At 49.9% G+C, this 555,958-nt stretch overlaps 25 protein-coding genes and 3 long non-coding RNA genes across 58 annotated transcripts in view; 12 read left to right on the top strand and 16 right to left on the bottom strand.

The window, feature by feature from the left end:
* Nucleotides 1-44,481: 44,481 nt before the first annotated feature.
* LOC148182803 (uncharacterized) lies at nt 44,482-46,737 on the bottom strand. The gene is made up of 3 exons (XR_015774176.1): nt 46,450-46,737; nt 45,887-46,083; nt 44,482-44,752 (listed from the first exon to the last, which is right to left on the bottom strand). It is a non-coding gene; the product is annotated as an uncharacterized LOC148182803 (long non-coding RNA).
* Nucleotides 46,738-47,000: 263 nt separating this feature from the next.
* On the top strand, nt 47,001-66,253 carry RPN2 (ribophorin II). 2 transcript variants are annotated; one of them, XM_005524655.3, is made up of 18 exons: nt 47,022-47,095; nt 47,181-47,383; nt 49,700-49,795; nt 50,461-50,636; nt 51,474-51,549; nt 51,931-52,065; nt 54,146-54,322; nt 54,677-54,795; nt 55,130-55,235; nt 57,623-57,714; nt 57,838-57,952; nt 58,285-58,479; nt 58,961-59,047; nt 59,540-59,635; nt 60,773-60,848; nt 61,743-61,872; nt 63,511-63,595; nt 65,890-66,253. In XM_005524655.3, exons 1-17 carry the CDS (start codon nt 47,083-47,085, stop codon nt 63,560-63,562), a joined length of 1,944 nt encoding a protein of 647 aa, XP_005524712.1. In that variant the 5' UTR covers nt 47,022-47,082; the 3' UTR covers nt 63,563-63,595; nt 65,890-66,253. The 2 variants fall into 2 exon arrangements, with proteins under 2 accessions (XP_005524713.1, XP_005524712.1); XM_005524656.3 differs by lacking the exon at nt 63,511-63,595 and having other exon boundaries at nt 47,001-47,095.
* Nucleotides 66,254-68,236: 1,983 nt separating this feature from the next.
* On the bottom strand, nt 68,237-77,193 carry GHRH (growth hormone releasing hormone). 3 transcript variants are annotated; one of them, XM_088064596.1, is made up of 11 exons: nt 77,137-77,172; nt 76,924-77,000; nt 76,236-76,464; nt 74,611-74,757; nt 73,095-73,194; nt 72,135-72,266; nt 71,883-71,987; nt 71,411-71,515; nt 70,670-70,807; nt 70,277-70,373; nt 68,237-69,429 (listed from the first exon to the last, which is right to left on the bottom strand). In XM_088064596.1, the coding sequence occupies exons 4-10, from the start codon at nt 74,666-74,668 to the stop codon at nt 70,310-70,312; spliced, it is 702 nt and encodes a 233-aa protein (XP_087920722.1). In that variant the 5' UTR covers nt 74,669-74,757; nt 76,236-76,464; nt 76,924-77,000; nt 77,137-77,172; the 3' UTR covers nt 68,237-69,429; nt 70,277-70,309. The 3 variants fall into 3 exon arrangements, with proteins under 3 accessions (XP_087920722.1, XP_087920723.1, XP_087920724.1); XM_088064597.1 differs by lacking the exon at nt 74,611-74,757 and having other exon boundaries at nt 76,236-77,000; nt 77,137-77,193; XM_088064598.1 differs by lacking the exon at nt 71,883-71,987 and having other exon boundaries at nt 76,236-77,000; nt 77,137-77,193.
* Nucleotides 77,194-82,903: 5,710 nt separating this feature from the next.
* On the top strand, nt 82,904-89,427 carry MANBAL (mannosidase beta like). Of its 2 annotated transcripts, none has more exons than XM_005524660.3 (4): nt 82,904-82,970; nt 84,387-84,435; nt 86,129-86,320; nt 88,827-89,427. In XM_005524660.3, exons 3-4 carry the CDS (start codon nt 86,171-86,173, stop codon nt 88,932-88,934), a joined length of 258 nt encoding a protein of 85 aa, XP_005524717.1. In that variant the 5' UTR covers nt 82,904-82,970; nt 84,387-84,435; nt 86,129-86,170; the 3' UTR covers nt 88,935-89,427. The 2 variants fall into 2 exon arrangements, with proteins under 2 accessions (XP_005524717.1, XP_087920655.1); XM_088064529.1 differs by lacking the exon at nt 82,904-82,970 and adding an exon at nt 84,222-84,272.
* A 9,907-nt stretch (nt 89,428-99,334) lies between these two features.
* On the top strand, nt 99,335-127,695 carry SRC (SRC proto-oncogene, non-receptor tyrosine kinase). 4 transcript variants are annotated; one of them, XM_088064443.1, is made up of 13 exons: nt 99,335-99,413; nt 115,694-115,943; nt 116,168-116,267; nt 116,728-116,745; nt 120,032-120,130; nt 120,886-120,989; nt 122,143-122,292; nt 122,559-122,714; nt 122,877-123,056; nt 123,137-123,213; nt 123,593-123,746; nt 123,879-124,010; nt 124,362-127,695. In XM_088064443.1, the coding sequence occupies exons 2-13, from the start codon at nt 115,703-115,705 to the stop codon at nt 124,568-124,570; spliced, it is 1,620 nt and encodes a 539-aa protein (XP_087920569.1). In that variant the 5' UTR covers nt 99,335-99,413; nt 115,694-115,702; the 3' UTR covers nt 124,571-127,695. The 4 variants fall into 4 exon arrangements, with proteins under 4 accessions (XP_087920569.1, XP_087920568.1, XP_005524719.1 ...); XM_088064442.1 differs by lacking the exon at nt 99,335-99,413 and adding an exon at nt 112,338-112,373; XM_088064444.1 differs by lacking the exon at nt 99,335-99,413 and adding an exon at nt 114,970-115,017.
* A 4,260-nt stretch (nt 127,696-131,955) lies between these two features.
* On the bottom strand, nt 131,956-139,645 carry BLCAP (BLCAP apoptosis inducing factor). Its single transcript, XM_014254259.2, has 2 exons — nt 139,449-139,645; nt 131,956-133,572 (listed from the first exon to the last, which is right to left on the bottom strand). The coding sequence occupies exon 2, from the start codon at nt 133,484-133,486 to the stop codon at nt 133,223-133,225; it is 264 nt and encodes an 87-aa protein (XP_014109734.1). The 5' UTR covers nt 133,487-133,572; nt 139,449-139,645; the 3' UTR covers nt 131,956-133,222.
* Nucleotides 139,646-142,361: 2,716 nt separating this feature from the next.
* PIGT (phosphatidylinositol glycan anchor biosynthesis class T) lies at nt 142,362-148,086 on the bottom strand. Its single transcript, XM_088064485.1, has 12 exons — nt 147,875-148,086; nt 147,292-147,469; nt 146,390-146,517; nt 145,825-145,925; nt 145,582-145,668; nt 145,242-145,329; nt 145,070-145,167; nt 144,229-144,394; nt 143,943-144,143; nt 143,240-143,405; nt 143,042-143,125; nt 142,362-142,909 (listed from the first exon to the last, which is right to left on the bottom strand). Exons 1-12 carry the CDS (start codon nt 148,065-148,067, stop codon nt 142,657-142,659), a joined length of 1,743 nt encoding a protein of 580 aa, XP_087920611.1. The 5' UTR covers nt 148,068-148,086; the 3' UTR covers nt 142,362-142,656.
* A 1,878-nt stretch (nt 148,087-149,964) lies between these two features.
* Nucleotides 149,965-157,230, bottom strand: DBNDD2 (dysbindin domain containing 2). Of its 2 annotated transcripts, none has more exons than XM_014254248.2 (4): nt 157,122-157,230; nt 151,903-152,058; nt 151,332-151,475; nt 149,965-150,561 (listed from the first exon to the last, which is right to left on the bottom strand). In XM_014254248.2, the coding sequence occupies exons 2-4, from the start codon at nt 152,051-152,053 to the stop codon at nt 150,353-150,355; spliced, it is 504 nt and encodes a 167-aa protein (XP_014109723.2). In that variant the 5' UTR covers nt 152,054-152,058; nt 157,122-157,230; the 3' UTR covers nt 149,965-150,352. The 2 variants fall into 2 exon arrangements, with proteins under 2 accessions (XP_014109723.2, XP_005524722.2); XM_005524665.2 differs by lacking the exon at nt 157,122-157,230 and adding an exon at nt 156,589-156,723.
* On the top strand, nt 153,334-159,913 carry LOC148182804 (uncharacterized). 3 transcript variants are annotated; one of them, XR_015774147.1, is made up of 3 exons: nt 153,334-156,390; nt 158,490-158,880; nt 159,855-159,913. It is a non-coding gene; the product is annotated as an uncharacterized LOC148182804 (long non-coding RNA). The 3 variants fall into 3 exon arrangements; XR_015774148.1 differs by having other exon boundaries at nt 158,490-158,851; XR_015774146.1 differs by having other exon boundaries at nt 158,490-159,913.
* An 8,330-nt stretch (nt 159,914-168,243) lies between these two features.
* SYS1 (SYS1 golgi trafficking protein) lies at nt 168,244-170,600 on the bottom strand. The gene is made up of 3 exons (XM_005524667.3): nt 170,426-170,600; nt 169,721-169,788; nt 168,244-169,131 (listed from the first exon to the last, which is right to left on the bottom strand). The coding sequence occupies exons 1-3, from the start codon at nt 170,585-170,587 to the stop codon at nt 168,891-168,893; spliced, it is 471 nt and encodes a 156-aa protein (XP_005524724.1). The 5' UTR covers nt 170,588-170,600; the 3' UTR covers nt 168,244-168,890.
* A 6,525-nt stretch (nt 170,601-177,125) lies between these two features.
* SDC4 (syndecan 4) lies at nt 177,126-195,825 on the top strand. Of its 2 annotated transcripts, XM_005524668.3 has the most exons (5): nt 177,126-177,280; nt 190,611-190,752; nt 191,630-191,682; nt 191,926-192,109; nt 193,345-195,825. In XM_005524668.3, exons 1-5 carry the CDS (start codon nt 177,206-177,208, stop codon nt 193,494-193,496), a joined length of 606 nt encoding a protein of 201 aa, XP_005524725.3. In that variant the 5' UTR covers nt 177,126-177,205; the 3' UTR covers nt 193,497-195,825. The 2 variants fall into 2 exon arrangements, with proteins under 2 accessions (XP_005524725.3, XP_014109628.1); XM_014254153.2 differs by lacking the exon at nt 177,126-177,280 and having other exon boundaries at nt 190,515-190,752.
* Nucleotides 195,826-205,849: 10,024 nt separating this feature from the next.
* On the bottom strand, nt 205,850-224,349 carry RBPJL (recombination signal binding protein for immunoglobulin kappa J region like). Its single transcript, XM_088064492.1, is given in 13 exon segments — nt 205,850-206,123; nt 206,531-206,634; nt 206,823-206,996; nt 207,283-207,423; nt 207,512-207,621; nt 208,090-208,229; nt 208,231-208,273; nt 208,580-208,754; nt 209,591-209,706; nt 209,957-210,027; nt 211,598-211,723; nt 217,645-217,708; nt 224,240-224,349. Coding segments are annotated over 13 exon segments (1,566 nt in total). The 5' UTR covers nt 224,268-224,349.
* Nucleotides 217,621-233,017, top strand: MATN4 (matrilin 4). The gene is made up of 11 exons (XM_005524669.3): nt 217,621-217,745; nt 226,815-226,931; nt 227,866-228,435; nt 228,768-228,890; nt 229,353-229,475; nt 229,576-229,698; nt 229,834-229,956; nt 230,392-230,805; nt 231,136-231,288; nt 232,039-232,143; nt 232,330-233,017. Exons 2-11 carry the CDS (start codon nt 226,856-226,858, stop codon nt 232,386-232,388), a joined length of 1,869 nt encoding a protein of 622 aa, XP_005524726.2. The 5' UTR covers nt 217,621-217,745; nt 226,815-226,855; the 3' UTR covers nt 232,389-233,017.
* A 4,725-nt stretch (nt 233,018-237,742) lies between these two features.
* Nucleotides 237,743-240,325, bottom strand: LOC148182805 (uncharacterized). The gene is made up of 3 exons (XR_015774154.1): nt 239,841-240,325; nt 238,147-238,302; nt 237,743-238,037 (listed from the first exon to the last, which is right to left on the bottom strand). It is a non-coding gene; the product is annotated as an uncharacterized LOC148182805 (long non-coding RNA).
* On the top strand, nt 238,105-238,888 carry LOC106628272 (waprin-Enh1-like). Its single transcript, XM_014254119.2, has 3 exons — nt 238,105-238,238; nt 238,403-238,558; nt 238,720-238,888. Exons 1-3 carry the CDS (start codon nt 238,130-238,132, stop codon nt 238,722-238,724), a joined length of 270 nt encoding a protein of 89 aa, XP_014109594.2. The 5' UTR covers nt 238,105-238,129; the 3' UTR covers nt 238,725-238,888.
* An 8,978-nt stretch (nt 240,326-249,303) lies between the features above and the next one.
* On the top strand, nt 249,304-262,853 carry KCNS1 (potassium voltage-gated channel modifier subfamily S member 1). 2 transcript variants are annotated; one of them, XM_014254107.2, is made up of 3 exons: nt 249,304-249,988; nt 254,804-255,796; nt 260,589-262,853. In XM_014254107.2, exons 2-3 carry the CDS (start codon nt 254,831-254,833, stop codon nt 261,042-261,044), a joined length of 1,422 nt encoding a protein of 473 aa, XP_014109582.1. In that variant the 5' UTR covers nt 249,304-249,988; nt 254,804-254,830; the 3' UTR covers nt 261,045-262,853. The 2 variants fall into 2 exon arrangements, with proteins under 2 accessions (XP_014109582.1, XP_087920623.1); XM_088064497.1 differs by lacking the exon at nt 249,304-249,988 and adding an exon at nt 250,596-251,662.
* A 3,471-nt stretch (nt 262,854-266,324) lies between these two features.
* STK4 (serine/threonine kinase 4) lies at nt 266,325-311,945 on the bottom strand. Its single transcript, XM_005524671.3, has 11 exons — nt 311,838-311,945; nt 309,110-309,190; nt 308,172-308,300; nt 306,220-306,334; nt 305,527-305,691; nt 304,967-305,134; nt 304,264-304,401; nt 303,474-303,602; nt 300,986-301,172; nt 288,771-288,928; nt 266,325-269,412 (listed from the first exon to the last, which is right to left on the bottom strand). Exons 1-11 carry the CDS (start codon nt 311,867-311,869, stop codon nt 269,254-269,256), a joined length of 1,461 nt encoding a protein of 486 aa, XP_005524728.1. The 5' UTR covers nt 311,870-311,945; the 3' UTR covers nt 266,325-269,253.
* Nucleotides 311,946-311,981: 36 nt separating this feature from the next.
* TOMM34 (translocase of outer mitochondrial membrane 34) lies at nt 311,982-316,363 on the top strand. Of its 2 annotated transcripts, XM_088064472.1 has the most exons (8): nt 311,991-312,133; nt 312,210-312,309; nt 312,446-312,598; nt 313,223-313,383; nt 313,643-313,787; nt 314,420-314,546; nt 315,314-315,413; nt 316,127-316,363. In XM_088064472.1, exons 1-7 carry the CDS (start codon nt 312,019-312,021, stop codon nt 315,410-315,412), a joined length of 900 nt encoding a protein of 299 aa, XP_087920598.1. In that variant the 5' UTR covers nt 311,991-312,018; the 3' UTR covers nt 315,413; nt 316,127-316,363. The 2 variants fall into 2 exon arrangements, with proteins under 2 accessions (XP_005524959.2, XP_087920598.1); XM_005524902.3 differs by having other exon boundaries at nt 311,982-312,133; nt 315,314-316,363.
* A 2,756-nt stretch (nt 316,364-319,119) lies between these two features.
* PABPC1L (poly(A) binding protein cytoplasmic 1 like) lies at nt 319,120-330,892 on the bottom strand. Of its 5 annotated transcripts, none has more exons than XM_005524903.2 (17): nt 330,866-330,892; nt 330,401-330,438; nt 329,473-329,684; nt 328,553-328,746; nt 327,974-328,089; nt 327,099-327,238; nt 326,254-326,348; nt 325,865-326,002; nt 325,295-325,390; nt 324,191-324,457; nt 323,600-323,690; nt 323,186-323,311; nt 322,075-322,214; nt 321,654-321,747; nt 320,787-320,917; nt 319,906-319,995; nt 319,120-319,330 (listed from the first exon to the last, which is right to left on the bottom strand). In XM_005524903.2, exons 3-16 carry the CDS (start codon nt 329,663-329,665, stop codon nt 319,912-319,914), a joined length of 1,905 nt encoding a protein of 634 aa, XP_005524960.1. In that variant the 5' UTR covers nt 329,666-329,684; nt 330,401-330,438; nt 330,866-330,892; the 3' UTR covers nt 319,120-319,330; nt 319,906-319,911. The 5 variants fall into 5 exon arrangements, with proteins under 5 accessions (XP_005524960.1, XP_087920616.1, XP_087920617.1 ...); XM_088064490.1 differs by having other exon boundaries at nt 323,129-323,311; XM_088064491.1 differs by having other exon boundaries at nt 323,186-323,314.
* Nucleotides 330,893-332,703: 1,811 nt separating this feature from the next.
* Nucleotides 332,704-346,818, bottom strand: YWHAB (tyrosine 3-monooxygenase/tryptophan 5-monooxygenase activation protein beta). The gene is made up of 6 exons (XM_005524672.2): nt 346,693-346,818; nt 338,794-339,094; nt 337,669-337,792; nt 336,531-336,694; nt 335,066-335,161; nt 332,704-334,603 (listed from the first exon to the last, which is right to left on the bottom strand). The coding sequence occupies exons 2-6, from the start codon at nt 339,085-339,087 to the stop codon at nt 334,547-334,549; spliced, it is 735 nt and encodes a 244-aa protein (XP_005524729.1). The 5' UTR covers nt 339,088-339,094; nt 346,693-346,818; the 3' UTR covers nt 332,704-334,546.
* A 33,784-nt stretch (nt 346,819-380,602) lies between these two features.
* Nucleotides 380,603-435,625, top strand: RIMS4 (regulating synaptic membrane exocytosis 4). The gene is made up of 6 exons (XM_005524673.3): nt 380,603-380,845; nt 411,469-411,610; nt 424,726-424,838; nt 425,483-425,584; nt 425,830-425,969; nt 427,877-435,625. Exons 1-6 carry the CDS (start codon nt 380,749-380,751, stop codon nt 428,093-428,095), a joined length of 813 nt encoding a protein of 270 aa, XP_005524730.1. The 5' UTR covers nt 380,603-380,748; the 3' UTR covers nt 428,096-435,625.
* A 1,920-nt stretch (nt 435,626-437,545) lies between these two features.
* KCNK15 (potassium two pore domain channel subfamily K member 15) lies at nt 437,546-443,343 on the bottom strand. Its single transcript, XM_005524674.2, has 2 exons — nt 443,052-443,343; nt 437,546-439,696 (listed from the first exon to the last, which is right to left on the bottom strand). The coding sequence occupies exons 1-2, from the start codon at nt 443,332-443,334 to the stop codon at nt 438,783-438,785; spliced, it is 1,197 nt and encodes a 398-aa protein (XP_005524731.1). The 5' UTR covers nt 443,335-443,343; the 3' UTR covers nt 437,546-438,782.
* Nucleotides 443,344-454,427: 11,084 nt separating this feature from the next.
* LOC102100005 (P2Y purinoceptor 1-like) lies at nt 454,428-456,767 on the bottom strand. Its single transcript, XM_005524904.3, has one exon. It carries the CDS (start codon nt 456,585-456,587, stop codon nt 455,535-455,537), a length of 1,053 nt encoding a protein of 350 aa, XP_005524961.1. The 5' UTR covers nt 456,588-456,767; the 3' UTR covers nt 454,428-455,534.
* Nucleotides 456,768-460,552: 3,785 nt separating this feature from the next.
* On the bottom strand, nt 460,553-466,101 carry CCN5 (cellular communication network factor 5). 5 transcript variants are annotated; one of them, XR_015774181.1, is made up of 5 exons: nt 465,968-466,057; nt 463,446-463,662; nt 462,579-462,830; nt 461,968-462,416; nt 460,553-461,692 (listed from the first exon to the last, which is right to left on the bottom strand). XR_015774181.1 is itself a non-coding variant. In XM_014254110.2 (5 exons), the coding sequence occupies exons 1-5, from the start codon at nt 466,025-466,027 to the stop codon at nt 461,669-461,671; spliced, it is 741 nt and encodes a 246-aa protein (XP_014109585.1). In that variant the 5' UTR covers nt 466,028-466,057; the 3' UTR covers nt 460,553-461,668. The 5 variants fall into 5 exon arrangements, 3 of the variants coding, with proteins under 3 accessions (XP_014109585.1, XP_087920834.1, XP_087920833.1); XM_014254110.2 differs by having other exon boundaries at nt 462,229-462,416; XR_015774180.1 differs by having other exon boundaries at nt 461,968-462,830; nt 465,968-466,101.
* Nucleotides 466,102-485,705: 19,604 nt separating this feature from the next.
* Nucleotides 485,706-505,150, top strand: ADA (adenosine deaminase). Its single transcript, XM_005524675.3, has 11 exons — nt 485,706-485,802; nt 492,780-492,841; nt 495,998-496,120; nt 496,236-496,379; nt 497,188-497,303; nt 499,491-499,615; nt 501,214-501,285; nt 501,550-501,651; nt 502,379-502,446; nt 502,860-502,989; nt 503,391-505,150. The coding sequence occupies exons 1-11, from the start codon at nt 485,767-485,769 to the stop codon at nt 503,490-503,492; spliced, it is 1,080 nt and encodes a 359-aa protein (XP_005524732.1). The 5' UTR covers nt 485,706-485,766; the 3' UTR covers nt 503,493-505,150.
* Nucleotides 505,151-506,733: 1,583 nt separating this feature from the next.
* On the bottom strand, nt 506,734-523,878 carry PKIG (cAMP-dependent protein kinase inhibitor gamma). Of its 3 annotated transcripts, none has more exons than XM_088064714.1 (4): nt 523,745-523,878; nt 517,837-517,904; nt 508,900-509,075; nt 506,734-507,663 (listed from the first exon to the last, which is right to left on the bottom strand). In XM_088064714.1, exons 3-4 carry the CDS (start codon nt 509,048-509,050, stop codon nt 507,584-507,586), a joined length of 231 nt encoding a protein of 76 aa, XP_087920840.1. In that variant the 5' UTR covers nt 509,051-509,075; nt 517,837-517,904; nt 523,745-523,878; the 3' UTR covers nt 506,734-507,583. The 3 variants fall into 3 exon arrangements, with proteins under 3 accessions (XP_087920840.1, XP_087920841.1, XP_005524733.1); XM_088064715.1 differs by having other exon boundaries at nt 517,837-517,901; nt 523,745-523,765; XM_005524676.3 differs by lacking the exon at nt 523,745-523,878 and adding an exon at nt 523,459-523,668.
* A 15,216-nt stretch (nt 523,879-539,094) lies between these two features.
* SERINC3 (serine incorporator 3) lies at nt 539,095-547,231 on the top strand. Its single transcript, XM_005524677.3, has 10 exons — nt 539,095-539,204; nt 539,703-539,864; nt 540,323-540,516; nt 541,230-541,309; nt 541,956-542,093; nt 542,902-543,071; nt 543,794-543,884; nt 544,287-544,464; nt 545,266-545,493; nt 546,305-547,231. The coding sequence occupies exons 1-10, from the start codon at nt 539,166-539,168 to the stop codon at nt 546,441-546,443; spliced, it is 1,419 nt and encodes a 472-aa protein (XP_005524734.2). The 5' UTR covers nt 539,095-539,165; the 3' UTR covers nt 546,444-547,231.
* Nucleotides 547,232-547,356: 125 nt separating this feature from the next.
* Nucleotides 547,357-555,958, bottom strand: part of TTPAL (alpha tocopherol transfer protein like) — a 10,545-nt gene continuing 1,943 nt past the window's right edge. For 4 of the 8 annotated variants that reach the window (XM_088064405.1, XM_088064403.1, XM_005524678.3 and 1 more), the window contains exons 2-5: nt 554,967-555,419; nt 554,058-554,251; nt 552,153-552,263; nt 547,357-551,446 (exon numbers count right to left, since the gene is read on the bottom strand). In XM_088064405.1, the coding sequence (XP_087920531.1) occupies nt 551,171-551,446; nt 552,153-552,263; nt 554,058-554,251; nt 554,967-555,405 (1,020 nt within the window). In that variant the 5' untranslated portion in view covers nt 555,406-555,419 and the 3' untranslated portion in view covers nt 547,357-551,170. Of the gene's footprint in view, nt 551,447-552,152; nt 552,264-554,057; nt 554,252-554,966; nt 555,420-555,890 lie in introns of all 8 variants that reach the window. The other 4 variants (XM_088064408.1, XM_088064406.1, XM_088064407.1 and 1 more) reach the window with 4 other exon arrangements.

The raw sequence follows: 555,958 nt of genomic DNA on the forward strand, positions 1-555,958 counted from the left end.
ACCCATTGGAGAACCTTGACAGGAGTTTCCTGGATGCCCTGTTGGGAACAAGCAGGGGGATAAGCTGTGTGTCACTGGGCAGACAGTAACCACAGCTGGGACTTGAGTATTTTCAGCCACGGTGCCCCTGCACCTTGTGACAGTCCCTGGGATCCCAGGAGAGGCAAACCCAGGGCTCCATACAGGAGTTGGGAGTGTGCCACTCTTGCTGTTTCTTGGAGGAGTTTGTGCATCACCATCCCAGAGAGGTTCCTGTGCAGCTGGAGGCCTCCTGTGGAAGCGGAAGGGCTGATGTGGCATTTCTGGCATTTGCTGTCTCAGTGTTGCCCTGACCTGCACCCTTCAGTGCCCCACTTCCCTGATCATGAGTGATGATATTGCCATGAGGATGGCAATAAAGAAGCTCCAAAAGTTTTCTCAGGTGGCAGAGAGGTGTGCACAAGAGGTAGGAGTGGAGGCCAGCCCTTTTCCATGTATTCTTCCCAGCAGATCCCACTCTTGCACCCACAAATGGAGGAGCTGCTGCCCAGGCATGCTCAGCTGGGTGGGGAACAGGGGCAGTGTCCCCAGATGGGATGTCCAGGACAAACCTCAGAGCAGCCAGTCCTGCCCCCCCCATCCCAGAACACCTGAGGCCATTCCGAGGCCAGCAGGCAGGAGCAGACACCCGTCAGGCTCCTCCAGCCCTATTGAAAGTGAAGCCAACTCCCTCATGTTATTTTTTCCTATTTGACCAGTGGGGCCAGTCATAGACTGCTCCAGTAATTCAACCTGAAACGCCAAGAATCCTATTTCTGCTTCTCTGCTCTCTCTCCAAGCTCTGCCCATGGCCTCAGAGCGAGATAAACCATCTGTGGGTGAGTCTGGGCTCAGGGCTGGTTGCAGAGAGAAGGGCTCTGCAGGCACCAAGCTGAAGGCATTTTGATTGCTTCCAGGATTACTACCCAGCATGTTTACTCCTCCAGTGAGGAGGATTTCATAACTCAGGGACTCCTGACAATGTATATGTATTGAAATCTTATAAGAGTAATGACCATATCCAATGATATTTTGTTCTCATCTTGCCAATATAAACAACTCGCTGGACTTACCGAATTGCATTGGGTCATCCTGAATAATTAGGCTCACATGTTCCATTTATTACCTTGAAAATCCTTTCTCATTGTATTATACATATATAGATCTATCTGAATGTAATATGGTCAAATGAAAACCAGACACAGCTGCGAAGGAATTTGAAATATGAGGCTGAGAGTACAAGAAGCGGCAAAAAGGTCCTGTGCTAATAGGAAACGCCAAATCATCCGGGGCTGTGGAAATCGGGGAAGGTCAGGTGTGAGCTGTGCAGGGGGCTGGGCTCTGCCTGCATCTCTGCAGACAGTCTCATGTTAAAGAATTCCAGCTGGTGAGGCTGCTCATACTGGCAGGGTGTGGGGAGGAGTGGGGAGGGATCCTGGAGTCTGGATCTGCTTTGATGTCACCGTCAGTGCCAAAGTCTCTTTGCATGGCTGCAGAGCGTTGGTGGGGTCAGACACAGTGACTCCAGAGAGCATCTCCAGACCTTCTCAAAAACCTTTGTTCGGGATCCAGAAAAGTCTCCCACAGCATCAGCAGGCAAGAAACTGTCAGCACCTTGAAAAAATGAGTCCACAGCAGGGTGAGGCAGGAGTCCTGGCTGCCCCTGGTATGGGGATGAGGGGTGAGGCTGGAATGAGCCCAGACAGCCTTGCCAGCAGAAAATACAAAAACCTTCCTTGGAGCCATGATGGATCCATGGTGGGGTTTTGGAGAAAAACAGTGGCCCCTGTATTTCACTGATAATGCCCCTGTACAGCATGAACAAGGCAGAGAATTAACCCTCAGGATCTGTAGCTGTACACAGCCTTTGCCAAAACTCTCTCTGACCCTCTATGACATGTGGCAGGGAGGTGAGGATCTCCTCAGTGATCCCCAAACCCAGCCTGCTGGGATGCAGTTCATCACTGCTTGTCTGCTCAGGAGAGGCAAAATGATATGGTCCTGCAGTGCAAAACACACCTTTCACAGCTTTGCTTTCGCTATTCTTCCATTTTAAAGAACATTCCTTGGCAAAATTAAGAGGAAATGGATCTCACAGATGCAAGTAACTTTCATGGCTGGGGTGGTGCATAGCAAGACAAACTTGGGGCTGGAAAACCCTCTCTGGACACTCCACACCTTGCCTTGGCTTGCTGATGCCTGCAGGGCTGGTGGCTGCTGGCCTACAATGGCAGATTCATGGCTGGTTTGGTTCGTTTACTCATCAGGGACAAGGAGGAGAAATCTGAGGGTGGGGCAGACAAACACCATCCCTGGAAGTGTTCAAGTTCAGGTCCAATGGGGTTTGAGCAACTTGTTCTAGTGGAAGGTGTCCCCACCCACGGCAGGAGGGTTGGAATGGATGGTCTTTAAGGCCTCTCCCAACCCAAACCCCTCTGTGGTGCTGTGATTCTGTGAAACACAACTTGTGTCAGCCCTTGTGCCTTTGCCATCTTCCTCTGTGAATATTGCCATAGAAATCCCCAAAATGGGGGCGAGGCAGGAAAATCTGACCCATGTTCTGCTTGATTAAAACTCTGCTTCCAGATCAAGAGCAAGGTGAGAGCCCCAGTTCCTGTGCCATGGGAGAGGTGTCCTGCAGCCAGATGTCACCCAAGCCAGGGAGAGCCAGCACTCAGCCACAACAAAGGTCCTGGTGGGACAGAGCTGGCAGCAGGACAGCAGGAGCACCCAGCAAGGATATTTCAGGTCAGCAGGGAGGTGCAGGAGGATCAGTGTGTGGGAAGCTGGAGCAGCCCTGCCGGCTCTCCCCATGGTTCTGGCCAGCGCTGCCAAGTGCTTCACTTGCATGAGCACCGAGAGTAAAAACAAAATGACATTCATTAGATGTTTTAAGGAGTGTTCAGGCATGTAATCCTCCTGGAATGAGGCAGCCATAACAAGTTACTGTAGTTATTGATGGTCATGTCAGTTAGCCTTTTCCAAGGATTAATCACCATCCTGCTCCTGCCCTACAGGATGTTTTTATCTCCGTTTTCTCCCAGTGTTGCAGCATGCAAAGCTGACTGGGCTGACCGGTGTGGCTTCCAAATCTGGGGGTGGGAGGTAAACTCACAATTAGATCCTAAATATTTCACAGTTTGGAGGAGCACAGCATTTAGAGGCATTGCTGGGGCAGAGCTGCAGCATGTCCAGATTTCACCATGGAGAGTCTGAATTTAAAAGTCCTCATCAGTGGAGTCTGGTGTAGAAAATTATAACCCCAGGGCAATTTGCAGCCTTCAGAAAGGACACTGCCCCAAGAGGGGTCTTGTTTTGACTACCACTGCTGCTAGAGGTTCATGTAAGGCATCATCCAGAGACGATGGTGCACAGCCCAGGCAGATTTCCTCATATCCAAGAGGACTGCAAACAAGGTTGTACCATTAACAAGAACACCTGAAAATAATTATTTGTTTGCTTTGCTCTGAATAAAAGGGGGATCTGCCTGTGTGAGTGGACCGTTGCTGATCTCAGCATGGGAAGAGCACAGCATGAGAGTGATCCAAGCAGCAGGAATTTTCCCAAAATTGAGGCTGCCTTGAAGAGTCACTGAGCTTGGGCAGTCTCAGAGGCTGAGGCACAGATGTACAGGGAGTAATATCCCAGCCACGAGTCCAGCAGTGGCATTCAACAGCTGAGGACTCAAGGACAGACAGTGCCATCCCAAAATCCACCCAGGCCAGAGAATGGAAGAAGAGCAGAGGGAAATGTTGATCTGCTCACATGCAAGAGGAAGATCCTGGCGTGCTTGGCTTGAAGGGTGCAAACAAGTCCAGGATCTTCAGCTGCTCTCTGGAGCACCCCTGGGGAGCTTGGTCCTGGCTCAGAAAGAGCTCTGTGGCTGTGGCCAGAGTCAGGGTCCCATGGTGGAGGTGTACAGTGCTCACAGAGCCGGCCTGTGTCTATCCCTGGATGCTTTCTTGCAAAACCTGGCAGGTCTTGGTGTGCAGCTGACTTGTTAATTGGGAACGAGTGACTCCAGGAGGTCCTGACCTCCAGCATTTGGTCAGACCCCATTGCCTGCGAATGCTGTGGAGCGGTGACTGCTCAGGGAGGAGGGGCTGCCTCTAATCTACCCACTGGCCAGCGCATCCAGGGCCAGGATTTGTGTTCCTTGGCAGTGCCAGCATAGCCAAACCTTCAGCTGGAGCTGGATTTGGCCCCTTGCCCATGTACAGTGGCACTCCTTAGCTCACCCTTCCAACATGGGTTGGTCCTAGAGCTCATTTTCACTGTAACCCCAGCGCTGGCAGTCTGCAGTCTGGAAAAGGCTTTCAGGAGAGCCAAAATGTCCCAGATATCTCAACTGCCCAGCTGTCCTTCTGTTGGGAGCAGAGCTTTGCCCTTGACCTCTTTTGCATCTATGCACATCACTTTCCTGGTGCTTGCAGGGACCCAGAGGTTTCTTGCCCTCCTGATGCTCAGTCCCTGCCCCTGCTTGGAGCAGAAGCAGATGGATACAGGGTCTCACCGTCCCTCTCTGGTGCCTGCTTACGTCCCATCAGCTGCCCTGTGACTTTGAGAGCCAAGTATTCCCTGAAATAACAGTCCCAACAGCAAGGAACGGTGGGAGACAATCATCAGCTCCACCAGGAAAACTGCCCACTCATTACAGCGGCTCCCACGGCATGTGTCAGAACCAAGAACGCCGGCAAGGCTGGAAAAATGCGGCGGAGCAGAGGAATTAGCATTAATCAAGCCTAATCCCCCAAGGGAATCGGCCCTATGTGTGGCACAGGGCGTGCTGCATCCCAGACAGGCTGGCGGGTCCCGGGCAGCCCCTGGCCGAGGGGACCCTGGTGACTCCCCGGAGCAGTGACCTCTGACGAGCGCTCTTCTTCCTCCCTCCTCCTCGGCGCCTTTGACAGACCTGCCCCCTGCCTGCTTTCCAGAGCTTTCCCAGGAGCTGATTAACCTCCCTGCCGAACGCCAGGGCGAGCCAAACCGGGTTTGATTGGGCGTGTGTGGGGCTGCTTGGTTAGGCAGCCCACCGAGGAGCCCCTGCTCCGGGGGTCCGGCACGGACAGCCCCCCACAGGCGCATCCCGGGAACAGAAACCTTTTCTCTTCTCTCCACCATTTGGACAGAGGTGGCCGGGACCCGTGGGAGGTGCTGAGCTGTGCTCAGCTCATTCGTGCCCAGCTCGGCCGGGAGGTTCTGCTCTGTGCCTGGAGGCACCGGGTGTCTCCCAGCGCCCCGGGCCGTGGCAGCTGCCAGAAGCAGAAAAGCTGCGGGCACGGTTTTGCTCTGGTCCCCCTGGACCTTCCAGCTGTGCCTTGCGTGCTGCTCAGGAAGCAGTGGGAGAGCCAAGCCCCTCTTCTTCCAAGCCAAGGTCCACCTCATCCAGTCCAGCTTTTCTGTCCATCTCCAAAAAACTGGTTCTTGTTACTGCTGCAATGGGGTAAATTAAACTTTTTGTCAGCATCATTTCTTCTGGTTCAGCTAGGTGGGAAACTCTACATTTTACAGCCCCTTGGCTTCCCATTCAAATGTGGGGGAGAAGAGATAGAAAGGAAAAATATCCTTTAAATAGAACTTTCCAAGCTGGAAGTACCTCTGGAAACACAGTGGAGGGGGAGCACCAGCACGAATGATGGGTGCAGGCACGGCAGGGTGCAAGGGATGGGGAACAGCACACAGCTTGTGGATTCATGTGTCATCCTCCATTTTCCTTGTGGCATGACCACGATCTCCTTCTCCACCTCTCGGCTCGAGCCTCCCTGCCATGTTCTGCCCTTGACTGGCAATACTGAATCCAGAGCTCTTGCCCAGGATTCAGGAGCCTGGGAGCCCTGCTCAGCTGGTTCCTTGCCACATCGAGGGCATTTGCCACCCCAGTGCCCTCTGGACACAAGTTGCTCCTTTATCACCACTAAAGCAATGGAACACACTTGCCGTGCCCCAGCAGAGCTCCTTTTCCCAGGAAGCTCCAAATGCCCCCTCCCCTGCTTCTAACTCTGCCCAGCTTCTGGCTGCCCCCCAGACCAGGTTAACCTCTCCATCTACTTCACTCTTTCCCCAGGTTTATTCAACAGGAGAACTCCCAGGATTATTTTAGTGGCTGGAGCAGCTGGTGGGGATGCAGACTGCTTACAGCAGAAAAAGAGAAACAGGATGGTTGGCTCCTTTTTCCAGCTCCCTGGCCCCTGATAAAAGCTATGATCACCAGAGGAGACCACCAACCTGGCGTTTAAAGTCCAGGCACAACTGGGAATCCACATTTGGCTGACAATGCTGTGGAGTGCCCTTCACCTGCTCGAGCTGGGAGCTGTGCAGAGCAGGAAGAGCCACATGTGCTTGGCACACCCTGGCAAAAGCCAGACCTCGTCACCAGTGTCCCAGCAGCTGGACAGCTGTGCTCCAGGGAGTCCTGATCAGCAGCTTTTGGCTATGTGGAAGAAAATCCTGGTTAACCATGGTGGGAGATTGGTTTTTAGGGCTTTTTTACAGTGCCAAGCTGCAGGTGTGGGCATGTCCTCAACCAAATTTCATTTGGGAGAAAGATATCTGGTGACCCATCAGGGACAGGAATGGGGAAGGATCTCTCTGGGACACGGAGGAGAACATGGATGTTTGGGCACTGCAAAGCTCAGACCTGGGCAGGCTTTGCCTTGCTCCAAACAGCAGTACAAGCCAAGTAGCAGCAAATACAGCTCCACTGACCTTGCTGCTGCATTGTCAAGCAATTTGATACTTTTTTCACATTTTTACCCCTTCTGTCTTTTAAGGAAACTTTCCTGCAGCTTGCACACGAGGCTACCTGCACTCAATGTATTCCTCAACATGTTATCCACAGGGATCATTATTTTATATTCTAAAGATTTATCTGTCTTGCTTAGCTGTGCCTTGTGAAATGCCATGGGCGCTGTTTCTCTGGGATGGGATGAGTGTGACCCAGGCAGGAAGGAAGACTGGCACAAGCCACTGGGATATCCCAGTGCCTTGGGAAGTGGGAGAAGACCTGAGGGGCTGAGGACCTAGAGAAAAAGTTACACCATTTGCCCTGATTTATTCCTAAAAGATCTAAATGTTCTTGAGACCTGCTGGCTGCAGCCCTCCTGCTGGCCTTGTCCCTGTGCAGACTGAGACATTAAATGTGTTGCCAGGTGCAAAGGTGGACACCAGTCTGGACAAAGGTGGACAGCCTAGTCTGTGCCAGAGGGTTTGGTGACTCCCTGCTCTCCTAGAGCCCCTTGGCCAAGCCTGAACATTTGTTTTCCATCGTGCTCTGCACAGGTGAGGGTCAAAGGCTCAGACACCGGTGGAGGATGAGGGCAGCAGTGGTTGGAGCTCAGCTGCACGGAGCTCAAGGCCTCGGTCTGAGCTCATCTCCACAGAAAACATTTGGGGAGGACATGTCCAGTTCAGATTTGTCATGTGGAGCAGCTTGGCAGGTCCAACCCCCCCTGGGGCCCTTTGCAAGCATTAACCAGTGGATTAATCCAGCCCAGCCACCGCTCTCGCTGTCAGGATGTGGATTTCTCAGCCGAACACCACCAAGATGAGCAGAAAAAGTGCGGCCTGTCCCTTTAAGTCCAAAATGACGAGCGTATTTCTGGAGGCTCTGGAAAAGAAGTCAAGACTATTGGCTTCTGCGTCACCAGCACTGGCCATTGATTCCCTGGAAATGTTTCATTTTTGGCCAAACTGGCTGTTGACGGAATAGTTTCTGATTTAACACTCTCGGCTGCAGTTGGGAGCCAGCTGGGTCTTGTTAGCTCCGGAGAGACCGTCCTTCCCCTCGCCTGCTGCAGAAATACTTCCAGCATAGCCCCCTCCTCCTTATTCCCAAATTGACACTTAAGCCACTCTTAATGAGATCTGCACTGGAATCCTGATTATTTCAGCCTTCAGACAACTTCTATCATTATTATTATTTTGCCTTTTGCTTTAATGCAGAAAAACACGTGTGATGAGCAGCCCCAAGCTGGTCTCTCTCGCACCTCCAGCCTAGCTCTCTGTGTGGAGCAGATGTGGGTGAGCTTGGGAGCTCCCAGCCTTGCACCAATACCTTCCCTGCCTACTCCTGTCAGACCCCATGGTGTGCAGGGGCTCCTCCTCACTTCTCCTGCCTGCTCATCCTCCCACCTTGTCTCTCCCAGCTCCTCTCTGCTCTCCTCACTCCCTCTCTATTTAGTCTGTGTGTTCAAAACAGCACAAAAGCTCTTACAGCTCCCCGGGCTGTGACCCAAACAGTAAAGAATGTTTATGTGCTGGTTGTCTTCCATTTCTGTGTATTAATATTGCACACACAGGCTCACGCACTCACACACGGTGTTCCTGGTGCCTCTGCGGGCTGCTGGCCAAGGGAGCCCAGCCAAAGTAAAGGCATCTGGGCCCTTCTGGAGAAAGCAGGAAAAGAAGAAAGAAAAATACAAAAGCAAAAAGAGGATTTGGAGACAAGCAGCTCCTCCAGCCTGTGTGCCTGCACCCGCTGTGGATAGGCCGGGGAGTCCTGCATGGATGGGGGTTTGCCAGGCTGTGCCTGTCCCAGCAATCCTGCCATGGTCCTTGTCACCACCCAGCGTTCCCTATGGGCCTGGGACAGGTGATGGAAGCTTGGTGTGAGCCACAGGCTCATACAGAGAGGGGGTGGGTATGCAAAAACTGGGGGTCTGGCTTTGGACAGAACTGCTTGCCAGCAAGCTGCTGGAGCCCCCCTCCCCACAAAACACCCCACCACGAGGACAGCAGTCAGTCACCACTGAGATGCTGAATCCCCAAAACAATGCTGGGATGTCAGGCTTGGAAGCCCATTTAAAAGCTCTGAAGTTGGGTCTGGGGAATGGATGAGGTTCTGTCCCTCCAATGACTGAGACAGGAGCCTGAACACCACTGGGCTCTCCCACAGGGCTGAGGGAAGAGCAGCTGTGAGGGGCTGTGAATCCTGGATGGTCTGTGCATGCAGAGATGGCTGCATGTGGTCAGACACAGGGTGGCCCTTACTGCCTCGAAATCACCCAGGGATGTTGTTAAGAAAGGGGGAAATGAGGCATAGTGGGTGGGCCAAGAGGGCCAGGAGTTTCTGCTGGCTCTTGCAGAAGTCCCCTGGGTGCTGCTTGGACAAGTCTACAGAGCCAGTGGCCAACTGAACAGGTCTGGCTGAGCTCATCCTGCTCCTCTCCAGGGTCCTAAAAGCAAGGAGACACTCACATGGCATCACCAGCACCTGCAGGCTGTGATTTAGGGGCAAGAGAAGCCTTGCTCATCCACATGGTGAAGATGCTGCCTTGTCCAAGACACACTGCCCAGGCTGATCTCTGCAGTGCTGCTCTGGGCCCAAAGGCAGCTGGGCTTTCCTGGGCTGGTCCTTTGCATCTCTGCGGGACACAGAGCCTGTCCATGACCACTGTGAAGGGCAAATGTGCCAGTGAAGCCACTGAGGCTGCTCCAGATGCTGTGAAAGCTTCATGCATTGCACAGTGTTTAACCCCAGCAATCTGATGGGCACTGAATTTCCTTCTCATCTTCCAGAGAAATGACCTCCCAGAGGTCTCGGCAGGGGTTAACTCTGCACAAAGTAGTCACGCAATGGGGAGGGCTTGTTCCAAGCACCAAATAACTTGCAGAAGTAATGCATTTGTTCCTCATTAGAATAATTGCCCCATCACTTTTCTCTGTGGCATTGGCCAACCTAACTCACAAGCGTCTGAAAACACCAGCTGAAGTATGACCAAATTTAGGAGCTGAGTCAAGTAATATATCGCCTTGATTTGCCCTAAAACATGAATTGGCTGGGAGTCCTCCCACATATTGCATTTCCAGGGAACATAAGGAACCCATTGTGTAATTAGTGGTCGTATTTTCAACACGCTGCCTTGGCCATGCTCTGCCCTCCTCTCCTGAGCTACTGCACCTCTTGGGACCCCCAGGTCGTGGTGTGAGTGGGTAGCTGGGGGGATAGGATGTGGCTGCCACAGAAGTGTTGAGGATGGTTATGGCAAAGCAGGAGATAAGGGCTTGCCTTCTCCTTCATCCCTCTAACACCCAGTTTGGAGCTGGCTAGAGGGGGGGGGTGTGGCCATAGCCTGTCTGATGTCCAGGAGAAGACCTGGGGATAGGGTGAGGTTCTGAGCTGGAGGATCCAGCTCAGAACCATTGGTGCCTGTCTGCAGTTGTCAGCCATCATCAGGATCTCCCCAGCCATGGGACAGCCTTGCTGGGAGCTCAGCAAAGCAGCAGAAATCCTGCCCCAAGGCTGCAGGGACCGAGTGAAGCTGAGCAAGAGCTGGGCTGCAAGTCCTACCCTGTGTCCTCCTGCCTGCCAGCCCTAATCAAAGCTGGCTGGAAGGGCTCCCCACAGTCCCTCATGGGAGATCTGATAGATCCATTTACAGCTGAATGGGTCTGGCTGTCCCACCCTCCCCATTTCACCTGCAAGATATGATGCTGAGCCTCGCCTGCCTCAGCAGGGCACTGAGTGCCCCTTGCTTTGTCTCTCCACTCTCCCATCATGTGGATGTTTCCTTCTCCCTTCTCAAGTTGTTCTGAGCAATCCAGGCCCTCAGTAATGGTGACCCCAGAGGAGTTGGCACTTGCATGAGCTGGGTGCTTGGTGTGACTAAGAAGAACATCCTCCAGGATATCAGCTTTCCCCTTCTTGGTTTAAGCCCATGTCTGACAACCCTTCCTTCTCTTTTCCTTGTGAATCACCTCTTTACCACGCAAGGGACCACGTGTGAAGGCCACACCTTGGAGGGCACTACCCTCTTCCTGCCTTGCACCAGTGTGCCCAGCACAGCTGGCTTGCAGATGTGATCTCCCAATGGCAAAGTGCCCAGATACCTCTTCCTCATTTACTCACCAGCTCTGAATGCCATATGAGGCTTCATTCCCACCAGGGTGTTGATATTTGAAGGTATTGCAGAAATCCTTTTGCACTGTAAAAATAACGAATGGTTAAACCTGGAAGTTAATTCAGTCTCCTCTGTATCCCATCCCTGCCAGTCCAGGAGCTGGCCAGAAAACAAGCAAGAATGCTTCCCTCCTTCCTTGGCTGTTTGTTGTCAGACCTGTGTGTTCACCTCTCACGCCTCATCTCGAAATGTTTTCCCCCCTTGTGACTTTTGGAAGCTCTTGGAGGGGTCAGGTGTTGCAGTTCCCTCTTTCCCACCCACTGTCCTCCCATGGAAGAAGGGTTAACAGACAAAAGACTGGTCAAAGCAGGAAAACAAACTAAGAGAAGACTGTCTGTGAGCCAGGACATCCATTCAGAACAATTAGCCGGCCTGTGGGGAGCCCTGCTCTGCTAAAGGCATACATTTCCCTTCTGTATGGATTTTCCACCTAATCTCCACATTTTACATGGACGTGCTGGGGGGAAGGGCCCGGGATGAAGTGTTCATTCATTTCCCCTGCTCAGCTTTGTTTCCACACCTTCCATAGGCTGTCTCCTGGGCTGGGGATGCCTTTGTATCCACTCTCCCCTCCCCTCTCACCCCTCCATCAGGCTATGGGGGGAATACACCTCTGATAAACACATTTCTGGCAAGGCTTTCTGTACACTTGTATAGCTTCCTCATAGGAAGAAAAGAAAAAGGAAAAAGAGAGAAGAAGAGTCCCTTTCTCTCATAAAACCATGGAAACATCCTCATTCTTGGGAGCAGATGGCTTTCCAATTGACTCTGTGGCCGAGGCCTCCGCAGCAGCAGCAGCACAGTGCTGTTCACTTCACAGCAGAGCCCCAGAGCCTGCCCTGTGCTGCCTTGAAAAGAGGAGAGAGAAAACCAAATTGCTGAGACAAACACGTGACTGCAATGCAAAGCAAAACCAGCTCTGAAAAAACCCCGCTGCAGATAAAATCAAGCACAAGAGTTGGATGTGAACTCGAGAACCCAGACCAGATCTTTTCCCCCTTGGACTTCCCAGTCTCCAGCTGAGCGCTGATTTTGTCCCACTGGTCTTTGTTTATTTTTTTGGCACTAGGGAGGTTCAAATTGAGACATGGCAAACCCAAAGGAAGCTTCTCTCACCACACTTCTTCCTGAGCTGCCCCAGAGGTCCCAGCCTGGCTGGGCCAGTGCCCCTCCACAGGTGCAGATCTGTCACTGTCCCCTGACCCGCCCTTCTCCTTGGAGCTGTGGCTCACTCATGTCCCATGGGGTGTTACAGGGCTGGTATTTACTCTCCAGCTCTTTTCTTCTGTCATCAGGTGGCAGAATGAAGTTCCATTTTCTCCTCAGGGCATTCCCCTCTCTGTGCTCTCCAGGGAGCACCCAAGCCTCTTGCTTTCAGTCCAAGTACATCCCTTTAAACCTCCCTCCCAGATCTGGACACTTAATAAGTCTTAGCATTTCATTAGCAGATGTTAATAGCAATGGCACAGAGCCACATACTTTGAATTCAAATCCTCCTTGGCTTATGCAGCACTCAGGCCCCTGTCCACCTAGCAGTAGGATCCAGACGTCTGCTGCATCCCTCCTTGGAGCTCTTCCTATCAAATGTTTCCAGCTATTTGCAGTGCTGGAGAAGGGGGATGCTGATCCTGTGGCACCAAGACCTGCACTGAGGGAAGGTGAAACCACCAGGACTCGAAATGCCTTCAAAAACCTTCCCTTCAGCTTCCAGCAGGGAAGTGAACATCACCAAGCAAGAGGAACCAAGGCAAGAGCTCAGCTGGAAAACATCAATGACAGCATAGAAACTGGTCCAGAAGGATGTGTGGGCTGGTCCCATTGGTGTTTACTGAGCTGTTCCCACAGGCTCAATGGGAAGGTGACAGTCTCTTTCCTCTGGTGCTTTTCCTCTTCACTTCCAAGTCCAAAATGTTTCTGCCTGAGGAAACTCCTGTCTGGTTCATTCCTCCTAGCTGTTATCCTGCCCAAGTTTTTCTCACAGCATGGAAAGCACAAAATGGTCCTTGAGAAATCAAGACATGGTCAGTCCCTTAATTCCCTTGAGCTTCCAATCCTCAGTCACTGCTTAATCAGAATGCCCAAACAATACTTCTCATGTATGTGACAGTGATACCTACAGATAGTCCCAATGCATCCCATGGGAGGACCACAGTGCTGCCAGTGACTGCTCCTCATCCCAGCCTTGCCAGTGAGTTCCTTCCTTTCCCATGCAGAGCTGAGTAAACCAGTACTCAGCCACCTTTCTTGCTTTTATCCCAAAATGAGATGTGGAACCTGAGGCGAGCGCCCAGGATGACTAAAGCTGTACCAGAAGGCACAAGGAAGAGCAGTGCTGATGAACCAGGAGCAATCCCACCTGCCATGGAGGCAGCTGCCCCCTCTGGCACAGCAGGGAGAGCTGGCTGCTCCCCCTGGTCCACAGAGGACCAAGCAGACGCCCTGAGCCCACACTGCACATCTGGAAGTCAGATCCATTAAAACAAACCCTATTACATAACAACAGACATCTGGAGACTGTTACCACTACAATTTTAGTAAAAATAGTTTTTTTGATATGATCTCTCCTAAGAATGTGGCAGAGGGGCTTGGAGCCAAAGTTTTCCAAGAATGGCTGTAACTGCTTTTCATAAAGCATCCCCCACCTCCTGCTTGGGGCAGGGTTGTTCCCTCTCCATGCACACACCGTGACTCCACACTGAGGCTTGGAGGTGCAGAGGAAGGTTTGAGGGTGAAGGCAGGTGCAGTGCTAGAGCTTTCTGGATGAATCTATAGAAAATAAACACAACTTCCTTTGGAGGTGGTTAGATACTCCAGTGATGGGTGAGAGGGGAAGGAGGGAAGGAGGGAAGGAGGGAAGGAGGGAAGGAGGGAAGGAGGCAAGGAGGGAAGGAGGCAAGGAGGGAAGGAGGCAAGGAGGGAAGGAGGGAAGGAAGGCCATGGTTTGCAGACAGCAGTGTCAGACCTGCTTTTAATAACAACCAGAATAAACAGCCACTTACTGAAGTGAGAAGTGCTGAGCTCCTGCAACCTCCATGTCTCTGTTTTGCTGACTTTCTTTATAGTCTCTGCCCTTGCAAGCACACACACTGCCCATTATCCTGGCTGCACAGCCTCCAGGCCATGTCTTTGTCTCCCTCATTATCTCCTTACTGCCAGTCAGACTCACTGCCCTCCTCTGTCCATGGACTGCCCCCAGACCCCCTCTCTGCTTCTGCTGCCCATCAGCTCAGTTAGTCAGGTTGTGACCATCTCCCCTGTCCTTCCCTAAAGTCAGGACAATGATGGGATCAGGGCTTTCCTGCCAGCTGTATTTTCCACCTCTTTGTAGATTGCATCTCCAGGCACATCTCCTTCATCTCATGGCTACAACAGGATCATCTCTATCCATGGACCCTCTGGACACTGGTTTCCTTTAACTCCCCTGGTCAGACATTGTTTCTCCTGAAGGCTCCACCCGGCCCATGAGCTCACCAGTGCTGAGCACCAGATCATGGCAAACCCAGTGAGGGCTCATTGGGGAGAAGCAGAGGAAATCTTGAGCTGGCGGTGGCTCAGTTGGCAGCTGCTGTTCTCCTGGAGCCAGCTCAGCAGCAGCACTATGGAAAGGACCTGGAAGGTCATTTGGGCACATATATTTGGTGTTAAATATTGAAGTGTTGTTGCTAAGGAGACCTCAGAGCTACCAGCCAGGGCGAGGGGCTCATTCAGGTGCCACGGCCAAGATCCGGTCGGAGCGCTCACCAGTTGTTCCTTCCGTCAGTTTTTATTGGTGCAATTCCTGGCTCCCCCAAAGCTCCTCAGCTGGTCCAGGCCATAACAACTGCCCAGAGCTGGCCCTGCAGCCAGGAAGGTTTTTCCTGGTGCTGTCAGATCCCAGGCAGAAGCAAGGAGGGTTTTGGCTGCCCAGTCAGCATCAGGCTGCTTCGCAGTGCCGAGTTGGACCAGCACACAAGGGATGGAAACTCTGTTCCTTGCTGTTGATCTATCTGCAAGGAAGTATTGGAGAAATCCTTTCTCCAGTTTTTTCAGGGAGAGGTGGAGCTGGCTCGAGATGGATCCTGGTTGCTGGAGTCAGGACACAAGACAGGGTATTTTGTTCCTGTATTTATATGCCAGCCCTGAGGACCCCCAGTGAACATAGAGGGTGTTGTGTGCTCCTCTCTCCAGAGCATGGCTGGAAAAGTTACGGGACAGTGAGAAATGAGACATCTGACCCACCACCCGAATGCTCCCCACCCTCCTGAATTCCTCCCTGGGTCCTTTCCCAAGGCAGGAGGGCAAAGAGAAAGAAAGTGGATCTCCACTTTGGACTGGAAGGGTAAATTTCAGTCTGGATTTTAGGAACTGTGTTGGCACAGTGCAGTGGAAGCTCTGCTTTCTGTACAGGGCTGGAGCTCAACATTACACCATTCATGCCTCAGAGAAAGGCTGCCCCATTTCCTTCCACATCAGCCTATAAAAGACACAATTTCAAACTCAAATTCTCAGTTTTTTTGCCCTTTGTAACAGGCAGACCTCAGTTTTCCAGAGGTCATTAGCTCCAGCTAATGCACCCTTAGGTGAGGTGCACCTCCTTGCCAGAGCAGAGGGTTGCTGGCACCCTCTTGTAAAAAATGCTTTTGTTTTGCCTGAACCCTGTCCTTGCAAATGGAGGTGCTATTTTGGTTGATGTGCAGCCAGCCTGGAGAAGTTCAGGCCAAGTGTTTTGAGTCTGACAAAGTTAAAGGCAAATGAAATCAGAGCCTTGTAGCTAGAAGTGTCAGGCTACATCCATTACCAGTTCCACCTACAATAAAAACCGCTGGAAATTTGTAAGAATGCTTTTTTTTTTTTTTGTTTAGGGTTTTTTTCCTTTTTCTTTTGGAGACTCTCACCTACTCTGCAGTCTCTGGCTAAAATCAAAGCAATCCTACTTTCAAAATAATTTCCTGCATGTACCTTGTAAGCATCCCAAATGGGCAGTGCACAGCCAGCTTCTGACAAACTGAGGGCAGGAGGAAGCAGAAAGAGTGGGAGACAAGGCAAGGACAAGGTTCCAGAGCACTGCTCCAGACTGATGTGGAACTGGTGCCTGATTTTGGTTTCATCTTTGCATCTTTTCATCATCTTGAGAGATGCTGTGCAGCTGCTTCAAGCCTGGAAAACAAAAGTTCTTTTCTTTCATTATTATTATTACTATGATTATTATTATTATTCCTAAATTTGCAGACTCACACACTGTCTATTAATGGGACATTCCTGCATGGAAGCAGCAGCAAATGAAGGCTGCTGAAGGACTGAGTGGAGTTACTCTGTTTGTGCCTCCCAGATGGCCCCTCTGCATCTCTCTGTGCTGGAGCTGCCTTCTCTTCCTGGCTCTTTTTCCATCCCTCCCTTTATATTTGGAAGGCAGTGTATGTTGCCTCTGATTTTCTACAATTTTATCAAAGAAAGATTGTGAATAAACAGAGCAATGTGGAGAAAAAACAGACTCAGATTAACTTCAGTTTGCTTTTGCCTGGTGTTTCCCACTGGTGCTCTCCTCACCCACAGCCTGTGGATGTCGTTTCTCCCACTGGAGAAGCAGAAAGGTTCCTGGTCTGCTGCCTGTCTGTGCTTTTGGCAGATGGTTCACTCGTGTCTCTGGCAGCAGCCCCTGGGACAGGGTGAGAGAAAAAGGGAGATTTCTGCAAGTGCCAAGCTTGAGGTCATGAGCAGAGGCTGATCCCAGATGTTCTCCAAGGGCGATCAGGGTTCATTAATTGCTCATCCCACCCAGGTGAGTCTCCAGCTTCCCCAGGTACCTTCACCCTCCCGTCTTGGTCCATCCCCCAAGAGGCACCAAAGGATGGGAAGGGCAGGAGGAGCCCCCCAAACCCCCAGCCCCAGGGACAGCACTGTGTTCTCAAAGGTGCAACTGCCACATTTCCCCTGCTCTGCTTGGCACCCCCTCAGGGAAACAGCCCTGCAGTGGGAGCCTCTCACACCCAGCTCCCTCTGGGATGCTCCCACATCCTTTGCTGCAGATCAGGTTGGGCTCTCCATTTGGGACTGCTGCAGGAGGTGCCATGGACAGAGGTCCCTGATCCATGGTGCATGGCCAGGCTCCCCAGGAGGTCACATACCCCACATTTCTCCCAAAACAGCTCTGCCATGTCATGGGACACAGCACTTGGCCCCAGTGCTGGCAGGCTGCCACAGCCCTGTCCAAAAACACAGACGTTTGGCCTCAGAGTGCTGGAGTGTGAGCAATCTCCCAAGAAGAGCAAAAAGTCACGACACTGATTTGCAGATACTGTTATGAACCGAAGCCCAGAGCTCTGCTCATTGTAATAACTGACATAATCGAGGTCATTATTTATACAGTATCTGCATGAACATTTGACACTGGGAAAATACTTGCAGTTCCTGAAAGACTGGCAATTCTAGTATGAGTGCTTATTCATGCCAGTCTAATCCAGAGAGTCACTTTTCTTTCTCAGAGGATGTTTTATCTGATGAGAGCCCGGGCAGTGATGGGCAGGCAGAGATCAGCCTTCACCCAGCTGAGCCATGCTGGGAGTACCTGCCCATGGAGACACCTGCATGGATGGTGGGGAAGAAAGAGGATGCCCCTCAATTATCCCAATTGTTTCAAAGCTCCCTGATCCAGGGAAATAGCCTCTAGAAAGCCCCGTTATTTTCCCTGTTTGTAGGATGAATCCATCCCCTGTAAGGAGAAGGAGAGGTGCTCCTGCATGTCACAGCCAAAATGCCAGTGGGCAGCTGAATCCCATCACACCCACAGCGATGTTGCCAGCAGTGATTTACTGCAGGGAAGATCTGCAAGGAAATAAATAAAAAGAAGGAGATGGCCCAAAGGTGAGGAAGGATGAGCTGCAGAGCCCAGTGCAGGGGGACCCGACGTCCCTGCCAGAGCCCTGCACTTTGGATAAATATTTGAAGTCCCTGTAAACAAAGATCTCACTGGGGAATGAGGAGAAGCACTTTCACTTCTCCCCCAGCGGTCTGGGAAAGGCGAGCACGCTGGCCAGCAGCCAGGCAGGGGAGTGCCCATGGGACATGCACAGGCAGGGAGGGAGCTGACAGCGGGCAGGGCTCACCAGCAAACCCAGCTCTGACCCTCCTGTGGGTAATCCTTGCGGCCTGGGGTGGCCTTGGAGTGATGGGACCCTTCTGGGTCCCCTCTTCCAGCGTGGGGACACAGCCCAGCTCCACATTCATCATCACCTTCAGCCTCAGACAGGAGGCACCGAATGAAAAACGTGCCCAGTGTGGAGCAGAGCTCAGGGTTTTAGCTCTGTGCCCCTGTGAGCCTTCACACCCCGGTGAGAACAGCCCCGTTTTCCTTCCCCTCCTGCACCCCCTGCGCCTTTGGCCCCTTCCCACCGCAGGGAGTTTCCATTGCTCCTCTCAAACCGCAGCCCATGCTGGGGAACCTGAAACCTGTATTTGCTGGAAAGGAGAAAATCAGATTGTAGGAAATGCAGCGCATGAAAAGGGACAGGGGGAGAAGAGGGGGGAAAAAGCAAAGCCATTTTTTATTGCTCGCAGAATCTGTCCATTTTCCATGGCTGTCACATCCCCCTTCCACAGCCAAGACACAACGGAAAATATGTTTGATTTTTTTTTCCTGGCAGGTACCTGATTTCTGTTGTTTCTTGGTTTTTTGGTGTTTTTTTTAAGGCACCATCCCTTCTCCCCAGCATCACATGACTTCTCCAAGAGCCCAAGGCTGGGTGAGAGCTGAGCTCTCTAGACAGGAAGGGGAGCTGCTTGTTTCTTGAGGGAGATGGCAGGACCTGGTGGGTAGAGAAGGGGCTCCCAGCCCAAATCACTGCTTCTGCCTTGTTTTCCTCTACTTTTCCCTCTTTAAAGAGATCATGACATTTATAATTAATAATTATTATTGAATAAGCTATATTGCTTAATTAATTTTCTACATAAATACATTAATAATAAATTTTATCTCATTCTGCCTATCCAATGGGAGCAGCTGAGGTGTCAGCATTATGACACCCAGTCCCAGCACGGCTCAGGAGTGGGGCAGAGCTCCCAGAAGGATAAAACTCCTGCATACCTTCAGCCACATAAAAAAAAAAAAGAGAGCAAAAGGCGTGCTTTCCACAGGGTTTGATGCTCTCCCTGGCAAGGACCAAGAGCATCCCCAGCCAGGGCCAGGCTGCCTGTCCACAAGCCATGGCCACGAGCACAGACTGGACCTGCACCCAGAGAGGAGAGAGACTTGTCCTGCCAAAGACCCGAATTAGAACAGACAAGCATCGGAAAATGGCCTTTGAGGAGCCAGAGCAGAGACAGCAGTGCTGGATGTCAGCCAAGCAGGAGGGGCCAGGAAGGGGGAGGCAGCAGAACCCCAAGTTCAAGGCTGGACCAGCCCCACCAGCATCTGCCTGTGGTGAGGAGCCTGATAAAAGCACAGAGGATGTGGGTGCATCCTGCAATGGGCAGGATCAACACCCAGGAAAGAATAACCTGGAAAAGGGTGAAACATGGGAATTGTTGAGACATAAAACATAAGGTTAGAGAAGGCTGAAGGTGGGAGCCATGTCCTGGGCAGAACAGTAAAGGTGAGGAACCCTGTCACTGTCCCTGTGCACAGAGTACCTGCAGGGTCACAGCCTCGATGACCCCAACAAGGCCACTTCTCCAGGGTCCCCCTTTCCAAGTGAGCCAGGAAGAGGTGGAAGAGCAGAACCCATCCCATGAGACCTCACTGGGAAGAAAGAGGTGGGGGTACCCTGGCCTGCAGAGCCACCAGAATAGATTTGTGAATTGTTCCAAACTCAAAAGCTTCAGCTGCTATTTTTTAAGAAAAACTTAATATTCTTCATTGAAAGCAGCTGGATTTCTATTGATTTAAACCAAACCTCACATGTGGGATAGCTGGAACAACCAGTCTCAATACCGATGCTCAGAAACAAGCATAAAGAGGAAGAACAAGGTGAAAGCAAAATAACAGATTTTAAGTGTGGGGTCACCTTGTTTTACTCTATTCCCTTTGCTTTCCATTTCACAATCTTCTGGGAGCTGGCAAAGCTGGGACCTGCCCCTGTCCTGATACAAGCATGGAGGTGATGATGTTTCAACCTCCAGAAGGGAAGGGAAGGGAAGGTGCGGGAAGGGAAGGTGCGGGAAGGGAAGGTGCGGGAAGGGAAGGGAAGGTGCGGGAAGGTGCGGGAAGGGAAGGTGCGGGAAGGGAAGGTGCGGGAAGGGAAGGTGCGGGAAGGTGCGGGAAGGTGCGGGAAGGTGCGGGAAGGGAAGGTGCGGGAAGGTGCGGGAAGGTGCGGGAAGGGAAGGTGCGGGAAGGGAAGGTGCGGGAAGGGAAGGTGCGGGAAGGTGCGGGAAGGTGCGGGAAGGTGCGGGAAGGTGCGGGAAGGTGCGGGAAGGGAAGGGAAGGGAAGGGAAGGGAAGGGAAGGGAAGGGAAGGGAAGGGAAGGGAAGGGAAGGGAAGGGAAGGGAAGGGAAGGGAAGGGAAGGGAAGGGAAGGGAAGGGAAGGGAAGGGAAGAAGGGTGTTTCAGCTGCCGAGTTGCGCTGGGGAAGAGCACGTGTAAGGGGGTAGAGTGCGCAGCCAGAGCCGCTCATCTGCCGTGCAGCTGTGTCCGCACACCGAATGCTCGGAAACTCCGGCCAGGAAAGCTGGGGGAGGGGCTGGGGCAGTTTGCACCCTGCTCGTGTCCTACAGCCAGAACACAGGCACAAGGATGGTGCTGGTGCTCGGGCTCCACGCCCGCAGTGCCCGCATGTGCAGAGCTCCCCGCTCCCGGGATGAGCACCACTGGCCGTGCCAGCCCCTCTCCATCCTGCCCCCGCCTTGAACACCCTGCCCATCCTCTCTGGGAATGACAGCGGGATTTATGCAAACGAGGGAGCGAAAGCTTCCCTTTTCGGTCCTGCTCGGGCCGGAGCTGTGCGCAGCGAGGCGAGGAGGGTGCCAAGATGCAGCTCCGAGCGCTCCGGACGGCCAGATGAGCCGGTTTCGAGTTTCAACCGCAAGCCACGCGAAGGAAGGAAGGGAAAAACCAATGGCCAGTGAGACCATGACCTGAGTTCAACTTTGAGGGCTGGTGTGTCTCCAGCCATTCATCCCCCTTTCGACCCTCCCCATCCCCCGGAGGACCCAGGAGGGTGTGTGGGGCTCCGTGGTGCTGGTGCCGGTGCAAAACCCTCCCCATCCCTCTCCCACCGGCGTGCTGGGCTGATGGCCCGGGAAATGCTTTCGTTTTAAACAGAGCAAGGCCCTCTCTGAGGCAGTTCCTCCCCAGCTCCCACATTGCAGAAAGGCGTCGATCGATTTAATCTTCCAATAAAACCTCCCGCAATTATTTTCGGGTTTTTCTCTGTTTCCGTTTCCGTTTGAAAAAAGAGAATCGCCAGCAAGACACGGTCTCCCTTCCACCCCCATAGCTTTGACTATGATGTGGAGGTTACCAGCAGCAAAGGGATGCAGGGAAGCAGCACCGGTCCCTTCCTTTGCCCTTGTCAATTACCTGGGGCTGCTGTAGCGCTGGGGAGCAGGAGGAAATACCTGACATTCCTTCTCCATGCTCTCATTTCTCAGGCAGACCCCGCACAGGCCAGCTCGCTGTGCTCCCGTTAGATTCTGCAGGGAGATTTTCTCTTCCCAGACACGCCACGAACTCTGCCCGTTCCGCCCGCCCGGGCTCTGCCCGAGGCCACCTCGCAGGCACGGCCCGGCTCTGGGAGCTGGCAGGATGGAGCCGGGGGATGCAGGGGACACGGGGGGACACGGGATTGTCCTACTGCTCTGCTGGGGTCAGCAGCAGCACTGCTGGAGGGAGAGCTGGAACACGGGGAGGGAAGGGGAGGGGAGGGGAGGGGAGGGGAGGGGAGGGGAGGGGAGGGGAGGGGAGGGGAGGGGAGGGGAGGGGAGGGGAGGGGAGGGGAGGGGGGGGGGGAGGGGGGGGGGGGAGGGGGGGGGGGGGGGAGGGGAGGGGAGGGGAGAGGAGGTGAGGGGAGGGGAGGGGAGGGGAGGGGAGGGGAGGGGAGGGAGGGAGGAGGGGAGGGGAGGGAGAGGGAGAGGAGAGGAGGGGAGGGAGAGGAGGGAGAGGAGAGGGGAGGGAGAGGAGAGGAGAGGAGAGGAGAGGAGAGGAGAGGAGAGGAGAGGAGAGGAGAGGAGAGGAGAGGAGAGGAGAGGAGAGGAGAGGAGAGGAGAGGAGAGGAGAGGAGAGGAGAGGAGAGGAGAGGAGAGGAGAGGAGAGGAGAGGAGAGGAGAGGAGAGGAGAGGAGAGGAGAGGAGAGGAGAGGAGAGGAGAGGAGAGGAGAGGAGAGGAGAGGAGAGGAGAGGAGAGGAGAGGAGAGGAGAGGAGAGGAGAGGAGAGGAGAGGAGAGGAGAGGAGAGGAGAGGATTTCAAGCCTTTATTTATATTTTCCCCTCTGCTGCTGCTGGCCAGCAGCTGTGCACAGCTCCTCCAGCATCTGGAGTCTCTTGGCCACCGGCTGGGGCTCTTGGAGGACGTGTGTGCTCGTGCACACGCTGAACTGCGGCACGCCGGGTGAAGGGAGGAATGTGGCCCTGGCCAGAGCCGAGCGGAGGCTGTGCCGGCTCAGCAGCAGCTCCAGCTCCATCTCTCCTTCTCCTGCCCGGCAGATGCTGCCCGGAGCTGCCTTCGACAAGGGGAAGGGTGCCAAGGTCTGCTGGGGGTTTGGTACAGTCCCCGGGCCGGGTGCAGGGCTGGGGCAGGTGAGCCAATGGGGCCAAGCCCAAATTTCCATCTCCGGCCCCGTTGCTCCACTCATGGTTCCCAGATGTGGAAAGCAGTGGCCAGCGTGAGGAGCGTTCCTGCAGCAAGGTTTGGGAAAAGCCCAAATCCCAGGGAAAAGCACAGTGGGGAGAGTGGCTGCTGCTGGCAGGGTGTTCGGAGGTGGAAAATTTCTGATTGCATGTACCAAGCACCTGGGAAAATGAGGAAAATCCTTTAGGCTTGTGTAACAGCCATCATGAGAGCTGGAAGGCAGCTGGGTGCTGAAGTTTGGGACCCTTCAACCCTTCCAGCCACAGCACCAGCCATGCCCACCTTCTGTGCATGCATAGGGGGGTGGTGTTTTGTGGCCCATGGGTTGCTCAGCTGTACACAGCAAAATAAATTGTTAACTCAGGTTTCAGAGGGATTTCACACCACCTGAGCCACGCTGCCCTTCCCTGCCCCACAGGGCCCTTGGCTACTCTGTCTCTGCCAGGGGGATGTGCTGCAGCTGCCCACGGGCACTGGAGCAGGGCAGGAGTGACGGAAACCGCAGCTCCCTCCCAGTGCTGGCGCTGACCGAGCAAACCCTGGCTGTGCTCGCCTTGGCTGGGACCGCAGCCTATTTTTGGAAGCTCTTGAGACTTCCAGGGATGGAACCGCCTTTTTTTCCCTTCATTCACAGACAGGGTCATTTTGATTTGTTATGTGTTTGTGCATGGGGTTTTTATTGTTGTTATTGTTTATTATGTCCTGCCTTTTATTCATGGCATCAAAGAAGCAGAACTGAAAGCAGAGGAAGCGGAGGGGAAGCTTTGGATTCGCCTGTTTGGGGAGCAAAAGCAGCCAGGCTGCAAACACGGTGGGGACATGAAATGTCTGTTCTTTGTATCCTGCCTGTGGCACTTGCCAGATCCAGGGATGCAGAGGGAAGGACAGGAGCCAGCAGGTTTCCACCTGGGCCATAGCCTGGTTCCAGGCTGCCTGCTGGGGATGCTGTGGAAACTGCAGCTTTCCAAGAAACCAGGCTCAAGGCTGAGCGCTCATCAAAGGAGCAGTCTGCCTCTGACTGGGGACATTAGACTACTGATTCCCTTGGCCACCAGCTCTAAAGTTTCCCAGCCCTGAATATTTCTTGCTGGGGTGCTGCCTTCTCCCTGTTCCAGATGCCACCCAGGTCCCATTTCTTGGGAGCTCCTGATTCTGCAGCAATCTCTCCAAAACACAAGTGCAGCTAGTTTTCCCAGGATGCAGCAAAGGACCCAGAAAGAGCCAGGCCACTAGAGACCAAACTTTGAGTAGAATTTGACCCTTTCTGTATGGTGTGGATCAGACCTGGACCTCCCTGGTGACAGAAATGGAGGGCAGAGAGGGCCACCTGCTTTGTGACCTACTTCAGATGGTGACTCTAATTTGGATGTCCCAGGAGAGCCTTAGGCTGCCTCAGAAGATAGCTAATTCCACTAGGGATCCATGGAATGCTCCTGTGGATGGGATTCCTCATGCAGCCTTGGTCACAGCTTCTTCATCCCTGCTGGGCTCTGCAGCCTTCCCCAGGAGCTCCCACCTCCCTCAGGCACACGTGGGGAAGGCAGGAGGGCCAGAACCTCTCCCATGGGATCAGAGCTGGCTGCCCTCCTCCTGAGCTCTCCCCATGGAAGAGGTTAATGCAGGACATGGCATCACCCTGGCTGGTGCACGTCCTGACCCAAGCCAGGAGAGGGGACACCAGGAGACTACATCAGCTTTTCCTCTTCCTGGGGCTGGCTTTCTTTGCACTTTACCCTTTCTTTGCACTCCCTGCATCCAGAGGTGCTCAGAGGAGCTTGCAGGTCTCCAGGGATCAGATCCCCCATCTCAGCCAGCTCAGCAGGGTCATGGCCAGCGCAGTGCCTCAGTGCTGGGCTGTTCTGGGCTGCCTGGGAGCCGAGGCAGGAAACATAAAAACAGGCTGGGCTGTGCTTGCCAGGGCTGGAGCTGCAGGGGCCGGGGACTGCCACGTCTGTGAGCAGAAACAACAGGGCCTAAATATGCTCCCTCCCCCTTGCCCCCCCTCATTCTTCCTTGTACGGCCCCTGGGCTCACAGGAAAGGAAGGAGGGGGTCTTGGGGAATGTTCTGGATGAATCTCAGGGGCACAGAGGCTCAAGCTCAGCCAAGGAGCCCGTGATGGACAGTTGGGATTCCACAGCGAGAGGAATGGGGGGTTTTGGGGGTGTCTCTGCACATATGCTCCCCTCCTGTTGCTCTCTGTCTCCTTGTCCCTGACCAACACTCCAGCCGGGCATCCAGCTCATCTCATGGTGGGGACAGTCCTGCACCATGTCCCAAAACCACCAGGTTTTGTACCTCCACACAAATCCTGTCCTTGGGGTCCCTGGGAGGGGAGCACTGAGGTTCCTCTCAGCTAAGGGGATTGGAAATGGCAAGGGAGCAAGTTGGGCTGGCGGGGGGACCAGTGGGGGCAGGCGCTCCACAGGGGAAAGCAAAACTCCCAAGCTGTATCTGCGGGGCTTCACGACATGTGCAAGTGTTTATTTCATTGGATGGGGATGGAAAAACAGAGCCCCAGCAGAGGCAGGGGAACAAAATCTCCTGCAACAACCCCTGGGCAGGAGCTGCCAGCTCCCATTCCTGCAGCACACTTCTGCTCGGGACCCGGCGCCGGAGGTCCGTGGCTCCCAGCCCCTCCAGGGAAAAACAAATACTGGGAAGGGACAATAATGAGTCTGCCAACAATTAACACGCTTGGGGCCAGGCTCTGCTCAGTTCACCCAGCATAAAGCTGTGACTGGCAGTGTGTTTCTCCAGGGAGGCTTTGGTCTGGAGAAGAAAATGCAATAAAATTGTTGGAATCTCTCCAAAATAGTGGGTTGGAATGGACACAGGGCAGAGGGGAGCAGCAGGTAAATCCCACAGGATGGCATTACATAAAAGTGCCTGTTGATGACTTTACAGCTGATGGAAGACCACATGGAGCATCTCTGCACCTTCCACTTCTCCAGATGGGCTGGCAGAGAAACACTGGCACAGGACACCTGTATTCCCATTATGGGACATCAGACCATGGGGCATTTGCAAGGCTCTTTCCACCAGAAGAGCTCAAGGTGCTTGGCCTGCACTTGGAGGTGAAGCCTTGGAGAGGAGGAGCCAGCTGGGGCCCACTGGGCTGGGTCTTGCACCTCCCCAGCAGCCACAGCAAGGAAGAGTTACGTGACTTTCCCAAGCTCCCCAAGTGACTCATAGGCAAGGCCAAGCCAGATGTCAGAATCCTGACTCTGGGACTGAGTGGTCTTGGGACCTCCCAACTCTTTGAAAGAGCAGATGTGCTGAGAAGCAGACTTGGCGTTAGTGTCCAGGCTCAGGAGGAAAGAGAGGAAGGAGGTAAAAGAGAGATAATGCAACAGCTTTGAGGTGGTGAAAGGGCCCATCCAGAGTTCAGAGGTCGGCTGTGTTTCTGTTTTGCCTTTTGCACATGAAAGCAGTCAGACAGAGAGGCTCCAGGGGAGATTTGCAGCCATGCTCCTTTCAGCCTTCCTCACACAATCCTAACACTCCAACCCAGCAACAAACTCTTAGAGAGGAGAAGCAGTTTGAGAAGACATCAGGCACCTTCATTGCCTGATAAATTCCCGGCTTCTCCTCTGGGGAAAGACTGGGTCCAGTGGATGTCAGCAAGGGGGAGTGTGGGTAATGTGCAGAAAGGGAACAAGGCTGAGAACAGCCTTCATTTCCCACCGGCTGTAGAACAGCAGCTACAGATAAATATGTGTGTGCATACATCTCTAATGTGTCTGGAAACTCACAGGGAGATCTGGCCAGCATGGCTCCACATCACTCCACCAGACACTTTACAGAGAGAGCTGCACTGTAAAACTCTGTGGGATGGGATGGGATCGGGGCTCCCAGGCTGAAAAACACTTTTTGGCCCTCACCAGGTTCTCAGTCCCTCCCTTCGAGGGCCACACATGCCTAAGCAAGCAGATGATCTTCCATTCCCAGCTCCTGCACAGGCGGGTGAAACTCAGACCTGCCTTCCCTGCCTCCTGCTCTCCTCATTTAGATGGGCAGAAAAGGGAAACCAGGGCAGAAGGTGAGGACAGAACAGGGGATGATTTTTAAGAAAGAAAGTTTTTTCCAGTGAGGGTGGTGAGACATTGGTATAGGTTTTCCAGATAGGTGGTGGATGCCTAATCCCTGGGAACATTTAAGATCAGGTTGGATGGGGTTCTAAGCAACCTGATTTGGTTGAAGATGTCCCTGCCCATGACAGGGAGGTTGGACTAGATTATCTTTAAATATGTCTTCCAACCCAAGCCATTCCATTACTCCAATGGAGCTGAGAAGACAAACATACAGAACTGGGCTTACTTTCTGATATTTGTTTGGAGCAAATCCCTCAAGACCACCAGACCTATTGGGCTGCAGACCTTGAGACCTGGCACTGGCAATGAAAGAAGTTTGTCCCTCTCTGGCACTGCACTCACAGAGCAGAACACATTCTTTATTTCATGGGTTAGCACAGCCTGCTCCCATCCCTGGAGCACGTGCTTTGCTCAGCCTGAGAACTTCCAGTGGATGGGAGAGGCTGCTAGCTCAGTTTCCCTCCTGATGCTTGGGCCATGAATCTTCTCGGTTCCCTTGTAGCCACAGGGTTGGGAAGGGAAAGGTGGAGTCCTGGAAACATCCTGGGGATGGACAGAAGGCCAAGAAAGTTTCCAAGATGGAAGCCATCCAGCATAAATATAAACATTGGGCTTGTGTGTGGTCTCTGTACATTAATGCTACTAATTGGCTTTAAGGGGACATTACAAAGACCATAATCAGGCCCCACAACCAAAGGGAGCCCACATAATCTGGGTCCAAGGGAGGCTGGTTCCTCACTGCCCATCACTCACTGCAGGGTGAGCAAGCCGAGAAAAATCCTTCCTGACACCTTCTCCAGAGATTTCCCTCCTGCTCCCTCCTCAACACCCTCCAGTGATATCTGCCCCTGTCAACACACACACACACTCGTTCGAAAGCTTGCTTGCAAAGGAGAAAAATCTCCGAAAGTAGCAGGTGTCCTTAAGTCCTGTCAAAATACATCAGGGCTGTCTCTGGAGCACGGCTGGCCCTGGGAGCCCGGCCTGACCCCGGGATCCAGCCGTGTAATTAGGGCTTGGAGAACCAGCGGCACCAGCAGAGAGGAATTTGCAGCACCTCTCGGTCCTGTTGCCTGCCCCATCCCGGTGCAGGCAGGGGAGTGTGGCAGCAGGGCACCCAGCACCCACAGCAGCATCCCAGGGATGCTGGGCTGCCAGCACAGCCCATGGGGAGCAGCAGGTACCTGAGCACCGGCTGCTGGCAGATGGGCACCCCCAGAGCCACCCCGAGGTGTCGGTGGGGCAGAGGTGGTGGGGAATGACAGCGAGGAAGGGGCTGAGTGTCCCCCGGGGAGGGGAACGGGACGGTCAGACGGGTGTCTGCAGGGCAGCTGCTTGTTTTCTCACTCAGAATTAAAGGAGCACTATGTGTCAGGGAAGATCCCTCATTCAAACAAAGTCCACTGTAAATCTTCAAGGGCTGGACTGCCAAAGAGATTGAAAAGGGGTTAAGCATTCATTTCTCTGAGGCTGACAGAGTTCAGTGCATGTAGCCTGGAGGTTCTCCAAGTAGCCTGATGTTTTATGTCTTTGGGATGTTTTTGTCTTCCTTCAGTTGTATTCAGTGCTGGTATTGTGTTTATATCAGCAAAATTCTGGATTATTGCCTCTTTTTTTTACTTTTTTTTTTTTTTTAGCAAACATCTGCTACTTCTGCTTGTAGCTCATCGTACCACTGCATCCTGCCAGCGGGGAGAAGCTCCAAGTAGGATGTGGGTGGCAAACGTGATGCTCCATGGCAGGCAGAGGAGTTCAGCAGAGCTCAGCCCGCCACTGTTCTGGGTGACACAAAACAAACCCACTCCATCTCAGCTGCTCCTTAAGAAAAGGTACTGCTGGATTCAAACACAGAATGAGGTGAAGTTTCCTGCTCTGATGGATCTCAAAGCCACAGGATGGAGAGCTTGAGGAGAAATAGCTCTTGAAGAAGTGTGTTTTGGCAGGGTTCCAGAGTACCCCACGGCTGGGAACTCGGTGGAATCACAGCCCAGAGGAGAGGGGCTGGGCTGGCAGGTGGTTGTGTGGCATCCTTCTGCATGCTGATCTGCTCGGAACCAGGCATGCAAGGGGTGGAGGCACTGCTGCATTATTTTACCCGCAGGATTTCAACAAGGGCTCCCCAGGGACCTGGTGCCTTGCTGGGAGATGGCACAGCCTCATCTGCTGGGGCTCCCATCCCCATCCAGCTCCCAGTGCCAGCCCCACGCCCCCGGCTCTCCTGCCTGATCCTCTGCACTACAGTCCCCTGTGGCCTCCCTCTCCCAGAGCAGACACTGGGGCAGGAAACCACCAGAAGCCCATCACCCCTTCTGGCCACACACACCACCCTGCTGCCATCCCGTTTTGCATCCCGAAACCTGCATATGAAGAGGAATGTGAGTAAACACGGACCCCCCCCCAGCCCCCTCCCATCCCAAATTCCAATGAGTGCCAAAGAGAGGCCGCTGCTGAGCAGGAGCAGTTTCAGTCAGCTCCGTATTTACTCATGAATTCCAGCCAAAGGGGTGACAAAGTTGCTGGAGACCTCCCACCAACCAGGCTTTTCACCCCTCACATCCCAGCATCTCCTCCCTCTGCCCAAAGGAGCAGCTCCCTGTGTCCCTGGTACAGTTTCCCGCTGCTCAGTCATTTTCCCTTTGCTCCTGTCTGCCAGTGCCTCTCCTTGCCTGCCTGAATATCTTTCTCTATCCCTTTCTTTCTGCATTTGCTGGAAAAAGGGTTTCTACACAAGAAAATGTGATCAAAAGAGAAATGGAAAGAAGCGCCTTAAAACTTGCTAGACAGACGTTTTTTGCTCAAGATCAAGGGCCAAATTCTGCTTTCATCACACTGGACAAAAATCTGGACAATCTCCCCTTGAATTAATGGCATTCCTTTGTAAGTGGAACAGAATTTCATTCATTTGCACCTCATACAGCAGCAGAGGGGCCATTAATCCTTACAGCTTCCAGTCACGTCTGCCCCAGTTCAGAGCTCCAGCCAGTCCTGCATGGGAAGTCCCAGATCATTTTCTTGCATCCTTCCTTGTCTTGTCAGCTCATGATAAACAGCATCTCATCCAGATTCCAAATGTACAAGCACACTGAGTGATTACATCACCCCAAACCCACTCCAATAAGATAAAATGTAGCTTGCATCCAATTTGGATAACTCCACATTCCCCAGTGGTCTCCCTCCTCTCCTGCGTAGCACTCAGGAGCCAAAACCTGGTGTCTGCTGCAAGGCGTTCAACCCACCACCATCCCTCCCTGGAGTCTGGGGATTACTGGTCCAGGTTCCTGCCAGAATCACTGCTGGGGGAGCCCCATTGAAGCAGATGCTCAGAGTTGCTTCTGACCTCACTCCCTGCCAACAGCAGAGCCCCAAAACCACCTTCCCAACACCAGGTCACAGCCCTGAGAAGAAGGTGGATGAGTACTGGGAACTCTAATTTTCATCTGTGCTATCTACAGGGAGAGGGACCAAGCTCCTTTGAAGCTGAAGCTGGCATCTAAGGCTTGGAATGTGATCTGTTAAAGCAGTATATTTTCTGCTGCTTTCCAAGGGGAAGCTCCAAAACAGGTACCGTGCTGGCTGGGGATGTGTGTTGGAGTGATACCACTGACATGAGGGAGCTTTGCCCACGTGTTAAGGCATGTGCTGGACTTGCTGGGCAGGTGCTGCAAGGCCACAGAAGACTGAGCCTTGTGCTCTGGGGAGGTGTCTGACGCCCTGAGTGGTGCCTTCAGCACACAGCTACTGTGGATGGCAGCACCAGACCTTTGGCAATGTTGTCTCCCTCACCCCAGGAACATAAAGGTTACATAAATTAGGAAAAATGGCCATGGGACACGGTGTATGTGAGAAGGAGCCCCACACCCAGCACAGTAGGTCACTGTGGGGACCTCCTCCAAAACCTTGCTCCAAGCCTGCCCTGGGCATATGGAAGGAGCCAGGCTGGCACAACTGGCCCCAAAGTTCCACTGATCACACCTGAAACCCTTCTGAGGTGGCTGCACTTATTTATTCAGATCAGGGGGCAGCAAAGCAATGATGATGTTATAACGTGGGCAAACACTTAAATCCCAGTGTGCCTGCACTGAAAGGTCAGCAAGATGCTGCCAGGGAGTGAGGAGCTCCCTCTTAACACCTCTGAAGAGCCTAGCAGGGAATGCAGCAGCCCAAGCTAGCATCTCAGCAGTACAGCTGCCTTCCAGGACTTCCCAAGGCACTGGGGTACCTCAGACCTCAGGAGTGGGTGTGGGATTAAAACAAGGGCAGGGGGATCTGGCAATATCTGTGAATAATGGCTTTCTGGGCACTAAAATGAGCTGTGAAAGGGGAGCCTGCCAGTCTTTGAAGGGGGCTGGGGTGCAGATGAGGAGCAGGCAAGAGCACTTCCTTGCTTTACATCTCTGGGGCTGCTGAGAGCCCCTGGGTGAATAAAGCTCCAGCTTCCTGCCAGGTCTTAAACCTTTGCAGTAAGAAAGTTTTTTAAAATAAGCAAATAGAGGGAAATCCTGCTGTTTGCTGTCTTACTGCAGGAAGTGCTTGGCACAGGAAGGAGCAGGAGCTGGTGGCAGGCCAAGCTCTGCTGCAGCACGGACCAGAGGAGCAGCTCTGCAGAGGGTGAACATTGCTGCAGGGCAGTGGAGCTCAGTGCCTGGTTGCCATGCTCTGCTCTGCTTCTGCAGCCAGGATTTCTCTGTCCTGCAAGCAGGAGGCAAGCAGGAGCAGAGGGGCATAAGTCCCTTACCCCAGCAGCCATCCAGGTGAACCTGTGGAGATGGGTTCCTGTGCTGGGATGGAAGGAGCTAAATGGGCTTTGGCACAGCACCTGACATCAGTTCCCCCATTTGGAGCAGTTTGGTGTTGACACAGCACTGCAGATATGCTATAAAATTAGAGAGAGGGTGGAGGACAGTATCCCCCGAGCCCCACAGCATTTTCCTTCCAGAGCACAAATTTGCTTTGCCTTATTAGAGTTGGGGATCTGTGAAAAATGAGTGGGAATAGGCCTGACTGACCCTCTGGAAGCCAGAACTGTGCTGGGGGAGCAGGAGCCAGCCCTTTTAGGGCTGCAGAAATCTCTGTCCCGAGTTCAGTCTGATGTGGCACAGTGATTTTTCTGCCCTACAGAAACAGTCACCTCAGACAACATCCCACAAAATATCTCTTCTCACAGAAACCCCTCAGGGTATTAGCAGATTTGGATGGGGAAGGGGGTCCTGGAGTTCCTGTTGGGTTTTCATTGCCCTCACAGCTGGAATGACCATGTCAATTTACACAAACTTCTCCAGACACATGCTGGGGTTTATGCTCTACTGGCATTTGCATTTCTACAGTCTGGACTCAGGCTGGGAACTTTTATTGGGTGGATTCTAGCAAAACAGAAGGCAAGGAATAAAAATAACTTTTTCTGGGCTGTGTTGATTGTTCTTACACCGGCAGAAATCCAGGTCAGCTCTATTGATTCTTAAGGAGTGACTGGGTTTATGCTGGTGTAACTTTGTCCCCAGAGCTGCATGAAATGTTCACAGCAAAACCTGAAATTGCATGGAATTAGCAGAGCTGCACTACTGGGGTTTCATTACAAATTTGAATCTCAGACCGAGCTTGTCAAAAAATTCCTTAAGGTTCGTGAACCTTTCAGTCAAGCTTTGGCCCAGAGTCAAACCGAGCCCAAGCTGATTTATAGCTTTGCATGGAAATAATGTGAAATCAGTGGGTTTTGTTTGGTCTCTAAGCTGAAGCTCGATGCTTGCAGCTGAGCTTGGCTTTTGAGAGGTCAATTCTCTTTGAAAGATGAACTCAAACCTGAATCTGCAGTGGGAGCTGTAGGAGATGCTGTCGGGATTAAAAGCACAGGCTGGATTTGCAAGGATAATGAGAGGGGTGATCCCTACACAGCCCTTCGAGTATGAAAGAGCTGTGCTGCTGCTCCATGCTCAGAGCTGGGCAAGGAATCAAATCCAATTCATTAGGACATAAGGGCATGTAAGGATCATTTGATTCAGCTGGCTGCTGAAGTGAGCTAAGTACTATTAGTCCTAATCTCTGACAGTCCCTGCGACAGCCTCTTGGAGAGGCAGGACATAGCAGTGCTCCTCTGATACTCCACACTTGAGGGATGGTGCAGCTCCCGCTGGTTATATATTGCCTGCGGGATTAGGATCTGCAGGCAGCAGGGAAGCAGTTGACAGTGTGGTTTGGCAGCACAGGCCTCCTCCCCAGCCAGAGCCAAAAGCACAGCGCTCACGGCAGCCCCGGAGGAGAGGGATAGAAACCTCCCTGAGCTGTGTGGGGCCACGCTCAGAGCCCAGTCAGCTCAGCTTGCTTCTCTCCATGGCCATTTTGGGGTGAAGGAGGCCAGGAATGGACCTTGTTCCTAGAGCTAATGTGGACATGGCCATGGCTTGGTGGTACCAGGGTCCAAGAAGGGCAGTGTGACCCACAGCATGGGCCAAATCCTGCTGTGGCACAGCTGGGCTTGTGTTTGACCACCTGCTTGAGAAGACCTTTTGGCAGCGAGTGAAGGAGCCTGGTGTGGGCTAGAGGAAGGAAGCATTTCCTCCACACAAGGAGGACAACAGCAGCCCTGGACTCAGGGCACCATGTGGCCTCTCCTTGAAGGCTGGTGGGATGAGGAACACAGCGTCTCCTCTGAGATGTGCCAGTTGGGTGCCTGGGATTTTCAGGGGGGTGATGGTATTGTTTTAATGCTCTGGTGATGCCTGGGGCACCCAGATGTGATGAGAGCCCTGCATGTCCCAGCCCTTGCTAGGAAATGCTGTCTTGGCTGTGTCACTGGGCTTGCTACCACAGAAGCAATTTGCAAATTGCCTGGATATTAGGAAGAAAATTCTTCATTGAAAGGCTGGTCAGCAATTCAAAATGGTGAAATCCATGTCCCTGGAAGTGCTTGAAAAATATCTGGATGTGGACTTGGGGATGTGGTTTAGTGGTGAGCACGGCAGTGCTGGGTTGAGAGTTGGAACTGATGATCTTAGAGGTGTTTTCCAAACTAAACAATTCTATGATAAATCAGGAGCTGAGGTCTGCTGGGAGGTCCTGCAGAAGGCACTGAGATACCCCAGGCAGGGTCTAAGGAGCTCCAGACAAGGGGTTGTAGTTGAAGAGCTGGGCCATCCTCACCTGCTCAGAGAGCTATGGCCTCAGGGATGGAAAAGATCCCCAGAAAAGGGACCCAGCCCTAGGGCACTAAACCCAAACCCTTCAATTCCCCAGTTGGTGCTTGAACAGCACCACGAGCCTTCTTCCTGCAGGACTATTTAGTTGCAGCTCTTGGATGGCTGGATAAGTTCTCACTTACATTTGTTGTGTGTTTTTCCTTTAAATATATGTGACTCCTGTGTCCGGGTGGCTCAAGAGCAGTCCTGTTGGAGCATTTTAGGGATTGAGATTCCCTGGCAAAACTGTGCTTACCTAATCTGAGAATAGAGAGCAACATGTAATCTTCCTGGGCAATCACAGCTAATGAGTGCAGTTCACATGTTAACTTTTGGCCAGCCATGCACAGAGTAAACAAGCCAAAACAAGATTAATTGAAAATCGGTTGAAGGGACTTGACATGTGCTCACAGAGATGGCCCAAGCAAAACTAGAGGCGAAATTCAATGGATAAATAACTCATTGTGAGTTATTTGCTCGGCTCTACTTAAGTGGTTGATTATGTGGGTCTTTGGTTAATTGACTTATTGAGTGGCTGGCGTGGGTTTTTGGCTGCTCGCTCACTCCCTGCACGTTTTTGCTATTAACTCAGCTGTTTGATGGAACAAGTAGTCTATTGTCTGTTTTTTGCTGGCTAGGTTGGTGTTTGGTTGGATGTTGGCTCTTGGGCTAATTGAACACATCTGCTGCTGGCTGTACGGTGGCTTGCTGGGTTCATCACTGGCTCTTTGTTTTGTTGCCTGTCTGATGTGCTGGTGGCCCAGTTTGTCACGGATCGGATGCATGCCCACCTAATTGCCCTCCTAATTTCCTGCTCCTTTGAACTTACAAACCAGGTTCTTGCTTTTCCTCGTTGCCATTTGGGGTTTCCATTGCCCCTTCCATCATCCTTGGGCTCCCAAGAGAGGACTCCTCCTCCCTGACCAGCTGCACTCAGTGTATCATCTCTAGGACATCTGAGGATTGTCGCTGGGAAGGATGGACATTTTCTGGAAGTCCATTCCCAGTTGTAGCTGTGTTCTGCAGCCCTGGCACAGCTCCAACCTGACCTTTTACCTTTTCCATTGAATTCCTCATCGTGTCTGCTGGGAAATGTGGCACAGGAGTGTTTGAGTTAGAAACAGGTGGGATGTTGGCTTGCAGGGAGGCTTCAGCTAGAGCAGAGAAAGGGGAGGGAAAGAAGGGAGTAGAGAAGAGATGGGACCTGGACAGGAAATTATCTCTGGAAATCTATTAAAAAGCTCACTTGATTTTGACAAGCACTCTTCATGCTCTTCTGTTTGTGTTTGGCCCTGACCTAACTTTAATTTTAGAGTGAAAGAACATTTTTCCACTGTGGTGAGAACCATTCCTCAGAGTTTCATGCTGGGTAGGGTAGAAACTGGCATCACACAGTGAAATGCATTTCTGAGAGCCAGGAGCCAGCTGAGGGGACGTCATGACGGACAAGGATGGGAAGGAGGGGGAACACTCCCTGTGCTCTTCCTCCATGCCTTGCATGGAGCACCTGAAATCCATTAGCAGCCAGGTCCCTGCGGGCAGCCTGCCTGGGCTGGGCTCTGGCTGATGTGGGAGGTGTCGACCTGAGCTAAAGCTGACTTGACAAGGCCCCAGGGAGACACTCAAATGAGCTTCTTTACAGTTCTCTTGCTCTTTTATTTCATCTGCCATGCTTGTAAAACACTCCTGTGGAGGAGATGGCAGTGTGTGTGTCCTGCTGGGCTTCCTGCTGCTCTGGGGAGCCTGGCAGGATGCTTGGCAGTGTTGAGCAGCTGTGACACGTGAGGTACTGCAGGTGTCCCCTACAACTCCCAGAATGGCCCTTTAGCATGTACCCTGTCCCTCAGGCACAGGGAATGAATTGGCTCTCCAGGTCAAGGTTAAAGTCATGGCCAGGGTAGGAATGCAATGAAATATGCTCTGGAAGAATTCATGCCTCAGGTGAATTCATCCCTGGGCCTTGCAGCCTTCTCAGGCCTCATCCCCAGCCATGGCTCAGTGGACCATGCTTGGAGGGATTATTGCTCCTCTTGGACACTTGATGAAACCCCTGCAGAACAAGCTCCTTCCCTGGCTAGGGACACAGGGGAAGAACATCCTGTGTGTCTGGGCAGTCTCTGTTGCCCCAGTCTCCCTCTGCAATGCCACACACAAGATATCCTTTGACCTTTTTTATCCTCTGCTCCAAGTCTGGGATTTTCCCTGTGAGCTGCAGCACTGGGTTTGTCCATCAGCCCTGGTGCTGCAGAAGGAGCAGTCTCTCTGCAGCACTGATCTCCAGCTCAGGGACAGGAGACAAGTTATTTTTGTCCTGTGATATCCAGGCCTGGCTCCCGGAAGGGGAGAAGGAAGTCCGTGCCCTTGGGTAATTCCTTGGAGGAAAGGAGTGGGATAAAGAAGTACCACTGAGGTCAAGATTTCTGTTTCAGACCTTATCTTGGATTTCTCCAGCTGTACAGTGGCCAAAACCATCTAGGAGAATGTGATGAATGCAAATCTAAAACTCAGGAGTCCCCCTGAGCAGCCAGACTCACCCAGTGGGAATAAGGAGCACATCTGGTATTGAAAGATCTTCCTCCAGCCATTTGGTTGCACAAGGAATGTGCATGGAAATAATTCCTACATTAGCAATCAAGTCATCTTCTCCCCACCTGTCTCATTCCTTTTTTCCATTTCTGTGGCTCGTTCCCCAGCAGGCAGCCTGGGCTGGGCTGGCAGGAGCTGTCCTGGGGCATGACAGGGAGCAAGGAAGATGCTGCCTAAAGCTCCCTGAAGGTCACCAAAAGGTAAGGGAAGAGAAATAGGCCAAATTCTACACATTTTTGTTGCTGTCTGAAGTTTCTCCTGTCTTGGAAAATGCCTGCAGGGCTGTCTTGCTGGAAGCCCTCAGAAAAACAGAGGGCTTTGGGAGGGCAGATGAAATGAAGGTGATACAGGGGGGTAGATTTGTTTGTTTAGCTTCTTGGAGAGGCATTGAGGAAGAAAAAGGTAAGTGATGGGCTGATTTCCACTTAATGTCAGTTGAAACAAGGGAGAGAAAGACAGGAGAAGAGAAAATGGGAAGAGGCTAGACCAGCAACGGATTATGTGTCTGTAGTCTTTGAACTTGAGAGGGTCAGACGCGTGTCCTGCAGAACTGATCCTTGGCTCTCACTTGGAACCATCAGAGGCACCAGTACAGTGTTCTCATAGGATGTGACAGGAGTCATTCCTGTGAGTGATGCCCTTAGAAAGGAGCCCTGCCTGTATCCCAAGGGATAATCAGTTTACTGGGGAGTTCGTGGCTAACATGGAGCCCTCCAAAACTCTGCTGCAAGGACTGGACAAGCTGCTGCTCCTGGGTGGGTTTACTGTGACAGTTTGTGCAGACCAAAATGAGGCACGAGCTGCCCAAAGCCAGCACCCCAGGCACTGGAACAGCCAGGATGCAACATGTAGATCAGCTCCACAATGTTCCTGCAAGCTGGTGGTTCCTGATGCTGGTACCTCTGTCCTTCCTGGCTTCCACTAGTCCCTGCCAGGATGTTTCCTGAGCTGCTTCCCCAGCACATGCAGCATGTGGCTGCTCCACTGCAGCCCAGCTGGGCTGTCTGAATTAAGCAACAAAGCTAAGAGCCATCCAGAAAGTACTATAAGGATGGGGATGCAGGAAGAGACCAAATGAGAGCTCTGAGGTGTCCTGGAGCCAGCAGGGTTTGTAAGTGCTCAGCCCAGCACAAATTTAATTTATCCTAGGCTTCCAAACTCAGTTTTTTAGTCCCAGTGAAGTGAGGACAAGTATTAATATGTGGATTTTTGTTCTATAGTAAGGAAGAATTTTCTGGATGAAAGATTTAATTAGATTTGTTTGGACCATGTTCACATGCCTCCTGGGTTCACTTTCTCTGAATACTTTAAATAACAGTTTTATTGGCAGGAACATTTGTGCAAACTGCAAATTTGGGGTCAGCATCTCAGCTGATATCAATCAGCATGGGCCTCTCTGAGGTGGTGGAGGTACACAGATTTACACCCACAGAAAGGCAGACTCCCTAAACGAATATTGAGAAATTAGTCTTGGAACATAAACTTGGAGAGAAAATCTCTGAGTGTTTGTACTGGAAACCCTATTCTGAGGCTGCAGCAGCTTTTGAATTGCAGCAGGGAGCATCAACCACCAGTCAGGGGGGGATCCTGGCATTCTCCTGCACCTCCTCACCTCCTCAGTCTCCCCACACTGCAATGCTCTGCTCCCAGCCAGCCCTTCCACTCTGCTCACCCTCTTGTTGCCACCACCCAGGCCGAGTTCCACAGTCTGGACTGATTGCCCCAGCTGCATGGAGAGCCCTCACCCTTCTGGGACATGATCCAGCCCAGCTCCTCGTTGGGGGCTTTGTGGGTGTTGAGTTTGGAGCTTGGAGGGATGGAAAATTAGGGGGCTGGGACTGAGCCTGGGGATGGCAGGAGAAAAAGGAGGTGAGGGGCCCTCTTATTGCTGCCTCCTGGAGGAACTGGAGCATGCCCAGAAACAATAAATGTCCAGTGATGATTTGATGTGAGTGAGGATGGAAAAGCATCACAGAGGGTGCGTCTGAGACAAACTCACTTTAAACTTCGGTGAACTCTTGAACAAATTCTTGTGCCTTTGCAAAGCTGTGTTCCATATGGGCCAGGAATCCTTGGAAAGGGGGCTGTTCCCTCCCTGGGATGCAGAACCTGCCCAGGACACCTTTGGCTAGTGCTGCAGATGGGGAAAGGAGAGGTCAGGGATGGCTGGGCTGGTGCAGGAGCACAGCAGGGAGCAGAGGTGCTGGACATTGTGCAGAGAGGACATGCTGCCTCAGATCCCTGTTAGTCCAGGGGGCATTCAGGACCAGACCCAGCAGGGATCAAGTCCAGGCATGGCATTGCTGGCAGGATACTTCAAGGGGTGCAACAGTCTTTGCACCCAAAATGTTCTCCAACACATCTTGCATGATGCAGGCTGCAATATATTGTAAGAATGAGCTGCAAACCTAGAAGAGGCAAAAGCTACTCCCAGGTTACTGCAGGTAAAACTGGAGACAACAACCATCACAGAATCATGGAATATCCTGAGCTGGAACAGAGCCACAAGGATCATAGAGCCCAGCTCCTGGCCCTGCACAGGACAACCCCAAAAATCACAGCACATGCCTCAGAGCATTGTCCAAGCGCTCCTTGAACCACGGTCAAGGTCTCTGTGGATTTGCCATAACCACCTCTCTGGTCCCACACAGTGATGGGGACAGAACCCCAGTCCCAGCTGGTACTGGCAGGACTGGAAAAGGACCCAGGTGAGATTCAGACACCTTCTGGGAGCAGCCTTTCAAAGCCCCCATTTCATTTCAGCACCCTTGGCTCAGCCATGGGGCTGAGCTCTCTTGGGAAGCCCTGCTCCCTCATGGCAGCAGGGCAACTTTCCCTGTGTGGAAACAGCTGCAAGTGGAGCCCCTCAGCACCAGTCTTGCAGGGGTATCACAGCTTGCTGGCTCTCACAGCCCTTTTCAGGCAAATTCTGCACATCTGGCTGGAGCTAGCAGCTCCAAAGCTCCCTGTGTAGGACTGCAGGTGGACAGGTTTTCATCCTTCACTGACCTAGCAGATTATTCTTGCTTCCCAGGCCAAACCTCTCAGAAAGGAAGGATGACATCAGGTGTGCAAAGCAGCCATAAATGCCACCCAAACCAATTAATTACCTTGCTGATGACCCCTGCTCTGCTTGCCAAGAGGAGCTGCTCCCTGCGTCCCCAGGCACCCAGAGTCACAGTGACTTATTCACAGAAAGGAAACCCTGTTTTGATGAGGGGGCCTGAGAGGGGCATGGGGAATCCAGGCCAGGACTTGTCCATCACTATGCATCCCCAGAGCACTGAGGTCAGGCAGGTAAGGGGCTCTGGGGGTCTGTGCAGTCACCTGGAATAAGAGGGGAAGGAATGTGCAGAGACTCTGGCCTCGCTGAGGGGCTTTGGGGTGATGGGGGTTAAAAGAGGAGGGAACAAGTATCTCCTGGGGCTTTGCAGGGAGCACTGCTCTTCTGGGAATTGGCTGTCAGTCCTCAAAATAATAATGCAGCAGAGGGAAGATGCTGCATCCCACACTTCCAAGGTCTGGCCCCAGGGCTCAGCAGGCAGCACCTGAGCAGCCCCAAAGCCACCTCATGGAGCAGTTTGGCTCTTTCTCCCATGGCTTCCATGCAGGGCTTCCACAGCACAAGGGAGTCCTGCACACGAGCACATCTGTGCAGAAGGACCCAGCACGCACAGCAAAAAGTATCCCAGACAAACCGTGTGAGTCCTCCAACTGCACTCCAGCATGGTTTTGGGGAGGGAGTGGAGGAAGGCCGGATGTGGGCAGCCCTGCCCTCACACCCAATAAAGTGAGGCAGTGTCTGGTTTGTATCGAAGGCAAACTGAGAGAGAAGAAGCCTCTCCAAAATGAGATTCCTTGCATGACAGCACACTGACATGCTCCGGAGTGATTTTGGCAATAAAGGGGAATACTAAGCAGGAGCTGGGGTTTGTAGGATTGCCCAGGCACTGGGGGAGCTTGGGGAGGCTGCTGTGCTCCCCTCCCAGCCCTGCACCCTCCTGACACCTCTTGCTCTGAAGCTGCCACCCAACCTCGGTGCTGGTGTCACCAGGGCACTGCTCAACAGGGAACTCTTTGTAATGCAGGGGGTTGGGATTTTATTTTTTTCCCATTTTCCTCTCCCTGTGGTCCCTTCTACTCTGGCTAAGCCACCAGTGAGGGTGCCCAGCACCCCTGAGCTTTGCAGATTTGGTACTGGTGGTGCTGGCGTGTCCCCAGCTAGTGACAAGTTGAGTGGGTACATGAGGTGGGTAATGCTGCCCCTATCCATGGGGGAAAGAGAGCAGGAAAACACCAGTCTCCCCTGCAAAATGTCTCCAAAATCACCCCCTGGATCTGAGGAACCCTTTGGATTTCACTCTTGGACAGCAGACTGAGAGGGAGCAGGCAGTGCGCTGGGAGAAGCAAGTACCCACAAAACCTGGATTCCCAGGGAGCAGCTGCATCCCCACTGCTCTCTGGGAATGTCCCTCCAGAGCCATCCCTGCGCTTTAGGGCATCAAGTTCCCAGCCTGCGCCCCCGAAGGTGTTTCACACCCGGCGCCGGGTACCCGCAGGCTGGGGGAGCGCGTTTCGGCACCGCGCTTGTTTACGAGCTGTCGGCTTTGGCCCCGGCCCTGTCCTGTGCCCGCTCCACGGGGATGGATCTGGGCAGGATCCGGCCGGGGACCGCGGGCTCCGCTCCCATCCGACGCGCGGGGGAATTCGCAGGCGCTTTTTCAAGCATCTGGCGGTTGAATATTTATGAAGTAGGAGAGCAAACCAAACACGGGGAATCAAAGGAAAAGGAACCTAATACTTGCAGTTGCTAAAACAGCCAGGAACCAGTTTCTTCCTGCCGGCTGCAGGGCAGGAGCAGCGTGTCCCCCGGGACAGTGGGACGGGAGGGAGTAGGAGAACCCATCAGCCAGCTCCATTCCAGCGGGGCCAAGTCGGGCTGCTGAAACCGGGTGCAGCTGCATGATAGCCGCTCTGACTTACAGCCCTGCTGCTGCTCCAGCCCCAAATCATCCATCTCCTTCAGCAGCATCCCAATCCTAAGGTCTTTTTGAGAAATTCGATGCTGTCCCCGCATGGGTCTGGTGCAAAGAAATGCCTGTTGCTCCCCTGCCTGCAGACAGCTGCTCATCCAGCCAGAAGAGGAAGAAACCTCTGGGTGACTGTTCCTACGTGGGCTCAGGAATTCTGGGATCTCTGTCACAGCCTTGGCTGCCATGCCAGCAGCACCAGCACAGGCAGCACCAGTGCAGGCAGGATGTATTTCTTCAATCTCTCTGCATTTATCTGGTTTGATTTATTTTAAGTTATTTTTAACAGTTTTTCTGAGCGCTCTCTGGGGCCTTTTTTCTTAGTTAGGGACTTGAGCAAAGCTGGAGCAGAAGGGAAATATTACCAGCCAAGCTGAGATTTCTACCATGTGCAGGGGTTTTGTGGCAGCCCCATGCCCACCAGGGCACCCACCCACACTCACACACTGACAAAGCCAAGGAATGGTTCTTCTCCAATCACTCAGCCCTGAGAGCACAGCTCCCCATCCTTTCCCTAGCTGGCTGCTACCTTTGTGTCACCACCAAAGCTTTGCTGGTGACTTGCCTGTGTCCCTGCCCTAAGGCCAGCAGGAGGACATTGGGAAGAACCTGCCCACTGTTGGAGGAGGCAGTGCAAGGGGTAGTGATAACTTTATTCTCCTCCAAAACAGAGAGAGGACCTCAAGCTTAAATATCCCACATTTCCAGGCTTCTCCATGCTGATGGTTCCAGCCCGTTCTGGTGATGCCCTGCTATTCCCAAGGCTGATGAGCCTCACCCCCAGTGATACAGCAGCACCTTGCACACAGAGCCCATGCTGACCATTGCTGTTCACCTTCCTTGCTTGCCAAGGAGAGCTTTCTAAAAGGCTTTTGAAGACAGATGTGCCAGAGTGTCTTACCCTTGAAGATTTCATTACTTAGAAGTGCTCTAGGAGCAGGGAATATCTCTTACCCCTCCTAGTCTCTAGCAGTGTGGAGGATGGAGGCAATCCTGGAGCTGCTCAGCAGTGGTACCCATGGTCCTGGCAGGAACTCAGTGTTGTGCTGTATTTTGGCAGCTGCTGCTCCCAGAGTTTCAGTGGATAAGACTGGGAGAGCTCTGCAGGAGCCAGTGCTCCCAGGGGATGGGGTGGGATTGGGTCCAGGCAACCTGACAGGGGATCTTGGTGGGGCATAGAGTGGGATGAGAAGGGGAGGACAAATGGCTCAGCAGAGAAATCCAAATCAACAATTTAATAAAACCTAGGGGGGGAAAAAAAAGTCTCCCAGCTGGGATTCATCAGGAAGAGCTTTCCAGGAGTAATAAGGAAAGCAGACTCGGCCCAGCACAATACCTTGGTGCTGGCTGGGTGAGGTGTGGTCCTGGGAAGGCAGAGAACCAGGGGTGCCTCTGCACTGGGGCAGGAGCTGCCAGGCACAGAGAGTTTTGAAGAAACTGTCTTGGAAAGCCCTTTGCAGGCATTTAGAGCAGGGGCTGTTTCCCTGCAGACAGCCCCTCCACCCAAAGCTGGGCTGGGGAACAGGCTCCTGTTCCTTCCCAGGACTGGTGGTATTAAGCCTAAAAAGGGAATTGTTGGAGTCTTTACCAAAGAAGGAAGACCGGCTGCGCTGCTGGCAGGCAGAGCTGGGGAGAGGGATGCCACAGCCCAGCCCACAGGTCTGGGGGCTCACTCCCCTGCTTGTCCTGGGTTCTCCTTGAATGCACAGGGGCCAGATCCAGCCCAGAGGTGCTACAGAAGCTGTACAAGGGCTGCTGCAGGGAAGGCACTGCCTGGATCCCGTGCATCATGTGCAGCAGGTGTGGGGAGGCAGTGGGGGATGTGACCTGCACTTCCCTCCATAGATTCACCCCATTCCTTCCCTGCCTGCACAAGTTGAAACAAGGTTCCCAAAGGGGGAGAAGGAGTCATACCCCAGCCTCTTCCCAGTCCTCCTCTGTGCTCCACCTTCCACCTACTCTGCACCCTCCAGCCTCAAGTTTCCATCCTGCACCCTCCATCCTTCATCTTCCACCTTCCATCCTCCATCTTCTACCCCCCACATTCCACCCACCATTTTCCACTCTCCATCCTTCACTCTCACTGCTCCCTCCTCCAAGCCCACTAGCACGAGGTGGAACAGCAGAGGAGAGCTCTGTCCTGAGTGTGCAGAGACTTTGCACTGCTCTGCACCCCATGGAGGGGCCCTGGCCCTCCTGCCCAAGCTGGCAGATGTATCCCACACCTCCTCATCCCTCTGTCCTTGTCACTATCACCAACCAACTGAAGCTCAAGCAGAGACAGGCAAGACACCCTGTGGCTGCTGGGCTGTGCCACAAGGGCAAATCCTGCCCTGATCAGTGGGTGCTGCTGTGTCCAAAGTCCCAGCAAGGACCAGCCAGAGGATCTGGGGGTGACACTCCCAAGCTATTTTATAATGAGGGAGTGCAGCTCTTGATGGGCTGCAGGTCAAATTCACAGTTATTAGAACTTAGTAAATGTGGTTTTAACAACCATCTGGTTCTCCTTTTATATGCAATAACCATCCCATTACATCAAAATAAAATCCACATTTAAGGCTTTTAATTGCACAAATGGCCTTTAGCTTTTTTCCCTCTCATCTCCAAAGGAAAAAGGAAATGTCCCATTTCCATCTGTCATAGCAGAAGAATTTGGCTGAGAGTGTCCAGCCTCCTCTTGAGGCTGGGCTGGTGCACGTGGAGTGTTTCAGCCCTGGGAGAAGGCACTGGAGCCAGCCAGGCTCCCCATGGCCCCTGAGGACCCTTCCCCCAGGGCAGTGGTGGGGTCAGCCACCCTGCAGCCTCCCAGAGGGGTCCCAGCATCCCTGGGGACTGTGTGGCCATTTCCTGATACAGACTAGAATAGGGTGAGGCCAAAGACTCACCCGACAGCTTGAAGAGAAATACCACATCAAAAAGGGTTTTGAGTTCATTTCAGTTTGCCTTTGCTCCAGTTGTGGGCAAATCATCTTCCCCTCAGCCCGGTTTCTCACCAGGAAGGGCAATGGAATGGGAAATGCTATCCCAGATGGCCAAAATGTATCATTTGGTTACTGCAAAATGTGAGGTGACACAAACACAACCTGGCAAAGCAGGTGTTTTCTCAGACAGAGCAGGAATATCAGGCACACTTACGCAGGACATTTTCTTCCTTCCCCCAGGAAAGCTGCAGCTGCAGGATTTCACACTTCAGAGGAGCTACTCCTGCCAAAGGAGAACAGGACAAGAGTAACCCAGGGCAAGGGAGCATTCTCCTTTGAGCACAGCAGACATTCAAAGCTGTGAGCATCTCCTGTTGTCCCAAACATGTTCAGGCTCAGTAATCGGGGGATTTAGGTGAGATTTGTGGTTCAGCACCGTGGAAGCCAACCTGTGGGCAGCACATCGTGGCAGGGAGCCCTTCCAGAGCTGACATCTCACCATCACTCTGGCACAGAGGGAGAAGCAGGGGCAAAGCAGGGCAGGCTGTTTTCTCAGCAGTGGCTTTTCCATATTCAGCAGCTCCACAGTTCCTTGCTTTCCCCCAGTGAGGCCAAGAGCCCTGCCCATGTCCCACTCAGTGTCCCCAGCGCCCCAAAGGCAGCAGGAGGGGTGTGCAATTGGGAGCTGCACGGGCTCCAGGGGATCTTTCCCGGAAAGTGAAAAGCACAAGTTCCCAGTGCCCTCTGCAGGAGGAAGCACAGCCCTTATCCCCAAAATGTGGGGCCTTCCAGGAGGACAGTGAACAGAGGGATGGGTGTCTGTCACCATGGCTTGCTGTGTCCCTGTGGGGACAGGGACATGGAGCCCCATCTGCCCATCCCCAGGGGCTCACAGGGAAAAGCCATTTTGCACCTTGACTTGTACATTGCTTTGCTGAGGAACTCCGGGACCCTGACAGCATGGCCAGCCCAGGAGTCACCTGAAATAATCACTGCTATTTATTCCCACAGGAAATCCAGCTTGGTTAAACAAGAGGCTTAGGTTTTGCCCAGCAGAGCTGGGGCTTAACATTATGCTTGTTTTTTTGTCTCTTTTTATTTGGTACTTAAGGGAAAACAAGGGGGAAGAAATGAACAAACTGAAAACAAGACTCAGCACTACATGGCTCTGGCACTGGATTGTTGTCCTAAGCATGGGCTTCTTCCCCGGTGTGCAGCACCAATTCACACACCAAGGGGAGGTATTTTTGGGTGTTTTTTTCTAATTTGCACAAAGTAGGGAGCTAGGTGATAACCCACAAAAGGCTGGTTCCTCACACATTGAGACTTTACATTATTTATACATTTTAACAAAGCTATTAGCATTCATTGATTGCAAATTACAGAACTTTTTGTTATTCATTACTCAATCCCTTACTTGCTAGTTATGTTTCTTGTGTTTCATGCTAGTTAGTCCACAGGCAGAGTTCTTCCCCTCATTTGAATTTGGGGTAGGCGGTCAATGAGTCAGTGGTGGTGATCTCCCACTTCCAAAATCACCTTTTCCTCAGTCACTGGTCCATTCCCTGACTTCACTCCCGTTGGCTCTGGGACAGGCAGCCCATTCCTCTTTTCCTTGAGACAAAAGATTGGAATCACAGAATTAGAATAGAACATAGATTAGAATATTGTGAGCTGGAAGTGATCCATCAGCACCACGGAGTCCTGGCTCTGCACCCCAGCAATGCCACCCTGTGCCTGGCAGCGCTGTCCAAGCGTTTCCCGGAGCTCTGTCAGCCTGGGGCTGTGACCATTCCCTGCCGGGCCTGCCCGGTGCTGGGCACCCTTTGCGTGAGGAGCCTTCTCCCGGTACCGCACCCCAACCCACCGAACCGAGCTGCAATCGCTCCACAATAGCCCGTGCACAATCGCACTGCATCACCTCAGCCACTGCCCCACAGCTGGGAAACCTGCAAGCTTAACCCAAACCCCCGTTCGCACCTCGAGGGGCTCGCTGTCAGTGAGCCAGGGCAGGCAGGGCATGGCATGGTACAGCGCCAGACAGCGTGGTACGGTGTGACACAGCACGGCACGGCGTGGCACGGTGTGACACAGCACGGCACGGTGTGACACAGCACGGCACGGTGTGGCACGGTGTGACACGGCACGGCACGACGTGGCACGGTGTGACACAGCACGGCACGGCGTGGCACGGTGTGACACAGCCGCACACGTCGTGGGAATACAATCGCGACACGACGCGACACTGCCACAGGCCCCGGGCACTTTCCCGCCACGGCCCCTTTAAGGCGCGCTGGCCAATCAGCGCAGCCCACATCCCCGCCAGGGGCCGCCCTCGAGGCCCGCCGGGAGGCCCGTACCACTCCCTCCATCCGGGGGAGTCACTCCTTCCCGTGGCCTAGCGGCCCCGTCGCCGCCCGTCCCCCGCCCTCTGTCCCGGCCGTCCAGCTCGCTTTACTGTCGTTCACAGTTTCTCGGTTGTCGTAGCGGGCAGCAGTGGAGCTAAGGAAGCCTTGCGAAATACGCCGTGCTTCTCACCTCCCCCCGTGGCATGATGGCGCAGGGCGGGGCGTGGGGCGGAAGCGGCGCCGTGGCGCGGGAGGGGGCGGCATCATGGCGGCGCCGGGTAAGGCGATGGGCGGCGGGGCTGGGGCCGGTATCGGTACCGCGGAAATGGAGGGACCCGGATTAACGCGTTTATCTCTCCGCAGGCCCGAGGCTGCGTCTGGAGGCGGCGCTCAGCTTCCTACTTCTCCTCGCCGGTGCCCAGGCCCTTGTCCCCAGCCATCGTCTCACTGCCCGCGACCTGGCGCGGCTGCGGGCCGTGCTGGAGCGGCCCTTCACCGACGTGCGGGCCGCCTACTACTCCATCGTGGGGCTCAGCAGCCTCGGGGTGCGAGTGGCGGACGAAAAGGTGAGCGGGAGATGGCCCGGCTGTCTCTGCCGGGGGCGCTTTGCTGCCTGAGGGTCTGCTTCATAGCAGTGAAAGACAAATTATTAATATAATATGAGTTTATAGAGAGAGCTGCTTGGACAGGGCCGTGTGGGAAATGTAAAACGTACGCGCGTTATATCCTTAGTAAGTACCGGAGTATCGCTGGTAATTGGTGACTCTCGTGTGTTATTTGGATAAATTGCATCTTTGTCCGGGCAGTTACGTGGCCCTGGCTTGCTTACACTCGGTGCCTGTAAATGGTGGCTTCAGGGCTCGCTTCTCCACGGCCCGTTGTGATGTTATTGTAGACACCAATTTGTTTAACTGCCTTGTGAATAAGTTCCCTTTCTGTGGCACATTTGGTGCAGTGTACTGTTAAATAGAGTTCCCATTAGTTTGTTTCAGTTCAAGTACTGAATTCAGGCAGTGCTATTTTTATATGTAATTAATTATATAATTTTAAGGCTGGTGGTATCAACATAATTCTTACTGTGCTGTGTCTCTAAGCATTTCTAGTTTAAATGTTGCAGGTTGTGCTTGTAACAGCTTCCTCACATAGGCACACCTGCTTACCTGCATGTGGATGTTTACCTGTGCTTGTGAACTGTAAATAGAAATTTGTTCTTTCCTCATGCATTCATCCAACACAGGGGTTCTAAACCCTTTGGTCTTGGTTTCTCTTCGAGTGCTGCACATAAGCTGTTAACTGTGGGGGTCCTGAAGATGGGGTTCATCTCGGTGCACCCCTTGCTGCGGCCAGTTACTGGTCACCTGTGGGCTACACTGGGAATTGGGTCACTGTGGCTGGATTTTTTATTAGTTCCTAGTTTATTAGTTCCTAATTCTGGCAGTGATAGCACAGCCTTTGCTTCTGTAGGGAAACAGTATTTATTGATTTATTGATTTCTCAAGGTTTGTGCTAAGACTTTTTTCTGCACAGTGCACCTCTTCTCAGGGTGGGGTTATTTGAAAGGTAGAGGTAGTAAAAATAATAGCTAGATATAATACTTGAACATCTGTCATGGAATGATGTTTGTGTGCACTGATAAGCTCTCCTTGAGGCTGAACAGTCCCAGCTCCCTCAGCCTTCCCTCCTCAGAGATGCCCAAGTCCCTCATCATCTTCACAGCCCTCCAGTATATCCTTGTCTGTCTTGAGCTGGAGAGCCCAGCACTGAACACGGCACTCCAGATGTGCCTCAGCAGGGCTGAGTAGAGGGGCAGGATCACACCCCTGACCTGCTGGCAGTGCTCTTCCCAGTGCACCTCAGGATACCACTGGCCTACTTGGCACCCAGGACACTCTGCTGGCTCATGGACAGCTTGTTGTTCACCAGGACCCTCAGGCTCATCCCCTGGAAGGCTATCCCATTGGTTAAGCATTATTTCCCTTTGGTGAATCCATGTTGGCTACTCCTCATCACCTGATTTTCCTCCATGTGTTTAGAGATGAGCTGTTCCAACACCTTTCTGCGGCTGGAGGTGAGGCTGACTGGCGTGTGGTTACCAGCATTCTCTTCCTTTTCCTTTGTGAAGACTGAAGTGACATTGGCTTTCCTCCAGTCCTCAGGCACCTCCTATTTTCCATGAGCTTCCAAAGATGATGGAGAATGGCTTAGAAATAACATTTGCCAGCTCCCAGAGCACTTGTGGCTGCATCCCGTTGGGGCCCATGGATTTGAGAGTGTCAGGTTTTATTAAGTGACCTCTAACCTGATCCTCCTCAGCCAAGAGAAAGTCTAGGAATATTCCTAGATTATGCAGTCCTGTCCTGCTTGTAAAGGCCTGTGCTCCACATACTCAAAGTCCTGTGATTTTTGTATGAACAGTTAAATTCTTGGTTATTTTCTGTTTAAAATGCATCCCAGTGATCCATCTGTCCAGCTGTCAGTTAATACAAATTAACAAGCAGTCCCATTGCTTGCCTTTATCCTGTACCTGCTTGCCCCACTTTTCTCTCTGCACTGAAATTCTGCGTTTGGATCCATTAATAATGGTGTGATAAACAGCTGGAAAGGAAGCTCACCTAGAGAATTTCTGTTCATCTCTTCGCTGTCCTGGAAGATTTGCCCTACTGAATACACCTGTTAAACTTTAATTTTAATAGGCTTTATAATTATATTCAATTTAGGTTTGAATTATGATTGCAGTGGAGCTTATGTGAAAATTCCTTATCTTTTAGGAGGAATCACCCTTGTTTCTTTGGGGGTACAAAAATGCACAGTGTTCATGGAATTGACTTAAGAGTATCATATAAATCTCTCAGTGGTTTAAATTAACTTCTGTTTCTCCACAGGCTGCATGCAAGTTCATCAAATCTCATGTGGACTCCAGCAGTGTTGAATCTCTCTTTTATGCTGCCCAGTCCATGAAGGTCCTGTCAGGCTGTGAGGTGAGTGTGGAACCCTGAGTTCTGCAGACAGATATTATCAAGGAAATACTTGCCTTGAGATTTTTCTTGGGTTTGTTTTACACATAACTTTTAGTTTGTTTTCTGTTGTGCCTTAGGTAAATAAATGTTTGGGTGTGCTCTACACAAGGCGAAGTATAAATATCTAACACACAGATTTGGTCCAGGGTAATTCCGAGGGGATGTTTTTTAATTAAACACTGATGGCTAAGAAAAAATGCAGCACATTTGTTAGAATTGTCAGGACTGTGTAAATTAGAAGCTCTTTGTGTGGCTGACAGACGGTTTGGGTGTTGGGACACTGCTGGACACAGTTGCAGACCACCCTTCCTGAATCAGGTGGGTTGTCCGAGCCCTCTTTGTCATCAGTACCCCTGGCTACTACACAATGAGGTGATGACACATGAAAAGCAGTAGCAGGTTACCAGGATACATCTGAATCATGGATTATCCTGACTAATTGATGGTTAACAGCAAAACTTAAGGAGTTAATTAATTAAATTAAAAGGTAATGAATGATACATGGATTTTTCCCAAAAGCTTATATAGTTCACCAGTCTAGTGTTGCTCCAGGAAGGAATCAGTGGTGATTTGAAGGCCATGTTTTTTCAAGTGTGAATCACTGTGTTCCCTGTGCTCTTTCTCAGGTCACCATTTCAAATGAGACCAGGGAGCTGCTGCTGGCAGCTGTCAGTGAGGATTCCTCAGTCACCCAGATCTTCCACGCTGTTGGTGCCCTGAGTGGCTTTGGCCTTCCTTTGGCATCCCAGGAAGCCCTGAGTGCTCTCACTGCTCGTCTCAGCAAGGAGGAGAGCGTGCTGGCGTAAGTCTCACACAGGAGGGATTCAAGTGTTTGTCCTCCAGGCAGCTGGGTTTTGAATTAAAGACTCTTTTAATGCTTCATATTTGTAATATAGATGTAGTAGAGTAGGTGCTGTGTTTTCATTTGGTGTATTTGCCCCAGTTCATTATTGTTCCTCGGGGGGAAGGAAATATATGTTTTGGGGCTATTTTTGTAGGATTTTATAAATGAACTTACATATTCAGTTAAATTCAAGGATAATGGTCAGTAAAGGATGGTATCCCAAAAGGATTGACAACACAATTTTTGCTTAATACCCTACCATGATTCTGTGTCATTTATGGTTGCAGCAGACTTAATGTTCTTTCTCAGCCCTGTTTGTAGTTTGGGGTGCCTGCACTGTGAACAGTAAAATATGTGCCAGTAAGGTGAAGGAATTTTGGCATTTATCACCACAAAAAATTGTTTCTCTGTGAAACAAGAGAACAAAATGTCCCTTAAAGGCTAGGGAAGAAAGGGAAACTTTAAAACTTGCTTCGTTGACTGAAAAAGTGGATTCCTGGAAGCCTCAGTAGCAAGTCTGGATCTGTGCTCTGCAGGGATCAGTTTGTTCTCTTCTCTGCCTTTGTATCTATGAGTTCCTTGCAGCGCTGAAGCAGCTAAAGTGACATTTTGTAATGAATGCTAAGTTCACACTAAATCACTTCAGATTCATTCTCTTGGGTGAACTGAAGGCAGGAACAGCTGTTTAACACTTCATTCAGAATAGAAAATGCACTTGCTTTGATTTAAATGACGTTTGGCTTTTAAGGAAGGAATAATCATACACTTGTTTGGTTTTGTTTGTTCTTGTTTAAGAACCATCCAGGCTTTGGAGACGGCATCTTACCTGTCCCAGCAGGCAGATCTAACTAGCATTGTTGAGGAGATTGAGGTAGGAACACACTGTGCTCTCTAATTATTCAGAAATTTGCTAGATTGCTTTAGAACTGAAAGATGTATTAATGTGTAAAATGAAATGAAAAACAGGCCTGGCTAATTGTCTGCCTGTGTGATGTGGCTTGGCTTTTAAGCAGATAATTCTTTGGACTTTTATCTGTTTCACAGTGGACTGAAACATAGATAATCCTGACATTTACATATCATTAAATCCACTAAAGGCTGGAGGATTTTCTTTCTTCCTGTTTCTAAATAACTATTACAAAGTATGTCGTTGATCCCATATAGATAGTTCTTGATTACAGGCTTAACAGCAGAGTTAACTTCTGTGGATCCACTAGAATGCAATTTAAATTTTATTAACTCTTTCTGTCAGGATCTTGTCGCTCGCTTGGATGACCTGGGTGGAGTTTACCTGCAGTTTGAAGAAGGAATTGAGACTACTGCCCTGTTTGTTGCTGCTGCCTATAAGCTGTCAGACCATGTGGGTACAGAGCCAGCAATAAAGGAGGTCTGTACCTTCCCTTTCCTTCCTTGCACACTTCAGCTCCCAAAAAGGATCTGCTCAGTCCCTGTGGTGCAGTGCCAGAGCCCAGTGTAACTGGGTAGAGTTTTTACTGGAGAAAGTATTGAGCACACTCAGTGAAAAGTGACATTGTGGAGGGAATGCTAGGAAACAGAATCTAAGAGTAAATTCCAAGTTTAAGATCACAGGCTGGATTTGTTGGGTTTTTTCCTTTTTCAAGTGTACAAAAGGAAATTGCAAGTGAAGCTTGGTTTTTCTTTGTTTATTGAGACAATGTATTGAAAAAAAACCTTGTTTCAGAGTTTGTTCTGGTATTTGGCACTTGTAGCACTTTCCAGCATTTCAAGGTGTTTTGCAAATGTTACTTATCTGTAAGGAAATGCAGGCATCCCAGTTTGGGGTGCCCAAAAGAGAGACAACATTACCATGTGCCTGCAGGAATCCAGATGAAAAAACGTGTTGTCTAAGATGAAAGACTGCTGGAAATTTCTTTTGATCTTGGTTAAGCTAGAAATCATTACTGCAAACGATCCACTTGAATTTTTTTCCCACAAGTTAATGGAGTTAGATGTACTTTGGAGTGAGAATGGCAGCTGCCTGAAGCACAAGCCAAAGTGGCAGGGTTAAGACTGAAGCCAATGTAAGACATCTGAGTTCAGTCCTGGCTCTTTTCCATGCTGCTGCCAAACAGACTAATGCAAAGTAATTTTGATGTCATTTTTGAGGTGGTGACTGCCATGGACAATTCAAACTGTCGGTGTCCAAATGATGCTTTAAAAAAAGACCAATTAAGGGAAATTGTTCGGGTTTTTTTCAGAACTGTGCTGTCAGAAGTGCTGCTGTTGAGGCTTAAGGCTTTATCTCTGGTCAGTGGTGAGAGTGCCTTTGGAATGCCACAAAACTGTCTTTAAAAAATAACATGCAGTATTTGAAAAAATATCTCCCTGATTTTTTCCCCCCACAGCTTCAGTGGGAGTGTCAGTTGCTGATTAGAGTTTGGAGCAGTGCCATGCCCTCCATAGACATGAAAAACACTGCAGGATTTGCACTGTGCAGGAGCTTTGTAGCATTTGTCTGGATGCTTTCTCTAGTTGTGATGTTATTTGGTGTTCACTGGTACAAGCAGGAGAGTGAAAATTTGAGATGCAGTGGATTTCATTTAGAAGTATTTGTTCTTTGCAGGTCACTAAGTTGTGTCTCTATTACTTTATTTAGGGTTGTCTTTGATTGTTCTCATTCTCATTAGATTTTAGCCCAAAATCCTTTGTTTGGATCAAAGTACAGGTAGCCAGTCCCTCTTGTTTTCCAGACTAGCAGGGAGTGATGGATGAAGCTGAATAATGATGGGTAACGAATATTCTGCAGAGAGTGGTGCAGATGCCCTAACCCTACTGAGTCAGCCTGAAAAACAAGCTGGGGGGATGCTGTCCCACTCCTGCCCTGGGGAGAACAAATTAGCTTTGGCACATCCCAAAGCCAGAGCTGGCTCTGTGCTCCTGGTGGTACTGCTTCAAAGCTAATCCTCTTAGCTTGGGGACACTGCTGAGCCGAAGGGGATAAGCCTGCATGGGCCTAGGCTGGCTCCTTTCAGAGCCTTTGGGATGCTTTGCTCCATGGCCTTCCCAGCCTGACTGGTAGCCAGGACATCAAGCCTGGTCCTGCTCCACTGTGAAGATGGAGGTTTCTTCACATGAAGAAATGGTGCAGCTCTTGCAGCCAAATTGTCTTTTTGCAGCCACATGCAATCTGGGTAGTTGAGCTGATGACATCTTTTTACTCTGAAACACATCATTTGCAGAGGTGGATCCATATTCTGCTTTTCCAAGTTCTTGGGACAATTCCAGCCATTGTGGTTGGAGCCTCCCAGCCAAGAATAAGAATGCACATGAAATTCCAGAGGTAGATAATTTTGGCTTGTCTCATAATTTGAACTGTTTTTAAAGCAAATGGAAAATTAAAGAGTCTTTCATGAATGATGTTTTCATTAATAACATAATACTGAGCCAGTTTGCAATGTTGTGGTAAGCTGCTGGTGCTTACATGTGATTGGCTTTTCCTCTTTCAGGATCAAGTTATCCAGCTGATGAATGCGATTTTTAGCAAGAAAAACTTTGAGACTCTCTCCGAGGCCTTCAGCGTTGCTCGTGCTGCCGGTTCCTTGTCCCAGAACCGCTTCCACTTGCCCGTCATCATTGTCCCTGACGGGCCTGCGGCTGTCTCTCATCATCAGCCCGTACTCAGGGTAAGGCCTTAGCCCCAAATCTTGGCTCAGTCTGTGGTACTGGAGCTCTGGGCTGAAAGTGTAAGCTGAAGTCTTTCACTGTTAGCTCTGTGACTCAGGCTCCAGCAGATCTGGGTTTTTAGTGCTTTTGTGAAGTGATCCTTGGGAACCTCAGCTTACCAGACACTGCCTCAAGAAGGCATGGTGTGGAAGTCAGCCTTTCACCTTCCCTGCTGTGGCAGAAAGAAAAAGGGGATGTGGGATGCTGAGCAGGGGAGAGCTCTGGGTGTGTAACACAGAGGAGTACTGAGTTGTCTGTGTTCCTGCATTCCTTCTGGGATGAGACTCACAGAAATGCTGATTTTTCTCTCATAGCTGCAAGTGACCAATGTTATGTCCCAGCTACTGACTCAAGTTTCTGTAAAGCTTGACCAAGCCAAGTCTGTGTCTAGCAAAGTCACTGTCCTTCAACAGCTACCATTTACTCTGTCTGGGTAAGAAAATAAGATTATTTTTAGAGTAAGCAAATAGATGTTATTTAAGCAGTGTTGGACTTACTTTTCCTTGTTTTTCCACCAAGGAAATGTTTCTGTGATAGAAAACTCAAAATGCTTTGGTTGTGTTTTGTTAGTGTAGAGTAACTGATCACATTTGGTGATTTCTTTTGACTGGGAGTGGGAAATTGCAATTTTCTTTTTTGACTTTGGTTAACTTTCAAAAATTATTTTCCTGCTGCACTTAGCAATGTTAGTTTGTGCTGTGTTTGTCTACCTGTTTAATGTAGCATATTTGGAGATTTCTTAATATCTTGGGGGTTTTTTGTTACAGAGATTTCTTTGAGCTGAACTTCATGAATGTGAAACCTGCAAGTGGATATTATGATTTCTCTATCAGTGTAGATGGAGATAAGCGATTTATTGCTAACAAAGTGGAGGTGGGTGTGCTCTTTGATGTATTTTCATTCTGTGCCTATTCACTGGAACAGATTTTATTTATGCTTGTGAAGGATGTTGCCAGTTGTATGGAATTTTTATCACATGCTTTTCTGTAATGCATTGGATTTTGACTCAGTATTATGGCCAATAACCAGATTAAATACATGATCAAAAGGGATTTGTGTACATTTCAAACCTGTCTTATCACTTACATGCTGATCTGACAGCATGTGAACAAAGGGTAACAGTGGAGGTGTTTCTATGGCAGCCTTAAGTCGATATGCAGAAATGATTACCAAGTGTTAGTTCTTCAGAGCATTCCAGAGTTGAGCCCATAAATCTCAAGGCTTGGCTATCAGTTGTCTGGGGATTGCCTGATGTGTGGAAGCTTAGCATTTGTTGTTGTCTGTTTGTATAAGCTCTAGAGCACTAGAAGAAGGTCTCTTGGCATTTCCAAACTGTGTATATGGTGAGGATTTCGTAGTGGAGAAGCCATGACCAAAGCAGATTAAGGCTTCTTTTCATGCATACACAGCCCTTTTTTGGTGGCAAAAGCTGTTAGATGACACCTTTCTGAAGAGCAGTTTTATATAAAGATTTGGAGTTTTCCTTTCCTCAAGTTTGTTACAGTGAGAGGAATGTGACTTCTCTCTCTGGCTGTTCGTGTAGTCACCCCAGTGTCAACAGCTGAGAATGCTCTTCTCCAAAGAGGTCGGTTCCCAGGCTTAATTGTTGCCCTCAGTCACCTATTTGAGGAAACAATTAGCATTTCAAGTCTTCCAACATATTTATCTTGGAGTGGAGGAAGACACAACTGCTGACCTTTACTCTGAGTATCAAATGGACTCTGTCAGTGGAGCAGTAATGGCACTCAGGGATGTCAGAAGGGGCTGGATTGTCCTGCTTAAGCCGGGGCTGGCACAGGGAGGCACCGGCAGGAATGTATTAGCACCAGCAGCTTTGTGGGAACCGCTGCTAATAAGACACATTGTTACGGGGGAGGACTGCTGGGGAGCTGCTTTTTTCCTTACTGTTATTAGCATTAATTGTCCTTAATGCACCATCCTTTTGACAGTAATGAGCTAAACCAGTGGGTTATTACTCAGGCAGAGACTACATTTCCTGACATTAAAATATTTGAGAGATGTTTGTGTACTGTGCAGTTGGAGGGGGCTATGTGCAGCAGCTCTGAGTTGCCTCCACACAACTTTTTTTAAATTATTTCATTAGTCCATCTTTCTTTGCCCCTGTCTTGGAACAAATTAAGGCTTTGCTAAAGTTACCTTGAATCATCTGCATGTTAATGGATCCATTTTTGGGGGTAGCCTCTCTCTGAAATTATGCTTTTTGTTGTAAAGGAACTGCCAAGATGATTGTGTTTGAAGTCTGACCTGAATAGTTTAGTTAATGCTTTTACATATTTTTCCTACAGGTTCTCTGTGAATTATTTTTTGGGCTGAGGGTGTGGGGCTGGTTCACATGAACAAACCTGTAATAACAAATTGTAGTATAAGATGAAAAATGTCTTGGCAATGAAACTTCAGTTCTCTAGGGGAGCATTTGTAAGCTGTGAGAACAAATGTGCTAATTAAAAACTACAGACTGCAGTAACTGCTTATGTTTGAGAGAAGAATTGAAATCAGTCAAACCCACTCGGCTCAGTGCCTGAATGAGCTGTGGTTTGGGGCTGGGGAAAGGGCAGGAAATCATTTCTCTGCTTGGGGTTTATAGTGCACTTAGCACAGAGGAGTGTGATAAATGGCAGGGCCTTATTGGCTGCCCTGCACTAAGGGATAAATGCTGTGACTCTGAAGGAAGGTTTGCTGGACAAAGTGCAGCTCTGCAGGAATGCTTTGGTATGTGCCTGCTGGTAATAAAATCAACAGAAACCTGTTGGGCTTTAGGAGCCAGCAGAGGCAGAACTGTTGCTGTCTGGAGACCCCTTGTCTCAAATTGCTGTCCAGAAAGTAGAAGGACATATGCACAGGCAGTGTGAAATTGTGTCATATGTGATGCAATCTTTAATAGCTAGTTTCTGCTAGTTCAAAAGGAAAACTAGTGGGATCTGGGTAGTTGGACTGTTTCATTAAAAACAGCTCTCTCAAGGACAGCTAATTCCAGCATGCCTGGGAAGCTGGTGTCTGCAGAGCTGGCTGCTTGTGCAGGGAGGAAAGGGGATGGCTCAGGGTCAGTGACTGGTGCAGGAGCTTTGCCAGAAGGTAAATTGCTGTAGATCCTTCTGTGCAGGTTAGGCTCTGACTTGGGCTTAGTCATAAGACCTTCTTTGGGGAAGGGGGACAGAAGAGCTAAAGCATCTGCAGCGAAGTTGACCATAATTGGTGTATGTTGAGTGCTCTGAAGAGTTTTCTGTTGTGTTTTGTTGCAGCTGAAAGTAAAAGTTTCCACAGAAGTGGGGATTACTAATGTAGATCTTTCTACCGTGGATAAAGATCAGAGCATTGCACCAAAAACAACCAGGTAAAATGTCATGGGGTGTGTGATCCTGGAAAGGATCCTGACTCTAGACTGGAGCCTTGGTTTCTCTGAGCACCAGGCCTTCTCCTGGAAGATCTCAGTTCTGTGTCGTTTTTTTCCTCCTAGGGTAGCTTACCCAGCCAAAGCCAAGGGCTCATTCACTGCTGACAGCCATCAGAACTTTGCTTTATCCTTCCAGCTGATAGATGTGAACAGTGGAGCTGAACTCATCCCTCACCAGGTTAGGACAATTTTTGTCACTGCTGTGTTACCAAGATGTTCCATCATAAAGCATCTGAGGTGACAGTTGCTCTTGAAAAGATTTGATAGGTTTTGAGAAGCCTTATGTTTCTGACATGTACTGTGAAGATCACTGACCTCACTAGATGGAAGATTCACTTCATTTGTTTTGTCTGTCTGTTAAATGAAATCTCTCCTGGCTCTAGTATTGTGTTGTATTTAACTCCACAGACCGAGTGCACGTAGCCTGCCTTGTAAAAACACACTTCTGATTGTTTTTTTAATGTAGATTGCTGGCTGAAAAGTCCTTGAATGTTGCAATCTTCCTTGCAGACTTTTGTTCGACTTCACAACCAAAAGACTGGCCAGGAGGTGGTGTTTGTTGCAGAACCAGACAGCAAGAATGTGTACAAATTTGAACTGGATACCTCTGAAAGAAAGACTGAATTTGACTCTGCCTCTGGGACCTACACTCTTTACCTGATCATTGGAGATGCCACTCTGGAAAATCCAATCCTTTGGAATGTGGTATGTAGCTGGAAGTGGGGTGATGTGGTTTTGTTATTACTGACAGTCTAACAGGAGGGCATGGTACAGGTTTGGAAGCAAAAAAATCGAATGTTTGGTTCTTTTTAGTGAACCAGAATCCTTTTGGCCATTTATGGGCTCTGAGGTTTGCTATTCATTGCAAGTTTTAAGTAAACAGCAAAGCAAGACAGAAATTAACATTAATTTCATCATGTGGTGGTGCAGAAGGTCTATCTGTTTGATTGCAATTTCACAGCAGGCTCTCAAGGTTTAACCTCTCTGTTCTTTCTTCTTTCTTTTCTTCTGCTGGAAGTAAGTCAAATTTGTAAAATGATGGGTGAATGAAATTACTGCCCCTTTTTAGGAGAGGTTGCTTCTTTAAAAATCTGGTGTCTTTTTCTCAATTTCCTTTACAAATTATGTAAATTGTAGATTGCCACATTTAGATCTAAATGCATGAAGCTGCACAATTTCATTTCAGGCTGATGTTGTGATCACATTCCCAGAAGAGGATGCACCATCCACAGTCCAGTCCAAGAACCTCTTTGTTCCCAAACCTGAAATTCAGGTACAGTCAAGATTATGTGTGGAGATAAGGGCTGAGTGTTGTGTTCTCATCATTATTTATTTTTAAGTAATGTAATTAAAGAAAGACCAGAGTTACTGCTTAATGGAAAGAAATTTGTTGGAGTTCTCTGGTGTATTGATAAAAAAGCTGTGTGTTCTACCTATGAGAGAGCAACTGGTGTTGGTGAAAAGACTCAAAAATGAAAGTTTGGCCAGGTAAGCACCACAGAAAGGTCTGTTTCATTCCAGCCATCTGGGCTGATGTCAAGCTAACAAGTGCTTCTGTGAGTGCAAGGAAAGTTAACTGTGCAAGAAATCAACTGTGCAGAGACTGGAACAGCACTGCTTCAAAGAGTCAGTCTTTGCCTTAAGAAGAATGGCTCTCATCCAGAAGAGCCTCTGAGAACAGCACCAGGGCTGCAGTAGATCTGGGGAGCAGAGGAGCTGCTCTGTTGGAACGCTCCTACTCATGAGTTGGTTTTGTTGTTTGCAGCACCTCTTCAGGGAGCCTGAGAAGAGGCCTCCCACAGTGGTCTCCAACACTTTCACTGCGCTGGTTCTCTCCCCGCTGCTTTTGCTGCTCATCTTGGTGAGTGAACTGGGTCACAGAAGAACAACACTTTTTCTCATCCAGTCCAGAGTCAGGTTGGACAGCTCAAGTTCTTGCTAAAACTCTTGGTTAATTGTGACTGGCACAGCAGTGCTGTAGTCACAGCTAGCAGATGTCAGGGCAGAGCATTGGTCTGGTTTGGTTTTTTGAGGTTATAGTCAAAGCAGAATAACACTGCTGCCAAGTTGAAGTAGGTGGATGAGTTTCTTCAGTGTGCTTCAGCTGGGGATTCTGAATAACAGTGGGCAGATTAAGTTATAATAGCATGAGGCTTCCACAGGAAAAAGGCAGTTCTGCTGCCTCACATGTAATAAATCCATCACAAAATCTGTGTTACTTAATCCTATCAGATTGAATTCCCGTTTATGGATATTTGAGTGCCTGTAGTTGAAAAATCCACTGCTACTCACTATATCATCAGGTCAGTGCTTTGAACTTAATGCAATAAAAAATCTCACTGAGACAAGTTAAATTATTCCTTATTTGGAAGTTGAAACTGATTCCAACAGTAATTTCCCATTAGCCAGTCTCAGTGAAAGCTGGTATTCAGGCAGTTCTGTCCTCTGAGTTCACAATATACAAGTTGATGACACTTTAATGAAAAAAACTCATTGTTGCTGCTCCTCTGTTCCACTCTTCATGCCTTTATCTTTTATAGTCAAAAACTAAGAAGTGTTACTAGGAGCAAACATCATGTATCTATAGCTGTTCTTTGTATGAATCCAAAATGAGAGCATTACTTCTTTGGATTTTTTTTTATTTTTGTATTTTTAATGGAAATTAATTCAACTGGGTAGAAATAGCAATGTCTACTTGTCTATTTCTTTTTCACTGTTTAAATTTGGAGCAGTCATCTCTCATCACTTTAAGACGTTTGAGGAACTGCATTAGGGCAGTCAGAAGTAGCAGGAGAAATTTCCACTGAAGGAGCTCCAACAATGCTGCCCTTAGCAGAATTGCTGCTGTCTCCTCTTGCAGTAGTAAACAAGTGCTTCTGTAGAGAATACATTGGATTCACTGAAGATCTTAAAAAGGCTTGAAAGATGTTGAAGCCTGAAATAAAAGCTTCTGTTTACAAGGCTGTTTAACTCCAAGTTTGTTTATTTTCCTTTTCAGTGGATCAAGATAGGTGCCAACATCTCCAACTTCAGCTTTGCTCCCAGCACCATTGTTTTTCACTTGGGACATGCTGGTAAGTGTCAGAGGCTTTCTGCTGTGTTTGACCTCCTCACCTGGGAGTTACAGATGAGAGCCTGTGGTTAATGGGCTCGTGGTCTATTAACTCTAATGACATAACAGCATAACATTTGTTCTCTTGTTTCCATCTGCCTTCCTGCTTTTCGTGATTGTTAATATGGTGATAAACCTGTTTTGGCCATTGGCTTATAACAGCTGTCATTATGCAGGCCCCTCTCCCGCTCCATTTATCTGTACTTAGTAGAACTTCTTATTTCGAGGTCACACTTTCTTTATTGCATGTTTATCCTCTGAGAGTGGGGAGGTTCTGTGGGGATTGAGACCTGCAGGACTCTCAACAGTGAAAGGCTACGGCTTTTCTTTAGAGCTCTTCCCATAAAAGCACTTCTGGATCTTTGGCTGAATCAGTTTTTTTCATCAATTTTATTGTGTCCTTGGTTGCACAGTTATTTACTGTCTTGGTATAATTTCAAAAACATAGCAGGTTGGGAGAATATTTAATCTATTGATTTGCAAATGTCACTGCTTCTCAGTCCAAGTCAGTTTCCTTGGAAGCTTTATAAAGCTGTAAGCCGTTACAGATGTGTGAGGTTAATATCCCCTATTGAAATCCAGAGTATCCTCCTCTTTTTAATAGCCCTTAATGTCTATAATATGTCCATAATTCTGCCACAGGAGGATTGGTTGCAAGCTGTCAGTGTCACATTTTCTTTCCAAAATGGGCACCCAGATGTCTTCATTCCCTGGCAATGTGTGGTCTTTAGAGCTGCCATTCAGAGCTTCAGAGATGAGATAGGAACTAGCAGTACAGTTGTTCTGAGGGTGACAAATGGTTGGTGTCTTTGAAATGCAGTTTCAGCCCTGGACTCTGTCTTTGTTTTTTTTCCAGCAATGTTGGGACTCATGTATGTCTACTGGACTCAGCTCAACATGTTCCAGACTCTGAAGTACTTGGCCATTTTGGGTGGCATCACATTCCTGGCAGGCAACAGGATGCTGGCTCAGAAAGCTGTGAAGAGGTAAGGGGGGCACAGAGCTTTACCATCAGTGGGGAGGAGGTCACAGGGTGCTGCTGTGTGTCAGTGACCACTGCTTTGGGATCTTGGACCTTCTGTGTGGGGCTGGGCTGCTCAGCCCCCCTTCCCTGCCTCTTGAACTGAGCAGGGCAGTGGGGGGCTGTCCCCAGCGTGCAGCCCCTGCAGAGAGCATTGGCGTGTGCTAAAGGAAGCTCTTAGAATATGTTATGTTATGTCATGAAAGCCACTGTAAACACAGGAGAGGCCCAACTGTTTGGGAGCTCTGCTTGTGATAAAGGTTTTAAGAGAAGGAAGGTAAGGTGGGAGTGAATTACTGCTGTGTTCCTCTAGCTAAGGAGAGATTGTAGAGAAAAGGGAAGTGGCTGCTTATCAGCTGTGCAGCAACAGACAAGAGGCAACAAACACTAGCAAACCCAGGGAAAATTCTGCTGGGTATTAGGGATATAGCATTCCTTTCTGTACTGGCATTGGATTCATTCTGCACACTTGTGTCTCCTGCCCCACAGTGTCTCATGACTGCCTTGGCATGGGCAGCCAGCAGTTTGCTGACCCAGACTGCCAGTGCAGTGCCTTGGTTAGAGGTCACACCGTTCCCTCTCCTTCACTGCTGCCACACACAGTTTCCATGTGAGACAAGCATTTCTACTAATGCAGTGTTTGACTTTGAAGATGATTTTACTGACCTGCTTTGCCATCACACCTGTGCTTTCCTTACTTTCCCCTTTTTGAGCCACTGGCTACCTACCTGCATAGATAACCCTGGGCTCTCACCTTTTTGATGACACTATTCAAACCAGGACAAGAGCTGTCAAAAAAACGTAAGAATATAAGGAGGGTTGCATTGATTTGTTTTCTTTAAAACATCTCTACATTTATGGCTGTGTCGAGGAGGATGATGAATGTAATTAACAATTTTCATACTGTCCTCCCAGCTTTCTCAGCCTTGCTCCCTCCGATGTCCAGCCCTCTCCACTGTGGTATTTTATTGTGTTAGCATAACTTCCCATGGGAATATTCTTGCCCCTGGGGCTGTTGTCATTTAATAATGTTTCCTTTTTCATTGAAAAAGTTATGAGACATTGTTATTAAGTGCAGTTTGCCTAGGATATAGATTTGGGGAAAAATAATACAATGAAACAAAATTCTGCGTGTCTTGGCTCAACCAGGGCTTCTGTTAGCACATAAATGCAGGTGGTTGGTTCCTGCTTCAAACCACTGCAGGGGGTGTCCGTGTGCTTTTTCACTGTAAATGACACGAAGCTGCAACTACAATGGCAAATTTGAAAGTAAAGCTTCTCTCTGAGGCTAAAGTTAAACCCTTTGTACATGACTTTAAAGTTCAAAAAGACATCTTCTTGTGAAGGCACTGCCTGCCTGTCTCAGATGCTGAAGTGCAGTGACAATTAACCAGATTGCACTTTGAGGCGAAGCTGTAGAGGCCAACAGCAGGCATGGGAAGGAGAGGGAAGGGGGCTGTCTGTATAAACCATCTTGTTACAGAAGTTACCAGAAGGCCTGGTTTTGCTTTTTACATTTCTGTCACTGGGTCTGTTCCTGGAACAGGGCTGCTTTCTTCTTTTCTGTCTTCTCTGAACCTTTCTCCCTCTCTCCTTTTGGCAGGATCGCTGCAGAGCAGAGCAGTAGGTTGGCAAAGTATAGAACGCTGCGGTAAAAGGGGGTTTGCTAGTGACCAGCTCTTCAGGAAGTAAGGGCCTTTTTGGATTTTGCCTTTCCCTGGGCATGCTGCCTGTTTCATTTCACCTCATCACTCACTCCTGTGACCAAAAATATGTGAGCTGAAGCTGCTTCCCCCAACGTTGCTTATTGGGCTTTAAATCAGTCCTTGGGTGCCCTGGCTGCAGCTGGGTTGGCACATTAGCAGTACATGTTCTCTGAGACTAAATTGCATGTTTTGATTTCCTTAATTGTCTAAAGTATGTATGGTGATATGTGCACATGCAAATATGCTGTTGTGGGCATCAAGCAGCTCTCGGGTGATGAAATAAAACAATAGCATTGCTCCTATAAATAAATTATCATTAATGTTGGCTGAAGGAGACCATGATGAAAGTGGCTGATACTGGGGTGTTCCCATCCTGCTGCTGGTGCTCCCTAGCCCCACCTGCAGTGTTCTGGCTCTTCAGCTGCCAGGCACTCTGCCTGCTGAATTACATCCTCATCTGGGGTGCTGAGAGCTCCGTGCAGCAGAGCCAGGTCAGCACCACCTCTCTCAGCTGAGAACACGACCCAGTCCTGGGTTATCCTGCCATTAGACTGAACTGGTCATGATGGCTCAGGCAGCAGCTCCCAGCCCCCTCCATTCCATACAGGCATGTGCTGGGTTTCCATTGCCATTTGCCAGGAGAAAGCTCTTGGTTTCCTTTCATTCCAAGAGGTAAGGTCTCAGTTTGCTCTGTGCACGCTGGTGTAGGAGGCAGGACTGCCCAGTTCTGAGTGTGTGTGCATGGGGGCTTCATCCCTCATTCAGTGCACTGGTTTGTTTCTGAGATGGCTCCTGTGATGACACAAATCTCTGTACAATGTGCTGCACAGGGACATCTGAGCATCTGCTTCCTCTCACATCCGTAGTCAGTGCTCCAGGGACATGGGGAGTTGAATGGAGCCCAGTTTTTGTGGTGCAAATCAAAACCAGCGCTGGGAGGTTGTGCCACACAAATGGTGTGCACTGTGCTGAGAGCTCCTGTCTGCAGGTCAGGGAGTGTGCAGGATGGTTGCATGGAAATTACCTGTGGAACATTAGGCATTGTGTCCCTCAGAAAAACACCTTTTTGCTGTCTTTTCTTTCCCTGGAGTGTTTTGAGGTACTGGAGCACAGAACAAGCTACAGCAAGTTACTGGAGAGGAACTGGAGGTGGCTGTCACTTGTCCTTTTAGATGATTGCTGTGCTTGCTGTTCAGGCTCCTGGATGCTTTTCTTTAACATGACTGTGGGCCAGTGGTTTGCAGCTTTTTAGTGGCCTGGTACCAAGAGCCTCATGAGTGTGTTCTCCACAGCCTGCATCTTTCCTGTTTCCCAGCCTGGTATTTTAACTCCTTTATTCCTTATGGGCTGTAAGTAATCCTAGAGGATCATGGAATCACAGACTGGTTTGGGTTAGAGGGGATCTTAAGGTACTCTAGTTCAAATCCCCCCTGCCACAGGCTTAGGGCCACATCCACCCTGGCCTTTCACAAATTCCAGAGATGGGGCATCAACAGCTTCTCTGGGAAATCTGTACCAGTGCCTCACCACATTCTGAGTTAAAAAGTTCTTCCCAACATCTAATCTAAACCTGCCCTCATTCAGTTTGAAACCACTGCCCCATCTGCCTGTATAAAACATCCCTCTCTCTCCTTTTCATAAACTCCCTTCAAGTCCTGCATGTGGCCACAGTGAGACCTCCCTGGGGCCTTCTCCAGGCTGAGCATCCCCTATTCCCTCAGCCTTGTCTCAGAGCAGAGGGGCTCTAGCTCTCAGAGCGTGTCTGTGGCCCTGAGATCTTGCAAATGTTTCATTGTTATTAAAGAGTGTCATGCCATGTGTGCCTGTGTCTGGCATGATGGAAAGCAAAAGGACCCCAAAAAGTTGGGTTTGCTGTGCTAACCCTGCTTGATCTTCTTGGGGAGATGAAGATCTTTGTGTTAACATGGACCAACAATTCCCAGCAGATGGATCAGCCCTGTTAAAAGGAGAAGTTAAGGTACTTGCAGGCTTTGCCTTCAGCCTGGGTTTTTTTTGTTCAGTTCTGTAATTTAATAGGCACATTCATCCCTTTTCCACCAGAAACTAATCTTCATTTTCTCTGACCATTTCCATGCTCCTTGAATTCCATCCCCCATTCCAGAGCAGTTCTGATTTTATCACTCAAATTAGCTGCTTTGGGGATGTTTGTCCGAGCTTCTTTTGAGAGAGAATGAAGAGTCTGGGGACACTCGTTCTGTACAAGCAAGTGCTTTGTTGCCTGGAAGAGTTAATTTTTTTTTCATTTTACTTTCCAGGACACATTAGTACCAGAAGAATGGAACAAAAGTGGAAAAACAAAGCAAATGCCTTCAGAACAGAAGCGAATAAATAACTGAAAGGCCAGAAGAAGGAAGGCAGAAGATAATTCTTTTTTATATATTAAGTCAAAAGGGTGCCAGTTAAACTTTTTTTAAAATCTTTATTTTCATCATTGTGTTCATGCTACTGGAGTGCTTTTCATATGAATCTGGAAAATCTTTTCTTCCCTGGATTCTCCCTCCTTCTCCCAGGACATTTGAATTTCCTTTCGAGAAAAAGGAAGAAGAAAATATAAATCTGCTTTTCCCCAGGTGCCCTTTCCTCATCATAAAGATTTGTGAATAAAGAGGAAAGAATGGTCCTGAGTGTTGTGTTTTGGCTGTCTCAGAGGTGGTGATTGGAAGCTGGGCTTACATGAGAATGAAAAGAGCTTTTTCTGGTGGGTAATTTTGTGTGTGAGTCATTGCTGAGTGTGAAACTTCCTGTTCTTTCATGTCCTTTCCCTGGGGGCTGTGTTTATTGGGGGGCACTTCCCTCCTGCCTGTCCCTTGGGTGAGGCTGTGGCTGCCTTTCTCCACTGCTCTGGGCCCTTGGGGTCAGACCCAGCTGTGGTGCTGGTGACCTGGCAGCTCTGGGGGTCCTGTGGGGGCTTCACTTTAATTCCAGCCTCTGGCAGGAACCTTCTCACTCCAAACACGAGTTTAATGGAGGTTGTTGCCTCTGGTCTTCTGTGAAACCAAAGCCAGGTGTCTGCTGCTTGCCACGTGGCCATGTTTGAGTTACTCAAACTCTAATTTCCTACCTAATTACTCCCTTCAGGACTACCAAGCAGTGCTGAGGCTGCAGACTTGGGTGTTACTGAAGGACTCAGTAATAGCCAAAGGCCTAAATCTCCTCCTGATGAGCAATTTCCACATGGAAAACTTAACGGTTGCTCCCTCCCCTGCTCCTGTTCACCCTCTGTTAAGGGGTGTTGCTTTAAAGGCCTTTTGGCAAAGGATCCATATCAAATGTCTTCTGGAAATCCAGGAAAATTACATCAGCAAGCATGCATGTAGATAAAGGGTGTGGAGCTGAATCCTCCAAAGCATTTCACGTGTGTGAGACATGACCCCACTTTATTAAATCCACCTTGTCTCTTCCCCATGCTGTTGCTCAAACTGAGCTCACTGTTTCTGCTCTTTGTAGCAGTTCCTACCTGCTTGCTCAGTGTAACCCTTAGGATGGACCTACAGAGGTTTAATGAACTTCTTTGACCTCATCTGCACTCCTTCAAACACCAGATCTCAGGCTGCATTCAAATCCTCTGGGACTAAAGGAGTTTTAGACAAGAAATAACTAAGCTACTATTCATAGTAATTTACCCTGGAATATTTTTTTAGCCTTGTATTTTGTTACTGCTCACTTAGCAGCTTTGTTTTGTAACTAATTCTTTCTGCTGATGCTTTGTGCTAGGACAGAACTTTCCCTATGCCTGTAGAGCTGCAGCATGTTATCCGAGGAGAGCATGGATACAAAAGGAAAATCATGGAATGCCCCTGTGATGTATCTTCTCTAAGCTGTGTGTGTTGCTACTGATTTTTCTACTTATGCATTAGGAAAGATTGTTTATATTATTTTGGTCTTTTATTCCTCAGATATTTTTTATTTGCTTTATTTGTTTTTATATTTAATCTTGTAGAGTTTGAGCATTTGTTTCCTCATTTTGAAGCAAACTGAACCTCCAGAGGAGTCTCTTTTATTCCAAATAGCTACACTCACCCGTCCATTTAACCACACAAACGTCATCACCCAAACACTTTCTGAAATGTTTTTCATAGACCTTTGATTTTATTGGCAGTATCCAATCCAGTGTTTGCATATGCCTTTTATGCCACTTACCAGAGTTTAAATTCTACTTAAATAACTACTAAGTTTAAATAACTACTTACTACTTTAGGAATCTTCTTCATTTTTTGTAATTCCTTTCTTTGGAGTGAGTAAGTCCTAAAGGCTTTGAGTGTGTTCTTACAGAACAGGATTAAAAAGCCATTTTGAACCAGGCTGCTCAGGTGATTCTTCTTTTGTGTATTTCTGCACTGTGAAGCAGAAGGACGTCTCTGACAGCTGCCTGCCCACTGAAGGGTTGCACTTATCCATTACTGCTTCTGCTGCTGTCACAGCTCCACTGATCTCCCCCAGCATCCCCTCGATGTTTCCCATCCTGCTGGGTGGTTTATAATACTTCCCTACTGGAACTGTAAAACCTGAACAGGGAGGCTGTAACAGGGATTTGGTGCAAGGATGAGATGATTTCCATGCACACTGGAGCCTCCTATCCTAAAACATGTCACCTGAGGAAAAATGAAGTGATAACTACTGCAGACTAACAAGGAATTGTTGGAGTGCAAGGAGGAAAGACTTCAGAGGCCTTAACACACATTTATGTGTAATTTTGTTTCCACCCTGGTGGTGTTACTGGTACTGGAGCTGCTGCCTTTGTTAGCCCAGTTTTGAGTCATCCTTGATGCACCTGACAACTGTCTTTGAGGAGCATCTTCCATTCTGGGTCCAGAATCAAGAAACAAAGGTTTCAACAAAAGAGCCATCTTGACCTGCTGTTGGACAGGTTTATTTAGAACAACTCTTATTTCCTGCTGCTGCTGGGAAAGCAGACCCCATCCTGGTGTTATTTACATTGCTGAAGACATAATTATTACACAAACAACAGGGGGATTGGGGTGAGAGGGAGGAAGTAGCTGTATGAGATCAGTGGGCTAATAACTTACTCCTTTTAAAACATTTACAGTTGTAACTGTAGCCGCGGTGGAGTTCAGAGCCAGGGGATGGCACTCAACAAGACCTTGAGTTGAAACAGTGACAGCCCAAGCTGATGCACAGGGATCTCCTTCAGCTCTGGCAGAGCTGTAACTTCAGCTTGAGCTCCTCAAGGCTCAGCAGGAGCTGTAGCTGAGCATTTCAGAGTTCACTCTGCTGCTGGGGCTCTGTGTCAGGGATCCAGGCAGCAGCAGCCCAGAGCAGTTTCCAATGAATGGGAGATGTGTGGGCTAACGTCTCACCTCACCCTGATCCTTGCTGTGTGTGGCTGTGCTATCAGCACCCATTTTGAGGATGCTGTAATCAATTTACTAAGTTGCCTAAAGGTGCCTTTTGGTGGCCTCATATTTATTAATCAGGCCCTCAAACAAAAAGATGACTTGGCAGAAATTTTGCTACACTCTGTGATTTGAAACCTTAATTAGTAGCCAGAATGTCCCCATGATTACAAGTATATCATTTGTTTTTAGTCCCTGTGTAAAGCAGCCTGAGGTTAAACCACAGAGGTGTTGTGTTTTTTTCTGCTTTAGTACAGAGCAGTATTTCAAGAGGGGAGTTAAATTGTAAAGACTGGAGTAAATTAAGTAGTGCTTCAGCACTGCATTCCTTTGATCACATCTGAGGAGTGTATGCATCAGTTTCCAGCTGCTCACATCTGGCGTGTCTTCTCTGCCGTGAGGGGCTCACTGTACAGTTTGGTCCATGAGCTCTGAATTATTCTAGACAGAGAAAGGAGGAAAAGAGAATTACCAGAAAACTTCATAAGCGCACATAGAAATTCTTTCATCCTTTGGAGGCTTTTCCTGACTGACCTTATGTGTGGAAAGGTAACCAAGCCAAGCATGGCAAGAGAGATGTTGGAATATTATGCTCTCCTAGCTGAATCCATAGGTGTGATTTATGTAGAGTTTTGATCTTCCCTCTCTTCCCCAGCCCCTCTTCTGTTCAGTGTGCACATTGATCTCTCCACACCCCTTTATATTGTGCTGGCAGGTTTGGACAAGCTGAATTTCTGTGGGACAGGGTAGTAAGATGAGGTTGCTTCACAAAGGAAAATTGATCAAGTGAAAGTATTGCCAAGAATGGACAGTTTGCTGGCTCTCATTCCCCCAGGGCTGGCAAGATTTAGGGCATAATACAAGCTCCAGTTTTCAGGAATGAGGGATAGAGAAAACAGTAACCTGTGCTGTGCTGTCCAGTACCTGGAAAACCTGACATGTCCCAGGGACCTAGAGACAGGTTCTGCTGCTGGAGGAAGTCTTGTCTGCCCTTAGCCTGACCCACACACTCAGGCACTATCAGGTAGCTTTGAAAGGCTGCTTTGGGTTGCTGCAAGCTTGTTCCCAGACATCCCCATGCACCTTCACAGCACTTGTGCTCCTGTTCAAACTAGCAGGGTTTTAGGTACTTGCCAATATTGATTGGGAATTTTCTTCCCCCCTAAATTACAAGCACCTTTTTCATGGGTAGCAGTGGGAGCTGACATCACTGAAGGAGAACCTCCAAACCTTGAGCAGTGCAGCAGCAATGATTTATGCAGAGGATTGAGCAGGGCATGGTACTCACCAGAGCATGGGGAGATGGAAAAGGGAGAAGTATTTACATGAGCTTAGCCAGGGTGCTGGGAAAGCCTTCCAGCTGACTGCTGTCGATGTCCTGAGGCCTATCAAGGAAGAGGACAGGGATGGCATAACTGGGATCAAGAGAGAAATTCTCTTTTCTGCTACTATTTTACTGGATTACAAGGTTGAGAAGGCAGCAGAGTGATGTGCTGCTGTGTGTGGTGCAGGCTGGCTCAGGCCAGGCTGTTCTTATCTGCACCCTGCTTGGGGTCAGCCTTATTCTTTCCCTGACAGTTCCTGAAATGACACTTAATCCAGGAGCTTCACACCTGGAAGCCAGCCAGCAATAAGGACCTGGGTGTGTTCCTGCAGTGAGAATGAGCCGATTCCCACCCACCTTTGGTTCTGCAGGATGGCTCCCAGGAAGTCCCTCAGTACCATCTGCTGGTGGTATTGGCTGTCCATCAGGATGCTGTCGGACTGGCGCCTGCTCAGGAATTCCTGCACCCCTTCCCCTGGGCTGCTCTCGCTGCTTCTGTTAGGTGGAGATGAGAAACCTCTTTGTTTCTGAGATGCTTTTTTGCCCCTCACTCAAAGTTTGGCTCAGGCTGAGCAGCACAGAAAGGGAGCCTGCTGGGACTGAGCCTGGGGCCATTCTGCTTAATTTCAGCAAGGAATTGGTTTGCTGTATTTGCTCCTCTGCTAGAAGATGGATTGGGCTGGCTTGCATCTGACCAGTTGGTTTTATTTAGTGGCAGTCAGTGATCTGACTAGCCAAGGGTAATGGAGAAGCTGCTTTCTGTGTTCAAACCAGGCCAGGGATAACTCTTCCCTACCACTGAAGGATCATTGCAAATATTATCTGCAAATATTATTGCTTGTTGATATTGCAGCAGAACTCTCAGCTGATCTGATGCTCCCACCCTTGGAGGAAAGGATTAATTAAGCTTCTTAATGATAACTGTGATTAGGTGTATCCAAGACTGCTGGGATACAGGATGTCCTTCGGGGTGTGGAACAGCAGGAGGGATTGCTTCTGTTGCAGTGAAAGGCAGCTGCTTCTGCCAGGTGTATGGAAGGCACTGCCTGAGGTGATAAGCAAAGCCCAGCCCCAGGACAGCAGGGTGCTGGGGCTTACCCGAGCCTCTTGCCAATGATGGTCTGTAGGAATTTTCGGGCAGAAATCTGCCCCAGGAATTTCCGGTAGTTGTCAGTGAATATGGCATCAGCATGGCGCTGCATCCTGGGGGAAAAGGAAGCACAATGTGCTCTCTGAGCTGTCAGTGAACCCTCCAGGTGAGAAATACAAACCCCCCAGGTGTCACAGTGCTGAAATCGGGGCAGGTAACCACAGCAAACACCTTGTAGTGTTGGACTGCAGGAATATTGGAGGGTAAAGGACTTGAGGGAGCTCAGTCCTGACATGGAGGCAGCAGGTAAAATAAAATATCTAGGGCAGAGCTGGGCGGGGATATTCCTGTGCTCTGCAGAAGCACCATCACCTCCTGGGAGGGCTGTGTCTGGGACAGGGTGACAGGAGCCTCCAGCAGACCTTTAGCCTGTGGTTAGTCCCAAGCTCCAGAAAATCCACAGGTAAGGGAAGCACAAACCACTCATCTGGTCCCACTGTTGTAAGAATAGGTCCTCTGTGCTTCAGACAGAAATAATCATCCTCTATCTCCAGGCAGAGGTGGAAAGGAGAGGCTCTAGCATCCCTGCAGATAGATTCCCAGAGCTCAGTGGAAAATTATGTTCACGTGGGTGATGGTCTGGGACTAACTGAGCTGCTGGTCTGCTCCTGGGCTGGGGGGAGACTGTAACCAGCACACTGCAGCAGCAGGGCTGACAAGTGAGGCACAAACCTTTTCTCAGTGGGGTCTGTTAACAAACCCTCCTCCTCCTGCTCCTCTGCCAAGGGGTTATGGCTCTGCAGTGAGCTGCTGTGCTGCAGCTGGAAGCTCATGGCCTTGCCAGCAGCCAGCCCTGGACTGTACCTGCAAGAGAAACCCCAGGCACACTGTGAGATGTGCTCAGATGCCAGCTGAGGCTCAGTCTTCTTAACCATTATCCCCTACTCTCCTGCTTTTTCTTTCTCCATTTGTCATCCCATCTCAGCAGTAACACAAGTACTGTCTGTCACTCTCCCCAGCTAGAAACTGCCCTGAAGCTCTTCCAGCAGTGGAAGGATGGTTTGTAGAGTTGTCTCAAACACACATCCCCCTCACTGAGCTCCCAGCATCCTTGAGCAAAGTCCCAGTGTTTCTGGTATTGTTGTCCCATGGCTTTGGCACAAGCCTAAAGCATTTTCTATAGGACATTGCAAATCCACATTAGAGAAGCCAATGCTCAGTTTTGGGCTTCTGTTGATTTGTAGAGGTACAAAGCAGTACTGCAACTTCTAAGACCCTGCAAGGAAACACTTGAAATATTAATAGGTATCTGTAGATTTCATGTACTAGAATACTTGCACTTCTGACTTCACTGCAGGTGCCCTGCAACCACAGATTTTTATCAGTGTTTGAGCTGGAGGTGCTGCCTGGTCTGGAGATTGCCAGATTTCCTTTCATAGATCCCAGCATTCAATTCCAAACCAAACTATTTGGGCTGAAATATTCCATCAGGTGCCTGTCTTCTTTGGAAATCACCCCTAGGCCAGCAGTGTACCCAAATATTAAGACAGGGCAAATAAATAGTCCTAGAAACACATTTAGAGTTCATCTGGCTTTCAGAAGTGCTGGCAACTTTAGTTTGGTACCTGCTTATTTTGCACAAGGTCAGAGATGAGGCAGAATGAGTGTCAGCATAAAGCACTCAGCACTTACCTGAGAGCTGGGTAGAGAGGAGAGGAGATGGAGCATGTGACTAAATGCAGGAACAGGAGCAGAGTGGCCTTATCCAGCATCTTCCACCCCTTGGAGTCACCTAAAATGCAGGGCAGCCTGAATCAGGGCAGTGAGGTGCTCTGGGCCAGGAGAGGAGGCCAAGTGCCACCTCCATGTTTCTCAGTCTCTCTGCTCATTTCTCAGCAAAGGGACTGAAAATGTGCCTCTGTGGTTGTGGTGTTGGCCAAGGCAGAGAGGTCGTGGTGTGGCACAGTCTCCCCAGGGAGGGCAGCTCCTGGGGGCAGAGGCTGAGTGTGATCCCTTGGGTGGGGAGGCAGAGCCCATCATGATGCTGGGGGACCCCCTCAGTGAGCTGTCCCGCGGCTGTGGCTGCAGGAGAACTCTCTCTGGGGCTGGTGTGAGCCCCAGGAACACCTGCACAGGCTGGAAAAGCTGCTGGATGGGGGCAGCAGTTGGCAGGGATGTGAAAGGAGCCTCGCTGCCTGCACAGGACCATCTGCAAGCAGCCCTGGGACCTCTCCTGTCCCGCTCTGCTCACAGGCTGGACCTGCAGGGCACGGTCTGTGCCCGAGAGCTGACTGGGCAGAAACGGGGAAATCCAAATAAAATCCCTGGGCAGAGGGGTAATACAGGCACACAGGCAACCTTGGCAAAGCCATTTATCAACAGCAAGTGCTGAGCTTGGTTTGCCAAACAAAACAAAGACTGCTCCTTCAGTGGCGAGGGGATGGAGACTGAAATGCGTCCCTTTGGAAGGGCTGAATTGCTGCTGTGCAGAGAGCAGCCCCCAGCTGTCCTGAGCACGGGGAGCTGGGCTGAGCCATGTGCACTGCCCAGCTTTGTGTGCTGGGCTCGGCTCAAGAGCTGAGAATGACTCAGGCCAGAGCTGCCCGAGGTCACCCACCCTCGGGAGATGAGCGCTGCGCTTTTGTCCTCGGCAACAGGAGCAAGGTATTTCAGTGAATGCTGCTCTTCCCGAGCTTCCATTGAAAGAGACTGATCTTTTGCTCAAAGATTCTTTAAGAATGTGGATAGGAATCTTTAAAATAACAACTTTCGCCGTTCCCTGTCTTATTTTACAGAAGAAAAGAGCAGAAAGGTGTTTGATCTCCCTAAGAAGGGGGGGGGAAAATGCCCTCTTCCAAATGTATAACAGTACTTCCTTGTAAAAGGAGCAGCTTCCAGATGGAAAGGGTTTGCTTGGACTTCTGATTGCTCAAGTGAAGTTTCAAGTGATGGGTTTTACTGATGGGGGGAGGCAGGGAGGCTCTCTGATGGAAAATATCATCAGTGAGCGCTCTTTTCTGCTCAGACAGGACAGATCAACACAGAGAGGGGGAGCCTGATTAAGGACCTGTGGTCTTGCAAGTGGGTCTGATGTTGACACCAGGGGAGTTAATGACAGAATTAGTGGCAGGGTCAGAAGTGAATGGACAGACATGAGAAAAGGCGTTGCTCTAAGAAAAGGGGCTTCTTATCACAAAGTCATTCTCACCCAGTCTCTGTTTCCATTTACATGTGCTCCCAGGTGGGACCAGCAGCTTCCCCAGCATTTCCTGCAAAGCTTCTTGCACTCATGGGTGGCATCTCCTACCTCCTGCTCTATTACAGAATCACTTTGGCCCCTCAGAGCCAAGGAATGCTTAAAGGAAGGAAAAAAGGGATTTTGAGAGACGTACAGGACTTCTGCTTTTAGAACAAATCCCCTGCTTCCCTTTCTTTTTTTACTGCTCCATTTGAACTTGGAAAAACATGCTTCTTCTGTGCCTCTTCCCTGAACATCTTCAAGAAAATACCCAGTCAGAACTTCTTAGATAGAGGAAATTATCTAATGCATCTATCAGTGGGTACCAGCAGACTGTGGTACGAGCATCTATAGAAAGTATCAATCAGGAGATTTAATCAGTATTAGAGAAGCTCCTATGTGATCTGAGAAGTGCCAATGTAAATGAAAACCCAGCCCAATGCTGTCTGCTTCCCCTTCCTCTTCTTAGCATATAGCCCTGATTACCACTTTCTTTCTGTCACTGACTTCTCTACTTTAAATGTTGGGGTTTTATCTAGAATTGCTTTTTGAACTTTTTTTTTTTTATTTCTCTACTATTAATTTCTTTGTAATTGTTTTCTTGTTTGTTTCTGGCTTTGTCTTCTCCCACTTAGCTACAGCCTGCTTCCAGATTTTTGGCTATGTCTGTCTCCCTTTTTCCCTTGAGAATAAATCAGAAATTAAAGTCCTACAATCCTTCCCAGATGTGTCTGCTATTTCAGAGGAGAAGCTGGGAATTGAAGTGTCACCCTGTGTGCAGGCAGCTTGACAGCTTTGCAAAACATTGTCACCTTCGAAATTCTCCTGAGGTGAGGGACACCTTCACTTTCCATTCTGGCAGCATGTGAAAAAATGATTAATAAATAAATCCCCCTTAAGATGAAGAGCTTTTAGCACCATTCCAGCAGATGAAGCATAATAGCTTTGTTCCATCCTGTGCAGTGGGAACAGCAGCATTGTGACAGTGATGCTGGAGAGCTGGTAACTACCTCTTGCCATTTCTGAAACCTCAACCTGAGCAGTCTTCAAAACACCTCTGTGTAGATGAAATGAAGCTTTTGGCATGCCTGCTGTTTAATAAAGCCCAAACTTTTATACCCTGAAATGCTGCACTAAAAAAGCAGAAATCCTTTTAAGTGCCTCCCTGTGCCTTGTTGTGGCTGGCTTTGCATTACCTGTAACGCACTGTTGTGTTTCTCCTCACACTTTGGCTTGGCTCAAACACAGTTTCATTTCTGGGTGAGTAAAACACCGTTCATTTGCCAGGGTAAAATAAACTCACATCCACATAGCAAACGAGAAAAACAGTGCTACAGCTAGTAGGCATCTAACGTGTTTTATAGAGCTCATATAGTATAATTCCATTGGTTTGCATTTATGATGTAGTTCAATCGTTGTTTCATTCTATAACGTGGTACAAAAACAAATTGGTACAAATCTTGATATGGTACAAAGGTGCCTGGTGAAGCTCATTCCTGACGCCAGCATTGATCGCATTTCAGTGGAATTTAATTGTCTCCAACTTCTAAATAGACATTATCCTGTTAAATGCACAGAGAGGGGCTCCCACTTACCGTTCCTGGAGAAAACGAGCGCTTCCTAGATCAGCTCCTGCCCAGATGCTCCTTCCCCTGTTGCAAATCCAACTTCTCCAGTCCTGGAGCTGCCTCTGGGAGCCCGCGGGGTCCGGGCAGGACCGGTGCTGGTGCAGAGCAGGGAGGACAGCCCCAGCCCTCCTCCAGTGTCCTCTGGCTGCCAGGGAGGTGCATCTCTGCCTTTTATACCTGAGCTCCCTCAGGAGTCCTGTGGGCTTCCACGCGTCAGAGAATCAATTATCCTCCTGAATTTCAAAGGCTGTGTTTGCATCCTCTTTTTGTGCGTGTGTGTGCGTGGGGAGGGGGCCATGCCCGCAGCCCAGGGTCATCTGTACGCTTTCTCTTTATCCCTCAAAGAGCCAAGAGCAAATAACAGCAATAATCTGGCAGAGTGAATGACAAATTCCCTTTGCTAGGGAAACTTCGCTTTTCCTCTGCAACTGCATTTTTTCCTTCTACTCCACAGTGAGAGTGAGTTAACCATTAGTACTTTCTCACACTGCCTGAACAGGAGGGTTGATCTTTTCGCTATTTTATTTTTCTTTGATTATCAGCCTTTTCCTCCTCCTCCTTTGTTACTCACACCTGCATTAGAGGGGCAGTTCATGCTTCAGACCCTCACAAATATCCCAGCTTCACACCAAGCCCACAAAGCAGCTGGAGAGACCTGTTCCATCCATGTGCTCTGGAAAAAGGCAGAGGAGCTCCCTGGGGTGCTGCGTGCACTGCCAGCTTTCTTCATTCCTGGAACAAGGTTTATGAGAGCCCCATTAAAACAAACACAGAGCCTTCATGCCAAGAAGACCAGGACAGTTCAGAGCAGTTCAAAATGAGGTGTCAGCATGAGCTCCACCTGCCAGATTTCTCATATTGACTTTACCATGTCCAGAACTGATGGGATGCAGACTGTCCTGTCTGAGGGCTTGCATGACTCGATGATGGGAAGGTTTCAGCAGGTGAGATGACTCATGTCTGCCTGCTGCCAAATACCTTCACCTGGCACCACAGTGGCATCACAGCTGCTGCTGGCAGAGAGGGATTGTAGGGAGGATGGTGCAGCTGGAGGACATGGGGGTGCCTGTGTGTGCAGGGGGTCAGAAGCATCCCAGTGATGGTCTGTTATTGCCTCTCATTGCTCCTTGCAAATCAGGCAGGTATATCATCTGTGTTATCCACTGGAGACACTGCAGATGGGGATTTCTGGGTAGCACAGAGCAGGTTTTCCAAAATCCTTGTCCTGGTGCGCACAGCTGCGTGTGGTCCCTGCCAACTGGAAAGGGATTTTTGGTTAGCTTTTCTGAATCTGTTTGTGTTCTCTCATGTGTGAGGCCGGTTGCACTAATCTTTCAGCATGACTTATTTTTCTTTCATTGTCTTGGTGCTGCACTGGCTGAGCAGATGAATCAGATCATGCTGTTAAACCAGCTGAGAGCCAGTGCTATTTCAAGGTATCACCTTGTAGCCTGGTCCTGAGCTCATTCTCCATCCAGCTGGCCCCTTGCCTTACACAGAGCTGCATATGATACCAGGCAATATTTATCTGATCAAGGAGAATCAGTCTATGATTGACTTATTTATAGCTCCCTGATGCCCAGCTTGGGTTAGGAGGGCTGTGATCTGTGTTCATATCTCAAGTGAGCTGCTTTCACAGAGGGCTCTATAAAGTTCCATCATGACAGGGTTTTCCTTGTGCTGTCTAGATTGGTTTCCTGCCATGCACAGCTGGACCCAGCAAGATCCACAACAATGGCTTTGGGTTAATTGCAAGAGGCAGCAGAAATTTCTAAAAACCCTCAGGGCTCTGTTGAGTGCACCCAGCTTAGGAGTTCTGCAATCGCATAAATAGAGCAGCGTTTCTGTCCCTGGGATTTCCTGTCCCAGCTTCAGTCAAAACCTTCCTGTCTTCCCAGGACCCAGAAAGGTCATTTTTGGAGCTTCTCCACGAGGCTCCACAGGTTCTCCCTCTGGTTCATGCAGCTGCTTCTGCAGCAGAAATGTCTGTGATCCTCACTGCTGCCTCGATGAAGATGCTACGGACTGTGACAGGACCCAGAGTTGTTTGGAGCCAGTTTTGCATCCATCCCTGTTGGTGTTGCAGTGTGTGTTTGAGCTGGCAGTGATAGGCTCTGTTCTCATGGTCATTTTTTCAGTAGGGCTGTCACACATGTAGAGCTCTGCACGTGCCAGGGGGCTCTGGCTGCAGGTCTGTGCTCCCCACAGCCCCAGAGCTGTCCCCAGGGTATCAGTGGCATTCAAAGTCTAAACATACTGCCTGTGTGACAACATTCCTCAGAGGAATTTCACTTTACAGTTAGTATCAATAACAATTTGGCACAACAGATGACAAATTTGATTTGCAAAATGAACAGATTTTTTTTTTAGAGTATCTCTTAGTTTGTCCCTAGAACCTTCCCAGTTTCTCCCCATCTCTCCTCCCTACCACAGCAAGTGCTGTGTCAGCATCCACTGGCTCCCAAACCAGAGGTCTGCAACACTCAGTACCTCCCACAGATCTCCACATTAGCAATGAGCAGTGGGTAACTCTCAGTTTGTCCTCTAAAGCCAAGCCCACACCAGTGCAAGCCTGATGGAATCTACAGCCAGCTACGAGCTGCCACAGGCGCCCTCAGCATCTGGAGCTGCCAGATTTTGGAATCACATCCAAGCAGATCCACCCTCCCCACTGCCTCTGGGTGAAGAATCTCACTCCAGCTACTCTTATTACAGTGCCAATCCTTCAGTGACAAAGGACACAGAGTTAGGATCCTGAAGCAATTTCCCAGGTATTGATTTCCTCTGAGCTTTACCTCCCTTGGTCTCCGTGCCAGGCTTTAAAAAATCACCCCAGTCTGTTCCAGGTGCACGACATAACAGCTTCAGATGAGCTGAGCAGTGTGGGAAATGGGGCTCAGCCTCGTGGGGTTGAACCTAGTGACAGTCAGAAGTAACGCATCAAATGGCAAAAAACCATCCTGTGTTCTCAGCTGTCAAGAGCTTTTCTGCACTTCTCCAAAATGTCACACAGGGTGGCTTCTCCACCCTCTACCACTTCCAGGAGAGCTCTGGGGACAGAGCTGCTCCCTCTGGTTTGTTTTCACTTGAGTGAGAGCTGGGGTGGCGACTAACTTGTGGCAAATGCCCTAATGGTGAATCAAACAGAACTACCTAAGACTAAAAGTTATGGGGTTTTACCTGGGTTTGCCACCATAGAGGTAGGATGGAGCCCATTTTGGTTTAAGTATCTTATCCCAGGTGGCAGAATCTGGACACATTATAATAAATTCATAATCATTTAATTGAAGCATTCATTACTGCTGTGTTCACAATAATTTTCATTTCTAAGTTCCTTGTAAAAATCCAGTAATTTCTGTGGAAGGCAAGCAAACTAAACTGAGATGAGAAAGACATGATTTAGCCTGTGCTACCAGTTCCTTCTAAGGAAGAAGCAAAAAAATACCAAAACTCCAACCCAGTGGGTGTGGTGAGACTTGCCACTAGAAAATCATACAAGACTTGGTTTCTTCTTCTTGGAAGGATAAAGTGTTGAGACTTGGATCTTCAGATCCTCCAGACTCAACCCTTTGAACATCAATAGATTTCCTGAGGAGAATTTTCCCTGGAGGAATTCAAATTGGTAGGAATCTGAGTACAAACATTTATCAAAATAATCTCAAGGAAGGAGACATTCTGCATGAGAGCACTGTTTGCACTCTGAGAATGAGTCTGAAGCAGAAGATCAGATTAAAAACAGACAAAATAAATCAGAAATTCAAAATGTGCAAGAAGTGCTGTCAGGAAGGACTGTGTCATGGTGTTAAAAGCCTGCCTGAAAAGCCTACTTAATCTTCAAACATTAACTATCCCTGGGGCTGTAGAATAGAGCAAATGGCAGCAGCCTGTGGGATGTGCGTCTGTCAGGAGGCCCGATGGGCTCTGCAGGTGGGATCCATTTATAGAGCCTGTACCTGTCTGCCTCCGTTTATTTCCTAGCAGAGCTCTGGAGCATTTCAGCATCACCCAAGTGAACTGCCAAGAGTTTCAGCCAGGCATCAGCACGTTACACTCATCTGTAGGCTTGAGAGTTACTGATTCCTGAATTTCTGGCTCTCTAAATACCATCTTCATCCTCCTCCAACCCTGGCAGACAGAGCTGAGATGCCAGCAGTGAATGTCAGTAATTAAGGAGCTCATCTTTGGTCTTATCACTCTCATTTCAGTTTGGAAAGGAGCCTTGGCTAGAAGGTTACACAGCAGGTTTCAGCCAGAATCAGCGAACAGGGAGAGGCAGCTTCAATCCTTTGAAAAGCCTCTGATAAAAACCAGAATAAGAGTGAGATGTTACTGGCATCGAGAAGGCAAAATGTGGTTATGGAGAGGGAATGAGGAAGGCTGTGTTTCCAGAAAGGGATGAGAGATTAGAACAGTTGTAATTTTTTGCCTGGCTGAATATGAATGTGCAGCCTAAGGATGACAAGACCTTGGAGCACAAGGATCACATGTACAGTGAGTGGTAATAAAGAGCTGTCACTGCAAAGACGAGCGGGAAATAACACAAAGAAGAAATGTAGAAAGGACTGAGAAAAGCCAAGGATTGTTTGGATTTGGAGAAAGACTTCTTGCCTGAGCATTGTCCCTACTTAGAACAGAGTGCTGATAAAATTGCCATGTCCACTTGTTGAATCCATTTTAGCTTTGAAACCTGTTTGCATCTGGTAGGCTTTGGGAAAACCTTCCCTTTTTTTTTTAATAAATAGCTTCCTTTTTTTTTGGTCATTTCCTAGTCAGCTGCAAGGAGTGGGTCAGGGTGATGCTGCTGGAAGGTGGGGAGCCACAGTGGGCTGATGGCACCACCTGCTTGTGGCTCCCAGGCTGGGGCACTCCTGACCTGGCCTGGAGGGTTTGGTGGCCTTGGGGTGAAATAGAGGGGGAGAGAAGGGGCAGGAGCTGCCTGAAAACTGCACATTTCCCCTGCCTAATTCTGCTTGGAGTGAGAATTGCTGTTTCTGTTGGGGAGAGAAGAAAAAGAATAAAATAGACAATAAGGAGTGTCTTTTCCCCTTTGCCTGCAAACTCCATCTCTGAGGACCAGAGCCTGTGAGGTGTGTGGACAGCAGCACCAGCACATTCAGTGTACTGGTAATACTTGGAAGAATTTAATCTGTCTGTTAATCCATCCTGATAAGATCCTTCCTGACATTTTCAATAATTATTTCTTCCTCTTCAGTGAGGTTTTTTTTCATCCTAATCATTCAGAGTTTGGGAGGTAATAAGGTGAAGGGGCAGAATTTACTGCTTTCCTGAACTCTGGAATTATTCCTTAGTCGCTCACCAGGGGCAGGGGAAACTCCATTTAAGAGTAATTTTCTCTTAGGATTATAATGCCAGAAGAATTTCTGTGTATAAGTGTCTCTGGCTTCTGCCACTCATCCAGCAGTGTTCTCCAGTTGTCTGTAATATCTTCTGCACTAAAAAACATTAAAGATTTCTAATCCAATTGCTAAAAATCTTTGACATTGTTATCATTAATATCCACTTAATTCAAATGCTCAGTAACAGCCTAGAAAATCCTTTTATTACAAATGCCATACCCTACTTCCTCAGTAGATAAGTAATGTATTAGGTTTTCTCCAAAATATTTAAGCTCTCTGGTAATAAAGCTCTGCAGAAAAACCAGCCTGGCACTTCTGATAGTTTAGGGTTAGGAAAAGGGCAAAACAAATCAGATTCTTTAAATGCCACAAATGAGCAAATGAGAGCCCAAGCCATTTCCCCCTTTTTAGGCCATCTTATCTCCAGTTCAGAGCTGGAAACTGGACAGAACATTAAAAATAAAGACCCTGTAAAGAGCAAAGCCAGAAGCATATCTTAATAGTTGCTGCCAGAGTATGTCAAGGGAGCAGAGGAAAACCCACCAGGTCTGAAAGGCCACATAATTGATGGTGGGGTTAAAACACAGGGATTTAGGGGGTGAGTACATTAAGCCTGAGGTGTAAAGGCCTGGGGTGCTTCTGCACCCAGCCAGGATGAGAGGACATAGCCTTAACCTGCACCAGGGGAGGTTTAGGTTGGACATTAGAAGGAATTTCTTCACAGAAACGGTAATTAGACATTGGAATGGGCTGCCCTGGGATGTGGTGGAGACACCATCCCTGGAGGTGTTTCAGCAAAGATTGGACACGGCACTTAGGGCTCTGGTTTTGTTGACAAACTGGTGTTGGGTCACAGGTTGAACTTGGTGGCCTCAGGGATCTTTTCCAAGCTTATTGATTCAGGGATTCTGTGACCCACCAGGGGGTTGGCACCCACAGGGATGGTTTCCAGGGAGCAGGTGGTTGCTGGGATGGTTGCCAGGGGCGGTTGCTGGGGCAGTTGCTAGGGATGGTTTCCAGGGATGGTTGCTGGAATGGTTGCTGGGGCGGTTGTTAGGGACAGTTGCCAGGCGTGGTTGCTGGGATGGTTGCTGGGGTGGTTGCTAAGGACAGTTTCCAGGGGTGGTTTCTGGGCCGGTTTCCAAGGCTGGTTTCCAAGGCTGGTTTCCAAGGCCGGTTGCCAAGGCCGGTTGCCAAGGCCGGTTGCTAAGGCCGGTTACCAAGGCCGGTTGCCAAGGCCGGTTGCTAAGGCCGGTTGCTAAGGCCGGTGGCCCGGCTGCCACCGGAAGTGGTTCCACGGGCGGGAAGCACTTCCGGGCGGCGCGGCCGGGGAGCGGAGCGGGCGGTGAGCGGGGCCGTGCAGGGTTCTGCGGGCAAGGGGCGCTGGCCAGGGGCAGCGGTGGCTTCAGCACCGCCCCGGGAGGCGAGTGCAGAGCCAGGGGGGCCTCGCTGGTCCTGCCGAGGCCGGGCGGCACCGCGAGGGCGGGCCCGGGATGGACGGAGGCCCGGGAGGGATGGAGGGAGGAGGACGCCGGTGTCCCCGCCCTGGGGCTGCACAGCTGCTTCTCCCACAGCCCGGGCGCGGCTGGCCGGCCCCCGGGCCCTTGGCCCACAGCCGGGCTCCTCGGCCACGCTGATGGTTCAGCCCTGCCGATAGGAACAGCCAGCAGAAACTGCCCAGGCTCCATCCCGACACCTGCTAAAACACTGAAAAATTCCAACTTAAGCTTTTTTTGCCTCGTCCTTTGACGGAATCTTTCATTGTGCTTTATTTCCAACCCCCCCCAAAAATAGTATATATTATTTGAGCTGTTCCCATGGATTTGTCCTCCCAATTATTTACGTAGTGCCGGGTGTTGAGGATGTCAGCTGGGAAACAGTGCAGCAGGAAGAGAGGTTTGAGTCTCTCCTGGCTGGTGCATGGCCCTGAGCCTGGAAATATGTTGATTATTTATCCCAGGGCCTGGTCCTGAGGCACGGGGAATAGACACATCCTCTTTGGTGCTGTCACTGAGCAAAGCAGGAGCTGCAGTCCCGAGGAGCCCCTGGCTGGTTCTGTGGGGAGGGGAGGGAGCTTCCCACTCCTCCACCTTATTCGTTGGGTATCAGACCTCATGAACAAGCTGGAGGGGTCAAGGGCAGCTTTCTCTCAGGGTCTGACATAGGAGTATTGATCTTCAAATGCAATTTAAGAAGTACTTTAGGTGTGGGCATGGTGAGGTGGTCTGAGGAGAAAAGCAGTTGACAACCTGTGGAGAAGAAGACATGTTATCCAAGGAATAAGTGGTGAAACTGAGCTTCTTGGGAACAGGGAGGAAGGCTCCATCACCCAGGGACCTGTTGGCTTTGGTGCGAGGCAGAGGCTTTGGGCATTGTGTGAACCACTGGAGTTCTTTAAAACTGAGGAATTTTGCTCAGAGCTTGGCTCCACTGAGGGCAGGAAAACCAATGGCCCGGGTGTGGGTTGCCTGAGGAAGCAAGGATGATGCTGTAATTAGTTGGAGCACAATGCCAGGTCTTCTCTGAACATATTTCATGGGATATTCCTTCAAATGGTGGTGGCAGCTGCTGCCAGCCTGCAAGAGAGCTCTTGGTGCTGGCCACATCACCTGGATTTGTTAGAGAAGTACTAAGGCCCTCAGGGGAGGTGAGCTAGAAAAGGGCAAAGGAGGGGAGATCTGTAGAAGATGGGGACAGAGATTTTTTTGTTTTCATTATATCTGTTTCCTTTTCTTGTTGATCTCTCTGTGTTGTGTTTCAGGTGTGTGAATTGAGATTATCAATAGGAGTTTGTCCCAAGAAAACTTCAGGTGAGGAACGAAGGAATATCTCTCCCTACTGTGTTTGAGGACAGGGGCAGGCAACAATAATGTTTTCAAAAGATATCCAGATGAGATAAATGCAACTCAAAGGTGATTCTGTTTCTTGCTTAGGAGCTGCTGCCTTAGTGGATTGGGAGAGGGGGTGATTTAAAAGGCAAAAGCAATTGGGATGAGCCACATGCATGCAGGCTTTGTTCACAGCACTGAGCAGCCTTTGGGACTGGCTGAGCCTGGGTGGATCAGTGTGTGTCCTGACTTCAGGTAGAGGTCCCACACAGCCCTTGCTGACTGAGTTTGAATCAGAATTTGAAACATTTTCTTTCACTGAAGTACAGACCTGGAGAGGACCTGGAGAGGTCACCTGTTCTCATCTCCTGGTTCAAAGGCAGAATTATATATGCCCACACCCCACCCCAGGTCAGTGCTTATCTGATCTGCTCTTCTGAATCACCAGTAGCAGGGATTCCAGAGTCTCTCTATTTCAGTGGCTGGCAGTCTGTGCAGTTGGAAATGTTTTCCTGTCTTAAAATTCAAAATAACATTCTGTACTTCAGCTGAATGAAAACTAAATAATTAATTTTTGTAATATAAATCCCTCTTCTTTTAGTATGTCACTAAGTGATAGTTGCCTCTGGTGCAATGGCATTGAGTTGATTCTCAAATTTATCAGCTATAACTTTGCTGGAATTACACACCACATTTACCACCCTTCTGGACTTGGTCACATCTGGAGATTGTAACAATCTCCTCCCAGCCTGGGAAATGCAGAGCCTGTTTTGGAGATCATTTCTAGGAGGCAAACTCAGTGTACAAACTCAGTCACACCCAAGCTTTAGTGGTACAGAGCTGTAGCTATCAGTGAGCAGTGCTGATCCAGGGAATGCACACTGGGATCATCCAGGTCAGGAAAACCGAGTGGGGCAGTAATCACAGCTGAATGTGATGGCATCTCAGACTAATTGGATTTCCCTTTGGGGACTTCCTGAGGCATACTCTAGCAATCCTGGCAGGAGAATTCTCCCTTGTTGTAAAAAGCCATTACTCATTCATAGAATAAATTGACAACTCCATTAGCAAAAGATAAAGGGAAGAAGGAAGGACGGTCTCATGGCTCAGAAGCTTGGGACCCAGGAGATCAATATTTGACTCTGCCACAAACTACCTGTGTGACTGTTTTAAGTTATATGGGGCTTAGTGTAACCAGCCACTAAAGCCACACTTAAATTTATACACATAACTCATTCCTCTGCCTTCAACAGCTCTGCTTCTGTGCGGTTTAATAGTTGGGTTTGTACAGCATCTAAAACAAGAACGCTGTGACCACATAGACAATATAAGTAAAAATAAATAGTAATCACATTGCATGTGTGATCAACTTCAGGAAGAAATGTATTTTTGCTTATTAAGCTTTTCTGTTATTGTTTCATGAACATGTTCCATATTTTGTCTGTCTGCTTCTCGCCCACAAATGGCCTAATACCAAGAGTTGAGGGCTATTTTTATAGGCAAAAAAAGACAAACACCCAAATTAAACACAACATTCATTTTCCTTTTTGTTATTGCTCCTGTAGATCAAGAGTATCTTCAAAACTCCCTGAGGGAGTGTGTCATTTTTGGATAACAGAAAGGAAATACCAGAAAGGATGATGCAAAAAATTGCTCTGTATTTTCCCCCTTGCAGTAACCAGTCTTGAGAGCAGCAGAAGAGAAGAGTACACTGACAATGGCTGCAGAGTTGGATTTCTCCCCACCTGAAATCCCTGAGCCCACATTCATGGAGAATGTGCTACGCTATGGACTTTTCTTTGGAGCCATCTTCCAGCTGATCTGTGTGCTTGCCATAATCCTGCCTGTGTCCAAGTCCCACAGGACAGTGAGTAGTGCTCTTTAACTTCGATGTAAATGGGCAGAGTCAGAGAAAACAGGATGGGAGGGAATGCTGAGTAGCTAAGGGAGACACAGCTGCCCCTGGGATTGATGACAGTTTCCTTGCTCATTCTCCTTCCTTCCCTCTGGCTTTCCCACCTTCAACTTCTGTCTTGCGATTTACCACCAGATAGGAAAGTAAGGAACAAATACCTGAGCCAGGATCCATCATAATATCAGTGAAAAAAGCAACCTGAAGCACTGACAAGGTGCAAAATGCATGTGCAGTTCCTGGCTGCAAGTGAAGGCTTTGTCCCAACCCCTATTGTGATCCTGCTGCTGATTTGCTTCATTAATTGCCAGGCAGGGCATCCCCTTTGCAGGACCTTTCAGGAAATGACTCTGGGCTCAAGTTTGTGAGTGACTTTTGGAAGCAAGATGTAGGGGAAATTTCTCGTATATCCTAAAGGTGAGGAAAGCAGTTTTCAGGACTGACATCCCATCCAACACCCAAGGGTCCTTTGATGCAGTTGGCATAGGAGAATGTGAAAAGGAAAGGTTGAGGTGAGCTGTTCCTCTAGATTGAGGGATGTCCTGCATCTGCCTGGCTTTTTTCATTAAAGAGAAAAATGTCTTTGGTGCTGGGGACAGTGCTGCAAGGTGATCAGGCTGCAAGTTTGGTGCTTTGATACAGATGTTGTCTGAAGGCATATAGTATATTTTCAGTAACAACTCAGCATGGGGAGTTTTGTTTTCAGACTCTTTATTTCCATGTTTTCTCCCTCCTGTGCGGAGGAAGCATGGAAATTTTCAACCTGTTGGGGGAAGGGAGTGCCTCAGGATGAGGTACAGAGTGAAGGATAAAGTTCATGACCCAATTTTTCCACCTTTAACTGCTGGTGTGATGTGGTGCTGTCCTGCCATGGGTCATGCTCCCTCCTGCTTGTCCTGCCACAGGAGCTGCAGCTCCCAGCAGGGAGATGAACAAGCAGTTGCTGGATACCATGCAGTGGCATTGCAAGTCTTAGACTCTTATAATCGTCAGGTTGGAAAAGACCTCCAAGATCATCGAGTCCAACCTTTGCACTGTTATTCTGCAGCCACCAGCACCTGTCTGTCAGAGTTCATCATTTCCCCAGTACATTTTTGAGAAATATCAAGTAACCCCATTTTTGAAAGTTGAAAAGAGTGAGAGCTTTTGTCTGGAGTGAGAGACTGGAGACCAGCCCCCAGTTAAAATTATAAGGCTCAAGGACCTTTTACTGATTACATTTGTAGTATGCCTTGTTATTTGCATACTCTAGTTTTTATTTTCTCCATATATGAACTATCCTCTTGATGTGCTGTCCATATATAACTTGTTTACAAGACCATAAATACCACAGGCTAACCCCTTCAGATCTTGAGAATGATGCTTGAGTCTGGGTAGGATGTTGGGGAACTTTGCTGTCTAGGAGCCTCAAACTTTGAAGTCTACCTTGGTTTGGACATTAGAAGGCAGCAGTGTTCACTTTATGGCAGCAGCATTCTGCATCCCTGAGTAATAACCAGCTCCCTGTGCACTGCTCACAGCCTTTGCAAAGCCAGCCAAGTCTCCTTCCTTGGAAAGCCACACAGATGTGAGATTTAATAGCCCAGTAACTTGAGAGACGTTTGAACCAAGCTCTTTGATTAAAAGGACACTGTCAGATGCTGCCTCCCCCTCCATTATCTGGAGTTCTGGCTTGGAAGCCTGGAAATCACACGTCTTGCTCAGCCATTTTTTGTGTGTCCTTTTCCAGTTGGCACACTCAGGCTGAGAGAACCCAAGATGCTAAAGCAATATTTATACTCAAATGCATTTAATGAAAGGAGGCAATCTGCATGTGTGTTCTTTCTCAGAGGAGACTGGCGCAGTTCCCTTGTGTTTTCACAGGATAACTAGATTTTATTTCCCATGTCTGCAATATTATCTCTCATCCCCTCTGAAGGAAACAAGCATCGTATCTCAGTATTTTGTTAGTCCAGGTTGAGAAAGCTTTGCCTGCAATTCCCTCCTTGGATTTTGGGCTTGGTTTAGAGGCTCTGATCTTTATATTCTTACTGCTCCTTTGGGGAATATTTTTTTGTCTTGCACATGATAGTGATTAATGTTCGGCAGAAATGCCTGCTGACTGTTTCCATGCACCCTGGTGATTATATGTTATCTCTTCCTAATTCAAATAGTTTTCATTTACTGTTGATTTTCTTCTTGCCTTCAAAGTTTTTCTTCTCCAAAGCCTGTTTTAGATACTTAAGCTTTTAATGGCAACAAGCTGTTTCTGTGCAGAAACTCACACTCATCAAAAAGCACATGCAGAAGTAGAGATGATGCTGCTTGAGTCTCATTAAATGTGGCCTCAGTTTGACATCAGTGTGTTCCAACAGAGATACTCAGCACTTGTTTCCTCTGACTTATACTTGAGTCCCCAAAGCAACCTGTTAGCAAATGGTAAAAAAATAGTTACTGACTGTTTCTTAATTGATTCTTGTAGGACTCGGACAGTTTTGAGCCTAAGAATTCAGACATGGTGAAGAAGCCAAAGGCAACTGCTCCACAGATAAGCAAGAAACCTAAGAAGGAAACCAAAAAGAAACGATAGAGGTGTGACTGATGAGCCTCCAAAGACCAAATAACCACTTATGATCATGATTCCTCAGAGACAACATCAAAGGCAACTAACTCTGTTAATGGTTTTCTGGCATTGCCATCTTTTACTTTTCAGGGGCAAGGGAGAAGAAACTTAGAAGAATGGAAGGGTTGGGGTTCTACCATAGATTTCTTACAAGCAAAGAGAACTTCACATGTTCAAGACTTCATTTGACTTGATTAATGTGTCAGTCACTATTAAAGTGACTTACTCCAGTTCTGGTGGGTAGAGAGGGCTGTTGGCCTGTCTCCTCCATGCTAGCTGGGGTTTGTAGTAAAGTCCCTGTGGAAAATGGAGCGTGGGTTTGCCACTTTGGATACTGCTTTGTGTTGTGTTTTTTGAAGGAAGAAGGATCAAATGGATCAAGAATACCAACACTACACAGCTTTGTATTCATCTCTGTTGTCATCTAGTCTGAAATACATAGCTATATTTTATGGCTTAATCATAATGCCTTTGTCATATTCTTTAATTCTTTAGGTAATAACTCACCAGATTCCAGACTGCTGCAGATGAAAGCTTTCATTTCCCCAGCGTCGCTGTCTCTTGTTCCCCACCCATGCACTCTTGCTTTCTCTTCCCACCTTTGAAAGCACGTACATTTCAGGGAACTGAGGCTGTGGTGGGGATTGTAATGCCTACAAGAATCAGGAAACAATTTTACTCTGGAAGGTGCAGAATTTAATGTCTGTGCTAGTGGAGTTGTTCTTGGAAGCTTGGGAAGACCAGGCACTGTGTGCTGGAGAAGAGCTGCTGAGGTGGGAGTCTGGGGATGGTGCAGTGGTGGCATATCAGCACTGCCTCACTGTGCTATGGATAAACCCTCCTGCCAGCTGGCTGATCTCTGACCATGGGCCCTCTTTCAACACAGCTGGGGATCATTGCACTTGCAAATTCCCTCCCAGCCTTCCCTGCCACAGTCTGCTCCATCTCCTCTGGCTGAATTCCTCCTGAGGATGAATACGTTCTCAGCCTGAGGAGATGTGGTATTTTAAGACCCAAGGGGTGGCAGGCCAGCTGTGTACCATGGCTGCATGGCAGGAGACAGACACTGTTCCTTCAGGCTCTGGCTCTCCAGGCCCAGGGACAATCCAGGACTGGATTTAAATATGGCTAGACAGGACTGGAAGGAGATAGGTGGTGACGTAGCCACAGAGTCTCTAGAGCAGCTCGAGCTTCCAGATGCCAGCTCACATCTTGGTTTGTTTGATCAGGAGTGAGTCAATGGGAGGAGAACCTGCTCTCTGAGGCGCACCCAGGGTTCAGAGCAGCTTTGAAGGAAGGGTTCTCCCTGGCAGGGCTGCAAGTCTATGATCCTCTTTGCATACACAGACTCCCATCCTCGACTCACAAGTGCCTGGTGAGCCCAGGTGTGTGTTCTGTAACAGCAGGTGAACAACACGTTTACAGAAACCATCAGTGCTGAGAACAGCCACGTCCTCTGCTCACTCCTGTGTTTGGTGGGGGTGACAGATGGATCCCAGTACCAGTGTGACTCTGACTTCCCTGCTCCAGGCTCTCTGATGCTCTTAGCCAGAATGCTGGCACCAAGCTCTACTTCTTAAAATCCATCTTGGAGCTCTGCTTTAAATTCTGCCTTTTAATATTTTATTTTTTTTGGAGCTACATGAAGGCAGTACCAGGAGGACAGAACAAAGCATAGGAGACATAAGCACTCTAAAGTTGCTTTAAGTTCTTAGTACAAAGAAATATTACAAAAAATTCCCACACAAATAACAAAGAACAGTGTTGTGCCGTGAGTTTCCATGATGGACCTGTGCTCTGTCTCTAATCTGCAGGGCAAAGAAAAGCCCTGAGTAGGTACTGCAGATCACTCTTTCCATTTGAATACATGAGAATGGTTTTATGTAAATTCCAGTTTTCTGCAGGTTACCTAAAGTGGGGGGTTAATGCTTTAATGGAATCACACATTATCCAAAATACAGAGTCACTTCTGCAGCTCAGAACCAGTTAGCAGTGGGCACTGTGTAGCTGTTAGCTGAAATAGCAGCTACTCCATCAATGTCCACATCCAGCTCGCTCACTCATTGCTCAGTAGAAATCATGGATGTTGAGGTTTGGTTTTGTTGGGGGAAGAAGGATGAATTCCCCAGTCTGCTCCTGACAGCTTTATACCTATTTGAATGCTCTTGTTTGCTGAACTTAGAGTATGTAGAGATTACCAATAACCCATGTATTTTACTTTATCTTGAAATGTGTAATAAATACCGTCTGTTTTTTTTTTTAAAAGGAAATCTGTGTTTAAAGTTTTGCTGCCTGTTCCCTCACATTAACTGTGAAAGCTGCCAGAACTCCCAGACTATAGGAACACAGGGACATAAATAACCTATTCATGAAAATGATCCATTAAGGGAAATCCTTTCAGATCCTTTAATCTGTGAGAAATTGGTTAGTTAATACTGTCAGGCATGTGTGCATCTGTATCTGTGTTTGACTTGGAAGTAGCAAACTGTCTCTGAACACCATTTCACCTTCCTGGAAGGAAGGAGAAAACCATGCAGTGACTAAATCAATTTGCCCCCCCATGAGAGGTTTTTGGCTCTGAGAGCCCCCATGAAGGTAGCCCTAGTAAAGGCATCATTTGTTAATAACACAAGCAGGGGATTAGATGGGGATTCAGTAGGCTGGTAAAAGGGATTTTCAGGAGCCCAGGTTTGCATGGCTGGAGCATGGGGCTGTCTGGTGGCTCTTGTTGGCTGCAGTAAGAGCAATATGGTAGCCAAGCTCTGGCAAGTGTTTGTTGGTTCTTGGTAGCCAAGCTCTGGCAAATGTCTGCTGGTTCTCTCACCAGAAAACCAAAACAGAAAGTACTAGTGTGGCAACTCCTTTAATTCCCAAGCACTTCTCCAGGCTGTTTTGTAATTAACATCCCACAGGGAGCTGAGGACCTCATTAAATCAATTTTATTGAAGGGGAAGTTTTCAAAGGTCTGTCTCCAGGTACCTGCCAGTAGGCAGCACCTCTGCAGCCACACCTTGCTCTGCCACCCAAAGCCAGGAGCTGGCTGAGGACTGGATTTCCTCTGCTAGTGTGTGTCACAGAGTTCCTGTCCCTCAGCAGGACATGCCTCAGCTCTGGAGAAACATGGCTGGGAGTTGGGAGTTCTTTCCCCTGTTGCTGATCATGTTCAAGCAACTCTACCTCTCTGGCCACGCTCATCTCGAGGGCTGTGGCCATGGCTGTCCCCTGGAGCTGTCCCCTGGAGCTGTCCCACGCTCACAATGCATCCTTGTGCTCCCCCAGCACAATCCCTTGAGACAGGCTAATAAGTAGCTCGTGACTGGAGTTCCAGTTCACATAGTTCAATTAAATCCCTGTTAATCTTGTTCAGACCTAATTTACTTTCATTCTCACACACATGCCTCTCTCTGCTTCAGAGAGATTCTGCTGAGCTTCCCTGCTGACAGGACTGGAGAGCCCGAGGCCCGAGGCCCCACCAGGCACTGATGTTTGCAGAGCAACCCCCTTGTCGAGTCAATAAACTCAGATTATTTCTCAGCTTGTCATGGAGAATGAAAATACTCCTTCAGTGCCTGGGTTTAGGGAGGGTCAGGCTGGCTGGCAGTGCTTGAGGAGACTATAAGGAAGCTGTAGGAAGGAAGGACCTGCTCAGTATCTGTTTGCCAGGGCACTGCTCAACCATCCCCCTGTGTGTGTGTGTTAATTTTTGGACAGCTGGAGCTGGGGTGCTGGACTTCTCTCCTGGGAGCATCTCTTCCGCACTGACACTTCTTTCAGGCAGGAGTTGTGTTGTTCACAGCCTGTGGCCTGCAGGGACTGAGATGACTGTATTGATTTAGTTGTTTGTTTATTAATCTCATGAGGCATCAGAGACTGACTGCAGTAAGAAAATGGGATGATGAATGGAGAGTGCTGGAGTACAGAGCATTGCTGTGTGTTTGATGATTAGCTTGATTGCTGGCCTTGGCACTGGGAAGAGATCTGACCCTCCTCTTCCTCATGCAACCATGAGGGATGATTTGTTTGGGAAGCATTCCCTTTCTCCCTGCCACAGATGTGTGCTGTAATCAGTGTTTCCATTCCTCTTCCAGCTGACAGTCACTGCAGGTCCAAGGTCCAGCTCTTCTCTGGCAGTTTGTGGCTTTAGAGCAGTGGTTTGTGGGGGTGTTTTCTGGCTCTTGGTACCCAGGCCACTATGCAGTAGCTGCTCCAAGTGTCTCTTGCTTGGGGCTGACAATTGCAGGGCAATGAAATCGCCTTCCTGCCTCTCCCTTGAAATTCAGCTGATTTTCCCATTTCATGATGCTTCTTCCCAATTTGTGGCTTTTCTGTCACTACAAATCACTCCCATGACCCCTTGTGTTGCTTCCAGCCTGTGGACTCATGTCCACTGCAATTGTTCTGTCCTTGAGACACATTTTACCTGCCAGTGACAGTGTACATTACCCACTGTTATCAAGGACTGACACAGAGCAGGAACAGGTGCAGGACCATCCAGGATGGAGAAAAGTGTCCCTTTGTAATTTTTGGTGATGATTTTTTCAGCCAGCTGATGTAACAGCCAGGGAAGGAATTTTCCCTGCCTTGGGAGCCCTGGGTACACACAGAGAACTGTGCCAAGCACATCATCCCTTGAAGCCATGAGGATCCAAACCCATCACACCACACTTCCGAGCTCGTGATGCGTGAGTGCTGTGGTGCTGCATGTGCTCCACACCACCCGCTCAGATCTGCTCCTCACCAGCACACACAAGATTTGTCTTGTGCAATCCCAAACCTCTTGCAGTGCCCACTTCCCTCCTCGCAGCTTCCCTGGTTTCATTTACTGCCTGGAGGCCTCGGTGTGACTTTGATGCCCCTTGCACTCTGCTTGCCAGTCCAGGTGAGGACTCAGTGATACAGAGCAGGGGGTTGGAGCCTCAGAGAGGCTGATGGGCTCTTCCATGGTTTCAGTCCAGCCTTTCTGGCTGGTGGGTACAAGGTAAACCTGCTTTGGGTCACATCTGCTCTGCTTTTTAAAAACACCTGTTGTCTGGTTAATGTCTCTCGTTGTATGAGAGGAGCTCAGCTGTGGGTAGAGGGGTTGAAGGGCTCTCACTTCCCTCAATCTGCAGCTCCAGGCAAGGAGCTGTGTCTTTAGCACCATGCTCTACTGGAAGTCCTGTTTGCACAGGATTCCTTTTGTGTGAAACCTGCACTCAGGACATCTCCCTATTTCTTGCCAGAGGCTGTCCCAGGCTCTGAGCTGCCACCCCTGTCAAGTTCAGCCAGTCCCAGTGCATGGACTGGGGCTGTGGAAGGCATCAGCAATGGCCTGAGACATCTCATATCTCGCCCAAGCTATGACCCAGGTGTCCCTGACTCCAAGGCTTGTTCCTGCTGCCTTCCCTTTGGCTGCTGCTTCTGCAAAAGCCATCCCAAGCTTGTAAATTCACCTTGCCATCAGCCAAAGTCCAGAGTACGACAGACAGTGTCGAGCTCTCGAAGGCAAAGCTGCTCCCACGGCTCCAGGAATCGGCTCCAGACGTTTCCTGCTGTTATTTGTGCCTCAACTCTGGCTGCACAGGCAGGATCCATGCTGGACCTGTGCTGCTGGTGTGGAGCTTGTGGGATCACATCCCTGGGGCTCCCTGAGGGCAGCTCTTGCCCGTGGCTGGGAGAGCCCCTGCTGTAGCCGAAGGGCCGGTCTGCAGCTGCTGGGGTGTGTGCAGGAGAGCGTCCTCATGGCTGTGGTTCCCACAGAGCAGCTGCTTGTGATGCTGTGGTGGCTCCTCTGGCGAAGCAGATACCCCCCAGTGCCAGGCCTGGGCAGGAGGAGCAGAACTTGAGAAAAGCTGCAAGCAGATCTCATCCCTACCTCCCCCCTCACTTGACTTGTTTTAAACTGAGCTCAGATCCAAATGTCATATGGTTTAAGTTTCTCAGATTCAGACTTTGGCCTCCTTTGCCCATCCCTCACTCAAAGGACCAAGACTGGATGATTAAGGGAAAACACCCTCGTGTCTGCTCTGGCTCTGCCTGCTCAGGCTGCAGGCAGGCCAGCAAGCAGCTGGCTGCTGGCAGGGAGGGAACGTCCCAGCCCTGGGGCAGGGTCCCCTGGATGTGGCTACCAGAGCTCTGCACCAGGCAGCCATCCTCTACTGCTCTGCTACCAAATCAAGCCACGAGCAGGGCTATAAATCTCATCTGGATGAGCTTCCCTGAATTTTTCTGAATTACTCTTTTCTATGGATACTAAGACTGGCCAAAAAGCTGAATTTCCATGCTGGGACATGCCAACATCTTGTGTGTGGCTTTCATGCTGAGCTGAGGCAAGAAATAAAACGTGTCGGATTTTTGCCCAAATGAGCTATTCCAAGATACTTAATTCAGATTGTATCAAAGTATATTTTATCAGTCAGAGACCTGACAGGAAATGTTGTGCCTTTATTGACCATGCTGATAATTTCAGCCCACAGCTGTTGAACTCAGTGCCTCCTTATTAAATATTTGCATGTCACCGAGTCAGTGGTTTCCCCCCCCCCACAGCCCTTTCCCCCAGGGAATTTTGCAATGACACTTCCTGGCCAGGGCTAAAAGCCCCTTTTGCACAGCAGATTGTCACCACACTGAGGGACACAACAGGTCCTGAGCCCTCCTGGTAATTTGTTCTCAGCTGCCCCTTTTTATCCTATAACCTGCAGGATGCTGGTGATTGCTGTTCAGCTCCTGCAGCCCTGATGCTCAGTGTGGGAGAGAATGGCCAGAATGAGCATTTCTAGCATGAAATATTGCCAAATGGCTCGTGCTGCAGGGTTATTCTGGTCAATCCCCCTTAGTAAATCAGCTCCTGAACTTGAAACTGCAGCTTCCCTTACAGGGCTGATGGTGCTGATCATTTCCCATCTCACACTCACTATTTGCAGGGCTGTAAAGCCCAATGATCGTAAAATCTCAGGGCAAGAGCCGTGGCTGCCTCTCTCTCTGTCCAGCATCTCAAACACAACCATTACATTATTAACAGTAATAATTCCTGCAACTGTATTTGAAACTTGCAGTGAACAAAGTGCAGCCTCAGGAACAGAATCCAATAGACAAAACTTATTCACGCGTGCCAAGGGGACTCTTAAAAATAAAGCTGGCAGGAGATTAATAGATGTTTTGTTGTAAATCCACAGTTACTTTGGGGAGGTCAGGGCTCAGATCAAACACTGGACCCAACTTACCTTGCAGGAGGATTTCAGGAGCCCTGTGGAGCAGTTTGATCTGCACACCTGGAGGGGAAGAAGCCATGTACTTATTTACTTACTCGTGAGCATGACAGCATCTGCCCACAGTAACTCTCATTCTTCTTGTTCCTGATGAAACTCACGTAAAGGTCAGCAAGAAAACACAGAAATACCTGAGCATGTCTTCATTTCTTTTTAAAGCATCATTTCAAGATGTCCTAACCGAGCCACTGGAAATACTCAGTGCTACTTTTGTTCAAATTGAAAGTACCTGGTTTTCAGTTTCTGTGAGCTTCTTCCTCTCTTTGGGGTGGGTTTTATCAGCGCTATTTAAAAGTGAAGAATCATATCAAGAAAATAAGTTTCAGACCAGAGACTGAAATCCCTGGTTGGGTGAAAAAAAGTAGCAATTTGCATCAGACTGCTTAAAGATAAATAGTTGGAGTGAGGCAGGAGGCAAAGGGAAGTGGGTGGTCAGGAGCTGTCAGGCTCTGGACCTCATGTCTGACCCAGGAGTGTCCTGAGGTGTTCTGGGTTGCTTAAATGGTCTTAATCACAGCATCCCCAGCATTGCATGTTTAATGTCAGCCCTGTGAGGGCACATTCCAGCATCTGAGGCCAAAAGATAAGAGTCTGGGTTTAGAGAGTGTCTGTTTGTAATTTTAGATTTGCACATTGGCATCATCTTAGAAGAAGAGGTTGTGTCGTGGACTTGGTCTGGCGTGTTGAAAGGCACAGTGCTGTCGGTGTTTGCCTTCCAGCCATGGGCTGGCACCGCCAGAGATGGGAACTCCGATTGGGAGGACAGCCTGGAGAAAAGAAGTTGATTGCAAAAGAGAAAAACAAAATACAAATATTTATAAGTCATAATTGCATCTTAGATTTTAGTCTGGATCCAGTAGGGGCTGAGTCATCCTCGCCAGCTCACCCGGGGCTGGAGCCAGCTCCCCACTCCCCCGGGGTGCTCTCCCCTCCGGCAACGCCCCAGGCCTGCAGAGTGGGTGATCCTGGGGTAGGGAGGGACAGGGGAGTGTCCCTGTGTCCCTGTGTCCCTGTGCAGCACAGCAGGAAGAAGGTGTGGGGCTCCCCAGGCATTGGTGAGACCCCACTTTTCCCTATGTTACATCCACACGGGTGAGCAGAGCAGTACCCGGGACTGCCCCGCACCACCGGGTTAATTCCTTCATCCCACATCGCGTGAAGAATCCTTCCCTGCACAGCCCCACGCCAGCTGAACGGCAGAGGGGGTGGGCTAAGAATGAACCCCCTCGAGGCTCGGAACGAACCGGGCTGCGCCTGGATTGTCCGGCACGGAGCCCCCTAGACCACACACGAGTGTCCGGGGAGCCCGGCCGGCCTCGCCCAGCCCTGGGAGGGAACCGAGAGGGAAAGCGTCTCCTGCCCGGCTGGAGGGACCTTATCAGCCTCAGCTCCTCCCAGGGAAGGGCCCCTCACATTGTGCTGGCCACGGGTGATGGATCGGCGCGTGCATGACTCCTTGTTCCTGGTGACTCATGGATTCGCTGGCCTTCTCCAGTGTCATGGGAAATATTTTTTTAATAACTCAAAAGGCGGGGGGGGAGTGGGAAACAGAAATAAAAACTCCACCACATAGTTCTTTAAAATTTGTTAACTTCCCAAATCGTTTCTGAAGTGTCAGATCTTGCTCAGAGCGAGGAGGGATTTTGGAAAACCCCCGCGGAGTGGCTGCAGGGTTGGTCAGAGGGGTGGGCAAGGATGGCAGAGGTGGCGCTGGCTGTGGAAATGCAAGGGTCACTGGAGCTGGCCAGCAGCCCAGCGTGCCGGATAAAAGACCTAAATGGAGGTTTAAGGAGTGGACTGCTTCATCCCCTCTCTTCCTGGAGGATAATGTGACAGGGAACACTTCAATGGATCGCCGGTGGGGGAGGTGGGAGGGCTGCCAGCGCCGCCGAGCTGGTCGGGCAGCCCCGACGGGCTGGGTGCAGGCATCGGGGCACCCGGCTGAGCCCTGAGCCCGTGTGTGCACCCCGGCACTGCTCGGTGCCAGGGCAAAGCTGGGCATTTCCCACCTCTCGCTGCTGCTGGAAGGGGAGGGTGCCGAGGAGCAAGGCGAAGGATGGGTGGAATTGTTGCCGTGTGCCCACCTGCCCGAGTGGAACTCAGGGACACACACACACCTGGTGGGGTGATGCTGCCAGCCGGGGATTGGGCCCCCAGGAACACCCGCAGCTCCGCTTTGCCTTGTTTTGGAGGCCGGCACAGGCTTCAGGGGCCACCGGGGCTGGGGGATGCTAACCCAAAAACGGGATAGATGCCCCAGCGGAGCACGGACACCACTGCGTGCCTGTGCTGCCTCCAAAGGGCCCCACAAAGCTCCCCGGCTTCCGAGGGAGGCCCAGGACATGGTTTATCTTTGCCTGCTTTTCCATCTGAAGTTTTGCCTCCTTCTGACTTCAGAGAAGACGGAATGTGGTTTGCAGCCCTCTGGGAAGGCGAGGTGTCCCTCCTGGGGATGGGCAGGAACAGAACCTGACAAAACAGCATTTCCCCTGCAATTCGCCGTGTGTTAGGGCTGTTGAATAAAGCAACCCAGCCGGGTTTCAGCCTCCTGAAAATCACTTTTGTGTTACCAGCTCCGGCTTCCAGGTAACACAGCCAGCCAGCCCGGAGGGGCGGGCAGCGCTGGGCTCGGGTGGGAGCACCCCCAGCCCCTCACCCGCGGGGTGACGCGCCCCGAGGAGCACGGCCGCCGCTCCCACGCGTGTCCCCGGCTCAAGCAGGCGCTTCCCCCGCCGCGGGCCGGGACGCGCCGGCAGCGCCGGCGGCGGGGGCGGCCCCTGGTCCGTGCGCGCCCCGCGGAGCCCGGCTGCCCGGAGCCTTCTCCCTGGAAAAAAAAAAAAGCCACGGAGGGAGGGGAGGGGCTGCTGCTGCCTTTTCCCCCATCCTCCGTTTCCGGTTTGCTGCCATATTACTCTCTTTTTTTTTTTTAATTTTTTTTTTTTATTTTCCCCTCCCCGCGGTGCCCCCCCCGCCCCGCAGAAGGGGTGAGCGGGGGCGGGCGAGGCACCAGCGCGCCGGGGCCGCGGCGCTGCGCGATGCTGCTGCCGGCGGGGCAGCGCTGGGCCCGGCCCGGGGCGGGCACCGAGGGCCGAGGAGGCGGCGGGGGGCGGGGGGCCGCGCCCCGGGCGCGGAGACAAAGCCGGGACCGAGCGCTGGAGGCGAGCGGCGGGGGCGGCCCCGCTGCGCGGACCGGCGGGAGGTGAGTGGCGGCGGCGGCGGGGCTGCCCCGCTGTGGGGCAGCCGGGGGGTCCCGCGGTCCGGCGGGGGTGCCCGGGGTCCGGCAGTGGGGTCCGGCGGGGGATGTCCGCAGTGGGGACCGGCGGGGGGATGCCCGCAGTGGGATGCCGGCAGAGAAGTCCGGAGGGTCGGCGGGGAAATGCCCGCGGTGGCGCCAGCCGGTTGTGGGTCCGATCGGGGATGCTGGCAGCTCGGCAAGGAGGCGGTGGGTCCGGCCGAGGATGCCCAGGCTACCGTGGGGTAGCTGTGGCTCCAGAAGCGTGGGATACCCGCAGCCTGCAGAGCTCGCTGCGGGTCCCCACAAGGATGCTGGCGGTCTGGTGCCGAGTGTCGGTGGGGCGGCTGTGGGTCCAGCGGGATGCACATGGTCTGGTGGGTCAGCCGTGGGTCCGGCCGGGGGTGTCACTGCCTGGCGGGGCAGAGCGGGGGACGCGGGGGGTCCGGCGGGGCGGCCCCGCCTGCCTGACTCCCCTTTGTTGTGCTCAGGGGCTGTGGGGGACCCCCGGGAGCGCAGGGCGGGGACAGCCGGGCTGTATGTAGGCCAGGACATGAAATATTCATCGCCCCCCTGCTTTGATGTCTCGTGATCTGCTTCCCTTGTCGTGTTTGTTCACCGGTGATTCTGGGGCCAGTGTCCAGCCCTGGTGGACCCGGCAAGTCGTGCCCCTGGCGGTGTCCCTCGCTTGCCCCTTGCCGTGCCCGGCTGGCTCAGCTGCTGGGGGGCTGCAGAGCCCCGGCTTCTCCGATTTAAGACTTCATCCAGTCAGGAAGTTCCCCATTAGCAGCCTGGGCGATCCAACCCGCATGTGTGGCTGCAAGTGGTGGCAGTGGTGTGTCCCCACTGTCACAACCCCCAGTGCCCTGCAAGAGCATCATGGTTTTTGCCCGGAGCCACACGGGGGTCAGGATGAGGTTTTATCCTGCTCACTGCCGAGACAGGCTGTGCTGCATCCTGGGGGCGCTTGGGATGGGCACAGGAGGCAGCCTGCAGGGATGGGGACACTGCACAGGGCTGTGTGCCTGGGGGAAGGTGTGGTGGGGGGCTGGCATCTTGTGGCACCGATCCTGGCATGGTCCTCTCTGGTGCTGGGCATCACATCAGGGAGCTGTGCAGCCTCGTGTGAGACCTGCTGGACTGAGTGGGGATCTGCTCCATGTCCCTGTGTGTCGCTGGCCCTGCACAGGGCACTCTTCCCTGACCCTTTCTCACCCCGGTGGCTGCTGTGCTGTGCCAGGGCTCAGCCCTGGCCATGGTGCCAGGAAGTGACTGTGGTCCTGGTCCTGGTCCCAGAGATGCTGAGCAGCAGTGAGAGCTGGCAGGGAGCAGGTTGTGCTGCCCTGTGAGTGCCGTGGCCCATCCTCCTGGCTCCCCAGAAGTGATGCAATGGGAGGGACGTGATGTGACGTGCAGCCAGGGGGTCCCTCAAGACAGGTTCCACCGCACTGTGGCATTAGGAGCTGGGGACAGTGGAGGGCACAGAGTGCAGGGTTTCCTGAGGTGAGCTCCTGCCTGTGCAGCAGTGACAGGGACAGGACAGCACATATCCAGCAGCTCTCTATGAAACTGCATGAAGGTAGCAACAAAAGACTTGATTTTCTCTGGGAGCTGGTGCCCACAGAGGAGGGGTGCTGGGGGTCTTTGTTGCTTTCCTCTCAGCTGAGGAGATCCCCACTGCCAGCATGAGCGGTGCAAGGAGGGAGTCATGACAAACCTTCCCGAGACCCAGCCATTAGTGATGGAAGCCCTTTTGTCCCTGCCAGCTTGGACACCCCCACTCAGAGCACAGTGGCTCAACATGTGCCCAGGCCCCCCAAGCAGCAGGTGTTGGTCAGACAGTCACAGGGCTGCCCAGGAAGGCATGAGGAAGGGGATGTGCAGCAATCTTCCACTTTAAAACAATATCCTTTCTGTTATTTTTACTGTTGGACCACTCCTGACACCTTTGCTGTAGAGTTTGATCCTGGCTTACCTGTGCTAAGCCATCAGCTTCGGCTGGCTCCGGATCCAGCCAGAGCAAAACCGTGGCACTTGGTGTCTGAGCCGAGGCTCGTGTGCCGGCTCCCCGGGGGGAGCTGTGTCTCTGTAATCATTAGCCAGTTAATGCTTATATATCAGGAAGGAACACCTTTGCTTAGGAGATCGAGGGTCAATTCTCACTTCCAAGCTTTGACCTGGGAGCAGCAGGGCAGGAGCTCCTCTAAACACCTCCTGGCTTTGCCAAAACAGCCCAAGACAGGGTTATTTATGGGCTGTGCAGCAGCAGGGAAGTCCAATGTTCCCTGTCTCAATCGTTAGTGGCCTTGCAGTGCTCCCTGTGTGATGGAGATGCCCTAATGATAGCTCTGCCCTTTAATGACTTTGTGCCAGTGATGGAAAATCATGGAGGTTCCGCGGGGAGGCAGAAAGGGCCATCCCAGCCCCTGCTGGGGAGCTGGGGGATGAGACACAGAGAGCACTGCAGTGACCAACCCATCTGAAGGCTCTGCTGCAGAGACAAGAGGGTCTTTCTCTGCCTTGGTGGCATGGAGGGGACATCAGCCATCCTGAGGCAGGGATGGCCTTTAGCAGCATGGGCAGCTCCTGCGAAGCAGCATCATTTCACTGAACACACTGAAGCAAGCAGAGGATGGGGCTGCCGCGCCTCCAAAATCCCATCTGCCTCTCCCTGTCGCTGGTGCGGGATCATGCCTGGTCTTTGAAGTCATCACAGAGCTAAACTCCTATCTAATGGGACCTGAAGGACTTGGTCCCCAACCTCTCATTTAAACAACCAGCAAATGCCTGTAAGATCTTGAAAGAGATGAGGTAGGAGGGAGCAAGCAGCCTGCACCTCCTCCCAGCATGTCTAAGCAGGGGGAACCCGCAAGCATCCCTGAGACAAAGCACTGGACTGCTGGCATGGCTGTGGGAAATTGGAAAGCTTATCTGAAGTGCTATTGTTTCCTGTGCTGTCTATTTTGCAGCTCGGTTTCCAACTTGTTTCTTTATCTCTTGGAACAATTTCCCATCTGAGCTCACTTCCGCAGTGCTCCGCATCACGCTCCGAAGCCTGCCTGGAGATGTGTCCAGGGTGCATTCCATCAGAAACAGCCTTGTCAGACAGCAGCACACCCCTGTACCTCCCTGCAGAAGGGAGCCCTTCAGTCCCATGCCTGGAGAGCAGCTCGGACCTCTGGATGGAAATAACCATCCGTGCATAGCTGTTCCTGGGACAGGAGCACGGGCTGTCACTGTTTCCAGTCCAGGCTCCTCTTCCTGACCGCCTGTAGCTGTGGGTGGTGCAGTCCAGCTCCCCAGGGCTTGTGTCTTGCTGAAGTTTCCACCCATCAGCAAAAAACATGCCGTGTGTCACGGGGCTGTTCTAAAGCCTTTGGTTCCTCATCGCTTAAATGGGCAGCAAACTGGGAGATAGTCCAGCATATCACAGAATCGTGGGATGGTTTGGGTTGTAAGGGACCATAAAGCTCATCTAGTTCCAGTTCCCTGATCATCTAGTTCCAGACTTGCCCAGAGTGTGCTTAGGAGGGGCAGCCAGGCCCCAGCTCGGTCCCAGGTTGGCAGAGTGACCTTGGCATGGTCCGTGTTGGGAAGCGGTGCCGCCGTGCACATGGCTCTGCACACACGTGCTCTGCAAAGAAAACCCTGAAACAGATTTCAGGAACAAATGCGGTTTGAACCTGGGCCAGGAACCAGGACCTGCAAATCTGCGTGTTGCACTGACTTCCCTTCAGGCTATGGATCTGCTGGCTGCTCTCACTGGGAAGCTGGGAGGGGTTTTTGAGGGCTGGGGGCTGGCTGGGCTGCCGAGGGCATCGGCTGCTGGGGAAGGTGGGACTGGTCATTGATTTCAACTCAGCCCTTAAAAAAATCTGCCCGAGCCTCTTGACTCCACGTAGTCTCAGTGGAGAAGCAGTGTTTGAAATATCCATGGGCTGGCATGTGGGATTGGTGGGCTTGTCTGGAGAAATGTGGAGAACTGAACTGCCTGGGAGTTTAAGGCAAAAAAATAAGAAATGGGGGCCGTGTGTAGCGAGCCTGCCCTCACCTCACAGCTGTGGGCCCCATGCCAGGAGAGCAGTGGGATGGCTTTGGGGGACATGTGATGCAGGGACATGTGTGACTTGGGCTGTGCTGTGGTTCTCTCCCTGTGCTGCAAGACTCAGAGGCTGGCCCTGAGTTTCCCAGCCCATGCTTGACCTGTTGTGGTCTCTCTCCTGTGACCCTGAGGTTTCAGCTGGCCCTGAGCCCCCTGTGCTGAGGATGGATGGATGGATGGATGGATGATGGATGGATGGATGGATGGATGGATGGATGGATGGATGATGGATGGATGGATGGATGGATGGATGATGGATGGATGATGGATGGATGATGGATGGATGATGGATGGATGGATGGATGGATGGATGGATGGATGGATGGATGGATGATGGATGGATGATGGATGGATGGATGATGGATGGATGATGGATGGGTGGATGATGGATGGATGGATGGATGGATGGATGGATGGATGATGGATGGATGGATGGATGGATGGATGATGGATGGATGGATGGATGATGGATGGATGGAGATGGATGGATGGATGGATGGATGGATGGATGGATGATGGATGGAAGGAAGGATGGATGATGGATAGATAGATAGATGGATGATGGATGGATGATGGATGGATGGATGGATGGATGGATGATGAATAGATAGATAGATAGATGGATGATGGATAGATGATGGATGGATGATGAATGGATGGATGGATGATGGATGGATGGATGGATGGATGGATGGATGGATGGATGGATGGATGGAAACCTGACTGTGTACTGTGAAAATAGTTTCCACCCAGTACAGCTGCTCCCATCCTTCCTGACTGTGCTTGGCAACCTTGGCCACCAAAAGCCTGGGCAACGAGGGTAAAAGCCCATTGCTGCATTGCCCGTCCACCATGGGAGAGGTTAACAAGTCCAGCCTGTCCTGAGCAATGTGTCCCCCTCCCATGCCACACACCAGTTTGGGGGCATCATGAGAGGGTCAGGTCACTGCTAAATTGGTCCTAAAAATATCTCACTTTGGGGCACCCTTTTGCGGTAATCTGGGGTTGGAGGTGTAGCACTGTGTCTGGGTTTCACTTCTCCACATTGCTTTCCCACTGCATTCCTCGGTTTCCTCCAGGAGCACCCGAGAGGCTGTCACTGGAGCTGGGTGAGGTTTTACACAGAGTGTGTGCCTCAGTTTCCCCCTCTCCCAGCCCCAGCTGCACTGTCCTACCCCACGCACACCCCACGGGTAAAGCCTCCCCTTAGGCAGGGCAAATAGAAATGTGATCTCCATGAAGCACAAGCACCTTCCTCATCCTCATCCTCAGCTGCAGCCAGTGCCAGCAGCAGTGGGGTCGGGCAGTGCTCTCCCTGGGCTTTTGATGTTCCTGGGTGGAAGCATGTGCTTGCTGACTTATGCAAAATAACTTCACAAAAAGGCTGTTGGAGTCACTCCCTGCTCAGACGGGCCCTTTCCTTCCCCTGCCCATCAAGCAAGTGCTGGTGGGGCCCTGCTGTGCTGGGAAAGGGATTGGGAATCCTTGGAACAGTGCTGGGGGAGCTTCCAGTGAGCACCCTGCTGCAGCAGGCAGGGAGGGTGACATGGGATCAGGAATGGTGCAGATGGAGCTGCAGAAGTCACTGTGACCAGGATGAGTTCCATACTCCAGTGCCATGAACAGCTGAGGACAGAAGTGTGTGTGGTGGGAAGGCTCAGGCTGCTGGGACTGCTGTGTGTGGCTGGTGCTGGGCAAGGAGGGCAGCTGCCTGCTCACCTGGCCTCCTGCACAGGTGCAGGTGTGTGTGGGGGTGTGCACGTGTGTGTACACACTCACCTGAGCCCTCTGGGTGATCTGGGGATGGGCACAGCTCTCGTGCTCCCATGCTGTGGTCCTGGGGGCTGCCCTGAAGGCACCGGGAGCACAGGTGATGGGAAGCAGAGGAGATGCCCTTCATCCCTTTGTCCCTGCATCCCTTCATCCTGTCACTGTAGGATGAGCAGCACAAGCGAGGGCTGCAGAGGTGCCATGGGAGGGTGCAAGGTCCATGTGTCACTGGTCACATCCATCTCTGTTCCCCACCACGACTGCAGTGAGCAGTGCCAGAGGTGTGCAGAGCCCAGCTCTCTGCTCCAGGAGTGACAGGGATAAGACACCAGCTCAGCACTTTTCTTTGTTTTTCATCTGCTCAGGTTGTTGATAGTGAGCACCGTCAGGGGCTGCACCTCACAGCTGGATCCTCTCTGACGTGAGCATCCCACTCACCCCAAGAGCAGCTGGCAATCCAACACAGTGTTTTGGGCTTGGAAAAGCTTTTTGGGGCTGGCTGATCTCCGTTTGCCCCTCAAGACCCTCCCTGGTTGCTTCCTCTGACGCATCCTGAGCAATGCTTTGTTTTGGTGGTGCAGATGGGAGTGGCTGTGGGGACCAGCATGTCTCAGGGCTCTGTTGCCAGTGATGTTCTCGGTGTTCCAAGGCCAGAGCCACAGTCCCATGCTGTGATCACTGGTGTGGGGCCTGCTCCCACAGCTGTCTGTGCCCATGGAGGTGAAATGAGTCGAGTGTGCACTGCTGGAGGCTGACCCTGCTCATCCAGCCCTGACCTGCAGCCACACATAGCATCTGTGCTTTAGGGCTGGTGGCCCCACGGTTCCCAGAGCATGAGGCTTGTGTTGGGCATTTACCACAAAGTAACCCAGGAAAATAATCAGCATAAATTTTGCTCTGTGAGATCCTGCTTATTTATTTGAAAATGTTCAGGGGTCTGCAAAGTGGGAAGTGTTTGAAATCTGTGACAGAAGAGCCTTGGCCTCTGCTTGGTTTGTCCTTCATCCCCTCCCACTGCAGTGAACCCCAGCATGTGTCCTGCCATGTCCCTGTAGTTCCAGCTGGGAGAGGGGCAATTCCCAGCTCCATGGGTCTGTGTCAAGGGTGCACATACCCACATACCCTCCCCACATCGTCCCCTTTTTTCCCCATGAGTGTTTCAGTTCCTGTTCCATGTCAGGAAGGGTGTGGGGCAGTTTTTCTCCACGGGGATCCTACAGGACCCCTCAGCAGGGCTGTTGGGGCTGTGGCTCTGGTCCTGGAGGGCCAGTGGGGCCCCAGGAGCTCCTTTCCTGGCTGGACTGGATGGGCTGGTTTCTCTGAAAGTGGAAATGTTTTAGCAGTGACGCCAGCGTGGCCAGGGGTGGTTGCAACTTGCTCAGATCTGGAGCTTTTCTGCCTCCTGCGTTCCTTGCCCCCTTCCTCCCCCTGCCCTGGAGATTTGCCGCCTGCCTGCGCTGCTGTCTCACCTGGGTCAGAATGGGTGTGTCAGCCCTGGAGCCACGGCAGACACAGGTGGCACCACTGTTTTGTCCGGATCTGAGACACCTGTGAGTCACATCAGCTCCCTGCTGCCACCTGCCCCTTCCCCAGGAGCCGGGCAGGGCATGGAGTGCGCTGGGTGCTGCCACAGCCATCCCCAGAGAGCACCCGGGGTTCATACTCACTTCCAGAAAGCAGAAGGAAACCACATTTCCTGGAGCCTGAGGCTGCCTGTGCTGGGAGAGGCACTGCAGAAATGGGGAACAGAAATCACCCCTCCTCCTCCTCCAAGGGCCAGCTTGTGTCACCAGGTCTCCATCACCCCCTCCAGTGGGGCCAGTCCCTTGTCCTGGTTCTTTGCCTGGAGGAGAGTGGGAACATCAGGGCAGTGATGGGCCATGGAAAGCTGGAGAATGAAGTGACAGGCAGTGGGAGCTCAGAGGTGCCAGCATGCCCAGGGGCCAGTGTTAAAAGGGCACATTTTGAGGAGTGCTGAGCCATGGGGCTGTTTTGGGGAAGCATTGTCCCGTGGCTCCAGGCAGTCCTGGTGGCCAAGAGCTCCAGCTCCTAGTGCCATTCCAGCTCAACATCAGAGTTTCCCTGCCCAGCATCGTCTCTTCCCAGCCCCACGGGCACTCCTGTCCTTAGAAACATTTCCTTTCAGTTTCCTTCTCCTGGACTTGGCAGGAGGAGAGCGATGCCCTCATCACCTGCCTGGGAGAAGCCAGTTCAGGTTAATGCAGGCCAAAGGCTTTGTGTGCCTTGGAAAGCATTTGCTGGAGCTGGTTGGGCAATTCCTGGCTTTGGCTGGTGTCCTGATGGGAATGCTGGAAGTGCAGGCTTGAATCAGGCTGGGAGGTACTGCTAGGCATCCCTGCTCCAGCCCGGAGCAGCACCAGCACGGTCAGGCTGCACAGCACCCAGCCAGCTCCAGCATCTCCTGCTGGGGATCCCGCCACCACTCCGGTCCCTGTTCCTGTGCTGGACCACCCTCAGGGTGAAAAGGCTTTGTTTTCCCTTCTCTAACTGGTGGAGAGCCTTACAGTGCAGGAAGGATGCACCCACATGCTGACAGATCCAAAGATGTGGATCCCCCTGTGAGTCCCCAGGGCTGCTGCAGTGCAGTGACAGCGATGTGACAAGGTGTGGCAATGGCCACCTTCCCTTCTCACATCTCTCAGTGGAGAACAGGCTTAAAACTGAGTGCTTAGCTCAGCACCAAGCAAGCACAACTTGCAGGACATTCTGCTTCCCCCATTCAGCTGCTTGCATTGTTTCAGGGAGATAAGGCTTGTGGCTTTCTCCTGCCAGCCTTATGCAGGATGGTGCTTGGGGGTGCCCAGTGTCAGGATGCCTCTGCCTTGCCTGGTTTTGGGGTTCTGTGGGGGTGGGGGGGGGCACAGCCTGCAGTTCTCTGTGGCCACTGACGTTGGCAGAGCCACTGCCCATCATCCCAGCAAGCCAAAATCTGCCTGTGGAGGGGCTGACCCTGTGATGGCTAGGAGAACTCAAGCTCCCTGCATGCTCCCAGTGTGCATGCTTGGAGTTTCCCAATTTCTTGGTCACATGAACATCCAGAATGTGCTTGTGTGCTTCTCAGGGTTTGTTTTGGTCTTTTAAAGTCCCTGTTTTGACATGTCTTTTCGGAGGCACTTCGCATCGCTCCTGACTGTGACTCTCCCCCATGCTTAGGGGGAGTGAATTTGGATGGTTGATCTAATTATCCTTTCCCTTTTTGTGATGCAATGGCCTCTGCTGTCTTGGGCTGTGGAGCTTTAATTAAGATGGTCTTAATTTTAACGGGAGTTGACAGGGTCAGAGAGGAAGGGTTGGGACTTTTATCTGAGGGGAGTGTGTAGCTGGGCCCCCGCACAGCAGCTGCACTGCCCTCCCTACTCCAGCCATTCTTTCATCTGGAAGAGCTCTCCATCAGCTGGGGGGAGCCAGGGGATGGCTTTGGCTCAGATGCCTTCAACATGCTGTTACTGGGTGAAGCAGAGATCCCAGACAGGCACTGGGGCCACCTGCCTGTGGCTTCTCCTGTCCCCAGATTGGAGCTGAGAGATGAAGTGAGCATCTCTGCATTGTTCCTTCTGTTTTAGGAATCAGTGCAGGTGAGAAATGAGTGTCCTTGTGGAGGAGAAGGGCTGCAGGCACAAGCCAGATGTGCCCTCACTGAGTCAGCCGGGCAGGGAGAGGGTCTGCAGCATCCCACCCCTCTTGTGGGGCTGGGGCAGCAGTTCCCCCTCTTCACAGCTCCCCGGACTCATTGCACTGAGGCTGCTCCCAGCTCTGCTCTGCTCTGGCAGAGACGAGCCTGTGTTCCCTGACTTGTACTGAGCAAAGCCTGGTGGCTCGGGGCGGGGGACAGGAGTTGTCCCTGGCTGGACACAGTGCCTGGCTGTACTGGGGTGCAGAGGGGATGCTGGGCTGAGCCGGGGCAGCCAGGCTGTCCCCAAAGCTCCGGTGGCTGTGCTGCTGCTCGCTGGCCCCCAGCTGTGATGCTTGTCGTGGGAAAGGGCAAAACCAGGAGCATCCCCTGGGACAGAGGGGGAAACTGTTCTGTGAGCATATCCGGGGCTGTGTGTCCTACTGAAATGTGGGGAGGGAGCAGAGAGGGAAGCGGGGAAGGGGACAGGGTGCCACCTTAAGATGACTGAAAGACCACCTCGATGTGGTTATGGCAGCACTCACCAAGGCGGGGGTTCACCCCCAGCACTCTCCCAGCTCTCTGGGGCCAAGCTGGCAGGGACAGCACTGCTGCCACTTCGTGCCACCCAAGCAGGGGGACACGGGGGATGGCAAAGTGCCCTTTGGCCGCCTCCAGCCTGGGACCTCTGATTTAATGGCACCCCTTGCATCCTTCGATCCTGCCCCGGCTGGCCCTGCTGGGAGGGCTGTGCCAAGGGGATGGAGGGGCTGGCTGTGTTTGGGGCCGCTGCTCTGTGCCTCTCCCTGTCCCCGCTGCCGGCTGCCATGGGCTGGGTGCCGCCAGGCTGCTTTGTCTCGCCCGCCGTCCCGCACGCTTCATTTTTCAGTCTGGTGTGAGACAGTTGTCGTGATTAATCTCACCGGGGCTCTGCGAGCTGAGGACACGGCTGAGCTCGTCTCTCTCCATCGTGGGTGGGTGCTGGTGCTCCCAGCCCCTCTCCCCCATCATCCCCATCCCGCCTGCCGGCAGTGCTGCTCGGCACCCCCGGCTCTGGAGCCGCTCCAAGGACAGCGCCTGCTTTGCCAGAGATGTTTCCCTCCCCAGAGCTCGGTGTCTGCTGTTGGGCCCCAGCCTGCCGCGGCATTTCCCAAGGTTTCTGCCTCTGCTGTGTTTTGTCTGCTCCCAATCAGTGTCTTTTGTTAGTGTCTTCGCACAGACGATAAGATCGCTTCCCCTCTCGGCCAGCCCGCAGTACCACGGCCATTGTGTCCCTGAGCGATCCAGGCGCAGCGGAAAGCAGCGGGACTCGCCGGGAGCCGCCGCTTCCCCTCGCTGCTGCCTTTGCCAGAGCATCTCTCCACAGGGAGGTAGGGCAGAGGATGGAGCCTTTTCCTGCCACCCGATTTACCGATTAATTTTTCGGGGGAGACAGCCCGGAGCGCGGGTGTTGGAGACGTGGGGATGCTGGGCAGTGCAGGTGGCATTTCCAGCGCCGGCAGCGGAGGACGGGCGTGCCGCTCTCTCTCGTACCGTGATCTGATCCGAGCCGAGGTGTGCAGCCGAGTGTGCTTCATTTTTTAATTGCTTTTGGAGAGGGGAGGACGGGGTTGGCCTCTCCTTGCTGCGGCCTCTGCCCCGGGCGAGTTGTGTGGCTGAGCTCAGCCCTGGCACCCTCCCCTCTGTCTCGGGAGGAATGGAGGCCGGGAAGATCCCAAATGCAGAGCCAGCAGCACACGGAGACAGGTGGGCATGGCAGATAGTGAGCCTGGCTATGGCCGTGCCAGTGGTGTGCTGGTGAGGATGGCAGCCCCACTGCCAAGCGAGCAGCAGGACTGTGCCAGATATGCCAGATGTGCCAGGGAGTGCCAGGCTGCTGCCACCTTCAGCCACCAAACAGTCAAATCTCCCAGCATGAGGTTGGTAGTGCGTCCATCCACCCAGGGACTTGCCCTTCCCCATCGGTGGACCTGGCACCCCACTGCTCCAGCACATGGCTGACCCCAGGCTGAGGCATATTTGGATTTTCCTCGTCGCTTTTTTGTCTCTTTTTGGTCTAATCATTGTTGTGGCCTCGCAGCATGAGCCCGTGCCACAGCGTGCCCGGGTGGCAGGGGCACGGGCACCGCGTGTGTACGCGGCACAGCTTTATTTGTATGTGCTGCAGCCTGGAGTTGGGGCTGCAGCTTCCCCCCTCCATCCCGCTGTGCAATCATTACCAGCCAGTATTTGTCAAGTACAAATTACAAACCATTCAACGTCTTAAAGAGCTGTCAGTCAGCTCCCACTCATTATCCTAATCAAATGCACTAAAAATAGTGACAAAACTTATTAGTTGGGGGAAGGGGAGGCCGTGAAAACAAACCTGCGGTGGGGCAGGGCCCCGGCTTGCAGACACTGGGATGTTCCCTTTATATGAGGTGTAAAACCAAGGGTGCTGCCCTTGGATGAGCTGTGAGACTTGGGCTCCAGCTGGGACAGGAGCCTGTTGGGATACTGCCTGGGGCCTTGAAGTGGGGTCTGAATCCCCTCTGTGCCGGAGCGGGAGCCTCTGCCCAGCGTTGGGTGAGCAGGGCTGGTTGGAGAGAGAATTTTCTTTCTGTAGGAGAAGAGGGAGCAGTTCCTGCAGGAGCAGGGGCTGGGAAAGGGTGGCAAAGCCAGGTGAGAGGCTGCCCTGGCTCTGCGGGGCCATGTCCTGCTCTGCTTTCTTCCTGAAGCTCTGCCCCAAGCTGCTGCTGCTGCTGAGAAGGGTCTTCCCATCACGCACAAGTGTGACAGAAAACAGTCCTTTTTGAAAAATTTAGCTAAAATATGCTTTTCTGGATGAGTCGGGGCTTGAGCAGCACAGGTTGCTCCCGTACCTTGTGCAGGCTTTGTGCCGTACATTTGTCTCGGCTGGTGGGGATGAGCAGATGACACATCCCGGGGGACCAGGTCTCTGCTTGGTGGCCGACCATGCCTACCGCGGGTCGAGGCTGTCCGGAGATGGAGCAACAGGGCTGGAAATGCTGGTGTGTCTGGAGGAACTGGCTTTGCTTTTCCCCTGAAAGATCTCTTGCTGGGCTGGGGGTGCCTGCGCTCCCCTTCCACTCTGGGACATCGCTTGAGGCGGCTCCAGCCGCCTCCTCTCCCATCCCCAGTGGGGTTGATGAAGTGGAGCAGAGAATCATCCCGTCTTCACACATGAGAGATCAGAGCCAGCGGGTGTGAGCTGCCGGCCCCACGCCGGAGGGATGGCGAGGAGGAGGAGGAGGAGGACGAAGGCAGTTCTGGGCACTGAACCGTGCCGTGGGGAGATGGTGTCGGGGCGCGGGGGCTGCCGCGGGTGCTGACACTCCTCTCCTCGCAGGCTGCAGCGGGAGCTGAGCTGAGTTCGCCGGCAGCACCTCCCCAGCCCGCGGCGAGGCTGTAGCCGAAAGCAGCGGTAAGGCACGGCCGGGGAGCGGGGAGCGGGCTGCTGTACCTGCCGGGGGCCCCGCAGCATCCCCGGCTGCGCTGGGTGCGGGAGCACAGCCCTCCGTGCGTGTTCCCCGCGGCCCGGCCGGCCGAGCTGAGGCCTCGCAAGTCGTGCCGGTGGTGGATGCTGATGTGCCGCTGGCACTGCCCCCCGGGCGGGGAGCGGGGAGCTCCTGCAGGCTGCGACGTGCCCGGGGTGCTAATCCCCGCCGCAGAAAGCTGCCTGCCCGCCGCCCCGCATCGCTCCCAGCCCGGCGCTGGCCGTGCTCCAGCCCTCTGCACAAGCCTTGGGAAGGGGAGAGGGGCGGTGCTGCTGAAAACCGAGGCACTGGCCGGGATGGGGAGCGATGCTGACCCCCCCCCCCCCCCCCCCCCATTGTCAGCTGTGAAAAGCTCGGCAGCAGGGCAATATCCCTCTGGGCATCAGCCAGGCTGCCCTGGTGGATGTTGGTGGTGCTGAGCATCCCTGCAGCCTGCTGCGTGTGGAAATGCTGTATTTATTAGACATAAATTTATTAGACATATACACAGCATAGCTCCTGGCAATGGGTATTTTTTGCAGTCTGGCTGCTGCGATGCTGTCCCACAGCTCCCAGGTGATGCTGCTGGGGGGTGCTGGAGCCACCACACTTCCTTCTCTGCCCTTTGACTCCGATGGGGTTTCATTGGTGACTGTGCCAGAGGCACGGGGGTCTCTGCCTGGTGCCTCCCGAGGACCTGAGTGCACAGCACATTCCTGCTGTCATTAATCACTCCTTTGCCAGGCTCTTGCACAACCCTGCATTCTCCCAAAGAAATCTGCACCCTTTCCTTTCCAGCTGCCAAGGGGATGTGGGAGCTGTAAGGGTTTTTTCAGGCCCCTCTCCTCCCTGGGGACAGGTGGAGAGCCACAGGGCTAAAGCCACATGGTCATGTTGGCTGAGTTACCTGGGACTCAGGTGTGGGGATGGTGTGAGGCTGCTGGTGACTCTGGGCAGTTTGGGGTTGCCAGCCTGCATTTTGCACTGGCCAGATTGAAGCCAGAGTGTGCAGGTATTTAGATGCAAAGCAACAGGAGAGCTTGGAGTGGGGCTCTGCATCCCCTTCCTCAGAGAGCTGTGAGCTCATCCTCCTCCTCCTCCTCCTCCTCATCCTTCTCCATCTTTGGCTCTTCAGCCAAGGTCCTGACAGCTGGATTGGGCCCTGGCAGAGCATCATGTCCCATTGACCAGCACACCCTGGAAGTTGCACCTCCTGTGCCCACAGGCTCAGAGGTGTGAAGGTGAGGACCCCCCTGCTTTAGGGAAGTGCCTGGAGGATCCCTTGTCCCTTCCCTGTGCTCTGCTCCTGGCTAGTCTCTGAACATATTGATTACTCTGTACCTTGATTTCCTCAGCACACTGATAAATCCTTTTGTAACTCAGGCTCAGAAAATGTGCTTGCAGGACACTCATGTCCCCAAAGTGCTGCTAACCCCACCACCCTGGCTGGGGTGTTTTCCTGCCTGGGGAAGTGCTGGCTTCCAGGGGAAACTCTGAGCAGCTCTACGCTTGCTCACGGTCGCGTGGGGAGTCACAAGCCACACGATCACAGCCCTGCCATGCTCCCACTTTTCTCCCTGCACTGCCACTGGCATCCTGGGAGCCCCAGCGGGTGCCAGAGCCCCAGGCAGAGGTGAGCAAGGGGCTGGCTGGGGACAGGGAGGTGGGGGCTCCTTGTCATCACTCCTCAGGTCTTGCTCTCCCCTGTAGTTCTGCTTCTACTGCAACAAGCTTTTAAAGTGCATTTTTTAATAGGACAGACTCCTTTCCCCTGGCTGCAGGATCTGCCTCTGGATTGCCAGAAGTGACCATTTGCAAGTCACTTACCTGATCCTTATTCGCTCTGTGACGCCCAAAGCCTGGCACAGCTATGGGTGGACTGAGTCCTGTGGTAGATAGAGCCATGGTCCCTCCTCATCATCTGCATCCACAGGAGGAGGGACAGCTCTGCTGCCCACTGGAGTGGCTGCTGGGGTCATATCCAGCACAAAAAAATCAGTTTATTACATTTCCCAAACCATGTCAGGGTCTGAGCCTGCCAGCAGGGTCACACAAGGACACTGCTGGTCCTCTGTGCAGTGTGGGAGCTGGAAAACAGTAGATGGAAATTGTGTCTTTTGGGAAATAAGCCCTGATCATCAGTCAAAGCCCTTGCTGTGGGAGGGGAGCTGAGGGGGACAGGGGGCAGCTTGTCCCTGGCACCCCTAAGCTTTCCCACAGCAAGAGCCAAGGGCTTCACTGGGGCTGTGCAGGCTGCTGGGGCTGCCCATGGCTCTGGGGGCTTGGCCCAAGCTTCTCTCCAAAGCTAGAAGAAGCCTCTGCTGGATGAGGCTGAGCCCTCCCCAAGCCTCACGGATGGCTGTGTCCAGGTCTGCCCTGTGGGCAGCAGCTGCCTCCTCTGCTGCTTCCCTGCTTGTTTTTTTATCAGAGAAACTCTCCTCCCTGCTTGTCTCCACCTCTCTTTTCCCTCCTGCCATGCGTGATCTAGCCTAAATATTTCCTTCCATAGCTTCAGGACACACTGCTGGGTATCCTGCCATCTTTGGAGACTGCAAATAATTCCCTGCCTTCATTTGTGTCATTACCTTGAAGGTATTTATAGAGTGTGGTCTTGAGTGGAAAGGAAGGCTATATATAAACTATTTGACTATATATAAAGGAGAGATCCCTTGGTCCTTAGCTGCAAACTGCCTGAAACTGCACCTAATTCAAAGTTTTATTCTGTTGGCTGCATGTTTTGGACTTCAAAGGTCTGTCTTCAGTACTTTAATCCCCATCCTTGTAGAAGCTCATGTGTAGGAGGAAACATGTGGGGACTGAGTTGTGTCCCATGGCAGATGCCTGGCCCCAGAGCTGCCACAGTCTCAGCACAGGTCCAGGTTCCATGCTCAGCAGCTTTGCTCTGCACTCCCACAGCTCAGCCAGCTTCCCTCTGCTCCCAGAGCACGTCCTGGCAGTTTCACTGGCTGCTGCAGCCACACAGGAGGTGTCTTGGTGTTAATGAGGGGCAATGGTATCCGAGGGCAAGGGCAGGATGGCCAGACTGCCCAGCAGCTGCTGCTTGAACAGACTCCAGAGGTTGTTTCATTTCCTGGTGGGCAGGCATCTGTCACTCGAGCCCTGGGAAACAACTCCCTATTAACAATAATAACTACAATAATAATAATAATAATAATAATAATAATAATAATAATAATAATAATAATAACAATAACAGTAATAATAATAATAATAATAGAAGCTGTCTGTATGTCTGTGTGTCCTCCAGCCCGGGACCATGGGGAGCAGCAAGAGCAAGCCCAAAGACCCGAGCCAGCGCCGGCGCAGCCTGGAGCCCACGGAAAACACCCACCATGGGGGTTACCCAGCCTCACAGACACCCAGCAAGGCGGCTGCTCCCGACGCCCACCGCACTCCCAGCCGCTCCTTCGGGACCATGGCTGCTGAATCCAAGCTCTTTGGAGGCTTCAACACCTCGGACACGGTCACCTCGCCGCAGCGTGCCGGGGCGCTGGCTGGTCCGTGTGGGCTGGGCTCGGAGGGGTGGGGAGGCTCCCAGGCTGGTCATGGTGGGTTTGCGTCCAGCTCCTTGGGGTCTCGGGATTTTGGGGGACTCTGGGCTCGGGGGAGAAGCAGATCTGTGTTATCAGCCAGTGGGAGGGGATGTCCCTGGGGAGGGGACCCGGCACTGTTCCGTGGTGGCAGCCGTGGCTGTGCCCGTCCTGAGTGCTCTTTGTCACAGGGGGAGTCACCACCTTCGTAGCCCTCTACGACTACGAGTCCCGGACTGAAACAGACTTGTCCTTCAAGAAAGGAGAGCGCCTGCAAATTGTCAACAACACGTGAGTGTCCCTGTCCCTGCAGCCCAGGGGCTCACCACGTGGTGAGCTGTCACCTCTGTCCCTCCCGTGGAACCCCCAGCCCAGCCCGGCAGGACCAGCTGTCCCAGGGATGGGAGCCCAGAGAGATGTGCCAAAATGCACACGGACACGGTGACTTGTCCAAGGACACTGACACTGACAGCTGTCCTTTGCCTGATTCCTCATCCTCCTGGCCCTGCTGCTGGTCACTGTGGCCTCACAGCCTTGTCACCAAGCCACGTCCTCTCTTTGCTGGCCGTTCTGTGCCCTCCAACACAGTGCTGTGTCCCCACCAGTCCCATCCCCATCCATGCTCAGCTCCCTGTCATTAGCCTGGACATATCTCTCAGCTTCATGGGTGCTTTTCCCTGTGCTTGCACACTGTCTCTGGTCTCACGTTCTCTCTTGACTCTTCTTTCTCTCCCTCCATGCTGTCGTTTAGGAGAAAAGTGGATGTCAGGTGTGTATTGCACATTCTTACTGTTATTATAAATGACCTAAATGATCAAAGCATGTCTGCTTCCCACTCTAAGGGCAGGTTGGATGGAGCAGGGCTGGGAGGAGATGGTTTCTAGATGGTTTTGTGGTTGCTTGCATTTGTCCTCTCTGAGTGACCAGAACGGAGCAGGGAGTGCCTTCCCATGCTGGGGAAATGTTCCACCCAGAGCTGTGTCTGCACCTGGGAGCTCTGAACCCGTCCCCTTTCCTTGTCCATGTGTGGCTCCCCTCTGCACTCTCTTTCCAGTTGGCTCTCCACTCCCCCCTGCCCTTTGCATTTTTCTTTTGCTTTTTTTAATCTTTACTTTTATATTTCATGAGTGGCTCTGGTGATTCAAGTATTTCCTTAGGTTTGCTCCTCATCCTGGTCACCACAGCACATCCATCACATGCAAGGCAGCATGGCCAGCTGGAAGATGCTCCTAAAAATGATCCTGTATTAACCCCATGTGTGGTCTGTCCTGACAGGAGGCACACACAGTCCAGAGCCTGGCTGGCAGAGCCAATGTCCCCAGTGTCCCCAGCTATGGAGCTGCCACAGGGTCCCGAGGGTGTGCAGCTCCTGCTCCCCCTCCACTGCTGCCTTCCAACATGGGCACCCAAAACAGCAAAGTCAAAGGGTGGAAAGATGAGGGAACATCCCAGGAGTGAAATTTCTCCTGCAGTGCTTGGGCAATGTGGCACAAACATGTTTTCAATCTGATCCTTGTTCTCGTTTCAATGCTGTTTGTTAAAGGTGATTTGTTTCATCTATGAAGTCTGGGATGTGCAGCGTTTCAATGTTGTGGAAAAAGCCTGGATTTGGGAGTTTTGGTGTTTCTTACTTTCAGTCTTAGCAGTGTGTGAGCTCCATGCTTGAGTTCTGCAGCTGTTGCAAAGTGAGCTCTGCCCATGGGGATCCAGATCAGGCCCATGTATGAGGGGTTTTTCTTTACACCTTTTATCAATTCTGGGGTTTCCACACTTTTTTTCCTCTACTGCTACTTGTCAAGGGCTCAGTCAGAGGGAAGGCTCAGTCTGTGATGGGCTCTGCAGCATCCTGAGGAGCAAAAGAGCTTTTTTTGGTGATGCAGTCCTTTGGTGGAGAGTGCAGGATGCAGCTGCCAACCTTCCCAGTGCCTGTGTGGGTGAGATGTCCACAGGGAGAGAGGTGGTGGAGGAAGCTGGACAGTTTGTGCAGTGCTCAGGGGTGAATCACTCTTCTCAATGACCTCCCAGAGATGCTCACACAATCTGGGAACAGCTCAGGCTGCAGCACTTTGGGGACAGCAACAGACAGATGTGTGATGTCCCCTTCCTCTGGTCTCCCTGGCAGGACAGTCAGTGCCCTGGAGCTGCAGGGAGGGCACTTGGGTTCAGTCCAGGAAGGGCTGGTGGGTGCTGGGCACATCAGGAGCCCAAAGGGTGACTTTGCAGGGTGGCACCAGGTTTTGGCTGCTCTGACGGGGCTGGGGCTGCTCAGGGTGAGACAAGAAGCCTCCACATCGCTCACCTCCCTGCTCTGGGTTGTCCTACCAATCTACCCAGTGTAGAAAGGCTCTTGTAGTACCGTTTCCAGTAGGAAGAAGTCTCCTCCCAGTCAGCAGGCAGCCAGCTGGAATGTGGCGGGATATTTTGGGTAAGACTGTGCAGGGAATTGTTGAAATGCTTTGTTTTGATGATGATGATTATTATTATTTTTTTCCCCACTGAGACATTTTTGGAATAGTTTGTTTTGCTGAATTCCCAGCTTGCAGCCTTGCAGCCCAAGCTGGAATAAAGCCACAAGTCAAAAGCTGGGCATTTTTCAAGCAGATGTTTACTCTGGTCCTGTGGGAAAGGAGCCCAACCAGCCTCCTGTCCCTTTAGAGCCACCTCAGTGAAGGTGACTGGGGCAACAGCCCTGGCTAAGGAGCACAAGCTGCCTACCAAGAGATGTGCTGGGGCTGGAAGAAGCTAAAATGTCATGCAGGGCTGCTGTGAGGCTGTTCCAGGGGCAGAGCCCAGCTCTATGAGTAGGAAGAGATGCCTGGAAGGTCCCCACCATCCCCACCACACTGACAGCATTGCAGGGGGCTGGGGGCCATGGCTGGGTTGTGCCGGTGCTTTGAAGCATCACTGGTTTAGCTGGGAAAAGCACAGGTCACAAGCAGCTGGTGAGTCTGGAGCAAGGATGGAGGTTTACACGTCTGTAGGGTCAGGGATGGGTCTGGATGTGGTTTGGTGATCCTTGTAGTGGTGAGTGAGGTTGTTGGTGTTTTTCTGTAGCATGTTTGCGGAGATTGTCCTGCCAAGCTCTTGTATCCTTACGGTGCCGTTCCCACGAATCTGCGCTTTTCCCGTAGCCTCGTCTCCCTTGTGGTCAGGATGAATTCTGTGATTGTCTTTGATGGGCAAGAAGATGCAGGTGGTGGGAGGAAAAGCCCTGCTGTCTGCAGGAAGGGGAAGCCACCTCCTGCCGTCCTCTTGTTGTTCTCTGTTTGTTGTCCTTTCCAGCCCTGTCCGGAGTGGGAGCCGGAGGGAAGGAGGGCAGAGCACCCTCCAGCTCCTGGGGGCACACCTGGGGCCGCTGTGCCCGGGGCAGGAGGACAGATGGTGGCTCAGCCACGGGTTTTTAGGGACAAGGAGCCTCACTCGTGGCTGTGCCCTCGATGGGGCAGCAGGAGATTCCTGGTTGGGGCCACAGCCTTTCAGGGGCTGTGAATGGGACACCCGGGCTGGACAGATCCCACTGCAGCCAGGCTGGACACCACGGATGGGCAGGGCTCAGCCCCTGCCCAAACCTCAGCCCTGTCCTGCTGCTTTTCTGCAGCCTGTGTTTAACTAACTCCCTTGGGTTTTCCTGGTTCTTTTCCATCGCTGCCATCGTTCTGTTGCTTCTCCACGTTTCCTGTCTCTCCCTTTGCCTGCTGCTCCCTGCTGCCAGGACCCCCAGTGCCTCCCAGCCTCCAGCCAGATACCCTTCCCATTCAGGTGGCTCCAAAGTTATTTTGGTTTGCTGGCTGCCCTGCCTGGCTCAGGTTTAAAGCTTTCTATATGTGGATGGGTGGTCCCAGTAACAAGAGCTCACCCAGACAGAGCCACGGGCAGGGGCTGGCAGCAGGAGCACTCCTGGCTGGGGTCTGGCTGTGGGGCTGGGGGCTGTGGGGCTGCACCTTTTCCCCGTGGGGCTCTGTGCTGGCTCATCCTCCCCCGGTGCCTGTGGGCGGGCGAGGGGCTGGCTGGGGGGCTCCTGGCTTCACACTGAGTGTGTTTTGGTTCTCTTGCAGGGAAGGTGACTGGTGGCTGGCTCATTCCCTCACTACAGGACAGACGGGCTACATCCCCAGTAACTATGTCGCGCCCTCAGACTCCATCCAGGCTGAAGAGTAATTGCCATCTTTTAGACAGTTTATAGACAAGTGATAGCAAACACACCCCGAGCGCTCCCCCTCCACCCCTGCCCTGCTCCTGGGAGAAGCCTCCAAGCCCTCAGGATTTTTCCTTTTTGTTAGTTTTCCCCTTTGAATGTCCAAACTAGCCTTTCTTTAAAGCCATAAATGCGGTGCTGCAGCGTGCTTGCGTGGTGGAGGGGTGAGTGGTGGCATAGCAGGGCCGTGGATGCTCTTGGTCTGGTTTTGATGGAGAGCCTGGAGAAGAGAAGGCTCCAGGGACATCTCATTGCAGCCTTCCAGAACTTAAAGGGGATTCTAAACAAGAGAGAGACTTTTTACATGGGCAGAAAGGCCTGTGAAAAGACAAGGAGGAATGTTTTTAAACTAAAAGAGGAGAGATTTAGAGTAGATGTTAGGAAAAAGTCCTTCACCCTGTGGATGGTGAGACACTGGCACAGGTTGCCCAGAGAAGCTGTGGCTGCCCCATCCCTGTGAGTGTTCAAGGCTGGTTTGGATGGGACTTTGAGCAACCTGGTCTAGCTGAAAGTGTGGCAGGAAGGTTCCAGCCCTGATGGTAGAGAGGTGATGCCCAGCCCAGGCTGTTTGTGGCACACAGCAAGGTGCCCGAGCCCAGACACAGCCCCTGGTCTCCCAAACCTGCAGTGGGTGGGCCAGAGCTGAGCCCCCTGCTTGGGCAGGCAGTGGAGGGGGATAGTGCCAGGTGCTGAGCCTCTGCCTTTCTCCTGCAGGTGGTATTTTGGGAAGATCACTCGCCGGGAGTCCGAGCGACTGCTGCTCAACCCCGAAAACCCCCGAGGGACCTTCCTGGTCCGGGAGAGCGAGACCACGAAAGGTGAGCTGGGCTGGGGGTATTGCTGGCCTGGAGGAGACCCTCTCTGGGGGGTGTGGAGGTACCCTGAGTCCCCTCAGTCTCTCCTGCTGGTGCTGGTCTCCAGGGAGCCAATGCTGATGTTGCCATCACATCACCAGTGGCATGTCTGTGCCAAATGCTCTGTTACACCACTGAGCCCGTAGGCTGCAGGGATGTGGCCACTTCTCTCTCACCACTGCCTACCCAGTGAGTGCCCTTCACAGAGCTGGTTCAGCTCCTGGGTGGAAGGCAGGTGTCTCACCAACTCTGGCAAGACCACCAGGCAGGAAAGTCTCTGTTTTTTTTGTTGTTGATTTATTTGGTTGGGTTTTGGTACACCCCCAGCTAGATGTTTTTTTTGGTTTTCCCCTTGGTCCCTATATGGTGACAAGACCTTGAACATGTGTTTCCTGGACAGCCAGGCTGGGGGAATGATGAATTTAGTCCTTTCAAGTCTGACACTTCTAAAAGTGTGAGTTGTGATCTTTGAGGTCTGACTCCATCTGAGGATGATGTTTCTTACCTGGTTTAGTTTGGCTCAAAAGGCACCTTTGGGAAAAGCCCCTTGACATCCCTTTCTGGTTTTATGCCTTGAACTTATTTGTTTTGTTCTGATGGAAGCAGCTTCTTCAAGCAGCAACATAAATCTTCCCCTCTGCTATCTGTGGCCCAGCAACACCACGTTGTTCTCATGTGGGCAGAGCAGAGCCAAGCTCCTGAAGCAATGCCTGTGATGGGATTTATGCAGGAGGGAATTGGGCCCAGCAGCCCCTTAGCTCCTCTCTGAGACACTGAGGAGTTGTTGGTCAGCAGTTCCCCCCAGCCTGGCTCTGCCTGCTCCTCTCCCCCTGTTAGCACATCCCATAGGATGGCTGCTGGCAGAGCTGCTGTGCAAGCAGAGGGCAGCTGGAGGTTGTGATGGTGTGGCATGGCTGTAGCTGGGGGATTTGTGCCGTTCCTCCCCGGCACCTGGTGCCAGCTGGTGCAGCCAGGAGCCGCTCCCCTTCCTCTGCTTTTGGGTGAAGGCAGCACCTCCATGCCCAGTCCTGCCTCGGCCATGCTCCACCACAGTGGGACCCCATGGGGAGCACCCATCCCTGGCACATCTCCCACAGCTCCTCTGTCCTGCCCACAGGTGCCTATTGCCTCTCTGTGTCCGACTTTGACAACGCCAAGGGGCTCAACGTGAAGCACTACAAGATCCGCAAGCTGGACAGTGGCGGCTTCTACATCACCTCCCGCACCCAGTTCAACAGCCTGCAGCAGCTGGTGGCCTACTACTCCAGTGGGTAGCCATGTGGGTCCCCTTGGGGTCTGGGTGGCACCCTGGGTGCTGTCCCTGCCCTCGCTGCAGGGCGGGTGCTGCTGGGAAGTCATTGCTATGCTGGGGGACACCAAACCAGCTGTGTGGGACTGTGATGAAAAGATGGGTTTTAGGGCAGAGGGTGAGGGTTTGAGTATGGGTCCCCAAGGTGTTTACAGGAAAGATGTGGAGTAAAGACATGCTTAAGTACCCATGTGTCACCCTGCTGTTGTCCCTTCCTGTGCCAGAACATGCTGACGGCTTGTGCCACCGTCTCACCAACATCTGCCCCACGTCCAAGCCCCAGACCCAAGGCCTTGCCAAGGATGCCTGGGAAATCCCCCGGGAATCACTGCGGCTGGAGGTCAAGCTGGGACAGGGCTGCTTCGGAGAGGTGTGGATGGGTAAGGATCATTCCCACCCTGCTGTCCCCTCGGTGTCACCACCTGCATCCTGTCCCCAGCCATCTGCAGATGCCTGAGGCCTGTGGTGGGGTGGGAGAGCAAGGGAGGGACACAGCCCCCTGCCCCTTATGCGTGTCCTGAGCAGCGTGTCCTGTGCCACAGGGACCTGGAATGGCACCACCCGGGTGGCCATCAAGACACTGAAGCCTGGCACCATGTCCCCAGAGGCTTTCCTGCAGGAAGCCCAGGTCATGAAGAAGCTCCGACATGAGAAGCTGGTTCAGCTCTACGCTGTGGTGTCAGAGGAGCCCATTTACATCGTCACCGAGTACATGAGCAAGGGTGAGCACGGGAGGGACACCGAGGGGGCAGCTGAGGGGCTCTGCTCCTCCAGATTGCTCTGACCATGGTCTTCCTCACAGGGAGCCTCCTGGACTTCCTGAAGGGTGAGATGGGCAAGTACCTGCGGCTGCCCCAGCTTGTGGATATGGCTGCTCAGGTGGGTTTGCACATCCCCGGGCCTCTCTCATTCCTTGTGGGGACACTGGCTGCCTGAGCCCCTCACTGGTCTGTGGTGGCTGTCACTGGTCAGGCAGGTCGCTGGGGTGCTCTGCAGCTCCGCTTGGGTGGGTGTCACTGTTGGGTCTCTGCTCAGAGCGGGGTTGCACTCTGGGACCATCACTTTGCCCATTCCTGTTGGTGCCAGCTCTCCCTGGCCAGCAAACCCAAGTCTGTGTGGCATTTCTTGAGCAGCTGGTGTTTCCCACACCTCAGCTGGGTTCTGCTGCAGGCCTGATCCCTTTACTGGTGCCAGGCTGTCCCCGGGGACCCTTGTGTCATCCTGTGAGCCACAGTGCCCCACGTGCTGGTCCCCACAGATCGCATCTGGCATGGCCTATGTGGAGAGGATGAACTACGTCCACCGGGACCTACGGGCAGCAAACATCCTGGTGGGGGAGAACCTGGTGTGCAAAGTGGCTGATTTTGGCTTGGCCCGACTCATCGAGGACAACGAGTACACGGCTCGGCAAGGTGCGTGCCCAGGGCTGCTGGCAGCAGAGCAGTGGCCACTGGTCCCCATGGTGTGTTGTGCCCGGGGCCAGCATGTGGCTCTGGTTGCACAGGGGTCCTGGAGGCACCTCCTCACCCTGCCTCTCCATCCAGGTGCAAAGTTCCCCATCAAGTGGACGGCCCCCGAAGCAGCTCTGTACGGCAGGTTTACCATCAAGTCAGACGTCTGGTCCTTCGGCATCCTCTTGACCGAGCTGACCACCAAGGGCAGAGTGCCATACCCAGGTGAGGGCTGGCACTTGCTGGCAGAGGCCCCGTCCCCACTGTGGTGCCCAACACCAGCTGTTCATGCCCAGTGCTTGCCCCTGAGCTGCCTCTTCCCAGGTCGGATCCTGCCCCACTGGGGTGAGCAGATATTGGCCAGGATGCAGCATCCCAGCCACCCTGTCCCGCTCTAGTCCCTGAGCAAGGTGACAGGGACAAAGTGCTGCTAGGCCAGGGGTCCCTCTCTCCCTGGGTCACTGGGATTGCCCCTCAGGCCTGTCCTGGCACAAGACCCTTGGTGTCCCCTCTGGGACAGGCACGGTGCAGGACTGGCCTGGCTCTGATCAGTGCCATGTCTCCTCTGGCACGCAGGGATGGTGAACCGGGAGGTGCTGGACCAGGTGGAGCGGGGGTACCGCATGCCCTGCCCGCCCGAGTGCCCCGAGTCCCTGCACGACCTCATGTGCCAGTGCTGGCGGAAGGACCCGGAGGAGAGACCCACCTTCGAGTACCTGCAGGCTTTCCTGGAGGACTACTTCACCTCAACAGAGCCCCAGTACCAGCCTGGAGAGAACCTATAGACGTGGGGCTCCTCCTGGCACCAGGGACGCTGCTGTCCTCACCGCGAGGCGCCGAGGGTTGGCCTCCCCACTGAGGGGCTGTGTTTGTGGAGCAGCCCTGGAGCAGGACAGGGCATTATCTCCAGATGCAGCCAGGGGAGCCCCCATCGCTCATTAAGACTTCTGGCCCGTGTTTAACGAAGTGGCGCCGTTCTGCTGGCGAGGGGAGCCTGTGGGAACCAACAGAGCCAGCTCAGGAGGGCAAGCAGAGCATCTCCTGCCAAGAGACCTGAGTTTTGGGAGACTTTTTCCCCCCACAGCTCTGGGGTGAGCCAGGAGGAATTGGGGGACAGCCATCACCCCACCTCAGACACATGGTCCCAGTCTCCTGCAACCCCTTTATAAATCAGCACAAATTTCCCTACCCCTTCACATTCCCCACCATCTCCCTCTTGGCTCTGGCTCTCCTGAGGCTGCTGGCAGGGGTGTTTTGCCACAAGGATGTCACAATTCCAGGCTGACTTGAATGGGGTGATGCGCCAGGGTGGCGGTGGTGGCAGCACAACTCTGGTGGTCCCTCTGGCCTCACCATGACCTAAACAGCTGGTGGGTTCTGGGACTCTGAAATGTGACAGCTCCAGGCTCTGGTGACCAACATTGTCCCATCAGAGCACCCGGGCACATAATCAAATCTTCCAGCTATGTCTGTTCCCCCAAGGGACACATCTCACCTCTCTGGGGAGCAGGACTGGGGATGCCAGCAGAGACCTCACCCTGCTGAGCTTTCTCCCACCGTATGCTCCAGGTCTTCCAGCCAGACCCTTGGGAAGTACCTCCCAGCCACCCTCCCCAGCTCTGCCACCAGCTTTCCCACCAGCAGAGTCCCCTGGGCTGGCCCTGCCACCAAATCCAGTGCCACTGTGGTGCTTGGGTGCACGGCCCATGTAGCTGTTCTGGGTGTGGGAATGTTTTGGAGGAAGTACTCGACTTTCACAGATGGTTTTGTCCACCTGGTATGTTTTTAGCTGCCTTCCCTCTACCCACAGTGTCCCAGCTTCCAGGCAGCAGTCCCCATGCAGCATCCCCAGCCACATACCCCCATCTGGAAGTGCTGTGCCACATTTGCATCCTCATCTCCTCTCTGCTCGCTCCCAAAGGCCTCAGCCGTGTCTCAGCTCTGGGTGGCTGTTCCTGCCTAGCTTTGTCCCACACACATCCCGTGGGGCTGATCCCTGGCCTCGGCAGGGCAACACTCATTCCCTGCCCTCTCCCACCCAGCACCTGCTTGTACATAACCCCTGAGTGATCCCTGCACCGTCCCAGACCTTGACTTCATTGCATGTGTCAGTTTTCCCTTTCCTGTGGCTGTACCCAGCTGGAAACCTTTCACCATGGTGGTTCACAAAGCTTCACTCCTTCACCTCCTGGGTCCCAGAGACCCTTGCTCAGAGAGACCTGGGGGTCTTTGGATGCTCTCCTGGAGCACGGTGGGTTGGGGGGATCAGGAAATGCTGTGGGGCAGGAATGCTGGAGGGAAGGACCCAGAGAGGGGAGCCAGTGGCTGTGTCCTCCTCTCAGTCCTCAGGCAATGGGCTTTCTGTGCTTCCCCATCACCTTTGGGACAGTTTGCCTCTGGCACAGCCTCCTTGCAGACCCAGCTCACCCCTCAGCAGCCCCTGCCATAGTGCCAGTGTCCTACAAAAGCTGGGTGGGAGCCAAACATGGGCAGAAGGTGGCCAAAACCCCTGCCCCAGATCTCCACCAGAGCAGGACCCCGGTAAGCCACTGCCTGTCACTCACCCACTCCCACAGTGCCCTGGTGTAGTTTGACCCAGCCACTTATTTATGAACCAAGTATATGGTTGGTTGTTTGGTGGCTCCTTTTTTAATGAGTAAAACATTTAAAATCAGTTTGAACAGGTTCTTCAGCAGTATGGAGAGATCATGCTGGCTTGAAGAGCATCAGCTGGTTTAATGAATTTTTTTTAAAAATAATTTTGGGAGTAGAGCCTTTTCTCCCTCCCTCCCCTCATAGCAAGTCTGCTGTGTTGGCATTTCTGCCTGGGCAGGAACTCCCTAAACCTCAGTGTTCTGGGTCTTCCCATGTTTTCAGCCTTTAGGGATGGGCAGCTGCCACAAACGGCCTGTCCCCTGGTGGCTGTTCCAAGGGGTGGCTTGTGCCATAGCTCGGCCTGAATTATACAAATCCCTATCCTTGGGAGAAACCTTTTACAACTGTAACATGTGGAAGCCAGATTTGGTCTGGAAGCTGGGGAGAAAGAAGGCAGGCACACATGTTAAGGCCTTTGGTTGTCCATGCACCTGCAGGGTGCAGCAGGACAGGAAGGGCTTTACCTGGCAAGAGCGGCCTCCTGCTCTTTCCAGAGGGCAGCAGGTGCAAGGAGCACCCCGGGATGGCTTAATTCCCCAAGGCTTTCAGCAAGATCTGGTGAAGGAGATGTGCTGGGGACACTTCAGGGAAGAAGGCAGTAAGGCAATCCCAGAAAAGCCCTCCTCCACGGGGCTGTGTGTCCACATGTCTGTGTGTCCATCTGTGTTTCCGTGTGGTGGGACCCCGTGTCACTGGACTCGCCACCACAGCCAGCATGACCTGGAGGCCCTGGGAATTCAGAGCTTCCCCTCCATCATCATTCTGTCTGCCAGTTTACTTTCTAAGCCAATAAACTCCAGAGGGGAGACTCCACCTAAGGATGCTCTTTGGCTTCCTGGGGTCCATAAAACCCTACAAGTCATTCTCCTCTGCTGTTATAATTTTTTTACACAGTCTTTTGTAAGATCTCCAACTGACTATGCAGAGAACATGTAGATCTGTGTCTCTCTCCCCAGCTCCCTTCACTTGCCTTTTTCGGTGTCTAAGTAAAATATTTAGCTTTTTTCTTTTTTTTTTTCTTTTTTTTTTTTTTTTTTTGGATAATAATAAAACTTTGGAAAAAACCTGAAAAGGTCCAGCTTTGTGGGTGGTGGGGGGGGTGGAGATGCTTTGAAACTCTTAACATTGATGTAAATACTTTGTTATTTGATAATTAAATACAAACAGACCTCACAAAAAGAAGTGTAGTTTGTGTATGAGAGGACTTGTTAGCTCCTTAGCATTCCTGTTAGAGGAGCTGATGCTGCCTGGAGCATGTGCAGTATCCATGTGAAGCTCCTGGTGCTTCAGACACTTGTTTTGGAAGATGCTTCTGGGGTCTGGTGGGGCTTCTGTGCTGCTGGAGCCATTCCCCAGACAGGCTTGTGGTTCAGCACAGGATCAGGGCCATGTCTGGCATCTCCAGCAGTCCTGGAGGAAAAGCAAGAGACACTGTCATTGCAGTCAGGCCCTGGGGGTGTTCCCTGTGCCCCCAGGCTGGGACACACTGCCACAGCAGGACTCTGCCATTGTGTGGGCAGGGCAGGGGTGCTGCTGGTGCTGCCAGAATCCAGGCTCGGTGTCCCTGAGTGAAGCCAGCCAGGCTGGGCTGGGCTGGGCTGGGGGGAACAGGACAGGGGCAGCCTCCCTTCAGCAGAATCTGCTTTATCGGCAGCTCTAAGAAACAAGCCTGCTGTGTTAAGGTAATTAGTGGGTGCTGATTGGGATCTCTCACTCGGGTGATTAAGTAATTGCATATAGCACAGCGCTGCGTGTAGGGGGTTTTCTAAATTCAGAGTGGATGCTGCTGCTGCTCCTTCACCACTACCATCGTCATCATCACAGTCTGGGGTGGCTTTAGTGCCCCAAGCCCCCCAGTCGGGCTGCTCCCTCTTCTTCAGACTGATGACTCAGTTTTATCACCTTACAAGTTTAATGCTTTTATGTTTTGTTTGTCTTTAAAACAATTAAGAGATTGAGGGATTATCTCTTGTGTGCAGGTCCCTTGGTACAATGCGTGGGCTGCGGGTGGGCCAGCGAGGTCACCCCAGGAGGGAAGCTGAGGCCAGAGCTCCTCCAGCCCTCAGATCTGCACCTTGGTGTTGCTGTTTGAGAATGGGATGGCCATGGGGGGTGAAATGGAGAAGGAGGTGGGTGCTGGGAGAGGCCAGAGTGCTGCTGTCCAGCCTGACCTCTGGGGAAGTGCAGGGGAACTGAGGTGGTTTGTGTACAGGGGATGAGGGGACTGGATTTAGTAGTTCCAAGCCCTGCCTATGGCACTGTTTGCTTCTTCCTCTCCCTGTCTTGTCCTCAGCCTCAGTGGCAGCTGAGGTATCTTAAGAGGGTATTAGGGTGGGGCAGTGGCTGCCCCTGCACAGCTCTAGTGAGGAGGCAAGGGTGCTGTGCTGTGCAGTTTGTGTTGGCAATGGGCTCTAAAACAGCGAGGATGAGTTGTTGTTTGACTTGAGCATCCCCTTCACTTACCCAAAGCTCAGTGGTAGCACTCCCCAAGAACATGGAGTCCTGACTCCTACAGGATAAATGCTTTTGAGTACACAGGGTCAGCCCTGAACTGTAAATCCTGAGTTGTGCTGAGGGTCTGGGGTCTCTCCCACAGCCTAAATGCAGCAGAAGGTCTCCTGGGGCAGGAGCAGGGTGCTGTATGTTAAAGGGTTGGCTCACAGCAAGGCTGTCCCCCTGTTCAGGCTCTCAGGTCTTGCTGGCAGTGCCACCAGAGCTCCCACAGTGCCTTTTATTCACTGGTAACAAACTATGGACAGGAGGCTGCCAACATGTGTTCACTCAGAGGGCGCAGCTTGTTGTCCCTTGGATCTCATTCCCTCCAGCAGCAAGTCTGGGTGGCACCTGAGCCATCTTGTCCTCCCTTGCCCTGCTACAAGGATTTGCCTTTGCTGGAAGAGCAGCAAAACCCTCTTGCCAAGGGTTAATCTTCAGGCTCTGGAGGGGAGGGCTAAAGTCCTTACCTGACTGCAGCTTACCTCCCATGGCTGGGAAACCACCTGGTGCCAGAGAAAAGCTGCAGGGCAGGGCTTCCTGTGACCCTGGGTGATGTCTGTGATTTGCCTGGCTCAGGAGATTGACTGGACTAGACTGGCTGACAGCATGAGGGGACAAGGGGACTGTGCCTCCAGATTTGGCTGCCTCCCTGAGCCCACTGGTCAGTGCTTCCAGCCCAAATAGTTCCTCCATGGGATCAACCTCTTACCTCTGGCAGCTGCTGTTTGTAAGGCCACGTTGTGGGCTTGTCTCAGGGTGAGCAGGAAGAGAGTCCAGCCAGGAGGCACTAATCACCTGGCAAGATCCCTGGATGAGAGGCAGATACTGGGATAACAGGCTAATTCCTACCTGCACCTCGAGAGTGCTGGGGAGCTCAACTGCCGAGTGTCAGATCCTAAGATGAGGCATTATCATGGATATCAGCCAGATCTAAAGCTTCCACAAAAAAGGCAAACTTTGTGCTTTCCAGCTGCTCATCCTGGGGATGCTCCCTCTACCTGAGAAGGGTTGAGGAGGAGTATGAAAAGCCCCTAAGGCTGTACTGAGGAGTCCAAGGACTGCCTGAGCCAAGCTGCATTTGTTTGTAAGGATTAGAACCTGGGCTGGCTTTTGTTTTTTTTTTTTTTCCTTTATTGACCCTGCTGTGTCACTGATCTGTTATGTGACCTAGAAAAGAAAATTATCTCTCCCTCATACGGAAAGACAAAGGAACAGCTTAAGGCTCCAGCTCCCTGTACCCAGGGAGCATCAGGCAGATGGACGCTAATTCAGCAAGGTGATGAGACTCACTCAGTGCCAAAGTATCAAGTGACACTTGCGGGCAGTGTCCAGGCTCAGTGGGGCCTGGCACAGCACAGTGGCTGTGCTCTAAACCCCACTGCTTTGAGCCACTGGTGCAGCTGTCCATCTGTGCAGTCCCCACACAGAGACCCCGTGGTGCCCCCAGGATACCCAGGGACAGAGCCACCCCACTGTCCTTCTGCCAGAGAAGGGACAAACATCTCGTGTGAGCAATTTTCCATGTAGCTGGCAAATGCCTGGCTGAGCACTCTGGCTGTGTCTGTCCAGCCCCATCTGTGGTGCACAGGCAGGGAAGCTGTGATGCTGCTGCTCAGAAGCCATCGGGTTGGACCTGTTCTGCAGTCACAGGCATGTTTTTCACAGTCTCTTTATGGAGAAGGATGAACCAGGCATTAGCATGGGATGTGAGACTTGGTTGGGTTCCTCCTTCTGCCCGAGGCTTTCTGTCTGACCGTGACAAAGTTGCTTTACTTCTCTATCTTTACAAAGAAGATAGTATCTCAGGGCTCTAAAGAGGGTAAGAGTGTGCTGGGGAGGGCTGTGTGCATATCAAAGAGTGCTCCTTTTCTGCAGTAGGGGTGGGAGGCTTCTTACCCCATTGAAAGCTGTCCTGCAGCCTCCCTCTTTTGAAGAGCTTTTTGGAGCTGGGTTTCATACAAGACAAGAGCCCACAGCTGTAACCTTGTACAGGCTGTACCTGTAAGCTGTACCTTGTACATCTTGAACCCTACACACAAAGCCAAGGCTTGCTCTCGTCCAAAGGGTTGTCTGGATTTGTGGCTAGCATTTATTTAAATTGCTGTGAAGCGCAACTTGGCTACTGAGCTACAGAAGTGTTCCCTTGACACAACAGAGTGCATTAGCTTAAATACATTGAAACTTAAGTTGCTTAGAGCACAGCTGTGTCCTGGCTTGCAATGAGCGCCCTCCCCTCTTCTATTTGTTATTTATGCCTGAGTTGATGTGACAGCTACTGGGATTTCCCTCAGCCTGACAGGTGACAGAGCTGTCACATCTATTTTTGATGTGGCACATGCTTTTCTTTAATCATGTAAACAATACTATGCCCTGAACTCTTTCCAACTTGGACTTGGTCTTCAGAGCAAGGGATAAAACCAAGCCTGTTTCAGCTCCAGCAACACAGCTCCCACACCCTTTAACACTCTCAGGTGCTTCTGGGTGCTGTTGGACCCCGTAGTCTCTCTCCCCATTCTACACAGGGGCATGGCCAAGGCTGAGGAAGGGCTCACAGCACCACGTGTGTCCCCCTGGCTGGTTGGTGGCAGCTGGGCTGCCCTGAGCAGAGGGACAGGCTGGGATGACATGGTGTCATGGGATGGGCTTACACCACATGGGCACCCAGCAGACACTTCCACTGTGGGCACTGGGGATTAGCAGCTTCCAGGGGTTTCATTTCATAAACAGCAAGAAAAAGAGGGATCTGTCACTGAAGTGCAGAGATACACAGGACATGGGAACTGCTTCTGGTTGGGAGATGAGGCTGTTTAAGAATTGCCAGTCCAGCTCCCAGTCAACCCATGGTCAGCTTAAACAGTCAAGAAGAGCCAGTACTGGGAGCTACAGGGCAAACAGGCTCTGCCTCTTGCTGGAGACTGGGGTTGTTGTGCTGGGAACAGAACAATACAGAGACATGTGATTGCTGGGCTAAGGCATCCACAATGAGCAGCCAATGCATCATGCTGGGCAGGAGGCCATAGACCAAAGTTTATAAAGCTTTATTAAACATTCTGAACAGCTGTGCAATGAACAAACAATACTCTGGAAGTTTCACAACCTCATAGCTTGAACAGCCTCAGGACAGCAACAGCCACTTCTGCTGCTCTCCACCAGAAGACTGAAGGAAAGACAAACAGATGGCAAAGGGGAGGGAAAACTTCAAAGTTTAGAGGTAAGTGTTTTGTGTCAACCTCTAAGTCTTCTCACAAACCAACCTCTGCCCCAGGCTGCAGGCCTGACCCACCATCACCTTGGATTCTTGACATCCTTCTGCCACGGAAGGTGGAGACTCCTGGCATTTTTCCAGCTTCTGCCCTTTTCTAGTCAGTAGCACCAGCACCTTCTGTCACCTCTGGCTCAATACCATTATCTGAAAATGGCAGAAGCATTTACTGCTTCAAGCCATGCCTCCACCTCATGGATTCTCTCCTGTCCTGCCCACACCCAGCCTTTTGGGCTAGCATGAGTTTTGTACGGTAAAGCTCAGTGGCTTCCAAAACCCTGTGTCTTACAGCATGCTGGTTCTTTCTCCCAACAGTCAATACCTTGGAAAACCCAGGACATGAAGGAGGAGGGGAAGAGACAATCTCTACTGCCCATCAAGCTTTATAAAAGCAGTAGCATAACTGAGGCTTTCAGGCTGGGATCTCGGAGCACAGAGTTCAGAAAGCACTTCAGCAGTACACACATCTCTTTGGCAGGCTGAGCAGGAGGAGATGACTCAACTGCCTCTGGCTTCAGCAGCTTTTGGCCAAGTCCATCTGTGAGCTGTTGCATTCGCCCTTGATCAGCAAGGTGGGAAGGCTGGCTCCCCACAAAGAGAGACTGAGAGAATCTTGTAACTATTCAAGCAGGATCAGTGGGCCAAGAGCCCCGAGTTAGGCCACCGTGGCCTAATGCAGACAAGCGACACAACTCCAGCACTCCCAGCTGGGCAGGGGCCAGCAGCTCAGGCTCCCAGCAGTTCTCAGTTGAGAGGGCTGGTGTCTGTTCCCGGTGATACGGGAAAGGAAAAAAAAAAGACTTCTGCTTCTAAAAAAGCAGGTGGTGCTGCCAGAGTTCACACAGTAAACGAGTCGAATTTCACAGGCAGAGTGGGAAGAATTTGCCACTCCAGTCCACGCACAGTTACAGGAAACAGGTTGTCCTTACTCCCGTCCCATACCCAACACCCCCCTCCTCCCCAGCCCCACCCCCTTTTTAAAAGCAAAAGAAGAGCCCTCAGCAGACTGGAAGATTATGATTTTCTAGGTGCCCACTATGTTGGGATCATGAGCTGATTCTGGCAGCTGGGATCCTGTGCAGTGATACAAGAAGCAGTTCCCCCAGCAGCTGTAGCAGATGAGGAATAGAGCTGCCAGGAAGACCAAGGCACAAATTGTGCAAGGTTTCCGTTCCAGGAGAAAACTGAGCAGGTAGAATCCCATGAACATTGAGTGACTGAACCACAATGCTGGGTTGAGGGGCTTGGGTATGAGCAGGACAGGTAGCAACCACTGAAGGCAGTACATCGTGGCTGGCTGGGGCCCCCGTTGGCAGTAGCAGTCAGATGTGCTCCAGAACAGGCCACAGCAACTCCTCTGGAGGGCAGGCTGCTCTGTAGGGAAGGGAAAATGTCAGACTGTCAGAGAAATACAGGGAAAAAATCAACTGTCATTCTTCTAAAGCTTCATTTACTCCCAAGCATCATATGCTGATGGTAGAACTCCCAGTACTGAATTCTGGCATGTCTTGGAGCTGGTGGAAAGCTTCCTGCTTTCTGAGCCACTAGCTGGGAACAGGATCAGCTAATGCTGGTATACAAGTGTATCCTGTGTGCTCTGTTCCTCAGGCCTTTATCCAGGCTAACAAGTGAGACCCTTCTAGCATAGTGAAGGAACAGAAAGAGAGAGGTGGAAATGGGAAACAAGCTGCCACAGCCTTCCCTACACACACAGATCCAACACAGTCCGAAGGCTTGAGTGATGATATAAAGTAGTGCAATTGAAGGGCAATCATTATTTGGTGCTACAGAGAGGTGTTAAGGAAGCATTAGTGTAAGGAATTGTTCTGCACACAAACAATAAAGTCTTCCAGCAGGACAGCACCAGACCAAGCTACTCAGGAAAGACCTGCCAGTGTCCAGGCTGTAAAACAAAGGGAAGGACAGTCCCTGCTTAAGGATTTATAATCCTTGCCAAACAGCTATAGATCAAAGGAGGGGGACAGGCTCAAAATGGCAATTTCCATAAGTGCTGTAAACACAGGATTTCCTCACTTGGATTATTATAAAACCCTCTGGAACCTGGAAAGCTTTAAGGGCTTTCCTAGGCAGGAATGGCAGCATGCTACAAGTCCAGAAAACCTGTTCTTACCTTTAGCAACCACCCAATGACACTAAGTGTGTGCTTTTGTTTTTTCCTTTGAAGCGCTATAAACACCTTCAAGAATTTAAAATGGCTTTCAAAACAATAAATGCCTCACCCCCACTAAGAAGAGTGTGGTGGGGACAGCTCCTTGCAGCAATTGTATTTGCAATTACTCAATGGAGCAGTGCTCCCTCAGAAGGATGAAGGGCTCAGCCCAGCCTGTTAGGATTACAGCTTGGGGGTGGGAAGGTTAGTAGGATGAAGGAGTGAGAATGTAAACAAACAGCACATTCCACTGGCTCCTGTTGGCAGCAGAAGGGATTTCCTGGCAAAGGGAGGGAGAATGAGGGATTGCAGAGAAAAGCCAAGAGAAAACCACATGAGGTTCTCTTCCAAAACAACACTGAGGTCAGACTTGTCTTGCAGGTACCAATGGGCTCTGCTATCAGCAGCAGGGAATGCTGCCATCCTGTGCAGCATGATCTATTTTACTTTAATGTTAGTAGGAAAATGCAGGCAAACATTATGTGGGGAAAGTACATTGTGCTGGTGCTCCTGCAAGGGAGTGTTCTCCAGCAGAGAGGGCAGCTGGAGTTCAATCAGTAAAACTAAACTGCAGCTCAGTAGCCAAAGAGTAAAGAAAAAGTTATTTTATGCTGCAATACAGACAAAGCCAAGTCACAAGAATAAAGCTTCCAATGTTAGTCCTGTTTTAGGCAGGTCACTCACTTGCATCTTTAAGGGCAAATCTAGTCCCAAGTCTTTTCCCCGTCTATAAACTGGAATAAGCTATTACTCATTTCATAATAAAACATGCTGTCTGCCTGCTTTTGTGAAGTGCTCAGATGTTTCTGGAGTAAACAATACCACAGAAGTACAGGAGAACTTTTTTCCAAGGGGAAGAATAGAGAGAGAAAGATCTAACAACAAATATTTGAAGAGGAAAGTAATTAAACCCCATCACCCAACTTTTCACTTCAGATTGCACTGAATGCAGCAAAGTTGTACTAAATCAATGATCTGCAGCTGCCTTGATCCTCCTGAAATATTCCCTTTCTGAAGTTTCCTGCAATTTTTTTCTCACAAGTGCTCCAAACATTGAGCATTAAATATCACTGCATAAACACCATGTCATGTTTTTGGTAGATCCAGCCCTAAGTTGCATCAGCTTGACTTCTGTGGCAATTTGTGTCACCTGCTCTCAAAACTCTGTTTTAAAGTGCCTACTCTGCTTTGGGTTTTCTGTCTCTAGAGTAAAGAAATGGGTAAAGAATGCAACTGTTTTAGCACAAGGCTAAAACAAAGAAGTAGAATTTTTCAGAACAAATGTCTCAAATCTCTCAGCTTTAATAGGATCATGTATCGCTACTGAGCCTTTAACCCCAAACTTTTAAACTGACTACAGTTATAAAATACTCATAATTTGTGTTGCAGCTACACTTTGCACTTCATGGTCTGGCCCTCTCACTCCTACAATGCTCTTAACAATAACATTCTAAACACTGAGTTGACTTTAAGCACCTAAGCTTTACTTGAGCACTTCCTACAAACACAAAGCCATCTCAGGACAATTTACTCATTTTTAAATATTAGTATTTCCTGCAAGAACCAGTTGCTTGTAGCAATCAATGCAACCTCTGCAGAATAAGGAACCATTTAATGGTAGTTATTCTTACTATGAACGTTCAATGCCAATGCCCTTCAACCTGCAAACCTCTTGGATTTCTGCCAAAAGCAGCCATTCAAACCGTTGCTCTTCTTATCTGTAGTCAGTTGGCTTGTATTCTCACGTGTCCCTTCACTACCAATCTACCAATCAGTTAAAGGCTGAGGATCCTTTGCTGTATCCCATAGCTGATCCTAGACAAAGCACTTACTACTGGAGGCTGCTACAGCTCTATCTCCCTCAAAGAACTTTCTACTAATCAGATATATGCTCTTCACTAGAGATTCTTTGTACAGCTGGTATTGAGAGTGAGTTTTCTTTACACTCTATTGATCAAAGAGAAACAGCACCTCCTGCTATCAGCTCTTTACTGGGCAGGGAACATTCACCTTCATGCCCAGGACAGGCAGATCCTTCTGGAAGCCACAGCAATATTTGGTTTTGCCTGGTTTCTCAAGCAAGGTGAAACTTGCAAATTAAAGATTTCTACCTTGTTGTCTTTGTCTCCTCCTCACAATCCAAGCCAAAGATTACCATGTTCCAGAGCAAATAATAACATGTCACCCAACAGGACTGGTTTCACAACTGCATCCTGCTTTTCCTCAACCAGTTGCTCTTGTTCTCCCTGTGTCCCGCTATCCTCAAACCTGCTCCTGTGCTGCTCCTCATGTCACCTGACTTGGTGGCCACTCATGTTTATCTGATACTTCTTTTCCACTTCTTCCTTTCACCCTCCACAGCTCTTGGAGCCACTTGAAGTCACTTCAGACCCCGCAGCAGCAGAGCTGGTGATGCTCCCGCTGTGGCCCAGTCAGATCCCCATGTGCTGCCAGAGCCTCCTCCTGCCACTTCCTGCAGGCAGAGGAGCATCCAGGGGAGGTTCCCTGCACACCCTTTAGTAAACAAGCACCAATACTTTTCCACATGCTTATTAGCTGACTTCCACTGCATTCCCTGCCCTCCCTGCTGTCATCTTCCCTCCCAAAAACATTCAGGTCCTACTGGTGTATGTTTGCCTGGAGGATTTTGGAATTCCAGTGCAAAGGCAGCAGCAGACCTTTCCCAAGTAGAAACAAAATTTCAAATATGACAGGTATAGAGTGAGTAGCACAGTGCACTGCTTTGCAATGGATCAGTCACATTTTGGAATAAATCCATCTAAGGAGCCAGCAAGCCGGTCCTTCAGATTCTACAAACTAACTCAGCAATTAACACACTGAAAGGTGTTTCTGCACCATAGGCTTGACACATCAGTATGTCAATACCAAGTCTGTACCTTTCACAGTCCATTTACCCTGGAGAGGGAGAATAATCAGCCAGTTTTCCCTAAGCACTTCAAGGGTAAGTTTGTTCAGACCTTACTAAGGCAGCCTTTATGCCAGTGCTGTTCACACAGAACTCCCCCAGCACATGCTACAGAGTGTCCCAAGCTGAGAGCTGAAAGGGCTGCAATAAAACACTGAGTAACCTTTTTATTGGGGTGTGCTGGTATCATCCTCCCCCTTTCCCAAAAGCCAAAGCCTCTGCTTGTGAAGAAAAGCTACACTGGTTAGATAAGTCTCTCAAGTTATCCAGGGCACATAAACTGAAGAGTAAGTTTCAGGGATGTGTTTCTTACCTACAGTGCTCACCTGTTTGCTTAAAATTGTTTTAATCAAAAACCCTGTCACAACTACTAACTGTTGTGTGTGGGCAGTGCTTCAGACTGCCAGGGTGTGTTCAAAAACAACTCAAATATCACATAGCACCCAAAACAGCTGCTGAAAAATACACAACAGCTAAAGCACTGGGACAAAAAGAGAGATGAAGAACTATCAAGTGACAAGTTTGAAGAGTTCAGCTAAGAAAAGCAACAACAGACCAGCTTCCCAGATGCCAACCCTCTGTCGTAAACCCAAGAACCATAACTGCTCAAACTTTAAGACCTATTTGCAGCAGGGATTAACTTCTCTAGGGATTTTTTTAGCCTTGCCACTATTATTTCAATTTTTTTAAAAGCTTTATCTGCTGGTGTGACTCAGCTGGAAAGAGTGAGTATATAATTTTTGGCAAAGGCCTTAGCCTAGTCTTGGATCATGCCTTGGACACTTGATGTAGACTCAGAAATGGTGCAATGTAATCACAACAGTTTCCAAAAAGAGCAACAAATCCTTTAGTAACCAAGCCTTGGGGTTAGCACTCTTGATTTCTCAAGCTAGACACAAGCCAAAGCAACTCACTTGGTGAAAAGTGCAGGTTCTCTGTTGAGCCACTCTTTTCACACTTCCAAAGCTGCCCTCTGAGCTTCACTCTTGATGGGGGATGGATTAGCTTTTGTCCAGAGGCAGCACCCACTCCATCTGGACTGCAATGCCCTCACAGCACCAGGGTGAATCCTCCTCCCCCCATGAGAGGAGAGGTCCAAACTAAAACTAATTGGTTTTTTTTCAGAGAGCTTGGAATGGGCCTGGAAATCATCAGGAATCAGAGGAGCAGAAGCTTAAATCAGCCAGTTCTGTGGTGGGAAGAGATGTCAGAAGTCACAGTTGTCATCTGGAGTATTAGTACTTTCATTTGTAACTAACTCATGAGTACTAACTCATTAATTTTCAGAGGTACTCATTCCCACCTTCTGCCTTTGTTTAACTGCCAAAGATCATCACTTTCAGGCCCATTCCAAGTTCCCTGAGAAAAGTAGTTTTAATTTGGACCTCTTCTCTACTTTTTGTGCCTTCAGCAAGCTTCAATGGTCCAAACACAGCCAGATAGGGGTGAGCTTTCCGCATCTCAGATTAGAAAAGGCAAAAATGCTCTCTGGGCAACTATGAGGAGTTAGGACCTATAGTTTGGAAAGACAAAGGTTACTGCACTATGACAGTACTTGCAAGGTCCATTGAAACGTTTCGGTACCAGGAAAGTATGGGAGAGTTCAGCATGTTGTGGACTGCATTTAAGAGCTTGTTTTTCCTCTTCTCTTGCACTTGCATGTTTGGGATAGCACGAGCAATGTCGATATGACAGAACAGCTTGTAAACTCACTTTGCAGCTGGCTCAAAGCACGTTTGGGAGCTCGGGGAGGCTGCAGAGCGCTGTATTCACAGACTGTCACAGAATATCCCGGGCTGGAAGGGACCCACAAGGCCCACCCCAGTCCAGCTGCCTGGACAAAAGCTCGTCAGAGCATTGTGCTGTTCTGGGAAGAAACGGGTCTGGGATTCCTTTCAGAAGGCGCTAACGACAGCTACGAGAGGTTCGTGGCCGAGAGCAGAAGGAAGGCAGGGGAGGGCACACACAGCGCTGTTATTTCCATGCTGGCACCGAGCTCGGGCTCGGTTGAAGCCTTTTCCATCCCGGGGCACGCAGGGCTGCGAGCGCCCGGCTCCCCCGCCCTGAGGAAACCTTCCCCTCCTCCCCCGGCCCCCGAAGCTCGCAGGGTTCCTCCGCTCCTCCGGCCCCCCGCCGCTCCCGGCCCGTACTCACCGCGCGGTGCCGCCGCCTCACGCCGCCATCCCGGGGCCGCCCTGAGGAAGGAGGAAGAGGCCGCCCGGGAGCCGGGGGACGCCCCGCAGGCTCCACGCGGCCGGGCGGCTGTCCCCGAGAGCGCTGCCGGCCGCGGTGCGCTGCTGCTCCGGCAGCGGGAACGGGGCGCGGGCAGCGGCCGCTCCTCAGGCGGCTCCGGGCAGCCCCGCGCGGCGGGAGCGGAGCGGAGCGCGGCGGCTGCTGCGCATGCGCGGGCAGCGCTGCGCCTGCGCACGGCGCGGGCGGTGCCGGGAGCCGGCCTGGGCCGGGCTCTGGGTTTCTAAAAGGTTTTTTGCGTCTGTGGGTTCTTGCCGTGAACCACACTTGGTATGTTCCACCTGCAAAAGAGAAGACTAAGGAGGAGACGTCAGCGCTGCTTACAACTTCCTGACGAGCGGCAGCTCCCATCTCTTCACTCTCATGATCAGTGACAGGACCGAGGGCATGGCCTGGAGTTGTGTCAGGGGAGGGTTAGGCTGGGTTTTAGAAAATGGATTTTCGCCCAGAAGGTGGTCGGGCACTGGAACAGGCTCCCCAGGGCAGTGGTCACAGCACCGAGCCTGTCTGAGTTCCAGAAGCGTTTGGACACCGCTCTCAAGCACAGGGTGGGATTCCTGGGGTGTCCTGTGCAGGGACAGGAGTTGGACTCGAGGATCCTGATGGGTCCCTTCCAACTCAGCATGTTCTGTGGTTATTATTCAATTGTGTTTGCACGCTTCATTGCAGCTTGTGCTGTGCTGCCTCACAGAGGCACGGAGGACAGCAGGGCTGGGCAGGGACCACTGCAGGCCATCCAGCCACCCCCTGCTCCGCTGCACCCCCTCGAGCACAGTGCTCTGATCGTGTCCAGGGAACATGGGAATACCTCCAGGGAACGACCTCGGTAGCAGCCTGTTCCAGTCAGCCATGCAGTGAAGTTCTTCATGTTCAGGTGGAACTTCCAGTGTTCTTGTTACCTCATCCCTCTGTTGAGCATGACCAGGAAGAGCCTGGCTAAATCCTCAGAACACCCTCTCTGGAGCTGCTCACAGGCACTGATAAGATCCCCATCTCATTTGTCTCTCCTCCAACCTAAACAGCCCCAGTTCCCTCAGCTTTTCCTTCTAAGAGAGATGCCATCTTCACAGCCCTCCTCTGGACTCACCCCTGGGAGCTCCATGTCTCCTGTACCAAGTAATCCAAGGGAGCTCAAAGCAAAGAAGAAAAATAGTCCAGGAAAAACGAAAACAAAAAAACCCAAAGACCAAGATTTGGCACTTTCACAACCATTTAAAACCCACCCAGCCACAGATGCAGGGCCACTCACATTTCCCATAGAGTTTTCCACTTGGCTGGCCTGTGCATTTGATAGTTGTGATAAGACTTGCTCTCCCAATGGCCAGGCAAGCAGGTATCCAGCCTGGGATAGTTTCCCTCTGCTCTGCCATTATTCTGGGCTGACCTCTTTATGGGGTGTTTAAAATTCCTCGTTTATGGCACTGCAGTAGGAATAACCCTAAAGCCTATGGCTGATCCCAGCTCTGATGGTTCATAATAAAAATAACTACTAGATGCCAGCTAATGATTCCCATGGCACTCCATGACCACTCAGGTGACTTTCAGGATCCCACCTAACACCAGCAGGAAGCAGGCTTCACCTGGGGAACATGTTGCTGGTTGCAGTCTGCAGAATTGATACTGGATCCAACCTGACACAACTTGAGGTCTCAAAATTGTTATGCAAACTGCAATGTGGACCCTCATGCCTAAGACTTCTTCCCTGCTACGGGAGCTGTGTGCTCACTTGGGTTTTGGTTGTAGTTCCAGCTTTCTATAAAGAAATTCCATTTTTCACTTGAAGCATGGCTGGCAGAGCTGTAGCTGGAAGCAGAATGAGCTCCCAGCCCTGTGGCACCTTTTACAGCAGGCAGGAACAGAAAGGGATCATCCAAAAATCATATTTCAGCAGGCTCTGCAGGCTGCATGGAGCCATCCAGTGGAGTGGATCTGTAAGGAGATGCAGAGTAAAGAGCATCTCTGGCATGGAAGGCAAAGGTAATCCCAGGCCACCAAGAACAGATTGTTCTGTGCAGGACAGGAGGCCAAGGGGTTTTTATGGTCATTCTGTTCAAGCAGAAGCTTTTAAAGGACCTCTGGCTGTGCTCTGCTTTGGTTCTGGGGAATATTTCTTCCAATGATTTCCCTGTCTTTTGTTTAGCAGTGTCTGTTCCAATCACAAAAGCCACATCTGAGATGGAAAGGGCGTACCCCTGAAAGCAGCACTGTCAAAGGCCAAGAAGCATCACCACTGAGCTCCCACTGCTCTGTGTGAACCACAGCAAGGTGGTAATTTGTACTTTGAGAAAATAACTGAGGAGCACAGTGGTGCCAGTGTTCCTGCACTCCTAGCCCAGAGGTGGCTGCAGCTCAGCACTTGGGGTCTGCTGAGCCAAGGCTCCCCAAAGCTCCAGGGACACAGTGGGTGCAGAGGACAATCTTGTGCTCCAGCAGAAGGGAGAGCACGTGGAGGGTTTCAAAATCTTGCAAACAGAAGTTGTGAGCAAGAGAAGCTTCTTCCTGCGAAAGAAATAAACCCTTGCTGTTGGTGAGGAGGCAGACATACACTGTGCCCAACAGTTATTTTGCAAACTGGCTGCAATGTGGCCAAGAGTGACAGGACACATATATGTGAAACATGGCAATTGCAAAAGGTGAGATGCTAGAGCAGATGGATCCCTCCTTTTGCTGCAGATCAAACCCCCCTTGCCTGGTCCTACCTGCATCAAATCCCAGCTGATCCAGGCAGTGTGTTACAGACTCAGCAGCTCACAGTCTTAGAGGGTCAACTCTGCCTGTGAGCTGAGAAAGCAAAACCAACCAGGAGCAGCACAAACATACAAAACACTCAAGTTTACTTCCAGCACCATTTCCAGCATGTAAGTTACACCTCTCCCAAACAGAAGTCTTTTACTTTTCCCTGTCCCATAGCAGTGCAGTTCAGTAGTCAATGGGCTTAGAGCCATTTCCCATCTTAGCAATGGAAGTGATCTCTCAGCTTATCGGATCCCAGAGATAGACCCAGGCAGCAAAACAGAACAAGCTGCTTCCAGCAAGACAAGAGGCAGCAGTGCTCTGCTATCTGAGTCTCCCCACAGAGCCCTGCAGGCAGTGCTGGCTGCTCTGGTTCCTCTCAGAGTGGGGGTACCCCCCTCAATTTTCGGATGACGTTGGCCAGCCGCTTGGCCAGCCCGCCCCGGCTTGGCTCCTCCACATGGAACGTTCTGGTCAGCAGGTTGTAGAAGGAGCCGTAGCACACGGCCACCACGGTGCAGGTGAGGCAGATGACATTATAGGGCATGCTGAAGTCTGGTGTTGGCAGATTAACCAGCAGTGGCTCCGTGTACAGGCGCACAAAATAGCTGGAGCCATCAGAGGAAGGAAACCTGGAGAGTGAAAGAAGGAAAAGCAGGGTCAGTCTGCACAGGACCTGTGCTTTGTGCTCACCAGAGAGGATTAGAGCAGCCACAGCACACAGGCTGTGGCACAGCCCCACTCCCCAGCACAAGCACACTCACAGTGAGGCAAAGAGAGGGCTCTGCTCCACATCCATGTCCTTCATGGCAGTGACACTGGGCACCAGGGCACTGAGCACAGATGAACTAAGGTCACAAAGTACACACCAGTGTCAGTCTTAAAAGCAAAGACATCTCCAGAGACCTGGACAGTGTTATGCAAAGCCCAGAAAGAGATGAGGAGCTGAGGAATGTCATTACCCAACATAAAAGCCATGATTTGGGTCAGGTGGGTACTCTGTCCACTTCAATAAGGCCCTCTCAAACTGGATGGTGATCTTGGTGACTGAGTTGGCTGGCAGCTGGATCAGCATTTCCAAGAGGTGAGGCCGTCTCCGGTCCTGGGCTGGCTGGTAGTGGATGTAACCTAACCCCAAAGAGATTTCGGAAATGGCACCAGGGGGACCTTGTCCAATCTCACAATGCCTGGACATCTCCCAGGAGGTGGGTGCTCCTGCTTTCACTGTCCTGAGAGAGGTTTACTGGGCAAGTGAAGATGTACCCATAGCAAAAAGTATGTGTTAAAGTTAAATGTAGCTGGTCTTTAAAGCTACTGACCCATGAAAGTCAGGTATTCATAAGGAAAGGTATAAATGCAAAATAAAACCCAATCACCAGTTTTAAATTAAGCTTCCTGGGCTACAAAATTTAATTCACATTGGTTTAAACCCTTGTTGGATTATGAAACACCATCCACGTGCCTCTTATAAATAAAACAGACTTAATGGTCTCATCTGCTGTGGGCACTGAACTTGGGGATAGGAAAACATCCTAAAATGTTTTCTTTCACAATCCAGTTTCCCAGTGATCACTGAGGCCTGAGGGAGGGCCTGAACCATCTTTGGAATGAGCTGCTCATGCCAAGGGAAGCAGGTGGCACGTGCTGCTTGGAGGGTTTACTTACTCGGCTTGTTTTCCTTCCCTTTGGTGATGATTGTCAGGGTGTGCACGTAGAGCCGCAGGTACCAGGGCACAGTCTCCAGCAGGATCACGGGGAAGGCTCGGTAAGGGTGAGTGTTGTAGATGAGGGTGCAGATCTCCCCGGTCTGCAGCCCATACCCCCCTACATAACGCTGAGCATGGAGAGTGGGAATGGGCATTTCCGCTGTGGAGGAGGAAGGACAGGAGCTGGGCTGATTTTCAGCCCTGAAGCCCTGGCCAGTGGTGCAGATGAAGATCTGCTCACTCACAGCTGTCTTGGGGCCGCTTCCACTTGAGCTGCACATTGAGGCTTCGAGATGTGTTGAAGAGTGAGGGGCTCAGCAGGTCATAGACAGCATAGGTTTTCTTGTCTCCCTGGACAATAGCTTCGTGTACTGATGTTGGAGTGGGGGACACTTCCAGTAGCTCCTTTTCCTGAGGAAAGCAAATGGACCATGAAAGGAAAAAGTGCCCCTTGAAGAAATTGGCAGCACTAGGCAAAGTCCCTCCAGGTAGCCCTGAGCTTTCCTGTCTCTCTATTAGGAACGGCTGGGAATGAGCAACACAGACTCTCATGGAGTCAGTTAGGAGAGTATCTCATAGTTTACTATTTCAGCTCTGTTTTATAGACTGATCCGTGGAAAGTACAGAAAGGAAACTCTCATTGGTCAGCAAATCACTACACCACCATCACTGGTCAGTGGTGCACGCCACCCACTGACTTTCTCCTGCAAAGAAAACAAGGGACAGACAAACAGCACCTGGCAAGGCTGTTTTCTGTCTCTGAGAATTGTTTTGAATCCTCCTTAAAACTTCCCAGGCTACTTTCTCAGGCTGGACTTGAGAAAGCTATGCGGCCTGCAATTTCTGCAGGCTCCCTGTTTCAGAGTTAGACACAGATTCCACACTTTCCCACCCAAGAGCCAGCTCTGTGCTCTTGCTAACACCACCAGATTCATCCCCTCAGCCCTGCTCTGGGCAAGGAAATCACCTCCCTTCGTTAGCCCCTGAGAGGCCAGGTCATGCAGGAGATGGAGGTGAGCCACATGAGAGCCACATGAAGTGGCTGAACTGAGGGAACAGGGAATGCTTTCTGGCCCACGAGCTTACCTTGTTCTTAGGGGAAATGTCAACGTAGACTTTGCTCTGTGATGCCAGAGGACACGTGTCAGTCAGCGTGCGAGAGAACATCTTAAAGAGGGACCAGTCTGTGGGAAGCAAGGTCAGGTGGCAGGTCAAGTGCTGCAGGCTGGGAGCACTCAAGCACAGCCACCAAGCTTACCTTTCTTTCCTTGGCCACTGGAAAAGAAATCAAAGACCACAGTGAGGGTCTGTCTGAGCTCCCAAGACACAGCCAGGCAGGAGGCATCCTGGACAAGAGACAAGCAGCTCTGATCACACCTTCTGCAAGGGGAGGACACCAGGATGGAGCTGGAACTCCAACAGGATTGCAAGATTTCCACTGGGGTTACCAGAGAAGCAGGATGAAAGCTGTGTTAGACACAGTGAACCCATCATAGGGTAGCTGGGCAAACCAGTGTGATACCTTGCAATGTGACAAGGCAGCTTTGGATTGTCTCTTGGGGTGTTCAGGGAGGGAGCTGAGCCCTCAGAGCACTCACCCTGCAGATGGGGCGGATGTGCACTGCCTGTGAGTGGTAGCTGCTGTGGAACAAGCGCTCGGCCTTCAGCAGCACAGCGAGCCCAGCCTGCAGGGAACAAAGGAGAAACTCGGCCCCTGCCCCATCCTCTGCTCCCACTGAGAGAAAGCCCTGAGGGTATTTCCCAGTGCATGCTCCCAGACTGCTGCTGGGAGCCCAGGTCCATCAGGAGTGGCCCAATTAGGCAGCAGGACTTGTCTTTACCTTTGAGCCACATGGCAGCAGCTTCTTCCAAGGGGTGAGGTTTTCTGTGCAGACGACTTCCCGGGGCAGGACAGCGTAACGCAGGAGATGGTGATCCGTCCCTGGGCAGGGAGAGGGAGGTCAGCAGACATGAGGACAGCAGCAGATCTCTTCCACCCCCAGTGTACCCCACATCCCATCACCCTCTCAGTATATCTGAAATGCTCCACTAGAAGTAGATCCCACTCTGTTCAGAGTGATTGGAAAGAATGGGTCAGGATATACCCTAGCAGATTTTTTTTTTGTGACTGCCTTAAATCCTGTAGTCCTCACTGTTTTGTAAAACACTTTTCATAAAGACAGATAAGGGCCTGGGACCATCTGCCATGTACTACTTGTGGGTTTCCTCTGTTTAAATCCAAGCCTTGTTTGTAGGGAGAGGAAATCCTTCCAGGAAGAGGTTAACAGATGCTGCTGTACACACCCAGACCCAGAGTCACTGCTGGACCTGCACCTGCAATGCTGGAAGTGGCACAGGGCAGAGCTAAAGTGAGAGGCAAGAGTGAGAAGGCAGAGCCAGGCTCACCATTGGCTAAACCCAGGGGTTTGAAGGATGCTGTTGGAATCACTGTGTTGGTCGAGTCAATGAAGTTGAGAGAAGCACAGAATATTCCTGAAAGGATGTTACTCAGTTCTTTCCAGGCTTTGTCAACACTGTGTGAGAACAGACACCAGAGGTTACTCAGTAGCTCAAATCCTTGAAACAACAAGTGTTAAGTCACAAACATTCAGTAAATACAGCAGAGACTTCTGGGCTTGCACTCCCCAGCACTCTTGGTATTTTATTCTGACACATCAGATTTGAGGGACAGCAGGGACACACAGCAGGGGCATCACACAGCCAAGGGACATGGCAGTGGGCACAGCTGGTATGAGAGGAGGGAGGCCAGGGGAGCAGGGAGCATGCAGGAGGTGATGCATGTGAATGGGGAAGGGACTGTGAGACCCAAAGCAATGCCTTGGTGCAGCTCCAAATGCTGACCCAACCTGCAGACAAGGAATGGGACACTTGCAGGGAGGAGAGAGCTCCGCTGCAGATTACAAAGGGGTGGTGTGCTAAGGGAGATGGTGACAGGTATTAGATGGGAGTCACAGGAAGTGAGTCATGGATGAGAGGTCAAGATATAGCCCCACTGTATTAGTACAGCAAGGCATTTGTAATCACAGAGCCCACAAGGGAATTACTTGGGCCTTTAGTGAACAAGGATTTGCCCTCAACACCACATCCTGTCCTGTGAACAGATGAGGTACGTTCTGTGGTTCTTCAGAGCTACTCCTGGCCTCTTCTTTCCAGCAGGCAATTTTCAAACCAGGAGGCCCACTCACACACCATGGCAATGAAACAAGGGAGAGAAACGAGCAACAGCTCCTGGGAGCAGTGGCCACAGAGGGGACCCAGAGGAACAGATCCATGTCTGGGGTACCTACTCCGTGACCGTGGGCTGGAACCAGACCCAGAGCTCAGCTCCAGCGGGTGCCTGGAGGGGCGGCTGCCCCCAGTACCGGGTGCGCCAGAAGCCCTGGGTGAGAGCGAGGTGGAGCTCCCGCACGCCCAGCGCTGCCACCAGCCGCCCCAGCGCCTTGGGGAAGAGCCTGTAGTGAGAGACTGTGGGCAGCGTTAGTCCCTGCCCATCTCATCCCCCGATCCCTTCCCCTGACATCACACCAGGGCCTGCCCAAACATCACACCCCGACACTGCCTCTGCTGTCACCATCACACACAGCCCGGCTGCGCCACGGCCCCGATCGCCTCGTGTGACGTCACCGCAACCCCCGTCATCACACTTCGCTCTGCGCTGCCCCCGCTCACCTCACCCTCTGACGTCACTGCATCGTGACGTCATCCGCGAGTCAAACCATCACGTCGCGCGCTAACGCCGCGTAGCCCCGCCCCTGACTCGCGCCCCAGCCAATAGCAACGCGGTCCGGTCCCGGGCCAGCCAATAGCAACGCGGTCCGGTCCCGGGCCAGCCAATAGCAGCGCGGTCCGCCACGGCCGGGCCCGCCCTACCTGCGCCCCGCTGCAGGTCCGCGTCCCAGCGCGTGCGGAACTGGAAGGTGGCGGCCACATCGCCGGTGGGCAGCGGGCTCAGCAGCAGCTCCTCCCGCAGCGCGTCCCGCCGCTCCCGGCCCGCGTCCGTCCGCCCGGGCCCGGGCCCTGTCGCCACCAGCAGCAGCAACAGCAACGCCGCCGCCGCCGCCATCCCGCCGTCCGCCCCGCCCCGCGCCGCTTCCGTTTCCGCCCGCGCCACCAACGGCGCCGCTTCCGGGGGTGCCATGGAGACGTTCTGTGCGCCCGGGCCGCGGGGCTGTCCCGGCCTGGCACCGGGAGCTGCTGAATGGAGCGAGCCTGGAGCCTCCGCGGGGAGAAGCGCCAGCCTGGCTGTGCCCACGCCTGCCCGCAGCCCGGGAGGAGCGCCAGCGCTTTCACAGAACCGCAGAATATTCTGCGTCGGAAAGGACCCGCAGGGATGATCGCGGCCGACTCTGGTGCTCTGAGAGGGGGTTCAGCGGCTCCCCGAGGGTTCCCTTCCACCCCTTTGCAATTGGAGCTGCAGGGGAAGCCCCGGCGCGGTGACAGCCTGGGTGGTTCCCTGCAGGGCTTGGCTGTGCCCGAGGACGCTGCCAGGACTGTGCCTGTCCCCAGGTGACTTCCACTTCTCAGCTCTTCCCGCGGCTGGCGGCTCTCTCTCGCTCCTCGTCTCCATTCCGGAGGGCAGCGTCTATCTGCGGCTGCAGAGCCATCCGGGAGCGCCCCGCTAACAGCACCCGCCGGCCCGGGGCCAACCCCGGGGAAGGGAGCGGCAGCCGCAGCAAGGCAGCGCCGGTGGTGACGGTGCCATGGAGCTCGCACCATCTCCTGGTGATGATTTGAGTGTGGTGACAATTTGCTCCAGTAGGAAATGTGTGGTTGTCACTTACCAGCTGCTATATACCTTGTTGATTACCCACTTACTTGCTCAGATCTAAGGTCCTCATGCAACGTTTACTTGGAACTGAGAAAGTGATCCGGTATTTTTAAAGAATAAAGAGTTACTTTATATCTCTTTTTCTCTCTCGTGCTAATTAGTGGCATCGCATTAAAACCAGAAAGTCAGCATGCCCAGAAGAAAAAAAAAAAGCTATATTTACATAATATTGTTGGGATTTTGTTTGTTTGTTTTACACTGGGCAACTGCTTGGAACAGGATACTGGTAGGTAATAAAGGTTTAGATGCATTTTAGAAGTGATCAGCCAAATTAAAGGTAAAAACATCCATCCAGAGCTGTTAATTACCCTATATATAGGAAGGGAAGTGCCTGTGCTAGAACCTGAAAAGTCATGAAGCCTGGCCCTTTCTTCTTTATCAATTTCCCAGCTTAAGGCAGCACACACAATACATTTATGCTGCACTCGGATATGGGGCACTCCAGCTGACCCCACAAAGTGTTGGTTGACACAGGAACAGTGCAGTAATGTCTCAACACTCCCTGGGGAGCAGCCAGGATGAGGAGCATTCCCTGGCTTCTGTTGCTTATCTCCCAGACTCCTTTCCCTATGGTGACCACGTTGTGCTGATGCAGGGGCAGGGACAGTGCTTTCCTGGCCTGCAGCCACTGATGGTGGCAAGGGTCCTGTGGCCAGCTTTGTGCCCAACTCCTCTTGGCCTGAGCTGCAGTGAGCACGCACAGTGGGCTGTAAGGTGGCCTCATGTTGGTGGCACTCCTTCACTCCTGTGGAGCAGCACTGAGGAGCAGCTGCTGGTGTTCTCTGCTCAGCCCATCTGTGTGGGAAGTCCCCACTGTGTCGTGGCTGCTGCTTCCAGGTCACGAGCACCCCAGCCCTGCTCAGGCCAGCTGTGTCTGTGCTGGCTCTCTGCAAAGCCAGAGCTGCTCACCATCGTGACCTGCTGTACCAACAGCCCTTCTCTGCCAAGGTTCCTGCCCTGGGCACAGGAACCATCCCTGGGCTGTGCAGCAGGAGGCATCATTTGCTCCTGCATGGCACGATGAGCGCACTGGCTTTGCACACCGGCTTTGCACACTGCTCTCCTTCCTGCAGTCCACTCTGAACCCTCATCCCCCATGCTGTTTCCTCCCAATGACACACACGCCCACTGCTTGGTTAGATCAGTGTTATTTCTCTCTGTGCCATCGTTAAGTGCTTGTCTGAACAGAACCTTTGTCAGTAGGGCAGGGGGAGCTGGGATCCTAAGGGATGGCTTTCAGGGAATGGTGGGGCTGTGGGATGCTGAACATGTGTGGGAAGGGGGGTGATGAAGCAGGGAGTGTTAGCAGCAAAGCCTGAAGAGTTAATCTGGGGAGTTTATGGTACCCCTTTCCTTCTCCTTTGGCTGCCAGGAGAACACGTGGAGGGAGAGGAGGGGAAAACCATCTCTCCCCTCTGGCAGAGCAGCAGTCCAGGAGGGCTTTTACTGAGCACCAGCAGCTTTCCTTCTGGGCTGGCAAGTCCGTACGGAGGAGGCTGGGAGCAGGGCAAAGCTGGCTGCTAGCTTCTCACCACCTGCTCTTTGGGACTGTCCTCCTGCAGGTCCTCCTCATCCGACTGCACCACGGGGGTCTCGGCCCCCTCCTCGCTGGTGTCCAGGCTGTTCAGATCCGTGGAGGCAGAGGATGTGGAGGAAATGCGAGACTTGCTCTCAGCTGCGTTGGGCACTTGCAGGGTGATCTCCTCTGGGCACTGGTTGGCATCTGTCCCTGGAGAAGAGAGCAGTGATGAGAACAAAAAAGGCTTTTGGAGGTTTATTGCTGCCTAAGCTTCATGGATGGCCCCTCCAACACTCCTTAGTGGGCTATGCATTCCTGACCGCTCCCCATGTGGCTGCTGCAGCCATTCCCCACCTCACATCCCCAGCTTGGCTCAGGGCAGTTGCTGCATATTCCTTCCCTATTTTTGGCAGTGGATTCTCTTCCATCTTGCCTGAAACACGGCTCAGAGCCATGCTGTGTGAGGCTGTTGGCTGCAGCAGGCGAGGAGACTTTTGGTTTGACCTCACTACAGTGTGTGAGTGGGGAGGAATGTGCTGGCACCCCATGCTTTCCTTGCAGACCCCAGCCCTGCTCCCAGGGGTCTGGCTGGGAAGTGGAGAGGTTCTGCAGCCTTCCTGCTCACCACAATGAGCTCTGCAGCGTGGTGAGGACCTTGGGAGTTGTGACAAGGCACTGCCTGCTCCAGAGAAGCTTTGGGACAAGGGAATTTGACTCACAGACTCTGGAAGGTGTGTGGGCTCTTCTGCAGCACAAGGTATTTACAGGGGTCTGTATGTCTGGGCTCTGGAGGTGGATACTGATGTGGAACAGCCCAGTATGAGGTCCCTTCAACTTCACAGACCCAGTACCAATGTCTGCCTTTGGGTGGATGTGGATCAGCCCACAGGGTGGCTGGGGCTGAGGAATGAGTCAATGTGGGCACTGGGGGCAGGAAGGGCTTCCAGCCTTGCCCACAAAGGGCTTGGGACTGCACATACCTGGCAGAGACCCAGCAATGCCACTCTCCTCTGTCCCACAGCCCAGAAACACATCCACAGTGTCCTGGTCTGACAGGTCCAGCACATCCATCTGCTCCAGCATGTCCACATTCACCTCCATGGAGGAAATGCTGCCTAAGGGAGCTGCAGAGACAGAGGCCAGCAAAAAGGTAAGTGACAGTGCCAGGCAAGGGGCACCATCAGCTCTGTGCAGGACCCTGAGGTGGGAGACCAGCCTTGCCACAAGGAACTGAATTCTACTTGCTGGTAAGAGGTCCCAGGAAAATCACATTTCCTTAAAACATCCCTCTGGAAGCCCCTGCTGTGTCACTGCAGTCCTTGTCCCTGCTCCAAAATGCAGCCTGCCCAAAGCCAGACTCTGGGTACCCATGTGCCTTCAGTAAAGGGGTGTGAGTAATCCACAGCACACCCACACACAGGCAGCGTGGTCCCATCTTGGTTCAGGACATGCACGTTCTGTTTAGGCTGGGGATGTCCCACCAATCTCCAACCCCTGTGTCACTGTCCCCTGAAACGCTCCCAGCCCTGTGCTGGTGCCCGCAGCACGTACGTCTCCGGTGCTCTATCTGCAGGTGAGACATTGGGAAGAAGAAATCCACATCATGTTGGAAAACCTCCTCAAAGAACTTCTGCCGGTCCCGTAGTTTCAGCTGCTGCTGCTGCATTTGCTCTGCATCCAGGTTCCGCTGGGCCTGCTCCATGTCAGCTGGGGAGAAAAGGAGGAGAGTTGGACCAGGCAGGGCTGTCTGAGCCTTTCTGCCTGTCTCAGCTCACACTGCATGGCTGTGCTGGATGGTTGGTGCTTCCCTTCTGCTCTGCTTTGCCCGTACACGATCTAGTCACCATGGATAGATGTTACACACCAGAACAGCGGCGTCACCAGCACTTGCTGTGCCTCAGATCCCTCCCCTGAGGTGCAGGGCAGCCAGCAATGGGGAGCTCATACGCTGTGCTCACAACTGCTGAAGGGAATTATCGAGGGGGAAAGGGAGCTGCTGTGAGATCAGCCGCGGTTTGCACACGTTCAAGTTTCAGTTTCCCTGCTACCAAACAGAGGCTGTCTGTGAATGCTAACGAGCAGGGGAAGTCCCAGGGTCAAGAGCTGGCCTTAGTGCTCCAGGCTTTCTGGGCTGAAGGATGTATAAGGAATAAAAGGAACCGCAGCCCTGTCACCCCTGGCTGTCCGCACCCCCGCCACCACCGTCACTGGAAATGCAGCCGCACCCACGCCCGCAGGCTCCCGCTCACATCCCCGCTCACAGCCGGCTTGGCTTCTGCCTGCACAAACATTTTCATTCCTGTAATTCCTCGCGCAGTTCACAGCCGGTGCCTGTGTCCCCGGCTCACGGGAGGGAGTGATGGGAGCCCTTGGGCTGCTGTTGAAGGAGCTTGTTGCTGCATTCTTGATCTTGGTAACTTCCTTTTGGGCTGGGTACCCAAAATAGCAAGGACTCAAGTGGCACAGGGAGGCTGTGGTTGGTGGCCCCAGCTGTTCTCAGGCTGGTGTTTGACCTCAGCCATTCCACATTTCCTTTCTGCTGCACTTGGCCCAACCGGCAGAAGGAAAATGTGATTATTGGAGCAGGCAGTGCAATAACCAAGGAAACCAAACAAACATCCTGTGCTCTGCCTGAGCACAGCCCAAACCCTCTGCTCCTCCAGGGGAGGAGGGAACAGAGGGAGCAGCATCCCACCCTGTCTGGCAGGAACAGGGGCAGGGACAAGGACAGCAGGGGAGCTGGCTGCCAGCAGCATGGAGCAGCACAGGAAACACGCAGGAGAAAAGTGGTGAACCTGGTGAGATGTCATGGAGATCAGTGTCACATCTTCCTGAGAGCTCTTCCAGGGCTTCTCTGCATCCCATTTCTAGGGCATCCTTCAGTGAAACCACATCATCTGCAGGTGCCTGCCCCAGCGGGCTGGGCTGTGCTGGCAGCACCACGTGGGGATGCACCGTGACTCAGGACGACTCACCACAAACTCTATGGAAGAGGCTCTGGTCCTCGTCGGGCTGCTCAGTGTCTTCCTCAATGCCTGGGGCAGCAATCCAGGCTGCCTGAAGGGGTCTTTGCCTTGTGTCTGATCAAAGCTCTTGGTGTCAAGGCTCAGTGCAGGGCTCAGGATAACAGATCATGGAGCTGTCTCCCTTTAGCAGCTGGCTGTCCCTGGCAGAGCTGTTCTCCCCAGCCCAGCTGTGCTGAATCCATGGCAAAGTGCCGCAGTTCACCGCACCGAGGAGAGCTCATCGGGCTCTGGCTGCAGGGAGGCAGGGCTCAGGGCAGAGGCTGTGCTGGCTCCGCGATTCAGGGTGACAGACCAGCTCTCCACGGGACATCTTCCCTAGGGGACTTCAGTGTGGAGGCAAGGACCAGTGTCCAAACCCTTCTGCAGCGCAAATACAAAATAAACCAAAATGCTCTTGGGTGCTGTCCTGAGTGCCATGAATGTGGCTGATCTGGGCTGTTAATTCTCTCCCCAGCACGTGACCGATACTCGGAGTAAGTGTCCTTGGGGAGAGTGATGACGGCTGCTGGTGGCAGCATTCCTGTGGGCGCCAGGGTTTCTCTTGAGGGAGAAATTAGCAGGACCTGTTTATGAACTTGTTTTCGAGCTCTGGTCGGGGAGCTGGACACGAGCACTGAGATCCCATTATGTAAGGAACGCCGGCAGCGGGAGACAGCAGCTGGGGCTGTGCTTGGCCCTGCCTGACCCGTGACCGCGGTGAGAGTCGGGGATGGAGCCTTCCCCCCTCGCAGGGCTCTTCCCGGCCCTGGGGGAGCGAACAGCCCTGCTAGTGTGGCTGCCCCTCGGCAACCCCGCCGCCGAAATAAAGGAGCGCGGCGTTCCGTGCCGCGGCCCTTGCCCATGTGACGGCCGGTCACACTCTGTGGCTGTCAGTCGCGGGGATTGTCTCATCCGGCTGGCATGTTCCCACCGCGGGACACGTTCGCACACACAATGCGGGCCCTGTGCACCGTGGGGGATCTGTCGGTACCTGCTGGTGGCCTGGCTTTTATTACTATTGTCATGGTTATTACTACAGCCCGCTCAGCCGAGGGGCTGGAGGCTGATCAGCATTCAGAGCCAGGCTCTGCCCCGCTGGCTGAACCTCCCAGCGCGGCTGCGGCGGCTCCGAGCGCCCCGCTGCCTTCAGATCCTTCCGGCTCTCACGGCTTATTCGCCAGCGCAGCATGGACAGGAACTGGGGCCAAACACTGCTGCAGAGTTTGGGCGGGCAGGACAGGGCAGGATCCCCCGCAGGAAGGGCAGGCAGGGATTTCCTTCTCACCCGCTGCTAGGTACACGGCCACAGGCTGGGCTGTGGGCGAGGATGGCCCCAGTGGTCCCTCTGCCCTTCAGGGCACACCGAGGAGCCACCACCCCTCGCGTTGTGTGCGCTCGTGGGGCCGCGCTGTGCCGGGGAAAGGCGTGGGAGGGTTGGCTGAGAGGCAAAGCTCTGTCAGCTCTCCCATCCACACCTTCTCCAAAGTAGGCTTGGGAGAGGAGTAACTCCTGGATGCAGTTTGGATGGGGCAGGGGCCACACACAGCTGGAAGGTGCTGGGAGTAAGCTCAGGGTGTAGTCGGACCCAGCTGCCTTTCCACTGTGAGGGAATGTGCTTTTCATCCCTCATGGCCAACGGGATCCCGGCACAACCCCCTCTGTGCCGGTAAATAGGAGGGGTGTGTTTGGGTTGGGAGAAGGATTGTTAGTGAAGGCACAAGGCCAAGAGAGGATGGGAATGGCCTTTTCTTGAGGCCACAGCTTTGCAATATCTTGCAGAGATTTCGAGGGATTTAAAGAAGGTCCTGAAAAATAATATGGGCTGTGGAAAGGAGCAGCAGGTCCTGGGGAGCAGAGTTTAAGTTGGAGGTTGCTCCAAGCACTGGTCAGTTTTCTGACGAAGGAAAGGACTGAAGTAAGCTGTCTTTTGCCCTTCTCCCTGAGCCTTCCTGGAAACCAAACCCCTGACGCTGCTCCTCCAGAGAAGCCCAGTATGCCCCACTGTCCCCAGCTTGCCAGAATGCACTTTTCCCCCGGCCCCCAGCCCCCCTGCTCTGCATGGAGATGGGTGGGGGGCAATGCAGCTCCTCAGCTGCCTCGGCATCTTCTGCAGGGCTGTGCAGAGATGGCAAGCCTTTCCCTGTCACCTTGCCCCACCACAACCCCTGCAGAGCAAGGGTAACTCCCAAAGGCTCTCAGCTCCTTCAGCCTTGGGAGAAGTGGCTGGTGAGAAGAGCTGGGAATGCCCCGGAGAATTACGCAGGGTCAGGCTGTGCAGAGATGGGATGCTCAGACGGCGGCTGCCTGAGTGTTAATGCCCTGCACAGCTCTCCATCGGCACGTCTGACCTCGTGTTGCAGCACAGCAAAAAATAACCGTAGTCCTGATGAGAGGAAATGCACCAGGCGAGTGCGAGGGAGGCAGTGGTTTTGGCAGGGCTACTTGCTGGGAAAAGAAGGGAGGGGGGAGAATGGAGAGAGAGGACATGGCACCTCGTAACCCCTGTGTGTGCCGTGGTTTCATCTCCTGCACTCCTCCGAGCGATCTCCAAATCCCCTGCGTCTCAGCACTAAAAATATCCTTCCCTGCCGCCCGGAGCTCTTCCCCGGCAGAGGCTGTGTCATAAGACCCTGCTATTTGCGGGGCCCTGCTTCCTTTCACGCGAGGAGAAGCATGAGAACGGGGCAGCGCGGTGCCCGAGGCTCATCGGGCACGACCCGGGCACGGTGCCTGGCAGGCTGTTTCTCTGCAAGCCCTGGTCCCCCGTCTGCCGCTCGCCCCGCCGCTCGCCACGGAGTTTGCTCTGCTCAGCATCCTCAGCCCTGCGGGTACGGGGGGATCGGGAGCCACGGGGCTCTGAGCGCTGCCGATGCCACTCCGAAACAAGCCCGTGACCCAACAGGTTCCCGAGCTCTGCCACTTCCCAAGCGGGTGTCCCTCAAATCGCGCCGCCCCCCGTGCATCCCCGTCCCAGGCACGGAGCCCCCCGGGCAGCCCCTGCCCTGGAGCAGCCGGGCAGCGGGGCCGGCAGCAGGTCGGTGCAGCGAGGGGCTGGGGGGCGGCCGGGGCTAGAGGCTCCGGGGGCGGCAAGTGGGGCACAGCCGCTTTGCCAGGGTCATCAGGTGGGCGCTGCGGGGAGGATGGAGGGGATGTGGCACCCGAGCCCTGCCCGCCCGCCCGGTGCTGCGCCCCGCTCCCATCCCACCGAGCCCACCCCGCGGCCGGCACTTACCGGGCAGCCGCCGGCTGCGGCTCTGCGCCCCGGGCCCCGACATGCGGCTGCTGCGAGCGGGCCGGGCCGGGCCGGGCAGGGGGACGGGGATGAGTGCGGCCCCCCCGGCGCCGCCGCTCTCCCAAGCCGCGCTGCGGGGCGGCGCTCGGCACGGGGCGGTACCGGCGCTCCCGGCACCGCGGCACCGCGGCCGCGCCTCCCGCCCCGCCGGGGTCCCGCCGGCAGTCCCGCCGCCGGGATGGGGTCTCCGCTCCACAGGGAGAATCAGAAGGTCCCCGTGAAGGGTCCCCGGCCCCCATGGACAGCAGGGTGCGCGGTACCCGGTCCTCCGCGCTGCCGGGACCCCCGGAGTGTCCCCATGCAGGGTCCCTGGCCCCGAAGAATGGTCCCTGCAGAAGGTCCCTCCCCAGCAGAGCCGTGCCAGGCAGAGATCAGTGCCCGCAGTGGGGGCTGCAGGTGCCCTGCACCGGCAGGAACTGTGCAGGGGGAGGCGGGGGAGGCAGGGGCTCTGCCTGGGCAGGGAGAACAGTTACCGTTCGTGCTTGCTTTTTCTTTACTTATCTTCTCAAAATGCCCAGCTCACGCATTCCTGCTGGAGAGAGGACAGCATGATGTATTGATGGGCCCACCCCATCTGAGTGTTGGCCTTGTGAGCCCCTTATCCCCAGCAGACCCCACTCTGGGGTGCTTTCTCCCACGTTCAGTCCTGCACATCAGGGCTGCTCCTTGGCAGAGCCAAGAACTTGGCCGCCGCCTCCTTCCTGTGTCTCAGCAGGGTGAGTCAGTGCCTCGCCGTGCCCAGAGCCAGCTCTGCCCAGAGCCAGCTCTGCCCGGAGCCTGGTCACTGCCAAGCCAGAATGGGGGACATCCACTGTGCCCCTTGCTGTGGCTGGAAGGGAGTTTCCAGTGTCTGTGGCGTGTCACGCCTGTCCCGTTCTCAGTGTGTTCCTCTCACTGTCCGCATAACAAAAGATGACTGGGTACTGGTTGTGTCCCAGCTCTATTTTGGCTACAGTTGCTTTGCTGTCCCCCCTATGGACCCCTTGTGGTCCCTCCTGGGACCTCCTGCTGCCGAAAACCGGCTTTGTGCTGGGTAACCGGAGCCTGCACCCTGGGGCTGGCTTCAGCTTTTCACGGTGGTTTTGAATTTTGTCCACGTAAATGTTTATTCCTATCCATAGGCACTCCCAGTCCTTCCTGCCTGATGTTCGCACGTGGTGTGGGATTCCAGCACTGCGGCTTGGGGTACCAGGCTGATGTAGCACGAGTGGGGGTTATGGTCTCTGAGCAGCTGCATGACCAAATCTCTGCTGGGTACCTGCCGGTGCCGGCTTGTTCGCAGCTCCGTGCGGCCCCCGAGCAGCATCAGCCTGTCCCTGCTGCCCTGCCCTGCCCTGCCCTGCCCTGCCCAGCCCTGCCCTGCCCTGCCCTGCCCTGCCCTGCCCTGCCCTGCCCAGCCCTGCCCTGCCCTGCTGGCCCTGCCAGTGGAGGGGCGAGGAGGCAGGGCCGGGGAATTAGCTCAGGTCTCTGCTATGTGACACGTCTGTGTCTTTTGGCACACTGATGCGAGGCGTGGAGGCTGTTAGTGCGCACACGGGTTTCCGGAGCACCCCGAGGTCCCCAGAGCTCCCTGCATCCCGAATTCCCGCTGAGGGGACGGCATATGTGGGTGCTGCTCGTGCAGAGTGACACGTTCCCAGGCCCCTCGCTGTCGTGGTCCCTTCATCCTGCCTTGCCGGGAGGGCGTTGGAAAAGCACTGATATCATCGGCACCGAGCCTGACTCATCCTGGCTCTTCAGCACAAGCCATGCCGCTCAGCGGGGCACACATTTTATTCCAATTAAACCATTGTAGGCAAGCCAGCTCTACATAATGATTTTTTTTCTTTTTTTATTCGTAGCAAAGCATGCCTGCCCCGGGCCAAAAGGTGAGAGAGGACAGAAGTGACGCTGGAGTCAGTGGAGAGTCTCCACTTCTGGTACGGAGCCCAAAGAATAAGTCTTGCCAGAAACCTGCAGGGTCTGTCTCGGCTGCCGCAGCATCCCTGCCTCCCTTGTGCCTCCAGTGACACAGTCTTGTGTCAACAGCCCTCGCCCGAGCCGCAAAAGCCCAGGTCACGAGCCCAGCTCGGAATGTCACCTCTTCTCACCACGACACGGAGTCCATCTCCTGCCAAAAGACCCCAGAGGGCTCAGCATCAAAGTGTCCCTGTAACTGTGAGAAAATGCAAGGCGACTTGTTTCTCCTGCCCCTCCTGCTCAGGTTTTTCCCGTTTATTAGAGGTTTGGGAGGTGAGTCAGGGAGCTGCGGGGTGAGGATGGAGCTGGGGAGGACTCGGCAGCTAAGGGAAAGGCAAACTAGTTCCAGGCACAGGTGAATCACTTGCTGGTGAAAATGCATCTTATTCTCTGTGAGGCGTGCGTGGATGGGGCTGGGAGTGAACTGCAGCTTGACTCCATCAGAAAATTGTGGAGTCAAGAGAAAAAACAAGGCAAGGCTGCTTTTCCAGTAAATGAGGCGATACATTGCAAAGGAGCAGCCTGCAGCAGGCAAAGCTCCAGCAACCCGTGGTCCTGTGGCTCCCTTAAAAGGGGCGATTTTAGCCTGGGACAGCGGGGAGACAGAAAAGCCATAAACACCCTCAAAGGAATGTGGCTGCCGAGAAACGAGAATCTCCGCAGGCGAGGCGAGGTGGGGGGAGTCTGGATGGGGTTTGCAGCACCGCTCTATGCCTGGAGCCAGCCGGTTCCTTGGCCATGCCCTGTCCCGAGGGAAGGATCCCTATCCCGGTGCTAACAGTCCCTGTGTGGTGCTGGGGGAGGCTCCTGCCAAGCCCCGGGGGTCGCACCCCACGCCGTATAGACATCCCTGCTTGCCAGCTGCTGGCACGAGAGCAGGTGGAGCTGGGAGGTGGTGAGTGGGCAGCAGGACACCAGCCTCGGCCAAAGAACGAGCAGGCTGGGCTGGTAGAGAGTGCCTGTCCCAGAGGAATTTCCTCTTCATCATATCTCACTTCTTTACGGGCAGCTGAGCTGTTCTGCACAGGCTTTGCTCTTAGTGCCATGGAGCAGCCCTGTATCCTGGGACATTGTGCGGGTTCTTGGGAAGAGCCCTCGGGGCTGGCTTGTCCCTGCAGCTAGCTGTGGGCATGTGGTGACGCCTCTGGGCCAGGCTCTCCCCTGCATGTCCCAGGCTGGTGGCAAATGGAACTACAAATGTATCAGTAGCCTGACTGAAATGACTGTGTTGCTTGCTTTTCTTCCAGGACTTATGAAGATTCAGCACGTGGCACTAGTCTACAAATAAATGTTGTAGTTCATTGTTTTTGTTGATATTTTGTAAAGAAATAGTCTTTGGTTTTCACACCCCAGCTCTTTTTGCATTAGATTTGGGTACATGCAGTGTTTGCAGAGTTGTGGTTTCCAATTGCTCCGGGTTCCTGGGGCTGCAGGTGTCTGGGTGTGGTGGCACAGCTGTCCCAGGGATGAGGGTACCTGTGCATGGAGGGGTTCCAGTTATGAAGGTCCTGCTAAAGCTGTGTTCCTGGGCTGCTGCAAAGCAGTATCGCCAAGAGCAAAGCTGTCACCAGCAAAGAGGGGTCTCACATGACCAGCCTCCACAGCAATGCCACCAAAGCAGGCAGGAAACTTTCTGTTCCCCCTCCTGCTGGAGCCAAAGGGGTTCGTGGAGCGAGAGCTGGGATCAGGCCACAGACATGCAAAATCCCAACTGATGCTACAAAGGCTGTGCAGCCTTGGGAATTGCCGGAGCCAGGGTCTGGGCAGAAGGTTTTGGAGCTGTAGATGCTGTTTAAGGCTTTGACCCTTCAAACGCCCTGGGCTTTGCTTCCCGCCCTCCATTGTGTTCTCCTGTGCTGTTCAGGAGACCCAAGCCAAGGGAAGAGATCCTCGCCCTGCCTGGAATCCTGCTGCTGGCAGCGGCCACTGTCCCATGTCCCCGACTCGTGTCACGCCTGAGTGGGCAGCAGTGGCCGAGGTGGGCAGGGGTTGCGGGTCTTTGGGGTGAGGATGCTGGTGTCGGGGCGCCGGTGCCTGGAGGTGGATGCAGAGCGTGGGCAGCGGTGGGTTCTGGCAGGGTCCAGGCGAGATGCGATGCGGGGAGGTGCAGGGCTGCAGGATGCCGGGGCTGCGGGGTGAGGGGCCGGGGGTGCCCCTGGACGCTCCTTTGCCTCCGCCCAGCCCCCTCCTTAATTAGCCGCGGCAGAAGCCGCTCATTAGCGGCGACAGAGGGACGGGTGCCCTCCCCGCGGAGGCGGGAGGGAGCGGAGCGCTACCGGCCCCGGTGGTGCGGGCACCGGCACCGGCAGCGGGAGCGCGGCTGCAGCCCGAGCCCGGCGGAGGGATGGGGCAGCGGCGGGGCCCGGCCGTGCTGCTCCTCGCCCTGGGTGAGGGGATGCCCGGGCGGGGGTCTGGGAAGGGGGACCGGGCGGTGTCTGGGGTGTCCGCGGGGAGGGGGCGATGAGATGGGGTGTCCCCTTCTTCCCTCCCTCTGTCCCTCCGTCCGGGCGGGTCCCGCTGCCGGGGCCGCTGGCCGTCCCCCGGCCGGTCGCTGTCCCTCTCTCCGGCCGGGAGTGCCGGTGTCGGGATGGCAGCCCGGGCTGACCGGTCCTCCCGTGTCCGCCGGGCTCGGGCAGATCTCCAGAACGCCGGGCACAGCCGGGGGGGTGGCGGGGGCTCGAGGCTGTCCTGTGTGGAAGGGGCCGCTCGCCGAGCCGGGGCAGCCCCGGGCGGAGGTGGGCTCTGTCCCCAGGGGCTCACTTCGCCCCCCGGTGCTGGCAGGGCACCTGGCCGGGCTGCTGGCAGCGGGACCCGCCTGCGCCGACGCTTACCGGGGCCTCTCGGACTGCGTCCTCAAGCTGGGGGACAGCATGGCCACGTACGAGGAGGAGGAGGGCATCGAGCTGCAGGGGCTGCGCCGAGTCTGCAGGTGAGTACTGTGCATGGCCAGCCTGGCTTTTGGCATTCCCCTGTCTGAAGTCTCCTGCCCTGCTGAGTCTCGTCGTGCCTGCACACACACATGTGCTCCACACCTTCCAGATAGACCCGGTGAGCTTCTTTTCTCTGTCCGTCCATCCATCCATCCATCTCCTACCTGTCTCCCATCAGAGTTTGTATCCCTGGTCCTTGGCAGCAGCTCCAGCCCCCAGCACAGGTCCCGTCAGACCCTGCATGCCTGCAGGAGCGGGGCTGGAGGGACCCGACTCGCTCTGCACCCCAGGAAAATCTCCCCTGGACCCCAAGTTTCAGGCAGTGCTCTGCCCCAGTGCCCAGCGCTGCCGGGAGCAGCAGCAGCACCACGTGCTGCCCAAAACAAGCTTTCTCCCTCTCTGTGTAGAGCCTGCATCCTTCAGGCTCGGATTTGTCCCAGCCCTGGTTTGCCCGAGTTTGTAGTAATGCCCTGAGAGGAAGATACTGGGAGGATGTTAACTTTAACAGAACTGAAGAAGAGCTGGGTAATGAGAGGTGGTGTTGGGCAGGTTTGGGGAAAGATCCACTTAAAAAGCAGACGAGCAGAAGCAGTGGGAGCAGGATGTAAAATGTTTGCAGAGAAATGGAGGCAGCTTTGAGTCTCCAGAGGAGCTGTGGGGAGTGAACAGGAGTTAAATGGAAATGCAGACAGCAAAGAAGGGAAAACCCACGTGTCCGGGAGCGGTGGAAACCTGGCAGAGCAAGGTGGAGGGTTGAGTGCCCTGGGGTCACGCTTTTTGAGCTGCTAGAAACCACCCTGCAGGCTGTGATCTGCTCGTATTTCCCCTTCTCCAGGAGACAGCCTGAATCAGGATGAACAGCCTCTCTGGGGCCTGCCTTTGGGTGGGTTGAAATGGGACTGCTCTGATTTGGACAGAACTAGTACTTTTTGGTTTGTTTTTGGGTTTTTTGGGTTTTTTTAAAGGAGGCTTCTTGGTGTTAGAAAACACCCAAGCAGTCAGCCCAGCTCATGCTGTTGCTGGTTGCGGGAGGAGCGATTCCTTTGCTGAAGCTCATGTGAAATGTTCAAGCTGAGCTTTTCTTACAGCTCAGAGGCACAGACCTTTGCAGAACAGGTCCTGGGATCTCCCCTGGTGATGTCCCAGCTGCCTGCCAGGAAATATTACTGAATTATTTGCCTTTGACGCTCAGCCTTATCCACTCCTGCTTGCATTTCTGGTGCCGTGGTCCCCTCTCCAGGAGGATGGATGAGGGATGGACAGGGAGCCAGGAGCTGCTGTGGGGGCTGGTGGTGTCTCTGCTCGGCGTGCAGCGCTGCCCCAGAGCCGGCCGGGCGAGGCGCTTGCCAGCAGCCTGCCTGCCTGAGCAGATGGGGGCTGGGAAGGTGAAACACTGGGAATTGCCATCCCAGCTGAAAGCAGATCCAGGCTGGAGCTGCCAGTCCCCTTCACCTTCCCCGAGCTTGCTCTGCCTGAAGACATGGGTCAGGTTTAACTCTTACCTGCCAGAGCTGCCTGCCACTGCTGCTGCAGATCGGGAGCAAGCGCCGGAGGTTGTCAGGGTTGGCACCAGCTTTTCTCATTATCTGGGGACGTTTATTCTGCCACAGTGACTCAGTTTAATGAACTCCCTCACAGCTGGTGTTCTGACGTAAGCCCCGGGTCTAAGTAAGCAGAGTGCTCAGGTTTGCCTGTCTGCACAAAGTGTCATCTCCAGCACAGTGCACGCAGCCAGCACCGTGCTGTCCTTTTCGGGTGCAGTGTCCCCTCTCGGCCAGCTGGGCTGTATCCGTTCCCTGACAAGTGGCACAGCGTGTTGGCAGACACAGGGAAGGTGTCAGTGCAATTGCTCCTGTCCTCTAGACTCCTGTCTTCCAGCTTGGAGTGCCCAGCCCCAGCCCATGCGGGACAGGACAGCAGAGCAGCTCCTGCTTTATTCCTGCAGGACCACAGGAATGCCTGTTCCGTCTTTTCCCTCTGGTACTCCCCAAAAGCCTCTTTCCACTGAACAGCTTCTACTTGTGAAAGTAATACTCAGCAGATAAATGGAGATGATTCTAATGAGAACACGGTGAATAACTCCTCCTGCCCCTGCCCGTATCTCAGTAAAAGCTGTGACAGCCTGTGGGAGCTCTTGTCCTTCTCCGTGCTTTGTGCTCCCATTTGCCCTTGACTCTGCTTGGAGAAAGCTTGGAGAAAGTGATGAATGAGATGTGCTGGGCCTTTGTTTGCAGCCTGTGTGAGATACTCAGGGAAACATTTGTTGATGGAAAATAATGGATTTTATTGACTTCCAGAGAAAAGTGAGGGGGGGGGAAGGAATAAATAATTTCAGTGTTTTGAGATTTGGAGTTTTAGCCAAGATGCTCTGGCAGATGATGGAGGGGATGAATAGTCTGGGCAACTTGCAGAAAACATGAGGGCTGTTGCTGCTCAGAGGGCAGGCTCAGGGCAGCAAGGCTCTGCCTGGCATCCAGCACTGTGGGAGTGCACAGGGACTGACAGCGTGGTGTCTCCCTGGCTGCAGGTACTGGGATGAATTCCACACCTGTGCCCTGACAGTGCTCTGGGAGTGCCAGAAGGAAGCAGCAGCCGTCTGGGAGATGCTGAGAAGGGAGTCCCAAAAAACCAAATTTCAAGGCAGTTTGTTCGACCTCTGCAGCCCCAGCACGACCCAAAGCTTTGCCTGGACCCGCGTTCCCAACATTTCCATCCTCAGCATCCCCCTCATCGTCACTTGGCTGAACTTATAAACTGCAGCTCTGTGAGTATCCCAACAAAAGTGATGGCAGTGTGTGGTGTGGCATCTTTCAGATCTATTTTCCAAACCTTTGAGGAATACACTGTGTGGAGCTCAAAAACTCACGGCTCCATCCTGCGGCTGTGAGACGTGGAAGAGCTCGGCAGCATCTCCAGGGTGTTGAAATTTCTCTGTAATTGGAATAATTCCTGTCCCCTTCTGCCTCAAGGCACAGACACAGATCTGGCTGTCAGGAGATTTGGGAACTTGTAAATACAGGGCACAGAATTTGGGGAGAAATGATAAATTCTGGAAAAAGGATAAATGCTGGACACTTCTGCACTCTTCTATGGCAAGTGGAAGGAAACCCATTTCATTTGCTGACTCTTTCCACCAGATCAACTCTCCAGGGTTTTGATTTGGGCACTCAAAACAAGATGGGTATTTTCCCACTGCTCCATGAGGTGCAGGGGATGGTGGCTGAAGGGAGACCTTACTGCCCTGTACTGGTCATTTTTCTTTGAGGACATGGTAAAACCCCTGCTGAACAATAATCACAGTTGCATGACTTCTCTTGCACACATCTGAATTCCTGAGTAACTTCTGTGTTATGTGTAAATCCCTTTCCTAAGGGCAGAGGTGAAAAGTATTTGGGAGAAGAGGGAGTATCAAGCTAGGAGGACAAAAGGGATTTATAGCGACTCTTCTGCTTTAAAGCTTTCCCCGAGGTATCTGTAAGCAGCTGTGGGTAGAAGTGTGTAATTCCAGAGTATTAAAGCTTGTTGTAGAGCCAACAGCATGGCAGAAGTTATTTGTCCTGGGTCTTGCTCGACAGCACAGACTCCTCTTGTCTCCTTTGTGGCTCAGAGTGTTGTCAGTTTTGCAGCTTCAGTTCAAGCATGGAAGTATTTGGAAAAGAGAGGGGTTTGCAAGTGATTTCTGAGTATGTTGGAGAAACACAGTTTTTGGTTAGCCCAAGGCAGTCTGTGTTTTAAGAATACTGCTGGATCTCTGTGTCCTGCCTGTCTGCACGGGGCCATGGGGTGTGTGCTCAGTGTGAGCAGGGAAACCAGGGCCCTGCCAACTGCACACATCCCACCAGGTGCATTCCAGGCAGCAGGCAAGCTTCTACAGCAAAGGATCTTTTTCCTAACAGTGGTGTTGGGTCATGCTGCTTTCCTCTGGCATTCACGTGTTCTTCCTCTTACCTTCACTATCCCTCAACATTCTGTTCCTGCAGCAGCAGCAGGAGATAATGAAGAAATTGAGGCAAATTCCAAGAAATAAGCCAGGACAGAGCAGCTGGTGTTCAGACAGCACTTCAGTGCAGGAGTTGTTACTTATGTATTTAGTACTCAGCATCTGGGGCACAAAGCCTTAGGGTGAGCAGTGGAGAAAGGATAAATCAGAGCACGGTAAAACCTGGAGTGAACCACTGAGATGCTTCATTTTTTTCTTCTTACTCCACGCCAACAGCACTGTTTGCTGTTTGATCCTATTCCCCCCTTCCCTGTTACCTCTTGTGGCTGGGGAAAGCTGAAGCAGGGGAAAGCCATGTACAACCAAGACTGGAGTATTTTGGCTCCAAATCCTGTACCTGTTTTTTGTTTAGAACAGCTGTTTAATGCCTTTAGGAAAAGTAAGCACATCCTCCTAAAATCCCACAACCCTTGCTTTCTCTTTGAATTTGGCAATTCCTCTCAAAATTTTCTGTGTAGAAATTGTTTTGGGGAAAGGGAAGGTAGAAGTATTAGATCTGCAAGTAATCTTTTTCCAAAGCCATGGATGCATATGGCTGACTGCCAGAATCTCTGAGAAGAGCAGGTCTTGGGACATATCTTCCCTGGAAGCAAATCCCTCAAGTATTGCACACTAAAAAAAAACCCCAAAGATTCATTAAGAAACAAAGACCATCTGCCACTGTTCTGGTGTGGAGCAGCAGATTTTTTTTTTTTAAGCCAAAGGTGATTCTAAATCTGACTGAAAGCATGTGAGAGAAAACTAGGTCTCACAGTATGGGAGTGATGAGTTTCCTCAATCAGTATGTCATTTTTAGCAGAACTTCCTCTATGACTAGGACAATTACAGTAGAAGTCCTTTAAAAAATAAAAAGAAAAGTACTACACAAATTCATTTCTCCTAGGCAGTCAGCAGCCTTTCAGAAAGATTTCTGATCCTACAGCACACTTCATGCTGATGCAGTGCAGCTCCTGGGATGTCCTGCAGCCTCAGTGTTAAAGCCCCATTTGTCAAGGATTCTTCTCATGGCCTTGCTGTGAGCTTCTCCAGATACAAAGCCGTCCCCAGATTTCACCCCCCCAGGGAAGCTGCTGAAGCGGTTACAGCGTATTTTGTGTATTCAAAAAGAAATGGGTTAAATGTTCCTTGTTCCTTAGTCCAAAGTCTTCACCTTTTTTCTTGCAGGGGAACAAAAGTGGCAGCTCTGTTCATACAGACTCACAGCAACTCTGGGAGCAGCTGGAAAACGTGGCTTTGTCTCCTTGCTCTCAAATTCACTGTAATTAATCTTTAGCTCCTACTTGGCGCAAGAACAGCCCCGAACACAGGAGCTCACACCACACTTTGGTGTGGTATTAAGCCTTTAAGTAAACCTGCTATCTTTCCCTGTCCCTGCAGGACTGGGATGTTCTTTCTCAAGAATAGCACCAAGAAGCAGCAGAGGACAAAATGACCCTGAAGGAGTCTTAAAACATGACTAACAGCACGCCAGTGCTTGTCACCCCGAGGCAGCAGTGCCCTCTGCTCCCCGCCCTGATCCCAACCACACACACACTCCCTGCTCCTTTCTGAGGGAGACACTGGCACCTACTGGAGACCAGTTTATATCCAGGCAGAGGTGACTGGGAGAAAGACAAGTATCCTTGTATGTGAAAAATGAGTAGATTTTGAGAAGGGATGGCCAGTCTTGCTGCAGGGGCAGCCCTCCAGGCTGGCTCCTGCCCAGAGAAACATTTGTGTAAACTCTTCCCTCTGAAAGGCTGCTGCTGTTTGAAACCCTGCTTACAGGGGCTTTGGTCAGGAAGAACTCCTGGTGAAATCCCCCAATATAAAAGGTGCTGGTTACATTTGTTTAGACAGAAATCCTCCTCTGGAGACCTGCTGAGTATCTAAAGCAGCAGGATGTCATCCTGCCCCAATTTACAGTGTTTGAATGTGAGAAGAGGGATTGAAGTACAGCTCAGCTCCTCAGTAACAAAAGTCGAAAGAGCAGCTTCAGAGAGTTTTATCAGTCTCAAACCATCCCACCACTTTTCAACAAGCTGAATTAGCAAACAATTTATGCAAATTAAAACTTACAAATATTAACATACAAAGGGAAGTTACTGCAGCAAGATGCTGCACAGGAGAAAAATCTGTCTCTAGATCTGGCTTTGCCCTCGTTTGGGATTGCACAACATGGCAACGTCCCTCAGTGGAAACCAGGCAGGATGTGGGGCTGCTTACCTGGGCTGTTGGATCTGAAGGAACTGCCCAGCTCTGGACCCTCAGCAATAAAGGGATGTCCCTGCTTGGTGAAGTTTATTTGAAAGGCCTCTGAATAGCTGAGAAATAACAGCAGTCTCTTATTTAACACCACCTGTACCAGGCAAGATCTGTTGCTGGACTGCTGAAGCCTGACCAGAAAGCCCATCCAAGGGGGAACATCATGGCTCCAGGACACTTTTGCAGGTTTCCCCAGGGCAGCTCCAGGCTCAGGCTGGACATGTGGAGATCCTGGACTGCTGATACTCCCTCTGAAGTGGAGTAATGCCAGCTGACTTCCCAAGACAGTACTCAATGATGCCTTCCTTTCAGAGCAGAGGTATGAAATGTTTATTGTAGGGAATTTCATGTGTCCCAGACAGGGGCACCTCACAGCCAAGTGTTCTCTGGCTGCATCCTTCTGTTGCCATGATACAGACACTCGTGGTACTTCTTGAAGTGTTCAGTTTCCCAGGAGAGCCGTAACAGTCACAGCAGCATTATATTTTTATTATTACAAAAGATTTCTTCAGCAAACTGCTGTCTGTCACCTCTATGTATCAAACATGGAAACAGCAAACAAACCCATCTAACATTACAGGTTATTTAGTGTCTCAGCTGGTGATTCAGGTAAGTACAACTATTTTCTTTCTCCCCATCCATTCACTTCCTTGACTCTTTTCCCAAACAAAGCCCAAACAAGTCACAGATTGGAAGCAGCAGCTCCCAGTCCCGCTGCTCACTGTGCCAGCTCTGGCAAGAAGAGCTGACCACTGTGTTACCCATTCAGGGTATTCCCACATTGTTAAATTCCAAATGCTCCTCACGCACCAAGTTTTGCTACCTGGCTTTTCACAGTCTCATGAGTGAAGAGTTAAGGGCACACTCTCCATACAGTCATATCAATTCTTTGTGTTAACAAAATAATCATCTGCTCCTCCCCCGTTGTCAGCTGATGCCAGAGGAGATGCTCACACTCATGCAGTCACCGAGGTCCAAAAAAAAAAAAAAACAAAAAAAATTCATAAAGTCTAAACAGACCTGCTGTGCTTCTTCAGGGATGATTCTGAGGCATTGGACGCATTGTGCTGGGAACAATGACTAACGCAGCGTGCTGCTGCCAGGCCAGTCTATACGTTGGATTTGGGGGCAGAGTTGAGGGGGATCTCCCGGAGCTCTATCCTCATGCACAGGTACTCCCCGATGGCTGCCATCAGCGCCGTGCACACGATGTGCACCAGCCACCACGTCAGCGTCGAGGGGAAGCGCGAGTTGTAGATCCAGCAGCCCAGGAGGTGGAAGAAGTGAACGGTGACGGTGAAATCCAGGCACTGCTTCCCTCGCCGGATGAAGTACAGCAAGCCCAGAGCACTGCAGAGTAAAGACAAGGGATTAATGAACTCCACCAGACCTATGGAAAAGGTGGTGAAGCAAGAGCTATCAGAAGTTGTCAGTGCTGGTTGTGTAGTGGTTTTAAAACTTCTTCAAATATTTTAAGAATAGGTTGTTTCTGACCTCTCTCCTGGCCACTGCAGCAAGACTTACAGGCTTACAGATTTTTTTAATTATATGATGGCAGGAAAATGAGGTTTTAGTGCAAAGAACAGGCAGGAATTAATAGACTATGTCCTCTAGTAATTTTTGTGCAGTGAGCAAAATACATTAGTGTTTGTAGATCAGTGTTTGCTGAGATCCATTAAGTCTAACTTTTAGTAAAATCTCCCACAAAAGCAAATCTCACTCCCAGGTGGAAAACTGAAGCAGTGAAGTGAAATTACTTTTCCAGGTTCTAGAAAGCCCAAGCGCCAGCAGTTCCCAACTGCCCTCAGCAGATATGCTTTAGAAGGCACAGGGATTTTGGGAGATGTTAGGAGAGAGGCAGTACATCACACTGAATTCTTTTACAACTTAACGGTATGAAAGGACAAGATGCAGGTACTCCAGCTAGCTGCAGACTTACCAGGTGAGTGCATTGAGGATGAAGGCCATCATGGAGAGCCTCCCCGGCGGGGTTGAGAAGCCTAAAATCTACATGGGACTATTAGTAGGAACCCGCGGCACAAATCGCAGCCCGAGTCTCCCAGGCACAGCCCTGCATGGATCAGGATCTACAGAAGGAGCTGGACGTGTCTGTCTGTCTAGGGGCACCTACAGGAAAGGGAAAAGTCTGGTTCTGTGCTGAAGGGAACCACCTAAACTGGGGGTGGAGGGTATGCGTCCATACTGGGGTTATTTCTAGGGGGTAGGGAGCTGTCTTTATAGCGGGAGTACCTACAGGGTATCTCTGTAAGGGGTGTCACTTATAGAGCGAGGTGCTCCCTCTCCACAGGGGTACCACCTGTACGTGTCTCTCTCTCTGTATGGGGGCTACCACCCACCACACACCCAAGTGCTGTCTCCACCCCGGGGTACCACCTATTCAGAGGGAGGACTTTACCTCCATACTGGGGCACTTACACAAGGCAGCAGGTTTGTGTACTGGGGGCTGCTACACGGGGTAGGGGAACTCTGCACCCACGCCGGGGTGCTCCCTGGGCGGGGGGCTGTCCCTAACACCGGCAATGCCCACACGGGAGCGGGGCCTGGCTCCCCCGGGAAAGTCCCAGCAAGTGTCCCCCGCTCCAGGGGCCTGTGCCCACGGCGGCTTCCCGGGGCGCGCCCTCACCTCGTCGCTGAAGACCTGTTGGAGGGAGGGCCCGGTGCTGCCCAGGGTGCCGAGGAGGGCGAGCCAGAGCCCGAGCGAGCTGTAGTATCCCGCCTGCAGCAGCACCATCTGCGCCACGATCAGCGCGGGGTCCCACACGTAGCTACGGAACTGCGCCGCCATCGCCCGCCCGCCGCCCGCGACGGAAGCGCCGCCGCCGCCGCGCCAGAGCGCCCCCTGGCGTGCGGGAGGACCCGCTGCTGCCTCCGAGCCCCGCCCACTGCCCCAGCCCCGCCCGATCCCCATCCTGACCCCGCTAGACCCCGATCCTGACCCCCTTCCCTCTGCCCGACCCCGCCCGATCCCGATCCTGACCCCCTTCCCTCTGCCCGACCCCGCCCGATCCCGATCCTGACCCCCTTCCCTCTGCCCGACCCCGCCCGATCCCGATCCTGACCCCCTTCCCTCTGGCCGACCCCGCCCGATCCCGATCCTGACCCCCTTCCCTCTGCCCGACCCCGCCCGATCCCGATCCTGACCCCCTTCCCTCTGCCCCACCCCCCCCGAACCCGATCCTGACCCCTCTCGAACCCGATCGTGACCCCCTTCCCTCTGCCCGACCCCGCCCGATCCCCATCCTGACCCCTCTAGACCCCGATCCTGACCCCCTTGCCTCTGCCCGACCCCGCCCGATCCCGATCCTGACCCCCTTCCCTCTGCCCGACCCCGCCCGATCCCCATCCTGACCCCTCTAGACCCCGATCCTGACCCCCTTTCCTCTGCCCGACCCCGCCCGATCCCCATCCTGACCCCTCTAGACCCCGATCCTGACCCCCTTTCCTCTGCCCGACCCCGCCCGATCCGGATCCTGACCCCTCTAGACCCCGATCCTGACCCCCTTTCCTCTGCCCGACCCCGCCCGATCCGGATCCTGACCCCTCTCGAACCCGATCGTGGCCCCCTTCCCTCTGCCCCACCCCTCTCTATCCCGGTCCCGACCCCCTCCCGCTGCCCACCACTCCCAGCTGTGCCCCGCGAGCCGCCGGCTCTCTGTGCCAGTGTCCAGCACCAGCTCTCTCACATCTGCCTGCCAAGGGCTTCCCCAGCCCCGTCCCCTGCCCTGCCTCGGTGCCTTCAGTAACTTGGCTAAAAGTTGCTAAAAATACACAGAGTCCCTCATGCTCCCCCGAACCCCTTCTGTGATCGGCTCATGGCAGCGGTGTTTGCTTGGCTTCAGTATGAGAATTGTCACTGTGTGAATGGTGAAATTCCCAAGGCTGTGTGGGACAACAGAGGATTTTGGAGATAAAGCTACCCCAGCCCCTGTCCCTGCCCATTTGCACTGGTGTCAGTGTGTTCAATAACTTGGCTGAGCAGCCCTTGCTAAAGATACAAATACCAACCATACAAGAAATTATTGTCCCTGGGTGTTTCCTCTCATTTCCAGGCCAGTTCCCATAGGTGCAGAGGCTCTTGGCAGCTGCTGCCCAGCTGTGCTGGTTCTAGCTTTAGGCCATCAGGTACCAGGATGTTGTTATGGTACCCAGCAGGGCTGGATTGGCTTCTTTTGGGATGTTTCTTCTGATCTGTGCTGATTTATTCTATTTAGCCTCATGAAATGGCCGGATTCCAGACACCCTCGTGCTCCACTGTAGCCCTTCTGTGATCAGCTCCTGGCTGCTGGGGCTCCTTGTGAGCCATCCTGCTTGCTTGGCTTCGGGTATAAGACTTGCCACTGACTCAACAGCAAAACCCCCAAGGCTGTGTGGAACAACTGAGCATTTTGGAGATAAGATAAGATCTTTGCTGGAAAAAGGAGAGGAGGCACCTCTGGGCTGTTTCAGTGGACAGGGGAGTTGCCACAAGAGCCATTTTCACCTGGAAAAACAGGGAGGAGGAATAAAAAGGGGAATCCAGGTTCTATGGGAGGTGGTAGGCTCACATCAGTCGTGGGTGTGGAGTATGCTGGCTATGGGAACTCAGATTATGATCTCTGACAGACTGTCATGACGTTTTTTCCATGCCTCTTACGGGAAGTTCCCTATGCAGCTTTGCTGTATGTTTTCCTTTCCTCATTCTGTGAATTTCTGTGCTGAGCCAGGTTCGACACATTTTGTTCCCTGTTCCCAGACCATCTCCTAGGAGAGATTGTGCAAGGCAGAGGCACATGCATGGTGGATGTGGGCCACTGCTGAATTCTCACTTGGGCCTTTGGAGATTTTATTTTTGCAGAAGCTCCAGCCTTTGCCTGTGCAGAAATGAACAGGGGAAAATCCCAGCCTTGTCAGGGCTGTCTGCTGCCAACACATTGCTGAACATAAATTGTGACACTCGACACTTCCTCTGTTCATTCTTGGTAGAAATTGGTTTCCTTTCCTAAAATCTACTCTGTTTGGCTCTCAGAGACAAGCAAGCCATCACCTAGATACTAATTCTCACTTACCTCCTTCTTTTATGGCCCCTCATAGGGCGAACTTTCCTTTGCCAGCAAAACTTTTGGCAGTTTAGACAAAACCAACTAAAACTCCAACCTAGTGTAAGGTAGAAGAACTGTTGGTATCATTGCTGGGTCTCTTTCCACAGCCAAATATCAAATTTATCCAGAACCCCATGGTATCACAAGATGCAAGCCTGTGTTTTGGGAGCTGTTGACTTGAATTGCTTTGGAATTTGAGGCTTCTCCCTGCTTGGTTGCTGTCCTGTGACTGAAGGCATCGAAAGGTGTGACTTGAGGCTCCTTCCCCATATGGACACGGGGAAGTGCTGTGGCACAAAGACATTTGTGCTGTGACTAAACTGCAGCCCGGTTTGTGAACTTGTTTCCTGTCTGACTTTGTGACGGCATCTTTCATGGTCATGTTTATTTGTTCCTGCTCCTGATTTGGCTGTCTCTCCTCTCCAGGCTGCTCCAGCATAGGGGACTCCTGGAAAAGAGGGTGTTTTCCCTCTGAGGTGCCTTGCCCCACATCCCTGTGGAATAAGGTTTTAAGTGGACCTGGAAAGCAAACTGTATTTGGGAATTAAATGGCTTTCTTCATTTCTCTTTAGTTTAAACAAAAAGTTGGAAACAGCTGTGAAGGGAAGATGTGTTAAAGAGGAAAAGGAAGTTGAAACACAGACACCATGATTTCTAGGGTGCCACAGTGGGTGCTGCTCACCTGACTTCTGGTTAGAACATCTTTTTTCACCAATAACTGTTCTGTGTGTGCCATCTGAGTGTTGTGAAGAGCAGCAGGTGGGAGGAGAAGTGGCGATATGCCCAGGACACAGCCCATGACTTGAGGGTGTACCCAGATCACATGAAACTATTGTGGTCACTTCTTTATCAGGAGTGTAGAAAAAGAATGCCCTATTTAGCCACTGATTCTTTACATAAAAAATAGCTGTCTAGGAGGCTATTGTTTTCCTTCTCAGGAATCGTTGCCTAAAACAGGAAGATGTTTATTTAGGTGATCTGTATTTTACCAGCTGGTGTACAAAGGGTGGTGCTGTCTGAATGACTTTTGCTGGAGTTCATTTCCCTCTTGACAGGAAGGTAGGAATTGTGCTGATGGTCATCTTTGCTAAAGGGACAGCGAGGCTAAGAGCACACATTTCCAGAAAAATTCAACATTAGGTGGCTCAAACCATGGGATGAGAGTTTTCAGTCACTCCTCTTCCTCCACCCACGTGCTGTGCAGGTGTGTTTTTCCAAAGAGTTCAGCATATTGAATGGACTTTGGAAGCTGGGATTTCTTAAAACTCTACGTTAAGGCTTCTTTTTGCTTGAAAATCCTGCTCTAAGCTCTTTTTGAAAATTTGCCTGTAGGAACTGTGTTGAGCTTGGCTGGAGAATCTCTTTTCTTGATTAGTGCAACAGAATTTATGATCAAGTTGTCTAAAGGGCCTTGTTTGTGGCCTTCTTCAGATTATCTAGACATTTCTTGACGTGCCATGTAAAAGTGTGATTCCTCTCAGCCTCCAAATGTATTGTATTTGGACACTCCATTCCACTTCCAGCACGTTTGTGTTGTGTTGGTAACTGACAGCTGTTTATTTTGATTTTCACATGAGGTTTAGGTAATCCTTCACCGTTGAGCACTAGGTTAGGAACAGGGGTGGCCACCCTGTATTATTTCTCTGCCAACTGTAATTCTTACATGGACAATGCAATTCACACACCTTGAATGTGAGAATTCATTGCCCAGAACAAATGTATTTCTCAACATGCATTTTATTTTGCTTCTGCCTCTCTCTCTTATGGTGAAGTTTCAGGAAAGGACATTTCAGTGGTGCATTTTTGCTCTCTGGGCCCATTTGTCCTGTTGCTCTCTCTGAGTGTCAAATAGCCACGGATTTTCTGCGTTATTCCAAAGAGGAGAATGTCAGCATTTTGAAAGGGAACACTTGAAGGGCAAAATGAAGGCAGCTGTTTTATGGCCATGAGTTTACAGAACCATATTATGATTTTTATTACTGCATTTCCTTTCATTCTCTTGAGATACAGTCACAGAATGTTTCCATGTGTGTAAGGAAGGGAGGTGGATCTACACAATGCACTTTAAAAATGTCATCAGTAAAGTTACAGGAATTTGTTCTCAAGGTTGAAAAGTACATTAGGGTTTAGTTTAATTTTTTCTTCTATTTCCAAAAGCCTAAGATCAGTTTGCCTGAAGGATTATGCATGCAGGTGTGACATGGATGGACAATGTGTGTGGTCCCCAGGCCAAGCAGGCTGACTCCTCTCCATCTTATCACAACAGAACTTCCCTGGGAGGGAAAACACTGTCCTGTGCCATGCAAGGGGATTTTTTGGTGGAAGGGGAATGTGTTGAGGGATATGATAACCAGGAGCTCGGCATATTGTGCTTGTTTGGAGAGGAAGTTAACGGGTGAGTGAGCAACATTTGTAGCCACAATACAGAAAGTTGGTTTTGAAAGCATCTTTGTGGTGGCTGCTTTACCTGGAAGGATGTGTAGAGAGGTCATGGCCACATGCACACAAATACAGGTGGCATTTAGAGGGTTTGGGGGCATGGAGTGCTTCTGGCCACCTTGTGCTGCTGAGGCTGTCTCCTGTCTGGCAGATGTCATGGTATGGACCATGGACCACTCTTTGCACATTTGACCCAATCTCTGTTCCCCACCAGCTACAGCTCCCCACCTCTGCTGAGTGTCCAGAGCTGGACATTTATGGGAGCTGGTCTCCCTGGCTGCAACAGCAGTGATTTTTATCAGTTCCTCTGTGTGATGAAGAAAGGGTAGTAAGGAAGGGTGGTAACCCAGCCTGCAGCACAAATCCCTCCCTCATGGCCTTGGATGCTGAAGCGAACTAAAGGGTTAGTGACACATGGCTGTCCTGAGCAGAGCAGGTCAGCAAAATCACCCACAGCCTCTTCCAGGTTGGTTCCTACCATTATCCACGTGTGCTGTCTGCAGATCTTAACTATTTTTTTTTAAGCCCTGAGCCATGCTCCTTGTCAATTCATATTATACCAACAGGCTCCACAGCACGGTGCTGCCAGGAGATCCCTCCTGCCAGTGGCCATGTGTGTAGGCACAGTCCTAGCAAACACTGAGGACACGTCTGGATCTCAGCTCACACCCTCTGCAGCTGTTTATTCCCAAAGGAACAGGCAGCTGGAAAAGCTGCTTCACCTTAGGGATGTTTTTGGTTGGAGGTGGGACAGGGGGAAGGTTACAGGTTCTCTCAGGATAAATTTGTGGTGCTGGAGGAAGCTGAGAACCAGATTGAATGAAGCTGGCATCTGTACCTGGCAGGTGGGATCATGGCACATATGCTTTGCTATGCACTGATTCCCTGTTAAGAAAATATTTTATTCTCTAGAAAGCAGAACCCAAGTGCAAGTTGGTGTGGCTGCAGAGTAAGCACAGGGCTGTAGTGTTGTGGTATTTCAGGTGCCCCTCGGGTTAAGGGGCTGAAATAGATATTGTCAAGCAAATTCTTATGGTCAGGCAAAGTTATTAATGTGAGAAGAGAAACGGAAATGAACTGTGCTGTTGGATTTTCCCCCCGCTCTTCATCAGCGTGGGTTTTTGCGCTTGCTGCTTACACAGAAGACTGAGGGAGCGGTTTCGTGTTCCATCCCCGCCGAGCCCCGAGTGATGCAACACCCCCCGGACAACCGCGGCTGCCAGGGACAGGGGCTCGCTCTCGCTTTTCCCTAAATGTGAGATTGTCACTTGTGGAATATTGCAAAAGTGGATGCTGTGTGCCCGCTCCCTCCACTTTCTCTCTTCCTCCTTCTTAGCCCCGCTTTCCCTTCCCTTTTATCCTTTCCCCCCGCTTTTCACTTCTCCCCCCGTTTTCGTTTTCCCTTTCCCCCTTTTCACTTCTCCCTCCCTTTTCCCTTCTTTTTCCTCCTTTCCTTTTCTCCTGACCCTTTTCCCCCCTTCCCTCCCTTTTCCTCCCCCTTTCTCCCCGTCCCTGTCTTTCCCTTTCCCCCGCTCCCCATAGCGCAGTGCGGAGCTCCGAGCCGTGCACAGCGGCTTCCGGAGCCCTCCGAGTCCCCCGGGGCGGCTCTGCCGTGTGTCCCCGCTCGGGCTGGCTCCTGGCCCGGCTCCTGGCCCGGCTCCTGGCCCGGCTCCTGGCCAGCGATGCTGTCGGTGCGGGGCAGCCCGCAGCCTCCCGGGGCTCCGGGGCCGGGGCATTCCCGGCGGGGCGGGGGCAGCGCCGCTCCGCCCCGTGTGCCGAGCCGTCCCTATAAGGGCGGCGGCAGCGGGGCACAGCCAGAGCCCGCTCCGGTCGGACCGGCCGCTCTTTGCTCCGTGTGTCCCGGCACAGCCCAGCCCAGCCCGGCCATGCCGCTGCCCCGCGTTCTGCTCCGCGCTGCGCTGCTGCTCGGCCTCCTCCTGCGAGCCGCCGCCGCCGAGTCGGTGAGACAGGGGGAGAGGGGAGGCTCTGCCCGGCAGGGAAGGGCTCCCGGTGCACGGGGGGTGGGTGACCCGCGGGTCTCGCTCGCAAGCTGCCGCCCCCCAGGCGCTCTGCCCCCGCTGTTTGCCCTTCTCCGGGGGAAGGGAAGGGTGGGTGAAATAGGGACACGGTCATCGGGCCGGTCCCGTTCTTCCTCCGGTTCGCTTGGCTCGGACTCTGCCTCCTCCGGCCGGTGCCACAGCAGCCGCCGCTGGCCCCGCGGCTGTGCCGCTCCTCACGTACCCCGATCTGCCCCCTGCTCGGCTTCCAGCAGCGCAGGCACCCGGCTACCTGCCACAAATGAACTGCTCTCCCTTACAGTTTTAATCTCCAGCTTCTGGCCGTGAAAGTCCTTTAATTCGTCTTTTCTTGTGCGTGTGCGGTGGGCTGGACGCGTGCGGTGCGTTACAGCGCCTGGGTAGGCTTTCCAGCCTTACCTGAGTTTGGGTGTGCTGGTACCTGGTGTCTTTCTGTGTCTATCAAACCTTCCTCGCGTCCACATGGCAGTGAAAAATGATGCGTTACCGTGGAGGGTTTAAAAATCTCTTAAACATATAATGAGGTGAAACATTTTGGATGCTTCAGGCCGGCACATGTGGGGGTCTTTCGTGGTGAAGCAGAAATCTGAGATTCTGGCTTCCCGGCTGTTTGTTTGTTTTTGTGTGACCATCTTGCTGATAGTGCAATTAGGGCAGATTCCTCTGTTAGTGTGAAAGAGCTGCTGAGATTAAGGTAACTGCAGGAGATCAGGGGTTCCCAAAGTAGATTTAATCATCTACATTGGTTTGTTTTGGATTGAAGGCTGGGTGGGCAGATCAGAACTTGATAAGGCTCTGCTGCTTTCTGCTAGGGGCAAAGGGCTGGGGGGGTTGCTGATTGTAGAGCAGGAATCTCCCACAGAGAGCATCTGTAGTAATTGTCAGCTACCCTCTAAAACCAAGCAGCCCAAATCCACTTTACTCTAATCTGGTGTGTTTATCCCTGCCATTAAGCACGTGAATCGGTCGTTTGGGAACTGGCCCAAACTAGTAGGGCAAACCTTTGGGGCAGACAGCATCTGGAAATTGCACTGACCATGTTTGGTATGAAATGCAACTTGGTGTCCCTGGGGACTGGACTGGTCTGCAAGCATCGGGTTTCTGCAAAGACAACAAATTTTGCACAGATGTGGTCTGTAAATCCTTATATAGAATTTACGTGGAATATTTATCCGTAAATATTTTAAGGTACCTAAGATTGAGTGTGTGCTTGAGAAGTAACACTGGCCTACTATAAAGCCTAATCCAAACAAATTGTTGGGGTTACGGGCTGCCGGGGAGGAGACAAGGATGACACACGGTTTGCGAGAGTTCTGCTGGCACTCCTCCCATGGTATTTTTTTTTTTAATAGCACTGCCAAAACGTGCAGGGCTGCACAGCATGTGGCTCTTGGTTTTTCTGTGCGGGCAGGGTGAAGACAGGTAGCTGTTTCTTAACAAGATGGGGATTGTATTTCTTGTGCTTATGTAAGAGTATGGATGCTGAGAGTGATTCGGTGCTTGAGTATTTCCCCAAGCCTGTACCAACAAAAATGCCTTGGCTCTTTTCCCCTTGAGCAGCTTTCTGGTGTAAATGGGATTTCTCCGTGTGAAGCAATCCTGGATGTGTAAGAGGGTGGGGAATATTACTGGAGTGCCTAAGTGTGACGTTGGAGCTCAGGCTGTAGGTGGGTGGGTGGGTTTGTGTTATAACAGCCCCACAGCTTTGTGTGAGAGCACTGTCCTCTTCCAGGGGGGCTGCAGCTGATGCCTGGTGTCACCAGGTGGTCCCCAGCCCTCTCCGCTTGAGTGCCTTGGAAAGCAAAGGGTGTGTGGGCAGGATGCTCCCCTCTGTGCTGTGCAAGGATGGGCTTCCTGCAGAAGATGTGGGGGGTGGACAGCAGGTCACCAATGCGTCCAAGATGTGGCATCAGTGGATTTAACAAAGGACATCAGGTCTGCCTTGCTTGGGCAGTGGCATCGCTGAGCTTTCCCGGTGCATTCAGCATCCAGAAGTGCCCCTGGCAGCACAGGAGGGAAGCAGGAGGTATTCCCCCATGGCACAGGGCATTCCCTCTGCTGCAGGCTTGGGCTCTGCTCAGTTTATCTGGGCTGCAAAGGGGCTGAGTGCTCAGCTCAGCGGGGCTGTAGCAGTGCTCCTGGGCTGCAGCCTTGTTGCAGTTGTCCTACTTTTGTGCCTTGAACTATGCGGAAAAAGTCTTCATGCAGCACCACATCGTGTTTGTGTCCTCAGCAGCACAGAGCAGCAGAAATCCAACCCAGAAGCCGCTGGCAGAGGATTGCTTAGGGAGAGGCGGGGGAGGCTTGGTGCTGTTTGTGGGCTCTGTTTGCTGGTTTAAAGCAATCATGCACAGAGGCCTCCTGATTGGCAAAGCTGGTGTCTTGTTGATGATAGCTGTGTTTGGAAAGTAGTGCAGCATTATTAATGTTAAAACCGGTTTGGCTTGTCCTGCTGCCATTGATCCCTGAGGCCTGTTCTTTCTGCTCTTTGCCCAGTTTCTCATCTGTCCCTCCCAATCAAATCAAGACATTGCTATCTGCACGTTTTACTTTATTTTACCTTTACTTGCCATGTTCACATTTAGAGCAAATCTCTGCTTTGTTTGAGTCTACTTAAAGCACAGAGCAGCAAAATGACAGTGTCTGAAGCAGTGTCCCTTAGCCCTGAAGGAGAAGGAACTCATGACTTCTGCAAGTCAAACCTATAGCTGTTGGGATGAAATGACTGCAATGTGTAGGAAAAACCAACTTCTTTAGCACCTTGTACTTTCTTGAGCTGCATGCACAGCTCATGGGGTGGGAGTTCAGGGCTGTGTGGTCCCTCCCCAGCTGAGCACCTCGGATGTGGAGGTTCCCATGGGTAGGAACAGTCACCCTGCAGCACTTGGAGCACAGTCAGGGAAACAGCACTGCTGCCCAGCCCTCATCTGTCCCAAGTGCTGCCAGCTCCCATGATGGAGAGTGCTTTCCTGTGGTTCAGAGCTTTCCCGAACATCTTACGCAAGAGGCAAGTTGGGGCTGAACTTGGTACTTCTCAGAGCTGTGATACCAGAGGCTCATTCACCCTGGGAAGTAAAGGCTGTTAGCCAACCTGTTTGCTCTCCTTCCTGCCCCTCCAGTTGCTCTCTCCCAAGCACTTGCAATCTAGTCCAGCAACAGGGAGAATGTTTTTCCTATGTGTCTTCCCCCCTTCCCCTCCAAGTTAATGGCTGTACTATTGCCTTGAGCTGTTTGAATGGCATGGGGAGGCCATTTGCTCTCAAATGCCTGAACTAGAGCCTAATGTGACCTTGCCATGATTTTCCTGTAGTGTCATACTGCCTTTTCAAAGTGCTTGTGTCCCACTTCCACCGCAAGCTGGAAGCTGCTAACCTGACTTTCCAATTGATGGTGGAGGGATGCCACACTGGCTTGCTGCTCAGCATGCAGGCTTCAGCACAGCTCCTACAGCTACTTTTCCTTCCAACTTTGACTCCTGGTAGTAAAAGCTCTCTTGGAAATATCCTGGTTGCTTGAATCCCCTTGACTGTAAGTTACCGCTAGGTTGTGTTGTATCTTGTGTCAAAGTTGTTTTTCCTCAAATGAATAGATTGGACCTGGGTTTAAAGACTTTTTTTGATTAGTGATAGTATCTGTACCTGTAAGGATGGCATGGTAGCTGTGGTTCCACGGTCTGCAATGTAGATTACTTGGGTTGACTTGTAAGAGTACTTGATTAAGTTATCGCGGCTCTGTGATCCCACAGAACTCCCCAGCCAGACTAAACGCAGCATCCATCCTTCAAAACACTTCCTAGCTCTTGAGTTCACATTTATCCTCTTGAGCCTGCTCTTACGTCTTGCAGCTGCATTCTCCCCCTTTACTCAGTACATCCTGTTCCTTTATGCCCTGTGACAACAGCCGGGCTGTGCTGCTTTTGCAGCCTCAAACGAGAAGCTGATGCAGTTGAAGCACTACAAAACCGAGGGGACAAGCCCTGCACACGCCTGACCTCCGGGCTGCTGTTGAGGAGCATGTGTGGCTGTTTGTTTGAGACTCGCTGGAATGCAAATGCTTGAGATTAAGGATTCAAATGATTTGCACTAGAATGAGACTCTTGTGATGAGACTGGGCTTGGTGGCTCTGAATAGACAGGGCAGCCTAGTTAGTGTTTCACTTGTAATGAGCCTCTGCTCCGAGGGGCTGTAAAATATCCTACACTAAGGAGCAGTTGGGACTGTGCTCCTAGGTTAGTTCAGACTCATTTTTTGTCTTTAAGTGTGTGCCTGAATGTTTGTCCAGTAAATGCTGCTGGTCAGAGGATCAGCTCTGCTGTGTGTCGCCCTGACTTGCAGCAGTCACGCTGTGACTCAGGTTTCTGGCACTTGGCTTGGCATCCCAGCTCGCAGGGACACTGCTGTCACCCTCTGAGTAACGGCCCTGGCCCCTTACCCAAAGCAGTGACTCAGACTTCTGAGGCACTGCAGCACAGAGGTGGATCTCTTCTTCTGGGGCTACAGAAGGGGTGACAGGCAGAACTGGTGCTGCTGCTTGGCACCCAGTCTGTGCTGCCCTTGGCACTGAGAGCCTTTGCTGCTGCCTCCTGTTTAATCTGGTTGTGGCTTTGGTGGGCAGGAAAGCTGTCGGGCTCTGACATGTGACTGCTGCCAGCAGCCGAGTTGGTGTTGGCAGAGACAGATCAGAAAATGGCTCTGTCTTGAGCAGCCATAACTTGCTCTGGCACCCCCGTGATTCCTTCATTTTCAGGCAGATACTGTTGGAAACAAGAGCTGCATGGGAGAGAGGAAAGCAGCAGTATTATCCGAAATGACTGAAAGCATTCAAAGCAAGCTAAAGGAGCATAAAGTCTCAAAAGAGGGGGTTAAATACTTAATCCTGAATCTGGAGAAAATGTCAGCGTAGGAGGGGAAAGCATGCACTATGTAGCTGTGTCCCTCTCGGTTTCTGAAGGCTGGCTGACTAGAAGATTGTGCTTCTTGTAAAAGTCTTTATTTTTGCTGGAAGTATGCACTCTTGTCAGTTTTATCCTTAAATCCTTGAGGCTGAGACTCTGCGTATGAAATGCCAAGAGGCTGTTGTTAGACAAATTATTGGGATAACTTAAAAATCAAAGCAGTTAATTAAAATCTCAAGGAGACACTCCTTGGGGCAGGAAGGAGACTGGGAGACCCATAGCATGGTTACCCAAGCAGCTGGTCTTATGTCAACTAAAACCACGGTTGCTTCTTGCTTAAACAAATCATGTTCTGTCAGGCAAAGCAAAGCCTTCCATGGGAAGGATTTCTCTCTCAACATTGCTCTGCCTTAGCTGCTGAAGGGAAGAAGGCATGTTCACCATGGTTCCTCTAAAACTGTGCTGCTGTCAGACTTGAATAGAAAGAGATGTGGCCTTTCCCCACTTACCTTGCTGCGAGGCTAACCCTGCTGCCTCCTGCCCTTTAGCTGCTGTTGCAGTCAAACTAGAGTGATGAAAAGCAACATTAATATGCAGTAATGACCATCAAAGTGCTTGGACCTGCGCTGAAGTGGTCAGCACAGCAGCCAGAAACCTCTGTGCAGAAGGCAGAGTGACTGAGAGGAGTATGGCTGGAAGGAAGGCACCAGGTGTGGTGCTGTGCAGGCCTGGAGAGGAGTGAGACCCATAGGTGGAGGGACAGATCCTGACAGGTGTGGTGCTAGGAGGGTGGCAGAAGCTGCTTCAGCGGGCTAATGTCCCACTTTAAAAACAGAGAAGCTCCTACTCTCCTGCAAATGGAAATACAGCCCTTACTGATGTCAGGAGCTTTTGCTTGGAAGATTCTGTTCCCCAGCGAGGTAAATATTTATTGCAAATCCACAGTGTGCAGTGGAGCAGAGTCTGGAGCCAGGATCTTGCAGGAGACTGTTTATGCGCGGGCTGTTCTTGGCGCTAATTCCAAATTTCCTGAGGCTGAGTATGAGGAGCTGGTCCTGCGTGTTGGTTACTCAGACTCGCTCATCCAGCCGAGCACGGGCTCTGCAGCACCAGGGAAGGAGTGACCAGAACATAACATAAAACAATAGCTGGGTCCCTCTGCTCTGGCTGGGCACCGTGGGTGCACAGACGTGCTCAGGGAGGGATGGAAAGCTGCTGCTGGCTGCTCACCCTGTGCTCAGAGAGGGGAAGGAGCCTGACTGGGAGCTCAGAGTCCTCAGAAGGAGGAAAATGCTTCTGGAAGTGACAGGTTTCCTGAAGTACAGCTGCAGTATCCTGAACAGCACGTGCTGTGTCTGCTGCTTTCTGGGCCCAAGCCAAGCCATAAGTAGGCAATGTCTTTGTGAAGAAAAAAACCAAAAAACCCCCAGCAAACCCCGTGCCCTGAAAACCCAGGCTCTGGTGCTGCAGCTAGCCAGGAAAATCCCTGCTGTTGAAATGTTTGTTTGTATAAATGCTCACACGGGTATGGCTGATAGCGTAGCAGCAGCGCTCCACTGTCTCAAGTGCTTTTGTGCCGGTAACTTCCTCTGCTGCTGTTCTTTGCTGGCACCTTTGCCAACAGAGCAAGGCTTGAAATAGCAGAACTGTGCTGGCAAAGCTCAACTGCCTGGGCTAAGCCTAAATCTTTGGGCTACTACTTCTGATTAGATTAAAATGGATCGTGGGAGGGGAAGCATTTGTAGGGCGCAGCATTGGGAATCTTGACTGTACAAACAAGCTGAGATTAGCTGCATGGTGAGCCAGATAGGAAGGGCACTCTTTGAAGTTGGGTGTCTGCCTGGCTTAGTTTTGCTAACACTCTGGCATGAGGGAGCATAAAGATCCCAAAAATGCACATCACACGTTTCTTGCCAAGTGGAAATTCTGCTTGTGTGCATGTTCGGGGAAGCACTGGGGTGTAGCTGTATTCTAGGAAAGGGCAGTGAGGGCAGGCCTCTTCCTGGCATGAGGGGGAAGTGTGACATGTGAAGTATCCCAAGTCTGAAGTGTCAGCATGAAAAATCATCCTTGATGGAAAAGCTGTTTTGCTGGGGCATTTATATATATATTTTTTTTCTTCCACAGTCAAGAATGCAATAGCATTTATTATACACTAAGGCAACTCAGAGTGAGCTGTGAGCTGGAAAAACTGTGAATTCCTTTTTTAAGCCTGAACAGAATTTTTCCGGATTCTGGGCTGAGCTCTGGACAGTGAAGCATATGAGCTACTTATGATGAGGTTTGTAAATACCATAAAAAAAATATAATCACTTTATGAATTAGGTGTGTATCGTGGTCTGTGATGGTATCAGGAGAGCCCTTCAAGGGTGTGAAATGTCTGTCAAAGTTGTTTTCCTCTTGAGTCACATGAGAGCTCCTGCTTTTTCGTCCTGTAGTTTTCCTCCTAGCTTTATTTGCTTCAGGGCAGGTGATGGGCACAGCCATCTGCAGCTGCCTGCTGAGCTTTATCTCCCTGAGCAGGAGTGGGAACTGGTCCTCTCCTTCCCGAGCTCTGGAGCTGGGAACTGAGTGTTTAGAGAAGCTATTTTGCCACCATTGCAGTAAACATACCCCAGCATGTGCCTGCCTGGCAAAGGACTCGATCTTTATGGCTTTGCTCTTGGCTGATAATCAGGCCAAAGCAGTTAAACAAGAGTTCATTCCTCTTTAATCTCTCCATCCTCCTCCCGCAGCGCCCGGTGCGCGATGTGGCTGGGGGGGAACAGGCTGTGCGGTCACAGCAGCTCAAAGGTAACTGAAGTTTGACTTTGTAAGTGCAAGGAAGCTTATTTTGAGCAGGCAGGGCCTGGGAGGATTCATCCCCACTGCAGGGGAATCACCTGTGACAGCGAGTGGCTCTCCAGAGCCCGGGATTACAGTGTCATTGTCACGGGGATTATGGCTCTGCTGAGCCCCCGGGAGAGCTGCTTGTGGCCACACGGCTTAAAGAATCACACGGGGAACGGGGCTGAGGGGGGACTGGGCCAGGCTGGGGCTGGGATGGTGCTGGATGTGCCTTTGCACGTGGGCTGTGAGCACAGCAGGCTGGCTGGAGATGGACTCCTGCTTGGACAGGGACTGCGCAGGCTTCCCTTAACCCACCTGGAACAAGTGATGCTCGAACAGCTCCCCAGCCTGCATGTTGCTTCTCCTGTCTTATGAAGCAAAACCCTTTTTTTGTTATTGAGAACTATTTAAATAAAAATTCTTTTCCCCTCTTGGGTAAGAGGCACAGAGTGTGCAGTAGCTGCTGTGGGTTCTGGAGCTGCCTGCAAGCCCTGCTCTGTACCCCACTCTGATTTACCCCTTGGTCCTCAGTGCCATGGATTTACCTTTATGGGTCACTGTGCTGGGAGTGCTGGACAGTGGCTGTCACAGGGGATGGGCAAGGCTGGCTGTGACCCTGCTCTATTACTGCTTGGAAAGTGTTGAGCAAAGGTAGTGTTTAACTATGTCTGGAAGCCTCAGGTGATCCTGTCTTGCAACTAAATGCAAACACATGCCTGGATGGGAGCTGTTTAACTTTTGTCCCTTGGCACAAAGGCCAGTGCAGGCTGTGTGTGCTGCAAGTTGTGGGACAGACTGACCAGGAATGAGTGGCAGGTAAAATGATACCTCCAGGCATGGTCACAAGGAGCTGGCACAAGTGCATTTTATTATTTTACTGTGGCTGGTGTGTTAAGGGAGTTAGGTGTGACTTCAGTTGAAATGTTATTTGCTTTGCTCTCAGGACTAAAATGACTTGTGTGTATTTATTTTCTTCTCCCTTACACAGAGCTGAAACATGGAGTGAAAGGTATTTGGGGGGGAATATAAACCCTTCCCTTACTTGTCTGGAAGGAGCTGGCTCTGCTGCAAGCTCGTGTCACTTCTAACTTTTAATGCTTATTCAGATGTGAAGATAGAGCAGTCTTTGCCTGTTGTCACTGCACACCTTCCTCCTGTGATCAGCTCTTTTTGGCTGTTTCACACTGATTTGAGCTGCCCTGTTTCCAGTGCTGTGTGCCTTCTCTGCTTTTGGGGGGCTCTTGGGGCTTCGAGGGGGTGAACTCACTCCTAACCCCTGCTCTTTTATATACTTGGCGTGAGCTTTAAAACCTTCCTGGTTTGTGGGCTCCTGCAAGAGCTGGGTGGAAGTGAACTGTATGGAAATCCCCTCTTGGGCTCGGTGGTTTACAGAGCTCTGCATCCTTGGTGCTGCTCATGCTGTTCAGGAGCCCTTCCTGGTTATGCTGGTTGTTGTGCATTGTGGTGCTCCGTGACAGCACAGGGTCTGGGGAGGATATTTTGTGTATTGCTGCTTGCTGCAGTGAGATGAGGTGATCTGTACAGCTGACCCTGAGTGCTGAGCACCTGAGGAGCCCTGGGAGCAGCTTACCCCTACCTGCAGGCTCCACAGAGTTAACAGCTCTGTGCCTCTGCCCTCTTCTGCCACCTCCCAGGCTGGCCCAGCTCCGTGTGCTTTTGTCTAGGGAAGGTTGACTTTCACCTTGCTCCTGTTTACTCCCAGGTTTATGTACACAGTGCTGGGGAGGGAGACCAGGAGCAAGCACTGGGTCTCCATGCCAAAATTATAAACTTGATAAAGGGCTCTGTACACTGTGAATGGCCCAGTCCCTGCAGGTCTGACTCCCTTTGCAGCTTGCTGGCTGTGACCCTTCAAAGGAGCTTTTAATAAACTCAGTGTTTGATCAGAGACAAGGGACAGCTGTAAAAGCCAGTTCCATATCTGGAAAACTTTGTCTCTGCCCCAAAACCCCATTTGGGTTTTTTGAAAGGGTTTGCAAAGGCTGTGGTTGAGGACATGTGAGCTGGGGAAGGTGAGCTGCCTGGGTTTGTTATTTCCCAGAATTTGCCAGTGGCTGGGGAAATTCACACATTGCACAGCAGCTTTGCTTGCTGCCTCAATAAATAGCTGATCTTGCTTTGAGAAGAGATGAATGGTATTCTGTGGCTGTAAGGGAAGACCCCAGAAGCACAAAATGGAGTGGGATGGGTTAGGGATGGAGCACAGCAGGGCTCCCCATGGTCCCAGGGGTGCTATTCCTGTGCCTCCACTGAGCAGAAAGTGTCTGGCTTCATCCAGTAGTGCAGCCTGTCTCAAAACATGAGGCTTCTGTGCCCAGCTTTTCCAGGAATGACACTCACAGTTCACGTGCCTGACATGCTGGTTGTCTGGCAGGGAATGCACTCTTATTTATTTTTTTTTTTTGCCACTGGCAGGCAGGAAAAGCTTCTGCTCCCCAGCATGCTGTTTAATCTCCCTTTGTGCTTACTGGGGATAAAGCTGCTTAACATGAGGAAGAAATCCTTGAACTGGACTCCTGCAGGAAAGGTTGATTCCTGCCCAGACCCCTCCTAGAGAGGAGCACATTCATAGCAGGACTGTATTTCAGCAGCCAGGCTGAGGTGGGGCTGTGCAGACTGTGCCAGCAGGTCCCTGGGCTGGCTGCAGCGTGGGGAGAGCAGTGGTGGGACACAGACTCTGAGCAGCGCTGTGCCCTTCTCTCCAGCTGGCAGTTGCAGAAGGTGTTAAGCTGGATGTGGCCAGGGATGACTTGGCAAGGGCTGGCCATCCTCTCGTGGCTGTCTTGGTGCTTTTTCCTCTTGGCTGCAGCCTGCAAACCCACAGGAAGTACAGGCACCCACCGTGGTGCCTCTTCACCAAGCAACAGAACTCTTGGAAAGGGATCTACTCTTCTAAAACAATACTCCAGGGAGCTCTTTATGTGGCACTTGGGAAGCTCAAAGCTCTTGCTTTTAAGTCCCGTGAAGGTGCCTGTGTGCCCTCTCACAGGTGTGTATGTAAGGAATGTGCCTGCTCCAGACCTGCCCTGTGAGCACTCCTGTGTTAACTCTTCCCAGCCTGCCCGTGTCCCAGCTCCCAGGCAGGGCCTGCTTCCTAGAAGGACATGCCTTGAAACCTGGAGAGTAATTGTGGAGGTGCCCAGCAGCCCTCTGACTTACCTGCAGGATGAATCTGTAATGTGAGGCCACTGCCCACAAGAAAAGTTTCCTCTATATTTAGAGAAGTTATTGCGGCTTCCAGGAACTTCCCCATCCTTGCTCAAGAGGATGATGAAGAATGAGTTCAGGGAACGCTCCCATATAATCTTATTTATGCTTGTGAGTCAGTAATTTCCTTGTAATGTGCCCTGCTGGTAAACACTGTGTGTCCTGATTTAAATAGGGTTTTTTTTGATAGCCAGACCTGGTGTGTTGCACAGCGTGCACTGATCACTGTGGCTGTGTGCTGCCACTCAGCTCGTGGCTGGGCTGATCTGATAAGGCCAGTGTGCTGTCCAGCCACCCTGGGACTTAAACTTGGGTTTTCTTGAGCTGCCCTTGCTTGGACATTACTGGCTGTGACTCATGGTGAAGTACAGGGTGAGCTGGCACTGGGTGTGGCTCGGCACAGCACTTGCCAACATCAGTCTCTGTCCGGTGTGGGGCTTTCTGGATCTGCAGCAAATGTGCTCCCCAGCCCCAGGAATTGGGTTCTTCCTGCCCCTGGATGAAATGGCCAGAAGCTGCCCTGGGAACAGCTACTGCATGTTGGCAAGCAGTTTCCATTGCAGGGCTGGCTTTGGCTGGGTTTCGAATATCTTGAAATGAATTTGCCTTGGAGCAAATGATCAGTAACATTAGGAATGCCTGATTCCAGGCTGGGAGAGGATTTCTTCCAACTGACTTTTCTCCCAGCCCCCTTCCCAGCATCTAGTGCCAGGCTTGGCATAGCAGAGAGAGAGGGTCTGGGAGGAGAACTGGCCTCAGCACTTTATGCCCTCTGGGCTGTTCATCTGGTTATCCTGCAGTGGGGTTGCTGGGGAAACCAAAAGTGCCTCAATAAGCAAGGAAAAGCACATCCAGTGCTGCTGCTGCTCCTGGTGCAAAATGAGAAATATCTTGTGCTTTTTTGTGGCAAACCCCATGTGCCAGTGGGCAGGGGAATGAGGCTGTGGGCAGGGCTGGGGCTGTGGGCAGAGGAGGCTGACACGGCTCGTGGTTGATTGTTTGCCTCGGTTAGAGATCGATAGCGGATGTAATTCATCACCTCTGGGCTGTGGGATGGGCCACACCTGGCCAGGTGAGCAGGAGGGCTGATCCCAGCTGCCCAGGGCTCCGTGGTGCTGCCATCCAGCTCTAAATGTCCCCACGGGTCTCTGATCCTCCTCACCCCACTGAGGCTGTAGCCTGGTAAGCTTGAACATTGGGAAAAACCCTTGGGTGTGCAGGACTCTGGAATGCCCTTCTGGGTAGGCAAAACCTTTGTCAAGACTTCCCAGCTGTCCTGTGAGGACAGCATGAAAGAATGCTGTCAGCTTAGCCCCCAGCTAAGGGACCTGTCCATCTGCATCATGCCCCTTGCCTTGGGGGAAGGGCTTGAGTCCCCTCCGTGGGGATGATTTCATGTCTGTGGCAACATCTGGAATCTGTGGGGTGGTATTGGGCAACCCCAAAGCTCATACCTGTGGTACCCTGAGCAGCCTGGCCCCAGGGCTGTGGGGCCAGGAGAAATAGCTCTGGGAAGCTGGATAACTTGGGTGAGGGCAGGAGATTTGGGCTTGTGGCTCCTTGAAAGGTCCAAGTGCAAATGAGCTCTGGGGGGCAAATTGTGATTGTGGCCAAACTGCTGGTATCTGGGAGGCTCTCCAGCTTCTGTGCTGTAACTGCACTCCATGGGCCTTTGGATCCTGGAGATATTTCATAGGTTTGTTTGTTTACATGCCTTTTAAAAAGGTGATGCAGGAGAAGCTCTTCCTTCAGGCCAGTCATTATTGATAGTGAGCACTCTTGAACTCAGCCCATATTGCACTGCAATTCAGCTGAACTGACAGACCAGCTTTTAACCCTTGGGTGATAAAATAGGCTTGTTCTCAGTATAAAGAGTGAGGAATTGTTTTGGCATGAAGCTTTGGCACTATGCAAAAAGCGACCTACACGTGTCAGGCTTTTTTTCCTGGGAATAAAAAGTCCTTCTGAACGCTTCCTGATCACAACCTGAAGGTATTACATTTCCAAATGCTTTGCCACAAACTCCTGACCAAGATCCTGTTATGGTATTTTCACCTTGTGTGTTCAGGTGAACCTCTTCAATCTGTAGCCCTCAGGAAATTCCCCTCCCAGACTGGCTCTCACTTCTGTTATGAGAAATTCTAGGGAAATTCAGCTGATAAAGATAATGCTTTTGGTGGAGAGGAAGTTCAGCATTTAATATTTTTTTTTCTGGTGGAAGTGATGTGCTCAGGCTCTGAACCTTCTGTGAAATGCTCCTGGAGAGCTGTGTCATTTTTAACACGTCTCCACCCCCATGTACAGGTGAGAGAAACTGAAACCATGGATGCTGGATGGCTTGACTACCCTGCCTCTGGGGACTTGCCAGACGATGAAGACATTGGTGAATTCAGGCCTCACTTAACCTCTGATGGGTTAGATCTAGATGAGACATCTGGGTCAGGAGGTAAGTGGGGAAGTGGATCTCCCTCAGCTGTTGCTGTGAAATTTCTTTCAGCACCAGCCCTTGAGTGATGGGCTAAATCACAGCCAGAGCTCCAGAGGAACCACAGTGTCAGGTGGAGATGAAAACTGTGACTCGTAGTCACTCAGATGAGAACAGTGAAAGTAGTGATGCCGTGATGTTGAATCACTCAGGGAGGACAGATGGAGTTCTGCCAAGCTTGTCTTGCTGCAAATGAAAAGGCCTTGTGCTGGCTGGATCTTTTTCCTGTTGAACTCCAAAGAACTGCTGAGAAACTTAAAAAAAAAAATTTTAAAAAAATCTATTGTTGAGGCAGTGTTAAAAGGCTTAAAGTTAATGTCTCAGCTGAGGCCAAACAAGGTAAAGGGACTAACTGGTGTTTAAGTGAACTCTCTGTGACATGCAAAGCTTCCTGCCCAAACCAGTTTCTGTAGCTCTATGTCCCTTTATGTGAACATTTATTCTCTAAAAGTAAAAGAACAAATGCTGAAATCAGTGCCTGACATGTTTGGGCAGATCTGGAGGGTTGGTGAAGGATCCTTTAGGGATGGGTGGTGGGAGCAGTGCCCTCCATTGGCATTGCCTTGTGAGCTGTGGCAGACCTGCTGTGCAGGGGCTGATGGATCCAGCTGAAGAGCCCTCCCAGCACAGAGGTGCTGGTTTAAGATCACATCTGGTGGTCTTGTGCAATCCAAGTCATTAAATGATAAATAGTACCAGTAGATAAGAGGGAGCTGTAGAGGACAAGAGTCCTAGTTTGTGTACAGTTGCTGGGTATTGCAGGAAGTGTCTGAATTCTGTAAAAACAGCACGTAATGAGGGCAAAAACTTTATTTTTTTTTTTTTGCCCCTTCTGCAGACTACCCAGACTCTGAAGATGGCTTGTATCTGAGCACTGTGGATACCCCTGTGGTAGGTATTGCCCCAGTATGTTTTTAAGCAGCGTGTAGCTCCTCTGGTCTGTCTGTGAAACTTTCTGAACACCCTTCCCTGCCACAAGACGTGGCATCAACACAAATCCACCTGCATGAGCAGGCACAGTGTACTTGTAATGCACTGAGCAAACTTTCTGTGCCCTGCACACCCTCCTGCTCTCAGCTGTGGGGTAGGCTGGGTGCTGCTTGCTGATGGGTGTGGTTTGTCTGTGTGCTGTAGATATCTGACAACTATATCCCTGGAGATACTGGCAGAAAGATAGAAGGTGAGAAGAAAAACACAATGGTGGACAACGAAATCATCCCAGACAAAGCTGTACCTGTTGAAGAGAACCTGTCCAACAAGATCTCCATGGCAAGCACAGCCAACAGCAGCATCTTTGAAAGAACAGAAGTCCTTACAGGTAATACTCCACCTTGTCCTGGTAAATCATTAATACTGAAAATCAAAATGGCTTCAGTTGTTCCCTGTTTCTCTGGGGAGCAGCTCCCTGCTGACAGGGGAATGATTGCTTTACCTCTGTGGCTACCTGTAGTGGGGTGGCTTCTGCTTCCCAGTCCTTACACAACAGCAGAGCCTGCTGCTGTCTTTGCTGGGATAAACAGCTTGTTTTTGAGCCTACCAGCTGTCTGTTGGCTTAATTCATGTGGCAGCTGCTCTGCACCCAGATACTGCCTCAACAAGAGGCGTCTCTGGCCATAAAGCAGTGACATCATAGACTTTTATATCAAATACAGGCATTTTCCTTCCAACCTCTGCCCATGTTCTGCCTTTTTTGAGCTTTGCGAGGAGCCAAGCAACCCCTCTACCCCTCTAAGGGAATCCAACAGCTGGTCAGCTGTAGGAATCTGAGTACCAATGTCTAGAGCAAAACCAAGAGATTGCCTTCCTCTCAGCACGTGGGACAGGTCTGTCCAGCACATTGCTGCTTCAGGCACTTGGTCTGGTGGTCCAAGTACAAACCCAAGCTCTTTGTGCTGATCTGCAGCCATCCTCCCAGTCAGAGAAGATGTTGGAGGAGTGAATTGCAAAACCATCTAGGAAAGAAGCTGATTTAGTGCAAGCAATAGGTGTCACAACAAACTTCAGTGAAATCTTGTGGCCACCCTTGGTGTGAGGAGAGAGGAAGTATTAGTGGTTTTTTGCAGGTTTGTGGGTTTTGATTGTTGGGGTTTTCTGATTTTTTTTTTTAATTTTTTTTTGAGGGAAGTGGTGTTGGTAATTGGATGTTGATGAATTGAAATAGAGTCCCCAGGGTGTGCTCACACAGGTAGTTAACAAATATGCAGATTGGAGCCTGTACCATTTTCCTGTGGGTTGTGGTGGGGCTTTTTTGGGTGGTGTTTTTTTATTTTGTCTCTATACAGGGAGAGCATCTTCTTGTCAACATTTCTTTTTTGGACTAAACTGGAAGATTAGCTCAAACTGGTTAATGTGGAACATGTGACTGTTCTGTGGTTGGACTGGAAGCAATCCTGGCCTTTCCCAGTAACATCTGCTGTTGCTGAAGGTGCCAGCACACAGTGACAGGCACATGGACACTGACTCTGGGGGCTGCTGTTCTCAAAGCAGACTTTGCCATGTCACTGGTGGTTTGGAGTTGTCCAAGACTTACTCCAGTCTCTCTTTCCTCCCCAGCTCTCATCGCAGGAGGAGCAGTGGGTCTCCTGTTTGCCATCTTCCTGATCCTGCTCTTGGTCTATCGCATGAAGAAAAAGGATGAGGGCAGTTACGACCTGGGGAAGAAACCCATCTACAAGAAAGCCCCCACAAACGAGTTCTATGCCTAAAGCTCAGCAGCACCTTGTGCCCATCAAGGGACAAACAGACTGTATGGAAATACTGTGCCCTCAGATGAGATGTACTGAACAAATGTTTTCTTTTATTTTTTGGATTGAATTTCAAAGTGACTTTGAGAAAAAACAAACTTCCTTCGTGACCCTTCCCATCCCACTCAGCTAACAAGGGCCCAATGAAATACAAAGAGTCTGAAAAAAAAACCCTCAGTGTATTTTTTTTTTTTCTAAGTTAGTGTAAAAAGAATAAAGATGCCAAATTTTCTGCTTGGTTTTATAGAGGGTATATAAACACAAACCAGACTGTATGGAAGCAAACACCATGTGTTTGCATCCAGCGTGCCGTGCTGGGATTGGCTGCTTCTATAGAAGATGGCTTTTTTTATAAATCTTGCTACTAGATGTCTTGCAGCAGGCTGTTGATGTGAAGCATTTCTGTGGAGAACTATTTATGAATCTCTTACACTACAGATAATGTTGCCTTATCAGGGAGTAAAAGGCCCACAAGGGCTCAGTACCCCTGAATGCCATAAAGGGCTGATGGGAATGTCTTCCCCAGGAGAATTCTGTCTCTTCCTGTTGGCCCCAGGCAAGGGTCATTAGTCCTTGAAATCAGGACAGCCAGTTGTGTTTGGCTATGGCAACACCCTTTCCTTGCCTTCAGTCTCTTACCTTTTTTTAAGGATTGCTTGTAGGATTTTTTTATAACAAAATTTTAAAGAAAATAACCTAATGTTTATATAAAGTTTGTAGAAATTGTTTTGAAATAATAAAAAAAATAATCTACTTTTTTAATTTCCTCAGATTTATTTTTTCAATCCCTTTGTGTTTCCTTTGGCCGGGCATTTCTCTAGAGATGCTGTTTTATATGATTCATATTCTGAACTGAAGCAGAGTTAGCTACAGAGTGTTACAGGTTTCTTTTAGTTCTATAGCAGCTACTATAGAGGGTAAAGATATTTATGGTTTTCTCATAACTTCTCTAGGATTTTTTTTTTTAAATAGAATTATTTATAGTTTCTGAAACGGCTGCTTTCTCATTTGATAACTTTTATCCTTTTTATGTAAAACACTAATATAATGAGTCTCTGTGAAAACTATTTAAGCTTTTATTCTGTGAATTTCAATTACAAATTCAAGGCAATAACTTCTGTATGCAAAGTTGGATGCATAAAAATATGATTGAAGTAGAGAAAAGACAAGAGTAATTCTAGGCTGTAATATATTACAATCAGTCCTATAGAGCTATATATTATATATTTTACTGAGATATATACAGATGAGAATGAAAAGGCTGGAGTTAATTCTTCAGCAGCCTTATGGTGTGGTGTCTAAGAAGCTTTTGATCTTGTTTGTGCTGCTGTTTGTCCAGTGTCTTGTGTAGAGCACCAGGGGCTTGGGAAGGAGCCTGGGAGCTCCTGGGCTGTGTCCCAGCTCCTGGAAGCAGCTGTGGCCAGGAGGTGCCAGGTTTGATCCAGAGTCAGAGCAGAGATCCCCACCTGGAGCTGCCCTTGGGAGCAGGTGTTGGGAGCTTGCAGTGTGGAGGTGATAACTTTGTCCCCTGGTGCTGAGCCCTGCCTCTTAGGGAAGGCTGGATCTGAGCTCTGCCTGGATGGCATCTCCCACTGGGAAGCACCGAGCTCTCTCATAGCTCTGAACTGCTGTGGATCTTCCTTAACACCCCCTGTACATGGCTCCTACCTCCACTGAGAGGGGAACCAGCCCCCCAGTCTCCCAGAGCAAAGGGTGATGTGTGTCAGGAAGGTTTTACAGAACCACGAGCAAGTTGGGTCCTCCCGCATCTCCAAGTCTGACGTGGTGTGAGACAAAAATCTGAGTGTGGCTCCCCAAACTGAGTACCTGAGCAGGCAGCACTAAACCAGGCAGTTGTGAAGGCTGGTTGGAAATCTTCATGGCTCCTGAAGCCTTCTTCCTGAGGCTTTGCTGTAGGCTTGAGGCCAAATCCAGAGAGGCAACAGAAATAAATGTGTCCCCTCCTCAGGGTGAGGCAGGAGCATGTGTTGAGACATCAGTGCAGAGGAGAGTTTCTCCTCTGCGTCACTCACTTGGTCCCAGTACAAGTGTGTTCAGGGAAAATGTGGGCTCTGGGAGGCTCTCAAAGCTGCACAGAGTTCACTGGAGGCTGGAAAGGAGAGGGACGACTGTACTGCCTGTGGGCAGCACTGCCAGGCAGGCAGGAGCTGTGGCTGCTTCTCGGGATATTTAGATTCTCTTGTGTAATTGCTCTTGGGGGTTTTCCACTGTTACTGGTTTTTATTTTTATTTTTTTTTTCTCAAATAAATGGTACTTTCTAAAACTGGCTTTTTGGCTGTTTCTGATCTGAAATTACTTTTGGGAGCTGGATAACTGGGAGCTCATGTTTGTGTAACTGCTTGGTTTACTCAAGGGAGGCACACTGGGACCTGGCGTGGTGGCCTGCAGCTCAAAGGGGCTTTGTCAGCAGCTCCTGAGCTGCCTGCAGTGCCTGGCCCATGCCTGATTCCCACAGGATCAGCAGCCCTGGGTCTCTGGAGCTGCTCAGCTCCTCCAGACAAGTAAAGCAGACACAGTACAGTGTCCTCCCTCATGCTCAGTTTTGTGGTGGCACATAGAGTGCTGTCCCCTTGTAAGCAGGAGAGGCAGAAAGAGGCCTGTGCCTGTCCCCTGATGGCAGCACATGCCTGTCCCCTCAAATGAAAGCAGTGTACTGGGTATTTTGCTTAACCGAGCTTCAAGCCAACCCTGTTTAACCACGGTAGGCTGCTTCCAGTGGGTGAAGGGCTGATCAGCTGCTCTGGGAGCAAGGTGACTTCATACTGTTTGGGGATAAAACAGCTGTATTTTTAGGCAGGCTCTGGAGCATCTGATGTTTGTCTGAGCCCCTCTGCTCTCAGTGGACAGGACCCCCCTCTCTCCCCAGGCAGGTGGGGGAGCAGGGGCTGTGTGGGGAGCAGGGCTGTTTGCTGAGGCTCCTCAGAAGTGCTGTATTTAAATGGATTATCATCCTCAAGAAAATCTAATTCCCTTCTCCCTGGTGGGAATTCCTGCTCCAGGTGCTTTGGATTAGCATGGACAGAGGAAACAAACTGGGACTAGTACACTGGCTCCCTCAGGGTGAGGGACTGGCACGTGCTCTGCTCCTTGTTGCCTGCTCTTGTGCCAGGTGTGCCCTCAAAGGTCCTCTGAGAGTCTCATGCAGTGCTAAGAAAAGCAGATCTGTGTGCTCCCAGGGCCCTCCTGTGCTCCGTGGGAGCTGCTGTTTGTCAGCACATCGCTGACGTACTCCTGCAATCTCCATGTTCTCGTGGCTCTGACAGGTTCTTGGAAGGGCTGCTTGGAACAACCTATGTTTGTCACTTATTTTTTTTTCCTGTTCCTTTCTTTCTCTCCTGGGCTTCGTCTCTTGGTTGCAAGAATCCTGTGTACTTTCCAAAACTGCCCTCAGCGTAAAAGTGCCTTGTTTTTGTAAAGCAATCTGGATGGGTTGTCTGCAAATCCCCAGAGCACAAGCCTGGCTGCCTGCCTGTCCTTGCAGAGCCCCAGTCCTGAGATGGATTTGTCTCTGTTCCTTCCATCTGCCTCTCTGCCCTTCTAGCTAGCCTGCTTGTACCTGGTTGTGTGCTGAGCGGCACAAATACCTTGAGCATTCCTGGTCTTCATCTCTGACCTCACACATGGCACTTTTTGTTTTTTTTTTCTTAGTACTGCTCTGGTTTTAAAATCAAAAGGCTGAGGATCCACTTTATCTGGCTTGAAAACAGCTGGAACCCCCCCAGATACTGATGTGATCGAGCAGCCAGGAAAGGTCTGTCATTCCCAAATGCTCCCTTGAATGAGGGACATGGAGGAGCTGGCAAATTAGCTGTAACCTTGCTGACCCACCCTTTGCTTTATGGCTTCCAGGGGGTTTTGAGGTGATGTTTGTGGGTGTTTGGGTCCCTTGTTTTGCAGTGTGAGCTGGGGTGTGTGCTGTGCTGCGTGCCAAAGGTGCCAAAATGGGTCACAGCAGTGATGTGCTGGTGATTGTGGTGCCTGTCCCCAACACCTCGAACCTGCAGAGTCTGGGAGGGCACCATTCCTGCAGCCTGGAGATGTGGTGTCTCCCATGAGCATCCCATGAGCCTGCCCCAGGCCCTGGGTACTGAGTCAGGTGCACAGCTGGGCTCCCTGTGGCTGCAGGCAGGGTCAGGGTGAGCCCAGGGGATGGGAGCGCTGGGTACAGCCCTCCTCTGCCCACTGGGGCTGGAGTGGGGCATCACGGGGCTCCCAGTTAGCTGGATAAGCTGGGACTGTGGGACGTAACAGAGCAGGTTGTCCTTGGGGCTGGGGTCGGCCAGGTGAAAACCCTCCTCCCTCTGGTATCACTGGCTGCAGGTGACCCTTTGCTGTAGGGATGTTCTGATACTTGGGGCTGAAACCTTTCAGTTCCTCCTTCCCTGTCCTCTGTCCCGTCTTGCTGGGTGCCAGTCACGGTGCAGGTGGTGATGCCCAAAGTCTGGTCTCTTTGGGGGGTCCAAGCCTGTCCCCTGTGCCAAAGTGGCTCTTGAAGGGTTGTGTTTATTCTTAGAGTCAGAGGATAACTCACTTTGAAAGGGACCCCAAACCCTACCAGGGCCAGGGACAACTTCCACTAGACTAGGTTGCTCAGGGCCTCATCCAACACGGTTTGGAACTCTTCCAGGAATGGGACAACCATCATTTCCTGGCCGAACCCGCGGCATCGCCCCGGCCCCGCTCCTTCCCGGCTCCCTGCCCGCCCGTCCCCGCTCCCCGCGTGTCTGCTGCCCCCTCCTGGGCACGCCCGGCACTGCGGCCAGGACCCCGCGCCCGCTGCTCTGCCCGCTGCTCTGCCCCCCGGTTCTGCCCCCCTGCTCTGCCCCCTGCTCTGCCCCCTGCTCTGCCCCCCCGCTCTGCCCCCTGCTCTGCCCCCTGCTCTGCCCCCGGTTCTGCCCCCCTGCTCTGCCCCCTGCTCTGCCCCCGGTTCTGCCCCCTGCTCTGCCCCCCTGCTCTGCCCCCCTGCTCTGCCCCCTGCTCTGTCCCCCTGCTCTGCCCCCCGGTTCTGCCCCCCTGCTCTGCCCGCCTGCTCTGCCCCCGGTTCTGCCCCCTGCTCTGCCCGCCTGCTCTGCCCGCCTGCTCTGCCCCCTGCTCTGCCCCCTGTTCTGCCCCCCTGCTCTGCCCCCTGCTCTGCCCCCGGTTCTGCCCCCTGCTCTGCCCCCCTGCTCTGCCCCCTGCTCTGCCCCCCTGCTCTGCCCCCTGCTCTGCCCCCCTGCTCTGCCCCCTGCTCTGCCCCCGGTTCTGCCCCCTGCTCTGCCCCCCGGTTCTGCCCCTGCTCTGCCCCCGGTTCTGCCCCCTGCTCTGCCCCCTGCTCTGCCCCCTGCTCTGCCCCCCGGTTCTGCCCGCTGCTCTGCCCCCTGCTCTGCCCCCTGCTCTGCCCCCCTGCTCTGCCCCCTGCTCTGCCCCCCTGCTCTGCCCCCTGCTCTGCCCCCCGGCTCTGCCCCCCTGCTCTGCCCCCCTGCTCTGCCCCCGGTTCTGCCCCCCTGCTCTGCCCCCCTGCTCTGCCCCCTGCTCTGCCCCCCTGCTCTGCCCCCCTGCTCTGCCCCCGGTTCTGCCCCCTGCTCTGCCCCCTGCTCTGCCCCCGGTTCTGCCCCCTGCTCTGCCCCCTGCTCTGCCCCCTGCTCTGCCCCCGGTTCTGCCCCCCTGCTCTGCCCCCCTGCTCTGCCCCCCTGCTCTGCCCCCTGCTCTGCCCCCGGTTCTGCCCCCTGCTCTGCCCCCCGGTTCTGCCCCCTGCTCTGCCCCCCGGTTCTGCCCCCTGCTCTGCCCCCGGTTCTGCCCCCTGCTCTGCCCCCGGTTCTGCCCCCCCTGCTCTGCCCCCCTGCTCTGCCCCCCTGCTCTGCCCCCTGCTCTGCCCCGGTTCTGCCCCCTGCTCTGCCCCCCGGTTCTGCCCCCGGCTCTGCCCCCCCGGCTCTGCCCCCTGTTCTGCCCCCGCAAACCCTGGTTCTTCCCCCGGCTCTGCCCCCCGGTTCTGCCTCCTGCTCTGCCCCCGGCTCTGCCCCCGGCTCTGCCCCCCCGGCTCTGCCCCCTGTTCTGCCCCCGCAACCCTGGTTCTTCCCCCCGGCTCTGCCCCCCGGTTCTGCCCCCGCTCCCTCCGGCTCTGCCCCCACCTCTGCTCCCCGGTTCTGCCCTCCTGCTCTGTCCCCGGCTCTGTCCCCGGCTCTGTCCCCGGCTCTCCCCTGCTCTCCCCGGCTCTGTCCCCGCTCCCCGCTGGTTCCCACCGCCAAGAGCATCTTTCAGGGCTCTCCCCTGCTGGGTCCAGGCTGCCCGACCGGCCCCCGCTGCGAGTGGGAATTCCTCGGCGGCAGCGGCTTCTGCCACAGGACTGCGGATCTCAGGAATGGTGGTGAATCCTGCTGGATGCGGAGTTTGTCTTTTTTCCTTTCCTTTTTTTCCCCTTTCCCCTCTTCTTCCTCCGTGTTTTATTTCTCCACTGCCCCTTCCCGCCCGTGGGGTTTGCCGTGGGCAGGGATGGATACGCGGCCCCATGGATGTCCCCATGGCTCTGTGAAGGTCCGGGCTGCTGGGGGTGTCCCCAGTGCCAAAAGCACCTCCTGACCTGCGGACCCTGCCCTTGCTGCCACAGTCGCCCTGCCAGCCCTGGGTAGGGTGGAGGCTTGGGGCATTTTGCCCAGTATTGGAGGGAAAGGACCTGTTTTTTAATCACAGGCTGGTTATTTTGGGGAAGCGGGGGGTGCAGGAGGTGGTCTGGCTGCTCGAGGCACGTGGAAGGGAACAATGGAGCCACTGTGCAGCCAAACGCCCCGGCTCCTGTCAGAAAGGTCCAGCGAGGGGTTTTCAGCACGTTTCTATTCCACTGCTCAGGTATAATTACACGGGGGAACAAAGAGCCCTTCAAACCCACCCGCTCCCCCAGCACAGCCCGGGGCTGTGGGTACACACACGTGTTGGATCTCGGTGGGGTGCGAGGGGACAGTGACCACGCACACCCAAAAACATCACAGCAGGGCTGGTGACCCTGGGCAGGGGCTTGGGAACAAACCCTGGGTGCATCCCCAGCTTCCCTGGGAGCCACAGCTGCGGTGGGGAGGCTCCTCTCCCACAGCCACACTCCTGGTGAGCACCCCAAGGCAGAAAGCAAAGAGCAAATCTCACCCTGCCTCTTGGCACCCATCCTGTTCTTGCTGTTCATTTAGACATTTGCTGGAGTGGGTTTATGAAGTGCCTTTCCTTCTCCCTCTGGCCAAGTCTGCTGCAGAGGTGAGGGCCACCAGTGGGACAACTGGGGCTTCACCCCTAAGCTGTCCCTGCCCAAACCAGCCAGGGCAGGTTTGATTTAGCAGGATATGGGGCACGGGGGCTCTGGCAGCATCACCATGCAGCTGGGTGCCAGTTTGCTCCATGTACTGCATCCTGCCTGCTCCTCACAGTGCTCTGGGCAAAGCCATGCCAGAGTCCTGCCAAGCCTCACAGCCCTGGTGTGAGCGCCCAGGGGTGCTGCTGAGCTCCTCAATTGGCAGCTCCACTGATCCCAAATTCCTGGCCTCAGGGGGAGGGAGCTGTGTCCAGTCCTTTCCTTCTCAGTGCTGATCTGTTACTGCCTGCCTGGTCTGCACCCTAATTACTGCAGCAGTGCATGGAAACCAGGGCCGTGTTTTTCAAGCCCGGTTGTTTATTTAAGCTGTTTAAAAAGCTACTTTCCTTCCCTAGAATCCTGAGAAAATGATCCATGTGTTTCTTTTGAGAACAGGATGAAAGGAGATTGCCAGGGCCCTCCATCCAGCCCCTGCTCATTGGATCCCCAAAGCCCCCAGCAGGGCTGTGGTGTGGGGCTGACCACAGGGAGCCGTGTCCAGCGCTGACCCCACACCCCTAATCAGGCCATCAAGCCCCAGCTTCAGCCTTGGGACAGTGACCCAGCCCTGTGGGATACTGCTGGCCCCTGGGCTTGGTCCTTCCCTGAGTTGCAGGGAGTCCAGAGCTTGACAGGAATGAGCTTGTTTTCAGCTTGCTTTTAGGAAAAAAAAAAAAATCCACTGACAAAAAGGAAGCCTAATTTTCCACAGGCTTTTTGGCTGCATGGGCAGGGCTGAGTGCCCAGGGCTGTGGGCACAGAAGTGTGGCAGTCTCTGCCCCTGAACTGCCCATCCCTGGCCTGGGGCTAATAACACCCACTCCTGGCACTGCTGGTGCCATGGGCACCCACGGGTGCCTCGGGCTCACTCTGTCCCTGATGCAATTTGGGTTTATTTCAGAGCCTGGCCAGCAGGGCCACACGCCTGAGCAGTTCCCGATGCGCTTGAAGCCTCTTGAGCAGGTAATTGTAATTCCTCAGCAACCCAGCTTGGCTTATTTTGGCCCCAGCATAGTTTTGCATCCTGAGGCCCAGCTGGGTAATTTATAGCTCTGTCAGAAAAAGGATAAAATCAGCACAGGGTTTCTGGGCACTGTGCAAATCTATGGCCCTGTGTGCTGGGGCCAGGAGTGCCCTTGGTGGGATGCTCAGGGATGTGTGGGTAGTGCTGGGACCAGGCCTGGCAGGGAGAGGGATTTTATAGCTTGTGGTGCAGTAACTGGCCCCTTGGCTCAGTCTGGTTGGCTGAGTCCCTTTTGTGCACTGCATCAGCCCTGGGTATCAACACCTTGGGGCAGTTTTCAATAAAAGGTTTTTGCCCACATCCCCTGTTCCTGAGGGCCAGGGTTACAGACATTTCCACTGAATGCTGTGGGCCATGGGCCCCTGGCCTGCCTGGAGGCTCTGCCTGGGGGTGTGGGGCAGGGACAGCCCCAGGGCTCAGAGCAGGGGGGACAGGCTGCTCGCAGGGGGTGTCTCCAGCACATGGGGACGAGCAGCAGCTCATCCTGATGCAGATTCCCTGGTGATGCTGGCCTACAGCTGTGCCTCTCCACTGGGTTTGGATGGGGAGCTGGCAGAGTTGCCACTGCCCTGGCCACACTCCTGTCAGGGAGGTGACCAAGTCACAGCACAGCAGAGGGACCTGCCCTGGGGCTGTCCTTGCTGAGGCACACTCCTCACTGGCACAGAATGGTGTTACACTCTTTACAGCCCCCCAGCCTGCTCCCCCTTCGCCCAACCCTTGCACTCAGGGGTTGCAAAATCCCCACTTTAACCAGAGTTTTTCTGGTCTTCCTGCAGGCGTAGTTACAAATTACCCTGCAAGCAAGCCAGCCCACCTGCCACCTCAGTGCCAGGAGTGGTGTCACCAGCTGGATGTGAGCAGGGAAGGGACATTGCCCACCCTCCATGTGTTCCACAGCTGCCCTCCCCTTTCTGGAAAACACTTAACCAACTCATCGGGAAACCTGCTGTGTGATTTGGGGCAAAATGCAGCTCAGTGGCTGTTTAAAAAACAGCCAAACTCTTTGATTTGGACAGAAGATGTGCCCTGGAGATGGCCTGAGGTGCCCAGCGTGGGCAGGCACTGTGATCTCTGGGCTGGGCTGGCTTCACTAGATGGCAGCAGCTTCTTCCAAACGGGCAGCACAGTGACAGCCCAGGCAGGGAGGGAGACAGACCCGAAATGGGCTTCGTGCTCCTCTGGGGTATTGTGTCATGGCAGGAAAGCCAGGGTTTCATTTCCTTCTTGATGTTTTTGAAGGAAATGCTCTCCCCTGGGACCTGACGTGGCTGCTTGATCCAGCTGCACCCTGGATACCGGGAACAGGGGATCCCCGTTGCCTTCAAGCCTCACCATCACCTGGAGATGCTCGTGTGACACCACATTTTACACATGAATTATCCCGTGCATCCCTAAAGCATCCGATGCTTTTCCTAAATCCCCAGCTCTTGGAGCGGTGTGAGGGTTCTTACCACGCTCGATTTTAAAATATACATTTTATATGTTCCCGGCTTCCTGGGGGCCAGGGAGGAGCTGCAGGCAGAGCTCAGGAGCACAGAGCAGAGCTGTCAGACGGGCCGTCAGTGTTTCCTTCCCGGACACACGCTGGGTTATTGTGGGATCCGGCAGACACAGGCGCTGCTGACTCCAGAGCGAGAACATGCAACTGGCTGCCTGGCGCCTGTCCGAGACATTTGTGTTAATCAGTGATTATGCAAATAAACAGCTCTGCCACGCTCCCAGCCCCGCCGAGCGGCGTGGAGCATATGTTCCTCGTGGCGAGCAAGTGTCGCCTGCAGGAGCTCAAAGCTCCTCCTTCCCAGAGTGGGAGCTGCTGTGAAAAGCAGATTAAAGGCAGCCCGTGGCCGGTGGGGGAAGGCAGGAGCCCCTCGAGGCCCCCCAGACCTCCCCTGCCACCTCTCCCCTTTCCCCATGTGGCTTGAATTACTGCGGCTGTTTGCTTAATCCATCAGCCTTAGGAATGAGCCACTCAGTGCTTTCTTGGCCTCCCCATCCTGCAAAGTGCTGTAAACATAACAAGGCGGGCTTGTTCCAAGGCCCTGAAGTCAATAAGCATCCTCTTGCCCTTTGGGCCTGGGTTGGTGCTAAATATAACCCAGGGTGCTTTCCATTCATAAAATGTGAATTATGGCCTGGCCTCTGAGGGAGGGTGGAGGAGCCTGTGGGCTCCTGATGCAGGCAGCAACCAAAAGGCTTCACCCCGTCCTTTCACCACCCTCCAGCTCTTCACTGAATAATTGGGGGAGGAAATGCTTTTGGGGGAAATATGGAGGATCCTCTGTTTGGGTTGATTAAAGTGTTTTCTTGCATCTCAGCCTCAGGTGCATCAGGGCTGGGGTGGATTTGCTGGGAGGTGAGTGCAGGGGATGGTAAGTGTGGGCTGATGGCGTGGCCCAAGCAGCAGCAGCAGCAGCAGCAGCAGCAGCAGCAGCAGCAGCGCAGGGGGAGTCCCCACACCTGTGTAAATGTGAGCATTTTCCAGAAATGGGAGCTGTAGAGTCTTGTACCACTGCTCCCACCAGCTAATGAGCACATTAGGACTTTGCCACCTGCTCAAGGAACTTGCTTTTGAATCCCTTGTGGATCTCCATGTGACCACCCTTCTGTCCTCCACCAGCCCATGGCTATTGGCATGTGCTGTAATATTCTCCCAATTTTTCCACAGCACCTCCAGATGCAGATATATGTCTGCCAACAGCTTTTTACCCTCAGTGGAGTTCCTGTTTTGAGGAAAAAGCAACCCCATCTCCTGGTGCAGTTTAGGGAGGCGCTGTTCCCAGGGAAGCCCTGGAGTAGGATGCTGGGGACTCAAGCTCTTGTGTTCCTGTGAGAGTCAGGGACAGGTACAAGCTGTGGATGGACGAGGCCAAGACTCCAGGCATGCCTGAGCATCTCCCTGCTGGGTGGTGAGGCTGTATGTCCTCTGCAGCCCCAAATTCAGCACCTGGAGCCACAGTGTGGCACACAAGGCTGAGGATGGACTGCATGCAGGGCAGTGCTGCATCTGAGACATTCCAGATCACAGAAAACACGGAGGTAATCCTGGGGTGCTGCAGGTCATGGGGGGCTGTGCTTCCCCTGCTCTCCTGCCCACTGCCCCAAGGTCAGGGTGGGTTCACTACCACTGTAGTCTGGCTGCTGGGTTGTTCCAAAGCCCAGCTCAGGACTGCCAAACCAGGGAGTTTTCAGGTACACCATGGGCCTTTGGATGCCACTGAGATCTAAATAAAGTCTTTTAAGACCCACTCTGCAAAATGCTTGTGTCCAGCTCCAGGAAACCTGGCTGCTTTTTATGGCATCTAAATCAGCAGTTTCTTGCTGATGCCAGCACTGCATTTCTGCGTGTGTCTAATTGTGTAAAACAACAGAGCTTGGCAGAGCCACGCCAACTAGGGAGGAGCTGGGTTTCACACTGAAGTTTTTTCTCTCTTTTTCCCTTTTCCTTCTTAAATAACCCCATTTGGGCCTCCAATAAAAAACCAAAACATCTGGTGCTGGGTATTTGGCTGCTGAGAAGCAGCTCCTGCTGAGCTGAAAAGCACAGCAGCGATGCAGGGATTCCTGGTATGGATCAGTAACACTTAAGGTTACATTCAGGCATTATCCCTGTCCCTCCTGGCCTTTGAATATATGGACTGAGGACACTGAGGGAGCTGTGGTGCTCGATGCCAGCATGCAGGTAAATCATGCAAGTCAGTAAAAAGTCAATTGAATCAGTAAAGAGTCCTTCAAGCCTGATTTATTGATGCTCTCATGTGAGATCTCAGCAGTGTAAGATGCTGCTGTGAGAAAGAGATGAATCAGTAAATCACAGGAGCATGGTGGGTGTTGGATGAGTGGGGAGAACCCTTTTGCAGGGCCACCCCAAGCCCTGGATGAGCCCCCCAGCATGGCTCAGGGCTGTTCCCCTTCCCAGGCCAGCAGTGAGGCCAAGCCTCTGCCCACCCAGCCTGCTAGGTTTGCATGAAGAGGTGGAAATTGGTCCTGGTAAACTCCTGGTGGATGCTGTCAAGTAAGTTGTCTGAGTCCTGGGGAACATCTGAGGGGACCTGCTGCCCTGGGATGCAGCTCTGCTCCGGGGTGTAGGTAAACGTGAAGGAGCTGGAGTAGATGAGGCCATCGTCCCTGATCAGCAGGAGCGGGACCGTGATGGGATATCGCAGCCACCTCCAGTCACTGCCGAAGGCAGAGACATCAGGGACGACACACACAAGGGACTTGGGACTCCTGGCAACAGTGCAGGAGAGGAAAATGTGCATTAATGGAGGAAGGTCCTATGCAGGAGCAGCCAGCAGAGAGTGACTGCACTTCTCCTCCATCCTGGAGCTCAGTGTGAAGCTCCTCCAGCCAGCTTCCTCTCTCCTCCCAGTCTTTCATTCCTCTCTGCCAGGGTTGCTTGGCTGTTCCCTGAAATCCCTGTTGTCCCCCACCCATGGCTATCCCCAGACTGCAGCCAGGGCAGAGAGCAGGCAGCAGACTCATCCCTGTCTCTGCTTGCGGTGCTCCTGCAGGATAGGCAGTGCAAGTGTCCCTGTCCCCAAAGTCTGCAGCCACATCCCTCCCTGATCTGCTCAGCACAGCCCACACCTGGCTGCTGTTCCCTGCCTTCTGCCCAGCTCCCTTATCCATGTTACCTGTACATTGTCTCTGCTTCCACATCTCCAAACCAGACCTTGAGGCGTGCATGGAAATACTCGCCCTGCACCTCCAGCATGGCCACGTCCCCGCCGCCCGTGAGCTGTGACGGGCAGAGAGTGTGGCAGGGTTATGTGACACAGTGAGCCAGACTCCTTCTCCCACAGGATGCTCTGCCTGTCCATCTCATTCCCACGGCATCCCAAAATGGGGAGATGCCACAGGGGCACAGGGCTCAGGAGCAGGAGGCACGAGGCAGGCAGGTGACACAGAGCCCGTGGCTGTGCCTACCTGCAGGGCAGCGATGAGCGGAACCGGGCTGACGGGCTCACGGACGCAGGCCAGGCTCTCACTGAAGGTGTATTCCACAGTCTCTGTGCTGATGATGGTCCAGCACGAGCCGTCGTTCAGCAGCTCCCGGTTGGCTTCCTTTGGGCAGGGAGATGCCTGTGGAGAGTGTCAGAGCTCCAAACACACTGCAGTGGAGATGGTGAGGAATGGGGCTGGGATGCCTGGCTTCTGCCCTCAGTGTCTTGGTTCCAGAAAATGACTGCTTTGCTCATGGAGAAATGGGGATAATTATTCCTTTCCAAAGACCTCATTTTCAGTGTCCCCACCAAAGCTTTGCCATGATTGTGGCCTTAGTTTGGATGCAACAGCCCTCCCAGTGACACGTTCCCCAGCCTGATGCAACATGGGACTTTGGAGAGATGACAGCAAGGGATCCTCACCTGCTCCTGCACTGCCATACCTGGAACTGGATCACTTTGTCTGTGGAGAGACACAGGTACATGCGGTCGCTGCCTTGGAACTGGAAGGCACACTTGTGGAGCTGGGAGATGGGCTCATCCACATCCAGCATGGCGTACTGCTTCATCACCTTCCGGATGATCTGCGGGCGGCAGCATCCCCGGCATGGCACCGCTGCTCGGAGCCGTGGAGCCGCTCTGCGTGCCTGCAGCCGCGGGGATGGAGCTTACCAGGGGCGGCAGGGTGACGCCGGTGGCCGTGCAGACCAGCTGGACCACGGAGCCGTAGCGGATGTACCCTTCCCGCAGAGGGAACTCGCTCCGGCTGCAGCGCTCGTCCGCTGGCCGGGAAGGAGAGAGGCAGAGTCACGGCCCGGGGAGCAGGTTAACCTTGCCAGGCACAAGTGTGGCCGTGCTCCTGCTGCTTTCTTGCTGCCTTCTCTGCTCTGCACGTGCTCGCTGCATGGAGAGGCCACCATTCCCTGGGAGCCCAGCACGGGAGAGCAGGGCAGGGATGCGGTACCTTGCAGGGACACTGCTGGAAGCAGCGTGGGCAGGAATACTGCTGGGCAGTCACTTGCTTGGATTTGTGAACCTCCAGACCAGTACAGCTCTTGCTGCCCTGGTCACTGCCCCTTTGCCCTCAAAGCCAGCGGGAAACGCCCAGAGACACACCAGGAATGCCGGTCAGAGGTGAGACTGAGCTGGATTCCGGCATTCCCACGCCTTTTGCCCCCAAGAAGGAGATCCATGGCTGGAGACAGGCAGCCCTGGGCATGGTGGCATCAGTGTCCCCCGAGGGTCCTTACCCAGGTGGAGGGTGAAGGCTGCCCACTGCTTGGCGCTGGCGATGAAGGCTCCCCCTTCCACGGACAGGTACCGGGTGCTGACGGTCTGGGAGCGCAGGCGGTTGAAGAGGGACACTTTGGAGCCTGAGGAGATGCACACTGGGGAGAGGCAGCTGGGTTAGTGCTTGCAAGGACTGAATGATGGCTCTGTCAAGTCCAGTGAGGACAATCCCTGGTTCCTGGGGTACCCACCCCGGCAGCAGCCAACACCCTCCCCGCTGCCTTCCTCTCTGCGTGAGCAGTGTGGCGTGCCACACTGGCATCGGCACATTACACCTCACGGTGGGTCATTTGGAAATGAGACATCACTGTGTCACTTACATCCTCTTTTGGGAGTTCCCACGGGCTTTGGGTCCAGCCTGGACCACTCCAGAGCCAAGCTGCGAGCAGAGAGCATCCCATCCTGGGCTGGCACCCACCTCCCTCCCCACAGAGCCACTCGTGTACTCACGGTCCGTGTTCTTCAGCGACTGCTTTTTCTGTGAGGGCTTGGAGATGACCTTGATGAGTTTGCTGTGGAAGGTGCCGATCTCCTGCCCGTTGCTGAAGAAGAGCTTCAGGACCAGGCGGAAATGCTTGCGCTTGTCCGTGTCCGAGATGTACAGGGCCTTGGCACAGCTGAACCCCTGCCAAGGGCACAGAGGGGCTGCCAGCAGCTCCAGCCCAGCCCCACCAGCCATGCTCACCCTCCTCACCACCCCACAAGGATATAATAGCTCCCTTTCAAGGAGCCCTGGGTTCATTTAAAGGGAGAAATGACCAGAGATGTTATTACAGGTGGAATGAAGAGCTGGGGATCGGCAGAGGCTTTATTTACACTGGGGGTAGAGTATTCCTTATGGAAATGAATGTTCATGTGTGACTTATCCCACATAACATGAGAAATCACCCTGGGTTTATGGTTTCCCTCATCCTGGCCAATGTGCTGTGCCTTAGCAAGGCAAGCACTGCGGACAAAGGCTCTTTCTGTGAGGTTCCTGGCCTGCCTCAGACCCCGTGCTCTTCAGGAACCCCAGATAATGCTTTTTCTCTTTTTTTCCACCTCCAATCAAAAGATGCCAGAGCTCTGCTGAAGCTTTTGAACTTTGGGATCAACAGCATCTCTTTTTTTAGCTGTTTATCTGCAAATGAGGGATGAGACTTTCATTTTGTGACAAGCAGCAGTGCTGCTCATCAGGACAAAGAGCCAGGGCTCAGGGAGCTGTGCAGATTTCAGCAGCCACAGGGCTTTTGACCTGAAAAGAAGGTTCCAGAGAAAATGGGGATCTTTGGGCTGCCTGGATTGCTGCACATGCCACAAAGGGCTGGCAGAGTGGGAGTGGGGAGTTATGGCTAGGAAGAAAGAACTGTGACATCCCGAGAATGGGGAGGGTGTGACATCCCAGGGTGTGGGGTGATGCTGGTGACAGCCCAGCCCCTGCAAGAGGGGGATCCCCCAGCCCCAGGGTGCCAAGGGCTTTACCTTTGCATCTGGCTGCTCCTCAAAGCTGAGCTTCTGGGTCTCCATCAGGCTGCTGCCCATGCTGTCCAGCCCCATGTACCCACACACCCGAAATCCAGCCTCTCCCAGGTCCCTGGCTGGAAGAGACAAGGAGAAGCACCTTCCAGACCCCTGCACAGGTTCAGCTTTGCCAGGAGTGGAGCATGGCCAAGCTCCAGCCCTCCCTGGGTCTGGATTTCAGGGGGCTCAAGCTTGAGCAGGAAAGGAGTTTGGGGGCCCAAACCCAACATAAACAGACTCGCTGCTCCCTTTGCAGAGGCAGAGGGCAGCTCTTCATGGTGCAGGAAGGGAGGGAGGAGAGGTCCAGGGCTGCTGCCCAGTGCTCACCTTTTATCTGCTCCTGCTTTAACTTCCATCCTGGCCCACTCAGGTAAACACAAGGTGGGGGGCAGAAAAACCTGCAGAGACAGGAGGGCATTTTCTCACTGCCCCTCAGCACCCTGGAAAGGTGCTTGGGACTGGCTGGATGTCTGTGCTGAGAGCAGAGACCTTCACTGGGGATCACCAGCACTGGGGGCAACCCCACACCCCGGGAGGAACATGGAGCTGGGCAAGGGGCTGGGAGCCTCTGCCCTGCACAGCCTCCAGTGCCTGGTTCCAGCCTCAACAGCTGCCACATCTGGTGGTGCTGCTGGTGGCCATGGTCCCACCAGTGACAGGATGGCCCTGGGGTGGAAGGACAGGGACCCTGGCACCCGCAGCTCCAGCTCCACCAAAGACAGGGAGCGATCAGACCCTGCCTCTGTCTGACTGCCATGTGGGAGTTTCAGCAGGCTGGGAACAGAGTTTGCATTCACAATCAGTTTTGGAGCCCAGTGCAAATAAATCTATAGCCAGGAGTTTGGAAACCCATTTTCCTGTGTTTTATTTGGGTTTCCACTGTCTTTGCGCTTGTGTGAATGGTGTAAATTCATCCTCTATTGATACTGGGTAAAGCACTAGCAGAGAAATCACCAGTGCAGGGGGTTGGGTATTTTGGAGCCCTAAAGTTCTGGATACAGGTTTACTTAAACAATCCATCCACAGCACAGGCCCCTGGCTCACACTGTTAAGGAAAATGGCAGCAGTACCTTCAAACTTTAACCTGGGAGCTCTGTGCAGGTTTTCTCTCCCTTTTCAGACCTGGCATCTGATTTTCACACTCATTCCTTGCACAGGGCCAGGAGCAGAGGAAAGAGGCAGTAATGAGGCTCCCTCCTGGCTGGAAGATTCTGTCCTGAAATAACTTTTTTACCTGTGGACCAGCAGCCCCTGGCAGGAGACTGGATGTGGTGGGAACTTTGTAGGCACAGCCAGCCCATCCCAGAGCTGTCTCCTGGGCTTGCTGGGTCTGGGTGGTTACACCTTGGAGGCTGAACTGGTCACCTCATAGCTATTCCATACTCAGTAATAACGGAGGAGTATTTATATCACAAGGATTAATGGAGGATTAATTACATTGCAGTGCCGCAGTCTGACATCACTGCCAGGGAGTGGCAGTTTTGGAGATTCAAGCCAGAACCTCAAGGTGTTTTTGCAGTGTGGGAATGATTTTCAAAAATAGCAGCTTTTTGGAGACCACTGGCATTGATGGAAGCACCCCAGTCCCTGCTGTGGCCGTGCAGATTTTAAGACAAGGGTTACAGGACAGTTAGAACGCTAGCCTTTCCTTCCTGGGGGGTGAGATTTGAATAGAGTCTTGACTTCTTTTACTTCATCTTTCTTTCCTGCTCCACAGAAAGAACCTAACCACTGGGAATGTCTAACTGGGATGGATGCAGGTTGGAGCTAATACCTTTCTCATGTTATTGAATTAATGGAGACTAAATGTTGGCTTTGGATGCAAAGACATCGTGAGTGAATGCAGAGAGGATATGTCAAATGATTTGCTTCACCAGCTTAGATCAGCGAAATCCAGCAAGGCTGAAATCAAGCCTTAGGCAGCTGGGTTTAGAAGTGGTTGTCAGGGAAGCTGGAATTATCTCCCACCTTTTTTCATTGCCATAGGACTTCTGTGCGACTTTGGCGTGCAGGATCAGCACGGTCTGGTCTGCTGGCAGCTGCAGGTACCTCCGCACGCTGTCCTGGAGCAGGCTGGCGTGGTACGGGTTGGATCTACAAGACAGAATTTCCCTGGCACTATGGCACCAGAGCCAGCTCCCTCCATGTCTGGGCTGATGGGGTGGGGAGGGTGGAAAGGCTTTCCCATCAGAAAGCACTGCAGCTCAGCTGCTCTAAGAATGGGGCTGGCATTGAAAAATAGAAAGTTTGGATAATGGAATAACTGCTTCATCAGTTTGCCACTGAACACACACAGGGCATTTCTAAGACTTCCCGTCCCATGCGATGGTGGCTGTGCTCTAACTGATTATTAACTTGTTTTTCCACCTGATGTACTTGTTGCTGTATGGCTTTTGGGTGGGTTGGGAAGCGATGCTGCTGAGCTGTGAGTGCAGCTGGGGAGCTGTCGTGTGAGGTGGAGCCACTCGTTGGCTTTGGCAAGGGGTGTTGGGTGAAAATAGCTGCATTTTTCTCTGAGACCTAAGAAGTAGGTGGTTCTGCTGATTGTTTCTGCTCTATTAACTAGAAGGAGTTCCCAAACACCTGGCATTCAACTCTGCTAACTTGGTAGGTTGGGTGTTAACCAGCTGGAGAGAGGTGAGATGGGTCCAAGATGCCCTGCTCTGCCACCTGGGACATGTGTGCAAGGACTGGGGAGTGCAAGGACTGGGGAGTGCAAGGACTGGGGAGTGCAAGGACTGGAGAGTGCAAGGGAGGACAGCTCTGGGACGTTCTGTGGTGCTGGCTTGCCTTCAGAGGAGGTGAAACCACTCGCTGAACAACACCAGTTCCTGCCCTGCTGAAAGCCCCTAAACCCCCCAAGTTTGGGACAGGAGCATTCCCTGAGTTTGGGATATTTGACTGGGTAAGATGAAACCAGAGGAGAAGGAGGAGGAGATGGCTGTGTAGGAGTCTCTCCTTGGCACATCTGTCAATGTGGCCACTGGGAACATCACTCCTACCAAGGGGACCCAGCCTGGCTGGTGATGAGTCTCCTGTCAGAGACAGAGGTAAAGCAGCATACAGAGAAAGCTGTGGAGCCCCAGCCCCAGTGGAAAACACATCGTAGAGTAACTGTGAGAGAGCATCTGGGGGCTGTGGGCAGCACTGGGGGTGGCTCAGAGGAGAAGGGGTGACAGTCGGGAGATCAGCTACAGGCACACAATTGGAACTTGCGAGAGGGGTGCAGGGGAGCATTCCCATTAAACACAGTCTCTCTTCCTCTTAAATGGACTAGAAATGGAGAAAAGTTGAGAGCATAAATGATCAGGTGTGTGAGGAGAGGTCAGTCTGGTCCTGCCATCTGCCCAAGGCAGGCTCCTCGTGGTGAGCTCCTCTGGGCTCAGAAGCCAGAGCAAGCTCCCAGCGAAAGAAGCTGCAAGCAGTCATCCCAAGCAACCTTCTAGAGGAGTTTGCCTGCCAACTCTTCCTCCAGTGCAATTTAAAAGCTTTGCCCCTTACAGCTTTTAGCACCCATGTTGCAATTCACTTTAAACACATACCACTTCAGTTCCAGCTTTCCCAGCTTTGGATGGAGCTGATGCTCTCCTGTTGTATGAAGAAGAAAAACACATATCCCATAGAAGCAAATATTTACCCAGTGTCTTCTCTGAGCAGTGCCATGGGGACCTGACACTTTGCACTGCATGGATGTGCTCTGTTTGGTTACTAGAGGGGCAATATCATCTCCTGCCCTTCTTGTTCCCAGTTCTTTATCCCAGATGTGTTAACTGGATCACTGGTAAACATAAATCAACAAAGCCCTGCTAGAATCAGATTTACAGCCAGGGCCAGTGTCAGTGTCACCCACAGCATTAACTGCTACTCTGTGCCTGGAAAATGAAAGTTTTATGGCCATTCCTGACTGCAGAGCACAGGCTGCCACCAGGCTCTGCTCTTGTGGCAGCCCCAGAGCTGCTGCCAGCACAGGGCTCTGGGCTTAGCCCACAGCACTCATGGCAAGGCAGGAGGAGCTCCTTTGCCAAGCTGTACCTGTTCCCTCCATCGTGGTGCTGGGAGACTCCTGCTCCAGCACACTGAGGCTGAGCTTTATCAACCAGCATCCCACCAGTGGCTGCTCCAGGGTGGGTCTCTTCGTCTTGCTGAAAAGTTTCACTCCACTTTTTAGCCAATGAATAGTTTATATCTTTGCACAGCCAAAGAGATCCCATAAGAAAGTTATTTAATCTTTTTCCATAATGGCAATCTGCAGCTGTTTCACTCCTCTGCTGCCAAGCAATGGTGTGATTTCAGCTTTGATCCGCCTTTGCTATTTTTCCCTTCATATAAAAGCAGTGTTTGGGAACCTCTCAGCAAAACTCTGGGTTGCTTTTTGTTGTTTTTTTTTTTGTTTGTTTTTTTAAATTTGTTTTGTTTTGTTTTGGGTTTTTTTTTGCTTTTTTCAGAACAACTGATTATGATTTGGATAAATGTGGAAATGTATCAAGGAAATTTACCTGACCCTGGATACTCTTTTACACTAATGCAACACTGTGTTAAATGAGTACTGAACCTTGCTGGCTCCGTTCAGGAGCATTTCACCCTCAGTTTGTCAGAGACAGCAGGCACACAGCAGGGAAGAACCAGGCTGGGTGTGTGAATTTTTTCCTGGTGAGTCTCATCGTTCAGTGTGCTGTGTAAAATTAGGAGTATAGCTTCGGGTTCTTGTGTCTCAGCTGCAGAGTCACATGCTCCATCCCTGTTAGTGCCACCAACGCAGTCACCAGTGCCCATCCACATGGCTTGGGGGCTCCTCTGCCATCAACCCCTTGGCAAAGTATGGAACCGCCTGGTACAGAGGCCAGGCAGTGGCAGGGAGTGCTCAGGAGCAAATTGCCTAAACCTGTGGATTAAGGCATGTGCTGACAGCGTGGGCAGCAGCAATGCCTGCTCTGCAGAGCCTCCTGCAGCACTGGCTCAGGGCAGGGCCAGGCTTGTGCAGGTATCACTGCTCCCTGCCATCCGTACGTAATTCCAGAGGCACGTGGGTCGCTGCCTGGAGCTTACTAAAGAGCCTTCTGGAACAATTACCCACATGCTACCTGAAGTGGGAATGTGCATGCCAAAGGCAGGTAAACAGATGGGAGCTCTGCAGATTTGATGTCCAGCTGGAGGAACAACTACTTAGAAACTTGGCTTTCTTTTCTTTGTCCGTTCTCTGCGGCTCTTGCCTTCCAAATACTGGGGCTAAATCGTGCCAGTGACGCACTTCTGAGCAGTGCTTGCCACTCTGCCCACAGAGGCGACCACCCAGCATCCATCATCTGGTTTAAATTTATCTTCAGAGAGTCAAAGGGCTATTGCTAAGGCAGCTCAGTATACCCACTTGGCTCCTTCTGGCACCTACAGCCTCCTCAGGGTTACAGAGAATTATTCACTCCTTCTGACATTTATTATATTAAATTATTAAAATGCTTTGGTTGTAGTGCAGTGTTAGTTCAGTGTCATGTTAGCAGCACCACACGGGCTGGGCTCTTACAGCTCTCACTAAAAGCTGCCTTTTCAGAGCCAGAGGTCTTGGCTGGGGCTCGGCTGCTCTCCACACAGTTGGGCATTATGTACAAGAAGGGAGGGGGAGTGAGGGGGGATCCACCACCCTTCTCCTACGCTGATTTCTGTAAGCCTTTCCCCTTCCCTGCTCAGCCTGGCACCACTTACCAAGGCTTTTCCTTTGCTTTAGGTCAGGATGTGCCTCGGGAGAGGATGTGAGTACATTTGTGGTGGATCTCTACCCTGGTGCTTGAGGTGGGAGAGACCCAGGGCACCCCGGGGGATTTGCAAGCCCTGGCTGGGTTGCTGTGCCCTCTCCCATGGGAAATGAAGCAGAAAAGGAGGAGTGCTCTGTGTGCTTCCCACAGGAGACACACACAGCTGGACCACCTTGCAAAGGGCTGTTTCATGTGGGCACGCAGGGAACCCAGGCAGGCGCCGAGAGGCTTTGGTAGGGTTGGACCCCACAGCCCCGTCGATGATTTTAGGAGAGCTGATGTTTAACACCACAGCTGAAAATTATCCCTCTCCCTCCCAGCAGCAAGTGTTTAGGGGCATCACTCGGTGCTTTGTCCTGATTCCAGCTGAGGAATGCTGCTCCCTGTGTGGGACATACCCTGCTCCACACATCACCTTCTGTGTGCGCACCCCTGGGCAACCGCAGGAGGAGAAAAAGCGCTTTACAAGCACTGGGAGAAGCAAACTGCCCTCTGCCCTGCTCCTTTTCAGTTCAATGAGCTTCACCAGCCCAGCCTGCTGAGGAAGGGATCTGATATATTTGGTCCCCTGGGAATGAAAGTACTCTGGAGACCAAAATACAATCCTGGCAGCTATTGTTTAGAAACTGGGTCTTCAAATCACCTCTTTATACAGGAAGTGTAACACACAGTAACTGTGTCCCCAAGCGCAGGTAGCACTGAATTGAAGTGCAGAGATTTAATTTGCTGCTTTCCCCCCAAAAAAGGAGCTGTGGTTTGCCTTGCTCAGGACACAGCTACCCTGAAGCTTGCTGGGGACTTGCTGCCATAGAGGGCAATTGTGCTTCTCTCAGTTTGGGGAAACCAAACATCCTAATAAAAAATATCCATCTTAGAGGTCTGGCTTATATTTTGTGCAGATCAGGGGAGAAAACGCCTGCACTGCTCTTGGGTATGGACTCAATGCAATGTTTATGCAAAAGGAAAAGCCATTAGAAATCACAGAAATGAGAAGCCTGCAGTTTCTGGCTTCCCTCATTTTTCAATACCTCCTTTAATCCAGACCAACCCAACCCACAGCCCTTGTATATGCATGGGTATTTATAAATCCTGTCTTTTCCTCACTGCACACACAAGTGAAATTCAGCCTTTTCTAGGCCTGGGGGATTTATCAACCACACCAAGGGCAAACAGCAGCTGAGAGCAGGAAGCACGAAAAGCCAGTGGCAGTGGGCTCTGCAGGGAGCAGGGGCCAGCCAGGGTGGGCACCCCAGCAGCACCAACACCCCCAAAATGCCCAAGTTTGATAAAGCAGTATTGGCACATCTGCTAGAAAATCCAGACAGTGAGGGTGATTTACTGAAGTCTCCTTTCTCTGTTCCTCATGTGCAGAGAGGAAGGGAAGTGCTGTTAAAGTGCTGCAACACAGTCCTATAAAGCACTGAAGGAGGTTCCTGCCACCACCAGACTGATCTAGGTGATGGGAGAGGTGGAGAACCAGGAAGGTTCTATTCCAGGGTTTCTAAGAAGCCTCTGCTGATGATCTCCAATGCACATCAATTGACCTTCTTGATGGAAGCTTAACCTGAGACTCTACAGCCCTCCAAGCTCTGGTCTGCAGTTTCCTGGTTCAAACTCACCTCCCCACACTGCAACTGATGCATCTGATGATGTTCCTAAACTTCCAGGACACTAGGTAAAATGGATATTCAGCTTAGGCTCTCCTTATTCCATGAACTTTTATGTTTATGGGGGTCCCAGGTACACTCCCCCAGCATGGAAAGAGGCAATAAAGGGGAAGAAAAAAATTAAAAAAATAAATATAAAACAAAGAAGAAAAGCAAAAGGAGAAAAAAATAGATGAAAGCGAGAAAAACCAGAAAAAGATAAAAAGGAAAAATAAAATAAAGAAAACAAATTTAAAATTAAGAAAGAAAAACAAAGGAGTAAAAAAAAGGAAAAATGGAGGAAAATAAAGGAAAAAAGGGGAAATAAAACACTAAAAGCAGCAGGGCCCTCCACGCCGGTGAGCCCACGGCCATCCCGGGCCGCGCAGCCTTCGGTGCCGGTTCCACCTGCGCGCAGCTCCCGCGGGGACCCGCACGGCGGGGGCGGATGGGACCCCCGAGTCCGCCCCGCCGGCACAGGCGGCGGGACCCCCCCGCTGCCAGCGCTGCCCCGGGGCCGGGCCGTGCCCGCCCCGCCGCCCCCCCGCTCCCCCGCCCCGTTAAATGCCGGTGGGGCCCCGCCGCCTCCGCCGCTGCCGCCCCGCACCGCCCGCAGCCGTACCTGAGCCAGCAGCGCGGCGGGGAGCGGCTCCGCGGCCCGCACGGCTGAGGAACGGGCTCCGAGCCTGCGGGAAGGGACAGCACAGGGTCAGGAGGCTGCCGGTGAGTCCGGTCCCCATCCCGGTCCCGGTCCCTGATCCCGGTCCCCATCCCTATCCCGATCCCGATCCCCATCCCGGTCCCCGTCCCGATCCCGATCCCCATCCCGATCCCAATCCCGGTCCCGGTCCCGAGCGCTGCCGCGGAGATTGTCAGCCTCCGAGGGGTCTTTTCCTTGGAGCGGGGCTGGCAGGAAGGGGAGCGGCGATCCTGGGCGTCAGGAGCAGAACGCGAAAGCCGGGAGGAGGGGAAGAGCACAACCTTTGCCGCAAAGGATTTTTCCTCCCATCTGTGGGCTGGAGCCTTCCCGACCCCCGGCCGCACGGTGCAGCGGTGCCGGGGTGTGTTCGGTCCGGCAGCCGGGACATGGAACCCGCTCGGTCCCTCGGTGCTGGGTGAGCGATGTGAACTCCTCTGCGCTGCCGGGATGGCTCAGGCTGCCTGCCCTGCTCACCTTTTGCCTACCTCGGGCAGGTCCCTGCTTATACAAGCGAGGATCTCTTAGCAGAGAATAATAAGGTCTGGTACACCTGGGCAAGGCGTACTGAGCAACAAGAGATTGAGATCCTGCAGAAAGATAAGCTCAGAAGTGTACCCTGAGTTTGTTATGCACCGTTTCTGCACGACTGGAAAACTGGGTCTGTGCATACTCGTTTGCACAAGCAATCACTCCCCTTCAACTTATCATTCCAACTGTTTCACAGGATAAAATTAGCTTTGGGCACTTCTGTTCCAAGCAATTACATGGGAAAACTTCTTTGGAAAATGAGATTATTCTGCACTCATGGTGTTTGTGCGGCCACGCAGTCGTGCGAGCCAAGCGGAGCTGAGCAGATACAGGGTGTAGGTGCTCTGCTGGGGGTTTGCCCCTCGTTCTGCAGGGTTCTCTCCTTTGCCGTGGTGCAGAGCTCTGAATCCATTCAGGAGGCAGGCTGCAGGGTGGGAACCAGTGTGGATGAGGGGGCTGGCAGGGAAATGGGGCTGTCCTGTGCCAATGGGATCCACCACATGTGTGCAGTGGGACTGAGGGGAGCAGGGGTCCATGACAGGGGCCTGTTCTCAGCCCCAGCTCTGAGATGAGGGCTTTGCCTCTTTTGCCTAAACACAATGGATTTTTGCTTCACTTAAACCCAGATTATTTATAAAGTTATTATTGAAGTTCTCCCTCTTCCCTGTGGGACCCTCTGTAGTATCTCTTGACAGTTAAGATTTCGTTTTTATTTTTTCAAGGACAGGAGCAATTATTCCCAGGCAGTGAGTGTGCAGGTTCTCAACAACAAGTAGAAACCTCATTTCACAAGCAGATTCTTGTGATCTCTGCAGGAATTCATGAGATTGCTGTTGATATCAGCAAAAAGCTGTGTGTGGGGAAATCTCTCAGATCTCAGCCCTGATATTTGCCACCAGGATATGGATAAACTCAGCCTCATCCGAAATGCAAATTCCCATCTGGAAATCACACGACAGATCTTGGAGTTTGCAGTAAAACAACACTTTTCATTGAAGCAGGCAGGGTTTTGCTGCACCCAACGGGAAAAAGCTGCTGTTGATTTTTGTGGAAGTTGTAACTTTCGTTTGTTGTTGAAGAATTAAAGAAACCGTATGTGCTGAGTGCAGGATGGGCTCGGGAGCTGCCCTGGTTGGCGGCCGCCGCAAACAGAGGAGCTGTGGCCAACAAGGCAGCCCGTTGTAGGCAATCTGTGGTCACAGAAGATGTTTGTGCTCTGATTGCTCATAACATAGCATTTCCCTTGAGGTTGGCATTAGGGGTTAAAGGTTTTCAAGAGAAGTCTTTGTTTAAACATCTATAAAGTTTCCAATAGGGGCCCCTTTGTTCGCTCTGGAGCAGCGTGCCTGCCTTGTTAAAAACTCAGTGCTCATAAAATGCCATTTACAAATGCCTGATGAATAGGGCTGAAACATGGAGGGGAGATAAGTAGCATTTGTACCTACACACACAGGGGGCTTACAGACAAGCCCTACCCTGAGTGAATAAATGGTACCTAGAAAAAACATGGCCAAAAAAAAAAAAAAATAAATAGATGGAGTGGTGCTCATAAAGAAATTTATAAAAGTCAGCTTCTCCCCCTGCAGCACTTGGGCTCCTTCATGCCAGGTGTCTCCTCCAGCCGAGCCAGGAGGCTGAGTGGCTCCTGTCATACCTCTCAGCAATTGTGTTTTCTCCACTTTGGGCCCAAACAGTGGCAAATTGAGCACTTGGGCTCCATCAGGAGCTCATGCAGCTGCCATAAGAGCTCCACTGCTCTGCTGGGCACGGGGACCCTGACTCAGTGCTCTCTATTACTTGCTGTGGGCTGGTGAGCATCTCCCCTGTGTAGATACTCACAGCACAGATGTACCTTTAGGTGCCAGGTAATGTTTTCAACTCTCAGAAGGCTTTGGTTCTCTCCTGTCTTGGCTAAATAGAAAGGGTTTTAAAGCAGCTCTGTTAAAGGAGGAGAGGGTAGAGGTGTGTGCTCAGGAGACTCCAGGGACTGGTTCACAGTGATGGCAGCATTTCCAGGTAGGATGCTCCAGACTGCTGTGTCTTACCCTGTGCCTGAATCTTTCATGGTTCTCACACAGCTTGTCCTTCCTGACGTTTTTAACTTGAGTCAGAATCCATCTTTCCCACCAATATTCTGTGTTTGCCATCTGCAAATTTCTGATCCTCTCACCCTGCAAGCCTCTGCTTGCACATGTGGGTCCATCCCTAGCCTGGTCCCTCTGGTGCCCCTCAGGGAAATCCATAGGGCTCAGCTGTTGTCCCTTGCAGAGAGGTGGCACTACCTTGGTTTCTCTCCAGGCTTCAGCATTTTTCTCTCTGGGCTGTGCTGTGCTTTGCCAGTGTGTAAGTTCAGGAGTCCCTGAGTGCAGTCTGTGGGCCCATAGGAGTCCTTGGTCTATGGCAGGAACCAGTGGGAGCAGATCTGTTCACAGCAGAGATAACCCTCTGTACAGGAGTCTCTGTCTGGGCTGGAAAATTAGGCAAGCTCCACACATGGAAAAACACTGCCTTTAGGAATTCACAGCTCGTACACCTGCAGCTGGACTTGGACTTTCCTGCTCTTCAGTGTGGGCAGAAGGGACGCCACAGCCCACTGTGCTGCTGGTGAAGCTCTTCTCTGGTGCATCTGCTAAGGGGTGATGGCACCCCAGCCCCAGGACAGGAGATCTCCTGCTGCCAGAGGGATGTGGAAGCTGTGAAGTTAGGTGTGAGACATTTCCTGTGCTACCTTTGAGGTTCTCCCTGTGAAAAGTTTGCTTTTCTGTTCTGAGGAGGGACAAAAAGTCCCCGTGTGCCTTTCTGCAGCTGCTAAATGCTTCTCACTTTCTGCTATTTCAATTAAACACATAGCAGGATGGGTAGGATAAAGGGGAGAGGCACAAGAATATTCTCCTGGCGTGTTTTCTTATGCCAACACATTGAGTCACATTTCTAGAGTGAGAAATATGATATAAAGATTAAGAGAAGGAGGTCAGGCAATGAATCTATGATTGCTGGGCTGGAATAGCAGGCGGTCTCTGTGGTTGTCTGTGCCATGTAAACTTCCTGGAGGTCAGCTGGGGATAGTGGTCTGAGCAGATTTGGGAGACAGATGTCCTGCTAGTAACTATCAATCTCATACCAGCTCTGCCGCATCAGGAGCTCAGCTGACAAATTCTGCACCAGCCCAGTAGCTGATCTGAGCCATGACTCTTTTCCTTTGTGGTTGAACATGCATATTTCTGGGGGAAAAAAATGCTCTCTAACACCTTCCTCCCAAAACAAGAGCTTGGGCAACGGATTGCTGTGTCAGCTTCTGGATGGCCAGGACATCCTTCTCTCCAAAGTTAGAAGTCTCTTGGTCCAGCTCAGCCGTCCTCCAAGGACCTGTTTGCAGAAGAGCATTTGCTTTTTAAGGGGAGTCAGTAAGGTGGGTCTGTCCCCTGTTGATCACTCTTCATCAAAATCAGAGTATTCCAGTTTTGTTGAAAATAGCAGTGAGGAGATGGGCTGAGTTTGCCTGTTGAGCAGCTCAGGGGACAAGTGTAGCCTAAAGGTCTTGAGTGGGACAGAGAGGAAGAGAGAAATGGCACCAGCAGCCCTGAAACAGGAGCCATCTCTGACATGATTAGTTGAACAAGGAGATTTGGCAGATGTGTTTTCCTCTAGCTGTGTTTTCCTCTTGGATAGATCTTTAACATTTTAATTTGCAAGTGAATGTGGTTTTTATTCATGGCAGCTGTTGCAGAAGCAGCCCAGGTACAGCTTGTTTCAGTGCAGGGCTGTCTGGACAAGAGGCTTTCCTGCCAGGTGAGTGGCAGAGCACTGGGAGGTCTCTCAGAGACAGACTGATGGCAGAGAAAGACCTCGTGTGCTGTTGTGGAGAACATCTAGAAGGGGATGCTCTGTCCTTTGCTACACCCAGCATTTCCTTCCCAAGGGGATTTCAAATATCACAGCATAAACCTGCCAGGACTAGTACGAGTCCATGAGCTGTGAGTCAAAAACATCTGTCACTGCAAATGGACCTGGTCAAAAAACCCTTCTTCCTCCTGCCCTCCCTGTGAGTATACAGGAGCAGGTCCCATAAAATGGGGAATAGGCTTTTGTGGGGAGCAAGCAGAGCAAAAGAGAAGTTCCTTCTGCATCCAGCAAGGTTTTCCTGTTACAGCACTGCTTCTGATTTGCTCCTGTTGGGTGATGTGCTGTGGGAGAGACACAGCCTTGTTTTTCAAGCAATGTGTCCTTCCAGGTGGCACTTGGCCCAGTAAAGCTGCCATAGAGTTGTAACCAGAGAGCTCTGCAATGTCCTGGAAAGAGTCTGCTCTGGTTCTCCCACACGTGTTTGGGAAAAACCAAGGACACATCAGTCCTTAAATGAGGGGGAAAACCCCCTTTTGGGCTGGAAATTCATGCCATTTCCATGGTCTTGATGTGCTTGTGGTTCCTGAGTCTTCCTTGCTCTAAAAACTGCATTGCTGTCCTCTCTGCTGGGATTTTCCTTTTGTCACCCAGCTGCTGGCGGGGAAGAGCACTGAGATTTTGGAGCTGTGATTGAGTGTAAGGTCAATGCTGCCTGTAAAATGGTCCTGAGGGTGGATTCAGTGTTTGTGAGCAGCAGAGGTAGTGCTGAGAGCTGGGCATCTGCAAGCAGAGAGCACCTTGAGATTGGGGATTATGTTGGGATAAACCAACCTTTGGGCAGCTCTCCAGGAGAGGGTGGATCCAGCTCCAGGGCTGTCCTGGGCCTCATCCTTTCACACTGCTTGCAGGTCTTGCAAATACATGGACAATGTGCCAGCAATTCATCCATGTTTGTACAACAAATTTTGGCATTGAGAGGTGCCTCCAGGATGATGTAAGCTGTCTGCATCTCTCCAGGTAGCTCTGCTTGCTTCATTGTCCCCTGGGGCAAGACACACATAAGTCTTCCCCCCTTGGTCCCACATGCATTTTTGGGCAGCCTTTCTCTCAGGCATGGACTGGAAGGATGATGACTTGCTGTCCTGCTGAGGACATCATAATTTTTCTCCCCATCCTCCAGCCTGAGAATGCTCTTGCTGTCTTTCTGCTGTTGTCCTGGCAGAACTCAGGTGTCCTAAGAGAAAGGACTCAGGGCTGGGACTCCTGGCCATATTTTGATTGGGTTTTTTGAGACTTTCATCAAATAACACTGATAGAATTGAATTTCTCAAAACTGCCTGGTTGGGTGTCCACAAAGAAAAGCTCTGCAGAGCAAAGGAGGGTGCATGAAGAGGCAGATGAGGAGGGTGAATTTCAACAACATTATGTCTAGGACTGCTGTACCATTGGCCAAGGCTTCCAGCACAGAAATAGGTGCTGGTAGCACACGTGGCATCAGTGCCCTGCACCTTGCCATGTGTGCCTGGACCGGTTGTGTGTGCCTCCTCCTGTGCACAGCCCTGCTGCGTGGGACAGCCCTCTGGCTTGGCTGGTGCTTGCTCACAGCCTCCAGCTCTTCCCCACTCCTTGCAAATCATGGTGATCCCTTGTCCTGTCTTCTTGCAGGGTCTGGAGCCAGCATGGCTCCACAACCTGCTTTCCTCCTTTTGACACTAGTGTCGGGGCTTTTCCTGGTCTGTGAATGCACTTCCACCTCTCCCTTCTCCATCTGCTTCATCCCCTCTACAGTTCAGTACAGAAAGCTCCCATCTCTGTAACAGCAAGGAGGGCAGGGAGCTGTCAGTATTCCTCACCCTGCTCCCTGCCATGCCCTGTCTTTTGGCTTTGCCCAAGGCAGGGTGTGCCCAGGTCCAACCTGCCACCATCTGGATGAACCAGAAGGGGAATATTCAGAGCATTTCTGTTAACCTGTAGCCAGGAGAGAGCTGCCAAGGAGGCCACGCTGAAACCTGAAGCGGCTGTTTTTCCTGAGACTCAGCATTTGGCAGGGAGAGCAGACGGACAAGTGGTGGAGCAGGGAGGGATGCAATTGCCCTGGAGAGCTGCATTGCTGGTGGAGGTGCCCAGGGAAGGTGTGCTGGCTTACCTGTTTGTCTCTGGAGATCCATCTCCATGTCCTCCTCGGCTGAGATCAGGTGTAGAGTCAAGAGGAGGGGACCCTTCTGTCCTTACATGTGGCTCTCCCCTTGGTCACCCTCCTTGCATCACATACTGAGCATCTCCTTCAGCAGTGAAAAGCAACAACTGTTTCTCCCATTGTGTTGCTCAGAAACGTCAGGAATGGTCCAAGTGTCCCTCTCAGCTCATCTGCAGGGTTTGGCTGAGCCAGCCCAGGCAGCAGCACTCACCTTGCCTGGACGTTTTTTCCTTTATAGCTCAGTGTTATCTCAAGGTCTCTGGCGCTGCAGCCGGCGCTGTGTTTGCCTTGCCCGGCAGCACCTGCCTGCCAGCCGCTCGCTTCCCACCCATCTCCCTCCCACTCCTGCACGGGCCTGGAGGGGGTGGTGTGTGATTCTTCCCGGGGCGAGGAGTCCCTCCATAGGGATGCAAGTCAGCCCCAGGGAAGTGAGGGTAGAGGGAAGTTGCCAAGTGTGGGATGGTGGGGGAGATACTGGGGGACATCTGTCCCATCATCTTTGCTTCACCATCCCTTTGCTGCTGGGGTAGGACTGGGCATTAAATTGGATCAGGCACCAGGATGCTGTCCCAGCCTGGTCTCTGCTGCCAGGACCAGCATATGACCGAGCTGCCATGCCCTGCCCAGTCCAGGCAGCATCAGCCCTTCCAGCTGTGGGGGGAGCCAAGACTTCATCCAAAAGCTGAGATGCTGTTAAAAATAGATCAGTCGTGAACTGGTTTTCTCCTTCTTGGTTCCTGGCCCGACAGCTCATTCCTCCCTCTGTGCTGTCTTTGAAACTCCCTGGATGCTGTGAGACACAGGCTCCATAGCAGCCTGCCTCTGCAGGGAGGTGTGGAGAGAAGAGAGCTGCAGAAATATTCTAGGAGACATAGCTGTCCCAAAAATATTTAGTGCTTTGTGAGTGCTTTCTCCCAGGAAATAAAACAGCTCTGGAAAAGGAATCTGCTAAATAAATGGGGAAGAAAAGCTGGGAGAGGAGCACTGTTTGCCTCTCTGCTTGCATGTGGTGAGGGGACACAGGTGTCTGAGCAATCCTGGCCACAAAGCAAAGCTCACCTCTGTGCCCTGGGAAAGCCCTGTCAGGCTGCTGTCCCTGCTCATCCCCTCAGCCAGAGCATTCCCACTGCTCCTTCCCCTGCAGGGTTCTGCAGGAGCTCCTGGCACTGCCACCGAGTCGCCGTGTCCCAGCCTGGTCCCTCCAGGGACAGGCCACGTCTCTCACTTTGAGGAGGGCATTCTGGATCCCAGTAGCCTCTTGAACCCCTTTTCTGTCCTCCTAATTCTTTAATACAGTTTTCCAGGTGTGAACAGTGAGTCTCGAGACAGTTTTAAGATGCAGCTGTGAAACCTATTATCAGTGTCCCTGCTATCAAAGACGTGGTGTTCAGGGCTGCACGTAACCACTGAGCAATTAAACAGCAACCCTGGTGATGAATTACAGCTGAGACCTCCTGGGGCTAAATAAATACTGGCTGATAACTACCGATAAAATGAATTTTTGTGTGTTTTTTCTTAAAAGTACCCTTCCAGTATTTGTGCCCAGTCCTGGCATTGCATATCTCCTGGGGAGAGTCACATTATCTGTGGCATTTCCATCCCTAGCACCTTGGGTTTCCAACCACAGCTGTAATAAAAATAAACTAAATCCATATCCCTGCAGGAGCCAGGAAAGGCAAGGCAAGGCAAGACAACACAGAGATGGGCATGGAGGGAGAGAGTGACAAGCTGAGGTTTTGAGTAACAAGTTTAAATATCTTTTTCCCCCCAGTGATCCCACTTTAAAGACATGAAAAATCTGTTGGGGTGCAGAGTATCCCTTGGAAAAACCTTTAGGAATGGGAGAGCTGCAGAGTGCTGGTGACAGAGTGGTGGGGACGCCGAGGTGATGTGAAGAAGAGCATCAGGCTGGCAGTGCTTCACCCAGCACCTGCCTGAGGAAGGAGGTGTGAGCCCACCTGCACAGATCCCTTTACACACTCTACCTGCAGAGACTCCTGCTCTCCCAAAGGAGTTTGGAAACTGGCAGAGAATGGAGCTTTTTGGAAAAATTATCTTTGAGGGTGACTTTGAGAGACTTCTGAGCAGGTTTTGTCTGTGCTGGCATTTAATCTGGGGGCTTCTCTTCCCGTGCAGGAGTATCAGGAGGGCTGGGGCTCTGCACCCCTGCGTGCAGCTTTCCCACTCTCCACTGGCTGCAGAGAACAGCCACACAGTCAGGGAAAAAGCATTTGGCTGAACACCCCATCTGCCTGGTGTGCAAGTGAAAATAAGGCTTGTCCAATGGCCAGCTCCACCCAGAGCAGAAAATCAGACCCTTTGGCAGAGTGTTGCTACTGTAATGAAATTGAGCTGTGCTGAGACTGCCAGTCCTTGGAACAGGAAAGATTCCATGGGGTTCAGGGAAGTTTGGGGATGGATCTGTCAAAACTGCTGCTGTTTAGGGGACACCCATCACAGGAGAATGTTGCCCTGTGACTGAGCTCACCCTCAGCACTGAGTGCACCTCGTCTTCTCCCTGCAGCACATCCTTCCAGCACTGGAGCTGTGTGGTCTCGCAGAGCCATGATGAAGCTCCTGCCTGTTGTCCCTCTCCTCCTGCTTCTCCTGACAACACTGGAAGCCAGACCAAAATCTGCAGGTGAGCCCTGGCTGGTGGGGAGTGCATGGAGGGGAGAGAGACGAGAACATAGGGCAGTGGAGCTCTTGGAGGACAGTTTGCTGTATTATGGGGGGGAGACATGATGCCTCTTCTTTGGGAGCATCCCCAGGGGAATGGAGGATCCCCCCAGTAGTAGGACACAAACTTCCTGGCCCCCAGCATGGTGGCTCTGGTGCTGCTTTCTCTGGGCACCTCCTCAGCTGTGACACAGCCCTGCCCAGGGCTTGTCACCCTCCAGGCCGTGGGCTCTGACCTAGGCAGGAGGCACAGTTGTGAGAGGAAGCCTCCTCCTTGCTTGACTCTCCAGGTGCAGGGGACAAAGCAAACCCAGAGGTACCAGCCTCTCTCCTCTCAGGACAGAGGGATCTAAATAAATTTTAGTTTAAAAACAGTGAAGGCCCCAAAATGTAGAAAGGAGCAGGTATGTCTCAGAGACCTTCAGAGCAATAGAGATTGGCATCATCCCAAAGGGACTCAAAGTGTTTCCTTATGATTAGGGCCCAATTCTCCCAGGCATGGGTGCACACAAGCCAAGCAAAATATGTTCATTGGCATTTCACTTGCTGAATGCTTTCCCAGTGTGCACTGGCAGTAGCTTCCTTATGCTCAAGAGAAGCTCTTTGGCTCAATCTCTGCCAATTGCGTGCCCTTAGCTCTGCTTTTTACTGTCTCATTTTCTGCCCTTAAAAAACACAACCACAACGACCCACAGCCAGGGGATGTCTCCTCAGCCTGTTGGCCCTGCTTCTGCTCTGCCGTCACCTTCTGTGGATTTACTGGGCAGTGGCAAGGTGCTGGTCTGTGGGGGCTGCCCAAACCTGCTCTCTCCATCTCTCATGAGCAGCCCCCATCTGGCATGCAGAGATCTCTCTGCTCCCTGCAGGACTGAGCCTTCTCTTTGCCTTCTCCTTAGCACTGAAGTGCAGGACGGGTCCCCTGGATGTTGTGTTTGTGATCGACAGCTCCCGCAGCGTGCGCCCCTTTGAGTTCGAGACCATGCGGCGATTCATGATGGACATCATCGGCAACCTTGACGTGGGCCCCAACGCCACACGGGTGGGGGTGATCCAGTACTCCAGCCAGGTGCAAAACATCTTCTCCCTCAAGACCTTCTTCACACGGGCAGACATGGAGAGGGCCATCAACAGCATCGTCCCGCTGGCCCAGGGCACCATGACGGGTCTGGCCATCCAGTACGCCATGAACGTGGCCTTCACCACGCAGGAGGGCGCGCGCCCTCTGCACAAGAGGATCCCCCGCATCGCCATCATCGTGACGGACGGGCGGCCCCAGGACCGTGTCACCGAGGTGGCCACCCAGGCCCGGAACGCTGGCATCGAGATCTACGCTGTGGGAATCCAGCGGGCGGACATGAACTCTCTGCGGGCCATGGCCTCCCCACCGCTGGAGGAGCACGTCTTCCTGGTGGAGTCCTTTGAGCTCATCCAGCAGTTTGCCAAGCAGTTCCAGGACAGGCTTTGCGGTGGGTGAGAGCCGCTGCTGTGGAGCGGCAAGGGGTGCCCTGTTGTCTGCTCCTCACCCAGATCAGAAGGTGACCTTCAGAGAGGTGTTTCGGGTGGCTGCCCGTGCCAGAAGCAGGGTAGATGGGGAAGCAACCCTCCCAGTGAGGTGCCAGGACAGCACAGTGCACGGTGTCTGTGTCTGTGCACTGGAGATCAGTGGGTGAGCACTGGGGCAGGGCTGGGGCTGTGTGGGTTGTCACACTGGTGACAGGGACAGGCCATATGCCAGAGCCAGGGTCCCCATGTGTCTGGTGTGCCTGTGGGCCACCCTGATGCCCGTTCTGTCTTGCAGGGGTGGACATGTGTGTGGAGCGGGAGCACGGCTGCCAGCACAGCTGCATCAGCACCCCTGGCTCTTTCTACTGCGAGTGCAACCCAGGCTACAGGCTCAATGTGGATGGAAAGACCTGCTCCCGTAAAAACCCTTTTTATTATCTGAACTTTCACGGGGAGCTTGTAGTTACGGGTCCCATGCAGGGAAGCTGGAACACAGCAGAGGATTCAGGGAGCCTGTGTGCTCTGTTCACTGGGCCCGCTGCCTCCCGGGTCTGTAATGACTGCAGACATGCAGCACTGCTAAATCCTGGCCACCTCTCTGAGATGGGACACTCGTGATTTATTGGGCACAACCAGCTGCCTGTCAGCTGAGGGGTCTGGGCAGTGAGTACCAGAGGGTTCACATCCAAGCACCAAAGTTCACAGTGTTTCTTCCCTGGATTTTAGTGCAAAGCTGTGTTAGTTGGTCTGACCACCACACCAGGACTTTTCCTTCGTGTTTCACAGTGCTGGGAGCTGCACTGAAGCCCTGGAGCAGGCCTGCCCTGCTGCCCCAGGGAGGCTGGGACAGGAGGGTGATGGGTGTCCTGTTCCCCTGCAGCCATCGATGCGTGTGCAGACGGGAGACACGGCTGTCAGCACCACTGTGTCAGCGTGCGGGGCTCCTACTCGTGCCGCTGCCGGCCAGGCTACTACCTCAGCCAGAACAAGAGGAGCTGCACCAGTGAGAGACTGTCTCTCGCCCTGTCCCTTCTTCATTTGCTTCCCCTTCTCTCTCTCTTCTTGTCTTTTCCTTTCTGCCATTGCTCTCCTTGTCTCCCCAGTGATTGATTACTGCAGCTTCGGAAACCACAGCTGCCAGCACGAGTGCGTGAGCATCCCCAACGGGCACTACTGCCGCTGCCGCAGCGGCTTCACGCTCCAGCCTGACAGCAAGTCCTGCAGGGGTAGGTCCTGGTGTGCTGCAGGACACAGGCTGTGTGTATAGCATGTGCCTGTATGTCCTGCCCAGTCTCCAGGGAAGGGCTATTCCCAGAGCACCCTGAATGGGGGTAACCCCTTGCCCTCGGCTTGTCTTCCAGCCACCGACCTCTGCAACGGGGTGGATCACGGCTGTGAGTTCAAGTGTGTGAGCACGGAGGGCTCCTACCACTGCATGTGCCCTGAGGGCCAGCAGCTCCAGGCCGATGGCAAGACATGCAGCAGTGAGTACTGTCATTCTCCTTATCTGGGCCCTGTGCTCCTGGAGAGAACTCACCTGAAACTGGCCTGGGGAGCTCTGTCCCCACATGGGACTCTAAGCCAGGCTGGAAGAGGATGGAGAGCTGGCTGTGGTTGGGGGACCACCCTGGCCAAGGGGATGGGTGCTTGTGTCCTCAGAGACATGGCCCAGAAGATGCAGCAGCTTTAAAGAAAGGTTCAGGAGAAGAGAAAACTAGGAAAAACTTTCACAGGGTGTTTGGGATGTCAGTGGAGGTTTTTGGGCTGAATCCCTTGGGCATAGTCTGCTCTCCCTCCCAGCTGCAGTTCCAGGGTGTTCCCGCCATGTCCCGAAGCCCCAAAGCCCAGCCCCAGGCTCCTTCACTCTGCCAGTGGCCATGGCCAGGCTGCTCCTCTCTCACCTTCCCCTGTGCCTGCAGAGTGTGGAGCTGGGCACGTCGACCTTGTGATGGTGATCGATGGCTCCAAGAGCGTCCGGCCCCAGAACTTTGAGCTGGTGAAGCAGTTTGTGAACCGTATTGTGGACCTGCTGGAGGTGTCCCCCCACGGCACACGGGTGGGATTGGTGCAGTACTCCAGCCGCGTGCGCACCGAGTTCCCCCTCAACAAGTACCACAGCGCTGATGAGATCAAGAAGGCGGTGATGGATGTGGAGTACATGGAGAAGGGCACCATGACAGGCCTTGCCCTCAAGCACATGGTGGAGCACAGCTTCTCTGAGCTGGAAGGTGCCAGGCCTCTCTCCCACAACATCCCCAGAATCGGGCTGGTCTTCACAGATGGACGCTCCCAGGATGACATCTCTGAATGGGCCAGGAGAGCAAAGGAATCAGGTGCAGGGGGGTTGGGAACCCTGAATTGCAGTGTTTTGGGCATCCTGGGATGGCTCCTTGGAGTGGCTGTCTCAGGGAACAGCTGAGCTCTGGGGAGCTGCATCCCCGAGCAGACGTGCTGTGTCATGGGGTGCCCTGAGCAGCATCCTTCATGCAGCAGCCTGCACCAGCACGGTGCTGCCATACTCCTGCCTGTCCTTCCCAAATTCCTGCTGTATATTTGGGAAGCCCAGAGAAAATCCTGCATCCTTTGCTTTGCTCCCTCTGGCCTTGGGGCAGCTTGCTGGGGGGTGGTCAGTGCAGTGCTCAGGATCTGTCCTTGCCACACAGGGATTGTCATGTTTGCCGTGGGTGTTGGAAAAGCTGTGGAAGAAGAGCTGAGAGCCATCGCCTCTGAGCCAGTGGAGCAGCACTTCTCCTATTCAGCAGACTTCACCACCATGACCCACCTGGTGGAGAACTTCTCCCTGAATATCTGCCCAGGTGGGTGTTCCTGGCCACACCAGGGGACTTGACCCCAAGCCAGGGAAGGTCCTTCTGTCCCCACAGAGCCAGTGGGGTGGTTTGTGTGTCTGCCACCCTGTGGCAAGTACCCCAAGGCTGAGCTGGGCAGTTGTGAGCCTAGGCTGTCTCAGGATCTCTCCAGGCTGCTGTGGGTATAGATGTGGGTCTCTGGGAGGGATTTGGAAGAGGAAGAGGTGAAGCTGGGGGAATGAATAAAAAATCAAAATACAAAAGTATTAATGTGAGCAGCCACCCCTGTGCCATGGCATGGGCAGAATTTGGGAGTGGCACCCTGTCTTGTGGGATGCTCTGGTGGCCTGTGTACCTTGCTCAGACCTGTGCTTCTGCTGCAGCCAGGTGCAGGGTTACTGTGAGGGTCTCCCTGCCCTGGGGTGGGCTGGGGCTCCCCAGTGCCCTTGAGACCCCCACAGGGCTGCAGAGATGGAGTCAACGTGCCCCCTGCCACCCCAGCGTGAAGACAAAGTCATGCTCAGCACCGGCTGTCCTTGGCACACTGTGACCACACGTGTGACAGCTCTGTGGGATGCCTGGCAGAGAGCTGCTGGATCAGCAGGGCAGCCTGGCAGAAAGCAGAGAGGCTGAAAAAAGAGGGCAAAATGGTGGGGAGAGCCCTGAGCCCTGGTGGGTGGCTGCAGGGACAAGGAACCTGTCTGGGAGCAAGGGAGAGCGGTCCCTGGTCTGGCTGCAGCCAAACCCCCACTTTCACAGAGGAGGGCAAAGGGGAGACGGAGATCCGCAGCCCGTGTGAGTGCGAGGCGCTGGTGCAGTTCCAGACGAACACCGTGGCCATCCTTCAGAGCCTGACCGAGAAAAATATCCTTTGGGGTGATGCCTGGGCTTGTCAGGGTTCAGAACAGCTGAGGACAGAGCACACATGGGGGAGGGAGGGGTAGATAAATGGGAGTGGGGAGAATTTTAGAATTAATTTAGAATTTCGAGGGGATAAAGTGCTTTGCCCAGCAGACTGTCTGGCTCATGCTGTTTCCTTAGCACATTCACTTGCTCAGATGACAGCCAGACTTGAAGACTTGGAAAAGCAGATTGCCAACAAGAAGTGATCCTGGCAGAGGGCTGCAGTGCTCGGCGGGGCACGGGGATGGATGTACAGTAACTACACGACATTGTTATTGCTAGGTTATCGTAAAGCATCAGTGTTTGTTCTTGTATTGCAAAGTCCCCAGGGGGGTGTGGACTGTATTTAAAAAACCCAAAAATCCTAAAAACACACAAAAAGGAACTTGAACAAAGGCCCTGCTGCAAAGCCAAGGGGTTCAGTTGTTCCTTGGCAGGTCTGGGGTGAGGAGGAGGAACTCTGTGGGCATTGGACAGACATGATACCTGGTGTCCCCCAGAGTGACTGGGATGGCACAATCCCCCTGGACTCTGGCAGGCTGCTTTGCAAGAGAAAAAACCTACAGTGGTGTCACCCTGAGAGCTCCTGTTGTCTCAGCATCTGCTACCAAGTGATGGGGCAAGGACAGCTGGGTGGTGCAGGCAGCACAGGGGATGCCTGATGCCCATCTGGCTCCCAGTGTGGTGCCCAGGTGGGCTCCCATGGGAAGGTGGGCGGCAGGAATTCTTAGATCCCCTTGCCCTGGTTTGGCAGAATAGTTTGGAAATTGGTATTAATCTTGTTTGGTTTTATAATCGCATAGCAAAATGGTAATTATTCTTTCTATCAATATCTATGTGTGTGTGTATATATATATATGTATATTTAATTCTGAGAGCGGGGTAGTGCTATTTTTAAACTCTTGTTTTATATAAAGGAATTTCTATCCTGACAATAAACACCCTGAAGATTTGTATGACATGTCCCTCTCCTTTCAGCTGGGCTGCAGGGTGACTTCTCTGTGTCAGAAGTGGCTTTTGCAGCAGCTCCTGTCCCCAGGATCCAGAAATCCTTTGGGAAAGTCTTTGTTCTGTGGCACCCCAGGGTGCTGCAGGCCTGGCCTCAGCTGGAGGTGTGGCACGGACACGGTGTCCCCATGGGCAGGATTTGCTTTGGAGCCTCTGCTTGGAGCTGAGCTGGGCACAGGGCCACAGCCTGGGCAAGGTGCCCACTGCAGCTGCTCTGGGGTGGGTGCTGAGGCAAAGGGACACCTGAGATCTGATCCTGAGGGATCCCTGCAGGCTTCACAAAGAACCACTGCTGACAGCAGGACTCTGCCCAGGGCAGTCTCCAGTCTCTTGATTTTTATCTCGCAGCACAAGAGTGCATTTGGTTCCTTTCAGGGGGTAACACAAAATTCCCCTCTGCTCCCCATGAAGCTGCAGCCCCACCCAGGACCCAGCCCTGCCTCCAGCTCTGGGGTCCTGAGCACAGGAAGGACCTGGAGCTGTTGGAGAGAGTGCAGAAGAGGCCATGGGGGTGCAGCAAGGGCTGGAGCCCCTCTGCTCTGGGGAAAGGCTGAAGGAGTTGGGGATGCTCAGCCTGGAGAAGAGAGGGCCATGGGGAGGCCTCACTGCAGCCATGCAGGACTTGAAGGGTCCCATAGGAAAGATGGGGACAGAGTGTTCAACAGGGTCTGTGGTGGGAGGAGAAGGGGAGATGGCTTTTAAATGCAGGAGGCCAATTTGGGTTAAAAGGAGGCTGTTTTTTTATATTGAGGATGGTGAGGCACAAGCCCAGGCTGTACACAGAAGCTGTGGATGCTCCATCCCTGAGAACAGGGCAGACAGGACTCTGAGTAACCTGGTCTGAGGGGAGGTAGCTCAGGTTTGAATAAGATGATCTTCAGGGTCCATTCCAAGGCAAACCATTCAGGATGGTCCCCATGGCACACAGCTGAGCGGGTTTGTCCCTGAATTCCTGTGTGTTATCACTGCACACAAAGTGCTCCAGCTGAAACTTTGTTCTCCCTTTGAGCAAAGAGCACAAAATAACCATTGACCCTTGTGTCACCCCACCCTGCACCCTGCTCCGAGAGCATCTCTGTCACCCTCCTTGTCACCAGGTCCCTGACACTGTTGTCAGTCCCGCCTTCTCCCTGTGGCCTGGACCTTGCCATCCACCCCCTGCAGCGTGCTCACTTCTGTCCCAGTGAAGGTACAGTGCCATTCCATGGAGGTGGAGACCCCTGGGCTTCCTGGGTGGGCTGGAGCTCTGTGGGGATGTGTGGGACAGGGCCCCAGCTCCGAGGCTTTGCTCCCGACGCAGGCTGTCCCAGACAGAGCGGAGGAGATGGAAATCGATGTGAAGATTGATAGAGAAGAGAGTATGGCTATAGATGGAGAGGAGAATGGAGAGGAAGAGATGGAGGTGGCTGTGGAGGAGACAGAGGAAGAGATGGAGAAGGAAATGGAAGATGATGTTGAAGACATGGAAGTGGATGAGAAAGGTGAGGAGGAGGAGATGTTCTTGGGACGAAGATGGACCCCAGCAGCAGGACAGGCAGAGTGGGTCCCCTGCTGCCAGGCTGGGGCTGGGCTGGGTGGCTCTGCTCAGGGACACGGTGCAGGGGGGGCCTGGCAGCACAAGCACCACCCCCAGCCTGCCCTGTGCTTGCTTTGGGTCACGCTTTGGGTGCCACTGCCTGGGGCTCAGCCCTCAGCCCCAGCCAGGCTCAGTGCTGGCAGCAGAATCACGCTCTGCCAGTGTGTCCCAGCCTGGGGGCACAGGGAACAGCCCTCTGTGCCTGACTGGAGTGACCGTGTCACTTGCTTCCAGCACTGGCAGAGATGCCAGGCAGGGATGCCACCCTTCTGGATATATGCAGAGTGTTCTTCAGTAGTCTTCTGTATATACATTTTGGAGTGTTGTTGTCTTTTGTAAATATGTTTCATGCATGGTTGTTATATAGGTTCTTATGTAAATACATTTTATAGTTGCTGTTATAGGGATTCTTACAATTTAAATAGGGGATGTAGTTCACTGTTGTTTCTGCTGTTCCGTAAATAAACAGTCTTTATTTTTCACACCCCAGCTCTCTCTCCATTTGCTTTGGGCACAGGCAGCATGTGCAGAGTTGTGGTTTCCTCTTGCTCTGAGCTCCCCGGGCTGGAGATGTCTGGGAGTGCCGGGTTGGGGGTACCTGTGCACAGAGCAGGTCCCACTTAGAGGTCTGTACACACTTCGGATCTGTAGAGGCAGATCCTACAGGACCCTTTCCATGGGATTACATTGGAGCAGGGCCCAGCCTGAGGTCCTGCAGGGCCTCATCAGTGACACTTCACTAGGTGGCACCAGACACCAGTGCTAGGAGGCTGGGCTGGGCTGCGGGCACCCTCCTCTCTTCTCCTGGGCACCCCGAGCCGGCCTGGAGCTGAGGGGAACCAGGGAGGGAGGCAGGGATGGATGGATGGATGGATGATGGATGGATGGATGATGGATGGATGGATGGATGGATGATGGATGGATGGATGGATGGATGGATGGATGATGGATGGATGGATGGATGGATGATGGATGGATGGATGGATGATGGATGGATGGATGATGGATGGATGGATGGATGGATGATGGATGGATGGATGATGGATGGATGGATGGATGGATGGATGGATGGATGGATGGATGGATGGATGGATGATGGATGGATGGATGGATGGATGGATGATGGATGGATGGATGGATGGATGATAGATGGATGGATGGATGATGGATGGATGGATGATGGATGGATGGATGGATGGATGATGGATGGATGGATGGATGATGGATGGATGGATCTCATCATCAGGCTGAAAGCTTTGCATCACCTGGTGGGGGACTGGGGCTGCTTTGCAGGGCACAAGCTGTTCATGGGGTGCTTTGTGTACCTGGGTGAGGCTGGGGGATCAGGGGTGCTGGTGTCCCTCCTTTCCCCTCCTGGGGAATACAAACTGCAGAGCCTCGCTCTGGCTGGGAAATGCAGCATCAGCCACAATACCCTCAAGCATCGCACAACTGGGGCCTTGCAACTTTGGAAGGAGGGACACAAAGTGGTTTTCATGGAGAAGAGCATGAGCCATGTAGGATGGGGACTGCTCTGAGGGGTGCTGGGGCAACAGGTGCTGCACAGGTAGTAGAATGCAACATGAGGACTGCAGGCAATCCTGTGCCCAGAAATGCTGGGTCCTGCTTATTCTATGGGAGTTGCAACAAAAAGAGTTCACACTTTCCTCCCTGCTGTGAATAAAGCTCTATAGAATGTTCTTCAGGTGGATTTCTTTCCCCCACCCCCATCTTCTCTTCAGCTTAATCCAAGCCTTGGTCCTTGATCTTTTCTCCTCCCTTGGAGACATAGGTCCAAGCACTACCTCAGCCAGATTCTGGCACCAGCTGGGAGCACAGCATTGTCCTCTTCAGCCCCAGCAGCAGCTGAATGGCAATGGATTGCTTAAAAATTAATCCAGCGCTTGTATTTCTCATTCAACGTGCTACATTGTTGGTGCACAGCCCAGAAAATCTTTTTGGGTTGGCTATATTTTCTGCACGTTATTTAATAAATGACTTCACAAAGAGCTAAATGCAGCCACAGAGTCAACAGGGAAATTGGGCAATGATTAACAGACACCGGGTTAGTTGAGGTTAGTTGAGTTAATGGGGCCCGTTGCAACTTGAGAATGGAAGTCTGAACAGGAAAGTGTACAGTGAGACACCCACCAAGCCCTGGATGGAAAGTGGCAGCTCCAGGGGCTGGGTCACTCCAGTTCTGGGGGGCTCAGGAGGTGCACAGAGCATGTAGAGGTGATACTGGGCTTTTGCTGCTCTTTGTCACTGCCTGGTTGCGAGATCAGGGGCTGCTCTCTGCAGGACTGGGGGAAGTTGGCTGTGGGAGCCTTGACCTCCCCAGGCATTCCCAGAGCCTGTTTCCAGGACAGCTTGGGTTTCTGCCAGCCCCAGAAGTCCTACAGAAATGTTTCAGGAACCCCTTACACAAGCTGAGGGGAACATTGACTAATTGGTGGGAAATGGAGTAACTTCCCAATTGCCCAAGGGTACCTAAAGAAAACAGATTTGCCTGGAGGCCAGGGCAGGGTTACAACTTCCTTGGGAGGGAGAAACGGGTGGTGGGACCTTTGCCATCCAAACAAGGAATACAGTCCCTAATCCCTACAGCCATCAAGAGTTAGGGCTCAATCAAGTTGTCCTTGTGCTACACCATGGCTGATGGCAGGTCTGTAAGGAGTGGATTATCCTACCCCAGAGAGGTCAGCCACTTTCTGCCAGCACCAACCTGCTTCCTATATGACAGAAGCCACCCAGAGAAGATACTGGGGGTCAGGTGACCCCCCACCAGAGCTTGAGGAAGACTCACCTTTGGCTAAGCCAAAGCTGCTTTCCCTACACCGACTTATACTCCCATGGGGCAGGAGTAAGGAGGATTTGGGGCTGGGGCAAGTTACCTCTGGGAAAAAGAAATTGAAGGATCATCCCTGGGAAGGCACAGGCAGCCTCCTGCTGATTTGGATCATGCTGTAAGGTTTGGTTTGCAGGACCATATGCAAGCAAAGCACAAAGGGAAACCCATTTAACAGACCCTCAGAAAGGAACATGGTCCCCACAAGGGTTTCTCCTGAAAAAGGGTATGTGGAGAAGATACCTGCCCAGGAGAAAGGAGCTCCACTGCCTCCAGCCTTTCAGGGTGGACAAAGCCCTGGCTCATCTCCTCTTGGCTTGTCCCTCAGCCCCAGGTGTGGCTGCAGGGGTCAGTTGTGCAATGGAACAGCTGCTTTTTTGAGCAATCGAACAATCACATTTGAATCTTGCGCAAAAGGCTCTTCTGGAAAACACAATGCAACAGGCAGAGGAAAGTGGTACAAACATTGGCAGGTGCCAGCCCTGTTCCCCACCCCCTTCCTCCCCAAGGTTTAAATGTTGGTGTGCCCCACCTCTCACAGCTCTCAGGGACACGGCAGGATGAAGACAGTGGCCGCCCTCCTCCTGGTGGGGATGCTCATCCTCTGGGCAGAGCTGCCAACAGGTAGGAGATAAGGTACGGGCAGGAAAAGCTCAGGGGCTGGGAAGGAGCCACGTTTACATGGATCCTGTGGGAGGGGAGGGGAGAGGAGAGGGGTGAGCTTGCTGGGCAGCATCTCCCCAGTGTCCCTCAGCTGCCCTGGAGCAAACCAGTCCCTCCTCTTGCAGGCAGTGCCTGGTCCTGTCCCCCCGTCCGCTTCACCTGCGCCCTGCACAACCCGCGGAACCAGTGCCTCTTGGACCGGCACTGCCCCCGCGGCAAGAAGTGCTGCCGCTCCTTCTGTGGGAAGAAGTGCTTCTCCAGACCATCTTCTGTCTCCTATGGTAGGAGCTCAGGAACATCCCGGGAGCTGATGAGGTGGCTGTGGGCAGGAGCCATGTCCAGCTGCCAGAGCCCCCGTCAGGCTGGTGGGGTGGCTGGTGGACAGACATGTGGGCTGGGGACAACACCAGACACAACCTCTTTCTTTCTCTCCCTTTCCCAGTGTGAGCTCCAGCTTCCAGGATAGACTGAGGGTCATCTCAGCATTCCCATCCCACCTCAGCTCCAGGATCCCTCTGTGACAGCTGCTGCACAGCGCTCTGTGCCACCTCCTTCCCTCTCCCTCTGTTCCCCCACTGCTCTTCTAACAAATAAAAGAGGCTTTTCCCAGGGGTGCTTGTGATGTGTGACTCCTTTCCCCATGTCCTCCCTCCTCTCTTCATCCTGGCACACAGTCCCACTGCTGCTTTCACCCCAGAATTTCTGCCAGGGGAAGAGGATGAGAACGGTCTGGCTACACACCTGCAGCATGGTTAGGGGCTGGCTTGGGGGAGAAAATCCATCCAGAGGCACACAACCTCCAGGAGAAGAGAGCAATGGGAAAGGACTGGAACAAAACATGACAGGTTGCTTTAGGAAGGCTGGAAGGCTGCAAGGGGCCCTGGAGCCTCCAGGCCCCTCCCAGCTGGACAGGGCTCTGGAAGGGAACAGACCCTGCCTGCCCAGGGGGATACAGAAGGCAGTTTCCCCATGAATACCTTACTTGGGGCACATCTGGAGAGCAGAGGAGGGGGTTACACAGACCCAAACCCCACATGGTGCTGAACCCCTCACTGAACCTGAGCTGGTGGGGAAAATTCAGCTGAAGAATATTGCCTGGGAAAGCCTCAAGCCAGGGCAATAAAATCATAGCTCCAAGTGGTTCTTGTAATTTTTGTACAGCTGAGTGCTGGGGACAAAAATTCAGGAAATGCCAAGAGACATCAGCAGAAGAGAGAGTTTGCAGCCCGAGGGACCTGCTGGCCTCTGTGTAGGGGCAGAACCAGGCAGTGCCACCACCCCCTGCAGGGACAGAGCATCACCCAGCCTAATGCCCCCAGCCCATTGCTGATGCCAGGCTCGCTGAGAAGGTCCTATTCTCAACAACCAGTCCCAGCCCAGACTGAGGGAAGAGCTTGGTCTGTCTGCACACACTGAGGGGAGCAGAGAGGAGCTGCTGCTGTGTAAGAGCTGATCCCCACGGCCAGGCACCAGCACAGCAATATGGAGAGCAGCACCAGCCAGCCAGGTTTTAAATGGCCTGCAAACACAGCGGGATGAAGACTCTGTCTGTGGGATTGACACCTTGCATGGTCCATGGGAGATGCTGGAAGCTTCCCGGCCGAGACTGGGGAGAGCATCTGCTGGAGTGAGTCCTTCTGGTTCACATCTGCGTAGGTGACCTCTTCTCTTGGGAGGAACTAGAAGGAGGCAAAGACTCAGAAATTACTCTGACTGAGAAGGAGGAAGTTCTATGGTGAAAAATCCCAACTCTTTGCTTAGCCTGGCCACGGGAGGGCAGAGAGAACAGGAGAGTTTATGCAGAGCTGGGGAGGCTGAAAACGCCAGGTGATCCAGCAGGGACAGGCAAAACAAGAACTGAGAGCTCATCAGCCAAACTCAGTGTAAAATCAGACATTGCTTCTCGCCAGTGTAGTGTCCTTGCAGGGGAAAACTCTCCCTGACAGCAGCCCAGCCCTGGTGAGCTGTGCCACACAAGCCGTGGGGCTGAGGAGGCTGAGCCCCAGCCATCCCCACATCCCGGCACGGGGCAGAGCAGCTGGATTACACCTCCCACAGATCACAGCCCTCCTTCTCCATCAGCACCAGCTATTATCAGCTGCTATTAAGCAGGCATTTCCATACAGCTGGCTAATTTGATAATGCTGCAATTATCTTGGTTTGTTAACAAGATTAAATTGCTAATTGGTCTGATTAAGCACAGAGCTCCAGGCATGGGGTGCCTCTCAGCTGGCCCTGCATAACCCGATGGATGCCGTGCCCAGGGCAGCAGCTCCTCTGCAGAGACAAGGAAATGGTAGGAAGGGTTCATCCTCCCAAAACCTGCTGCCTGAGGCCTCCAGATCTCCCCGTGAGAGGTCCCCCTTCCTGCTCTGAGACAGCTTTGTTCATGTCACCACTGTCACCCAGCTGCTGGCCCAGGAAGGCAGCAGGAGGTGGCTTTGAGCCAGAGGGTGCTCTGGGGACATCCAGTCTGTCTCTGTCCTGCTGCTTTCTGTTTTGGAGCCCTGTGAATCAGAAATCCCTGAAGTAACTGTGCCTCCACCTGCAGCTGTGTCAACAAATCCTCTCCCAGGCACAGGTCCCTGCCTCCTGTGCACAGCATTTCCAGCTATCACTGCCTGTGCTGGGGAGCTCCCAGCACTGGATTAGACCCATCTCTACCCCTTCTGAAGTAGCACCCACTGGGAGGAGCACCAAAACACACAGGTCAGGATCACTGATTGTGGTCAGCTCCTGGCAGCGTGCATTGGCTGAAATCCTTTGATTCATGTTTCTGGAGAGGAAAAGACAGTGGGAAAAGCAGTGAGTGCTGTGTCAGAGGAATTCTTCCCACATCACCTGTTTCCCCAAGGCCAGAGCAGTCTGGAGATGAAGGTGTTCATTTCCTCTGCCTGGGTGCTCAGGACTCACTACTTCTCCTGGGACAGGTCTGGTGCTGGGAAAGTGGGAAAAGGCTGCAGTCAAGGGCCCAGCTTTGAGTTAGAAACATCCATCATGGCATGTCACAGCAGCAGCACCACTGCAGAGCAGGCCAGGGGTCTGACTTACTCCATCTTCCCTCAAAGCAAAGGTTTTCAGGCCAGTCACTTTTGGAAAATTCCCAAAGGAAACATCCAACACTCCCCAGCATCCCAGGGGATGGAATCCAGAGTGTGTCCCCGAGGATCCTGCAGCACCACAGAGCATCCTTGCTCCACGCAATGTCCTTTGTTCCACTCTGAAATGTGCACAGGACAGAGGATGGAGAAGTCAGGTCTCACCCACAGCACTGCAGAACATCTTTAATATTTTCCTGGAGCCTCCCTCTGCATATGTTATGGTCTGGCTCGGAAGACTGGGTGGTTGGGGTCTGAATACAGAACAGTTTGGTGCTCAATGGTGATGTAAGACCTTTTCAAGAGATGATTCAAACCAGCCTAATAAGAATTACTACAGCTTTGACAGCCTTTGAAAGGGGAGGGTTATTTAGCTAGTCTGGGCTAGGAGTGGGAATCTGTAGTCCCAGCAGGATCTCAGCAATCACATCAGTTCCAGAGGAGAAAATACCCTGGGCAGAGCAGATCCACTCAGCAGCAGCTCTGCCCGTGGTCAGGAGCTAGGCACAGCCCTCATCATTCCTGCTGAGGAGCAGCAATATTCCAGGAGGGAAAAGGAGTCAATAGCATTCTGCTCCCCACCATAAAAGAAATAGATACACACCTCTGCAGGAAAACAAACCATCCTCACATTTAAAGGTCAACAAATGTATGAATTCACTCTGTGCTTTCTTCTGTGGGATGGTTTATACAAACTCAGCCCCTCACCTGGACCTAGAGCCTCTCCAGGGGCAGGGAGAGAGTGATCTGGGCCAGAGCTGTCTCACACCAGCTGATGCCCTCCAGCATTCTCTTTCTGAAGACACAGGGGTGCTTTGTCTCACACTGCCGGGATACACCAGAAACCTTTCCCAGTGCCCTCCCACCCTTGCCAGTGAGCAGGACACCAGTTCCCACCGTGCTGGGAGGGCAGGGGGGAATCCTGGAATTACATAGTGGAGGGAGGCAGTGTCTGCCACCAGGGCACGTTTGAGAGCAGGGATGGAAGCTGTCCCTTCTGCCTGGCTCTGGCACATCACCCCGGCTGTGCACTGCCCCCAGCCCCCTGCATGGTGGGGAGCCCCAGGGCGGTGGGGGCTGCCAGGGGATGGAACCACAGCTGAGGGATGCCAGAGCAGCCCGTTGTCATTTCTCTCCTGCCTAAAGAGCTGCCAAAGCTCACAAGCTGCTTGTGACAAAGGCCTTCAGTCTGGCAGGGAACAGCTCTGCCTGCCCCAGCCAAGAGGCAGCAGAGCTGTGCTGAGCTGCTTGGCTCCATCCCCCCTCCATCCCACCAGGAATCCTCAGCAGGCTGCTCTTTGCTGCAGCTGCACAAGGTTGTGCACACCCAGGAAGCCTTTCAAATGCTGCCAGGACTTCCCTGAGCCAGGGAGCCAAAAGGAAGGCAAAAAAGATGAGGCACTGACAGCATCCTGTAGCTGAGGGAGATCCCTACATGCCAGCAATCCTTTTCCCCATGCAGAAAGAGAGGAAAGGAGACATCTCTGTCCTCTGCAGTAGGAAATGTGGCCATGCCACACTGCATGAAGACACATGGGGGCTCAGCAGGAGGCTGGCAGGGCGGCTGGGCCTCCTTGTGTCCCACGGCAGGCAGGGCAGCTGGGCTCCATCATCCCTGCCCTCGCAGCAGCCCCATCTCTCAGCTGGGCACTCACCCCACAGTCCCTCACAGAGGCTGGTGTCTGTGTTCAGCCAAGCAGCTGGGATGTTCCACAAATAACAGCTCTGGCAAAGGCTGGTGGAACACTCAGAGACTCACATGAAGCAGTTTGCAGGGAGGAAAGCAGCTCCCATGGATGCCAGCCCTGCACCAGCCCCTGCTCACACATCCAGTTGCAGCACAGATCCCACCTTGTGGCCCACACACGGTGGTAAACTCACCATCACTCCCAAATCCACCAGCACAGGAACAAAGGTACCTGCACACCCCTCCCAAATGGGGCTGCTCACCTGCAGAGAGCCCCTCCCAGCTGAAACCAGTGCTTCCCTACAGCTAAGTGTTCTGGAAGAGGAGGGAGTGCTATCTATGCTCTAGGGCTGCCCAATGAGCTTCTCTCTCCCCCAGCTCCGGCCGTGGAGGGGAAACCATTTCCCAGCTCCTTCAGGTCCCACCAGCAGCGTTGGGGGAATTCCTGTCTCTTCAGCCCTGCCTGTGCCAAGGCACACACAGATGCTCCTTTCCCTGACATTATGTAGGTTAATAACATGCAATGTGATGGCAAGACACAGGGAACCGCAACGCAATGTCAATATTTAGCTTTTACACATTTGGCTAATTAGGAAGCAACCTGTGATTCCCTGAGAAGGAGGCAGGGCTGCCTCGCCCCTCTCCCTCCCCTCCTGTATGTTCCCCGTTCAGATGGGATAAACGTCAGCTCCCTATTTCTGGAGTTCGCTGGTCGCAAACGGTCTGTCCCAAAATGCTATTCCCAGGCAGTGGATGTCAGAAATCATTATACTAAATAAAGCTTCATGAATGATTCATGAGGCTGGATTTCACATTAATCAGGGAGAGATGGGCAAAAGCAGCAGAGCATCGCAGACTGCCCTGTCGTGTTCCTGCACAGCCAGGCAAACGGGAAGCTTTGGACCTTCAAGGCGCAGATCAGAGACATGGTGGCAATCAGAGGAGCAACCTGGTCCCAGCAGGATTGGAGCCTGACCCAGCAGAGACTGAAAGAGGCAGCTGACTGTTGCCCAAATACCTTTCTGCTTCAGGAACTCCTGTGACTCGATCGTGTTAATGACCCCAGGGCTGCTGCTCCGAGCATCCCGAGATGCACGACTGCTTTCTGCAAGAGCTTGGGAATCCTGTACTGACTCCCTGGCTCTGTGCATGATGGTCTCTAAAAATAGAAAAGTGCTTTCCTGAAATGTCATCAGGAGGCTCTTTCCAGGGCTCAGGGAAACGGGGTTTCTGCCTGGATGCCAAGCTGCATCCCAGCAAACCACCGGGCATCTTCTTGGGACACAAATGCTACTTCCACTGCTCCAAGAGTTTGGAAAGAAGTGCTCTCTCTTCAGGTACCTGAATCTGCCTAAAAAACAAGCCCTGAACTCTGTCACAATCAATGAAAAAATGAGGGGTATCCTCAACATTGCAGCTGGTGGAAGGAGGTAATGAAACCTGGGATCCTGTGTGCATATTGCAAGGGCAAGTGCTTGCATCTCCCCCAGCCATCCAGACTCAGCCAGCAAGCTCTCATCCACCTGCATCCTGCATCCTTGGCTTCTCCTCTGCTGGTTGCACAAAGATTCCTGGTAAAAAACCCTCAAAACCACAAAAATGTAGTGACAAGCATCCAGGATGGCTGTACAGCAGGGAAAAATCCATAGCCAGCGTAGCAAACCTGGGCTCTGACATGGAGACAGCAGTGATTCTCCATGCAGCAGCAGAGGAATATCTATCAGGAGACTCAGGAGCTGTCAGACACCCCTGCTCCCCCCTGCTGTGTCTCTGCAGCCTTCCCAGGGCTGGCAGTGAGTCACCAGCCCTGAACCACTGAACCACAGCACGGCAGATCCGCTGCCCAGGGCACCTGGGGGGCTCGGGGGGGTCCCATGCCAGTCTGGCCCCCCAGAGCCACCCTGCAGCCCTGGGTGTTGTGTCACCCCACACCCAGTGCTCCAGCATCTCCAGCCCCACATCCTCCTCCATGGACTGAGGTGTCCTGCCCATGCTGGACATGCTGGGATGATGTCTAAAGGAGGGAGAGGCAGAGATGGGATGGAGGAACTCAGCAAGTCCCTGGCACCCTTCAGAACCTTAAGACCTGAAGACACTTTGGCAGCAGAGCTCTCTCACCACCCCCAGCACTCCTGAACCTTCTGCAGAGAGCCCAAAAGACAGCATCCTTGCAAAGACAGGAGCAGACCCTTCCCTGCACCCAAGCATCTCCAGCTGTAGTTGTTCCTGCTTGTTCATCCCCGCTAGCACAGAGGCAGCTGGAGGCAGAGCTGGAATGGGAGCAGGGCGCTCATCCAGAGCCTCAAACCTCCAGGGCACTTCCACCTACAAAACTACCAGAGTGATAATTCACCAGCAATTTATAGTTTTGAAATTCTCAGCTGTGTCATCACAGCTAGGCAGAGAGTGAAGAGCCCCAAGCCCAGTGGCCACTCTCTGTCTCCAGCTCTGGTGGGGAGACAGAGCCTCAGGGCAGGTTTGCTGCCCCTGCTTCCACCAGTGCCAGGCCCTCACCTGGGTTTGCTGTGGGATGAAATTATCCACAGGATCAGATAAATCTCAGGGAAATCACCCTTTAACTTGACCCCCTTATTGCACAAAAAGACTGATTTCCAATTTGCCTCATTATATGATTTCTAAATACTAATTTATAAGGCATTTCAGTGCAGTGCAGCACAGGGGCAGGTGATGGACCTCCCTGCTCCACCCAGCCTGGCCTTGCTGTCAGGAATCAGAGGCCACCTCTGGCTCCCTCCATGGCCATGGCCTTGGCTGTGCACAGCTATCAAAAGCAAAATGCAGGGCAAGTGTCCTCACTGCACGAGCCTGCCGAGAGTCAAAGCTCGGCTGCACTCTTGGATACTTGCATCATTTGGCCTGCAGTATTGTAAGATTTAATTACAGTTAAAGTTGTGCTTCCATCTTCACCTGTCTCTCTCCTGGCAGAGAATCCAAGGAGTGAGTCCATGCTGCCTGTGCAAGAATGGGTAGGATGACTGGGTTTTGTGGCTTTCTCTGTACTGGTAAATGAAGTGTGACTGGACTGAGCCTGACACCAAAAATGGGTGTCAGGGAACAGAGCAAGTCCTGCCATTAACCTCTGACACCATGCTGCCCTTCCACCTGCATCCCTACCTGTGGCAGCTCCTAGCTCTGCTGGGAATGGTCTGGAGAGGGCTTGGCCCTCGGGAAGGAAGCCCTGGCCTGAGATGCTCCAACAGGTTAATGATGAGCCCGGGAATAGCCTTTGTTTTTCATGAATTCAATTTTGGTAATGTGTCCTGGGTGTTGGAGGATGGTGAGACAACCTGGAGCAGAGACAGAGCAGAGGGAGGGGATGCAGCACGTGGGGATTGCAGGTTGCTGTAAGATGGAGGCAATCCAAATGCTCAAGGCATGTGGGAACTCGCCAGTAAATCAGTGCTCTGAAATGCCTGACCTTACACTGCAGCATCTCCCTGCTCCCTTGCCAGAGGCTCTCCATCTATATAAAAAATAGCCACTGCTTTGGTACAACGCTCCAGATTTTCTCATGTTTCCTGTTAGAATTTCAGAGCCTAAATGCAAGTCAAGGTCTCCAGCAAGTTCAGTGAATGGTCATCAGTCTTTCCTGGCTCAGGCACCCAGTGAGCTCAGTAAAACTCAAGTCCAGAAGAGTTCCAGGCTGTCAGAAGGATGGGCTGTTGCAGGCCATACTGAGAGCCTGTCCCAGGCCTGCTGCAGATGGATTCCAAGGAATCACCTTTCTGCAGGGGTATATATATATATATATATATATATGTATGTATATATATTGGATATACAGGTGTATCCAAGGGCTCCAGAGACTGAATGAAGCTGATTAATTAATTTTCAGCATGGAGTGGGCTGATATCCCCCTGTCAGCAGCATCTACACACACCCTGTGGCTCTGGGAGGAAAATGGGGGTTGTAGGGATGGAATCCTGTGGAGTTGGTGTCCCTACTTTTCTCCTCCTGCTCAGAGGATGCTGCTAGCACAGCTCATTTTCTCTCCTGCAACCCCATGAACTGGCTCCAGGGCGAGGCATGGAAACTGGGACAGTTGATGGCACAAGAATGGGAACAGCCAATGGCATGGGAAGGAAAAGCCCAAGCCCCTCCAGCTGGAGCAACCCCCTCCCATAGCCTGGGGAAAAAACACACCAGCGAGCACAGAAACCACCAGGAAATAACAGTATTAAGGAAAGCCCATGCATTTAGCATTAAGTCTTTGCCACTGAGAAACACAAGCCCAGGCTTTTGCATCTGCCCTAATTTAGCTCTTTCCCTCTGGAAAAGACTATTTGTGAAGTGCTTTGTGCTCATGTCCCTGGCATTAATCAGCCCATCAGCCGCCAGCTCCGTGGATCCCCCTGCGCTCGCAGGTGCGCTGCTCTATCCCACCCTCCCACGTGGCAGGCGCCCAGCGGCTCCGGCCTTTCACAACAGATATCCAAGGGGCTCAAAAGTGCTTGAAGAATTTTCTTTTAATTAGAGGAGCTCTGGAGACATGCTATATTCATATGTATTTCCTGCTATTTTTTTAATTTATTGCTACGACAGCTATTAAAAAAAAAAAAAAAGGCAGAAAGAAGAAAGGAAGGGAGCTGCCACAAGCTGAGCGCCTTTTGGGATGACTCACTGCAGCACTGAAATGGCTGCTGGCTTCAGACTCACCCTGCCTCTGCGATTTGCTTCCAGACTGCAGAAGAGACCACGGCAAGAGGTTTTGCCCCCCGTGCCCGTGTGGAGGATTTGCGTGTGGTTATTGACATAATCCGCCCCGGTCTTCAGCGGGCGGAGACTCGCCTTCCTCAAGAGAGGAAAATGGGGGGAGACATGAAAGGAAGAGATGGCGAGGCATTTCCAGCTGACCTGATTTTCTGCTTGTTCCCATCTCCACATCACTGCCAGTTAGCTCAGGAGTGGCAGCGGGAGCACGGGGCTGGCCTGTGCCGTGAGGAGCTGCGCCTTACCGGGGCCATCGTAAACACAGCTGTGCCAAGGAACAGCCCTTACACCTCAATTTGCTGGAAAACAGCCTTAAAATGGGAGTCTCCCTTTCCTGCCACAGCGTACCAGTGTCAGTGCAAAGGCAGGCCAACGAGCTCTGGTTGGCTTGTGGCAGAGTCAGGCCTTTCGCCTCTGAATTTGTGCAGAAAAGGGAAAATTCACCTCAGGTGCCATTGCTGCAGCAGCCAAGTCCCCTCTGAAGGATGCCGTGATGCCAGCACAAACCTGCACGGGGCCTCTTCAGCCTGGGAAATGAACTTTCCTTCTCTGCAGCTGCTTCCAGCCAGAGCCTTGAGCTGCAGCAGGAAACATGGAGGTGTCTCCTCTTCGCGTCTCCCCAGCCCCTTCCCAGGGTGATCCCTCCAGTCTGGGGGCAATAAGGGCAGAGCCTAGGCAACTCCCTTCCCACTCATGATTCAGCTCCTCCACACGGCCCAGGGACACTCAGCACACCTCCTTATACTGGGAGAGCTGATTTTGGAGGGGACAGGGCTGAGGTCTACTCTGTACTACAGCAAAAACAGGGCTCTGGTGCAGACACAAAGTGCCAGATGGAGTGGGCGCCCTTGCAGCGCCAGGCACAGCTCCTTCCCTGAAAAATGGCTGGATGAGAACTATTTTCAGATGGGAAAAGAAAATTCACCCTGATCACCATATGTCAGTGACAGGCAGAGAAAACCCCACGTGGGAGCCAGCCCTCCTCCTACCCCGTGGGCAGCACCCCGCCGGGGCTCAGCACCCACCATCAGCCAGGCTCGCAGCTGCCTGGAGCAGACAAAGATGGGCATGTTTATCTTGCAGCTTCCAGGGATGCTCAGCCATCTCTAATTGCCATAAAAATAAATGCTTTTTGCTTCGTATCACAGAACAGAGGAATTTCCCTCTGGTTTTTTTTACTTTTTTTTTATTTTTTTCCCTCTTTTCTGAGGCCTCCCTCAAAGTCATCCCTTCCCCCTCCCTCCGCTGCCTCCTTGCCATGTAAACAAGCACAGGCACACACAGTCTGACACATCACACACATGGAGACACGCTGATGGCCCTGCAGCGGCCAGCACTGCCTGGCACAGGGACAGGACTGGCAGCACACGCGGGAGGCGGGCGTGCGGGCAGGGGGAAGGATGCTCGCCACCAAAAAGAGCTCTCAGCCCGCCTCGTGCAAGCCTGGAGAAGGCTGAGAGCCCTGAGGCTCCAGCCCCTCGGACTGCAATCAGCGAACCGATGGAAGGGATGCAGAGGGGGCTGTGAAGTCTCGCCCCGTGCGAGCCGCCTGTCTGACACAGCTGCTCTGTGCTGGCTGGCGGAGCAATGAGCCATCGCTGCGGGGACATGCAGCCTCGGCCGTCACCCTGGGAAGGTCCCTTTCCCATCCTCTCCTTGCCATCCCCCTGCTCCAGCAGCTGACTTCCGGGGGAGTTGGTGCGCTTGCGGTGCTCCCCGGGCTGTCTGGGGATGGCCCCGGGCGGCGGCGGCTCGCTGACCTGAAACCCAGCGTGTGCCATGCCCGGGACTCGCTGCCTTCACCCACCTCCCAAAGAGCCTTTAAGGAGACACCGAGGAGCTCGGCGAGCCAGGGGAGCGCTTCCCCGCGGGGCTGCCCCGGTGCCACACACGCTCCCAGTTCCGAGGAGCAAGATGGAGATGGATCGCACGGAGGGCGACTGCGAGGGCAGGGGTGCATCGTGTGCCCGGCGCAGGGCGGCACCGCTGCCCGGGCCCTGCTCGGCCTGAACACACCCGGCACGGGACCGCCCGGCACCCCCAGCTCCGGGGGCTCAGCCCCACCGACAGCTCTTGCCACCCGGGCAGCTTCGCAAAGACCTGGGGTAGTCCAGGGCCGGGTGGGACGGGTACCCACAACGCGCCTGCCACAGCCATCCTGTGAGCTCTCCCGCCTTCCAAGGGACTTCCAGCAGGTAAGAGTTCAGGAACGCCGGGGTACCCTCGCCTGTTCCAGATTCCCGGCTCGGTGGTGCCTTCGCAGGGGACACCGCCAGCTTCGCACGGAGCTGTGCCGACCCGTCGGCCGGTTTCACCAAAATCGGGTCGCTGGTCTTGCCCGGTGGCTTCTCCCCGGGCATCCTTAGTCCTGTACAGAGCTCGGGAGGGGCTGGTGGGAGGCAGAGGCAGCCAGGAACCGGGCACCGAGAACCGGGCACCGGGCTCTGGGAACCGGGAATCGGGAACCGGGCTCTCCCCGACTGTTCCCGCGGCCCCGGGAAGGGCGGCGGGCGGGACCCCCGGCCCCGCGGAGCTTCTGCCGCCGCCGCCGGCCCCGCAGGGCTCGCGGCTCCGCGCCGGGCGCGCTCGCTGCGGCGGGGGCGGCGCCGAGGCAGGTGAGCGGCGGAGCGGGGCCGGGCCCCGCGCCCGGGGTGCTGCGGGCACCGGCAGAGCGGGGACCGCGCCACCGGCACCCGGGGCGGGCGGGGACGAGGGCAGCGGCATCCCGGGGCGCAGCAGGGGACCGGCATTCCGGGGCGGGGTGGGGACCCGCGGCATCGGCATCCCGGGGAGCTGCAGGCACCGACATCCCGGGGACCCGCGGCACTGGCGTCCCGGGGCGCGGCGAGGACCTTAAGATCGGTAACACAGGGACCGGGGCACCTGCAACCCGGGTACCCGGGGTACCGGAACCCCCGGGCATTGCAGGGGTCAGCACCCTGGGGTGCGACGGGGACCCGGGGCATCGGCATCCCGGGGTGAGAGGGCAACCGGAGCAGCGGCGTGCAGGGATGAGCTTGGGGAAGCGAGGCACCGACATCCCGGGGTAAGCGAGGAGCCCGGGATGCTGCCGGGTGCCGGGGCGCAGGGACACTCCTCCCCGTCCCTCTGCGGGCGCGTGTAGGGGAGTCCCCGGCCCCGGAGCCTGCCTCCCCCGGGGGCTGCATCCCCCTCCCCGGGGAACGGAGCACGGAGGTCCCTCTGGAGACCCGTGCAGGCGCAGTGCGAGACCTGGGAGTGGAGGCTGGCACAGCGCTGGGCTGTGGGTAATCACCCTCTCCTGCACCCGAGGCGAGCAGGGAGTCCCCCGTCATCTCCATCTCCAGCCCTGGGCATTTTGGTGGCCTCTCAGCGTACAGCAGCAGCTTGTGCTCTGCCTGCAGGGAGCAGCCAGTAGTGGGAATCCCCCTTCCATTCTCCCCACTGCCTGCCTGGCAAACCCCCGCACCGCCCGAGGCTCGGCTCGCTCCTCAGCATCTTGAAGCCGATGAGACGCTCAGCAGTGGGGATGGGGCTCTGCAGGGACAATTTTGGGTGACCAGAAAGCAAATGTCTCCTCAGTCCTGTCATATGGGGACACCACCCAGCAGGAGATGGGATGCCACCCAGCCCCACTGCCCCCCTCAGGCACTCAGCAGGGGACCCCCAGTCCTACCCCAGTCCCATGGATATCCTGCACAGGATCTCCTCAGTGGTTTGCAGCCACCACCCCTGCCCACCCCGGACGTGCACGGTCACAAGCCCCGGGTGACAGGGCGTTTAGGTCTAGGCTACAGGCAAAGGATAAGAGGTTCCTCCTCCTCTACGCATTTCTAATGGCTCCTTTGAGACAAGCCACACGACTCCCTGCTGGGAAGCCTCGCTGAGCTGTAAGTACAGGGTTTTTTATTTGGGCTGTTAATCTAAATCCATTGTATCTGGTTGGAAAAGACCCTGTGTGCAATGCTCCCTGCACTTGCTGCATCCTCACTTGAATGTCTATTAGCACCTTCCTTCCCACTCCCTTGAGTTCCCTCTGCCAGGTAGAATAAATATACTAACTTCCATTTGAAAGCCTTTGAGAAAAAAAAAAAAATATGTTGTCAAGGGAAACTCTTCTAGCATTACTTATAGACATGCTTGATCTATTTTATATTTTATTTTTACTGTCATAAATGCATATATCGGATTTTTTTTCCTCCACCAGATAGATATTAATTTGAACGCCCAACACCCAGCTCACACTGGGCTTGTGTAATTCTGATGGTTGTCTCAAAATAGCTTACAATATATTTCAACATTTATCAGAAAGAGACTGGCTTTATCTGTTCCCTTTTTCCAATCATTCATGGAAATTTTGGGTCAAGTAAAGAAAAATTTTGCAAATTCACTTTATCCCAGACAGACACATTTGTATTCTCCGTCCGTCAATGGTTTTAAATAAAAATCACCCAAGCTTCCCAAAGTAAGCTTCTGTTCCCCAGCTGATACCCCTGCAAACGTGAACGGGGCGCATGCTTTGATGGTCAGGGGAGATCACACCAGGTCCCAGTGCAAAGCCCAGTTTTGTTCTAAAGCTGAGCTTAGCCATTTGTGAAACAAATAGGCAAGAGTTATAAAACTATTAATTGCTGCTTTAGATTCCTAGATGAAAGCTGTATGTGGGCAGAAGGAATTTGGTCTATTCATAAGCGAACATCGGAAAGGAGCATCTCTGGCAGTTCGTGACCCTTCTCCTCACTCTGCTTCCAGTGCAGGAGGGATGGAGGGATTTCCCTGGGGTGCAAAGCTTGCGGGGTCCTGACACCCACATTTAAATTTTGAGCTGGGAGAGAGGTAGGAGCCGTCTCCCTTCTGGCTGTCAGGGTTTGGCACGTCTCATCCAGAGCCACAACCGTGCACTGGGGATGGTCTGGCTGAGCTGGAGCAATGTGCTTCGGGCTTGTCCTGCATTTTACGGCTGTCCTGTGCCCCAGCCCAGCTCCCAAACCTTGCCTTTGATTTTGGTGGCATTTGGCCTGACCTTTCAGAGAAGCTGCTCTATAGGGAGGGTGCAGAGAGAATCTGAGGCTGGTTTTGGGATAAGCTGGATCCCACAGATGCACCTCCAGGGTCCCCCATCTGTGTGTGTGCTTATAGCCTGAATGCATGAGCATCCTTCTGGAAGGAACCTGGATTAGTCATCCCTACCCCACAGATGGGCTGTGTGATGTCTTCTCTGGAAAAGCTAATCTGACACTGAAATTCCAATTTATCCCTGAAAGAAGAGTTTACACCCCTTCTTCTCCCTTGCTTTTGGCGTAAGCATTAAAAAATGGATCCTGCTCCTTCTCTCCCCTTTGAAAGGCAAGACAATGAGTCCATTAAGCTCTGAGGTTGATCACAAGCCTGTTGTCTCCTCCAGACGTGGTGTAATGGAAGCTCTGGTTGTGGTGCAAAGCTGTGTCTTTAAGGAGCCCTGGCCGGGAGATGCAGTGGAGTTCTCAGATGCCTTTGCCAGGCTGTTTCACACAAATCTGGCATTTCCTGCACCACAGCCCTGCTCAGCCTAAAAGCACTTCCAGGGCTTAACCATTACCTGTTCCTCTGCAGTTCTGCTCTGACCTACAGGTTTGGAAGTGACCTCCCAGTCTGACAAACCTTTTACACGGAGCTTCTTAGACTTGAAAGCGAGTAGAGCCCTGTGTTTGCCCCAGAAACCCTGTGAGATGGCTGGTGAGGAAGGAAGGGCTGCAGTGGGACCCACCTCGTGTCACTGACCTGGTTTTGTCCCCTGGTGGCTGCTGTGGGACCAGGCTGTCCTGTGTGGGGTCTGCTGGCACCTCAGCATCACTGCAGGGGCTGCAGCCTTTTCTCCCTTGGCTCCTGTCTGTGCCCTCTGTCCCCACAGCTCCTAAAAGCTTGAAAAATTCTGTGGGTGGTATTAGACAGGAAAAAAATGTAATTCCTCACCTGAGAGAGCAGAACAGCAGCCCTCAAACCCCACCACTCTGTGCCAGGAGCAGAGGGATCCCGTGAGTACAGGGTTGCTCCATGTGTCCCCTGGTTGTTTTGATGAATAAGGTAGGTGAAAAAAATCTGATTTTGAGGTGGTGCATAAAGATCACAATGATTTTTATTTGCCTTTTTGCTCTAAATTTCTGGTCAGGACAAGTAAATGCATCTGAGGGGTGGAAATGCTTCTCTTTCTTTGATGCTTTAACTGTTTCTCATTAGAAAATAGAATTTCTGCTGCACAAAAATGCCTGGCACCCTGAAACTTATAAATCCCTGAAACACAATAGAAGTCAAAGCTCTGTGTTTTTATTTCCCCATTGACACACAGATTTTATTCAGTCATCAATGATTCTGAACCATGTTTTTGTTATGTTTCAACATAAAATAATCTTAATATTTTACATGGCAGAACACACAAGAGGAAACAAAACAGGCAGATGAATTGTTTTGACACTTCTTCCTCTCAAATCCTCCCTAAAATCGACACCTTCTGTGACAATACTTTGATTTTGGCAAAACTGCCTGTGCTGCTGGAAAGATTGCACCATCTAAGGACTTTTTGACCAGGTCTAATTAGCAGTGTAGGTAGTGGGGCTACAAAGCACTTTGGCAGAATCACAGCAGTGGTGATTTGACAAGATCTAATTTTTCCTGCGGGAGACTCTTTGGGGAATAAATCTTCTCTTCAGTGACTAATTACCTGTTTGAAGAAGGAGAGCCCCATGGGTGAGGTGCTGGAGGTGCATTAAACTGCCTTCCTCAGGCCATTGACAACCTGCAGAGGGAGAAACTTTAGGAGGTAAAAAAGCAAGGAATATTTCACATGGAAAAATCATTGGCTTTTCTTTTTTCAGCTCCCATACCACAGGAGAACAACAGTCTAAAGCTGTTTCTTTCCCCTTCTCTTTGGTCCTCACTTCTCAAAACACAAACATCCCTCCTCTCTCCCCAGGGTGCTTCTGGCCCCCCCACCCAGGAGCACCCAGACCTGGGGGAGCCCTGCGTCCCCTCCAGCCCCGCTGTCTCGTCCACAGGTGGAACCCGCTCCTGCTCTGCTGATCATGGTCAACAAGACCTTAAATTACTGGGGTCCCAGTTTTGAGGAGGACGTTATCAACATCAACGTGGGGGGTCTGAGGAGGCGGCTCAGCTCCAGCGCCCTCTCCAAGTTCCCCGACACCCGCCTGGGGCGGCTGCTCTCCTGCGACTCCGAGGAGTCCATCCTGCAGCTCTGCGATGACTACGACGTGAGCGCCAGGGAGTTCTACTTTGACCGAAACCCTGGATTCTTCCTCTACGTCCTCCACTTCTACCAGACGGGGAAGCTGCACGTCATGGAGGAGCTGTGCGTCTTCTCCTTCTGCCAGGAGATCGAGTACTGGGGCATCAATGAATTCTTCCTGGACTCCTGCTGCAGCTACCGCTACCACGAGCGCAAGCTGGAGAGCCGCCACCACAACTGGGATGAGGAGAGCGAGGTGAGCAGCGTGGACACGTCCCCTGATGAGATCTCTGACATCAACCACGACCTGCTGCGCTACAGCACCCTGCGCTGCGGCAACGTGCGCAAGCGCCTCTGGCTCACCATGGAGAACCCCGGCTACTCCATCCCCAGCAAACTCTTCAGCTTTGTGTCCATCAGCGTGGTGCTGGTGTCCATAGCCACCATGTGCATCCATAGCATGCCCGAGTACCAGGATGTGGATGAGAATGGCAACGTGCTCGATGAACCCATCCTGCACAAGCTGGAGTATTTCTGCATCTCCTGGTTCACCTTCGAAGTATCCTCCCGCCTCCTGCTCTCACCCAACCCCAGGAAGTTCTTCAAGCACCCGCTGAACCTGATTGACATTGTCTCAGTGTTGCCCTTCTACTTCACCCTCCTGGTGGACGTGACCATGGGCAGTGACTCGGAGCTGGGCAACCTGGGCAAGGTGGTGCAGGTGTTTCGGCTCATGAGGATATTCCGGGTGCTGAAGCTGGCTCGGCACTCCACTGGACTGAGGTCACTGGGGGCCACCTTGAAGGTAAACTGTGTCTCTAGCTCCTTATCTACTCCTTTAGTCTCTGGGCAAGGAGGAGACCTCTGGCATGGCTCGGGGATGGGGAAGTCCCTATTTGCAGCGAGCTCCCAGCTCTGGGTGTGCCTGGCGAGCTTGTTTGGGGTGGTGGGTTGAGCTGTTGGCTGTCTCTAAAGCAGGCAAAGGTGAGGAGCACAGACTGCACACACAGCACAAATCCACACAAATCCAGGTGCTTCCAGGGTCTCAGCCATCCCACTGTGGTATGAAAGCTTCATTGCACAGCGCTGGAATAGACTCAGCCATGCATAGGTGGATGGGCACGTCCCACCAGAAGTGAGTCAGTGCCCAGTAGTGCTGAGAGCGACCTGCTGAGCAGGTAGCAGACCAGACAGCAGGTGCTGGGTCTACCAGCACCAGGCCTGTTCCTGTCCCCATTCTGGGAAAAGGGAACCCTCCTAAGGGCATGCTGCTAGCTGACCAGAGGCCAGTGTCCAACCTCTGGTGTCTGCCCATTTAGGGAAATGTAGAAATCCTGGTCCAGCTGAGTTGATACTTGAATGCTTCAGGATACAGTTAGGTTGGCACAAAGCAGCAGTAGAAAAGCAAAGGGTGAGTTGCATGGCCTGGAACAACCAGCCCCAGGCAGGGTCTATGCCCTCAGCAGAGGCTGGGTTGCCAGCAGCTGCCCCTCAGTGTGATGGAAAACTTGGCATGCAGGGCTGGGGGAAGCTGGTCCCAGGACCATGTGGTCCTCTGGAGGGGGAAATGCAGACTACATGGAGGACCAGGGTTCAGGCAGGCTTAGAAATGGCATCCCTGCAGGTCTGGTGAGAGGCTCCACCTTCCCCAAAACATGCCCCAAGCCTGTGTTTCTCCAGACCCCCACCCACGTACCTCTGGCCTCTTCAGACAGACCAAGGGCAACTTGAAATCTGTCTTCCAATCCTCACTATCCTGGTGCTGCAGCCAGACCTCCATCACTGCAGCTCAGTGGTGAAGCAGGACCAGCTTCCACACCCAGTGTGGTTCCACTCACCCCCACCATCTCTCCCCTCCATCCCACTTCTGCTGAGGGCCATGTTCCTGAATCTGGAGAGAAGGAAACTCACTTACTGTGCTTACAGAGAAAATCCAGCCTGGTGCAGAGGCAAATTAAACTCAGCTTTTAATTGTCCCTGGCTCTTGGTGATTGCATCAATAGCAATCCTGAAGCTGATCCTTGAGCCTGCTAAGACTCAGGGTGACACGTGCTCCCAATGCCCCACCTCACACAGGGCTCACGCTGGGCACTGGGGTATGATCACCAGGGCAAACACTGCCTCTTCTTGGGGCAATTGCACAAATATCCCTGTGCTTTCCCCCCTTCAAACAACTGGTGTACCACACAAATGGTCAAGGAAGCAATCTTTGTAACAGAGCCTGAAACTCAACCAAAGGGCCACTCTCCTCCCACTCAGTGCCTGGCATGGGTGGGAGCTGCAGCTCCTGGTGCTGCTCCCTCCGAAGGGCCATGACAGGGATGAGTAGCTGGGGAACACCCTGTTTGCACTGCTGCAGCAGTGACAGGGCTGGCATGGGGTGTACTGGCATCGGCAGATCTCGGCTGCTGGGGTTGGACCCATTCCCGTGGCTGAGTCATGGAGGAAAGCAATCATTGAGTGTGAATGGGGGTGAGGATGGGCAGCAGAAAAGGTCTTCTGCCAGCTTCTGCTGTGAAGAAGGATCAGCCCTGCCCAGAACTAATCTTGCAGAGCCCACAGAGCATCAAAATATTCCTGGCGTCCTCAAAACCGGCTGAGAAGAGAGTGCAGGGAGGGTTGTTTGAAATGAAGATGCCTGAAGTCCTACCTGCATCCTACTTCTGATCACTCACCTTGAAAAAGCACTGACAAGTGACAGACCCAGGTAACACTGTTGATGAAATTTAAGTAAACTTGCACACGTGGAAGTCCTGCTGGTGCTCCATCCGAGCATGAACAACGCCTCTCAGCAGAGCAGGCACTGATGGACTCATGTGCATATTACTAAGCAGCAAAGAGATCTGGGGAGCCAGAAGCATCCTGGCTCTGGCTTCTGACGAGCAGCTGATTCACCCAGTGACGTGCTGGAAAGTGCCCCTTCCTGGGGACTCCATAGCCAGTTCTAAATGGGGATGAGCAAAGACACAAATCTGATGCAGCAGCTTGGCATTGTGATTTAGTGGGCACATAAATTACAACGTCTTCTTAATCATAATTTACTTCCTCTTGCGAGAGCAGAAAGCAGGAGCAGAGCAGTGAAGGCTGTTAACAGCCAGGAAGTGGCAGCGATGGCTCTGGCAAGCTGAGCGATTGTTCCCCTGCCATGAAAGTGCTAGCAGAGGGAATTCTGCCACTTGTGCATTGTAAACCCTCAACAGCCCTCAGATTGCTTGGGGCCTGATCCACAGAGTGTTTAATTTGAGGAGAGGCTTCCTACACGTCTCTGCTCTTCCTCCCCGCCATGCCCGCCGTCCATTGCGGCTATCGCAGCTCTGCAGGTGCGGCTTTGGGTGCCCTCTCCCACTGGCAGTCGATAGATGCTGATCCCTGGGGAATTACAGCACATACAGGGATCTTCAGGAGTTGCTGTCTGCCCCCTGAGGGGCCTAAATATGTAAAGAGGTTTGAACTGCACATGACATGTCACCCTGCTGTCACTACCATGGGCCGTCTTTGCTTGATCGGTATTCCGATTGTCTTCTGCTGTACTGCAGGAAAGATGTGAATCTGGCAGGAACCTGGAGAGACTGCTGCTTGGAGGGTTTTTTGCTGGAGTCTTTTATTACCTAGCATTGCCTCCCCCAAGCTGGCTACTTGCTAAGCCTGCAACCCACCCAAACCCTGGTTAAAACTGCATCCCACCCAAAATCTATCCAAGCCTGCATCCCACCCGATCCTTGGCTAAACCTGCATCCCATCTGAACCCTGGCTAAGCCTGCATCCCACTCAAGCCATGGCTAAAACTGCATCTGAGCCAAACCCCAGCTGCAGCTGCCTTCCCCCTCAATCAATGAGTGAACCAGAAGTTTTGCAGATAAAGGGCTGAAAATAGGTGGCAGCCAGTGCTGAGGATCAGCTGGGAGATTTCTGGAGCCTTCCCTGTGCTACAAACCCTAACCCTGCTTGTAAATTGAAGCAGCAGGAGCTACAGAGCTGCCTGACTTCCCCTTTGCCTTTCCCCTCCAACACATCCCAGGGCCAGAACCGATACTCTTTAAAAATGCATGAGGTTATTTGGTGCTGCTGGTCCCCAGCTGGGATGTACAGACCTGCTGTTAACTTCCAGCCAGGAGCAGGTCTTTCTTGGCCAGGTGATACAGCCTTGGCTCTGAGCTGTTTGTCCTCCTTGAGGAGCTCCCTTGGCACTGCTATAGGGCACTTGCAGTCACAGGTGAGGGAGGAGAAAGGGAGAAGGTGGAGGAGGAAGGGGAGGAAGAGGAGATTATTTGGTATTACTGGCATTGGCTGAGCAGCTTTTGCCAGCTGTTTAAGCAAAGTCTCCTCATTCCCTGCCATGAATCCACCTCCTTTAAGTCTCATCCTAACCACAGAAGCCTTTTCCCACGTCTGCTGCTGTTTGCTTTGCTCAAATGTTGTTTCCTTTAGCTATTATGTGGTCTCTGCTTGTTAGAAGACTGGGAAAAAATCTGCACAATCAAAGCTCTGCTTTCCTTTACCCAAAAGATGAAGAGCAAGCTGGCAGGTCAGTGGGCAGAAACATCTAAAAAATTCACTTGTGGCAGTAAAAAAGTGATTGGACAAGCCATGCTGGGAGGATGGTGGTGGCAGTCTGTCCCCTGGCAGTCCCTTCCCAGCATGACTTGTCCTCCAACCCCCTTGTCTCCCCCTTGGGCTTCTGGCACAGGTTTATGCTTTGTTCAAATATTAGGAATATACAAAGAAAGATTGCAGCATGAAGGTTTTAGGTTGAAACCAGAGAAATGATGTCTTCTCCAAGGGGCACTGCATACCACTGCCATCAGAGTTGGGTGTCCCATGGCTCTATTCCCACCAAGGCTCCCAGACCCCTTGGGCTGTATCTCATCAAGCTGGGGCTTGTAGCACCCTATAGGATGGGTGCTAAGAGCAGCCCATGCTGACACTGGATGTGTCCCTGGACCGCCCTGGATGACCAGGGATGTTTGGTTTGGTGTCAGTTCTGATGTGATGTTTCTACATGTGTGTAACAAAAGGGTTTCATGATTGCTGAGGCTCAGTGGTGTTGGGGTACAGGAGGGACCCTGGGGCTCAGGGGTCCCCATGGAGCCTGGGTTGAGACCTGGGTAAGAGCTGAGCTCAGCTGCAGCAGAGACCATGTCCTCCTGGGCAGTGCCAGCGACTCAGGAAGGTACAGATTGCTTCTTTTAGTGGCTGCTATTAGGTGGTTTCTGGAGACCTGCCAAGATAAAAGGAAAATGTGCTAAATATTGTTAGCTGAGATCAGGCCAGAGTGAGTGCTGGAGGCAGGGGAGCAGCCTCTGCCGGGGATCCCTGGCTGGGGAGCACAGATCTGTCTTCCCTCCTTGCAGGCTGGTGGAGTGCAGAGAGGCAGCTGTGGGTGCCAGGAACAATTCCTGACTGCACCACTTGTTCCAGATGTGAGTCACTCATGCATTCCTGCCCCATCCCAGCCCACCCCTGCAGCAGAGGTGGATGGAGGCACTGAGATCCCTGGTGGAGGTGTGCAGGGAGTCTGTGCAGGGCTGTGTTTGCACTGTGGGATCTCTGTGTCCTGGTTCCTGGCCCCCACTGACCGACTGTGCTTTGCCTTCCAGCACAGCTACCGGGAGGTGGGGATCCTGCTGCTCTACCTGGCTGTGGGGGTCTCTGTCTTCTCTGGAGTGGCCTACACTGCTGAGAAGGAGGAAGACGTCGGCTTCGACACCATCCCGGCGTGCTGGTGGTGGGGCACGGTCAGCATGACCACCGTGGGCTATGGCGACGTGGTGCCCGTCACCGTGGCGGGGAAGCTGGCGGCCTCGGGCTGCATCCTGGGGGGCATCCTGGTCGTGGCACTGCCCATCACCATCATCTTCAACAAGTTCTCCCACTTCTACCGCAAGCAGAAGGCGCTGGAGGCGGCCGTGAGGAACAGCGGCAAGAAGGACCCCGAGGAGGTGGGGAGCATCTCCAGCCGCGACCGAGACTCGGAGGCTCTGAGCGAGACCTCGCTGGGCAGGGGCAGCCCCGACCGCCGTGGGCTGACCCCCGGTGCCCACCCCAGCCCCTGACCCCTCTCTCAGTGGCCCTGGGGCATGTGGGACCTGCCTGCTCACGGCGAGCACGGCACCGGGACACGGCGGAGGAGCCACGGCCGGCATCACCCCTGCCCTGCAAAGGACAGGAGGGGCTGGAGGAGATGCCCAGTGGGTGCTGGCTGCTTCCAGACCCTGTGCCTGCCTGGATGTGTCTCAGCCTTCACCTTGCTCACCCGTGGCTGTAAAGGGAGGTTGTGGTGCTGGATATGCCCCTGCCAGAAAGGGAGGCAGAAAATAAGAAATACAAGTGACCCCTGACCAGGCACTGCCCCAGATATATGGAGAGGGATTTTGCTCTGCCCTTAGGTTTTGTGTTGTCCAGGGTGAGGTTAAATAGCTCAAGGATGAGGCAGCCCTCAACCAGGCTGGCAGCCATTACAGATCCTGTGCCATGTCAACAGCTCCAGCCCCAGCCTTGTCCGACCTGGAAACAGCCTCAAAAGGCTCAACTGCCCCTCCAGCCATAAAGGAAAGGGGCCTGGGAATGAGTCTGTATGGGAGGAGAGGTAGTGTGCAGCTCAGGGTGAGCCCCATGTCCCCAGCCCCTGCAGTGGGATCGACCGAACCTCACCTTCTTTCTATTGCAGATAGGATTTATCTGCTCTCCTGCACTGCCACTGCTGGCACCCCCAGGGACCTGGGGCTGTGCTGGTAGCACTGCCGACACATGGGGGAGGGATCCAGCCGGGGATGACCAGGCAGAGGGAAGGCAGCAGCAGTCAAAGGGGTCGAGCTGGGGGAACTGAGGAGCCAATCCCAGTGGGGCTGTCCCCCAAGCCCTGGTCTCTCTTGCCACAGCCCCTAGCCTGGCTTAATCCTGCCTCTTCCCTCCCTGTCACAGGGCCAGGCAGGGGCAGGAGGGCTGCAAGGAGGGGGTCACAGTGTCCCAGGTGTCCCCACAGGGAGCTGAGCTCCCCGGGTGCTGCTGCACTCACCTTCCCTGTGCAGGGAGCGAGCTGGGGCAGAGGGGACCTTGCACCACTTTTGTCACCACTGCGGGCAGGGAGGTCAGCCTGGAACACCAAACCCCCATCCTGCCTGGACCCCCAGCCCACCTGAGCACCTTCAGGGCTGCTCCCAGCACAGCAGTAATTCCCTACAGAGCTTTTCCCTGCCCTCCCACGCCCTGCTCTCTGGAAATTGTGTAGCCCCGTTGCACACAGAGGAGTGCACCCAGCAATGCCTGTTTTGAGTGGGAGAGATGTGCCTCCTGCAATCCCAAACCACCTCAAACACACGTTGAAGGCTGCAGGGTGACCCCAGGTACCTGGATCATGGGTTTGCTGCTGGTTGTCTTGGCTGGCTTCCAGCACAGCTGTAGCTGCTGGTGCCGGCTCTGCCTGTAGCGATCTGCTGGTCATGGGCAAGGAAAGCCAAACCAACACTGGTGCAGGTCCAGCCCTTCCCAAGCCAGTGGGACTCAGGGAAGGTCCCCAAGGAACAGTGGTGTGGGATGGGAGGGTGCTCACGCTTCTGGCATCATCAAGTCTTCCAGTACTGACAGTTCATGGTCCGCTCCGCGCTTATTCCTGCTGGGAGCTGGGACTGGAGAGCAGCACCCTCTGCTCTGACCAGCTCCTGCTGCACTGTTACTTGAATACAGGAAGGAGTTTCCCCTTCTCAACATAAATATTCCAGTAGCAAAATGTATTCAAATGTGAAGAGTAAATTACATCCATTAATGAAAAAGCATTATGCAAATAATTAGGAGCATGTAAATTAATTTTCTATCTATGCATGGGATGCATACTGTATATTTTATTAAAGACCTCGATGATCTGCTGTGGATGCTGGTTTCTGTTTCGTGGCAGCTGGGTGTGCTCATGCAGCCAGACTGAGCCAGGGCTGGGTCAAGGTGAGCAGGAGCAGCCAAGCTGCTCCCACAGCACTGCAGGTCCCTGTCAGCCAGCTCCATCCCCACCTTGGAGCACAGCAGTGCTCCCAGCTCAGCCCTGCTCTGGATGGTGTGCTGACAGCTAGTCCTTGTGCCTGGACCACTGCTGTCATCCTGCCTGGAGCAGTTTGAACAACCCACCTTCCTGAGGCTCAGAGAACGAGGCACTCATGGGGTGTGAGCGCATGGGTTGGAGCTGGTGGGCTCTGGGAGAAGCCACTTGGGGAGCCAGGCATCACAGCAGGGAGGGAGGAAATCCTGATGCTCTATGTGGCCTCTCTGATGCTCTGGAATGAGGGGGGGTCTCTAGGCTGTTGTTCTGCAGGGGCTGGCTGGGGAGGGCATGACAAGTTACTCTGCTGGGCGTGACAGGAGTCAGGGGTAAAAAGAGTTTCATCTTTATTCCTTTGAGAGCTTTCCCATTAAAAAAACTAAAAATCCACGTGGTGCTAATCATTCAAAGGCAAAAGCTCCCCTACCTTGGGGGCTGCAAGCAAGGCAGGATCTCCTGTGAGCCCCTCTGCCACGCTGCAAAGGCACATCAGAGGGGGCTGGTGCACAAGAGCTCCAAGCTCTGGTTTGGGAAAGCCACGAAAGACGTTTTCTTTTTTAAGCCTCCTGCTCTCTGTGAAGACATTAGGATTTGTATGGCTCTGAGTAACTGCACTAGGAAAATCCTCCCACTGCTGTGCAGGCAGATCTCGCCGAGCTGGAGCTGTGCAGAGCAGGAAGAGCCGGGTGCAGGAAGGTGGCAGCAGCAGCAGCAGTGGGTGAGCACAGCCCACGCTCCCCACTGAGACACGGCTGTGCAGCACTGGGCTGCAAGGACAGGCCCCACTTACTATTTCTAAGGCAAGTAGGAAACTCATGTTCTTTTGCTAATCCCTAATCAGTTTTCCTGAGTGGCTGCATTTTCATTTGATACAGTGGGTAAATCAATTACACACTTTATCAGGTTATTCCTACAAAGCTGCTTTCCACATTCACCAAATGATTGACTAAAGCATGACTCTCTTGCCTCCAGGGAATGGTGATTAAGGAGTGACCTTATTAAGCTGTTTAATGCAGCTGAGAATTAGACAACTCTGCTCAAAGAGACAAAGTAAACTTCATTACCTTTCTTTAAAACTTCTTTTCCTTTGCCAACTTTCAGATCCATGACTACCCTGAGCATGGTCTGTGCACTTGGCTGGTAATCAAAAAACCAGGAGATTTTAAAGGGCTTCATCTGTAGGAAGGAAAGACTCCTCACTGGTAGTGTTTCTGGGATCTCTCCTGCTTGCAGATTCCTACAACCCTGCTGACCTCAGCAGAAATTAGATCTCATTGCTTCAGCACACTGCTTGACATGTTGAATCAGTGTTACTTCTATTTGCTGAACTATGTAAGGATGTCAGTAAAGACAAACAGTGCAGTAATTCCATTTTTTTTTTCTTTTTTACAAAATAATGCTAAACCACTTTTGCCTTGTAATGAGACAGCCCCGAGGTTTGAATGTATTTAAGGTTTCACTTTAGCCTTTACCTGAACCCAAGCTGCTAACTTAATTGTAGGAAAAACACAAAATCAAGACTTCTATTCTAACCATCTGAGAAAGCCAAATGAGCAGCCTGGAAGGCATGGAATTAAATTAACCAAATGTGCCTAGACAGGTCACACCATTTCAGGGAATAAAAACCACAGGCCAGGCATGCAGGGAGGCACAGCACCAGCAATGTATGCTCACATCCAGACCTCGAGTCTGGTGAGAGCAGCAGCATGGGAAAAACTGCCCCACATTTCTTTCAACATCATGCTCTCTGTAGTGAAGGAATGAGGGTCCAGAGCTGGTGAGCGCCTTGGGCTGAGGAAAATGCACCCTACAGCTCATTTATCTGCTGACTGTGTACAGACAGGTCTGCAAGAGGCTGCTGTGACCACTCAGGGTGGACTCAGGGCTCCCTCCATGTCCAGCACTGTATTGATTTGGACAGCAACAACCTAGAGGGGAGCAGGACAATTCTTTGTGGATGGAATTGAATTGTTTTAAAGTTTTTAAACAAATTGGCTTTCTTCCTGGACTCTTAAATTAAAGAGCAATTAACTCTCAGTCTGGAAAGAGCTGATGGGCATTTCCTGGTTTGACTCTTCAAAATTTTGCCAAAATGATTAGTGAAATGAAAAATTGTCAACTCTCGAGGCAGGGCTGTCAGCCAACGCTCAAAGCATTTATCCAAGCTCAGACTCTTTTGGCCTGTGGACAGCAGGAAATGGTACAAAATGAGGGTGTAGGAAATGAGTAGCTGAGTAAAAAGGACACTGGCACGGCAGCTCCTGTACCTTAATGCTAATAATTATTAAAAAACTGCTGGTGTTATGGGCTTAGTGGAGAGCTGCCTTTTTCCCTTAGCAGGAGAAGATCAAGGCTAAACATCAGTTCCAGCTCGTGGGGACCTGTTGCTGGGTTTGTTAGTCACATGCACAAGTTTGTGCAGCAGGTGCAGTGCTGCCAGCACACAAACACTCCCCTGGTACGGCTGCACAACCCTCCCTCCCTTTGTTCTGGGGCTCCACAATATCCTGGTAATGTTGCTGAGAATATGTGAGAGCTCCAGGCTTCCCCAGTTACTAGAAAAGCCAGCAGCCTCCCTCCCTTTGATTTCCAAGCTCCTTCCCAACATTTAAAAGCTCAGATCTATTTTGTTTCTTCCGGAATTGCTAACCAAAGCTGACTCCTGAATGAATTCTGTCTCTGCTCCAGTTAGTCATCCCTCCAGGACAGATTTAGTAACTGCTCAGGGAAACCACATCGAAGCCAACAGTTCACCATTGGAAGGCAGCACCCACTCACTGTCAGCTTCATCTTTTTCTGAGCTAGAAAGCTCAAAGTGCAGCAACTGAGCCAGAATTAGGAGTGAGCCTCTAGCCTCACCTGTTGTGTAGGAAGGTGGATAAACTGATATGTACCTAGCCCCAAATCTGCCTGCAGGCTCAGGGAAGCTGCTGCAGAGACAGCAAGGACCTACAGCAGAGCTCAGCATTCCCATCTGCCAAAACACCCCGTGGGGCAAACATCCCTCCTGCATGACTGGAGCTCCAGGCATGCCTGTTGGAACTGCCTGAGCATCACCTCCTGAACCCCCACAGAGCTGCCAGAACATGGAACTGCCCCTCTGCTCAAGCAATCTCACCCCAAGCTGCAGAATTAGTGATGTTTTAAAGTGTGTGTCTGACACGTTCACTGCCTGTGCTCCCGAAAGTTTGTGCTCTCCAGAGCCCTGCACTGGCTGACTGGAGGTGCATCATGTTAAAACCTGTCCTGGTAAACAATAACACCCCAAAGTACTGCAATGCATAAATATGAGTCACGACACTGATGCTTTCAGGTAGGGACAGTTTATTTGCCCCTTTGAACAAATAAGGCAAGATATTTGAGAAAGATCAAACAAAATCTCCTGTATCAAACTGAGAGGAATGCAATAAAAGTTACCGTTTCATACATATACAAACTAAAGACCCAACACTATTATATACAAACAGCCAGATCTTACAAAACAGCATTTCAAGTCAGCAGTTTATGCCAGTGTTGCTAATTTCTTTGTTACAAAAAAAGTTAAAGCTACAAACTTCACATTTGTAAGTCTCACATGACTGACACCATCAGTATCTCTGGGTTTTAGAAGCAAAGAGAATGGTTTGCCCAGAACCCTTTCCACAATGCAGATGGACCCAAGGAGCACATGAATACAGCTTCACAATTAAGCAATTTTTTTACTTAAAACTTTGTCAAAACATCCTTCCCTTATGGTACCAGCCTTGGTCATAGCTTGGAGGACTTTGAGAAATGAACAGGTACTGTGCTCCCAGACATTCTACAAAGGGACCAAAAAGGGAAATATTTTCTCCAACAAATTGAAAATCAGTGAAGGAGAAAATAATTCCTCTGCACAACAGCTCCAAGTGCAAGAAACATCATTAAATCTCACCCACTGCAAGCATTTAAGAAAGGTTCAAAGACAGTTAAGCCATTGGACCAGTTTTAGTTATTTTGGTTTGTTTGCTACATTTTAAGACAATCACGTCAGCAAAGCAGAGTATTTCAAGAGTGCTTACATTCAGTTACAGCAGTCACAGGTTGCATATTCTGTAAATAGACACCACCCCATGGTGTCTCACCTAAAAGTTGGGGTTTCTAATGCCCTCTGATCTCTACAGTTATCTATACAGTGCAGAGGAAAAAAATCCTTCCAGCAGAACAGGCTTGCCCCACGCCGCACAGGCAGTGCACAATTCACCATGTCACAGATCTCTGTGCCTGTCACACCAGAGGTGCTGGGCCAGACCCATCCAAGTGATTTGTACAAGATCCAACTCTGACCACAGAACTCCCTGCTCAGCTGGAGGAGTTTCTTTGATGCAAAGGATGCTCATGAAAATTGCTCATCATAAAGACACAGTCAGGGCAAAGCCGATTGCACAGGTTCCAGATGAGCCCTGATGTTCCCCAGTACCTGAGGCTGTCAGATTGCTGGCTATCCCAGGGTCTACTCCTCCTGCAGAATCCTACCTGCACTGCTTACTGCCTCCCTTTTCCTTAGGGACAGTGTGACCCCACTGCACTGTCAAACTGAGACAAACCAATGCAAGGAGCCCTGCAGAGGGTAAGAATGGCTTGGTTCCTTTCACAGCTGAGGAGCAGAACTGTGAGCAGCAGCCAAGAGCCTGCTCCAGCGGAGAAACGAGACCCTACAGAAACATGAAACAAACACATCACCTCTGTAGCAGCACTGGATTCAGGAGACACTGCTGTGTAATCACCTAGGTGATGTACCAAGGCCTAGTTCAGAAACATGTGGAAACTGTTCCCTCTATCAGAGCAAAGTAAAAAAAGATTGGTAGAAGCACTTGCTCTGCCCAAACATCCCATCATATGCTAGGAACATGTGAAACTACACAGCTGTGCTGTTAGGGCCCACAGGACAGAGGCACTGCTCAGTCTCTGCCCTGCAAACAGGCTTTGTGTTACTCTCCACTGATGTGAGCTGATTGCACCGTCCTCACAGTGATTGTACATGCTTGGGGCATTGTGGTTGATTGAGCTGTGCTGGGCAGGGACAGCAGGGAAATTAAAAAAAAACAAAAACAACACAAGAACATCCAGAAGAACTGGAAGAGCCTGAACCTCTTCCAGCAGGACATTGGCAATTATCTTCTCATCCAGATCAACTCTGCCTTTGCTCCACCACCATAAATGCACCTCTTTGTTAATTTAACAGTCCTTACTTTCAGTTTGACTCTCCTGATGTGCTAAACCTTGCAGAAATGTGAAGGATTGTGAAATCGAGTTTTCATTCAAGCATCCAAAGATGTAAATTTGAAATGAAGCCTATAAAATATTTCACAAGCTGTGGAGATTTTTAAGTCCTCTAAGACACAGCTGAAGAACCTAATTCCTGAGAGAGGTTCACACAACTTCCACCCGTTCAAACGCTGTTTCCTTTTCCCAGCACTCCATTCTCAGCAGGGTCACCCTGAAGGACATTTCCAAACAGACAGACAAAGGGCTATCAGATCACTGACTGGCTTTTGGTTTTGAGTGGGTGTGGATTGTAAGTTACAGAATGTAATTTCTTATGGAGGCACAACATGATTTACCTACTCGTATAAATTCATGAAGTACACAAAACAAAGACAAAACTGAGGTCTTGAAGAAATCACACTTGCTTAAAGCACACAGTGTAAGGCATGGGGCTTATTACAGGCTTTTTAAAAACTGAGATTTAAGTTTCTTTCAAAAGAAACTTTGTACATGTTCTCACCTGTTCTCTTCAGTGACCTAAAACTTATCAGTACCTTAACAGTAGAAACAGTTAACAGCTTGAAATTGAGTCTGTGCATTCACAAAGGAAAACAAAAACAAAATACCCACAAAAGAATCAGCTGTTACAGACAACAACCTGTATTAACTTAAACCAAAACGGACTCCTGAAAGTTCAGTTGAAAAGAGAGTGAGCCAACTTTCATTAGCCTATTTCTATCTGGTTCCTCTGGTTTAAAAACAATCCTCCTAAAAACAGTAACAGAACTCTTTTGGAATAATGTTTTAAATAGATGTCTAACATTAAAACATACAATCAGGATTTTCCACGTAACGGCATTCCTGAGTTCACAAAGGTGCTATGGAAAAATAAACGAGCAGAAGTATTGCCCTCTATTTTGCTAGCATATTTCAATAGAAATCAATCTGTTCAGTAGTCACAAAAGCAAGGGGCTGATTGTTTGAGGATGGAAGAACGTTCTACCCGTGGCTCAGAAGTTCTGCTGCCGCCGCTTCTTGGCTTCGATGGCATCGAGGATCGGCTGCCGCTTGGACTGGTACTTCTGGCGAATCTCCTCGATCTCCTGCTCCATCATGGGGTCCAGGGCAGACAGCCTCTTCTGAAGCTCATCCACGCTCCAAGTCTTCAGCTAGCAGGGAGACAAAAGAGGAACAGACACTGGCATCAGTGCAGCCACCACCCACACACCTGCAGGGATCCTGCTGCTCCTGACGGCCACAGCGCATCTTCCAGCAGGGAAAGACACGAAGAGTTCTGCTCCAGGCTGCTGCTCCCAGTGAGAGTGGTGTGAGCCTCAGGGTACTGCTCCTGCTCATTTCACAGGTACATTACATGCTCTGGTTACTGGCACTGTGAGCACACAACCAACCAGTGAAATGCTTCACCCATGGAGTTGCTTTTCTAATGCTTCGTTTTTGCAGGCTTAGGACAGAAATCCTGCACTGAGAGGGAAGGAAAGCAAAGTTCTCTTCTCCTCCCTTTTCCTTGCAACTAAACCTCCTTATGCTAAATGATAAAAGGAGACACAGGGAACAGGAGGAAAATCAGATCATTGACAAAAGCTGCATGTGAAAAAAAAAAGGCAATTATGTACAATCAGGCTGCATCTCAGTCATGGTGAGGAATTCAGACCCTGCTACACCAGAAATCCCAGAGCACAAGCACACACCAGGTCACTTTGGGTCAGCCTTGTACTGATAAAATATGCAAGTACAATTTGTATTTTCCTGTACACGTGAAGATGTCAGGCTCATCTGGACAGGCTCCCTCTCCCTGAATTCCCTCTCTGCCTGACCTTTGTTTAACTGGCTGTCTTGTCCGTGCCAATTTGCTGAGAACTGGCACAGGAAAGTTTTGTTCTGTGATTACAGATGCCAAGTGTGGCCTGGGACAGCCTAGATTGTCCACAGCTACAGCCTTTATGAAATGTTATAATACTATAACTGGTAGAACAGACAGGATTTTAGTATAATGTTAAAAATATGTACACTGGAAGCACTTCAAATATTTACTTAAGCACCAGTCCTTTCCCCATCCAAGACCAAGTGACCACAGGAGAGACTGTTTTACAGGCACAGGACAGAAATGACTGTGCAGCACCTGCTATCAGCAAGCACCTGCTGTGGATGCTAAAAATATGCAAAATAATTTTGATTGTGCACAAAGAACTGTCAAATTTTTTTTTTTTTTTGCTTTCACCAAATGTCATAATTAAGTGACTATTTTCATGCAAGTGGGGCTGTCCTAGTTTAGCTGTTAATTAGTCAGCTGTCATGGTTATTCTTCAAGCCATTTCTGAACCAAAACACAGAGTGAAATGTTTGCTGCCTACTATAAGACAACAAATGAATGTTTAATGGCAGTTTGCATCACTTCTGAAAACTAAGATATGGAACTCCTGATGCCTTTTCCTGAGGTGGAAGAGATATCAGTCCCTAAATCACAAAGTCACCTGCTACCTAATTTCTCACAATGTCTTTTGAAGTTCTTTAGCATATTCTGCTAAATGAGACCTTTCCTAGTTGCTGTTTCAAGATCACAAACCCATTTTAATAATCCAGGCATATATAAAACAACCTTTCTGCCCAGGGTATACAGTCCTTCAGCCTTTCCAATCAGGCATCTGTTCATTAGAAAGACAAAGCACTTCCTCCACAAAGATATATATTATTTATACACATTAATGCAACTTTAACAGGCTGCAGTTTAAGTTGATGCATGGCACCAGTTGCCTTTTCACACTAATTTATTAAGGAGCAGGTAATTATTCAACATTCCACTTCCTCACAGTCTAGGGAATTGAAAAGTCAAATAAAAATGCAAAAGAGAAGAAAATATTATTACAAGTACTGAGTACATATACTAAGCAGCTACAGCTCTCCCAGTGCTGGACTGCTTAAAGGGAGTATTGAAACAAATCTAAAACACCTTGCTCAAGGCTTAAGCCAAATATTAGATGTGAAAAATTGCCCTAGGGCTGCAATCGTCCAGGGATGCCCTCTGAGCCTTCCTCCTCAAGTGCTTGGGTGCTGCTCAGAGCCAGAAACAAAGTGCCTGAGCTGGCAGAGCAGATGGACAGCGATGGGCTCAAAAGAGCACGTGGCAGTAGGAAAACACTGCCCTCCTGCTGTCCTTGAACAGGATGGAGCATCCCAGGACATCCTTCGTGGACACCGACACACAAAGTCTTCCTGCAAAGTGTAACAGCCGCTTGCCAAGGGACACAACAGCTTTGACAATTTCCAGGACTGTGTTTGTCAGGACAGATGGCTCAACAGTGTGGAAGATGCTGGAGCACAGTGAAGCCTGAAGTGGGCAAAGCCCACAGATTTATATTAATACGAGCCAGCTGGGAAGTGGGTTACGTGCATGACGCAGAGCGGCTGCTTACGGAGCCTGATCACGGGTTGAACACGACAGGGATGGTGGGAGAAGGAAGGGAGGCAAGTCCATGTGGCCCAGGAATCTGGGAACACAGGAACATCCTGTGTGCAGTGCTGTGTCAGTGAGGATGAGCAACTCGCAGAGTTTTCGTCTGGAATGATGGCACGCTGTCTGTGAATGCCACACTGCTCCTGGAAGAGGTGGAGAAGCCGGAGGGCAAGGCTGGTGAAAGGCCCAGGAGGTGACTGCTCAGCCCAGATGAGCTGATGGGAGACTGACAGGTCCCCAGTGGGTAAGGAGAGCCACGAGAGCCGTGCAGAGCAGGGGACACCCAGCCCTCTGCTCCCGCTGTGACAGCAAGAGCCTGGGGACCTGGCCTGGGCAATTACTCAGCCTGTCCTTCCACTCACACACATCTTTGGAAGGAAAAAAAACAAACTGTTCAAAATGGGATGGCCTTCATTTCACTTTGCTGCCTGGCATTTCACTGAAAGGCAATGCCACAGACAGGCTTTCTCCCAGAAATGAAGTTTTAGACTCCAGTGTATCTGTTTCTGCACTCCTGGGACACTGACATTATTCTCTAAGAGAAATGCCAGGAGCAAAATAAGACAAGAAGGACAAGGACAGCATCTCATGACAGACGGTTACTCGGGGTAAAATCTCAGCGCTGAGCAGCTGCAATTAGAGCTGGTTTTAGCCACGGGCTCAGTCCCATTCCTCTCCTCACTTCTCAGCAATTCCTCTGCTCTAAGAAGTCTAACTGTCTCTGTAAAAGCTATCTATTTTTGTCCATGCTGATCAAATACCTAAGACAAACTTTTAAAGTAAGGAATCTCATTTCAAATGTAAAGCCGGATAAAAAATACTTGTTCTAAGGTTGGCCAAACAAATCTATCAAAATGTTGAGGAGGCAGCACAGTGAAACTCTTCCAGCATGCTTGTATGTTCAGAAAGCTAGTTTTTAACCATTTGATTAACACTTGTGTTCTCACTTGAGGTTTTGAGAACGATCTTAACTCTGTAAAAATGCCCAACTGAAGACAAACATCAGAGGTGGAAGTGTTCATCTGAAAGCCTCTCTCACCCACGGCCGCTGGATGTTGTTTGTTTTCTTCAGACACCACTGACAGCAACATCTTGTTTTAATATGCTGATGATCTCTACTGTATAATTCAGAAAGACATAAATAATTATATCCTTTGGAAGGACATAACCTACAGCCTTTCCATGCCTACGCAGTAGTGATGGACAAATCAGGAACAGATCATTTGAAATATAATTTCTTCCTCAAGGAGATGATTTTTAAGCTATTCATGACATTCCTTTGTCAGCATTTCTGACAGATTTGCAGGCAGCTACCCCACTGAATAATGTTCAACTCACCAAACTGCTTCTGAGTTGCAATTCTTTCAAATCAGCATTTTAAAAACAGGGAGGAAAAACCCCCCACTTGCATTTCTTACAGTCAGGTAAAGTGTCACAGCAACATGATATCTACTGAATGTAAATCAACCTAAGCAGCAAAAGGAGAATTAATATAAGCTCTCTGCAGCCACAGATTTGGTATTCAAGGGCACCACGGTCTGAACTCTATACCTCTGCTGTTCTGTCCTAAGCAGGACACAGCCCAAAATCCTGCCGTGGTATTTTTAAACAGCCCACGCCAGATTTCTGTTTCACATAAAACAAAAAAATCTGTTATAAAACACAAAGCCTAGAGAATCAACTCAGCCTCAGGCCTGCCCCCATGAAAACAAAACAAAAAAACCCAAATGGTGAAAACTTACTGAATTAGAAGCCGATGTAAATAATTTATCACAGTCTTCTTAATACCCACAGCCCTCACTGAGGAGCACCTGAGCTGCTTTGCCTGCAGCAAGGTCTGCAGCTTGACCAGTTTGGGACTTGGCACATTTTCTGGTCCCTCAACAGTAGCACAAGGTCACCACTGCCTGGACCAGCCTGTCCTACTGACATAAATACTGCAGTCCAGTAACCCCCCAGTCACTTCAGCCATCGTTCTTATTTGCTCCTCTAGCAAAACCACTGCCAGCCAAATCTCCTTGCTTACGAATTACGGGCATCAAAAAGAAACGAGCTGTTTCCCAGCAGCTTTCACACATTTCTCCCCCAACAAAGGGTTTTGGCCAAGCTCTAGCTCACTGACTGCACAGGAATCAAAAAATATTATTTTGGGGCAAGTGAAAATCATGATCCTCCTGAAACTTTCTTTTTACTCACTGACACTGAATTTGATCCCTGCATTTGGCACAAAGCCTTTTCTTTGCGTGTCTGCAATGTTTCAAGCTATCTGGGCTTTGCTTTTAAATACTGACTTTGAAGTCCTGAGGCTTGTGCCAAACAGGAACCCTCCCTCCCCTGGGTGGGGATGCAGTTTTTCTACCATCACTTTTCAAATGTGCAGATGGACCCCGGCTTCTGGAACAAAACTGGAATATGTATGACGCTGGTGAGATGAAGTTACTTTTCCTCCTGGTGAAAGCATTTGAAGAGTTTTACAGAAGGAGAATATTTTCAAGTCTTGGTACTACAACCAATCCTACAAATAAAATTAAATTGTTCTCTTCTCCCTTAGCCCTCTAGCCATATTCCTCTATCATAATTCCTGTGAGTTTGAACACTTGTCTTCCACATGCTCAGGGTGTTTCCCGAATATCCTCCCACAGTTACCAAGAGCCTGTGGCTTTTTAGAAAGAAAACACCCAGCTGCAGTAATCCCTCTGCCTGCCTTTCACCCAGATATTCCAGGTGGCATTTACTGCTCAACATAACTTGATGTCAAACTTTTAAGTTTTATATAGCCTTTAGAAAAACTGGCTTTGGCAATTATCACTTCATAAGGGGCAGTGGGAGTTTGAAGACTAAAATACAAAAGTAATAAAATTGCAGCTTCCCACGCTACACAGGGAAATAAATTCTTAGTAGAAAAGATATGAGCTAGATGAGAGCTAAGGAAAAACAAATTAATTGTCTATTTAGCACAGCTTTTATTGTTATAGCTTCCTTTTAAGCCTAGTTTTATGCTGCAATCTAACAGTTCTTGACTGCATACCCGGTGATCAAAGACCCCCACAAAACTCATCAATCCCATCAGCAGGGAGCACAACCCATCATTTTTTTTTATGTGTATTTATTAAATGTGGCTGGAGAAGGGGTTTTACCCAAATCAAGTTACCCAAGCTATGCTAAATATTAAATGCCAAATAGGAATTTATTTGCTGTTAGAGATAATGAGAAGTATTACCACAGTAATACAGCAGCAACAGTTTACTTTGGAAAAACAGAACCAGAACAACCAACTGGGACTTCAATTGTGTGGAAGCCCCTCAGGGGAGGCTCACTGATGATCACACTGGACAGAAGTGGCTACATATCAGAGACAAGTAGAAAACAATTCCTATAAGTTCAATTAAATGTTCAGGTGTCCTTTAGGAAGGAAGGCTCTTCACAGAAGAGGGTAATTAAACTCCTGCTTCACTTGACCTTGGCTATCAACAAGGCTATCAAGATGCTTCCCTACTGATAAAACCAAGGGCACACTCACACTTCCTTCTCCAGAACCCTGCAGATCAGTTTGATGTGTGTCCACCTCAACTCCTGAACTTTCCTTCTGTCACCTCCTCAAACAGAATTTTATTTGCTTTTTATGTTTGCAGCAACCACTCTGGGGCAGAGCAGCCTGCAGCACACACGAGTGCAGTGACCACGAGCAGGGAGGGGTGTCAGAACTCAGGGATTCATCAATGTCAGCTCTGACAAGTGTAAGAGCTGAGATTATCCCAGAATTAACTTTCTGTAACTTGAAAGACTGGTTAAACAAGGTATCCATTAAATTCTCATATCAAATATACTCTGAGGACACAGATTACTCAAAAGTACTATGCACTTTTTTCAAAACCAGAAAAAAAAAAAAGGCCTCAATTTTTCTGGCCAAAATTAAATGTGGAAGGTAATTTCTCATGCTAAGCTGTGCTCCAGACTTTAGATCTTGAAGATGGTGATATAAATTACTGTTGGAATAGCATGCCATTTTTTCCCATAGCATTTTTCCTGAAATGCTGCCTCAATACCACTTGGCATACTTTCAATCACTGCTCTAAAAATTAAGTGCCTTGTTCTCCTTTAGGTTTCCAGCACAAGGAAGCCTTGGTGTAATGTACAAGCAGGCATTAACTATTTATTCACTTTAAGTTGTCAAATGCAAAGGACACAAGGACCTACTGGCACTTTCTGACCATTTTTCCTCATCCATCAGCTCCCTACAACTCCACAGATCTGTCAAGCAGCCACACTACAGAGGGGCTGCAGTAAATCAGAACAAGCCCTTTGCCTACACAAGCACTAATTATCTTGATTTTCCTCCCTTTTAGCATCAGCATGTCAGTGAAGTTTCTCACTGTTACGAAAACAGTGGATGAAATGCACTCATTGTGGGATTTCATGCAAGATTAAAAATACAGATATTAATCTTTCAAAAGATTTGAAAAATAAGTCTCAGCAGCACAAGCTTCTGCTTTTAACGCATCTTAATTATTTAGGCAATGTACTGGCAAAACACATCATGGGCTGCAGCGTCCAGCACCAGCCAAAACAGCACTGCAGCTGCCACTGCCCAAAGGAAGAGAACAGGAGCTCTGATCAGGGCACATCTGGACACTGCTCTCAGGCCACCTCACCTGACCAGCAGATGGCTTTCCACAAAGAAACAACACTTCCAAGAGATCACCAGTTCACCTAGAGCTAAAGTCAGCTTAAGCCAGTTAAATATTTAAGTTCAATCACAGCATCCCTCTTGTGGAAGATGGACACGACCACAGACTCAGCCTCTGATCCCCAGCTGAACTGGAGAAGTCCTAACAGGGAGCTCTATCAGAGACACAGGGCCTCTCCAGTGAGGTGTTTGTGATGGCTCCACCTCACTGGCACAGATGTGGAGCTACTGAAAGTGAAGCACCTCAATGTTGTGCTGCCAGGAAGGATCCCAGTTACTTTTCCATGTAGTCCTGCTTACTTGATTGAAATAAAGGTTCACAACACCAGGCCATGGCAGCAGTACTATCCCTACAGAATTTCTGGGGGGCCACCATGTGTGCCACCCTCCTCCCTGGAAGATCATGTCTAAACTGGAAACTGGCTCTGCAGGAATGACAGCTGCCAAGAGCTCTCTCCCCAGCCTGCTCCCCTGCTACCCCAGCACAGGACACAGGAGCACAGCTCCTCTGTTCCAGCACCACTGCTGGAGTCTCACCTGAGGCCACTGCTCTTCTCTAGCAAGAACTGCCACAGCTCTGCCACTCCACTGTACCTTACTTGAGGCTACATTTACACCCCTAATGTTTGATCCTGCTGGTTCAGCAAGGACCTTTCCCAGTCACTCCTCGAGCAGCCCATTCCCGTGCTCAGCTCTGGACACACTGCTGCTCCTCACCAGCCCAGAGAAACCTCTGCCCTCCCACCCTCCCCACAGCTTGGAATTTTCCCCTATTCCTCAAAAGCCTTTAGGAACCAGAGAGCAGCTTTGCTGTTGGCAAGGCATCAGGAAATTCCCAATTTCAGAGGATTACAGTAACCATCCCATTCCCCCTGGCTACCCAGACAGAGCTGTGGGCACACCACAGCCTGGATCAACAGCACTGGCATCCCTGGGTGCTCTTAGCCAAGAACTGCACTTCACTAATCCCTGCTGTAATCCTCACAAGGCTCAGGAAAGAAGCACAACCACAGAACCTCTGCAAGCTGTTACTGCCCTCAGCATGGTCCTGAAGTATTAAGGAAGAAAACCCATCCAAAGGTTTACTCACTGATATGAGTGCTGAGTGATCATTAGAAAAATAAAGCTTTTTATGTAAAGAACAATTCATTTTAATCTTCTGAGCTCCAAGATTAAATTTATTTTCTTTAGCCTTAGTGTCAATTATGAGTATGAATAGCCCCATTCACTCCCAAAATCATCCCAAGTCCTGTACACACTTAATCTAAACAAAGGGGATGACAAATTGTGTCAGTGTTATTCTGCAGCACTGAACTTCAAGAAGTCCAAACCTTGAAATCCTTTAGGAACTTAGAAAGTGGCTGACTAATCCTATAACCACAGAGACAAGTTATCTCACTGCTATTCTTTATTCTTTTTTCAGTAACTGAATTACAAACCAAGCTAAAAGGTCAGCCTGTCTGGACAAGCAAGCAAAAAAAAAAGTGCAAAAAAGGAGTACCGTTTGCTTTTAAAAAGCACTTGCTTGCCAGAGGTTTGATTAAATAAAAACAGCAGGGCTCTTTTCCTTCCCTAAGTGATTATGATTTAATTTTCTTAAGTAAGAGTACAAAAATACTTCTGGACATGCTAAAATAAATCATGTCATTAGGCCATGAGGATCTGGCTAGCTGCACAACTCAACTATAAAGTACAGAGCTGATAAATGTGAGGGATTTTTTGTTGGTTTTTTTTTTTTTTTTTTAGAAGAGCAATCTATCAGAAAATGCTGATTCCTTTAAATCAAACAAATGTTTTTTACAAATCCAAAAAGTTTAACAAAGTTCTTCTAGGAAGGGTACATATGTCCATAAAGGAGCTTCCTTCCAATTCCAGGTGCCCTTCACCCCTCTCTCCCTTGCTCCTAAGGGCTCTACTTGCTGAAGGATTAACAATTAATTTCTTCATTCAGGATCACTTATCCTGAATAAAGCAGAACAAGTGAAGAATTAAGAATACCTGAACTCAGGTTCATTCACTCACACATTACTCAGTATGAAACACTGCCGTAACTGAAGTGGTAACCAATTAATTAACGCTAGATCAGTACTCCAGCACAGCCTTTATTAATGATGTGCAGTAAGAAGCATCATTAACATATCTGAAGACTTCATACACTCAAATGTGCAAGGCACAGTGAAGGCTTAAAACACATGGTTTCAGTTTCAAAGGCTTAAGACTACATCATCCATGGCAAGAAGCCATTATAGCTTTAAATAACTTGGGCCTATTCATCTTAAAGAGTATTAAACTTTAGTCAAAAACATTTTTGGGTCTTAGTCTCCCATTTTAGTTTCAGCTCCAGGAGAGCTGCTCAAAGGGGTTTGTTTCCAGGAAGACCCCACTCTGTCGACCCAAAAGTGAGGCTCATTACAAAACCTTGGCCCAACACTGCTCTGCCTCCTGTTTCACTCAGGGAAAGGAGGAAACAGCTGCAACTTGAAGGGAAAAAAGACATGAGAGAGAATTACAAGCTTTCTGAGGCAAGACTGAATGACAGAGATTTACAGGGCATTCTGAAGAAATGAACAGCTGCATGTCCATGCTGTTGTCTTTAAAGCCAGGGGCATGCATTTAATATTTAAGAGGAAAACATTTTTTTGGGACAGTCCCCAAGTGAACCATCTCCACAAAATCCATCTTGAATTAACCTGCACAATTCACTATGAAAGGTTTCCCCAGTTGTCCACTATTACTTGGGTATCCATTTATAATGATCCTGCATGATGGCAGGACACAAAAGAAAGAATCAAACACTTCAGGTCTGAATAATATTCCTTTCAGACTGTATCAGTCTATATGTATTAAGCTGTTCTTTCTCCCTCTTCCTGAAGGTCAAAGCTTTATGAATCATAGAATAGCTTGGGTTGGAAGGGACTTTAAAGCTCATCCAGTGCCACCCCTGCCATGGCAGGGACATCTTCCACTGTCCCAGGCTGCTCCAAGCCCCATCCAGCCTGGCCTTGGGCACTGCCAGGGATCCAGGGGCAGCCCCAGCTGCCCTGGGCACCCTGTGCCAGGGCCTCACACCCTCACAGGGAAGGATTTCACCCCAATATCTGATCTAAGACACCCAAAAGTTACACACACCAGTTATGCTGGCAAGAAGCAATGCCTCGCTGTTTCTGCAGGTTTGAAAGTAACACAAGAAGAGGCTGCTCAAGGTCAAATGCAGCAGGTCCAGCAGTCAGAGCTGAGATAACTTTGCTTCTCTCACAGCTCATCATTTCAGGCACTTGTCCAGATGAGATCCTGCCCACTGGAAAGTGTTCACAGAGGCCTGATGGAGGCTTCATCCCCCGGCTTTTCCAGATGGTCCAGACTCCATCCCCCAAGAGGCAATCCAGAGCAGCTATAATAGACTCTCCATGCAAAGAGTCTCCAAAAGGAGCCCTTTTTGCTACAGATGAGAAAAACCTGGACAAGCTTGTCTTTTTAAGCTACATTACCCTTTACAAACATTTGCACTGACAGATGAGCTGGAAGAAGATTTCAGAAGCATTTCAAATAGATCTCGTTTCAGCAGCAGTGTTCTTTCTTTAAAAAAGATGCTGTGCCAAGAACACATCCAGCCCTGAAAACAGATCTCAAGGCATAACAAGGCTCAAACACGTTTTCTAAAGAATTCAGTGTGGTCAGAGAGTATTTTTCCAGCATCATACCTTCAATTATTAACTTCTCTCCCCTTTCTCTCCAAGCAGAAAAGCCTGTTGCAGCCTGACCTTAACGATGCAGCAGCAGTGGAACAAACCAAATAATCACAGATCCAGGATGAAGTTCTTTTAGTTACTTAGTTCATCTGCAAAACTTTCAGTCAATGTCTTAGCAGATTAAATCTACAGTAGGTAAGGGGCCTCCAAGATAATCCAGGATGTTGAATTTACAAGTCTGAGTACTCTGATATGAAGTCGATTTCAGGTTACATTATTTCAGTCTCCATTAAGGGATATGACCTAAGCAACTACAGCAACTCAATTTTACTTCCCACTCACTGCAAGCTTCATCTAAAAGCCTCATGTCACAGAAGGCCTGCTACATACAAAAATATAGCAAAAAATGAAAATCTGACAGCGAGCTGTAGCAGTAAGTGCTTTGCAATCAATGTCAGTTTGCACCAAAGTGAAAGCAGGTGGTGAGCAATGACCCTGTTAGCAAATGGAAGAGAGCAGGAATCTATTCCCTTCCTCAGCAGAGACAAGAGTCACATCTCTGAAGCACCTTTTTCAATTTTAAATATTGCTAACAAATTTTAAAACCAAATGTGGTATATTCTTCTTTCTTTGTTGTTGTTATAAAGGGAATTTGGAAAGGTTTATAAAACCTACGTTTTATAACTGTGAATCACTCTGGTGGTTTGACACAGCCACGAATCCAATGAGGTTTGCAGTGAGGTTCAGAGTGTCTTCCTCATGCAAATGCTACAGAAGATTCAAGACTACCTAAACAATAAAAGAGAGAAGCAAGCTGCTCCTGGGCTTATTTTTAAAAAGATTGTTTGACTACAAGGTGACAGAATGAACCATTTGTCCTTAATAAAGATGTCACAAGTTAAAAGTATTTGCTGGGAAGAACATACTAAATATGCTGGAAAGGTAATGCTTAAAAGAGAAATAAACAATTAACAGAGCTTTAAAAATTCTTGGCAGATGGCTGAAGACAAAAAAAAAAAAGAGAAGGAAATCCATTCAAGGAACGTCAATGTTATGAATCAAGACAGGTGACATTTAAAACCAATGAATAAAACATCAAGAAAACCTGTCTCTTTTTATATATCATACTTCACAATGGAACTACTTCTAGGTAATACACTTCAGCATCCTCCTCAAAAAGCAGGAGATAGCATGGGGGTACAATTCAGGTTTGAAAGTTAATAGTTGTCTATCCTGGACTGCCTCCTGTTGTCAGAAAAACAGTCCTTTTAGTTGAGTTTGTTTCCCTCCCTCCCACCAAAAAAAATTGTAGCCTTAATGCTCTCCCACAGAAAGAAATCTTGATTTTAGATTCAGGACAGCAGAAACAAGAATCTCAAGTTTTCTTGCTTCCCAGCTAGGAATTTGCCCTATTTCCATAGGGCCTAGACAGAGATATCAATCAGCCATCCCGGATCTGGCTTTATCTCTCAAACTGATGAATGCCCCAGCAAATAAGTTCACTTTATGTTCAAAGTAAGACTATTGGAAGAAAACAATGCCTGAGAAGTAATCTTTATTCCAGCCACCACTGGGAAAAAGGAGAGTTCATGATAGATGAAGGGAAGAAACATTTGGACAGAGAAATCCCTGAAGATTCACTCCAAGTTTGGTTTGGTTTAGTCTTAGAAAAACATTACTGCAAAATGCTCTACTTTAACCAAACCTTTTTTATTCTTCTACACAAAATTATACATATTCAGATGAATTTTTTGAACAGTCAATCTTCATTCATCACACAAGGGTCAGAGAAACTTGCTCTCTTAGAAAATAAAGAATGTAATCTAAGTTTCATAATAATTCAATAGAAGTCACAAGATTATTTGATTTTCAGTGATGCCATTTAAATGACCTACAAATGTGCACACTCTAATACAGCTTTTTTTGCTCCTGTCCAAGCAGACAGACTTTCTGGTGTCTCAGTAACCAACTCAAATTACTCACTTGAGTAATTTGGCTGGCAGAAAGGAGGAACAGAAATACTAGTGCAGAGGCCTGCACCGACACCTTTACCAAGCTGCTTAAAAGGCAGAAGTAAAAAGAAGATAAACCTAAGATGATCACAGCAAAGTCAGGAAACACTGACAAAAATGACAAAATGATAAATTATAAAAAGTCACATCCCAGCAGCTTTCCCATATAATGCAAGTATTCCTAGCATCTGCCTTAACCCTGTATCCTCAGCATGGCTGCTTCTTACTGCTAGCCAAAGATCCAAAGACCAGCTCCAACAAAATAAGAGCCAATTATTCATTCTGCCATCATTTTCAAAGCTGGCAACTGCACAGAAAATACTCTCAAGTTTTTAATCGATTGAACTTTTAAAAGGACAAAAGGTAGTAAAGCTATAGAGCATCAATACTAGATTGCTAACAAATGCTATCCAAATGGATGTTCAAAGAAACCAAAGATGTTGAATGTTCCAGGTACTGGCAGACAATGAGCTGTTCACAAGATAAATGACACCTTCACAGACAGAATACAATAAATTAGAGACTCTGGTCATTGTAAAGCAGCGTGTGTTTACTGTTATTGATAAGCAATAAATCACTTGCCCTCCAACAGTTCCTCCCTATAAATCACTTCCAGTGAAAGAAACAGATGGTTCCAGTGTGCAGCCATTCTTCACCAGGCTGGGAGAGGGAATGAGCTGTGCTGAGCCACATCAACTGCAGTTGTTCCACAGGGTGCAGGAGGAACAGGAGCTGCAATTCCCGGCACCTGAGATTCCAGCAGGGCCTGTGGCCAGGTGGTGCCAGGCTGAGCAGCACCTGGTGCTCCAGAGAGCATCCTCACTGCACCTCCCTGGCCTGGAGTGCAGCCCACTGTGATCCCTCGGGGCTGGATCCTCCCTGCCTGCACCACACCTGACAGCACAGGCACTCTGAGCTGCGGCCACTGCCAGCCTGCTGTCTGCCCAAAATACAGAATAAAATCCATATTAAATAGATACCATCATCCTAGTGCTCTGACAGCCTTGCCCTGAAAGAATTCAGCTTTCTATACACTTTTTCAGTGACTTAATTCCTTTCTATCACACCAATGTCTAACTTGTCTAACTGGAAGGAAACATTCACATCCATGTTTTCACTGCAAACAGCCTCTTGTTCTGGCTAAACAAGCTGAAAACACCATTAGACCAACACATTTTCCTTTTCTGCTGGTAAAGATACCAGAATTCGGTTTACTTATTTTTAAAATCTGTTTAATATGTAGCATTTTGAACTACTAAGTAAAAGCACAGAAATGAGGATGTGAATAATAACAGAATATCCCAGGTGATATCAGCATAACAAAACACTGTCTCCAGTAAACAAGAAATTTTATTTTGCTTTACTACTTCAAGAAAAATAATTATACCTTCACTCAGGGAAGAGGAAGGTTTGTTTTTATCTACACTATACTTGTAAAACAGAAGAATCTAAGCAGTAGCTGTTAAAAGCCCTTGCTAGAAGCTGCTTACAGCCACAGAGAAAATAGCATAGTTTCCTATATATAGGAAAGTTTTCCTATAAAAATAGATATAGTTTTCCTATAAAATAATTATAAATGGACATCTAGTTATTCAGCTATTTGAAGGAGACTGCAGTTGTGATACCAATTCTTTCAATTTAAGAACTCCAAAAGATGCAAATATACTTTTAGAAACTGTACTTAATTAAATTTAAAGAGTTTCCTTGATGTTTTTCTTCAACCACTTGCCAGACCATTGTTTTGTTTCTTATCTGAACAAGCTGCAATTCCAAGTGTGAAATAGGTTTCTGTTGTCCACTCCTTTGTCCCACTGGCTTGGTGAGCCAGCATCCAGCTCCTGCAGCTTCCAGCTCCAAGGAGCCCTGGGCAGGACTCAGGGTAAGCAAACAGAACCACAGGCCACAGAAAGTGGTGTACAGACACTTCTGAAATGAAGGTTCTAAGGAGCACGTTCCACAGAAAAGTCACATATGGACAGCAAATTGTGGCCTGAGCACTTGGGAAGCAACAGGTCAAACAAGAGATCCATAGGATCTACCCACAGCTCCTGCAAGTCCGTGAAGCTCCTTCCTGCCCATCCCTGACAGGCAGATCGTGCAGACCAGAACTATTGTTTGTACCTGGGGGCTCTGCCTGTGCAGCCCTGAAAGAAGTGGCAGCTGATGAGCTACTGCATTCTTCCTCCCAATTAGAGGTAATTAACACCTCCTGCTCCTCCTCCTTTATTCTGCCCTGGAAAAATTTCATAAGCCACAGCCTTGCAGGACAGCCCTCCCCAGCAGCAGAGGGACAGATGACACTGTGCACTGTGAAGTGATGAAGTCTGTTCTGGAATCCAGGGAAATCACAGCAATCTTTCCTGTCCAAAGGAATTCCCATCAGCAGGCAGCGAGACTGCTCAGAGGGAGCTAAAAAGATGAGCTAACACAGAGAATGGCACTCACAGCATGGACACAGAGCTGGGACACAGCTTCATTCCCAGCACACTGCAGGGTGGTGGCACTGTCACCGAAGGCCAAGGCAGCTGCCACCTCTCACAGAAATCTGACACAATGGCCATGCCTACTCCTTCCATGTCTGCAAAGCCTGACATTCTCAAGGGTGTATGCTAGTTTTATTTTCCTAAGGACAGAAGCTCTGCTCCAAAGTGTTTCTGCTTCAATGAGAGAACCTGTGGATGCAGATCCTCTTCATTATGCCAAGGACAGAGAAGGATGGACCCATATTAGGGCTGTTGATAATTGCAGGAACAGGAAAGGTCTGACTCACCAAGACATTGCAGATGCAAGCAAATCAAAGTTTTCCCAAAAGAAGCAGCACACTTCTTAGGAAAGAGACATAAGCCTTGATTCTGATTGTTTCCTTCCTTCCCAGAGCTGAGGCAGCAGGATGGAGACTGCCAGTGCAGAAAACGAGGAGATCCTGCACGGAATGGCACTGGGTCCCCTGAGCAGCCCAGCTCCCTCCTGCTGCTCTGCCAGGGCAGCACAGAGAGCAGCTACAGACAAAGGAGAGGTGTCTGCACCAGTTCAGCTCTCCACAGGCAGCCTTACACAGGCAAGGAATGCTTGGCAGATACACAGGTGCTGGAATCACAGAAAGCCTTGGAGCAAACAGCTCCAATTCCATGAAGACTTGATGTCCTGCAGTATTCTTGCCCTAATCTCTGTTACAAGTTCATGTCCTACCTGACTTTGCATTCAAAGCGAGCCCCCAGGATAGCAAAAATTCACTGATAAATGAAAAAGCTATGATTTAGAATTACAGCAAAATCTATGCTCAACACTACAGTTATTAAAAAACCCCTGCAGTCACATCTTGATGGCAAAATTTGAGACTGACTAGGGCCCAGCTGCCACTGATTTTTGCCTGTGGAACCACACTCATGAAATAAAACTGAAAAGGTTTCAGTGTTGTCACAGCTCCCCTAAGCCAGAAGTGGCTGGCACCTGCTAATTTGCTAACAAAACAGGCTTTCAATAAAAGGATTACTGATGTAATACAAAACATTCATGACTGGCTGATCCACAAATATGTGCTACAATAGGCTTGGCAACACTGAGGGCCTTTCAAGCAGGGCCAGAATAAAAACAAGTGATATTAGAATACTGACCTGCTCAGAGCAGTTAAAAGGCTTTTAAAATAGGAATAAGTAAAGGATTTGTTGTGTCTAAGGGCAGGAAACACTACACAACTAATTTTCCTATATGTTACAGTACTACTGAAAGATTAAAGTGAAAAAATGTAGGACATTGTCTAAACAAATCTTCTAGCATTATTAAGTCTGTGCAACAGCATGTGACTAATGTTCACTGGCAAAATGAAATGCAACTACAAAAATTTTGAGATCTGATTATGGCAATTAGGAATTATCCATACAATGCAGCCTGCCCATTATCAACCTACCCCTGCAGCAATCTCCTGCTAGGGTTTGTTATATTCTTCCTAAAAGCAAGAATTTTTGCCCATAATTAGTATTTTTCTCCCCATGTTAAATAAATCATAATGTTGTTGAAAATATTGTTCGCAGTCAATCAGGGCTTAAAAGATCCTTGTTCAAAAATGAGAGGGGATAAACATTACCAGCATCAGGCACTAATCATTTAATAACAACTTCTACCTCAGAAATCCAAGGCTGGAAATACTTTTCTGGAAATACTCTGGATTAATGCCATCTCTGATCACAACCAGAACACAGCCAGAGCATCACATTTAGGAGGAAAGGAGTTCATCACCTTTCAGAACAGGATCTCTGGGTTTTCAGCTCTGCAGTGGATGGGGTTGACTCAATCTAACCCTCATCTAATGTGACATTGCCATTGTGATATAAATAGTGTCTTATTTGCCTGCTTCAGAAGAACAATGTTAGTCAAGAAAAGGTCAAATGGTTTTGCCACAGGCAAAAAAAAAGAGCAAAAATCTTTTGTAATTTAATATTGCCTTTTTAAATTTTTTTTTTTTGGAAGAGAATCCAAGTGCTAGTCACACAGGAGGGAGATGAATACAGAAAAGAGAGAAGGCATATTTATCTAGTCTGCAGTAGCAGAAAGCAATAATATTTCAGTCATTTCTTAAGGCCCAGAGGAACCAATATTTACCTGGCATCTCACTGATCACTTCTCTACTTGGAATGCTGCAAACTGTAGAAAAAGGCTGCTCAAACCTGCCTACTTTGGCAATGCAGAAGTTATAGCTGCAGGCAGGTCTAGGACAGATGTACTGGATACAAGTGATGAATGTCTTTTTTTCCACAGTGCTTATTACATTGATGCTTTCAATTAGTAAATCATTAATAAACATGACTTCTACCCATAGATAATCATCAAATCAATCAATTTTTAGCCAAATGGGAAAAACACATGATTTTAAATCTTTGACTACATTATACAATGTGAGTTTGCTACTAACCCTCAGATAAGGGCTATACAAACACCCACATTATTTATTAAGGCTGCTTTCAAGCAATTTTCTCATCCTACAGGAAAAAAAAAAGTAGCTCTGTTCCAAAATTTACATGCAAGGCAGGCTGGTACATTCATACACAACTGAACTAGAGAAACACATAGAGCTGGGAAGTGAAATTTCTACAAATTACTTCACAAAGGTGACCCAAAGGCCAATTCATTGCTCGCTTTTATTGCTGCCAGCACAGTGGGAATCTGTGCACATGGCAATACTGCAGTACTAATGGAAATCAGTAAACAGGGTCACACATGTCACAAGAGTTGCTTTTCATGTTCTAAAAATATTTGTGGGTCCTGCTGGCTGAAGAGGAAGTGACCTTTGCTTGTGTTGCCTGTGCTGGCTGTACCCTGCACCTACAGCTCCCAGTGGGCCCAGGGGACAGCATCCCACTCAGAGGAAATACACTGCTAAACTCCTTATCAACCAAATTAGAAAGTAAAATAATTACAGCAAATTTCCCCCTGGGCCATCCTCTGCAGACTACAAAAGACTCTGAAGATATGAAGCAGCCCATCTCTCCTGGGAAATGCCACGCATTGAGAAACAATTGTTTGTCATTCAATTAAGGTAAAGCATGAGGTGAATGAGATAAATGAAGTATCTGCCTCGACTGGAATTGTGTGCTGGGCCCAGGCTCTGCGAGACACAGGCAGCTTGAGGGTTATTTTTGCAGAAAACACATTTATGCAGTGACTTTATGCCTTGAGACCAAAGAGAACGCAGGGCAAAGGGCTACGAGGGAGGGAATGCAGGAGCTCCCCTCAGCTATTCTTTGCAGCCTGAATAAGAAAATAAGAAAAGCAGGAGCAAAGACAACAAAACAACAGCAGTAAATCTATAGAATCTACAGAAAGAGAATGAAAAGCTCCAGCTGTTATTCCAGCCTTGAAGGGAGGCATCTCCTCGAGTTGTGAACAGCAGAGGGATTCTGCTCTGCACACTCTGAATATCCCCAGCTACTGCCAGCAACAGCCTGAACCACGGGCAGCACGAGCAGGCAGTGAAAGGGCACACAAAGAACAAAAAGTGCTTGCTCTGAAAGATCACAGCAGAAAAATGAGGAGGGAACGATGTTCAGGATCTTCTGGCTTTTTGAAATCAAACATGAAATTTTATATCCTCACACACGGAGACACAGGGAAAAATTTAAGTCAGGTTTATGAATAATAGCCCTTTCTTTGAACTTCTGGAAAGCTGCTAAAAATTCTGAGCATTAGGAAGGAAGAATGAAAATAAGGATTTGAAAAGAGAAATGAAGACAAGCTTGATGTTTGTATAATAAAATCCAGTGCCAAAGCTTGAGAAAAACAAGGAAATTAAATAGTTCCAACACTGTTCTTTGTCAAGCACTACACACTAAGGATTTGCATTTTCCAACTGCCATCTGGAATTTTTTTTTTTTTTTTAATTTTAAATGCATCTTGGGGAACTAAAGCAAGACAGCTTATACCTTCATGTCCTCAGGCTTTTTTGTTCCTTTGTTTGCTTTTAAACAAGGAACATTCACAGATAATGACTGGCTATAATTACTGAGAAATACATAAAGAAAACAAGTTTTTCAAAATGTCCCATCCAAATGCATTAGCAATTAGAACCTCCTCAAGTTTCCATTAGTCTGGCAAAACAAGAAATAATCTCATGGTAGCTGACTAAAATTCTTAAAGATTGTCACATTGATTGAATTTCAAAGTATAGACTTACAAATTCGTAGTCTCCATCCTGTGGTACTTTCCAATCAGATGAATTTTTTGTCTGGCCAGAAACATTCTTCCCAAAGCTATTGATTTGATTCTCCTTCTCTTTCTGTTCAAAGTATTCAAGGAATGATGGTCTGGCTGGCTGCATCGTTTCATCCCTCCCTGGAAATATTAAAAATAAGAAAAAAATAGTTATTTTGAAAAATACAGTTTTGGTTATACAGCCCTACATCATGCCCAAAAGTGATTTTATTTTTTTAGCACACACTAAATCACACAGTACTGCTAAAGTACTTGCTAAAATACTATTTTTCAGCAGCTTTTCCAACATAAAACTGAAAAGGGGAGAAGGGAAGCTGAAAGCCCACCAGAGAAGTGATTACAGTGCTGGAGGCCTTGGCCTCTAGACCTGCAATCCATCCCTGACAGCACACTCCAGGTAACCAACTGCATGCACTGAATGCCAGAACTGAACAGCTGCTGGCGAGACAGGCTGGCCTTTCTCATCCCAGCCAGGTTCCATGCACTGCAGAATAAGCAGGCTTCAAAAATAAGCAGTGCTGTTTTACAAGCAGAAACTCACCTTTACATTTGTGAACAGAACAGGACAAAAATAAGCCTTTCAAAGACTACAAACACCTTATAAATACCACAAAATTTGCCTTGGGTAGAAGTGGTCAAGTTTTCTATGCTGTTCGTGTAGAAAGGCTTATTTAGCTTGCAAAACTTCTTTTTCTCTTCTTATAAATAGTAGGTGTTCAAGTTTACTGCTCTAGTTTTCTTTTTGTAAATTAGTTCTTCTGAACCAACTTTCTTAGAGGGAAAAAGGTTTAGACTCAGACTCAGACAAGACAGATATACAGATTAACCATTCAATTCTAGGCTGTAATTAAGAAACTTGGGGTAATAAGAAATGGGAGGGTGGCTTCATTTGTATGGTGATGACAACACAATAAGGAAGGAAATGATGAAATGTGAGAGGATGGAAATACTAATTCCCAACACAGACAGGGAAAAAAAAAAAAAGCCAAAACAGGAAGAAAACATGAAATTTAACTTCACAGCAAGTCAAGGCCACAAGGCTTCCAGCACCTCCTCCAAGAGAAGATTTCTTCAGTACTGCCACCAGAGCAGCACCAGATGCCCAGGCTCTGCACACTTAAACTGGGCTGTCCTGAGTTTGAGCACAGCTAATTCCTTGAGAAGATTTCAGTCCAAACTCAGAGGCACAGCAAACATGCTTGGACAGGGCTGCAGCAGGACCATGAGAGCTGCAGACACAGCTGAAGGCTGCTCACAGTTTAATGCCACTGCACTGCCCTGGATGATGAAAGGCTCCACCAAAACCTGTGAGCAGCACGGAAGCAAGCACTGTAACCCACTAAATGGGTTTGTTCTGTAACACAAGGTTCCCTAGAATAAGTTACTCATACTTGAAACGTATGTTAGAGGTGATGCAGAAACCATAATTTTCAGAAAGCAGGATCAGGACTGGAGTTAACAGAAAATGGCATCAGAACAGCCTAAGTCTGGAACTGCGGAAATAAGTTCAGTGCTGAATGCCATACGTTTGAAATAAATATAATCTGTCAGGCAGGCAACCAACCAAGAGTTAGAGCTCCAAACAAGCACACAGGGGATGTCCTGTGATGGGTTGGCAGGGTCTGTGTAATGCAGAGACTCTCCCACATGCATCTGTAGAGAAGGCAGGCTGTCACAAAACAGTCCTCTCTAAGGACATCCAGCAACGCTTTCCTCTTGAAAAAATATTAGCTGCTCTGGAAACTCATTAAGATTTAATCACAGAGTATTATTCTTGCATATAAAATTGCCACCCAGTGATCCAGAACTTCCCTGGCAGACTGAACCGCAGAGAAGTGGATGAAGTCCTTGGTCAGCTACAAGATACTCCAGGAAATTATTTGTCTATAGACATGTTAATTACGGAACAAATTTCTACAAAGTATGAGAAATCTTGGCAGGATATTTGGGTTGTGATACTGAGAGAAGTGTGGTTCTGCACAGCCCTAAATGTCATGATGCATTTTGAAAAAGCCCTGCATCGTTCTGCCTCTCCAGGGCCAGCTAAAAGCTCAAGCATGAACTGAAGTGCTGATACGTTTGCACCATGACAACTGGAGCAAAGACAAATTATTATACCCCTGTCAGTAGTTCCCCTTTTTTAAAAAACAAAACTAAAAAACTCATCATACATAATTAGATCAAGAAAGACACCTTCAGACCAGCAGCGTGAAGGTCAGGCAGGGAACATGTCTGCGAAGTGGAGGACAGACTTGCTGTTGGGAATAATTACTGAAATACAATCACAATCCAATTACTGCTGAGTGATAAAACATTTATTTAGAATGAAGTAAACACACCCCTTGTACTCTGCTGCAGCTCAGCCTGCTTGAAGCAGGAGGTAAGTTATTATGGACAATCATGGCAATGTTTAACACCAACTAATTTTACAAAAAGAGAGGAATTCATAACTAGCTGGGCTGATCTATACACAGCTCACTGTCAAGCCAGCCTGGGTCTTGGTAATTCAGACTTCCTAGGGGGAAAAAAGGAGAAAATCTAAATCATGTTTGTACTCCGTTTTGGAGATTACTGTTTGCAGCAGAAGAGACTGTGAAAGCAAATGTTTCACTCCAGCAACATTGGCTTATTCAGTTCTTTTCTATTTACTTTCTAAAAAGACTCAAAACAGAACTTAATTCAGAGTCAGTTAAAATGACACTGCTCATTTCCTCACATCTTGTGCTTTACCAGGAACTGCATTTGCACTTGGCAGAAGAGATTTGCAGAGTCCCACCTCTCCAGTGTGCCCAGGTGCCACTGGATGGAATCCCTTCCCTCCAGCAGGTCACCTGCAGCACACAGCTCAGTGCTGTCAGTGATAAAATCAAGAACAGGAAAAACTATGTACTTATAGATGCTTTTCTTGCTGTCCTTGATGTCCCTGGCCATATTTAGTTCTGTCAGGGTTTTAGCTTTCCTAACCTGATCCCTGGCTGCTTGGACAATCTCTGTATTTCTCCCAGGCTACCTGTGCTTGTTTCCACCCTCTGTAGGCTTCCTTTTTGTGGCTGAGTTTGTTCAGGAGAGGCCTCATGGCATTTTTGCCTGAAGTTAGCCTTGGATATGAACCAGCTTTTTGGGCACCTTTTCCATCCATGCCTTTATCCCATGATACTCTACCAAGCTTATTCCTGAAAAGGCCAAGATCTGCTCCCCTGAAGTGTGGGGCTTTCTGTGTGACCTCCTCACTCTCCCAGTGAGAGGATGAGGGGAAATGAACTGCTGCAAAGGGTAACTCGGCTGAACAAAAGGAAGAAAGTTTCACAGCAGGGATGGCTGTGCAACAGAATGGGGCTGGAGTGACTTTGCAAGGCCTCGAGCAGCCAGATCTGACACTGCACTTGTCCCATTCCAGGGACAACTGCACACAGGGAAATCAGACTGGTGAGCACCAGAGCTCCCTGCCCACCCAAGTGCTTTTGTGGCACATGCTCTTCACACCCACCATCAGACACCTCTCACCCTGCAGTCACCCTAGTCCTTGCAAACACAAGCAACATTTAATCACCAATTTAAGTACATTTAGTCACCAATTTAAATACATTTAGTCACCAATTTAAGTACATTTCCACACATCAACACGTAACATCTTAGTGCTGCTGTTTTTTAAATGACATAAAGCAGAGATTGCTAGCTGACAAAAAAATGGGAAATAAAAAAAGGATGGTAATAAAAAATGAGAAACAGCTGTGATACAGATCTAAGATATCTGAAATTTTAGTTGCTGCTATGATCTCTGTAGGGGTGTGGATGCAGCAAGACCGACAGAAACGCTCCCGGAGACAGAAAGACATTACAGCAAATCAATTATCATCCCAGCACGACTGAATTTCTTTTTGCCAATCTTAGCACTTAACAGCAGTGTCATCTTTCCAAAGATGACCTGCTATTAATTCAACACAAGAGTCACACCACTGTATCTTTAAAATTTTGATAACAGGCAGCCAAAGACAAAAATCGATCACTGCTATTTGCAGAAGCAGATGCTGCTGAAAGATGACACCGCACCAAATGCCTCTGTGCCAAAAAGCATTTAACTTCCTAATTTTATAGGGTTAGGATAAAATATGAACATTTGACAGAAAGTGAGATCACAACTGTGGTAGAGAAGAGCCTTTTATAAGAAGGTCACCCCATGGTGACAAGAAAGGCTTCACTGTTGCATCTATTTTGGAATCTAAAGAGTTGCTTGTAAGGATGAGCCATGAGAGCTCCCTGGAGCCATTAAAGGTCTATCATTTAAATATGCAGTCATCTTTTAGGAGCTATATTAATTACATAAATGGAAGACCACAGCTCTGCTGGGGCTGGTCCAACTGACTGCAGAATTGCAGGTTCAGAGTGGCTGTGCAGAGCAGGAAGGGCTGCTCAGAGCTCAGCCTGCGTCCTGCGAAGAGCAGAAAGAAGCCCTCCATGGAAAACTCACATGCGTTGCCTGGTTTTAAAGTCTTGTTTAAAAAGTATAAGAACATCAGTACTGTTATGCCTGAGAAAAGAAAAAGGTGTGAAAGGGTCCAAAGGTAGAGAATGCTGTAAGTTGTGTACAACAAATATCCCTGTACAGTTTGCTTTCTGTGTTAGCCTTCAGCACTGGAAAGCAATGTCCAACTGCTGGGCCAGTCCCTCTCCAAGCACAAACAGCCCAGACAAGCCAAAAGACAACTGGGTACAGGCAGGGCTCTGCAAGAAGCCAGCACTTGGACCCTCTCCTCTGCCAGGCTACAGCAAAGGCAACTTGTAAGGAAAAAAACTGACCAGCAATCCGCTCCTTCCCAAAAAATGGCACCTGTCTGAATAGTTGAAGGAATGGATTAGGTAAATCTTAGGGGCTGACTGCAGCATACAAACCACCTCACATGAAGCAAAAGATGACAAAGGAAGTGTGGAGAGCTTCTCAAGTCATTTGCATTTCCATATGATGCTGCAGAGAAAGCAGAATGATAAAGAAGGAACAGCCCAGTCAATCAAACCAGCAAGAGATTTACTCTTCATCCCCAGCAGTAAAGAATATCCATGAAACCAGATCATTTGCTATCATCTAGCCCCAGAAATCAGAAGATTTCTTTTTTTCATTGATTTTGCCAAATTAGCTCTCACAATTGAAAAATTTCAGAAGCTCATGAGCTTCAAAGGATGCTTTCAAAAAGAGAGATTTACAAAGCCCTTTTATCTATCTGAACAAGCTTGCTGAGCAATGAAACTAAAATTTCTGCTTTTCTCTAAAATTATTCCTCTCTACTCAAACTTGGCACCAGAATAATCCTTGTTTTATTATTCTTTCCTCTTGAAAGGAATTGCTGAAGTCTATCTAGGCTGAATATTCTGGAGTTATAAAGCTTGAGAGGGAGAGTAAGATAACCTCAGGAACACATTTTGTGTGCACTTTACTCAAGGCAGTTTATACAGGTAATACTTAAATACTTGTTCTTGAAGTCACAATAATTAGATTTCCTCCCTATACCACAAAAATTGGAGCTGGAGTTATGGCTGGAAACAGTCAGGAGATAATGCTACAAATTAATTCACAATGAAGCTGACATAAATTGGCAACAATGAAGTGATCAGTTACTACATTAATGATTTCAAACTAAAACGTGATCCTTGGTTCATGTGTGTGTATTTGTCAAAAATTCAGAGGCTGCAACCTCTACTAAGCCTCAGTCCTCACTAGTCTCAGTAAGCTGCTGCTTTGTATTCAACTATGTAAGTTTAAGACTGAAAGTACATACTTAGGATGCACAAAAAAGTGCCTGATGGTCATGTGTAAGCAACACTTCGTTAATATTAAATTTCAAACGGAACTGCAGTTTTCTTTGCTTTGGGCTATTTTTTAGAGATCACAGATGAACTTTAGCAGCTGGACAGCATAATTTGTGCAGTCTAAAGAGGACTGAGTAATTTTAAGCAGCAGAGCAGAGAGATGTCAAGTTACTCAACCAGAGCAAAAATTGCTCCGTCATTAATAAGTTCAATCCATGGCAAGAGGAGCTGAAATTTCCTCATATTAAAAGCAGAACACGTAACACTTTTTATCTCTTTATGAGGACAAGTCTCCCCATAGTTATATTAATCTCAAATTAAATCAAACCAAAATACTCCCAAACAGGTTCTGCTATTAGTAAGGAACTCCAAAATGAACATAAAAATCAACCTAAATCTCTTACTGAATAAGGTGTGAAAGACATTTAAGGAGAAGAGCACCAACACTCACCCAAAGCTGTAACATCTGTACTGAGAACCCTTCCAAAAATAGGGGAGGAAATCCTCACAGTAATTGAAGGTGCTTAAGGCCAGGTTACCTCCTTTTATATCTCTGCTTTAAATCTCAGACATGATTATAAATATAGAGCAGCTTTCTTCCTCCATCACAGATCTTCAGGGGCCACCTCATGTCTTTCACCTCATTAACTTGAATTGCTAATTTGGTCCAGCAGCCACAGCACGTGACAGGCAGCGAGATGTGAAGGTGCATCGAGAAAGAAGTGAACATTTCCTATTCTGCATCCTCTGGCTCAGCTCCTCATAAATCTTCATGAGAAACAACCTCATCAGCAGGGATGTAGACTTCACATCCAGCACCTGTGGGTAACAGCTCAGGCTCCCCAGATGGCACAGAACCAAGTAAGCACTTCCTAACTCCCTTCCTATTCATAAGCCAGAAACTCATTTGCTTATCTAGAGAGAACAGAAAACAACATTGCAATGAACATTTTTTTTTTTTTTACCCTGAAGCTTGAAAATCTGCTGGTAGAAACAAATCTGGTTTTGAACTTCTGCAGTGAAGGAATTTAAGAGTTTGCACTTTTTCTTATTCCTGCTTAGGAGTAAGGCTTTCTCCAGAATTTATTTTGATCCAGTAGGGAGTGAGTTTATTCTTAGAAGAGACAGGTAGGATCCAGTTTGCCTGTATGTGCAAATGCATGAATGTGCATGGGACAGAGAGGTAGTTAGTAAGAGATTTACTGCCACTCTGTCTCTTGGTTGAGTCTCCTGAAGCACACTGCCTCCTCTCCAGTGCTCAGAACCCTGTTAATCACATCTCCCATCTTCTCCAAGAAAAATGCTTCTGTCCAGAGGAAAAAAAACAAACCCTCCTTTCTATCCCCCACCCTACTATATACAGGAGTGCTCAATAAGAAACTGTTAAAACCAGAAAAAAATAGCTCTGTTAAACACATACATTCTTTCTCCAATTTCAGGATCTCTGAAAAGATACACAGATAATTAACTCTGTCTTAGCAATGAAGCTTTGTCAAATATGCAGTGCAACCAAAGGCAGACAAGCATCCCCCTTAGATCCTGAATTTAACTTCTCTCCATTCTCCAGCCTGCACAGAGCCAGTATTTCAATAACTAGGGGCAGTGTTCAAACAGAAAAACAAAACACACAACAAAAAACCCACAACAAAATGACAGCACACACAACAGCTCCCATCCCTTGGAAATGCTGTCTGCATGTTCACACAGCTTAATACTCTTAAGCAAATTTTGCTGGCCACTGCTTATGTCAAGCTTGCCAGCAAGGCTGCTATTAAAAGTCAAAAGGCAACAGGAACATTTCTCTGAGCAGATTTGTATTCTCCACACCCCAAGAGTGGCAGTAGGATGATTCTTACAGTTTGAGAACAATTTAATCAATGTAGGAGTTTGTAGAAGCAGCATGTTATTTAAATGCATAATGCTGAGTGTTTTATGGTTCAGCTATGACTAAATGGACCAATTTGCTTTGAACACAGAACTCCACCACTGGACATTAATAACACTAAGTAGTGGGAAGCTGCTGCAAAGAGCTATTATTGTCCATAGAGAAAACCAGAGGCAAAACAAGCACCTTTGGCCAATATCTTTGACGCACACATGATGTAACTCCTGACAAGACGTGGAGTTATTCTCCACAGTAGCTGCATGAGCAATTTGGATAATGTGTCCCTGCGCTTTTCTGGACAACTAATGATATTATCATCTATGGCTACCTCAGCTACACACCAGTAAGACTTTAATCAATTACAATATTAATGCAATCACATAATCCTTCTGCCACCCATTCTCATTCTGCTGCTCACACTGCAGGTTTTACAGTCATTGCTTTACGTGAAAAATCTCAGGTTAATTCATGGGGAGAAAACGTTTCCCGAGTCTTGGCAGAAATGTTTCTCTGGCTTAGGTTTAAGTGTCACCCACTGGATGTCTCACACAGCCACCAAGATGGCAAGTTTACTCTGAATCATTCTTCAAATAGGAAATTGCCAAGTTTGCATCTTAGCTCATTTAATTTGCTAATGAAGCCCAATTCCCCCTCAAAAGGGGAAATACTTTTTTCAAAATGACACAACCATGCTTAGCAGTGTGGGCATGGTAGAAACACAACAAAACCCAAGCCACTGGGTACAACATTCAAACTGTGTAAGAATGAAGCCTGGATTTTTTTTATTTTGAGCATTTACAAACTCTAAAGAATTTTTACCAGCACATTACATTATCAAGGTAGAGACAACAGTGTTATTAAAGCTTCTGGTGTACCTCTGCACCAGACACTGTATGGAATATGTGCCACATGAACAAAAACCCCACAACCCTTCCCCTGTCTCCACATCCCTCATTCATCTCAACCCAAACACCAGACAACCCAAACTTCTGCTGCCAGTTCTGCTTTCTCCAATATAATTCACCAATTATTTCATGCTTAAACAAACAAGATGTATTTTAACAGAGAAAATAGGGCAGACTATAGTACTAGACAAACTAGATCCAATTTCACTTGGATCTGATCATATTGCAGTGTTCAAGGAAGGCAACATTATTATAAAATTATGTTCCGCTCTTTAAATCAAAGAGACAAATTCATGCCAAGATTCCACTATCTAAACAAGTACAGCAAGTAAAGCAGAAAAATTAAGATTAAAAGCATAAAGAGTAAAAAACGCTTCACTGTTTACCAGCACTATATATTATCTCATAGAAAAATTATAAAAGGACATTTCCAGACATATTAACAGCTCAAAAGTTATTCCAGCTCTCGAGCACAATGGAAATGTCTATTATTACAAATCATTGCTCATCTATAGTTCTCCAGCTACATTTAAAGTTTTCCTGGAATAGTTTAACTGCAATCCATAAGTAATCCAAAGCAATCGATTTAGAAGTAAAATGTGTCACAGCACAATTTAATATCTGCGGTCTCAGGCAATCACTTGAGTGCTTTCAGAATGTGTAACAGAATGTCACAGTGACATTTTTAATGCTGCCTGACTATTTATATTGAGTGCCCAGAATAAAGCCAAGCAAATGAAAGAATTTAAGCAAACACAATTACAGCTCAATTGACTGCAAAACAAAACTTCCTCTCTGCTATGTAGAATACTGGAATTTAAGATTCCTCTGAGTTTAAGAAGTCACAAATTGATTTATGCAAGAATCACTTTCAAGTCTACTGGAAGTTGTTTGCACTTTCAAGGCTATTGGAAGTTGTTTGCTAGAGTTTTCCAGGACAACCCTATCTATAAAACACTGAAATACAACACTTTAAACGTTTTTTATATTAAAAATAAATACAACCAAACAAAAAACTAGCTAAGACACAGATTTATTTTTTTTAATTAGAAAGAAGGGCTAGCACACAGCTTCAGAAATCTGCAGTTAAAAAGCCCAGGACACCTAGGGAAGCTGTAATGCCATGTAAAGAAAACAAACCATAAGTTTTTTATTGACTTAAAAATAGATTCTATTGTGAGTCATAACACAAGCTGCCAAAAAAAAATATATATAGGTCTTTAAAAATATGATTCAATGAAGCTCCTTAAAACTCTGTTGTTCTCAAACAGCATTATTATATTTATATTTAGGATTACAGAAAATCACTTTCTCCAGAGGGCTCTGCAGCAGGTTGATGAGCTTTAGGGCTAAATGCATTTAACTGAATGCTATGAATATGTAAATGGCAAACTGAAAAAATGAAGCTGCAGAAAATTCTCATGAAGGACAAGCTGCTCAGAGACACTTCCTTGCATCCCCAAAACAAACTGCGAGCTGCTCCGTGCAGCAGCCAGCATTTCAGAGTTACTGTACCAAAGGAGGAGGAGAAAAGGGTGTTAAGGTAAAGCTGTCATTTTCACTAACATCAGATTTGCTGGAATGAAGCTGCAAGCAGGCAAAATGCAGCATGACCTGCAGCTGAGAGTGGGTTCACTGGGCATCACTGGGGAGCCATGGAAGTGGTCCCTGTGTCACAAACCACCTCCAGCACCTCCAAACACCTCCTGCAGCTGCTGCTCCTCTGCCACACACCTGCCTCTGAACACCTTGCACAGCAGCAGCTGAAGAACAGAGAGTTTTTAAGGAGCCTGAAGTCTAAGGAGGGTTTAAAAGGAAAACACTTTCCAGTCACGGAGATCTGGAGGTGTCAGAGCTTGTTGTGGAGCTCCCTCTTGAGGGTAGAGACTGCCCTGTGGTAAAGGCATCGCTGCATCCTCATTCTGCTCAAAACCAGAGCATGTCCTTGCTAAAGAGATATTATCAAAGGCATCTCCTCAAGCCTCTGAACACCACTTCACAGCACCAGGTGCTTCTGAGTTACAAGCCCTGCAGCCTTGAAAAGATAGTGAGAAGATAAGCACATGTCAAACACCGAAGATAAATTCAAGAAGTGCTTTACTCACACAGTGCTGGCAGTGCAGGAGCACCAGACAGCAAAACCTCTGGTACTGTGAGCCATGAAATGGAACAATATACACTGAGGATGAGAAACTATCAGTGCTGTGTGTTAGTTAAGAAACTGAAGCTTCACCAGGTTTATTTAATACTGTTGAAATGTCCCTTTCTTTGGGTGACATTTTAGCTGCTCTAAGCATCCATCCATCCCCTTGCTAGACAGACCTTGTTCCACCACACCACTGTCTTTGCTGCCCCAAGCTGCTACATGGACTGACACCTCTGAATCATTTGCTGAATCATGTTTATCAATGTTTGGGAAAATCTTTACAGGGATTCTGCTGAAATCCCCCTCTCAAACCCAACATCATTTCATAAGCTTCAAAAGGCCCTGACAGGGAAGAAGCTTTCAGCACAGAAAATCCTGAGGAAAGGATTTTTGCAAACTCCTATGAAGAACAGCTAAAGGCTCAGTATCAGATGGCCAAGGAAGTCTTTGGAAGCAGTGTCAGAGCCAAAAGAACAAGCCTTGCACGTGATGGTCGTACTTGAGTACTGCTAAGCCCTCAGTCAGCACTTTCCCCAGTCCTTGAGCAAATAAACATCCAGGCTGGTCAGCTGAGTCATCCCTGACTACCTCTGCCTCAGGACTTTGAGGTTAACAAACCAGTGGGAATGGATTTCTATGAGAATGAAAAGATTCCTTTTCTTGTAGTCAAACTTTGCCAGGAAGGTTCTCCCTGCCATTTATTTAATCAAAAAAACATTTTCAACCCTTTTCCAGCTCAAGCTGTAAGGTCTTAGACTATCAGCCAGGTAATTTTAAATCATACATCCTCTGACAAGGTTTGTGGCTTTAGTAAGCTTTCCTGTTTTGGGACAGCACAGATTTCAACTTGAACATCTAAACCAGCAGCACAGCTCACTCAGTTGTCCTCAGTGACTGCAGTGGAACTAAAGAAGCACACCAGCCTAGAGGGATGCCAGCTCCTCCCACTGCATGTCCTGCTGTGACGAAGCCTGCAATGTATTTGTCATTTCATCAATCTGTCTCTTCATTGAATTCATCACTCCTAAAACTTACTGCTTTCAGAGGCCAGGTTACAACCAGATCATCATCTAAAGCAATATACATTTTGTCATTAACCCCTTTTTAGAGTCCCCCTCTAAGTTCAGTGAAAAATACAAAACCAGCAAAATAGAACTGAAAAAAAAAAAAACCCCAAAAAACCCCAAAACTACTACCTAGAATCAGATCTTATTCGATTAACACAGAAGCCTGTGGACTTCAGCTATACCAAGTGCAAGACTACAAAGCATGGCTTGAAACTTGGACCTAGAAAGGTTTCTCTACTGCCAGAGGGCACTGACCAAAGAGTTTCGGGTCCTTACAACCAAAAAACACAATCATCTACCAAAAATATCAAAGCAGGTTGGGAATACATATCATAGCCCACATAAAGATTTAAGTAATATTCTTTTTCTTACTTTTCATGGTGCCCTCCTCCTCTTCCTCCTCGGTGTTGATGACCATTGTGCCCAGCTGGGACTCCAGGGTGCCATCGTGTTCTATCATGGTGTTGGCTCCATCACTCATGGTGTTCACAGCTCTGATTGTGCCAGTTTCATCTCCACTCGCCCTCACCATGGTACCCGAATCCGTCTCATCCTCCTCCTGTTCAAACACGCCACAAATGGAGATTTTACTGATGGTGAAGTCCTATGAGAAATGTCTGTATTTAAGGACACTGGCAAGTCACAGGAATTCAGAGGTTTTTCAGACACACACAGAAGCGATGTTTGGTTTATGCACTTTGTTTTCTCCCTGTCATCTCCAAACAGGTAATGAAAACTAATGAACACTTTTCTACCAGCATGATAAATAAGAGAACAGATAAATAATCAGCAGCAACTTCTCAGTGCAGGCTGTATATAATTTCTGAGCTGGTGAAGTGTCTGTAAGAATAGATTAGAATCAGTCATTCAGTCAGTCTTTAGTGTTTGTATTCACTGCAGGCAGTTCTAAGAGCTGACCCTGACCCACTGTCTCCAGTGGTACAGCTCACTGAGAAGCCACCAGTTACTCAAAAGCACCAGGTCTAAGTCTGGAGAGTATGTGGCACATGGAAAGAAACACCCCTCATCCTGGTTCTTTTCTATTTCTGACATTAGGTAGTTTTACTCATTACAAACTTCAAGGGCCCTGAAGAAAAATTAACTACATTTGCAGATCTTAAAAAGTAATTTTCATTGAAAAAAGTTACTAAACTTTGATAATTTATTTGAATCCTTTTTAATCTTTCCATTTGTTTAAAGGGACTAATAACAAAAGCTGGAATTACTGCTGCCAAGGCTTAGGAGTTTGATTCTGTAGGAAAACATCCTCTTCAAACCAGTTCTGGCAGAACAACTTCCTGGCAGAGTTATGTTAGCCAAAGGTGGCAGCTCCATCAGGTGGTGTGTGCTTCACTAAGTGTGTATTGTGACTAGGATTTCATGAAGAACAGGGTCAAGATTTCCACAATCCATTTGGTTTCTTGGAAATGTGCACCAGCTATCCAACTGCATTAACAAAGTCCCTTTCTAGGTTTACAGCAGCTTCTGGGCATCTCACCTTAGATGAGGTGCTCATGTTTTGTTCTCAGGATGAAGTTCACATTCTTTATCTGGCCATGGCCTTACTGATCTGTCTTAGTGTTAGAAGGAAAACACACAGGTATTGCACATCAAGCTGTAATAGTCCATCTCAGTGTCAGGGAAAGACAGAAGTCACCTCTCCATGTTCTGGTGTCCCCAGCATTTTACCTGTTGTGTCAAGAGTGTCTATAAAATTTACTTCCCAACCTCAAAACCAGCAGCAAGAGAAGAGAAAACTACACAAGATATTAATAGAGGAGAATTAATTTTGTGTGGAGTTGAGTGGGTGACAGGAAGTAATAGATTTGTTAGCTACACATCATTTAACAAAGGACTACATCAGAAGTTTCCACAGCACTTGGGAAGCTTTTCTGCCAGCAGACACGGAGCAGAGAAGCTTCAGGAAAACACACAGACCAACAGAGAGGACTCAACTCCACTACAAAGACACCACCTCTCAGCACTGTGACCCCAGATCAGTCAGAAATGAGGAAGGGATGGCAAAGACAAAACTCAGGGCAGGGACAGTACTCGTAGAATTGACATCATGGCAACATGACCAATAATGTTACTTCCACACTGAATAAATACCCAGTCCTAGACTGCAAAACCAGATGCACAGTGTGTTCAGCACAGGTACCATGGACCATGCTGCTCAATCAAGTGTCACCCCTGAGCAGGGCTGGCATACAATGCCTTGTGTTGCCCATTTCATTTATTCAGGCTGAAGCAGGCAGAGGCTCAAAAACCAACTTTCAACATGCTTCCCAAATTCACATGCTGTAACCACTGAAACAAAGAGCCAAAATGAAATTCACAGCAAGCCCTGAACACTTCCCATGCCCTCACCTCAGGCTTCTGTCGGTTGCTCTTGTGTAGAAGAAAGTTTCTATAAGGGATGTTCTAAAGCACAATAGTAAAACAACACAACAGACTTATATCACAGTGCATCAGAGATGACATTATTATTCTATATGAGAAGAGCAGTCTAAGATCTGAATCTACAATGAAAAAATTCTCACTACTGCATAAATAATATAATCCAACTGGGAAAATCAATCAAGTCTTCTGCATACAGCACTTTGTAGCTCTACTCCATCCCAGCTCTCAAGCTACACTACAAGGTGAACAGTGCCCCACACATGCTGCCTGTCCCACTCAAATACAGCTTGAGCAGGACCAAGCACCAGGTTACACAGTCATAAAGCAGAGAACTCCAGAATAAGTCAAATCCACTGGCAATTGGATAAAATATTGCAAAAACAAAACCTGAAGCAGTTAAGCCTTATGAAAGGAGCAAGAGTTTGGACTTTGCAGACTGTTGCTATTAAATACTCACTGAATTTTCTTCATCCTCTTGATCAAGTTCACGCTGTTGTGCCTCTTGGCGTTTCAGCTTGATGTCCATTGCTTCGTTAATCAGGTCCCGCAGAATTGACACTCCTTTGGCACTTTTAACAAACGGATGCTGAGAAATAGTTTAAAAACAAATTAATTACTGCATCCAAAGCAGGACAGACAGGATAGACAGTTCCTAAGGCCTACTTTAAATCAAATTAAGGTTTAACTGGAAACATTACTAAAATGAAGATCCAGTTCTTCTGCTTGGCACAGGAGGGAGACCTTCCACCCTCCAAACAAGATCAAGCTCCAAGGGCACAACTGATGTGAGACCTTGGGCTCCTTCACCTCCCACAGCTCTTTCCTTAGCTTAGCTGTCAAGAACCAATTACACAGACCATTACCACGCCTGGAACATTCTGAGCAACCACTTACATTTAGCCTGCCCTGTTTTGTGTTTTAAGAGGCAGTTTCTTGGCAATGCTGGTGGGAATTTGAAAGTAAAACAACAAATCAAAACCAAACAAAACCAGCAAACCAACAACAAATCTGAAAGCCAAAACAACAAAAAACAACCCAGAGAAGACAAAGGAAGCTGAAGTCAGACTGGTTCTTAGAGAAGAACCGAAAAGTTGAAGTTGAGTGTGAGATTTAAGAGTTATTAAAAAGTAAAATCTACAGTGAGCAGGAGCAGCAAGAAACAAGACCAACATCTCAAGAGCTGCACAGCACAGCCTACCCTGGGCAAGCCTCCCCCAGAGCTTATGTTCTCCTAAGAGAAGGCAGACCTGCAGCAGCTGTGTTGCAGTGGCTCGCTGCTCCGGGCTCTTCACAAGACACTGCTTCACAAAGTCTGTAAAATTGTCTGACCAGAGCTCTGGCTTCCTGAATGTTGGAGGTGGATTGGTGGGAATCATGAAAATTGCCTGAAAGCAGAGGAATAGTTCAGATTTCCACAGCAAAGCTTAAAACCAACAATTCAGCATAAATACACCCCAACACATGCTGGTACTAAAGAACAGTGGACTTTTCAAGGTGCTGCCTCTAAGGAGTTTGTGCCAATATTACACACAAATCTGCTCACAGGGATCCAGCAACAGGAAAACAGACTTTCCTCACTAAATGCTCACACCTGGCTGAGCCATTATGTGACCCAAAAGTGTGAATCTGACATTTTTCAGTCTTTAAAATTTGTGCTTGCATGAAAAAAAGAAAAATATCCACTCTGGATAATCGAGCTGAAAATATTCTTCACATCCAACACAGAGTGTCAGCTATGTCTTAATAGAAGAGGATTGTGATTTTTTTCTATTCTCATGCAGATTCTTCTTGACAAAAACCTGTTTTTCATTTGACCAACAGTACAAAGAACTGACAGAAAAAAACTCGCTCTGTACTTTAAGAACAAGATTGCATGCTGATACGTGATTCAGCCAGCTATGACATCAAACCTTATCCATATAGCAATACATTTAAGGCCACAGTTCTTACCCTCATGGGATGAATATCTGCATATGGTGGCTTTCCTTCAGCCATTTCTATTGCAGTGATTCCCAGGGACCAGATGTCTGCCACACAGTTATACCCAATTTCCTGAATCACTTCTGGAGCCATCCAAAATGGGGTCCCTATGACTGTGTTCCTCTTTGCCATGGTGTCCTGAGGAAAGGAGGATAAAGATCCAGACAATGGCAACTGTATTAGCCACAAACAGTCATTAATGAATTATCACCCTCATTATCTTGCACGCATGCAGATTATTAGACTCAGAAAGATTAGGATACAGAAGTCTGCAAAGAACAATTAAAATGTGCTCACAGAACTTAAAAGTATCCTAAAAAAACCAGCAAATGCTGTTGCAAACCATTACTTAGTTGTAACAGCTTCCACAGAGAAAGATCTTCTCTCATCTGCTGGTTTAGCATCTCATGTTGATGCAAAGTGCTAAAAACCAATTATGAACAATTTGTCAAGCTCCACAATCCCACCACACTCACACTTAGGTTAAAAAGATAAACTGAAAAGTACACAGCCACCCTGGTTTTACTTACTGTAAGCTGTCCTGCCACTCCAAAATCAGCAAGTTTAGCATGTCCCTCTGTATTTAGCAATATATTTCCAGCTTTGATGTCCCTGTGTATTTTCCTCATAAAATGCAGGTACTCGAGTCCTTTCAGCGTTGATTGCACTATTGTAGCAATTTCCTCCTCTGTGAGCTGAAGAAGGGAAGAGTTACTGCCAACAGACCAGTGGCTGAGACACAGCACTGTCTTGCTTTGGTCTGTATTTTACTGAGATTCACTAATTGCCACTTAATTGCCTTCACTAAAGGTTGCCATACCAAGGGGAATTAGTGATGTTCAGCATTATATAGCAGAATTAGATCACAACCAGCATACATATACACACTGCCACGCTTCACATGCCATAACCCTTTCTCAACTAGTAATTCTTATCCTGCAATAACCAAAGAAAGGCAAAGTAGGGTCTTACTTGGAATCAGTCTGGGTTTTCAGGAAAGCCAACATATCAAAACCTGCTCAACCAATTAAATTATCCAGATAAGCAAAACTCTATGTAATCACTTTTTTCTTTTTCAGAGGAACAAAGCATCTGCATCTCAAGTTATGGCCAGTGGTTGTGTCAGGTACTGAACATTGAGAATTATACCCTAACTACTCAGCTTCCTTGAGCTGCTGGACACCCATATTCCCATCCAAAAACTCAAAGGAGGAAGGACGTACAGTTTTATTTCGTAATCGAATAATGTCAGACACAGATCCAGCGCCGCAGTATTCCATGACTATCCACAGGTCTGTGTTCTTAAAATAGCTGCCATAATATTTCACCACATGAGGACTATGAAAAAAGAAGGATAAAACAAAGGCTCAACCACCAGTATCCAGCATCACCTAATAAGCACAATACACTGCAGAGACCCTAAGTGTTTTAGAAACTCAGTGTTGAAGTGCCACTGAAACCAAGATCAGAAGTATTACAGAACACCCTGAATTCTGCACAGGGCTCCCCAATCCTGCCAAGCCTGTTCCCACAGCAGGGCTCATATGACCTGCCAGTAAGTCACTCCAGGGAGCTAAACTGTCCAACAAATCCCAGGAAACAGGGAGTGATTAGCCTTCAGTCTGGTTCAGCTCCCTGAACCAGGTTACAGCAGGGTCAGTGCTGGGGCAGGACAAGGGAGTGGGAATCAGGCCACAGCAGTCCCTGATAAAGCTGCTGCAGAACCTTTGCAAACCAAGGGAAACATTAAATAAAGCCCACAATTTGCTGGAAAATAGCTATCATGCTCATTAAGAGAAATGTTCCCCCACTACCACATGAACTTACTTAGTCCAGGATAAATTCTAGGATCTCAGTACCACCTAAGACTCTGTCTCAGTCAGCTATCTGACTGCCCAAAAAGCAAACAACCTACTAAAGTACACAGTTCAAAAAAACCACATGTCCTCTGGAAAAGGTAAAGGTGAAACTAACAGAAAGACTGTCCCTGATTTGATGGGAATGGAGCTAAGGAAAAGTGTGTTTAATCTATTCTCTGCTGAACATTTTCTATTGAAAAAATTTTAAAACTAGCAAGTCAGTCACACTGCACAGTGTCCCTTAATGCTTACACAGAAAATGTGATGCTCCAGTGATTCACTCCCTCTGCTGTTCACAACTTTAAGGTCTCACTTTAGGCCTTGCAATACTAATATTTAATTTAAGAGAAAGCAGTAATGCGTTTCAAGTTACGCAGCACGATTTTTTCAGGAACAATTTGTTTTCAAGGTAGACTCTGCTGCCTGCCCCTAAGTCATCTTCATTTAACTACAGTGAGAGTGGAATGCAGTAGAGTCAGTGACTGGGACCACAGTTTTATACTGCTCATGTAATTTATTTTAAATTACTTTTCATGCAGGAAGTCCTTCAAAGTAGCATTTCCTAAGGCCAGATTCATAAAACCAGAAGAAACTAGTGTATTTTAAACCTTCAGCTGTGGATTTTGAGAGGGTCCTCCCTACCCACAAGCTCTTCACTGGCTAAGTCACTGCAGCACCTTTTGCTATAAAAACATGCACAAAGAGGGACAACCATCAGCCCACAGAGCTGCCAGCAGGTTATTCTGGGGATGCTCAGATCAGCAGACAGCCTGTACTGCAGCAGAGCCTGCCCAGGCAGAGCAGGAGCAGGAAGGACAGTCCTGCCACCCGAGCAGGTCACAGCACCGAGGCTGCGCACATGCAAGAGCAGTCATGCATTAGCGGCTCTCATCCGGGTGCCTTTTAAAAAAGAAACAAAAAACCCCTCCTCCTAACAGTTTTCTACGCCTTGCTGGGAAGGCAGCAGCCCTGAGAGCTGCTGCTCAGCACACAACCAAGTTCCCACTGTCCAAGAAGCGACGGTGCCCGGCAGAAGGGCAGTGACACGCTCGGCTCGGGGCTGGCAGCGAGTGCAGGGTTACTCCACTCAGCTCAGAGCTCTCTCTTGCTGCAAGCCACATTTCTGCTGCCTTACCTTTGCACTACCCAAATGGTCGGCTAAGGTGACTCAGACGATACGAGGTAACTTGATGGTACAAGTCCAGCCTTTTAAAAAACATTTAAGGCAACATCACGGCTTTTATTTGATTAAATGCCAGGTCACAGGTGATGCTTTTCCTCGCAGCCCAATAAAGGGTTTTGCAGTGTACACTCACCTGTCACATTGCTGCATTATGGATATTTCCTTTATGATCTCTTGCAGGTCAGATTCCACAGGAACTTGTTTAATTGCAACAACTTGACCCGTTTCTTTATGGATGGCTTTGAATACGCTGCCATAAGAACTAAAACACAAAACATTAAACAAACATTGAATATAAAAATGCAAATGTTAAGGCTTTGCTTTTTGTGAGTGTGACCATCAGGTAAAACATTAACTATCCTTTTTAAAAAAATATTTTATATTTTAATGTAAATAACCAGCCCGGTAACTTCTAAACACTGTAATACAAATAAATCAGCTCACTGAGACAGTGAGGAAAGAGCACACCATAGCTTTGGAATTTTGGCCTTTTGCACAAATTCAACAACTAAAATTCTCTTTTTCCAGCACAGAGTACAAGCTGAGCATCAGTATGAACTACAACTCTGGTCAGAGAGGTTTGCTTGTTCCTGTCAGGTATTATCATTCTTATTTCCAGTTTCTTTACTTACAGCAGCCAGGCAGATTTACAACTCAGTCTTTTCAAATGAACTGCTTAAGGCAGTGAACATGTCACTCCTGGAGTATTCCCATGCTGCTCTGCCTCACCAAAGGGCACACTGCCACTGAAGTTCACTTCCACCAGGCAGATCTGCCGCAAGAGGTACCAGGGATGAACTACAAAATGTCTTGAGTTCCCACAGAGCTCTACCAACTCCAGGCTGGCATTTGTCAAGAACTTTTTAACTACTCCTGACCCATAACCTGCTATTTGGATTAAGATAATGCACTCTTGGGAAACAAATTCTTTATTTTGTTATTAACCAAACACTGTCACTATGTTGGTAGCTACATTTCAGAAATGGGGACATGACAAAAGTGAAACAGCAGAGTCCACTGAACACACCTCTGTTACACAGATGTGTTCCTAGAAAAACGTGCAACACATACCCTTCTCCAAGCTTCTCCAGGACATCAAACACTTCTTCAGGTTGCTTGGTTAAACTGTCTTCATCTAACTTCTTCAGCTGCCTGTAGGGTAAGAAGAGAGAAATCATTATATTTATTATATATATATATAAATATATATATAAATATATTATATTTAATTTGGTAATTTGGGCTCTGCTGAAACAGAAGAATAAATAGCACCACTTAAACATACAACAGGTTTGGCATGAAGTAAATTGATTATGAACTAAGTTTATATTTAAAAATATAATATATTTTTATATATAAACTGATGAGGAGGCTGAATATTAGAAGCATACAATAGCAAAAAAGGACTGGGAATTACAAAGAACAGATTGTGAGCAGGCACACAAATTTACAGCTTCTCTTGGCAGAAGTCACTTTCAGGATCTATATGCTGGTGGTCACATCTCAGCATGGCAGTCTTGAAGCCACTGAACATGTCTGCTAAATTTCAATATCTGGAATGGAAGGATACCTACCAAGGCCATAAAAAAGGGAATATCATCTTCCCTAATGCTTAGAGTATGTGTGGAATACATTTGTTGGGAGGCAAGGGCAATACTGTTCTCACCTGTACGTTTTTAACATCAAAACTTCAGCTCTTAACTTTATGGGCCTGGACAAACAGTAGGAAAATTCTATCAGGAAAAAGGAGACAGTATCTAACTCTAAGGATCTCAATGCCATCCCTGTTAAATGTATTGCTAATAAGAGTCAGCTGAAATAACTTCCAGGAATAAAAAACTGCCATGTGCTGTGATTCTTCATGCGGCCCCCTTTCCCCCAGTACAGCTTTTGGGGAGATCCCATACACAAAGCAACAAAAAGATCAATCATATTTGTTTGAGTCTACACTGGAGAGCTGTTCACCAAACCTCCTGAAAGAGCTAAGGACTACATAACAAAAAGGTCTGAAAACAGTATTTTATTGTCAGTGGTAAGACTATCCAGCAGCCCACAAACAAGTGCCCTTTCATTTTCACATGAACTAAAAAAAAATCTGAAACAACAATAAACAAAAACCGGCCAACAAAACTCCCTCCAAGCTCCCTAAACCAGCTCATACAAGTTTTTTAAACACAGAAACTTAAGAGTCTCAAAGTTTTTAGCACTGCCTGGTGTTTAAAGTAAAACACACGTAGCTGCCTGCAACTGCAAATTACTCCTGAAAGCTTTTACAGCTGCTGCTAAAGATCAGGACTCCAGTCACAGGAATACTAATTTTTTATACTAAATATATTACTTATTTCCCCAATTTCTTTAGAAACAGAGCAAAAAACCATTGACCCCTGGCTATTATGTTTATGTACAAAAGCCATACGGGAGGAGCAGCTCATGCATTGAGCACATACAATGGCTTCCTGAAGCAGAGGAAACATTATATAGAAGCAGACTCAGGAAGTGGTGAAATACTGAAAGTGGCTGCTAGCTTCCCTGCTCAGATAAGCATTAAACAGAATTTACTTGTCCCTGTGAAAACAGAGAGGGAAGAATGTGTGGGAAAAGGAGAAAAGCAAGTAATACATGCACCAGGAAACACATAAGCCACCATTTCCAAGGAGCCCAAAAAGTGGCGACCCAAGAGGCAGACCCCTCTTGTTAAAGTTGCGGCCTAAATTCTACTAGCATAAAAGGAAAAAAAAAAAAGGCTTTTCATATACCCAAACACAATAACCAGACAACTACTGTGCTTGCAGCAAACAGCCTAATTTCTACTACAGACCAGGAGCCCGATTACTTTGCATTGTCCTGTTCCACCGAGTGCACTTGCCGCTGACACACTGCCGCTCTTCTGGATGTTTATACCACAGATGTAACAGCAACACAAACCCAACCTCACCTCTGTTGTTATTCAGATCTAATCTTAATCACTTGCCCCGTAAACACTGGCATTAAGCAATTATAAAATAAAACCAAGGTTGTTTTTTGTTTTTTAAACAGAATATACATCACTGTTTAACCAAACGGGTCAATGCCACTGGGGACCAGCTCCAGCAGCTTCCTTTGTTCGCTGCCGAAGCGTTCCCCGGGCCGCAGCTGCGAGCCGCTGATAGCGTTCTGACACGGACACTTCATTCCAGCTGCCGCCGACTCCAGCGCTGCCCGCAGCCCCGGCCCGGCAGCCCGAGATAGCGGAGTCCCGGCTCCGTGCGGGGGTGGCCCCGAAAGCCCCGAGAGTCCGGGCTCTGCGTGTTCGGTGTTCCCGGTGTGTTCGCTGTCCCCGGTGTGTTCGCTGTCCCCGTGTCCTCGGTGTGTTCGGTGTCCCCGGGACGGCGGCAGTGCCAGGGCTGGGCACCGCGCTCGGACACGGCACCGCGGGCCCGCACAAAACTCACCCAAGGAGGGATGCGACAGGATAACAAGTGCTCGGGGCTTTGTCGCCGCACTGTCACGGGCCAGCACACCTCGTACAGCCGCGGTAGCGGTGGGAGCTCCCGCAGCAGCGCAGGCAGCGCCTTGTCCCCAGCGCTCCAGCTCAAGCCGCCTTTCCCCACCTGAGCGCGGTGCTGTCCCAGCAGGGACCTGCGGGCACTGCCCGGTGCCACTGCTGCCCACGGCTCCGGGCAGCGGCAGCGCCCCGGAGAACGGAGGGGGCGGGAGCTCGGCGCGCCCGCGGCCCCGCTCCCGACCCCGCGCCCACAACGAGGCGGGCGGGCAGGGCCGGAGCATCCCCGGTCCCGGCAGGGACACACCCCGCGCTTACCGGCGCGGGTTCCGCAGCTGCACCGTCTCCATGGCGGTCAGTCGGCGAGCCGGGCCGGTCCCTCACTGCTCCATGGCACCGCTCCGCCGCCGCTTCCGCCCGCCGCCGGATGCCAGCGGGGAGCGCCCGCCCCGGCCCGGCGGGAGGGGCGCGGCTTCCCGGGCGCGGCGGCAGCGGCGCGATGGCCGCGTCCCCCGGTGCGCTGCGCCGGGCCGGCAACGAGGAGTTCCGCCGCGGGCAGTACGGCCCGGCCGCCGAGCTCTACTCCCGGGCGCTGGCACAGCTGGAAGCCGCAGGTAGGGCACGACCCGGGGCGGGCGAGCGGGCGGGGGCACCCCTGTGAATCGCGGCTGAATCGCGGCTGTCCCGCAGGGGATGCCGCCGCCGAGGGGCGCAGCGTGCTGCTGGCCAACCGCGCCGCCTGCCCCCTCAAGGACGGTGCCTGCAGCCTGTGCGTGGCCGACTGCAGCAGGTGAGCGGCGGCGGGGCCGGGGACAGCCGGCGCGGCCGGAGGGAGCGCTCGGCCGCTCGCCCCGGCTCGGCTGAGGCGGCCGCAGCCCCGGGGAGCGCGGGCTCACGGCGCCCCGGCGCTCTCCCCTCCGCCGCAGCGCCCTCGAGCTCGTCCCCTTCGGCATCAAGCCCCTCCTGCGGCGGGCAGCGGCGTACGAGGCTCTGGAGAGGTACTCGCTGGCCTATGTGGACTACAAGACGGCACTGCAGGTGGACTGCTCCGTCCAGGCCGCGCACGACGGAGTCAACAGGTAAGGAGCGCGGCGGGGAGCAGGGAAAGGCTCGGGAATGCGGCTGGTGGGTGCTGCTGCTCGAACCCTGCTCCCTCCTGCTGCCCTGGCAGCACCAAGCTGGACCCCAGGCACACGAGTGAAGCAAGACCTGGCCACGCTCCCTGTACCTGCTAGTGCCCATAGCCCCTTTCAAGGTGCTGGTCGAGGTCTAGGAATAATTTCTGTGGGACTGTTTTTGCTTTCCTCAGTGTCTGGTTTAAAGGAAATAATCAACTGAAGTTCAGTAGCCTATCCTTTAAGCCTCCCTTTGTTTACTGTGTTTACAGGTTGCTATAGTCCTGTTCTCTTTCTGGTGCCCTCTGCTTCGCTTTATGGCATGCCAGACCAAGGAGTGAAATGCATGTCTCTTGCTCACCTGAGCAGTCACAGCCCCAGCCCGTGTCCTGTTGTATTTTTAGCCCTGCTGGTGTGAAGATCATCTTTTTGCAAATGTCCTGTCTGTAGCATGAACCTAGCTGAGATGCATGTAAAAAACGCAGCAGACAGAGAGATGTTGTTCTTAATGCACAAGCCAGGTTAAAAGTGGCTACTGCGTGGCCCATCCAGCCAAGAGCCAGGGTGACTGGGAGCTGTCTCTTCCAGGATGACTAAAGCCCTGCTGGAGAAGGATGGTGTGAACTGGCGTCAGAAGCTCCCGCCAATCCCCACAGTGCCCGTTTCTGCCCAGACGAGGTGGAGCGTTCCTTCTGCCCAGGCCCCTGGGGCAAGCACTCCTCCTGCAACTGCACCACAGGGAGAGCGAGGTGGGAACAAGCCCTTGGGCTGGGCAGAGAACCCTGTAGCTCCCAAGGGTGCTGAACAGCTGCCACACCTGTTTGGTGTGTCTGCAGCCAGGACTGAGGCCTGGAGAACCAGGCCTGGTTCTGACACAGCGTTTTTGGTTGATTCTGCTTCCTTTGATGTCTCTGTGTCTTTGCCTCTGGTACTGGGATATTTGTTTTCTGTTAGGCTGTGGTATTCTTGTTGGTTTTATAGTTCTGTATCCTTTCACACCATTTCTAGATGAGACTGCTACTGGCATGGAGAGAGCTAGAATGCTTAAGGAAGAAGGAAATGAATTTGTAAAGAAAGGAAACCATAAAAAAGCAGTTGAAAAGTACAGTGAGAGTTTAAAGCTCAACAAGGAATGTGCAACTTACACCAACAGGTACTGTTCAGCTCTTTACCCAACTATTTCTTGGCCCTGTATAAAAGTCACCATGGTACTTCCTGGCAGAACTGTTTAATGTTTGCTCCCAAACCAATGAATGAAACAAAACCACCCCATCAGGTTCACCCTAAGTGCAGCCTCCCCTGTTATGTAACATTCTTTGATCAGGTCCTAGAGAACCCCTTGGAGACACTCCCCTTGGGCTGCTAAGGGATTTCTCCCTTGACTGCTTTGTCTGACAGGACAAGGGTATGTTGAGTGGTCCCTGCTCTCCTACCACAAACTGCAGACTGCTGTTCTTAAACACTCAAAGTAGTCCTAGGGCAGTTGCAGCAAGCAGCGCTTGTTGCACTGGCAGAGGCAGGAACCTGCATCCTTGAAGTGCAAGTGCAGGTTCTTTAGCTCTAGAGCAGGTTGCTCTAAATATCTTCCTTTTTGTTTCTTTGAAAAACCATTTCCTTTCTTTCCTCCCTGTGAATGAAACAAGCTTGAGCTCAAGAAGTAAGATGACGTAACACACAAGGATGGTTTTGGAGTCCAGCTTTGTGCTGCACTGGCACTGCTCTGTGTGTTGCAGCAGTAGATGCTGCTTTCAGGCAAAGGGCTCTAAGCAGGTGTGTGTGTTGCAGAGCTCTCTGTTACCTGACCCTGAAGCAATACAAGGAAGCAGCACAGGACTGCACTGAAGCTCTGAAGTTAGATCCTAAGAATGTTAAGGCACTCTACAGGCGTGCTCAAGCACTTAAAGAACTGAAGGTAAGTCAGGAGTTCATCAAGGGCTTTAGGCTAGGACTAGATGGCTGTTGATGCATGATCAGAGCCAGAGATATCCATTAGGGCTTGTTTCTGTGCTAGACAACATCTCCCATTAGACCTTTAAGGACTAAGAGTCAGACATCACACTTTGAATCCCAGGAGTTTGTCAACATCAGGTCCTGTTTCTAGAGATGCTGAAGGCAACTGCTTTCCACAGAATATGCTGAGTTGGAAAGGGCCCACAGGGATCCTCAAGTCCAACTCCTCACCCTGCACAGCACCACCCCCAGCAATGACACCCTGGCCTGAGAGTGTTGTCCAAAGTCTTCTTGGACTCTGTCACACTTGGTGCTGTGACCACGGCCCTGTGGAGCCTGTTCCACTGCCCACCCACCCTCTGGCTGAAGAACCATTTTTTCCTAATACTCAACCCTAACCTCACCCAACTTTAGGCTATTCCTGCAGATCCTGTCCCTGGTCACCACAAAGACCAGTGTTGTGTTGAGCTTTATCTTTCTGTCTCATGGGAAGTTCTGGAGTCAGTACTGGAGTACATATTGCATTGGTGTTGGACTCAGAACCCACTTGAGTGGTGAAATTATCTTCTCAGCCCTAGTTTGACCATGTTTTAGAACAGCTACATCAATGCCAGTGCTTGAACAGTTAGAGAGGTAGTCACAGGCTTAATTGTGCTGTCTTTGCCTCTCTTTCTGGGTAGTAGTCTGCCTTTTTAATGTACTAACCCTTAAAAAATACTCTCTTTCTAGGATTACAAATCAAGTATTGCCGACATCAAGAGCTTGTTGAAAACCGAACCAAAGAACACAGCTGCACTGAGATTACTGCAAGAACTGAACAGAGCCTAGGGTAACCAAGCAACAAGGAAAGCTTTCTTTTCCACTGCAGAGGAAAGCTTTCTCCCTTCTGCTGTTGATACAGGGACCAGTCGAGGCAGGATTGGTGTTGAAATCTATCTTCCAGTGCTGTTGAGATCTAAGAGGTTCTGTACCAGCACAATGATTGCTAAGACGTAATCTGTATCAAACTCTATTAAGCTGGCTCTATGATCATGCATAGTTTTAATGCCCCTCCCCAAGAGGCATTTAGGTTAATTTTCCTGGTTGAAGTCAACTTGCCTTTAACTGTTGGCCTCAGGGACTCTTTATATGTTAGCTAAGATGCACAGGAAGTGGCTGTTCCTGTCTGAAGAGCTACAGAGGGGTTTTAGTCCTTATTCAGGTGGCAGTTTTGCTGCATTTGTGCTGCTATTACTAAAAGAAAGTCGCTGCAAGAACTGCTGTAGTTGCCAGAGCACCACATACCCTTCTTGTGATGGGCACAGTTACTTGCACAGGGCCAAGCTTGTTCCCTCTCCTCCTTGATGCCTGCTGGCCCTCAGCTGGGTTCTGCTGCTTGGTGTGGTTGGGCAAATGTTTACAGTAGCAGCTTTCTTTAATTATTCTGCACATTTAAGAAAACAGCAGCAAGTTAAGCCTGCCTTGTTACACTGTGCACTGTTCTTTGACATTCTGGGTGCTTGGGAATTTTGCAAAGTCTTTTTGTCTTTTTTTTTTTTTAAGGAAACCACTTTAGCTCCTCTGTGCCTTTTGGAGCAGTTGCTGTGGGGTGTTACAGGGAGGAAAATATGCAGTAACACCCCAGCTGAGTTCTGGCTTACTACGTCAATGCATGTTTTAAATGTCTCCTGATCTGGTATTGATGGCACTGATTTTAAATGGTAGATAAAGAGATTCTTGGAGTTACTTTGTGAACTGTTAAAACCCATTCTCATTAAAGCCATGTTTATTTTCACTCTAGGACTGTGTTTTTTGTGATGGATGGAATAGGGGAAGTGAAACACTTGTTTAACCACCTCATACTGTTCCCTCTGTTTGTCAGAGGACTTCAAGCATTGCACAGTGCCTTGCTCTTTCAGACAGTGACCCCAGCTCATACTGGCCATTAGAGTTCAGAGAACTGGAAAGCCTGCAGCTCCAGGGACCCTGGGGCATGCCAAGGGGAGCACAGCACTGCAGCAGGGTTTCCAACCATTGCTCAGCTTTGCACACTGCCTCAGCTGGTAAGATGCTGGGCTATGCTAGACCTGATCCAACTCATAAATACAGACCAGGAGACAGAAGCTAGCCCTTGGTCAGGGCTCAAAAATCTTTGTTTCCCACCTTGCCTCTCCCAGCAGTGTTTCAGGCAGATAACCTGCTGAACTGAATTTAGAGAGCAATCTCTCTAATGCCATTGAAGAGAAAGACTTCTTACCTTAGCCTGACATTAAACAGCTTTTTGCAGGTCCCAGGGCTGTACTCTATCAGCTGTAATGGGCCAGGGCTTGGAACAAATCCTCCCCGAGGGGCACACATTGCTCCATTCACTCCATTCCTGCTTCTAAGCATGGCAGGTCCATTGATCCCACAGCCAGCCCCTGCCCAAGCTCCTAGCAGGTGTGAGGGATTTCAGGGTGGGGAAGCACACAGCAGTACACAGATGAGCAAAGAAAGGTCACAGAATCCAGGAGTAGGACTGGCTGCACTTGATTAAGAGCTGTCCTGTTGGCAGCCCTGCTGTTTCCCGAGTGGAAGATCCCTGCACTGTTCAACAGCAGCTCATTACAGCACCCCTAAGCAGCAGCAGTCACCCTCTCCTTCCCCTCAATACAGCAGTTTTGTTTGTCCCTGATAGCAAAGACTTCCTCAGCAATAGCACCAGGTGGACAAAAGTCATGCACAGCAACAAGACACTACTGCAAGCTCAGGGTCACTCCTGCCCCTTTCTCCCCTTCTGTTCCTGCTGAGGTGCTGCTGATGTGCAGGACACTTCCCAGGTGGGCAAAGGTAGTGCTGGCCACAGGGCAGGGGAGAGGGTTTGTCACAGGGCCACACCTTCATCTTCATTCAGAAACAGCAGCTGTTCCAGACTGGGGACTCCAGGCTTATTTGCATTGCTGCCTCAGCTCCCTAAAGCCTCAGACTGCACCAAGGACTGCAGCCAGGGAGCTTCTCTGAACAACTTCTAGTATCATCAGGTATCCAAGTGCCAGCTTCACCTTTTCTAACTATCATTTAAAAATCTCGTCCTTGTTCTCATCCTTTCAGAGGCTATTCTGATATCCCCATATTCCAGGGCCCCACTGTGCAGTCCCTCTGGTTTTAAAGAGCATTCAGCCAGTGTGTAGGTGGTGTCACAGGAATACCTGAACTGCCCTGTTACCCCTGAAAATAGGCTGCAGCCAAGCTGAGCAACAGCAGAATGAAGTTCAGCTGTACAGCTCCATTCCAGGTCTCCTTATGTGCATTACACTCATGCAAATACATGTTTTTCCTCTAGAGACCAAGCAGAAAAGCTTCCAGCCCATGACACTTTGAGAGAAATAAATTAGAGTCCTGTATATTAAGTGAATTAAAGTCCTTTATAAGCATCTCACTGAGGAGATGATATCTAAACAGTGAACGGCTGAGGCATCCATTAAGAGGAAAATAAATATTTAAGGAGGTCAGAGGAAGAACTGGTGAAATGAAGGCGAGGAAAAGGAATGAAAAAGCCCCAGTGAAAAATCCTAGTGGAGCAGAGCAGACACCATGAAGGAGCAAATGTGTAAGTGGTTCTATTAAAATGCTGGAAGGAAAACAAGAGGTAGGAGGGGTGACTCAGCAGGGAGCTGAAGCGAGAGTATGATACAGCACAGAAGGAAGATTGAGACAGCAAAACCAGCACAAGCTGCACAGAAAGCAGGTGGGTGGTGCTGTGGAGGTATGCTCCTGCCAGCTCGAGGAAGCAGTCAAGTGAGGTCAGTGCAGCACCAGCCTCAAGTACTGAGGAGTCTCTAGGGACTGAAATTCCTTTTCTAGCTAGGAAGAGCAGAGGATTAAGGCCAGGGTGATGACAGCAGCACAGGGAGCACAGCAGTAACAGGTCCAGCTGCCCCTGCAAGCAGGAAGTGTCCCTGAGGGACACGATGCAGTCGTGAACACTTGCAGGCTCTTCACTGACTCCTTGGAACCTCTGGTCACAGACACACATTAGAAATGCAGCTTTTGATTTACAACTACTCCACAATGCCTCAAAAAGTTGTTCTTGTACACCACAGACACATTGACAGAATCTGTGGTGAGCAGCAGGAGACACTCGAGGCCATTACTGCAGGTATACAAGGTTCATTACAAAATGAAAACAGCAGCAATCGATCCTGTTTTGCTTAAATCCATCCTAGGGAATCAGAAAGGATTAGAGGAGCCTGTTGGTTGGCAATTTGTAATGTAATCCTGTATGTCCCTTCTGTCAGCTCTCCAGTCTGACACCCCACCAGCACCACAAACTTCAGTCACTAATTACTGCAGCCTGAGTCCATCCTTGCACCTGCAAGAAGCAAAGTATTGGGTGTCTTTCTGCCAAGGTAGCTAACCCATTTGTGGGGCTGGAATTATCAATTCTTTATTAGTGTCAGCTGCATGAACAAATAAAACTACAGAACCCAATAAATTCACTAAAATGATGATTCATCAGCACTCATCATTTCCTGGGCAACTGACCCAGGCTGGGTTCCACACTACATTTCACAAGGTTTCAGTGGTGAGAAGAGATTTTAATGTGAGGGTTTTTACAGGTGCAGGAGGAAGCAATTCTACAGGGGTTACCATACACACAAACAGTAGGATGGGGCATTTCAAGACAAGCCAGGGTCACAGTACAGGCATGATTCCAACAGCATGGTGGGGGTCCTGCTCCTGTTCTTCAACAGCAACATTCTCAGGGCTTGCTCTCAGTCCTACAGTCTGAAAGAAACAGAGCACCCACATATGTCATTTTCAACTGCTAAAGGAAGAGTTTCATCCAGAAAAGTTGAAATTCACCTAAACTTGGATTTACAGTTACTTTCACACCATAAGTCAAGAAAATATCTGAAATCTCTTCAAAGGGGTACATACAGTCTGAATTGCTTTGTTAGCGTGTCTATCCTAGCCTCAGCAGCAGGGCCAACTCTCCTGATCAAGCACACAAAAGATATTCTATAGGGTGTATACTGTCAAGGTTGTGCAAAAAATCCACTGGGAATTCCCAGGAAAGATTGTGCTGGTCTCCACTAGACCTACAGAAAAGCTAGGAACTTCCCTATATTCCTTTCTGGTAGCAGAGTCACTGGCCTCATCAACAAAGAAAGAACCCACACAGGTCTCTGTGGTAAAAGTAAGTCCAGAAAATGGAGAATGCAATTTAAGAAATGGAATATTACAATCAAAGACACTGATATCGCTCATTAAACCTTGCTTGGCCTGGATGAGAAACCCGATCCCCAGTTTCAGAGCCAGAAACCAGAGACTTTGAGCACACCACGGCTCCCAGCACCCACCTGGAGTCACTGCAGGAACGCCCCAGCACTGCCCTTGTGGGGTGTCTCGGTGGTCTGGTGTGCCTGGAGAACAGTGACCGCTTCCTCGATCTTACAACAGAGCACAAGGGGGAGAAGTTGAGTTGCTCCAGTGTAAATCTGCACTGCAGCAGGAGCTCAGTATTTCAGGTCCCAATCTGGCCTCCACACAGACCCGCTTTCAAAAGGGAAAGGACTTGAATAATCACAAAATCCAAGCCTGCTGCTTCTGCAGGAGACTGATCAGCCTAAAGACCTTTTCTGTCTCTTACCAAGGGAAATTCTGAGGCATCTCTCTTTAATTATGAAGTCAGAACTTGCTAAACAGAAGTCAGATTTCACAGGTGAAGCTACCTGACACCACCCAGCAGAGCTCAGGCTCCTCAGAAAAACAGCAGTGGGAGGGTGAAAGCGGCTCCTGTCTCCAAGGAGCCACAAAAAAATGCAGTCGATTAACTTCAGCTACTCTGATGGGAAACAAAGCTAAATATTCACCAGAATGAAGAAGAAAACTGAAGAAATACTGCAGAGAGGCAGCCATTTATCTGGTTTCTATTCTGAGGAAACAGCATCTTCCTGGCTGTTTCCATGTAGAGGTACCACCCTGCTTTCATCCTCTTGCTTCCCAGCCACCTCCAAACCACCCTCAAGCTTGGTCTGTGCTTTCAGCTTCTCCTTTTGCTGAAGGCAGGCAGACATTCAGGCTGTGGTGACATCAACCTGGGCCTCCTTTTTCACTTGAGAATGGAAACAGCAGCTACTTGCTGTCCCTACGGTGATCAGTGTCCTGGGCTGTGCTCCCCTTTCCTTGCAGCAGCAGGGAACCAGCCCTTCGGAAAGGGATTTGTGCGAGTCCCTCCTACCTTGGAGCGCAGGGAGTCTGGGGACTCCAGGAGCAGCAGCAGCTCGGAGTTGTCGATCTCCAGCAGCATCCCAGTGATCTTGCCAGCCAGCGAGGGATGCATCACATGGATCAGAGGGTAGAGGCGTTCACCTGCTCCAAACACCAGCAAGGACATGAGCACTATGCCAGCCCTCCTGTGCTCTCAACAGAAATGGGATACAAGGGTGGTGATGGTGGTGGAAAGAACACTGCTCACAAATAAAGCTACCCCAGCACGTCACAGCAACAGGAAGCTGCTGGGTGAAGTCAGCAGCAGGCACCTACAGTGGGCACAGGGCAGTGGAGCTGTGCACAGGTGAAAGTGCCAGTTTCTGCAGGAGCTGTTTCCTCCTGGGGTGGAAAGAGCTGGTCTGTGACCGCCAAGTGATGCTGTCCCACACCAGGGCACTGCCTGCTCCACCAGGACCACCTGAAACCCAATGGTTGTGTGGCACAGCTGACCTCAACCCCTGTGGCCACCAAGCTGCTCATCAGTGCCCAGGAGCAGCAGTACAGGACGGTTCAGAGCTCAGGGGAATTGCAAATACCCTGGCAGCACAGGCAGGGTGGATGGAGCTCTGCCTCTCTACAAAGCTTCACCAGACACTCTCACAGAGTACTCTTCACCAGGCAGCTCACACAGACAGGGAGTGGTTTTATTGCTCCCATCCAGTTCCAGCACAGACTGAATTTATTATTATCTTTTTAGAGCAGCATAATAGCAGAGCAATCCCACAAAGCCTTACAGCTTCTCCCAGCAGTTAAGTTTGCCCTGGTGCGTGCAAGCCCGTGTGCCCCCAGGGCCCTGCAGCTGGACCTGCTCCAGCAGAGCAGCCGTGGCACCCACCGATCATTTGCTTCTGCTCCTGAGGAGGGGCTGCTGCCAGCAAGGATGCTGTCAGTGGCTCCTGGCCCTGGACATGCACAGCAGGTTCTCCCACCTGGAGGAAAAACAGGGAAGAACAGCAATCAGAAGCTGGAAGGGATGTGAGTTACCTGGCTTGCAGGAGTGGTGCTCGATACCAACCACAATGGGGAATTTCAGAGACATTAGCATTGACTGCTTCCAGAAAAGCTGGAGTCAAGCATTAGAGCTCTGGGGCTGCTGGATCCATGTCCCCCCAGAGCCCCTGGGAAAGGTCCCCACAGACAGTATGGCCCAACACTAAAACCCATTCTCAGAGCCATGGGGATCCCTGGGGTCAGCAGTCACATCACCTCGCAGCAGGACCAGGAACACCACATTTTGGTGGCTGCAGGGCACTTACCTGTGGGGCCATCATGGGTTGCATGTGCCCCATGGGCTGCATGTTCCTGGCAGATGAGGAGTACTTGTACTGCTGGGCACCCCGCGGCAGGGCAGACGAGGAGGGCACCCGGGCGCTGACCGTCTGCGTCCCGATGTTGGCTGCAATGGGGACAAGAACATTTGTGAGGAGCCACCCTTAAACGCATGCCTGTGCCAAGGAGGCTGAAGCCACAAGGACAGTGTGCTTGTTTGGAGGGCCTGGAAAGTCCTACATGGGCTCAAAGCAGCCCCCAGGTCAAAGGCAGCTTCCCCAGGACAGGCAGGGCACTGCCACCCTTGGGGTGGGGTGGTCTGATGCTGTGCAGAGGGCAGGAGAGCTGGTAAAGGCACCCACATCTCATCATCTCTCCTCCAGAAACCCATCTGCATCAGCAGCCAGAGAATGGGAACAGCACTGAGGAGGGTGGGCTGTGAGACCCCTGTCTCCCAGCTCATCCTGAAGGGAGGTGAAGGCAGAGAAATGAGAGGACAATGACAAAAGGAGAGGGCACAGCCACAGCCCTCCTGGTCCCACTGCTCACTTCAGCAATTCACTCAATGCCAAAGATAACTTTGGGCAAAATCCCATGAAGAAAGGAAGGCTGTAGGCAGTCACTGCCCCAGCTGCTCTTGTGTGGAGGGGATACCCCAGGACCCAGGGTGAGCCCCAGCACAGCCAGGCACTGGGGATGCCAGCAAGGTCTGGTTCTCAGCTCCAAACCCTCTAACATGAGGCTTGGCATTGGCAGCAGTTCAGCCAGAGCCCCTAAGATCCCCTTCCTGTGCCCTAGAGATCCTTTCCCACCCTCTGCCTTTGTCCAAGCCCAGGTACTGTGGCTGCATCACCATCTGCTTTAAGGATCATATTCGAGGCATAGCCCCCAACAAGACCAAGCTGCATATCAGAGACCTGTCCCATTACCTGAAAGATCCCTCAGATCCTACAGGCACTGCTCCAACTCCATCACACTCCCCCAGGAGCAATCCCACCAACCCATCCACCCTCAGAGGAGGCCTGAGCTCACAGTAAGCACCCCTGCCACCACGGCGATGTCCCAGCTGGATATTGTGGGGGTCCTTCCCCCACTCACCCACTCTCTGGGCCTGGGGGGGCACACGGGGCACCTGGGTGGAGGCCTGTCTCGTGGTGCTGATGTTGGACAGCAGGCGCCGGGGCGGCACGGCAGCCCGCAGGATGGGGGTGGCCTCAGGGTACACTGCTGGAGAGAGAGAACACACAAAATGAGGCTGATGGGTAGCAGAGGCATGGAGAGAGACGTGAGGGAGTGACTGTGGCTGGGGACAGTTGAGGAGCACCTCACCTCTGGTGTCACTGCCACGATCTCACCTCCCAGTGCCCATCACCATGGCCCTGCACCAAACCCCTGCACACTTTCCCAAGGTAAACCCCCATGGTTACGCTTTGTGCTGCTTTTAAAGACCCTCAGTCCCTGACTGAGCCCAGCTCAGGCCAAGAGCCCCCGGGGAGGGACAGGCAGACTCACAGGGAGGCCGGGAGGGCTGCGCACTCCAGCGAGTGGCAGGGCGGACTGGGACAACAGGGCTGGGGCCGTAGAAGGCAGCTCTGGTTTGTGGCTGGGGAAGAAGAACACATTATCCAACATGACTGGGGAGCTGAGCTGAGCCAGAACTAACCCAGAGCCTCTTGGTGGCTGCTGCACACAGCCAGACAAGCCAAAACCACACTCTGCAGGGTGCCAGAGCACTTTAAAGACTGACCTCCAGTCCAGCCCTGCTGTCAGCATGTCCTCCAGCAGCTCTACTTAACTCCTCCTCAGGAGCTTCTGCACCTCTGTAATCCTTCTGCCTTACTCTCCATGCTCACACCCTCCCACCAAACTGCTCCTTGCTTCCTTCCTCTGAGGAGCAGCAGTACCTGTGAAATCCCCAGCCCACTTCCTGGAGCACCTGTACCCCACCCTGCTGCTCAGTGGAAGCCCAGGCAGATCCCACTGGTTCCACAGGGTGTGCCCAGATCTGCACAACCCAAACTCTGCTTCTCAGCCCGACTGCCATCCCGCTCCAGGGCGGACGTGGGTCCCTGTGCAAGGCTGCTGCTGGGGAGCAGGACTCACCTGGGGCATGGGGGGGAGGAAGTACCCCGGGGGGGTCTGGAAGGACCCCAGGAGAGGGCCAGGCAGGGCCCTCATGCTGGCCAATCTCTGCATGTACTGGTTGGTGAGAATTGCTTTCCTCTCCTCTTTCCTCTGAGCGAGCGCGACGTAGAGAGGCTTTGTGCTGACAATCCGTCCATTCATTTCTGTCACAGCCTTGGTAGCCTCTTCTGGGGAGGAAAAACATACAAACCCAAACCCTTTGCTGCGGCCACCCTCTGTCATCACCTGAAATAGGATTAGAACAAGACAGCTAAGTCCACGGATCGCTGCAGCATCCACAAAACACAGCGTGGGGGGTGTGTGTGGGACCCACCACTGGCACCCCATCTCAGCCCCCACACCCAGGGTGGGAGGGATGGGACTGCACCTCTCTCACAGACAGGTTTCTCTGGGGAAGGGCAGGATTTGCTCAGGCAGGAAATGGGAAATGAAGATGGCAGAGTCTGGACCAGCCTGAGATCAGGAGCTTGTGATCACCCAGGGGGAACCTGTGTCACAGCCTCACAGGGCCCACAGGCCAAAAATGCTCTGCTGCTAAACGCTGCAGGAACCAGCAAGGGATAGGGATCAGTGGGGCACTGTGCCCTGACAAGGGCCAGGCAGTGTCTGTCCCTGGCAGCTGACCTCAAAGCCAGACCATGCCTTACATATTGCCTTCCAGAGAATCCTGACACCAGTCCCAGTGAAAAGAGTGACACATCCATGGTGTTCAAAATGCCAAACACCAGCCTGTCACCCCACTGTCCCGAGAGAGGGGTGGCTTGTGGGTCATTTTCATTTGTATCAGTGTCACAGAGCAGCTGGGCAATATTCAGAATGTTGCAGCTTTAAGGTCCCGTACCTGGCACCTCACCAGGGCTGGGGGAACTCAACAAAGCTAAAAAATATTTGCTCCTCAGGACAGTGTGAGGTAAAGTGGCATGTCCCTTACACCTGGCTTGAGATACAAGCCATCAGCAGAGAAGTGTAATTCAACAGGACGATAATCCCCATCCATCTCCAAGGGCTGAGTGCACGGGTTTACTGACCCCAGGAGCTCCAGTGGCAGCCCCAGCCCCTCACCTTGGCACTGGTGATGGTGCCATAGGGAGAGAATTCCTTCCTCAGCCTCTCATCATCTATCCCATCATCCAAGTTCTTCACATACAGGTTGACCCCCTGCACACAGGTAAAAAAAAAAACCTAGTTTGGGATCTCAAAGTTTACAGCAGTTTGTCACACAGGATACAAATTACTCCAGCAGCTCAGCTGGTGTACTGGGACACCCCCAGAAGGAGCAGGGACAGGGAGAGGGGTGAGGATTGTGCCTAAACTCCACTCGGAGTACAAACACCCCAAGTGAAGAGGGCACCCACACCATCACTGGGAACCTGCTGAACCTCAAGAAGCTGTCTCCTTTCCAGACTAATATTTCTGGAAATTAGCAGACCTGTTTGCTCACCTCCCACCATCATCCTGGGTTTAGATCTCTCTCCTCTTTCCTGATATTGCTTCCCAGGACATTCCCGGGCAGGACCCCTAACTGCAGGAGGTACCCACCATGCTGATCTCTCTGGAGAGCTCTGTGCTGTCCCCAACTGAGAGCGTCCCCATTGCTGACCTGCAGGATGCAGCACCCTGCTCTCCCCTTACCTGGTACCTGTTCACCCGCTCTTGCTTCATCTGCTCAAATTTCCTCTTGAGCTCGCTCTGGCGCTCCAGCCGCTTCTGGGCCCGGCCCACGTACAGCACCCGCCCGTTGATCTCCTTCCCGTTCATGTCAGCCACCGCCTGCCAGGGGAGGGAAGGGCTCTCAGCTCAGCAGGAAGCCCACGGCCACAGCTCTGCTCTTCACCCACCGCCCCGGGGCGGTCCCACCACAAGCAGAGACCTGCTCCCCCATGCCAGGTCCTGCCCGTCCAGGTACCCAGCACCAGCTCCCACACAGGCACAAAAAGCTGGTGAGGCTCTCCCTGAGGAGAGGTGGGGACATCACCAGGTGATGGTCTCAGGGGAGAGATGGGCAGTGAGGAGTCTCTTGCCTTCTGGGCTTCTTCGTGCTTCTCAAAGTTGACAAACCCGAAGCCCTTTGAGCGGCCGCTGTTGTCCATCATGACCTTGACACTCAACGTCTTTCCTGCGGTGGGGAAGGACAGCACGGTCCGAGGGGTGCCCAGTGAGGGACACTGTGCTGGGGAGACACCAGCACAGACCAGCCCAGCGAGGAGAGAGCCCAGCAGGAGGACAGACAATGGGGTCCCCATGAGGCAGGGACAGGAGGCTGTGAGGTTTGGTGAGGGGCTGCTGCTCTCATTGCCCTGGGCTCTTCAGCCTCTCCAGACAGTGCAGTGAGTTCCTTTGGCTAGAAAATCTCACCCCTTTTATACATGAGCACATAGATTGGGTTCATATGAAGGATAACCACAAATTACCTGGGATAACACTGACCACGCATGGACAGTACAGCCCATGGGTTGGCACAACACTAAAACCCATCCCAAGAGGCATACTCCAGTAATGAACTAAACTGAAAAGCTTGCTTTCTTTAAATTCAGACAACAATTCTTATTCCCAGGGCTCCTGAAACCAGACAGCATGCTGGTAACAAGAAAAAAAAAACAACCAAAAAAACTATCCAAGAAAGAAAATCCACACATTTTTCATGACAGAACCAAGTACAAGTTATCCTCTGTCACAGCAGGAAAGCACATGTAACAGCCTGACAAATGAAGTGACTGCAGTCCTTTCATGTGGGGGATGTTTAAACAAGTCACATCTCACCAGAAAAGGGGCTTGCTCTTTCAGCCAAGCACTCCCCCGGCTTCCTTTTCAGTTGCCCCAACTCCAGTTTAATCAGACACAAGAATATTTCAATAACTGCACTCACCAAACTTGGAGAATATTTCCCGCAATCTGTCATCATCCATGTCATCCCCAAAGTTTTTGATGTAGACGTTGGTGAATTCTATTGCCCTAGCCCCAACCTCTGCCTCACGCTCTTTGCGGGACTTGAAGTGTCCAACAAACCTGTGGGAAGAAAGGAACTGGCCTCAAACCCTGCATATCCCCTGCAGAGGGAAGATGGACTCAGGCACACCTATCTCAGCACAAGCCAAGAGAGATCCCATCACCTCAGGCCATGCTTTGCTCACCCACAAACTCACCATGAGCTTCACATACAGTAACTTCCATATATCCCACTCAGGTGTACATATACCCAAGCTCTCCCTTATCACTGCCAAAATTAGGGATGTGTCACCCCAGGAGACATTAAAAGACTTCAAAGAATCTCACCACCACAAAAGACCCCAAAAAATACCACCAAGCGCCAGCTCTCTTCCTCCATTCATTCCCTCCAAGCATTCTCAAACACTCTGGGCAGCCCTTGCCTCTGTGGGATGTAGAGAGTGGAACAACAACAAAACCTCTTCCTGCCCAGATTATCTGATGGCAGCAGCCAAGATCAGGGACCAGCCCACCTTTGTGGGCACTCATTACACCACCTCAGCAATAAAACCCAGCCTGGGGCTGGACTCCTTCCCCAGCATCTGGGAACAGCTCCAGAGCACTATCACACTTCCACCAGCACCCACCACAAGTGACTCACTGCCCCAGCAGAGCTGCCATGCCCAGCGGGGATGGAAAAGGGAAGAACACAGAGAGCAGCAGGAAGGGGATGCCTGAGCAGGGCATGATTTTACTACCCAGAGTGGGCCAGGGCAAGGGAGGAGCAGAGCCCAGATGCCTCTCCCTGGCACTTACACTTTCCTGTCATTGAGCAACATCCCATTCATGGTCTCAATGGCCCGAGTTGCTGCCTCATGCGTCTCAAAGTGGACAAAGCCATAGCCACGGGATCCATTTTCATCACAAACCACCTACAAACACAGCACGAAGGGCAAAGAAAAGAGACAGACACTTTTTTTCCATGTTTGTACATGAGTACATCACAGGAAAACCCATCCCCATTTTCCAGGGGCATTTTCCCTCCCTGACATCCTGCTCCCACTGCAGCTGAGCTCTGTTGGAGTGTTGGCAGCAGGTGAGGGAGGTGGGCACTCCTAGGACCAGAACTTATAGCTCACCAAGACCCACGTGCCACTGGTGCACTGAGCTGGGACAGGATGACTGACACATAACACCTCTGTACTGGAACTGGGGGAAAAGCCCCCATTCTGAAGGGAAACACAGCAAAGCCTTTTGGCTTCAAAGCAGCTGGGAATTTAAAGGAGATGTGGGAATTGAAATGAGAACGTGAATTCCAGCTGGCTAAAGCATGCTTCCAAGAGCAAGGGCAGCTCTGCAGCAAGCCCTCTCCTGCAGGGCCCTGGGCACACCTACCTTGCATGACAGGATGTTTCCAAAGGTAGAGAATGTGTCATACAGGGCTTTGTTATCAATGGAGTCATCCAGGTTCTTGATGAAAACATTTCCAACTCCTGATTTCCTGAGCCCAGGGTCCCGTTGGGACCACATGATGCGGATGGGTCGGCCTTTGATCACCTCGAAGTTCATGGTGTCCAGGGCTCGCTCAGCTGACAAAGAAGGGGGAAGAAAGGGGAGTAACAGAGACAGATCTCCTTCACATCCTGCAGCAGCTGAGATGGGCACAGGAATCAGGGACAGGGGCTTGTTAACCTAAATGGGATAGGCAGCTCTGCCTCCCCACCCCTCCAGCCACACCGCTCTGTGATTAATTACTTTTTCCCTCTCCAAAGCATGTCTGACTCCCAAGGATCAACCATTTTACCACAAGCTCCAGTCTGGCAGATGCCCAGCTAATTTACCCAGTAAGGATTTTGGTCTCTAGGGCAACTGAATCAACACCTTCTCATCACTGCAGCCTCATTTCAGCATGGAACACCTTCCAATTACAGCACTGTGTCATGGCAATGCCTGCCAGGACAGTGGCCTCACTTTACACTGGGAGCCAGTGGGCAGCTGGGTACCCCAGGGGAAGGGCAAAAGGGGTTTTGGTGCCCTTCTCTGATGGAGAAGAAGGAAGGAGGCAACTTTTGCAAGTCAGCTTCTTCCCCTCACCAGAGCCCAGCAGTTACATCCTTGCCCAGACCTAAGAAGAGATGGAAGCAGGATGGGTCATCATGAGAGAGCAGATTGGGATTAGTTAGAACCAAGCCCCAGCAGCAATGCAGCCATTCACACAACTGCTCCCCCCCTTCCATTGCCCACCCTTACACCACTTGCACACCCAAGTCCCCGCTGTGGGGCAGCTCCTCAGAGCTGTGTGACAGGGAACATACCATCCACAGGCTGCTGGAAGTTTATGTAGGCATAGCCCAGTGACCGGCGCGTGGCCACGTCCCGACAGACTCGGATGGACATGATGGGCCCAGCAGGGGAGAACTTCTCGTAGAGCATGGCTTCAGTCACATCTGGGTGCAGGTCTCCCACATAGAGAGAGGCTAAGGGATAGCCAGGGCCACTGGCATTCATGGTCACCCACAGAGCTCAGCTGCAAAAGGAGACAGACCCGAGGCTGCAGGGCACAGGTATCAGATGGTCTGCAGCAACCACAAACCCACACCGGGGCTGGCCCCACTGCAGCAGCACAATTCAAAGTAATGCCCTTCCCTTCCCACCAGCAGCACTAGGATCAGGCATGCCCCAAGGAGGCTGCAATCCCAAAACTTTCCAGAACATAACAATGTTGGTGCAAAAATTGAGCTGGGGTGATCTGCACCTCACAGCCCTTGCACACCCTGGAAGGATGCAGAGGGACACACCACACACACAGACACTCCTTAAAACACTCAAACCCTAAGAGAAATAAAATGGAGTTTAATTTCTCAGAAGGTAAACAGCCCTTCTCCACCAGAGACTTCCATTTTAACTCCTTAGTGGCTCCCTCCAGGCAGAGCAGACCCAAGGAATGGGGGATTGTACTGATGCCCAGGGAGCAGAACTGCAGCTCACGCTGCTCCCTGCAAACAACTCCATCTCTAAGAAGGCAGACACTGGGTTTTCACCACCCCTTCCTAGTTTCTCAGCTTGTTGACTACTGTTCCCAGAGCAGGCAAAACTGATGCTCAGTCTACCTGGTTTCAGTTGAGTGTAAAGTTCTGTGTGAAGACAACACTTGCTGTCTGAGACCCCCGGGGGTACTGCCTAGGAACACAGAAATGCATGTCCTGCCCCAAAAGCTTATAAATCCATCTTTGGGGCTCTTACCTGAAAGCTCAAAAGTCCTGAGACAGTTGCTTAGATACCTATAGATACCCAAAATTAACACAGCATGTATACAACAGCGTATATAGGAGAGGCGCATGCAGCAACCCACGGCGGGCAGCCCATGGCAGAGCCGCGCACGGCTCCGTGACACAGCCCCGCTCCTCGCACTGCCCAGGGCCCCCCCAACAAACACGGGGTAACAGAGCAGCCCCAGCGCCCCTTCACAGCCAGGGGCAGGGAGGGAAGGGAGCCCAAACGGGGAGGAGGCGGCCGGAGCGGCGAGGGGAGAGCGGCCGGGCAGAGGCGGCACAGCCCCGCCGGGGAGCCAGGGGCAGCACACACCGCCGGGCACGGAACAGGGCTGCGGAGGGAGCAGCGCTGCTCACCCTGCCCGAGCCCGCCTGGCCACCCCCGCCCCGGAGAAACAGCCCCGACAGCCGGAGCTGGGAGCGGCCCCGCACTCACACCGAGCGCTCGCCGCGGCAGCACCGCTCCGGCCCGGCTGCGGACACCGCTCGCCTCTTCCGCGGCGGCCCCGGGGGCGGGACGGGACCCCCGCCCACCGCCCCACCCCGGCCAGGTGCGGCCCTGCCCCGCCCCATGCGGACACGGCCGGGCAGCGGCGGCCCCCGGAGCTGGGGGCTCAGCAGATGCAGCTCCTCATCTTCGCCAATCGCACCTCCTGCCTTCCCAAACGAAGGGCAGGGGAACTGCGCTGTGTGCAGCCCTGGAACACCGACAGCGTGTGTTCCCTCACTCTTTTAGGAAATCACATGCACCTTCTGGTATGTAATTCCCTGAAGATAAGGGGTACAGGCAGGAGCACACACAGCTCGGTTACAAATCCCTCATCACCGGGCGCTCATGCATTTCCGAGCTCCACAGCAGTCTCCCTCCGGACCCAACAGAGACCCATGAAATATGGCCTCCGCCATCATCATCTCTTGTCTGTATGGCCCAGGAGTGCTCTAAGCTCACTTTCACCCGCTGAGATCGCACCCCAGCTGTTCTGGACGTGATGGTGCTGCTGAAACGCTGGATGAAAACACGCAGGAACCTCGAGCCGCAGGCAGTGCCATTCCAAAGCACCCGGCTCCACCCCACCCTGCACCCTCGGAAGGGTCAGCTGCGGGGCAATCAGGACAACCCTCATCTCCGCAAAAGCCTTCTGGTGGTTTCCCACACTATGATGCCTCACCCAAAGGTCAGATGAGCCTCAGTGCCAAGAATGAGAAGCTGCAGCAGCAACAGTTAGATGAGTCAAACACACAGAGTGCACCTGGACTCTTACTGCGGCTGGGCCAGCTGGAGTGCCCTTCCCCAAAAAGACAGAATTAAAAAACAACTGAGACACCCTCTCAACTCATCACTGCTGCAGGCCAGCCTCCTCAGCTCACGATTTCCCCAAACGAGACAGCAAGGATGAGCCATGTTATGTGAAAGGACAGAGACAGGAGGTGGTCTCTGAACAGGAGCAGCAAGCAGACACAGGGATTTTTCTTCTCAGAGCTGACAAAGTCATCAGCATGAGTCAGACTGGCAGTTAGTGCACACTATAAAATGATTTAAGATGTATGGTATGTGCATACATTTAGGTATGTCTACAAAGGCTGAAGAAAATGATAAAGTAGCAATAATTACAGACATGGAGGGACCACCATGTAAAACCATGTTGCCAAGCAACAGCTGGTTAGATTTTGGTCTAATGCCTTCATTGGTCAATCAAGAGCAGCCAAGTGACATTTTCCACTGTGGACACTTCTGTGTCACCCCACCCTGGGAGCAGGACCAAGCCTCCTTGAAGCTTTTAGGCTGCCTGGCTACTGCCATCCATCCCTTCAAGTGCTCTTGTGTCCAGTACACCTCCTCTATTTTTCACTCTTGGTGTTCCTTTAGCACAGCACAGCTGAGACAAGCAGAGCTGGGTGTGCAGAGGTGAGGCCAGCCCTGTGTTCAGAGCAGGTATTTAGAAGATTCCCAAGAAAAATTTCTAAATGTAACCAACAGACTTCTCTCATTTACAGTGTGTTCAACCCTATAATATGCAATGACTCATGGCAAGTTAAATGGTTATTTAGAGTTGCATTTAAGCCCTGCAATGACAATATATAAGCAGAGAAACAGTGTTTTCTCTCGCTAATCTGGGAGGGTGTGTAGGAAAGTCTCTCAGCAAAGGAATGAGTAACTCAGTATTTGTACACCATGAATCAACTCACACAATCCACAAACTGAAAACAGTACAAATGGTGATTTTACTACCACAGGTTTTGGCACTACTATAGCAAAGACGACAGACAACCAAATGATAAAATTTTTTTTTATTATTCACTTTTGAATTCTTTTACACTTTCCTGATTATTTTGTGTAAGGTGAAACTAGAACTGTTTAAAAGACATACACAAATCTAGTACATCAATAACCAGGTATTTCTTTTTGCTATACTATTCTCACAACCACGTGTGTGCTAGGCAATATAACCGTCACAGAAGCAAACTTTAGGCAGAATACTGGTCAGTAAAAACAAAGCGAAAAGAGCTACCAGATATACAGACAGGCTCGGTTCCACATTCACTACTGCATTTATCAAGCGCCAAGTATTAACTGCACAATTTGTTCAGCTAGTAGAGGGGAGTTTTAAAATCAGTGCATGAAATTCTCTTCAGCAGACAGATGGACAAACAGATGGGTCCTATACCTAAGTGGAATGTGAACGCAGGGGATGATACCACGGGACTGATAGATGACTATTCCTAATCTTTTCCACTGCATTATTCACGCAACTCTCACTAGTTTTGTTTAATGGGACATGTTTGAAACATGACAAGGTGAGGACGATTGGAGCTCAAATATTACAAGCATTACAGATGTGTAGGTCTGCATTCCAGTACAAGATGGGAAATCCTGAATATTTGAGCCAGTACTTGAGCCAGCTTCCTGGTACTACCAAAGAATGGCAGACAAGAGCTAAAGCATGCAACAGCACTGGCAGCTCTCAAACACCCAAGGAAGAAACCTGTCCTTGGTGAGGTGCAGGCCTCATCCACCATCCTGACAACACCAGGAACCAAAGAAAGGATGATGCGTATGTGGTAGTCCAGAACTGCTTTAATGGAGCTTAAACAGGTGAAAGGGTCAAGGATGAAGAGTCCAGTGGGAGAAAAAATTCTATAAAGTGAACTTAAAGATGGCTCAGTGGATTACTTAAGAAGTTTTCAGGATAAATTGAGAATGGGAATACCATGGAGATTTTGATTCACCTAAGAGTAAAGTAATGCAAAAGTGACAGATCACTTCATGGTATCATCCAAACTAATAAGGCCATTCAAAAAATTGAATCTTCTCCTATTGCAAGTCCATGGCAGCGAACCAAGAATTTTTACTACTGAAGAATATCTAAGTTGTAACTAGGTAAAAGTTATTGCTGTGGGAAGGGGCTTAGTCATGCATGTGGTATGAGCATGAAAGCACTTTGAGAAGTCAAATCCCAGTTATCTGCCAGTGTAAAGAGTTTGGAAATCAAGCTGCTAACTCCCCCGTTTCCCTCCTCCCCAAAACAAAGCCCATCCCCAGAAAGACAGGATTGACAAAGTGAGCTTTTGACTGAAAGCGGTGCCTCAGACTCGGTTACAAATGTCTACAGAGTGTGCCTGTTCAACTACCTCATAGCAGTGTCCCTAACTGGAATGCCATACATTGGATTGTTCTCCTTCCATGCCCCAGTGTCACAATAGAATCTCTATAACTTTCTGTACAACTTTACAACAGAATTGTACTTCGACTATTTTGGTGCCAAATTAAGCTCGCCAGAGTTACATAATTGATGTCTACTTTTCTACCAATAAGAGTTTTGTAAAGTCAATTGCAATCACAAAACCCTTTATTATTATTATCACAGTGTTCAGTTAAAAATATAAACACGGTAATCGGAACTGTAAATGTTCAGAATAGGAAAGTTCGGAATGCCATTGGAATAACCGACCTCCGCTCTAGGTACACAAAACACCAACCAACCGGTTTTACCCCACAGACAGTTTTTGCTACGTTGAGGTTGTGAAAGTCGATGTACTATTCTTTTTGCTTGTCGCACAAAGGGATTATGTGTAGGATACAGGGTGACATTGAACATATAGTGAAGCGTGACAGCCATTAGTTCTCTCCCTCCCCAGCATCCCCTTCATCTCCCTGGTTTTCCGACGTCCATAGCTGTAAGGAAATACAAACACGTGTTTATGCTGGAAGCACAGTTAATTACAATTGTCAGGAAAGGGAAGACAGCGTAATTAGTAGTAGCTGTGCGATTTTCTCAGCTAAGAGCAATGCAGAACTGAACTTAATAGTAAAGCTGAAGAATAATAAACTAGAACATGAATAAAAGATAAGCAAGAAGCTAGCACAAGCTGGAAAGTTCCATGTAAAACTGTTGAGAACAAACTCCACTCTGTGTTACAAAAGGAATCTGAGCTTGTTACAGCAGTTAACAAGTGATTCCTAGTTTGAACAAGCAAGTCTAACTGGTCTGGTTACAAAAAGCATCGCAGTTAACACATGCAGTTAACGCCTCAGAAAAAGCTTTTAATGGCACAGAACCGAATCAGCTTTCAGATGCTGAGTCCCACTTCAGAGTGCAGCAGCCTAGAGTGCAGTGGTTTGCCCCATGGTACTCACAGTGAGGTTGTCCCTAAGCAGCTGCATGATCAGGGTGCTGTCTTTGTAAGACTCTTCGTTCAGCGTGTCCAGCTCTGCTATCGCTTCATCAAATGCCTAAAAACATAAACAAAGACACTCTTTGCACACTTGCACACTCTGCTTCCTGAAGTCACTTCTGCTTATACAGAGCTTACAAATTTGCCACATTACTATCCAAATTCTGCAAAAAAAAAGCTTCCAGTATTTTAATTTTCCACCTCAAGAAGAAATGTAAAACAAAGTGAACACCAGATCCTAGACAGCCAGGGGAAAACAGAAGTCTTCAGGGGTGTCCAGATAAAAGCCCAGAAAAACTTTACTAAATATCAAATACTACAGAGGCAAGAACACTATGTGTCATGATGAAAAATGGTTCACATAGCTTGAAGTCAGGTTTAAGACAACACTTAAAAAAAGAGACTTTCATTTAAAAGGAAGGTCTCAATGGTCTAAATAAGCAAAGAAAGACAAAGGTACCATTACTTGAATGAGTGTGTATATATATATATATATATACATATATATATATATGTATGGTACATGAGGAAGTAGACAAGAAAATGGAACACAACATTTTTCGACAGTGGGGAGGAAGGTTTTCAATTTCTTTTCAGAACAGCAGAGGAAATCAGGTATGTTCCACTAGAGATTAACAAAGCCATTCTTCCCATCCATCTGTTACGCATGAAAATCAATACTGGAGTCTGAGAGCCATAAGTGCTATTTCTTCATTCAGGTTTCAAACAGATGTTAGCATTTTAACTAAAAAAAAGCAAGAACAGCAGAAGAATTTTACAGCACAACATCACTTCTTGTTACAAAGTCCTACTGAAGTGCATATTAAGAACACAAAGATTCACCTAATGCCATGTTATTCAAGTTACTACCAGACAATTTTCACAGACACAAAAAGCTCCATTTAGAAGACTAATCCTATTTTAGGGAGAAGGCTAAGGAAAAAAATGACTGTCTATTTGTTTGCCACAACCCATCACAAAAGCTCTTTTTGGTCTCTGGAGAGAGGGGCACACATGCATATGGATAACAAGGACATTTAGGGCTACAAACACGGGCACACAGACAACACTTCATGTACTGGCTGAGTGCTCCAATTTAAATAAATATTTCACTTTAGAAGTGCTAAATTAATTCAAGTGTTTTCAATTTTGACACAAACACATTCTAAGAGAATTAGGTGGACATTATACAGAGGCAATTTGTCTTCCCTGTCACTGGAACAGCTGCAGTAGCAAATTAGCCTCACCCAAAACTAAGCTAGTCCAGCAAACCAACTTACCTGAAAATATACAATGACAACCTTTTTATGACAGCATTTTTAAGAAATTTGATATGAAAAAGCATAATCATCTAAAAAGTGCTACTGTAACCATGTCATTACCTCCTCAGCCTCCACAAAAATTGGTGATATGAAGAGTCTGCTTACCGTCTTTGCCAGATTACAGGCTTTTTCAGGAGAATTTAGGATCTCATAGTAGAAGACAGAGAAATTTAGAGCCAAACCGAGTCGAATGGGGTGTGTTGGCTGCATCTCTTTCTTGCTAATTTCAAATGCCTCCTGATAAGCTTGCTGGGAGTTTGCTACCGTTGCTGCAAGAAGCAAACACAGCCCCATAAATACACAGTACATCTCTCTATACTTCACAGGGGAAGCAATTCTATTCTCAGCCTAGACTACCGTGCCACCAGAAATTCATACAATTATTTATGCAGAGACACTTCTTTCAATGCTTTTACATGCAAAAGCCTTCCACCTGCTGAACAATTAATGCTTCAATAGATTTTTTAATAGAAACTTAAAATAAAATTTATTCAACAAATTCCAACCAATCTAAATGGACCCAAAGTCTACTCTAGTGTTCTGGTTTTAAACATTCATTTCCAGCCCAGCTGAAGAAGTCATAGTTATCAATAAATCCAGACAAAACCATATGGGGAAGAAGAGGTAACTAAACTGCTGCATTTAGGTCATGAACTTTGTATTTCAGGTTGGGGTTTCAGGGCAAAGCTGACAGTTCCTTCCTGGCTAATGAGTAACATTACTCACAAGTAATAAGGCTCCATATTGACATCAAGCTAAGTTTGCGAGACATGCACTACATCAGACACTCACAGGAATTCAGACAGTTCAGCACTGCTTTCCCATTTCAGAATTTATTACTTTAGAACCCAGGAACCCAATATCTCATATTTGTATGCCATGAGTTTGCAAACAGTGAAGACTTGAGCTGAATTCGTAGTTTAAACATGAGATCAAACAAACTAAGCATAAGAAAGAAACCTACATTCCCCAGGAAAATGATTTTACACTGCCACATATGCTTGGAAAACAGCCACTGTAGTCAGGGGCTGCAAGCAGTTTGACTTCATTGATGAACATCTGTCAATCACTTCTATTAATTTCAGTCAAATCTTTCTCCAAAAGTGACTTGCTCTGCACCTATCTTCATAACTACAGAGCAGTAGTGAAAAGAAATAAATGCATGATGTTGGGGAAAAGAACACAACTGGTTTTTATGCTTGATTCTGCTTGGTTGGCACAGAAAGATTTAATTTCTACTTACTTTGCTTATTGTCCCCAGATGCCACCTCTGAGAGGTATCTGTAGTAATCACCTTTCATTTTCAAATAGAAGACCTTGCTTTCTGGCTGCGTGGCATTGACAATAAGGTATTTATCCAGGAGTTCCTGAGAAAGATTTTAAAAACAGTGATGTTTCCTGAGTCATAAAAATAATGTCTGAAACAGAGCTTTTGTTACAATGGTGAGCATGAACTGTTCAAACAGTAACAATGACTTCTGTCATGACTTACGCAGACTCATGTGTTAATCACTTTGCCTACTGTTGTCTAAACTCTGAGGAAAAAAAAAGATAAACTACTTGTAGCCTAATCTATGGAGAGCTGAAAATGTAGATCCTACCCACAATTCCCTCATGCAGGATCCAAAGGCTATCAGGGCTTAAGCCTGCTGATGCAAACCCACATCCATCACCAAACTAACAAACAGCAGCAGATGGAAATTAGCACATCTGGTCACTTTTGCTGCCACAAATTTGAACCCCATGCAGAGCTGTGAAATTGTCTGCAAGAAACGGATTCTATCTCCAACTTCAGCTGAAAAGTTTGACAGTGCCAGAGGCAGCACATGCGCACTCAGAAAGAGATGCAAAGATTGACTGCACTGACAGCATCTGCTCCTGACTGATCTTAAGCAAATGGAACAATAAAAGGAATCCCTCTTGTCTGAGTGAAAGAAAGAGCAAAATCTTGACCAGACCAAAGTCTGGGAGAAGACCTACACATCTTCTCCTTTAAAAAAAAATACCAAACAAGACTCAGGACATCAGCATTTATTAATTAAAGAATTTAAACAGTAGGCCTTTTAGCAGTACTCATGTCAGTGCCCCAGATCTAAATTTGTTTTCATGGTAAACCCCTCCAGCCAGCAGCCAGGGGTCTTCAACATGGCCTTGTTTGCTTTTTGCTGCAAAAAAACCGAACACCTCTTTTAGAACAAATTCCCTAAGAAGCAAGATAAATGACTTAGGAGCTAGAATTGGACCCAAGTATGCAAAAATATTCCCCTGCTAAGGTGCTGCAGTGTCTACAGCACAACTAAAATTCCTTAAGCTTCTCTGAAGAATGCTGCAGTACTAACTACTGTTATTTTTGCTGTTGGATTATTACCAGAACATCATTGCAGATATCCTGCAATTCAGCCTCAATTTTCTCACGATATTCTTTTCCCATCTGCTGTTTCTTCTCATTTCTCTCTGTTTTCTGTTCGATGCTGGAAATCACACGCCAGGATGAGCGACGGGCACCGACCACGTTCTTGTAGGCCACGGAGAGGAGATTCCTTTCTTCATTGGACAGTTCATGTCCCTGCTCAGTGACAGCCTTCATAGCAGCAGCCATGTCATCGTAACGCTCCGCCTGCTCAGCCAGTTTGGCTTTCTGTACCAACTCACTTTTATCCATGGCTGTCCTGCAATTAGCGAGGAATAAAAATAGAGAAAAAGCTCTCGATGGTCTGCACTGGGGAAGTTGATGCTGAAGGGTGAAGATCTTACAGTCACTATTAAGAGAGAAATCTATCAACTGTAATAAAGTAATACAAAAGGTTTCTTTCTAAAAATGTATTTGACCTTTTATCAAATATGTATCATTTCCATGTGTAAATGACTAATGACAATCCTGAAGATATCAAAGCATCATTTTTCAAAATGCAGCAAAAGTTATATTGGCATTAACACAGCCCTATGTGAAGCTCTCCTCTTTCCTTTACTAGCCACAGCTCAGCTGGGGAGATATTAACCAAGAAACCACCAGGTTCCTGGGGCTTTTTCAGGGGTTTGGTTGTTGTTATTGTTTGTTTCCCCTGCAGTACCAGAGCAACTAGTTAGGAGCACTGAAGAACTGGACAGCTCCTTCTGACACAGAACGTTTTTGGCAAGTTAGAGGAGATGTTTCAGTGGGTTTACATAAACCATACCCAGGAAAGCTGTAGTTGTTGGCAACTATGGAAAGTACATTTATAATGTTCTGCCAGAAAATAATGTGGGGTTTTTTACATATGCATCACCATACACATAATGGATGACTCTACACAGCTAGGGAGGTTGCAGTCTCAGATTTTCAAGACCTTTTAAATAACACTGACATTCATAAAATCTGAATGGGATGTGGCCCACACAATGGTCACTGCTACCAAACAAATTGCTTATATGAAAACAACTTGTTTATCATTTCTGATGAAGCAGTTTAGCAACCAAAGCTGTGAAAACATATCACATGGCCACAGGGTCACTGAAGAGTTTATGCCAGGGAAAATGAAACTGCTCAGGGCCAGGCTCACAGGAGAAAGTAAAGAAGTTCCTTTGCCTTTATCAAAATGGACCTCTGTGGACATGATTTTCTGAACCTGAGAGAGTTTCAGGCCACCAGGGGCTGGTTTGTTTCCCAAGGGAAAGTCTTTTGGGAAACTTTTCAGCCCCTGAGAGCCTGAAACTCTCTCAGGTTCAGAAAATCATGTCCACATACCTCAATACTTCATGAACTTACAGACAACCCAAATTCATCTGTAAAATTTTTCCAGGTGTGCAGGTTCACTTTTGGACACATCCAGAACTGTTATTCTCATCAGTAGTGAGCAATAATTATCCTCTCCCATTTCTAAAGCCTAATCAGGGCTCTCACTGTCTAGGTAAGTTGTCAGGCTGAGACTGAACAGCATAAAAACAACTTCTAAAAGAGCAAAAAAAACCCAAAAAAGAACAGTAAGTCTTACATTTGTATTTCACAGACTTCTGTTCATCACAGAAGCACCTACAGTCCTATTAGAAGGAACCAACATGCTGAAAGAGATTGCTGCAGCCTTTCCCTGACTCTCACCTTTGAAGATTCCAGTCTGACAGGCTTCTGATGGAGAACATCTTGCACATACTGCTCAGCCTGTATTTTACTCCAAGGATCACCTACTACACTGTTATAGAGGAAAACCAGTCCCCTGCACCAAATCCTCAACCAGGACAATGAGATGCAGACCCAAATTCCCACTGTGTGTATGAACAGTTTCATACACTGCTCACACTGCTGAGGACAAGTCCTAACTACAAAAATTATTTTGAGATGAGCACATTCTGTCCCTCCAGCTGAAGATACTCCACTTTAGCAAAAAAAAAAAAAATTCACCCAGGATATCCTGTCAAACATTGTGATTTCACATAAAAGTTCCTTAAGTAAGCCCAGCAACCAAGGGTACCTGCTCTGTATTAGCAAGTCACACTCTCTCCTGCCTGCATTTGATCCTTTACAGATCCTAATGTGTCCAGCTTCATATGGCACTCAAAGTAAGGACATGGAGTACAAAAACCAGTCTTATGGAAAGGGATCTTTTGCAGACTGCTAAGTAAGCTGGGCTCTGGTTAAGCTCTGTTCCAAGTGCTGTGTTTAAACCAGTGGATTCTGGGACCTATTGAATGGTGCCACACAGACTTCAGATCAAAGCCCTCAACAAGACAGGGTGACCGTGGGCAGCAGTGTGACAACTTGTGGTATGGCATGATTCATCTGGTTCTCTCTTCCCCAGTAAGCTTTTACCCTGGGGATATTACCATTGCTTTCCACAGGCTTATCAGACAGACAGCTCCTGATGATGGAAAAGGTAGAGTGGGATTTGTGGTGTGCTTTGTTTCTCCTTACTTTGAAGGCTATCATAGCAACAATGCAGAACAAGCCAAGGACCATTTCCCTTTGAGACAACCCATCCCACTTTTCCCTGTTGAGTCTATCAAACCTTGTAAACCATTCCCTTAACTCAGCACTAATTGCAGACCATGTGCTTAATGCAGGAAGTAATTTGTGAGTGGTATTTCTCTACCCACTCACTAAAATCTGAACATGAGCAAAGTGCACCTGAAGAATACTTTTTACATTACAAGAGCTAACTTTATACAACAAGACATTGAAATTAAACAATTCCAGAGCACTTCTAGTTTCACTGTCTGCACAGCTACTACTCTAGAAGTATTTCTACTGCAAATATCTTATCTTCTCCTCTTCTTCTCATGGAATGTGATTATGTGGAAGCAGTCTGCTTGTTGAAGTGCAGAGGCAAGTAACTCCAACTGAGTTTACATTTTGCCATTGAAAGGTCAGTTAGTTTTATCTCTGATCTGCACTTTGCCAATAGCGGTCTAATCTGTAGACAAGTCATCTGTGCAGAATTCCGTTTACAAACAATATAGAGTTTAGTTTTGAAAGGGTGCAGAGTTTGTTTTATCAAGCTCACTAACATTTATATTTAGATGCAAGACAGTTCACAGCAGTCAGTGGGTTCACATAAGGACACGTAGAGGAAATCACAAAGGGAATTGCACATGAAGGAAAACACCGGGGCACAAAGACCTAACGGAAAGAGATCCAGAAACCAGTTTAACATATCAATTATACAAGTAAAATACCAGCACAAAGCTTAGAATGTTGCTTCTCATCAAGCAACTTTTCTCAGCAAACTAATTTATGCATATGAAAGTCATTTATGCATATATGAAACTCAAACTTATCACTAAAGATGGAGCTCCTGAGAATTTCACTGGCTTAGTTTTGACATAAGAATTCAGCGTACAGGGGCTTGAGCTTCATTAATTTGTGTTAATATCTGTACTGTTAGTAGGCTTGCTATGAAACACAAGTAGTATTGAGTAATATGGATTTAAAAGAACTTAAATGCAGTAAGAAAATCATTGCCCACACCAAAATATCTGCCAATGACAGTAAGCCTACCATTACTTCCTTCCCAGGATGCTGCTAAAGGAACACTTAAAATCCTCATTTGATTCTCCATTGCTTACCTTGTTAGAAGCTTGGAGAGAGCTTTGCAGAGCTATGCTGGCTTGAGCTCCAAAAGAGGGAAGTGTTTGCCAGAAGGAAAAAAGATACAAGGAAAGGAGTGATGTTTGAAAAGGCAAAGAAGCAACTATCAGTTATAACTGGTCCCTCCCAGAGAGGAGATGAAAGCCACATTCTAACAATGGACCAGTGTGCCACAATCTGAAACAAGCAAAGCCTAGAGCTAAAAATACACCTAGGCCACACACAGAAGCCATCTACCAAAGGTTACCTGCAGCTAGGAGCAAAACACACAGAGGTGATGAACAGGAGGCTGACAGGAATGATCTATTCTAGCACTGATAAAGCCATGCCATGGTGGCAAAGGGAAAAGAGGGACGATGGAAAAAGGAGCAGAGACGTGCAGATCACAGCCATGGAGGAGTCCTGAAAGTTGCCTGTTCTAAGCAGAAGATTCTGATATTAGATGCATTAACACAGTTCAAATTCTTAAGACACCGTCTTCTTAAGAATCTGTCCAACACAACTTAGTAGCCCTCCAAAGAGAAGTGGCTGGACACCGTTCAAAATAAGGAATGCCAACCACTGCCCACCAGTCCCAGCCAATAGCACCAGCTGCCAGAAATTTTAATCACTTGAAATCCCACACTCAAAATGTAATTTTTTTACTCTTTTTTCCCCTCTATCTCCCATACAGCCTAGAGCTCTTTCAAGCTCTCTTACAAATGCAGAAGAGCATGTATGCAGGTGCTGTAAGTTACAAGTGCTTACTCCACTCCAGAAAATCTTTACGCCTGTGTGGACAAGACTGAAACATATCACAAAGCATCAAAGGTAAAGGTCAGAACCTGCAAAATTTTTTAGTTTCTAGCTGCCTGCATCTTTCAGTGGAAGATGTGATGAGAAGGGGATGGTGTGACCAGGCTGGGAACAGTACCTGGAGTCAGAACACCCATGGATCTTTCAAGAATGGATGGACACACAGAACTGGAGGTTTACATCCCATTAACAGCTGAGAGGTAAAAACATGCAGCTACTGTTCTTCAGAACAGGATTCTGAGAACTACAGCTTACTCCTCAGCACTTACTCTATCTGCTCTGCAGCCTTCATCGTTTCCCATTCCTATGGGCTCTTTAGGACAAAGCCAAAACGGATCAGAACTAACTGTGCTTAAAGTCTGTAGAAATCAAATGAAAACTGACACTGAAAATAATCTGGCTTATATAACATATTGAACTGACAGGACAATACTAATAAGCTTACGTTGGTCTGAAGTCTGCTGCTCTTGATGACCTGTTCTTCTGATGCTAATTAAGTCATTGATTTTTGTGCACTGTTTTTCTCTCTACAGCAAGCATGAGAATCTATCAGACAAACACTTCCACTTTGTAGAAAAGAACTGGTGAGAAAGCAGCGTAGTTACTGGTTTCACATACTGGTCCCTAATGAGTCGAGCAGAGCTGCAGGTTAACAGACCTGCATATTTCACTGTGAGAAAGGAATATAGAACAAGGTTTGGTGAAATGGGAGGCAATCATACTTCCCAGTCAAGTCACAAGCTCTGTAAGTCCACTCAAATTCTAACAGGAAAAGCAGCAGATTGGTGCAGAATTTGCAGTTCAATATTCCAACAATAGGTGAACATACATTATTTGATTTCTGGATAGGCAATTCATTCCAAAATTAAAACATCTGAGTGAGTGGTGGTATTTCAAATTAAAGTTCTAATAACTACAGAGAGACTCAGAGACATTATTTCTAAAATAAATAGAAAATCACTCTCCACCATTCAGGTACACATATGCTGACACAAGTAACTGCATGATGGGGATGGCATTCCTTGTCAGGTGGACATTGCTTCCAACATTTATTTTTTACAGTTAATGGAGTGCAACTATTTCAAGTGAGTGCAAGGAACCTTCCTTGCTTTACTGCAGTATTAGGCATTTGATTTTATTAGTTGTGTTTTTCTAGTTGGTTCCCTCAAAGGCTACCATGGATTGAAAAATAACTGATTAAAAAATGAATGGCTCTGGTAAGATCTGAAAGTAAAATCTTCCTGTCAGAAGCTTGGGTATAGCAAGTTCAGTAAAATATTCTGCAAACATAATGAGGGAAAAAGGAAAATGACTTCACAGCTGTGATATTTTTGCTGACCTTGTGCAGCACATAACTTCAGCCTCCTCTGCATCTACCCTGGCCTTCAGCTCAAATCTCTATGCAAATGTTGAGATAAAATTAACATTCTATAAAGCCATGCCTCACCCTGCTCTGGCCATCTGCTACCATCATTACTTGTTGCTTTGTACAATTGAATAAAATGACACTCAATCGTTTTCAGTCTCCATAGAGAATTACAAAATGCCATGACCACTACCAACAGCATGTGGCAACACTGATATTGTATGGACATCTTAAATTTAGTGTCAGCAGCCTTGTTCTTCTTAATGCCAGGCTGAAAAGCAGAGCTCTGCTCCCTGCCTATGGCCCTTTGCTCAGGACAGCTGCAGGTGGAGACACGCAGGCACTTCCACAGCACCACATCCCCACATGGCAACACCTATTTGTTCCAACCAGCAGAATTGTTTTTGGCTAGAATCCAGGTGGAAATAGTGAGTTAACCCAAAAAATCTTCCCCCAGGCATAAAGTTCACGCCAAACTAATATCTTCATATCACAAGTAAATCACTTTTGTTAATAATAAACTGACGGTATTTGTATTACAGGGTGGGGCAAGAAGTGTGGCCATATAACAGACACACTACTGTAATGCCTGGTATTAGGATACCACACGGATCACAGTAGGAGCTTTTACCTCATTAACTAAGTAATTATTTATTGAGCTCCTCCTCATCTGAGTTTATTCACATGCATCACAAAAAGCTGCATACTGGCACAGGCCTGCTCAGGAAAAAATAAAAAGACTCAACATCAAAATAGCAGAGATCAGAACATGCGGTACTGACATAATGAGGTTGAGAAAACCGCACCAGGCCCATCTGTGCAACGAGTCTATCACTTTATTGGTACCAATTTAATAAACAAAATACGATACAGGGGATATTTTTGCAGTCCTTTAATATGAAGGGAGAAAAAGGCACTCATGATCTTGTTTTCTTTTCTAGACCAGATTATATTTCAATATTGCTTTAAAATAAAAGTAAGTGCATATTTTTTCATTTACAAGTATTATAATTTCAGACTGAGGTGTCCTGCGTTAGTAAACACGTGAAAATACAAATATTCCTACAGCCACTGAAGATACACATTACAAACATTGCCAAAGTCTCTGATATTTTTCCATGGGAATTTCATTTCTGTAGTGTTGCATGATGTGTTTTTTGCTTTCCTATCACTGGAAAAGGTATTTTAACTGTTAATAAGGAATCTATCTGAAAGCAACCAATTTGTATCGGGATCTTTGTGTGAGATGCATTTATGCCAATAAATGTGTGATTGTGTGCCACTGTCATTTCAGCATCCCAATTAATACCTGGTTTATTTGCACCTCAAACAAAACCCAGGGCCGTTAGATCTGGGCTACTGCCCAGCCTTTTTGTAGGCTGGGACTGGCTTGAACCAACCTTCATTCCCTGTGGGGTCCTCCCTAAACGCATCTCTACTCCCAAATGGACACGAATGATCAAAATTATTAAATAACGATAAACGCCTTTTGTTCCCTTCTAAAGCGCTCATCCAGGGCCACGACCACCTTCGGCCCGACGTGGGCTGGCTCACGGTCACCGGCACGGCCACGGCAGCTGCGCTCTCCCGGGCTGGGCACGGAGCTGCCGGTGCGGGCAGCCCGAGGCGGCGCGGCCGAGCGGCGGTGCGGGCTCGCTCCGGCCCCGGCGTGGCGGGGCTCGCTCCGGGCGCGCGGCCCTTCCCGCCGGGCGGGCCCAGGTGAGCGCGGCCGCGCCCCGGGCACCGAGTGACTCACCGGGGCGGGGCAGCGCCGGCCGCTCTGGGAGGGGCGGCGCCCCCCGCCCGGGCCCGCCGAGCGAGGGTCACACCGTTACCCGGGCCGGGGGACGCAGGAGAGGGGAGGCCGAACCGGGGACCCTCCCGTGGGGACCCCCGCACGGCGCGCCCGCCGCGGCCTGCGGCTCCCCGCGCGGGGCGGAGCGGAGCGGGCCGGGCGGGCGGGGGCAGGCCGGGGCGGGCCGCCCCGCGGGTCGCGCTGCCGACCCCCCACGCCGATGCCCACCCCGATGGCGGCCGCGGCCCCTCACCTGGCGGCGCGCGCGGATCCCACGGGCGGAGGCGACGGGAGCGGCGGCCGCTCGCACGGACACGCGCACACACCCTGCGGCGCTCGGCCCCGCTTCCGCCGCGCGGCACGCCCCTTCCGGCGCCAGGGGGCGCCACCGCCCCGCGCGCCGCCCCGGCCCCACGGTCGCCATGGCGACGGGGCTCGGCCCGCCCGGCCCGGCCCGGCCCCGGCGCGGAGCGGGGCCCGCGGCTGTCGGGACTCGCGTCTGTCGGTGCCCGCCACCATCCCGAGCGGGGAGAAGCCCTGAGACACGGCCCGTGGCACGCTCACTCCTCGGCACCCGCCGCGCTGTGCGCTCTTTGTCCCCGCGGAGCTCCTGGTGCCGCAGGAAGCGCTGGGGTGGGAGTCCAGCGCAGGAGGTGCTGCGGCCTGCGACTGCAGCGGTTCTTCGGCAACAAAAGAAACAGTTTCTGGCTTTTTTGCCATTTCTCACTGCTGTTCTTTTGGCCGGACCTCACGGTAGGAGTCACAGAATCACAGAATTTGTTAGGTTGGAAAAGACGTCTAGAATTATTGAGTCCAACATAAGACAGAACACCTCCTTGCCAGTTGGAGCATGGCACTAAGTGATGAACCCGGTCTTAAAACACCTCCAGGGACAGTGGCTCCAGCACCTCCCTGAGCAGACCGTTCCAAAGGGACATAACAGAGACCATGGAAAACAGGCAGTGGGGTTATTCTATGCACCCTCACAGAAATAAAATTTCACAAATGCTTCGAATTGCAAAATCACCTTTAAATCTGTTTTAGTAGCAGCTCTTCCCTACAACTTCAATTGCATGTTTTCACTGAAAAATCAAGATACTTACTGGCTAGATAAGTTTTATGCAACTAATAAACTACATTTTCGAGGTAAATGGCAAAAGAAAACATTTTTGGGACATGAGGAAAAGTCTAGCTTGATCTCCAAAAAAGAATCCGAGTCAGAGTTCAGTTTGGTAATCCATATAATCCTTTTGGATAAGAAGTGACAGGACACACAGCTCAATTGCACTGCACCCAGATCTCAAATTTATGGCAGCAGCACTTGTCAAAGTGTTATTATTTGGGCTCAGTTCAATTACAGCATCCCAGAGTTCAATTTTCTCTTCTGCTTTCAGATACAGTCCTGGGCCCATCAAAGTCACTGTCAGATTCCTTTTTGGTGATGGAAGGACTTCATTAATTTCCTGCTTAGTCTCAGTCCAAAGGTTAATTATCTTGGAAAGTGAGAAGGAAAATTACTTGGCACCCACAAGTTATCTTAAGCTGCAAACACCAATTCAGCTCCATCAGTTGCTGTCATCACTCTTTTTTCTTTTCCAGGCAAAACTTGTTTTTTCCCCTGATCTCCTCCATAGTCCCTATCTTCTCACTGTCTGTTTGGGCCATTCCCAGTGTTCTTGCCGAAGCCTTAGGGGCGCTGATTCATGGCAGAATTAGTTGATTTTGACACTCCTTACACTCCTTGCCTGCATATCAATGTATCATACTCAGTTTGCAGAGGTGTGCTGTCAACACCTGCTCATTTAGACTCCCACTGTGTCTCCCTCACCCTTCTCCCCTTGCTGCCTGTGTTGTCACAGGTCATGCCTCTTACTTCCAGCAAAGTGTACTGAGCTCCCTTCATAGAGCTCCTCCAATCTGTCCACATAAAATTCTCATCCTCACCGCTGAGGTGCTCACAGTCCTTCTCAACTGGTATTTTTGGACCATGCAATCTCCACCACAATATCCAGGCAGGACAATTCCATGCTGTGTGGGCACAGAGGTGAAGTATCACCCTCTGCTTTCACAGAGCTCCTGCAGCTGGGTCCCTGCTGTTCCAGAGGCTGCTGAGATATAACTGTGTTAATGATACAGGTCATCCCTCCCTGAGCTCTTCCTACCCTGGGACCTTCCTAGTCCTGTGTCTGGTCTGGTGCAAGGGATAAGCAGGGCATCCTGCAGATCCTTTAGGGGTGGTGAAGGCTGGAACCAGCACCAAACCTCAAGTCTGAAAAAGCTTGCACCAGTAGTGAGTGGTTCAATGTGTCACCTTTCAGAGGAGGAAGTGCATGTCAGCTCGAAGGATCTGAGACAGGAGATACAAAACTGTGCAAGAACAGCTTTTACCTTGGGGATAGGCTGGATCCATGAGTAAACAAGCACAGTACAGAGACCAGCCTGCCTGGCTCTCCAGCAGAAAACGTCCTGCTGTGTGTTTTCCCAAAGAGCCACATTTCAGGTAGGTAAGAGTGAGGTATAAATGGAATTTGGTTTTAGCAACCGGTCAGCATTACAGGGAGGTGACTCCCTGTCACTGCCCTGGGGAGCAGAGAGCATCTGCACTAAGAGAGTGCTCACACTGAGCTACAGCCTCACAGAGGGTAAATCCAGAAGAGAGGAAATCACGGGATTGTCTCTGAAAGAGGGGACAGCTCATGGCCGAGGTGGAATCCCTTGGCTGGACGACAGTCACAAGGACTGTGAGCCCTTCCCTGGATACACCGCAGGCTTCACCTTTCCAAGAAGGCTCTGCAGGCAGCTGGGGCTGCAAGGGCAGTTTGTTCCTGTGTTTTATAACTGCTTCACTATAGAGAGAGGATTTCAGTCTCCAAAACACTTCTCTTGACTGATAGGAGGTAAAAGAAGTGGAACAAGCTCTTTGACAAAGAACTCAGTTGCCAAACAGGGAGGGCTGGCTGTGCTCCCTGTGCGAGCAGCGATGTCAAAGAAGCTGTTCCCAGCAGATGGCACAAGAGTTCGAGCTGCTTCAGTCTGCTCTCGGCAGCCCGTACCTGCCCCCAGGTGTGCGGCTTCAGGTACGGAAAAATGAACCTGAGATTTGTACTAAAATAAGTTCATAAACCTTCGTTCCGAAATGTCATCCTGACGAGTCGCTCAAATTGTGTGATTTTATTTTTATTTTTATTTTTTTTGGTCGTTGGTATTGAAAGTAGCAGGTCTCAGCTGCTGTGGGTACCAGAAACAGACAGTTGATGGCACTGCATGATCGCTGTCCCTGCAGTTGATGTCTCCCTGCAGCTTGACTGAATGAAAAACGAGGATGTTTCACTTCCATGCTGCAGGAAAGACACTCACAAAATGTAATCTCCGCCTATTAAGTATATTCTATTTCTTGATTGTTCTGACACTCAATTTCCCTATCTTCTTCTCTGTGTATGAGGGATGTTTCAATTGTTCTAGAGCTGGATCTCACAGATCACTAAATAGTGGATTAGGTGATGGATCCCAATACAACAGTGTAGTGGTTTTTGGCAGCCGACACAACTGACCTGCTGGAACTGACAGCTGGGATGTCCACCAGAAGTCTCATCAGTATATTAAGAATTCCATCATTTGTCAATGCTGGTTGTGGTGTACTTTAAATTGCACATGGTGGCCCTAAGAAGGAGACTTGTAAGGAAGCAACAAGGAACACAAAAGAGCAAAACAGTTTTGGTTTTTAAAAAATATATATTTCTACAATGGGAAATAAAAAAAGCTCCAAGGGAAAAACTTCTGCATTTCTTGTCTGTCTTGTATTTTCTCTGTGCATAAGGTGCTTGTGACATTACAGACTACTGTGCTCAAGTTAAAACTAGAATTAGGTTAGTTAGAACTAAAATTACAACTAAACTGGGCTCAGGCATTAATATCTTGCTTAGGATAGAACTATTAATAAGTTTAATTGAAGCAACATTTAAAGCAAAGAGCAGCAGGTTTTCCTCATGGTCCCTGCCAACTAAATTCTAGACTAAATAATACTTTGTTTGGGCATCTTTCAGTCCTTCCTTCTGTCCAAGGAATGCAAGTGGTTTAGTGCAGCTTCTCTAATAAATGTGATTTGGACCAAAGTCAAATGGCTGTTTTAATTTGAAGGTGTTTAAAGGTCTGAAGGTGACTTTAGAGAACACAGTAAAGAGCATAATTGCAAAGCAACTTACAAGAACTAACTGTGGGAGTGTGAAAATATAAATGACCTAAATAGTATAAAATAGTATGATGGGAAATATGGTTGGAATAAATGTCTTGGATGGGATAGGAATTCAGCTCCAGGAATGTAATTTTGGCAGTAGTGCCCCAAACAGAGAATGCTATTTCTGGGGAAATGCACTCAACTCTGGGTCATGATTTAAACTCAGGTAATTTATGTTCTGCTCATAAAAAAGTGGCAGTGCAAAAAAACCAAGCAGAAATGGAATGGAATATATTGCTGTAAATTTTGTAGCTGCTGGGACCTGGAGAGTCGCCGTGTACTTCTGATGCCAGGTAATGCCTAAGAAGAATTCAAGCCAAGGAACACATAGCAAACCCCTCAAAGCTGCCAACTCAGCGACCCTAAGGAAATTCAGTTTCAAAGCAGCATGTGAGGAGATGTTTGAAAAGGTGACTTCCCAAACCCTGAACTTTATTTATTAGCTGTTTCTGACAAGCTCTAAAGAAAGGCAAATGTCTTGATATTTTGCAATTTCATGGCATGTGCTCATTTTCATAGGAAACTCTGATCTCTAGGAAATACCAGTATTATTCTATTTCCTGATTTCTCATTCTTTTCTCTCTTGGTATTTAATACCAGTCTGCTGTGCAGAACTTCCAAGACAGTGTCTCTTCCAAGACTTGGCTGCCTGGGACCCACAGAGCTCCAGCTTCCTCACAACCAGCTATCTTCCAGGTGCCTATGACGTGGGATTTCTGCTAGAAAAGCAGCTATGGAAGAAATAACCCTCCCTGTGGAAATGACAGTTAGGTCTGATAAAGTTTTGATAATGTTTCACTCCTCAGCATGTTCAGGTCAGCTGGAATTCTTTATTGGGGGATACAGCCAGATGAGAAACCTCCACTTGGCAGAGGGATGGGTCCCTTTGGGATCTGGTGAGATCAGTGGGACAAGTCCAGGCCCCTTATGGCAAACTGGGAGAAAACTCTCCCTAACACACGACGTGGTGGAGCTCCTTCTTTGGTATAATGCATAGGGGAGGCTGGCATGATGCTTTCTCTGGATGTCTCTGGGGAAAGGCAGCTTCTCTCCCAGCAATATGTGTCTGTTTCAGGCCATGCTTCAAAGTCCAGCCGGGTTTTTGGTGTTTGCTTTTCTCCTTTTAAACAGGAACTATCCAAAGGGCTAAAAATCTGAAGTTTAAAGATTTATACAAGCTGCCTGGAGCTCCAAAGTGTTTCTTTATAATTAGTATAAATGCATTAAATATTTAACCTTCATCCTGTGAAAAACCTGACTTTTAAAAAAGAATTTACAGCACAGGGTGGAGTTTTATCTGCTCCTAAATAGGACATCAATTTCCTTCGTTCCATTTCTGCCCCAAATCTCAAATTCCAGTGTGCAATGAATCAATTGCAGAGGAGGAGATGACTGTTCATCCACCTCCCTGCGCAATTGACTCTCAAAAACTTGTTTTTTCTCAGACGAGTCAGGGTGAGAGTTCTGAAGCAGCACAACTCCAGCTGGATATCTGTTCTTTATTCTGGCTTGGGGTTCAAGGTGTCTTTTTCTTAATAAGCACCTTCCACTAGACCGTTAATAGTTTTACAGTCCACAGCTTCCAAGGAAATGCTTGGCAGCAGTCAGAGCTGGAAAATAACTCAGAGAATGGCATAGGCCTGATAAAAGGATTAATAAATCACAGCCCTGAGAGCTGTGAGTTCAGTTTTGTCTGACACTGGCTTTAAGGATTATTTTGTGCATTCAGTGCTCTTAATTGCTTTTTCTCCCTGGAAGTTAGTGTGCAGCTCTGGGATAGATTTGGAGAGTTTTCCCAAACAAACTGAACTAGATTTCTTCCTCAATTATATTTAAACTCTGGTCCTTCCAGTAGACACTTGTATTTGAGCTGTACTGAGGGGGCTGAAAAACAGAGAGGGGAAGGAGTGACACGTTGTCTCATGGCAAAAGTAGAATATTTTTGCAGAATAAAACTGCCAACCATTTCAACCTAGCTCTGCTATTCCACTTTTACTGGAATAGTTCCGTCTGTTTCTCTGAAAATGAAAGTCTGTTTCTACTCCTGCCACCTGCTATTTCCATATGAAAAAGCTGTTTGGTTTTAATGAAGGTACCATTTCTCCCAAGGGCAAAGTAAGGACATTTTATCACACTGCTCTTCCTGAAATTTCAGTAACCAGATTCAATATGTTACTAGATTTGATCTACTTTTTCACAAAGCTTAAAGCCTTTAAGGGAAATCTCAAGTTTTGTCTGTGGGTATTTACAAAACAAAATGCCATATCCCTGCTGAACTGTAAGACAGTCTGATCTGGCAAAACAAAAAAGAGAACCCAAAACCAAGATTCACTTTAGCTTTGAGACTTACGCAGTGACAAGGTTTTGGGAATCACAATGATTTCCAAGCACAGACTGTATTTTTATCCCAGGCAGAAGTCAACAACAGTGTAAACAAAAAGGTTCTTCATGCTGACCTCGATGTGAGCAATGGGGGGCAGTTGAGATGGCCAGAATCTGGGTTCCTGAGCAAGTCATCATTTTGCAGATTCATTTGTGTTTTCTAAGAAGCTGTTGAAACTGTCCCTTAACTCCAGGAGAAACTCTCCAAATGAGTCACTTTTGACACCCACCTTTTAATGAGCCCCTTGATATCATGAGCAGTGTCCCCCTGCTTTCCAGGAATAGAGCAAGAAAACAGTCTGAAGGCTGATACTGGGCCACCTGAGTTTCTTCAGCAGGATTTTTGGAAAAGATTACTGGAAAATTGATCCTTCCCTCAACATTTGTACAGCTGATTCAGTGTCTAACCCACAACAAAGTACTCTGGAGTATGTGACACCCAGGAGTTTATAACAAAATTAGTTCAGTGTTGCAGGCCTGGATTCACTGCAGGAGATTCCCACATGGCTGATAAAGGCTTTGGCAAGAGAAAGAGCAGGGGGTCTGCCCTGGGCCATTTGCTGCACTTTCAGCTGTGCCTCGAGTCCCCTTTTCAGAGCAGTGCAGACACAAACACGAATCAGAAAAGATTGCACAGTTAAAAAGCTCTTTTCAGCACTGTATCCTTTTCCCTGGTAGCCTGGCAATCCCCTGGGCTGAGATATACTCTCTGCTTTGTCCAGGGTTAATAGGTATCATCAGGGATGGAAAGGTACAGGCTGCATTGAAGACTGAATAGAAGATAGCTGATTTTTTTCTCAAATCCCCAGAAAGCCATCAACTGTCACTAGAGCTCTGGTCAGGATACTACAGCTCCTTGGAGACTATCCAGGCTCATAAAAACACACTAGGCTTCTTGCCGCTTCTTTGATTCCTTCAGGTTCCAGCCTTAGTTGAATCCCAAAGGAATAAGGATTGGGATCCATAGCAGACTGAGGATTTCTTGAAAATCCCAATTGACAGTTCCCTATTAATATTAAAGATCTGTCTGGTTTTTGCAAGTCATCTTTATTTCAGGCCTGATTCATTTTTCAAATACAGATCAGCCAAAGGCCATGGCAGTACATGGGAATGTATTAACACATTCACTCTTGGACTGCCAAAACATTATCCAATTATCTATGCTAATGCCAGCTGCTTGGAACATCCCTTAATAAAGAAAAAACTGTGGTAAAGAAACAATGAAATGAGAATAGCTGAAGATGCCTCCCCAGGCTGGGTGAGACAGACATGCAAGGGAATAACAAAGTCATCACAAATGCACACCTAAACACTTTGCCAATATGAATATATTGAGGGATGAAGTAATTGCAGCCCCAGGAATTGAGGCAGAGTGTGTCTTTTTGGTTTAAATCGATTTTCTGACAGATTTCTTGGAAGAAGCACCAAAAAACTGCTGTGAGCCCTTAACTGCAAGTGCTACCAGCCACTAGATGTCCCAGAGCTGCACTCAAACTGCACCCATCAGCTGCAGACAGAGGGAGGGCAAACTTGGCGGTGCGGGAGACAAGGTATAATTTAACAGACTAACTGATTTGTCTGGAATCAGCACATATATGTCCTTCTTTAGGGCTTGTACCTCTGATGGTATGAGGGAATAAGGGATCTGAACATGTGGATCTGAGGAAGAGTTTCCACATCCCAAAGCTGGTCTTGCTTCATTTACTGTTACCTTAAATGAGGGTACAGCAACACTGCTACCACAACGGGAAAGCAAAGAGGGATGGGAAAACTGACACTTCAGTGTTAATAAGCTCCTCAGAATAGCAATATGGAAGAGCAGAAGGCAAATATTTCTGATCTTTTCAAGCTGGTGTAACCATGGGATCTGCACGTGCACATAAAGGTGCAAAGTCAAATTGCTTTTTTTTTCCTGTTCCTCATTTGTGGCTTAGCATCTTTGCCCAGCAAGCTGCAATGATGCAAGTCTCTATACACACATGCACTGTTCTGCGCCCACTATTTCTCCCTTCATTTAATTGCTTTGCTATAATATTCAGAAGTGTTGTGATTCTGCATTTGACCCAGGAGAAAACTGTGAACAGCTCAGAGGAAAAAAACAGAAAATGGCTCAAGCACAGCTTGTGCTCCTTCCACACAGAAGTGGTTTAAAAACATTCGCCTTTCTAACATCCTTATGCCCACAGGGCCTCCTTTAGCCTATGTTTAACCTCTCTTCACCTCCAGTTCTTGGCTAATTCTTCTCTCTGAACAATCTTTATGATGATCAGACATATCTCTGCTTGTATGAAGCCTTCTGCAGCACTGGAGTGTTGTGTTAGGGTTCCAGTGTTTCTCTTCTCTGCGTTGCTCTGTTGCTCGATCCATCTGCTACAGCCCAAGCAGAATAACTTTGCCTGACATGCACTGCGTACCCTGGCACTGCTCTGAGCATATCCCTCATGCATGGTTGGGATTTTGGGGTGCTCAGAAACCCTGGGGAAAAATCCTCAAAGCCCACTGCTCTGCTTCCTGCTTGAAGTAATCTCCTACACATGATTTTTTCCCGATTATCAGAGGAAACAGAGACTGTGGTCCTCCAACACTCCCAAATCTGCCTCTTTCCTATGGCACTCACTTGCCACTCAGTTGCTATTTCTTCTCTGTCAGAGCAGTAATTTAATAACACATACCAGGATCCAGCCAGCATGTCCAATAAAGGAACAGAAGCAATTTAATGTGATTCATGATCAGTCACAACTAAGCACCAGGACTAATTCTTTGGCATTCATTCCTGGGTATAAAGATTCAAGGAAAAAAAGATATTCTTGATTAGATTCAAAGAAAGCAGAGGAGTCTACAACCTCTTCACAGGCAGAAAGGAAGGGAAATGAATGCAGGATATAATTTGTTTTTGGTAAGTGACCCCCAGCACTGCTGGATGAGGAGGGAGAAAGGATTGTGTTGGAGAACTGTGGTGCTGCCACTTGCCTCCTCCAAACCATTCCTGTCAGAGTGTAAAAAATTTCAAGAGACAAGGCTGGATGTGACAGTAAAAGGTTCTTGAGGTACTCGGACGCTGTGCTTGCTTACCCTTGATACATCAATTACTAAGCAGGGTGAGATAAAAATGGGGTTTTGGATGCAGAAAGGTTGCATGGGGGCATCTGCTCTCCATTCTGGTGCAGAATGGCGGTGTCATTTGTGCTTGGCAGGTCCTGAGGATGAATGAGAGAGAACTAATGAGAACATCAGAAAGAAACCATTTATTAATGCTTCCCTTGCTATGAAAATCCATTGTGTCAGTCTCCTGTTCCTTCTACCTTACTTACAGCTCAGTGACAGTGGGTGACATTTTTAGCTTAGTCATTTTATCAAGGCTGTGAGATAAATCACTGCCCAGTGTGGGAAATGAGCTCAGCAACATTTATAGCGGTGTGGGGGTCTCATGAAATCTTAATTTAATGACCTTTGAGTAAGAATAGAGGCAAATATACACCCCTGTCAGGCGACCACATCCTGGACTCAATCAAATTCTGCCATCTACTTCTCTTGCTTTTCTGATCCTGTGCTGCAAAGAGGCCCAGGTCTCAGATGATCCTCTCCTTCAGTCTAATGGGAGTGCTCAGAGAGTTCATTTCTACAGCCAAAGGTGCAGGCAAGAGGAATAAAACCTTTTCCCAGGATGCAGCAGTGCCAGTGAAAGAGCTGTCAGTCACCAGCACTGCCAGGCATGGGCTTTAGCAGATGGTTAATGCCATCTAAAGGCAGGCAGGGAGGGAGCAGGAGAGGCTGCAGCCTTGCTCTTCTGAAGCCAGTCTGTGACCATAGGAGTCACAATCCACACCTGTTACAGGACTATCACATCACATTCATCTGAAATTTTCACTCATTTTGCACTTTGGGCAGGATGGCAGCCAAGCCTCAATCTATGCGTGGTGTGACAACCCTGTCACAGTGCCCAGGGACCTCCTGTGGCACATATGGCCCTGTGGTTAATGGCATTACCCCAGGCAATAACTCTAAGGGATCAGGAAAATGTCCTGGGAACTGCACCCCAAAAGCTCAGCCATGACAAGTCCACAGACTTGGGACCAGCAGGCAGCAAGACAAAGCACAGAGTGGGCTCCTGAGCAGGTGAGCCCAGACTGCCCAGGCTGTTACACTCTAGTTGTCAGAGGACTGGTGTTACAGTCCTTCGTAATACATCCCTTCAATGCCTCTTGATCTGCCCTATGGCCAAACATCTCTGCTCTTGTCTTCACATTTATCTAAATAAAGGAAGAAATCAGAAGAAACTCTGGAGCAGCAGCGATGCCACTATTGCCATGATCATCATTATTTGTCATATCTACCATCAGTTATGGTTTGTTTGTGCTGGGTTTTGTCCAAAAGCATGGGAATAAGATATTCCTCACCAGAGGGAACATAGAGTGCAGTTTAGGGTGTGATGCAACAGGTGGGGGTGTTTCAGACTGGCAGGGACCATTGCTCCCTGTGGCAGATCTCTCTGGCCTTGGGCAGGAGGAAACCAGGGAGCCTCTCACCTGCAAGGAGCAAAGAGAAAGCGTTTGGTGTCAGCTCAGTCCGGTGACAAGGACAGGAGCGCTCCTCAGGAGTGGAGGAGTGGCTTTGCCAGGAAGCTGAACTCCTGGGTGGTGGGATGTGGCTGTCAGGAAGCCCGGCCAAATGTCTCAGAGAGCTTGTGACGTGGCACTGCTTCGCCACCACACACACACCATCTGCCACCAGCCATCCCCAAGCACAGCCTCAATGTGTAGCTGCTCTGCAAAGCTGCAAATTAGCTCTGGGAGAAGGAGGCTGGTAGCAAATGCCACCCTACACAGGGCTGCTGAGTGCGGGCTCTGAAGTGGGGTGTGGGCACGGTGTCCTGGCCACCAGTGTCTGCCATGGCTGCAGCCAAGGGCTGCTCAGTCTGCCCAGTTCACACAACCACCATGTCCACAGGGCAAAACAACTTCCTCGTCAGTGGCTTCCTCACAAGTATGAAGAAGCCTCCCTAGAGAGAGAGGAGACAGCTCACAGTGGCAGGTTGACTCTGTGCTGTGTTGGGGTAGTGGAACATGTTCCTGTGCAGCCCTTTGCACCTTGGTTTGTTTGAGAAGATTTGGAGCCCAACTCCCCAGCCAGCACAGGGTCCATGGAACTGCTGATTCCTCTGCCAACCTCATTCCTCTTGTGCAGCTCAGACACCCCTGGTTTCCCCATGAGATGCTGCAGGGCTGAATCTGCCTTCCATCCACATCATGGCCATGAAATGCACACTGGTGTCTGCCATGGGTGCACAAGATAGCCTGGAACTGGTGTTTGCTTTCTGTAGGGCCTGTCTCCCACATATGGTCCTTTGCCTTCTTTATTGGTAGGACTCCCCCTGAACCAGAAGAATTTGCCATTTTAAGTGGAAGATATTATTGATGAGCACTAGGGTGTTGCAGATTTTACTGACCTCTACCCTCTCCCTTTCTTTTTTTAATTTTCTTGCTGTTGGAGACAGCCATCTGCTCTGCCTGCCCCAGGGCTCAGCCTTTGGGATTATAATATCTCCAAGCAGTCCTGAGCACAGGAAAGCCACAAGCCAGTAGACTCTGTGAGCACCAGAATGAGGAAGCCTTGTGGGAACTGAGTGAGAAAATAGCAGGCACAGCCTAATCACGGTCTTGGAGCACTCCCTTCACTTGGGAAGCTGAGACCGGCGGTGGAGAGAAGCTGCTCTGTGTTATCACTGCTGCACATGGAGCAAACCTGTGCCAGGCTTCTTTCTTGGTTCCCAGGCTGCTTGGCACCTGTCTGCCACCCAGCCCAAACCCAGAGACTTTGCAAAGAAAAAAAATGCCAATCTTCTGAACTGGTTACTGGAGAGTTCCTTCCCAAGAAGGAAAATGTGGCTTTTGATGCAGTTCTCCAGGGGTTTATGGTAATCAGCTTGCAGTCTGACAGCAGCTGAGGACTCCAGCAAAGCCCAGATCTGGACACAGTCAGCAGAGGCTGGACAGAAAGAGCTGGCAGTTTAGGATTGCCCCTGCTGCCTTCTGCAGCCTGGGACTCCAGTGCAGCTGCACGGGGCTGATCACCTGCTGCACTGCTTCATGGGCACATCACAGAGCTGAAGGGATTGAGCCCCAGGGCTCTTCGTCAAAAGGGTGGAATGTCAAGGCTGACAACCTGGCCAGGAAAATCAATTCCTTCCTGCCCAAGGGCAGGGTGAGTTTAGCAGGCTGTGCAGTGGACAGCTAGCACTGACCAAGTTGTTTCTTGGAGAGTAGGGTTGAGCTCCACCATCCAGGGCATTTTCCCTCCTCCCTCAGGAAGCAGAACCGTGCTCCACTTTTTCCTCTAAGAACTTTCCTTTCTCCCTGAAATCTTTAGTTAATGAGACTTCCCCGCTCTAGAAACTCTGAAAAAAAAGGTAAATTGTTGCCAACTTTCTTCGAGATTCTGTTACAAGGAATCCAATAAAGCACAGGAATAGATCTGATTTGCTAGAAAGTAGGACTATTTTTTTCCCACTATAGCTTGTTCCTATAGCCACGGAGAAAGCTCCAGCAAAGTGATCCACCTGCACCTGGGAGTGTGGTGGGAACAAGCCCAGAGGCAGGTGGTGGATCCCTGGCTCAGCAGAGCTCCTGGAGTGTTGGCAAAGGGCTCCATGCTCCGCTCACCATCACTGGTGGGATTTTAAAATAGGGCAGATCTACATTAACTCCATTTCTCTGACCCTCCTGCCAGGTATTAGCTGTACATGCTGGAGATTGTGCCTGTAATGATTGATGTAAACAGAAAGGAAAGTTTATACCAAATAAGAAGAGGTGACATGGAGTGAGTCACAAACAGCCTTCCAAAGAGGGAGCTGGGCATCTGGGAGTTTCCAGATCCAGGCTGAATGTTGCCCTACTGAAGTGGGAATAGGCAAAGTGCTGCAGCTCCACACCTGTTCAGGTCACCGTGTCCAGCCCAGGAGGACCTAGAGCCCACCTGGACTCCCTGGGGAGGGCTTCTACATAATCCCTTGTTGACAAAATGCCCACTTAGTGCTGGAGCTGGACACACTGGGGTGAGTGCCTTTGCCAGGGAAATGCACTTGCTCAGGGTGACAGGCTGCCTGCAGCCCTGCACAGGCGTGTTGGACAGGAAACCAAGGAGAACAAATATCCTGTTCAAACACTGGAAGACAACGTGTAATTACCTGAGCTGGGAGCTGGCCAGGACTCCAGGAGCCATAGCGCTGCAAGAGCAAAAGATGAAAAACGTGAGGGAGTGATGGATGGGGGAGGTGGGTACCAGAGAACTGGGCACAGATTTTTACTCTTTAGGAAGGCAGCATCTCTGCACTGTGCCCATTGCTGGGGTTTTGATCCAGCAAGGATGGAGAGAGAGATGTGTGTGCCTGCTGCACCCTCCCCAGCCACTCCATTGCCCTGCAGAGCTGGGGATCTGCCCAGGGGATGCTCTGGCCCAGGTATCCCTTGTGCCATCCCACATTGTGGTGTCCCAGCCACAGCCCCTCACACAGAGCCCACTGCAGCTCCACGGGACTCTGTGCACTGGGCATGTTATAGCTCGTGCCAGACCCAAGGTGCATCCACACCTTTGGTTGAGATGTAGGACCAGAGCCATGGCTGGCAGTGCCTGGGGGAGGCAGACAACTGGCTGGCTCGAGGGAATGTGTGTTAAGATCCAGGACTTCCTATCAATCCTGAACTTCTGTGTGTCCCATGGGATCTCACAGCTGCTGTTGAACTGTTTCAAAGGCCAGCCTGGTCTCAGGAGCTGCATTTCAGTGGCTTTTGGAGCACTGGGCTATGCAGTTCCCTCTGTGGAGAAGTGTCAGCCTCCACCATCTCTTCCTTCCCATCCACATCGCCACATGTCCCATCACACTTTTCAAGAACCATTTTTCTCCTTAATCACCAGCCCCAAGTTTCAAAGTTAATTGGGGCTGGTGAGGTATAAATAGATGCTGGACCAGATGGAAACTCTGTCGTGATTTATAGCTCGCTGAGCCATCACATGTTCCACTTGTACTCTGAGCTAGGGCACCATTAATTATGACACTGCCCAGGCAGATCACAGGGGAGGTTACAACAACGATTTTCAAGCTGAGGACTTAAATATAACCAGGTTGTGACGTTTTGCTGAGTGAGCGAGATGCAGACAGGACCTGCTTGTTGCAGTGGCACCGTTTCCAGAGCATTTCTCCAGCGATCCCCAGGGGAGCAGGTGAAACAGTGAAGTAGCTATTTTGGACACTTTTGCATGGACAGAGCCAACACAGCCAGTCCTTTGCAGGGTCCTGCTTTTGTCCAGGCAAACTGCAATAAAGCTGAGGGACATTATCAAAGCCCTGGGAAAGGAGAATTGTACATTCCTGGCCTGAGGAAACCAAAAAAAGAAAGGAGATGTGGATGTCCCATGCTACAAGCTCTGTGTCCCTGGCTCCACAGCTCCTGCTGGATGTGGACCATCATCACCCCTGGGGGCTGCAGTCCAGGCTGATGAGAGCAGTGGAGAGGGACATCTCCTCATCAGTGTTTCCAGGGGGATGTAAGGATCAAAGGACTTGCTGGAGGTCATCTGGGAGGGTCTGGTGCTGCACTAGGTCTCCTGAGCTTCAGGCCTCTTTTTATCACTGCTTGTTTCTCCTTGTAGCCCACGCTTAAAACTTCTATTCAGTTATCCATTGTGAATTGGGATTTTGCTAATTACTGGAAGAAAGGGGAGCTCAGGGCAAAGGGGGTGACTAGTCCTGCCTTTCCCCAAGCTTTCTGCCTCAGGAACACACTCCCCATCTCTTGTGAAGCACTCAGTTCAACAACACTTTGCAGTTGTCCTGATTTTCCTGGGACCTGCTGCTCCGAGGTAAAACGAGAACATAAGCCACAGCAACAGCCTCCTCTTGCTTTTCAAAAGCATCGACCTCTTGCATTCCCTGCACTGTGCAGCTTCAAAATACAGACGTGTCACACCCTACTGCCAGATACGGAGAAATCTTTACAAAATCTTCCTTGGGAACTCTTTGCATGACAAACTGAATAAGATGTGCAATTACAGAGCCATGATTTAAGAACTTAAACCCCAGCTAAGCTCAATAGAAGGTATCAGACTTAAAAACAATACGTAAGGAGAATTTAATCTTGCAGGGACTGCAGTTATTTGAAAGGAGAGATTGTGTTTGGGATTAAGAGTCAAATTACTCCACAGGTTTTTTATTAAACCTTTATATTTTCAGCTGTACCTTCTTATGGCCGTTTTGGGACAGGAGCTTGATTTTATGATGGGCATAAATCCCCCCAAAATAGTTTGGATTCTCTGAAACAGGCAAAACATGAACAAAATGGATTTGGACTTTATCTGGGCTGCTGACGACTTAGAGCCCACACACAAGCATTTCATTAAGGCATGCAATTTTCCAGAGAGCAAAAAGAGGTCCAAAAAAATATCTAATTTCCCTAGTATTCCTAAAACCCCAAAGAAGCCCTGAGCACATACACACACCCCTCACTGGGAACCCTCCTGTTCTGCATGCACACTCCTGCTGGGAAGCGCCTGTCTGAGCATCCCTGTTTTGGACTGATCCCAGCACTGACACACCACAGAAACATTCACTTGGGGATGCAACCTCCTGATTATCTCAGAGCTCCAGGCGACACAGCCCAGCTCCTCTGGGGGGATGCTGGGTGGGATTAATGCATTCTACAGGGCTCTGTCAGTGCCTGGATGGCCACAGCGCTGGCTGGACACACGATGTGGCTCTGGGGGCTCAGGGGCTCACACCTGTGTCTGTACCCACAGACTTCCATCTTCCACCTGACAATCCAAACACACAGACATCATGTCCTGGTGGGCAGTGGATGTATCTGTGCAAGACAAATGTTTGGTTTTGAGTGAGCATCATTGCTGTAGCAGAGAGGGCAGGAGCTGGGAGAAGGAAGGAGCAGTCTGAGACAGGGACCAAATACTAAGCACACAGTGAGGTGTTTGCAGGTCAGAGCCACGGCACCAGAAACACCTCTCTGCTGTGTCTGTGCACCGGATCTGGTGCAGGCTGCCGAGACCCTGCCGGGGCCAGGCTCTGTCACAGCTGACATGGCAGAAGGAGGAAGGATCTGCTCCCTGTCACCTCCTGCCGCTGTGCTGCCGGCTCAGCCCCTGCTCGGTAACAGCTCGCTCTTCCCAGCTCCGTTTGCTGCTTTGCTCTTTCCAGCCCAGCTCAGTTCCTTCATTCCTGCAGGGATTCTCACGGTGTCCTAAATTGGCTCGGTCTGGGCAATTCCAGCTTGTGCCAGGTCCCAAGGACCTTTTCACCTTTGCACTTTTCATTTGGAGAGAATGAGGCAAAGTGGGGCAGCACTGTGCACCAGGGTACCTGAGGTGGGTACCAGAGAGCTGCACCTCTGAAAGTGTCACAGGTACATGGACGTGGGTATTAAACTTTATTTGAGGAGTAGTGTGGTAACACACTGCCATGGAAGTGTCCCTGTCACCATGGCTGTGGTCATCTGCCATCACAGACTGATCCAGGCAAAGGCCCCTTTGTGTCCAACAGCTGTGCAAATGCTGGCTGCAGTCCCTGGGGCAGCAGGGCTGGCCTGCAGCATCCTCCCAGGCCAGCACCATCCTCCCTGCCCATGCCCACTTTTCTGCCAGGCAGCAAAAAGGCAAAGGGCAGGGAAATATTCACCTGGATCAGGGCTGGCTTCTACTGGGGAGAAGCCCTGTTCTCTCAGCAGGATGAGCACTTCTAATTTATGGTGACAGAGGGAAATAATTCAATGTTTTCTGGTGGCTGCACTCTACTATCAGCCTGAACCTAACCCTGGTGGTGTGGAGCACTGGCTCGGTGGAGGGAGCTGGCAGGAAAGGAAGACAGGGGCCCTTCCCTCCAGCACCTTTACCCAAGCAGGACCATCCCTGTTGCAGGGCTGCTTCCTCCTCCCCGAGCCACCAGCTCCTTCCCAGTGACCCTGGCTCACTCCCACTGCGGTTGCTGCCGTTCTGGGTGATTAATTCACTGTGAGTAATTTTGGAGCAGATGATCTCATTCACGTGGTTCCTGCTATTTCTCTGGCAGAGTGGAGAGAAGGGGGAGAGGAGAGGGAGAGGGAGAGGGAGAGGGAGAGGGAGAGGGAGAGGGAGAGGGAGAGGGAGAGGGAGAGGGAGAGGGAGAGGGAGAGGGAGAGGGAGAGGGAGGAGAAAGAGGGAAAGGGAGAGGAGAAGGAGAGGAACATGATGTCCATGAGAGTTGTCCCTCTGTACATGCTCAGGAAGCCCAGCACCAGTTTGATGACCACTTAGTGGTACAGTGCTACAGGCAGAGCAGAAGAAAATTTGCTGGCAAATTGGTTTCTCTCAATAGAGGGCAATTTGATCATTTAGGCTGACAGGAGCTCAATTACAGCTTTGTAACGAGGCCAGCATTTGGGGCAGCAAGTGGCTCCTGTGGCTGAGGAGCAGCCTGGCTTGCTGGGCTCCTGGAGGGGCTGGGGAGGACCCCCAGTGTGGGATGTGGCACTGGAAGTCTGGGCCCTTGGGACTGCCAAGTTCTGCCCCTGCCAGGGGCTGGGGAGGCTTTGTGAGGAGCTGCAGGGACTCGCTGCAGTCCCCAGTTACCAGCAAGAAACCCCAGTGGATTTAGAAGCCTCCAACTGCCTGCTGAGAGAGTCAGAGACATTAAAGAAATCTGTGAGCCTGTGTTTGGAGAGACAGGACCCTGAGGTGGCTGCTCCAGACTGGCAGCATGGGTGATGGGAGAGCAAGGGCAGCAGCACTGCCCTGTCCCGGGATGCACCGCGAGCAAACTGGAATGAACCCTACGAAATGGGATGAGATTAACAAAGCAGCTGAATTATTCTAAGCTAATAAAATACCAAGTCCAGATGGCTCCCACTATGAATACTATTAAAGAGAAGAACTCAGGGTAAATTAGGAGATTTGAAGCTAAGGCTTTTCATGTACAGAAGATGCTCTGTGGGGTGAGCAGCAGTCTCCTCTCCCTGGCTATCTCCAGGGACAGAGATTTGGTGCTGTTTTTCAGCCCTGGAAAAAAGGGTATGCACTCCTTTTCACTCAATTCCTGCTGTCTTTCTCTTGGAGACCCATGCTTGTTACCTCCTGGCAGTGCCAGGCTTGGAGCCATGGGGGCATCTTCCTGCCACACACATGCCCATGCAAACCCCATCTGCCTGGGATCCATGTGCAGAATTATTTCCCATCCCCAGGAGTGGTGTGAGCCCCCAGCCATCTCACTGTCTGATGGGATCCCACTCAAAGACTTTCTGCTAAGGGAGTAGAACACATGAGTTTGCTTCTGAATTTTGGTGCCTGCAACAAGCTGTAAGCAGCAGCAGCAGCCCTGTGCTGTGTTTGCCTGGGAAGAGCTGGGCTGAATCCCTGCATGCAGAGGGGCTCAGCAGGAGGCTGCATTTAAGGGCCAGATCCAAACCACAGCATGCCAAGGACTGTTTATCCATCCCCCAGCCTGGAAATGGATCCAGAGGCAGTGAGTAGCTGCAGAGCTGGGGCAGCCACAGCCCCGAGCTGCTGCAGGGGATGGGGCAGTGCTCATCAGGGTTCAGAGCACCTGCGACATCTGTGCCATGCAGAATGGAGTGACAGCTTGTGACATGGGGTTGACACCAGCCAGAGCAGCTCAGGGCAGGGCAGCAGAGCAGGCAGGACCCAGAGGGTGCTTAGAGGCACATTTCCTACCCACCGTGGGGTCTGGCTGAGGAAGGACATTTAAAGCACATCCTTGTTCCAAGGGGGAGGAGAAGAAACCATGGCAGAGGGGGAAAGAGCTGGTTTTGTTCCATCTGCAGTGCCTGGGGCAATAGATGGCTGATGTGTTTAGCTTCTGAATTACCCTGATGAGATGTATAAGCTTGTTATTTGTTTTAATTAATGTGAAAGAAACTGTTAGAGTGCCAGAAAGTGTGAAGAGAGGGGGAGCAGAGAGGGGAGATGGGGACATTTGGAATTGAAGCATCCTATTAATATCTCTGCTGTTGAATGAAAGGTCATTAATGATCCAAAGAAAAACGAGCGTGGAGAGAAACAAGAGAACAAAATCCCTCTCTGCCTCCCATCACCCATGTTGTCAACAGAACATCTTCCAAGCCCTGCTGCAGTCCTGCTGCCCCTTGTTCTCTGCTTTTTTTCTGCTGTCTTTAATCTCTCACCCTCCCATTGGTGCTGGATGGGGTGGGAGAGTTGGTGCCTCACAAACTGACACAAAGCTCCTCAAAACTGCACCCTTCTGCTGAGATCCAGAGCAATGCCTCCTGCCTTTGTTCCAGGACCCCACCTGGACACAGCAAGTCTTGATCTCTGCTGAAGACATCAAAACACCGGCCTTGGAGTGATGTTTGATGGGCAGAGGTGCTGCAGCAGGCAGAAAAGCCTTATCTGGTTTATTTGGCCAATTTTTTCTGCTCTTTTTGAGGTTACCATGACCAGTGTGTGTTCCCAGCCCTGCACTGAAACTGTGCTTGCCCAGGAATTGATTTGCCATGCCTGAGGTGGAAGCAAACACAGATTAAATTTAAGCTATTTGTTCAGTATCTCAGTTACGCAATTGGACATCACAGATTAGGGAAGGTGACCTCCTGTAGCACAGGGGGGATTTACCGACATGTTTGAGCAAATATTACACTTCCTGGGATCCAGCACAGCTCAGGATAAAGGAGAAAAAGGTACTGGCTGTCTGCATCCCTTCACAAGCACCCCAGCAATCTCTGTCTTCCCTCAGAGCCTCAGGCTGGAGGACCCAGCAACTCCAAAGCAGGGCCAGCCCTGATTCCTCCCACAAGGAGGAAAAGGAGAAAAGGAAAGAAAGAGAAATGGAAGGAGAAGGGGGAAAATGAGCCTTTGCAGGGTCTCAACTACCTGCTAAACATGACCAGCCCCAGGAGATGCAGGATTCTGTTCCAATCACCATCGCCCACACTCCTGACTCCTGAGAGCTTCATGGTGTTGGTATATCCAAGGCTTGAGGCTCTTGCTTGCTGCAGGGAGGCTCCCAGGTCCAGGGCTGATCCGAGGCTGTGGCAGTGAGTGGGGCAGAGGAGAGGACACAGCTGTAGGGACCACGAGAAGGTTCATTTGCTCAAGAGGCCAGCAACGCACCAGCAATCTAAAATTTAAATCTGTGTCCTTAAAAAAGAAAAGAAAGGCAAGGAGCCAGCCAGGATTAGTGGTTGCACTGCAAACTGTCAGTGAGTGTTTGTGAAAAGGATTCTGACTGACAGCAAAGTTGTCAGAGGCGCCTGACGTCAGAGCTGCACAGCGAGGTGTCGAGGTATCGGAGGGCACAACTCACCAATGGCAACAGCAGCAGCAGCTGCCTCTGGTAGCTCTGAGCTCTCCTCCTCCTCCTCCTTTCCCTCCTTGGCTCGAGTTTGGAGTAGACAAGCAGGCTGCCCCAGCTCTGACCCACCTGCTGCCTGTGGAGCTCCCAGCTGGAGGAGGAAAGGGGAGACGCTCCCTGGTGCCACATGGCTCCAGAGCTGTTGGACCCCTGAGATGAAGACATCCTGTCTCCATCAATGCCCAGTGCCACCTCCTTCTCCCTGAGCCCTGACCTCCATGGGCTGGGACAGGCTTGGCTCAGCCTGCAGCTGGAAAGGGAGTGGGAAGGGGAGCTGGGATCTCACAGCAGTAGTGTGCCAGAACAGGGTCTGCCTTGCACTTCCCACATGCCTCCCACTCCTCCAAACCTCACTCAGGGTTTTACCTCCCCAAGTGCTCTACAGTCCCTTCTCTGGCTTCAGAAAATTCATGAATATACCAAGTGCCAGTGTAACACTAACCCTGGGCCTTCCCACTCTCCTTGCCTGGTTCTGTGCCACGTCCCACACAACCTGGAGAAAGCCAGGGCTCTACCTGAACAAACCAGGCAAACCAGACAGAGACTAAGCCTGTTTCTGCATGCTTTGGCACTGAAAAAATAGAGTAGCTCTGGCTCTGGCAAGAGCAGGGCAGAGCTGGGACAGAGGGGGAGGCTGGGGTGAAGGGTAGTATGGATGGCTCACGTTTGCTCTCTTGATGTGAGGTCTTGCAAATGGAAATGATTTTCCAGGAGCGTCTGTTCCTCAGGCAGGGGCTGTACCATTGCAGGCATCCACCAGAGACATCACTGGCACATTGTGCAGATGAATAAATCAATAGAAGCAGTGGCTACAGGAGAGGATTTGGCCTTCTTGTCTTGGAAACACCTGAGTCACCCAAGATAGTCACCCTGTGGCCTTGGATGAATTTTCAGAGCCCTGAGACACCTGCTTGCTGCTGAAGTGGTTTAACCCATCTGTTTAATGCTGTGCTAGCTGGGAAATTGTTTCTCTGCTTTAGTTTTAAATGATGAATTGTTGCCTGAAAGATTATCCTTTGTTTATCTCTGTTCCAGTGACCCCCTTTGCTGCCTCTCCTCTCTCCTCTGCTTGGGTGTTGCAGCAGCGAGGGCAGAAGGAGCAGGAGATGTGATCATTCCCAGCCCTGAGTATCAGGCTGTTGGTCTTTCCTCTAAGCCATCTCCATTTCCAGATAAAATTCTGCCTCTTGTCCAGTTCATGGTTTCTCCAGAACACAGAGCAGGGCCTGGCACTCCTGAGACTGGAAAGGAGCACCTGAAATGTGGAATAGCTGGGATAAAGAAGGTGGGGAGGTAAAGGACCCTGTGTGGGCACTGCCTGTGTCACTCCAGCACCCCAAACCCCAGCACTAAGGGCACCTCTGTGGCCCAGCTCAGATGATTTCCTCTGTTTTCCCTGTGTCCAACAGAATGGTCTCTAGAGCAGGATTTTGCCAGCTTGATTTGCATTTTAGATTAATTCCCTTAGACAAATCCTTGGGCCATAACTCTCTTGGAAGGGCCAAATATTTTCTCTCTGAAATCTGGCACAGCTTGCTGCTCTGTCAATGCAGGTGTGAAACTGTTAAACATCCGGAGCCAGCTGGGCCTCTGACCCTAAACTGATGGAAGCAGCAACCCCAAGTCCCAAAACCACTTGTGAGAGCTCCCATTTCATTTGTGTGTTCCTGAGAACTGCAGTCTGAATTCCCCTCTACTTCCTGACAACTTGGACCAACTCCTCGGGAACCAAGTTTTCATGCAAATAAATTCAGAGAGGAAATGAAGCCATTATGAAAAGGATTGAGTCTCACTGAGGAAGATTTGTGCAAGAATAAAGTGATGAAGTGACAAGATGGATTAGCCCTTAACTTGGTTAAAGCTGGGGTGGAAAATCTGCAGAAGGTCACAGTGACACTAAACAAGTGTCTTGTATTAAACCCAGCTCAAGTTTTCATGTCTCAGTAAAAGAGCTGGAGCATCTATAACTAGTAACAGGTTATTTTTGGCATCCCAACCTATTTTGTAGCTCCCAGGAGGACAAAACCGCTTCTCTTTGACTTTGCAAAGCCTGGATTTCTTTTTGTGTCGGCAGGATGCTGGGATCTGCATTTAAATCCTTCTGACACTGCCTGTCTTAACAAAAACTCACAGGTCCAGGCAATTACTGCTCTTGCTTGCTTTGCACAGAGCAAAGAGCCCAGTCTAGATGAGGGCTGTGTTCAAAATAACAAACAAAAGTAATGTTGGGTGACCAGCTCTGAGGAGATTTGAAAGACATGTAGATGTGGCATGTCTTGGGAACACGGGTTAGTGACGGTCTGGGCAGTGCTGGGTTAAAGGCAGACTCAATGATTTTATAGGTCTCTTGCCACCTGAGTGATTCTATGATTCAATTAAAAGGTGTCACAGCTCTTAAAAAGCCTCAGTCTTTAGTGACTGAGAGACACAGAGGTCCAAGGGGTCACTCTGTTATTGCCTCCTCTCAGGTCACGGGGGCTCAGACATTTGGTCAAGGTCACTTGGGAATCAGCAGCAGAGGCTGGTGCCAGAACCAGACCATCAGTGGTTTACGTGGCCCTGTCATCAGACAGGTTTCCATGACTCTCCCTCTTCCTTTGCTGTCCTTCCTGAGCCCCAGCTGCACCCACACCATGTTCCCACTCTTCCTGAGGCTGTTTGCCGGATGGGTGCCAGATCTCCAGTTCTGCCACGCATGGTGTGACATCTGCTCTGCCTTCCCTCCCGCTTCTCCCAAATGGAGATAGCCGGAAAACTATTTAAGCCAGCATACACACAACCATCAAAATCAAAGTACTTCACAGAATTTACTGTGTTTCATTGGAATTTGGTTTTGAAACGAAACAAACAAATAAAAAGTCTGGCAGAATCAAAACATCTTGTTTCAGCGTTTTCAGAAGAAAGAAAACCTTCCTGTTCTATTCTGAAAAGGCTTTTCACTGCTGAGATTGTTTCAGAAAATAGCTAAATCAAGCAGAAAGCAAATTAAAAAATCAAAGTCTCTTGAAGATGGACCCAGTTTCCAGATTTTTCTCTAACTGGAAGCCAAGAGGAGCAGTGTCCCTTGGGCATCCCACAGGTGCTGGTACAGCACGGCTCTCCTCTGGCTCCCTGGGTGTTCATGGAGGGGACAGGGAAGAGCAGGGATGTGACCCAGGGCTAAAACCTGGGAAAACCAGGCAAAATCAGGGAAACCCTACTATTGATGAGGAGCTTCTCCTCTCATCAAGGTCAAGCCTCCAGAATAAAATTGTGCACTGATGAGAGACAAAGAGGACTCAAGATGTGACACACAGATGTCCTAGAGGTGTTCAGACAGCTCCTGCCTCTGTTTCCTGCTTGAGGAAGAACTGGGCGGGTTCTTCCATTGCATCAATGCACGAAACACCCACAGCAGATACGTGGGGACAGGAGTGTTCCCACACTGAATTCTGTGCCAGCAAGGTGGGGACAACAGAGCTGGTGCTGCAGCACCCTGCAGCCCCCCAGCAGCCAGGTGATGGGAGCAAACCCTTCAGAGCTGGGGTACAGCTCACAGGCTGCACAGGTTTCTGCTGCAAAATCCATTATGGGAGAATTTGCATGGAATTCAGGGCTCTGGCTTAACCCTGGTTTTCAATTACCCAAACATCTCACCATTTTCCTGTGTCAGTATTTCACATTCCCTTCAAGTATTTGGATGTGTAGGCCCCTCTAACACTCGCTGGCACTATGGAAAGCAGCCTTGTTAGGAAGCAGAGCCCCTGGCACAGGGAAGTTGGGCAGATGCCTGCAGAGCCATCAGCTGGAGATGGGGAAAGTGTGTACGGGGAGGGAGCACTTCCTCCTGTCTGTCCAGGGCTCCACATTGCGTGCATTTTGCCTTGAAAAACAAAAATCAGCATCTGCTCCAATAAGTGATTTGCCCAGGGCAGCAATGCATCTGCTGGAGAAAGAGCACATCTGTGCTCAAGGTAGAAGTGGAGCAGTCAGTGGAGCTGGGATGCTGCACAGGAACAGAGCACAGTCCCAATGGCCCTGGGCAACAGGACACCTCCTGGGTCCACACACCCAGGGTACATCTCTGCAGGAACTGACACATACAGGTTGAATTTGGCCTTTTGTTCAATGAAAACAAAAGTGGATTGAAGGCACTGGACCCCTCCAGTGAGCTGGTACAAATGCTGAGGCATGTGTCATCAGCCCATTAAGACCTTGGGCAAGTGCTGCTGGACAAACAAAATCACCATCTCTTTCAGTGATGTGAATTTTAGAGAGACAGGAGAGAAGGAAACCAACAAAGTGTTTACAAAAATTTTAAAAAAACCCTAAAACAACAAAACTAAACCTGGACCTCCAGGGAAGGGATTGTGCTGTCCTCCCAGTCCATCAGGGATCCAGCCAGGAGCTGGAACAATCTGTGCTGATGCATTATGAGCAGTGAATCCCTCCTGCCCATATTTCTACATCCCCCACAATTTAACTGATATAAACTAAAAGCAATCTCAGACCTTGTAAGACAAGGTAGTTATCTCCACTGCCAGCCAGCAGCAGATTTATTGACCTCTAAGATCCATTCAAACCATATTTGCTTTCATATGTCAAGTGTCCTGTTTTATTGAAGCAGTTTTTCAGCAGTCCTGAATCACTGCTGCAACTCCATTTTGTCAGAGGCAAACTGAAGATGTTTTCCACTAGAGTCAAGGCAACTCAGCACAGTATCTTTGTAAAATGGGGGACATCAAGCCATTAATGATAAGAATTGAAGGAAAAAGGGCAGATTTTCAGGCAATGATGATAAATACTTCAATAGCTGAACTCAAAAGTGAGAGAGTCTTTCTGGCAGCAAAAGCAAAATATGGTAAACTGTTTTACAGTACTTTTACTAAGTATTTGAATGAGCAGGCCTAATATTTTGAAGATTGGAAGCGATCTGAATGAACTTGAAAAATTTTCCTTGTGAAAAGTGTGAAACGCAGCCTGAATTGCATTAGGAATGCTGGCAACCATGCCCTGAAACAGACTGAAAAAAAGGTGAATGATTTGATGAGACTGCAAATGTAAAAAAGAGATGAAATTAAATGTGAAGAGGGGAATAAAAACAAGACGGGTGAGATAAGAAATGGAGTGATATATTCCAGTACTTGGGGTGAAATATAGTGTCAGTAAAAACATGAAAACATTATCTGGATTTTTTCACTGGAACTACCAGTGTATCTTTATAGGCAGATGATAAGAAATATAACTCTGAGAGTACTAAAACAATCAATGTAAAACTATATTTCCAAGACATGCTTGTAGTGAATTTCATCGTGTGCTGCTTTAATTTTAAACTTCCAAAAGATACACATTCTGCCCAGTACAGAATCCCCTACATTTCCTTCTATAGTTTTCTATACTTAGAGATTTAAGAGAGGAGTTACAACACTTGAATGAGCAGTCTGTTGATGGCATATACAGATAAGGCATTTTGAAAGGTAGAGGATTTTTTTTTTTTATTTTATTTTGGGACTGTCAGAAGACAGAACAGAGTTGTGAAGTTAAATGTGAGCTTGCTGGTGATAACTACAACAGGTCACAGATCTCTGTTTATTTTCAAGCAGATGCCATGTTTTAGGGTATTATGATTAAACATGTGTTATCACTTGGTTGATCAGCACTGGTCTTGCTTTCAGTTTGTAGTTCCACAGTTTGAGTCACAGCTTTGAACTATTTGTCTTGTATAGTGTTCTATAGACAATCTGTTAGGGGCTTCTTATGTAACATTATTCCTCTCAAGTTCAGTGAAAAATGCTGCATCGTGAAGAATGTGCATAATGTATAACAAATTTAGCCCCTCTGCTAACTGCAGACAAGTGAATCTTCCTTTCATTTGGGGACAGAGTTATTGCAGCCTGGAGGAAGGAGGGAGGGAAAAGGCAAGGCAAAATGAGAGAAAGGGTTAAAGCAGAGCCATAAACATGGAAACACATTTTGCCAAACTGTTGTTAGCATTTGAGATGTAGAAAAGGCATTTTCTCCCTTCTCCATTGGCTTTTAGTGCCTTGCCCAGCACTGTAGGGCACAAAAACCCTTTAGGCTGAGACCACCCCCAGCCCAGGCGCAGGCACAAGATGGAAACACATCTGAAGTACTCTCAAGTGCTTGCAGGGATTTGTCCCCACAAGTCCCAGTTGTGCTGCAGCTGCATCAGCTCATTCCATAAATCTGACAATGTCCATCCAATCCCAGAGCAAATCCATTTGCTACAACTTTTGCAGGTACTAAAGCCCATCTGTAGGAAGCCCCAGAGAGGATTATTTCTGTCCTCCTCTTCTTAGAGATTCAGCAGATTCATTCAAAAGGGATATTTCACAAACTGGTTTCCTCTCAGGCTGAGAGCTGTGTGCAAAGGGGCTGTGGTCCAAAAGTCACTGACTTCAGCAGCATCCATGGCCCTGATGGGCCTCTCCTGCAGGGGAGCAGAAATGCTGAGATGAGGCAGGTGGCAGCGAGGAACATTTTTTCCACATGATTATATGTTCTGGCAACTGAAGGACCCAAATCCTAACATTAAAACGAAATTAAATTACCACTCATTGGGCTGCTGAGAGGTCTCTGCTCTAAGGGACATTTAGGGCAGAGATTGCAGCAAAACCAGCAGGCTGAGGATGGTTTTCTCCCTCTGCTCTGGTGAGACCCCACCTGCAGGGCTGCATCCAGCTCTGGGGATCACAACATAAGAACATGGAGCTGCTGGAGTGACACCAAAGAAGGTCCCAAAGATGCTCCAAGGGCTGGAGCTCCTTTGCTCTGGAGACAGGCTGGAAGAGTTGGGGTTATTCAGTCTGGAGGAGAGAAGGCTCTGGAGAGCCCTTAAGCCCTTTCCAGTGCCTAAGATAGCCTGAGCTCCAGCAGCACCCTGGGCACAGAGCTCATGTGCTCTCATGGCTGGGTTCCTCCCAGTGAGGATCTGAGCTGGTTTAGTGCAGGAGGGATTGTCCAGGGCATGGGCTGAGCCCTGCTAAGGAATGCTTCCCAGAGGGGCTGGGAGATGTTCAGCACTGAGGGCTTCTGAATGCCAGGTAGCTCACAAATGCATTCTTAGGTAAAAAGCTGAATTTATAAACTCAGAATACCAGAAAGATGAGATGTCTGTGATATTATGATTCTGTGTTCTATTTTCTGTATTCCTTCCAAGAAATGCTCTAGTTGCACAGGTAGCAGAACTTCCCAGTCTTGGCACTGAATATTGTTGCTACAACAGTATTTAAATATTTCCTCTCCTTTCCTCTGTGCCTGTGTGAGTGCACAGGGGAATCAGACAGAGGCACAGCCCTTGGAGTGTCAGTGAGAGAAGCAAGCCTGAGTCTCTGTAAGCCTGGCCTGGGATGGCTGCCATACTATTAATACGTAATTTGGCTGGGTAGTTCTGAGCCATCTTAATTCTCCAGCCATCATTACTTTACTTGGTTATCATTCATACATTTCTATGTGCTAGTTTGCTTGGAGGAAAGAGATTGGACATTTAGAGTGGATGAGTCTATATTTTTGGAATTGGAGCTAAATTACCCACCAGTTGAAGCATTATTGTGTTTTACAATAATTGCTGATTAAAATTCAAATGCACTAAATTCCACCTGTCATTCCCAGCATTGCCTCTGTTTGTGATGATGCCAACACCATGAGTGGATACGAACGAAAGGACCGAAGGAAGTGGTTTGTCTGCAGAATTCCATCCTTTCATTCTGCCACAATCTGCCAAACTCCTCTCCCAATCCCTTGGGATATTTGGCACAAAATGTCTACTCTGACAGATGCTTCATAGAATGAAAGCCCCGTGGTTCAGGTTTCCAAAGCAGCCTCTGTGCTTTTACACCCATGCAAGACAGGCACCCACCTGCCTGAGCTGCACCCCTCTCCCAGGTGTGGTCAGTCAGCCAGGTGCTTTAAAACACTGATGCTCATGGCTATTGATGGAGTTTCCAGATGGGCTTCTCTCTTTTTGGAGGAGCTAGATGGGCTGTTAGTGTGCATGAGCTCCTACTTAGTGTCTCTTTTTCTCCCTGCCACAGGTGTCCATTTCTCAGACTCTCTTGAACTTGCCTCTGGCTGCAAAACTTTTTTTGACTGGTTAAACTCCCCAGTCCTTTCCTTCGCCTCCTGTGCCTCCCACACTTCTGCATTTTTGGCCTCCTGCTTGCTTTTGATCTTCCATTCTCTTTTTCCCAGATCTTGAGCTTTTCCTCACTGTGCCTAGCCATCTCCCAGCCGGGAGAGCTGGGGAATAGCACAGCCTCTGGGGAGATGGTTTATTTATTATAAAGCAGGGAAGTGGATAAGCAAGTACTTGCTCTTAACAGCACTTTCTACATGCAGGTGCTTCCTCTTCCCTTTGGCATGTGAGTGAATATTGCAACAGACAACGTGTCTGCAAATCACCACTACCCTGCACTTCATCAGTCTGGGTCTGCACTTTAGTTGTGAGAAGAGAATCAGCCTGATGAAATATCCTTTTACTTACCCTGGTTGGCTGAACCAAAAAAAGCCTGACCCAAACCCCAGCACTGAGAGTGACACAGAAGATGGTCTGCTGAGTTATACCCCATGGGAGTGTCCAGCCCATCCAAACTCCTGCTGCCAAGGGTTGGAAGCCACTGAATGGGCTGAACCCATGCAGTTTTAGTAGATACCAACAGTAAAACCAGAATACAGCACATGCTGTGAAGCCTTGAGTTCACTTAACTCAGGAAAACCCTGGCTAGACACATGTGAGAAGGGCTAGCGAAGGACCCAAGGCTGATGGCTCAGCCCCTCATTATTCATCCTCTGGGCTCTGTCTCACTAGACATTTAGCACCTTTGTGGGCTTGTTTTCGATAGAGAGATGTGACTGAAACAACAGGATGTCTGTTTCTAGATGGGGTGTCAGGTTTAAGTAAGTGCAGAGCATTGTGGAAGGCTCCACACAGGTAGCAGCCTGGCTTGCTCCTTACGGCATTATGTGGCTCAGCTGTGCACAAACCAGAGCACTCCTGGCTTGTCTGGATCCCAGCCAACAAAGGATGTTGTAAAAACGTGTCTGGCTTATAATTTAATTTTGCTAAGGTTAGAACATTGCTTCTATTAGTGAAAAGCAGAAGGTAGTTTTGAGATTATGGCAGGAAATCTACAGTCAGTTCCTAGCTCCAACAGAGACTTTCCTCATACGCTGTTGGGCAAGCCAACCAAAACTCACATGCTTTGTACCCTGAACTTGTATTAAAAAATTATACTTCCTTCTGTTCTTTGTCTTGGCTATTTGGACAGTGAGCACTTGGGGAAGAGAAGGGCTTTCACTCTCTATTTATACTGTGCCTGGTTCTTCGAGGTGTCAGCAGTATTCCCTCTACACAAATAGCAAGAAAGAATAAATAAGTTAAAATGTGTATTGTTATGTAAGTGTACAACAACCAAGCCCAGTAAAGCTGTGGTGTTTGGTGTGTTAGGCACATGAGCCAGTACCTCTGAGCATCACCCTGGGTTGATGCCATGCCATGGGACCACAGACCCTTCTGCGGTGTTTAGTCCCTGGTTCTGTGTATCCATGTTCAGCTTATCTCACCTCCTGCCCTCCAGGCTGCCCAGAAAGGCCAAGAGGAACTTCTAAATGGAATCAATTACAGCCCTGAAGATCAGGCATGGTCAAGCCTGCATTTATTTTTGGGTGCTGGAGCTGCCAACCAGGAGCTGCCTGCTATCAGCTATGCTCAGGGCAGGGGAGGGGTAGCATGACCAAACCTCCTCACCCCTAGGAATGCTGTATTTACTCTGAGCAGATTTATGCATGAGATGTGTTTTCACTAGGAAGGCTTGTTTCTCTGCTGCATTTGAGCTCTCAGCATGTGGACTATTTTTTGAGCAAGTAGTGGGCAGAGAGAGCAAAAAGAGCAAACATACACAAATCGGATAGTTTGGTTTTATTTCCAAACAGGCATACACAGAACCGTAGGGAGTACAAGAGGGAGAGGGCAGCATATCCTCTTGCTCCAGTATATAAATGAACTTTCTAGGCTGACCCAGACTCCTAAGAGTAGAGGCAAAAATATAAGCTACGTGACTAGTGGGAAGAGAAACAGCCAGCAGGAAAAATCTATCAGAGCTTTCCATGGTTCAATCAGTCAGAGCCTGCTTCACTGGGGAAACAATCAATTAACCACTTCCACTAGGGCAGCCACAGACGTGCTGTTCTGGAGGTAGTAAATCTTTGAGTTTATTTGTTCTCAGTTGCACTCTCAGCTTATTTACAACATTACAGGAATCTTCCTCCCTGTTTATCCTCACTTCTCCAAGTCCCTCCCAAAGATCTTCCTGTCCATGTTGATCAATGAAGAATAACTCTTACAGATTAATAATTTCCAGCTTCATTGCAAATCCCAATTTCCCTTAAACAGGCAGCCAAAACAAACAGTTTCCTCCAGGCATCCGGAGGGCATTACGCCTTTAACTGTCCACCCGATTTCCAGCTGTCAATGCATTTTGTCTCACTTTAAGGCAGATAGTTTTGGTTTAGGATGTTTTGGCCCAACCAATAATCAAAGAGCCCTGCAGGACACATATTTGTCCTGGCCCTGAGGAGCAAAATGTAGCAGTAAAATGAGAGGCAGATGACACCAAAGCTAAGGGATGATGTTTAAAGCACTCAGCCCAAGCCACTCTGTGGCAGACGAGAGCAGGGAAAGACTCGAGCATGGCTGGTCGCACAGATACAGTAAAAAGGGAGGTGGAAGACAGCCTAGCAAAAAATGCATAAAAGGAGCATTTAGAGAATGTGACCAAGTGGTGCTGAGTTGTGCAGGTGCAAGGGGTTCAGACTGTGTCTCTGGAGGAAGCTGGCAGATAGATGAGCAGGGAGAAAGGTGCACAGAGGTGGGTGGAGATGATCATGGTCCTCCTCAGCACCTCAAAAGAAGGTCTCAAAGCATTAAAAGCAGAAGGGTCTTCAGTGCTAGTATGCTGGTGAAGAAAACAGAGTGTTGGAGACAGAGATTCGCTCTCCAAACCACAGGCCTGTGTTTGCCATCACTGTGCTTTCAAGCTGTAGTGAAACAAGCAATTTAGATGGCCACAGCATAAAGCTGAGATTAAACTTCTATTCCCCATTTAATTTTTTTATTGCAGTCTTTAAATTAAAATAAAGCAGCTGTCAGCACTTTTAGGTAACTTCTGTGCCTGGCAACCTGGAAGCAAATTTTGATTCACAGATGCCTCTTGCTCCTCCAATCAAATGTGCTGGCAGGACTGGTAGACAGGAGCTGTCTTAACAGTTTTAATGCACCTAAATTTGTGGCTGTAGCTGCTGTTAATGCCTTGATTGGTGCTATTGAAATCTCTTCTTAAACATATGGTAATACATTCCTCACTGATTCCCCTGCCTTTCAAAACTCAGACCTGGAGATATCATTGTCTGTAATAAGTTCATTCTGTTCCTTCTGCTTTACTGCCTGCCTGGCCTAGCTTTGATGAAGTAATTCATATAACTTACTAACTTCAGAGCAAGTTTTGATTATTTTTTAATTAAATAACGCATTTTCTTTTGGGAAGTCCTGCAAACTCATCTTGGCATCTGATATTCATATGACCTCTTCCATTCTGGATGCATCACCAGTAATGAAGAACCTGGATGTCAGGGCTGAGAGTGCACTAGTTGGCTTTAATTGCCCCAAAAAGCTTCATTCAAGCCTCACATTTACTCTCTCTGTCAGGAGCTTCATCTAACCTCCAAGCCTGGGGGGCTTCTAGCTCTTGCCTGGGCTGTAGGTGAGACTGTCTCAGACCTGTTCCTGAGCTGATGTTTGGCTTTCCATGGATGACTTTGGAGCTGGTGTGTTGATAGGAGCCACTGCCATCACCTGCTGCTGTACCTCCTGTGGCAGGGACGGTGCCTGGTCAGAGGGCTGTCCCTGCCCTGTGCAGAGGCTGCTCCTGGCACCCCTTCCCTGGCAGCAGCCCTGCTCTGCCACAAATACAATACAGCTCTGGTAGGATTTGCAGTAGATAGAAGACTTTTAATGGATTGATTCACTAGCTGTTTGAGAATGGAGAATACAGGTTGTTGTCCTGGAGCACTCAATGTGTATTAGCTTTAGCCACACTTTTCCTAAGGGAGATACTGGACTCTTAATATGCATTTTTGGATTAGCACAAACAGGCCTGTCATTTCAGGGGGATGGCATTTAGTTATCAGGATGTGGAGACAGACCGAGAGAACCAACAAAGGAAGAATGTCTTCCTTTGCTCCCTGAGGGAACAGCAACCTTTCTGTGCAGACCACATCACTAGTGGAAAACACTCTGTCTAATACCATCCCAGTTTTTTTTTTTTCACTGAATAAATAAGACTTTACTGCATTTCCCTCCCCAAAGCAGGAATGGGAGATGCTGGGATGTCTCTGCCATTGGCAGCACCTGTGGACGGCTGAGAATCTTGAGCCACTAATTGTCCATAAAGCTTGTTGGAAAAGAAATGAGACTTGGGGAAGGATCTAAAATTGGCTCATTTCACAGAGCACAGCAGCTTCTATCCCAGGGTGTGCTGGAGAATGGGCTTAATGCTGAGCCACAACAGGCATCAGCCCTCCTATTTAATGTACACACCAAGGAAAACATCCCGGTTTATGTGATTTCTGCCTGGGACTTGTATACATCCAAATAGCGGCTTTTGTATTTGGGGGAGGGATTTTTTTGTGTGTCTAAAGAGAAGTATGTGGGAGAAGGCTGGGAGCCGGGCTGCTCCTCCATTCACGCCGGGGTCACTTATATCCCCGCTCTTTGGGAAGAAACCTTCAAGGTTCTACACCTGAAAGCTACAAGGTTGTTTTCTGCCGTTTCACTCAGTGAGATCAAAGCCAGCACCACGCTCTTCCCCCCGCACCTCTTCCTCTATTTCACTTTCTCAGATCAATTGACAAGCAAACCGACACCTGCCTTATCTCTGCGCTCGGGATGCGGAGGACCTTTCCCTCAGGCCGGGCTCGGGGCAGGGCTGGGAAGGGGCGCGGCGGTGCCGGGGCCGCGGCGGGCGGGGGGCGCGCGGCCTCCCGGGGCCGGCCCGCGATTGGCGGGGCCGCGATTGGCGGCGCTGAGGCGGCGGGGCGGGCCGGGGCGGGCCGCAGGGCCGGGCGGCAGCAGGTGGCTGCGCACCGCTCCGCACCGCGCCGCGCTCCCGCCCGCCTCGCCCGCCTCGCCTCTCCGCTCCCCGCCGCCTCAGCGCGGCCCCGCCGCCGCCAAGACGCCGCGGGCCGTGCTCCGAGTGAAGAATGGGGCGGCCAAGCTCGCCAAGCCGCCCGCGGCCGCGGGCGAGACCCCCGGCGGCGCCCCCGGCCCCGGGCTCTTCATGGAGCGGTCGCAGAGCCGCCTCAGCCTCTCCGCCTCCTTCGAGGCCCTGGCCATCTACTTCCCCTGCATGAACAGCTTCGACGAGGAGGACGCGGGTACGGGGGAGCGGGCTGTGGAGCAGCCGGGGGCGGTGGTTCCCGGGGCTGTGTGTCCGCCCGCCCTGGGCGATGTGGGCAGGCAGGGTGGGTGTGCAGCTGTCAGCGCTATCCCCGACCCCGCCGCGGCTTTGGGGGACCGCGGGTTCATCCCCGGGGGTGAGCGAGGGGTGCTGGGGACTGCTGGCGAAGGGATGCGTGTGCCCGTGGAGGTTAAACCTGGGAGTGTGTTCCAGCGGTGGAACACGCTCCGGCTGCCAATCGATAGGAAACACGGCTTATTTGCAAATGGAGCGGCTCACGCTCCATCCTCTGTGTGAGTGAAGGGCAGCGCTCAGGGAGAAGGCGTCCATTCTGCCGGGTGGTGTGTCCACTCTGGTTTATACACCATCAACTCTCGGGCTAATTGTTCCCAGGGCTTGTTAGCGCCGTACACCATGCTGCTCTTGGAGAGGGGAATAAAGGGATTCAGTCTAAATGAGAGCAGAGTAAATCCCGAAAAAAAAGCCTTTCAGAATGGATGCAGTGATTTTTTGCCGGCATCAGAAAGACCTTTCTGCTCTCAGACAGTTGGTGGTAGTCATAAAATGAGACCAGGCTTAAAAAAGAGGGGCATTGGCAGGGAAAAGTAGGAAAGGCATTGGGAGAGGAAGGGTGGTGGGTGCTGGAGAAGGTGCTGGGAGTAGAGGGCAGCACAGCCGCTGCGTGGGGAGGGAGGGTGAGGGAGTGGATGGAGAGCACTCTGTCCATTCCCGGTGCCTCCCTGGTAATTGAGGGGTGTTTTTCCCAGTGCATGCTGTACCAGAGACCCTGTAAGGGAATCTCGTGAGTGGCAAATAATGAAAGTTGGTAACTACGGCGTATTTTAACACCTACTGTCATGGTTGCATCCCTCAAAATGCCGGCATGCTCCTTTGTCTAGTGGCTCATCCCAAGATGTGCAGATGCCAGCAGGAATACATCAGCCTGCCAGCTGCTACACCTGTAACGATGTTGTTTTTAAAGGAGTTGACGTAAGAATATATTCATCATCTGTGTGATTAACCTAGACTTGTCATCAGCAAATCATGCAGGGGTGGCAGGCAGAGGATTGTCTCCTCCAACAGATGTAGCTTTAAAAATTTTTGTCTAAAAATCTGCTGATGATTTATTTGCACTTCAGATTTGGCTCAAATGCCAAGGAGCGTACAAGACAATAATGGGAGCTTTGGGAAGTCTCAGTGCTGTTGCCTCAGGAATGATTGATAGTGAGACATGCTCAAGTATGAGAACCCAACACAGTGCCTGGGACAGCATTTCATTCCCTGGTGTCCAACCCCTCCTGCTCTGAGCAAGGTGATAGTTTAGGTTAATGCTTCCTCTTCCAGCGCTTAAAAAAAACTGCTTTTGCACTGAATTGTATTTATTCACACTTAGTGAATGTTCATGCATGAATGTTAATGAGCTGCTCTTAACCCAACACAAGTACTTGTCTCTGAATTAAATAAATCTACAATTAAGACCACATTCTCCAGCAGCTTATGAGCAGATCCTGCCTGGGTGAGTTGTCTCATTAGTGCAGCTGCTCAGGGTGGATTCAGTGCAATGGGGATGTTGCAGTGTTGCTCCTGTGTTTCGTGCCTGTGAGTGTGTGTTCAGACACGTATGAGCAACCAGCCAGGAAGAACGTGTGCTGCTTTCTACTTCTGGTCTTAAAACTACAAGTGTATAATTTTCTCAAGCAAATAGGTAACATGAAAGAGAAATTATAAGAGAAATGCTGAAATTGTGCCAGGTAAGATTCTGTATTATTCAGACCCATGCACGCTTCTGAAATTGTGAGAGATTCTGACCAGTTTGGGTTGCAGCATGGTTTCTGTCAAAAAAATAGATCTTGATAGCTCATTCAGGGAGATGGATACTGCACTTGGCAAGATGTTCTCTGTAGGAGGTGGAAGAAAAAAAAATGAAATTGATCCCAGGAGCATTGACAAAGTAAACAATCCTATTTCAAACAGACACATCATCCATTTTGTCTGAAGCTGAGAACCACATCTTTAAGAGAATTGTCGTCCTACGGAAAAGGGAGAAGAGCTGATAAATGGCCAAGCTTGAAGGAAATTTGATGTTTTCCTCTGAAAGAGGAAGACAGCCTAATGATCACTTAAATCTACAAACAAGAAAAATTCTTGAGGTGTTTCATTTAAGTTATTATGGGGGGTTATATCAAAGGAGCCTAAAAGAAAATTTACAGGTGTGCTGAGAGCCATGGCCACATTTGGGCAGTGGTAACAACACCTATGGCTTCCAGTATTTTGCCCTTTTAGTCTGGAAAAATGACTGCTTTTGGAAAATACAGAATATACTTATATGATATTTCCTTTTCTGCCATGGCTCTTTTGCTCTTCTTTGCTGTGTACCCAGTGGACATAAGGTGAGAAGGCTCTCCTCATCTTCCACAATTCCTTTGCCTGGTACAGCTGCAGTGTGTCTGGATGGAGTTCTGGGCAGTGAAGTGGGTATGGATGATCTCTTAGTGTGCAGGAGCAGTGAAGGCAGGAAAGCAGTGGGGCTTGGAGGAAGAGACAAGATCCCGTTTTAGTGCTTCCAGAGCATGAGGTTGATGGAGTTTGAGATATTTCATGTCCGTGTGTCTCTCCGAAGAGGCGGATGTGGACTTCAGTGTTCCAATACCATTTTCATTCCTCAGCTGAGTCTACAAAGAAGATGCTCTGAGGAAATGTGGAGCTTTTTTTGCCAGCAAGTTGCAGTGGGGCTTTGAAATAGCCAAAATGCACTCAACAGTTCAAGGACTCAGGGTTAATAACTCTTTTGATCTCAGCATGGTAATGTTGCTGGCCTTTCTGCTGGCTGAGTGCCACTGTCTTTGCTCCACTGAGGTCCCCAGCAATGCCAGTGAAGTTTAAGGATTTTTAAACTGCAGTTATTATCAGAATAATTGTTGGTTTAACTTATGCAAATGTCTATCCTACGTTTCAGCTATGGAGTAGTAGAGTAAGAAGAGATAAAAGTCAGTCATGCACTCTTTGTGGGCACATTTCTAGAGTGCCTGTTTCTAACACAAATCTTGTGAACACAAATCTTAGCTGTTCTGAGGATCTGCCATACGCTTGGTCTTGGCTGGAATCAGCCGTTTGGAATGCTGATATTCCTGTGGGAACATGTCAGAAGGAACCAAACTGCTGAGGACTGAACTTGCCAAGTGGCAAGTGTGTGTGGGTTAATAGCAGGATCCATGATGTCTCTGGTCACCTGCCTTGTAGGCAGCTTGTGGTGCACCTGGGTGCAGCTCATAATTAAAACAGAGGGAATAGGGTGTACAAAATCCTCCTCTGACTGATGGTGGCCTTAGCACAGCCCTCCCCAGTTCAGGGTGATGGTAATCCTTAAGGTTAGTGGGGGAGAACTGTCTTGCTCCTTTTGTGGAGCATGAAGTTTGGAGACTTGGCTAAAGCAGAATAGAAAATAAGGATTTTTTAAAGAGTAACAGCAACCGATTTAGAGCCCCACATGCAGAGCAAGCAAGCTTTGAGCAGGAGAGAGGAGATGGTTCCAGTAGCTGGGACAGTTGATGTAGCAGTGGTGAACATGCTGGGAGTTGGGAAGTCAGAAGCAGTGCTCAGCTCTGGAGGAGTGAGAGCTTCCAGACAAGGACCCCGTGTACTACAGAGGACAAGAACTACACCTAAAGAAAGACAGGTAGGAAAATGTGAAAAATCACTGGAAGGGATGGGGTTTCCTTTCTTGTGCCTAAAGTGCAGGACCTGGAAGCACTTCTTGGGTCTAGGTGTGTGTTCCCAGCTGTGCTGTGGTCTAAGTGGGTGAGGCACTGTAGTGCACCAGCTCCTTTCATCCTACATCCTGATTTTCTTGGGAAGGACACCTAGTAGCACTAGCAGAAGGCATCTGAAGCGTGCCCTGACAGGGATGCAGATTTTTATGTGTGGAACTGTAGTCGTGGGTCACGCTGCAGGTGCTGGAATCCATCCAGCTTGAGCGTCTACACAAGGTTGTCCTTACATTCACAAGTGTGAGGAGCAGGGCCGCTCTGATCAGGAGGCAGGAGAAGGTACAGGGCAGCTGTGAGGGACTTGTCAGTGTCCCCTCCCTGGTCAGGACCTCAGCACAGGGACTGTTCAGCTCGGCAGACCCCTGTCCTGGCTGCAAGACAGGAGAATCAAACTGTGTCTCAGCCAGCTGGACCAAGTGTCTGGCAGAGAGAAAATGGTTTCCAAAGTCAAAATGTCTCCTAGATACTGACAGTAAGCCTTCCTCATGTCAGCTGCTCATTCAGAAAAGAGTTGAATCAGAGATAAAATTCAGCCCAGGCTGCTGCTTTCACACTCTATGAAGTACTGGCAGAGGCACTGTGTTACGATTAATTGTTTTGAAGAGAAAGTACGTGAAATACTAATTTAATGGATTGATAAAAACCATTTAAACTATTGGGGTATAAGAAGGGGCTGTGGCCATTTAGTTTAGAATACTCTTTAGTTTGGGTTTTATCTAACTTCCTCATAATTTTGAACGTTGACCTTCTCTATAATTTCAAAAATTAAAATGCTACAAAGCTATTAAATAGAGAGAGCCCCTATGTGTGTTTTCATGTTGCCATGGATATTTCTCAGTTGCAGCACTGTATTGGGGTACATATGGTTTAAAAGAAAATTATGATCCAAGACTTAACTAGTCCGTTTTTACTTTTTTTTAAATATAGCCCAAGTGCGTTAAGTCCTTTCTGTGCTTACTTTGGTTTTCCTTCATCCAAAGTTAATTTTTGGAGCTCTGTAAGCCTCTAACCATTTTTTTCAAAATTGTTTGTAAAGTAGGTAACCATGCTCATGTGGCAGACATGTAGGGAGCAGGAGAAATTATTTGCCCATCTGGAATGTTAGCTACTTTTTAAATCAATCTTTTATAAATGAAATGACAGTTTGTCCCTGTAACCCTGCAGAGACAGCCCCTAGAGGTCACCTGGCCATGCATTACTTACCCCAGGGTTGCCAGTTCTCTTGGTTGGTGCAGGAGGCAGCAAAATCCAGAGCTTTTCCCTCTTCTTGCACAGTAAGGAGTGTATCTTCGGCTGTAGGTTATCCTAGTGATTGTAAGAAATGCCTCTCCCTGCTGGGCACATTCTAGCTCTAGGTAAACATGTTTGCTTCATAAATGGATTAAGTTGAAATAAAAAATGAGACCAGTTCTGGAAGAGCTGCTGTCAAATGGGTCTTCCGTCAGAGGGAAGTGTATGAAAGGGACCAGTGGCCTGGAAGAAGATGCTGTGGATAAGACCTGCTGAGGCTGATGATCCCAGACCCAGTTATGAGTTAATCCAGTTCCTGAATCCAGTGACTGATTCTTACACTGTGGCTGCACCTGGTCAGGTAGAGCTGAGCAATCCTCTCTGTAAGGACCTGCCCTGTGCACTGGAGGCAGCTTTTTGCTCTCAGGTCCTGCTGCTGCTGCACCTGTGGTCAGAGGACCGCAGTAACAGACAAGTTCTGTCTTTAGTGGCCATGGGAGACTGGAGCAGAGCAGGAGCCTTGAGAATGAGTCAGCACTAAGAAAGAGCAAGGGATTTGAAACCTTGTCCTTGTTTGTGTTGCTCTTGGTGTTGTGGCTGCACGTGAGAGCCGTGATGCTGGGCCAGGTTCATGCTGTGCCTGTAGAAAGGCAAAGCAAAATGTCAGCGTCAGTCCCAGGGTGCTCGTGGTGTGTGGCAGAACCCAACAGATGGGGATGGTGGGACAGATGGGCGAGCACGGGGAAGGGTGACGTGGCATCGGTCAACGCTCAGCGTGCCAGGCTGCCTTCCCAGGCCACCAGCTGCTCCCCACTCTTGTCTCCCATGGGGTGTCCTGCACAGTCCTCCAGCATGCCCCAGCCTGGAGCTTCCACCTGTGCTGTTTTGGGAATGGTTACAAACGCTGATGTAAGGTGGGAGGAAAAGCAGTAGCTGCTAGTGCGGGGATCTCAAGTGCTGTGCCACAAAGTGCTGCATAGAAGTTTCCTTGCTATGGTGGTGGCTCTGTGCTGTCCCCTCAGCTTTTGCAACACACACTTGCAGCCATGGAGAGGCCAGTGTTGTGTCTCCTTCCCTCAAAGGTGGCCTGATGTACATCACAGATATTCAGAGGATGATGCCGAGTTCCAGCTGTGTGGGCAGGAGTTGTTGAGGGTGGGTTATATGTGACCCCTGCTAGCCGCAGGAAAAGGGTATTTCTCTTATTCTGCTGTCAGCTGGTTTCTGAGTAGAAGAATCTGTCCCTGGAAAGCTTTTTATCTAGGAGACACTGTTTTCTTACCACTTCTATTTCATGTGCAGTTAATTCTAATGCAACATTTATTAATTCAAAAGCACTCTGTTCTCCAGGCAAAAGAAAATTATCTTTGCTCTGTCAGATTCTTGCATCAGGACAAGTTGTGAAACACTGTAACTACTTTGCTTCAACATTTCTGTTTGACAGAATGTGTAGATCTGCTTTGTGTAGGGAGGAATTAAGTTTGATTGGAGTTGTTGTTTTGAGGAATAATTTATCTGTGCAATTGTTTTCTGAAGCACTATTTGCTTATATTTGAATGCCTTCAGTTAGATTAGAAATGGAACAATTTAATTTAGGAAATGGTCTGTAAGTCATTGATGGTTTTGGTGGGGCAGTGAGACCTGACTCACTCAAGACTCTCAGTCCTGCCGTCTCCTTCTCTCTCCCACAGACATCTGTTGAGAAGCACCATTAGCATATTTGAATAAGGATTTCTGCTCCTCTGCGGAAGTGTTCAACACATTTTGAATATCCCATCTATCCAAATGATGTTCCCTTGGGGTTTGGTTTATTTTCTGGGAGGATGCTATAGTGTATGGCAGCACGTGTCACGACTGGGGTTCTGCAACACAATAATCCATCAGTTGTGCCATTGCTGAAGTCATCTGCTGATGACACACAAATTAGGCACTGCTTTCTGTCAAACCATGCTTGCTTTGAAATCTGCGTTTAAGTTATATCTTCGGCTTTGCTTTTGTAAAACAGCACACTTGTAAAGGCTGAGTAGCCCTGATAAGCCTCACCACACAGGGGTACAGCAAGCTACCTTTTAGTCAAATCCAGTCACAGTTAAATCACTGAGATGGATAATGTTCCACCTTCATGCCATCAGGGTGTTCTGTCAGCTTTGTCTGAAACACAAAGCACTCATACAGCCTTGCAGAAACCAGTCTAAAATGTTTGAGTGCTCAACAATTTGGAGAGTACACTGTGTACAAAGGTAAATGACACATTTTTCTCAAAACTGTTTTATGACTAAGAGGAACTTAAGGTATTGTCTGTGTCCTTACTCTTGCAAATGTAGAGATAGAGAGGTTACTTGGAGCTGTTCCCCAAGTAACTAATCTATTTCTAATCAGAAGCATAGTTTACCCTAAAATTTAGCTTAAATCTGAATGGAAATAGCAGATTGCTCTTACATTGCTCTCAGCAACTTGGGAAGCAATTGGTCACTTCTCTCTTCAAAGCAGCTCTTCACATTGCAAAAGTGTTCCTTCTTGTGCTGGTAATTCCAAGCCAGGAAATGACAGTAATGACAGCCATTTCTGCCTGGCATCCCTTTCTCTTCTTTTGCTGTTTGGACCAAAGAAACCTGATGGATGGTTTTTGGTTTTTTGTGGGGTTTTTTGTTGTTTTTTTTTTTTTTTTGCATAAAGCAGTTTTCCAAGTGTCGTGTTGGCCTTCTTGCTGGACTCAGGATCATGCAGGAGGAGCAGTGTGGACAGTGCCCTGGTTGCTGCCTGGCCCCTTGCAGTGAGGAGTATCTGTTTCCCACACTTTGTATGCAGTATTCCTGTAAATACACACTCTTGCTCTGGCTAACACTCAGGGTATGATCCATGCTATTTTCCAGATCATTCTCAGCGTGAGTGCTGTTAGCTACTCATTCCCTTTCTGGCATTTGTATGTTAATTTTTTCAGGGCTCTGAAATTACTGGTTTTTACATGTGCCTTTAGTGATTTTCTTTGTATTGATTTGAAGGGTTGAGCTATTTTATCCCATGGGTATTGGTCTGAATTCAATATCTGTTGTTAGTAAGACCCGTGCTTATGGGATATTTGTGGGTTGGGAGGTGGGGTAAATGTCTGTGATAAGATGCTTTATCCCCTGGGCTCCAGGAATACAGCAATGTTTGTGGGTGATTTTGGGAGCTGGAGAGATGCTCTGTAATTGAGGATCCATGGATGAAGTGCAGCATCCTTTGCTTTCAGTGCATCCAGAGTGGCCTGTTTTGTCAGGCACCTTCTCATCTCTTCGTTCTGTGATGTTCAGGTCAAGGGACTGCCAGGGTGTCATTCCCAGTTAGCAGCTGGGATAATAGTGGTTCTTACTGTGGTGATATTGGTGACATCTGGTCTAAGAGGTTATAGTCTCTCTGCCCAGGGAGCACAGGGTTGTGTCCCTCTCTGTAGCTGACCATCCTCTGAGGAGCTCCAGCTCAGCTGTTGGTGGGCTCAGCCTTGCACAGTGACCCACCTTAGCAAGGCAGCATTGTCACCAAGGGACAGGAGTGTGGGGACAGGCGTGCCCCTCGCTCAGCTCCCTGGGCAGTATGGATGAGGCTGGCATTTCCCAGTGGTGACAGCTTCCCAGTGGTGCAGGACTTTTGCCAGCTGCCCACCAGCAGTGTGCATATTTACAGTTCGCAGGGAATGTATCCTGCCACGTGAATGGAAAACATGTTAATTGTGTTGCAGCCAAGATGTCTAAGAAGATTAAGATTTTTTTTTCCTGTTGTAAATCCAGCTCCTTGTTTAGCACTTCTCAGCATCCTGGGAGGATTGTGTAGGTGGGTGAGTTGGTTTTTTTTTTTCCTTTTATTTTTACTTTTTACCTTTCCTTTCTTATTTTTAATGCGTGTCATCACAGCTCCAGTGAAAAGTTAGGAAACCTTCCCTCAAGATTTTAAGGTGGTTGCTTTATATCCGTATTTGTGTTTTAGTCAGACTGTCAAAAGAAAAAAAAAGAGAAGGCTTTTCCTTTTTAATGCCTGTCAGATTTCCAGCTGCTGTAGTTGATTAATTCCTGAAAGTATCATGACACCTCAGACCCAGTAACTTTCCCTGTCTCTTACATTCAGGTTGTGCTGCTGTCCCTCTGGCTGAAGCCCTGCTGCCTCCTGCCATGAGACCTCACCAGTAGCCTGTGGGATTAGAGCAACTGCTCTGCACCACTCCTGCAGAGCCCTTCCACCTTTGTAGCAGTTTGAATTAAATTCACAATAAAGGTAGACAGTGCTCCAGGCTAACTTTTGAAGCTTGTCAGTACTCTGCTTTCCCCCAGATGCCCCCAAAGCAGAAGGAATTGCAGGAATTGCTGTCACAACCCACTGTTGCATTTCAATGATGAATTTGGTATGTTTGCCAAAAACCCAGGCATTTGTGTGTGGGTTGGTCCCCACACATCTGCCTTTGTGGATCACACAGTCAGTACATCCCCTCCAGATAAAGGATTTCTGTTTTAATATAAGTAGAGAGGAAAGGCTTCAATCACATTATCTAATGTACCTTGAGATAAAAACAAGCATTCTACCATGAGCATAGTTCCTACAAGAGTCAGTGCTAGTTTTAAATATTAAATGTACGAAGTTGGGCTTTTTCAAAAATACCTGTGAGTTTTGATCTCTGGTATTTTTTTGAAAGTGAATGGGATTTGGGGCTGTGTCTGCTTTTCACAGTTTAAGAAATCACCCCACAGCTCTGTGAGTGTGGGGCTGAGGCTGCTGCTCTGGTTGTGCAAAGCCAGCCAGAGCAGAGGAGCAGACCCTCCCTCTCTGGGATTCTGCAGTTCAAGGAAGTTGATGGGGGAACATAGAAAATGCTGGTGTGGAAAGCAGGGCAGGCAGTGCCCAAAGTGGGCGTGCAGGCCAGCGCTCAGCCTGGCAGACAGCGCGTGTTAAATCAGGGTGATTTATGGAACAGTTTCTGTTAAAACCTTCCTCGTGCACTTTAGGAAGTGGAGCTGCCAGATTGGTCAAACTCCAATGCCCAGACAGTTTGAATTGGCTGCCGGCTGCAGTAACAAGCGTGGCAAAACTCGAACAGCTGTTTCCTCCTGGCTTTGCAGGCTGCCACATCGGTGCTGCTGCTCGCAAAACAGACAGTGTCAAAATGTTACGCGGTACGAGGACATTTCCATGGCAACGTTAGCATCCCATGACACCCGTTCTCGTACTGCGGTGTCAGCGCATGCTGTCGTTGATGTACTTTCCTCCTCCATCTGGGGCCTTGAGGAGTGCTGTGGTAGGGGATCATATGGTTTTCTTCAGTTATGGGGCTGAGGGTGGAAGAGATGCTCGCACTGGGGTTTTGGGTGTCTTAAGTAAGGCAATGATTCCTTCTTTTAGCATAGCAACACTCTCACGGTCATGATCGGGCTCAAAAGCACCTGGATTTGCTTTCTGCTGCACTGAGGATGCAGCTTTCCCTCCATCAGATGGTCGCTGCAGTAGCTGTGCCCTCCCTGGCATCAGAGGCACCCACACTCCTATCAGGCAGCTCTGAGATCACTCAAATTGGAAAGACACTCTGGTCTTGTTTTGGAACCAGTCCTTTCAGCTCAGAGAAAGCCTGTTGCTGATGTCCATCTGCAGCCTGCAGTAGTCTGCTCCCTCCTCCCCTTCCTTAGCAGGAGCCATCAGCTGCCCTGGGCACAGCTGCCCCACACCTTTGGGTGGAGTTTCCCCCATGGCTACCTGGAGGTTTCATCATGTCTTGATCAATGTTTTGGGCCTGCCTAAAAAATATTTCCGTTTTTACTGCTACCTCTGTGTCTTGCCAGGATTTTCAGTATTCCCCAACGTTTATTTTTCCCCTTGTCTTCCTTTCTTTCTGTCAGGTAATGTATTCCAAAATTAGCATCATAGGTTTTTTTCCCCACGTGTTTATTGTCTCTTTTCCCTTGACGTAGGGAAAGCTGTTCTCAATATAAGCTAGAGCACTGGCAAGAAATAAAAAAGGTGGAGATGTTTCCTGTATGGCAGCCTGTGGACCTTCTACCAGTGCACGTTTCTCATTTCTGCTTGGCATTTTCTTAGAGCAGGAGCGAGATCTGGAGTTAGTTTTTGTGCATGTGAAGATTCTGCAGATGGCAAGGGCAAAGAGATGTTTAACTCAGGATTTGCCTACCCAGTGTGTACAGGCTGTGGGTGTGCAATTCAAGGTATGTGGGTACACAACAAAGCTGTTTTTCACACAATGGTGCTACAGCATAAAGGGATCATATATGATGAAACCATATATCATATATGATCTTCACATCTGGTCTAAAGGATCTGAGAGGCTAAGTGTGAGGTTTGAGAAAGTACCTGTTGAGGCTAGGGGAAGGAGCAGAACTTGATTTTTCAATCATATCTGTTTGTCCAGACCCACTTCTGAACTGTTTCACAGCAATAGTTCTCAACTCTCCCACCTTGCCCAGTACTCTGCTTTGAGTTGTTCCAGAGTCCCAAGTTAATCATTCTATAAACTTGTTTTCCATCTGTTTCCACTGAATTCCTGGCATCTGCCTAGTAACAGGAGTAGTCTGTTCCTGTGACCTGGCTGCTCAGTCTCTGCAGAAATGCTTTTACTGCTCCTGCACAGGAGACGCTGCTATGTCCTAAACTCAGTTTTTCCCAAGACTCAATCCAAGCCAAGTGTCTCTAAACCTGGCATCGTGTGGGCCCTATTTCAATATTTTTCTATTTCTGTCTCAGTACTGCCTGGCTTACCTACTAAAATGCTCTGTGAAATATTGCATGGTCGGTTGAGGCAATATCTGGCTTGTTGCTCTAGGAATAATACCAGGCAAATGATCCACAGTCTGTTTGGTGAATTCTACTGTTTTCACAGCCTGTTCACTGGAGCTGTCTGCTGCAGAAAGGCAGCAAGCTTGTTGGACAGAGTGACTGTAAAAATTGGGAAGTCCTATTTCATACTATGATATTGTTTCATTTCCTGAAATTTAGAAATCTGTATATTTTCTAAAACATTTTTGCTCTGGAGCTCTAAGGATGGATTTCCAAAGATTACCCATACAGTGTACTACCTGCATGAAAAATGTTGGCAGAAGGGTTGAGTCCTGAAGCAGGGACAAAATGATGGTCTGAAAATGTTTCACTGAGCAAAATAGTAATAACTTCACAGGCTTATGCCAGTTTTGTTAAGAATGTGCTTTTATATACAAGCTGGCCAAGACAGGAGTGTTCTATGAATGTCAATTATGCAGATTAAAGCAGCATTTGGCATCTGATACTCAGTTAATGCTTTGGAAAATGGATTTTGCCTGTTTTAATGCTAAACTACTATGTCAGGAAAGATTGTCAGCCTTTTATTTCAGTTTACAAGGAGGAAAAAGAAAAAGGTTAACATCTTGATGATACAAGTACATTTTGGAGGGTTTAGACATCATAAAAATTTGGTGACCTGTCCTTTTAGCCTCCTATAGTCATCAGATTTGAGAGGAAATTTCAGTCAAAAGTGAACATTTTAAAACTTGCTGATCCCAGTGGTCTAACAGTCAAGCTGTTTTTTCCTCTTGGCTTTCCTCTGCTTAGTTCTTCAGACCTGCAGGTGTTCAGTCCACTAAGGCTGCAGTGCAGAAAGGGGGAAAAGAGCTGCGGAACTAGGACAGACTTGGAGTATATTTAACAATGTTCTATTTCGATGTGACAACAGCTATCGAACACCTACAAGATTGCAAACTGTGATTCACTCGGAAGCTGATATAACTGATGTCACGTTGTATTAATAGCTACAGAATTGTAACTGCTTTTAGCAGTGAGATTCATTAACAGCCTCTACAAACACTCTTGACAATCAGTTGAAAACCTGAAAATATTAGGTGTATATAAAAATGGATTATGCCATAAAGGAACCTCCCTGTGCTGCCAAATGTGTTTTCAGCAAGTTCTTGAGGGTGTTATGCATAATGACTCCTCTTCATCACTTTCAGTAGGTCTTAGTGATAGCAAAAGGTGTTTGAGGACTGATCCACACTCTAAATTAATTAGGAGCTGCTGATCTAGTGGGGTTGCATGATGTGTCTTTGGGGATTATGGTGCCCATGACATTTTTCTTGGCACGTGGAAGCTGTACAGCCTTTCTGTATAATGCTGATGATACCTTGGGAGGTATTTGTTCCTTCACCTGTTTTAGCTGCATGCTTTGGCTTCAGTGGGTGTGACCAACCATGTCCAGAAAGAACTCTCCAAGGGTTACCAAATGCAGGGGGTTCTGCTCCCCTCAGCTCTGCATGCTTTCCTCAGTGTGGGCTGCTAGCCATGTCTGAGGAGATGGGCATGGAAGAGAAGTAAGTGTTCATTTCTTCCTATCTTTGAAGGTACTGAATCGGTAGCTAACAATGATGGCATATAATGGCCCTCTCCAGCCTCTGTGAACTTTCCTTTGGGCTGAATGAGTTGGTTACTCTTTCAGGCTCTTGGTAAATTTGTCTCTTCATTACATTCATGTGGTTTTAAGGTTTGCATCCCCAGCATGATAGGTCAGGACATGGTTGTAGAAGTGAAAGGAAGACTGAGATTCAAGAGAGGAAGTGTTCAGGGTGGCATTTGCTCCCTGTTGGGTTGTGTAGTCAGGCTTGTCACTGGAAGTGAATGTGTGGATGTGGAAAGCTGGGCTGACACTTCCAGTGCTCTGGGTATTTCTGACGGTTGTTCCATCATGGTTGGCCACCTACTTCCCTCAGTTCCATCTTTGTGTCACAACTACCTCTTCTCTTCCTTTTGACCGTGAATAATTCCCTTGTCTTGAAGCTTTCAGGTGATGTCTGCTCTGTCTCATTCATCTGTCACCAGGTTTTGGCATCTCTCATTTGGAAGTGACCAACCATTTAGTGGCCTGTGACTCTCAGGCTGTCATATGCAGACTTTTGGAGATGGAGTCTTCTGAGACTGGCAGGAAAGGTTGGCTCAGGACACAGCAAAATTGCAAATAACAGTCTTTTGGGAACAGTTCTGTCTGCTGAGGAAGCAGCGTTCTGTATTTTGAGAAGATGGGAACCCTAGGCCTTTTTTTCCTTTTTCATTGTTCTTTTTTACAAGGTTAGAAATCTTGGTTTTGAGTACATTGTTAAATGGTCATTTGCCCTTCCTCCCTAGAGTTACAGGCAGCTGTCCAGATAATTAAGTACAATTGATCATCTTCTAGTAACACGGTTTATATTTGAAATATCTCAATAGCAAATGATGCACTGGGCACATAACACAGCAAGTGATCAAACCACGTCTGGTTCTGCATGTCTGTTGAAACAGCCTAAGACAGTTAAGGAGTGTAATTAGCAAGACACATAGAATGGGATTGAAAAAAGATGTGAAAATAAGCAGAAGGATTTGAAAAGGATTAAGAGAATAAATGACAAACCAGTAGTTAAATGGTGCAGGATTAATGACTGGAGAAGTAAAAGGTTGACTAAATACTGTGACTCTGTAATGGCTGTCCCAAAGTAATAGAAAAATACTCTGAAAGAATCCAGACCTGGATTTATATTGACACATATGCTGGCTCTGGATTTAGAGCTGCTTCTTAGACTTGGTTTAGGTGAGCATCCCCTGAGATGCTTTCATGGTTGACTTGGTGACCTGAGATTTCCTCTTCCATCTTTAATATTGGTGGTCAGCATCAAGATGTCACCACCCCACTGAAATGCTGAATCCTCTTCTGAGCTGTGGTACAGGTGGACTGGACTGGCAGTTTGCAGTGTGTCAGTCCAGCTGTTTTGAGGAAAATCAGGCTCCGTGTTCAGAGCTTAAAACAAAACAGAGTTTAGTTTTGTCTCTGAGCACAGAGTTGCTTTGATTTCAATAATTCATCTCCCTCCAATTGCTTTATTGTCATTTGATTTATTAATGAGTTGGCTCGGACACTGTCCTAGTGCTAGGTGAAACCAAGGGTTGTGCTAAGGACAGATTGTGTGAAAACCACACCATTTCCCTGGAGCTGGCCCCCTGAGGGGCAGCACGGTTAGACTGGATGTGCAAGAGCTGGAACTCCCAAACTATAGCCTTGTTATCAGCCCTTCCCAACACTCATTCTCTCTCTCTCTCTCTCTCTCGTAGAATAACTTCAGATCATGCTTTCTTTTTTCTAGGAGTGGATTGTGATGGTTAATTAGATAATGTTTGTAGAGCAGTGTACAAAACCTGCCAAGGGTCACTGTCTTCACTGGTATTATTAGTGTTAGAGGAAGACTGCCAGAAGGTATTGATTACTTGGTAAAAATAAACCCTTCAAACTTCTTTGGGTTTTATTCATTGCTGCTTTTTATCTCGGCATCCTGCAAACATTTCAGAGGGTGGATTTGTTTGCCAGAAGATCAAAACAAAATGTTGACAGCTACTGCTGCCAATTTGTAGCCTCCCGTGTGGGCGACATCAGAGGAAAATGTGCAGTGCTCTGGAAAGTCTTTTGAGGCTTTGAATCCCCTTGGATCCTGGAACTGTTGTTTGAGCAAAGCATCCAAGTGTCCAGGTGGGATAGCGCATCAAGTATCAAGCACAAGAGGATCTCTTTGGGGCTTGTGAAACTCTATTGTGTACAGAACCTTGTATATACTTCCTGAAGCTGACATTTTGATTTGTTCAGTGAAGTCTGTCAATTAACTGAGTAAAGCTGAGTCTTTCAGGGTGCAGTGGGTGCTGTTGAGAGCACTGTGTCTGGCTGGTGGGAAGGGCTCAGTGCCCTCTGTGTTTTCTAGCTCATCTCTCAGCTGTGGTTTACACTTCTCACACACCTCACCGTGGAAAACAAAATGTCACACTTTGAATTCATTAAGCAGCTGTGACTATTGAAAGGGAAAGCTGTTCTATATGATGGTAAAATACAGGGAAAAGTCACGTATCTGTAGCAGAAAATACACAGGAAAACAAATATTGTGTAATGTTCAGAAGGGCTAAATCATGCTTCATAAAGGGAAATTTCTAAGGAGAATGGATACAACAGGAAGACAATTCAATCAGGGATATAGCTTATGTGATAGAAGGAGGATGTACTAGTCATTCATGGATCCAGAGGAATGAAATTCAGTAGTGACTTCAAGTGTGGCCTTGTGGTTTCTCTGATGAAAATGTGCCCTTAGAGCAGAAGCAAAATGTTACATCTTTCTCCAAAACAGGCCAAGGACAAAGCACAGACCTCTAAACATCTGCACATGTTCTGACCTAAAAATTGCTTCATCAGGGAAACTAAACCAGGCTTTGGTGGAGACTGCAAAGTGCTTTCTGTGCATGTGTCAGACTTGCAACTGGGTTTGCTTTGATTGTCATAAGTCCCCTTCGTGTTCATTCCAAACCATTAAGTTCCTTGGAATGAGTATTTGGGTAAATGAGAAGTTTTTAGGTGGATTGACTGTCATCCAGCAATCTGAAGAACTGACTTGTCATGGAACAAGGGACACATCTTGTCAAAGCTGGCCAGTGGTGCTTGAAGGTCCAGTGCTGGCCTGGCCTGGCCTGCCAAGCTGCTTCCTCAGGCACAGAGCACCTGCTGTGGGCTGCACTGACCAGTGAGACTTTGGTAAGCTTGAACAAGTACCAGCTGCTTTTCTTTTAAAACTCAGGATAATTCATGAGCAAAGGAAGAGCAAGAACCATCAGCAGATGCTGTCGACTCATTCCCTCACTATCTGAGCTAGTTGCTCAGATTTGTTCCAGAAGTAACTGAGATGTGAACAAGTCTCCCAGCTGCCTGCTACATGAAGTATGAGTGAAAATTATTAAATAAAAAAAAAAGGTAGATGTCAGATTTACCTTCTAGCTGTTTAGGTACACGGCTGGTGAAAGGGAAGAATGGTGCTAGTGCTGAGAAGTGGCAAAGAGGTTTCTGTTATTGAAATTTCTGTTATTTCGATATGTCACAACCCATCAGTAGCTTAAAGATGGAGAAAGAGCTGTGGGAAATGGGACAGTAAATACCTCCCAGCACGATTTTAATGCTCTTTCAGTTGAGCTGTTTAAATGTGGTTTCCTGTTTAAGGAAACCACTGAGTATGGATTTTAATGCTTTTGCTGCTCGGTAGGTTCTCATGTGGGCATTGCAAAATCATCCCTGATGGTCCAGACACGTGTGGAGCGAGAGGGAAGCAGCAGATACTCCACAGCTGGGACAGGGCTTGCACAGACCATGCAGGGCACTCAGTTTGCACAAACTATAGAGGAGGAGAACCTGGAAGCAGCTTACTAAATGGATTGGAAATTACTGCAGTCTGAGGACTGTGATCTTGCTTCTCTGTTGTGGCAAAAAGGAAGGAGTAAGAGATTTGTGTCTGTCAATGTGTCTGGAGAAAGTCAGGGAGATGGCAAGGTTTCTTCATGCTTCTTCAGGATGCTGGCCCAGCTTCCATTGACTTGTGGCTTAGGGACATTCTCTGCTTTTCAATTTTTTCCTCATTGATTTCATCCAATTTCTTTCTAACCTCTCATAAATGTCCCTGAGCACCCCAAAGTCCTGCAGTGAGGAGATACCCAGCAGTGCCACTGCCCCTGTCGCCTCATGAGGATGTCTGCTAAAGTTGGCTGATGAGTTCTTGGCTGTGGGTTGCCACAGAGCTGTGGCAGGGCAGACCCTAATTATAGCACATTATGCTGGTTTAATGACAGTAATAGAAAGTCAATTTATAGGCAAGAGCAAATTGCCTTTTTATATGGGGAGGAGGATAATTCCTCCCATGTGTTGCATTATTAAATTTGTAATCTTCATTTCTAATGCTTTTCAAAAGTGAATATTAACAGAATCTAAAATGCAGCTCATCAATTTATGAGCTGCAATTTTTTCCCCAAACTCTTCAAGTTCTCCAATTTGTCTTAAAAGGTGAACTTCAGCAAGGTCAGGGTTTTTTTTTTTTATTTTTTTTGCTTAACTTAGTAAATGAAAATCCCTTACTTGCTACCTACCTCTGGATAGGCTTAAAGGCTCCAAAGATACTGCATTTTAAATAGCAGTAATGGATATCTATTTCCATTCTTGCTGAGTGGAGAGTTCTGAGTTCAGGCTTTTTCCCTGGTAATAAAAGACACTGGAGAGAAAAAAAATGACACGTTTTTGTATGTCATTTGCTAGTGAGGAGGCTGTTGTGATGCTCTTTTTTGTTGCCAAGGAAACAGAGCCCTGAACTCCTGTCTCTGCAGGCAGGAGGAGGAGGAAAGGATGTTATTTCACTCCTGAGCTCGATTTGTAATTGTGACTTGTGATCAGAGACTGTGAATGGGTTGGAACTGAGGGTCTCACCTTCAAGTTCACTTTCAAAGTTGTGTGTCCTACCTCCTTCTGTTTGCTTCCCTGTTGAAATTAGTGTGAAGGTGGAGCCTGGTGGGGTGGGTGGCTGGCGCAGGTCGCTGGCACAGTTACCGTACAGCAGAGTGAAACGGAGCGTTCGGAGCACAGGTGGTGATGGAAGGGGATTGTACTTCTCTGACCTTGCCAGTAACATCTCGAGAAATCCCAAGGTTTCCTTATGTCAGTTGTTAAATGTGAGAACAGAAACATGAAAGTTACCTGCAGGTATCACAGGGCAGGAAGTGACAGTGGTGCAGGTGCTTCGTAAGCACGGTGTCCTCTCCTGACCTTCTTCCATTTCTGTTGGGCAGTCGTTGTCTGCACATTTTATAAAGAGATTCCCAAACTTTTTTGTGGTTACATTAAAACTATTTTTTCACTCACACACTGCCCTTTAATGCATGTTTGATCTCACTGAACTGTCAGTGTTGCCTGCAAGGCTGATGCTGGCTGTATCACAATTGCTTCTTCATCCGTTCTCTTCTCTGCTCTCATAGTAGAGAGAGATTAGCAGGGCGCTCTAAAGCATTTTGTTCATCCTTGCTCCTTCTACAAAATTTGTTCAGAGTTATCTGGCACAGATCACGAGGTTTTTGGTGAACTTTCTGCCAGATGTGTATCATGGGGTAGCCATGCTGCAAACAGGCGTTGCTTCTCAGGATGCTCTGCTGGTGTGTGGCTGTGAGTGATTAATGCAAATTCCATTCAATACAATATTGAACATTGGTGTGCCCCTTCTTCACAAAGGACTGATTCTTACTGCATCTAGTTGCTGGTAATTGAGAAAATGAAATTTTGGTATTGTTCCTAAAGTGTATTAATCTCCTGTATTCATTTATCTATATTAATCTGATGATTTTTCCTTCTATCCTCAGTAATCTGCAGCCAGGCATGATGTTTTGGTTGGTTTCCCACATTCTGCAGTATCTTTCAGCAGAGATGAACACGTTATGTTTATTTTCCAGCTCTGGCCAAAGGGCTTTTTCTCCTCTACTGAAAGCTCAATATTCTGCACAGACAAACGGTGAACTGAATTTCCCAAAGGACTTCAAGTAATCTGGGATGTTTTTCTATCTGAGTGCTGCTTTTGTGCATGCAGCAAGCAGATGTAGGAGGCAGTTATGTGTCTGCCATGTTCGTCTGTGGGAGAGTGTGTCACTCGGATGAGAGCTTGCATGTGTCTCCTCAGGATTTGGGCTGTGAAAATTTTGCTTGAATGTTTTTTTCTTAGGTGTCTGCTAGTTAAATTCCAGCGCCTCTGTTTTTGGTATTGGATGGTGTTTTCCGTGTGTAACGGCCTGACTTGTCCCCAGTTGAAGATATTTATGATGTATGATTGGCAGGGCTGTTTGCAGTGATACAAACTCACTTTGATTTCTTAGTCACCGTGAATGACTTAGCATTGTAAGGAACCATTGCTCCTGTCCTGCTGCTGGGCATCGAAGCCTGACCTTCCCTTCCAGCTGTCATGAGATATCTGCAGTGAAATTACTGCAATCATGAAGGGCAGGGTGCTCTCCTTTCACTCCACCCAGGCAGAACCCGGCACTCAATCCAGAACCTTGATCCTGGAAAGGGATCTATGTGAGAGAAGCAGTATGAGCACAGTGGGTCCATTTGCAGGCTTTTGGGAAATGCTGTCACTCTCTGAGCTCTCCCTTCAGCACCACAGGTGTGCTATAAACAGAGGGTTTTGTACAGCTCTTGGTACCATTTGGGAAGTAAAGGGTTCCATTTAGTGCACCTCTGGTGCTTACCTGGCACAACAGATGCTCCATAGCCATAGACTTGTCACAGGATGTCTCCATGTGAATCAAAGCAGTATGTAGAGTTAGAGGGGAAGAACGTGCTGGCTTGCTTCCTCTAGGATTTGCTGCAGGTATTCCATGAAAGCACCTTTGGTGAAGCCTGACTCAGGTAGTTGTAATATCTGGTGGGATTGTCTGGAATTAGGAACTCAATGCCTGGAATTGTTTAACTTCTCTGGAAACCAGACCATCAGCTCCCCCATCTCTGCTTCCACAGTGGATCAAATAATTGCTTCCAAATGGACGCAAGTTATTAAGCAGTGTGTATAGTCAGAGTCAACTCCTTGTGAATTGATCATTCATTTCCTTAAGGAAAATATGATGAAGTAATTATAACTCAAGCTAAACACAAATCAAATGCTGTTCTGAACGCAATTCTGCACCAGGATTCTAGTTTATGAATGACTCCAGGGTTCTGTGGCTTCGTGCCTGTTAAGGAAATGGGGCTGTGTTTTTAATTGTATTTATAACCAGTGAACAAAAGGTTGCATGACTCATTCATTGTGCCAAGACTGTTGCTCTCTGTGCTCACACACACGTGGTCTTGACGAAGCTGCTTGCTCCTAAAAGAGTGTCAATAGGACAGAAGAAAAGGGAAGAAATCTCATTAATAAAAATGGCCTTGTCAACTACTTCCTCTGAATTTTGTCTGTACCAAAACTAAGCTTTACCTACTGTGTAGTAGCTGTGGTTTTGAAGGAGGCAAATATTTCTTCAATGCTTAAGCTGCTGTCTTGACTCCATTCCCATCATTGCTATGTAGCAGATACTTTCTAGTTTCAGCCAAAGCTGGGGGAGAGGTCCAAGATGTGCAGACTCTGAAAATGCTGGAAAAGATGGCTCTGGGTAGAGAGTGAGAGAGATAAACTAATGCTCCTGGGAGAAAAGGCCTGATAGCTAATATCAGTTTAAAGTTCACCTTGTGGATGAAAGCAGACCACTGGAGCTGAGCATCCAGTGGGACAGAAAGGTGTGTCAGCACCTCTGGGAAGTTTTGGCGGCTTCAGGAGGCTCATGACCTGAGTCCTCTTCTGCAGCAGGAAAGCACAGTTTGCAGAGAGGCTGCTAAAGTTACTTTGTTCCTGCTTCCCAAAAGTTCCCAGGTGAACAGCTAGATGCCGGGCTCTGCTGGGAGGGGCAGTTGGTGAGCAGGCAGGTCCAGCGGGCTCAGGAAGGGCACAGCAGCCTCATGATAAGTTTCTTGGCTTAGTGAAGTGTAGACAGGGCAGCTCTTTGATCTCACACCACCCTTCTCTACAATGGCTTTTTCTAGTAGCTTTATTTTTGTGAATTCACCTCATTTTTGTGATCCTTTTCTAAATCAAGAGGTTTTCTGCAGCTCAGGCTCATTCATATTTCAGAACCTGGACTTAAGCAACATCCTCAGTTACAAATAGTGTGAGATGGATGGCAGAATTAGGACATTAGGGTGCTCTGGTTCAACTCTATTGTAATTAAGTAGAGAGCTTCACGTGGCCTTCACAACTTATGTTGGTTAGCTGGAGGACTTCCAGCCACAGGGACACAAATTGGCTCAACCTCTAATTCTCCTTGTGAGTTAAGAAGAAGAAAGACCTGCGATTGTGCTGGCACACTAACCAGCTACTCATTTTCTACTCTGATGTTCTCCTGATACCCACATCTCGATAGCTGGCAAAGTTCTAAGAGTTTGGAACTGAGAACACTTAGAGCACCGCTGGTTGTTGATTCTATGTATGACACTTCCCTCAGCTTTCTAGGGAGTAAATATTACAGTGTAGTGGTTTAAATAAATCATTTAAATTAATTGCCAGTGCCAAATGTACATGTTCTCTGAGTGCATCAACTAAATTTTCCTTGACTTGGTACATACTTGGACTGCAGACTGCCAGGGCTTCCCAGGTGAGCTGATGTCAGAGGGGAGTTTAACTCTTGGTGAGGCTTAAAACGCAAAATCCAAGAAGTGGAAAGATTGAATCCCCTAATTGCCGTGCAGTGAGAATGTGTGTGTATATTTGTGGTTTATTGCACTATAAATAGCATAGTAATATTACATGTTTAAGACATTAACCCTTGCCCAAGCACAAAAGCAGCAGATGAGGAAGGGCGTGGGATGTGGGATGTGTCTGTCCCAGACAGCTGGCACAGCACCAGCAGTTCCATGCTTGTCTTTCCGTGGAGACCTGGGCTACAGATAGGGCAGTGTTCAGGTTTCATTGCTAGGTTGCTGCAGAAATGTTACAGCAGTGAATTTTCTGGATTGCTATGGACATCTCATTTAATCAGACTCTACTGCAAAGCCTGGCAGATTGGGGGAAGAGAAGGGGGCAGGCAGTGTGTTCCATTTTCTTATAAAAATAAAAATGCAAAACCAGCTATCAGATGAAGCTATTTGGATCCTGCTGCAAACAAAATAGAGACATGGAAAGAATTCTGAGCTACTGGGTCTAGCTGAAAAGTAGTTGCCATGAAATACTCTGAAAGAACCAAACGTTTTTGTTAGTGTTATGGCACTGCAACTTTTTTTATAGTGAAAAGCTAAACAATTTTTTATGGTAGTCAAAAACTCCATTTGAAAGTCATTGACAGTGGAACATATGTGTTTACCTTTTGGCTATTGGCTTTCTCTCTCTTGACAGGGAAGGAAAAGATCTCCAAGTGATTTTCCTGGCTACATGTTTGTTGCAGAACTTTTTCTTTAGACACTTTTAAATGAAAATTTTGGCCATTAATTTTTTTTATACTGATGAATTATCAAAAAGGCCAAAATTAAAAATAGCATCTTGGGAGCTATTTGGTTTTACCCTTAAAAGGAGGAGGAAAAAATGTTTAAAATATGAAAATGGAACTCATAAAGAAAGGAAGAAAAATTGATACTCTACCCATGGCACAGCCAAGCTACAAGAGATTATAACATCTGCTGGGGTGGAGACTTGCTTAAATACAGGCACAGTTGGATTTAAAACAAACTGCAGCTCAGGCCAGCATGGAAGAAGAATGCTGCTTTAAATGTCTGAGGAGTTGGGGTTTGAGCTGGGTTGTGGGGGAATTAGGGAAGGCAGCCTCAGAGGCTGTTCATGAAAATAACCCTGTAAATACTTCTTGGTCCTCTTCTAGTGGTGAGGTGGAAGAACAGAAACCCCTGGGTTCAGGGGGAGTTGGTTTGACATCCACACATCTGGGCATGGGTATCAGCACTTCCTCTTGGAGCGGGTGAGGACAGGCCAGTCTGAGCTCTAGGATGAGAGGAAGCTTTCCTGTGCTAAAATACCCTTGTGGATCAGCAATGGGATGTATTGTGCTGCAATGGGAATTTGGAGGTGTCTCATTGGCATCTTCAGAGGTTTCCTATGCAGGCAGGGTGTCCTGGCCCTTCTCTGCATTCAGCTGGATTTGGTAGCTGTAATAGCAATGCAAATAGTTGCTAATTTTACTATTTTTGTGGCTCTCACAAAAAGAGTTGACTGAACTTCCCTAACCCTGTGAATGTACCTAACCTCCACAGATTAAGAATTAACATGTTGAATTATTTTTTCCCATCCCATAAAGATTCTGTGCTTAATTTGGAAAGAAAGGGTGTGATTTTGTTGGTGTCTGAAACTAGGACAGGGGAATGAAGCATACAGCCTGATTAGTGCCCCTGCTTATCCCCAGCCATTTTCTGTCATTCTGGTGGATTACTCAGGCTGTGATGATAGCCTGGCATGTTCTGGAGCACAGTACAAACTGCCTCTCTTTAGGTGCTCATAATTCACACTCCATTAGGATGTTGATGTAGGGAATGCATGGCAGGATGTCAGGGCTTGCCAGGCATGATGAAATTGAGTTCATCTCGTTAAACTGCATTCTGAAGTGACAATCCAGTATTTATATTTTTTTTTCTGAGCAAAAGCTGCCCCTCAGGAGAGCATCAGGGCTTGCTGTGAACAGAGGTACCCCTGTAAAAGGGCCTGTGCTGCCCACCCTGACAGCCGACAGCTCAGTGTGTGCCAGGCTGTCACAGCTGTTGGGTATTCATGCAAGGCTGTGGGAAGACTTCTCTTTTTCTCCTCTGAAGCTGAACAATGGAATTTTTATTAAACTCCGAACTGATTCATGGCATACAAGTCTTAGTACATGTCACAGGGAGTCAGCATCTGACTAAACAGAATTTATTTTTTTTAAATTTTTTTTTAACATTTCAGAAACATCAATGCAGTGACAAAGTTTCAGGTGGAGAAGTTAACATGCTGACTCTTTCCTCAGAGTACCTGAAAATAGGTAGGAGATGAAATGTTCAGTGCTTTAGCAGTGTGATGGGGTGCTGAGCTGAGACTCCCACTGCTGCTTTTTACCCACAGACATGCCAAAGACCAGCTGATGGACTTGGGGATGTTCCTCACCTCAGCAGGTGATATTGTACAGATGGGTACTTGATGTTTTCCCTTCGTTTTCAGCCCCAAACTGACCTGCTTCATCTCTTCTCAGGGGCAGATCTTCATGGGGAAGAAAGATAAAAAAAAACCTCTTAGGGTCAAAACCAAAGAGTGAAGTTAGTGGAAGATGGAAGGGCTTGTGAGCCCATGTTTGAGCCAAGGGTAGAGCAGGCAGGTTCAGCATGAACTGAAAGGAGATAGCTCTGGGCAAGTCTCCTCTGCAGGCAGTTGTGTCCTGTCCTATCTCTGCTTTCTACATCATCTACAACGTGGTCTGAAGGCTTCTTTGACTCAGCCAGATGGGTTTTTCTGTGTTCCCTTGCTGGACTTGTCAGTTCTTTATGCTTCATAAGTGCAGGTTTGTATTTTGGAGCAAAGCAGGCAATTCATGTGCTGAGAAGCCCAGGTGTGAATCCAGAAAGCAGAGTCTGCCCGGGTTGATGCCCCGCAGCATGTTTGGATGGGAATTGTTCCATACTGCTACACTTGGGTAAGGATAGCAGTGGGAATGCAGTCTCTTCACTCAAGCTTGGAGTAACTTTCTTGGAAAATACACAATGTTATATTTTCCAGAGCTTTGCAATAGGAACAAATGAAAGTAAGCATCCAGCTGATTTACCTTTCCTGATTTTGGAGTTTTCCTTCCTAATTTGCCCTAAACTAGGACACCCCTGGCACCTCAAGCTAAAATTTTGGGAAAGGATAACAGCTACCCATGCTGTTTTGCCACACCCTTGGTGTCTTGGGTGGCCCTTGCTGGTGTGTCCATGTGCTTTGGGTGCCACTGTGCTCAGTGCTTGGAAGCAGTTGGGTAATTTAGGAGCCAGGCTGTTTGAGTTGAAATTCAGTCAATGCCTAATCTCAAGGCTAAATCAATACCAATTAATTCTAAAGTACAGGAGGGTCTGTAGCACATGCATCATGCTGGTTTCTTTTTGTGATGGTAGCAAACTGTGATGGAGGAGAAAATTGAAAACAAAGTGGAAAATAGAAAGGTGGTAACAAGTACTTGAGTGAAGGAAATGGAAGTGGTGAGATAGGAGACAGTGCAGGAATAACAGTGAGAGGGGCATGCTCTGTCTCTCAGAAATGCCATCAATAAACATCTATTGTGGAGTAATAATTATATAATCATGACCTTGTACTGAGCTATTGCAGGACTCACAGATATTCCAAGACTATCTGGCCTCTGAGTATGGACAGCCCTGTCAGAATCAGAGAGGAAGAGCTTTGAAGAGTTGTGTGTGGGAGTGATGTAGAAGAGGACATGAGAAGTCCTTTCCTTGGGGCAGGAAAGGGAACAAGGCCACTCTGATTTTTCCTATCCCCATAATTTCAGGCAAATCCAGCTCTTGGTGGCAGCTCTTCTGTGGGAATGGCACCATCCTTGAGAAGAGCTCTCGGTGTGGTTGACAGCTGAAAGCTTGGTTAAAGGAATTGTCCAAAATGTGCTCTGCTCTGCACAGGTCACCTTGCTCGTCTTCATTTGTTACCAAGCTGTCTGGAAGAAACTTTTGGTTGGCTGGTTTGATGTCACTCAAAGATGATGGGGAACATGATAATGAGATCTAATTAATAATGAACAAAATGATGGAATATAATTAATATCATTCAAGAAGAATGTTGGGAAAATGGGTCTTGTGAGAACAGAATTTTCTCAAAGTTTTAGAAGACACAGATATCTGGGTAAATGTGGCAAGTATGTTAGGGTTTTGTCCTAGAACAACATGACCCTAAAAATGGGATTGTGATAAATGGACTAAAAACTTGTTTCACATATCAAAAAGCAGTTGTCAAGGAAAAGCCTCAAAGGCAGGAGGGCTGTCTTGAAGGCCTGGTGGTGCTCAGTGTTTTCATTTGATTTGGAGCAAGCATGACTTTAAACCTCACTTAACTCACAGGTGATGTGGACATTAGAAAGAGAGTAAATAGTATTGAGGCTGAGAGAGCTGTATAAAGCTGTCTGGAGTTTTGCTTGCTTTCTCTTCAAATAAAATTAATTTTCTTACATATTTTTAAATGCAATGTTCTGCAAGGTTGTACCAGCAGGACAGGCAAGGGACTGCACAGCCTCCAGGCAAGGTGTGATGTGACCAGGAGCTTACTGTGGTCTTGGAGGATACCAGCAGAAGTAGTGAAGATGAGAATACAAGCTGATTTTTACCTCTGTATGCATTTCTGCACTAAAATGTAGACTTCAGTTCTGTTCTCAAAAGGGTGTTTAAAACCTGGGGAGATTGTTATAAAGATTCAAGGCCAGGAGAAAAAAAAAATGCCAGTGTGAGAGACATAGAGATCTCAGTCTGTTTAACTTGTCAAAATAAGATTGAGAGATAGCTCATCTTCACTGCAGAAAAGTCTTTCTAATGAGAACACTTAGCAGCTCTTGGGGTAGAGGAGGGCACTGAAAAAACCTGATGTGTGAAAGCTGAAACCAGGCAAACTTAAGCCACGTCTCTAAATGTCAGGTAGTAAAATAAACCATGCAGGCAAATGGTAGATTCTTCATCTCTTGATATCTTCAAACCTGGTGTGCGCAGTGCTTTAGAAGATATTCTTTATCCAAACATAAATTGTTTGGCTGAACAGAGCAAAATGGAAGCACCTGTCAACACTGAGAACTTGGCAGAGTGACTGCTGGGCCCTTCTGGTTGTTGGCGTCAGCGAGGTGCTGTGTATCTTCATCCTGGATATTTGACCAAAAAATTTTGTCTTCTCAAGGTCATCTCGGAGTAAAATCCCTCTTAGTGATGTGTTGAGCTGCAGGCTTGACTGACTGCTTAACCTCTGTTGTTTGCTGCTTAATTGGAAGAGGTGCAGGGAATAAATCTAGTGACACTGCAGAAAATGTCGATACTGGCTCTTACTTGTTTCAGATAGCACTGACAAATGAAGGCAAATGGTTTTGCCAGGCAACACCCACACAGATGCATATCATTTACCTTCTGATTGGCAAAGGTGTCGAAGCACAAGGATTTCAGGAAGAAGAGGAGGCACAGCCCTATGCCATGCTCCACACTGACCAGAGAATGAGTAATGGTAGGTGACTGTTGCTTGTGAAACACTTTTGGCTCACAGATGAGAAGTGCAGTGTCATCCATAAGTATTTCCTTTCCAGGTGTGCTACCCCTGGTCTGTCCTCCTCTCCCAGCTGATGGGGCTGGGCAGTTTAGGAACTTAGATCTCCTTTTTGATGGCATCTCTGGTGCTTGTGGTGATCTCTTACCACATTTCAGTCATGCCTCTGGCTGTTGTGGTTTGGGAGCTTGCCTTTTTGGCAAAACAAATTATTCCCCTTCTGTTCAAAGGAAACTTTTGGCAAAAAGAGACTGTAGGGACAGAAAGGTTGGAGAAACGTTTCTCCAGAATAATGAGATATCATTTGTAAGATGCAGGAGTTGCTGTGCATCTCCGTCTGGAAGAAGATGGAGGAACAAACGATTTTTGTCCTTTATTCCCATTGTCTTGTTTTACAGAGATTCTTGATTAAACTTTTGCCATTTTATCCTTTCCTTTTTTTTTTTCCCTTTTTCTTCCTTTGTATTTTTTCTTTTTTTTTCTTTCTTTTTTTTAATCTGAAAAAGCAATCAAGACTAGTAGAAAATGACCCATCCAGCAGTAGTGGAAAGCTGTGCATGTGGTGCTCTACAGCTGAACTCGCCCCCGTGCCAGCTAAATATCTGGTACAGTGCCCTGGTGCTCCCACACTGCTGCCTTTCCTTGCCTTTGGGCCCTTCTGCTTCATTTCACTGCCTTTCAATCAGGAGATGGTTGATGGAACAGAGCAAGCACCTCCAAACCCTTGCTCTGTCCCAAGCCTCTCGTTTGTTGCCAGCTGTGGATGAATCGTCTTTTAATTTTGAGTGTCTCCAGGCACATCTCGTTAGATTGGGGAAAGAAGAGATTCTTTTTTTAAACAGATGTTGCATGGCTGGGCAATGGGGCATTTTTAATTTGTTTCCTACATTTATGACATTTGATGCTTTGACTGCTGGCAGAGCTCTTGTGAGGACTAACCTCAGAGGGCAGGAGGATGAGCGCTCTGAGTGCACACGTGAGGGAGGGATGGGCACTGGTGCGTGTGGATGACTCGGATATTGTTTGTGGAGGTGAATGCAAGACAAATGAAACAGACCATCAAGTCTGCCCGCATGGCTGTGGGATGTGCCCTCAGAGGAACCTACAAACCCCATCAGAGGCTCCAGCGAGATGCACGAGGCTAAAGAGGGTGAATCAAAGGGAGCTGCTTTGCACTGGTTGGGAAAATAGAAAAGCTTCACTTTTGTTGATGCCCATATTGTTATTCTTGCCTGAAGGTTTGGATTTTGAAAGCACATGAGAAATATGTTTTACATTTGTGTAACTTCCTGATTTATACAATGTGCTTCATGCATTGCTCTAGGCACACAAACAGTACAAGCTGTAGTTAACGTTAACCCAGAACATGCAAATTCAATCCCCTTAGCTCACAGGGACATGTGTACACAGGCTGCACCATATGTGGGGACAGCAGCTGGTACAGAGCCCTGGGCTCAGCACGTTTACCCGGTTGGAAACCTCATGATAGTAGAGGAAAAGGTACTTTACAGCTGTATTTATAGGAGAATTTTTGTCTTTGCATTTCCATGTAGATATAATTGGAGAAGTGGGATAGGAAGCATTTCTGATATCTTACTGAATTTTTTTTCTAAAGTCCCTCTTCGCACCAAGATCTAAAGAAAAATGTTTTAGGTCAAGCAGCCTGCTACAAATAAGAGTGTATTTTAGGCAGGTTATTACAGATACCCTCATATTTCCAGAGCAGTTCAGAAAGTGATTCACAAGAAGTTCCACCTGAATACGAGGAAGAACTTCACTGTGTGGGTGCACTGGAACAGGTTGCCCAGAAAGTTGTGGAGTCTCCCTCACTGGAGATATTCCAAGAACCGTCTTGACGCAATCCTGTGCAGTGTGCTCTAGGATGACCCTGTTTCAGCAGGGAGGATGGATCAGATCACCCACTGTGGTCCCTTCCAACCTTACCCATCCTGTGATTCTTTGAAAGATTTGCTTTCTTTAATATTTGGCAATCCTGAGTTCTCCAGACTCAGTTGCTGGGTCATTTCTCCTCTGGAGGTGGTACTCAAAAAAGCTGGAAGGTTTCTGAGAGCACTGTGGGTCAGAGGTTTGTTGCCTGAATCCAGGGTAATGACTGGGTATCATTAGAGGATTTAGATAATTTTTGCTTTGTTCAGAAAACTTGGAGCAGATGTGTTTCAGGATGAGTGCTCTATGTGGGATGAAATCTGGAGCTTCCTAACACCAGCTACAGCAATTAATAGTAATGGTATTCATTACATATTCATTACATAAGATGGTTTGTTCTGAGAAACAGACTGCTTGAGATGGAGGATGAAAATAGCAGCTGTTAATTTCAGAGGGCTGAGCCTCTGAACACTGCACCCAGGAGGAACCAGAATCCACTTAATTCCCTCTATGCTGTGGCTGAGGGCGTCTACCAAGGGGAATAGTCCTCTCCAGGGTTTTCCATTGCTGGTGCCTTTCCAGTGCCACCAGGGAACATTTTGGCTGTGCCCAACTATTCCTGTGTGGCTGGTCTGGGAGGGCTCCTGCTTTCATAACACCTCTGGTGCTGCCTGGCCTCTTCTTCCCCCCTGCTCACTCAATGTCCACTAGGACCTGCCACTCTTTGTGCTGTTCTACACAACCTGAGGCAGCAACGTGGGATTTGGGAAAGGCTTGGAGGCATCAGGCTGTAGAGCTCAGCTGTGCCCGTGGTTGCTGCTACTGTGTTCCCTGACTGGGTAGCTCTGGGTGTAGCCAGCTGGTGTGGCTGCCTGCTCAGTGGATAATTAATTGGTACAAATGGTTGGAGTGGGTGGGGAGGGTGTGCATGCTCTGAGTGTCTGCTGGGCCTGGCATGGTGAAGCAGTGAGTGTGTTCCAGAGGTGGCTCAGGAGCTGCTGATGAAGCAGGGCTGAGTAAGGGAAACGTTGCGTGACAGATGCCAGGCTGGTCTTCAGAAGACCTTCTCTGTTTCCCCTTGGCTCTGTCAGTGCAGAAGGCTCTGGGAATAGAGGCTGACTGCCTTTCTCCCCTTGTGTTCCTAGATGGTGATGGTCGGAGACTGAAAGGAGCCATCCAGAGGAGCACAGAAACTGGCCTGGCTGTGGAAATGCCCAGCAGGACTGTCCGTCAAGCCAGCCACGAGTCCATCGAGGACAGCATGAACAGCTATGGATCAGAGGGAAAGTAAGTCATCAAAAGGGAGTTGGCTAATCACTCATGGGATGTGCTGTCCCTGTATGTATTAAGTTTCTTCCAGCACGATGGACATTGTGTTTTTCTGACTTGCCTGTGCTGCAGGTGTACTGCCCACCCAATTAGAGCAGATCTCTCTGTCTGCATAGCTGGCACATACTCGACTGTTTATATACTTTTTTTAGTGTCCTCATTACTCTGAGCTGAAGCAGATACCCATTACTTTTAACCGCTTTGCCTTTGGATGAGTAATTCAGGGTCAATAGCAGAGGCTCATTACTGCTCGTAAATTATAAGCCAGTAGTTTCTAATGTTGCACAATAGTCCATTTCCCCTCTTCAAAAATAGCCCTTTGGTTTGGGGCAGGCAGAAGTTTCAAGGTGCTGAAAAGGGTGAAAGTAATAAAATACATGATAGCATAGCAAAATTCTGATATCAAAATACATATTTTGGAGCCTGTGTGTACTTTGGTGAAAAACTTTATTTTGTTTCATCTGAGTTACAGTGTCCTAAAAGAATGTGTTTCAGAAAAGATTTTTGACCCCAAGAGAAGTTACAACACACTTGCATTTACACTTCATAGCAGAATGCAAAGCAGGGGATCTTTAGGCCAGAACTTTGGGACCTGACTTGTCTTCAATTCTGGCTTTTGTATTTCCATTACTTAAAGCCATATATGGAAATTTAATAGTTTTACTAAGATGACTGTTCATGGCAATCTTTGGAAGCAAAAAGCCCACAGTATTTAAAAAGGAAGCAGTTCGTACCATTCGATTTTATGCTTTCTAGGTGCGAGTCCAAAATGTTTCTATACCTAAAAGGTGTCTGTTTAAGCCAAGGACCACGCTTGGCATCATTCTGTATGCTCTCTCTAGTCCTGTGTGATATTCCGAGTACACTGTACAGCTAAAATGCTGAGATAGTCCAAAGGCACTCTCAATTAATGTGATTCTGGTGTTAAATAAGTAACAGGCTGTAAATGAAGAGACTTTCTTTAGCTTTAGAAGTAGGCTAATCCTGGAAAGGCATCATAGATCTGTGCTGAAGGTTCAAAATAGTAATGAGGCACAGACTGCGATAGCAATCTTGTCACTCAAAAGCTGTGATGTACCTTATCTCTTCTGTGAGCTGCTGTCTCCAGGGAAATATTCCTGCTACACCAGCACAGTCCTGTGGCTTGGAGTTCTGCCTCCGCTACTAGATGCAGAGGATTAGTGATTAAGTTCAGTCCCTGGGCAATGAGGAGCAAGAATCTGCTTTCATGCAGAATAAAATTCTTTCCTTTTTATATTTACATAGCTTACCCTCCTGGGAAGGTGTGTAATTCCCTGAATGGTCTGTGTCCTCTCACTGCATACAGCAGCTGCTTTGTTGGGCTTTCATGGAGGGGGAGTATTTCTGCCAACAAAACGCTGCACCCCTACAAGTGCTGTCTCACCTTAAGTCAGGTGATGTGTAGCTATCAGCTCAACAGAAAAAGGGAAAAGCCTGTCTTGCAATCCAAGTGTCTGTATTAGAACAAGCCTAATGTTTGGTATTCCAACCTTGAGCGCTGCCAGATCATCCTTGCCAGCACCTCGGCCAGAGATGGGGTAGTTTCTTCTCTGAAAAGTGTGATTAAGTGGTTCCTGGATGCTTTGTTCCTAGGTGGGATAATTAATCTCTTCTGGGAACCCAGTGGGAATTGCAGCTATCTGTCTGAGCCACAAGTGATAAGCAAACAGGGCTAAGAGTACAAAGAGCTAAGAGGACTCAATTCTCTTGAAACATGGTGGGAGGGGAGTTTCTCTGCTTTCTTTTCCTGCAGCAAAGAATGGAATTGTTTGGGGAATAGCTTTGAGGAACAGAAATGTGTTCTCCTAAATCAGATTTCTTTTGACCTCTCTTGTTTGCTGTAGCTGTCTTCCCAGGGAGGCAGAATGAAGATTCATATGTCTCTGTTAGATGTGGCAAGTTGATTTTCTTTCTAATAAAAGCTGGGTTTGTGACTGGTGCAGACTGGTGCAGGTCAGAGAGTTTTCACCAGTGACTGTCAAACCCCTGGTTTTCAGCAAGGCAATGCTGTTCTAGTTCTTTCCACCCATGCATCCCTTTGGTGTGTTCACACCTGGAAGAAGACAGATTCAAAACCTCTCAGCTTCTGTGTGGTTTTTATAATCCTTATCAATTTAAGGACTAAAAGGACCCTTCCAAAGGTGGCACGCTGAAGTGATCAAAGATTTGGTGAAACTTTGCTGCAGCAAATGCCTGCCCTCAGCCATACAAACTGCTTTTGGAAGGTGTTGCTCACTGACTGCTTTTTGTTTGTTGCAGGGAGCTAGTGGCACCTGCCACAGCTGCTCTGTGCTAGTGCAAGGTATCACAGTCAGAGAATATTCTGAAGTGCATGGTTTTGAGCAATGCTGCTTTCATGTGAACACCAGAGTGCATAAAATCCAGATTTTTTTTTTTCATGGACAGGCTCATTATGCAGGGACATACCTCTGAGATACGCTAGTCCTTCTTTTGAATACTCCCTTTATCTGAAGATGAAGTATACTGGAGACTAGCTGGGCTAAATGATGCATCTCCTGGAATTAAAGCTCATACAGCATGCCAGGAAACGCTGACCTTGTCAATACACTGCTTCATGTAAATTTTTGCCAGACAAAAAGTCCTCCAACCTTCTTACCCAGATTTTCTATTTCACAGTGGTCGTGTGCTAGTATAGACAATTAATATAATAAAACTCAATGTGGTACTTCATAGAAGGAGAAGTAGGTATTTACTCTGAACAAAACTGTTTTCAGTCATTCTCATGTCCAGGTTTCATTCCCTCACGCTCTCACCATCCCAGGCAGGCACCAAGCCTCATGAATCCAGGTGTTGGAGCCAGGCTGGGTTGGGTGCTACAGGGAGGACATGGGACGTCATCTGTCAAGCCCTCACTAGGTCTACCGAGTTGTTTTTCACAACAGACTGGCTCTTAGACTGTTTTTCTTACACTAGGACTTACCTGCTATTTTTGAATGATCTTTCACCTCAGGGTCTTGCTTTTTTTCCATCTCTGTAGATCTCAAGCAGCACTGCCACCTTTTTGTTCCCTTTTTTGGGGGGATCTTCATGGCTACAGTCTGCCCTCAAACAGGGTTTGGAAGTGATGTGCTCTCTAACCTTGTTGTCTGTTCTTCCCCTGTCGTTGGAGAACAGATCTGCTGCAGCCAGGTTGGTTGTGCTTTCACATACACAGATGTTTCCATTCATAATTCATCCACAGCAATCTTAGCACTGGTTACGAATCTCTATAGCAGTGAATATTTTCTTCTATGTCTATACTTAAAGATCTGCTTGAGAAAACAGTTGCCCACTGTAGTAAGTGCCTATGGGGTAGTCTTAGGACACCAGGATTGCTGCAAGGATACAATTCCGAATATAGGAATAACTCACAAACAGCCCTGTGAGATTCAGCAGAGTCTCAGCTCCATCCTGGCTCTTGCATGATCTACATCTTGTTTTGGCTGGGTTTTGCTGCAGCTGCACGAGACCATGTACAGCATTCAAAAAGCAGTAGATTCTGGACTTGCATGTAACTTGTTCCTGCCAAACACTTTTCTTCCTGAAAATGGAGCAGAAAGATAAAAATGGCCCTGGAACAAAAGCCTGCTAGCTGCTGTAGAGCCTAGTGAGTGGTACTCATAGTGTTTTTGTTCTTGCTGGCTACTGCTGAGATGATTAAGTTCTGGAGAGATCAGGTGATTTTTACCTTAGAAAAGCACAGCAGGTGGTGACTGACAAAGACTTGGAGGATTGTTCTTGTATTATCTGAGATGAGTGTGCAGGTCCAGCAAGGAAGCATCTTGTCGTTAGCCATCTCACCTCTCTTCTCCATGGTGAGGGCAGTACAGCCTGAGCTCTGCCCTGTTGTGCCCCGGGCAGGAGGCAGGACACAGCCTGGCACAGGTGCCACCAGCATGGGCATCTCACATCTCTTGGCTTTCTTCTGTCCCTGGTACCAGTTCTCTTGCTGGGCTGATGTGAGCCAACACTGGGACTTAGGCTGGGCCAGCTGCCTGCCCTTCTCTGCTTCACTGTGGAACAATAATTAACAGGAAGCAGGAGAAAATACTGGCCTGGGTTGTGACCACATGGCCATGGGAAAATTCCCTTCACCAGAAGTTATCCATCAGCATTCAAGAATGACCAAAAGACTTGATTCCTGAATGCCTCATTCAGGAGATTCACGTTGCAGCTATTCCCTGAATGTTTCTTTTTTGACGTCCAAAACCAGGAGGCTTGTAGACGCTTTTATAACAGATTATAAAGATTCAGGCCTCTTTTTATCTGAGTCCTTTAAAAAAATGTGATGAAACGTGTTGTTAATATCAGTTCAGGCTGTAAGAAGTTGGTGTCTTTTGAGATGGAAACCAGGAAAGGCTGGATAATAATGTAGATTATTTCTGTAATGTATCAAGAAATTCCTTGGCCTGTTCAGCAACAGCACATCCTTTTGTGATGGCAAAGCTTGACCAGCACAGCTTGGAAAGGATGTGACCTTGAGAGCTGTAGTTACAGCAGGAAATACAGTGAATCCCACCTTCAGCAACCTCTTGGGAACAGACAGAATTGCTCACTGAAGACAGGTAGCTATCTTTTATTCAGTGCATCTGAGATGACTAGTGATTGCTAAAAATGGAGCTAGCCTGGCAAGGTGGGGAAGGGAGTGGGGGAGGTCTTTGTACAGAATTCACTGCGTAGTTTTTATAGCACTGTTTCAGTGGCAGAATTCATACAGCAGAAGGAATAGGATACGCGAGCGGAGTACAATGTGTTACAGCACATAAGACAGCACGTCACAGTGCTAAAAATGCTACAGAATGTGGAGTGGCCCAGAGAGAAACAGAGCTTGTTGAGAGGCAGAGTTGGAGATCTTGCTTGGCAGAGGAGGGGTGTGCAGTTGGTGGGGTTAGGGTAGGTTTGGGTCCTGCAGGGATAGATTTGCATGGAAAACCTTCCCAGCCAAACTGAAGGCTCCTGCAGCGTTCACATTGACTTCGACAGGTTAAGGGGCTGTGTGCCCAGTCCCTGCACAGTGCAGTTGGATGCATATTCTTCATGCACACCATAAATATTTGAAAGATGGAGTAATGGACATTGGCAAGTTCTGCTTTCCTCCTTAGCTGATAGATATCTGCTTGGCTCCTGCCCGTGAGATGCGATTTAAAAGACGTTAACATGCAATATGGATGAGTGTGATTGTTACACAGAACATTACTGCTCCCTGAAATTGGAGTTCTGATAGAGTTTTTTTAATGCTCAAATAAAATAACTGTCAAATACATTATCAGTCTCAGAGGAGACTTTCCCCTCCCCATTTCTTTTGGCTGAAGGAATGTGTTGCTGTCCCTGTTTTTTGAAGATAGAGCTGGAGAGTTTAGCTTCCTGTTAGATGTAGATGTGGGGTGTATCTGTTAGCTCAGCTGTCCGAGTCAAACCACTGAGATGCATGGCTGTGTTTAGGCAACTTACTTATTAATTGCAAGTTTATTCCATGAGAGGACCAAAAAAAAAAAAAAAGTCTTTTTTATTTACAAGAACAGAACAATAGTCTCTGAACCCTGGGCCCAAACATATCCCATGATCACCAGACACAGTGGAGCAGCTCTTCAAGAATGTATCACCTCTGGAGACTTGAGATGATGGCAAATAGGTATTTGTGTGGATAGTGTAAATGAATCCGTGAAAAGAACAAGACAAAATGTTACCTTCTGAAAATAGTTGTTGTCTGGGTGTGCTGGGGGTGGCTGTGTTGAAGCTGTCTGGCCTCACCACCTCGCTGAACCTGCAGCAGTGGAGCAGCAGAGCTCCGTGGGAGTCAAGGTGTGTAACTTGTGAAACAGAGAGACAGGAATGGAGATGTGGTCCAAGGGGAAACACACAATTCTCTTCTCCTGAGAGAGCTCCTGGACAAGAGGGAGTTACACCCAGCCTGTGAAGGGGGGTGATGATTGCCTCGCTCTCTATTTCTTCTGCACAGGCACAGCAGCATGTGGCCATTACACACTAGTACAATCAAGGATGTACTCAAAGTCTTATAAGATTTATAAAAAAGTATGGTATCAAGAGGAAAAGAAAGGGAATATGTGGTCTGTTTTTCAAACTGATAATTCAGAAATGATGCTCAGGACTGATGTATAAAGAGGAAGGACTGGAAAAAGATTGGGAAGGAAAAAGTAAAACAATGCACAGGAATAAACTCTCAGGGAAGGAATTTAATAACAGGTTAGAAAAGCAGCTGTCATGGAAGGAGTGAATAAGGCTGCTCTGGCCTTGGGACCTGGGTGTGGACTGGCTGACCTGTGGAGATGCATTCTGACCATATTTCCTGCCAGTATTACAAGATTTTGACAAGCTGATTCTGCAAACGCTCGCAACAGCATAATGGGATACCTGGCATACAGAGTCCCTGAAGCAATTTAAAAATAGATTTGGAAAAGAGGTCAGACAAACTCCGCACGGACAGGAAGAGAAATTAATGATACATTTTCCCTAAATGTGTCTGCCTTTGCGCACTCTGCATGCTAATCTGTAGCCACCGGCAGGCGGGAGTGCAGAGGGGACTGAGCAGAGCCACATATGCTGTGTGAGAGGGATCAGCACAGCTGCTCTGCATTTTCTGCATAGCATTTTGCATTGAAATCAGTGTTGTCCATCTAGGCATTCAAATCCTGATCAGTTTACAAGCAAACTCTGAAAAGCTGGTTCTCCATCCAGTCGTATATAAGGAGCAGCTGCTGTGCCATGAGGGAAGCGACTGCATGATTTGCACACGGAGGGGAAGGACACGGATCTTTGCAAGGAGCAGGTCAGGAAATGCTGCTAACCTGAAAGAGCAGAGAAGCAACCAGCTGGCAAGGAGCCTTTAAGCCACTCTTAAATTACTCTACAGAGGACAGATTTCATACACCCTGACCTACAGCATGCAGCACAAGAACACAGTCTTCAGAGGTTGCACAGACTTCCTAAATAATCAGGATTAGGAATGTTGTGTTTCAAAAAGAAGGTCTGGGCAGTTTCAGCCCCAGTTTGAGCACACAGCTTCTATGATCCATAGAATGTAGAATATGCTGAGTTAGAAAGGACCCACGAGGATATTCAAGTCCAACTCCTGTCCATGCACAGGACACCCCAGGAGTCCCACCCTGTTCCTGAGAGCGGTGTCCAAACGCTTCTGGAACTCAGACAGGCTCAGTGCTGTGACCACTGCCCTGGGGAGCCTGTCCCAGTGCCTGACCACCTTCTGGGCAAAAATCCTTTTTCTAACATCCAACCAAACCACTGACTCAGCTTTATACCGTTTCCTCAGGACCTGTCACTGGTCATCAGAGGAAGGAGATCAGTACCTGCCCCTCTGCTTCCTCTCATGAGAATGCTGAAGACCACAATGAAGTCTCCTCCAGGATAAACAAACCAAGCTGCCTCCAGTGTTTCCCATAAGGCTTCCCCTCCAGTCCCATCACCATCCTCACTGCCTCCTTTGAACTCTCTCTAATATAGCTCAATGTCATTTTTATATTGTGGTGCCAAAACTGCCCCCAGGACTTGAGATGAGGCTGCACCAGAGCAGGGCAGGACAATCCCCTCCCAGCTGCCAGGACACTGCTGACTCACATTCAACTTGCCATCAACCAGGACCCCCAGGTCCCTTTCCTCAGTGCTGCTCTTCAGCCTCTTGTTCCCCAGGCTGTCCACACAACCAGTTTTATTCTGCATATGAACAAAAAGACAGAAATGGTTTATGGGCTCGGATTGGAGGGTTGTTCTCACCACCGGGGTGCTGGTTGGTACCTGCTCTGCATGGAGACAGCGTGCGGGAGCTGCTGCCAGGCTGCTGCGGGCTCTTGTCTCCCTCTCGTGGCTGTCCCTGCTCTCCCTGCTGTCCCAGCTCGGGGTGTTCCTGCTGCCGAGCCTGCAGCCTGCCTGGGACACGGCTGTGCCTGCTGTCTGTGGTGCCAGGGATGCTTTGGGCACAGCCATGGCTGTGTGATGCATCAGGCTGGGACGGCGTTTGCAGCCTGTGCTGAGCCTTGCCTGGAGCTGGTGCCTGTGCAGATAGTGTTATTGTTCATGCAGGTTTCTGCTGCACTGGTGGACTCAGAGATCCCGGCCTCAATAGTATCCAGTGTAATCTTTCTGCTGTCCCTGCTCAGCTACCATGGTCTGAGCATCCTCCAGCAAAATGTCCTTCATTTGTCCTTGACACGCTGGAGGTATCGCTGACTTCCCTGTGTTCTCCCTCTGCCTTCCGGTCAAAAACAGCATTGCATTCAACTTACAACCAATTCCACAGCAAATCCATAATCTTTAACTCTGTTAAAATCATTCCCATTTGGCTGTGGCAAAGAGAGCCTGTAAACCATGATTAGTGAAAGCAAAGGGCCAGAGAAGAGAATTAATTTCGCTTTGCTGTTCAAAGGCTGCGCTGCCCTCGCTCAGTGGAGGATTTGTGCCCTTTAGACAAAAGGCTGACAAGTGTCACCTGTTAATCTTCTCTGTGTGCAGCCCTTTGCAGCATGAGATGGTCCCATCACAGGGCCCTGTTGGCTCTGACAGCTGCTATTTGCAAGTCAGCTGCAAAGCGCTCCCTCTTTATTCCTCTGGCTATTTTTAGCATTTCTCTTTAGATGCAGCAAAAAAAAAAAAAGGCATCTCCTATCGGTGATAACCAGGTTGTAGTGATTGTTCCCCTTCAGGGAGAGACATGTTGGGCAATGGCAAGGGAAGGGCTTTCCAGGATCACTCCACTGTGTGTGAAACATCTGCTGGCTGTCACCAAGGTGGAGACACCACTGTCACCTGCAGCAAATCCCTTCAGGAGCCTGTCTCCAGCACATCCAGTGTGTGCTGGTTTCAGCTGGAGAGCTGGCTGCTGGATCAAGGGCAGGTCAGAACAACTGTGTATGTAAAGGGCAGCTAGGAAAGGTCTGCCGAGCCTGCAGCGTGCTCCACAGTGGCAGGGAAGGGCTCTTGGGAGCATCAGGGCTGCATTTAGAGTTGAAAGAAGTCACAGTGTTCCCTGGAGCTCTTTTCTTCCCTGTTTTAACTGCAGGACAAACTAGTGAGTGAATGGGGGAGAGCCTGTCCCACCAATCTCACAGTACATGTCCCCCTCAGCTCACCATCCCAGCTTCTCTCTGAGCATTTGACAGACAGCTCACTAAGCTGGATTTGAGCATCCAAAATTTAGTCTATTCTGCTGAATGGTTCCTGCTGTTTTTAATTCACATTCATACTAAATTTCTGCTGTTTTATTTTTCTCTTCCATCTCCCTTCAAGGGAGAAGCAGTGGCTTTCTTGGAGATAGCTTATGATTTTTCCAGACAGAAATTGTTTCCATTCCAGGATTATTGGCAATACTCAAATATATGTCCAGGAATTGGTCAAAGCCAAGATTTAGAGCTGCTGCTTCTAGTGTCTAATAAACCAGCACTGCAAAAGGTCAGCCTCTGTGCAATGTAGCAGCCAGTTCTACCAGTTAATGGCATAATCTATTACAGGAGTAATTCCCTATGTCTTCCCTTCCCAGTCAAATATAACAGCAGTGGGGAACATTAACTGTCTAATCTAATACTGAGTTTCTTATAGTGCTAGTAAGCCCATTAACTAGGGCTGTTATCCAGACTGATGGAGTCTTGACCTTGGCCTGTGTTTCTAAGTGAGCTTTGCCATTCCCCTTGGGATCAGCAGCTTGATTCAAGCAGCAGCTCTGCTGCCCTCCTTGCAAGGGTCTGTGCTGGTGGCCCAGTCTGGGTGTCCCTGCAGCATCCAGCCCTCTTGCTGTAGTTTGCACTGCAGAGCATTCATCGTTTCAAGGTCATCCAGAGCTCTCTGACTTCTGAATTTATGGAGGATAACAGCAGCCTTTGCTTTGCTGTAAACATTTCCAGTTGCCAGTGGTTCACCTTTAGCCCAACAGCTCTTGTTCTTGTGTTTTTTAACAGTCCTTCATACTCTCCTGCTTTTTACCTCTATATCATTGATGCAGGCTGCAGCATCAGCTGTTCTATTACCAGGTGCTTTTATTTTCTCCAGAGCTGTCCCAGCTGCTGGCCAGAGCCATTGCTAGCAGCACTCATGGATAGCATCACAGAACAGCTTGGAAGGGACCTTAAATATCAGCTGGTTCCAGCCCCACTGCTATGGGCAGGGACACCTGCTAGACCAGAGGAGGGGTGGGCTGGTGTGAGAGCACAGCTGCCTTCTCTCCACACAGGCACAGTGCAGAGGAACACTTGGCATCATCCTTTGATGTGATTCTCTCCCTGGCAGGTAAGAGGAAGTGGTTTAGTGAGTGTTCAGGGTCCAGAGGGGTTTCTCTCCCTTGTTGTCCTGCAGCATGCAGGGTTTCTGTGGGTGGTCTTCTCCCACCTTTGTGTCTCCTCTGCAGTAACATGGCTGGACTCCCCCTAGAGAGGAATTGCTCCAAGACTGGTTCTGGGTGTGCTGTGAACTCTCAGAGCCCTCAGCTTCACTCAGTCCTGGCCTTCCCCTCCTCTGTCCCAGTCCTCAGCATCTTGCTAATTATCCCAAGCATCTGTTCTGAGCACAGCAGTGAACATTTCCCTGAACGGCTGTGAGCTGTCTTGCCAGATTGTTATTTACGTGCTCGCTCAGGTCACACGCTCCCCAGGGCAGGAGCGAGACCCGAGTTTGGCCCATTTGTCTTGCATGAGTTGAAGAGAATAAAGAAAACATTTACCTTCTGGCTGATGGTCCATTCATCTCCTGCTGAATCTCATGTCTTTGTCTGTCAGGTCTCCTTTTTCCTGCACTATTTTGAGTTCTCTAGGCACTAGTTTTCATCCTTTTTTGACTCTGTGTGCAGCCCAAAATGCCTGAGCAGCAGGGTCACGGAGTCTCGCCGGTCCTCATGTGCACCAGGACTCCCTTTTTCTCTCCTTGTATGGGAAAATCACGAGCCTGATAAAGCCTGTCTGGCTCTGGGCTCCCTCTTCTTCTGCTTCCCCCATCCCATGTCCCTGCAGATTTGCCAGCCCTGGGGCTCTCTCTGTGCACAGTTTATCATGGGGAGCCAGGCCACAAATCCAGCCCCTCTGCCCTGGTCCCAGAGACTGCTGCCACAGTGAGGCTGACAGATACCAGGTGGGTGGTGGGGCAGGAATTGTGTGCCCACAGGGAGCAGCGTGTGGCCCTGGACATTGGGCATGCACCTTGTGCTGCTAAGGTGTTGGTGACAGGAAACTGAGAAAAACGTTAAGCCTTCTCTGCTAAATAAATGCTACTGTTTCTGTTGTATCTCAAAATATCACCTGGAGTGTTGGTGCAAACAGTGGATGCAGGGTGAAAAAACACTGAACCCAAGCAGAGCCACTCCCAAGCTGGTCACCCAGGATGCCAAGACGTCCCTTTTCACAAAGGTGACATTCATAAGGAGCTCAAGGGCAGGTTTTTCCATGCTGATGGCTCAGCAGCTCTCCCTGTGTAGCAGCAATAACCAGGTTTCTCAAAGAGCCAGGTCAGTGTAGAAGGGAGGTGCAGCATTCCATGGAAAAGTTGGGCCATTTAATGCAGGGAGCTAAGCCACCCCATGAACCTGTGCTAGTGACGTGTCCTCTTCAGTCCCCATGTGTGGTGAGATGCTGAGGTGTGTGTGCTGGCATCCTCCTTCCCTGTCAGAATAAATAAATACTCCCATGGGGCTAAGAGCAGGTCTGTAAATAGCTAATGAGAGCTGAAATCCCAACCTGAAATTAACACACTGCTTGTTGAATGGGGTTGGAAAAGAATTCCTTTTCTTTTGAATGTCTTTTAAATGTAACTGGCTTGCAGGGGGCATCAGCAAGTCTTTGTGGTTGACTCAGCTATGTGAGAGCCTGCGGTCCCCAGCCCACCCTGCAGGCGGGGCTCCTCTCTGCCGTCACTTGTACCCAACGTGCAGCCTCCTCACAGCATCCTTTGTGAGAAATGGATTTGGGGAACAGGGGGCTGTATCATTCCGTGGCTAATTGCCCCCCTCCAAGGACTTTTGGAGAAGTGGAGGAGGTTTGTAATTGCACCTGACTTTGGCACGCAGCAGGCAGAGAGCAGCACCCGGCACGGCAGCGTGGGTATCCCGGCACAAAGCCCCTGACGTGTGTCTCAGCAGCTGTGTCACGGCTTGGCAGATGCCCCTGGGACAAATGTAGGTGTCAAATGCTGGCCTCAAGCCTCCTCCTTATCATTTGCAGCAAGTTCTTCTACAACCTCCAAAACAGCTGCGTAAATCAGGGTACAACTGGGTAAATCTTGATTTATGTCAGTGTACCACAGATTGTGATGCTTTTGTGTTGCTATGCACATGTCCTAGTGCAGTGACCAGCACCTGTAGCTTGCCATGGCCCAGCCTCACTGTCTGGTGATGAGATCTGGAGGCTGTGTCATCCCAAGAGCTTTTGTTTTGCTGTGGTGACTGTGGCAGAGACGCTGCTGGTGTTTGAGGATGTTGTCCTGTTAGCCTTGCCACCCATATTCAGATCCTCTTTGTGACTGCAGTCATGGAAGCAGATATGAAAACCACGGAGTGGACAGCATGGAGGCTTCTGCAGTAGGAAATGGGACCCTCTGATCAAAAAGGAGATGTGTGTGTGTGTGTGTGATAAATAAATAAGGAATTGATGGTTGCCTGCATCAATTCGGGCAAAACGAGACGCTTGCTCGTCTCACTTTTAACTGCTGCTCTAAATGGATTATTTCCTCCCCAGAAATGAGGTCTGGGAAGTGATGGCTACAAAGAGACATCTTACAAGCAGTTCTAGGAATCTGTTACTTGAAGAGGTGACAGGCCAGATATGAGCTGCAATGGCAGAGTTTTTTCTTAGAGAAAATAACTTACAGCTAAACAAATACTGACCAGCTGGTGACTGCACCCATTATTGGGCTTTCTGGATAAGGAAAGAGATTTTAAATGTATTCCATGTAACTAAACTGTGTGGAAATCATTGAATTTTGCTCAAAAAAAAAGGCTTCCGTAGATGTCATTCATTTTGAAGATATATTAAATCTGATTCTTTAGTTACTGAGTTGCTTTAAAATGCAGATTAACTACTTGCCAAAATAATTTTCTTTTGCAGCTTGAATTTCAGTGGAGTCCATCTGGCATCTGCTGGGCAGTTTAGTGACTTCCTGGGGAGCATGGGCCCTGCACAGTTTGTTGGCCGTCAGACCTTGGCCACCACCTCCATGGGTAAGGAACACAAGGGAATTGGGTGGCTTTAATTGAGTCTTGAACAGACAGCTCCAACAAGCCACTTAATAATGTGTCCAGCATCTGCTGATCTAACACTGTCCTGCTCCATTTCTCTGTTGAATCAAGTGAGCTTGGCTGAAAGGTTTTGCTGACTGCAGCAAATGTGGCATTAGGAGGAGAGCAGCAGCTTTGTGTTCTTTCTCCCTCAGCTCTGAAAAGCATAGACTAAGTAAAATGCAGCTGAAATCCCAAAAATACATCCTGTGGGGTTCTTCCTCTCTAAGGCCCACCACTCTCTAAGGCTCTGTAAGAATTTTATTACAGTCCGCCATAATTGCATTTTCCAAAGCAGCCTCCAGTCCTAGGTTCTTCCATTTGGGAGAGAAGAGAAGCTTGCTGCCATAAAGAGTAGGAGACTGAGCCACCAAAGCCGTTTTAGAGGGCTCCCAGTCGAGTTTCCTTTTGAAAATGTGGCCTGGAATCACTGTGGAGCTGCTCCAGAGTAATACAGGAGGAAATCAGGCCCATACAGTTTGTTATAGCTTGTGTAGGAGGGACACGAAGATTGTTTTTTAAACATTTTTTTAATTAAGGGTGTATTATTTTGAAAGTCTTCTATATATTTTGACATTTTGGTTTAGGGGATGTGGAAATTGGCTTGCAAGAGCGAAATGGGCAGCTTGAAGTGGATATCATTCAGGCTCGAGGACTGACACCAAAACCTGGCTCCAAAACACTGCCAGGTAGGATGCTTTGATCTACTAAAGTACTTCCCTGAGCCCCCACAATGCTTGTGAATAGGGAAAATTTGAATTTTTTCTTGGCAGGACTAAGCAGCCTGTGCGTAGTACAGAAAACAAGGCTGCCTGGGCAAATCTTTTCCCTGCTGTAACTGCCTTCTTTAGAAACACCTGAGACATGGCACTCTGTCTTTTCTAAAGTGAGCATGATGATTTTCTTCATATGTGACCACTTTTCTTATTTCCAGCTGCTTACATCAAAGCTTACCTGCTAGAGAATGGAGTGTGCATTGCAAAAAAGAAGACAAAAGTGGCTCGCAAGTCATTAGACCCTTTGTACAATCAGGTGTTACTGTTTGCTGAGAGTCCGCAGGGCAAAGTATTACAGGTAAGATGAGCAAGTCTCAGGTCTGGCCTTTTCTCTCTTTCACCTTTCATGGAAGATACTAAGTCCTGTCATGCTGGTTAATTAACATAGATGAGAAAAAGCCAATGTTTTCATCGAACCAAATGCACTTGATCTGAACTTAACAAAGGGAAAGGAATCCCTTTTTCTTTGTACTCAAGCTGATGATTATTTGACACCCTGCCAGGTACCATGAGTGCCTGCCAGGAAAGGATTATTTTTAAATTTTCTAAGTTCTTTTTTTCCCACCCAGTTAGGAGATGGGTGATACCTATAGGTGCTAAATGATCTTGTAGCATGGGTTGCCTTCCATGTTTACACACATTCAGGGCACTCTGCTTTGCCATCACCCAATCACATATCCTACCCTTTTCTACCTCTTTTCTGCTACTGCCATCCATTTTCTGCCTTACTCATATTTTCAACATTGTACCTATGTTTCTAGAGCAAAGAGTGATTTGCATTGTTAAACCATATAAAAATAATTGCTATCCAATAAAGCCTGGCTAAAACCTATTTGTAATACTAATGTAATTAATCCATGAGTTTCTATTCTTTACCTCCACTGGTATATGAATTTCCAGCTAACCTGCTGGACCCTTTTCTTTAATGACTTCTACCTCATTTACCTTGTTTAGAAGCATTTTCTCCTGATGCAACAAGACTGTACATTTGACTGAAATAGAGTGGGACCTGGCTTGGTCTGCTCTTGCCTTGCATGGGTTTCCTTACCTGCTGCCTTGCTGCCAGGAAAGGCACTTATTCCAAAAATAAATAGAGGAGCTTGGCTTTTTGCTGATGGCCATGTCACCGAATTCAGTTTGTACAGTGGCTTGCTCCATCTCCTGCTGGCCTAGAGTGTGAATTTTTGGTTTTTGATTGACATTCATTGTCTCTCCTACCTCATTTTACAGAAAACTGTAGTGTTGTGGTTGTTAGGAGCCTGGGGAAAGAAGCTGTCAGGATTAGCCAGAGATCACTAATTGTCATCATAACCCATCCTACTCATCCTCTCCTCTTCAGAACACGGACTCACTCTGCAGTCAGTCGTCACCTTTGTCTTGAGCCACACAGGGCCACCTGGCCACGTGCAGACCTCCAGCATGCCTAAGCCCATGACCCTCACTGCATCTGTTCTTCCACCCACTGGTCTCCATCGTGTCGTAAGTGTGATTCAGCTTTCCCAGCTCCTCTGCCAGCTCTTTCATTAGCCCTTCCTCTGTGTCTGTGAGCCGTTCTTGGCCGTCTGCTGCTTGTCCTGCATGTCGCTCATATGTGCCCCTCGTGTTGTGCCCCTGGCTCCTGCCCTTCCTCCAGGTGAGTGGCCATGCCTGGTCTCCATCAGCCCCGTGGCATGAGCTCTGTGTGCAGAAGTTAAAACATGCTCTTCTCCTCAAACTGTTGGCTTTTGGCCCAAGTTGTTGCCCACCTTTTTTTTGTTGGTTTATTTTTCCAGATCAGGAGCTCCTCCTGCCCTTCCCCCCCAGGCCACCTTTTGATGTGTCCAAGGCCTGTTATATGCCAGGACCAGATTTCACCTGCAGGTGTTGGACTGCAGCCCTGAGAATACTTTCTGCAGGTGCTGCCCCTGCCCAGCAGAATTGTGTCTTATCCACATGCACATTTACCTCTGTTACATGGGGGGGAAAAAAAATGCAATAACATTAGCATTTGTAAACATGTGCTTAAAATAAAAAAGTTGTATCATCAGCCAGAGCTTCATGTCACCTTACTCTACCATGTTGGTAGAGTGAATGTTTCTGGTCTTCTCAGGCTGTAGTAAAGCTCCAGAAAGTTGGATGAATAGAAGGATTGGTCAGACTTGTGCTTCCCAAGGTAGTGTGAAAGTTGGAGGATTAACTGTGCCCCCCCGCCTTCTTGTCCCTAAGGTGATAGTCTGGGGAAACTATGGACGCATGGAGCGCAAGCACTTCATGGGAGTCGCCAGGGTTCTCCTGGAAGAACTGGATTTGTCAACTTTAGCAATCGGCTGGTACAAGCTGTTCCCAACTTCCTCGATGGTAGATCCCACTACAGGCCCGCTCCTGCGTCAGTCCTCACAGCTTTCCCTGGAGAGCACAGTGGGACCCTGCTGTGACAGGTCTTAGTGAGTAAGGAAGGGGGAACTGCTTTTGTTTTTTAAACATGCTGTCAAGGTTTTGTTTGCTGGAACTCTGACCTCAAGCGCAATGCATGTTCAATCAGTTCTTGTGGAGCTGGAAGAGGAGGATAAACCAGTGACCTTAGACAGAAGACGAGAGGGAGGGCACTGTGCCCTCTCTGTCCGAGGAGGAGGTGCCATGGGGCATGAGTCCTAGTTGTCAAATTAGACATACACCTCTTGTTTCACTTCTCTCGCTGTCATTCTTGGACCCTTGTTTCAGATCAGTATTAACCCTGGAAAGTTGCAGCATTCAAAAGAATTTGGGGGGAGTAAGGAATGAATTTCTCTCAGCTGTGTGTCTTAGAAATTTCTAATATGAATTCTTTCACAAGAAAGTACCTGAAAAATTTAGAGGTCATCGTCTAAAAAGAGCGGGAACAGAAAGTTTAAGAGGAAGCATTAGGTCTTTTTATAATGCCTTTCTTTCTGAGAGGAAGAAAAAGAAACCTGCAACTCTTTCTTTAGAATCAGTTCCCTGTCACTGAGTCATGATAGCTGTAACACTGTCGTTGCTGTGTTTTCAAACTGTGCCAAATTACCAGCAAGTGTCTTTACTGCATTACGTGTCTAACACTGCTGATGAAGCATACTTGGTGGGAGAAGCAGTAGCGCCTACTTAGAGCAGACAGTTTAAACAGAGTTTGAGTTTAGCAGGCTAATTAACTGCAATTTTGCTCAGAAAAAACGCCCAAAACACTGGAAGTGGGAGCTGAACATCACACTTGTGGCTTGAGGTGTTTTGTATTGTCAGATAAGACATTCTGCGATTTGCTGACTCCCTTACTTGTTGCTGTGCATCCTTCAGTCATGATGTCTCCCTATCTCCTGCTTTTTTCCTTCATCTCCTTGGTACTGGTACATATCTGCTGGAGATGCTGCCCTTCCTTCCCAGACCTGAAACAGGACTGTTTTATTCTGCCATGGGAGAGGAAATGGGGGGTTCTGGGGGTGCAGAAGAGAGAAACCTCAGTTTGCCACCTGAGAAGAAGGTGATGGAGAGCCCATAACCTTTCTTGTGGAGAGAGGGGAGCTTTAGGCAGTCCTGGTACTACACAGACATTGTCAAGTGTCTTGCAAGAGAAGATGTGATCCCCAAAGTACAGAGAGGTAGTGAGCGAGGAATGTGATGACACAGTGATCACAGCACATGTGTTCTGTTCATTAAATGAGTAAAGCACATTTGCTGAGCTGTGGCAGCTGCTGCCAGCAGAGCCACGAGCTGGAGGAAGTCCTCTGGATCCTCCAGACAATTTAATTATCCAGAATCACAGAGAATCTCCAAAGATTTTCTGTTGATAGCTCTGTTTTGGCTAGGTTTTGTCTTAGTTCCTAAATGAGGATTTGATGAGTGCTGTCCCAGAATAAGTTTTTGGAGATGTTTTACTTTGTGGTTTAAAAGTGAAGGTCCCATGTCCCATATAGGAAAGAGCAGATTCTTGGCCTGTCATAGAGAAATACTGAGCATTTATTTCTGCATGTGGACCTCAGCTTTTTTAGAGTAAAAGCATGAGTGTTGAGTGGATGGTAAAAGCAGTTGCTTTTGGTCCTAGCTTGTCTATGGCATTTTAAATTATTTTGAGATAAATTACAGAATAGATGCAAAAATTATATAGGCCTTACAATAACCTGTAAAAAATTCTATAATATAAAGGAGAGGGAAGGAGGACAAGGGACATAGAATGACTAGTTTTTTTGAGTCTTCAATGGCAAAAGCCTCAACATTTCAGATAAATCTCTTAATTTCCTTGATCAAATATGTCTCTTGCCTCTCACTAATTATTTTTTCTAATTGTATTAGAAAATTTCTATATATTAGCTGAAGAAAGTTTGTTGCATGCTGGTCAAACTATGTTGTGGCGCTCTCTCTTTTATTTTTATTTTCAAAAAAGAAGCACATTTACTGTAATTCAAGTCAGCATCTTTTCCTCTTGGTATGTAGTGAGTACTAGGCAATATTGTACAATATGTGTATGAACTAGAATAGAATAGGTAGATTTAGTGGTTTGTAGCACTGGATCTTTTAATAACTATGACTTTAAAAGGACTATGTGGAGCTACAGGTACACGCCAGACCTGGCAACAGGGCTTCTGTCTTCAGTTATGCTGAAAGCTTTGTATTGGTAGGTAGTTTGGACATTATCTACCAGTAAAAGCTAAGTTAATCCTGAGTTTCCTGTGTCCAGTAAGATGAAAACAGCATTTTTGCAGTTTTTAATGGGGAGTAGGAGACTATATATGCCAAAAATATTTCCCCAGAAAACTTTGTTTAATGACTGTCTGTCGAAAAGCTCAGTTCCTATGTGCCTGGCAGATGCAGCGTGTCTCCATTTCCTGCCCCTCTGAAAGCTCTGCAGGCTCAGTGATGATCAGTTTAGTTACCACAGGACTCCTTAACACCAAGGACTATCTTCCATCTGGTTTTAATCATGCTGAAAGGTCACTGTCAGGGTAAAATAAAGAAAGTTACAGTTCTAGTTTTGTTGTTTTTGTTACCATCTCCAATTCTGTAACTTGGAGGCAGTTTCACAGTCTGCTCCGTCCTGTTTTCTTCTGCATTTTTTACGTGGTTGACTGTGGTCCAGTGCTTCTCGCTTTTGTTCTACTCACTCCAAGTCCTGTTTCTCCCCAGTAAGTGAACACTGCAATCCCTGGCTGCCAAGCACAGCCACATGAGCTGGCAAGTGCAGGTGACTTTCCTTCACAAAGCAGACTCACAGGAGCCCTTCTGCGAGTGCCCACAGGACACAGAGCGAGGCCAGGGGACTTGCACGGTCCCCAAGAGTTTAAATTCTGGCTTCACTCATACACATGATTCCTGCACTGGCCATGGTGTATTGTAGTCAAAAAAGAACTCTTCTATTGCCCATCAATTTAAGACTCCCAGTGTAGCATCCAATACAAATCTCAGGCTTGGAATAGCCTATTTTTTATAAAGCCTAACCCACTTTTCCCCAAAAAAATTCGGCTGGCCAGTTTGTGTCTAAGGTGATGTGATGTGAGAGTTGGGATTACCAGTGTGGTCATGTGTAAAGCAGCATTTTGCCATAGTGATGAGCAGTTGAAAACTGAACTTTTGTCCCCTTTGCAAGTCCTGGCTGAGTCTTTTCCTGTGCCTGAGTCTTGCTGTTGGTTACAGTCAGGGGGGGAGAGAGGAAGAGCAGGAGACTTACATGAAAGAAAAAAAAAAGGTGTCACAGTATTTTTTGGTTGGTGAATAAATGAGGGATGAGACTGAGGAGAGAGAAGTACCTGCCCAACTCAGGGTTGAGTCTCTGTTCCTTGTGCATGAGCTGCCACATTGTAAAGGTAATGGGAGCATTGCTGGTCAAAAAAACCATGGAGAGCCAATCCCTAAATGTTACCTGCATTATGGAAAACAAGGAAATCCTGATGCTGAGAGCAAAATGATCTCTCCCTGGTGGGAATCTGCTGCACACAGGGAGAGCAGCCTCACATGTGGCTTTGTCCTCTTTGTGCTCTGAGCAAAAAGCAGCCATGGTTGGTCCTGGTTTGTTCAGGCAAAAAATGTGATATTTTCCCAGTCTCCTGGTGTTTCTTTCCCTTTGTCCCAACACAGCTGGCATGGCCAAGGTCTTCACTCTGCAATTCAATCCATGGGTCCTCATCCTGCAGCCAGAGCTGCTGGAGCATCCCTTTGCACTGCAGGCACTGTGGGCAGGGTAAGGGCCAGCATTTCTTGGGCATGGGTTGTTTCAAAGGACATTGCAGAATTATTTGCTTTGAATGAAAATATATATTTATTGTTGCTAGCTACCAGATCCTTTATCATTGTACTGTTCTAAATTTGCAGGTCTTCTGGAGTATGAATATCACAAGTTCCTGTAAAGGAGCTGTTTTTAAGATATTGAGGCAGTTAACAGAATCTCAACCTAAGCATGTTTAGTAATGTTTAGACAGCAAGACAACTTTTTTATGAAACTCATTTTAAGTTAGTTTATTACATGCTGTTGGTAATATTTTAAAACAGGAAAAATATTTTTCTTTAAAGACAGAATGATATGTATGTTTTTTAACAGGTAACATAATTTAGTGTTTTCAAAAATGTTTGATGTTCTTGGTATGAAGTTTACTCATTATTTTGATTTCTATGTTCCTTGTTATATTTTATCAACCTTTTTCCAAAAGAAAAGAGGCACATGTAAATAAACACCAGAAAAGAGTCCTATAAGAAATTCTGTTCAAACTGGCCATAAAACTATTAGTAAATATTTGTTATTGTTCATTAACTCTCAGCTACTTTGTTGAAAGAATCGATGTTGTATTTTCAAGATGAGAATAACTTAGCTAGTTTTGTCATAATCCTGTACTCTGTATAAAAATCTTTTTATAAACAAAGTCTAATAGGCTACCAAGCAATAATATATTCCATTGGGTGTGCACAGATTGTGATTTGCAGGCTGTAGTACATATTGTTGATACAGTTTATAATTGTCTTCAATCTCAACAACACCACTTTTGAAAAAGTTCCATATTAACTTTGATTGTAAAAAACAAAGACTGGGCTATTGCCTTGTTAGATATATTCATCCTATAGACTTCTCTGTGAGTGTCTGTGCCCATCGACATGAGATCTCTCTTAGGTGAAGAAGGAAACAGCTGTGGGTGACTTCATACTACAGAGGTAAAAAATAGTTTCAGTATAAACTTCATGACTGTTTCAATCTCCTGTTTTTCTTAGGCTATCTAGTATTTGTAACTTGATGAGAATGGTTCCCACTGCCACTGTAGCCCTGATAAAGCAAAAAAGCCTTTGCACTCTGGGGCCACTTGAGTTCTGCCTGACAGCTGCCTATTTTCCTCAAGGAATAACCTGGGGCAGGCTAAAGGGAGGGGGTTTTTTCAGAGCTGCAGATGAGGCTGCTCTTCTTTAAAGGCTCTGTGGGTTATTTTGTCCATTTCATAGGTGGTATTTGTCCATTTTGTTAGAAAATTCCACCCAAGGCAGAGAGGTTGCACTTTTGCAGGGGATCACAGGGACCAAGGTGTAAAACAGGCACAGGCTGTTCTGTGCCTTTCTTCAGTGCTGGGCTCTCTCTGATTTTTCCAAGGTGACAGGATCAGGATACTGGATTTTAAGTCAGCTCCATCATTGTTGCAGTGCACAGAATAAAAGAGCTTCAAAACAGCATCCCAGTCCATTGCCTGTGGATTCCTCCCAGCACTTCCCGTAGGACAAGTGTCCATGTTGTTCTCAAGGTTGCCAGGCTGTGCAGGCAGCAGGTCCCAGTGGTGCTGGGAGCCCCAAGGAATGCTGGAAGAATTCCTGTTTTTTGTGAAATGCTTTGAAGAGAGAGAGAGAGAGATGAGTAAATGCAAAGTGCCATCAGTAGAGGAGTCCAGGGCATTTTGTGACCTGGAGGGAGCATCTAAAATGAAATTGCAGCTGCTGGATTTGAGCCAAGCATTTAGAAAAGAGGATGATGAGTGAAAAGTGAAAGGCTTTTTGTGCTCACCCCAAGTGCACGCCAGCCAAGGTGTGTGTCTGTGAACACAGTAATTCCACAGGGAATTTGTGAGTGATTAGGTGTTCTCAAAATGTGGCTTCAGCTCTTACTGCCAGATTCCTCTGCTCAGTGGCCACGTCCCAGTGACCAAGCAGCCTCACGTGCATCCCCAGCTGCTCACCCACGACAGCAGCAGCACACTCATCCCTGGGGAACCTCGAGCTCTTCCCACAGTACAGGCACCCTCTGCCCTCCCTTCCCCGCAGTAGCTGCTCTTATTCTGGTGGAGGAGAGGAACCAGGGAGAGTTTCTTTGTAGCATTTGGTTCTTTGCACTTTAGTGGCTGAAACAGAAGGACCCTGCACCAGCCCTTTCCAGAGCACCAGCAGACAGAGGCAATGACCCAAGAACTTTCCTTTTGTGACTTCCCAGTAGCTAAAATGGCCACCAAAGCAGTATTGTTAATCCCAGCTTGGCCAGGCCCATGGACAGCCTTGGCATTTACTCTGGGCATGTTATGTGGGCTGAGCCCCCTGTGTAGGGCAGGGAAGGGCTGTGTCTGACAGAGAGGCTGTGTGGGCACACAGTGTGCCCAGGCAGCCGTGAGCTCCACTCACTGAGCCATGGGGAGCAGAACCAGACAAGGAATGAGTGAGACACACCTTGCTGGAGTAATCCCACAAGCTTTGCAGGAGCTGGTTTCTGTAGTTTGCTTGGGCACCAAGTGTTAGGATATCTGCCCACTGGGACTCCAGGACCCACTAAATGCCAGCCTGGAGCTTCAAATCCTCTTCAAATCCTTCAGCAGTTTTTTTTTGTTGGGACTGTTGCTCCTGACCCAGTGCTGCACTCTGGTGATTCCATTTTGACCTGGTGCTGGTTTTGGCTTTGGAGCCAGGGAAAGTGAGGTTTGAAGAATGAACCTAAAGGCATGTTCCCCTAGCCTCACCACACTGGGATTGTTTTCCTCCCGCTCCCTGCACGGTGAAAGGGCATCCTAGGGATGCAGTGCCTCCCCTGAGACCCCCTCACACAGCACTGCCATGGCCTGCCACCCACCAGGGATGCCCATGTCCTGCCAACGTTTTGTAGCAGTCCAGCCTAAAAACTGCTTCCTTTCCAATCCTTGGAAGGAGCCAGGGGTCTTCTGCAGGGGCTCGGCAGCCCAGGCAGGCAGGATGTGCCATTACTGACAGCCAGGAGAAGACAGGGAGCTGCCTCTGTGCTGGCCAGGGAGCTTTCCTGCGCCTTCCCTTTGCTTTCCCCAGCTCCCTCCATGGGTCCCCACTTCCCTCTCGACACGAGGCCTTATTCCAACCCGAGGGGACTGAGGCTGCCCCACGGTATCTCTCTGCACTGACACATCCATCTCCCGCTGCCTGCAGGGAGCCCCGGGGCAGTGCGGCAGAGCTGGCCTCTGCTCGGGGTTGGGGCCACCCCCAACCTATCCCTGCTCCCATCCCACTCTGCCACCGTGCTGGAGTTCTGCCTCCTTCCCCACTGCCAGGGCCTGGCCACTGTAGGGAAATCTGCTTTCACGGGTTAAACCTTTTTACTTCATTCATTGCTCCACAAAAAACAGTAAATTTGCAGGCGTGTTACCACACTCCTCTTGCTTTTGCCTAGGAGTGGGGGCAGCTGAGATCTGCTCTTTTTGGCCTCTGTAACCCTCACCAGAACTTTCTGGAGGTTTATAACATCGTTTGGTGAGATGTAATCTCTGTGGAGCCAGAGGGAACACAGGCAATGGAGCTGGGCAGCCTGCTTTGCCCAGGTGGCGAGGGGCTCGCGAGGTGCCTGGGCTGCCTTGGGTGGAAGGTGGGACACGGTCCCGGCAGCGCCGGTGGGACGCCGGCCACTCGTCTGTAGTCAGGAGAGGATTCTGCTATACTTTTTTCCTGTCTGTAGGTTTTATTCAGACAATATGTAATGATTGAGTGATTTACAATTCAGTGTTAAGCTAATGAAAACGTTGATAATGGTGATAATAAAACCTTTTTTTTTTCCTATGGTGTGTTGGAGGTTTTCTGTGGAGTGTCTCTGCCCTCTCTGTTGCCACCACCATCATCTTCAACCTCTGATTTCAGCTGGACCTTTCTGCTTGTGCCTGTATGGAATGAGAGCAGCCTGGTGGTGCTGCATGGAAGGGCTGTCACTCCAGCTCCCTCAGTCAGCCCCAGCTTCAAACCTGCATTTTCCTGATCCACTTCTGGATGTAATTTGGCATCTCCAGGCACAGAGCTGAGCTTGCTTCAGCTTGTGCTCTGCTCACCACCCCAGCCTAAAGCTCCTGCTGTTTTCTTTCCAAGAGCCTTCATGGTCAGCCCTGGCTATTCAAGGGTGATTTTGAAACCCTGGAGGGTGAAGACTTCTGGCAGAAAAAACACCACCCCTGGCCCAGGCTGTTGGGAACATCCAGTGTGGGTGCAGGGGAGCCTGGAGACCCTCAGAGGTTACTGGGTGTGCAGCTGCTGCCTGGAGGACCTGGAGCTGGTGGATCCTTGGGTGGGAGATGTCTGGGAGGTCCTGCTGGAGGGGTCTGTGGGAGGAGGTGGTGGTGCTGAGGATAGGCACCATTCTCTGGGGAGCTACTGCAAGTTCTTTTCCTATGGGAATGAGGGATCATAAAGTCATAGTTCACTAAGAATTTCTTAAAAGTTGTCATGCCTCCAAATCCCTCTGCAGGTCACAGGGTGAGACCAAGGGCAGCTTCCCACCTGCCCCAGCTACAGCCCCTGGGGGAGCAGTGATGGAAGGGGGAGGAGGAGGAGGGTTTCTCTAGAGTGTCAGGGGGCAGCCCAGCATGTCCCACCCTCAGACCACCACCAGCTTCCCCAGCAGGATGGGGCTCAGGCCATCGCTGAGCAGCCAAGCAGAGCTACCTGGAAGCTCAGGCCACATGGAAGTAGCAGCAGCCAGAGCAGGTGCCCTACTTGGCACTGTCACCTCATCACCAGTGCTGCCCTCCAGGGTGTGGAGGTCACACAGGTAGCCCTGCTGCCTCTGCTGGGCTGGGCCTTTGCATGGCTGCATCCTGGGCTCTGTGACACAACCACGGGGCCACTGAGCTTGGGCAGTGCCATGCTCAATCCAGAGGGAGAGTGCAAGGCTGGCTCAGCCTCTGGATTCAGGTTTTCTCCTGTTTCCAGCTCCACCAGATATGGATTTTATTGGGGCAATACCATGCAGGTCTGACTTGAAGACTGGATGAGGGTGAGGGGTGCAGCTCTATCCTGGCCACTGGAAGGATGTCCAAGGCTAAACATGGAAAAGGGGAGATTTCCATCTGCTCAGCTCTGATGGCAAAGGGCAGCACAGCACAGCCAAACCTTGGGCTGAAATCCGTGGGGAGGGTGGGGGAGATGGGACATGGCTACAAAGGGGCTAGGCTGGTGGGATTAGCGTGGAGTGACACACTGAGGAGCTGAGAAGCCAATGAAAGCCTCATTTTTAAGCCTGTTTTCCACACTCACAACTTGCTTTGTTCCTCCCCTCCTCCCCCTTTCTCTATACCAAGGCTCACCCAGCTGTGCACATCTGGGTGCACAAAGAGGCAGGTTCTGGACCTTCCAGCCCCTGGAATGTCACACACCCAAAGGGCCTGGGGGGCACCCAGGTGAAGGTGTCACAAACCAGCCCCTGGTGGCAGCCCAAGCAGCACCTGCATCCTCCTCTCTGCCTCTGTGCAGCCTGCCCACAGGGAGCCAGCCTGGGCTTTGGGGCTTGAACACATCCCTCTGCTCTTCCTTGTGACAAATAATCAGCCACCACCAGATGGATTCACCTTTTATTAAGCTGCCACCAAGAACAAAAGGAGGATAGAGCAAAGCCTGCCCTGAAACCTTCCCAATGATGGCAACTCTGCATGCCTTCCCCACCCCCAGGAAAAGGGGCTATTTCTCCACAAAAAACCCCTCAGAAGGTATTTTAGATAGAACTGAGAGTGAAAATGTCCCCTGTTGGAGAAAAAAAATTAAATTAAATTAAATAGAGCTCCTACCACTGTCAGAGCCCTGCTTTCATGCAGATGGGACAGGATGGACAAAGGCCACGCTGGGGTCACCAGCTGGAGCCACCCAGGTGTGGCTGTGCAGGTACCACATCCCACATGGGGATGAACATGGAGATGAACCCCCACCTCAGATAACTCCAGCAGCAACAAGCACAAACCCACGGGCTCACAGGGGCAGGGAGGAGGGAGGAGCTGGCACAGCTGCTGGGCTGCCAGCTGGAGGAAAGATGGGGAAGGGAGGGGTGATTTTAGCTAAATAAAAAAAATCTCCTTAGGACCAAGCCCTTTGCAGATGACTGTGTAGTTCAAGAAGGCTCTCCCTGGGGCTGCCCTTAGTACAGTCTGGGCTCAGCACAGAGGAGAGCTGGGGCTGGGCTGGACTGGAGGAGTTCAGCTTCCCCTGGGAATGGGGCACAGTGCCCCTCCAGCCGTTTCAGCCACCTACCTGTGGAGGTGAGGTATGAGAGGCAAGGTGTGCTGGTGGGCAGGCAAGTGCGTGAGTGCAGGGGCCTCCAGCTTCCAAAAGCACTGAGCCAGCCACAAACCTGAGCTCAGACTCAGAGGGCTGCTCACAGGAGATGAAGTTCCTCCATGAAGCTGTCCCTGTGTGCTGAGCTTCAGGACTGCAGCCCATTCCCTCCTGCCCACATCTCCCTGCCCACCCACCAGCTGCAAATCTACTGTGTGGCACTGACTTACCTGCACCTGGTGCCAGGGGACAACTTAAAGGTCCCCAGCCCTGCAAGGCTTGCTCACACACGCTGTGCTTTTGACACTCAGCAAATGCAACCCAGCCCATGGAGTAAGAGGAGCCACAGCCAAGGCTCAGCAGGGTGGGAGGGCAGCAATGCACCCTTTGGGGAGCAGGGAGGTGGGAGAGCAAACCTACAGCTCAGTGGGCTTCACATCGGGGCAGGGGGGGCTCTTGCCAGTCCCAAATGCTTGAACCTACATGGGAGGAGAAAGCAAAGAAAAACTAACAATGTCATCCAGTGCCTGCAAAAAAGGAATCATCATTTCCCGACAGGATTTAGAGGCTCCTGCTGGGGGGAGGGAGAGGAGCAGAAGAAATGAGTAAGAAGAACCTGACATCTCTGTTCTTAATTTATCATCGTATTAAGACTCGAGCGCTGAGTACAGCTCGGCACGCGCTCCTAGATGGATTTCCTCCGCAGCCGGGGGTGCTGCCGGCAGCGAGGGCTGTTGGAAGACAAAGTGCTCCCTGGGGAAGAGCCGGTCTGACCCCGTGTGCTCAGGGACACCTCGTCGATTTTGTAGGAAATGGAGTTGTAGTACACAGGGTTGGTGTGGCAGCTCAGGGTCTCAGGGTGGGAGGGCGCCGGGCTGCCACACACCTGGGGTCTGTAGCACAGGCACGTGCAGAAGGACGGCACCGCGGCCGCCGAGGTGGCCGACTGACGCCGCTGCCTCTCCGCGTCCTCCTGGACCAGCGGGATCAGGTTCATCTGGCTCGTCCTGTCCTCCACAGGGAGAAAAATGGCATTGCTGCTGCGGCTGTCCTCTTTGGGCTTGAGGTGGATGTTGTTGCGGGCTCTCCTCAGCGACGCTCGCTCTTCGGCGTCCCGCCGCTCGTCCTCCGAGTTCATCGTCAGGAACCGCAGCACCACCAGGTTGAGGAAGGCGCCGATGACCGTCAGGCCCACCAGGATGTACATGAAGCTGAAAGCCACATATGGGGGCTTCTTCTGCAAAGCCTCATTCTTCTGCAGAGCCACAAAGTCTCCAAAGCCAATAGTGGTCAAGGTTATGAAGCAGTAGTAATAGGCGTGGAAGAAAGTCCAGCCCTCGAAATAAGAGAAGGCTGCGGCGCCGATGCACAGCGTGCCCATGCAGGACAGAAAGCCCACCAGGACCATGTTCTCCATGGAGACATGGGTTGTCCTCATGCCCAGACACTTCTTGATCTTCTTGAGCAGCAGCCGCACGACGGTGTTCATGCGCTCCCCCAGGCTCTGGAACATGACCAGGGTCAGGGGGATGCCCAGGATGGCGTAGAACATGCAGAAGACTTTGCCAGCGTCTGTGCCGGGAGCAGCATGCCCATAACCTGTGAAGGACACAGGAAGGAGCAAAGGCAGTGTCAAGCCCTCACTGGGGTTTCCAGCAGAGCTGCCCTGTCACCAGGAGGAGCAGTAGAAAAATGGGGGAAAGAATGGAAAATGACTCAGTAACAGATCTGCAGACTATGCTAATGGGGCCATGGGATGCCCATCCCTTGGGATGACGGCACATTGCTGTATCATGTAGGCAGAACCTCATTTGACATCTAAAGAGAGAAGGTACCCTTCTGATAGCCCCCAATGTCACAGAGACCAAGTGGAGGCCTGGAGCTGGACTGGGGTCTGCAAGCCTCCTGCAGCTCACGAATAATTCAGAGGCCATGATGCTGTGCCAGGTGTGCAGGGTAACCTGAACCCCACAGCCAGGGGGAACAGAGGCTCTGCAAGATGCTGAGACCAACAGTGTCAGATCACCCTCTGGGGAGGTGCACACCCAGCCAGGACCATCCACAACTGCCCTTGCAGGGGCATTGCCACCTTCCCTGTCACCTGCTCCTCCTCCCAAGCCATCCAGTGACATGCCCATTTGAGTTTCAGCTCTGTGAGCACTTGCTGTGTGGCCTGTTGGACAGGAGCCAGAGCGACCTTGCAACCCTGTCCTATAGGGACAGTCCCCACAGGAGCAGCTCAGTATGGAAGGACTTCTGCAGACCCACTCCAGATTTACTCCAGTGTCACTAAGACTCAGACCTAAAGCAGCACCAGACTGCTGGGGAGGAGGGGCTGTGCTGTTTCAGATGCAGGGTAGGGAGCATTTCTGCCACCACAGCCCTGTCAGCCTTTTTCCTGGGGACAAGAAGCTCCAGGAGGACAAGGTTCTCCTTGAACGCCTTCTGAGATTTAATTTCTCCACCTTGGCCAGAGTTTCAGAGCTGTGACTCAAGGACACACACAATTACATTGAGGCGTAGTGAGGTATTCACTGCAGTCTTCCGGACTCCAGCGATTCTGTGCCCACCTCAATTACAGCAGCTTAGCAGAAACCAGTGGCCCCTGACCTCAGAGGATGAGTAACGAACTCAGTGCAAGGGAATCACGTGGCGTGGGGAGTAACAGCATCCAAAGGCATCTAAAGGCATCTAAAGGCATCTGAGCCTTTCTTTTGAGTTGCTTTTACAAGAACCTACCAGGGCCTGAAACTTCCCTTCTGAAGGCACCTGCAGAACAGCGCCAGCTCCTTCCTGCACTGCTGCCAGGCCTTTCACAAACAACTATTTGTATTTTCACTTTCTGCAGGAATCTGTGTGACTTTTGCATGGAAAACATGGGGGGAAACACCCTCTTGTTACCTCACAGTCTTGTTCTAAGCTGTGACTTGGCTTCACCGCAGTCCTTGTTGCCTGTGGATTTCCAGGACACTTGGGGAAGGTGCTGCACCCAGTGAAGGAAGGATCAGAGGAGAATAACCACATTATCCTGGGCTCCTGAGCCCTGGAAACTCCTATATGGGACAGGGCTGAGGGGCTGAGGACAGCATTATCCTTTACCATGCTGTGCTCTGAACTGTGAGCAGGCAACAAGGGATGAGCTTCTAATTGCTCTCTCTGTTCACAAATTCACATAACAAAAAATGATGAATTTAATGCCTGCATGCCACATTTCATGAAATAGAGAGCAGACAGGAGACTGCAGTGGCAAAACCTCCCAGTCAGATCCAAGCTTAATAACTGAGTGCAATCACCAGGTCCCAGGCTACAAGATAATACAATGACAGCAATGAGGATGTAAATATAATGATCCAGAAGAGCAGTAAGTGGAAAAAACAATTGTTATACCCTGAGAGACTGTTGAAGGAGTGTTTGACTGATGGTTTCAAAATGACAAAGGGAATTAGAAAGAGTCAACACAGCTACAATAACATTAAAACTGAGATTTGGAGCACAGCCCAATATAAAGAGATCTAACATGTCAGCTTTTAAGAAATATGGCACCTGGGCTGAAATTATTTATCACACAGGGTGTGTGATAAGCACAGCCATTGTTTGTCACAGCCAACAGGAAAATCATGTAAATGAAGCTATAACCTGTCAGGTGATGATGGGGATTTTTGCTGAAGCCATTCATCTTTCCCTCCTGCTGGGGTCTAACCTGAACCATGCCCTAAGCTCACTGTGGTTTGCTGACAGTCTGTGTTCCCAGCTCCACAGAGCCCACACCACATCCCATGGGAGCACACGGAGACCCCAGGCAAGGCCTGCAGGATACCTGTCCCTCTTCCACCTCTTGTCCTCTGGTAACACAGTGCAGTTGATCCCACCAAGTCTTCTCCTGAGGGATGATGCTTCCAGCTACCAGGGGTATTTCAACCATTCAAAGCCCTTTGGTAAGGCTAAAGTTCTGTCCTGAAGGGCAGGAGGCAGCTGCTGGCTGTGCCAGGGCAGGATTTGGCCTCAGGATTCCTGCCTCCAAAACACATCTGCTGACTGAAATCCCAGCACAAGCAGTGACACAAGCACAGGATCCCTGTCTACCCCCATGGGATGCCAAGGGTGCATGGATTAATCAAAGTGGATTAATTAAACTATGCTCAACTCCCATGTGGCTAATCTCACCTTAATTAAGACAATCCTCACTCAATTTAGTTTCATTCTCTTGCAAAATTGAAGCAGACAAACCAAGGCACTGGGCTCTAGTATGGGTAAGTGGGTCTACGGGGGAGTTTAATGTGATTCAATCACTTCCCTCCAAGCTGACACCCATGTCTCTGCAGGCTTCTGTGCAGGCAGAGCAGCAGGCAGTGGCTCGTGGCTCTCTTGGCTCCGTGAAGCAGTTCTCACACAGCCAAACACCCAGAGTTCTGAGCCAGTAAAGAAGCCAACAATTCTTGCCCAGCTCTTCACCCAGCTCATTGGCTACAGCCAGCGCAGGGGACAGACACGGCCCCTGCCTCTGCCATCCCACACCGCTGCCAACTTTGGCAGCTGCCTGCTCCAAAGGTTCCCGCAGAAGCTCCACAAGCTGCTGACTCCCTGGGACAACATCGTGTCCTGCAGCCCCAGCCTTAGCAGCACCCCCAGGACAGGGGGGCTGCCCGTGGGTTGCCTCGCCCACCACTGGGCACTAGGGTCCCACAGGGTCAGCTCGGGGTGGCCCGAAGAGATGTCCCTGCCTTGGACGGGTGACACTTGTCTCTGCCATGTGGGCACCCCCAGACTGTCCTGGAGCTCTCAGGGGTACTGGAGGGCTGGAGAAGGATGGGGCTCAGGGACATGGAGATGGAGGGACATGGGAGGCAGGGATGGAGGGGCAGGGGGTGTAGGGAGCTTGGATGGAGGGACGCGAGGTGCGGAGTTTCAGGGACGGAGGGATGCCGTGCGCGCCGGCCGTGCTGCCCGCACTCACCGATGGTGGTGATGACCGTGATGGCGAAGTAGAAGGAGCCGGCGAACTTCCACTGGCGACCGGCGCGGTGCGGCTCGGCCTGCAGCACCAGCCGCTCCAGCTCTCGGTAATCGTCGGCGGAGAAGCGGTACTTCCTCCGCAGCTCCCCGCGCTTCTGCTCCAGCAGCCGCTTGCGGCCGCTCTCCGCCTCCGACTCCAGCGCATCGAAGACCGCGGCGCCCACCAGCAGGTAGGAGAAGATGCAGAGGATGAGCGCGGCCGTGCGCAGGTTCTGCCGCTTCATGGCGAGGGGCGGCCGCCGCGCTCAGCCCGGGCTCCGCATGGCCCCGCCGCCGCCGCCCCCCGCCCGCCCCCCGCGCACCCCCGCGACCGCGCACCGCCCCCCGCGCACCGCCCGCGCACCGGGCACCGCGCATCCCGCACCGCGCACCGCCCCCCGCGCACCGCCCGCGCATCCCGCACCGGGCACCGCGCACCGGGTACCGGGCACCGGGCACCGGGCACTGGGCACCGCGCACCGGGCACCGTGCATCCCGCACCGGGCACTGGGCACCGCGCACCGGGCACCGTGCAGCCCGCACCGGGCACCGGGCGCCTCCCGCGCACCGCTCGCGCACCGTGCACTGTGCATCCCGCACCGGGTACCGGGTACCGGGCACCGCGCAGCGCCCGCGCATTCCGCATCGCCCGCGCATCCCGCACCGGGCACCGCCCGCGCACCTCTCACCCCCGCGCACGGCTCACCCCGCACCGCACACCGCACACCGCCCGCTCATCCCGCACCCCGCACCGGCCCAGGGCACAGCGCAGCGCCTCCTGCCTGCCCCTGGCACCGGCTCCCGCGGGCTCCTGCGGGCTCCGGCTCCCATGCACACCTAGGCTGGCTCCGTGTGCCCCGATCTCTCCCTGCCCGGCCGCAGATGAGCCCCAGCGAGGCCGCGGTTCATTCTCGTGCCAGTGACTGCAGTAACAGCCCCGTTTCCCGAAAATGTTCCTGGATGCTCCCAGGCTGGAGGAGTTTCTTGTGCCTACACCCTCCTCACCTGCCCTCCCGAAGGCAGGGTTGGGGCTGTGTGGCTGTCCCGAAGTTTTCCATGGTATCATCCCCTCGCTCCTGCTGCTCTGCCCTGATCTGGGCTGCTTCACAGCCATGGCACTGAGGAACCCTGCTAGCGGTGTCACCGGTGTGATCTATTTGTGTTACCTGTGCAATCTGTGTTTTCTATCTGTGTTTTCTATTTGCGTGATCTGTCTGTGTTATCTGTGTTGTCTGTGTTATCTATCTGTGTTATCTGTGTTCCCAGTGTTATCTGTCTGTGTTATCTGTGTTATTTGTCTGTGTTAGCTGTGTTATCTCTCTCCATTATCTGTGTCACCCTTTTCCCAGCTGGTTACCAGGGCAGAGTCTGGCCTGTTGGGTCCAGTGCTGTTTCAAGGGGGCAGAAAGGAACAAAACCAGATTCACAGTTTCTGATGCTTTCTTTGGCACATTGGTGAGAGGCTGCAGGCACGGGGGACGTGGGGCCTGTCCATCCTGTGCTGGTGTGGGGGGCAGTGAGCTCAGCCTCTCTGCTCTGATGTGCTGTGGGCAGCCCAGGTCAGCCCCAAGGAGAAGGGAAATCAGCTGTGGTAAGAGGCAGAGCCCACAAATTGAAGACCCTGTTTCTCATTCCTGGTTACCATAGATTTCATGTAACTCCTATACTTCACTTTTAAAAATAGAAAGATACTTCTGAGTTGTGTGTTGCAGGAGATAGTATCTCTTTCAGGAAAATAAACTCTTCTTCTTTTGGCTGGGAATAAAACACCCAAGTGAAAAAAACGACGAGGCTTACATCCTTCTTCATCCTCTGGAGAGGAGAAGATGCTTTGGGATTTAGTTGCACCAATGAAGCTTTGAACTGGACATAAGAAAAACTTTAACCATGAAGACAGTGCAACACTGGAACAGACTGCTGGGGGAGATTGTGGCCACCCTGTCACTTGAGGAGTTTAAAAATAAGATAAGCAGATGTCTGGGTGTCTGCTGAAAATGCTCTGGGTACAGTGGGTGCTCTCCTGAAGGAGGGGGTGACTCAATGCTCTCCTAGAGCCCCTTCCATCCCAGTCCTCAGCATTTCCATGGCCAAAGCAAGGGACACAGTGGCCTCTCCTACTGTAATTGTGAACTCTTTTTCACCCTGGCCACTTGCCACTTCCCTCCTCCTTGCTGAGCCTCCGTGCCAGCACCATTAGTGAAAGTTGTTATTGGAGAAAAAATAGACTCCGGCATCCATCAGGAGCAGCAGAAGCTGTCGGCGTGCTGCTCGACATGGCAGGGCTTGCAGCCTCCTAAATCATGTGGCAGAGCCTCTGCTGGAGGAATGTGTGTGGTTTGTGCTCTCCATGGTGTTTGCAGCCCTGCTGACGGGGCCTGGGATGCTGTCAAACCTCCAGCCCCAGAGACGTGTGGGCCTCCTGCTCATGCAGATGCACTTCACCTGGTGCTGGTAATTTTTTCCACTGGTCAGCAATGATTTCCCACCTTGGAGACAGGAGTGGGTGGCTGGGGACACTGGGGACAGGGGGAGCATCTCTGCTACCACAGCATGAGCAGCTCTCAGAGTCCCCTTCTACTGTCTTGTCCTCTTTGGGGCTTGTGGTGGGCTGACCTTGGCTGGCTTCAAGGTCTTTTCCTGACCCCAGAAGAAATCTTTACCTTGCAGTGTCTTGGGACATGGGTCTTCCTTCAGCATGGCCTTTCCAGGCTGCACTGGGAGTTACAGAGATTGGGATGTCACTGATTTCTCCTTTTGGGGCTTGCTTTGACCTCTTGCAGGTCAGAGGCCCCTGTAGAATAAATGCTGCTCAGCAGGAAAAGGGGAGCAGGATCCATCTCCTAATGAGAAACCCCCCAGTAACAAGTCAGGACTGTTTGGAGTGGGACTGGAGTCTTCAAAACCCAGGCTGGATTCAGCCTGCTCTGATTCTCACTGCACACACACTACTTTTTCCTGCCTGCAGTGATCACAGGACATGAGAGACACCAAACTGTGTCAGATGGCTGTTGTGGAGGGCCATCCTGTCCTGTTCCTCCTTAGGCACAGGAAAGTTTATGGTTTCTTGCTGGGAAACCATAAATTCAACCTTTGTGTTTCTCTGGACTTTGCTCTGCTTGAGGAAGGTCAAGCTGGAGCCATGGGTTCAGGGCAGGCAAGATAATGTACTTTATCATTGATTTTCAGTGAGAAGTTGCATTATGAGATTAAATGTCTCATTTTTATTGCTTGGGGAGGCAAAGAAAAAGCAGGAGCTCTGAAAATAAAACGTGAGTCCAAGTGCTGTGTTTGTGTGGGGAGGTGCTTGTGACTGGGAGTGAGCGTGCCTTTTTTCCAATCCTTTGGAGGTGAACTTTGAGAGGCTGGTAAACAAAGTCAAACCTCATCTGTGTTTAAACCAGTGACTAATTAATGTGTCTAATTGGCCCACATCTTCTAATTCCATGCTGGCAGGGAGTTTATTAAAAAGCTTTTCTAGTTCTAATGGATTGAAATAAGCAAAACTGCTTAGCAGTTTCAGACCAAAAGCACTAAACAGGGACCAGTTGTGTGGGTCTGCTTGAGTCAATCCCAAGTCCCACCACCCAACCCCTTCCCTGGTTTCAGCTGCAAGGTGCTCCAGCTCTCTGAGGGCTTGGGGACCATCCTGATGGTACTCTGCCTCTTTAGGTTATTTTTAAGCACCAAATTGATGTTTTTGTTTGCTTTAGTAAAAGCATCAGCTATTCTCGCTTTAATGCCATTAATACTTATATTATAGATAGCCTGGCAAAGCCACAGGGTATTTCTGAAGCAGTGGATTAGTTTAATTTCTAAAAAGTATTAGGTATCAGGGTATGAATAACAAGCAGCTGCCCAGATCATGTCCTTAAAGCACTGCTGGGCTGCCCCAGCCAGGCAGCACCATGAGCTGGGCACATGGAGTGCTCCTTCCTCTCTGCATGAAGGGCCATGGCAATGCCTTCCTCTGCAGACACAGCATCCCTGATTGCACCCAGGCTGGATGTAGTATTTGCTTCTGTCCCATGACTCCACAAATCATCCTGTAAAACATCCTCCTGCATGCTGGAGCTTCCTGGGATTTGTCTTTTGGCCATGCTCAGTTACTGCAGGCTCAGGAACCTCATAGTTTTCCTCGGCTCTGAGAATTGCTTCTGCCTCTCTCCTGGGCTCTTAGTAGCTCAGATGGCTGCAGGCACTTTGCTCTGCATTGTGATGTGGAAGCTCAGCAAGGGAAATAAGGAAGCATTGGATATAAACTGGTTGTAAATGCAGTTTGGTCTCCCATGGATGTGACTTCCAGCTTTCCAACCCCAGACCACATGAACACAGTTCTGTGTATGACTGGCTCCAACCTCCTTACCCAGTACCAGCCATGCTAAACCTCATCATGCCACCTCCTAATACCCCAGAACTCATTGGGAAGCATTTCCCACCTACCCTTCCCACCCAAAATGGGTTCTGTGAGGGGCCACACAGCCCCATGCTCACACCCCACTTCCTCCAGCAGCCTGATCTGCCACTGGTTGTGCACAAAGCAGACCTGGGCTGGAAATGCTGACAGTACTCTTGACAGTTTATGGTCACAAACTCTATTTTCAGCCTAATAAGTTTTTTATATGCTTGGAAAGCTGTCAGTTGAACATCAGCCAGGCACAAAGTACCTGCCATAAAGCACCTGGACCACAACCAAATGGGAAAGGTGCTGCTCTGCTTTAGCAAGTTCTTGATCTCAGATGCTTTACTGGGTTCATTTATTTTGTTTGAGGATCTTGGCTTTAATTATAAAATAATAAGATAAAATCATTATACCTCTACTTAAAAATTTGTGGAAGTATTTGCTGAGAGTCTGTTAAATCAAAGCTGTCTGCCAGTTTGGATTGGGTTTTGGGGCTGGGAGGCTCCGTGGTGCTGCTGCCAGTGCCAGAGTGGAGCAGGAGATCTTGTGATGAAGGAGAGACTATGGGAGTGTGTCTGGAGAAGGGTCCTGCTTCTGGGCAAGGTGGATCTGCAGACGAGCTGCCACGGCCACCACACAGACTCAGGGTAGGAACGTGGCCACAGGGAGAGCAGGGCTGGCCCCGGGCCAGCTCCCACCTCGGGTGGCAGCGTCACGATGCCATAAAGAACTTCCCTGCCTCGCAGCCTGCGGGACTGCCAGGAAGGTCAGGGGCGGCGGGGGACAAAGGGTCTGGGAAGGAATTACAAAGACGTGAGGCTCTTCTGGAGGGTTCCCCGGTGACAGCTTTGCCCCTGTCCTACGAGGCGTGCCACGCCATGGCAGCACTGCACTGCAGGGATTGGAAAGGCTCTGAGCAGCTGCAGGGATGCTGTGGGACACCTCAGGGGGAGGGAAGGGCTCTGCCATGCGCTGGTGGCCTCGGTGCCAAAGGTGTGTGCCCGCAGGGTGGGCGCGTTGAGCGGGTCCCATGGGTGCACCCCACGGCACCCCGAGCGCCCCACGGGGGCTGTGGGGCAGGAGGCAGCCTGTGCCCGCTGGGTGTGCTTCGGGGAGCGGCGGAGCCGGGCCGGGCCCGCGGGGGAGCCCAGCACGCCCCGGTCCGTCGGGGTCGGGGCCGGGGTTTGGGTTGGGGCCAGGATCGGGATCGGGATCGAGATCGGGGTCGGGGTCGGGATCGGGATCGGGATCGGGATCGAGATCGGGGTCGGGATCGGGATCGGGATCGGGATCGGGATCGGGGTCGGGATCGGGATCGGGGTCGGAGTCGGGATCGGGGTCGGGGGCGGGGTCGGGATCGGGGTCGGGGCCGGGATCGGGATCGAGATCGGGGTCGGGGTCGGGGCCGGGATCGGGATCGGGATCGGGATCGGGGTCGGGGTCGGGGCCGGGATCGGGGTCGGGATCGGGGTCGGGGTCGGGGTCGGGATCGGGATTGGGGTCGGGGTCGGGGTCGGGGCCGGCGGCGCGGGCGCTGCCGCAGTCCCGGCTGCGGGCCCCGGAGCTCCGCTTCCCGAGCAGACAGATTACAGTAAATGGCTCCTTTCGATGCTAAAAATAACCCGCTAGGAAACAAATCGGCCCCAGGACTTTAACTGGAGAAAAGTGCATTTATTAGTAAAACTCAAGATGTCCTTTCCTGTTTTCCTCTGAGGAACCGGTGCTGCGAGGTTGATTGAGCTTCCCTGCCAGGCACCGACTTATTTCAGTGCAGGGTTTGATTCCTCCAAGATTCATTTTTCTTCCCCTGCTAGCGATGCTCCATGGCTGGTCCCACACTGCACTGGCCAGAAGGGCTCTGGGTTTGGGCCACAAGCGATTTCCCAGCCAAGGGAGCTGAAAATGCCCTGTGAAAGTGTTCCTGCTGCCCACCCCTGAGGGCACAGCAGGTTCCCAGTGGGGAATGAATAGAACAAAACGAAATATTTGTTTTCTCTTGAAGTGTAAGCACCGTTTTCGGGACCAATTTCTTCCTCCACCTTAAAACTGCAGATTCTACTAAGTCTTGTTTATATACAAAAAGTTTCCAGTTGTTTCTCTCCAGGCTTTTCTCTGGAAGGACTGACCGGGGAGATAAGACACATCCTCTCCGAATTGCAAATGCAAACATGTCCCTGTGTTCGCTTGGCCCAGCTGCTTGTCCCCTGCTCCAGCCCTGGCCCTTTCTTTCCAGCCATGCTCAGGGGCTGTGTGCTGTCCCTGGGGCACAGCAAATGGTGGCACAGGAATCACAGCTGTTCCAGGCATTGGGACGCCAGATCTGCCATCAATCATTAGAGGGAATTAAATTAACAGTAGGCTTTTTTGGAGGCAGGCAAACCACCTGAGGTAAACGGAAAAATAAACCAGAAGCTTCTCTGTGACATGAAACATTTACCTGACTTTTAGGTCATTTTTTGAGGTGGCAGCTGAGGTGCTGAGCAGTGACAGGAGGTGATGCTCCGGGTATCCCTTGGCCATCTCCACACAGGACCAGGCACAGACTCAGGGCATGGCCATCTGGGGGTTTCTGGCTTGAGAACCACGCGTGAGCAGCCCCCTTTATGGAGGCAATGAGAACTTCCCCCAGGCTGGGGCTGGCAGCTGAGGCTGCAAGTCCAGCACTCATCCCTGTGCTGTGTCTTTGGGAGAGGATGTGTCCCATACTCCCAGGCTGAGTCTGCTGGTTTGTCCATGAGCCACCCTCTGCTCCTACATGCCCCACTGGAAAATAAAGAATGTTTCAGCTGGTGAAGCCCCTCTTCCTCACTGTGCCCCTTGTGATGCTGGTGTCTGCCCTGGGGCACCCTGCCAGAGCTTTCCCCACATCCCAGCTCATTGCAGTGTGATAGTGGCTACAGGGATGGATCTGTTGTTTCAGCTTTGCACACAGAAAGATTCTTTCCTCCAACAGCCCTGAGGAAGCTGCAGCATCTCATGATGGGCTGTGCAGACCAGTGGGGGTCTTTGATAGTCCCAGGCTCATGGATGAGCTGCACCCCAAAGAAACTGCATCCCCATCTCCTCTGGACGCTCAGCATGGCACTGGCCAGCACTACACACTTTCAGAGGGGGATTTTTGCCTCCAAGCCAAGTAACACTTCATCCAGTGAGAATGCCTGGCTCTTGGCACCAGGGACCCTACCCCTGAGCTCCCCTACGTGCCAGCAGCTTCCACTGCCATGGGACTGTCCCCACTGCCTGGACTGGAGACACGGAGGTTCTGCAGGGTGGGCTGTGCTGGTAAGAGCAGACTGGGAGCTGTGGTGGGTGGTTCTCCCCACCTCTGCTGAGCACAGAGGTGCACCTCTGCACCTCCACCCGTGAGCAAGGGCAGCCAGGACAGAATCTGTCTCCTGTCCTTGGATGTCCTGAGCACAGCATGGAAGCAGCTTCTCCAAGGAGGAGCTGTGGTGCCTTTGGGAAGCCTGGGAGCTCTCTGATGCTCCTTAGGGTAAACTTTTTGCCCATAAACCCAAACAAGCAGAAGAATTTCACGCTGGCTGGGCTGCATGTTGGCACGAAGGGCTCTTCAGGGAGCCAGGCTGGATCTGAGTGTCTCCTGCTCATGACAGAGCGGAGGTGTTGGGCAAAATTCAAATGATATCTTCCTCCCAGGATGCTGAGGAGGCAGCACAGGTCGTAGTGCACTGAGCATCTCCCGGGGGTTTCTCACTGCCCCGCTCCTGTGCTGGCGCCTGCCTCAAGCAGCGATCCGGGGCAAGGAGCGCTTGCTGGGGGCGGATATTTAAAGAAACGGAGTTAAAAATGACACAACTCTTTTAAACCTGGGCTGGGCGAGTCCTGCAGGACAAATCGGTGCCTGCAGGGTGCAGCTGCAGTCGCTCTGTAGCGCACATACAAATGCTGCTGGGGTGGGAGCGGCGGCCGGGGCTGGCTGTGCGCTCCTCGCCCCCGGGTCCTGCGCAGCACGGCATCACCTATTTATAACTATTTATAACTATTTATAACTATTTATAACTATTTATAACTATTTATAACTATTTATAACTATTTATAACTATTTATAACTATTTATAACTATCACTATTTATAACTGCATGCACTGCAGGGGTAGTGTTGGCCTGATGGCTTCACACAGGCATGCTAAGTGTTGTTCTATTTCTGTGATTTGCTCTCTTCTGCACAAGCTGTTGGTCCCTCGGATGCCAAAGCACTCCATGTAGTATAGACAAAGAGCCAGCTTTTTCTCTTTTATTAAAATCTCCAGCAGCACCCCAGCGGCAGGTATGTTTACCATTTTTCCCAGCTCACCTGGATAATTACATCTGCTCTCCCTTCCCAGTCTGATCGATCTCCTCGGTAAATAAGATAACCTGTCAGGTCTGGTGTCACTGCAGCCAAAGGTACTTTAGCAATGAAATTGTTTTGCTGAAGAAATAAATGCCTCTTACAGAATCTGAGGATGCTGTGACCTCTCATTAGTGACCTGAGTGACTCATCCCTTTTTGTGTGCACACTGCAGCCTCCCACCACACTGTGAAAAATGCTCCACCAAGTCCTGGTGCTGGGTGCCTGGAGTAATGGGGAGCCAAGTCCTGCGGGAGCCTCCTGCTCTGGCTGCTTCTCGTCCAGCTTCACACCTCGCCTGTTCTCAGCACAGGGCAGCCAACCCACACTTGTTTAGCAATCAGGGCTCCACTGGCCCTACCAGCACCCCTGAACTGAGTCAGAGCCAGATTTTAGCTGATGTGTGCAAAATGAAATGAAGCATTAATCAGAGTTGAGTTCTATGCACTTAGATGTTGCTGATAGCAATATTTTCTTCTTGTAGAGTGTTTTGCATGCCAAAAAAACCCAACAAAACGGTTCTGCATTTTGGAGGAAGAAAGTGGATGTACATCTGTGCATCTGTACGTGTGCCTGTTATTTCTGCCTGACTGGCTTCCCTGGGCTGTCAGCTCAAAAGTTCTCTGTAACATAACAAACCTTGACTGTGTTTGCAACATATCCTCAACCAAGAGAGGTTTATTTAATGAAGCAAGAAATGCTGCCAAATTTCCAGGCTAGATCCTGATCCCATTAGTGTCAGGAGGAGAATTTTCACCATGTTTGATTTATTGGTTGGGTCTAATCTTGGTAAAGGAGTTAAAAATCTGCTTTCAGCTTGATTCTGCAGACAAGACCATTGCTCCACGCTGCTGTACCAGAGAGGCAGTGGGAAAAGCAGGTGGGATTCCTCTCACTTGCTTTTAGACAGCTCCAAAGTCTGGCAACAGATAGCCAAGGGAGGGAAAGAACGTTCAGCTTGTCATAAGCCAGGAGCCCAAAAGGGGTGGTGATTCAGGAGGCAACCATGGCACAGCTTCTCCAGGGGCACTGGCCCCTTCCTGCCAGCAGCAAATGCTTGTGCTGGGAGAAGGGGAAGGAGGGTTATGACCGCTGCCCACCTTCCCTGCCCGTTTACCCACTCCCAAAAGTTCTTCCCATGCTGTAAGTGGGACCTGGGACAGGCTGGGTGCTGGTGCTGGTGCCCATGCTGGTTGCTCCAGGGACAAACCCTCTGGTTCCAGGGGATAAAGAGCCCTGGGAGGTTTTGACAGGGGAGCAGTGCCCACGCCTTTTGAGCAGGATCCCTGCAGTGGCCACACACCTCCATGTCCCACAGAGAGCAGCAGCTGCTCTTGGGGAGGGAAGGAACCTCCCTGGCAGTGAGGGCAGGAAGGAGGGATGGAGGAGGGAGGGCTGGAGGAAGGAGGGTGTTTTTTTTGCCCCATCATCAGCTGTGAAGAGGTTCATGTGCCAGGGGCTGAGCCTTAATTACACACACACCTAATAAAGGGAAAGAGCTTATTCCCTCCATTTCACATGGGAAGCAGCACTGTCCAAAAATCAAGGGGGCTGTGATTAAAAAAGAATTAAAAATTACACCCCAAACTCCTCAGACATCAGCCCAACACACAGATCCTTACTGGCTTTTGCTGCTTTGACAGACACAGAACACAGAAAAAATGTGCAGATTTATGCCTGCAACTGTCCCTGGGGCTCAGAGATGCTTCTTAGGACACCATTTAAACCATTTATTATAAGTGAAGGGAGGGGGCACTGGAGAAGACAAGAAGACACATCTGGGCACAAGGATGCAGGGGGTGAGAGCAGAGTTTGCTGGCACTTCCTACACAGCACTCCCTCCCCAGCATGTGGTGATGCTTTACTTCAACCAACCCTGCCCAAAGTGGGGGCAGTGACAGGGTGTCACAGCTCCCAAGGGCTGTGCGAGCCAAGGCTGGCTCTGCAGGGAGTTGTAGCATCTTAGACAGGATCCATGTGTGAAGATGGAAGAGCTGGACAGCTTTCAGAGGCATGGGTGTTTTTTGGGGAACACAGAAGAGTTCAGAGCTCTGGAGAAGCCCAGATCTGGAGCATGTGTGCAAGGAGCAGGGACCAGGTGTGATCCTAATGTCTCAATCTTCCTACTACAGACAGAGAAGGTCTTGTTGGTGAATTTATGCTTTATCTTTGCTTTTCCTGTGGATGAGGTGGGAGCTGGACATTTCAGGCTCTGCAGGACCCCTGACTGGTGCTGAGCAGGCTCCTCAGTGTGTGCCTGTCACAGATCACTCTCCAGCAGCTGCCTGCAGTCTCCCATCAGGTCCCTGCCTGCAGAGCCCTGGGAAGATCATCTCCACTCCCTGAGCAGGCAGGCCCCTGCTCCAGCCCGCAGGCCAGCTGGCTCCCAGGCTCCCATAAGGCTTTAAAAGAAGCCAGACGACTCACAACTGAAAGCATGAGCTGTTTATTGCACTGTAGACATATTGCCTGCGCTGCAAGCCAGCTGTGCTCCCTGCACTGCCCAGCTAAGGTGGGTCCGTGTGAGGAACAGCTGACAGACAAAAATGTCAAGAAAAGAGCACAACATCCATCCGTGGGCCAGTGCTTTCCCAGAAAGGGCTGATTTTAACTCACAGTCCACTTCCTTCAGCTGGGCTCCAAAAGCTGCTGTCACTGCAAATCACATTATTGAATTGAAATGTTCGAGCTGTTTGTAGTGGGTAAGACCAAGATCAAAAACCAAAATACTGCCTGGGAGCCTTTGCTCACCCCAAAGCAAGAGACCTGCCACCCCTGGTGATGACAGACAGCTGCCCTCACCATCACATCCTGCCTTCACAAGCCTTCACACCAGTGCTGCTTCTCCTTTTATTTGCACATCTAATTTTTACAAGTCATATCTAATGCCCTTTCAAGGCTGGATGCAAGATGCAAACACCCACCTGAAGATTTGCAAACTCTCCTGGCATTTTCCTGCTGAAAGCAGTTAAGGCTACTGCAGTCATTCACCTTCCAAAATAAAACCCCAACCAACAGCCTCCAAAAACTTTGAAATGCCTATTTGTAAGTTCTGCTATGTGCTCTTCCAAAAGAGAGGGAGTAATGCCAGTAATGTCTTTTTCTTCTGCAAAGGAGGTGGGCAGTAGAGGATCCCACAGATCCTGGAACAGCTCAGTCACCCAGGAACTGGCAGAGCTAAGTAATGTACTTAAAACCTGATTTTTTAATGAATATTTCCATTCCAAAGCTCTTCCCCCCTGCAAAAATTCACCCTCTCAGCTGTTCTGCAATGCAGGACCTCTCCTTAGGTGAAAGAGGGAATCCTCTTTGTACAGTAGAGTAGAGAGGATGCAGTGGAGGGACAAGGTGTCACTCCCTCCCATCCCTCAGTCAGAGGAGCTGGGAAGCAAGGGATGTTCACCAGCTCAGACTGCTCATGACGGGCTGGAGGAAACACTTTGGACTGGAGCTAACGTGATCATCTCTTTCCATCTCCAGGCGTGCTGTAGGCAAAATGGTTGGGTTGAGTGGCTTTGATTTTGAAATCTGGTCCCAGTTTTCTCTGTGATGCTGACAGTCCTGTCTATCCCTTGTGTGCACGGAGCCCGCGATGCTGCTGTCACCATCTCTGCAAAGCTCTGTCAAGGTGGGGGGCTGCCCCCAGGGAGGGGCCAAGCACAAGCTGACGTGGCAGAAGTGGGGGTGTCAGGTCCCTCAGAGCTCATTAGAAGCCTCCCCCTTACAAAGAATGATGTTCCTCTTCTTCTCAGCTGCCTGGCAAGAGGCTGTGCGCCGGAAGGGTGGCCTCAGACACTGTCTGGCGCTTTGGCGGATGGTCCTCACTCGTGACCTCCAGTCTTTGCTGGTAACCACATAGAGCAGGGGGTTGAGGGCACTGTTGAGGCTGGCCAGGCCCCGAGTCACCTGGTAGGAAACGTAGACATCCTTTGAAGCCTGTGTGCAGGACCCTTGCGGTTGCCAGCGAAAAAACAAGTTGAGGTTTCTGAAGATGTGGTAGGGGAGGAAGCAGATGGAAAAGAGAACCATCACGAGAATCACCAGTCCGATGCTTCTCCTCCTGAGGCTGGGGTCCACGCTGTCATTCCTGCAGAGCACGAACACCACGTGGCAGTAGCACCCGATGATGATGAGGAACGGGACGACAAACCCAGTCACGGTGACAACAAAGGTGTAGGGCAGGTAAACGCCCAGGTGCTCGTGTCCTGTGGTGTCGTGGCACTTGGTCCCCGTGTCATCCGTCTTGCTGAAGGCAAGATCAGGGGCTATCTGTGCCAGGACCCACACCCAGACCGTCACGCTGAGCCACGCCGACGAGGCTGCCCCCTGGCACCTGCCCCGTGCCTTCAGCGGGTGCACGATGCCCAGGTAGCGGTGGATGCTGATGCAGGTGAGGAAGCCGATGCTGGCGTACAGGTTGAGGTGGAAGAGGCTGCGGGTGAGGCGGCACCAGGCCTGCCCGAAGAGCCACACTCTGCCTCGCAGGTAGTAGCTGACGAGGAAGGGCAGCGTGCTGACGTAGAGCAGGTCAGCCAGCCCCAGGTTGCCCACCAGCAGGCTGAGGGGCTGGCGGGCACCCTCGCGGGGCCCGGAGCAGAGGTGCCACAGCCCCAGCCCGTTCCCCAGCAGCCCCAGGGGGATCACGGTCAGGTACACGGCGGGCAGGAAGCGCTGGGCGAAGGCGGAATCCACGGGGCAAAGAGCCCGACTGCCATTGCCGGGCCACGCGGAGACAGCATCCACAGCCATCGGGCTGCCACAACCCTGCCCAGGGCGGCCGCTGGTGGCACTGCTCCGTGGAAAGTGGTGGCAGTGCTCGGTGGAAGGCTGTCCCAGTGCTCGGTGGAAGGCTGTCCCAGTGCTCGGTGGCACCGGTGCCCGCAGCAGCACGGTACCCTCCGGCACAGGCTGCGGCTCCTCTCTCCGCTCCTGCTGAGCCCGGCCCGGGACCCGAGGGTGCCGGACTTTCCCCGGGGCACGGAGGATGTGCCGAGAGCAGCCTCAGCGGAGCTTCCGCCGCTCCCTCGGCGCCTCCCCCCAGCCCGCTTGAGGCACTCGGAGCCCGGCGCCAGGGACACGCAGCCCCTCGGCTATTTTGGGTGCTGGGAGTGCCTGGAGGGAGCAGGAGGCAGGGGGGAGGCAGAGGGATTCCTGAGGAGGGGAGCCAAAGCTTTCAGCCTGTTTCTGTTCTGTCCCACTGGCGTTCAGGAGAAACCTCCCAGTTTTCCAGAGCGGGGGCTGGAAGCCCGCAGCCCATGAGCCGCCCTCACTGCCGTTCCCGACAGCATTTTTCCTGGCTCCAACGCTCAGAAATACCGGGAACAGAGGTAAGGAGGAGACCGTCAGTGCTCCGTGGGGCTCTTGCTGCCATCCCCGGTGCCACAGGCAGTGCAGCAGGCAGGGATGTACCAGGCTGGCTGTCCCCAGCCCAGGCAGAGCGAGCCCTGCTCAAGAGCTGCCCCCTCCCTGCTGCTGCTCCTTCTCCTTCTGTCTCCCTCCCCAGGCGCAAAAACCCCGTTCCTCCTTCGAGCGGTCCCGACCCGTGCAGGGAGCACGGGAGATGGGCTGTGCCCTGCCTGTCCTGTCACAGGCACCGAGAGGCAGGAGACACCCAGATACTGTGAAACTGGGGCAAGAACTAAAACCAGAGACCCCAGAGCAGACCCCGAGGAAGGGCAGCCCCCATTCATTGCCGAGCAGCTGCTGCAGCATAAACGGGGCCAGAAATCACTTGGATCTGCAGGTGCGGGAGCTAACAGGGAACAGTCAGAGGGGAGAAGGTTTACCCTGATAAGCCACAGGAAAACGACCTTGGGGAAAGGACTTGAGGTGAAAGGCTAGGCTCTGGAAGGGCCACGGCAGCCTGTTTTCCGGGAATTGAATCCGGGCAGGCAGTGGGAGGAGGCTGGGATCTCAGCAGCCAGTGGGGAGGAGGGAGGGTGAGTCCTGCCCAGCCATCCCGACTGAGCATCCATCCCTCCCTGGGAGCTGCTGAACATCTCCGCTGGACCACGCTCGGGCACGGCAGCTCGGGGACACGGTGGGGACGCCCAAGACGCAGATGGGGTGATGGTTAGCTGCGTGTTGAGAGCACCCGTGTGTTTCTTGACTTCAGACACTGCTTGCTGGATCAGATAAGCGGTGGGAAACATTGTGTGTTATTTCCTGCCTGTGTAATAAAATCTCACCAGTATGGGTGTGCCGCCGAAAAGATGTTTCCATGCGGTGAAGATGCGGCTGTTCTGCGGTTTGCAGAGGCTGTGGTGGGTCTGTGCTCCTGGGGTGACGGTGGCAGGGGGGTTCATGGGGTGCACCCCTCAGGGAAGTGACTCCGTCCTGCCCTGCTCCTGCCCCCTTCACCTCTGTGTGCATCAGCTGCTCCTGCAGCCTGGGCTTGGGGTGGCACCTGCAGAGCAACTCTATGGAGGTGTGGAAGGGCAGCAAGAGGAGAGGAACAGACTGGGAGCAGTTCCCTTTGAGCCATCAACCTTTGGGGAAACTGAGGCAGAGACAGCAGCTGGCTGGGAGAACTTCTGTGGTCATGGGAAGGGTCATGAGCTGCTCTCAGCAAGGAAGGCAAAGCTTTCTCTGTCCCAGCTTGGAGCTGGTGCCTCCTGCCATGGGAGGAGAGGGGCAGGGCAGGGCATGGGGTGTGCTGCCCAGAAATGGCTGGAACCCCATGCTCTCCACATCTCCTGTGCCCTGGACCCCTTGGAGGTGCAGCCACGGAGCTTTTCTCTTGTGCCTGCCTCCTGTGTGGTTTAGGTGCACTTAAGCCATGGTTTCACTCTCAATACATCCCAAACATCCTGCATCAGGACCCTCCCCCCTGGCTCCTGGCTCTGGCAGTGCTGGTGTCAGGATGAGAACACAGGGCCAAGACAGCTCCTGCAAACACATAACCTGAGCCATGTTTTTCCAGGAAAAATACGGAAGCCATTTGATCTACTTGATTTTTTATGTTTTTTTTTCAATTGAGTACTGCATTCCTGTGCTCAGTATTTGAAAATATTTTGCTTTAATAAGGGGCTCACCCAGCCCTCTCTCACCCAACTCTGTGCATTTAAAAACCATCAGTCATGAGGATGACTTAGAAAAGAAATTCTGATGCATGTTGTTTACTCATCCAGTAGGTTCAGTTTTCCTTCAGCTGCTGTGTGTGCTTGCACAGAAATGAGCTGTGATCTGAGGCTCATCACTGGCTCAGGAGTGTGGCTGGCAGATCCCAGGCTGTGTGCAGATGTGGCCTTGTGCCTTGAGTACAGGAGAGAATTTTCTTTTGTGATTTTTAAAAGATAAAGATAAAGATTTTTATCTTTACACGTTACCTGTGGATGGGGTAGAATATTTCTCTGTTGCCCCACACGAGCAGGCAAAGCCAGGACCCTGCGTCAGAGCCTCAAATAACCACGTTTCCAGGGTAGCAGGGCTTTAGAGGGAAATATTGTGAGACTGGCAATCAAATTGCAAGAGTTGATTTCCCTGCATTCATAGGGAATAATAACTCTGATTTAGTTGGAATCATTAATTCATTATTTAGATGCTTAGTGAATCAGGGAGACATTCTGCAGGGAAAAAAAAAAAAGATAATTATAGCAGAGGTGTGTTGAGTCATTTGTTTAAGACGAGAATTGCAGGTTGCTGCCTAAAAAAGTGACCTTCTGATTTTTTACCATCACCCAGAGGTGGCTAGGCAGGATCTGGGAGTGTGTGACAGCCCTGGCAGCTCACCCAGCCTTGGTGGCTGAGTCCCAACATGCTTGAACAAGAACTGCCTTAAAACCAGGATTTGCAGTACCCACAATGTTTTATCCATGTCAGTTGAGGAATGTGGTAGTTTTGAAGTCTACATGAGCTTTAGGTCACCACTTGTTTGGGGTGGCCACCAGAGAACTAAAAAAAGTCGACCAAAGCTGTTTGTTCTGCCATTTGCTGCCTGCTGGAGGTCCACCACATGCCCGTATCAAACAGAATTAATGATTTGTGTTCAGGCTGAGCACAAGATGATTGCAGTAAATAATTCTCTTTGTAGGCAATGTTTTACTGCAAGAGCAGTGAGGGTTTTTTTCTTCCTATTTTTTTTTTTTTTTTTTTTACCCCCAAGAGGTGACTGAACCTCATCCTTGACTTTGATTTTATTTTCAGCTCTTGCTGGGCCTGAGGGAGTGGGCGAGCTGCCTTGGCCCTGCTGCCTTTTCTGCTGCTGGGGGGGCTTTTTCTTGGGCTGGAGAGAGGAGCTCTCACTGCCATTCAGCCTTCTGCTCCTCTGCCCCCAGATCTGCCCTGGTCAGGAGCACAGGCAGCTGGTGATGGTGGCTGCATCGTGCTGGGGAAATCCCAGTCCAGGGGAACCGGAGAAAGCGTGGGCCTGGCAGTAGGAGGGATGAGCTACAGGGGAGTTTGGGCACTGATTTCTGGGAGGCTGAGGAGAGGCTGTGCTGTGCCGTGCCCTGCCCTGCACATCCCAACCCTGGAGACCTGAGCACTGCTATGGCCAGGGCTGGTGCCATCAGCAGAACTTATAGCTGGGTAAGAGTGAAGGGTTCAACCCAGGATATAATAAACTGTAAAAATGTGTTCAGTGCCTTGATTAACTTTTTTTTTTCCTTCTCTTACTCTAAGCAGCTCCACCCTGTGCCAGGACTTTCCTGCACCCACCGAGCTGGCCCTGAGCAGCAGGGCTGGGCTCACCCTACACAGACAAGCTCCACACCTGGATGAGCACATCTTTATTTTTAGTTCCAGAAATACATATCTAAAAAGTCCATTTCTCACCTGGACACATCACCCAAACAGCTGTTCCTTCCTGCTGTGGAACACGCGTTCCCTCTGCACATTTGTGTGAGGCCATTAGAGGGCATTTGGGTTTCATTTTCCCATCACCCAGAAGCACTTTTTACTGGGAGAAAAAAAGCTCTCCTGCACCGACTCCCGCATGGCTGGAGCAGCTCCAGCCCGTCAGGAGACGGCCCCGACTCATCTTTGCGATTTGTTTTCCCTTTTTCCTGCTTTTCCCTTGGCCCCGGCTGGCGGGGAATGTGCTTGGATGGCAGGCGGTATGTCTGGTGCTGCGGAGCGGAGTCTCCGGTGTCTGAGCTCCTCGCTTGCCGAAGCCCTGCCAAACCACCAGCACTTTGGAGAGGAGGAGGCCAGGCAGAGCGGGAAGGCTCGTGTTTATTCTGGAGGGATGAGGGGAAGGTGAATTAGAGCTGCCATCGGGAGGACCCTGCCCATGCCCGGGAAGCGGCTGCTGGCTTGCAGGGTGGGTACCGTGGGCTGGCTGAGCTCCTGCTTGGTCGAGCAGCTCAGCCTGGCGTGGCAGTGACTTGTGGGGTGCAGCCTGATGCCCTGCTCCCTCCCTGGGGGGCCAGGCCAGGAGGGTTCCCTCCAGGGATTTTGGCTTCCAGGTGCTGGAGATGGTCTCTCTTGAAGTCTCTGCAAAGCAGAGCTGTGCGATGTGGTGGAGAAGCAGCATCACCTCTTCAGAAGCTCCGCTGGTCCAAGAAAGGACCAGTTTCTGGTTTCATGGGTGGGTTTATGCTTGGAGTGGGATTTCCCCATTTCCCATTTCATTCAGCCTAAGGAACTCAGAATGCTGCCCAGTAACCCTGCCTGGGGCAGCGGGGTGTACAGAGGAGGCAGGTGATGGGTGACACGGGGATCTTGTTCTTTGTTTCCAGCCTCCTTTGCAGCCAAAGTCCATCATTTCTTCTCTGTTTTCCCAATGGGAACATCCTCCATCTTCACCGTAACCACAGTGCCACGAGTTTATGCCAGACTCTTTGTCGGGATGAGGCGTCGGCTCCAGCGTGAATCCGGGGTGGGCACAGCTACAAACGACCTCCTCTTCCCCTCTGGAAAGGCAGAATGGAGCTCAGCGGGGAGATGGAGAGGGGTGGTGGTGTGTCCCCCACAGCTGGGGAGCAGGGGTACGTGGCAGAGGTGGTGCAAGGGGACAGGAGCGGGCAGAAAGTGCCACCTGCGTGCCAGAAAGGCAGATTGGCCCCGTGTCCACACTGGGGTTGTGCCAGACTAATAAAGGGGTGTCAGAACCACCTCCCGGGTGTGCCCAGGGAGCCAGGCAGGAGCTGCAAATCCGTCTCTGGCCATAGGGGCAGGCCGAGCTCACCTGTGTGGGATCCACAGTGCTCCTGGATTCAGACATCCAGAGCCCCCAAAATTCTGGTCTGCACCTGCCATCGGCTGTTTTCCGTGCACAGTTTCAGGAGATGGCTCATGGGTCCCTGAGACACGGTCAGCTCATGGCTGAGGAGCGCTGATGGGGGGCCCACAGGTAAGCGGGGATCCCGTGGCTCGTGTTGGCCGGCACTTCTCTTTGTCAGCCAGAGGTGTTTCCCGGAGGCAGGAGCCGCACCCAGCCCTCACTCACCGCTGGGAACGCTGCCGGCGGGGCCGGGCAGGGTCTGAGCGAGCAGAGCCGCCTCTGGGTCTCCAGGCGACAGTGGCGGTTCTGGTTGGACACGCGGGTGGCAAAGCCCAGCCCGCAGGTGGCCGAGCAGGGGCTCCACTCCGTGCCCCACTCCTGGCAGGGGTAGCGCAGCAGCGGGGCCCCGGCGGCTGCAAGAAAGGAGATGAGGGGGGAAAGGGTGTCTGGAGGCAGGTGCTGTGCCACAGAAACGTGTGAGGTGTCTCCTGCTGATGTTTCACAGCCCGGCCTGAAGGGGCCATCCCCAGAGACTTGCGTGGGCATCGCCTCCCTGGAGCTGCCCTGCATCTTACCTGCCCTGGCATCCCGGAGGAGGTGCTGGTCCTGGGCTTCACAGATCCACTCCGGGCAGCACTTCCCTGGGATCTCCACCCTCCGGGGGTAGGGGCAGTCCGGGGTGGGCAGCCGGACATCCTCCTGGCAGAGCGGGATGCAGTTGAAGCCCCCGTCCAAGCAATGGCACTGGATTTTGCAGCTGGGCTGGAAAACCTCCCCGTCTCGATAGAGCCGGCCGTTCACCTCGCAGCCCTCCTCATCGTCCTCAACTGCAAACGAGAGGCGGGGAGCCCTTTAGGGACGGGGTGACAGAGATGGGGATGGCAGTGCTGGGGGTAACTGTGGGGCTGAGCAGAGGCACTGGAGTGGGGCACAGAAGCGACTGAGCGGTGGGCAGAGCAGACATGGGTGTGCAGCAGCATGTTCGTCATCCAACCTCCTCCCCTTCCCTGCCTTCGCTCCTCATCTCTCTGTTCTTTCAAAGCAGCAGCTCACAAGCTGTGAGAATCCCTCTGCCCTTTGGCTCTGACCCTGCCTTCAGGCTTTCCAGGCTAGGAAAAGTTTCTCTGAGATTTCTCTGCAGGACTCCCAGGCTCCTTTGGCTGGGTGAATGCAGCATCCCTGGGACCTCCCTGTGCGTTCTCGCTAAAACCACCCTGAATTCTCAGTCAGAAAGCAGCACAAGAGGTGGCAGGAGATGGGGCACAGCCCCACAGCCAAGCTGCATGCAGCATCTTCAGGAAAGCTGCTTTCCTAGCCTTAAGCACCTCCCTGGTGGCGCTGCGAGATGCCTGAAGCCATGTGAGATCATGACTGGGGCTGGGCTGTGTGCTGGGATGGAGTGTGGGGGTACCCCCGGGGAAAATGGGCATCCCTGTGCTCACAGTTGCAGGTGCCTCCTGTCCCTGCAGGTGCTGAGCTGTAGTCACAGACGAGGCCCTGGCTCTGGTCACAGACGTGCAGGAAGTCGCAGGGCTCTCCCAGGCGGCGGGCACAGACCTTGCAGCAGCCACAGCCATCCAGGACCAGGGGGGAGCCGCGGGGGCAGCGCGGTGGCACCCAGGGGCAGTAGCAGGGTCTCCGGCACAGCTGGGCACAAACCTGTGGAAGCAAAGCTGAATCCATACAGGTGGTTTTTGGCTAATAGCTGCTTTGTCACTGGGACAGCCAGGTAACCTTGTCTCAGTCATGGGGGCAGTTTTTGGTGGAGGGAGGTTCTGCAAATCCATGGGAATATCTCAAAGCATCCTGGAAAGCTACTGTCCCCTTGGAAGGGCACCTATGGAAAACCATGGAGAATCAAGGATGCTCAGAGGCTCAGCACTCTGCAAGATGGGGATTTTAATGTGCCACTGCTCTGAACACACAGGAGGAGGATGGAGTTACAAGGTGAACATCCCAGGCAGTGGTGGTTATTTAATGAGCTCAGCAGCCCCAAGCAGCCCAGTGGGAGAGAGGAAGAGAGGGAGGGAAAGCAGCCTACCCCCATTCCTGCCCCCAAGGCAGCAGGCTGTGCCCAGCTGGACAGGTGGCTTGGCAGGGACTGAATTCACGTGGTGAGTGCACAGCACCTCACCCCTAACAGTCTTAAGAGCTCTCATTCACGCCAAGAAACAGGACATTGCATCAGCAGTGGGGGTCTGAAGCCAGGCAGACCTCACTGCACTCCTCACTGGTCCAGCTGCCTCCTCTGCTTGTCCCTGGCTGCAGCATCCTCACCTGGCCTGGCCCACTGGGCAAGGAGCCCAGAGATAGGCATGCTTTCAAGGACTGGGAGCTGTTTTCCCTCCTGGCTAGACTGAGCAGTCACTGGCACATGCATTGCAGTCCTTTGCCTGCTCAGCCCCTTGTGTGCCAGGGAGGTGCCCATGGGAGTTCACCTGGGCAGGTGGATGTTTATACCCTTGGCTCATCCTGCTTGCACAACTACCCTGGCACCAGCAGCTTTTTTGGGCAGCTCTTGAGCTCCCATCATGTCACATGTGACAGAGCTATTGCATAGAGAGCCTGAAGCCATGGGAGCTGGCTCTGCAGTTTGGAAGTGAATCCTTTGCCAGTACTGGGCTGGCAGTGCCTGTGAGCCCCTGGCAGCCCTGCTGCTCAGCACCATGCACGTGCTGCTGGGTGCAGGGCCAGCCTGTGCAACACAGCAAACGAGGAACCAAAACATTCATCCCTGCCCTGGTCCAGGTACTGTGTCTGGGTCTGCCAGGAGAGCCATGGGTTCAGCCAGACCATGCAGGTTTTAGATACCATTTCTCTTTTTCTCTCAGTTTCTCCCAGCGGCATCAGGTCTGACATGATGAGTCAGACAGAGAGGGGAGCCACTGGTGCTCTCTGTTCCCATTTGCAGCAGTTCTGATGCTTTTCATGAGGCTGTAGAAGTGTCAGTGCCAGTAATTGGAGTTAAAATATATCCAAAATGGATTGGGTAATCTGGGTTTTGTTCTAGTTCTGTCAGAGAGCAGCATTATTAATGTGGCAGGGACTGGCTGTGGTGGCCAGGGTTGGGCTGGCAGCACGATGGTCCTTGGTGATTCTCCAGGCACTCCTGAGCACCTGGGACAAGAATCATTGCTCTGTTAAAGCTTACACAGGCAGCCAAGGGCGTTTTTCATCTTTCAGGAGGTTATTATTACATATTGATGTTTTAGATTAGCCAAGCCATAAATCCATTTCCCCTTGCTCTTGTAATTTACTTGTCTTTAGGTGACAATGTGGCTCCTGTCAGAGATCTGAACTTTCTGGGAAAAGAGTCAAATAAGCACGATGTTGCCACGACATCCCTGCTTGGGGATTCAAGCAGCAATTAGAACTTGGAGCTGAGATGCCCCAAATTTTTCAACATTCCTGATCTCTGCACAGGCAAATATTTTCACACAGAGTCCAAGAGAAAAAAAAAAAAAAAATAAAATCCCTACAACCCAAATCCCATCGGAGGTACTGGCTTGGGGAGAGCTGAGTAATGCCAGGGCTGGTGCTCGTGGCTTGGCCCCTGCCTCGGGAGCCTGGGCGGGGATGGAGAAGCCTGGAGGAGCCTGGAGGAGCCTGGAGGAGCCTGGAGGAGCCTGGAGGAGCCTGGAGGAGCCGCTCCTGCCCAGCTGCTGCTCGCTGGCTGGCGGGGACCGAGCGCAGCCCAGCCCGGAGAGCTGCAGGGACGGCGGGCGAGCAGCGCATTGCTGGCATTCCTGTGTGCTCCAGCGGCTGAGCCTTGGGCCCAGGAGTGCCCAGACCCTGCTGCTTCCTCACAAACTCCTCTCCCGAGCAAAGCTCTGCCCCCTGCATCAACACAGCCTGGCTGCCGGCCGGCGAGAGCCAGCGGGCTCCTGGGGACACTCCTGCACCCCACTCTGCCAGAACCGGGTGCTCCACAGCTAAAGCTGCCCCAGGGCCCCATCTCCCTTACCTTGGAGAGAATGCAGAGGAGGGAGAGGAAGAGGAGCTGCTTCTCCAGCTGGAGCCTCATGGTGCTCTCCCCTGTGCCACTTCAGCACATCACCCCCCAGGCAGTTTGGAGGCAGTGGCTGTTCGCAGGTTTTAAAGCCCAGAGAAGGTCCTGCTGGTGTTTATACTCTCCCTGCTCTGATGTCACTCACAGGCTCCAATATAAACATGAGTAGGTTTGGACAAGCCTCAAGATTTTCTTTTTTTTCCTTTATTTTTTTTTTCCAGCCCACATTCCAGCTGCCATTTCCACTCTTCTCAAGGTGAGAAAGTGCTGTCCACCGAGACAAGCAGTGAGGGGAGGGCATGCAGTGCTGTCCCTGGGGAGAGAGGCTGGGGAACCAGGCTGTGGGGTGATCCAGCTCCCTTCTCCTGCCTGCTAGGGAAGCTTCATGCCCCATCCCACTGATCAAGGTCTGCCCAGGCAGAGCTGGCATCTTCCTCCTGGGATGTGAAGGGATTGGCAGGACTGTCCCTGCTGCTGCTGTGGGACAATGCTGTGACCAGGCATCCACCCCTATATTTGATGCTGCACCCGGGGCATGGCAGGCTGTGGAAGAGGGGTGAGTCTCCCACGGGAGCTGGAAATGGATTTGCTGTGGTGGTGCTGCTGCTGCCACATCATCCCCAACCTGAGAGGGACTGTGACCACCTGGGGAGGCTGCTGGGGTGGGGTGGCTGGGTGCACATCATGTTGCATTGTCCTGGGTACCTAATGCAGAGGAGGCTGCAGTCTGACCCTGCTGATTTCAAGCCCTGTAAATGCAAATTCAGCCTCTGAAGTATTATGATCATCCTAATCAATTGTGAGAATTAGAAATCAAAATTTGGGGAAGAAAAGCAGGTGCTCAGCCATTGCCTCCCAATGCTTTCTCAGTCTGCCCTGTGCAAGCTTTTCTCTTGTCCCCTGTGAGTGAGGGTATGAGGCTGGCTCTTAGGAAAGACAAACCTTAGCACCTCAAGACCTACACTAGACAGAGCCACTTCTCCATATTCCCATTTCCCCAGATCTTATCTCAAGATATGAGAAAGGACAATTTGTGAGCCCAGAGCTCAAGGGAGAGGCCCGAGATGCAGGAAGTCCTGCAGCTCTCCCTGGCTCCTCTCCTGCACCCCTGCCCCTTGCCTGCAGGATGCGTTCTGGGACCAGGACTTCTGCTCCTGTGCTGGTCCAAGGGATGGGTCCTGGTGGCTGTGCACAGACTCTCTGTATCATTCAGACGTGATGAGAGCTGCTGCTAATATCAGATGTGTGTTGGCAAACACACAGGAGGTGCTGGCTGCTATAAACAGAACACCAAAACCATGCAACTGAAAGTGATGTCCCATCCTTCCCCCTGGCCTTCCCCTCTGTTTTGCTTTTGTGAAACAGGTTCTCAGTCACCTGAGCAGCAGTTCTGACCTCGGCTCCATGCTTGCCTGGAAGCTGGGGAATGGAGCAGGGTGGGCACAGCCCAGCAGGGAGGAGCACAGACTGATCTCTCACATTACCACCCCAAATCTCCGCTTTGGCTTTGCTTCAGTAGCTGCGGTCAGGCTGCTAATGAGGTCATGGCAGCTTGTGGGAACACCAGACACTTTCCAAAGGCTGCTGTCACTTACACAAGTGCCGGAGCCTCTTCTCTGCAACGCTGGAGCTCCAGCTCCGTTCATCTCCCAGGCCATGCCTGGAGGTGCAGGGATCTGCTCCAGCAGCCCTGCCTGTGGCAGAGGAGGCATGAGGATGGCACATTGCTCTGAACTCACTGGCAGGGGATGGTCAGGAACCTCTGACAGGTGCTCACAAGCCTGAGGATTTGATACCTAAGGCTGGAGACACCTCTCACGTTCCACTTTCTGCTCCGGAGCCGGTGCCCTCCCACTGGCTCAGCCAAACATCCTGGGAGTGGCTTGGGAGAGCCAGATCCAGCCTTGCCACAGGGGGACAGTTCAATTAATTATTCCAGGCCTGTGTTTATTAGGGACTCCTGATTAATGGCCATGAGTTCATTTCCCAGTTAGAAATCAGGTGCCAGTACTGGTAACAAAAATAAAAACCTCTAATTTCCCACAATGAATGACCCTTGGAGCAGCCCTGGTGTGAGGTCTCAGGGGGCAGCAGGGCACCCCTGGGGGAGGCTGAGGCTCAGGGCTGCCCAGGGGAACCAACTGGACATTAAACCCCTGTCACCTGATGTGTCCTGGCTACAAGGTCAGCTCCTTCCTTCACTCTCTCCTCAGCTCTGAACAAGAGGGGACCTTGCTTCCCCCCACACCTGATGTCACTGAGATTCAGATGGAGTGAGGTGGCATCACTGCGATGTTTTGACATCACCAGGAAGCTGTCAGAGCTCAGGCAGTGACAGAGAGCCCAAGTCAAGCCTGAGACAAGTCAACACCTCCAAGTCAAGCAGTCAGATGGGGCCAAACCCAGCATCCCATGCCTGGCAAGCTGCCCACACTTCCTATGGCATTGGCAATCCTCACCAGTACCTTGCTGGGTTTTGGGGGATGCCCAGTGGAGCTGGCTGGAGTGGTACCCACAAAGTCCCCCAGGATCTGCCTTCCCAAAGAGGATTCTCCATGGGCTTTAGCTTCCCTTCTCCCACCTCTCTGGGTCTCACGTGCCTGCCCAGGTGGCTACAGGGGCTGCAGGCAGAGCCTGGCACAGGAATCAGCCCCTGCACCAGTTTGGATGTGCAAAGCTGCAGCAGAACAGCACGTTAGCAGTTCATTTTATAAATCCTCAGTTATAGCCTTTCCCCCCTGGAGCACCTACCCTCTAAGTGTTCTGTACCATACGTGTGATTTCAGAGCTAGTAATTAAGTCCATATGTCTCTCTCCACAGTTTCCATGGTATTATTGTCAGGTTTTTTTGGGGGGTTGCAATTTTTTTTTCATTTTTTTTGTGGTCAGTTGTACAAGAAAATAGTTGATACAGGGATCTGAATGCATCTCCTTTGAGTTAGCCACTGGCAAGCTTTGCTGTTTCTGTAGAAATGAAGGAACTGCCCCAGTGAATTTACATTTTAGAGAGCTGAGTTTTTAATGTGTTTGCTGTTCTAACGTGCCATCATGAATAACACAGAAAAACTCTCATTTGCACACCCTGCTCAGCTGAAATTGCATCCATCTGGGATGGATATTGAGCATATTCTCAATTCATGCCTTTCCTTTGGTGGAGACTCCCTTTCTTTACCGTACATCATGTGCTAAGCACCTTCCCTAGAGCTGGGGGAAGTCAGAGCAGGGTCAGGATGCCCACCTCTGGCAGGGAACAGTGAGGCTATCCTGGGTCCTGGCTGTGAAAATGTGAGTCAACTCCATGGCTTAGTGGGGAGAACTGCTCCTGGGCACTCCTGGCTCAGATCCCCACTGCAGAGGAGCAGGGCTGCCCAAGGAGGGTGGACAGCACTGGTGGAAAGCTGGACATACATCCAGCTTGGAAAAGCCAAGAGCCATGAGCTGAAATGGAGATGCCTCAGTTCTCCTTCAGCTGTTGGATACTTTGGGGTGGCTGCTGGATGTTTTTCATGAGACTTCTGGAAAACACCATGGCTTTGGGAAATTTTGAAATATCTCTGCTTTTGGCAGGATGGGAGAATTGTTTCCTACCCAGAATGAATCTGGCTCCAGTTTCAAACAGCAAAAGCCGAGAGAGGTGGTGATGGCTATTTCCACCCCTGTCTGGGCATTTTTATTCCCTCTGGCTCTCACACCTTAACTGGACAGCAGAGCCAGGCTGAGAGGACCAGACACCCCGAGGGACAAGGGATGGGCCAGCCAGTCTTTTACCTTGAGGTCACTGCTTCCCCCCCAGAGCCGGGATGCAGGGACTGAAAGAATTTACCATCTGGTGCCTGGCCAAGTGACTTGTGAGAAAAGAATTCAGGGCTGCCGTCCAGTTTCTGATGGTCAGGCAACTGCATCAGGAGCTTTGGCTACATCTGGGACCAGCTGACCCCACCAAGCTCCCAGCCACGGTGGCGAGGCCAGCAAGGCACCGGCTGAAGGAGAGACAGGAACGATGCCTGGTGGTGGGGCACACTTGATCCTTCACCATTCCCAGACATTTTTAGGTAGGTTTTACTAGAAAGAAGCAGTGATAAATGGGGCTTGGGGCTGGTTCTGCTCTCAAAGTCTGACATTGCCAAGAGAAAGGAGCTGAGTGATTACATGAGGAGCAAATGGACTATCACAACGAAGAAAAGGCTTGGCTTAGCCAAAACTATAGTGAGAGCTCATCCTTCAGACTAAGGGGCTTCTCATTAGCACAGCACAGCCTTGTATCAGCTGTTGTGAAGGGACAACAGAGAAAGCTCAAACCCATCAAACCCTGGGCAATACTTCTGTATGGTTGTTTTTTCCTGCAGTCCAGACAAGAGCAATTCATAATTGTCCCACTAAGTTAAACATTCAGATAACTCAAATAATAAGACTTTTGTAAAACAAAGCTTGGAAACTTCAGCCAGATGAGGTTTTCCATTATTATGTGGAAAACAGTGTCAGAAATCATCACTTATTCAATATTGTGATCCTCTGGGATTTATTTTTTATTGAGAATCAAACATCATCAAACATAAACTTCTTTTTAAAAATATCACTAGAAGTTTTATCTTTCAGACAAGACATAATCCCCAGATCCTGACCCTGTGTGGTTACTGACAGACCCTTTGTATTTTCCATGGAGCTGGATGGTTCACTCATGTTTCCTGATCAAATTGCTCATTCTTTTTGACTATCTCTATATTTCTTGTGGTTTCAGGCTAAGATAGACAGCATTTTTCCTGCAGTTCTTGTCTTGCTTGAGGGTGCTGTGTGTTTTCAGACAGCTGCCATGTCCCCTGCAGCATCAAAGAGGCTGCAAATGGAGGCACTCACCAATGTGCAGCCAGTGATGCTTTTAAGTGTCCCCAAACTTACCTTGTAATTGTGCCAGCTCTGCTTTGGAGAGGGCTGTGCTCCCTTCCAGCCCTGCTTTCTGACTCTGGTAAGGCTTTGAGGATGCAAGTGCTGCACACATGAGGCAGCTGGGGTTGTGCCTGGGAAGTGTGTGGTGCTGGAAGAGGTTTGGGTGACACAGGCTGTGTCTGTTCCCAAATGTCACAGCCCTTCACGTGCCCAGGGCTGTTCTTGGCTCGCCAGCAGCAGGAGCAGCTGAGGCTGCTGGTGAATCCAGGATGCTGGGACAGGGCAGTGCTGGGGAGGGGACAGTGACCTGGGGCAAAGACAGCTGGCATATCTCCAGTGGATGCTCCACAAAGCCCCGGTCGTGGCTGGGACCTTCCCAAAGGCAGTGAAGCGGGAATTCCTCAGCATCCTCTATGGAAGGAGCCTGGCTCCTGCAGGAGCTTCCAGCACAGACCTTGGGCACACTGGGGAGCAAGGCTGGGGGGGAATGAGGAGCTGGCAGTTCACCCTTCACACCCAGCACTTGAAAACCCCAAATGACTGGTCACCATCCAAGCCAGCTGGCAGGGGACCTGCTGCTTCTCCACAGGAATCGTGCCAAAGGCTTTGCAGGTGAGTCCCACTTCCAAATTCCAACCCAGGGGACAAAGCAATGGCTGGGCTTGCTCTCCATCTTCTGAGCAAGACTGGAAAAGTTGAAGCAAGTGATGCCTCCATGTGCAAAGGAGTTCCAGGCCTCCAACCCTTCCCTATGCCCCATCCTGATGCCAGAGACATCTGGAGACATTTCCCAAGCATGAGCTTCACATAAACCACCTCCTCTTGTCCCCTTCCCCAGCCAAATCAATAAAGACATGACTGAAACCTTTAGAGCGTGTGTGGGATCCAGCTGAGAAAAACAAACCTCCGGGTCTCGCTATGGTTATGGAAGCAGCGATGTCGCCTGGAAAGTATGTACCAGGGAGCAGAGAGCAGAGGGGTGAGCAGAGGAGCTGGGCACCAGCTCAAATATGACTCAAAATCATGGGAAATTATTTCTGATTAATGTAATTACTTCGGCTCCAGCCCTGATCAATATGAGGAGCTAAAATGCTCATAAACCAGCCGAGAATGTGAACTATGCAGAATGATTTGTAAAAGGTGTTTGGCTGGGTGTTCTCTCCCCTGGCTGTTGGGCTGCCCAGGGCAGGGTGACCTGGTGCTGTGGGAGGTGGGAGAGCAGTGATTTGCTAATTGCAAACTGGTGGCCCCCAAATGAGAATCCCCCTAAAGGAACAGGGAGGGGACTGCCTCATGCAGGCCCCGAGTCTAAATAAAAGCAACCAGCCTGCTTGGCTGGGCTTCTTCTGTGCTCTGACCACAAAACCACAGCCAAGACTGGCCTTTTGCAGGCTTATGGCGGCCCCCACAGTGTGGGGAGGTTCTGGTGGGCTGGCAGCCAGCACAGCCCAGGCAGAGTGAGGCAGTGGAGATCTGCAGGACCATGGGGACACAGCTGGAGAGGACAGCATCCTCAGACCTCCTACTGCCTGAGCCTGAGCTGTGCCAAGTGTGGTGTCAGTCACACGGGAGTGCTGCTTCCTCCAGAGGGGCTGGGCTGTGTCTGAGGGAACCTCACCACAGGAGCAGATCAGGAGGAGAAGCCTGGGACATCCCTGGAGAGCAAGGCCAGGTTAAATGTGGCTTTGAGAAACTTTGTCTGGTGAAAAGTGTCCCTGGCCATGGCAGGTGATTGGGAACTAGATGGTCTTTAAGATCCCTTTCATCTCAAACCATCCTGTGATTCAAACATGCCCTGCAGCAGGTCCCCATGAATGATGTCTGTGGCCATATGAAGGTGGTAGGAATTTCCCCCTGTGAAGACAAGCTGGGGAAAAGGTGCCTTGGGACATGGGGGTCTGCCATGAACTGGTGGCTGCTCTGACATGAGGAGGAAAGGGAAGAATGGCTGTTACAGTCTCAGTTTTGTCCTGCTGTTCCCCAGGAAGATGGGTTAGGCTGGGCTGGGAATTGCAAGGCTTCCCTCCTGTACTTTCAAATCAAGACTCTTTGCGGTGGGTTTCCACCTGCTGCAGGGTTTTGGGAGAGAAATAGAGAAAGGGAGTATTTGACTTATGTGACTGTCTGCACCAAGGCTGGTGATAGCAGCCTGGCTATGGCTTGTCTTGTCTCAGGAGCTGTTCCCAGCCAGTTTGGAGTCAGCCAGAGCCCCAGAGGACCATCTTACAAGGCTGCTCCTCTCCTGAACCAAGCTCCAGGAAGGAAAATGCAGCCTGGAACCCCTGTCACTGGGGCAGCAATTGGAGTGTGGAGAGTAGTGTGTGTGTGGGGCAGCCAGGCTGCTCCGCTGCCCTCCTGACTGGCCCAGGCTGCAGAGAATGTTTTGAGGTGATTTCACTGCTGTCCATGATACTTTTCCAACATTATCTCCATGTCCTTCCTGGGGCAGAGAGCTCCCTAGGCCACATGGAGAAATGCTGCTCTGTGATTTTGCTGGAAACCACATGTAGCACAGCGTGGTTGGGGTTAGGAGAGCCGTTCCCCTGGTATTTGGCTGCCCTCTCCACTGCCAGAAGCTGACCGCATTCAAATCCCAGTTTTCCTCACACTCCGTGGTCCTGCTGAGCTGTGGTCTGCCACCCGCGCAGGCGAAGCCATCCTGCTGGCCTGCCACCCAGAAATCCTGCTCTGGATCATCTGTGGGAGGATTAAACACAAACACTTGGCAAACTGCAGTCCTCGAGCACGAGGCAATGAGCCGAGGCAAGGGAACATCCTCCGAGCTGGGCAGGAGAAGCCAAGCCAGCCTGGCACGTGTGAGTGGACAGGGGACAAGTGCAGAGGCTCTGACTCCAAGGGACACCAGAGGCTCTGACTCCAAGGGACACCAGAGGCTCTGACTCCAAGGGACACCAGCCCCTCTCTACGTGCAGCTTCGAGATCTCGCTTTGCTGCTGCCACAGTTCTTGTGGTGCTACTTCTCCTTCAGAGCATCCTGTGACCAGCAGATTGGTGCAGGGATGCTCTGCTCAGCCCAGTGTCCCTGCAGTGAGGCAGAGTCGTGCCTCCAGCCTGGGTTGCTGCAGCCTCTCTCCATAACCCCAACCCTACAGTGCTGCTGTGCCTTCCCCTGCCCTACACTTACCTTGTGCCTCCTGTGATGGCAGCAAAGGTGCTACAGCCCACAGAGAGGCAGCTTGAAGGTCCTGCATTGTCACACAGCTTCTGCTTGGACCTGGACACAGCCTCACTGTCCTCCTTGTCCCCATGCAGGACCACGGGCACCTGATTTGAGCCAAATTTCCTCTCCCAGGACTTGTCTGCAGGGTGAGAGCCCAGTTTTGCTCCTCCTGCTTCTGAGCCTTGGCCCCTGGAAACATCTGTGAGGAAATAGCTGAAGGTATTAAAAGGGGAGGCAGGAAACACTCTGAATATTTTTTTTCCCTAAATATAATGACACTAATGTTGTTTGCAGTGTTAAAAATAGAAATGAAGAGAACCTGCCTTTTTCCTGTTTGCTTTCAGCTCTCACTTTCCTCCCTGTCTCTGCATTCTGGGGATCTGCATAAAAATAAACCCAAGAAAGATCTTAGCAATGCGTGAAGTGAAGCCAGATGAGTTTGGCCTTGGCTCCAGCTTTCCCAAGTGGGGCCATGCTCCTCTGTGGAGCACGGGGAGCCTCAGGCTGTGCACTCCCCACCTCCAGCCACTGTCCCTGCAGGCTCAGGCTGGCTGTGGTGGGATCAGACTGACCCTGCTGCTGGCAGATCTCACTGGGAGTGTGGCCACCTGCTGTGTCCTGGCTCTGGTCACTCTCCTGACTTCCCCAAGTAGATCAATGGGCTCCAAGCAGCACTGCTGCTCTTCCTCCCATGGCTGGCAGAGCCGTGCTCCTGCCCCAGGCTGGATCTGCCAGACTGCTACCACAGAAGCCCTGGGCAAAATCTTCCTGCTCCCACCTCCTCTGCTGGAGATATTTCTCCAGGTGCCTGTGGCACATCCCACATGCCCTGCATGTACCCATTCCCAGGTCTCCCTCCCAGCCTCCTTCGATTGGGAGGATTTTGCTGCCAATCTCTCACCAGCTCATTAGAGAGCAATGCTCATCACTGAATTCAGAGGCTGATGGATTCAAATTCAGCTTTGATCCAGACCAGGGTCCCCAGAACCTGGATGATCAGGAGTGGGAGCCAAATCCCAGTCCCAAGCACAGCAATCTGGCTACAGTTTCACAGTGTCTGACCAGCAACGTGCCTTTAATGTGGGAGGCAATACCACACCCTGGGTCAGCACGGCATGCCTGGTTGCTGCAGGTGTTCAGATGGAAAGCTCAGCACTCATTTTTCAGCAGAGCAACCCAGGGAATGCGTGTCTTGGATGGAGGCTGCTGCCTGATTTATTACAGACTCAGCTCGAGGTGCCTTGGGACAGTAAACCCTGGCAGAGGATGAGAGGCAGGCGTGTGTACAGATGGATTGCAGCACACAAAATGCTGTGTTGTAGTAAGACTGCCTGGAATGCACCAGGAGCGGGAGGATGAATGAGTCCTCTGGCCTGGTTTACATTCCTCTCCCATCCCCAGTTTCTTTCTTGAGCTGGTGAATGGGGAGGGTGGGCAGCCTTCAGCTTTTGGTCTGTCTTGGAAATCCATGAGGCAGCCAAGCACTGGTCTGGAGTGTTGCTGGCACTGTCCTGGCCACATGAGCATGATGACAGTGCCAGAGGACTGGCTCCACTATGTCCAGGTGCCACCCCTTGTGCAACATCCCTCAAAAGGCTGACTTTTGCAAGGAGTGTTTTTTTCACAACGTGGCAGCTTACAGGGTTGACCGCAGGTTGTTCTTAGTTAGCTGGAAATTGAGTCTTTAAAATGTCACTGGAGTATTGTGAGTCACTGTCTGGGCCACTTTTGTGTCAAAGAGCCAGTTCTCCTCTCTGTCACTGTAAAGTCTATGCTTGAACCTGGCATGATGTGATTGTTAAAACAAGAAGCTTCCCCATGTTTCCCTGCCCTCCACTAGCTTCTTTCCTGGCCTTGGCATATTTCTGGCCCCTGGTAGTCCACACACTTCTGCAGTTTTCCAGCTGCCTCTTCCTGACCAGGCATGTCTGAAGCTGCCAGTGCCCAGTCTCTGCTGGCAGTGAGTGTTCAGGTTTTTTAGCAGTGGTGTGTCAGCAGTACCCAAAGGGACCATTCATTCACAGAATGGGACACTGGGGACTCTCTGACTGTGCTTTTGGGGCCCATTTGGGTCCCAGTGGCAGGACTGGGATTCCAAGCCCACCTGGTTCAATCTGTCACGGTGTTAACTGGGGCTGAGCCAGAACCATTGGCACAGGGTGGACAGTGGGGACTGACAGCCCGTCCCCATGAGCTCCTGCCCTGCTTAATGCATGTCTGACAGTCCCTCTGCAATGCACAGTGGGGTGATTGCCCTGGATTTGAGATGGGAGCTCAACCACAGGAATTTCCCAGGTGCTCCTCTATGCCTGGTCCTGCTCCTGGCCTGCAAGATGTCCCACAACCCACGTCTTCATTGTGAACTGGGAATGAGAGAAAGCCTTGGCATTTGAGGAGTAGAAAACAGCCCTTGGCAAGGATTTAGCCATAACCTGTGTGTTCTTGTACTTGGCCTCTTCACCTGGCCAGGCCGAGCAGACAACCTGAGCTTCCCGGGGCAGAGGGGCTGGACTCTTGGTCTGTCTGTGACGGGGCAGGCGGTGGCAGCCCCACAGCCCTGGTCCTACAGCTCCAATTCCACAGCCCCGGTCCCTTATCCCTGGTCCCACAGCTCCAATCCCTCATCCCAAATCCCGCAGCTCCAATCCCTCATCCCCAATCCCGCAGCTCCAATCCCTCATCCCCAATCCCGCAGCCCCAATCCCTCATTCCCAGCCCCAATCCCAATCCCTCATTCCCAGCCCCAATCCCAATCCCTCATTCCCGGCCCCAATCCCAATCCCTCATTCCCGGCCCCAATCCCAATCCCTCATTCCCGGCCCCAATCCCAATCCCTCATTCCCGGCCCCAATCCCAATCCCTCATTCCCGGCCCCAATCCCAATCCCTCATTCCCGGCCCCAATCCCAATCCCTCATTCCCGGCCCCAATCCCCAATCCCTCATTCCCAGCCCCAATCCCAATCCCTCATCCCCAGCCCCAATCCCAATCCCTCATTCCCGGCCCCAATCCCAATCCCTCATTCCCGGCCCCAATCCCAATCCCTCATTCCCAGCCCCAATCCCAATCCCTCATTCCCGGCCCCAATCCCAATCCCTCATTCCCAGCCCCAATCCCAATCCCTCATTCCCAGCCCCAATCCCAATCCCTCATTCCCAATCCCAATCCCTCATTCCCAGCCCAGCCGCAGCTCACGGGCTCTGCCTCCCTCTCGTGGCCGCTGTGCTCGGGCTCGCCGGGAGCTGCGGGGCTCTCACCTTGCCCCTTGCACTGGGGAGATCTGTGGGAACACCTGGTTGTTCCCCTTCTTCCTCTGCTCCCTCTCCCCTTCTCCTGCCTTCCTCTACCTGCAGTAGCTCCTAGTGTTGATTTTTCTGGTGGTGCTCAGCAAGCCCTGTTTGAGGAGTCAACAACCCCTATGAGTGCTCAGTTTGGGATCCTCAGTTTGGGATCACCCAGACCCTCACTGGGATTTCAGGTTGAGTGATCTGGACATCCTGGGATGCATCTTTGATTTGGGATTAGGGAGAACAATTTAAGTTACTGCTCTGCTCTTCAGATCCTAAATCTGAGCATGAGAACTGCTCCTGTACTAATACCACCTACAGGCAAGGCTGAGCAGTAGCAGGGATGGACCAATGCCAGAACCAAACCCTGCTGTCTGCCAGGTTTAAGGGCTCTACAGGGTCAGGGTGGCAGAAGAGTGGGGACAGTCCCCCCAGTTTTGCTTTGCAGAATGTGACCTGCAGGTGTCAGAGCCCTGAGAACACTAATGGCCTTGTAGCCCTTACCAGCCTCACCTGCCCCATGCCCACAGGCCCAGGAGCTGTATTTAAGTTCAGCTCAGAGCCTCAGAACTCTTCCTGGCTGTGCTGGGGCAATGCCGGGCTCCAGTACAGCCACAGTGGTGCCTGGCCATGGGTCCTTCTGTCCTGAATTCCACCTGTTGACTGTTTTCCTGGCTCGGTGTCATCCCTGCACCATTGCTCTGGACCTGCTGGTGCTCCTGGACCTGATCCTAGCCCTGATGGTCACACTGACTTCCTGGCTTGGCCTGGGACCTACCCCATCACTGTAATGTTGCCTGTGATGTTGTGATCTGTGCCCTTGGATGTACCTGGCTGCCACCTCTGGGTCTGTGCTGCTCCCTGTTCTGGCCCAACATCTGGGTTTGGGCATAGACACAAAGATCTGGCCTGGCCTGGGCTGGAGATGAAGCTATGGGGCAATGACGGGCTCTTTAACCCTGGTCTGTGAGTGCTGCTGAGAAGATCAGGGACCCCCTTCAGCTCTGGCACTGCTGTGTTACAGCCTGAGCAGGATGGTTTGGTCAGAGCCTGTATCCATGGAAGCACCCAGAGTTAAATCCCTGCTGTGGTAGGGTTTTGAGTGGATGAGATGCCCTCCTTTCCCCAGTACTGAGGACTCCACAGACAGCACCTCCTTACACGAGAGCTGTGTCTCCTGCATCCTGCCAGCGCTGCTCCCACCCCTCTTCCCCCAGTCCCACCCAAATGAGTGTGTGATGAAGGGCTGAGAGCTCAGCTAAAATCCCTGAGAAAGCACAAAGCTGATCCTGTGAATCCCTGGGGTGTGCGGGAATGCACAACCCAACAAAGCAGGCTCCAGAAGGTATTGCCTGGGCACCCTGTGGGGAGGTGAGAAGTGCCATTTAGTTTAACTGGAAGCCCCCAAAGTCCCCTGCGCTGTGCTTTTAGCTGGGGAGGTTTGGGGTTTCCTGCCATGGCAGCAGCCTGGGCTGAGGCTGTGATATTAGAAAGAGTCTGAGGGGGGCAATATTATGCTGATCATTTCTATTTCCTGGTGCTCCATCCTATCTGAACTATCTCTAAGAAGGTCAGATTTGGCAAAAGCATTTTCCCTTTCTTTTTGTGCCATTCCAGTGAGGATGGGATGCATGGTGCTGACCTGTGGCACCACAGTCCTGACAAGTGCTGTCCTCAGCTCCTCTCTGTCCTTCAGTGGCCCGGGTAGCAGGATCTGGCCGTGTGCTGTTAATCTAATTACCTGCTTACCCTGAGGGCTGCAGAACAGCTCAGCCCTCCACAGTGTGACATGTGCTGTTAAACCCCTGGCATCAGTCTCTTCTGGGGCCAGAGCAGCTTGTCCTGCTGGTCACAGCTGCTGGGGTGCAGACAGCACCCTGGCCAGAGGCTTCCTTTGGGATCCCTGTCACTCTGCCCAGTGACTCCGTGACTTCTAGGCAGCACTTGGCCATGGAACATGGTGTGACATCTGATCTAGCTCCTTCGCTGGATGTAGCTGTGAGTTGCCTGTGGGGATGGAGACCTGTTCCTTGTACAGCTCTGGATAACTGGGGGAAGAGCTCGGGTGCACTGTGGGTTTGGGGCTGTGGAGCTTTGCATACGTGAAAAACTGCACAAGCCTTGGTTCCCCTGGGCCTGCCTTGCAGAGATAAAATCAGAGGTGTCAGTGTGTGTCTCTTGGTCCTCATTCAAAAAGTGGACTTGAATAGAGACATGTGTTAGCTGGCCACAGCTGGGCTTGTGCTCAGCTTGGGAGCTGAATTGCCCTGTTCAGTGACCCTTTGCTGGAGCAGGGCATCCTGCTCCCGGTGGAATTCCCTTGAGAGAAGGGAAGGGCTGTGTGGGGGAATGTGTTCTGGATGGGGCCTGGAACACTTCCCTCCGCCCTCCCCAAGAGATCCCAGAGCAATAGGCTGTGCTGTGGGCTCAGGGTGCCCAGGGCCAGGCCAGAAGGGCTATTCCAGCTCTGTGGAAGAGGGCAGGAAGGTCAGACTGGAGCACTGGGGTCATGTTCCAGCCACAGCCTGGACACAGCAGTGCTGTTCCTGTGGAGGTTTCGACCTGTAGGTCAGATGAACCTTTTGAAATGGTGCTAAAAAACCCTTAGGAGGAGCTTGTTGTGGCAGACTGGGGTGAATCCGGGTGCAAATCTTGTCTCTGTTGGTGAGTGGTGTTAACAAGGAGGGCAGCAACCTCGGCAAACAGGGTGGCAGAGCTGCCTTGCTGAGTCACGGCTCTGCTACACCCAGCTGTGATCAGGGATGTGTTTATTCTTTTAAGGAACACAAAAGAGGAATGTGTCCCCACGTCCTGATTGCTGGAAATCAGTCTGAGCTGCACTGAGACCTGCTCAGCGTGGTGTGGGAACCCGCTGGGGTATGCTGGAACATGCCTGGCTCACATGCTGTTCTTGTCTCTGGGCTTCTCTTTGTGAAAATTGGGGTCAGGACAGGGAGGGACTGATGTGTACCTGGGCTGGAGTCCCCTGGTGTGCTGGCACCAGAAAGGTCCCCTGTCCTGCCTGGTAGGGGTCTCTGGGCTGACCCAGGCAGGAGGGGGAACCTCTTATCATCCTACCAGAAGTAAGACAGTAAGTAAAACAGTTCAAATCCTGCAAGCAGTATCAGGTTCAGTAATTCCCTAGCAACAAAAGCCTTTCCCCAGGGCCTGAGTCATCATTCCTTGTGGTGAAGATGATGGGTGCACTTGGCCAGGGAAGCCTTGTACCCACCCATCCCCTTATCTCCTGGTCTCCTCAGGATGATCTTGGCATAAAATGTTCTGTCCTTGACAGAGGTCACATCCCAGTGAGGTTTTTGTCTTAGCTGATGTGGCTGCTTCAGGTTTCTTTCAGCTCCTCTTGACAGCACTGGCACAAGAGGAACAGGGCCACGTCTTTCCATAGGGTGGAGGTGGCTCCTTGCCTTTACCCACAAGAGAAATCCAAGGGCAGCCAGAGCCCAGGAGGAGCTGAGCTACCTGGCAAGGTGAACCCTGCTTCCATTTGCGATGATAATGCCCTTGTTCTTGAACTTGAACACTGGATTTAACAGTGACAAAGGCTGACAAAGCAGGTAGAGCAGAGGGCAGGGGTGTGCTCTGCACTGCAGGGACTGTGTGCTCCTGGGATCCAAATTGCTGTGTGAGAGTGGGGCTGCCTTTATCCTTAGACATCCCACAGCTTCCAGGGTGGGCCTTTCCAGGAGCATTTCCTGCAGGCATTTCCAGGTCTGAAATGCTGCCAGACTCAGACCACTGCTCTTTCCCACAGCCCAAAGCACTGACTGTGTTTCTCTGCCTTCTCTCTGCTTTATCACTTTCAAAGCTGTGTTTATACCAATCTGGGGGGGTGGCATACTTGTCCAGTGGGGTCTGGAGCAGTCCAACCCCACCCCAGATCATTTCAGGTAGCCTTATTGTCCAGGAGATGCTCAGAATAGGTTGAAATACATGATGCTGGCTGCAAATTTGCCCTCTGTGTTACAGCCCTAATCTGGTTAGGGGATCAGTGCAGCAGGCTTGCAGCAGCCCACGTGGCTCTGCCAGTGGCTGCATCCTGGGTTGTGCCCATGCTGGGCATGTCATCAGCTGAGTATGAATTTCTGTGCTGCTTAAAAATGCCCCAAAATGGGAAAATGCAACCTGTTTACAGGGTAGCCTCATCTGTTCCCTGGGGTATATCTCAGGGGGTTTCTGTTGCAGAGGTTCTTTCTATTTTCAGGCTGGTGTTGTTTTAGGGCTGTCAGGGTTGTGTTTTCCTTGTGAGCAGTGCCAGACAGGAGCCTCCCAGAGGGGTCTGCCCAGTGGTGCTTCTGAAGTGTCATCAGCCCTCCAAGGAGCTGCTTGGTGCCCTCTCTGTTTTCTCTGATGCTCTTGGCCCTGCAGTTTCATGAATATCCTTAGGAAAAGCCCAGCACCCATTCCCTGCTGATGGAGAGCTAGGACAAAGTGTGCCCAAGACCAGGGGGTAGTAACAGGATCTGCTTCTGCTTTTGGAGGCCAGTGTTGTGTCTACTTCCGGCTCCTTTGAGAGCAGAGGGGAAATGAAGTCCCTTTGGGGGGCAGGGTGGATCCTCAGCAGGGCTTTTGCCCTTCCCATGGACCACAGAGTCCATGATCCCCAGCAGGAGCCAAATGAGAGACAGCTGAGTTCCCACCAGTGACTCCAGTGATGGCTCACCCAGGGGCAGAGGTTTCCCCTGCCCTGCAGGGAAGCTGCAGAAATTAAATGGGAATTGCTGAGATAAGTTAAGGCTTTGTTTCCAAAACAAAAATTTTGCAGAAGCAATGGATGTGAGGGCTGAAAATGTCTCATCTGGCAAAGTTGACCAATACAGCATTATGTCATATTTATACATGACAGTGGCATTTATACTCACAGAATTAATGAATCTAAACACATTTTCCTCCATTAGCCACTTAGAATGGGCTGTAGTGAGATACTGGTATCTCATTTAAAAAAAACAACAAAAAAACCAACAAACCAAAAAAACCCCCAAAACAAAATAGAAAAGTGCCTTTTTTAAGATCTAAGCCCAGCATAAACACACTTATTATTTTTGGAAAGCTGTTTGCAGGTGTCAGCAACCCTGACACACAGCTGGTATTAACTTCTGGGGGCAAGAGAAAGGGAACAGGTTTAAATATAGTTCCTGGGAAATAAGCATTGGAATAGCTTCCAAGATCAGTTTTACCTCTACTTTGCTGCCTGGAATTTTCCCTAAAAATACAAAAGATAAACAATTAACCTCAGGGACCAGACACATGTGCAGAGGAACAGTTGCTTTCCTGAAGGATGGCCCCAGAGCATCCTTGTGCTTGTCCAGACAGGGCCCTGTTTGTGCCCCTCTGGTTTCCCAAGTGGGAATTCACTATTAAAAGACAGATTTGCTCTTCTTGAGCCTTCTGGCTGTGGAGATGTGGTGTTCTCATAGGGAACCACAGATTTAATACCAACAGCACAGCAGCTATTGCAACCACCCAATTAAGGCAGTGGTAAAGATGGATAAAGTGGATCAGGGTCAGGTCAATTAAAATCAGCCCAAGCCATGTTTCTAAGGCTCTGCAACACACTTGTGTCCAATGAATGCACTGTGCTGACACTCCTGGAAAGAGCTGAGTCTGCAGCACATGTGTATTTGCTAAGCAGGAAAAAACCTATCAAAAACCCCTTACTGCACCATTCCCAGTCAATGGGGCCAGTTCAGCTCCATTTTCCTCTTTCTGACCTTTGCTATCAACTCTCCTCCTAGCAGAAAATTACCCGCAGGCTATTTTTTTTTACCCTGTAATTTCCTCTAATCTCAAAGAAATGCTCTAATTGACCTCTGTCCTCCCAGTGTACATGACACACCGAGCAGGGCTGTGCCCACAAAAGATCCTTGCAAAGCACCATCTATTCACACCTGGGCTATTTATGTTGTAATGGCTTTGAACCAGAAGTCAGACCTCAAATATGTGATGCTGTGAGTCATTATCTAGGCAAAATAGATGTTTTTCAGGTGGCTGATAAAAAAAAGCCCATGACATGCAGGTGATGGTCCATGTGAGCCAGAGCTCTCCTTGCTCAAAGGCAGTTTCACACCCAGTAGCTGATTTGTACCCTGCCTAGACCACTTTGTTTGTGCCCAGACCATCTATGCACACTCAGAGAGGGGAGGGGTGTGTCTCCCAAATTCAGCACTTTCAGAGCTTTGGGAGCTTGAAACTATTTTAAAATATATGCTGTTTATCCCTGCTGGTTTTCCATAAGCCTGGTTAGTGCTGTTCCATCTCGCAGTCTCCTGGAAGCCCTGTGTGGTGCTGGCCCCATACTTGGCAGCTAATGATTACTTTCCCCTGCCAGTCACTATTTTGTAAAGAATATTTTTGCCTGTTAGCTATGGCTAATGTGCTTTGTACAACATGGATGCAGTCAGGGCATCCCTGAAAGGCTGTATTTAATAAAAGAACATGCTGATGAACCTTCCACATCAGCCAAGCCCTGCGCTGTTCCCACAGGCTCCACTGCAATGCACATACCCAAATAACCTTGGGATTTGAGTTGAAAAACTACCGTCTTCTCACTGCCTACTTGGCTTTGGGGCATAAATTCCGTGACTGCTCTCGTGGCAAAGCTGGGGAGGAGTGACAAGGGAGGCCGGTGACATTTCCTTGTGCAGCAGTGAGCCTGTAGCATGTCCTGCACTCACCAAGCAGTGCCAGCACCAGCTCACAGCCCTTGCTTTCAGGGCTGCTTGCTCCCCTGGGCTGTTTGCTGTCACCTGCCTGTGACAGCACAGGGCTGCAGGAGCACCCAGCCTTCCCCATCCCCACAAGCAGAGCTCTGCCTAGCTAATCCCCTGCTGCCAGCTTCCACAAACAGTGTCCATCCGGAGTAAACACAGCTGGGGAAGGAGATGAGGAAACTTTATTTTGCAACCATTTGTGGTAGTGTTCACAACTACAGCCCCAAGTGCTTTCTCTGCTTACGCACCAGAGCAAGTAACAATAGTATTTTTCATTGATATAGTGACTTTTGTCTCCAAGGCTCCCTGCAGACCCGGCCTGTGGTCTGGGCATGGCCTCACGACCTGGGCACATGAACTCCTGTCATGAAGAACTAAACTGTGGTCCTTGTCTCTGCAGTGATTTTGGAAATACCAGCTGCCTGGTCAGTGCCTTCTGGGAAGCTTAGAGCTCATCTAACCCAGGGCTGCATATGGGCCCCAGGGATGTTCCCCAAGGGTCGATCTAGGGAAGGTTCCATTTGGCAAATTTGCCTTTAGCTAGATAGGGACACTAGGTCTGGAGTGACTGAAACTCTGCTCTCCCCAGTATCAGACAGTCCAGGCAGAGAGGAGCAGGCAGAACTTCTCTGAAAGTCTCTTTCTGGAGACACTCAAAAACAACCTGGGCACAACCCTGTGCAACCTACTCTAGGTGAAACTTTATTAGCAGGGAGGCTGGACTAAATTATCTCCAGAGCTCCCTTTCTGTGATTGTGGCTTTCTGCCTCGCTGTCTTCACAAATGTGGGCTGCCATGTGCATCACCACGGGAGAGGAAAGCAGGATGCAGAGGAGCAGCATAAAACATGGCCAGGTCACTGAAAATAAGAAATGAAAAGCTGAGTGTGAGTTTGCCCGAGCTGCAAGTAGATGTATGGTGGACCAAAAGCCATCAGACAAAATAAAGTGAGTCACTGAGCAGCAGGTTTGAGAGCAGGAAAGGTTAAAACAAACATTGTTGAATTGGCTTAAGACTGCAATCAAAGCTGGAGATTGCTTTCCTGTTCTTCAGGCCGAGCTGTCGTTTTTTGCTGTTCTATTTTCTGCCAGTGTGATCATTGGAGGAGCAGGTCCACCCGGGCCCTCAGCTCCTGAAGGAAACGCGAGTGGGATTGCAGGAAGGGTAGATTTATACTAAACGTGAGGGAGAAATTCTTCCCTGTGAGAATGGTGAGGGCGGCACAGGTTGCTCAGAGACGCTGTGGCTGCCCCTGGATCCCTGGAAGCGTCCAAGGCCAGGCTGGACGGGGCTTGGAGCACGCTGGGATAGCGGCAGGGGTCCCTGCCCCCGGCGGTGTGGGTGGAATGAGAGGGGCTCTAGCGTTCCCCCTCAGCGGAATCACCCCAGGGTTCCCCCACAGCGGAATCACCCCAGGGTTCCCCCTCAGCGGAATCACCCCAGGGTTCCCCCTCAGCGGAATCACCCCAGGGTTCCCCCACAGCGGAACCACCCCAGGGTTCCCCCACAGCGGAACCACCCCAGCGTTCCCTCAGAGCGCCCTGCCGCCGAGTGCCTGCCCCGGGCGCGGCGTGCGCGGGGCGGGGCGGGCCGGGGCGGGGCGGGGCCGGCCGAGCGGGGCCGCGGGGCGGGCGCGGAGCGGCGGCGGCAGAGCGGCAGCAGCGGCAGCGGCGGCATGGAGCGGGCACCGAGGATCTTCGGGGGACCCAAGGTGAGCTGGCAGCGCTGCCGGAGGCGCAGGGCCGGGAACGGGGCGTGCACCGGCACCGAGGTGCTGTGCACGGGAGCGGGGAGCGCGGCGTGCCCCGGTGCGAGGTGCCGTGCCCGGGGCTGAGGTGCGGAGCCCGGGGCTGAGGTGCCGCGCTCCGGTCGCGCCCCGGAGCCCAGCGGCCGCAGCTCTCCTCACCCCGGGGCTGCAGCCGGCTGGGAACGGGCCGGGCCGCTCGCTGGGGATGTGTCCCCCGGGACCGGGGCTCGCTGGGCGCCGTCACCCCGCGGTCCCAGCCGGGCGCTGCGCTGCCCTGGCCCGGTGCTCCCCGCAGGGACGGGCACGGGCTGTCCCGGGTGTCCCGCACATCCCGTCGGAGCGATGCGGATCCAGGATCGTCCCATCGCCCGGCCGGGAACGCGGCTCTGCCGGGCTGGGCATGCACAGGTGGCCTGGCTGGGGAAGGGGCAAGCTCTGAAGGGCCCTGCATCCCAAGCACTGTCTTTGGGATGAGTGCTAACATGCTAAAACAGGCGTTTCCTCGTGTGGATTTTTTTTTTTTTTAATATTTTGTTCTGGGGGTTGGGTTGTTGATTTTGGGTGCTTTTGGTTGGGTTTTTTTGTGATTTTGTTGTTGTTTTTTTTCTCTTACATACTTAGTTCATTTATCCCTCAGATACCCCTGACACCACTTTGGAGCACTCTCTGACAGCAGGCACCAGTCTTTCCCTCTCTCCATGCTCTGTATATTACATCTCTAGTAGCATCATACAGTAATGCGTTTATTATCCAGATTGTAAAATAGAGAAGGAAGAAGATGAAACAGCTGCGGTTAGCGATAGTCCTGTAACTGATGGAAAGACACTGCCTGTGCTGCAGGATGGCTCAGCTCTCAGGCTGTGGTCTGGGTAAGGTGCTGTACAGGAAGCAGGTCTGCCAGGTTGGGCTTTTGTGGCAAAGTAGGAATCAAGATAGAGGAGACCAAGAAAAGTGATGTGAGAGTTGTGGTGCTGCTCTGGGAAAACATGAGTAGTGGCAACTGCTTGTGGCATTTCCAGAGAAAAAGATTGTCTCCAAAACCATGAAAGGATTGGGGGGTTTTGCTGCTGTTTGCATCCTCTCCCACTTCCAAACTATTTATCTCTCAGTTGAATATGCACCAGAAAAGTCTCACATACTTGGAAAAGGCAGTGTGCAAAGGTCTGATTGATGTTTCATTCCATCACTGTGGTTCCCTTTCTAGGAAGCTGATCCATGCAATAGCAGGCAAACCTTGATACCAAAATCCAGAGAGCATTGGCAGCTGCTAATGATTAAAGCCTTTTAAAGTCCACTTCAGTTTTGGGAGATGGTGGTGCTTCATCAGCTCCACTAAGAAAAAAGGCTGTTGGCTCACCCTGGTGATTTTAAACTTTTGGCCAAGAGAAGCAACTTAAGTTCTTTCATGCTTCCACTTCTTCAGTTTGTGTGAGACTGGGATACCAAAGAGAAAGATCTAGGAAAAACTGCAGGGTTTGACTGCTAAGATCAGGCTTCTGTTTTCTGGCTATTGGCAATTATGAGATTGGTTTTCCTGACTCAGGCAGTCCCTTTCAGTCCTGTGAACCTGCTAAGTCAGGCTTGGGGAAAAAAAATGGGCCTGAAGTCAGTTAATGAGCCCTATTCATTCCTCTGGATCCTCTGCCATTGGGAATGGTCAGTTTTGTGTTTTAGAGATGTTTCTGGTAACTGAAGCAGCTTCAGCCCCAGCTGAATGTGGGGCCAGGGCTGCCTGTGCATTTTTCAGGAACTCGCTGACTCCCAGTGACCACAGTGATGAACAGGGAGCTGTGGGAGGACAACTTTGAACCCTGCTTATCATAGGCCATAAAAGAACAGAAAAGGTTGATGTTCCTTTGATGTCAACCATCACCCTTTCTGTTCCACAACCAGAGCAGAGACTGTGTCCTTGCTCACTGCCCTCTTCTTGTAGGCCAGCCCCAGCTTGGGGGCTTTAGGACTTGTGGCTGTCTCCTCCTGCAGCTCCCATGTGCCTTGAGCTGTGTTGTGGAGAGCAGAATGGGAATAGGGGTTTCTGGGGTCAGCCCCACTCTCTCCAGTGGCTGGTGTAGCTCATTTGCAAGATAATCATCAGGTGACATGGGGCAGGTGTTCCTGTGAGGAGCACTGTGTGTGGCAGCCTCTCAGAGTGGATGCTGACCCAGCCTGGGTGCTATCAAAGGTGCCTGTGCTGGCTATACCCAGGGGGTTTGGATGGACCTCCTGCCTCACTCCCTGTAGTACTGCAGACTCTCCCTGCCTTTTGTGAGGATGGCAAGCGATGCTGCATTTGGCTTGTCCACTGCTTGTGCACAGCCTGACCCCTGACTTGGCATGGGTCAGAGCCTGGTGCTGCTGAGACTGCACTGAGCTCAAGCCATACGTTACACAGTGGTACCTTGTGTGCTCAATTCTTTAATAACAGAGTATGGGGATGCTCTTGGATAACCTTCCCAGGTCCTCTTGTCAAACATGGTGGCAGTAAGAGGTTGTCTTGGTGCTGCACAAAGAGCCAGGACTCTGTCTCTCTGAAGCAGTGCCTTGCTCCAGCCAGGTGTGGGTGCGAGGTCTGTGGTGGCACATGGCCCTGCCACCGCATGGGAACCATCACCTGTGAAGACACACAGCCACCATCACCTGCTAATGTCACCAGGAGTCTCATACTGGGGTCAGTGGAGGGTGAGTAGTTGGTGCCAGGAGGGTGGTACTAAAGGCTGCTCAGCACTGGAGCATCCTCTTCTTCCTCAGCCACCAAACCCATCAGTTATTGTATGGATGTGTAGAAAGCACAAATATTTCCTGCATTGGAGCACTGTGGGACTTATAGTCTCCCATGTTTCTCTTTTAAAGGCTCACCCTTATGCGACAGATACATCTCTCAAATGCATTTGTGGTGTCCTCAGGTTTGAGGATGATGCTGTGCTACTTCCACTTCACAACTCTCTTGAGCCACTCTCACCTCTTGCTTCTAAATGAGCATTTGAGATCAACTTAAGATGAGGAACATTTTGTTCCTAACAGCGCACTTCCATAAAACCAGTCTCTGGGGAATATAGTTAATTGTTTTTTGCAGTGATTTGCCACGCTTATCTAATAATTGACAAATTACAGCTGTAGCTACCCTGGTTTTCAGCTATTGAGATTATTAGAATGAACCTAAATTATCACCTTTTAAGAGGCTGACAAATAATCCTGGGCAAAGTCACTGTTAAGGGTTTTAAAATGATGCAACTTTATCAGCTGCCTGATTATCTATTAACATCTGCTGGAAACATAACAGTAAAAGGGGTGGACTGGCTTTGGTCATTGTATACATTTTTGAAAAATACCCTAAAACCACCAAATACAGAAAATCCTTCAAGTGCCTTAGCTTGAATGGCTCTTTTTATGCCATATAATGGGCAAGCTGAGCAGGTACCTGCTCTGCCATGGTCCACTGATCAAACCATAATAAAGAAATTGTGTTGGGTTGACTGTGGATGAAAATACTTTGAATGTGTGGTTAACTTTTTCCCCTTAATTTCACTAAAATGAAAATAATCAGACTTGATCCTGGAATGGAACATACTTGTTTGAGTACCTTCATTTTGTGTTTGAATTTATTTTTGAAGCTTATTACGTCTCAAAGAAAACATGAAAATATTTTCATAGAAGTCAAGCCAGAGCCCTTAAAACTTCTCCTTTTTAAAAATCTGAACCAACTTGCTGACATCTGCACTAATGAGTCATGTGCCATGGTTGAGCTAAAGTTTTTTTTTGCATAAAACTGGAAGTTGTTTGCTCTGATGGCCTTGCTGGGGGCTGTCTGTGCTGAGGACACACCATTTACAGCCTTTTGAACGTTCTTTGAACCCATCCCTCTGGCTTCCAACAAGTCTAGAGTGAAACTAAAAGTTTTATTGCACTACACTCAGGGTTTTTGGTGCGCTGATGGAAGGCCAGTGGAGGTGCAGGAGGGACTAAAGGGTTCCTGCACAAAGCTGGGCTTGAGGGTCCTCACTGTACCTGGGAGAAGAACAAAGCTCCTTCCTCAGGAAAGCGTTGGAGAGTTCACCTGCCTTCCTGTTCTTCATCAGAACAGGTGGTACCACATCCAGCTGGGATGTGAGAAAGGAAGTTATCCATCTGGTCTAGTGGGTGGCATCCCTGCCCACAGCAGCAGGGGTTGGAACTAAATGACCTTTAAGTTCCTTTCCAGCCCAAAGCTTTCTGTGATTCTATGGTCAGTGGTCCTGGAATGGTTGAAGGCTCCTGTCCAGTGCTGGTGCAGCCTGTGGTGCTGTTCAGATCCTTCACCAGGTGTTGAGATCCCAATATAATATGTGTGCTCGTGCTTTCTCTACAAATAAATCTGAAGGTTTGGAGTGGGAGACCGCATGCACATGGAGCTGTGTACTAAGGAGGAGAGAGCTGTGGAAGAAGCACTGGGCTTCTGCATTCACCTAATTTCTACTTGCTCAGGCATGTCCCCTGGAGCCACAGTTCAGAAAAAACTCTTTCATCCTTATCTGGGTGCTTTCCTTGGCTTAAGGCAAGGTCGTGTCACCCATTTGTGTCTGGAAAAGACTTGTGCTTTGTTTACCCGAAACAAACAAGCAGGAAGAGGGCTGAAATGTAATCTGCAGTGAGCAGCCTCCCACGGACCTGGAAGCCCTCAGGGTTTGCGAGCAAGGTGCCTGGGGCAGATGAGCTGCGCCTCGGCTGATTGCATCCTTATCTGGAGCCCTGTAGGCACACCTTTCCAGCTTCTCCTGAATGTCCTTTGGCTATCTAAATAGCATAGATTAGTTCACAGCTGCAGAAAACTCTACTCTGAAGCAATGGTCTCGAGGAAATCCAAAACTTTTTGGGTTGAACAGCACTGCACAAGGGTTCCTTAGCACTTGGTTTAAGTGTCCAGACCCAAAAAAAGGGCTGGCATGGGACAAAGAGCCTGTTGCTGATATTGGAGAGGAATTTGCTGCTTTACAAGCATCTCCCCTTCAGAAGTGGCAGGTGACATACATAGATGAAGGATGTCACAGAATCTGCTTTCTCATTGATGGAAATGTCATGTTGGGATGTTCTTGCAGGAAACTCTTGAAAAGTGTTTGTGGGAGAAGATCTCAATAGGTTCATGTTGCTTTGTTTTTGAAATCCAATGTGAGCAAATTTCAAGCCTGTTTCTCCACCAGAAAGTCATAAGGGCTGTTGAATACCTCAAGGAGTGGATCTTGCATGGTTTTAAAATAGGAATTGGAGCTCAAGAGTAGAAAACATGCCAGGCGTCCACATCTGGCAATGCAAACCATGTTTGTATCCTCCTATTTTATTTGCTGCTTTGCAGGACATTTAGTCCTCATAAGTAGGATTGCATAACTCAAGGAGGGGGGAAAGATCAGGTTTTGCCCTTTTTCAATCTTCCTCTCTGTAGATTCAGATTGTATCTTAAGGGCAGGAGAAGTGGCAGGGATGTTTTTACAGTCTGCTATCAGTGGCGTCTGTGGGCATATTCATGAGCCCTGGGCCAGTTGATTGCCACCAGAAGTTTGATCTATCCTGAGCCTGCCCCACCTGCGTTTTACCTGACACCAATGTTCCAGTGGCAGCTTCATGGCCATCATGGGGAGATGGTCTGAGCCCCAGCACTGTCCCTGCCGTGCTTGTTGCAGAAGTGGCCAGTGAAAGCCCTGGCAGTGAGTCAGGTGCCTCTGCCTGCAGGGCTGTGTGTTGGGGGTGGGCATGAGCTCGTGGGCATCAGCGCAAGCCCCAGAGATGGGCACTGCCAGCCCTGTGCCAGGAGCTCACCTCTTGGAGACTTGCAGGCAGGACTTACTCAATTTTCTCCCAGCTCCTTGTAGTTATTGTTTGATACATACCCTGATGCCAGAGGGTTTGTGAGTTTTAATTAGTAACCATGGGTAGTTTAGTTATCCCTGCAAATATCCAGTCCTCTGAATCCTACTCCAGCCTTACCCTTGGCACCCTGCACCTATCATCTATGCAGGAAAATGCATAGATGTTATAACTAAATGTCCACAATGTTACAACTAAAAAGAACTTTGTGTATTAAGTTTCTAATCTACAGTTTCATTTAAAAATACAATAAAATCAAATATGTATTTTGTAAGCTATTCTGTTACTTAAAAGAAAACAGTTCTGGAAAGATGGATATCTAGCTGAAACATTTTACAGCTAATGTTTTCCTTCCCAGTTCGACTTCCAAATCATATTTGTCATGTTCCTCCAAAATCCCCAGCTGGCTAATGGAAAAAACGTGCTTTTGCTTTTCTGGGTCTCCTTATCCAAAATCCAGTGTTTCAGCAATGGGGAAATAGAGCTTTAGAGTGAAAAGACCTGAGTTACCTCAGTCCCATTTTTAATGAGTAAAAAATTAAGTGTTTTATTTTTAAACCTTGTTAGTTCTATGGGGCAACTTGTTATAAATTTTTACAGCACCTTTGTGCTGTGGGACTGACCCCTTGTGTAGGATTAGAGAGCCTGTAAGCCTTGATAATACCATGTAATTAACAACCCATCAGGAGCTGATTCTTGGAAGTGAAGTCAAAGTTTTTGTGTAATGACTCTTAGCAAATTAATTAGTGTTAGCTGCCTGTGATTTCAAGGAGGAAGTAAGCTGGAAAGTGAAGGTGTTTACTTTTTTCACTCTTCCTGAACTCTAAATAAGTATAGGGCAGTTCCTAAAAATTCCTGGGAACAGGATAAATTCCTAAAGATTCATTAAATGTGTGAGCTGCAGCAGCCATAACAAAATATTTAGACAATACTTAGATATTGAAAAATAAACTCTGTAATGATTATATTTTAAAAATGTGTATGTGCCAACTGGTCGTGACTTTGTCTCTGTATTGGCTACATTTATACCCATGTGAGCACCAGTTACTTCTCTCTGAATTTATTGTTGCAGCTCAAGAGTACCTGACCCATTTCTCTTATTGCAGGTAGAGCTTCACGTCCACCTGGATGGAGCCATCAGACCAGAGACCATCTTGTACTTTGGCAAGTGAGTTGTGGGGGGAAGGAAGCTCTTGGGATCTGAAGTTCAAAGGCATCCTCCCTTCTGCTTCTGCAGATCTGGGGCAGGGGAATTCCTGCCGGCAGCAAGCCTGGCTGGTGCTGGTTCTGTCCCTGCCCAGACCTGACTGCACAGTGTGAGGACACTGAGCACACCCCAAAAGACACTGGGGCTTCCCAGGTAGCAGGAATGTGACTGAGGTGGTTGTGGGTTTGTGGGCAAGCTCAGAGGAGCCACCATGAGAAAAGTCCAGAGGATGTCTCATAAAGAACTGCTTGCCTTTGAAGTGTACCCAGGACACAGCAGAGGTGCTGTATTCTCCTTTCTTTTTCCACATTCCTAATCACAAAACCAAGTGGAATGACAGCAGGCTGGGAGTGTTGTCTTTCTTGGTGGTGGTGCTGTTCCACAGTTTGGGAGGAAAAACCAGCTTGGGTGCGCTTGCCTGCCCTGCTGCCACGTGCATTTGAATCCCAGGCTGTCTGCCTGGTGGCAGCAATCAAGGAGTCACGCTGGTGTGAGGGTGACCCAGGGAAGCACTTGGCAGTGACTTAGAGAGAGGTTGTTTCCTTGACAGAGCCCACGTGCATCTTCCTTCAGTGTAGATTTTGTGGGAAGCACGGGGTGAATGGTTAACCTGTGCAAGGGCCTGGCTCCACATTTGTAAGCAAAATAAACAAGTTTTCTTCCAGCTGTCACTGATACCCTCACATCAAGAAGATGGCAAGAGTAAGGATTTTGGGAAACAGCTCTTAGGCACAGCTCTGGTATTTTTTGGGGAGGAAGTCAGTTCTGAGGAGGATGAGAAGTGGTTCTAGCATCCTGTGAGCCCAGCAGATTCCAAGGCAGTGCAGTCCTAGGGGGAAATATTCTTTCTGGAGTAGCTTTTTCTGCAGGCCCTGGCCATACTTTTTGCTGTGTAGTCAGAGAAAGAAGGGTGGGTCAGGGCTGTCCATCCCATTTTTTGCTGTATGCTGGCATGGTGAGCTCACTCAGGGTTCCTGCTGGTGAGCTGCAGGGCTGGAATACAGGTCCATATGAACAGAAGAAGTTGGTGCTGACTCCCTGGGGCTCTTCTGGGCCCCACTGCCTGCAAAGAGAAAATGCCAGTGTAGTCCCCTAGGAGAATTATAGGAGCCCTGAAACCCAGGAGGGACTGGCTGTCTGGGGATCCTGTGCCAGGATCCTTGCTTAGGGCAGAAACCTTCATTGCCTGAGTGTGTGCTGAATTCCCTCTTATTTTTAAACAGTCCTGGCATCCCCCTGAGCTGCCAGCCCTCGGGTGAGCAAGGCTGTGCTATTCATGGGCTCTAAAACTTGCACTCACACACAATCCAGTGGGGCAGTGCAGAAGGCTATAGGGGACTGACTGCCTTAATAATCTCACCCTGGGCACAGAAAGCTGTTTGTGGTCTATTTTTAAAGGTAAAGAGCTGGAAATAATTTTGCTAGGTGGTGTTTGACCATGTACACAGAACTCTAAGCTACTGGGATGCACAAGCCCCCTTGGGCAGTGCACTGCTGAGCTCAGCTGTCTCCAATAAACTTTGTCTCCAATTCTGTCAGGTCTGGGTCAGTCTTTGCATCATTCCTGCTCAGCTAAAGGGCTCAGAGGTGTGACAGACCCCTCATGGGGACGAGGTGTCCCCAGGAGACACCCTTTCTGTGGTGGGATGGTGGGCATGGTGCTGCCCATGGCTGAAGGGAGTCTAGGAAGGACACCAAGGTGGCAGTGAGGACAAATATGATCCCCTCTGGCCACTTTGCTTCAAGAAGAATCCCACCTACAAGGAGGGTTGGGTGGGGCAGCAACAGCTCCAAAAGCCAGGCTGGCATGATCCACCAGATCTCCTCATGCAGAGGTGTGATTTCAGTGTGGATCATCCCAAAGCACTGCCACCGATACCTGCATGAAGGCACTGCCTCAGGAAGGACATGAAAGAGGTCAGGGAGGTGGCTTTGCTGTAGGAAACTTCCTGGGGCAGGTGGAGGAAGGTGCAGGTCAGTTCCTGGAGCAGAGACTGATGTTGTCAGTGCCATGGAAAGGGCAAGGCAGGGAGGAAAACCGATGCCTTGGCAGCGATGACTGTTTCCTGCTGAGTGCCAGCAACTTAATCTGTGCAGATTGGATGTGAGGCCTGAGTGTGGGGCTGGTTTCCTTCCTGGCTGAGTGGGAAAGGAGCAATGTTTACCAAGCCCAGGAGCTGGGTCCTTTGGACTGTGTCCCTGCATGGCTCATTGGGATGTTTGCTGGCATTGCAGCACTAAAGCTGTCTGTGGTGTTTTGTCTCTATTAGCGGAATTCTTCTATCAATCAGCTGTAATTCATTGTGGCAGGAAAGAGGATTAAAAACAAATGTCTGGTTATCATTCCAAATTTGTTTTGGCTTGTGCAGGGTACCAGAGGGTGGGGGGATGGCAAAGCCTGCCCAGGAAGCTGCAGCACCCTTGGCTGGCAGCCTCCTTGATCAGAGCTGTCGCCACACCAGGAACACCTTCACCAACTCAGTATTCCAGCTGCTCCAGGGAAAGATGGCCTCTTCCTTCTTAGAAGCATTTATGTGGGCATTAGTGAGTCTGTCCCTTCAGTGAGAGCGGTTGTTGCTGTTTGTTCCTGTGTGGGAGGTGTTCCTGTCACAGAAGATGCCACCAGGATGCTGGGCTCAGGAAGCAGGAGCTGCTGGCACTAAACCCATGAGCCACAACACTTCTGCCTGTGTGATCCCAGGCCTTGGAGCATCTCCTTGATTTTTCAGTCCTTTGAGCCTGCATAAGTGGTAATTAATGTTTCTAAAGAATTTTTGCAATTCTGCTTCTAGGTCTAGGAGGTGCCAAGAAATAATCCAGAGCCCCTTTAGATGAACTCCTTAAGCTTCAAATGTGCCCTGGCTGTGTTCCTGCTGGATCAGCCTGGGCTTGTATTTTGGTTTGTTTGTGCTTTGCCTGTGTTTTGGATCACCTTCCTCTGTGCTGAGATTCAGGGCTCTGTCCATGAGGAGGTTTTGGAAGGACAGCGTGTGCTGTATCTTCCCTGTGAGGAAATGGTGGTTGATGCTGCCAGCTTTGGATACAACTGGTGTATAAAATGGGCTGATTAAAAATGCAATAACCTTCTCTGTCAGTAACATGTGACTTCGTTTCCAGGAAAAGAGGTATCCCTCTCCCTGGGAATACTGTTGAGGAGCTCATGAAGTATGTCAGCTATGACAAACCACTGACACTTCCCAAGTTTCTAGAGAAATTTAATTACTACATGCCTGCCATTGCGTAAGTACCCTTCTATTTGCTTTTTCCCCCTCAGTCCTTGGCTGGATCCCTTGGCTCAGCCTTGGAGGTCCCCTGTGGGCCCTGAGGGTGACAGGACCCACTGCCATCCCTGCAGGGGTGACCGTGAGGCGGTGAAGAGAATTGCCTACGAGTTTGTGGAAACAAAAGCAAAGGAAGGAGTCACCTATGTGGAGGTCCGATACAGCCCTCACCTCCTGGCAAACTCTGGTGTAGCTCCCATGCCCTGGGGACAAAATGAGTGAGTGATCCTGCTGTGCTGGGGAGCTGGTGGGTGGCTGGTTGGGCATGGAGAAGGCATCCCATGCCAGTCAGCCCCTGTGCATTCAAAAGCTGCTGTAATAAACCTTCCTTCTCTTCCCATGCAACGAGAGCCAACATGCTTCCACCTCCCTCTCCCATTGGTAGGGTTTTTCATCCTAGATACCTCTGTGTGCTGCAGTGTTTTAATGTTCCTTGCTCTGGGCACTGAGTTCTGCATGTGCAGAGCAGCTGTGCTCAACCTTCTGGCTGAAGCCCTTCCCTGTGAGAGGGAAAGAAATGTCCACATATGGACTGCCTGACCACAAAATGGGAATTGAGCTGGCAGCCATGATGGGTGGTGTTGGAGGGGACTGGTGGTCTGATCCCTTCCTTTCATGTCATCCCCTCTGTGATATGGGCCTCTCATTAAATCAATGCTGGGCTCTGGGGCCCCTCCAAAGTGTTCTGTGGTAGGTACTGAGCCCTGGGCTTGCCCCTGCCTGGCTGCAGAGAACTGTGTGCCCTAATGAGATGCTCTGGCAAAGAGGGGGTTCCTCTGCTCAGGCAGGATGGGCACCCAGTTCCACAAGGCCTTTCTAAGTCTTAGTGTCACCTGTGCCTGCTTCAGTGCCTGGTATCTGGTAGTGGGTGTGAAAGGTCCTCTTGGGCTCTGGGTGCTGTTGTTGGGCACGTGGGACCTGGGGCAGCCTGAATTCCCAGGGGATGCTGGGCTGGACCTGTGGCTCCTGCCTGCCTGCCTCCCTGGCAAGTCCTGGCCTCTTGCTGATGGCTTTTCTTCCCTGCAGGGGAGACCTCACTCCAGACGAAGTTGTTCAGCTCGTAAATCAGGGACTGAAGGATGGAGAAAGGGATTTCCACATCAAAGCCAGGTCTATTCTATGCTGCATGCGCCATATGCCAAGTAATGTATTGCAGCTCCCTTGCTGCTCTGCTCCCCTTCCCTGATGCGTGGCGGGGGGGACATCCCTGGGTCTGGGGCCCTGCAGAAACGTGGGGACAGCCCTGATCTGTGGGTCTGAGGAGATTCTGGGGGTCCTCTGCTCCTTTCACTGTTGGGCAAAGGTCTGCTGGATGCAGGAGCGGGGTGCAACCAGTATCTGAAAGTTCTTGCTAGAGGGACAAAAGGGGCTCCTCTGTCCTCTCCTGGGGGAGCTGTGATCTCTGCTCCCTGGCCAAAGCTAGAGCTCACCTTGGGCCAGTAAAAGCCATTGGCACAGTGAGCACTTGCATCTGCCATGAGTGACTGGAGGTCTGAGAGCAAATGGTCGTGGAAGGAGGACCAGGCATGACATGTCACACTTACCTGCTCATGGTCCTACATGACCTGCTCAGGTCCTTAGCCTGGGTCATGGGGCAGCCAGAGAATCCATTGGCAGCAGCCAGCCTCTGCTTGCTTAAGCTGAAAACACAAGTCAGATATACTTAAGGCACATATATAAAATGTCTTTTATGAAATCAGCAGCTCTGACAAAAAACTTTGTTGGTAACAGGTGCTGTGACCCAGAATAGGAAGAAAACCCAATTTCCAGCATTTCAATGGGCTGCTGAGTTTTGCAAAGATCTTCCTCTAGGGAAGGATGCAACCAGAGAGAGGCTGTGTGACAGTAGCTGTTTTATGTGAAGATTTTATTCTGAGTATCTTCATATCTCACACCAATTTTATGTAGGCTTAGTAGGGCAGATGGTGGAAAGATTTCTCCTAGTGAGTACATGTTAATTTGTGTCTAGAAATTTGAAAAATTATATTATTGGAAGCTGGGAGATTTGAGAGTGTTTTTTCTTTTTTTTTTTCCTGCCTGCACAGTCAACACCAAACAACACTTTGAAAACTTTATCCTTACATTTCTGGTTTCTAGGGAAAAAATGTTTTTCTGTGTAGAAGCTGGAGAGATATAAGGCACAGTCACTGATCTGCAGTTACAGTCCCTGCCAATGCACAAGGTAAAGGCAGGAGGTGGCAGGAGCATCCAAGGGCATGTACAGCCTGCACTTCACTGCAGGAGGGATTGCTTGTGCAACCAGGTATTCTCATACCTGTGTCCCAGGGCACCAGCTGATACCCAGAGCCAATGACATGCTTGATAGTCTTTAGCAGTGCATTCAGGATGTGCTGCACAGTGAGAAGCCACCCTGTTATTAATGAACTGTTGAGAGAAAGGTAGAGATACCAGTCAGAGTTAACTCATATTAAACTTGTTAATAAAACAATGGCTCTAACCCAGCAAGTTGGAAAATGGTGGAAAAAAAACCCAGATGCACACATCGTCCTGGTCTGTTGATATGATTTGGGGATAGTCTGTACACAGCAGGTGCCTGTTAATTATTAACACTACTGTTTATCTCTGTTTCTTGGCCTTTCTGCTAAGGTTAAGTGCTATGTGAGCTGGTAGATGCAGTTTCTTTCCCAGAGGTTATCTATCCTAATCAGAGAGAATTCTGAAGCAGTTGCTGGCCACTTGTTAGTCTCTTTCTCATGGATGGTAAATAGCTCAAACTTCAGCTCCTTCCCACCAGGAGTAGAATCTTTGGGAGAGTCAAGGATGCCCTACAACAGATGGGTGTAGTACAGGGCCCCCCAGAGACTCCTCCCAGCCCTGACACAGCTCATCTGGTGGGACAGTTCTTGCCTTTACCCTCACCTTGCCCAGCCAGGGAAGGGATGAAAGCTCAGGAGTTGAGGGATTTCTCCAACACACCATATTACAGCCCCAAGGCAGTGCAGCTCATCTTACCTCGAGCCAACTGCAGCAGTCACCACTGCTTGGAAGCTTTTTAATTAATTTTTCTCCCTACTTTAAGTGAGCAGAAAAACATGATGAGAGCAGTTTTATAGCTGGTAAATGCCTTTGATTTCCCTTTCATTGACAACAGACTGATCAGTTGATAGCTTTTATTTGTCTGAAGATCGCAGAGATGATGGACCTTTCTAGCAGTTTGCTAGCTTTCTTTTTTAGGCATCAAATTTTGGGAAAGACTAAAGAAAATAGCTCTAGCCTTCTAGTTATAGGACCAGGATTTGTTTAGAAAAATGCTGCAGGTATGACCCTTAGGAATGCTTCCTCCTGAATCTTGGTGCTGCCTCTTCCAGGCTGGTCTCCAGAGGTGGTGGAACTCTGCAAGAAGTATCAAAACGACTCTGTGGTGGCTGTCGACCTAGCTGGAGATGAGACCCTGAAGGTGGAGGATTACTCTGAGCATAAGAAGGCTTATGAGGTTTGTGAAATAAGTTTTTAAAAAGAAATTACAAGAAAAATATGTATTGAGGGGATGTGTGTGAAGGGACACTGTTCAAATTGCAAACAGCTGGGACAGCTTAAGGATTCATTGCAGCTATTAAAAACATTCAGTTAAATAGCAGAAGTATTTGTTTATATTTCCTAAATGATTAATGGCAGGCATCATTGCTAAAACATGGGCTTGGCACACTACCCTGTAGCACTGAGCATGAGAGGAGTGACATAGAGCTCAAATCAACCCCCACCCCACTGCTGTTGGCTCCTGGGGCTTGGTGAAACCACAGCCAAGGGTGGAAGAGACTGGCCTTTCCAGTCTGGCAGAAATCACCGAGGGACAGAGGAGAAGCTGCACATTTGCAGGGCTTTTATCTGATCATCTCAAATGCAAACACTGGAATGGCTTCAGGACCCTGATCCCAGGCTCTCACCAAACCTCAGCCTTTGCAGCGGCTCGAAGAAAAGGGAAAACCTCACTCCTCTCTGCTGGGGGAAATTTGGGGTTGTTAGTCCCCACCATCAGTGGGGGAGGAGGTTGTGCACCATCACTGACAAAGAGGGTGGTGGTTTGCAAGCAGTGCTCAGGTCTGAAAGTACATGGGGCTTCCTTGGGGCCTTCACCCCATCAATGGGAGCTGATACAAGGCTATCCTGCCCTGCTGTGCTGAGTGAACAGGGTGATTATAAACAATAACACAGCAACAGCAGTTCATTGACAGATGGGAATGCAGTCTTGTCCTGCCCTGGTGGACCAGCAGTATTATCCAGGTCCAGTCTCCTCTGTCTGAAGGATGCATCTTGTCTCTGTGCCAGGGGCTCACTCAGGCTCTGAGATGCTGAAGCAAACCCCCCTCCCATCTGAATTAAGTAACTGAAAAACTCTTGAGTGCAAATCCCTGAAGGACTGTCTGTGAAGAATGTCTGCTTGCAAGATGGGGCTTGCAGCCTGCCTGCTGCCAGCTGGCTGGCCCTTCTCCAGCAAAGCAGGAGCCAGGCTTCCCTGCAGGCTCCATGGTTTCCCAAAGTCCAGGCAGCCTGTGACCCCCTGGCGAGGAAATTTTCAGTATGATCATGGACCTGTACCCAAATATGCACTCGCAGGGTCCTTATGGCTGGGCTGCTTCCAGCACCAGCCCCTTGCAGGAGGGAGGTGCTCAGTGTCAGAGCATTTCTTCATCTCTGCCCTGGGGTCCTTCTGCACCTTCCCACCCGGCTGCAGCCACCAAAAATATGAAAGTTCCAAAGCATGGAACTGCTGCAAATTTCATGCAGAAAGGCAAGTGGGTGGAGGAAGAGGAGCTCAGAATTTGCTGCTGTCTGGAGAGGAGGCAGCAGTCAACTCACACAGTATTAGTCCATGAAGAGCCTGGCTGGGGTCCAGTGGAAGATAACCAGAATTTTTAAGTGTCTCTCTACGTGACATTACCGAGCTCATGCAGGCCTTGGAGTGCAAGGCTTGTGATCTGTGGGCTCTTGGCACAGGAGCCTTGCTGTGCCCCCGAGAGCAGTGCCAGCCCCTGAGCCTGCTGACCTTGCTGCAGGTGATGGGACAGGAACATGTTCTCCCTTGTTTTGCAGGAAGCTGAGAGATGTGGGATTCATCGCACCGTCCATGCCGGAGAGGCCGGCCCGGCTGCCATGGTCAAGGAGGTACAAGGGGTTCCTGACTCAGGGCAGACAGGGACAGGGGTGTGACGTGTCCTGCACTGGGGAGACAGGTGTCCAAGTCCTCCCCATATCCACAGCAAAGTGAACACTGGGACGTGGACAGAGGTCTGACCTGATGGCTGCAAAAGGCCATCCCAGGAGCCAGCTCGGTGGTGTGGGTTGTACCTGCAGTGGGATGGGGGGCTCTGGGCAGGCAGGGGCTGAGCTGTGCTCAGAGGCTCTGAGGGGTTTTCCTGTGCTCTCTAGGCAGTTTATGTCCTGAAGGCCGAGCGCGTTGGCCATGGATACCATGTCGTGGAGGACCCTGAGCTCTACAAGGAGCTGCTGAAAACAAAGATGCATTTTGAGGTAAGGACATGTGGTGGGAGTGTGACAAGCAGGTAGCTGCTGAGTGGAAAACAAGCCCTCACTCGGGCTGTGCTGCAGCCAGGGACAGGACCTGACACCCAAATGCTGACCACATGTACAATGATGTGTTTAACCCAGATGCCCAAAGCTCCACAGGAAAAACACTGGGGATAAGCCTGTCTATGCTGGGATGTGCTGCTGGGAGCACTGGTGTGCACTGCAGCTTGTGGGAGGGATGTAGCAGAAAGAAAGGATCCTTGTGTGGCCAAGGATACATTCTGGAGACCTTATTCACTGATTTATACACCTCAGGCCTGAAGGCTTGTCCTTCCACAAATCAGGCTGCTGTACCAGAGCAAGTCTGGTTAGAGGAAATGCCTGGGAGTTAGAGTGCATGTAAGGATTTCTTTTGCTTTTCCCCAGAATGGCCATATCCAACCAATAGAAGGAATAGGTACTTAATGCAAGTGGTTTTGTTACTGTGATTGGCAGTGGGCAGGTGACTGACTGGCCATGGGTAACATCCCACTGGCCCCTGCCACTGTCATGTGGGCTGTGGGCTCCTCACATCCTGGGACATGTCCATGGTCTGTCAGGGTAGTGCTGAGGGGCAGCTGTGAACAGAGCTCTAATCTGACATTACCAGTGTGCAGAGCTATCTGTGTCCACAGCTGGGGTTTAGATCCATGTGGTTGATTCTGCTTTTCATGCTTAACTCCCCAAACAGGTCTGCCCTTGGTCCAGTTATCTCACTGGAGCATGTTCTCCGGACTTCACCAAACACCCTGTAATACAGTAAGACTTCTCAATTATGTGAAATCTCAACCAGGATTTGGGTTGATTACAGCTCATTTATTGCTTTGCAAAGCTAAGGCACATCTAATTTTGTAGGACAATGTGGCACATCCGTGCCCTTTGGCACGGGAGAGCCTAGTGCAGCTGGAGGGGTGTGGGGGTCCCTTGGGGAGGCTGTCCTGTCCCTCCTGCCCTGCTCTGAGTTATGGGGCACAAGGTGCTGCACCCCAGCCACTGCTGGCAGGTCAGTGCAGGGTCATGTGGGGGACAAGCTGAACCTTGTGTGCTTTTCTCCAGCAGTGCCAGCTGCAGAGACAGCCCCGAGGTCTTTGCTTTTGCTGCATTTCATCCTGAGAACTGCACAGTATCACACCCAGTGTTCTGCCCATCAGTTCAACCTGATTTCATTACAGGTTTAAGAAGGATCGTGCCAACTATTCTCTAAACACAGATGACCCCCTCATCTTCAACTCCACCATTGACAAGGACTATGGCATTGTGAAGGAACACATGGGATTCACTGAAGAGGAGTTCAAGAGAGTCGTAAGTTGGCCTTGGCTGGGTGTTCTGCTGGTGTCTCAGTGCAGCCCAGAACAACCTGCTGGTTTTTCTTCATGAGCTTTAAGAGTTTCTAATGGAAACCCAAAAATTCTGCTCTGGCCTTGTAAGCAGGAAAGTAGGTTCAGACTCAAAGTACATATCCCAAAAATTCCAGAGTATTTAAAGACCTTTGCTTTGTGCTGGTCTCATTTCTCCTGGGACTGCTGCTAGTGATGAGCCAGAGCAGTTGGCATAAAATAAGGCCATGGAAATGAATCTGAGAGCAGAAACTTTATACTCTCTCTCACCTGCTGCTGCTCAGAGCCAGGTGCTGGGATGTGCACAACTATGTGTTCATGTCTGATGTGTCTTAATGTTCCTGTGTTCCCCCTCTGCCTCCTCAGAACATCAATGCAGCCCAGTCCAGCTTCTTACCCGAGAAGGAAAAGCAGGAGCTGCTCAACAAGCTGTATGAAGCCTATGGGATGGTCCCCAACACATCGTGACCTGTCCCTGGGAGCCAGCGTGGAGCAGGGCCCTCCTGCAGGAGTGCCTGACTCTGCTCTGTGCCAGAGGGAGCACTGGCAGGAGGTGCCCAGAGTCAGTCTCTATTCCTGGCAGCCCTGTGTTGACCCTTACAGTGCCCATCAGAATCAGACTATCACATACACCTACTTGTACCCCACAAACTCTCTCCTGAATGGATATCCAGCTTCCTGTCCTGCTGTTGTGCAAGCAGACTGGCTCTGCCTGCTGGCCTGACTCCCTTCTCCATCTGCTGGTGTTTCTGTACTGCAAATGCAAACAGAAAAACCTCCCCTACATTTTTTTCCCCTGCTCTTTCCCTGTTTTACCTGTCCTGTCCCACTGACCTGCCTGGCCCTTGCCTGCAGTGCTGAAATAACCACTTTCAACTCTGGCTGTGGCCTGGGTTAATCTTCACCTTTCCAGGGAAGAGATGTGCTAGTGCTAGCAGGGAGAGAGCAGCCTTTTCAGACACAGAGGCTTTATTCTTGTCCCTGTGAGTGGGAGGGTTTGGTCACAGCTATATTTACCCAGGGTTAGTCTTGTACTAACAAGCTGCAAGCTGGTGCTCCTGCCCATGCACAGGTCCGAAGGGCATTCAAAACAAAATACAATTTTTTTGGCATCCTTTCTTGGACATGAACTCCCCTGTGTCAGGCCTCTCCCCATGTCACTGCTGCAGAAGTGCACACCTTGGGCTCAGGCCCCAGCTGTGCTCACAGCTGGCCATGACCATGCTCACACACACATAGGAAGTTGGAACATAACTTTACCACTTTGGGCCAAAATCTGCCTTCTGGGATTTTTCCCACTTTTTTACTCATCTTGGAGAACTCCTGTGAACTGCAGTTTGATCTTCCTCTTACCTTTGTTTAGGACTTGGGAAAAAACGTGATTGATTGCCTGGTTTAACAATTCTGCCCTCCTTCTGATTTGATGCAATCATTAAGCACTCTTAAGGCTGAATAAGTAAATTAACTTGGACCCCATGTCACACATTGACTTGGGGCCCATCTGTCTGCTTTTCTTACTCAGTTATGACACTGGCTAGAAGTCAGATCTTCAGTTTGGTGGAGAATTTATACAGAGAAACTCACCAAAAATTCCTTAATGATTTTATGGTATTATAGTGTTTTTACTCAATAAGCAATAGAGCTGTGCAGCCAGAGAAGAGACCGTTGTTTTCTTACCTGAGTGTGTGGTGTGCTTTAGCATCCCAGGGCTTTGCCAAGAAGCTCACTCCAAAGATACTGTACCAAAAAGTTGCCTTTGACCAGGAGCCATGGTCACCATTGCCACGGACAGACCATGGGCTGGTCCAGTCTCAGCCAGCAGTGATGGTGTGCTGGGAGTATTTCCATTCTTTCTGGGCTTCCATATTGGTCTTCAGAGTAAAATACTTGTCTCTGAAGTATGTGGTGCATAGATAGGTAAATGAAGATGAGAGAGTGATTTTCTTACTTTTATAAAGCGAAAGATAAAGTATTACTTTAAGGGACATGATTGTGGCAAGAAACAGGCCTTTTTGGGGTCATTTTTCTCCAAAAATAATTTCTGAAGAAGAGTTGCTTGTTTGGATTCTGGACAGTTGATTGTTAATCCTGTTTAATAAAATAACAAATTTATATTAAAAATGAAATCCTTGTGCCTTTCTGTTCAGGGCTGACTGTTCAGACTGGCATGTCTCAACCCCCGCTAAAACACAGGGGTTCATTGGTGGGTGTGATGGGGGCTTTGGTAGCTCAGTTGCTGCCTTCTGGTGCCAGGTTGGAGCACTTTGGCAGCCAGAGGGAAGCCTGCTCCCTTGCCAAACAGCCAACTTGGATTTATGGCTGCAGGTTGTTCCAAACTCCCCTGTGCTTTTCCCTTCACTAATCCAAAGGGTGCACAACACTGCTAGAGCAGCAATGCCATCATGGGGTACTCTCACTTTTCCAGGTGTTTATCAAAAATAGTCACTTTTTTTCCCTGTCTCCTGGGTTTTTGGTTGATGCTCAGAGCCAAGAGGGGCATTCTGGGCTGCTGGGCTACACCATCAGTGTGGGCAGGGGAATGTTTGCCCAAAGGTTTTTGGGTCATTTAGTGCTTGGTTAGACTTGAACAAGTCTGGGATGGCCATGTTCAGCTGAAAAGAAGGGCTTGGAGCATCCCTGTGCCCAGCAGCTTTGCAGATCAGGATGTGGCTGGATTAAGGCAATGCCCTTGGTCTTTCAGTGACAGTGGCTGAGCTGGCTGCCACTTGCAGGGGGAACCTGATGCCTCTCACCCATCCCCTGAGAGAAGCTGGCCAACAGGTCCCTACTCCTCTGCCTAAATATAATTCTGAAACAGATATTTTCTGACAAGGGAGAGCTAAGATTAGCCCACATTTGACTCTTGGAGTTCTTGTGTGGTGCTCAGTCTTTCTGCACTGCCTTTCAGCTCTGTGTGTGTGTGTCAGCATGAGCCAAAATTGTTGTTCTTTGGTAAGGAGAGCTGGAAATGGGGCTTAAAGACACAACTGTGCAGTCAGCCAGGTCCAGGAGCTACCTGCTGGTTTGCCCCCAGGCACGGGAAGTGGGAGCAGGTTCTTGGCTGCTGTCCAGGCAGAACTCTGCAATGATACCCAGCCACTCCAGGAGCCTTTCGCCAAAGCAGCAGCCAAGGCTACTGCCTGCCTGCCAAATCCTCATTTCCTGTGGGGGCTGGAGCTGTGGAAACCTCTGTGCTCACCCCATGGACATCACTTCTCACAGGCAATTCTCCCTCCGTCTGGCAGCCACTTCTCTGCTGATTTATGGCCTTGTTTTGGCTGATAAATCTCAGTTCATTCAGTTCATCCTTAGGCTGTCAGGGAGATGCTTGCCCTTGTGTCACCAGTGGAGAGTTTCTCAGGTCAGCTCTGCCCTGTCCTTGTGCTGGTGCTCAGTCCCAGTCAGGCTGCTCCACTGGGATCAGTGAAACACCAGCAATACTCCTGCAGTTCTGTGCTGCAGAGGGAAAACACCTCTCCCCACTGGCACCAATCCTGCTGGTGCCTGGGCAGTAAACCTGGGAAAGTGGGGACAGACTTTTATAATCTGTGCCTATCTACATCTGCCTCCATCTGTGAGCTGCAAACCCACGGGTTTCACAGACCCAGACTCGGGGAAATCTTCTTGCACATCTCCGTGTCTCCCTATGAAATCAGCCCACAGCCAAAGGCAAAACAAAGGAAGAAACATCCAGGCAGAAAAAAACACCTTCAGGACTTGAAGGCTATGTCATTTATTCCAACAGCTTCTGTAGTTTTATCAAACCATCTTTAACACAAAACATGTCTCCTTAAAGAGAAGGGTGTGAGATCCTACCAGAGATCATCTCAGCTAACAGCTTGCAAAGTTAAGCCTGAATGTCAACAGTCAAACCAGCAAAACGTTCCTCCCCTCCCCTTAAGAACATCTTGAAGTGTTAAAGCCCAGAGAAAGAGATGCCTGTGGCTGGTGCTGCTGGGTCTCCAGGTGGGGCTCATCCCCACAGAGCTGTGCTTTGGTCCTTTCCTGATGCTAAGCAGCAGCAGCAGCACAGGTGAGTGGTGTTGACATGAGGGCAGCAGGACAGGTCGGGTCCTTTCCCTGCTGCCCACCCTGACAAGGGGCCATGTGGACAATCCAGAGGCCAGGTCTAAGATGCAGATGAGGGTGAGGCTTAGAAAAAACAATAATCTAAATTTCTAATCTATGGAAACAGAATAAATAATAGTCTAAATCTACAAAGGAGGAAGGTACCTTGGACAGGAAAATGTGGTGTGTCTATTATTACTGAAACTGTTTTTCCCCTAAGAGAAAATTGCAGCTAAGGCATCTCGAGAATGGCTCATATCACTACAGCCACGGCAGTGTTGCTCTAAACCATTAGGGATGGGGGCAGAAGTCTTTTGGAGGTGCCAGTCCTTGCAAGTGTCTTGTGTCTCTCTACACAAGCACGGTTCTAGCAGAGGCATTTGACAGACGACTTGCTGTTCCAGGTTGGCTTTTGTCCACAGATTCAACCAATTCTTGTTTAATGTTCACAGCAAGGCCCTCCTCCTGCCCATCCCACCCCCGTTTTGCTCTCATGGGGACGGGCTGCTTTCCTGCCCCTTTGGTCTTGCTCCAGGGTCGTTGTCAGAAGAACTGGCATCTCTTTGGCTTTCTGCAGAAGGGAGGATTGGGAAGAAAACACAGTTACACCCTGGTGAGGACATAAGCCATCAGTGATTGCTACAGCTGATTTCATCCAGAAAGATGAAAGATGTTCACCTGAAGACCTATCACTCCCCTCCTGGGACCAGACACTTGGCCTCATCCATGGGAGTGTTCAATGCCAGGCTGGATTAGACTGTGAGGTCTAGTGGAAGGTGTCCCTGCCCATGGCAGGTGGTTTTTAAGGTCGCTTCCAAACCAAACCATTTTCTATGATTCTATGGTTAAGAGTATTGGGTTCTGCCTTCACATTCCTTAAGTACAAATACTTCTCAACACACCTGGCAATGCTGGGAGGGAGCCTCAAGGTAAGGATGTGCATCCACCCAACTTTCAAGTGCTCCAGAACTGCCCTCCTGACAGCCTGGCAGCCGCCTGAGCAGCACTCTGGTAGAGCAGCTCCAATTTGTACTTACTATGGATGGGTGGACAGACACACGCTGGTCTGGTCATGCTGAAAGAAGTACAGTTGGGGTAATGAATGTATTTAAAAGTGTTGTTATAGTTACAGGTTGTAGGCTAGAGGATTAAGAAAGCAAGGGGAAAAACTGAGTTTCCCTTCTGCAATGATTGTGTTGTGTTGCTCGTTAGTGAAATGAGAGTGGCAGGTTTGGACAGAGGATTCAGGCTCCTCACAGCCAGCTGGCCAGCTGACACTGAGCAGGGTGACACTGCTGCCACATTTGGGCTGAAAGGAAGGATTTGGAGATGGCTGCTGATGTGAAAATTATTTCTGTTGTTATCTGAAATACTGCTGAACTGCTCAAAGGTTGGTTTTTTTACAACCAACCAACAAAATAAAAACAAGCCACAGCCTGCCCAATACATGATTTTTATAAAGCCTAAGGTATAACTGATGTGTAACTTGCTCTGGGAAGGGTCTTGGTCAGTGAAGCAGTATTGTTTAAGCACCAGTGAACAAAGGGCCTGGGCTGGAGTGTTCAGTGCTCCTGTGCCAGGGATCATTCCGCTCTCTGCAAGCACCCCTTGACCTGGAGACTCTCCCACTACCTGAGCATCCATGAGCATGAGGACACTGACTGAAGCAGTGAGGAATGGGATGTCCCTCCTGAGCATCAGTGTGATGCTCCTGGAGACAGCACTGGTCATTTGTGCTGCCCTTTTGTGCCTGCCCTCCCGGGCTGTGCCAGGAGCTGCTGGGCTGGGTGTGTGCAGGGCAGCTCACCTGCTCCCTCAACAGCGAGGTCACCCATGTCCTCGGTCAGCTTGCGCATGCTGATGGTGGTTGCCTCTCGCTGGATGTCATGGACAGCGTTCCTCCTGCCAGCCCGGTCACAGGAAATGAAGTCGGTGTAGGTGCTGGACTCTACCTCCATTGCATCTCTATTCACTTGCAAAATGCTGCGGAGAAAACACAGCTGTGAGGCCCAGGATGCTCGGCGTGGCTCGAGTCACAGCTCCCTCCAGGTCAGGTTACTCTGTGGGGTAACATTACAGAAAACAGCCCCTGTGACTCTGCTCCAGCTCCTCTGACAGCAGGTACTGGAATGTCAGGTATCACCTCCCTCATGTGGGGCAACGTGTGGGGAGACCCACCACGCTGGGTGACCCATGGTGCCAGGTGAGGGCAGGAAGGCAGGAAGGATCCATCCCAGATGCCTGACTTGTCCTGCCTTCCCACTGCAAAGGCAGACAGGGCATTTGTCTCTCCTTTGAGTTTCCAGCCTTCTCCTTTAGGTGCACAAGCTTGCTTGCAGCAGTTTTTCCCTACAGAAAAGGCATTACAGAAAGCCCTACTTCCTCCTCAAAATGCCTCGGGAGCTTTGAACACAGGCCAAATTTGGCTCACTGCTTGGGGGATGGGGTGGTGATCCAACCTGAATTTGTAATGGGAAATGATGGATACCCATTGGAAAGTTGGGGGAGCAGGGAGTATTTTATAGGTACAGGGCTTGGAGCAGTACTGGCCTCCTCTGGCTGTTGGGTGTCACTGAAGAAGCGTTGGGCTGGACTGTTGTGAGATAAATGCTTTACCATGTGAAAATCAGCCCTTCTGTGAGACATTTGGATCCCTTCACTCCAGACTTGTGCCAGTGCCAAGTGCACAGCACGAAGAAAGGCCCGCAGCGGCCACTTGTCACATGTGAGCTCTGCTGCGAGCCAGCTCTGAGTTCAGCTGATGAATCCTTAAGTTGCTGGGTTTTAATTTCGGCTGCTGGTTTCCCTTGCCAGCACTTGCACAGCACACAGAGTGTGGTGTTGTGGGCATCCTGGCTCCTGGGCACAGAGCTGGCAAGCACACACTGCCCCTGCATGGGAAACCTGGAGCTCTCAGTTCCTGCCACTGTACACTCTGTTTGGCACTTAGTTGGTTTTTCTGTGTGGAATCAAGAGATTAATTGCTGCCTTATCTGTGATTCTGATCGCTGTAAAATGTGCCTTTAGCCCTGCTGATTGCTGGCAGTGCTTGGAGCAGGTCCCGATTAGAAACGCTCGTGTGCAGTGAAAACAAATCCATGCACATTTAATGCACATTCACTCGCTTTTGTGCCTTGGAGTTAATGACCCACAGAGGAGTTTGCTCAGCTTCCTTTACAAATCCTGCTTGATATTGATTTTTTTGCCAGGGAAATCTGTTGGTAGATTCAGGCACCAGCCTGAACAGGAATCACACTCCTCACTCTAATCCCCAGTGTTATGGCAGTGGAAAGGATATGCAGGTGAAGATGCAGTAACTGGGATAGAAGAGGTTAGGTTCTCTCTGTTCCCAAGCTGAGTTGGGTGCAGTAACCAAAACCCCATGGAAACCCAGCATGTTTTGGTAGCCCCAGGGACTCCTCTCCCAGTGTGGATGCCAGCTCAGGGAGTGCTGGCACCAGCTCACTGCTGGGATGTGGGGCTTGGCCCACCCAGATCTTGCAGGAGATCCTGTTTCCCCAAAGCCAACAATTCTTGTGAACGCCTGCCTCCTCTCCAGACTTGGCACCCATCTAGCTCCTGTTAAATGAGCCCTGGGAAAAGCTGCATCCTTTGCCCCAGGAAGAAATGCCCCAGATGTTTTTCCTCATCTTCCCTCCTTCCATCCCTGGTATGCCCTTCCTGGCATAAGGCACCTACTCTGGATGCAGCGGCTGGATGAGCTCAGCGAGCAAAGTGCCTTTTCTCCAGGACAGGACAAGCATTGATCATTCCCAGACAAGTTCTCACAGGTCACTAGAGCCCAGACTCTGCTGACCTTCTACAGCTGCCAGAGGTGTCATATGGACTCGGGAGGCTTCCCTAGAAGTGAGCCCGACAAGCCCAGGTCCATCTCCAATCACTGAGGCCATTCCAGAGCTGATATGCTCTGGAGTCCTGCTGCCCTCCTACCAGGGGCAGGAGCACCAGGTTTCCCCAAACTGGGGAGCAGGAGCCAGCCTCTGGGATGCAGCATTTTCCCGGTGTCCCTTGATGGAAGTGCTGTGCCAAGTAATTTTTTCCTCTCACACGGGAACAGGCTGGGATCCTGATTAAAAAGAAGAATGTGTGAAAAAAAAGAAGCAAGTGTGTAGGTCTGGGTCCCGACTTGGTGGCCGGGAGATGGCGCATGTGATTTATTTATTTCCGTGGCTGGGAGGGTTCTTGCCTTCGGCTTTCCATGCTAAGAGCTGGAGACAGGCAGATTTAACAGCGAAGCTTTCATATTTGAGCAATTCCTCCGGGATTTTCAAGGTGGGTGGCTCTCAAAAACCTTGCAGGCAGATCCCTCCCATTTGACAGAGAGATTCCAGCCTCCACCTCCGGGAAGTTGTTGGGCTGAGAGGGTGGTGGGAGCAGTTGCCTCGGTTGTGATAGGAAAACCTGATTTTTCAAATAGCATTCCATATTTCCAGGCACAGAACCCACAGTTCTGTGGGTTTGCAGTCGGTAACTGCTTTTAACATCTTCCAGGGACTGCAAAGGAACCATCTTCCCTCTTGCCTACATAGTTCAGTGTCACTGTGGACAGTCTCTTAGGGGTGGAAGGGGTGCAAAGGGAGGTGCATCACCTGCTGGCTCTCCACCTTTGGTTTTTCATTCTCCCGTGGGCAGGGTGATGGGCCTGCTGTTGCAGGAATAATCCCACGGCACACACACACACGCAGTGCACAAAGGTTTCCAGGGTGCTTCACAGAGGTGACTCAGCTGGTCCCCAGAGGGTCCTTTCCTGCCCTCCCTTTCCTCTCTGCTGCTGATGGTAACAGAGACAGTCCCTGTGCCCTCAGCACAGGGATGGGGCTGGGAAGCTGGGATCTACTGCCTGTTGCACATTCCTCAAAAAATTTGCTGCTTGCAGGGAGGCTGTCCCCTCTGCCATGGGGACATGGTGCTGCCTGTCCCAGGGCAGCTGGCCACAAGTGAAGAAGCCCCTCACAAGCTGCCACTGACACCAGGTATGTCCCCAGAGCTGCCTCAGCTCCTGTCCCTGGATCTGCCAAGCCTGCTGTTTGCTTTGGACTTATTTTTCTGTAGTGTCTTGTGAGTACTAAAGAATCTGAGCTGTAATAGTCTTGGCTTTGCTGGTGGGGACTTGGTTTCCTGAGTGGTTTTGCTGTTGGATTGTGACTGGGCTTGCTGGCATTTTCCAGGGAAATCACCCAGCAGCTGACAGAGCAGCTGGCTCCACTCTGGGGGCTGCAGCTAAACCAGCCCTACTCATTCTGGGGCTGAGTTTTGCCCACTTAGAAGGTGGGTGCTAAGAAATTAAAAGGTTTTATGTTTCCTCTCCCTTTTGGTAGAATAAGCTGAGGCATTTTTTGTGGCTCAGCTCCATGACCCGTCCACTGACAAACCTGCATTTAATTCCAGTGTCCCCCTTGTCTGCTTCTCAGTACACACACCAGGGACTACAGCAAACAACATAGGAGTGGCAGAGAAGTGACCTGGGCACACCTGGCAGGTCACCCTCAGCACAGGGCTCTGCCCAAGCTCTGCCACCCCAGCCAGTGCCCAGGGCTGATCCCTGGGATCGGTGGATGCTACCGTCACACCCAGCCCTGACTCCAGTTTCAAGGAAACCCTTCACATGATACTGCATCTGTGCCTTGTCTAGGTTAAACTTTTTATGGCTAGGAAGGGCTATTTTTGGGTGCTGGTGCTGGCTATCAGCAGGCTGGGCTGAACTCAGCCATTTCTCCCCCTGCCTGCTTTGTGCCTCCTGCTCTGCCCCTTAACCTCTCACCTTTCCCAGCGTTCTCCTCCTCCTCCCCTTGTTCTCTGCACAGATCCCTGAGGCAGGAGGTGGATCAGACCCCTGCTAGGACATCCTTGTCCCTTCAGGCAGCCAGCACAGCCCTGCCCTCCATGTTGATGCCTGAGGCAGGGAGCCCTGTACCTCAGCCTTCTCTGTGCCTGCTGCAGGAATTCCCAGCTTCAGGAGCTCTGGCAGAGTCCTGTCCCGAGGTGCTGCAGCCCAACTTTGGCCTCATGCTGTCCACTGCCAGTTGGGACCAAGAGCTGCAGGTTTTGGTTGGAGATGGTTCCCTCATCCCACATCCCAGCCCAGGACACACTCTCCCTCCGGCTTGGTGGGTTTAACTGGTGGATTTAGCACTCCCCAAACTTCTGGAGTTGTAAAGCCCCAAAGTTGAACAAAACCTTGCCACGTTTCTGGGTGAAATCCCGAAGTTCTGCTGGGGAACGGGGATCTGACCCCTTTTTCTGCTCAAGCATCACATCCCACCACCAAGGCACAAAGCAGTGCAGTCGCCTCGGAGCTCTCCATATTGTGCAGTGCCCCTTGCCCTTTCATTCCAGGGTACAGGGACTATTATTAGACCTCTCCTGCTGGGGCTGGATCCATAACAACAGCAAAACATACTCAACAGCCCTGCTGGGCTTTTAAAATATTTACAGTGTAGGATGGTTTACTGAAGAGGGGGGCCTGGTAGAGCACAAAGATGGAAGCACCGGGATTTCTGTGCTCCCTGTGGGTTCGCTGTGAGGTTTCCTGCTGGGAGAGTCACATCCAGAGAGGGGAAAAAAATATCCCGCAGGGCTGAAGCCAGCACTTGAGGTCAGGGGGTTTCCACCAACTATCTGACAACGTCCAGCTGGAATTTCAGCAAATTTTCCACTGGGTCTTGTCTGGGAACATGCATGAGGGGTTGTGCATCAAAGAAAGGCTCTGTAATGGTGTTATTGGGGTATTTTGTGATTGTGCCATAAAGGCCTTGCTGTGTCTCAGGGCCCCCATGCACTAGAGCTCAGATCCATGGCCAGAAACTGAGCTGAAGATGCAGCTGAGGATGAAGATGCTCCTGTTGAGAGCTGTGTAAGGCTGGTGACAGGGTCTGCACCAGGCACAGAGCTCCCCTGCTGTCCTGCTGGCTCTGTGTTCTCCACAAAGTGGGGGTGATGGGTCTTACTGGCCTGAACTGCTGTGCTCCAAACTGCTGAGCTCTGAGTGTCCTGGTTTGGTGAGAAAACAGGCAGGAGCAGGGCAGCAGCCTGATCTCCTACCAGGGCACGTGTGTGCATCTCATGAGCAGCTTCTGTCCAGGAGAGAATAGCACAGAAAAGCCTTCAGCCCTCAGCAGGCTTCAGTGAGGAACAGACATCAAGTTGGGTCTGGCACATCTGTATTTATGGAAGGTTTTTGTTGTGGGATTCCTTGTAATAAACTCTGCACCCTCAGGCTCTTAACTAAATATGATAAATTCGACCAGGAGAGACATCACAGCTACTCCAGCCACTGCAATGTTTCTGCAGGAACAGAGCTTCCAGCATTCTCTTGCTGGAAAATTTTAATTCCTTTAGCAGGAGAGCAGCTACAGCTGAGGTTCAGTGTCCACAAATAGATCCCTTCTTTTCATTTGGCCTGGTTTTACAGTATAAAGATCATTTAATGCCTGTAGAACTGATAACCAATTGCTAAGCCCCATGTTTAAGATTAGGCTTAGACTGACTCTTGTGTGACTTCACAAACTTTGTATTTAGCTCTGCCAAGCTCCCCAGACTCCTTCCCCTCCCTTCTGGCCTTCAGAACATCCCCACAGCCCCCCAGTGTCCCAAGGCACCTCCTGCTGTCCCACATCCTCACAGCTACTGCCTGGCTCCCCACTGACGTAAGAAATGCTGCAGCTGGATTTCAAAATCGCAGCTGACCCTCAGCATTGGGGTAGGGCGAGTCCTTGTGTGCTCTGCTCTGATCCCCAGGGGAGAGGGGGAGCTTGAGGGAGGCAGGAGGGCATTGCTCAGCCCCAGTGGCCTCCTGTTAGCATCAGGATGATGGTGGGAGAGAGCTGCCTGTCCATCCATCCATCCATCCATCCATCCATCCATCCATCCATCAGGAAGGCAGCCCAGTGCCCAGCTCTGGCCATGCAGTGCTGCCAGCCTCCATCCCCATGCCTGGGGCAGGCAGCACCGCTGTGTCAGTCCCCACAAGGCACAGGTGCTGAGAATCTGCTCCAAAAATCCTCCACCACAGGAAGAATCACAGGAAGATGGAGCCCCTCTGCTCCTCCCTCCCCTCACTACCGATCTTAAGACTCTTCTGCAGCTTCTAGCTAAGTTGATTAATGAAATAATTGGTCTCTTTGTGCATCTGGAGACAGTTGCCGTGACAGCAGTTGTATTTTTGTTTTGCTCCCAGGTCGAGCTTGTTTTTCCCATCTCTCAGCTCCAAGGTGCTAATGAACCAGGGCACTCTGGTTTGCCCCCAGCTCTGACAGACACACGTCCCTGTGAGGGATGGCTGACAGCAGGGACAAGGCTCAGCCCCAGCAGGCCCTCAGGACATGGCAGGCTGGCACCTTTCTCCCTGCCCATTTCTCACCCCCTCAAGGCAGGTTCTCACTGGATGGACACAGCTCTGTGGCAGAGGGAAGAGAGCCAAATCCCTCCTGTTCACCCAGAGCAGCCATGGGCACCCACAGGACCCCCTGTCCCCTGCAGGGACCCTTTCAAAGCCTTTAGGAGTCTCTATGAGTCCCTTCTCCCTTACTTTTATTTTCTCACAACTTTATACTTAGTTGCCTTTATGTGTCAACATATTTTTGCACAAACAACTGTGTGGAAGTTCTGCTAGTGCCTGAAGTTACAAAGCAGACAAAGCACAGAGCAGTGACCCTTCAGCTACAGAAGTCCCAGAGCTGCTGTGGCAGGCACATCCCATGGATTCCCCCCACTTGTGATATGTGGTCACCCTATCACACCCGGGCCATGGGGTAAATCCCTGTGCAATGGGGATCCCCTTCTGGCCTGGGTTCCTGCCTTCCTCCAGATTGTTCTTGAAGAAAAGTCCAATTGGATTCCACCTCAAAGGCTGGAGAATCCCCCGTGGCCCCGCAGCTCAGAAGAGCTGATCACACTGAGGCACTGACCTCTGAGTGAACATCACCTTCTAAAACCCCACTTGAATTCCTGGCCCAGGGATGCTCCACCCCAGCACAAGCTCCCCAGTACCTTGCAGGCTTCCCTGGGCAAGGACAAGTCAAACAAGCACTGAGGAGATGCAGCTGGGGCTGTTTTCTAGCACAGCTGCGCTTGTCACACATAAGAGGAAGGCAAAGCCACAGCAGCCTTTGGTGGTTTCTGGGTTGAGGGAGACCTTTCTACAATGACAGAGGTAAGCAAGGATGAGGCCTCATTATTATGCCTAAAATGAAATAGAGCTATTTAGTCCAGTTCTTCTTTGTCATCTGAGGAGCTGAGCTCTGCTGCTGTGGGGAAGCATGACTGGGGAGGGGAGCTGAGCTTGGAAGAGCAGTTGTGAGGGCTGTAACTGGGCAGGTTTGGCTGCTGCTGCTTCAGGAGGCTTTGCTTGGGGAAGCTCTGCTTAGCACAGGGTGCCTGAAGCTGAGAGCCACCTGCCTTGGCTCTGCCTCAGTGAGACTTGCAGAATCCCACAGGAATTTGCATCCAGCATCCAAAGAGTCTTCCTCACTCACAGCAGTGCAAGGGGCTGAGAGAAAGGCTGGGGTGAAAGAGCCCTGGCAGCTCCCAGTGGTGCCTAAAAATAACCAGGGCACCTCACAAGAGTGTATGTACAGAATGAAGCTGATTAGCAAACCCAGGCTTAGCTCTGCTCCCTGGAGCTGGCTGCCCTGTGTGTCTGCCCCACTGCACAGACAGGCACTGCTGGGACCCCACCCTGGCTGCTGCTGCCCAAAGGAATCGGGATCCCCTTTGGCTGGCCCCTGTCTGGGCAGGGAAAGCACTGCACACCTCCTTTGCTGAAGGTTTCTGTGACAGATGCAACATTTCCTTATATCTGTGTCAGGTGACAGCAGCTCCTGATCCTTCCTGCAGGAAGGGTAAATCTTTCTGCCAAAGTCCCCAGGGATGTGACATCTAAACCTGGGTTGAAGTGGTGCTTGAGATGTGCCTGCAGCACTGGGAATGCTCAGTGATTGTTGCCAGCTGTAGTCTCAGGAAAGGGAAAGCTCCTAATAAAATCAATTGCCAAGTATTTCGTGGTCTGCAGCCTGGGAATAGGAGGACACGGGGTGTCTCCAGCACACGTAGGGAAAAATGCTGGATGCAGGAGATGAGGTGCTCTGAGAGAACTGTGAGAGGAGGGATGTCTGTGTGCACCAAAGAGTCCTGAGATCCTGCACTGCACAGCTCACACAAAACAACCCTGGAAGCTCTGTGCAAGGGACAGCACAGGAACAAGGGAAAGCAGTGACCTGATCTGAGCACAGAGGGGCTGCTCTGAGTGCAGGAGCCACAGGTGAAGCCACAGAGAGGATTTGCCATTTCTGCAGGAGCCATGAAGGGTTGAGCTTTGGAGGTTCCCTGGATCTTGCTGGGCTGACTCTACATGCAGAACAGAACTCTTACATTGTTCTGTACAGGCAAACAGCATTCCTGCATGTGGGCAGCCTTCAGCAGGATTTGCACAGCACATGGCCAGGGAGAGGCCACGGGGCACAACTGGCACTGGGGCTGCTTGGAGCCACAGCTGCAATGTGGCTTGCTACAAGGACATGGCTGTGGGTGTGGATAATACAGCAGGAAAGTCATTATGATGGAATTGTTGGTATTATTTCTCCTCTTAGCAGCCTTCTAGCATCTAGTAATTCAGAATACAGAGGGAGGTCAAGTGACTCGATGCTACAGGAAGGAAAAAACCCATTTCTGTTTGCAATATTTCCCTGTGAATAAAAGCTTTATCAGCCATAGTGTGAGTCCCTACCTGATTTAGAGCACTTTCCTTCTGGACATGACTTCAAACACGCTTCATGCACAGCAGGACAACAGCTTCTGGGAAAGAAGAAGGAAAAAAAAGTAAGAAAACATTATCTGTGCTTGTTTTGGGAAGCATAAAGCTCAGCTGCTCTTCCCACTCTCTGTGACCAGGATAGCAGAGGGGTGGCAGGGGCTGCCCAGCAGACTCACATGGAACCTGGCTTGGAGACACCAGCCCAGGGGCTGTGGGATGTTGTGTTCATATGGCACCTCCTCAGGAGGGTTTGTGCATGGATAATAGACTTGGACTGTTGTGTTAGATCACATGGCAAGTCCAGCTGGGCTGCACAGAGAAGTCCTCTTTGGTTTTTCTTCTTTCTTTGCCCTCCCACATGTGCTGGGAGAACTGAGACAACTCATGTCCTGACCTGCACTGCAGGGACCAGCAGCTGCCTCCAGACTATAGATGAATATTGGTGTTTGCAGCTCTGGTGCTCTTTAAAGAAGTGAAACTCCCATATCAGCTTCTCTGAGGTGGAAGGGGAAGTTTAATCTGGTTCTGGCTGCTTTGCTGGGTCTGTGTCCAGCTCCTTGGGTCTCTGCTGTTTGTGCACAGCTGAGCCTCCTCCTGCTGTCCCCAAGCCCTGCCCAAAGACATTTCCTCTGTGGCCTCAACATCTGTGGGTGCTTTGCAATCCCCTGACCTGCAGAGCTCAGCCAACAGGACACTTGCTTATTTTAGCAGCTGTTTCAGCTTTCTGACTATTTTGGAACATTGTGGACTGTGTTTTTCCCTTTGTCCCAGGGACAAATGTTAGCAGAACAGAAATCAAGAGATGAGCCACTTAACCATATAAGCAGTAGCTCATCCAGAAATTCATCTGTCTGGTCCATCTGGGCTGAGTACCACTGCTACTAGAACTATTTCCCATCATTTTCCAAACTGGGACAGATCTACAGCCTTCCTCTTTATTTTTTTGACCCACTTTCAAAACTTTGTAGTTGGAGCTGACTACTTGCTGGCTCTGGCCCTGCTTCAAGGACAGGGCACTTGCTGCTTTTATGTGTCAGTTTGCCCATCTGTTAAATGGAGCTATTAATACTCCCTCCCCCTGTTAGATGCTTCAAATATTTTAAAGCACTTTCAGCTCTGCAGATGACAGGCTTGCAGAAGTGGAAAATGCTAATTATGATCATGACAGGAGCTAAACAAAGACACAGGGATTTAACAATAAACTTTTGTTAGTCTTAACCCCATTTATAGCGAAGTGCTTACTGGAAACACTGAACCGGAAAAGAAACAGTATTCCCACAACTCTGGGAATATCCATTGCCCTTTTGGGCACCACACAAGCAAACAAAAGCAGGAAGGAAGAAACACAGCTTTGGAAATCCACAAGTCTTTATTTTCCTCCTTTGCCTTCCTGCCTTGGCTTGTGTGTTACGCTGCCCAAATAGTTAAACCTCCAGCACTTGAGCAGTGTTGCAAAATATCTCAAAACACGTGGGCCTCTGCCAAGAGAGGCTTAAAGTAAACTGGAGCAATGATGCTCTGAAGCAGAAGTTATCACTGAGCAGCCCTGCTCGTGATGGGACATGGTGGGAAACCCCAACTTTCTCAAAAACCAGCTGATTTTGGAGACAAAATCTCCTTAGCAGCTGGTATTGGCTTTCCAACCCTGCAGGCTGGAAACAACCCTACCTAGATGTTTCTCCCCACAGCCCTTGCTTGGGCATCTGGAGTCTGCAGATTTGAAGCTGACCCTCTTGCTCTATTCACAAAGGCTCATTCTCTCCTGGCTCACCTGGTCCTGCTGCTCCCAGCGTGATGGGCAGAGCTCCAGAGGGCCCCCAGCACAAAGGCCAGGCTGTTTGGAACTTTGGAACTTTAATGGTGGCACCAAGGAAGGGCTACAGTGACCTGTTAAAGAACACTTTGTTCTGTGGTTTAGTCCTGGAACACATCAGGGTACCATGGATTATTCTGGGACCCTAGTGGAAATGTTCATTGGTTAGATGAGCATCCATACCCCATCAGGAACGAATTACAAGGGCATTAGCATAGAATTATAGAATCATTTAGACTGAAAAAGATCTTTAAGGTTGTCAAAGCCACCACTAAGCCATGTCCCCAAGTATGGGGACATCCACACATTTTTTTAATATCTCCAGGGACAGTGACTCCATTGCTTCCCTGGGCAGCCTATTTCAGTGTTTGACAACCCTTTTGGTGAAGAAATTTTTCCTAATATTCAACCTAAAACCTTCCCTGATGCAACTTAAGACCATTTTCTCTTGTCCTATTCAGTGTGCACTATTGCACATGTTTGAGGTTCAGATTCCCTCCATGCTGATCAGCAGTTACCCAAAAAGGAGCAAACACATGAAACAACCTCAGTTCACTCAGCATTGATTCAAAATGAATGTATGCTCCAAAAAAAAAACAACACCCCAGAATGTTTTTTTGGCAGAATTCAAGGCTATTCTACACAACAGCTGTTGTGGTGCTGCTTTGATCCAGAGAGGAAATCCTCCCTGGTTTCAAGCAAGATGATGGCAGCAGAGAGAAGGTTGTTCTTGTGTCTCTTGGCTGCTGGGTAAACAACAGGCTGCATGTGTGGCTGATCAGGGCAGCAGCCTGGTCCTCCCAGAGCAGCCAGGCTGCCTCATTTAGTGCCCTGTCTCCAGCAGCAGCTGGCATCCCTGGCTTCAGAGGTACAAGAAAACCTCTAATTGTAATGGAATGCTTTTCATAAGTCACTAATGACTCTGAAATAGGAGGTGTTACAATCCCTACAATGTAATATCCTCTTAATCATACCCAGGATTGTTTTGTTTCCAAGATAACTACCTGATATCCATTAAAATGCCTTTGGAGCTCTTTGCTCCACCGCTATCTCATGGCAATGAGCACCACAGATTAATTACACTTTGTGGAAACAGTAACTCCAGTAAAGTTGGTGACGCTCTGGTGGGGATATGTTTGGCTTATTACATCACTGCAAATATCAACAGAAATGGCATTTCAGCAGGCAGGGAGTTCCCCAGGCAGGCCCAGGGAGCAGCAATGTGCCTCATGGAGGAGCTGTGCAAAGAGCACTCAGCCTCTCTGGGCTCTCCTGGGAAGGGAAGTGCTGGGGAACTCGCTGTGGAAACCAAAAATGAGTGGTGTAAAGTACATATTCCCTGAGGCTGGAGAGTGAGAGTTTTGAAGTGGGGCCCAGGGCAGTTCATAGTCCAACTGCTGCTCTTCCTGCTTGTGCTGCAGGTTCCAGGCAAGGTCTGGAGCGATCCCAACCTCCCTAGCTGCCACCACGAGGCACTTGGGATGAGGCCCATGGAACACCTGAACCTTCCCTTCTCCCTGGCTGCTGCTGGCAAGCCTGGGGAGCAGCTTCCCTCATGACTTGTCTTTTTCTAGTCATGAGAAAAAGACAAGCAGAAGCAGTGGGCTTTTTCCCCTCTCATTCTCTCTAAAATGGGTGTTGTGATGGAAATTTTTCCAGATCAGTCCATATAAACAGCTTTGGTGACATTAAAGAAACCCCTAAGGGTCTGAAGAAACAATTGGAATGTCAAAACAGGAGCAATAAAAACAGGGTGACACAGGCAAACAAAAGTCAGGTTGAAGCTTCTGCTCTTCCTTATGGCTTTGTAGATTCATTCCCCATTCTGCCAGAGACCTGTGTGAGCTCAGAGAAATCACCTGCTTTGTGTGAGCCCCATGTAAAATAGGAATGATGCTGATGCTTGGGTGCCCAGACAGGCTGGAGGCATTAATGCACAGTAGTGTGCTGCAGGAACTGGCTCTGAAATGTGGGAGATCAGGAAATGTTAGCAGCTTGGAAAACATCTTCCATAGTTATTTTGGGTGGCAAGGTTGTGTGCCTGTGGGTATTCTTCTGAGTGGGATCAAAAGTACATTGATTTTTCTTTGGAATGAGAGGATAAAGCAAAACTCCCCGTGCTGGCTCATCATGAGCCTGTACACCTCTCAGAATCAGCCACTGGGTACAGAAGTGCTGGGTGGTTGGAAGATGCACAGCTGTGAACATTCCTGGGTTTCATCTCTTTGTGACCAAGCTGCCTCTGTACTGTAGCTAATGGTCTCCAGATCTCTGAGGCATCTGAGTCTACACTCTGGGGAAAGTGTTCCCCAAAACAATGGCATGGGGTGCTCCCATCCCTGTGGAACTCTGTCTGAAGGACTCAGTGCTGCGTTCTGTGCCCAAGGTACATTAAGCTCTATTGGTATATCCACGTTTATAAATGGCCATTTAACCTACATCTGCATTATAAAGAAATACAGCCATTGAGGACCTCTTCATGGATCCTTCTTTCTTGAACATCATCCCTAACTGGAGCTGAAAGGTGCCAATTTCTTAGCTGAGTGGCCACACATTGGCAGGGTGGCTCTTTCCAGCCACGAGTCTCTGAAGCCAAGTGCTGCCCCACAGGAACCAAGCCAGGCACACCGAACAAACAGCCCAGAGCTCGAGGGGCTGTCACCACCGGAGACCCTCAGCCACCCCACTCACAAATCCCCCTTCACCCTCGCAGGGCAGCAGCATCCCCGCTGAGCCCAGCCTGTCCTGCTCCTCGTTTGAGTCCCCAGCACAGCCACGCAGGGCATTGCCTCTGGCTTCACAGCTATACTTGGCTCCTGATCTGCATTTACCCCTTCCAAGCAAAGGGAAATTTCCCAAACACGCCTTCGGGGCCGAGGCATTACATGCATGCGAAAGCTCCCCACCACGGCTCGCTACCAGCTGCTTAGGGGAATCCAGAGAGAGGAAAGACACACAGCTTCGAGGTGGAGGAATCTGCAAAGCCTCCTGAGCATACCACCGCACAGCAGTTCTTTTTTTATCCCGAGTCTTTGCCTTTTCAAACATTTGCTTGGAAAGCCGGATGCCAGCAAGTCTCCGAGCCTGCTGGTGCCCGCAGCTCCGAGGGGAGCCCCGGGCAGCCCCACGGCTCTGCCATCCCCAGGGACGGATCCCCAGCCCGTCCCATTCCCGTGCTGGAAGGGATTCCCTCCGGCACACCGCTCAGAATATACCGACACATGTTGGAAATGAGGCCAGAAATCCCCGCGGGGGTCACTGATCCACGGTCCTCTGTGATTTCCATCCTCTGTCTGCTCTCCCTGCTCCCCCTTCGCGGCGAGCGCTGAACCGCGTTATTTCCCGAGCGAAACAGCCGGCACCTCCCTGCCATCATCAGCCTGCGAGCGGCTTCTCTCTCCCAACAGCAGAAAAACCGGGAATCAGCTCTGCTTTTTTAGCCCACGGTTTGCCGGCAGCCAGCCCCTCGCTGCTGGCAGTGGGGTGGGTAAAAGTTCACCGAATCTCCGAACAAACCCCAGCCTCGTGGCGCGGCCGTGGGCAGGCGGAGAACTCCTGGCTGCACTCCCGGGCAGGTGTCCTTGTCACCCGGTCACCCCCTGCCCCAGCCCCTCGGCCCCACCGCAGCGAGCACAGCCCCATTTACGGCCCCACTTACAGCCCCACTCACAGCCCCACTCACAGCCTCACAGCCCCCCTTACAGCCCCACTCACAGCCTCACAGCCGCACTTACAGCCCCACTCCCAGCCCCCCTTACAGCCCCACTCCCAGCCCCACTCACAGCCGCTCCTCGGCTCCCGGGTGCCGCGGTGCCGCTGCCGGGGAAGGGCTCTCGGCTGGCTCGGATCTCACCCTCCTGCAGCCTCTGCCCGCGGTGGCGAGCGGCCAAGCCGGCCGGGAGCCTCGCAGCCACTTTCAGACTTGCAGTTTCCTTCTGCTGGGAGCTGCTAAATGAAGTTGCACTTGTGGGGCCAAGGGGCGTGTTCTCCTCCCCTCGAGTCAGTCCCTGCCTGCTGTAATCCAATGCTCTGCCCGATGATGTCAAGCAGCTCCCGCTCGGCTCCTACCTTACAGTCGGCAGGAGGGATCCGTTTCCTTTTCACAGGGATCTTTGTTTAGCTTCGGCTTGTAACCCCATCCCCCGGCAGCTGCGTGTGCCCGAGCATCCTCCCTTCCATGCTCAGCGCTGAGGATTCTGCTCCCTCCTGCCTGCTCCCCCAGGTTTCTCCGGGACATCCCACGTCCCACCTGCATCCTCTCCCCCAGGGCCTGGCCAGAGGCACCATCACACCCCGTGCAGCCTGAACTGTCCTACCAGGTGTAGCACTGTAGAAGTGCCTCCCAAGAAAACCCGAGTTTTGTGTTGTTTTGGAGTGCTTCTTGCTCCACTGCCTCCCATGGAGTAAAACCCAGGAGTACTTCAGCTCATCTGCCCCTGCGTGCCAGCTGTATTTGGGGGTGAAATGCAGAGCTAGCTGGTGACAGCACCTGGATTTAAGGGGGAATGTTCAAAGGCAGCACCCATTTAAAACACACACCTTTGTAGCCACCCTGCTGTGTGAAGCACACCCTGGGAGCTCTCAGTGAGCTCGAGGACACTACAGAAGAAGAGGAAATTCTGGATGTTCTCGGTACCACACGGACTGAGGAATGTCCCTCTGGCTGGCATCACCTCCTGGTGTCCCATCAGCCTTGCAGACACCACTGGCTGGCTGAAACCAAACAATCAAGGTGTTTGCAGTTGTCCTCTGTGCCCGAGCTCCAGCCCAGCCCCAGCAGTGTGGAGGGAAGGTGTGTGAGCACACAGGAATGTACCTGGTGCTGCCTGCTCCTGCCTGAGCGCTGGGGCTCAGTGCTGGGAATGGCTTTGCTGACAAGAGTGAAAGATTTGCTCCATCCCTGCTGTCAGAACACTCAAGTCCTCCCAACTCAACTGGGGAGCACAAAGGGTGTTTGCCAAGGAATGGATCCAGTCCCCACTCGAGCTAGGTGAGTTTCTGTTTCAGGTTGCATGCAAAGGGAGTGGTGTGGGCCAGGAGCACTTTCCCAACCCTTGCTGAGCACCAGACAGGCACAGAAGCAGCATCTCTGCATTCCTGCAGCTCTCCCATGACAGATGGGACCCAGAGTCACTCAGTGCCAGGTGAAGAGCACCAGCCTCTCCTCCCACCCTGGCACCACCCTGCACACTTGGACCTTTTCCACCTCTGCTGCCATCACCACCTCCAGCCACAATCTGTAAGTGCCCAAAAACGTTGTGGTGGCTGTGAAAGATACCCACAGAATCAGAGGAAGAGATAAAAACACCAACAGCAGCAAGCAGCACAGGAAACCCTGATGGCAATACTGAGGCACAGATGAAGGGGAGTGGACCTCTATAGAGCAAAACACACCCATGCTCAGTGCATCCCTAAACCGACCTTCTGCAGCCTCCTGACTCAACTCAGTTTTAGTCCAAAAGCAGCCCCAGGAAGCCCACTTGATTTCCTGAGATGCATTACCTGGCAGAACCCATCTCTCTCCAGCTGTTTTGAGTCACACATTGCTGTGTGTTGCAGTAAGGGATTTACCACAATGCCCTGCCTGTCATCATGAGATGCCAGGGAAGGAGGAGGGCTCTGCTGTGCCGAGGGCCAGCACAGCCTCAGGAGACTGCTGTGCTGGTCTGGCCAAGGCTGCAGTTTTCCCTTTACTCCAGCTTACATTTGAAAAGGATCCAGAAGGTTATAGCTTCACTCTAACACTTGCACTGCAGGGTTTAGAGGCCAAGTCTGGAAAGGATGCAAGTGCTACACCAGTTACCCAGGCATCTCCTTGGCAGAATGTGGCCAGTACATTACAGAACAGACAACAAAGAACAATGGCAACAGCCAAGTCCTTTGGAAAGCCAGGAGCTCAGGGTATGAGCTCCTAAATATAATCCTCTAAATTAAGACAAGTCTTGTCTTGCTCAAAGCTCCCAATCCTGTGTGTGGCCCTGGAAACAAGCCCCCCAAAGCACCTACCACAAAGTCCATCCTTTTCTGCACACACTCCTTACAGTGGCTTTCTCATCTAACACCATTCCTACAGGGACTAGTCAAACATTTTCCATCAAAACTCTTTTTAAGTAAAAAAATGCAGTTTCAGTTTTTCTACAGGTTGCATTTTTTTTTTCACAAGCAGGAGAAGGGGTGGCAGTCCCAAGATGACAAAAAGTTTGCCTGAAATCTTAACGTATTAGAATAAAAGTGCATGGCATCCAATGTATTCAGCCTTCCTGTTCTTAAGGAAAAGCTGACATTTTACAATGACACACCCTAACTTCTAGCTGATACTCATGCTCACCATCTCTTGTCCTGTTGCTTTGTCCACCATAAGACATTCATCCAGAGGTGACGGGCAGATGTTAGAGACAGATCCGTGTGTGACAGATGCTGCCACAGCCTTGAGCTGACTGACTCAGCTGCAGCCACAATCAGCCTTTAGCGATTTACTTTCCTCACACATTTGTCTCTGGTGAGGTTGTGGTGTCCATCTGCCTCACACTGAGCTGTCCTGCCTAGTCCAGGATCGATGGTGGTGCCATTACCACTCTGGACAACTGGAGGTTTGGCTCTGCTGCTTTTGACCTTGCAGCTGGTCTGCAGTGAACTGTGAATTTTTTTGGTTCTGTGCCACAGAATGGGATGCAGAGAGCAGTGCCCCAGGGAAAGGATGGGCTTGTGCTGGCTGGCAGCCCATGCTGTGGGTGCCACCTTTGGTGCCACATGGGATGGCAGAGCACGGCTCAAAGAACAGCAAGAAGCTGCCCTGCAGGTTGACGTTCAACCTTTAGCTGGAAGAGAGACAAACCCACAGCAAATGTCTTAGAGGGCAAATGTCAAAATGAGGTGAGAGTATCCCCAGGGGTGCAATGTAAAGAAGCCCAGCCCTGAGGCAGCACTGTCGTGTTGGACTGCACGCTGCCTGCAGGAAAGCCACCAGCACAAAGGACACTCTGGGAAGCTCTGGAGCCCAAGGAGACAGGCTGTCACTCCAGAAGGATCTGACCTGCTTCTGACCTGAATGTTTTTGCAGCCTAAGCCTCGTTTCCCTGAGAAGCCCGTGCTGCCAGGGTTAGAGCAGCGCTGTGGCAGCCGCTGATGCACACGCAGCCTCCTCACGTAAGAGCAGCTTCCCGCTGCATTTCCCAGGCACTGAGGTCTTTGTGTCACTTGATGTCATCGAGATTGCAAGGAAATGTGGAATGGCACAAGATACACAAGGAAAAAATGGGACAACCTGTTTTTTTTCCAGACTTCCTCCCATAAAATAAATACTCTAAATAAACTACTTTTGATCCGAAAAAAACCCCACAGAACATATTTCACTGATGTGCTGGGCTCCCCAAGGCAAGAGTGGATATCTTAAGCCATCAAATAACAGCTTCACTTGGAGATTTATGACAAGAGAAACCAACAAGTAAAAGCAGCTTTAGTGACAAGCCACTCTTCTCGCTGTCAAGGGAGGGACACAGTTTGCTGTTGATTAGGGAAGAGAGAGTGGGTGTTGGGATGTCTGAATGGATTACCTGGTGTTCAGACCCATTTTGTTTTTATAGAAGTTGCTCATCCAGAAAGGTTCAACAAGTGAGACACACAAAAGCTTGTAATGAGGCTAAACTCATTAGTGACCCCCCTCCAGGGCTGAGGAGCTGAGCAGGGCTGTGGGGAGCCCCTCTCGGCACTGGGACCGTGGGGACACGGCTGTGGCTGCTGGCATGGTGGCTCTGTGCGGGGCTGGCATTCCAGCAGGGCAGAGCACACTCAAAAAACTGTTTACTTTGAGCTGAAGCTATTTTTAGCTGCACTAATCTGTGCAGAGATGATAAAGCTTTTCATTGGAAAGTGAGTGGCTGTGCTTTGCTTCTGGGCAATTTCACTCCACGAGCTCATCCCTTCCCCCTTCCCGGCCACGTCTTTCCACTGACCTTATCTCCTCTGCCTCTGTGCCAAACACCTCCAAAAGGTTTGTCCCAATTAGATACGTGGGAGTCTCAGCCCAAATTTTTTCTTTTCATTTTTCCCCGGAGAACGTCTTCAGTTCAGAAAATAAATGAATTTTGTTTTTGATAGTCCCCAAAGCATAGTTCCAGGGCTTTGCTGGAAGTCCATCATGGACATGCACCCTCTCATCTTTCATTTCTGCAAAATCCCTTCTATCCAAAGGCTCTTGCAAAAGAAGTCACTTGACAGCAAAAGAAAGAAGTCACTTGACAATTACCTCTTTGCAGCTGCAGCGAACACAAGCAGATCTCCAGCTCGGCTCTCATGACAAGCCAGAGTCCCAAGGACAGACTGCCTACACCTCGTTTTTCCCGAGGGGTCCCACAGCCCATCCCAGAGTCCCTCACACGCTCTCTACAAGAAGAACTTTACCTGCTGCTGACGGGAGCGAGCGTGGCAGCGGCTTCAGGGCACAAAGGCTACAAAACACGCACAAATCCTGCTCGCTCAGGGGTTTGTTTGTCTAAAGGACTCCAGAAGCTTCTCCAGTGTAAACCCACAAAGGTCACACATCCAGCACATGCTTCATCAGAAAATCATCCCTTGTGGTAAAAGCTTTCTTGTCTGGGACACAGGGTGAATAACGTCTCTGTTGGCTCAGGATGTGTTCAGAGGGGGGAAGAACATACAAGTAATAATTAAATAGGTTCATCCTGCTTGCTAGCAAGGGTCAGATATAGAGAAAAATCTAAAAATGATTGTCAGGATGAGAAGGTGCAGTAGGAGAGGTATTGCTTAAGCTGATCATGACTGACTGCTCAGGTGTTACTGGCAAGGAAGCAGGAGATGTCCTGAGGTCCATAAACACAGGTACTTCTTCCCTTTGTCTCTGATTCTGACAGAGAATGTAGCTGGAAGAAATCAAGGAGCAGGCTGGGTTGGCAGCTGTGAAGCTCTTTGAAGAGCAAAGGGGTTTGCTGATAAATGAGAAGCAAATAGCCATCCCTGTCAGTGTTTAATACGTGCCAGAGCCACCCAGCCAACAGCTGATTGTTCACTGGTGGTTGGCAAGCACACAAAGATTCCTGTTGCCCATGTGCAGCAGACAAGTAAATATTTTGATTTGAACTTGTGCTCTCAGCTAAATGGGCTTTTATATGACTTTATTCCACAAAGTCTGCAAAGAGGACTTCTGCTCAGGAATAGTGAGGGATACAACTGGTGGTATTAATCCTCTGTGTGAGTCTGAGGACTGCAACCCTCAGGCTTCACCATACACACTCACACTCTACCTATGGTGGGGAAAAACCTCAGCCTAACCTCTTGTTAAATTTCCTTGCTTTCCATGTTGGTTGATTAAGGGAGTATGTGTAGCCACATGCCTTCTTGTGAAGCAGCTGACCACTGCAACAGCCAGGATGAGCCCAGCAAGGCTGCTCCTGTGTCCTGTGCTATCCCATGCCCTTAGACATGGTGCCATTTATCCATTCTAGCTCTTCCCGAGGCCACAGACCCTGAGATCAGGGAGGTGCAGCATCACTGTGACTTTGTCTGAGAGCAGCAGGAATTCAGGGTGTTCCATGAGAAGAGCTCTGTGTTCTGGTCAGAGAACAAAATATTCTGTTTGTGTCAACAGTGTAAATGAAATAAAACCAGGGTTTGCCTGGTAACCTGGGAGCATTTCACTCGGGCCCTGCACACAGCCCTCTGCTCCCAGCACCGTACTGGCAACATGCCCTGGGTTTCAGGTGTTGCCCAGGTGCACAGTGGCTGATGCAGGGAGGTGTAAGATGTGGTGACAGGGCTGCCCTGCATATTGGGTGGCCCAGAGAAGGCTCTGCCACCCCAGGGTGAGCACAGTGGCTGAGGGAGCCCTGTTCTTCCCTGCCAGCTGTGGGCACAGTGCTGGCTCCTGGGAGGAATGCAGGATGCTGTGGGGCATGGGAATTGCCAGGAGGCAGAGCTATCAGTTCTCAGTGAGTGACATCAGTGTCTCAATCTGAGATCCCTGCTCCTTCCCTACTGAAGCAGTAGATCCTAAAGCAAAGTCCCAGCCTCAGAAGTCTTATTCCTTTAAATAGCCAAGACAGACAAAGTTAAAGAGGTACTTGTACTATCATCTCCTTCTGGCAGGTGCCTGGTGGAAGGACAGACAGCTAAATGACCGCTCCAGAGACAGATTTTCACCCAGCCCAGAGCAGTAACCTTGTCTGCTCTGTTACTGGCAGCTCCTCCACGGCCACCACAGATGGATGGCCCAATGGCTCTGTGCCAGCAGACAGACCTTCCTCACCTAATCATGGCAAATCTCACTCCCTGCTGGTCTGAGAAGTGTTTTATGAGCTACTGTTTATGTCATGATTATTCCCTTATGGTTATTCCAGGATTTCCAGTTTTTAAAGGGTTCTTCTTACTCTCTTACTTCACTATATAGTTCACTATGTTTGTTTCAGATTCTTACTTTCTCCCAAAGCTGGGACGGGTTTTCTTAGGTGTTTTAGGAAGGATTATGACCTTTTGGAGACAAAGTTAAATGTTTTCATACAGACCCCTGTTGCCACTCACTTCTGTGGATTAAATAATTTCTTTTTAGAATATATCTCGAGCAATTGTTTTCAGCTTTGTAAAACTTAGCCTTATAAAGGTCAAGGGTCTTTATTCTGATTATCCATTGCAAGAATAATCTAGCAATAGCATTTAAATAGGCATCAGCTTTCTTGAGCTATATATTAAAACCTTAACTCCACACAGTCCCGAGTTAGATGTCTCAGGAAGGTCTTGCAGAAGACCCTTTAATAAAAGCCACCATCCAGGCTGCCTTGGGCCAGAAACTTTCAGTTGTATTTGATGTAAAATCTGTGTATGGGGCTGGTTCCTTGCCCTCTGAGTGAGAAGTAAATGCCAGTCACCACCCAAAGTACCCTCTGCCCAAATTGCTGTGGTGCCCAATGGCTCCTGACTCACACAACGGTGGTGGCAGGGATGTGACCTGCCAGGTATGCAGCAAGCCATCAGTGTGCCAGCTGTGCTGTTATTTCTGTATGGACAGATACATTTCTCTCTTTGAACCCACTTTGATGTGCTGCCCATCCTGCACAGGAGTGTTCCAGGGAGAAGTCTCCACACCACACTGGACACCTGCATGTGTCTCACAGCGGTCGTGGGTCCCAGGGCTGAGCTGCTGACAAGGGGGACATGGTACCAAACAGGCACCTGCAGAGCAGAACTCACACACAAAAGGGCCTCATCTCTCCATCTCTATGGCAACCAGCAGGAGATCTCACAGGTCAGACAAGAGGTGCGTGCTCCACTGTAGCACTACCTGCTTTCCTGCAGGAACGAGGGTTCAAACTGGGCAACCAGGAAGGAAAATCTACTTTATTGTGGCTAAGAGGCCCTTTTAGTTATTATTTATCCAAGTCTCCAGGCATTGTAATTTATCATTAATAATATAATTAAATCTCAGCTGTCTTCAAGGATGAGTTGAACAAGAACATAGCCAGCTGGGCATCTGGAAACATTCTTTTATGCCTCTTCATTGCAGGGGAAGTTCATCCCTAGCTCTCCACTTCTGTCCTGAAGATAAAAAGTCACCAGCTTTTCAGTATCTAAACCAATCTGGGAAGTAAGTCTGCTAGATGTTGTGTTACTGGTTAACAAGAAATTGTATGAAACTGAGAACTAGAATTAATAGAATAAAAAACCTGCTTTTCCCATATTTATTTGTACAAGAGAAAAAAATCAGACTATTGAATCTACTGGTTTATTAGATAAAATTAAGATGCAAAATTAGAGAAACATGATAGATTTGATACTGAAATGTTGGATGTTGGAGGGAGAAGTGTATGATCCCACCTGCAAAATAATTATTATTTTAGAGTAAACCATTACCTGATCAGGTTCTTTACCCCAAGAAACTATATGGAGGGGTTTGTGTGCTCTGAGTTTCATCCCAATTTGCTGCATGCTGACTTCCTCATGCAAACAGGTTATTTTTGGCAAGGCTTGTGGAATATTTACCACTATTTGTTCCACGGTGCTTCAAGATGGGACACCACCACAGTCCAAACAACCGAGCTGTGCCTGCTGGCCACGGATCCAGCCCAGGGAGAGCCAGGAGCTGGCACTGTCAGTGATGGTATCCAAACAAGCCACAGTTGGGAAGCAGTTAGGAGTCATCTTTAATCATTCAGCACTTTCAGTTGGGTTCGTTTAGTTCCAAGCTGGGTAATTACAGCCTCATTATTTTTCTTTTTACAATGAAGACAAGCCTGCAAGCCAGGCAGAATAATTTCTTCTGCTACCGTTGCCAAGATATGATAGCACATCTACGCCATAAGGAATTTGTCATGGTATCAGTTTTATTAATGGTAAATAATGACTCTTCAGTTAAGCAACATCTTCACATCAGCTGGTGCCTAACCATAAAACACTAAGTAAATTTGAAACCCTACAGGTAATTTTCTTCAAGCATGTTTCTTGCTGACCAGCACGTGTCAGGTTTTCCACGTTATTTTTTTCACTGAAATTAATACCCAGCTACAATCAGACTTTAATTTTAAAACCACAAAAGCTCATCTAAAAATAAGACATGAAAGTTCCCATGACAGTAAATAGAGGCCAGGACTAAGGGAACGGTGGTAGATCAGGTATCAGAGAGAAATTCATCCTGTCTGTCCACCTTCACTGCCTGGAGGGAGAGCTCAGTTCTTGCAGGGACTACTTCTCAGCCAGAACCCACTGTTAGTGTGGCATACTGAAACACACAGGGGCATTGCTTCGATGGATCTTACATTAAATTGTTTGAAGACTGTAATGATACAAAATGCATGTTTGAAAAAAAAAAAAAGAGCTTTGTAAAGAAAATATCCACAAGAATTGTACTGTGTGCCTGTCCAGGCACTGGGTTCTGCACAAGCCTGGGAAAACAAGATAAGAAATAGTTATGCCAGCACACCTTTTAATTAAAAATTTTAAGTTGTTCTGTAGAGTCTGAAGAAATTTCTGCCATCACCTCAAAAAAGCCAACAAATTCAGAACTGAACTATTATTTGTAACAGGGGGAAATGGCTCTGCTTCTGCCACTGAAGCACCTGAGCACGTCACGCTGAGCACAGTGACCTGCTTTTGTTTCCTATGGACACGCTCGGCTTCGCAGGAACACGACACACTTAACGTGCACTTCAAAACGACTGCGTGCATTTGCAGCTCAGTTTTCTCAAGTGTGTTCTGCAGCAGGAAGCTGGTTGTAAGATCCCCTGATAAACCAACACTCAGCCCTCATTTCTTCCCCTTCCCTTCCAGGATTAAGACTGTGGCTGTTTCTGCCCCCAGTGCACGTGGATGCTGTGAATGCTGAGCCTTGTTAGTTCTTGCCCTGCGCTGCCTTCTGCAAACCTCTTGATTTACACCCTCTTGGGCAACAGCCCTACTGACCCCAGAGATGTGACTAGCATGGCATTGCATTATTAGACTTCCCCAGTGCTTTTTTTCTTCTAAGTCATCTAGGATGGGAAAAACAGTTAGATAAAGAAGAATGTCATGACTCATTCCCCAATGCCACGGAGGTTCAGGACAACCAGAAAAGAGTTAACAGCACAGCCACCCCCCAGTTATATTTCACAGTTTCTAAATACAGAGTTCCTGTCTGAGCTGGATGCCCATTTTGGTTATCTTAAAAGTATTTCTGGAACTCTTGGCCAACTTTAAACAAACAAACAGGGAGAAATATTTGTGAAGATAACATGGCTGAGAGTGTTCAATTACTGAGTCTTTCTAAGTTGAAGGTTTTTGTTTTTAGACTATTTCTTTAAAGCTTGTGAATAGAAGAAAAAATTGCTCTGGAGATGTTAAATCACACAACCATCCCAGCTATGGCTTTGGAATAACAATCATTCAACTTAGCAAATATCAAACGTGGGAAGGGATTTATCTGACGCATCTATATGATCATGTGAACTCCTTTCTCAAGGAGAAACAGTCTCTGCTGGAGACTCAAGAGGAAGGAACTGTTTTGCCTCCTTTAAAAAAATATAACAACATAAGCAACTGTAACATGCTCAAAGCTTCCTGGCACAAATGCAAAAATGCAACATCTGAAATGTCAGCTGGTATGCTGGGAGGATTTACATGATTTAAAAGATTTATGAGAAAGAACTATTTCACTGGCTTCAGAGCATCTTGGAAAGCAGCAGTGGGGGGGACAGTGGAAAAGAAGTGGAAAAAAGTCTCCAGCTAAGAGAAATTATCATGGCCAGTATGATTCTGTATTGCTCTTTTTAGTGCAAGAAAAAAAATGGGTCAGGCACTCATTGGGTTTTAAGCTGCATTTAAAGATGAATGAACAGAGTCTGCCATGACTCTGGGATATGCTCATTTTCTCATATTACATATTGACTCACATAGACTGGTGGCTCACCTAAAGCCACACAACTTGTTGCTGCTCAAGGCAGGATTAAATAAAGAAATTCCTGACTTTTCCTCCCACTGTTGTTTCACTAGAAGCTACTCTGCTGATACACAAAGGCTGGCCAGCTGGATTTCAGTGCAGGCTCTCAGGGGAGAGATGGGGTCACAGAGAGAGGGGAAATAAATCCTGCCTTAATAAAAAGATAATATATCAAGTAAGGAAAAGGCATGAAACTATTTGAAACTATAAACTCTGCAACATTTATAAGTGTGCTTTGGCAATGCTCAAGTGGAAGACTGGCTCGTTTTGTGGCCCACTCTTGAAGTGGCTACTTAAAAGCATGGTGCTCAATGCCCTGCACAGCCTGAGGTGCTCCAGCAGCAGAGGTGAGCCCAGCCCACCTCTGCCAGGGAGCAGGGGTTGGTGTTGGCTCTGCTGAGCTGGGATGGGGAAGGTGCCGCTCCAGCAATGCCTCTGCCTCCAAGGCTCCTCCTGGGACAGGTACAAGCAGCTGACATCAGCACAGGGCTGGGGCTGATCCAACAGTGTCTGGGTCAGATCCTGCACCCCTGGGGGCCCTGTCTGAGCACCCTGTGTTGTTTACAGGGCACCACATTCACCTGTCATGAAACTCTTCACTCCCTCCTCCTTTTTACCAGCCATCTGTTGCTAGTGCCTTCCATGGTTCATTCACAGATGTCACTGCAGATCTTTTGTGCAAAATATTCCCTCCAATCTATCTCTGTTTGTCTTATTGTTATGGGTATTTTTTATATAAGCTTTTATTTAATTTTATTTAAATACTTTTCAATACATTTAAGTTTCTTTAATGCTTCCATAAATAATGAGATGAAAGAACTCAGTAATATCATTCCATGGTATTAGATTAAGGTGAACATTTTTCTCCATCTGTTTCACCAATAACCTAAACTAATGCAGTTTCCAGACCAGAGCACATGATCTTAAGTGAACTGAAGAGAGTGAAAAGGTCTCTGGTGACACATAAAGACTTAGAGGAGATTGAACAAAGGTGTCCTATAAAATAAATTTCTGGGCAAACAGAACTGGAAAGACACAGAGATTACAATTCCTCTATCATAACAGCAATGACTCATCCTGTTGCATAGTCACTTGGGGTGAAAAAGAAAACAGTTACTCAATCTCTCAGGGATTTAGACACAGAAGAATATATTATGCAAGTTTTAGCTGCGTTACTAATGGCCTTGAAGCACACAACTCTACTATGACTCTCACTCAGCTCAGCAGATCACAAATAAGATGACTCACGTATCCATGACATGATAGGAAAGGAAAATAGAGAGCCTAAGAAGTGCAGAGGCAGGTGCTAATACAGTCACAGAGCACACAGTCAGGGGGAGAAGAGATTTATAAAATCATGAGCAAGGGACTGCAGAGAAATCAGCTCAAGGGCATGGACTAGGTTGATTTTTCTTGGTGTCACATCAGGAGGTGGTGAGTGTGAAGGCAGGCTGTGTGCAGAGATGAGCCAGGCCACTGGCACCCCTCACCTGCGTGTCCCCAGGGAATGGCAGCAAAGAGCTGGCCCTGGTCTCTGCATGGCAGCGCTGAGCGAGCCCCTGTACACACAGTGAGATCACACACCACTGAAAGCCATCCACAAACTTAACAATATTTATACTTGGCAGGACTTCCTACCCTGCTGGTACATTGTGATTTTGTAGAAGCTGTTAATTCTGAACATTTAAAGACTAATTAAACGCACTGGTGGTGCCAGCCACAGCAGTATTTTGCCCATTAGCTCATGACTTACCTCCTCATGGATGAGGGCTTTGACAGATGTTCTCAAAGCACTGGTTAAAATCTGAATGGTTGGGCGGAGCTCCACTTAGATTCTGGACTAAACAGCTGGAAAAGCAGTTGTCCCAAGAAAACTGCAAAATTCTTTCTACTCTGGAGCTCAGATCAAAGCACAGATGTAAATGTAGCTTAAACTTTATAGAAGTCAAATAATTAGGAGGATTATATTAGAAAGGTGATGCTGATACATCTAAATTTGGAAGTTTATGCAGGCCAGAGACAGTTAGATGTTACCTAGATGTTAGTAGATACCTGCATGTGAGTCAAGCCAATGCTACTGTAGAAACACAGACAATGTCTGATTACAATTTTTTAATTTTTACAGGCAGTTTGGCACAGCCATTCCAATTTGCAGGTCCCATCACCTGACTAAAAGATTCCAGATGGTCAAAGGAGTATTGAATAATAATGTGTCTCTGTGATCTATTACCTGCAAAAACACAGCCCATGCAAAGCAGGAGCCCTCAAATACTCAGGGGAACATCAGGAAAAATTCTGCGTTTTGTTATCACAGAAAGGAGACCCTTGAGAGTAACAAGAATAGCACTAACGCACAAGCTTGAGTGACATTTTTTTATGAGCTCAGTTGCACAAAGGAACTGCAGAGAACTGCCTTCAAATGACTAAATCTGACACATTTCCTTTAAATATTACCTAATTCCAAGGGGTTTATTCTAGGCATTTCAACTGACATATGTATGGGATGTAATGTACAGATACAGAAGGGATGCACCATTTCTTTCTGCTGTCAGAGCTGATTAACAAACCAGAGCAGGGTATTTTTGTACAAACCAGGATAACCTCCTGCCATATCCTGTCTTGTTCCCAGAGCTGACAGTCCCTAGGCTGACTTCATCCTTATCTCCTGTTAAACATGTAGGGGTTTAGGTGATGTGATGCAGAATCAGAGGGGTTTATGCTGGGAAGTAAAAGGAGCACTTGGAAATCTCTTGTTACATGGACTGTGGAAGGAAAAAGCTTTTTATCTGCACCTCTTGTCTCTGCCCAGCATAACCCAGTGGAGGATCACCAGTACTTAAAAAAACTATTTGTCTCATAAATTTCTCAAGAAGAAAACACTTGCAGGTTTAAGATTTAGATAAGTTTCATCACTGCATTAGTAATACACAATATTCCAATATATTTGAATTATTTGCCCAGAATTACTGGGAACACAGAACTTGTGATTGTGCCTTTATTCTGTGTATATTCATTGGAACAAGCAGTGAAGGAGCAGGGATATGGCAAAAGCTTTCCCAGAGATCCAGCTGGCACAACCAGAAGGGTAATAAAAATACATTAGCAATAAAGTAAAGGCTCATCTATTATCTGAAAGCAGCACAGTTCCAATGATTTATGGAATGACCTCTTTCTGAAAGAAGCCTGTATGTCCTCATGAATAAGGCTGATTGCAAGAGATGATACTGTTAACACAGTGTTCATATATTCTGAGTGTTAAAGCTGCTGTGGAAAATAAGTGGCAGGTTTACTGGATGCTCTTTGTCATTTCTTGGCAATTTTAGATGGCAGTAAAGCTGTCATTTTGATTATTAGTGCCTTTCTGTGATGGAAGCAGGTTTTTTGGACAGGGACTGTGTGAAGGGTCTGACAAAGTGTGAAGTGATGTGCAACAGCTGGAACTGCTATAGCCAAAAAATATCCTGTAACCTGAGCTGGTCAGTTCTGACCCTGTCCTGTGATATTTTTCAACACTAACGACAAGTAAAATCGACGCAAACTGCTTTCCTAAACCTCCGTGCAAACCTTTGTCAAATCCTTGTGCTGTTACATCATCACAGCCAACTCTCATCCATTTCATTTGCTCCCAGACTTTTGTGAGGAGGAGTGAAATCATTCAGCTATCCCTCTCCAACTCCTCCAGGCTGCAACCTGTGCAGTGTGCTGGGAATCCAGAGCAGGGAGGACCCTGTGCTCTGGGCAGCTGTGAAACAACATCTCCTTTCACCTGGCTCCTCCACCTTCCTCTTCTTCCACGTTAAAGGAGCCCATCTGCAGCTCTTGCAGCTGTGCACCTTCCAAGTATGAACTGAGGCAGGTGTGAGCTGCTGCAGAAGTGTCTCTGAGAAATTCCACCTCTGAAAAGCTCCTAAGCTTTCTCACTTCCACCCAGAGTTTGGTTTAAACACACAGGCAAAATTCATGGACACCCTTCAGTGCTCAGCAATTCATAAAGGAAAAGCAAAGTAATACTAGGAAAAGGTTCTTCATCCGAAGGTTGAAGGACAGGCTGGAACAGGCTCCCCAAGGCAGTGGTCAGGGCCCCAAGCCTGCCGGAGCTCAGGGGGTGTTTGACCACACTCTCAGGCACACGGTGGGACTCTCGGGGTGGTCCCATGCACGGCTACGAGCTGCTCTCGATGATCCTGATGGATCTCTTCCAACCTGGAGCATTGTGTGTGGTGTGAGTTCTGGGGCACAAGCACTCGTGTCTGTTATCGCTCAAGAGGGGGAATGAGTTACACACTGTGCCCCGGTCAAACAGCTTCCAGAGGCTGAGCAGGCCGGCGGCCCCCGGCAGGGCAGGTGACAGCAGTGTCGCCAACCCCTGGGCCACTGTCATTGCTCGCAGCACGATCCGTACAGATGTACATCAAGTGGCAGAAGGCTGCCCACCCGCTTGCTCCGGCATCCCGCTTGTGGCGGTGCCGCCGGTGAGGTCAGCGGTAGCGCGGTGTCACTCGCACGGCCCTGACGCCTGTCACCGCGCCGGGTCACAACCCCGCGGGGCCCGAGGGCTCGGCGTTACCCGGGCTACGAGCGTCCTGCGGGATCCCAGGGGACGGGAAAGGCGGCGCGCTCTGCCACAATGCCGGGCGGGGCGGGCGCGGCCCGGTGCCTCCCCGGTGCCTCCCCGGTGCCCGCGCTGCTGCCATGGCAACGGCCGCGCGCCCGGGCACGGCGAGCGCCCCCACCGGCGCAGGGATGGAACAGCAGCCGGGCTCCCTAGGGGCGTCACTCATTGGCTGTCACGCTGTAGGAACCGCCCACTCATTGATCTTTCGACCAATCAACGTCCTCCCTTCCCTCAGCGAAGACGGAAGAAGTGTTATAAACAACATCGCCCTGCCCACGCCCACCCTCCCGCGCCACCCCCTGGCGCCCGGCTGCATCGCGCCTTCTCATTGGCTGGCGGCCGCCGCCGGGCTGGAAAGCAGCCAATGAGCGGCGGCGTCGGCTCGGGCCGGCTCCGCCCCCTGAGGCCGCGGGCTCTGGGCGGAAGGAGGAAGCGGGCGGAGGGGCGGCGGCGGCGCCATGGGGGCCGTGCTGGGGCTCTGCTCAGTGGCCAGCTGGGTGAGTGCAGGGCTCCCCTCCTACCCCAAACCTGCCCCTTCACATCCCCAACCTCTCCTGTTATCCCGGGGAGCGGGCCCTGCCCGGTGCGGTGCCTCCGCTGGCGGTTCGGGTCGGCCCAGGGGCGGGGGGACCGCTCTGAGTCCCCGCGGTCCCGGTCCCGGTCCCGCCGGAGCTGCAGCCCCTCGGAGCGGAGCGGTGCCCGGCTGGAGCCGTCCGTGCCCTTCCCGGAGCCGCGGGGCCCGCCTGGCTGGAGCGGGGGCTGGCGGACGGGCCCGCCCTGGCGAGGCCCCGGGGGCAGCCCAAGGCCGATAAACCCGGTTATCTCGGGCTGTTCGCAAACACGCTGTCAGTCAGAAAGGCCGATTAGCGGTTTATCTGTGCGCTCCGGAGTGGAGTGTCTCTAAATGGGGTTCGGGTTTTCCTCTCGCTGTCGCCTAATGCGCCGGTGTCAGCTGCGAGGGGAATGCTCTTACTATTCCTGTCTCTGCCCTTCAGATTCCCTGTCTGTGCAGCGGTGCCTCGTGTTTACTGTGCCGATGTTGCCCCAACAGCAAGAATTCGACAGTGACACGTCTTATCTATGCCTTCCTCCTCCTCCTCAGTACTGTGCTTGCCTGCATTATGCTGGCACCAGGCATGGAAGAGCAGCTGAAAAAGGTACGGAGGGGGGAAAAAACCTCCTTCTGACTGTCTTAAATGTCATCACTTGTGCCAGTGACTATTGATTTTCTTTTCTTGGAATGGATTATGCGTGAGACACAAACACCCGAGTGTCCTTGTTCCTGGGTTAAGATGCTGCATGTACTGAATGGCTTCTGGTGGAAACAGCAAATTCAGCAAATGTTCCTTTTTTAGTACATTCCTGGTCTCTGAAATCTGACCAGACCTGGAGACAGTCAGTTGTTATCAGAGGCCTGCTGCTGTGGTATCTTAGCCTTCCTGGGTGAAAAGCGTTGACATGGGGAGAGACAGATGATAATAAGGTGTGAGCACAAGGTATTTTGTTCTCTGATCTCTCGTAAGTTTTTTGACTGAAAGCCTTGGCTGTTACAGAACTTAGAAAATGTAATTGCAAATATAGACGTAAATTCCCAATGAAATGTGTCTTTACCCAGATACCTGGATTTTGTGACGATGGGCTTCACACTCAGATCCCCCACTTGGATGGGTTTGTCAGCTGTGATGTGTTTGTGGGATACAGAGCTGTCTATCGGGTCAGCTTTGCCATGGCCGTGTTCTTCTTCCTCCTCTCCCTGCTCATGATTGAAGTGAAAACAAGCAACGACCCCAGAGCCTCCATTCACAATGGGTATGTGTGAGCCAGCTGGCTGCCCTTCAGCTGCTTTCCTCCCTCCAGCTTCTCTGCTGAACACTGGGGAAATTCCTCTATGCATACAAGGACAGGTTTCTTTTGGACCCAATACAGAGTAGTGCTTTGGTTTCCTTAAAAGCTTCCTATTTATGTGAGATGTTCAGTGTCCTGGTTGAAGGGGCCACTCTGAGGTGGGGTAACCAAAAGGGCAGTGCTCTGTGTTTCCATAGAGATGTCAGATTGCAGCTAGTTTATATCTCCAACCTTGTGCAGCCTCTGGCATGCATTGGGTCATTCTCAAGGCCAGTCTGACTGAACCAGCAGAAACTGGTTTCTGATTTCCAATTGCCTGATTTAATTGAGTTAGTTTTGGGCTAGATCACTGAATCATTTAGAGTAATTTAATTGGAAAGGGACCTTTGGAGAGCATAAAATCATAAAAATATAGAATGGTTTGAGTTGGAAGAGACCTTAAGATCATCCACAACCCTCCAACCTTCCACTAGACCAGGTTGCTCAAAGCTCCATCCAGGCCAGGCCTTAAATACTTCCAGTGATGGGAAGTCCTCAACCTCCCCAGTCAACAGGATCATATGATCCAAAGCCTTGGCTGGAGCAGGACCAAGCTGCTTACAGATCATGTAGCACATGATTACTGTGTGTCAACACAGGATAAGACTAATATTTATGACTTCTCTCTTCTTTTAAAGGTTTTGGTTCTTCAAAATAGCTGCTATTGTGGCTATCATGGTTGGAGCATTTTATATCCCTGAAGGGCCTTTCACAAGAGGTACAGTTAATGTTCATCATGGAAATCTGACTTGTATAAGCTCAAACATTTTCACAGATTTATTAGGCAACAGTGAAAGTTCTCTTGTAGAAGATGCAGTTTCTGCCCATCTTTCTTGGAATACCTTGGTTCATCCAGCGTTTTGGTGACCAGCTGAAGTTATGGCAATAAGAAATCCCTTTTCAACTGCCTAAGTTTTGGTTATTAATAATTTTCTACTTCATGAGACAGTCACTACTGAGCTGAGTCTTCTGGCACTGGACTGGGGGCAGCTCAGGACACTGACAAGTCCTAAATACTTCGCTAGAATCTCTGAAAAATCTGTGTGGGAAACTTCTACTGTCTGGTCACATCAGAGGAACTTCAGGGTTGTTGACCCTCCAAGAAATATGGCATGATGGCACTTACGTACACAAAGATGCCACATGCTAGATGTTGCCTTCATTCTGAAAACATGTTGGGCTAAACATTCCCATGCTCCTGCCAGATTGAGGCCAAAGTGATTAACAGCATCTGATTTTCTAATTCCAGTTTCAGTTTTTTTCATTATTTGTCTGTAGTATAATTGGGAGCTTTTTTGTTTTTAAATGGAGGTAGCATGCACATGATGAAAGCTAACCTTTTTTCTTCCTGCACCCTTTTCTAGCTTGGTTTTGGATTGGTGTTTCTGGAGCCTTCTGCTTCATTCTTATCCAGTTGGTTCTACTTGTGGATTTTGCTCACTCTTGGAATGAGAGCTGGGTTGAGAAAATGGAAGAGGGGAATTCTAAATGCTGGTATGCAGGTAAGAATCTTAACCTGTAAAGGGATTTGTTTGTACTGGCCAGTACCCTTCAGAATATCATTTACTGGTTTGCAGACATAGCTAGAATTAAACTCCATATTGTCCCTGAGTCACTGCTGTTAACACCCAGAATTAATAGCAGCAGTGTTTCCTTTTTCTTGTTCATTAAAATGCAGAATATTTTAGGCTTGTGAGTAGCACATCTGACAGTGCTAATAAACCAGGAGCCTGGTTCTCTTCAAACCTGAGCTTTGCTCTGCCCCTCCCCTGCTGTGTCCCCAGGAGCTCAGTTGTGTCTGTGACAGTGGCTGCAGCACCACACCGAGTGTGCCTTGGTGCCTGCTCCCCGGCTGGCCATTAATTACAAAGTGCTAATTGTTGTGGTTCTTGGCTCATAGCTAAGAATGCTACAGCAGCATTTTGTAGCTTCTTACAGAGTGGAAATGCGAATGGGTGACCTCAAGCACAGGAATCCGGGGCACATAAATGTGCATGAGGAGTGTGCAAAAAGCACTCTCTCATTATGCCACTGTGGCCTGATACCAGTTAAACTAATTAAACTGCTGCTGAAAGGCAAGTCCTGTTCCCCTGATGGCAGCACTGGCCTTCCTCTGAGCTGTGCTGCTTAGTGACCCCAAGCAGAAATTTAGCCAGACCTTACAAAAATTCAGTCTGCTAGTCTGGTTCTGTGACTCAGACTGCCAGGTGATGAAGCAAGCCTGTCTTATTCCAGTGTTAGCTGGACATTAAGCCACTTTAGATGGACTATTAAAACTATATGTGTAATGTAATTTTTTTTTTCCTCCAGCTCTGTTGTCCTGTACAAGCTTGTTCTATGCCTTGTCCCTGGTTTTTGTCGTTCTCTTCTACGTTTTCTACACGAAGCCTGATGACTGCACTGAGAACAAGTTCTTCATAAGCTTTAACATGATCCTGTGCATTGTTGTCTCCATCATTTCTATCCTTCCAAAAGTTCAGGTATTACTTTTATCTCCTCTTTCCTTCTGACATACCAAGCAGGGAAGTGAGAAGGATTTAGTACCAGTTCAGTCAGACAAAAGAACTTTAAAACTTGGCTATAAAAGCTATGCTAGTTAGGAACTTAAAAAAAAAAAATCTTGCTCTGAAACCATTGCACTACATAGTGACATATTTTCTGAAGAGAGGCTTTTTTGAGCTAACATGGTTCTGGACTTTGTTTCCATGTGGCAGACTGCTGGCATGGTTTTAGTGGTGAAGGCCCTAGCAGAGCAGAGAAATCTGTTAGGGAGTAGGAAAATAGCTGGAGATTTATTTGTTTAATACTGTGGTTTTGAAATTAGGGGTTAGCTTGTTTAACATAAGAGGAAAGTTGCATGTTACTCGATTCTGAACTGAGATTGCTCAAATCAGATGCTAGATTCACATCTACAAAATTGTTTGAAAAGGTTGAGATTAACTCAGTAAGAGCCCAAAACTGAGTCTTGGGCACAAAAAAAATGGATTTGGTTTGCTTATTCCTTCTGTGTTTGAGTTGCTTTTTGCATAAATTAAATGACTCTCAGGAGTTTCTTCCAGTCTTTTGAACATAGAAATGCATTGAGCTTTGTTCTACAGCAATAATTTTCATGCTAGTAATTGTTTCTTCTGTGGCAGTGGTAAAACTATACAACTCTAGGTAAAACTTGCCCTTTTGACCTTGCTCTTCTGCTTTGAAACAGGAACATCAGCCTCGCTCTGGCCTCCTCCAGTCCTCTGTCATCACACTCTACACCATGTACCTCACTTGGGCAGCCATGTCCAATGAGCCTGGTAAGGAACACGCTGTCTCCAGTCACATATTTTGGTGTCAAAGCAGAAGCTGCTGATGGTTATTACAGATCACTCTGTGGGAATTGCTGATCTGTCCAGATCAAATCCATTCAGGCTGAAAAGCTGACTTGACCAAAACCATCAAACTGCCTCTGCAGAACTAAACTGGGGTGTTTGTAAGGGGGGAAAAAGAAACAGTGTCAGGGCATTCTGATGTTATTTATTTATTATGCCCTTGTCTAGCTCACAGGGAGGAAAAATATTGCAGGCAATTTCTGCTTCTGGAGAATTGAAGAGATCAGCAGTTAAAGGGAATGAAAAATTGCACGTTTACCTGTCATCTTTTCTTAGCTACGTGCTGGCAAAGCTCATTCCTCTAATCTGCCTTAAAATCCCTTTCAGAAAGAAACTGTAACCCAAGTCTGCTCAACATCATCACCCAGATAGCTGCACCCACAGCTGTTCCAGCCAATGCCACTATCCCACCTGCCACTCCTGCTCCACCCAAGTCCCTGCAGTGGTGGGATGCCCAGAGTGTTGTTGGACTGGTTATCTTTGTCCTTTGCCTCTTGTATTCCAGGTAGGATCTGCACTGATAACCAGTGATAAAGAATTAGGATTTGTCTGCCTCTTTGGTTTGAATCTGGGTCTAGTGCAAAATGTACCTGCATTTATTCACATCCAGCTGCTGTCTCCGGCCCAAGGCCAAATGTGGCTCATAAACCTGCTTTTGCTTTGTGCATGAGGATAAGCCTTGTAAGCCAAATCGATAGAACATGTGTTACAAGATGATTAGAGGGATGGAGCACCTCTCCTGTGAGGAAAGGCTGGGAGAACTGGGTTTGTTCAGCCTGCAGAAAGGAAGGCTTTTCAGTGTCTGAAGGGAGCCTACAAGGAACATGGAGAGAGACTTTCACAAGGACATGGATTAAAACTGGAAGAGTAAGTTTAGATTAGATAATAGGAAAAAATTCTTCACTGTGAGGATGGTGAGGCACTGGAATGTTTGTCCAGAGAACCTGTGGGTGCTCCATCCCTGGAAGTGTTCAAGGCCAGGCTGGATGGAGCTCTGAGCAACTTGGTCTGTTGTCCTTGGTCTAGAGTCTAATGTGTCCCTGCCCACAGTAGGTGGGTTGGAACAGGATAATCTTTAGGGTTCCTTCCAAACCACACCTTTCTATGACCTGTGACTAGGAATGCTGTTTAAGTTAACAAAAGCTTGGATAAAAACAATTGGAGGAATTTCCTTACGCTTCCAAATGGATTTTAAAAAATATTATTTGCTAGTCTTAGACATTCATTGTGGTCCATTGCTTGCTTTACTAGCAAACATACCTGACTGTAAAAGGAGTTGTTGACCAGGTCTCTCTTTACACTGCAGCATCCGCTCTTCAAGTAACAGCCAGGTGAACAAGCTGACGCTGTCTGGCAGTGACACTGCCATCCTGGAGGAGACCGTGGGCACAGGCAGCGGGGCTGCCGAGGATGGAGAAGTGCGCCGTGTCACGGACAATGAGAAGGATGGGGTTCAGTACAGCTACACCTTCTTCCACTTCATGCTCTTCCTTGCCTCTCTTTACATCATGATGACACTGACAAACTGGTACAGGTAAGAGCCAGATGGGAAGCGATGGGTTCTGTGTGCCAGTGTTTCCATGTGGATAGGAGACTCCTGCCCTGTGGGGGCACCTTTTGTGCCACCTACTCCTGCCAAGCTGGTGAAGGTGCTGTCCCTGTGCCAGTCACATTAGAGTTGTGCCTTCTCAGTTTAGTGTTGCTGAATTAAAATGTGAGCACAGCACAGGGAGCAGCTGTGGTTCCAAGGCACTACTTCAGAGCTGAAAGGGCAGAAATTGTGGCTGCCATTCTTCAGCTGGATGAGTAGCAGGAAGGATACCCATGGAATTGGTTTCAGGTGGTCTCCTGCAAAGTTTGTTAGAAGCCAGCCTGCTGGTAGTGGCTCTTCATCCTGGGAAACATGTGCAGGGACAGCCATATGTGCTGCTTATCAAGGATGTGATTTCCTACATCTGTTGGAAACACTTGGACATATGCTCTGCTGCAGCAGCTCAGAACCACTGCCCCCAGGACAGTATTAATTCTTAATACTTATTAATTAGCAAATACACTTAGAGATCAGCAGCCACCAGGAGTCTATTGCACAGCTCATGCAAATACTTCCTTGAACAGCAAGCAGCACATCAGCATGGGCAGGCAGGATTGAAAACTGGGTTCCAAGACCAAGAGGCTGTGAAGGAACAACAGGAAACTGCTGGTTTAGTTGTCTCACTATGTTCTCACAAAGGGTCTTGCACTGGAGTGTCCCAAAGGATTGCCCTCACTTCAGATTCATATGAGAGGTACCAAGGAATACTGGGAGGTGCTTTCTGTGACTACTAATGGACTTCTTTACTTTTTAGCCCTGATGCAGATTTCAAAACCATGACAAGTAAGTGGCCAGCCGTGTGGGTGAAGATAACCTCCAGCTGGGTTTGTCTGCTTCTCTATCTCTGGACCTTAGTGGCTCCTCTTGTCCTTACTAATAGAGACTTCAATTAAGTTCCTGCACCTGTCTAAGCTTACAAAAGTGAGGAACTCTTTGCTAAAAGCCAAAATGTTCATTTATTGCTTTAGTTACTGTTTCTTATGTTGGTATTAAAATGCAGTTGGATAGTTACATATTGCATAACGCTTGACGCAGCATCAAAATTATCAGTTATCTTTCTATTTTAACCTTTCCCAGGGTTATCTTACTACTGCATTTTTAAAATTCACTACAGCTGTGCTGTCAAAGCACAAAAGAAATTATCTATTCTGTCCAAAAGCCACAACCTTCTACTGAATAGAAGTTATCATTTAGTTAAATATGAAGTAATATATTTTAAAGAACAATTATAATCAGCATAATGCACTACTATGCTCATGCTTCAGTTTCTGGAAGTGTAAGCCATGCTGCTTGATTTCTACATTCCACTGCTAAAGTTTATTTACAGGAAAAGTTTATTTAAATTACTTAACTCTGTGTTGTGGCAAAAAGCACCCTTATTCCTCACCAAAAGATGAGAACTGAAGTCGAAAAACTGGTTAACAATTAATTCTTTTTAAGACAAACTTGCCCTTTTTAAGAGGCAATGTCTATGGTAACTTCTTTTTTAGATTGTTTGCCAAATAGAGTGGTAAGTGTATGAGTAGCTTAATCAACTTCATGATTATGTTGGAAAATAGAGCTTATTGATTGATTTCAGTTGTCCAATATGTTTAATAAAAGTAACAGACATGGAATTATTATTGGCTCTAAGGCATTTGCACTGTAAACTCATTTGAATAAAGCAGACTAACTACTGAAAGTGGCCCAGCTCTGTTGAAGTGTTAAGAAATAGCAGTTACTTCTCTAGTGGAAAATAGCACCTGCAGTGATCAGCTGCTGCCCTGTCCAGCTGGATGTGACTGCGTGTTTGCTCTATGCAGTAAATACTGACATCTTTCTTTTGAAACAAACAGTATCTTCCCCATGAGGCTGTCAATGTCAAATCCTGTTACTTGAAATTGCTCAGTTCAAGTAAATTTCTACTTCTCCAACAGAAAGCAACATCTTTTGCTAATGCAGTGCTCTGGTGATTATGTGTAGTAGCAACTGTAAGTGTGGAACTTGTGTGTTATTGACATTTACAGTAAAATATCCCAACATGACACGAGACAAAGGTATTGAAAATATCAAATGAGCAGCTGTTACAATGTGTTTAATCACCCAGTCATGCATCATAAACATACACATTTTTGACGACTTTGTTTTATAAAATGCAATATAAAAATAAATTTTATCAAAATAAGATGTACACTTAACTACCCAACACCTCTAAGCCCTACCAGAATTCTAACAGAAGGCAAAATTAGTAGTTGAATAACACAATTAATAACTCATGCCAAAATGAGATGTAACAAAAACTATACTTCAGCTACTTCCTGAAAATACCTCCTAACACCCATTTGCAAGAGTATAAATTCAAGTACTTTTATGTACAGTTTGCAGCTACCTTTTGTGCCCCCTACTGCCAATGCAGTTCAAGTATCCTTCCTTATAACATTTTGGATTTGGCAGGGATGGCTGATGTACTGGGAAAGGCATCCAACCTTGGAAAATAAAGTTATTTCAAGTGGGAAGAAGGACCAAAGTAGTTGTTGAGCTGTAAAAAAACCCAAGCAATCCCTAAGCAAAAAAAGACAACCCCATCCTGTAAGCTTTTCTAGCCATCCTCTTCACTTGCAGCTAAGGAGATGCTATACTTGACACAAATGTTTATTTTCCAAATGCTGACATGGGAAATTCTGGGAACAAACTAATTTCTTTGCTACTGAGTGCTAAAGCTCAAAGAACATTCTCAGCTCTGTAGCCAGGCACACAGAAGCCAGAGCTGTGCTTTCTGTAAGACATGCCAAGCACTGGTCAGAGTGACTTCAGGGTTAGAAACACAGCTCAGTGAAGCTGCAATTCCTGGCTGAATTCTAAAGCCAAGGAACAGCAAATTAGAAAGAACAGATGCTTGATAAAGCCTGGCTTAATTCAGCATCCCAACATCCACTGCCCAGGAGCTAGCTTTAAGAAAAAGAAGTTCTGCAGTAGTTCTGCCACAAGACTGGCACTTTTCAGCACTGGAAAGTGTGGTGCTCTAACCCCAGCCAGCACCACGGCTGCCACACTGACTCCTGTGAAGAAAATTCTATCCCAGCCAAACCCAGCACAACCATATAGCCTCATTTATTATGTTTGAATCATATTCTTTATTAGTGAGCAGAGGAAAGAAGAGGGTGGATCTAGTCTGCCTACTATTTAAGGCATGCAAGAAAATATAAAAGCCTGGAAAAGGGTGTTTAGTAGAGGGTCCTCAGCCTTCTGCTGAACACCACTAGATTTATTTCTTTTTGAAGGACATTAAAATGAATTTTGAACATCCAATCTCCCCCTCTAGTACTTATACAAGGGTTCCTACAGTCAGTATACCCCCACTTCTAACCCTGCAACACAATTAAGGAAAGACTATCAGTCAGGCCTTCATCTATAGGTAAAATGGTCCATCCTGTTTTTTTCAGTTGTAGCTTGTGACTGGAATTAAGAGGCACTAAAACAACAGAGGCACCACTCTCTCTGTTCTAGCAGTTTAGCAGTGTGGGCAGCCACTTATCTGTCCAAGTCCTGGTGCTGTGTGCTACTGGCTTCTAGGTGGCAAAAAACTGAATTAACTTCTGCAAAACACAGAGCATATTCTGGTCACAAAGGAGGAGCTGCTTAGCAGTACTCTTTTACCTTATTTAAGTAGATGAAAGTGGCAGTTTGTTTTTTTCCCTGCACTAAAGGTAGAAGTTACCAAAGAGGAGTTACAATTGACTTCTAAATGTAAGAAACATAAGGAAAATTAATCTCTTCCCACCTTTAATCTACAACTGTTCATGTGATGAGTTTTCTGCTCCTACAGATTCTGAACTGCTACCCAGGAAAGAAAAAAAGCTTCATTGTTTTACTTTTACCCCTTTTCAGTACCCAGTCTCTTTTTATAATGTTGGGATGACAGGTGTGGCATTTGCCACCCCTTAGTTCCAGGAGGAGATCTGCTGCCAGGTCAGTCATTACAGTTGTAGAGGAGCCTCCTTTTGGCAGTGCAGTCATGCTGCAAGGGGGCTGAGAGGAAGAAAGACATTCAAAACAGAGTTTGGCACTTTGAAAAATGAATGTCTGAGATCCTCAAGATAATTTAGTTTTATATTTACAGAAACGTAACTGGTGCCTATAATCACATTTGGCACTAAATCAAGATTTCATCCAGAGAAAGTGCTCTAGTGATAAGTTCCCAATCAGAAGGGATGTTCTTTTCCACCAAATAGTGAATTATTTCACCTTGAAGTAACAGACTGTGCTTTCCTCATCCTAGTGAGGTTTCCCATCTCCACACCATAATAGTGCAGAAGAATGTGTGCAAAGAGTGTGCTGAGAGTTAGGTTCTAATTCAAGACCATTAAACAAAATGAACTTGGGGAGTGGGAACAGCTTATTCAGACACAGGTATCTTACCCTGGTTTGACATCAATGTTAGTTCTGTCTCTAGACAAAGACCTAGAAGCACAGGCATACAAGTTATGGGTAAATATCACAGAGATGATTCAAGTCTAACTTCATACAGGAACATGACAACCAAAGACAAAAGAGGTCAACAAAGTTGTAAACCAAGTTGTAACACTTCACAGAAGAGCTGACAAGCACAGTGAACAAAATGCTACAATATCAGGAAATTTAAGAATGTGCTTTTAAAAAGCCTGTCTGCATTTGGTTTCACAGACTTTGAACTCAAAATCAGCCCAAAGTAACAAGCTAAAGCAGGACCTTGCTGTCTTAATGAAGTATTGCCTTCTATACATCACATGCCAATTGCTACAAAACCTCCTCACATATCCTGGGTATGAAGTACTTATCCAATTCCTTATCTCAACAAGAAAAGAACTAGCAATGTGGGAAGGTGGCTGACACAGCTTTCTTTTATTTGGTCCTGAACCTCATTATTTGAAGCTCCTGTCCAATCAAAAGCCTTAGTAAGTGATCTGAAAATGAAGATTGCACCTGCTCTATAAACCTTGGTATGGATATTATGGTAGTTAATCCATCAGTCACAGTTCTTCCAACTGTGAGGAAGTTTAAGATAAGACCTACATACAGGTATTCATGAATAAATTTTGTTCTGTATTAATTTGAACAAATATTCACTGAGATATTTCAGAAATACCAACTCACAATCTGAACCACATGACAGAGGACAGGCCAAGTTAGACTTCTATGGTTTTAAGCAATCTTCACTACAGAATTATATTTTGAAGGGTTCAAAAGCCATTTTTATGTCTTGGATTACTGGTGTTTGCAGAAGGGGAAGGGACCAGATGATCACAAAGCTCCTAAATCATCCTCACTTATCACCTGTGTGGGGCGGGGACAAGAAATTGTGAAGCTTACCTACCTGCAATAATTTTTTCCCTTTATCATTGGAAAGAATAGGCCAGTTTGCACCATTCACATAGAGGTTGATGAGCCTCAAGTCTTCTACATAACTTGTGCTCTTTGCTTCTACCCTCCCCGAACTCTGCCCTGCCCCTATTGTGCCCTCTCCAGCTTCCTTTGGTTCTACAGTGTAAAGTGCCTCAGCAGTCTGTCCCTAAACTGCAGGTTTAGGAGTAAGGCAGAGTTCACAACATCATCTAGCAGAGCAGATCTTAACTGTGCTGGAAAACTTCCCTCCAGTGGTTTGTTAGTAACAGTAATAGAGCTGAGGTTTCATCCCTCGCAGGGAATCATCACACTGCTTTTCATCAGCATCCCCACTCACTAGCAGGTCGTGGGGAGAGCTGTCACATGGGAGTACCAGCTCTGAGAAATCATGCACGAAGTCCTCTTCAGAGGCCAGCAGCAGCTCATTCCAGGCAGAGATGTCCAGCTTGCCTGCAGTGCCACCATACTCTTCAGGAAGGATCACTGGAGGAATGTTTTGGTGAAGGGAATTCAGATCACAGCCATGAAGAAAAAACTGAAGGAGAAAGCAAAAGAGCTTTAAAATTGCACATCAAACACTTTACAGCAAACTGCTGAACAGTCAGCTAACAAGCTTATTTTGAGCTGAAGAGCAACTTTAAGAAGTGATGTGTTCATGGGCAAATGGCAGCACAGAATAGTGGGCAAATGCAGTCAGACACACCAGTGTCTTGAGACAATCCGCACCTTGTGCAGATTAAATCCCAGCAAGAGACCTCACATGTGCCTGGGCTGAGGTTCCAGATTCAGTTCATCCCCAAGTTTGCTCATGGGATTGAAGTTACTTATCCTTGTGGGGAAAAAAATCATCCTTGGCAACCACAGTCCTGTGGAGAGGACACTTGTGCCTCACAGGACCTTTGCATAAGGGAAAAGAGCAAGGAAGGGGCAGCAGCGTTTTCCTGTGACACCACCTCATGAACAAAGTGCTACTGGCCCAAATAATCCAACCAGGGATGATGTCCTGGATACAGAGCACATGTACTGAAGTTCCATTTTAATATTTTGCCAGTATTGAGTTCCTCAAAGTTTCTGTCTCACAGAGAATTTTCCCAACAGGCATATTTTTGAAAATTAAAGCAGAAAGTAAAATGGCATCAACATTTTTCTAACTGTCAAGTATTATAATTTCTCTTTTTTTTTAAGAATGGCCAAGCAAGGAACTTACAAACATTAATACTGACGTTAAAATCACACCTTACCCTGCTTGCGATCTTTTCCTTCAGAAAAGGCTTGATGATTGCAAAAATGCCTTTGAATATACGAGGCTCATTTATTATGTTAACAGCCTTTATTCGAATGGGGAATCCATCCTGAAGGGTAAAGAAGATTTTTATAATGCAGTTTAAAAAACATTTGCCATCTTTCTCTTTTTAAAGTGAGACTCACTGCCAGCACAACCCACTGGCTCCCCAACTTTAATCTGAGGTACCAACATAAACCAAACAACAATAGAAATTCAACTTGTTACAGAGAGCAGTCCTTGGATGACATCTGTGAGCATAAAAACAAAGTCAAGGGACAAGAAAAACCTCCATAAAAATACACTGCTGTCAGTAAATCCTCATTTTCAATGTTGATGTTTATCTCCCTTGACAAAACCACTCAGATAATCCCTGTCCTTTGGGTATTCCCAGCCCTAATAAGGATGCAGTCACAGTGATGTCTGCAGCTCCTGAGGAGTGCACCACACTCAGTGCCCAAGCAAGCTCCCTCTAACAGTGTGTCCAGCAACAAGATTTGGTGCCCAGGAGACTCTAAAATGTATTTTTATGTGAAGAAGGAATCTAATATCACTAGGACACACTGTTTCCCATACAGGACAGTTTAAAACAACATCTTATTATGCAATTTTTGCTGCAGAAATTTATTTGCAGAAATATTTTTCATAGGCAAAAGCTCACGATCAGCAATTAAGGATTCAGTGAAGTTTCTTTCCCCTATAACCAGCTGTACATATACAAACCAGTCAGTACTTGGAGTGAAAAGCAGGTAAGAGGCACTGCTGGAGTATTTTTCTCCATAGGAACGTTGGTGAATTACCTCATCTTTGCAGGAGCTGCAGCTCAGCAAGGCTGATGCACAACACATTTATATTCCACCATACCTTTATGTCCTTCCCCAAGTCCAGCTATTGTTTTGTGAACATCTTCCAGCAGGAACAGCAGGACACCCATGGCTTTATTTGTACAAATTAAATATAGGCTTACAGTTAAATTACACATTTAGATAAAAATGTAAAGGAGTGAGTTCTTACAAAGGCCTTCCTTAACCTACCAGTCTCATCTCCATACACTCCCCTGATTCCCCTATCCCTCCTGATTCCCCCATGGATACAATAAAGGATGTAACCAGCTCAGGCCAGAACAAAAGTAATGATGGAATGAACCCATTCAAGAGAAGTTTTCTCATCTCACTCTTCAGTCTTCCAGACTGTATCAACATCAAGTAAAATCATCAGACGTTCCTGCCATTTTGGCCAGGCTACTCCTGCGTCCTTTTTCCTTCCCCTTTTGTCCAGCTTCACTGTGTTTACACCCTTGCTCTAACTTGTTCTCCAGCACTTTCCTTCCACACATCCCAGCAGAGATGTTTTCATTACTGTCTCTTTTGCTGCCCCTGTACTAAAGAAACCTCTGCCTTCAGGGCATGGATGGAAATCCTCCTCAAATCATACTCAACCAAAAGTCCTCTGAAAATTTTTGCAGGAGCACTTGAGCTGGAACCTGCACTTGCCCCATGGCTCCATCTTGGCTGGCAGGAACCATTTAAGTATCAGGCCATTTCCTCACTGTCTCCTCTCTAACTGTAATTCTCTGCTCTCTTTCCTCCTTAACCACTACCCAGCAGAACTGCTTTTGTCTGTTCCAACTCGAAGTCTGCATTTCTAATGTAAATTTAGTTTTAGGAATGCAAAAGTCAAAAAAAAGGGGCAAGTGAGGTAAGTTGGCTATAAGGGTGTGAGAAACTGGTTGGGCAGAGACATGTTTAACTCTGCTAGTGAAAGCCAAGAGGATGAAGTTTGTGGTGATATAGTCAAGAACTCTGCACACAGAAGCAATCATTTACAATGCACAAGCTTATTTTCCCACCAGTTCAGGTCTTACCTGAAGAATTCCAATCACTTTTTTGGCTACAAAAGGACCAAAATGAGACGCCTTAGATAAGCTGACTCCTTTGTAGTCTGCCAGGATTACAATTCCATTCACCTGGGTCTCTTCGGACTGAATGAGTTTTTCTAAGGTTAAGTATATGGCACGAATGTTCTCAGTAATCGGATAATTACTGGGTGTCCATCTGTCTGAGGTTACAAGACAGGGATGGTAAGTCGGAGAGTGAAGATAAGCTAACAATACACATTCCAAAAAACTGATTTTCTGTTTTTCTGGACTCAAAAGTTATTCTGTATAGCCACAGTTCTACTTCAGAGCAGCCTTTCTTAAGCAATTGGTAAATGGCAACTCATGTTTACTTCAGGGAGCAAAGGCAATGGTTTTAAGAACCCCATTCTCCACCCAGCACAGCTCATTAATAGCACTTTCAGCTCAGAAAGAAGGCAGGTAAATGGAAAAGAGGAGAATGAATGAAGAGAAATTTACAGCAAGCCTGGCAGCACCAAAAGCACATGAAAGACTGATTATTTATACAGGAGTCAGAGCTATAGGCTTCTCTCTCTGGTTATTGTGAAAACAAATTACAAGCTTCTCAGGGTAGGCTGGCAGCCCTGTTTCAATTTGAGTTGCTGCATATTAATTTTTCTTGAATTGCCTAATATTTCATCGACCCATCTCACTGCATTTTTGTTTTGCCATGATCACAGTTATTGCTGACACAGGCAAAGGAACTGGAATAATGCTGGCTAAGGACCAGCCCGTGCCTTCCTCAGTCAGCTTTTCAAATTTGAGAGAGCCCACATACTCTGTGCAAGTCACCACTGTTCACGGGAGAGCAGGGAATAGGCTTTTGGCCTAGACACACCTCGAGGATGGGGAACAGAGACACTCAGGACTGAGTACCTGGGCGGATGCAGACGACGTGGCGTCCCTGCGGGTCCCGGTGAGGCAGCACAGTGACAAAGCCTGACTCCAGGACAGGCTTTATTGCAGATGGCTTCAGGTTACTGAACACCTCTGGCCAGGTCCTCCTGCAGGTGTGGTAGTTCACCAGCAGCTGAAGCGCTCGATCGTAATCAAACTTCCTGGCTCGGAGGAACCTTAGCAAAAAAGCATCGTCCAGGCACGTCCCCAGGGAAGGATAGTCCTTGCACACCATATCTCGGAGTGCCTGCACATCACGGAGCCTCCATTCAGGCTTCTCCTGGAGCTCCTCCCGGGCTTTGGTAACAAGATCAGGAGACAGGGTACAAACATACTTTGGCCGGTCTGGCAGGAGCTCATTGTCCGATGGAGACCCTGCTGACGGACTTGTCCTGGTGCAGTCGCTCTCTCCTGACATAATGCAGCAGCAATCTGTCAAAAAATAAATGCTGCATGTGACAAACAAACCCTCAGACTTACAACCCCATTGTCTATTTACATATTTATTATGTTCTGTATCCCTGTTTCCTAGCTAAAGACGTTGCCTTTCCAAGAAGCAGCACTACAGTCAAGGGACTCTACTGATTTTAATTCTCCTAGCAGGATTAGAAAGTGCAAGTCACTCTAATCTCTTTATCCTACCTAGCAGGTAGAATGAAACCTGGATGAAACCTAACCCAATAAAGTTATAATACAGAATTACACAGCTTCATTGCAAAACACAGAATTCAATCTGCCTTAATGTTTATTTCCCATGTCCAGCTGGAAACTAAGGCAAAGCAAACATCCCAGTTTGTCATGATTCTCATATTTGGCCAAATTACACCTTCTGAGAAGCTCCCCCATCTAAACCCAGAAAACCAGAAGTTTTGCTTAACTTCTCTGGCAAACATATGCACTTACCAGCACCTCTGCCCAGGTGAATGTTTTGAGTAATTCAGGAGGAGCAGCACTTGGGAATATAAGAAATG

This window comes from Pseudopodoces humilis, chromosome 19 (genome assembly GCF_049639895.1).
Source record: "Pseudopodoces humilis isolate 2021_Gansu_Grassland_sample_001 chromosome 19, ASM4963989v1, whole genome shotgun sequence".
Classification (NCBI taxonomy): domain Eukaryota; kingdom Metazoa; phylum Chordata; class Aves; order Passeriformes; family Paridae; genus Pseudopodoces; species Pseudopodoces humilis.

Bases quoted from the DNA above. Each gene is read 5' to 3' on its own strand.
- RPN2 (XM_005524655.3), top strand. The intron at 57,953-58,284 runs GTTAGGACAATT...TCTTCCTTGCAG, and splicing joins CTGAACTCATCCCTCACCAG to ACTTTTGTTCGACTTCACAA. The intron at 61,873-63,510 runs GTAAGGGGGGCA...TCCTTTTGGCAG, and splicing joins GCTCAGAAAGCTGTGAAGAG to GATCGCTGCAGAGCAGAGCA.
- GHRH (XM_088064596.1), bottom strand. From the start codon at position 74,668: ATGCTGGGGAAGCTGCTGGTCCCACCTGGGAGCACATGTAAATGGAAA. The intron at 73,195-74,610 runs GTGAGAATGACT...CCTGCATTTTAG, and splicing joins TAAATGGAAACAGAGACTGG to GTGACTCCAAGGGGTGGAAG. The intron at 70,808-71,410 runs GTAAGCCCCAGC...TCCACCTAACAG, and splicing joins ATCATTGGCAAGAGGCTCGG to AAGCAGCGAGAGCAGCCCAG.
- MANBAL (XM_005524660.3), top strand. From the start codon at position 86,171: ATGGCTGCAGAGTTGGATTTCTCCCCACCTGAAATCCCTGAGCCCACA. The intron at 86,321-88,826 runs GTGAGTAGTGCT...TGATTCTTGTAG, and splicing joins TGTCCAAGTCCCACAGGACA to GACTCGGACAGTTTTGAGCC.
- SRC (XM_088064443.1), top strand. From the start codon at position 115,703: ATGGGGAGCAGCAAGAGCAAGCCCAAAGACCCGAGCCAGCGCCGGCGC. The intron at 123,057-123,136 runs GTGAGCACGGGA...TCTTCCTCACAG, and splicing joins CACCGAGTACATGAGCAAGG to GGAGCCTCCTGGACTTCCTG. The intron at 123,214-123,592 runs GTGGGTTTGCAC...TGGTCCCCACAG, and splicing joins TTGTGGATATGGCTGCTCAG to ATCGCATCTGGCATGGCCTA.
- BLCAP (XM_014254259.2), bottom strand. From the start codon at position 133,486: ATGTACTGCCTTCAGTGGTTGCTACCTGTCCTGCTCATACCCAAGCCC.
- PIGT (XM_088064485.1), bottom strand. From the start codon at position 148,067: ATGGCGGCGGCGGCGGCGTTGCTGTTGCTGCTGCTGGTGGCGACAGGG. The intron at 145,669-145,824 runs GTAAAGACAAGT...TGTTCCCTGCAG, and splicing joins TGCTGCCATGTGGCTCAAAG to GCTGGGCTCGCTGTGCTGCT. The intron at 145,168-145,241 runs GTAAGCTTGGTG...TGCTTCCCACAG, and splicing joins CAGTGGCCAAGGAAAGAAAG to ACTGGTCCCTCTTTAAGATG.
- DBNDD2 (XM_005524665.2), bottom strand. From the start codon at position 156,631: ATGTCGGGGCCCGGGGCGCAGAGCCGCAGCCGGCGGCTGCCCG. The intron at 151,476-151,902 runs GTACGTGCTGCG...CTGTCTCTGCAG, and splicing joins GCAGATAGAGCACCGGAGAC to CTCCCTTAGGCAGCATTTCC. The intron at 150,562-151,331 runs GTATGTGCAGTC...TCTCTTCTCCAG, and splicing joins CATTGCTGGGTCTCTGCCAG to GGACAGATGCCAACCAGTGC.
- SYS1 (XM_005524667.3), bottom strand. From the start codon at position 170,587: ATGGCGGCGCAGTTCCGTAGCTACGTGTGGGACCCCGCGCTGATCGTG. The intron at 169,789-170,425 runs GTGAGGGCGCGC...AGTCCCATGTAG, and splicing joins AACAGGTCTTCAGCGACGAG to ATTTTAGGCTTCTCAACCCC. The intron at 169,132-169,720 runs GTAAGTCTGCAG...TTTACTCTGCAG, and splicing joins ATCCTCAATGCACTCACCTG to TGCTCTGGGCTTGCTGTACT.
- SDC4 (XM_014254153.2), top strand. From the start codon at position 190,530: ATGTGCTCAGGCTCTGAACCTTCTGTGAAATGCTCCTGGAGAGCTGTG. The intron at 190,753-191,629 runs GTAAGTGGGGAA...CCCCTTCTGCAG, and splicing joins TGAGACATCTGGGTCAGGAG to ACTACCCAGACTCTGAAGAT. The intron at 191,683-191,925 runs GTAGGTATTGCC...TGTGTGCTGTAG, and splicing joins GCACTGTGGATACCCCTGTG to ATATCTGACAACTATATCCC.
- MATN4 (XM_005524669.3), top strand. From the start codon at position 226,856: ATGATGAAGCTCCTGCCTGTTGTCCCTCTCCTCCTGCTTCTCCTGACA. The intron at 228,891-229,352 runs GTAAAAACCCTT...GTTCCCCTGCAG, and splicing joins GGATGGAAAGACCTGCTCCC to CCATCGATGCGTGTGCAGAC. The intron at 229,476-229,575 runs GTGAGAGACTGT...TTGTCTCCCCAG, and splicing joins GAACAAGAGGAGCTGCACCA to TGATTGATTACTGCAGCTTC.
- LOC106628272 (XM_014254119.2), top strand. From the start codon at position 238,130: ATGTTGGTGTGCCCCACCTCTCACAGCTCTCAGGGACACGGCAGGATG. The intron at 238,239-238,402 runs GTAGGAGATAAG...CTCCTCTTGCAG, and splicing joins CTGGGCAGAGCTGCCAACAG to GCAGTGCCTGGTCCTGTCCC.
- KCNS1 (XM_014254107.2), top strand. From the start codon at position 254,831: ATGGTCAACAAGACCTTAAATTACTGGGGTCCCAGTTTTGAGGAGGAC. The intron at 255,797-260,588 runs GTAAACTGTGTC...TTTGCCTTCCAG, and splicing joins CACTGGGGGCCACCTTGAAG to CACAGCTACCGGGAGGTGGG.
- STK4 (XM_005524671.3), bottom strand. From the start codon at position 311,869: ATGGAGACGGTGCAGCTGCGGAACCCGCGCCG. The intron at 304,402-304,966 runs GTAAGAACTGTG...CTCTGCTTTCAG, and splicing joins CAGATATTCATCCCATGAGG to GCAATTTTCATGATTCCCAC. The intron at 269,413-288,770 runs GTAAGTCTATAC...TCTCCCTGCTAG, and splicing joins AGGATGGAGACTACGAATTT to CTGAAGACTTGGAGCGTGGA.
- TOMM34 (XM_005524902.3), top strand. From the start codon at position 312,019: ATGGCCGCGTCCCCCGGTGCGCTGCGCCGGGCCGGCAACGAGGAGTTC. The intron at 312,310-312,445 runs GTGAGCGGCGGC...CCTCCGCCGCAG, and splicing joins TGCGTGGCCGACTGCAGCAG to CGCCCTCGAGCTCGTCCCCT. The intron at 313,384-313,642 runs GTGGGAACAAGC...CACCATTTCTAG, and splicing joins TGCACCACAGGGAGAGCGAG to ATGAGACTGCTACTGGCATG.
- PABPC1L (XM_088064488.1), bottom strand. From the start codon at position 329,665: ATGAATGCCAGTGGCCCTGGCTATCCCTTAGCCTCTCTCTATGTGGGA. The intron at 328,747-329,472 runs GTATGTTCCCTG...CTTCTTTGTCAG, and splicing joins CTTCCAGCAGCCTGTGGATG to CTGAGCGAGCCCTGGACACC. The intron at 325,391-325,864 runs GTAAGGGGAGAG...ACCTGTGTGCAG, and splicing joins AGCGGGTGAACAGGTACCAG to GGGGTCAACCTGTATGTGAA.
- YWHAB (XM_005524672.2), bottom strand. From the start codon at position 339,087: ATGGATAAAAGTGAGTTGGTACAGAAAGCCAAACTGGCTGAGCAGGCG. The intron at 336,695-337,668 runs GTAAGTAGAAAT...TGCTTCTTGCAG, and splicing joins ATCTGGGGACAATAAGCAAA to CAACGGTAGCAAACTCCCAG. The intron at 334,604-335,065 runs GTGAGTACCATG...ATTTCCTTACAG, and splicing joins TGCTTAGGGACAACCTCACT to CTATGGACGTCGGAAAACCA.
- RIMS4 (XM_005524673.3), top strand. From the start codon at position 380,749: ATGGAGCGGTCGCAGAGCCGCCTCAGCCTCTCCGCCTCCTTCGAGGCC. The intron at 380,846-411,468 runs GTACGGGGGAGC...TTGTGTTCCTAG, and splicing joins CTTCGACGAGGAGGACGCGG to ATGGTGATGGTCGGAGACTG. The intron at 425,970-427,876 runs GTAAGATGAGCA...CTTGTCCCTAAG, and splicing joins CGCAGGGCAAAGTATTACAG to GTGATAGTCTGGGGAAACTA.
- KCNK15 (XM_005524674.2), bottom strand. From the start codon at position 443,334: ATGAAGCGGCAGAACCTGCGCACGGCCGCGCTCATCCTCTGCATCTTC. The intron at 439,697-443,051 runs GTGAGTGCGGGC...TGTCCTTCACAG, and splicing joins CACGGTCATCACCACCATCG to GTTATGGGCATGCTGCTCCC.
- LOC102100005 (XM_005524904.3), bottom strand. From the start codon at position 456,587: ATGGCTGTGGATGCTGTCTCCGCGTGGCCCGGCAATGGCAGTCGGGCT.
- CCN5 (XM_088064707.1), bottom strand. From the start codon at position 466,027: ATGAGGCTCCAGCTGGAGAAGCAGCTCCTCTTCCTCTCCCTCCTCTGC. The intron at 463,663-465,967 runs GTAAGGGAGATG...TTGCTTCCACAG, and splicing joins TCCTCTGCATTCTCTCCAAG to GTTTGTGCCCAGCTGTGCCG. The intron at 462,831-463,445 runs GTGAGCACAGGG...TCTCGTTTGCAG, and splicing joins GACAGGAGGCACCTGCAACT to TTGAGGACGATGAGGAGGGC.
- ADA (XM_005524675.3), top strand. From the start codon at position 485,767: ATGGAGCGGGCACCGAGGATCTTCGGGGGACCCAAG. The intron at 485,803-492,779 runs GTGAGCTGGCAG...CTCTTATTGCAG, and splicing joins GGATCTTCGGGGGACCCAAG to GTAGAGCTTCACGTCCACCT. The intron at 501,652-502,378 runs GTAAGGACATGT...CTCCCCAAACAG, and splicing joins AAACAAAGATGCATTTTGAG to GTCTGCCCTTGGTCCAGTTA.
- PKIG (XM_088064714.1), bottom strand. From the start codon at position 509,050: ATGGAGGTAGAGTCCAGCACCTACACCGACTTCATTTCCTGTGACCGG. The intron at 507,664-508,899 runs GTGAGCTGCCCT...TCCCTTCTGCAG, and splicing joins CCTCGCTGTTGAGGGAGCAG to AAAGCCAAAGAGATGCCAGT.
- SERINC3 (XM_005524677.3), top strand. From the start codon at position 539,166: ATGGGGGCCGTGCTGGGGCTCTGCTCAGTGGCCAGCTGG. The intron at 539,205-539,702 runs GTGAGTGCAGGG...TCTGCCCTTCAG, and splicing joins TCTGCTCAGTGGCCAGCTGG to ATTCCCTGTCTGTGCAGCGG. The intron at 541,310-541,955 runs GTACAGTTAATG...ACCCTTTTCTAG, and splicing joins TGAAGGGCCTTTCACAAGAG to CTTGGTTTTGGATTGGTGTT.